Source organism: Macaca fascicularis, chromosome 1 (genome assembly GCF_037993035.2).
Source record: "Macaca fascicularis isolate 582-1 chromosome 1, T2T-MFA8v1.1".
In the NCBI taxonomy this organism is placed as follows: Eukaryota; Metazoa; Chordata; class Mammalia; order Primates; family Cercopithecidae; genus Macaca; species Macaca fascicularis.
In genome coordinates this window covers 715,209-1,276,077 of record NC_088375.1, presented here as the reverse complement: position 1 = coordinate 1,276,077, position 560,869 = coordinate 715,209, and the positions used below count along the sequence as shown (strand labels likewise).

The following is a 560,869-nucleotide window of genomic DNA, read 5'->3' as shown; positions in this document are numbered from 1 at the left end:
TGTTCTTTGTAACATAGCTGGAATCATTCTGTCTGACTTAACAGACTACAACCATGGCTCAGTAGAAATAATGAAAGGCTGAGTGTCACAGGAGGTAAGAATGGAGAAGGGATGGGTTGGAACGGTATTACAGATGTAAACACACTAAGCCCTGTGGAGTCATTCCATAAGAGACAAGATGTACCACGGGAAAGACAAGGTGTGCAAGGAGCATGCGCCAAAACATTTCAGTGTTCTAGAATATATACTAATATTTGCGGGGCAGTTTCCTAGTCTTTGCAATTTTTATAACAGGCTTGAAGAAGTAAAATCAAGAGTGGTTTATGTAAGCAATCAAAATGCTCCAACGTCATCATGCTATGAAGAAGCCCAAACTAGCCCAGGTGAAGAGACCACCTGGACAGGCCCTGAGATTACAGGAGGACAGAGGTATCCAGCCAGCCCCAACTGCTCAGCCTCCAGCCATTATCTGACAGCAACCACAGGAGAGACCTCGAGTCAGGAACAGGCAGCCAAGGCCTTCCCCAATAATGATCAGAGAAACTGTGAGAGACAACAGAATGGTTGTTACTGTTTTGAGACACTAATATTTGAAATCATTTGTTTTACAAGAGTACGTAACTGGAAACTTCAGTTTAGACCCTTTGAGGGTGTATCTGTGTCCATTAAGAGGGTACGCTCAGTGTTTTTAGCCCTAGTTTGTGATGGAAAGCGGAAGGTGCCCACCCTACTAGACTTCCATGTTTGGGGGCTTGTGTTGCCTAGTGCTGAGCTACAATCTTGACATTGCTACTTGAAAAGGGAAATGACTGAGACAGTTTAGTGCACTTGAATTGTGCGTCTTACTGAACTTTCAGCATCTTGGAGTGTCACAGGGGATGAAACACAAATTTTGCCAGTTAATGGCCCTGGTGGCTGTCATCTGCCTCCATGAGGTAGCTTGGAAGGGAGCTAGCTCTTCAAAACGAGACAAGACCACTAGACATAACTACCATTTTGTCACCCAGAATCTCCCTTGTCAGGTAGTTTACAGGTGTTCTTGCCCACCTCCTTGCCAGAGTTTCCTAGTAAATATTCCCAACAGTGTGGGTTACAGATCCCACTCGTGCAGTACCTTCCAGTCTGCATCCACAGTGCTGGCCCCACCACATTCTCCGTGAGAGCTCGAAGAATTGTGGGCACTCTGTTGCTGTTCTGCTCATATGCTTTTTTCAGTAAACCTCCCTTTAGGGTTAAAAAAAAATAAAAAAATGGCTTGTTGTTGCCTTGATGTATTTCACTGGAGCCAAGCCACCAAAGGAGCATTCCTTTTGACTGCCAAAGCACATTCTTTATCTTGAAATTATTTACAGTTGTAGATTATAATAGTTTGTTATCTGCAGACCAGTTTTAAAAGGCCTTGTGCCACTCAAATATCATAATCTTTGTCAACATTCAGTGTCTCCAGCAAAAGAAACTATCAACAGAGTAAACAGCCCACAGAATGGGGGAAAGTATTCGCAAACTATGCATCCAACAAAGGTCTAATATCCAGAATCTATAAGAAACTTAAACAATCAACAAGAAAAAAAAAACAAATAACCCCATTAAAAATGCAAAGAAAAAAAGACACTTCACAAAAGAAAACATACAGGCAGCCACAAAACATATGAGGCAGGGTGCAGTGGCTCATGTCTGTGATCCCAGCACTTTGGGAGGTCGAGGCAGGAGGATTGCTTCAGCCCAGGAGTTTGAGACCAGCCTGTGCAATAAAGTGAGACCTCTTCTCTACAAAATTTAAGAAATTAGCTGAATGTGGTGGCATGTGCCTGCAGTCTCAGCTACTTAGGAGGCTGAGGTAGGAGGATTGCTTGACGCTGGGAGGCCGAGGTCACAGTGAGCCAAGGTCTCACCACTGCACTCCAGCCTGGGTGACAGAAGGAGACCCTGTCTCAAAATAAATGAATGAATGAATGAATAAATAAATAAATAAATAAAATTTAAAAGCATATGGAAAAATGCTCAACATCATTAATTATCAGAGAAATGCAAATCAAAACCACAATGAGATACCATCTTACACCAGTCAGAATGTCTATCATTCATAATTCAAAAAGCAACAGATGCTGGCAAGGCTGTGGAGAAAATGGAACACTTATACACTCTTGGTGGAAACATAAATTAATTCAGCCACTGTGGAAAGCAGTTGGAAGATTTCTCAAACTACTACAAGCTGAACTACCATTTGACCCATCAATCCCATTACTGTGTATATACCCAAAATAAAATAAATTGTTGTACCAAAAAGACACATGCACTCATGTGTCCACTGCAGCACTATTCACAATAGCAAAGACATGAGGTACCCATCAATGTTGGATTAGATTTAAAAAATGTGGTGCATATATACCATGGAATACTACACAGTCATAAAAAAGAACAAAGTCATGTATTTTGCAGCAACATGGGTGCAGTTGGAGGCCATAATTCTAGGCAAAATTAACACAGGAAGAGAAAAATCAAATACCGCATGTTTTCACCCATAAGTGGGAGCTAAACCGTGGGTACATGCAGATACAAAAATAGCAACAATAGACACTAGGGACTACTGGAGAAGAGAGGGAAGGAGAGGGACAAAAATTGAAAAACTGACTATGGAGTACTATGCTCAGTATGTGGGTGACAGGACCAATTGGAGCCCAAACCTCAGCATCACACAATGTACCCATGTAACAAACCTGCACGCGTGCCCCTTGAACCTAACATAAAAGTTGAAATGATTTAAAAAAAAGAAAAAAAGTTAAAAAGTGTAGGCCTTCCAATCCAAAAAATAATAAAAATGAAAAAAAAGTAACTGTAGGGAAACAGAAAACAAAAAGCATTGAGTGCCTCAATGTTCCATTAATGCCAGTAATTTCAGTCATAATCACACATGACAGCTTTGTAACTTAGAAAAGCCTCTCTATTTAAAACTTTCCCAAGACTGCCTCCTCTTATTCTTCAACAAACCTCACCCTGATGCACGTGTGCCTGCGGCTGGAGGCGGGGAGAGAGGGACACACGCGTGTGTACATGTGTGTGGCCCACGAAGCTCCATAAGTATCTCCTCATCATTGCCACAGGTCCATGTGCCTTCTGAGAAGTCAGAGCTCATTAAATGTGCTTCTTGTTAAGATAGAAAGTACAAACACTACTGTGTGCAATTGACCGCAATTCATTTTAATTTTCACACCAGTGCTCTATAAGAATGAGAAGATTTCTCTTTCCTTCATTCTGAACAGAAGTTGAAGAAAGATTTTTGTGCCCCCAAATCTGACAAGGTGAAAGACATGTAGATAGAGCTATGGAACTCTGTGGTGCCCAGACTGAGTGTATACGTCCAAATGGTAAACAGATATTTTGTGTGTGACTCAGTGTCACCCACCACACTCTTGACTCTCTTGGCAGCTGTACTGGTTCAACAAGCACCCTCAGACCTATACTCTTCCAGATTTTATCGTGTGTAATCTGCCACCGTATATGCACTTTTATAGACAGAAATTGGATATCTTCCCAACTCATGATATTGCTCTAGACTGCACTTGAGCATTAGAAGTCTTGACTCCTGCACCTGGGTTACTAACACTGGAGAAAAATCACACAAGAGGAAAGAATGACCACCCACATGCATGGTCTCTTATTCCTGCTTGGCTGTCAGTATATTCTACAACTTTCTGGATGCTTCTGTTGTCTCTAAAGTATCCCCTAAGAGAAATTCTAACTATTCATCACTGTGTACAAACTCCCTCTCTTATCTCCTCTATTATTCCCAATGATTGACTTTACTTCCTGATTCACAGGAAAATGAATGTATGGAATGAACCAAAGCTAAGGATTTCTTCTCATTTCCGTTCTTTCCAATCACCTGCAAATGCATGTGTCTGCACCTACATCACACCTGGAAAGCAGGAGCCCCTCTTTATTCATGGGTATTCTTGGATAATCCTCTCCCTGTTTTCAAGGTCCTTGCTGGAATATTAACTATATTTCTCTCTCTCTAGTGCCTTGCTGTCTACTTGCCCTTACTCATCAGCATTTAAACATGCTCGAGTTTTTAAACTGAAAAAAATAACAGAAAATATCTCTACAGCAAAGAAAATAATCAACAGACTAAAAACACAAACTAGAATGGGAGAAAATATTTGCAAACCACATAACTGATAGGGGCTAATATCCAAAATACATGAGAAACTTCTATAACTCAATAGCAAAACAAAACAAAACAAAACAAAAAATGGTGTGGCACAGTGGTTCACACCTGTAATCTTAGCACTTTGGGAGACTGAGCTGGGAGGATCGCTTGAGCCCAGGAATTTGAGATCAGCCTGGGCAGCACAGTGAGACCCTGTCTCTTAAAAAATAAAAATTAAAATTAACCAGGTGTGGTGGCACATGCCTATATTCCCAGCTATTCAGGAGGCTGAAGTAGGAGGGTTGCTTGAGCCCAGGAGGTCAAGACTTCAGTGAGCAGTGTTTGTGCCACTCCATCCTGAGTGACACAGTGAGATACTGTCTCTTAAAACAACAACAACAAAAAGGAGGCCAGATGCAGTGGCTCACACCTGTAATCTCAGCACTTTGGGAGGCTGAGGCGGGTGGATCACCTGAGGTCAGGAGTTTGAGACAAACCTGGCCAACATGGGGAAACCCTGTCTCTACTAAAAATACAAAAATTAGCTGGGCATGGTGGCAGGCGCCTGTAATCCCAGCTACTCTGGAGGCTGAGGCAGGAGGATCACTTGAACCCGGGAGGCAGAGGTTGTAGTGAGCCGAGATGGTGCCACTGTACTCCAGCTTGGGTGACAGAGTGACACTCTGCTTTAAAAAAAAAAAGGGAAAAGAAAAATGCTAATGATGCAATTAAAAATGGGGAGTTGGCAAAGATCTTTTGGATATGTTTCCAAAAGCACAGATAACAAAAGCAAAAATCCAGGAATGGGATTGCAAAACTGAAAAGCATCTGTTCAGGAAAGGAAACAATCTACAGAGTGAATAGATGACCTAGGAATGGGAGAAAATACTTGAAAATCACACATCTGATAAGGGGTTACAACTCAAAATATGTAAGGAACTTGAACAACCCGACAGCACAAAAACAAGTCAATTAAAAATGGGTAAAGGTGCTGAACAGACATTTCTCAAAAGAAGACATTCAAATGGCCAAAAGGTGTATGAAAAGCTGCTCAGTGTCACAAATCATCAGAAAAATAAACAACAAAACCACAATGAACTATCACTTCACACTTCATAGGATTGCTATTAAAACAAAACAAAATCAATAGATAAATGTTGGTGAGATAATGAAGGAAAAAACATCCCTTTGTACACTGTTCGTGGCCAGGCAAATTGGTGTAGTCACTATGGAACACAGTACAAAGCTTCCTCAAAAAATTAAAACTAGAGCTATCACACAATTCAGTAATCCCAGATGACAAAAATGGCCCAAGCAGGCCACCAGGGAAACCTGGGCCCAGCGTGCATCAATGCAGAGCATCAAGCACAGCAGAACAGGTGTACAGTTGCCTATTCCTGTCCAGAGAGAACTGCATCCTTCACTCTATAAAATGGGGAAATGCAGAGAAGCAGATGTAACTGAAGAAGCCAGCTGGAGCAACAAGGAGGGACAACCACAGCCTGGGAGGGCAACATGCCAGAGACGCCTGGACCTCACGCTAGGCTCAGTGCCCGTTATACTCTTGGGACCCAGCGCTTTCCCTCTGCATCACTTGGCATACTTGACATTATTTGTTGCTTAAAATAATATCCTAGTATTCACCTTTCCTAGGAGACCTAGGCAGATCCTGTGACACTACAGCTTCGGCACACAGTAGGTGCATCACAAACATCACAAACATCTGCTGGGTTCACACACTCTTGCCTTCTCCAACCTTCTTGAGAAGTCTTCAGTGAAAAGGAATTGCTGATTGAGCAAGAATTAAACTTCTAGAGACTCCTGGATCTGCTGAAGTTTGAGACAAGGTAAGATTTGTTTACTGCCATATTCCTAGCTCATAGCACTTAATATGTAGTCAGTTAATAAATGTTTGTTGAATAAATGAGTCAAAGGAATCATTTACTTAGCTATATATTTTCTGAGTAAAATGATAAATTTAATAGTGTATTTCTGGTATAAGTTTACTTTACATATTCAACAAACCTAGCAATTCAACTAGGTGCCAGGCACACAGCTGCTGAAGAAAAGGACGTATAAAATACAATTTCTGTCTACAGGAAAGCCACAGTCTAAAAAGTAGAAACGTGAACAAATTATAAAAATCAGAGAGGTTTGTTGCTATTTTAAACAGCTCCAGTCAGGAATTGTTAAAATAGAAAGTTCTGAACAGGAAATGTTCCAACACACCACCTAAGCATGAAGCAGAAGCCACCCGTAGTTGAGTTTGCTACCGCCAACCCCAACAGCAAGAATTCCAATCCTGCTGCTACAAAATAAGTGTCGTTCTAATTTTATTACTGCTGTGTAACCCAGTTTTAGACTCTTTTGATTGCCACTTAATGTTCTAAAGTTAGAAGTATTAAAGAGAAAATATTATTATGGTGTTGAGCCCATTCACTGCAGCCATCTCAACATCACACCAATTAGAAAGCCTATTATTTAAAAAGAAAACTTTTAGTTTAACTTATTTATCCAAATATCAGTGTTACATAAACATATTTGCCATCAGACTTTGGATTTATGGGTTAAATAGTATATAAATATGATTAGAACCTCAAAGTTTACACTTTTCTGGTTCTCTCCATTTTTTTTTTCAAAATAGTATATGCCTTTCTAAACAATTGTTAGCATAGTTTTTAAACTGAACATTAAAATGTGTATTTTCCAAAAACAAAATACAGCTCCCATTGGTAGATGGTGTTGTTGAGATACAACAGACAACTTCTCTTGGGAACCATTTAATCGGTCCTCAATTTTACACTCTGTCCAGAAATGTCAATGACTTTAAAATATAGAAGTGTATTACACAACTAAACTTATACTTATTCAGTATTGTGCAATATTTAGTACTCGTTCTAGCTATAGTAAGAGTATAGCTAGAATAGTAAGCTATACTAGCTATCTCTTGCTGAATAGTAAGCCATTCCAAAACGTAAGGCATTATTTATTGTTTAATATGTGTTTATTATTATTATTTGTTTAGTAATTTTAAATAACATTATTTCTCATGGTTCTGTGGGTTGACGGGCGCTATAAAAGCTCTCTTCTGCAGTTCTCTTTCTTGCAGTTGCGGTTGGTTGGCTGCTGCTGAACTCACCTGAAAGCTCAACTAGGCTATTCTCTAATTCTGCCTTGGTCTCTCTGGGGACCAGCCCACATACTCAAGCTACAAAGGGGCTGCCAGCCACCAGTCAACTCATTAGTGTACAAAAATACACTTATTACTTTGGAAATTCCTAGGATTTTAAGAGTCTACATACGAGGAGACAGGACAAAGACCAAATATATATTTTGCAATATCACAACAATAAAAGTAAATTATTTTTTAAAAGGAGAAAGCAAACTAATTGAAATGGATAAATATACTTTTTATATTCTTAGAATGGAGTTTTGTACAGCAGTGAAAACAAAAGAAATCAAAGTTACGCATCTACATGTAAATATCAAAAAAAGAACTTTAATTAAAAGGAGGACGCAAAATAAAAATACAGAAATAGCAGCCGAGCATGGTGGCTCATGACTGTAATCCTAGCCCTTTGGGAGGCTAAAGCAGGAGGATTGCTTGAGCGCAGGAGTTCAAGACCAGACCGGGCAACATAGTGAAACTCCATCTCTACAAAAACAAAAAAGATAGCCAGGAGCAGGCTAATAGTCCCAGCTACTAGGGAGGCTAAGGCAGGGAGAATGAACCCAGGAGGCGGAGGTTGCGGTCAGCCACTGCACTCCAGCCTGGGCAACAGAGTGAGACTCCGTCTCAAAAAAATGAAAAAAAAAGTACACAGGCAAGCCAGTATTACAATAAATCAATCATACCCTATTTCAACTAAGCCTTCATTTTTGCTCCCAAATCCACCTCTCTGTCCTCAGTTAGCTGTCAATCTCACTTTGCAAGATGAGTATGGAATGCCTTTGCCATTTTCTTTAAATCCTGACCTACACTCTCTATGTAGAGAACGCTCTCTCTACAGTTCTCTAAATAAGAACTATTGACCTTGTCACCAAAACACCGCACCCGGCCTTACTTTATTATTTCATAGTGATCATCACAAGTAGAAATAAATCAATCATTGCTTTATGATTTGTTACATTTTTCCCCTCCCTTCTGCATTGGAAGTTCTATTAAGGTAAAGTCTTGTTTGGTCCTTTCTTTTATCTTTCTTTCTTTCTTTTTTTTTCTTTGAGACGGAGTTTCATTCTTGTTGCCTAGGCTGGAGTACAATGGCATGATCTCGGCTCACCGCAATCTCCGCCTACTGGGTTCAAGTGATTCTCCTGCCTCAGCCTCCCTGGTAACTGGGATAACAGGAATGCACCACCACGCCCAGCTAATTTTATATTTTTAGTAGAGACGGGGTTTTTCCATGTTGGCCAGGCTGGTCTCGAACTCCTGACCTCAGATGATCCGCCCACCTCGGCCTCCCAAAGTGCTGGGATTACAGGCATGAGCCACCATGGCTGGCTTGCTTGGTCCTTTCTATGTCATTGTGTTTCCAGGAAATTCAGACTGTGGCACAGGACATGGCATGAATCATGAGATTAAAAATATTTGTCAAATTAATGAATCGAACAGTGGGCAGGATTTGTAGAGATCTTCTAGACTGGCTGAATAAAATAAAATGTAAAAGTGATTTAAGAGACCGGGCACAGAGACTCACCCCTGTAATCCCAGCACTTTGGGAGGCAGAGGTAGATGGATCATGAGGTCAGGAGTTCAAGACCTGCCTGACCAACAGGGTGAAACCCCATCTCTACTAAAAATACAGAAATTAGCTGGGTATGGTGGTACATGCCTGTATTCCCAGCTACTCAGGAGGCTGAGGCAGGAGAATCGCTTGAACCTGGGAGGCGGAGGTTGCAGTGAGCAGAAATCGCGCCATTGCACTCCAGCCTGGGCGACAGAGTGAGACTCTGTCTTAAGAAAAAAAAAAGTGATTTAAGCATTTTAGTGACAGCCTCTGACTCTCAGGACTCACAGTAGCACAGAATACTGAGGATCTTCCCCTCCCTCCCTCCCTCCCTCCCTCCCTTCCTTCCCACAATTTCATTAAACAAAAAAACACTAAAACATCTAAGGTCTTGTAGATGAATATTTGGCACTTCAAAAATCCGTACTTTTTTCTTGTCATTAGAAGATAATGTAGGTCAACAAACATTTTAAATGTCTTTTTTTTGTGTGTGATGCTATTTAATAAGCACCAATGGCACCCACCAGGTTTTAGGTCCACAAGGCCAGTCTACTGATAGTACTTAAAAGATGCAGGTCTTTCTATATATAAGGTTATATAAACAAAAGAGAAATCTTATTGTAGAATGTGAAAGTAATGTGTGTGTAATCACCATCCACTGGAATTCAATCAGATTTTCCTAACAAGATGTTAGAAAGTGTCTAGGACAAAACTGACCTCAAAATGGTTTGGTGGAGGCAATTTATCTTCTGACCAGTTGCTGGCGAGGAACCCTCAAAAAGCTGCTGTTTTGTGGCTTACGGCATTCAGTGCAGTTCTGACAAGGAGCTTCAGGTTTAAAGGTCTGACTCTACCATTCGCTTAACCCCGAATTTAATCCGCTGCATGTTCTGTGCAATTTTCCTCACCTAATAAAGGAACTTCCTTTTGCTCATACTCCATAGATACCACATTTCCTTCTCATGACCTTTCTAACAGCTTCTTTGAAGTCTTTGTTCCTCAAGCTGTAGATAACTGGGTTCAGCAGTGGTGTGACCACAGTGTAGAAGACAGAAATGATCTTGTTGACTTCAGGCAACAGGTGGGGATTGGGGTGCACATACATGGAGATCATGGTCCCGTAGTAGATAGTGACAACAGCCAGGTGGGAGCCACATGTGGAAAATGTCTTTCTCCGGCCAGAGGTGGAAGGGATTCTCAATACGGAGGACACGATGAAAACATAGGACCCCAGTGTCAGAAAAAAACAAATGCACAGCACGGCAATTGACAGGATGAAGATGGTCACCTCGGTGATATAAACACTGGAACAGGAGAGCTGCATGAGTGGGGGGAGGTCACAGAAGAAATGGTTAATCTCATTGGGCCCACAGAAGTCCAACCTGGAAATCATCAGGGAAGGCAGAAAGCCTGTGCCAATCCCTGTCCACCAGGAGACCGCCACCAACCTGGTGCAGAGCTCACGATGCATGAGGAAAGGGTAGCGGAGCGGGCTGCAGATGGCCAGGTAACGGTCATAGGCCATCACGGCCAGGAAAAAGCACTCGGTAGCGCTGAGGAACACAAAGAAGTAGAGCTGTGCCATGCAGGCGGAGAAGGAGATGGCTTGGCCCCAGGACAGCAGGTTGGCTAGGAGAAGGGGCACAGTGGTGGATGTGTACCAGACCTCCAGAAAGGAGAGATGCTGGAGGAACATGTACATAGGGGAGTGCAGTCGCTGGTCCTGGCTCACCACAGTAACGATGATGACATTCCCTGTAATGGTCAGGCAGTAGATGAGCAGGAAAATGACAAAGAGCAGGGTCTGCCATTCAAGAAGGTTCTGGAATCCTAACAGCTGAAAGTTAGTCACAGTGGAGGTATTTTGGGGCTCCATTGCCTGTGGGGGATGAAAAACATTTTGGAAAAGCACAGGATGCAAGGCGCAAATGTATCACTATTGATGTTTGGCACTTCAGAGATTAATTTTTAAATAGTTTAGAGCTGTATGCACAGCTTTTTAGAAGGATAAGTGCATAATTCCACATCTCTTTTCTAAGAACACATTTTGAAATCCTAAGCTGAATGTGAATGTTAGATCTTGTAAGGAGACTCAGCAAGTTTCATTTATCTGGGTTCTCTGAAATTGTGAAGTCTCCTATCCAAAGACAGGCAAAAGAGGACTCTGATTAGTAGACCTTCAGTGTTCTCACCATACAAAAAAGAAAACCTGAGGCGGTGACTATGTTACTTGGATTGATTGTGATGATTATTTCACAATGAGTACCTCCATCAGAACAACACTGTACACTTTAAATATATAGTATACAATAATATTTATCGACTACACCTCAATAAAGCTGGACAAAAACTCAAAAAACTGACAATAACAACAAAACTTAAAAAAAAAAAAATCCTGCAGGGCCGGGCGCAGTGGCTCACACCTGTAATCCCAGCACTTTGGAAGGCCGAGGCGGGCATATCGCAAGGTCAAGAGTTCGAGACTGGCCTAACCAACATAGTGAAACCCTGTCTCTACTAAAAGTACAAAAATTAGGTAGGCATAGTGGCACGTGCCTGTAATCCCAGCTACTTGGGAGGCTGGGGCAGGAGAATCATTTGAACCCGGGAGGTGGAGGTTGCAGTGAGCCAAGATCACGCCACTGCACTCCAGCCTGGGCGACAGGGCGAGACTCCGTCTCAAAAAAAAAAAAAAAAAAGTCTTGCACATATGGAAGCAAATGCCTTTCCCTTGTCATATGTGGGCTTTGTCTGAAAAAGAAGCCAGACACAGCACGTCTCCTACGCCATCTTGGGAAAATGTAATATTCTACCCTCAAACAATATTTATTGGTCCCTGCTGTGTATGTGTGTGTACGCGCCTGTGTGTGTGTGTGTGTGTGTGTGTGTGTGTGTGTGTGTAAAGGCCTGTGCTGAACTAATCTGTCTCACTCCACTGGTGTCCTTTCTTGCCTTACCCGACACCATACTCATGCCCAACCACTATCATTGCATCCTCGTGTACACCTTCTTTTCTTTCATTTAATTTCCTATCTATAGTTCTGGATAAAGTAAACATCCACCTGCCATACAGGAGCTTCTGTGAATTTGAGGGAGTGAGACATAGCACAGAATAGAACCTCTGTAAAATGTACAACCAACACACTCAGTGTGCCCTTACTGCTGCAGAGCAATCATTCTATATTTCCCTTACACACCAAAAAAAAATTCTAAACCCCACAACTGACCGAGCGGACTCCTCCTTTCTGCCAAGGGGATTTCAAAGAAACCTAAAAAATCTGGTTCAAGCCATGATGGGAAGAGGGGGTTGGACAAACCTCATCACACTCTCCTTTCTTCAGAATTCAGGCACAACTGAGCAGCAGTAACATCAAAAAAGAGATTTTAAGGCCGATGAAACAGACTCTATAGCAATAAGGTACCAGATTCGAACCTGACTCTAGTATAGCATCATGACAGACAGCCGACCCTGAAAGAAATGGAAATATTTTACCACAACACATATGTATTTGCCATATTTAAAATGGCCCTGCAAAGCTGTCTCTTGTGGGGGAAATCTACATTCTGCGGAGAACCCCTTTCCCTCTCCAGGCCTTTGGTCTGATCCTCAAGAGATGAGCTGAAAGTCTAGCAGCTTTTAAAAGTCTCAATAGAACATTTTTGCCATCTGCTGCTTCTCAGGCTGGCAACATATGAGACTTCATCTACATCGTAAGAACCCTGGTTTCCCCAACCCCCTTATCTTAATCCAGATTCTCCTTCTACTGATTCCAGGTCTTTAGACGATAACTTAATTCTTTCAACCAGTTGCCAATCAGAAAGTCTTTGCATCCACGTATGACCTGTAACCTTCTCCCATTCTTGGAGTTGTCCTGCCTTTCCAGACCAAACCAATGCATAGCTCACACGTACTGATTGATGTCTTATGTCACCCTAAAATGGGTAAAGTCAAGCTGTAACACAACCACCTTAAGCACATATTCTCAGGACCTCCTGAGACTGTCACAGATCATGGTCCTTAAATTTGGCTCGGAATAAACCTCTTCAAATATTTGTTACAGACTTTGGCTTTTTATCAATACCCGTATCTATTCACTCTTCCAATCTCTTAAGTGACTGTTTCACTTATGCTGCTCTCTTTTCAAAGGTCTAGCACATCCTTGTTGCTCTGTACCCTCAGTAAGATACTTATTTCACTGGAAAATCCTGAAATCCTTCAATGGAAATATCCACAAGCTCAGGCCACTAAATTCTGCCACTGACTCCCTTTTGTTCCTGTGCATCGACGCCTCACACTTCCTCTGAGTAAACTTTCTGCGTCCGAGTCAAAGGCAAATCCCTCCACCTGGGCATCAGGCGCCATAACCTCCTACACACTGGAAAGGTATTGCAGGTGAAGGAGGCAAAACGATTCCTCTCGAAAAGACTCAGGAGTGTTGAGCTGAAGAAGATGAACACACAGGGGACCTGCCCCTCCCTCTGCTTTCCTGAAGGCAGGACCAAGATGTACAAAGACAAAGGACTTCCTGCCTCCCCTCTGCCTCTTCCCGCCTGAAGATTCTTGCTTATCAGTTCAGACAGCAACACCAGGGATCTCGGAACAGACTACTCTTCCTGTAAATGTTCCTTCCCAAATGTCTTGCGTTTTGGAAGCCTGAAGATGCCGTTTTGTTTTTTCACTGTAGAGAATGTATGGCTTTGCTAAGACACTATTTCAGCAAGGCCTCAAAGCCCCTGCTCCCAAAGCGTTGCAGCAATCTAGGTGAGCCGTTTCCCTGAGAGAGCTGCTTTCTTTCTTGTGATGGGCGTGGCATGCAGAAATAATCACGCTTGTTTTTCTCTTGGTGATCTGTGTTTTGCTCATGAAAATCTGTCCCAGCAGTGAATTTATGAAAGTCGAGAAGAGAAATTCTTTTTTTTCTCTCCTTCATGGGTATTCTCAGCTTCATGCCTGAATCACCCATGGTGCCCTTTCTGCCAAAGCATTTCCTCGACATGCCAATGGGCTGGATTGCTCAAAACAGAGAATAGGCCTAGAGGCTTTGCTGTTCTCCGAATACTACCTGCACTTCTCTGCTCCCTTTTCCTGATGCTTTCCCTTCCGGAGGGCACTGCCCCTCCCCGCTGCTCCTCGTCCTCCGCCTCCTTGCTCACTGGAATGCACTATGATCTGGATGTTTCTCTTGCCACTGCCCCAGAATGGCATTGCCCTGCAGCCACCCATCGCATTCCCAATCCTCTTCATCTGTGGCATCATCGCACTGTTGATCCCTCCCTCTTCCTGGATCCACTGGTCACTTAATATCCACAGCTACATACTCTCTTAGATCAGCGACAGCCCTGGTTTTTCACACTTGTACAGGGCTTCATGTTTCTCAATCTACCTTCATTTCCTTCACAGTTTCAGGCAGTCTCTTGACCTGAATACTGTCACTTTGCTCTCAGCCCTCAAATTTATGTCTCGAGCTTGAACACAAGCCTCCTGTAAACAACTGCCCTATGTGAAATGCTCACTCATGTCTTGTCAGCATTTGCAATGTAACGAGACCTGACTTAGCTGACCAGCACTCCTGACTACCCCAGCCTCCCCCAGTGCAGCCTTCCTGTCTCCATCCTCCCACTTGCTCAGACCAGAAACTCTGAATTTGACTCTTGTTCCTTTCAAACCCAATGTCCAATTTTTCAGCAAAATTGACTAGCTCCACCTGAAAATGTATCCAGAACTGATCTGATCACCCTTCACGACCTCCATCGCTTGCTCCCTGGAAAAGGCACCACTATCTCTCATCTAGATTGTTGCAATCATTTCCTTAAAGCACCTCCACGTCCAGCCTGCCCCACTCAAGAAAGCCGTCAAAGAGAACATTTTAAAACACGGGAGAGTTTTCACAGGGAACAGAGATGTACTGTGAATTGTTCCTGAAAAGGAAGAAAATATTGTGGCCAGATAATCCACATATTCACCTCTGCAGTTTCCACTTCGTCAGAATCGACGTTCTGTTGACTTGCTGTTTCTGTTCTTCATGTCTGTTGTAGTTCACTATTTCGGCTGTGTTCTATGTTCTCCTCTCATCCTTGGCCAACGTTACTGGGAATATTATTTTCATGTAGCCAGGAAATAATTATATCAAGAGAAAATGATATCTTAACATTATTGCACATGCTACAAAGAGTATAATACTGAATGTGTCATATATATTGAACTATATAGTACTTGATTTCTTCAATAAAGCTTAAGAAACAAAAACAACAAACAAACAAACAAACAAACAAAAACAAAGCCTTGACAGGTTACCCAGCCCTGCTTGTTCTCTCCTCCCACAGCCTCACCAAACTCTTAGTCTACTTTCTTCTTGGTCCGTTCCTCACCCAGCGCTCCCGCCTCCTTAGTATTCTTCAAGTTACCTGAAACTTGCCTCATTTTCTCCTTAGCATGTTTAGTTCCCTGCAATGTTGTCCTTCAACAGCTTTGTATGGCTCATTTCTCATGTCCTTCCAGTCTACTCAGATAACACCTTCTTCTTTAGGCCTGATCTAAATACTCTTCTGCCATTCTCAGAATGTATAACAGAGTCAAGATAAAAGTGTTAGGTGTATGTTGGTTTGAAGGCAAAATATTACAGCAGTTCCAGCTTGAAAACACTGAATGAAAACTAAGAGATATGAGAAAATTGTTATTTGATCCACATAAATTGATTTATTCATATAGATTGATTTATTCACATAGATTATTTATTCAGCCAGGCACGGTGGCTCACGCCTGTAAACCCAGCACTTTGGGAGGCCAAGGCAGGTGGATCACTTAAGGTCAGGAGTTCAAGACCGGCCTGGTCAAAATGGCGAAAGCCCATCTCTACTAAAAATACCAAATTTAGTCGGGCATGGTAGGGGGCACCTGTAGTCCCAGCTACTCAGGAGGCTAAGGCAGGAGAATCACTTGAACACGGGAGGTGGAGGTTCCAATGGGTCGAGATCGCACCACTGCACTCCAGCCTGGGTGATACAGCAAGACTCCATTTCAAACAATAATAATAAATACTCTTGGTAAAACAACAATGCTATCTTGGAAAATGGTTCCTTTTTGCCTTGGCTTTCACTTAGTATTTTATGAGAATATGACCATGGTGTTCAATTTAAAATGAACGTCCACAGAAAAATAAGGTAAACGTGGAGAGCAATGAGGATCTCCTTAGGGAGACCACAGTGAAACCAAAACAGCCCTTTGTTACAATAGACTAAGTTTACAGGACACTGGGCTCAGTTCCTAGTTTTCTAAAGTACCTCCCACAATTCATATCCAAATGCACAAGGAAACTGAGATGTTGTGTAATCACCGCTTCATGGATAAATACTTTCAGTAATGAAGAGCTCACCACCTTTTGAAATACTGATTTTTTTTTTAAAGAGACAAAGCCTTGCTTGGTTGCCCCAGCTGGAAGGCAGTGGCACAATCATAGCTCACTATAATTGAAAACTTCTAGGCTCAAGTGTCCTCCCACTGGAGTGGTTAGGACCACAGGTGTGTGCCACCATGCCTGGTTAATTTTATATACATATATATGTGGTTTTTTGTTTTTTTTTTTTTGGTAGAGGTAGAGGTCGTGCTATATTGCCCAGGCTGGCCCTTAACTCCTGGCTCAAGTGATCCTCCTGCCTTGGCCTCCCAAAGTGCTGGGATTACAGGTGCTCTGGGCCTGATTATTTAAATACTGGCTATTTCCAAGTGCTAGAATTGCTTTAATTACATTGAGCTGGAAAAAAAAAAAAATCTGCCTCCCAATAGACTGGGTTGGCTTTAGCACTAGGGCAACAAGGGTAACCTCAGATTTAACTTTGTAGCTTTCTTTGAAATAAAAATAATCATGAATGTTGTTGTTGTTGGGGGTAGTGGCTCATGCCTGTAATCTCAGCCCTTTGGGAGGCCGAAGAGGGTGAATCACCTGAGGTCAGGAGTTTGAGACCATCCTGGCCAACATGGTGAAACCCCGTCTCTACTAAAAATACAAAAATTAGCCAGGCATGGTGGTGGATGCCTGTAATCTCAGCAATTGGGGAGGCTGAGGCAGGAGAATCACTTGAACCCAGGAGGCAGAGGTTGCAGTGAGCCGAGATCATGCCATTGCACTTCAGCCTGGGCAACAGAGCAAGACTCTGTCTCAAAAAAAAAAAAAAAGGAATGTTGTTGTTCTTAGTTGCAATCTTGCCCAGAGTAAACTAAATGGCCTTTTGACTTCTCGAGAACTCTTGATTACTTGTCTGTTATTACAGTTTTATAATTTAGGCAAGATCATTTACTGTTTCCATAAAGATAGAGAATCCGCAAAGGCTAAAATTGCCTTGATAATGACAAATAATTTATTGAAGTCGATGTATTTTTAGGATCCAACATACACAACCAAAACAAGAACATTTATGTTATTTGACAGTAAAATACACACCATGTTGATTTTCTTCTTCTCTGCATGCACGCCCCCTACCTGTTTTCCCAGCATCCAGAGCGCTAAACGGCCCCTGCTCTAGGCAGTGTCTACCGTGCCCTCCTGTGACCCAAATTCACACTATGCTTTCATTGTGAGATCTGAAATTTGCCATCTTCTGCCGACGTCTGACACTGGGTAAAGCCAACTTCTCCTTTCAATAACCTTGGGTTTCTTGGGGACCTGGCCCTTCTGAGAATCTTGTTCCCCAGGTATTATTCTATAATTTGACAATCAAGTCAGAAAACAATCAAATCACCCTTTTGAGATTTGACTCTGCCCACTGAGGCTTGGATGTTGATAAAATACTCGAGACACATGCAATTCTTACATTCTTTTTGAAACGGATTTTTTTTTAACTTAAGATAGGCCCCAAAAATGTTGAACTAAAATCTGAATCAAACAAATGGAGATTTCTCTAAAATCCAGCAAGCAGACAGTGAGTGAGTGAGCCGTCCTGACTGAAAGCATAACCAGTGCTTTTTGCTGAATGGCATTTCCTCTTCATACCTTAATTACAGATGTGGCTAAATGGAAAAAATTATGACTGCAAATTAATTAATTCATTCAACTAAAGCAATCTGTAGCAAAGCTCATTCTAAGTTTAAATCTGTCAATTTAACAAAGAAAATGCAATATATAAATTGATCCGAGAGGCTACTGGCTTGAGTTTTAGAAAATAAGTTAAAAAAGAAAATATTTTCTTTTGAGATGAAGTCTCGCTCTGTCACCTAGGCTGGAATACAGTGGCACGATCTCGGCTCACTGCAACCTCTGCCTCCTGGGTTCAAGCAATTCTCCTGCCTCAGCCTCCCAAGTAGCTGGGATTAGAGGCATGAACTACTATGCCCAGTTAATTTTTTTGTATTTTTAGTAAAGACGGGGTTTCTCCATATTGGCCAGGCTGGTCTCGAACTCCTGACCTTGTGATCCTCCCGCCTCAGCCTCTCAAAGTGCTGGGATTACAGGCATGAGCCACCAGGCCCGGCCTAAAAATGAAAAGATTTTCAACCCATTCCTAATATAGCAGGATTTCTTTTTTAATTCCATTGTATAGAAGTCTAATTAAGAAGAGCAAATTTATTAATATTTCTAGTTAAATTTATATATTTTACTCTAAGAGAAAATATTAAAGCATTGAATAAATAAACGTATAAAAACAAAAAACACATATTTTGTTTGGTTCTTTTTGATTCATTTATTCAACAAATACCTACTATGTGCCTGGAGTTCATTCGGGCATTACGATACAACAGTGAATCATACCATGTTATAGTCTGATGGGGCAGGCTGACGGGATTTATGATTTATTGATGTTTGATTTAACCAATATGCATTTTTTCAAGATAAAATGATTCATATGTATAGTTTTTAGAAAAATTGGAGGAGGAAAAAGACAGTACAGAAAAAAATATATCTTTTTAAATAGTCATAGAACTGTCTTTCAGAGTTAGGTATCTAATGTTTTGCCTTCCAAACTCTTTGTGTCCCACATATGGGGTAGAACAACTGGGTTACTACTTATATAGCCTGTATCTTGGTTTTCTTTGCAGCAAATTTTATATAGCCTGAATCTTGGCTATTTTGCAGCTACTTTTACAGTTAATTCCTACCATAGCTCTTTTCTCCTCCTGTTAAAGGGAAAAAAATGAATAAAGCGCCTTTTATAGATTGTATAACAGTCCATTGTTTGGGGTGGTCTTTTCATATCTTATCACAAATCTAGATCTTGTAATAGCTGCATGTTTGCAGAGACAGGCATGACCTAGCCAGCAAAAATTATGTATCCACTTTTTTTTTTTTTTTTTTTTTTGAGACGGAGTCTCACTCTGTGGCCCAGTCTCGGCTCACTGCAACCTCCGCCTCCCAGGTTCAGGCAATTCTCCTGCCTCAGCCTCCTGAGTAGCTGGTATTACAGGCACCTGCCACAACGCCCGGCTTATTTTTGTAGTTTTAGTAGAGATGGGGTTTCACTATGTTGGCCAGGCTGGTCTCGAACTCCTAACCTCGTGATTGTCCATGTTGGCCTCCCAAAGTGCTGGGATTACAGGCGTGAGCCAAATAACAAAACTTCTGTACTCATCAGCAACAGCTGAGAAAATGGAGATAAAAGGGTGCTCAGGCCTGCAAAATCATCAAGGCTTACACTCGAGAGAGCACCAGGCAAAGGGCACCTGGGACATCAGCCATGTACACAACCATAACCAGAACATGTTAGGCCCTCAATGTTCAAGGACAATCTTAGGCAAGATGCTTGTTTTTAATTTAGAACCACTCTTTGGAATCAAATAATTGAATAAAACTGGTGAATTAATTGAAACAACCAGCCACAAAAGGTAAATAACCAATCTAGAAATCAACAATTATTCCTTCTCAGTCAGCCACATCTTAAAAGTTCTCATATAATTTGTTGTTATCTTCACAAACCTTCCGGCACCTCACTGGGGGAAAGTCCTCACTTCTGTATATCTCCAGGTAAAATACACAATGGAAATAAGGAAACTTCAGAACAATTAGCCCTGCAGACAATTAAACAAAAAATATGTCCCCAAAGATTTGCATTTGCTTTTCTTTCTTCCGTGTGGATTAATTGATTGGGGAGTCAAGGGTTTGGATGAGCATTTGTTGAGTGTGTATTAGATTCCAGACACTACATGTATAATGCTCCATGCAAGCCTTCTAAAAGGACCTTTTCACCGCAGAAGGCATAGGCAGAGAGACTTACATAACACACCAGGGTCAGAGGAAGGGTGCATTACAGCACTATTGTTTGAAGGCAGGTCTGTTTCAACTTCATTGTCTGATTTTCAGTTTAATGCACTGCTTTCAAGACAGTTATGGAAATTGCAGGGATTGTATTAGTGGAATCTAGTTGAAAGGGCATCTAAAGAAACATGTAAATACTAGTTATGGGAATGATGCAAAGTTTCTGGTTCTGCTAAGTAATTCAGGAGCTAGTAAGAGGGACAAATGAGGGAGAGACCTGATACATGAAGTGAAGAGAACTTCTACTGCTGAGTGGTAGACAAGGTCAGAGGGAGAGGAGTTGATAAGGAAAGCCGTTCTGCAAGGGTCCTGGGAGAGTGCTGGAGGTGTAGCCACTTGGATTGGTATTTCTTATCAGCATATTCTTCTAGGAAGATCTGCTTTTCAGACAAATTTTATTTTTAAAAATAATTTTTAAAAATGTACTTTTCAAAGACCCAACTTGGATCATATTACCTTCTTTATTTATATACTTTGAACAATGTGCTCATTTCTTTCAAAATTGAGGTTAACGTTTATAACTTTATTTATTTGGAGGGCTTCCCTCTTGCTGTTTCCACTATTAGGAACCACCCCTCTTCAAATGTCATCATAAATTTGTTCCTGCTTTTCTTCCTACCCTGCCATCAATTAATCAGATATACATATGCCTCTTATCTTTCTTTCAGTCGTATATAATGCAGGAGAAAATACTCTTTTATAACTCATGCATTTTGTCTTCTTGTGCTATGGCGTGTGTTTGTGGAAGATTCTGTAACTCACAGACATTCTTAGCACATGTCATGTAAGTATTAAGAGCCAATACATGTTTTTTGTATCAAACTGATATACACAATAGGATTTACACAAACGAATTTAACACAATATGAAACACTGGATCCATATTAGGCCATTCATTGCAGACTCATTGCGGAAGTCTGTATATCTGGAAAAATGCCGCAGTGCCTTTTCCCTCCTCATTTAACACAGAATAGAGACAGAAAGGGGGTGTTGAGGGATCACTTCAAACTCATTAGAGAGCTTTTGTGGGCCTTCCTTGGAGAAGCGGCTAGAGAGGCCTACTATGGGTGTTTGTGCATTTATCAGCTGGAACAATGTGATCTATGCAAATGCAGTTGGATCCGGGCTGCCTCCAAAGGCTATCAGAAAACCCCACAACTTGGCTGTCCCATTCTGGCCACCCCAGTCACCCTAGAGCATTGTTCGGACAGCCAAAGCCTCTAATTCATAGTAATCCACAGGATGTCAATGCTGGCAACCACTGGGAAGGAGAAAAGTAGGGTCTATATATCACATCCAGTGGTGATAATTGTGAGTGTCATTGATATCCATTGCCTACCAATAAAAACTACACTGTTTGGCGTAGCATACAAAATTAGCCCTGATCTCTTTCCCTGCATTGCCACCTGAGTGGGAGCCGCATCCAGCCACAGGTGGTTCAAAGACACGCTGTAGTCTGTCCTCCCCAGCTGGACTCTCCACGTGCTGCTTTCTCTGACCAAATTCCGTTAGAAGGACAGGCTGGCTGGGAATCCCAGGCCTCCTAAGGACTGAATTCAAATAGAAGTTTATCTGTGAACTTTCTCAGACCTCTGCCTCCCATGCTCACATGTGGTGTCTTCCTTCTGGTGTCTTCCTTGTACCCGTATGTGGTAAGACGGGTTCCCTCTGTGTTATCACTTCGTCCATGTGCCAGTTCCTCCCTACAGCAGGACACGAGCTCCAAGCTCCTCTTCATAGTTAGCTCTGTGTCTTCAGCCAATCCTTGGTGTCTGGCTCCTAAACGTGTCTACTGAACAAGTGAAGAGAGGCCTGTGACCAGTTTGCATAGTACAGCAGGAACATCATCCAACACTAGACCTAGAATGATAGATGGAATTTGCTCATTACATTTGCTCAAATCTCAGGTTTCTCATGTCTAAAATACAGATGGGGTTTATAATACTTCCTTCAGGGACAGATTACAAACCTCACATGGAATACTGCATTATTAATTGATTACAGAATCTATTCTGAGCCCTTATTCTGAGCAGGCTCAGACTGAAGGGGCTTTGGAATAAAATATTAAAAGAATACATTCTTAGGCTGGGCACAGTGGCTCACGCCTGTAATCCTACCACTTTGGGAGGCCGAGGCAGGTGGATCACCATCAGGGGCTCGAGACCAGCCCGGCCAACATGGAGAAACCCTGTCTCTACTGAAAATACAAAAATTAGCCAGGTGTGCTGGCATGCACCTGTAATCCCAGCTAGTCGGGAAGCTGAGGCAGGAGAATCACTTGAACCCTGGAGGCAGAGGTTACAGTGAGCCGAGACCCCACCATTGCACTCCAGCCTGGGTAACAAAACCAAAAACTCCATCTCAAAAAAAAACAGAGAGAAAAAAAATATATTCTTTTCCCCAAATCAGTCAAATTATGTAAAAAAAAAGTGTAAACCACTCTTTAAATATCCGTTATTATATTAATATAACTTCATTAAAATGCACACATGTTGCTTCCATCTCAGGTGCATGGAAAACAAACCAAGGACCAGATTTTATTTCTCTTTATCAATCTCCTGAAGACTACTTGGTTCACTCTCACTACCACTAGCCACTAAGAGCTGTCTCTGCTTTAACCTTGCCCTCTGAATCCCTTCCATAAAAGCACAGAGGTGCACTGGATTCCAGCAGGCCTTACCGAGGTAAAAATGGAGGCTGTGCCCACAGAGAACATCACATAATCTTAGTTCAACTTTACTTCAATATAGTTTCTGGAAAAAAAGGAAACACAAAAAAATGCAGGGTATACCACCTCATTAGGATGGTTACTATTGAAAAAACAGAAAATAACAAGTGTTGGTGAGGATGTGGAGAAATCAGAACCCTTGTGCACTGTTGGTATATAAAATAGTACAGCCACTGTGGAAAATAGTATGGAGGTTCCTCAAGAAATGAGATATAGAATTACCTTGTGATTCAGCAATTCTACTTCTGGAGATATATTCAAAACAGGGTCTGGAAGAGATATACATGTATTCATGTTTATAGCTGCATTATTCATAATAACCAAAATATAGTAGCAACCCAAATGTCTATAGTGGAATGGATAAGCAAAATGTGGTATACTCATACAATGAAATTGTATTCAGCCTTAAAAATAGAGAACATTCTGCAATATGCTACAACATGAATGAATCTTGTGGACATTACGCTAAGTGAAATAAGTCAGTCACAGGAAGATAAATACTTACATGAGGTACTTAGAGTAGTCAGAATCACAGACACAGACCAGGGAACGGAGGGAGGAGGAAGTGGGAAGTTATTGTTTAATGGGCTTAGAGTTTCAGCTTTACAAGATGTCAAGGGTTCTGGAGGTGGCTGCACAACACTATGAGTGTATTAGGTACCACTGCATTGTACACTTAAAAATGGTTAAAGTAGTAACTTTTTTTGTTATGAGTATTTTACCGCAATTCAAGAAAATGGGAGAGGCTGGGCGGAGTGGCTCACACCTGTAATCCCAGCACTTTGGGAGGCTGAGGCGGACAGATCACCAGAGGTCAGGAGTTTGAGACTAGCCTGGCCAACATGGTGAAACCCCGTCTTTACTAAAAACATAAAATCAGCCAAGCGTGGTGGCATGCGCCTGTAATCCCAGCTACTCAGGAGGCTGAGGCAGGAGAATCGCTTGAACCCAGGAGGCAGAGGTTGCAGTGAGCTGAGGTCGTACCATTGCACTCCAGCCTGGGTGACAGAGTAAGACTCTGTCTAAAAAAAAAATAAAAAGGAGAAAAAAATGCGGGGTTCAGTTGCTTGAATGAGGTCCTTTTAAGGCCAGAAACAAGGAAGGAAATGCTGAGTCAGCGGATGCTAGTCTTGAGGGCTGTGCTTTTATTTTTGGCATTTGAATTTGCCAACCCAATAGTCCTATAGACAGATATATATATATATATATATATATATATATATATATATAGATAGATAGATAGATAGAGAGAGAGAGAGAGAGAGAGAGAGAGAGAGAGAGAGAATTTGACCTTTCTGGTCTTAGAGCTTGAAACTTACTTTTGTTTTATCTGAGTTCCTTCCTCAGGAAAGGACCACCAGCCCTCTCGAAAAGTAAGAAAGAATTGAAACTCATCAGATCACCCCAGGTCATCTCAACCAGATAGTGAGATGCCAGTCCAGTCCACTTATTCAACATGATTGCTTCCTTATCCCTCCCTAGTTCCTCTTTTTCCACACAGTGTTATATTTCTTCCCTGCTGCTACATAAGCCCCTAATTTTAGTCAGTCAGGGAGATGGATTTGAAACTGAGCTCCTATCTCCTCTGCTGCAGCACCTGATTAAAAGTTTCTTCTCTGGCAATAATCGTGGTCTCAGTGATTGGCTTTCTGTGTGGAGAGCAGCAGGACTTAGACCGAACTCCTGGTGTCTTGGTAACAAATTGGGCTGCTTTGAGGGCTATGGAGCTAAGAGATTGTGAATCCCCAAAGCTGAGGTAAAGGGTTTGGCCATGGAGATCTGAGAAACTCCATGAAAAGGATTCAAAGTAAGGAAGAAAACATTGCTGTCCTGAAGAAATGGTTTCAGGAGCCCAAAGCCATGAGGCCAAATAAATCACAAAAAAGAGCAGGGAGGAATAATGCTCAGATGATGGCAGATCCCATAGTTTAATGACGTCACAGAAGGCAGGACACAACGGGAGAGGAATATTAGAGAAGGAGGATGGTTGCGGGTGGTATTAGCTAAAAGATTTGCAACTCTGCAACCTGTAAATGAATCAGAGGGTGAAGTTAGCCTATAAATTAAGGAGTGGGGTGCATTGGAATTTGGTCGTATTGGCATAAACAAAGAGACACTTTACCCCAAAAGAAAGCTCATGAGAAAATACAAATTTAAGTTAGATTATTCCCATTAAACCAGAAACTGCCTGGCGAGGCACTCCATGTAGCATTTGTAAATACAGTGACACCTAGATATAATCCAATCCACGACTTACCTGCATGGATGTGCTATAAGGGAAATGTGTGTTTCTAAGAACAATGGTACCGATGTCATTCCTAGTCAACCAGTGTCAGAGACAAAGCAGTTTAATCTCAGCAACTCTAGAACCAGCAGGGGAAGAAGTAAGCTCGCCCACTGCGTCACACCCTCCTGAAAACCACAGTGACCCCAACATCAGAAGCCAGAGGCCTTCCCTTAGGATCATAGGCACTAGGAAATCTGAATTTAAGTGAGCTTGGTTATCAATTGGCCCACACATTCGAGCAAATGTATTGTTTTACTGTGTCCCGTTATGCCTGCAAAACAGAAAAATGCTCCAACATCTGCCAGAGTTATGGAGAGCCAGAGCAAGATCATGTATGTAAAATGCAGAAAAACATGGATTTCACATTTGACATAATATAATCATCTTTGAACTTCCCTCTTTCATTAGCTCCTAGGATAAACTGTGCTAATTCTGTTCATTCACTTATTAACTTGTTTATTCAATTAGCATTTGTGGAGTGTCCACTTGTGCCAGTTACTCTTCAAGGTCCTAGGGATACATAGAGCAGTGAACAAAATAGAAAAAAATCTCTCTTCCTAATGTAGCTTACCTTTTGACTCACCATCCTTCCATTCACTTTGCTATTTCATTTCCTTTTCTTCAATTAAATATATTTGCTACATGGCCGGGCGAGGTGGCTAACACTTGTAATCCCAGCACTTTGGGAAGCCAAGGTGGGCAGATTGTTTGAACCCAGGAGTTTGAGACCAGCCTGGGCAACATGGCAAAACCCTGTCTCTACAAAAAATACAAAAATTAGCTAGGCGTGGTGGCGGGCACCTGTAGTCCCAGGTACTTGGGAGGCTGAGGTGAGAGGATCACTTGAGCCTGAAAGGTAGAGGCTGCAGTGAGTCAGGTTGTGGCACTACACTATAGCCTGGGCAGCAGAGCAAGACCCTGTCTCAATATATATACATGTGTATGTGTGTATTTGCAACATGCCGGGACCTATATTAAGCATCTACTGTGTGTTAGCTCATTTAATACTCTGAAAGGCCTTGTAAGAATGACACTTCTTCACTGCACGTTAGAAGAAATGCAGGGAAGAAACGTGGCACAGCTAGCCTCAAGCTTCTTAGCAAGTGCCGCAGCCCTTAATTTGGAGCCAGAGTCTGTTTTTCTTTGCTAAGTCTTCTTTACGCTCTTTAGCTTTTTTCTCTAATGTCACATCTTTTGCTAATACAAACCCATGTGTGTTCTCCAAGAATCTACTCACTTTAATTATGCACTTAACCTTTAGGCAGGAGGCCTCAAAATCCTTTGCTCTGGCTGTCACCAGAGATCCAGCCCAAGACATTGTCCTTCTAATAAAGACCCACAAACTCCACAGGATCCCCAAGGACCTGAGTCATCTGGCCCCGCCTCTTGCTGCAGCCTTATCTGCTGCCACCATATTCTGGCCCAGCTTGCCAGCCTGCCTGGCTTCTCAGTGTCATCTGGGTATGTCTTGCTCCCACCTGCTGTTTACCTTGTACTCTTCATGGCTTCGGGGGGCACAGCCTCGCAGAGCCCCCCTTCCTGCTGGCCAGCTTGTGTTCACCTATCAGAGGTTAACTCAGAGACCTCAGGTGTCTGCCGCCCACCCTGCAGTCTCATTCAGAGTCCTCTGTTATATTCCTGCAGGACTGGTGAGCGACCTTCCTTGCAGTTATTGGTTTGTAATTACGTTTGCATGATTTCATATCCACCTCTTCTAGTTGATCTTAAGGCTCCTTGAGAAACGAGGTCCTACCTCTTTTCCTTAACATGTGTGTTTTCAATAACCGGTGCAATGTATGAGACTCCTGGCTACAAACAGACACAATGTGTGCTGAGGGACGGTTTGATTTGCCAGAGGCACACCCCACCATCACTTCAAACTCAACCACACTAAAGTTATTTTGCACAGATGCAGACACTGCCCCAGACTTGTCTACTTTCTGGACGACGTTGGAGACTTTAATGTACTTTATCCTGATTCAGTCTCCCATTGGATGAAGTAACATACTCTGTCAAATCATTTTGCTCCTGTCTCAGCCTCCCCCATCTGACAGGTACAGCACTGAGAGGCTAAGCTTGAATTACTCCTTCTGATGAGCATCTCTATAGCTTTGTCGTCTCCAAGATTGGCTTTGCAACAATCCTACAACACTTGTGTATTCCTTACAGGACCCTCATTGAACCAGGCCAGATATTTATTTAAATATTTAGAATTATTTTTGGCTGGGCTGTAAACCTATAGTTATACACACCTATGCAGGCATCTTCCCGTGTCAGGTGGTGTCTCATTTCTTTATCTAGCGGTAATTAGTGCAAGAGAAAAAAATGAAGTTTGGAAAAAAACACTTAAAAAGTGATTATGCCATATAAAGAGGGAAAGGTTTTTAAGAAACGATTATGGTATGAGAGGACCATGGATAGCTCAGTATACAATGAAGGGGCTCAGAGGGTGGAAGGCAGGCGAGGGATGAGAGATCACCGAATGAGAACAATGTACACGATAACAGCGACGCCTGCGCTAATGCCTAGACTTTATGCAGTGTATCCATGTAACAAAACTGCAGTGGTACCTCAGAAATCTGCACAAAATCTACATAATAATGATGGAGGCCGGGCGCGGTGGCTCACACCTGTAATTCCAGCACTCTGGGAGGCCGAGGCGGGCAATCACCTGAGGTCACGAGTTCAAGACTAGCCTGACCAAAATGGTGAACTCCCCGTCTCTACTAAAAAATACAAAAATTAGCCGGACATGGTGGCGGGTGCCTGTAATCCCGGGTACTCGGGAGGCTGAGGCTGGAGAATCGCTTGAACCCGGGAGGCAGAGGCTGTAGTGAGCCGAGATCTTGCCATTGCACTCCAGCCTGGGCGACAGAGCGAGACTCCCTCTCAAAAAACAACAACAAAAACAAAAACAAACCAAAAAAAGATGGAAGGAAGGAGGGAATGTAGCAATTCTCCAAATCTACTGACAGTGAAAATAGGAGATGACGAGGGATTCCAGTTAGAAATGCCCAGTTTCCTGGGTGTGTGTGTGGCGGGGGTGGGTGGAACCATAACGTTAATTTTACCCCCGACGTTGGGAGCGCCTGAGTGGTGGCTTTTCACCGGGTGTGGCTCGTCTGAGCTCTTGAACTGAGGCCAGCGGACACCACCCACCGGCGCCTGCTTTCCCGCGGCGTGGGCTCCTCCCCCGTGCAGACCGCGAGGGGAGACGGTGCGGGCGGCCGGGAGCGCAGCCACCCGGGGAGGCGGGCCATGGCCTCGGGGCCGCCCGGGGAGCGGCTGCGCGAGGAGGCGCGGTGCCCCGTGTGCCTGGATTTCCTGCAGGAGCCGGTCAGCGTGGACTGCGGCCACAGCTTCTGCCTCAGGTGCATCTCCGAGTTCTGCGAGAAGTCGGACGTCGCGCAGGGCGGTGTCTACGCCTGTCCGCAGTGCCGGGGCCCCTTCCGGCCCGCGGGCTTCCGCCCCAACCGGCAGCTGGCGGGCCTGGTGGACAGCGTGCGGCGGCTGGGGCTGGGCGCGGGGCCCGGGGCGCGGCGGTGCGCGCGGCACGGCGAGGAGCTGAGCCGCTTCTGCGAGGAGGACCAGGCGGCGCTGTGCTGGGTGTGCGACGCCGGCCCGGACCACAGGACGCACCGCACGGCGCCGCTGCAGGAGGCCGCCGGCCGCTACCAGGTGAGGCGCCCCCCGGCGGGGGCTGCGGGCGCTGCGGGACCGGGAAGCGGGCGACCGTCCGGAGCGGAGCCGCCAAGGCCACCCGTCTCCTGAGCGGCTCCCACGGCCGCTCCCCGCGCCGTCCCCGCCGCCCACGCGGCTCACTCAGTGTGGGTCTCCTTGCCTTGGCTGGGGTAACCCCCTTTGCGACACACAACCATTATTTTACACCGTCCGCTCCTCCCTCAAGCACTCTCCTGTCCTCGAACTCGCGCTGGGCTGGATTTTCCTGGTGCGGATAGTCTGGTCCCTCAGCTGGGCTCTGGTCGGGAGGGCTGTGGTCCAGTTCATTCTTGGTAACTACTGTACATCTATATCGTAAACTTGCCGTAGTAGTTCTCATTTGTGCAATGCTTTGCTTTTGCACAGTGTTTACGTTAAATGAGTGTTGTCACCAAAGCAACCCACAGGTTTGGGCGTTGTTAGGAAGAGTGTCCAGCTGGGCACGGGTTCCGATCCCTCCAAAGCTCAGGCGCCCGTGCCTCCTGAAGTAGGAGAGGGTGGCCCGCGGGTGGCTCTCCATCAGCAGGGATTTGGGGACTTAGGATTTGAACATCCTCAATGAAGGGGTGCTTCATTTGGAGTGTAGCCCGGGAAGCTTAAAAGAGAAAGAAGAAAAACAAAATGGAAGTATTTGGCCCCCAAAGTGGCATCTGTGAAATTTCGTGTAGAATTCTTCCTACTGGTGCCCTTCAAAAGTTCTTGGGTGTTTTCTGAACACACTTTAATCCCAGCATGTAGAACAACTGCCAGCACAGAGGAGGTCTAAGTCGTCTTTAATCTACTGACATATTTAACCAAAGGACTATCAGTCGTGCTGTAGTGCATTGCAAATACTAGCTTTCTTAAAATTTTTATTTATTTATTTTTTTTAAATTAAGGTTTAGGATATTTTCCCCTTCCCTCTGGACCTACCAATATCTCTCTTGGTATGTCTTCTTGATTTTCATTGTCATTGGCGAGATGTAGGTACTAGGTAATTTCTAGTTAAACTTTTCTGCTATGTTCTTGCCTTTTTTTTAAAAAAAAAAAAGTCCAGAAAATACCATACAGAGGATTGGTAGTGTAATATTTCTTTTTTTCTTTTTTCCTTTTCTTTCTTTTTTTTTTGAGACGGGGTCTAGCTCTGTAGCTCAGGCTGGAGTGCAGTGGTGCAATCTCCGCTCATTGCAACCTCTGCCTCCCGGGTCCTGGTTCAAACAGTTCTCCTGCCTCAACCTCCTGATTACAGACAGGTACACGGCACCACGCCCGGCTAATTTTTGTATTTTTAGTAGAGATGGGGTTTCACCGTGTTGGCTAGCCTGGTTTTGAACTACTGACCTTGTGATCTACCCTCCTTGACCTCCCAAAGTGCTGGTGTTACAGGCAGCCCAGCCTCTAGGGTAATATTTCTAAAGGTATTCTCTGTATTTCCAGTAGTTCTTCAGTTAAATACCAAATAAATATTATCTAAACTCCTGAGCCTGTCAGTGATAGCTTTCTAGGGCCCTAAGTTGTGTTTCCATAGCTCTTGTCTTAACTAGCCAGGAAACCCAGCAAATTTAGCCGAATCACTGTTTTCCTAACTGTGCCACATCTCCTTGCTTTTGCTGATAGTTTCTTTGGCCTGAGGGAGCTCTTCTCTATCTACAAGTGTCAAAGTGCTTTCTCTATCTACAAGTGTCAAAGTGTTCATTCTTTGTAAACACCAAAACAAATGCCACTTTCCCCACTGGGTCAAATGGTATCATGAATTCTACTGTTATTTTATGTATAACAATTATAATATTCTCCTTTTAAAAACAATTGATGTGTATGTAGGATTTATTAAGTAACTTTGAGAATAGAATTTTTTAATTAAAATCCTGTTTATGTATGTATCTTTGTGGGTATTTTCTGTAAATAAAATACACATATTTACTTTTAGTGAGGGCCCTATCATTGAAGGAAGATTTAGTTCTCATATTTTTACTCATTGTAAGTTTACAACATATTGTATTTTTTCATATAAAATATGATAACCTCCCAAGTTCCTTCTGACCTAATAATACTACTAATACTACATTAATAAACCCATGCTTTATCATAAAGTAATCAATAACTTCAAGAAGTTGAAATATAGAGAGATATAATAGCATCACTCTTCATCCAAATACCAATAGATGACATTTCGTCTAATATTCTCATTTACATCAGCCCAGTTTTAATATATTTATTACCAGCACATTTTTTTCAAAATTAATGCTGTTTTGTAAAATATATTTATTTATTGGACATTATCATTGTATTTCTTGTCGTTAAACATTCTGTAACATCCTATTTTAATTCTATCCAGTTAATATAATTTTTTTCTCCCCTATCTTTAATGTTTTAGTTAGGTTATACTATTGTATATAACAATGCAGTGAGCATACTTTTAAATAACTATTTGATTGTATCTGGTATTGAAATACATTTAAGGAGCTAGGCATGATGGCTCACGCCTGTAATCCCAGAACTTTGGAAGGCCAAGATGGGAGACTCTCTGGAGGCCAGCAGTTTGACACCAGCCTGGGCAATATAGTAAGACCCCATCTCTACAGAAAACAAAATTAGCTGAGTGTGCCTTGAGTACTAGCTGCTTGGGAGCTGAGGTAGGAGGACCATTTGAGCCCAGGAGTTTGAGGCTGCAGTGAGCCATGATCGCATCACTGAACAACAACCTGAGTGACACAGCGAGACCCTGACACTAAAACTTAAATACATTTATGTTTAGTTTTTAATGATATTGAACATTTTTTATGTGCTTTCAAGAGATGGTTTAAATTGATCTTTGTATTTCCTCACACATCTGCGTGATGTTAGGTACTGAGTGAGAGCATCTGTAACAGCTTTGAAATATCTTCCCAAACAGGTAAAGCTCCAGATGGCTCTGGAACTTGTGAGGAAAGAGCTGGAGGATGCCTTGACTCAGGAGGCCAGTGTGGGGAAAAAGACTGTCATTTGGAAGGTAAGACCGTGTTGGGGCTTTAGGAGGCTTGCCTGTTTGAAGGATCCAGATTCGGGTCAGTAATTCTTCCAACATCTTCCATTCTCCAGCACTTTTTTTCCATCTCCATATATGCCCAAGAACACCTCAGAGCCATCCTGGGTCATCCCTGTACCCTCAAATGATATGGTTCATTTTTGTTCTTTTTGTCTCTGTTGCTGTCACCCAATCCAAATTACAATTAAATAGCTTTGCTAGCTTGATCTTACTGTAAAACCCACTGCTGTATCCCTGTCGCCTAGAATAGCATCTTATACTGTCACTACTAGTTTGAAAATATTTGTTAGGTGAATGAAATAATGAATATTTCACAACTTTGTAACAGAAGAAGTACAGCCCAAAGTGATCATCTTATATACAGGGAAATAATCCGAACGTTCAGCCTTTTTTGATCATCTGTACATACACATATTCCATTTTTTAATACCTCACTAGCTCTTTTTATTCTATGTTTCATTCATGCACATGCATGTGAACATGTGTATACGCACACACACACAGTGATTCGTACACACACACAGTGATTCACACACACACACACAGTGATTTGTACACACACACAGTGATTCACTCACACACACACACACAGTGATTCTCAACCTGAGGCGATACCCACACCCCCCTAGATACATTTTGCAATTTCTGGAGATGATATTTTTGGTTGTCACAACTGAGGAAGGGTGGGTACAGTGCACCTGTCATCTAGTAGAGACAGGAGTGCAGCTTCACACCCTGTAGTCCACAGGACAGTACCCATATCCTATGAGAAAAAATGATCTGTTCAAGATGTCAATAGTGTCAAGATTGAGAAACTATATATAGAAACTGTGTGTATAGTTCTATATATTCATGTAATATATTATGTAATATGATATATAGTAGGTTATACTCTACAGAATATTCCTATTCTTTCTCCTTTTCCAAATAACCCTTCTTTTCTGATGACTCTATATATTTATAATTATTTCCTTCTTGTTTTCTTTGAAAATTTAGTCTTATACTCTATCTTTACACAGATATTACATAAAGACTTTTTAAACTACATTTTTCTATATTTACTACATTACTAGATTACTATATATATACACATAGGGATAGGAAAAGATAACACTTATCCCAGAAGAAACATGTACATTAAGGCCAGGCATGGTGGCTCACAACTGTAATCCCAGTACACTGCGAGGCCGAGGCAGGAGGATCATCTGAGGTCGGGAGTTCAAGACCAGCCTGACCAACATGGAGAAACCCCATCTCTACTAAAAATACAAAAAAAAAAAAAAAAAAAAAAAAGAGCCGGGCGTGGTGGCGCATGCCTATAATCCCAGCTACTCAGGAGGCTGAGGCAGGAGAATTGCTTGAACCCAGGAGGCAGAGGTTGCAGTGAGCTGAGATCGCGCACATTGCACTCCAGCCTGGGCAACAAGAGTGAAACTCTGTCTCAAAAAAAAGAAGGAAAAAAGAAAAGAAAAATGTACATTATAGGTAAATAATTTAGATAGTGATAGGAAAGGATAAAAGTTATCAATATTAAATAATATTGATGTTAATAACTTTAGTTCCTAACGTTACTCAGATGTGTGAAGAAATATTTAAACTTATTAACGTTGATACTGACAAACTTGTTCATCAATATTATTAATGAATATTTTTAAACTAGTAGTGACAGTATAAGATGCAACTCTAGATGATAGGGATATAGCCGTGGGTTTTGCAGGAAGAGCAAGCTAGTAAAGCATAGTTTGGATTGGGTAGTGGCAATCGAGATAAAAAGAGCAAGAACAAAGCTTTACAAGATTAAATAATGTTAGTTATTTGCCTATAATATACATAGTGATAGGATGTACATTATTTAATATTGTAATATTGATGGATAATTTTTGTTCTTTTCAGGCTGAAATACAAGTCTATTGTTTTCAATCCTGGCCTGACCGTAGATCTATAAAATCAGAATGCCCATATTGGAGAGCTGAGTTCCTGCATGTTTTAAACCCTCTACTGATTATTCTTAAGTAGGGATGATACTGAGATCCCTGTTCTAAGCCAAGTAAACTTGCATGATCTTTACCATCAAGAATGTATCCATGTGAGCCAAATGCAGCAAGCACATTTTTGGTCACAAGGTATTCTAAATACTACAAAACAACCCTTCCTGTTTCTCTATCTGCAGATATAGTTGTGCTCAAGAGGGTGGTGTGAAAGGAAGATGAATTGCAGGCAAATCGCTTCCCACCACACCCCCCTTCATGCCCCAGGTATGACTCAACTCTTTTCTAGTGGCTGGGTTATTTGCCCCACCCCATGACAGCACAGCCTCTGATATGAAGAGAGCTTCTCATATTTACATGAGTTACACCTTTCAGGAATCAGTGTATGGAATTCAGACTTGCCTGATTTCAGAAAGAAGATGAAGTTTTCTGAATCTGGTGATTTAGAAAATGGTAGAAGGAGGTAGAGTTGGAAAATGGAAGGAAGGAGTTAAGTCTTAGGGGATATTTAGTTTAAAAAGGTGATAGCTTATGCCTTTTAGTCAAAACAAGAAGTTACCACGTTTAAAAACAGGCAGATAGGCTGGGCACAGTGGCTCACGCCTGTAATCCCAGCACTTTGGGAGGCCAAGGTGGGCCAATCATGAGGTCAGGAGTTTGAGACCAGCCTGACCAACATGGTGAAACCCTGTCTCTACTGAAAATACAAAAATTAGCTGGGCATGGTGGTGTGTGCCTGTAATCCCAGTTACTTGGGAGGCTGAGACAGGAGAATCACTTGAACCCAGGAGGAGGAGATTGTAGTGAGCTAAGATTGTGCCACTGCACTCCAGCCTGGGTGACAGAGCAAGACTCTGTCTCAAAAAAAAGATTAAAAAAAACCAGGCAAATGACTTCACCTACAAAGCAGTGTAACAGTGTAACAAAACTCCATTTGTACCTCATGAATATCTACAAAAAAGAAAACAAATCGATAAAACAGGACAGAGAATGGGAGGTACAGGTACTTTGAGGGAGTGATTTGCCTCTCCTACTCAGCTTAAAGTTAGTTTCCAATATACTTATCTCGAGAGAAGAAAATCTAGAAACTAAGCCTGGGATGAAGTATGTTCCTTCGGTCTATTCAGAAACTGGAGACGCAAGATTCGGGTAGAAATCGGGGTTAATTCCCTGACGTGAACTCTGAACTCAGTGGCCTGAGCATTACTTAGTTGTTTCTTGGCTTTGTAGAGAACGTTAGACCTATGGTTGTTGGTTGTGTTCACTATTACCGTATTGTGAAACAGCGTGCATATTTTCTCATCTCTCAGCCTGTTCTTATTCAAACAATTCTAGGTCTCTAACATTTCTTCATAATTCGGTTGTTTCTAGTGGTTCTAGTGACTAATCGACTAGTAAATAGTAACCTGTTGTGTGACTGCTCTATGCCGATCACTGTTCTTGTAGTTTAATAGATATTCAGCCGTAATCCACATACTCTTCTTTTTCCCCACATTTTTTAAGAGATGGAGTCTTGCTGAAGTGCAGTGGTGCAATCACAGCTTACTGCAGCCTCGAGCTCTTAGACTCAAGTAATCCTCCCACCTCAGCCTTGTGGGTAGCTGGGACTACAGGGCTTACCACCATGCCCGGTCAGTTCATTTAATGTTTTTAGAGATGGGGTCACGTTTTGCTTTGTTACCCGGGCTGGTCTTGAACTCCTGACCTCAAGCAATCCTCTTGCCTCAACCTCCCCAGAACCTCACATTTTGTATATGGTACTGAAACTTCAATATAAAAGTGCCTTGCCCCCAAGCCTGTGGCAAAATGGGAACTCCAGTCCAACAGTGTTTTTTAAACTTAATTTGAAAACTCTCCTGGGCTACTTCTTATACGAATGGACTGCAGTCTGTGCATGTTGTTAGAATGCAGCCAGTCAGTCCACAGAGTTACGGATCCCAGGGAAGTCTGGACATTGCCTTCTCCAGCACTGTCCTGTACTTGGCTGCAGGAGGCCGAGCGCTGATGATGTGATCCACTGTGTCACCTCAGGAGAAAGTGGAAATGCAGAGGCAGCGCTTCAGGTTGGAGTTTGAGAAGCATCGTGGCTTTCTGGCCCAGGAGGAGCAACTGCAGCTAAGGCGGCTGGAGGCGGAGGAGCGAGCGACGCTGCAGAGACTGCGGGAGAGCAAGAGCCGGCTGGTCCAGCAGAGCAAGGCCCTGAAGGAGCTGGCAGATGAGCTGCAGGAGAGGTGCCAGCGCCAGGCCCTGGGTCTGCTGGAGGTGAGACCGGGTGCCAGAAAAGCAGGCAGGTGTGAGACTGAGGTGACAGGGACTAGTACAGTGGCTTTCAGAGACAAACACTTTGGCGTTTATGTTCTTTAGGAAAAGGGCACCCTCGAATTTACTCAGAAGGCAGCTTAAACACCCTAGAATTTACTCAGACGCCATTCCTGGTATCAGAATCATGAGATTCTAGAGAATCATATAGTTTGAGTCTGGCATGGTGGCACTTGCCTGTAGTCCCAGTTATTAGGGAGGCTGAGATAGGAGGATTGCTTGGGCCAAGGAAATTGAGACCAGCCTGGGCAACATAGCAAGACCCTGTCTCAAAAAACAAACAGACAAACAGCATATAGTTCGTTTTAAGGACTAAAGAATTTTTAAAATTAAAATTAATGATTTCTGAAAATTTAAACAGCTAGGAAAAGGACAGGCTACACTCTGCTGGCTGAGAAGTAATTCCTAAAACCTCAGAGTCAGTTTGCGGTTTGTCCATGATGGCATTGCTGTTTTTCAGGGATGGCTAACCCAGAAAGTCTGCATAACACATTTTAGTGTCACTGGCCAGAAGGATAAATAATGATTTAAATTGTCCAGTTGAAATCGTTATATTGGATTGTAACGCAAACATTGATTTCCTGGCCCACATTGCGTGCCCGTTCCAGGCATGGTGAGGAGGGATTACGTGGACTCCCGTGCAGCTTCCTCCCAGTCTATTTGGGATTAGAGAACAGAAAGATGAATAACATTGAAAGGGAATCTTTGTTTTTAATCCTCTGTGAAGACATCATATCCCAAGTGAACAGGGAAAGCCAGAGCTGTTGATGGATCCATGTTTTCTGGATAGAACCAATGGCAACAGAAATTTATCTGGGCCAACTTCTATCTCCTCCCCAATGACTCACTCAGGGGATTCTAAACTAAGTGATTCATGTTCTCATTTAACAGCTGACCCACAGATTCTACCTTTTCTGACTCAGTTCTAGACACTGAAATTGCCATGAATATTAATAATCATATTAACTCTCTGTATAATATTTGCAAGTACAGTTACTAAACAGTACTGATTACGAGGCAGAGGACCATGAAATGAATTTGTAAAACCGTTTGTCTCATTTTATCTTATATATGTTAAGTTTATATTTTATTATTATTGCTGTGCTCATTTCCTTGTTAGCAAACTAAGAGTAAGAAGGAATTTTCCAAATAGCAGACAGCAAAACACAAGAACTTTGACAGTTTCTTTTCTTTTCTTTTCTTTTTTTTTGAGACGGAGTCTCACTCTGTTGCCCAGGCTGGAATGCAGTATGCAGTGGTGTGATCTTGGCTCACTGCAACCTCTGCCTCTTTGGCTCAAGCGATTCTCCTGCCTCAGCCTCCTGAGTAGCTGGGATTAAAGGCGAGTGCCACAGCACCTGGCTAATTTTTTTTTTTTTGCATTTTTAGTAGAGATGGGGTTTCGCCATGTTAGCCAGGCTGGTCTTGAACTCCTAACCTTAGGTGATCCGCCCACCTCGGCCTCCCAAAGTGCTGGGATTACAGGCGTGAGCCCCTGTGCCCGGCTTGACAATTTCAACAACAGTATTGCTCTGCCCACCTTGGCCTCCCAAAGTGCTGGGATTGTAGGCATGAGCCACCCCGCCCAGCATGGGAGGGTATATTCTTAAATAAGGTATCTTATCTATCTACTGTTTCATAAGGGCGGGATCTCACTCTGTCACTCAGGCTGGAGTGCAGTGGCTCAATCATAGCTCACTGCAGCCTCAGTCTCCTGGGATCAGGCAATCCTTATGCCTCAGCCTCCCAAGTAGCGGGGACTAAAGGTGTGCACCACCATGCCCAGCTAATTTTTAAAAAATTTTTAGTAGAGATGAGACTTCATTGTGTTGCCCAGGCTGTATATTTTTATACTTTCCTTTCTTCCCTGGTACTAATAAGCTACATTTTACCCCCGAAGGCCAAGACCGAGGCCTGACATTCCCATACAGGGTAAAGCAAATTATTTCCCTCTTTTATGCCATCAAAACTTATCTGACTGGCGACTGTTTTGAAGGGGAGAGGGGAAATGTATCCCAAATACAATTATTAATATAATAAATGTATCACAGATATATTTATTTAATAATCTACTTTGAGAAAGTAATGTTAGTAGTTATTAAAGGCTTCCTTTATTAATCTACTTAGATAACCTACTCATAGGAATAGCTCTGGTACGTTGGTTCAGAGAATTAGGAATTTATAATTCCTATGAAGACATTTAGGGAAACATTTTGTGTCTTTATTTAAGGAACCCATCCCTGCCCCTCAGATAAATTCTGTGAGTACTTAGGATCTATTTTATCCTGCTCCGTCCGAATTACCTGCAGAATGTTACTCTGTTACAATATCCAAGTGGCAGAATTATTAATTCAGAAGATAATTAAATTGATAGATGTTGCAGGAATTAACCTAAAATTTGTATAGCTTTAAAGAAAAGCGATTTGGCTGGGTGCAGTGACTCACGCCTGTAATCCCAGCACTTTGGGAGGCCAAGGTGGGCAGATCACCTCTGGTCAGGAGTTCGAGACCAACCTGGCCAACATGGTGAAACCCCGTCCCTACTAAAAATACAAAAAAAAAAAAAAAAAAAAAAAAATTAGCCAGGCATGGTGGCGGGAGCCTGTAATCCCAGCTACTTGGGAGGCTGAGGCAGGGAGGTGGAGGTTGCAGTGAGCTGAGATCGCGCCATTGCACTCCAGCAGCCTGGGTAACAAGAGCAAAACTCCATCTCAAAAAAAAAAAAAAAAAAAAGAGATTTATTGTCCCCTATAATTTTGTCTTAATAATGTTTTCCAGTAATTTCTAAGGAAATTTTCTTGGTGTCCTCAGTCTGACTGGGAAAAGCAGTTCAGAGTCCAGCTTACACTGTATTTTTCTTTCCTTTTCAGGGTGTGAGAGGAGTCCTGAGCAGGTATACGTGCTTTCTAGTTGGTGAAGGGATTGGGAGAGGCAGAGGAGCTGGTGGAGAGCCCTGCTGACCTCTGTGGTTTCTGTGCTCTTCCCAGAAGTAAGGCCATCACAAGGCTGGAAGCGGAGAGCATCCCCATGGAACTGAAGACAGCGTGCCGCATCCCTGGGAGGAGGGAACTGTTGAGGAAGTTCCAAGGTAGTTTGCATCTTAGAGACTGGGAAGTAGGCTGCCTGGGGTTTGCCTCGTATTGCAGTTTATCACTGTGCCAGTCAGTTGCAGTGAGCAACAGCACCTGAAGTCTTAGCGGCCCAGATCAGCAGAAGCTTGTTTTGAGGGTGTGCTGTTGGCAGAACCTGAAGTCTTAGCAGCCCGGATCAGCAGAAGCTTGTTTTGAGGGTGTTGCCGTTGCTTTGTTCCTGGGTGTGGGGACTTCTGTGCCACATTGTCTCACTCCGAGACCCGTGCTGACAGAGCTCCACCTTCCTCGCGGTGCTGGGAGCCGTAGAAACGGGCCAGGTGATTGAAGAGATGGGGGAAGAAGTTGTCTTACAGAGTCAATACAACACCTCACTTCTGGTCACCAAAATGTGTGGGGATTTCTCCCCGCAAACAGCCAATCTGTTCTCCAGCACATACTCCAGCCAGATGTCCTTCCATGCAATTTGATTTTGACACTATCTACCTGGAGATAGCACCAGGTCCCCCGGGTTGAGGGCCTAGTCCCACAAGACTGACCCCACTTCACGTGCCAGCCACAAGCACAGGTTGTGGCCTGTGATTCTGACCAACTGACTGTAAATTGGGGTTCCCACAACCCCTTCTTGAGTTCACTTGATTTCCTGAAAGAGCTCACAGAACTCAGGGACACATATTTACTCATTTATTATAATGGGCATTACAGAGGCTAGAGATAAACAGATGGAAGAGATTCCCAGGGTGAGGTTTGTGAGAAAGGGTACGGAGCTTCCACACCTTCTCTAGGCATGCTACCTTGGGAACCTCCACGTGTTCAGTGATCTGGAAGTCCTCAGGACTCAGTTCTTTCTTTTCTTTTTTTTTTTTTGTGATGAAGCCTTACCCTGTCCCCAGGCTGGAGTGCAGTGGCATCATCTTGGCTCACTGCAACCTCCACCTGCCATGTTCAAGCGATTCTCCTATCTCAGCCTCCTGAGTAGCTGGGATTACAGGCATCTGCCACCACACCCGGCTAATTTTTATATTTTTAGTAGAAACGGGGCCTTATCATGTTGGCCAGGCTGGTCTCAAACTCGACCTCAAATGATCTGCCTGCCTTGGCCTCCCAGAGGGCTGGGATTACAGGCGTGGGCCACCGTGCCCCGCCAATGAACTCAGTTGTTTTAGGTTTTTATGGAAGCACTTTGTAGACGTGATTGATTAAATCATAGGCCATTGGTTTATCAACCCACCCTTCAGCCCGTCTCTCTTCAGAGGTAGGTGGGAGCATGGCACTGAAAGTTTCAAGCCTCTAATCACATGGTTGGTTCCCCTGGCAACCCACACCCATGGGAGGCTTTCTGGGGGATCACCAACCATAAGTCATCTTAGTAGCATGCAAAAGACACTCTTGTCTTTCTGGAAATTCCAAGGATTTTTAGAACTATATGTCAGTAAACAGGATGTAGACAAAATGCATACTTCACAGTATCATAGGCATGGTGACTGTAGACCAAACAGATACTTCCCAGTATCATAGGCATGGTGACTGTAGACCAAACAGATACTTCCCAGTATCATAGGCATGGTGACTGTAGACCAAATAGATACTTCCCAGTATCATAGGTATGGTGAATCCTGCACCGTAGACCAAATACACACTTCACAGTATCATAGGCATGGGGACTCATGCACTGTAGACCAAATACACACTTCACAGTATCACAGGCATGGGGATTCATGCACTGTAGACCAAATACACACTTCACAGTATCATAGGCATGGTGAATCCTGCACCATAAACCAAATACACACTTCACAGTATCATAGGCATGGGGACTCATGCACTGTAGACCAAATACACACTTCACAGTATCATAGGCACGGGGACTCAGGCACTGTAGACCAAATACACACTTCACAGTATCATAGGCATGGGGACTCATGCACTATAGACCAAATACACACTTCACAGTATCACAGGCATGGGGATTCATGCACTGTAGACCAAATACACACTTCACAGTATCACAGGCACGGGGACTCATGCACTGTAGACCAAATACACACTTCACAGTATCATAGGCACGGGGACTCATGCACTGTAGACCAAATACACACTTCACAGTATCATAGGCATGGTGACTCATGCACTGTAGACCAAATACACACTTCACAGTATCATAGGCATGGGGATTCATGCACTGTAGACCAAATACACACTTCACAGTATCATAGGCATGGGGACTCATGCACCGTAGACCAAATACACACTTCACAGTATCATAGGCATGGTAAATCCTGCACCGTAGACCAAATACACACTTCACAGTATCATAGGCATGGTGAATCCTGCACCGTAGACCAAATACACACTTCACAGTATCATAGGCATGGGGACTGTAGACCAAATACACACTTCACAGTATCATAGGCACGGTGACTCATGCACTGTAGACCAAATACACACTTCACAGTATCATAGGCATGGTGACTCATGCACTGTAGACCAAATACACACTTCACAGTATCATAGGCATGGTGACTCATGCACTGTAGACCAAATACACACTTCACAGTATCATAGGCACGGGGACTCATGCACTGTAGACCAAATACACACTTCACAGTATCATAGGCATGGGGACTCATGCACTCCTCTTAAAGGCATCCATGCTGAATTGGGCATGTGGCCTTCCTGAGATTTCATGGCTAAGCCAAACTCTCAAGGAGACAGTGTAGGGGGCAAGGGAAAACTTTCCCCTTTCACTATGAATGTTTGCTGAAAATTAATTGACCAAAGACAAACAGGAACAAAGGCATAGAAAAAGTTTAACATTCAAAGCACAGCAGAATCGCAGGAGAATAATTACCCAGTAACTCAATGGGATGCGGATGCTTATATACCCTTCTTTATTGGAGGAAAGGGAGATGGGGAGGCGTGGATGATTTTAGAGGGATAGTAAATGATTTTTTGGTGGATTCATTGGACTTGGAGTACGTACAGTGGCTTGGGACAAAGTCTGTTGAAAAATCGACAGTGGTTTGTGACTGAAGTCCGTCCAGGTGTGTTGACAGACTTGTCTGTCTTCCTGCAGTATGAACTAAATTAATTAAAACACAGGGACTTTAGGCAGATAAATGAGTGTTAGAATAAAGCTTCTTCCAGTGTGTGCTCATCTCCAAGGGCCTTTAATTTAAAATAATGGGCATACCGGGGTGCCATATTTTAGGGTAGAATTCTCTGGTCTCCTTCGGTGGGAGAGTGTACCATGCCCAGAAAAATGAGGATTGGTGTATTCATGAGCAGTATCAGAATCACAGCCACCCATAGAATCTACATTTGGTTAGAACAGTGGGCTCAAAATTGTAGTTCATCTCTTATTAGCTGTGATATGAGTAACGTTAGTTCCAGTAGATTTACATTTCCTTGTTTATAAAATGCTAAAAATGTTTGGAGGACAAAATGAAACATTTGAAAGCACCCCACCTCCTAAAAGTTATCAATATGAAAGCATTGCAAAGTTATTAATTAACAAGAAGTTTGGTTTAATGTATTGGCTGAGAATTTGATGAGTTGCTTGAATTAGTGAGTCAATAAAGCCAAAAATATTGTCAATTATTTTTATGTAGGAATAAGCAGTGTCACAAAAAATTAGTCTGTTCAATCTGATTATATTATTCTTTAAAACAGTATAGATTCAGTATTGTTTAAAATTTCATTTTAAAATCTAATTTAGCCCAAGTAATGAAAACTGACTATGTCTAAATAGTGGCTTCACTACTTACAGGGAAAGAGTGTAAAGTCCCTTAATGAGAAAATCCATCTCCGCAGCATAGTACCCACATTCTCCTGGGTAGATCAATGTATACTAAATGCCCGACTCGATTAAAATCATCATGGCACCCTTAGACTCAGTAACCTCATATCCATATTTATTTTTATTGAATGAAACAATTCAAAATGTTTTATTAATTCTATCTCATCCATTCTTTTAAACATTGGAATATATCATTAAACAACAACAACAGCAAAATATGCTACAATCCATAGCTTTGTGTTGCAGATACGTACTTAGCCAAAATACACAGGCTGTAAGAGGCTGATACAGAATATTGAATAAAATAAAAAAGAGGGCCGGGCACGGTGGCTCACGCCTGTAATCCCAGCACTTTGGGAGGCCGAGGCGGGCGGATCACAAGGTCAGGAGATCGAGACCACGGTGAAACCCCGTCTCTACTAAAAAAAAGACAAAAAATTAGCGGGCGCGGTGGCAGGCGCCTGTAGTCCCAGCTGCTCAGGAGGCTGAGGCAGGAGAATGGCGTGAACCCAGGAGGCGGAGCTTGCAGTGAGCCGAGATCGCGCCACTGCACTCCAGCCTGGGCGACAGAGCGAGACTCCGTCTCACAAAACAAAACAAAACAAAACAAAAACAAAAAAAAAAAAAAAAAAAAAAAAAAAAAAAAAAATAAAAAAGAGTATGAAAAGGGTAATGAGAAGTTCTGGTTTTGAATAAGGTGACCAGGAAGGACCTCGCCCCGTGGGGATAATGCAGCACATATATGATTTGGAAGAAAACACTCAGACGGCAGAAATGAGTGCTGAGGCCTGACATGGAGGATGGCAGGTGTGTTCCAGGAGCTGTGAGGATGTCAGTGTGAGGAGACTGTGGCAGACTAAATGACAGGAGGGTCAGAGAGACCACGGAAGGGCTGGATAGGCAGGCCACTCTGAGCAGGATACTTTATCCCTGTGTGAAACAGGACGTCATTGAAAGTTGCACCTAGAAAAATAGTTTGATTGGACTAATGTTTTATGAGGATCACTTTGTATGGTTTCTTGTAAGTAAATTACGGAGAGGAGAAGATTACATGGGAAAAGCAGTTAAGGGTCTTTGCAGTAATTTGATGAGAGATGATTATGTGTTGGAACAGATGTTATTACGGAAGGTGCCGCAAGATGGACATATTTTTGTTATACACTGAAGGCAGAGCTGTTAAGATTTGCTATTGGATTACATATGATGTGCTATTAAAAAGAAGAGCTATGAATGATTCCAAGGTTTTGGAGCTTGCAAACTGGCAAAATGTGATTGCTACTTCTATTGATGAGGAAAGCTACAGTTGAAGCAGAAGAAGGGGTTGGGTTTTGGACACATGGATGTTGCGATGAGTGCTAAATATCCACATGTTTCTATCAGGTGGGCAGATGAGTGTACAATAGGGATTTTCAGGGTAAAGTTCAAAGCTAAGCACATGCATTGGGAATCAGTCAGCATATGATTGGAATTTTATCAAAGCAATGAGCCAGTCAACCCCCGGGTAGATAGGGAGTGAGGTGAAAGAGAGAGAAGTCCAATAGGTTTCTCCAGTATTGGTGGTGGAGGAGAAGAGAATAGCAAAGAGGATGAAGGAGTAGTGAGCAGGGAGAGAAGGGAAACATGGATGAGTGCTGTCTGTGGAAAAGGGAGATTTTCCAGCACAAGTGGATTCTCAGTAGTGTTGAGAGATACAGAAAAATCATTGAAGAGGAGCTCTGGGCCAGGTGCGGTGGCCTGCACTTTGGGAGGCCGAGGTGGGCACATCACCTGAGGTCAGGAGTTTGAGACCAGCCTAGTCAGCATGGAGAAACTCCATCTCTACTAAAAATACAAAATTAGCCGGACATACTGGTGCATGCCTATAATCCCAGCTACTCAGGAGGCTGAGGAAGGAGAATTGCTTGAACCCAGGAGGCGGAGACTGCAGTGAGCCGAGATCACACCATTGAACTCCAGCCTGGGTAACAAGAGCAAAAGTTCATCTAAATAAAAAGACAAACTCTAACAAATAGCCATTCATCAACACGCAGGTCCCTGGGAAGATGGACATGAGCAGTTTGGTTGGGGTGTGGTCACATCATGATGAAGAATTGAGTTTAGGAGAGAAGGGGTAGGGAGAGGAATGGGATGTAGACCATATCAAAGCCATTTCACAGATCTATTTTGTTAGAAATGAAGCAGACAAATGTGCTGGAGCAGGCACAGCATGGGAATACGTGACTTCTGTTAAATGCGCAATCCGTGGAGACCTACCTTTCCATCTCTGTTACTTACCTCTAGAGTTTGGGAAGACCACATGAACCCTTTGACTCGGAATCTACTCTTGTGTAATGTAGGGATGACAATGGTGACCCTCAGGGTGGTTACATGAGTTAATAAAAATAATGCAATATGCAGTTATGTGACCACTCAGGTTGGGTATCAGTAAAAGTTCACTAGGCCAGGCACGGTGGCTCACGCCTGTAATCCTAACACTTTGGGGAGGCCGAGGCGGGTGGATCACCTGAGGTCGGGAGTTCAAGACCAGCCTAACCAACATGGAGAAACCCCATCTCTACTAAAAATACAAAATTATCCAGGTGTGGTGGTGCATGCCTGTAATCCCAGCTACTTGGGAGGCTGAGGCAGGAGAATTGCTTGAACCCAGGAGGCGGAGGTTGCAGTGAGCCGAGATCGTGCCAGTGCACTCTAGCCTGGGTAACAAGAGTGAAACTCTATCTCAAAAATTAAATTAAATTAAAAAATTTTAAAAAATTCACAGCCTTTAAAAAAAGGCTGGGCATGGTGGCTCACACCTGTAATCCCAACATTTTGGGAGGTTGAGGCCGATGGATCGCTTGAACCCAGGAGTTCAAGACCAGCCTGGGCAACATAGTAAAACTCCATCTCTACAAAAAGTACAGAAAACTGGCTGGGCATGGTGGTGTACGCCTTCCCAGCTACTCAGAAGGCTGAGATGGGGGGATGGCTTGAGTCTGAGAGGTGGAGGCTGCAGCGAGCTGTGATTGCACCACTGCACTCCAGACTGGGCAACAGAACAAGGCTCTGTCTCAAGTAAAAAAAAAAAAAAGTTCACTAGAAGTGTTTAAAGGCAGGTAAGTATAGTGGTAGTGGCAGTAGTGGTAGTAGTAGTAGCAGTAATAGGAAGAGTAGTGCAGTAGTAGTAATAGTAGTAGCAGTAGAAGCAGTATTCTGATATTAAAAATCAAACTATATTAACATGTTAGTCTGATTTTGCATTGCTATAAAGAAATACGTGAGGCTGGGTAATTTATTAACATAAGGAAATGTGGTTTGTTTTGGCTCACGGTTCTGTAGACTGTGCAGGAAGCATGGTGCTGGCACCTGCTTCTGGTGAGGCCTCAGGAAACCTACAGTCAATGTGGAAAGCAAAGGGGGAGCCAGTGTATCACATGGCAAGAGGGAAGCAGTGAAGTGGGCAAGTGCCGGGTTCTTCTTAAACAACCAGCTCTTGCATGAACTGATAAAGAACTCACTTATCACCAGTGGGATGGCATTAAGACATTCATGGGGGATCAGTACCCACGATCCAGCACTTCCCGCTAGGCCCCACCTTCAACACTGGGAATCACATTTAAACATGAGACTGGGAGGGGATACACACCCAAACCGTATTATTAATTAACTTACTATTTATAAGCAATGCTAATAAGGAAATCCACTGAATATTTTACATCCCCCCTTCACTGAGGTTTCATATCTAGATGTATTTATTTATTATGTATATGGGTCGAATGTCTCATCAATCTCGCTGGGACTTCAGAGTATCAATATTTTTTATTGTTACATAATGAATAACTACAAGCTTAGCTGCCTAAAGCCATACCATTTAGTAGCTCACAGTTCTGAAGATCAGACATCCGGGTGGGATCAGCTGGCTCCTCTGCTTTGGGTTTTCTCAAGGCCCAAATATGGGTGCTGGCCAGGCTAGGCTGCTCTGTAGGTCTAGGGAAGAACCTTCCCTCTAAGCTTATTCAGGTTGTTGGTATAATACAATTCCATGCAAATGCAGTACCGAGATTCCTGTTGTCTTGCTGGCTGTTGGTTGGGGGCCATTCTCAGCTCTGGAGATCACTCGTTTTTCTCCTCATGTGACCTTTCCATCTTCAAAGCCAGCAAAGAGATATCAAATCCACCTCTTACTGACCTTTCCTGCTGCCACCAACCCAATAGCCAGAGAAAACTTTCTGATTTTATAGGACTTGTGGGATTAGATTAGACTCACCTTGATAATCTCTCTCTGGTCATATAGTATAACATACTCATGAGACTAACACCAGGGTGTGAAGGTCATGAGGTTCATCTTAAAATTCCGCCTACCACAGTAATATAACTTTGAAAGTAGTGGGCTTAATATTAATAAAATTCTCCTATAAATTTTTAAGAAAAGAATTCCTAAGAGGTTTGTAAATTTTATGTTAAATGCAGAAGATCCTCCTAAGTGCACCCAAATGCTTTGGATGTAAGCCAGACATGGTGGTGTGCACCTGTAGTCCCAGCTGCTGGGGAGGCAGACACAGGAGGATCTCGAGTCCAGGAGTTTGAGGCTGTAGTGGACCATGGCTATGCCCATGAATAGCTCTGCACTCCAGCCTGGGCAACATAGCAAGACCCTGTCTCTCTCTCTCTTTCTTTCTCTCTCTCTCTCTCTCTCACACACACACACACGCACACACACACACGCTTTACATGTAAATGAAAGGAAACTAAATGATTATTTACTTGGTTTGTCATCATCAATAGTTGTTTTTATTGAGGAAGTTAAAGAGTTCTGGATTATGCAGAGGTAACAGTGGAATACACCAGAAAGTAATAAAGAATAATAAAGTAATAAAGAAGATTTCACCTGTAAGGCGAAATACTGATTTGTTTTCTCTAGGCGTTGTTAGAGAGAGAAGTGAGGAGCTCTGGGACTATTCATTTCAGTGGTTTCCTGAGTTTCTACCTTTCTTTCCTTTCACCTGCTCCACCACGTTCCTTCCCGCAGTGGATGTAAAGCTGGATCCCGCCACGGCGCACCCGAGTCTGCTCTTGACCGCCGACCTGCGCAGTGTGCAGGATGGAGAACTATGGAGGGATGTCCCCAACAACCCTGAGCGATTTGACACGTGGCCCTGCATCCTGGGTTTGCAGAGCTTCTCATCTGGGAGGCATTACTGGGAGGTTCTGGTGGAAGAAAGAGCAGAGTGGGGTTTAGGGGTCTGTCAAGACACGCTGCCGAGAAAGGGGGAAACCACACCGTCTCCTGAGAACGGGGTCTGGGCCCTGTGGCTGCTGAAAGGGAATGAGTACATGGTCCTTGCCTCCTCATCGGTGCCTCTTCTCCTACTGGAAAGTCCTCGCTGCATTGGGATATTCTTGGACTATGAAGCCGGTGAAATCTCATTCTACGACGTCACCAATGGATCTTATATCTACACATTCAACCAACTCTTCTCTGGTCTTCTTCGGCCTTACTTTTTCATCTGCGATGCAACTCCTCTTATCTTGCCACCCATGACAGTAGCAGAGTCGGGAAATTGGGCATCCAGGGATCATTTAGATCCTGCTTCTGATGTAAGAGATGATCATCTCTAAAATTCTGTTCCCAAGATGCAGTCCCAGCCTAGCAAACGTTCCTGGAGTGGGGTGAAGGATATCAATATACTAAGTTTTAACAGATACCCCCATTTAGGTCAGCACTTGATTCCTTGTTGCTGCAAAATATTTCCATGGGACAAAAGAGGGAATACGCAATATTTGCATATGGGAAGATTATAGAGCATCATAATTTTATAAATGCAGCAATCTCAACCTCTATTTCTAGATCACATTTTCTTGATGAGTCTTCCTTCAAATTAATGACCTTGGATTACATAAGGATTTCTATACCTGCATTATAATTTGTTATTCCTTTCAACATCCTTGTATTCCAAGTCTTCCATATAAGAATTAGACATGGCAATTCTTAAACTGATTCAGAATGGTCTGATACTATTCCAGTATCACATCCATACTTCTGTTTCTCCTCCTTTTCCTGATTTTTCTTCTCATTCTCTCCTTCCCCCCTCTATCTCTCGTTCCCTGTCACTCTCTCTCTCTGTCTCTCTCTTGTTCTTTATTTTTTGTTTCTTACCTCTTACTGTTTAACTTGTTGCTTCCTTCTAGATTAATACATTTAGAGCCATTCCTTTATACAGTCACATTTCCTATGACTTTACTCAGTTACTTTTAAAGTCCTTTTTATTCTGGGACTGATTTTTAAGAATTACAAAGCTCATTCCTCTGAATCTAATATCACTGACTGCTAGACTTTTTCCTTTTCTTTGGATACCCTTTAGGAATTTATCAGAATTTTCATTCAACTCGTTCTTTAACGTAGATATTTATTAGTTTTAAGACCTTAAGGCTGGGCGCAGTGACTCATGCCTGTAATCCCAGCACTTTGGGAGGCTGAGGTGGGTGGATCACAAGCTCAGGAGTTCGAGACCAGCCTGGCCAATAGGTAAAACTCTGTCTCTACTTAAAAAAAAAAAAAAAAACAAAAATTAGCTGGGTGTGGTGGCAGGAGCCTGTAATCCCAGCTATTTGGGAGGCTGAGACAGGAGAATTGCTTGAACCCTGGAGGCAGAGGTTGCAGTGAGCCGAGATCGTACCACTGTACTCCAGCCCAGTGCGAGACTCCGTCTCAAAAAAAAAAAAAAAAAAAAAAAAGACCTCAAACAACACTTCTCTCTCTCTCTTTTAGCTGCTTGTTATGGTTCCCATATGTGGAACAATTGTACTGGCCTCGCAGTGGTATGGTAAATATTTAAGGTCATATTTGATATTGCTGGTTTGAATTCAGCTTTTCCATTTAAATACATTATAATAATGATGAAATGATGATAATATTTAACTTATTTTTAAAGTATATTCTATACCTTTCCAACAGAAGTTTTAAAAGTCATTTAAGGCTAACCTTGCTGCCTTCTTTGTATCACTGTCTTCTAATAATTGTTATGGCTGGGCGCGGTGGCTCATGCCTGTAATCCCAGCACTTTGGGAGGCCGAGGCAGGCGGATCACGAGGTCAGGAGATCGAGACCACGGTGAAACCCCGTCTCTACTAAAAAAATACAAAAGATTAGCCGGGCGTGGTGGTGGCGCCTGTAGTCCCAGCTACTCGGGAGGCTGAGGCAGGAGAATGGTGTGAACCCGGGAGGCGGAGTTTGCAGTGAGCTGAGATGGCGCCACTGCACTCCAGTCTGGGCGAAGAGCGAGACTCCGTCTCAAAAATAATAATAGTAATAATAATAATAATAATAATAATAATAAAAATAATAGTTATACAAATGCTAAAATGTTTAAATGGTAACCAAATATTAATTAATGGCAAATTATTTCACATTATCTGACAATAATCTGCAGAAGGTTTAATTTTCCTCCTCAATTTGAAGTTCAAGATGTTTTTCTCTTCCAGGGAGATTTTTTCGACTGACATCTTTAACTTACCTTCCGATCATATTATTAACGTAGCCTTCTTCCTAGATTTTTTAAATTGATCATGAGCGAACACTTCTACTCTCTGTGTTAGATTTGCAAACAGAGGGAATAACGCATCCTCATGTCCCTCCTCTTGGTGTTCCGCGGGCCGGTGTGCCCTAGCCCTCCCTCGTGCAGGGTCTGTGTAGGGAAGGTGGCCTTCAGCTCAGCCACAGCATCCCTTCCCCCAGGGATCAGGAGGGTGGCCTGAGATACCCCTTCCATGGGGCACCACCCATTCACTGAGACGGGGAAATCCTGGGTGGGAGGGAGAACACGTCCATGTGTTTTCTACTCTCTCCATAGAGTGGAACGAGAGGCCCAGGAGTATCCATTTCCCACCGTGTAGCCCAGTACTCTGGTCTCACTGTCTCTGCTGAATGCTGTCTCACTGTGCATTTTATTATGGTTTATGTCAGTCAGTAGACCTATGTGAGTCTTCATCTCTTGCATTCTTAGGTTCACAGTTTTGTGTGTCTCCTGTAATGACCTCTTTCCCTTTCCAACTCCTGAAAGGTTTCCACTATTTCCTCTGGAACTTTGTTTCATTACCAGCAAAATCCTCTACATCCATACCCGTTTCCTGGCTTTCCCTCTCCTTTCCTCTGAATGCGTCTTTTATATTCAGCTGTCCGCTTGATATTAAAATAGACATTTTAAACTCAATTTGCCTAAAACTTAACCACAAATTTCTCCCCAAGTCTCTTCCTAACTGCAACCACAAAAACCACAGGCTGCTCCCTGTCACGGGGTGACAGCTCCATTCTTCTGATTGCTTAGGCCAGGCGTCCAACTGAGTGCTTTCTTGACTTCTGCAGCCCACATCCAGTCCATCAGCAAGCCCTGTTGGTCCTACCTTCAGAATATGTCTGGCGTTCAGTTGTCCTGGCCACCCTGCTGCTGTAACCATGGTCGGAACTCCATCCTGCCACTCTGGATGATGACTTTCGTTTCCTCACAGTGGTCCTGCTTGGGCTCTAGGCCCTTCCACTCCCATTCTCTCTACAGCAGCTGGGCTGATCCTTTTAGCACCCAAGGATATGTTGGCATCACAGTGACCCAGATGGTGATACCATCACAATGATGAGTGAAAGTCAGAATCCTCACAGTGAACCCCCAGGCCCTAGAGGTTCTGAACCCCCATCCCTCCTCTGATTCTCTCTTCCTCCCCCACTTCCCTTTGCATTCTGCTCCAGCTGCCCTGGCCTCATGGCTGGGTTTCCACCAAAGCAGGCGCTTCCCATCATAGGGTCGTTTCCCCCCGCTGTGGCTTCTGCTTGAAATTCCCTTTTCCCTGATGTCCCTTGACTCATTATTCCCTTTCTTCCTTTGAGTCTTCTGAGATCCAGCCTCTCAGTGATGCCGTATAACCCTACTCACCCCAGAGCCCGTCCGGAGCTCACCTTTCCAGTTGCCCTTGCTGGGCTCAGTGGAGGCTCTTTGTTCCCCATAGAGTACGTGTCATCTAGTGTACTATATTGTTCTCTTATTTATTAGGCTTGTTTTATTTATTTATTTATGTTTTGCCTTTTGTGCTAAATGTAAACACCACAAGGGGTCGTATCTTTGTCTCTTGACAATGATATGTTCAGTGTTTCTCAAGCACCTCCAATGCTGGTTTGTTATCAATCTGTATTTTTTGAATAAATAAATGATTGACTATCTGGAGAGCAAAATTGATGGACCTGAAAATGTTGTGTGAGATGTAACATAGTATACTGATATAACAATAATAATTGGCCAATAAAGTTTAATTCCAAGTGCTAAATTAGTAAAATTTGGGGGATAGAGAAAAATTGAGCAGAAGACTTAAGTTTGTAAACATGATGGATTTCGTGACCTGATAACTTGGCATGTCCAGGCCTAGTCCCATTGAACCCCCTGTGGTTTTGATTCCCCATGACATCACAGTGACACCTTTGCATTATGCTTTGTCTCGTACTCCATAAGCCACCTCGCAAAATGGTATCGTCACTAAAAATGGGAGGAACTTTCTATAAACTTACCTAGACTAGAAGCTTTAAAAAAAAAAAAATTCATGTTTTATGTACCTTTCTTTACCTAAACAATATGGTGTATCCATGCCGTCTAGAAATGGGGTGTCTTGGGTCTGCTCTCCTCATCACTTCCCTATTACTGTGCATTTCTCTGTTATATACATTGGGCTTTTTTTTCTATCTCAAATCATAATTTTTTTCTTTCTGACATATCCTTAAGGACTGCTCTGACAATTACCAGTGAAATTCTTTTCTTCTCTGTAAAAATTTGAACACCAACCCTGGTAGAGCACAGTGGCTCCCGCCTGTAATCCAAACACTTTGGGGACTGAGGTGGGAGGATTGCTTGAGACCAGAAGTTTGAGACCAGCTGGGCAACAAAGCAAGACCTGGTCTCTACAAAAAAATATAAATTAGCCAGATATGGTGGTGCAGACCTATAGTCCCAGCCACTTGGGAGGGACTTGAGCCCAGGATTTCAACTCTGCAGTGAGCCAGGATCACACCACTGCACTCCAGCATGAGTGACAGAGTGAGACCCTGTCTCTTGAAAAAGAGAAAACTAAAAGAGAAAGTCCCCAACACGAGCTTCTAGCCTTTTCTAAGCTATAACCCTCCAGAACTCTGTCTACGTATCCAGAAGACTGGGTAATTTATTCTAAGAACTAATCAGCTCAGTAACTCCCTGATATGGTTTGGCTTTGTGTCCCCACCCAAATCTCATGCTCAATTATAATCCCCAGTGTTGAAGGTGGGCCTGCTGGGAGGTGATTGGATCATGGGGCAGTTTCTCATGGTTTAACACCATCTCTCTTGGATGAGTTGTTGTGAAATCTGGATGTTTAAAAGTGAGTGGCCCCCCAACTTTCTCTTGCCCCTGCTTTCGCCATGTAAGGCAGCAGTTCCCACTTTGCCTTCTGCCATGAGTAAAAGCTCCCTGAGGCCTCCTGGAAGCAGATGCTGCCTTGCCTCCTGCACAGCCTGCGGAACCGTGAGCCAACTAAACCTCTTTTCTTCATAAATTTCCCGGTTTCAGATATTTATAGCAGTGTGAGAACAGGCTAATATACCCCCAGGTCCCCCTCCTCCAAATCAGGTGACTGGTTTATCAATTTAATAAACTTTTTAATTTTTTTTTTGAGATGGAGTCTCATTTTGTTGCCCCAGCTGGAGTGCAGTGGCATGATCTCAGCTCACTGCAACCTACACCTCCCAGGTTCAAGCGATTCTCTTGCTTCAGCCTCCCGAGTAGCTGGGATGACAGGCAGTCACCACCACACCCAGCTAATTTTTGTGTTTTTAGTAGAGAGGGGGTTTTACCATGTTGGCCATGCTGGTGGTCTTGAACTCCTGACTGCAGGTGATCCGCCCGCCTCAGCCTCCCAAAGTGCTGGGATTACAGGTGTGAGCAACTGTGCCCGGCCTTAAACACATTTTTCTAGCATGTTGAGAAGGCCCTGAGTGAAGAGGACTGGGAGGAGGGGATACACGGAGCGATCAGGAGTGGGAAGTAAAATAACCTCCTTAGCCAGCGGAAGTAATGGAAAGCACTTAGACTGGTGATTGCAACCCCTAGAACCCCAGAGGTCCGAGAACTGGGAACACTGGGATCTAGTCAACCTGTGTGCCCTCCAAGCACCGACTCCTTGGTGCATGCTTTCTCTGTGCTTCTGGGGCCCTCTGTGGTCTGCTTTTCTATTACACAGGGAAGAAGAAAGGATGCTGGGCCTGCATATGTGTACCACACATATTCTACGAATTCTACACATTCACTTATGTAGAATAGTCTCTTTACTCTCTAATTCTCTGACTACATCTACCTAAAAGTACCCAGTCAAATTGATACGTTTCTTAGTTAATTGACTGTAAGTCTGATTTTTTTCTGACATTGCTTGGCTAAATCTGTATATTTATTTATTTTATTTAAAAATTTCAGCATTGTGATGTCATTTTTGCCTTTATAAGAGCGTTCAAACATAGTTACATATACACAATCTAAGTAATGATACTTGCTCAATTTCCTTACTAGTTTTTGAAACTAATGTATAAACCTATGTATGCTAACATCTTCCTTTCAAATCAAAAAGTAAAAATAAGGCTAGGCGCAGTGGCTCACATCTGTAATCCCAGCACTTTGGGAGGCCAACAAGGGTGGATCATCTGATGTCAGGAGTTCGAGACTGGCCTGGCCCCCATGGTGAAACCTCATCTCTACTAAAAATACAAAAATTAGCCAGGCATGGTGGCTGGTGCCCATAATCCCAGATACGAGGGAGACTGAGGCAGGAGAATTGCTTGAACCTGGGGGGCGGAGGTTGCAAGTTGCAGAGATAGCAGCACTTCACTCCAGCCTGGGCGAAAGAGCGAAACTCCATCTCAAAATAAATAAATAAATAAATAAATAAATAAATAAACAAACAGGCCACCCTATGGCTCCTTAATGTATGTAATAATATACTTTATATGTTTTTTTCCACTATCTAGGACAATGGGTTCTTTCTTTTATACATAAAAATATTAGTAAAAAGAAGATGGCCCTGTTTTCATCAGATATAAGGAGAAAGAAAAAAACAAATGCATGATTCTGTTCTAGGTAGGATGGGACCAATTATGCCTCAGCTGTTTTCTTAGCCATATAATGATTCTTGGGAACAGGGGAGGGGAGCAAATGGCTCACTGGTATTTATGTTTTTAGAACAACAGTGGATTGAGTTCCCTAATTTTACTTACGTGAGGCAGTAAATTCTTTTTATATCAAGGGACAAATTCTCATGGTCCTCATTTTCTCTCGGGACCTGACGGGAGATGGGGCAATTTGATGTGGTGCAGGCCTCTGCCTCAGTGGACGTGCTAGTGATCCCTGTGGCTCTGATGTTTCCCCAGCGGTTTGAGATGCTGATGAACCCAGGCCGCCATCAGGGTCCGTCTCCAGTCTTCCCTCAGCAGAGCTGCAACACCGTGTAAATGCAGTAAACCCGTATTAATAAATACTGTGGGCCACTGCATTTATAAGGAATAGGCCAAGCCTGAGAGAGGCACTTGGATTTCCTTACCCTGGCTACAGCACCTGCGTGCGCCCAAGAGGGTACAAGGCATTCCGAGATCTGACTGAGGCCCTCTGGCTACGTCTGTGCTCCTGCATCCTCTCAGTGTTGCCTAGCAGCATACAAGTAAAAATGGTGAGTGGGTTTCTGCATTGAGGAACTCAGCTCAGAGGTCTGCACTTCTAGGTTGGTTTGTTAAATAAAGAAGCCACAGGGAGTGCCTCAAGGGTTAGAAAAATCTCAAGAACACACTCGTTGCTCTTAGAACTTTTATAAATTATGACAGGCCGGGCGCGGTGGCTCACGGCTGTAATCTCAGCACTTTGGGAGGCTGAGGCGGGCGGATCATGAGGTCAGGAGATCAAGACCATCCTGGCCAACATAGTGAAACCCCGTCTCTACTAAAATTACAAAAAATTAGCCGGGCGAGGTGGCGGTGCCTGTGGTCCCAGCTACTCGGGAGGCTGAGGCAGGAGAATGGTGTGAACTTGGGAGGCGGAGCTTGCAGTGAGCCCAGATCACACCATTGTACTCCAGCCTGGGCAACAGAGCGAGACTCGGTCTCAAAAAAAAAAAAAAAGTGAATTATGACAGACACACCAACACACAAAGATACACAGTCAGCACTTATATCACAACTCATTGTTTAATTATAACAAAGCAATACATCTACCAATGCGAAATTATTATTATTACCATTATTATTATTATTTTGAGATGCAATTTCGCTCTGTTGCCCAGGCTGGAGTACAATGGTGTGATCTCGGCTCACTATAACCTCTGCCTCCTGGGTTCAAGTGATTCTCCTGCCTTAGCCTCCCGAGTAGCTGGGATTACAGACACCCACTACCTTGCCCAGCTGATTTTTTTTTTTGTATTTTTAGTAGAGACAGGTTTTCTCCATGTTGGTCAGGATGGTCTTGAACTCCTGACCTCAGGTGATCCGCCCGCCTCAACCTCCCAAAGTGCTGGGATTACAGGCGTGGGCCACCGCACCCGGCCTAATGAGAGTCGTCTTTAACCTCCACTTCACTTTCTAAAAGAGAGTCTTTTTTCGGCGGGGGTGGGAGAGGACAGGGTCTCACTCTGTCGCCCAGGCTGGGGTGCCAGTGGCATGATCATAGCTCACTGCAGCCTTGACCTCCTGGGCCCATTGATCGCCCTGTCTCAGTCTCCTGAGTAGCTGGCACCGTACATTTGTGCGACCATGTCGGGCTAATGTTTAATTTTGACTTTTGTACAGATGGGGTCTCCCCATGTTGCCCAAGCTAGAAATGAGCCTTTTAAACAATTTCAAACCGTACATCCAGATATCCGTTCTATCTGAATACAAACACAGTCATGTGTTGCTTAACGATGGGGATATGTTCTGAGAAATGCGTCATTAGGTGATTTTGTCATTGTGTGAGCATCACAGAATGTGCTTACACAAACCCAGATGGTGTGTCCTACCACAAGCCTAGGCCATAAGTGTGTGGTATAGCTCGTCACTCCCAGGCTACAAACGAGTACGGCATGGTCCTGTACTGAATACTGAAGACAGCTGTAACACACTGGTAAGTATTTGTCTCTAAACATAGAAAAGGCACAGTAAAAATACTGTATAAAATACAAAAAAAGGTAACCTGTCTAGGGCGCTTCCCGTGAATGGAGCTTGCAGGACTGGAAGTTGCAGAGAGTGGGTGGTGAGTGAATGTGAAGGCCCAGGACATCCCTGTACACGGCTACAGACTTTATCAACTTTGTACACTTAGGCTATAGTAAATGCATTAAAAAATATTTTTCTTTCTTCAATAAGAAATTATCCTTAGTTTACTGAAACTTTTTACCTGGCAAACCTTTTACTTTTTATTAACTTTGTGACTTTTTTGTAATGCCACTTAGCTTAAAACACACATTGTAAAACTGTATAAAATACGCTCTTTTTATTCTTATTCTACAAGTCATATTCCATTTAATTTTTTAATATTTATTTATTTATTTTTTACTTTTCAAACTTTTTCTTTGCAAACTAAGACACAAGCACACACATTAGCCTGGGTGTCCACTGAGACGGAATGATCAGTACCACTGTCTTGGCCTCTACACCTCGTCCCACCGGAAGGATTTCCGGGGCAGCCACATGCGTGGAACTGTCTCCTCCTGTGATCATGATGCTTTCTAAATATTGCCTGAAGGGCCTGCCTCAGACCCCTCTCAGGAGGTGGAACCACCACGATGCTTTCTAAATACTGCCTGAAGGACCAGCCTCAGACCCCTCTCAGGAGGTGGAACCACAACAATGCTTTCTACAATACTGCCTGAAGGGCCTGCCTCAGACCCCTCTCAGGAGGTGGAACCACCACGATGCTTTCTAAATACTGCCTGAAGGGCCTGCCTCAGACCCCTCTCAGGAGGTGGAACCACCACATATGTAATTTGTTGTTGACCAAAATGTGTTGTTCTGCAACATGTGACTATATACATATATACATACCATGTGTGTTTGTGTGTATAGTAAGAGAGTTTGTGAACAAAAAATGGAGTCACACTATATACAATCTCACTATACATTATATTTAGCTTTCTTTTTCTTTCTTTCTTTTTTTTTTTTTTGAGATGGAGTCTCGCTCTGTCACTGGACTGGAGTGCAGTGGCGTGACCTTGCCTCACTGCAACCTCCGCCTCCTGGGTTCAAGCCATTCTCCTGCCTCAGCCTCCTGAGTAGCTGGGCTTACAAGCACGTACCACCACGCCCGGCTAATTTTTGTTATTTTTTAGTTGGGACAGGATTTCACCATCTTGGCCAGGCTGATCTCGAACTCCTGCCTTGTGATCCATCCGCCTTGGCCTCCCAAAGTGCTGGGATTACAGGCGTGAGCCACTGCGCCCGGCATATTTAACTTTCTACTTGTTTGATATTAATATCTTTTTTTTTGGACAAAATTGTTGGTAATGTCATTCCAATTTAATGATTGTTTCCAGTCATCATCTATTAAATGATGTCTACCACTTTAAACACGTACCTTGTTCCCCAGTATTATCTATTTCAGTACATGCTATAATGAAGTTTTTGAGGGTATGTGTTTACTGATTGAGGGTTAATAAACGCAAAGCAGATTCCTAGATGTAGAATTAACAGGGCAATGAGAAAAGCATGTCATTTAACATTTTATGAAAGACAGATATTTCTTTTGTTAAAATAATATGGACTATGTCAAGGTATATGTGTATTTAAATAGTCATTTTTTTTTTTAGATCTCTCCAAAGATACTATTTCAATTTTGACTCTTATCAAGTGTTCATGAGGCCAGGCATGATGGCTCACACCTGTAATCCCGGCACTTTGGGATTCCAAGGTGGGCAGATCGCTTGAGATCAGGAGTTCAAGATCAGCCTGGGCAACATCACAAAACTCCATCTCAACTAAATATACAAAAATTAGCCGGCGTGGTGGAACATGCCTGTAATCCCAGCTACTTGGGAGGCTGAGGCAGGAGAACCTGGGAAGACGAGGCTGCAGTGAGCCCAGATCACACCACTGCACTCAAGCCTGAGCGACACAGTGAGACTCTGTCTCAAAAAAAAAAAAAAAAAAAAAGAACAAAATAATCATGAGATTGGGCTTATTTCCCACATTTTTTCAAACTCTGGATATTGCCACACTTTTCATTATTTACCTATCTGGAAAAGCAAATATCTTTATATTTAAATTTTTATAACCTCAATCATCAGTGAACACATTTCTAATGTTTATATCACTTGCTTGTAAACCATTTTCCTGTGAACTGTTTCTTCAAGTCATTACATATTTTTCTTTTGCTACATGTTTTTGTTGCCAATTTTTTGAGAAAAAAAGCAAAGTAGCCTTCGGTTGTCTTCTGGAATTTTTCTACTATTGTCATTATTTTTTAGAGTTTGCTAGTAGTGTTTCTTTTTTGTTTTGTTTTGTTTTGTTTTGTTTTTGAGATGGAGTCTTGCTCTATCGCCCAGGCTGGAGTGCAGCGGCGCTATCTCGACTCACTGCAAGCTCCGCCTCCCAGGTTCATGCCATTCTCCTGCCTTAGCCTCGAGAGTGGCTGGGACTACAGGCATGCACCACCACACTGTGTAATTTTTGTATGTTTAATAGAGAAGGGGTTTCACTGTGTTGGCCAGACTAGTTGTGAACTCCTGACCTCAGGTGATCCACCCATCTCAGCCTCCCAAAGTGCTGGGATTACAGGCGTGAGCCACGGCACCCGGCCAATAGTGTTTCTTAGAGTGTAGATTTTTCTAAATAGGTAACACAATTTATCTATGTTTTGCTTTTTAACTTTTGAGAATTGCAGCTTGGCTTATGATGTATACTTATTCAAGATGATTGGGGAAAAAAAGGAAAAATAACTATCACGCTTTCTGATAGTAGTTGTATTTTTGAAATGTTTAAATATGTAATTCATAATTTTAATATTTTTGGTGTAAGGAATAAAGATGGGACCCACACTCCCTTCCTCCCACAAATGCTTTGTCAGTTATCATGATGTAGTTATTGTATTTTCAAAGCTTGGTAAGATATAAGATAAGAGAATTTCTCTTCAGTAGGCTTTTTTTCTTCTGGATTTCTCTGGCTAGACTTACGGGCTTATGTTCCCATTCTGTGTTTGCATGACACATCACCTTTTTTTTTAACATATGTCAAAACCTTTACACTCACTAAACTTTTATATGTTTTATATATTTATATTTCATATTTAAAATCTCAAAGCATATCTGTAAACTAAGCTAGGTTTGATTATTACCATTTTAGATGAGAAAACTATGAAAAGGCAAATGAGCTTGCTGAGATCTTGTAATTTAGTCTTGTTGACCTAGGGATAATGCAGAATAGTTTGGAGGGATTGCCCAAAATGTATGTATGTATTTTTATTTGTCTTAGTTTGGGAGTACTGTTTTGTTACCTGCATGTTTGGATTTATTTTTATTTGTATTAATTTGGGAGTACTGCTTTTTAGCTGCTTGTACATATTTATATTTATTTAAATTAATTTGGGAGTACTGCTTTTTAGCTGCTCGTACGTATTTATATTTATTTAAATTAATTTGGGAGTACTGCTTTTTAGCTGCACGTATTGCATAGTGGTGAAGTCTTGGCTTTTAATGTGTCCATCACCCAAACACCAGGATGGACCGAGTCTCTCTATATCCATCTGTAAGACTTGTGGTTTGTCTCATCAAATACGCTTTGCTTTGAATATGATGTGGTATTGGAATTGGAACGTGATAAGAGTTTTCTGTACATGTGCGTGAATTATTGCATTACAGTTATAATATCTGTTACAAAGTTTTTTCAAGCTGTTTTATCCTCTCAAGCAGTATATAGTACTTTGGAAGAAAACCTCATACACTCTATTTCTTCAATACCAGGCCCAATTAAAAGAGAGAGAGAGAAAGAGATTTTATGTGTATTTTGCTTGTCTCTTACGTTATTTATCTACTAAAGTATTTAAAAAATTACCTCAGAAATGATAACCCAATGAATGAGGTGTTTCTTTGAGACCAGTCATAGATAAAGCACTCTGTGTGTAATGAATATTTCCTAAATACTATTGATAGATTATTCTGAGGCTCCATTTTGAGTCCTTGAGGTTTTTGGCAGGAGCTTAGGGACTGGAGTCTCTAGAAATATTCATTGTTTGGCCACAGCAGGATTTGTCTTCACTTCATTGGATTTAGAGGCAGTACTAATAGTGGTTAAGAATGCACACTCTCGGCCACGTTGCTGGGGTTCAGAATCAGCTCTGCGTCTTCCTACATATGACAGTTTGCTCAACACACATGTGTTTCAGCTTCCTTTTCTATAAGTTGGGAGCTAATAATAATAATGCAACTCCATATAACTGTTGGGGTTACATGAATAGAATACATATAAAAACATAGAAGAATGCTTAGCTTCTGTTGGAGTTAAATGAATAAATTAAATATAGAAAGCATAGAAAAGAGGCCAGGCACGGTGGCTCACACCTGTAATCCCAGCACTTTGGGAGGCCGAGGTGGGTGGATCATGAGGTCAGGAGTTCGAGACCAGCCTGGCCAACATGTGAAACCCCGTCTCTACTAAAAATACAAAAAATTAGCCGGGCATGGTAGTGACGCCTGTAATCCTAGCTACTTGGGAGGCTGAGGCAGGAGAATGGATTGAATCTGGGAGGCGGAGGTTGCAGTGAGCCGAGATCGCGCGATTGCACTCCAGCCTGGGCAACAGAGCCAGACTTCATCTCAAAAAAAAAAAAAAAAAAAAAAAAAAAAAAAAAAAAAAGGCGTAGAAGAATGCTTAGCTTGTGCTGGGGTTAAATGAATAATAAAATAAATATAAAAAGCAGAGAAGAATGCTTAACTTCTAGTAAGTTCTGTTGTTATTGTTAGGATTGATATTTCTGTTTAGCTGCAGTAGAGATGGATGGATCCAATGGCAGCACCCAAACCCATTTCATACTGCTGGGGTTCTCTGACCGACCCCATCTGGAGAGGATCCTCTTTGTGGTCATCCTGATCGCGTACCTCCTGACCCTCGTGGGCAACACCACCATCATCCTGGTGTCCCGGCTGGACCCCCACCTCCACACCCCCATGTACTTCTTCCTCACCCACCTCTCCTTCCTGGACCTCAGTTTCACCACCAGCTCCATTCCCCAGCTGCTCTACAACCTTAATGGACGTGACAAGACCATCAGCTACACGGGCTGTGCCATCCAGCTCTTCCTGTTCCTGGGTCTGGGTGGTGTGGAGTGCCTGCTCCTGGCCGTCATGGCCTATGACCGGTTTATGGCTATCTGCAAGCCCCTGCACTACATGGTGATCATGAACCCCAGGCTCTGCCGGGGCTTGGCGTCAGTGGCCTGGGGCTGTGGGGTGGCCAACTCCTTGGCCATGTCTCCTGTGACCCTGCGCTTACCCCGCTGTGGGCGCCACGAGGTGGACCACTTCCTGTGTGAGATGCCCGCCCTGATCCGGACGGCCTGCGTCAGCACTGTGGCCGTTGAAGGCACCGTGTTTGTCCTGGCGGTGGGCGTTGTGCTGTCCCCCTTGGTGTTTATCCTGCTCTCTTACAGCTACATTGTGAGGGCTGTGTTACAAATTCGGTCAGCATCAGGAAGGCAGAAGGCCTTCAGCACCTGCGGCTCCCATCTCACTGTGGTCTCCCTTTTCTATGGAAACATCATCTACATGTACATGCAACCAGGAGCCAGCTCCTCCCAGGACCAGGGCAAGTTCCTCACGCTCTTCTACAACATTGTCACCCCCCTCCTCAATCCTCTCATCTACACCCTCAGAAACAGAGAGGTGAAGGGGGCGCTGGGAAGGTTGCTTCTGGGGAAGAGAGAGCTAGGAAAGGAGTAAGGGCTTCTCCACCTGACTTCACCTCCATCCAGGGCCACTGGCGGCATCTGGAACGGCTGAATTCCAGCTGGTATTAGCTTGTGACTCCCAACTTGCCTTTTTCTGGACTTTTGTGAGGCTGTTTCAGTTCTGACATCATGTGCTTTTGTTGTTGCTTTTAAAATTGAGACGGGGTCTCACTCTGTCACCTAGGGAGGAGTGCAGTGGTGCCATCATGGCTCCTCCAACTCTTGGGCTTAAGCGATCCTCCCCCGCCTCAGCCTTCCAAGTAACTGGAAGGTGCGCACCACTGGCGGTGGGCATTGTGGCTTTTCTATTTTCTACGGAGATGGGGTCTAGCTGTGTTGCCCAGGCTGGTCCCAAACTCCTGGCCTCATGTGATCCTCCTGCCATGGCCTCCTAGAGTTCTGGGATTACAGGTGTGAGTCACTGTGCCTGGCCAACGTTATGTGCTTTATGTGTGAACTGAATAACACAAATCATCCCCAAACCCATCGTGCTCTATAAAGCAGCTGTAAAGAACAAAGTGAGATAAACCATTGTAAAGATGAGTTTCCACCAACTTATACCAGAGTGCTAAGAGGAAATAACTCTTCTCAATCAGAGCTTGGCTTTGTTTGTTGTTATTTGCTTTAAAGTCTAACACACCTGACATGTTTCAGTCAGAATGACCCCAAATGCATCACTGTTCTCCACGTGGTCCAAGTGCCTCTCTGTTTAGAGCCATCAAATCATGGAATTCAGCACAGTTTGATATTTTCTATATTCCCAATTCCTACCCAAACCTTTTCATGAAATTGTAGAGTTTGTTGTACCCTTTATCTAAACCTTTGGAATTTTCCCCAAAATCTGGTGTAAGATTCTGCATAAACCAAGAAGTGAACCTGTAAATAATGATACACGGGTCATTTAAATCTTAAAGCGTCATTCTTTCTCAGGCATGTTTTTTCATTATTAGTAAGAAGAACGGGACATTGGTTCAGTCCCTTCTGTGTACCAGACGCTCATCGTTCATCTAACCTCCGTATTTGTATGAAGTCAGCATGAGTATCGTTATTCCCATTTTATCTCCCTGGTCCTTGAGATCTGAAGGTTAAATCTTTTGCTTGAGGGGAAATGAATCAGGTTTTCTCCCCAAGTTCTTTCTGACTCCTGATTCATGTGGTTTCTATTGCATCATGAAATTTCAAAGAGCAAAAGTCTTTAAGCATTTGGCTTGGCACGCAATGTCAAAGACCCTTTGGGGCTAAGGAGCATGGCTGGCCACTGTTCCTTCCATAGTGCGGTCCTCAGTGTGTCCCACTGATGTGCACTCCAGTTATCTGAGGTCTCGTTCCAATGCGGTTCCAGTTCAGCTGGTGATGAGGGGTCTGAGTTTCTGTGTCTCCTCCCAGGTGATGCCCTTGCTTTGGGGACTCGGACTACATTTTAAGGACCCAGGAAATACATCACCCCATGCTCTGGTTCCAGGCAGTTGGAGGGCAGACACGTTCTGGAAAAAGCTGGGAGAGCGTTCATAGACGAAGGGCGAATACAAGGTGAGAGGGAGTGGTGTGAAAGGCCTGCTGAGGGGTGGTCCTCATTCCTCTGCCATCGCTCCTGAGCTCGGCTCCTTCCTCCTCCACGGGTGTATTTCTGTCCTCTTTTGTAGCCTTCTCACCTCCACACTGCACATCAAAGGTCACCAGCCCCAGGGCATTGTGTAAGTGTAAACAAACCAGAGCCCGGCCCCTCTGACTATTCAAGGATGCTGTTTGTGAGAAGTACTGATGTGGATGGGCTAATGGTGAACTGAGAATGAGTTATCTGTGTGGCAGTTAGGGTTTATTTCCAACAGTTACAAAACTCCCCAAGTCCACATATATATGTTAAAGAAAATACTTTATTTATTTTTTTGAGATGGAGTCTTGCTGTGTCTCCCAGGCTGAAGTTTCTTCTCCTTTAGCTGAATGGTTTTCTGCTGCAATCGCTGTTTGATTAAGGCCGCTTTTGGCTGCAGGTGTCCCGTTCTATACTTATTCCTCTGCTTGTTCCCCTTTCTGGAATAGTCACTATATTTTATATTTTGTCACGTCTTTCTTTTCTTCTTTAAAAAAAAATTTCTCTTGAAACTCCTATCTACTTAACCCTTTGGTGTTGTTTTTCCCTCCCTCCCTCTCCCCCCCGCCCCCCGCAGCGTCCTTCTCTCCCTCCCCTGCCCTGTCCCTCTCTCCCCTCCTGCTCCCCCACGTCCCTCCCTCCCCGCTCCCTTCCTCCCTGTCTCCCTCTCTCCCTCCCTCCCTCCCTCCCTCCCTTTCTTCCTTCCTTCCTTCCTTCCTTCCTTCCTTCCTTCCTTCCTTCCTTCCTTCCTTCCTTCCTTCCTTCCTTCCTTTCATTCAGATGGAGTTTCACTCTTGTCGCCCAGGCTGGACTGCAGTGGCACAACCTGGGCTCACTGCAACCTCCGCCTCCCGAGTTCAAGCGATTCTTCTGCCTCAGCCTCCCAAGTAGCTGGGATTACAGGCATGCACCACCACACCTGGTGAATTTTGCGGGTTTTTTTTTTTTTTTTTTTTTGGTAGAGACAGGGTTTCTCCATGTTGGTCAGGCTGGGCTCGAAATCCCAACCTCAGGTGATCCGCCCGCCTCAGCCTCCCAGAGTGCTGGGATTACGGGCGTGAGCCACCTCACCCGGCCTCATTCACAGTTTTCAGTTGAAACATAATTATGTTTTTAGCTAATGATGGTTAATACTCTTGAGGTGCTTGGTATGTGTCAACGAACTCAGACAATTTACCTGTATTTACTCACTGAGTCCTCAAGAAAGAAAGGTGGGAAATATATCACATCTATCTTACAAAGGAGGAACTTAGGGCTCAGAGATTTTAGATTTCAATACACTGTTACTGCGGGAGTGGGAGTTTGATTAAGGGTGTTCTGATGGTCACATCTCAGTTCCTCACCACTGGGCTATGCTCTGTGTGAAGCCCTGAGCAGCTGAGTCCTAGGAAGTCATGGGGGCTCCAGAATGTATAAAACAGTATCTCTCCACCTGGGAAGGTAGTGCTTTATTTTTTAACTTTCCAATTTTAACTGGAATAAACTTTCCTCCTCCTCCCACTATCCACATTCTCCACTGAATCCTCTAAGTGTTACTAGTTCTGTGGAAATTTGTGGAAATTAATAAAAACTTGTGGAGACCAAGGGAAAACTTCCCCTTCATTTGAATGTTCACTGAAAATCAACTGGAAAAACACAGCTGAGAAATAATAAGAGAAAAGACATATGAATTTATTAAGGTGCACAGGAGTTTTACAAAACATAACATCTCAAAGAAATGACTGGATGGTTGATGCTTTTATACCATCTTGAGGTTCCAGAAAGAATGAGGCTTGGATCAGTGGCAAAATGGCTTGTGGGACCAGAGAAGAGGTGGCCTGCCTAGCAAAGGTGGTCTTGTTACGTGGATGGAACCTCACAGGTAGCAGTGCTGAGAGAGAATAGATGTAAATGTTTCAGACCCTTAAAAATGTCAGACCCTCAGTTAATCATCCCTAAATCAGGATGAGGGAAGGCCTCAGAGAAAGCCTGGCTGCATCAATGCAGATTTTTCTCTACAGATGCAAATCTTCACGAAAGACAGCTTTTCAACTAAGTTTGTATTTCCAGCCCTCCTGAACAACCATCTTGAAACATCTCAAAGAAGTATATTTTAGGCTAAAATATGTTGGCTTCCTTTGAGATCTGAGAAGCCAAAGTAGGTATCTCTTTATCAAATAAGATGAACCCCAAGGTTAAGGAAACGAAAAGTTTCCTTAAAAAAAAACAAAACCCGGGCTAAGGCTCCAAGGCCTTAAGGAAACGAAAAGTTTCCTTAAAAAAAAAAAGCCCGGGCTAAGGGCTCCAAGGCCTTGCTGCCATGGCAACTCCCTAAATTCCTATGGCTACAGCAAAAACCACAGGTTTGCTGAATTCCCTATCAATAGGAGCCATCAGGCAAAATGTCAGGCCCTTCCTAACTCCGGTTGATGACCTCTCTTGGTGTCTGGCTTGGGACCCCTTTCTGGTAACAATCCTGGTCATTCTTTGGGTGACACTTTCAACCTTGCATATACAATATGATAGACTGCCCTGTTTGATGAATCATCTAACTCGGTGTTTCTCAACCTGTTTATTTTTTATTACTGCTGGCCCTAAAAAACTTTCATGCCTTTTTTTCCTTAATATTCCCTCTTCCATGGGACTTAAATAATGTTTTTATTATAGATTCAGGGGGTACCTGTGGAGGTTTATTACATGGATATATAGTGTAATGCTGGAGTTTGGGCTTCTGGTGAACCCTTTGATATAGGAGTTAGTAAGAAATTATTTAGACAGATAGTGAGGATTGAAGAGTTCTCGATGGAATTTTCCTTTAATAAAAAGCAGCCCCCAAATCATTTCTTTTCTAATAAAAAGCAGCCAGAAAAATCAAGCTGCAAGCTTACATAGCCAAGCTGGAAGCTTCCATAGGTGAATGCCAGCAGCTGTGCCAACGGAAAAAGGCTGCCTGGAAGCCAGACACATCCAACTGGAGTTTCCCTCCACCCTTGCTGCCAGGTGTGCAGGTGTCATGGCTTCAGCCAGGTAAAAACCCCATCTGCATAATACAAGATTCTTGGCTATGTAAATGGCACACCTGGTCAAAGCAATCCCCTGGGCCCTATGTCAATCAAACCCTGCCTCTTCAAGCCCCTCTGTGAAATCAACCGCATCTCGCCCCAAACTCGGAAACCCACTTGGGCGCTCCCTTCCTCCGCATGAGGAAGCTCTCTCTTCTTTTGGCTATTAAACATTCCGCTCTTACAGCTACTCTGTGTGTGTGTGTGTGTGTGTGTGAGAGAGAGAGAGAGAGAGAGAGAGAGAGAGAGAGAGAGAGACTGCGTCTTTGTTCGCCTTACTGCCAGACACCAAACCTTGGGTGTTTGTCCAGATCAAGGACACTTCTTCACCCTCGCCCAAATAGTGAACATAGTACCCAATAGGCTGTGTTCCCAACCCTTACCCTGCTCCTTTTTCCTCTTTTGGAGTCCCCAGTGTCTATATTTTCCATCTTTATGTCCATCTTATGCCCATTGCTTAGCTCCCACTTACAAGTGATATCGTGTGGTATTTGATTTGGTGTCTGCATTAATTGACTTAAGAATTAACTGATGGATCCAAGTTGCTGCAAAAGTCATGATCTTATTCTTGTACCACATTTTCTTTATTCAGTCTACTGTTGATGGGCACATAGGCTGCAAAGGTCATGATCTCATTCTTTGTAATGGCCTCGCAGTATTCCGTAGTGTGTAGGTACCACATTTCCTTGATTCAGTCTATTGCTGATGGGCACATAGGTTGAATCCATGCCTTTGCTATTGCGAATCGTGCTGTAGTAAACATAGGTGTCTTTTTGATAAAATTCCTTTTTCTTTTGGTAGATACCCAGTGGTGGGATTGCTGAGTTGAATCATAGTTCTATTTTTAGTTCTTTGAGAAATCACTATACCGTTTTTCCAAGGAACTTTAATACATTTAGGGAAGTTTAAATTTTTCCCCTGAAGTTTCAATGATTTGAGTCTATAACCAAACTAATCATAGATGGATTAACAGGAGAAAAAAGACCAAAAAAAGTATTACTTGCAATCTTATCCACAAGAGTCACATAAAATATGAAGAAAGGATTGACACTTAAATATCCTTCTCACTGGGAAGAGAGGAAATGGGAGGCTGTAGGAATAAATGATTTTCCAGGGAAGTGAATGAGCCCAAAGACCACAGGCCCAGGACTACATTCCTCTGGGCTCTGGCAGAGGTAACGTCACAGGTTAGGAGAGAGTGAAGGGAGGAAAGGCTGTCGAGTGGAGGCTGTCTTGCTATGCAGGTGAAAATAGGTCATCTCAGAGCTGCCGTAAGAAAGAATAGATGGCAGGCTGTGGATGAGCTAATTCTTCCTAGACCCAGACAAGGGAGGGAGATCTCCGAAATAGCCCAGCTCTTTATCTCATCAGTGCGGATATTTCTCTACAGATTCTTATCTTCTCCACAAAAGGCAGCTTTGCTGGGCTATTCCTGTCTCAGACCCTCTGAATAGCCATCTTGAAGTATGTTGGAGAAATATATTTTGGGCTGAAATATTTTTGGTCTCCTGTGCACCACAGAAATAATATACTCTATACCTATTTGTAAACTATAGCACTCTGGAGGGCCACAAAAGTTTAATATCTGAGACTTTTTTTTCTAACTTCCTAAAACCAATTTATTTTCCCTTTGGGGGTATTATCACCTTTGATAGCGTTAGTTCTGGCAGAAAATACACATCCACTAGACGAATCAATCTCCCATAATCTTTATAGAAGATTTGGAGTACAGACCTTTTACATTTACTGAGGGGCCAAATGTCTTTATTTCCTATTGATACATAGGAGTTCATATTTATTTGGTACAGGTGATATTTTGATATGTTACTCTTAAATAATGAGACTCAGAAAATATGACTACATGTAAGTTTATTGGAGCACGAAGCTTGAGGATGGCCACTCGGTCAACCCTAACTCCAAATAAATGGGGTCAGCATTCCAAAGTGGGGAAGTTAAGGTTACATGTATGTAGGTAGAGACAGAGAAGCTACAGCCAAATTAGAACATTTTCCATACAAGACCCATGCATACATCACAGTGGTTTGATTGGTTACGTACAGCAGCATTCCAGGGAAGGCTAGTTGATTCCTCTCTGAGGACAGGCAATAACCTGAGGGGCTCTGATCTCTGGTGCTGCTTGGTTTGCTAGGTATAGGAATGAGGAAGATAGCTAATCTATAATTGGACCAGCTGAAGTTTTAGTTGCATGCTACATAATTCAGGTTATGTAGCCACATTCCTCTCAAGGTTCAGAATAATTTAGCATTCTAACAGCTTTAAATTTAATGTCACAGATACATGTATACAGTGTGTAATAACCAATTCAGGATAGTTGGGATGCCTTTCACCTCAAGGATTTATCATTTCTTCATGTTAGGAACATTCCAAATCTTCTCTTCTAGCTATTTTGAAATATACAATACATGATGGTTAACTATGGCCACCCCACAGTGCTATCAAACCCTATAACTTACTCCTTCTCTCTAACTCTATTTTTGTCCCCCCAAATATATTTATTGTGGAAGATTTCCAAGGGGGGGATAGTGAAAAACCACAGCAGGCACTCCACTCTCTTTCTGGATATTACAAGCAGTATCACTGGTTACACGCCCTGCGTGTGTAAATGCCCTGTGATATTCTAAGTAATATTATTCTCTCCCTTTTTGGATATTACGAACAATGTTACTGGGAGGTGTACATCCCCGCGATATTGTGAGTAATATCATCCCCTCCCTTCCTGGATGTTACGACCAATATCACAAGGGGGTTTCCAACCTCTGTGATATTAGGTGTAATATCATCCTCTCCCCCTTGGATATTACAAACAATGTTAACAGTGGGGCGTATACTTCTTGCAATGTTGGGAGTAATATAATCTTCTTTTTCTCTGGATATTATGAACAATATCACACTGAGGTATACACTCCCTGTGATATTGAAAGTAATATCATCCTCTTCCCCCATGGATATTATGAATCATGTCACAAGGGGGTGTACGTCCTCTGCGATGTGGGGAGTAATATCACCCTCTCCCATCCTGGATGTTAAGAACCATATCAGAGGAGGTTGTACACCCCGGCGATATGATGAGTAACAGCACCCTCTCCCCCTCGGAGTCTTATGAACCATATCACAAGGGGCTGTGTGGTCCCCGCGATATGAGGAGTAATTTCACCCTCTCCCCCCTGGGATATTACGAATCATATCACAGAATGGTGTATGCCCCCACGATGTGGGGAGTAATATCATCCTCTCTTTCCCGGGATATGACGAACCATACCACAGGGGGGTGTACGCCCCTCGCGATTTGGAAAGTAATATTACCCTCTCCCCTCCGAAATATATCACAGGGGGTTTATGCTCTCCGCGATATGGGGAGTAATATTACCCTGTCTTCCCCAAGATATCATGATCCCAGTCACAGGGGGGTGTACGCTCGATGCAATGTGGAAAGTAATATCACCCTTTTCCCCCCAAAATATTATGAACTATGTCACAGGGAAGTGTAAGCTTTTGGCAATATGCGGGAGTAATACCACCTTCTCCCCTCTTGGAAATTACGAACCATGTCACAGGGGGATGTACGCCCCACACTAGCCAGAGAAATATCACCCTGTCCCCCCCGGGATATTACAAACCGTATCACAGGGGGATGTACGTCCTGGGAGATAAGGGGAGTAATAGTAGCCCCTCCCCCCAAGATACTACAAACCACATCACAGGGGTGTGTACGCCCCCTCGGTAAGGAGAGTAATATCCCCTTCTCCCCACCGGGATATTACGAACCATATCACAAAGGGGTGTATGTCTCCCCTGCAAGATACTACGAACCGTATCACAGGAAGTTATACGACCCTTGTGAGATAGGCAGTACTATCACCCTCTCCCGCTGGAATGTTACAAACCATATCACAGGGGGGTGTGTACCCCTCGCAATGTGGAGAGCAATGTCACCCTCTCCCACCCGAGATACTATGAACCAAATCACAGGGGGGTGTACGTCCCTGCAATATGGAAAGTAATATTTTCATATACAGAATATACATTAATGCCCTCTTCCCCTCGGAATATTATGAACCATATCACAAGTGGGTGTATTCTCCCCGCAATAGGGGAAGTAATATCACCCTCTGCCCCCCTGGATATTACAAACACTATCGCAGGGGAGTGTACGTCCCTCCCGATATGGGAAGTAATACTACCCTCTCCCTTCCAGGATATTACGAATCATGTCAAAGTGGAGGTGTATATCCCCAAATATGAAGAGTGATATCACCCTCTTCCTCCCTGGATATTACAAACAGTATCACAGGGGGTGTACACATCCTACGGTAGGAGGAGGAATATCACCCTTTATTCCCGGGGATGGTATGAACCATGTCACAGGGGAGTGTGTGCCCCCCGCTATGTGGGGAGTCATATAATCCTCTCCCCTTCGGAGCATTGCCAACCATGTCACAGCGGGGGTCCGCCCCTCGCCGCGCCGAGAGCAGCACCACCCTCTCCCGCTCGGACTGTTGTGAACCACATTACAGGGGGGTGGACTCCCTCGCGATGTGGGGAGTGATATCACTCTCCCTCCCCCGGGATATTACGAATCATATCTGAGTTTGTCCCCTGCGACATGGGGAGTAATATCAGCCCCTCAGACCTGAAAGATGATGACTCCCTCACACTTCCCGCGATATGGGGAGTATCCCTCATTCCCCCCGGTATTATGAACCATGTCACGGGTGTGTGGGGTGTCCACAGTCCGCAACGTGGAGAGTAATGTCACCTTCTCCCCCTCTGCATGTTCCAAACCCTATCACAGGGGGGTGTAGGCCTCCCGCCATCTGAGAAGTAATATCTGCCTGTCACCTTCTGGATGTTACAAACAGTATCATAGGGGGTGTACGCGCCCGCGACGTGGGGTGTCATGTCACCCACTTCTCCCTTTCTGGATACTACGAACCGTATCACAGGGAGGTGATACACCCCCCGGGATATTGAAAGTAATGTCACCCTCCTCTCCTGCCCGGAGTATTGTGAACCATATCACAGAGGTGTGTACACACCCGGGGTTTGGGGAGTAATATCGCCGTCCTCTCCCCCCTTGGGTGTAACAAACAATATCACAGAAGGGTGAACATCCCCCGGGATATGGGGAATCATATCACCCTTCTTTTTCTCACTGGGTATTATGAATTATATCACAGGGGGTTACATACCCCCCGAGATATAATGAGTAATATCACCCTCCTCTCCCCTCCTGGATATTACAAATCATACCACAGAGGGTTGTACGCCCCCCGCGATATTGGGTGTAATATCACCCTCCTGTCCCCCCCTGGATATTGTAAACCATATCACAGGAGGTATACACCCCCTGCAATATATAAAGACATATCACCCTCCTCTCCCCCACTAAATATTAGAAAAAACATCACAGCGGGGGTGTACACACCCTGCGATATTGGGAGCAACATCATCCTCTCCCCCTGTGGATGTGGAACAATATCACTGGGAGGGTGTACATCCCCTGCGATATTGGAAGTAATATCATCGTCCCCCTTCCTGGATATTAGGAACAATATCACAAATGGAGTGTCCATCCTTTGCGATATTGCGAGTAATATACTCATTTTTTCTAAATATTAGAAACAATATCACAGGGGGTGCACACCCCTTGCAATATTGGGAGTAATATCATTCTTTTTCCCCCTTAAATATTGAAAACAATAGCACAGGGGGGTTTTACTCCCTGCAATATTGGCAGTAGTGCCTTGTTCTTCTTCCCTGTGTATTAGGAACAATATCACAGGAGGGGTGTACACCCTCTGCGATATTGTGAATCATATCATTTTCTCCTTCCATGGATATTTTGAACAGTATCACATGGGTGGTGTACACCCCCTGTGATATTAGGATTAATATCATCCTTTCCTTTCTGGATATTAAGAACAATATTACGGGGGAATGTACATTTTCTGCAATATTGGGAGTAATATCATCCTCTCCTGTTTTGCATATTTCGAACAATATCACAAGGGGGTGTACACCGCCTGCGATATTGGGAGTAATATCATTTTCTCTTCCCTGGATATTATGAACAACATGACAGGAGAGGGTACACTGCATGAAATATTAAGAGTAATTTCATCCTTTTACATCTGGATATTATGAACAATATCACAAAGAGGCGTACAGTTCCTTCGATATTTGGAGTAATATTATCCTATTTTCCCTGGATATTATGAATAATATCACAGTGAGGTGTACATCCTCTGCGATATTGCGAGTAATATCATTTTCTCCCACCCTGGATATCACAAACAATATCACAGAGGGGTGTACAGCCCCAGAGATATTGGGAGTGATATTCTCCCTCCCCCACTAAGTATTAAGAACAATATCACAGCGATGTGTACACCCTCTGTGATATTAAGAGTAATATCACCCTCTCCCTTCTGGATATTATGAAAAATATCACATGGGGATGTACTCCCCCTTCGATATTGAGAGTAATAGCATACTCTCCTCTTCTTGATATTACAAACAATATCACAGTAGAGTAAACACATCCTGCGATATTGAGAATAATATCATCCTCTCCCCCCATGGATATTAGGAATAATATCAAAGGGGGCAGCGTACACTCCCTACGATATTGGGAGTAATATCATCGTCTCTCCCCATGGATGTTAGGAACAATATTACCAAAAAGTGTACACCCTTTGGAATACTGGGAGTAATATCATACTTATTTCCCCTGGATATTAGGAAAAATATCACGGGGGGTGCACACCCCCTGCAATATTGGGAGTAATATCATTCTCTTTCCCCCTTAAATATTAAAAACAATATCACAGGGAGAGTTTGCACCTTGCAATATTGGAAGTAATATCTTGTTCATCTTCCCTGGATATTAGGAACAATATCACAGGAGGGGTGTACACCCCCTGCGATATTGGAAATAATCTTATTTTCTCTTTTCATGGATATTTCGAACAATATCACAGGGGGTGTACAACCCCCGTGATATTGAGGTTAATGTTATTCTTTTCTTTTTAAATATTAAAAGTAATATTACAGGGGGTGCACACTTCCTGCGATATTGGGAGTAATATCATCCTCTCCTCTTTTGATTATTTCGAACACTATCAAAGGGGGGTGTTCACCCCCTACGATATTGAAAGTAATATCATTTTCTTCTTTCTGGATATTACAAACAACATCACACGGGGGTGTACACTCCCTGGGATATTGGGAGTAATATCATCCTTCTTCCTCTCGATATTATGAACAATATCATAGTGGGGTGTACAGCCTCTTCGATATTTGGTGTAATATTTTCTTTTTCCCTGGATATTACAAGCATTATCACAGAAGGGTGTACAGCTCCTGTGATGTTGGGAGTGATATCATCCTCCACCCCCCTAAATATTACGAACAATGTCTCGGGGTGTACACCCTCTGCGATATTGAGTAATATCATTCTCTCCCCTTGTAGATATTACAAAAATGAGCACATGAAGATCTACTCCCCCTTCGATATTGAAAGTAATGTCATCCTCTCCTCTTCTTGATATTACAAACAATATCACAGAAGGGTGTACACCCCCTGCGATTTTGGGAGTCGTATCATTATCTCCCCCTCTGGGTGTTAGGAACAATATCACAGCTAGTGTACACTCTTTGTGACACTGGGAGAAATATCATCCTTTCCCGTTTTTAATATTACAAACACTATCACAAGAAGGTGTACACCTCCTGCGATATTTGAATTAATATCATCCCCTTTCCCTCTGGATATTATGAACAATATCACAAGGGAATGTACACCTTCTGTGATATGGGGAGAAATATCTTCTTTTTTCCTGAATATTATGAACAATATCGCAGAGGGGTATACACAGGAGGGTTTAAACCTCCTGAGATATTGGGAGTAATATCATCCTCTTCCCTTCTGGATATTACGAACAATATCACAGCAAGTTTACATTTCCTGCGATATTGGGAGTAATAACATCCTCTCGCCCACCTGGATATTACGAACAACATCACAGGGGGGTGTATATTCTCTGCGATATTAGGAGTAATATCACCCTCTTTCCCCCTGGATATTACAAACAGTGTCACAGGGTGATGTACACACTTTGCGATATTGGGAGTAATGTCAGCTTCTCCCCCAATAGAAATTACAAGCAATATTACAGGAGGGGGGTACATCCCCTATGATATTGGGAGTAATATCATCCTCTCGTTCTTGGATATTAGGAACAATATTTCCAGGAAGGGTGTACACTCAATATCGCAGGGGAATACACAACCACTCTGTGATATTTTCCTAATATCCAGGGAAGAAGACGATGATATTACTCCCAAAATCACAGAGGGTGTACACCCTTCCTGTGATATTGTTCTTTTTTTTTTTTTAAATCTTTAAGATGAAGTCTCACTCTTGCCACCCAGGCTGCTGGAGTGCAGTGGCAAAACCTTGGCTCACTACAACCTCCGCCTCCCAGGTTCAAGTGATTCTCCTGCCTCAGCCTCCCAAGTACCTGGGATTACAGGCACGTGCCACCATGCCTGGCTAATTTTTGTATTTTTAGTAGAGACGGGGTTTCACCATGCTGGCCAACCTGGTCTGGAACTCCTGACCCCAGGTGATCCACCCGCCTCAGCCTCCCAAAGTGTTGGGATTACAGGCACGAGCCACCACGCCCGGCCTGATATTGCTCTCAATATTCAGAAGGAAATAAGATGATATTACTTGCAATATCTCAGGGGGTGTACGTCTCCCCTGTGATATTGTTCTTAATATCCAGGCAGGGGGAGAGGATATTAATTCCAGTATCCTAGCGGTTGTACAACTTTTCCGTAATATTGTTTTTAATACCTAGGGGAGGGGAGGATATTTCTCCCGATATCACAGGGGTGTACAACCCACCTGTAATATTGTTCCTAATAGTCAGGGAGGGAGAGGATGATATTATTCCCAGTGTCACAGGGGATGCACACACCCCCTGAGATAATGTTTCTAATACCCAGTTAGGGAGAAAATGATATTATTTTCAATATTGCAGGGGGTGTACATTCCCCCGTGATAGTGTTTCTAGTATCCAGGAGAGGAAAGGATGATATTACTCTTAATGTTGACGGGCGTGTACACCCGCATGTGATACCGTTTTTAACATCCAGGTTGGGAGATGATAATATTACTTGCAGCATCGCACAGGGTGTACACAACCCCTGTGACGTTGTTTCTAATGTACAGGAAAGGAGAGAATGATATTACTTTTAATATCGCGGGGAATTTAACCCCCTGTATAATTTTTTGTAGTATAAAAGGAGAAAGAGGATTATATTAATTTCACTATCGCAGGGGGTGTACAACTTCTTAGTGATATTTTTTATATCTGGGGGCAGAGGATGATATTACTCTTGATATCGCAGGGGGTGCACCGTCCCTCTGTGATATTATTCCTAATTTACAGGGGAGGAGAGAGAATAATATTACTAACAATATTGTAGGACTGTACACCCTCCCTTTAATATTCTTCCAAGTATTTAGAGGGGGAGAGGATGATATTACTTCCCAGGAAATGTACACCCCCCTTTGCTATTTTTCCTTATATCCAGATGAGAAGAGGATGATATTACTCTCAATATCGCAGAAGGTGTACACCTCCCCTGTGATATTGTTCTTAATATTTAGTTCGGGAGAAAATGATATTACTCCCAATATAGCAGGTGTTGTACACTCTTTCCAGTGATATTGTTTCTAATATCCAGGGACGAAGACAAAAATATTACACCCATTATCCCAGGGGGTGTACATCCCCCCGTGATATTGTTCCTAATATCCAGCGAGGGAGAGGATGATGTTACTCCCAATATCGCAGCAGGTGTACAACATTCCTGTGATATTGGTTTTAATATCCACAAGCGGAGAGGATGATATTACTCCCAATATCACAGGGAGTGTCCTCCCCCACTATAATGTTCCTAATATCCAGTATGGGAGAGAATGATATTGTTTTTAATTTCCAGTGAAGGAGAGGATGATCTTAAATTCAATATCGCAGGGGCCGTACACACCCCTGTAATATTGTTCCTAATATCCACAGAAGGAGAAAATAATATTACTCCCAATATCGCAAGGGCTGTAAAACCCCCACCCCGATACTGTTTCTCATATCCACGGGGGGACAAATGATATTACTCTTAATATCACAGGGGGTGTACACTTTCCCTGTGATATTGTTTCTAATATCCAGGAAAGGAGAGGGTGATATTACTCCCAATATCGCAGAACGTGTACGCCCCCCTGCGATAATGTTTTTAATAACCAGGCTGGGGAAGGATGAGATTACTTGCAATATCACACGGGGTGTACACACCCCCTGTGATACTGTTCCTAATATACAGGGGAGGAGACAATGATATTACTCCCAATATCGCAGGTCAGGAGTTCGAGACCAGCCTAGCCAACATGGTGAAACCCCGTCTCTACTAAAATACAAAAAGTTAGCCAGGTGAGGTGGTGTGCACCTGTAATCCCAGCTACTTGGGAGGCTGAGGCAGGGGAATCACTTGAACCCAGGAGGCAGAGCTTGCAGTGAGCCGAGATCGAGCCACTGCACTCCAGCCTGGCAACAGGGCAAGACTTCATCCAAAAAAAAAAGAAGCAGCAGAAATATTTATTTATTCCATTAAGACTACATATTAGACTACATATAAGACAGGAGTTGTAACAGGGATCACTGTCTACTTATATTGCCAATAATACACTGTAATTTCTAAGACCTAGTCTACATTGGAGATGGTGAAGAAATAAGTGGTGATACTACAGTTATCTCCACTCTTACATCTTTGAGATAAAGCACGAATCTTTTCTATTTCCTCTAGCTGGCAGTACTGCTTAAGCTTTTGACCATAACAGTTCTTTCCATGGGCCAGGAATTCAATGTGAGCATTTCATCAGTTCTGAGTCAGAGTTTCCATTATTCCCTCTGGGATGGGAAAATAACTGGGTCTACAATACCATGTCTTTGGTTTAGCCGTTTGAAATCAAACTGTTTGCCTCCTAATGCCCATAGGAAACCAATTATTATTATTATCAGTATACATACTCGGGAGGATTAATGAATGCTAACACTAATAAATTAATAATTATTTACACAGATAAATATGCACCACCTTTTCTGTGGTACATATTTATCTGTGTAAATAATTATAATTATCTTTTGGGTAAAGTCAGATAGAAAACTTTCAATAAAAACCTGGAGTATAACTGGGTGCAGTGACTCATGCCTGTAATCCCAACACTTTGGGAGGCTGAGTTGGGAGGATTGCTTGAGACGAGGAGTTTCAGACCAGCCTGGGAAATGTAGCGAGACCCTCATATCTACCAAAAAATACAAAAATTATCTAGGCGTGGCAGTGTGCTCCTGTGGGCTTAGCTAGTAAGGAGGCTGAGGCGGGAGAATCTCTTGAGCCCAGGAGATGGAGGCTGCAGTGAGCTATGATTACACCACTACATTCCAGTCTAGATGAGAGAGCAAGACCCTGTCTCAAAACGAAAACAACCACAACAATTAAAAAAAAAAAAACTTGGAGGATTATTCTTGTTTTGTCAGCCCCCTAAGCAGCCATTTTGAAATATGTCACAGAGGTGAAATATTTTTAGTTTCTTTCAAGCCCATCCATACTTGTCTCCTTGATTAAGTAGATAAGAAACCAAGTCCGTATTATTTGATATCACTGTTCACATCATTTTTGATTGGCCATTTCAAGTTATTGTAATGTCTAAAAAAAAAAAAAAGAAGAAGATGGGTCAAATCAACTAAGTGTTAATCAGATCTTTATTACATCCCATTTGCTCCTGCGTATCTCAAGGAATTTTTCAGTTAAGATAGAGAATAATTCTGAATCCATAAAAGAGAGCACACGTTTGCCCTTGCTTCTTGCCTTTTCCCGCCACGATTACACAGTCTATGATTATGTGATATAACACATTAAGACCAGAGGTGCATTGATGAAGAGCTTAACAGTATAGATATCATGATGGGCTCTTTTCCTAGTAGTTTTCATTTGTCTTGGAAGAAAACCTGGACAGCTTTTCAGAAGGGTAAAAACAAGATTCTCCTTTGGTTTTTGTGCTGCTGCTGGTGTTGGCAATGAATGTCGCAACGGTTGGCAACAAAGAGCAAACAAGTACTCATCCCAGGGTTGAGAGGAGATTCCCGCAGGTGAAGTAACGACCTGCCAGCAGTTCTGAGTCCCTCATCAATGTCTTGTAACTTTCACAAAACAATGGAAGTAAGTACTTAACTAAATACTGGGATAAGTAAACCTTCCATGGATGGTGACTTCTATTGTTATCGTCTGAAGCACCCGGTGATCTTCCTTCCCATAATAACAGAGCAGGAAGGAACTTGCCTCATTTTGGAGATGGCATATTCTGTGCTCTCCAGCCTGTGCTGGGAACTGCCTCCCTTTCTCCTGCATCTTCAGCCATTCCGTCTCCTACACATATGCATCAGCAATTATTCACACTCTAGTGTCAGTTACTCAAAAATTGGATTATTCCTTTCCTACTTCATTGATTCACTCAAGAATATTTCATGGGAACACAATGGCTGCCAGCCCTTGGACACAAGGGCTCAATGTAACACCATTTTTATGGGATTTATGATTTGGGGAGGTTTACTTTTCTTTCAGATTAGCAATATTTTTGTTTCTATTAGGAATAATAACCTCTAGCATGTTTTCTCTTTTAGTAATTTAACTGTTTATAATTTTTTAATTATTATGCTTAAAATGCGAATTAGGTCATTTCTATCAGTATTTTCCCTTTTTCCCCATGTGCTATTGATCTCCCTATCTCTCCTCTGGTGAGATTCACATCCTTCACTTCTGCTGCCAGAGGAGTTTGAACTCAACACCCTCTACTGACCATTTCTTAAGTAAAAACATCCACTGGGACAGGGCGGAACCCTTGCCCACCTGTTTATAGCCGTATTCCCTTCTCAGACAAGTTCCTGGTCTCCTATCAAGTCTTCAACACATAGAAATCTGGCTGTTTCTCCCAACATCCTCCTAAAACTGTTCCGACAGTGGTTTCCAATGTCCATTGGGTTGTAAATACAATCCGCTGGCCCTTCTGTAGCTTCATGGACTGACTCTGTGACATACTGGACAAGTAGGAGCTCCTTCCTTTTGGAAATCTTCCTTGGTCACTTAGGGTGGCTCAGTATCCCATTCTCAGTCACGTTCTCCCCTCCCCAGGCCCCCATGAAATTCTTTGCTTCAGCTGACTGGATCAGTATTTATGGTTTCTATCATCATTTTCTTAGCTTCACTCCCTAGTATAATACTATCTTCCTGTTGGTTTTCATTGCAAATTACTTTTTGAGAACCTCTAATAAAATATCTTCCATAAACTCTATGTAGAATTTCAGACTGTAGAAAAGAGAGTCTCCAAAGTTCACTCTAACTTGACATGTTGAAATCAAAACTCAGTGTTTGCATCCTACACGCAGACACATGGCCCCAAATTTACCACCTGTGCCTCCTTCACCTAGCAATTCTCACATCTGTTAATTATATATGTTACTTTTATATGTTATTTATCTCACACCCTGCTTATTTATAGTCTATATCTGTGTGTGTATGTGTGTGTGTGTGTATTTCCAGATTTATCCAAGTGTATGAGCCTTGTCAGGCATATTTGCTAGTGTAACTCTAGTCTTTAAGGGGGAACCTGGCCCACAGTAGGTGCTTACAACATTTAACTGATGAGTGCATTCAGTAGATGGGCAAAGTAGTTGTGGTTCCCCCTGGTTACACCCACCATGGAAATGAAAATTGGTGAGTGCTGTAATAGGTGAGAGTCAGTCATGTGAGTGTGAGTCTCCACTTGGCAGGATGGTGTGGAACAAAATACAAGTCAATACAACCGCCTAGATCAAGCTTAATTTTTCTCCAGCAAATGTCTATGTCTTCTGGAGATATGAGGTATTTGACACTCACCATAATAAAAGGCAAAGCTATACACATTAGTGCCAAAAAGAAAGTTAGAGGTATGGCAATGTCTTTGTGGTAAGTCAGGAGAGACTTCGAAAGGCCCTCAAGGAGTATTTGGGATAAAACAATGGGAAAGATAAATGAAATTGAGAAAGAAGGACTCAGAGAAATCAAACGTTTAAAACAAGCAATTGCCGGCCGCAGTGGCTCACGCCTGTAATCCCAGCACTTTGGGAGGCTGAGGTGGGCAGATCACAAGGTCTGGAGTGAGAGACCAGCCTGGCTAACATGGACATAATGCACACATTCCTGCAAGGGGAAAGAAATGGGATGATCATGGGGTGAAAAGAGTTTCCATCTGCAAATCTGACTTCATACCATTTTCCACCATATATAGAACTCATTCCTAAATATTTGAGTTGATCACTCAGCAAAATGCCTTGAATCATGACAAAAATGCAGATTATTGAAACTGTTTGGTATTTACTAACATAGACCATTTCATCTTATGCTTTATAAAATATTAATTTCATTTATCCTTGAAAGAATCAGGATTAATCAATAATAAATAAAAAATAAAATGCATGTCTATGATTGTATTTCTCCGTATATAGGACCAGATGGCCTTCACTAGCTGATTGATCAAGCACAGATATTATTTTTAGAAAATAAACATTCCTAATCACTGCATTTCTTATCTCTTTCTCACCACCATTTTGTTTCTTTTTTTTTTTTTTACATTTTTTTATTTTTTATTTTTATTTTTTTTTATTATTATTATACTTTAAGTTCTAGGGTACATGTGCATAACGTGCAGGTTTGTTACATATGTATACTTGTGCCATGTTGCTGTGCTGCACCCATCAACTCGTCAGCACCCATCAACTCATCATTTACATCAGGTATAACTCCCAATGCAATCCTTCCCCCCTCCCCCTCCCCATGATAGGCCCCGGTGTGTAATGTTCCCCTTCCCGAGTCCAAGTGATCTCATTGTTCAGTTCCCACCTATGAGTGAGAACATGGGGTGTTTGGTTTTCTGTTCTTGTGATAGTTTGCTAAGAATGATGGTTTCCAGCTGCATCCATGTCCCTACAAAGGACACAAACTCATCCTTTTTTATCGCTGCATAGTATTCCATGGTGTATATGTGCCACATTTTCTTAATCCAATCTGTCACTGATGGACATTTGGGTTGATTCCAGGTCTTTGCTATTGTGAATAGTGCCGCAATAAACATATGTATGCATGTGTCTTTATAGCAGCATGATTTATAATCCTTTGGGTATATACCCAGTAATGGGATGGCTGGGTCATATGGTACTTCTAGTTCTAGATCCTTGAGGAATCGCCATACTGTTTTCCATAATGGTTGAACTAGTTTACAATCCTACCAACAGTGTAAAAGTGTTCCTATTTCTCCACATCCTCTCCAGCACCTGTTGTTTCCTGACTTTTTAATGATCGCCATTCTAACTGGTGTGAGATGGTATCTCATTGTGGTTTTGATTTGCATTTCTCTGATGGCCAGTGATGATGAGCATTTTTTCATGTGTGTGTTGGCTGTATGAATGTCTTCTTTTGAGAAATGTCTGTTCATATCCTTTGCCCACTTTTTGATGGGGTTGTTTGTTTTTTTCTTGTAAATTTGAGTTCTTTGTAGGTTCTGGATGTTAGCCCTTTGTCAGATGAGTAGATTGCAAAAAGTTTCTCCCATTTTGTTTCTAAGGGCTAATAGATTACTTCTTTATCACGGATTCGGTAGTTTTACAAATTGGAACCTAGTAGGCAGGATTTGATGTTGAAGTATGTACCACTTGAGCTGCTCTAGTAATGAAAAATTCATGAGATTGTTGCCTGCCCAACAGTGATGGTGAAACATCTTCAACAGTAAGATGCCATCTGATTGAAATTTATAGCTCAATTTCATGTAAAAGTTGAAAAAAAAGTGTCCTATTGTCTTTAAAATTTGGTAAATTTTCTTCTACCTCAAGCATTTACAACCTTCTCCATCTCTGGTTGTTGCTAAAATTCTAGAGGTCGAAATAATTCCAAGTTAAAAAATCAATAGGAATTCAGCATTTTTATGGAGGAGTACAGGGCAAGAAAGCCAGAAAATAAAAACTTGTGAATGTGCATATTACCTACAACAAAGCAAGTAGATATATTTTCAGAACTGTTAGGAAGAAGCTGAATTATATTAAGAATCCTAGAGTTAGAAGTGAAATTTGTGTGAGGAAAGTTGGGGGTTTGTAGGGAGGGAACAAAAGAGAAAAAGCGTTCATTCACCAGCTGCTACATTCTAGGCATTGTATAAATGTTGTACATGGTTTGCTAATTTCATTCTCACAAAAGCTTTGTAGGATAAGTATCATGCCCACTTCTTGATAATGATGCTGCAATTTGTATAGATGGAGTCATCATGCTTGTAAGTAATTCAACAACACAACGGAAGTGTCAATACCAGCATTTAAATGCCCAAACTTCCACATAACTCCATTTTAGCCTAGGTCATTTTTTTCTCAATTTTTAAAAATGTATAATAAATGCTCATCAACTATTTCTACAACACTTTCCCATTCCCAACTTATGTTAACACACTGGTTCTCAAAGATGAGGTGGAAGAGAGACAGAATAGCCTAATTGGAAAATTCCTCTGGATGAAGCTACAGAGCACATCAATCCATTCCTTTAAGAATTGTTAACAACTATTTGATGCATTTTCCACAAAGATGATTAAATATATATTTAAAACAAGTAATTATAAGACTATCAGAAAGGTGTTTTAAGATAGTAGCTGCATGAGGGTCTAAGACAATCTATTGCATCGTGTAATTTAAAATAAGTAATTTTCAAAGGTGAATGAGAAAAGAGAGTGCATATGGAAGAGGTAAAGAACATACTGTACCGGATTACAGTGTATGCATGAGAAACTCACTCACTCCTCATTGCCTTGGTTAGGATTAGGCAGAAACGGAAAAAAGCAAGGAGAAAATGATAATTATTATCATCAATGTTAGTGTCATTATAGCTATATGAATACTTATTATGTGTCAGGCCTTATGTGAGGTATACATTATATGAGGTATACATTATGTGATGTATACATTATGTGTCAGGCATGATGTGATATATACATTAACTCATTTAACCTTCATTACAAACCTCTAAGTAACAGTGAATAATCAAGTCTAATGGAAGGATTTATCCATTTTTTTTTTAAAAAAAGTTATTATAAGGCCAAATTCACAACTCTTAGATATAGTAAATTAATTATTTTTCCCAAAATCCATGGTACTGATCACATTCACATTTGTGAAAAATCCAAATCAGCCCTCTCTGACATAAAGAGCTTTTGATAACAGTTTTGTGAATTCTGATTATTTGATTTTCAAGTGAAAAGTCTGGGAGGAAAGGCACCCATGGACTTTACTCTATATTAATGAAATTATATGTGCCATCCTCTGGTTGCTTGAAAAATCAGAGTGCTATATACTCTAAAATTGACCACACAATTATACATAAAACAATCCTCAGCAAATTAAAAAGAAAATTAATATCACACCAACCACATTCTCGGACTACAGTGCAATAAAAATGAAAATCAATACTAAGAATATTGCTCAAAACCATACAATTACATGGAAATTCAACAACCTCTTCCAGAATGACTTATGGGTAAATAATGAAATTAAGGAAACTAATGAGAACTAAAATACGATAAAACAGAATCTGTGGGACACAGCTAAAGCAGTGTTAAGAGGGAAGCTTATAACACTAAACACCCACATCAAAGAGTTGGAAAGATCTCAAATTAACAACCTAACATCACAACTAGTGGAACTAGAGTAACATGAGCAAACCAAGCCAGAAGTTAACAGAAGATCAGAAATAATCAAAATCACAGCTGAACTGAAGGAAATTGAGATGCAAACAACCATACAAAAGATCAACAAACACTGGAGTTGTTTTTTGAAAAAATTAATGAGATAGATAGACTGCTAGCTCGATGAATGAGAAAAGAGAGAAGATCCAAATAAACAAAGTGAGAAATGGCAAAGGGGACATTATCACTGACTCCACAGAAATAGGAAAACCTCTCAAAATCTACTATAAACATCTCTATGTATACAAACTAGAAAATCTAGAAGAAATGGATGAATTCCTGGACACATACAACCAATACTGAATCAGGAAGAAATCAAATCCCTGAACATACCAATAACAAGTTCCAACATGAAATCAGTAATAAAATGCCTACCAACAAAAAGAAGCCTAAGACCAGATGGATTTACAGCTGAATTCTTCCAGATACATAAAGAAGAACTCATTCCATTCCTATGGAAACTGTTCCAAAAATAATGAGGAGGAGGAATTCTTTCCCAATTCATTCTATGAGGCCAACATCAGCCTGATACCCAAACCTGGCAGAGACACACACACACAAAGAAAACTTCAGGCCAATATCCTTGATGACTACAGATGCAAAAATCCTCAACAAAATACTAGCAAACTGAATCCAGGAGCACATCAAAAAAGCTAATCCACCATGATCAAGTAGGTTTTATCCCTGGGATGAAAGTCTGGTTCAACATACACAGATCAATAATGTGATTCATCACATAAACAGAAGTAAAAACAAAACCCACATGATTATCGCAATAGATGCAGAAAAGGCTCTTTGTAAAATTCAGTATTCTTTGATGTTAAAAAAAAAACTCTCAATAAGCTAGGCATTGAAGGAACATACTTCAAGTAATAAGAACCATCTATGACAGACTCACATCCTGTATCATACTGAACATGGAAAAGCTGGAAGCATTCTCCTTGAAAACCAGCACAAGACAAGGATAGCCTCTTTCGTCATTCCTGTTCAATATAGTACTGAAAGTCCTAGCCAGAGCAACAGGCAAGAGAATAAAATAAAAGGCATTCAAACAGAAAGAGAAAAAGTCAAACTATGCCTGTTTGCAGCCAACATGATTCTATATCTAGAAAACCCCATAGTCTCAGCCCAAAAGCTCTTTGATATGATAAACAATTTTAATAAAGTCTCAGGATAAAAAAATCAGTTCATAAAATTTAGTAGCATTCCTATACACCAACAACATCCACGCTGAAAGCCAAATTAGGAACACAATCCCATTCACAATTGCCACAAAAATAATAAAATACCTAGGAATACAGCTAAACAGGCAGGTGAAAGATCTCTGTCACAAGAATTATGAGATTGCTCAAAGAAATCAGAGATGACACAAGTAAATACCATGTCCATGGACAGGAAGAATCAATATTATTAAAATGGCCATACAGCTCAAAGCAATTTATAGATTCAATGCTACTCCTACCAAACTACCAATGACATTCTTCACGTAATTAAAAAAAACTGATTAAAAAATTTATGTGGAACCAAACAAGATCCTGAAGAGCCAAGGCAGTCCTAATCAAAAACAACAAGCTAGAGGCGTCATGTTACCCTGCTTCAAACTATGCTACAAGGCTACAGTAACCAAAGCAGCATGATATGGATACAACATAGACAAGTAGACCAATGGGACAGAATAGAAAGTCTAGAGGTAATTCTGGACACCTAAAATCATTTGATCTTTGACAAAGCTGACAAAAACAAGCAATGAGAAAAGGACTCCCTATTGAATACATCGTGCTGGATAACTGGTTAACCATGTGAAGGAGATGAAAACTGTACCCCATCCTTATACCATGTACAAAAATCCACTCAGGATGGAATAAAGACTTAAATGTAAAACCTAAAACTATAAAAACCCTGGAAGATAAACTAGAAAATTCCATTCTGTCAAAGATTTCATGACAAAGACACCAAAAAGCAATTGCAACAAAAACAAAAATTGACAAATGGAACATAATTTGAATAAAGAGTTTCTGCACAGCTAAAGAAACTATCAACAGAGTAAACAGAAAACCTACAGAATGGGAGAAAATATTTGAAATCTATGCATCTGACAAAAGTCTACCAGAACCTATATAGGACTCAAACAAATACATGAGCAAAAAACAACCCCATTAAAAAGTGGGCAAAGAACACAAACAGACTTTTCAAAAGACACACATGTGACCAAGAAGCTTATGAAAAACTGCTCAACATCACTACTCATTAGAGAAATGCAAATCAAACCATGATGAGATACTATCTCACACTAGTCAGAATGGCTATTGGCAAAAAATAATAGATGCTGGTGAGATCGCAGAGAAAAGGAAGTGCTTAGACACTATTGGTGGGAGTGTAAATTAGTTCATCCACTGTGGAAAGCACGGTGGCTATTTCTCAAAGAACTTAAAGCAGAATTACCGTTCGACCCAGCGATACCATTATTTGTTACAGGAATATAATATTGTTCTACCATAAATTGTTATAATATTCTCCCTTCCTGGATATTAGAAGCTGTATCACAGGGGTGTGCGCAAACCCTGTGATATTGAAAGTAATATCATCCTCTTTCCCCTTGGATATAAAGAACAGTATCACAGGGAGGGTTGTATACCCCCTGCGATACTGAAAGTAATAATGTTCTCTCCCTTCCTGGATATTAAAACAATATCATGGGCGGGGGTTCTACACTTCCTGCGGTATTGAAAGTAATAGAATCGTCTTCCCCCTTGAGTATTAGGAATAATATCACAGGGTGGGAGTACACCTTCTGCATATTGAGAGTAATATTATCCTCACCCGCCCCCAGATATTAGAAACAATATTACAAAGGGGGATGTACACCTCCTGTGACATTGGGAATAATATCCTCTCCCCGCCTGGATATTAATAACAATATCACAGGAGGGTTTACACCTCCTGCGATATTGGAAGTAGTATCATCCACTCTTCCACTGGATATTAGAAACAATCTCACAGTTGGGGTGTACACCCCGTGAGATATTGGGAGTAATATCGTTCTCTCTCCTTCTTGATATTAAAAACAATATCACAGGGCACTTGTAAACCGTCTAGGATATTGACAGTAGTATCATCCTCTTCTCCCCTGAATATTAGGAACGTTATCACAGGAGGGGTGTATTGCGAGTAATATCATCCTCTTCTCCCCTTGATATTAGGAACAGCATCACAAAGCGGGTGTACACCCCCTGCAATATTGGGAGTAATAACATCCTCTCTTCTTCTAGATATTAGGAACAATATCACGGCGAGGGAAGGTACATTCTCTATGATATTGGGAGTAGTAATATCTCCTCCTCTGGATATTAGGAACAATATCACAGGGAGGGGTTAACACCCTCTGCGATATTGAAGTAATAGCATTTTTTCCCTTCCTGGAAGTTAGCAACAATATCACGGAGGTGGGAGTGTTCACTTCTGCGATGTTGGCAGTAAAAGCAGCCTCTTAACCATTGGATATTAGGAACAGTATCACCGAAGGGGTATACACCCCCTACGATATTGGGAGTAATATCATCCTCTCCCCCCTGGATATTAGAAACAATATCACGGAAGAGGTATATGCCCTCTGCAATATTGAAAGTAATATAATCCTCTATCTCCCTTCGTATTTGGAACAATCTCACAGGGGTGGGGGAGGCTCCCTGAGATATTGGGAGTGATATCATCCTTTCCCTCACGGTATATTAGGAACAATATCACAGGGGGGTGTGTACACCCCGTGCGACATCGTAGGCAATTTCGCCATCTCCCAACCTGAATATTAAAAACAATATCCCAGGGGAGTGTACATGCCCTGCGATAGTGGGAGTAACATCATCCTCTCCCCTTCTTGATATTAGGAAAAAAGAGTGTACACTTCCTGCTATATTAAGAGTAATATCATTATCTCCCCCTCCCTGAATACTAGAAACTATATGATGGGAGGGGCGGTGTACAGCTCCTCTGATATTGGGAGTCATATTATCCTCTCTGTCCCTGGACATGAGGGACAATAACACAGGGGGGTGTACATCCCCTGCGATATTGAAAGCAATATCATCCTCTCTTTCACTGGATATTAGGAACAATATCTCAGGGGGTGTGTAAACCTCCCTGGGATATTGTTCCTAATATCCAGGGGTGGAGAAAACAATATTACTCAATATATCGCAGGGAGTGTACACGCCCCCTGTGCTACTGTTTCTAATATCAAGGAGAGGAGAGGATGACATTACTCCCAATATCACAGGGCATGTACACCCCCTTGTGATATTGTTTTAATATCCAGGTTGAAAGAAAATGATATTACTTGCAATATCACACCGGGTGTACACACCCTCTGTGATGTTGATTCTAATATACAGGGTGGGAAAGGATGACATTACTCCCAATATCACAGGTAGTTTACAGACCCCCGTGATATTGTTTCTAATATGAAAAGAGGATATTGGGAGTAATCTCATCCTCTCCCCTTTTTGATATTAAAAACAGTATCACAGGAAACTTGTACACCTGCTGTGATATTTGAAGTAATATTACCCTCTTCCACACTGGATATTAGGAACAATACCACAGGGGGAGAAAAGGGGTGTGAGATGCCCGCCCTGATCTGGACGGCCTGTGTTAGCACAGCTACCATTGAAGCTATTGCCTTTATTTTGGCGGTGGGCATTGTGCTGTCCCCCTTGGTGTTTATTCTAGTCTCTTATGGCTACATTGTGAGGGCTGTGTTAAGTATTCAGTCATCCCCAGGAAGGCATAAAGTCTTCAAAACCTGCGGCTCCCATCTCACTGTGGTCTCCCATTTCTGTGGAAACGTCATCTACACATACGTGCAACCAGGAACCAGTTCCTCCCAGGACCAGGGCAAGTTCCTCACGCTCTTCTACAACATTGTCACCCCCCTCCTCAATTCTCTCATCTACACTCTCAGAAACAGAGAGGTGAAGGGGGCACTGGGAAGGTTGATCTGGGGAAATCTAAGCTTAAGAAAGAAATTATAATAATTCTTATGTTAACACCTTACAAAACTTGGGATGTTTAACCATTGTCTTGTATCATGATCATCTGTTAGAATTTTGGTAGAACTCATCACAATGTTCTAGACCATTTTTAGTTTCCTTTTGTGTGAAGCCTGCGGGAGTACATTAATTCCAATATTAAAAAACAATCCTTCCTAACGTAAGGTCTATTAATCATGGCTGAGACACACATATCCAGGTGGCTCACATACTGTTCTAAAGCTAGAGAGGATGAATAAAGTCATGTTTTCTAGTCAGTCTAGAGAAGTAAGAAGGTATGAGGGAAATGGGATTTCTTTTACCCAGACTTTCTGAAATGTTTAACCATCACTTAGAGAACAATGAATATTTCATTCTAATTATCCACTTTTATAAAGATTCTATTAGCCTAGACAAGAATTTATATCTCACTTATATTGTCCTTTATCAAAAAACAAGAAGAAACCATCTCTTAGTATTAGCTGGCTACGCTTCCTTTCCATCTATTTATTCATTCCACAGCAGTTATTGAATGACTTATCTGTTAAAGGCACTATTCTAGGTGCTAGAATTAAATATCTCATCAAAACTGACAAAGTCCCTGAATTTATGAAATTTACTTCCTCAGTAAATTGTGAAAATGACCTGTGAAATAAAAATGAGCAGATGGCTGGGCGTGGTAGTTCAAACCTGTAATCCCAGCACTTCGGGAGGCTGAAACTGGAGGATCACTTGAGCCCAGTAGTTTCAGATCAGCCTGGGAAGCATAGTGAGACCCCACCTCTACAAAAAGTATCAAAATTAGCCAGGTGTGGTGGCGCACGCCTGTTGGTCCCAGCAACTTGGGAGGTTGAAGCAGAAGGATCACTCGAGCCCATGAGGTTGAGGCTGCCATGAGCTGAGATCACGCCACTGGACTCCAGGGAAGGCAACAAAGCAAGACCTTGTCTCAAAAATAACAGCAACAACAACAACAACAAGAAAACAAACAAAAACCCTTAATAAAAAAGAGCAGAAAATGGTAAATCACTTCTGAAGATTACTATTGACCGTTTCTTCCATCCTGGGCATACATGTTGCTGTCTCATGAAGATACAAGCCCTTTAATCTGATCCAGCAATGTGACTTGCTTTAGACAGCAGAATGTGGCAAATATCATGTAGTGCCAGTTCTGGAGCCAGGTCACAGTAGTCCTAGCAGCTACTATTTTTTGTTCTCTTAGAATCCAGCTTCCATGTAAAGGAGCTCAGACCAAAGTCCTGAATGATGAAAGACCACAGAAAGAGAGATGGAGACGTGTCCTGCCAGACTCTATTCATTCCAGGATCCAGCAATGTCAGTGAGGCCATCCAGCCAGAATCAAACACACAGCAAATGCAGCCTCTCAAGTAACCCTTAGCAGGCAGACACTGAGCAGAGGCGAGATGTTCATGCTAAGCCCTGTTAAAATTGCTGACTCATGAACAACAGCAAAAATATTGTCATTATTTCAAGCCATTTGGTTTTGGGTGGTTTGCTTTGCAGCTATAAATAATAGCAAGTGAAATAGAGGAGCAGTCAGGGGATTGGATTTTTTGTAAAGCAAGCTCAAGAAGGGACTATCAAATGTTTGGAATGCTGCTAAGAAACTGACAAGACAGCATGTAAGTGACCATGGGATTTGCCAGTCTAGAGGGGCCAGTGACATCTCTGGGTAATCATTTCAAAAAATCTGATAATCATTTCAAAGGAGCAGTTGAGAATGAAATCCCAGTTGGCATGTGATGAAGAAAGAAGAGAGATGAGAAAGTGGAGATTTAGTTTACAAAATGCTCTGTGGTAGGAAAAGAAAATGTTTTATTATTATTATATTTTAAGTTCTGGGATACATGTGCAGGTTTGTTACATATGTATACAGGTGCCATGGTGGTTTGCAGCACCCATCACCCCGTCACCTACATTAGGTACTTCTCCTAATGATATCCCTCCCCTAGCTTCCTAACCCCCATCAGGTCCTGGTGTGTGATGTTCCCCTCCCTATGTCCATGTGTTCTCATTGTTCAACTCCCACTTATGAGTGAGAACATGCGGTGTTTGGTTTTCAGTTCTTGTGTTAGTTTGCTGAGAATGATGGTTTCCAGCTTTATCCATGCCCCTGCAAAGGACATGTACTTATCCCTTTTTTATGGCTGCATAGTATTCCATGGTATATATATGCCACATTTTCTTTATCCAGTCTATCACTGATGGGCATTTGGGTTGGTTCCAAGTCTTTGCTGTTGTGAATATTGTGCTTGTGTCTTTATAGTAGAATGATTTATAAATAGAATAGTAGAATGATTTTGGGTATATGCCCAGTAATGGGATTGCTGGGTTAAATGGTATTTCTGGTTCTAGATTCTTGAGGAATTGCCACATTGTCTTCCACAATGGTTGAACTAATTGACACTCCCACCAACAGTGTAAAAGCATTTCTATTCCTCCACATTCTCTCTAGCATCTGTCATTTCCTGACTTTACAAACAATGGGGAAAGGATTCCCTATTTAATAAACGATGTTGGGAAAACTGGCCAGCCATATGCAGAAAACTGAAACTGAACCCCTTCCTTACACCTTATATAAAAATTAACTCAAATGGATTAAAGACTTAAATGTAAGACCTGAAATCATAAAAACCCTAGAAGAAAACCTAGGTAATTACCATTCAGGACATAGGCATGGGCAAAGACTTCATGACTAAAACACGAAAAGCAATGGCAACAAAAGCCAAAATTGACAAATGGGATCTAATTAAACTAAAGAGCTTCTGCATAGCAAAAGAAGCTATCATCAGAGTGAACAGGCAACCTACAGAATGGGAGAAAATTTTTGCAATCTATCCATCTGACCAAGAGCTAATATCCAGAATCTACAAGAAACTTAAACAAATTTACAAGAAAAAAAAAACCATCAAAAAGTGGGTGACGGATATGAACAGACACATCTCAAAAGAAGACATTTATGTGCCCAAGAAACATATGAAGAAAAGCTCATCATCACTGGTCATTAGAGAAGTGCAAATCAAAAGCACAATGAAATACCATCTCACAGCAGTTAAGAAAAGAAAATGTTTTAATGAGGCAATGCTTAGTGGAGACTAGGATGTTTTGTGTAATTTTTAAAGATGGGTTATGCTACATGTGTTTATAAATTGAAGCAAATGTTTCAATGGAGAGGAGGATGCCAGACAAAGGATCTGATATTAGGATTGAAATCTTTAAATGACCAAATTTGGTGATATCTAAAAATTTCAGTAGGAACCTGGACATTTTTCACTTGTAACAAGCTGAAAGATAGTGTATGTGAACAGGTGCAGAAGAATATATAGAGTTATTGACTGTTATTTCCTCATTGCAATGTAAGAACTAGTCACTAAAAGCGGGACAAGAGGTACAATGGTGGTAGAGGGTGTAAGCTGGAGGTTCGAAGAGTGATGAGAAGGTAAAACATCGTCTCAAACTGGAAGATTGTACTATCTTTCTAGGCATATGTTTATTTCTTGATATTTTTACCTTTTTATGTCTATTTCTTGTTATGGTCACCTTTTTGTAATTTGTGGACATGCATTTAAAATGAAACAAATTGTGCATTTGTTGATTTTTCTCTGGAGGTGTGAAGCTTCTGTGCTGGTGAACTGTTAGCAGATAGTGGAGTTCTTCCAGATGTAAAGGTTTCCCCGATGTGTATGACTGAGGACAAAATATATCTCCATTTACAGTTTGAAGCAGGAAATTATGTTGATATTGCTTACAAATGACATAACAGGGTTAAATTCCTAGAGTGGTAAAATAAAAAAGGTTGGTGTGAAGGTACGTGAGTAATTTCTGATATCATAACAGAGAAACACAACAAAAAAGGACCAGAAAAATTGAAAACACTAGATTATATAACAAGAAGTTAGTGCAGAGCAGCCCATGTTATTTGCAACTCCTCCCTAGCATCTTCAGGATACTTTTATCCTTATGCCTGTCTCTTCAGGATCACAAGAAGGCTGCTGTATCTCTAGATGACCAACATCATCACAGCCTGAGAAAGAATGAGCAGGGAAAAACATGGCCGATGGACCTTGATGGTTGAATCACTCCCTTCACAGTCCTTTCTGGGAAACTCATCCAGGATCCCCCATTTAAATCTCATTGGTCATCTCTATCTGGAAGGGCATCCGGAAAGGTTAGCAAAGCATATTTCTGTTACCCCATAAAATATCAATATTTCATTAAGAATGTGGTGTTTCTGCCACAGAGTCATTTGTCAGAGACTGGAATAACTGAAGTCCATTCTTGGAGGGTGCTTTATTGGCAATGAGCTCCATCTTGTGCAATTACTCTGAATTGGAATCACCTTGCGGAGGATTTACAAAACTCATGGTGGAGCCCCGCCCAGATTGATTTAATAAATATCTCTGGGAGATTGGTCTAGAGTACAGTTCTGTATAGCCAGAAGTTTAACCCAGGTCTAGAATATGATCTTTTCTTTTCTTTTTTTTTTTTCTTTCTTTTTCTCTCTCTCTCTCTCTTTCTCTCTCTCTCTTTTTCTTCTTTCTTTTCTTTTTTCAGATGAAATCTCACTCTGTCGCCCAGGTTGTAGTACAGTGGTACGATTTCAGTGCAACCTCTGTCTCCCGGGTTCAAGCAATTCTTCCTCAGCCTCCCAAAATAGCTGGGATTACAGGCGCCTGCCACCGCACCTGGCTAATTTTTGTATTTTTCGTAGAGACGGGGTTTTGCCATGTTGGTCAGGCTGGTCTTGAACTCCTGTCCTCAGGTGATCTGCCCACCCCAGCCTCCCAAAGTGCTGGGATTATAGGCGTGATCTACTGTGCCCAGCTGATCTTGTGGTTTCTAATCTGAGGAGGATGGACGGAAAAATGATGGAGTTGAGCAAATCAGGGATCAGAAAGTCCAGAGGTCTAAAGATTAGTCATAAGAAGGATAAAATCACCAAGAAAAAGGAATAAAGATGTCATGTAGAAGATATCTTGGGACAAGGGAAGAGGCTGGAGTGGTGTGTACTATTACTTTAATGCAGTTGTGGGGTTTCTATTCATGAGGAGATCAATGAGAAAAACAAACATCATAGCATTTACAAAGTGCTTACTCATATAAACGCTTTGTAGATTTAGTTCCTTTAACCTTCACAACAATTCTATGAGGTGGTATTACCATCTTCATTTTGCATCCTGATACTAAGGCACAGAGTTTTTTTTTTATTTGTTTGTTTTGAGATGGAGACTCGTCCTGTCGCCCAGGCTGCAGTGCAGTGGCACGATTTCGGCTCACTGCAGCCTCTGCCTCCCAGGTTCAAGTGGTTCTCCTGCCTCAGCCTCTTGAGTAGCTGGGATTACAGGAGTGTGCCACCATGCCCAGCTAATTTTTGTAGTTTTAGTAGAGACAGAATTTCACCATGTCAGGCTGGTCTCCAAATCCTGACCTCAGGTGATCCGCCCACCTCGGCCTCCCAAAGTGCTGGGATTACAGGCATGAGCCACCGCCCCCGGCCTAAGGCACAGGATATTTAAGCAACTTTCCAAGACTTGGTAGGAACTATGTGACTGAGCTGAAATTAATTCATAAACAGTCCACTTCCAGAGCACTTGATCTTAATCTCTTGTATACTCCTCCAAGCTGTAAGTTAGATGGGAAATGGGGGAACAAAACCAGACAAACCTGTAAGTCACAGGGCAGTAGGAGATATGGTGCCCTAGGTCTCAAATTCTTTGATTTTATTAACCACTGAAGATTATGATAGCCTGAATGAATTTAATTCTGAACAAAAAAAGTATCCCACTGAATGTTTGGCCTTCTTATTGCCAGTCTAGGAGACAAATGTGTATGTGTTAATATCTAGCATTTGTTTTGAAGAACTATGGTGAGAATACTGTGACCCAGATTAAAAAAAGAGGACTTGGCCTCTTACTCAATTACACATTAGGTAATCATGGGGAAATTGCTTCCTTCTCTAGGTTCAAGTTTCTTCATCATTAAAATGGAATACTTACCATGCATCTCATTTTATAGTATTTAGTCTTTGGGATATTCTTCTACATAAAATATTTTATTATCATAGAAGCTATGAATTAGGTTTATCATCTACATTTAATAAATAGTAAGATTTTGGTTCAGAGACAATTAGTTACCCACTTTCAAACACTGAGATAAATGAGCTTGAATTATTTCATTTACTTTCAATTCAATAATCTTTTCATTAAATGGAGACTATGTATTTGAAATGGCTTTGAAATTTAACAATAAGTGTGCTACTCTAATACAAATACAGGGATTTGCATTGTCTTATGAGATGAAGGATAAAGGAATAGAACTCCTCCAGACCCCTTCTCTCATGTATTATCTCTTGAAATCTCCATCAGAAATGGCATACTTATTAGATAAACGATAGCACTGGTCCAGTATGGCAATGTACTTTAAAATATATTGCGGGCCTGGTGCCGTGGCTGGGATTACTGTCGTGAGCCACCGTGCCCGGCTATAATTTTTTTAAATACTATTATATTTATACTTTGTTAGATTCAATTTATTAAGATTTGGTTGACTGAGGAGTTTTGCCTCTGTGTTTATAGGAGTTATTCATCTGTAGCTGTCCATTTTTGTAATGTTTTTGTCTAGTTTTGGAATTAGGGCCTTATTGAATGAGTCAGAAATTATTCCCTGTGCTTTCATTTTTCTGGAAGAGGTGGTGGATAACTGGAATAAATTTTTTTATAAATGGTAGAATTCACTAGTTATCATATCTGGGCCTGGTGCTTTCTCTTTTAGCATATTGTTAATTATTCATTCTTTTTTTTTGAGATGGAGTTTTGCTCTTGTTGCCCAGGCTGGAGTATAATGGCATGATCTTGGCTCATTGTAACCTCCACCTACCAGCTTCAAGCAATTCTCCTGACTCAGCCTCCTGAGTAACTGGGATTACAGGCATGTGCCACCACGTCCAGCTAATTTTATATTTTTAGTAGAGACGGAGTTTCTCCATGTTGGTCAGGGTGGTCTCGAACTCGTGACCTCAGGTGATTCGCCTGCCTCGGCCTCCTAAAGTGCTATGATTACAGGCATGAGCTACTGCTCCCGGCGATTCAATATGTTTAATAGATATAAGCCTGTTCAGATTTTGTATTTCTTCTTATGTGAGTTTTGATAGATTGTGTCTTTCAAGGAAATGATTCATTTCATCAGGCTATCACACCTGTGGACATAGAGTTGTTTTTAATATGCCTTTATCATCCTTTTAACATTCATAGGATTACGTGTCTTTTCTTTTCCTTTTGATAGTAGTAATTTTTTTTTTTTTTTCTTTTTTAAGACGAAGTCTCACTCTGTTGCCAGGCTGGAGTGCATTGGCACGATCTGGGCTCACTGCAACCTCCGCCTCCTGGATTTAAGTGGTTCTTGTGCCTCAGCCACCTGACTAGCTGGGACTACAGGTGCGTGCCACTATGCCTAGATAATTTTTGTATTTTAAATTATAGCTCCTGGTCTGATAATTCTAACATAAATAAGCCTATATTATTTGTTTTTATGTTTATCTACCTGAGAATTAGGTTGTGCTTGCTGCTGGCTGTAGCTGTGTTAGAGACTGTATTTTTCTTGATGTTTTTGTCTCTCTTACTGTTTTTTGGATTATTTACAGACTTTCCCTTAAGTAAAATTTGAGATGCACAGTTATTTATTTTGTATTTTTCTGTTATATTATGGGAGCCCTATAGATGTGATGGTAAGAAGTGAGGAGAGGGAAATGGTTTTATAATCCTATTACTAGATCTCCGTGTGTGTGTGTGTCTGAGATAGAGGAGATAGAGGAGAGAGCGAGAGAGAGCGAGAGAGAGAGAGAGAGAACTAGAGAGAGAGAGCAAGAGAGAGAGAGCGAGAGAGCAAGAGAACTAGAGAGAGAGAGAGGAGAGAGTGAGAGAGTGAGCGAGAGAGCTAGAGAGAGAGGAGAGAAAGAGCGAGAGCAAGCGAGAGAGAGACAGAGGAGAAAGAAAGTGAGAGAGAGAGGAGTTAGAGAGGGAGGAGAGGAGAGAGCGAGCCAGCTAGTGCTCCTGGCCTATGACCTTCATGAGTGTTTCTTGGTTTTGTGTTTGTTTTTCCACTTAGGTGAGACGAAAAAAGTCAGTAGGGCCTAGAGTTGAATATTTTTTTCCCCCAAGGTCTGTTAGACTCTGATTAAAACCCTGTCAAGTGACGTCATGGGTAGGGCAACTTTTATGTAAATGAGGCTGCTACTTCGCCACCTGCTGCTTAGACACGAAGATTTCCCGTGCTGTGGGAAGGAATGCGGGATCCGCTTGGTCCCGAGTCAGCCAGCTGTGCAGCAGGGCTAATAGGGCTGGGGGTGCGTGGGGCAAGTCACCCTGTGTGTAAAGGGGAAGGCGTGCGAGGCTGTGGAGGGGCGCGGGCCGCTGTCTCACATTTAGGCAGCAGAGAAGTTATCCTGATGGCGAAAGTGGTTTTCCTAGGGCGAGGCTTCGAAAGGCGGGGAGCGTGTTGGCGGTTTTCCCCACAGGTATGGGGAGAGATGTTTGCGACGTGGGGGTTGTGTTGAGCACGCACCCCGCGTTCTGGTGGTTAACCTGGTGATAACGGTTTTCTCAGCGGTCCGGCCACGGGCCTGAGGGGGGTGAGCGGTCGCTGTCCGTCCGCCCTGGGTAGGGGGCCGGGGGAGCTGTCGCTGTCCGTCCTCCTGCGTGGGGGCGGCGAGCTCTCGGGGCCGCGGGTGGGTGTAAACACGGCGCGCTCACACTGTGCGGGGAACGGCTCTGGGTGCCCGTTGGTCCTGCGCGTGTCCCGAGGTCAGGGCCGCCGTGACGGGGAACTCGCCGCGCTCTTCCTGGACTGTGAGTCGGGGTTTCCTGAGGAGCCCTGGCCGCTTCGCCGCCTGTGTCCTGGGAGAGGCTTCCAGACGTTCCTGCCGCCGGCCGTGGGCGCGTCCAGTCTCCTCAGACTCGGCTCAGGGAAAGCTGCCGGCTTCGTGCTGCGTCCGGCCCTGCATCCGCTGCCGGCCGGCGCTCCAGACAACGCCCAACCGTCCTCCCCCGCAGCCGCCGCCCGTCCCCGTCCCCTCTCCAGCCTCTCGCTTCACCTTCCCGGGAGGAGGGCGCGAGCCTCGGCCTGAGCCGCACGGCGGGCACCTGGAGCTTCCGCAACGTCCCTCCCCGCGCGGCGGGGAAATGGCTCTTCCTCCCTCCAGAAGCACCTGCCTGGAACGCGGTGTCCGCCCTCTACAGTCCAGAGAGAACCCCGGCGTTGGCGGCCGTGGGCGTTTGGCCGCGCTCCGGGGTGTGTGGCCCGCCCGTCGCATCCTCCCTTCTGGTCCGCAACGTCCCGGTCCGTGAAAACGACCCGCCCAAGGAAAGGCAGGAGGGACGCGGCGGGGAGTTAGGCGCTCGCAGGCCCGCGTGTCCCGGAAGCTCCTGCCCCGCGGCGCGGGCTCCGCAGAACACGGCGGCTCCACGCACCCCGGAGCCCGGCGGGAACACAGGAGGCCCAGGAGCGATAGGGGCCGCAGGCAGGAGCCGGTCCTGCTACGGATACATCGAGTTCCGTGAGGACCAGCCATTGACTTCCGCCCCCAGCGCGGGAACATTGTCTGGCTCAGATATACAATATTCCAACCAAGACCGAAGGCAGCTTCCAGTTGATTAAGATGAATAAACGGGTTATTAAAATGTTGAAACGTGCTTGGCCCGGGGACCGTCATCACTAACGGGTGCTCCGAATCCCTGATCCGGGAATTTCTGACCAAGAGCAGCCGACCAAAGACCGACACAGTGGCTGGGAACGGTGTGGATTCTGGTTTCCAGGTCGATCAGACTTCCGGAGACTTCCGGGCCCATCAGACTTGTGACGAGGACGCCGGCTTTGTCGGCCTTTGGGAAGGCGTTTTGCATCCCGGCGTCACCCTTGCCTTCTGTTTGACCTTGCGCCAGCTTCTTCAAGTTGCGAGGCCTCAAGTTGGAAAGTGGTGCAGGAAAATAACAACACGAAGTACCTCCTAGAGCTGTTGCACAGATATTAAACGAGATAGCCTAACAGTACATCTAGCAGAGTGTGTGGCTTACATTAAGGATTTGCCGACTGAAAACAATATCCCAGATAGGTTTTCTCCCCTTAGTTATGAAATATAAGGAAAATTGTGCAGACTTCTGCTTCAGGCTTCTGTCACATTTGCATGAATTCTGCATTTGTGAATGTAACATCCTTTTACAAAGTAATGTTAATGTTAAAGAATAACAAATGAAATTTATAAAGCATGTACTCACAAAAAGAACTTTTTAGCAGCTTTGTTTATACTAGTCCCCAAACTGGAGACAATTCCTGTGCATCCAGAGGTGAATGGATATATTGTGATTTAGTCATCCAATGGAATACTGGCCTGTAGTAAAACGGAACAAATGGGAATGGATATATTGTGATTTAGTCATCCAATGGAATACTGGCCTGTAGTAAAGCGGAACAAATTATGGAAGCGTGAGACAGCATGGATGAATCTCAAAAACCACATGCTGGTGATGAAAAGAGTGCATTCCGTGTGTCATCGAGGTAAATTTCTAGAACAGGTGAAACTAACCTGTATAGTGACAGAAACTACATCATTAACTGCTGGGGTCGGGGGGGAGGGGATAGACTGCAAAGGGCACAAAAGGACTTTTTGGGGTAATAGACGTGTCATCAAACTTGAAATGGATGCATTGTATCATTTTCAACTCACAAACTTAATCTGTTTGATTGTAAAAGTAATAAGAAAACCACTACAAATCATAATGCCTTCTACTTAATGTATGTTTAGCCTTAGAAAAGTGTCTCTAACTGTGACAGGGAGTTCAGGAATTCCTTCATTTCTGTTTCTGTCTCTGTCTTTAGTTAAATTCATGCAGTATTAAATGGAATATTTTTTAAAAACCCTGTCAATTAGGCTCTCATAAAATAGTTTCTACTGAGGGTAAGACTTGTTAAGAACAGGATGCTCTGGGTGCATTCCAAGATGACTACCTTCGCCCTCTTCCTACAGAAAGTACTAGGGAACTTTTTTTTTTTCTTTCTGATCTTCACTGTGTGAAGTAAAACTGGATATAAAACTCACAAAAGTGGGAGGAGAGGTTCTTCCTAAGACTGGGCTTCCCTGGATGCTCAAAAGGTCTTAATATGTCTGAAGGAAAGCTGTATGACATACTGATACATTTATTCTGTTTTCTTCATGATATATTTGCTTTAATTTCCTTATTAAACTTAATCAAATATAAAAGTTTGGTCTTTTAGGTTTGTTTTCCTTTGTGTGAATTTAAAAGCTGTAATCTGAAATAAAAAGACCTGCTGGCTCTTTGCTGAAATCTAGAATAAAAAGCCCTGCCGGCTCTGTCCGTCTAATCTTAGGGCTCGGATACCCATGTGTGTGGTCTAGGAGTGCTTCCCATGTCGAGGGGAAGCAGAAATTTGCCTTGTATGGGATAATGAACCTAGGACACAGATCCTGCCATCTAGCTGGGAGGAAATCAGCCCTGAAAAGTGACTATGTGATTTTGTTGGGCTGGGCATGTGGGCAGAGAGGGTGGCTATGTTCATATTGTTGATTTAATATTATCTGTCTGGATGTTGTTTTTTCCAATTAATTTTTTTTTTGCAGTTTTAATGTATTTGTTTATGGATATATCACAGTTGTACAGACTTTGGGGGTGCCTGTGATATTTTGATATGATATGTAATGATCAAGTAAGGGTAAATGGCATATCCATCACTTCAAACATTTATGTTTTTTTGTGTGTCAGGAACATTGCATTTCTTGTCATGAAGCTATTTTGAAAGATACAATTAATTGCTTTTAACTACCATTTCCCTACTGCGCTACAAAATATTAGAACTTACTCCTTCTATCTGACTGTATTTTTCATGATTTATGCATTTTCTCTTTGGGTGGAATGGCTTAACTTTGAATATAAGAACAACCGGGAACTCATTGTTTGTTTTTTAACTTACTTTTCTATTGAGAAAGAAAGATTCTTGCTCCACAGGCTGAGGCATAGTGGCATGATCATAGCTCAATGCAGCCTTCAACTCCTGGGCTTCAAGCTAGATAATCTCACCTCAGGCCCAGTCCACTGCACCAAGCTGATTAAAAAAAAGAAAAAAAAATATAGAGATGGGTCTTGCTATGTTGTCCAGGCTGATCTCAAACTCCTGGCCTCAAAGAATCCTCTTGGCTGGGCGTAGTGGCTCATGCCTGTAATCCCAGCACTTTGGGAGGCTGAGGCGGCGGATCACGAGGTCAGGAGATCGAGACCAGATCGAGACCATATCGAGACCATCCTGGCAAACACAGTGAAACCCCATCTTTACTAAAGATGCAAAAATTAGCTGGGCGTGGTGGTGGGTGCCTGTAATACCAGTGACTCGGGAGGCTGAGGCAGGAGAATTGCTTGAACTGGGGAGGCAGAGGTTGCAGTGAACTGAGATCACGCCACCACACTCCAGCCTGGGCGACAGTGTGAGACTCCGTCTCAAAAAAAAAAAAAAAAAAAAAAAAAAAAGAAGAGATTCCTCTCACCTCAGCCCTGGAGTAGCTGGGATTACAGGTGCAACACACCACACTGTTTACTAATTAAAAAAAAAAGTTTTTTTTTCTGTTGCCCAGGCTAGTGTGCAGTGGTATGATCTTGGCTCACTGCAACCTCTGCCTCATGGGTTCAAGGGATTCTCCTGCCTCAACCTCCCGAGTAGCTGAGATTACAGGCTCACACCACCCAGCTGAGCTACTTTTTGTATCTTTAGTAGAGACGGGGTTTCACCATGTTGGCCAGGATGGTCTCGATCTTTTGACCTCCCAAAGTGCTGGCATTACAGGCGTGAGCCACTACACACCCAGCCACTATTTGCTCTATTTATGCAGACATTAACTCCTTCCTTTCCATGATGTCTGGTGAGAGCCAGCTACCACTGAAGCTGATTTTTGAAAAGCAAATAACACAGGAAAATAACTCACAATGTCTGGCACCAAACAAGCCCTCAATAAACATTATTTTGAATGATGATTAATATTGTTGTTATTGCTAATATTATTACCTTTTAAAAAGTATCATTCTATGGCTATTGTTGGAAAGTAAAAAAATAACAGGTGCTGGTGAGGTGGAGAAATGGAATGCTTGCTTACATACTGTTGGCGGGAGTGTAAATTAGTTCAGCTATTGTGGAAGATAGGGGGCAGTTCCTCAAATACCTAAAAACAGAAATGCCATTTGACTCAGCAATCTCATTATTGGGTATATGCCCAAAGGAATGTAAATCGTTCTATTATAAAGACACACACACACATGTGTTCACTGAACACTATTCATAATAGCAAAGACATGGAATCAACCTAAATGCCCATCAGTGATAGACTGAATAAAGAAAATGGTACATATATACTATGGATTACTATGCAGTCATAAAAAAGAATGAGATCATGTCCCTTGCAGGAACATGGATGGAGCTGGAAGCCTTAGTAATCTAACACAGGAACAGAAAACCAAATACTGTACCTTCTCACTAAGTGAGCTAAATGATGAGAACACATGGACACATGGAGCAGAATAACACACACTATGGAATGTGAGAGGGTGAAGGGTGGGAGGAGGGAGAGAATCAGGAAAATTAATAGGTGCTAGGCTTAATACCTGGGTGACAAAGTAATAGGTACAACAACCCCCATGACACAAGTTTACCTATATAACAAACCTGCACATGTACCCATGTACCTAAAACAAGTTAAATTTGAAAAAAAATCCTGTGTAAACTAAGTGGCTTCAGGGATGCAGTCATTCACTGTTTTCCTCTGAGGGGACACAAACCCTTTTGATAATTATCCACATCCCATTTTGACCTGGTTCTGTGAATCCATAACTGCGAGGGAAAGCACACAATGAGTCTCTGGTCCTGTTCAGACAGAGTGAAACCGTCGTGCCCAGCTCCCTTCCACCATGGCACTCTATGTTTACTCTCATGCTCAGTGTCTGACATACCTCCATTCAAGTTAATTTTCTCATAACTTTTTAAAATTGCGTACTTTTTGGCATGGAATTACCTTAAAATATGTCTCTCACACAATACCAAGTGAAAATAATAAAATGAAATTGGTAACTACTACTAAAATGTATTAGACCTTTATTCAGAGGCAGACGTGAGGCTAAAGAAACCCAGTCTCAGGGCCTCTCCTGTGCATAAGCCCTTCCAAAACTGTATCTTCATTTAGTAATTGTATTTTTTTTTTCTGAAGGACAGCACCCAATACAATATGTGTTTCAGGCTTTTCAAAATTCAGGTTTGTCCTTTGATATTCTAGAAATATCCCCATCAGTGATTTCCCTCAAACATTCACATTCAATGATGTCTGAATACTGGAGTCCTCCTTCTGTGGAAATTATTGTAAGTTGTTTTACCAAAAAGTGAGCAAACTATTCCATACTAAAGAACACAATATCTTAGCTGGGGAAAATGAAGAGATGTGTGTGATTGTTTAATAGGAACTTCTATATCAAGTAAGTACAGAGTAGACTAAGCCTGTGTATCTTTCCCTCAAATTCTAACTTACATCACCCTGTCTCCTAAGTTCCTGCACTTTTTTTTGGTTTTTATTCCTGAACAAAGGGGTTGTTATGGCAGCCATGACATTTTGCAGAGAGATTGGTTAAAATTCAACCTCACATTTATTTTCACAGGTTGTAAATAAGCCTTGTTGCAATAGAAGATTAAATGATCACACGGCATTATCTGACTTCTTCTCTGTGAACCTGGGAACAATGAACTGTTAGTGGTTACAACAGTTGTCACTATATCTGTGGACCTCTAGATATCTGACTTGTCTAGTTCTGTGACCACAACAATCTTTAAAAAAAATCGTAGGAAAAAATATTGTAATATGTTGTATAGATCATCTCCTGGGTTATGTAATTCCTTAAAATGACATTTTTTATGTTGTTTGCAGAAAAATTTTGTATCAGTTGGTTAATTATGCAGAACCTAATCTATATGTATATCTTAAATGTAAAATAGAATAAAAATATATTTTTAAAAACCTCAGTTAAAAATATCCTGATTGTTTATCAATTAAATATATTTTGAGCATTCATCCTGAACTCAATTTTATCTTCTTTTTTGAAATTAAACACACCAGTTCTAATATGTGCTTAATTGTGGATTGGAGACCAAGTTTTCCCAGAAGGTCTCTTAGACAAAGAATATGAAGGTCAACCTTGATTAGGCAGTTAACCCATTTAAATGTAGACATTAGCAACCTTATATAGGATAAAAAAAGATGACTTTTTTGTTTAAATTCTGCTTTCCTCTGAATTTCCTATGCTAAATGAACAAAGGCTTTACTGTCCGAGGTAAAAAGAAAAAAAAATACCATCTTACAAATTCAGTATAACAATTTCTAAAATGTTTTTCAGATTAGAAATTTTAAAAGTATAGGATTTCTTTTTCAGAACTGTCACATTAAATAGATTGATTATTTAGAATATATGCCATTCTGCTTCTGTTTCTTTTTGATATATATAATTGATAAATAATATAATTTTATTTAAAAGTAAATAAAAAAAGGAATTGCTCTGATGCTCTGATTTTCTAACTACTACCTCCAACTGTGGTGGCAGAGAACGCTTCTTATAGTTAATTTTGCAGATCTATTCAGATACATCTCCTGTTACTTAAAAAATATATATATATACATTTCTTTCTGGGAAAAAATCCTAGAAGAATGAGATTCATCTCTATGAAAGAGGCTACATAAACTAAAATTGAAATCATAATTACAAAATAAAAGACTATCTATATATATATATATGTTTTTCCTTTGGCAGAGTCTTGCTCTGTCTCCCGGGCTGGAGTGCAGTGGTGTGATTTTGGCTCACTGCAACATCTGCCTCCTAGGTTCAAGCGATTCTTCTGCTTCAGCCTCCCGAGTAGCTGGGCTTACAGGTGCGTGCCACCATGCCTGGCTAATTTTTGTATTTTTAGTAGAGACAGGGTTTCACCATATTGGCCAGGCTGGCCTTGAACTCCTGACCTCCTGATCCACCCACCTCAGCCTCCCAAAGTGCTGGGATTACAGGCGTGAGCCACTGCGCCTGGTCTATATGTCTTTTACCTAGAGGAAAAAATGCTTTCAAGGCCAGCCTTTGTCAGTTTCAAAGACGTGGCTTGGTGGAGGCAATAAGGCTTACTCATGGTGGCAGTCACCTAGCTACCAAATCGCTGGTTAGCCAACTAATTACTGAGGTAAATCAGAAGAATTTGTAGTCCCTTGACAAATTTACTGTAACTTATGTCAGAGAAATATATTCTGAAACTAGTTTCAGAGATATATTTAAAGGTATGTATTTTTTTAAAATAATTATATAGAATTATATTATTGGCCGCATAGATTATCCAGATATTAATTAATGTCTGCAAAAAGAATCTCAAGGTATGTACTTGAGACATATTTGGTCTGATACTGAATTTAAACAATCTCCGCCTTACCAGGATGAAGGGGCTGGGGCATGTTTGTGCAGAGATGTGGGCAAGTGTGGGTGAGTTCGGCGCATCCCCCACCTGAGAGAACACAACTGGAAGGATCTCTGTGGTCTTAATTGAGGTAGGAAACATCTCTTCCTTACTTTAGCCTCCAATTTTAACATTATGTTCAGTATGTAATTATATTCAACAATATTTTTGGAATGATGAAAGTTTAAAATTAGGTAAAATATTTCAAAAACACAATGTGTGGTGAAATTTTTATTCAGTTCTATCAAAAAAATACTTCATAAGTTGTATGCCCCTAGCATACATGGTTATTATTGACACTTAGAAATTTATGTTGTTATTGCCTATTAGTATTAAGGAGATAACATATTTGCATATATCCATGGCTTCTATTTCTGCAAATTTCCCTAGTTCTCATCTCCTGTAATGAGTTACCTAACATCTTTCAATTGTTCTATAGAAACAGATTTTATAAAAGCAGAATTCAAACTTCAAGGTAAATGTGGAGGTCAATGATGCCAAAATATATGTAGATGATGATAAGAATGACAGGAGGCTACATTATGATGAAACCAACAATGAATTAAATTGCATATTTCAAAAATTATTTGGGAGAAAATGTGTGGCTTTCAGTTTATGGCTCTAATAATAGTAAACTAGTTCTCAAATCCGTCATGATCAGCAGAAATGACAACATCGCCTCCTCTCTACCTGCTCAAGGACTGGGATTGGTTTAGAACACACTTTCAATGGATGTTATTTTAAGTTACTTAACCCACACTGAAGGTCCAAGCTATTACCTAATGGAGTAGGCTGCATTATAATTATATGCTTTTGAGGTTGGAAATTGCAATTTGTTGAATATATTGGTGAATATAGTATCATAAATTATGTCATACTTAATAGATTTCTTTTACATTAATTTCAATTGAAATTTTTATTTGGGATTTCATCTAAATAAAGAAAGGGCATGTTGGCTCAGGCCTGTAATTCCAGCACTATGGGGGGCCAAAGCGGGTGGTTGCTTGAGGTCAGGCGTTCAAGACCAGCTTGGCTAACATGGTGAAACCCATGTCTACTAAAAATACAAAAATTAGTCAAGTGTGGTGGCACATGCCTGAAACTCCAGCTACTTGGGAGCCTGAAGCAGGAAAATTGCTTGAATGGAGAGGTAGAGGTTGCAGTGAGCCAAGATCACGCCATTGCACCCCTGCCTGGGCGACAGAGTGGGACACTGTCTTAAAGAAAAAAAAAAAAGAAAGTAATATTTGATATTGGGCGAGGAGCTTGGGAGGTGGGGAAATTATTTCTCAGGACTAAGGAAACTCTAGATGTGTTTTAGGTGCTTCTGTGCTCATCTTAGCACATTTCTCTCACCTATCAGGTGAAATATTTACATTTATACAACATATTTGCTATAGCCTTGGTCTTCAGCATTACGAAGAGAATCTTGTAGCATTTAATGTTGGTGATGCTTACCAGAGGATTATGTTTTCTAATTAGAGGTGGGAGAAAATTTGATTAGAAAATCTTCCAATATACTTAACAAGCAGCTTAAGGATTCTGTTTAATTAAAATTAAATGCAGAGAGTAACAAATATATATTTTTAAATCTCACAGATTTTTAAAGTGTCTTTAATGTATGCAAGAATTGGTGGGTAGTTGAGTGTGATTAATATTTCTGATTTAATACCTCTCAACCACACACTCTCAGCAAGTTGACTTGTGTAAAGAATCTAATTAAGCCTGACTCATTGAGGCCTATTGTCAGAAAGGTGCTGCAGGCAACATAGAATTTTACTTACAACTCAATTTAGGAAGAGATTAAGAGTAGCGTGCTATGTAGTCTTTTGCTTGGCTGAGGGAGATGGAATGGAGGCCAGTATTTATTCCAGAAGTTTAGTGAAACCCGTGACCTGCTTCATAGCAAAGTAAGATTTGCAACATCCAAACCCCAGTGTGTTTCTGTTTTGGAATTTTTTTTGGTATTTCCAACCATGAAGCATCTTTGAGTGAATTATGATCAATAGATACTGTAACTGTTTATTTTTGTGTTTATATGTTTGTATTTGTATGTAAAATTTCTGTTTACCAGTTTTCATAACTACTTTTTGAATATGTGACATGTCATCAGATTAATCATTTAAAAAATTTATCATGCATTCATAATTCTAAATTGTTTTTAGAAAAGGTATCATCTTCAACATGTAATATATGTTTGTACCAAACATGTCTGTGCCAAAGATTATTTCATATATTACTGTAGTAAAATTCCAGTAATAAAAGTGTTAGTCCAAAATGTATAGAAATGATATGTTTATGGTAAAAAAAAAATCTTAAAAAATTCAACCATGTATCACCAAAAATATATTATTGTACATTGGACTACATTCTTGACCTTTTAAAAAATAATAAGATTGTTTTATTCACATGACATTGATTTAGGCTTAGATAGATAATTACCGTATTTTAAACCTTCTATTTTCCTTTTTATGCATCACCTATTTATATCTATTTCCAGGTTATGCAGTCAGGTCTTTTTTCCCCATGTGGTAGAGCCTTTATATATAAGACAGTAAATAATTCACTTTATTGCCCTAAGAATTTTCTGTGTGTTCCAGTTAAAATCAATTATTTTCTACATGTAATTTTTGGAGAAGTAAGCAGTAATAAATTTGAAAAACAGTCATCATATGATAAAATGATCATTCCAATAGCTCCAAAACTGTTGCTCATTTTATTTTTATTTGTTATTCAATTTTCTTGCCCTGTACAAATGATTGATAATATATATTGTATGAGATATGTTACTATATTTTGTAATTTATTTTATTATATAAATTTTATTATAGCTATAATATTCTTTCTCTCCTGTTTATCATACTCAATTATAACCAGTATTTTCTTCATTTACCTCTATAAAATCTTATTGTTTTATTTCCTCCCTGTTAGATTTTTGTAAATAATTTTCACTCTTGTTTTGAGTTAGATCTCTTCTTTCTAGATTTTATTAAAATAATTATGTCATGATCTGAAATATATAATGTTAAAATTTAGGTTACATTGTTATGAATTGTTTTACCAAGAATTACCATCTAATCATATTTTTTAATGTCAATTTGGTGACTTTTCATATTTTTTATTGTATACATTTTTAGAAATACAAGCCTTTTTGTATAATAATGTTAAAATATTGTTTAAATATCATTGAGTAATTGTAATTAGTAATGCGACAATATTTTAGACTAGTACAAAAGAAAGATAATTGGATATTACTAGTTTTGTATAACTATAACTTATAAAGTCAGCTTCTATGTAATACTTTCAGCAACTATTTGTATTATTTTTAATTTTTCAAACACAACCAAGGTTTTCAGTCTAAATGTATTATGAGTTCCAGAGATTATCACTGTGTTGTGTTCATTAACCATTCTTTACATGCTACTTGAGTCAAAGAATAATAAATATTTTTATATTTCAATGATTCATTCTCAAGCTCTTCCTAATATTTGGTTTACCTTTTCCCCCAAGTTTATAAAATTGTGTCTACGTTCACAGAAATAAATAAATACTAATTAAATCATAAGATCTGTAATAGCACTGTAATTCACCCCACCCAGGTGAATCTTTAATTTCTTCACTTAGACCATGTAATAGCATTTATATAGTAAAAATATAGTAAAATAACGTTTACTATATAAATGTTACTACATTTAGATTATTTGTCTGAACAAACAAAATAACATTTACTATATAAATGTTACTACATTTAGATTATTTGTCTGAACAAGTAAAATAACATTTACTATATAAATGTTACTACTTTTATATAGTATTTATATTTATATATTCCTATTTATAACCAATGTAATCAAAAAAGAAATGAAGAATCCTTGAAATTATGTATTTGACTAATTCTGTCATATCACATATATGAGAAAATTGAGTCAGTGAGTGATTTTTAACAGGTAAACACAGCTTGTCTATCATCTTGAATATATTTACAAAGGAGAAACATAACTTGTTCAGAAAAATAATCTAAATACTCTTATTTTCATTTTATATTTTATTCTGCAGTCAGTAAACACTTATTTTCATATCATCATTTGTAAAATGGGAATTTTTCTATGGATACATTCCATGTGATGAATAGGAGAGATATAAATTCATCCTAAAGACAGTCCAGATAATTCTATTGTATTTAGTATTGTCATTTTGCTTTTTCTTAAAGGGCAGTCAACATTATTACATGAACGTTTCAGATGTCATCTGCTTTGATATTTTGGTTTCAGCCATGAAAGCAGAAAATCAAAGTTTTGGGACAGATTTTCTACTTGTTGGTCTTTTCCAATACGGCCGGATAAACTCTCTTCTCTTTGTCGTGATTGCCACCCTCTTTACAGTTGCTCTGACAGGAAATATCATGCTGATCCATCTCATTCGATTGGACACCAGACTCCATACTCCAATGTACTTTCTGCTCAGTCAGCTCTCCATCATTGACCTCATGTACATCTCCACCACCGTGCCCAAGATGGCAGTCAACTTCCTCTCACAGAGTAAGACTATTACATTTATGGGCTGTGAGATTCAAACGTATGTGTTCTTGGCCCTTGGTGGAACTGAAGCCCTTCTCCTTGGTTTTATGTCTTATGATCGCTATGTAGCTATCTGTCACTCTTTACATTATCCTATACTTATGAGCAAGAATATCTGCTGCCTCATGGTTGCATGTGCATGGGCCAGTGGTTCTATCAACGCTTTCATACATACAATGTATGTGTTTCAACTTCCATTCTGTAGGTCTCGGCTCATTAACCACTTTTTCTGTGAAGTTCCAGCTCTACTGTCATTGGTGTGTCAGGACACCTCCCATTATGAGTATACAGTCCTCCTGAGTGGACTTACTATTCTGCTGCTACCATTCCTGGCCATTCTGGCTTCCTACGCTCGTGTGCTTATTGTGGTATTCCAGATGAGCTCGGGAAAAGGACAGGCAAAAGCTGTTTCCACTTGTTCCTTCCACCTGATTGTGGCAAGTCTGTTCTATGCAACCACTCTCGCTACCTACACGAAGCCACACTCCTTGCGTTCCCCTACACGGGACAAGGTGGTGGCAGTATTTTACACCATTATCACACCCCTACTGAACCCATTTATCTATAGCCTGCGAAATAAGGAAGTCACAGGGGCAATGAGAAGACTGTTGAGATAATGGATATGCCGTAGAAAATATGACTTCAGAACCTTGTATTGATTGAGCATTAACAACATTAAAAGCTATTCCTGAAAACTATCTGGAAAGATGTAAATAAATGTTTTCTGTATAGAAGCCGCAAAAACAGCGTTTGTCAAACTTGTTTAATTTCTAAAGCAGTAGAATTCAGCCTTCTCAACCCAGTGTTACCCTGGCATTTTAATATTTTGACTTGCCCTCTTGAATATCTGAAATGTGAACCATAAAAATAAAATCTACCCAAACATTTAACATCAAGATAATCTATATAACAACCAAAGTTAATAGAGAGAAAAATGCAGAATACATTCATTCATTCATGCACTCAGGTGTTTCAATGCCTTAATTTTGTGTGTGACACTGTTACAGCGACTGGTCTTGTGAGAGTAAATAAAATAAAAGCTGACAGAAATCTCTGCTGATCAGCAACCTTAATTCCGTCTGCCACCTTAGTTTCCCTTTGCCGTAGAAGCTGACATATTCACAGTTGCTAGAGGTTAGGACACGTGGACCTCTTTGGTGGACCATTTTTCTCCCTACGTGTTTAATGTTTTGTGCAATGGTGTATGTTTAACAAAAGAACACCAAGGCCAACTCCTAGCAACACTGAGGCCCAACCGATACCACCTGGTCATCCCTGAATTGCAGGGACAGCTTTCCCCAGGTGAATAATACTCAACTGAAGAATCTTTAATTTCTTCACTTAGACCATGTGCACCTTTCTGAACATGTGTTTCCTTTGGATTTGTTTTCCTATCATGATTTCATTTTATTTTATCCATCTATATGCTTCAATAACATTTAAAATATAATTACTTCAATAACGCATTTTAATTTAGTACTAAGAATTATGAAAACCAGGATTTCAGTGATTTCAGTGATTGATGGCGTGCTATTGCATTATGTAACAAAGAGTGCTCCCTAGTTAGTTATGCTTTTAGACGTTCACTAGGAGGGTAACACCACCACATCCTAAACACTTTTCAGTAACCAAGTGCTACGCAAACTCAGAAAGCATATTTTTCTAATTAACGTAAACACACAAAAACATTATTCAATGGTTTAAGCAAGTACCATTGTGTGATCCTCATTATATAGACTGAGACCAAAGTTTATGGTGGTTAAGAACTCCATGAACAACTCACTGATCAATAGACAAATCCTGACACGAACTCATATTGCCTGATTCTCGGATTCCTCCCAAATTAATGACTTTTATGATTTAATAATTTGGAACAGTGTAAAAAAATTCTTTTTAGTAAAAATTATGTTTACTCGCTAATACATTTTTCAGTGGTTTTTTTTTTCATTTTTGAAGCAATGCTAGTGTTATGACAATCCACTTCCTCAGGAATAGTAAATGGTGTAACATCACAGTCAACTTGGTGTAAGGGAAGAAATGTATGAGTAAGTGTGGATGGCTGGACTGATTATAGTGTTTAGGTAGTGCACATCATATGGATTCTACAAAGAGTTCAGGTTTTTAAGAATAAAACAGACAGAATCCAGGGCACCCTACAAAAGACCGTAGGTAACAAAGCTAAAGAAAAAGAAACTACTTATGTCAAATATTGGGAGCCAGTATTGTGGCAACGGGGTTATAGAAAGATCCTTCATGATATGAACCATTATGGGCACTAAGTTTTGTAGATATTATGAGAATTCAGCCTTAACAACCTATCATGTATTGGGAAGAGGGTAGAGGAAGGGAAAAGCTAACAAAAAATGTATCACAGACTACTTAATAACTTCAGATTTCTGAAGTTTTTTTTGAGAAAACAATTCACCTGTATATGGACAGGTACACTCCCTCTTCTTTAGAGTCCTAGGAAAGTCAGGAACGACAGTGCTATATTGCCGGCAAAACAAATCCAGAGTAATCTTCAGAATTGTGATCACTACACAAAAATATGTTAATATGAAAGTTTACATTTTAGACCCAGTTAAATAACATCTAAATATATTCTCATTTATTCTGTTTCTGTTTTTCTGTTGTGGTTTTCATGCTTTATTAATGAAAGTTTCTTTATAAAAATCCAGTGACTAATATTTATTAATATTTAATAATGTATTAACAGGAGAGAAATCACTATTTTCTCTTCTAATATTGAGGAAGGGAAGAGTCAAAGCTTACAGTATCTGGAGGGAAAATCAGGACAGATGGTGGTAAAGAGAGTAGGGCCAAAAACAGACAAGAGTATCTATTGACATGATTCTTTTCCTCCTGCACCATAATACCCTTTGTGCATGTGCGTGTGTGCACACACACACACACACGAGGTGCACACCCAGGCCCACCCAGGCACTTTTGCCAAGTGCCTTTGATAGGGATTACAGGACTGCTTTCCCTCTGCCTTTATTCTCTGAAAATATTCTGAGAATATTTTCAGATTCATTCACTATTTCAACCTGAAAATTAATGCCCTTGGTTTGAAACCTAGATTTTATTCTTATCATGGTTTCATTTTGGGCAGTTACATAACTTTATTGAGACAAGATTCCTAATCTATAAATGGGAGACAAATATAACAGCAGTTTTACGGGGCAACTGAAGTAAAATCATGTGAATAAACTCTTAGACACAGTGCAGATCATTTAGTCATTCCTTAATACAAAATTAATATATTTACTTATTGTTATTGATACTATTAATGTTCTTCAATATTATCAATATTTCTATTTTTTAATTTAATAATGTGTTCGGAACTACCAGCTTTTGATTTCTGTTTTTGGTATTTTCCACCCCTCTTTCACTTCACTGACTTCCTGTAATTACCTGCCTATTTGAACGTGAATCTCAAATAGCCCTTTATATATTGTTTTTGAGAATCCTATTATAATTATTAAAAACAATTCCACGAAGTCACCAAGGTATTAATCCCAGCATCCATTAGCTCTTCTTCCTGATCCCCTCCCTCCTGCTACCCTTGACCCTCTGACAGGCCCCAGTGCTTGTTATTCCCCTCCCTGTGTCCTTGTCTTCTCATCATTCAGCTCCTACTTATAAATAAGAACATGCAGTGTTTGGTTTTCTATTCCTGTGTTAGTTTGCTGAGGATAATGGCTTCCAGCTCCATCCATGTCCCTGCAAAGGACATGATCTCATTCCTTTTTATGGCTGTGTAGTAACCATGGTGTATATGTACCACATTTTCTTTATCTGGTCTATCACTGATGGGCATTTTGCTGGATTCCATGTGTTTACTATTGTGAATAGTGTTGCAGTGAACATACGCGTGCATATATCTTTATGATAAAATGATTTATATTCCTTTGGGTATATACCCCGTAATGGGGTTGCTGGGTTAACTGATATTTCTGCCTCTAGGTCTTTGAGGAATCGCCACACTGTTTTCCACAATGGCTGAACTAATTTATACTCCTACCAGCAGTGTAAAACTGTTCTTTTTTCTCCACAATCTCGCCAGCATCTGTTGTTTTAATAATAGCCATTCTGACTGATGTGAGATGGTATCTCATCGTGATATTGATTTGCATTTCTCTATTGATCTAATGTTGTTTCTATTGAATTGTTTGAGTACCTTATGTATTTCGGGTATTAACCCCTTATAATATTAATCATTTACAACTATTTTCTCCCAATCTGTGGTTTTCTCTTTACTCTGTTGTTTCCTTTGCTGTACAGAAGCGTTTTTAGTTTGAGGCAATCTCACTTTTCCATTTTCACTTTTGTTTCTCATGCTTTTGGAGTCCTGTGGGGGGAAAAGTTTCGGTGTCCTGTTGCACTGCATGGTGACCACTGTTAACAATGAATGTATATTGCAAACCTGCTAAAAGAATAGATTTTTAGGTCAGGAGCAGTGGCTCATGCCTGTAATCCTAGCACATTGAGAGACTGAAACAAGAGAATTTCTTGAACCCAGGAGTTTAAGACCAACCTGGGCAACATAGGGAAAACTTGTCTCTACAAAAATACAAAAATTAGCTGGGTGTGGTGGTGTGCTCCTGTAGTAGTACTAGCTACTTGGGAGTCGGAAGCAGCAGGATCTCTTGAACCCAGGAGGTCGAGGCTGCAATGAGCCATGATTGCACCACTGCATTCCAGCCTAGGTGATGGAATGAGACCCTGTCTCAAAAAAAGAAAAATAGTTTTTTTTAACATTTTCACCACAAAAAAATAAGTTGGTAAGGTGATCGATATGTTAATTAGCTTTATTAAACTTTCTGCAATGTATACATAGATAAAAGTCATATTATACTCTATAAATTGACAGAATTATTATTTGTCAAATACAAATTTCAAAAGATAAAAATAAGTAAAAATGAACAAATAATATGATTAAATAGGAATAAGAAAAGTCCATTTGATATAGCATATGAATTGACCAGACTTCATTTATGTTATCTTTGAATACGAAGATATAAATAAGAAAATGACCGATTTGCATATCAACTTTGGTGACAGGATTTTTTTTGGTCTACTGTCTGTTTCTCAAAATATTTGGCTCTTAGAGTTAAATGCACATTCATAAATCCCTCCATTTCAATGCACATGCTTTCATTGTTTTGTATTTTCATTGGAAACAGAAAATGTCATATTCTTCTTTTTCCAAGGACTCTCCAGAAGGCTCGAATAATGTATTTGTTTCTTAAACTGTAAAAGAGAGGGTTGAACATTGGAGTTAGGATGATGTAGAAGATGCAGACCACACCGTCCTGCTCAGGGGAGTGGTAGGACTTTGGCAGAAAGTACCTGATAATCATGGCCCCATAGAATAAAGACACCATGGTCATGTGAGAAGAGTAAGTAGCCTAGGTTTTCCTGAGCCCCAGCCTTGAGTCTATCAATAGTACAATGGATAATATGCTTCCATGGGAGGCCATAATAGCTGAGATGGGTGGGAGGAGAAAAATAACACCACTGACAAAAAGACCTTTTTCATACCAGGCAGTGTGAGCACAGACTAGTTTCAGTAGGGTTGTGATCTCACAAAAAAGTGATGGATTTCTCTGGCGACACAGAAAGGGGGAGGCACAGTATAGACTACAGGGGTCAAGGCAATGAGCAGTGCTCTCAGCCAAGATGCAAGCAGCATGAGGACACAGATGGTCAGATACTTGAGGATGGAGTAGCACAAAGGTGAGGATAGAATAGCACAGTGGGTAACAGATGGCCACAAAGCAGTTGTAAGCCATGACGGCCAGCAGCAGGCCCTCCACTGCCACCAAGGTGGTGAAGAGGAATAGCTGAATGCCACACTCAATGGCGGACGGAGATATGATGGTCCCCAGACAGAAAGTCAAGGGCCATTTTGGGGACAAATGTGGACATATACAGGGGGTCCATGAGGGACAATGGGCTGAGCAGAAAATACATGGGGTGGTGGACGAGTGGGTCATTCCAAATGAGGATGTTGTGATGATGTCAACGGGACCAACAGGAGTGTTAGTATGGTGAGGGAGAAGGGAATCCAGGCAGCCCGTGTGCTGTGAAACTGCTCCAAGAAGACAAAATCACCCCCTGTTGTCTGGTTGTTCTGCCATGCCATTCTCTTGCTCCTTATTTGTAACTTTGGAGACAGTTTTAAAATGCATTACGTTCATAATGTATAGATAATTCCACCAAATTAAATCACACACTACGTTCCAACATCTTAAATCCATGGTTTTTTTTTTCTGTTTCTCATTTTTTAGTTTTACTAAAAACTAAAAGTTTTGCATATTTATAAAATGGAAATATATTTGCCTTGCATCAGAGTTTACTAAAGATCTTAAGAGGCCATTAGGATATGACAGTTGTCTCATTGAAAGAGAGGTATAATCACTGTTTATGTTTAACATATTCTTTTAAAACATTTTCTTTAATAAAGTCCTAGAAACTGAAATCCTCCCACAATTACAGTAGACATCCTCTTTAGTGAATAGTCTTTAAACCTAGAGAAATGCATTAATTAATTAAATACATTCAGTAGTATTTGGATAAATTGTTTACTCAGTTTATCAATAAATTATATGGGCAAGTATGGGAAAAGAGAAAAATCCCAAGTCAGAATGAAGACACAGCTGCCATTAATTAAATATCTTATCAAGTTACCTCTAGAATTCTGGTGTGTTTCAAAATGTAAAAAAAAAAAAGTTCTCAAGAAGACATTTTAAATTAGAAGAAATCATTTAAGTGCTATTCTTGAAGTTTCTTTTTTAAATTTGTGATTTAATTAATTCAGTCAAACAAATAAACTCAATGAGGAAGGAAGAATGTGGAACTGACAATGTAAGTTGTTACATAAATGGCCTCATATGGCTTCAAACTGAGTCTCTAAATTGAGAAGATCTTAATGTGTGACAATTAGGTGCATGGTAGAGAAGAAACTACACAATGAGGCCGGGCGCGGTGGCTCAAGCCTGTAATCCCAGCACTTTGGGAGGCCGAGACGGGCGGATCACGAGGTCAGGAGATCGAGACCATCCTGGCTGACACGGTGAAACCCCGTCTCTACTAAAAAATAAAAAAAACTAGCCGGGCGAGGTGGCGGGCGCCTGTAGTCCCAGCTACTCAGGAGGCTGAGGCAGGAGAATGGCGTGAACCCGGGAGGCAGAGCTTGCAGTGAGCCGAGATCTGGCCACTGCACTCCAGCCTGGGCAGCAGAGCGAGACTCCGTCTCAAAAAAAAAAAAAAAAGAAACTACACAATGAAAATTTATTTCTATTTCTTGACCAAATTTGAATGATTGTCCTTATTTGTGGCAGCCCAGTAGAAAGATTCCAAGGGTTTCTTTCCCTTCTTTGTTTTTCTTTTCTTCTAGGTTTTCTTCCAAAATTAACTCCTGAGGTTGTATATTGGATAGTAGAAAGCAGACTATCATAACGTTGTTTGGAAGGCCAATTATATGATGAATGCAAAATGCTGGGATTTTGCATTTCATAATGGCAATTATGAAACACTTCCAAAATAAATCAGAGATGATACAAATAAATGGAAAAATATTCCATGCTTATACATAGGAAGAATTAATATTGTTTAAATGGCCATACTGTACAGAGCAATTTACAGATTCAATGCTATTTCTATCAAACTACCAATGTCATTTTCACAGAATTAGAAAAAACTAATCTAATGACCAAACTAACCGAAAGACCAAAACTAACCGAATGGCCATATCAATCTCAAGCCAAAAGAAAAGAGCTGGAGGAATCACACTATCAGATTTCAAACTGTACTACAAGGCTACAGTAACCAAAACAGCATGGTACTGGTACAAAAACAGACTTATAGACCAATGGGACAGGTTAGAAAACCCTGATACAAAGCTGCACACCTATAACCAACTGATCTAACAAAGTCGACAATAACAAGCAATGGGGAAAGGATTTTCTATTCAATACAGACTTTGGGATAACTGGCTAGGCATATGCAGAGGATTGAAACTGGTTTCTTTATTTCACCATATACAAAAATCAACTCAAGATGGATTAAAGACTTAAATGTAAAACTTAAAGATAAAAAAACTCTGAAAGAATACCTAGGGAAATACCATTCTGGACATAGGCCTTGGCAAAAGTTTCATAATGAAGACTCCAAAAGCAATTGCAACAAAAATAAATATTGACCAGTGGGACCTAATTTAACTAAAGGTCATCTAACAGCAAAAGAAACTATAAACAGAATAAACAGACAAGGCAGAGAATGGGAAAAAATTTGCAAACCATGTGTCCGACAAAGGTTTAATATCCAGAATCTATAAGGAACTTAAACAAATCAACAAGCCAAAAAAAAAAAAAAAGGAATTCCATTATAAAAAATAGGCAAAGGGCATGAACAGACACTTTTCAAAACAAGACATACATGTGATCTACAAGCATACGGAAAAATGCTTATCACTAATTATTAGAGAAATGCAAATGAAAACCACAATGAGATACCATCTCACACCTGTCAGAATGGTTATTTATGATTAAAAAGTCAAAAAAAATCAAAACAACAGATGCTTGAAAGGTTGCAGAGAAAAGGGAATGCTTATACACTGCTGGTGAAAATGTAAATTAGTTAAGCCACTGTGGAACAATTTGAAATTTCTCACAAAACTGAAAACAGCTACCATTCGACCAGCAATCCCATGACTGAGTACTTTCAATGGCAAAAATCACTATTACCTTTGCACCAATCTCATACATATAAAGCATGGAATACTATACAACCATAAAAAAGAACAAAATCATGTCCCTTGCAGCTGCATGGATGCAGCTGGAGGCCATTATCCTTAGTGAACTAACACAGGAACAGAAAACCAAATACTGAATGTTCTCACTCATAAGTGGCAGCTGAACATTGAGTGCACATGGACACAAAGAAGGTAATAGTAAACACCAGGGCTTATTGGATGGTAGTAGGTGGGAGGAGGGTGAGGATCAAAAACTACCTATCAGGTACTATGACCCAAAATACATAACAATGATGAATTATTCTACCACAAACACACTTTACATATAAAGATTCACATAGATAATAAATAATAGATGGAGATTTGTTATGCTGATACCATGAATTAGCTGCATACTTCACACAAGAAAAATGATTCAGGCTAATTATGGGCAGTTCATAATAATAAATGAGATGCATACTCAAAAATACATAACAAGCTTTAAATTACATGTAATGACAAAAATTGTCTTGTTATTGTCCCACAGGACCCTGAAGCTCTTTTCATCACTCTTTCAATCTTTTTCCTCATTATATTTACATTGTGTAATTCCTATTTGTTTATCTTTAAGTTTGCCGACTCTTCCACTTGTCATCTATATTTTGTTATTACGCTGAACTACAGTGAGGACTTTTTTATTATGATTATTTTGTCTGCCTTTTTTGGCTCTTACGTTTCTATTTAGTCCTTTTGTTTTTCTTTGCTGAGAATTCTCTTCACTGAATTATAGACTTAATGTTGTAGAAAGTACATTTAGACCTCCTGTATTTCTGGAACGGTATGCAAGTCCAGCTGCTCACCACCTGGAAGCTAATTGCAAAAGAGGCGGGATGCAGTGATGGGAAATCAGTTTTATTTTTTAAATGCTAGGAGATGGGAGATGGGCTGCCTCAAGCCTCACAAAAAACCAAACCAAAACAAAACATCTCAAAGCTTTGAGCTGAGGGTAGGGCTTTAAAAAGGGAAACGTGGTGTGGGAGGTGTGCAGGGGTATGCAGAGCGCAGGGTCTGTGTGTCTTGTTGCGATGGTATCTTGTATTATTGTCCACCTAGAGTGCCAGCTGGCACCATCTCAAGTGTGGCTGGGCTGCAGAGTATCTATCTTGAGGTCATTTTAAGAGGGAGAGAATTTGCGGCTGGGTCTCCATGCCTGGCTTGTTTCAAAATTAGTCCCTAGAATCTTTCAACAAGCATACAATAAGATAAGTGTGCGTGGTGCAAGGGAGTGCCTGGTCAGAAAGAGAGGGAAGCTGTTTCCATTTCGGCTCCTCAGGCCCGTATATTCCTAGTTGGCAAATTCCAAACCAACTTTTACCTTTCAGTTGGAACTAGAACTTCCAAGCAAACATATTTTAGTGCCCTGGTCATTGTTTCTAGATGTCGTCTATATCTGCCCTCCAAGTGACCCCCCTGCTCTGTGCTACAGGAATACACCTGTGTGAATAGCATCAGGGGCTCCCTTCACACTGACTTCTGATCGAGTTTGGCTCATGCAGTGTAATGTACAGTGTACAGTGTCATGTGCTCTCCACACTCCCCACTTAAGTGGGAAGTACTTCAAGTACTTGTTCCTCCAGCTGCCAGGAGAATTAGTATCTGACAGCTCTCAGCTAAGTCCTTCTCAAGTCACTGTTCCCAGTTGAGGTAAACTGCCTCACCCAAGCTTATGCTCGCTTTCTGTGGGCAAGTCACATGTAAAAATTTCTTCTGTGGGAACACAAACACTGGGACATTTGCCTACTACAAGACAACATGGAAGGGTAATCTCAGAGTTCATCCAAGGAGTAGCCGAGACCATAGTTGTGACTGCATCACAGTTCATTTTCTCCCTGTGCCCAATTTTGCTTCATTAAGGCCACAGGAATTGACACTAGGAACACTCCTCCGCCAGCTTCCTGGATGTCTAAATCTCCATCTCAGCCTTTTTTTCAGGAATTTCTAAGTGATATTTATTTCTCCTGCTCAGGCTTGCTGATCTGTGGATTCTTGACTATGACCTCTGGCAGGGTCACCTTTGAGGTGGCCTCCTCCATACAGCCCATCTGTAATCTGGAAGCTGGTCTATCCCCACATGCCATCAAGAGGAGAGTGGGCAGAAGGTCAAGGTCTTGCTGGTGTAGGGACTCAGCATAGCCTCTCTTTGGTTTTTGTAAATTGTGCCCACATAGTAGTTAATCTCAACTCAGCTACCCAGCATCACTGTCCTTTGTGTTTTTCTGTGGCACTCTGGGCAGTACATACATCTTTTTCTCATCTGACTCACAGCTTGTCTGACCTTAATTCTCTCACACACTACAGTCCTTCAGAGAGACTGATCTACTTAAGGCAAAAGGCCACTCCCTCCATCGGACAGTAGCCACCCTGTGTTACTACACCATCATACTGATACCCCTGGGACCCAGAGACATTAGTGTTCAGAACATGGAAAGATAAAAGTTTTATTATAAGTCATAGGTAAACTTTCACTGAAAGTTTTATTTGTAACTTGATATACTAAATATCTATGACTTACTGCTTGCACTTAGCCAGGAATTTGGGTTTTTTCACAGGAAATAAGATAACCTGACTTTAACTGTAGACTGCATGTGATCAATAACATTCTAAATCAGAGTAGGATTGGCCACTTCAATAAGATCCAACATGCAAAGGCAGAGGTATCACTAAAATCTATAATGGGCTTGCCTTCTAAACAAAAACAATAGTAATTACAACTTCACTTGGAATAAGCAATTACAGTTTCTCATGTTTTGTGTAGGAGCAGCTTTCCCCATGATCTATTCCATGAGAAATTTTGTTTAAATATATATATTTTTTACAGTTTTGGAAGCTGAGATTTATATATACTAGTAGTGAAGCCCTAGTTCACAAAACTTGCAAAAGGTGGAGCCAGAATCCAAGGGTGCTTGACAGTAGAAAATATTAAGAAGAAATAACAATCACAAAAAGCAGCCCCAGATAAAATCAAATCACAAAGTGCCTGGCACAGTGAATACAATCTGTTGTTACTATTGTTGTTATCACTGATTTTATTACATAGATACACACATATAAAATATTAAAAAATACAATTATATCACAGAGATGCAAAAATACTGATACTTATAATGCAGCAGAGATTCTGTCAAGTTTAGTTCAATAAGGAAACTACCATGGATTCTACCACGGTTTCTTTTTATTTCAACTACTCTCTTTGACAACAGCCGATCTTTCAATATCACACCTGTTTAATCTTCCCATCATATTAAACTACAGACAATGCCAGAGCCACATTACCTCACCCCCTTAATGTATTTTTAAGCATCATCTTTTTCCATGAACATCTGTTTACATGTCATTTTTGATCCTAAAGAATTCTCTTCTTTCAATAAATCACAGCTTTCCAAAAGCATTTTGGAAGTATATTAAAATTATGGGTGTCTATAAAATGTCCCCGAAAATTAAACATCTTTGGCAACCAAAGTGGTAAGCTTATGCCTCTCTGGTTTATTAATCAGATTTAATTTAGGCCACACCCCTAAGAAGTAGACTGTAGACACTGATATAAGAGAAGCCAATACAGCCAGGCTGGAAGAGCTTTTCTCCACCCAAAGAGGCATTAAGACAATGCTGCTCAGACAGGATCCAGCCTTTTGGAAGCAGTCATCACTTTTATCTTCTGTAAGTAGACAATCTGTGATTCTGTAAATACTAGTCACTTAATATTTAATAATTTTCCTGTAAAGTCTGAACTCCAGAGAAGTCACAGCTATACATCTTTATATATTTTACAAATAAAATTCTATTATCCATTCTATAACCTGAAGAATCAAAACCTGCTAGCTGAGACAGTCATCAGGTTAAATTCTTGTAATAACCTGTGAATTTTGTCAAATTTATGATTTGGCTGTTTCCAATTTATTTTCTGACAGAACAAATTGATTAATCATTTCATTATCTTGGGGAGGAGAGTTACAGTTTTACTATTAAGTTTTGGCAACAGGGATCAGAAAAGTACAGAATGGAATGTTAGAGGCATTGTTCTCAATGTTCTATGATTACTCAACAAGTTATTGATGAGAAAAAGGAAGGGATATATACGTGCCTTCTACGAGCATTGCAAAAAAGATCAGTGTGATTTGAAGTAAAGATGTCCACATTTTATCACCATTCTAAGTAAGAAACTATGGGGACAGAAGAAAATATAGCTCAAAATTCTTTAGCTTTTTAAGCTATAGTGAAGAAAGAAAAGGAAAATATTTATTTTTCAGGGCAATACTTTATCATACTTCTTTCTACACTAGTCAGTCTTGAATTTTCAACCTTTTAAATGAAATTATAGATATTTTATTAGTAAGATTATTTAATTCTTCATTTTTCATTTAACTATACTTTGTTTCCATGGTCAATTTTTTAAAAAAATTACCCCAAATAATCATTTTTGTAGGTTCATAAACATTTTAATTAGTGGCAAATTATCTCAGCTTTGTAACATAAAAATATAGACAGTAATTTTAATAAAGCAAATAATTTAATATTATCACATCATAGAAAAATAGTTATCTACTAATTTTACTTAACACATTTAATTGATCATTTCATGAAATAATCTGAATGCTATGGCATGATGACCAGTTAGACCGATAAAAACTGATAATTTTTATACACCTGGAAATAAAGAATTTTCATTCCACCTAAACATAAAGAATAGAAATATTATCTATTTTCACTGAAAAGGTACAAGCTAATGACATCAAATTTTACAAACTACTTAATCATAGTAGGAACTTCATAATAAGAAAATTATTATGAAGTTTTATTTTTATTTCAGAATTATTTATTTCAGAATTTTTATTTCAGAATTATTATTCCTGAACTGAAAAGTCATGCATGTTGTTGAGATTATTCTCTGAAAACATATGAACCAGTCTGGCATAATTTAAGCAGCTAATTAATTGAAATTGCTATATTTTTATGCTATATATGTTTACCTTACCAAAAACAACAACAGCAACAACAGCTAACATCTTTTATCAAACATGCCATTAAATTGATCCTTAAACATACAGCTGAAGTGAGTGGGAGCAACATTAATGGCTATAACTGGATAACTGAATAAACTGTTATATATACAGAGAATGAAATAGTATTCACCCTTAGGAAGGAAATTCTGACACATGGGATGAAACTTGAGGACATTATGATAAATGAAATAAGACAGTCACACACACACACACAATGTGGATGGATATTGTGGATGGTCATACAACAATATGATTATACTTGAAGCCACTGTACTGACTGTGCACTTAAAAATAGTTAATATGATAGAAAAAAAATAATTTAAGAAACTTGTCCAACACCCTACAGTTATGACATTACAGATTGATTTTTTAAAAGATATTTAAACCTGATCAATCTTCAACACTAAGAAAGGTTGAAACAACAGAGAAATGGGAGATATCAAGTGAAAGAAATGAGTTAGGAGGCTTTGAGGTCTTTCAGCAAAATGACACTGAGGACTATAATTAGAGATTTTTGTATAGTTCCTACATGTAGAAAGTACATGTTATTGCATTTTCTAAGAAGTAAAAAGAAAAGAAATGTGCATGTTAGAGATACCAGGGTGTGAATATGACAAAGTTTTGTCAAATGCAGAATTTATTTGTCAAGAAGGAAATATGTATATTTTCATGATATTTTAAACAACCAAATAAAACCCTCAGGTATTGTGCTGCCAGTAAAATTATGATGCTCAACTAATGCACCCTGGTATCCACTGACCCAACTGCACTGCATTTCCCAGTCATGATTGACATTTGAGTTTAGGGTGGATACAAAAAGTAGAGGCTAAGGGAATGCCCATGGAAGAGATGGGCTCCTTCTGCCATGTAACTTTACTGAATTAGACCATATCCTTGAGATTGAATCAGCATTGATATGCAGGTGTGGCCACATTATTCAACAAGGTAGAAAACTTCCTGCACCAGCAGATCTAAGAGGAAAATGCCTATAAAGATTTCATTTCTCTTGAGACTGAAGAAAAAACTAATTTATCTCTGTGATTGGATAAAGATCTTACTTTTCTTTTTTCTCCTTTACCTGGTAAAGGTTATGCTTGTGGACTGATGAGAAAAAGTCTCATTGCAACAAAGTACCTTGTACAGTTAATGAAAATGTGTATTTACCATTATATTCTTAAATTGCAAAGAAATAAAAAATATCCAAGAATGTCAGTACTGTTTTCAGTCTATCACTTATAAAGGAGGACTAAATGTGTTTGTAACTCCAAATTAGGTATGTTTTCATTTGCAGACTTAGTCTTTCCAGACCTGAGAACATAAGTCACCCTGTTTAGAAAGTTAAAAAAAAGTCTTCTTGGATTAAGTCAGGGGAAACCACCTGATTTTGGCAGGTTTCAATGAGTTTTGGTATGTTATAGACCCACAACCTTCATAATCAAGGATGTAGTTTTATATAATGAAATATATTGACTTAATTCAGCTCCTAAAATATTGACTATGCATGATGTAACTCAAGCACAAATAAAATGACAAATTATGTGAATCATTTCATTCCCACTCACTTATGATGGTATCAGATAAAGCAAAATCATTCTGACAGGTCACTTGCAACTTATCCAGAACGTAGATTTGTTATATAAAATTAATCAATACTCAGCCTGAGAAGAATTTATAATTCTTGGAAATGAGAAAAAGTTGAATTAATTTTATGCACAAATTAGAACAATTTGCAAGTGGCAAATGAAAGATTTGACATAGGTTTCATCGCTTTCACACAACTACTTTTCAAGAACTATATAACTCAAATGGAGTACCATAAAGGATAAACACTGTCATCTTTTTCTCCATTTGCAGTGTCACTCTTATGTGAAATCATGGAAAATGGGAGCTCTACCTCTTACTTCATTCTCCTAGGCCTCTTTAACCACACCACAGCCCACCAAGTCCTCTTCATGATGCTTCTGGCCATTGTTTTGACCTCCCTGTTTGGCAATGCCCTCATGATTCTCCTGATTCACCGGGACCGCCGGCTCCACACGCCCATGTACTTCCTCCTGAGCCAACTCTCCCTCATGGACATGATGCTGGTTTCCACCACTGTGCCCAAAATGGCGGCTGACTACCTGACCGGAAATAAGGCCATCTCCCGCGCTGGCTGCGGTGCGCAGATCTTCTTCCTCCCCACGCTGGGGGGTGGAGAGTGCTTCCTCTTAGCAGCCATGGCCTATGACCGCTACGCGGCTGTCTGCCACCCACTCCGATATCCCATGCTCATGAGCTGGCAGCTGTGCCTGAGGATGACCATGTCGTGTTGGCTCCTGGGTGCAGCTGACGGGCTCCTGCAGGCTGCTGCTTCCCTGAGCTTCCCGTATTGCGGGGCGCACGAGATCGATCATTTCTTCTGCGAAGCCCCCGTGCTGGTGCGTTTGGCTTGTGCCGACACTTCAGTCTTCGAAAACGCCATGTACATCTGCTGTGTGTTAATGCTCCTGGTGCCCTTGTCCCTCATCCTGTCCTCCTATGGTCTCATCCTCGCCGCTGTTCTCCACATGCGCTCTACAGAAGCCCGCAAGAAGGCCTTTGCCACCTGCTCTTCACATGTGGCTGTGGTGGGACTCTTTTATGGAGCTGCCATTTTTACCTACATGAGACCCAAATCTCATAGGTCCACTAACCACGATAAGGTTGTGTCAGCCTTCTACACTGTGTTCACCCCTTTGCTAAACCCCCTCATCTACAGTGTGAGGAACAGTGAGGTCAAGGGAGCCCTGACAAGGTGTATGGGTCGGTGTGTGGCCTTAAGTCATGAATAAGAGTATATATATTTGCTCCAACATTCTAAACTGTGCAAAGTGTTTGTGTGGAATTTCCTAGAGATGAGGAATATACACTTTTATATCTACATCTGTTGTGTGTGTCTCTCTCTGTCTCTCTGTGTGTTTGTGTGTGTGTGTGTATGTGTTGCTTTGAATTGCAGATAAATCTTCATTCCTTGGGTTCATTTACTCAGCTATCATTATCCAATCAAATTGTGAATTGTTAAAAATCGGTGAAATCACTAATTTTTAGTAAGATGGTTTTACATCATACCTCACAAAAATATTTTGTTCAAAGAATGAATTCACCATTCAAACAGTTTTGAAGGTTAATTGTTGCCATTTGTTTCAAATTGAGGTGTAGCTTACACACAGCAGAATTCTCACATTTAAGGTGTTCCTTTTCAACTGATTTCCACAAATATCTACCCTGGTAATTAATGCATTATCAAGAGATACCATTTTCACCACCTCTGAAAGGTCCTGCAGGCCCTTTTCCAGTGATACCCCAGGCCTAAGATACACCCACTGCTCTAATTTTTATCTCTGTTCATTAGTTTGGGCTATTCTAAAATTTCATATCAAAGGAAACCAGTAGTATTGTCTTGAATCTTGTTTCCTTCTTTCAGCTGAATATATTTCTAAAATCCGTCCACATTTTTACCTCATTGATATGTTGCTCTTCTTTTACTGCTAAGTAGTATTTCGTTTTTGGAAAATTTCATCATTTGTTTATCCATTATTTTGCTGATGGGCCTCTGGGCTATTATAAGTTTGAAGCTCTTATGATTGAAATGTCTGTTAATCTCCTATTTGTAATAATATGTTTTTATTTTTCTTGGTAGGTGTCTGATGAACTCTAGTAAACTGTTTTCAAAGTGATTGTTTACTCTTATACTGCCACTGATAATGCACACAAGTTCCAGTTGCTCCAAATATTGATGTTTTCTTCATTTTAGCAATTCTTCTGAGTGTAGTAGGAACTGAGTTTGCTTATAATTTGCATTTTCCTGATGACTAATAATGGTGAGGCCTCTTGCATTAGCTTATTTTCTATTGCCTAGTGATATAAACTGTCTATTTCAGTTTTTGGAAAAAAAAATCTGTATATGCTTCCAAAGCAAAAACAACTTGGTTATTAATTAATAGGCAATCTATGGCATTCATAGGACTACTTGGAATTTTGGAAATAAAATCATATATTGGGTTATTTGTTATTATATTTCCTGACACGTGTTATCATTCAATGCCTCAAGCTTTGCTATTTTATTAAACCAGGTATTTAGTACATCTCTTCCACCTCCTGCATTCTGCTTAAAGCTATAAATCTGTTTGTTTTAATTATGAATTGTAACAGAACATTCCACTTCACTGGAGGAATGATGCCACTAAAAACACACAGATTTTATTAATTTTACATATACAGGGACTTCTTCACAAGAGCATGGAGTCTGAAGAAGTGGCCAAAGAGAGACAATTTTATATTTTCCCAAGAAGAAATGACAGGACAAAGGGGATCGGCTAACAGCAATACATTTCTAAGTGAGTCATTAGGAGGTATATGAAGGGGAGTAAAACTTGTAGAAGGATTACTTAGGTAAGTGTATTCATTCTGATCCATTGCAGTGCAGATCCCAGTGTCTGGTGTGAGGGCTATTTTCTCAGCTGGTACATGGAGGGTGTACCTGCCGAGGGATCTCTATGGCTTCGCGCATGTAGGAAGAGAATGATCGGCTGGCCCTTTCTGAAACAACCACTGCTCCTATGTTTTTAACTCAAAGTAATCAGTATTCCAATTTGCTATTTGGGGGATGGCATGTCTTTCACTCCTTTACTGGTAAATGATTATATAGATACAGTAACTTTCAGGCAAGAAATTTGGCTTGTTAAAGAGACTGCTGAGTTTACAAAGGAAACAACAATAAACATACATTTATTTCCTTTTTTTTTTTTTTTTTTTTTTTTTTTTTTTTTTTTGAGACGGAGTCTCGCTCTGTCGCCCAGGCTGGAGTGCAGTGGCGCGATCTCGGCTCACTGCAAGCTCCGCCTCCCGGGTTCACGCCATTCTCCCGACTCAGCCTCCCGAGTAGCTGGGACTACAGGCGCCCACAACCGTGCCCGGCTAATTTTTTGTATTTTTAGTAGAGACGGGGTTTCACCGTGGTCTCGATCTCCTGACCTTGTGATCCGCCTGCCTCGGCCTCCCAAAGTGCTGGGATTACAGGCGTGAGCCACCGCGCCCGGCCTCATACATTTATTTCTATATCAATTTATTTATAAATATATACTCATGTGATCTCCAAAAACAAAAAATTAAATCCAAAAATCAACTGTAATACAATAGTTTCACATATTTAAAGGTTTTTTTCTTAACTTTGCTTTTTTTTAGTCTGAATCTTTTCTTTCACAACTTTTCCTTTTCTTGAAATAAGGAGCAGAGGAATGTAGAGCAGACGCTCGCAGGGAGCAGAAGCCAGAGAGATCCAGGTTGGCAGGTCCCTGCAGTACTGTGGAAGTGGCGGCCCCTGGGGATTGTGGAAGAAAGGCTGGTTGAGGCATTTACCCCGGGCCTGCAGGTTGTGCTTTAGGGTATCTAAAGCCAATTTATTACCCTTTAAACCTGGTTTATTTCCATAAACACAGGCATAATTTGATCATAGGGTAATTTCATCAAATAGTCAACTTCCATATCCTTTCAGACACATTAAGTGAATTGTTTTAACCCTTGCCTAGATGAAGTAGAGTATAACTTCTTATATAATAACTATAATAATAGTAATAAACAGAAATACCTCTTGTTCATTTAGTACTTACTTTGCAAATGTATTTTGCTTAATATTTCACCTTCATTTTATTATTTTAGTTATAACCATAACCTTCCAGAATCGGCTCAGTGTTAATTCTCATTTTTTAAAAAACAATGGAGACAAGCTTATTGGGGTAAAATTCATTGTTTACCTTTATATAGACCTGAATTCAGTTGTCTCCCTTTAAAAAGCTTGCACTCAGGAAAGAGCTAGTTGTCACAGTGTTTTAGTGAGCACTGCCCCTATCCCACTCATATACACATGCACACTCATTTGAAATCGCCATCATTTCTTCCATTAGAGTTCAAGATGTTGTCAAATGGTTTTCCTCCTTTCACACAAGCTATTGCTGCAGGTTCTCCTCGCTTTTCTCACACATCCCCTAGGGACATGGCTCCTAATGGTGCCCTATGAAAGGGTGGCCGTTTTCTCTCCCAGAAGCCACACACTACAGGACTTCCTGTTGGGAAGGTGTCTTTCATTCTTTTCCTTGCTCCTTTCAAACCACATATCCCCCTTCTCCCTGCAAACTGTCAGCTAATCAGAAAGAAATCACTGAACTGAGTATCACCCAATACCTCTGAGTCACTCTCAAGGAGGTGACATTGAAACAAACATCTGAGTAGCACGAACAGCAGCTGGACACCATGAGGAAGGAAGGGGTATTGAGCCCAGTGTGCTAAATGTGAAAGGCCCTGCCTGGAATGTCCTGTGAGCAGCAGAACTTGGTAAGGTCAAATGTGGTGGGAGATGAGGACCCCAGGAGGACTTCAGGGTCAGGTCATGTAGGGAGGCACAGGTGATGTTCAGGGTGCTCTAGGGTCCACCTGCAGTCAGCCCTCATCAGGAAGGAGCAGACAGTCCACAGAAACGTAAGCAGCTAAACTGTAGATTAAACATGACGTTCTGACAGAGCAGGCTCTGAGGGGGAGAGAGTCATCCCCTTGAAGAGAACAAGGAAGTCTCCGTGGAGGGAAGATTTACATGAAAAATTTTAGGAAAACTGAAGAAATTGAAGCCTTTAGAAGTGCTGGGGAAGAATGTTTATGTGCAAGAAAGAACCCAACTTATGAAAAAGATGCAAGACAGCTCAATTTCTGTAAATATAAATACTTCAGTTTCACCAGAAATGTGAACTAAACTCAGGCAAATTTTATGATTTTTTTTTAATTTTAAAAAATGTGACCCAGGAGAATGTCTGCAGGCTCAAAACTGTGGTCCCAGAAAGAAGAATCTAGTATTAGGACTGAAATGTATTTATATGGGGAGAAATCTGAGGCAGGGAATTAACTTAGTTGTCATTATAATATTACAATATTTGTGTTTCTATCATATAAAAGCAGGTGCTAAATATTTTGAGTAAAACATATTGGAATTATAGATTGAAGATTCCCCCAATATAAAATCTAATAGATGTGTTAAGGGTAGCAAACGATTATCACAGACCACTGTGCTAGTTTTTCTATTCCCAGATCAACTCACTTGCCTTCTTCACTAACCCTTTCTCATTAATATATTTCTGCTGTATATTCTGATCACGAAATGACTAACATTCTAAAATAATATCCATATGTACATAATGTACTAAAGTGAATCAGTACTTTAAGATACGCCTATAGTAGGCTTGATTTTTACAAATTATTCAATAAAGCAAATGTAATAGTTCCATTTTATTTAGATAAATGATACACCATTGAAATTATTTGAAATGACTTAATAGAAATATAAACTTATTATCTTTAACACAGAATTTTAGTTTTGATTCAAATATAAAAAGTTAGAAACTCAGTGGTACTTATTACCTTACTTTTACTATTAAAATTGAAAGGTTATATAAATGTAACAAATAACATCATAGTTGACTAAATTGTTGCACATCCAGTTGAAATTTAATACATTAACAAACAATAATCCAAAGATCTTTAATTGACAGGAGTGGTAAAGAGTTTGTCTGCTGTCAGTGGAGAAATCATGTTGGCTAACTTTTTATATACCCCTCGTTTTGGCCTCTGAAAAGATTGTTTGTCCACTGTGTCCTTTTAAAATTGACATTGCCTTTGGCATTGAATTTTCTTTCCCTCAGCATAATCCTATCGCTTTTTTAATCTGCAGGTGAAAGTGGAGATTGTACATTGATGCATACAATTTGTGGCCAGATTCCTGCTACTGCTATCTCAGCAGTCTAGGGAGTTACTTACAGGTCTACAACACACAAATTCAGAGTGGTACCAAACAGACTTAGGTTTCCTTTGAGAGTACTTCTGTTTCTAAAAATATATTTTGTGTCTATTAATTTCCATTTGAAACCAATATCCATCAAAATCTACTGCTAAGATAGAGTTTTTAATCTCTTGATTATTCCCAATATTAGTTAAATGCCGCTGCATTGAGAATAGTTTCAACAATAGACTTCAGTGGGAGCAAACGTAACTTGCTTCTTTGTGACACGCAAGGTACCTACTGTCTTCTGCAGCGTTCTCAAGGGAAAGTGCTTGATGAGGTTTGAGCCATGGAATCTTTTCCTTGTCAGGCTGACACTCGCCATCTAGTGCTTGCAGCTGCCTTCATTTCAATTCAACCCCAGTTAATGTTTTTAGTCCTGCAAGGCTTCTAAGTATGAGACTTGGGTGATATCTATTTCATGTTTTAGGCAGATGAATCTTTGACCCCCAATGCTTATTTTTTTTTTTTTTTTTTTTTGAGACGGAGTCTCGCTCTGTCGCCCAGGCTGGAGTGCAGTGGCACAATCTCGGCTCACTGCAAGCTCCGCCTCCCGGGTTCACGCCATTCTCCTGCCTCAGCCTCCCGAGTAGCTGGGACTACAGGCGCCCGCCCCTGCGCCCGGCTAATTTTTTCTATTTTTAGTAGAGACGGGGTTTCACCATGGTCTCGATCCCCTGACCTTGTGATCCGCCCGCCTCGGCCTCCCAAAGTGCTGGGATTACAGGCGTGAGCCACCGCGCCCGGCCTATGCTTATTGTTTTATCTCTGCTAACTCTAGCATGCTTCATCTCACACTTGCTGGGTTTTGCTATGCATTCTATAGTAGAACATGTAACAGAGTTAACAAATAACTTGCTAACTACCACACAAAATACATTTCCCTAGTTTCTGGAAATAACCTCAGTTTTTGCCTTTAATTACCTCCACTATAATGAGAAAATAGTTTTCTTTTTTCTAATGCCATCATAAGGTTATTAAGTGCATAATAAGAGAGAATTCAGTTTTGTCGACACATAATACTTGCACATGTTTATGGAGTACAGAGTGATATTTGGATACATACAAAGTGTAATCATCACATCAGGGTAATTAGCATATTAATCACCTCAAACATTTGTGTGTGTATATGTGTGTGTGTGTGTGTGTGTGTGTGCATGCATGTGTGCTGGGTACGTTGAAAATCCTCTCTTGCAGCTATTTGAAAACATACAAAAAATTGTCATTAACGATAATCATCCTAGAGTGCTATAGAACACTGGAACTTATTCCTCCAACATAGTTATAATTTTGTCCTCATTGAGCAACTTCTCTCTCTCCTCCTTAGCTCCCCATGTTTCCCAGCCTCTAGTAACCACTATCCTACTATCTACTTCTATAAGATCCGATTTTTTACCTTCTGTATATGAATTAGAACATGCAGTATTTATCCTCCTGTGGTCTGGTTTATGTCACTCAATATAATGTTCTCCAGGCTCATCCTGTTGCCACAAATGACAAAATTTCATTCTTTTTATGACCGGATAGTATTCCATTGTGTATATATAACACATTTTCTTTATCTGTTCATTGGTTGATGAACATGTAGTTTGATTCCGTGTCTTGGATATTGTGAATAGTGCGGCACTAAACATGGATGTGCAGATGTCTCTTCAATAGGCTAAATTCCTTTCCTTTGTGTATGTACCCAGGAGTGGAATTCCTGGATTATATGATAGATCTATATTTTTAGGAACCTTCATACTGTTCTTTATAATAGCTATGCTAATTTACATTCCCATCAACGCTGTGTAAGACTTCTCTTTCTCTACATCCTCACCAGCATTTGTTATTTTTTGTCTTTTTTGATTTGTCATTGTTGTTTTGATTTGCATTTCCCTTATGATTAGTGATGTTGAATATTTTTTCAAGTACTTGGTTATTTTTATGTCTTCTTTTGAGAACTATGTATTTAGATCATTTACCCATTTTTAATTGGATTATGGGTTTTTTTGCTATTGATTTGAGTTCCTTGCATATACTATATATTAATCTTTTGTCAGATGAATAGTTTGCAAATATTATCTTCCATTTTGCAGGTTGTCTTTTCACCCCGTTGAATGTTGCCTTTGCTGTGCAGATTTTTAGTTTAATATAGCCGTACTTGTCTGTTTTGTTTTGTTGCCTGTGCTTTTGAGGTCATACATAAAATATTTCCTGAGACCAATGTTGAAGCACTTCCCTCAAAGCAAGAATCATTTTTAATTTGTTTATAAGAAGCAAGTGTTTATTTTGGCTAATCAGGGCAGGTTTTGTGATTGGTCATCAACAGGAAATTGCCTGGTAGAGCACTATCTTCGGCTCCTTAATACCTTGGATTTTGTCCCTATGAAACAGTTAGAGGAACATTTCAGGAACATACATCATCATATCCATATGCTAAAGAATCAGGATGAAGGAAGCAAGAAGGGTCTGTATCTTCAGTCCCCACCACTCATGTGTTGTAGTTGTCCAGGATTTAATCAGTTGGCCAGACTCTACTGGCTTCAAGAAGTGACGAGTAGTGTGTGATTATATGTGGATGGTGCTGAGCTCATACAGGTTCTGTTCATTTGAAAGAGAAGGATAGAATGTGTGCTTTACAGCCACCATGACCACACATGGAACCCAGTTGATGAGAAGGAATAACCCCTGAGAGGCATTTACATAAGCAGAACATGTAGGCGATAGTGACACAATTATGGAAGGGGGTAGAGATAAAGAGAGCTCGAGAATGGCTGTGTGATTTCTGGCTTGGGCAGTTGTGCATGGTAGTTTTTACTTGAGCACTTTAGTGCATGATGTGATGTATTTGATGTCACCGTGAGATGCTAATTATAGGATTCCCTCAAACTGGGTCGCAGTAACAAGGAGAAGACATGTGGTCACTCACTCTGTAATGATTGTATGGAGTTGAAAAAATAGAAGGGAAAAATGATGAATGAAAACATCAAATGGCTGGTATAAAATGAAATTGTAAGCAGCTCAGGTTATTTGATTTCAAAGTCTCAGTTAGCTGTGTATCACACAATTTCATGTGTGCGTGTGGGTGAGGAAGCCAACCTAAACATTCTCATTCAATGTGGTGAGCTGCTTTCTCCCTAGCTGAATGAACCAAATTTCTGGACAGTGAGTACAAAATATACTTCTGATCAATTCCATTATGTTATACCTTGCTTTACAGAATTTGATTCTATCATATCCTGAATCTCTCTTCTTTCATACCTTCCCTTTCTGCTGCTCTTTTCCTCCCCCTTACTTTCTCATTGTCTCCCACTTCCTGGTATATAACCACTTACATGTGAATTTAAGAAACAACAACAAAAAAGAATACTAATCTAGTATTAATAGTAGTAACGATATTAATCATTCTGAATACTGATTGTGTGCCAGGCCTCTGTTTTCGCTCTTCACTCTGTGTGTGTGTGTGTGTGTGTGTCTGTGTGTGTGTGTGTTTGTGGTGGGAGGTATTTAATGATTCTCATCTAATATTCAAAATAACTTTATCAGGCAGGTGCTGTCATGATCTTCATTTAATAGAATTTCATTTCAGATATAATTTAATGAATATTTATTTCAGATATAATTTCATATCTGATTGGTGTTTCATGTAAGACAGAAAATAAAATATTTTCAGGTTATTGTATTTGCATTAAATTTTCTTGTTTATCTCTTTTCAAAGCATTAGGATATGGATATTATTGCTATTTTCTTAATAAAATATTTGAATCAATACCATACTAACTCCTGGGCTAGGTGACATCCATTATATTTCTACTATACCCATATCTGCTCTAGATAAAGTAATAGTAAAATTTCATCCATATTTAGGTTAATTTAGTATTTGACTTTTGCTTCTCCTATGAAACTCCACTGTAGTTCAGTGAATTACCAGTGACCATCTTTTTGTTAGTCAGTCACTGACTCATTAAGTCTGATACTTGAAGCATTTATGATTAGGCTTATCAGAATAGATTTGGTGAATTTTGTCTTGTGCCTGTCCTGCAGTCAAACATTTAATGTAAAGAATGTAGAAGTAAATAAATAACTGCCTAACATTTGAATGTAAAGTCATATCAATAATAGTGAAATATTGACTTCTAGAAATATCAAAATTTGAAGAAATTTGTTGTATGCCTTATCAGTATAGTTAGACATATGGTAGATAAATGAAAAGTATTTTTAGTTGAACTAAGTCTAAATTAATGACTAGGTAGTGTGTTTGAACAATCTTCATAAATATAAAGTGCTCAGAAGAATTTGAGTGTAGTGAGTCAATGAGTGAAGAGTAAGAGTACAAAAGGAGACTGGGGTATGATGGTGTCTACATCTAGAAAGTAAGTTCCAGGCGGGGGTAAATTCAACAGAACATTTGCACAGCAATCAGATAGGAATAGTTTGATTCACTAATGGGAATAAACATATGGGCTCTGAGGTAGTTCCATTGACAAACAATTTGGCTACACATACCAACTTTTTGGAATAATTGGCTAAATAATTTAAGGAGCCTAAATTATTGTTCCTAAATGAAGACATTTTTAGATATGGTAAGGTCTCTCACACGCATACACACACCCACACATACCCACACGCAGACATTTAATCACATACAGTTGTCATTTGAAAGAAGTATGATGTATCTGGAAAAAAATGTCTATTCTTTTGTTTGTATTAAACTTAGTATGAAATTATTTACATGATTTATGCTGGTGTCATTCTATATTTCTTTCTCCATAATCATGACCTGTGTTTCCTCAAATCAAATTGACTCTCTTATGCTCAGTTTATGTGAAGTATAATGTCCACTGGTTAAATTTTAGCCTGGACTGACTGACTGCTCCTTCCAAATGATAAAACTTTAAGTATATATAAAGATGTGAACAGACTTTTGGAAAGCATAAGAATTTCCTAAAAACTACAGATCCAAAAAACTGAAAAAGTTAAAACAGAATCCTGAGGAGAGCATGTTCTCTGATTAATCTCCAAGCTTATAGAAAAGAGATGGATGTAGGGTGTATGTTATGCTTTTCTCTAACATTTAACATTACTAACAAAGTATACTTGGAGCCAGATGGGTGAGAAATGAATGTTACTTTGGGAAAGAGCTGCATGTGTGGGGAACAAGCTACAGGATAGGTGACACATGTTTTCTCCACTTTCAAACACGGAATTGAGAAGCTCACTACTAGAGCATTTCTGTTTGCATACAATGGCAGATTTCATCCAAAATTGAAATACTCCTGGATAGCATAGAAGATATGCTTTCATTAATCATTCCGTCATTATGGGAGTATATTTCAGATCGCTGATTGGTTAGGCCAAGAGACATTAAAAAAAAGTTGCAGAAATAGCAGGTGCCTCATGGTAGTGAACGTAAGGTGCTGGAAGTAAGATGATGAAGATAAGAAATAAATTGTGGATTGCTTCCAATTTCTGAAGAAAAAATACAGGTATTATTGTGTTTATAATATGAACTCTAAAACATGTAAAAGGCAGTATGAAATACAGAGACGGATAATTTATGCATAGTTAAAAATATTTTAACATCAAAAATCACTTAAAAAATTAAATCTTTCTTGTAAAAAGGAATTCATTAGACCTAAAATGGGCCAGGAAGTTGGCTAAGAACTGATGATTCAGTAGGACATGGGATTACAGAAACAAAGTAAATCATTTATTGAACAAGTAAAACCGGAAGAATGATGTAACTCCAGGGAGTGACGAAAAGTTAACAACCTTGGATACGGGTGTGTTGATTGTGAGTTGTCAGCAGTATTTTTTCATTTTGTAAATTTATGTATGATTGGCTCAGGCAAGGGACCACTGCCGTTAAGTTTCAATCTATATGTGTCATTAAATTTTACAAGCCATGGGTCAAAACAGTAAAAACAGGAAGGACTGGCTGGGTATGGTGGCTCATGCCTGTAATCCCAGCACTTTGGGAGGCTGAGTCGGGCAGATCACTTGAAGTCAGCAGTTTGAGACCAGCCTGACCAACAAGGTGAAACCCCATCTCTAGTAAAATACAAAACTTAGCTGGGCATGGCAGTGGCACCTGTAGTCCTAGCTACTCGGAGGTTGAGGCTGGAGAATTGCTTGAACCCCAGAGACTGAGGTTGCAGTGAGCCGAGATCGGGCCACTCACTCCAGTCTAGGCAATAGGGCAAGACTCTGTCTCAAAAACAAAACAAAACAAAAAAACAGGCAGGACTAATTACACAAACATCTGTAAACCTCATTGAGGTGCTTATCTTTTCTAACTCTGAAAGTCATAGCACACCATTGTTGTAATTCAAGGGAATTAAAATAGGATTAAGGGATCTGTTATTTATGAAGAATCTGAATATTCACAAAAATTAAAATAAAAAATCATTTATATATTGTCAGCAACATACTTTTGTATTTATTTTACAAAAGGGAAAATCTAAGCTCATTTTATTCAAACTTAAGTAGCTGTTAATAAGGTGGAAAATAATTTTTCAATGTTTGTTGTTTGTTTTCATGATTATAAAATTTATTGAAAGAAACCTGGACTAATGTATTTACAAATTTTATAATTTACAAATTAATATGTACATGCGTATTTGTATGTATTTATTTATATTGAGGGAAATTTTACACATACAGGAGGTACACAAATAACTGTAACCATTTAAATAATGACTATCAAAATATAAATAAATAATATCAACACCTACTATTCCCCACATAGAGGATTAATATATTATACTTCAATTTCTACAAGTTAACATAACAGGTAAATGTAAAAATATATCCTTAAAGACACGTGGTTGATGTTGACTAAATGATACTTCTATTTTTTACATTTTTTACATTTTTTTTTTTTTTTTTTTGAGACGGAGTCTTGCTCTGTCACCCAGGCTGGAGTGCAGTGGCCGGATCTCAGCTCACTGCAAGCTCCGCCTCCTGGGTTTACGCCATTCTCTTGCCTCAGCCTCCCGAGTAGCTGGGACTACAGGCGCCCGCCACCTCGCCCGGCTAGTTTTTTTGTATTTTTTAGTAGAGACGGGGTTTCACCGTGTTAGCCGGGATCGTCTCTCCATCTCCTGGCCTCGTGATCCGCCCATCTCGGCCTCCCAAAGTGCTGGGATTACAGGCTTGAGCCACCGCGCCCGGCCTATTTTTTACATTTAAAATATCGTGTTTCAAATTACAAACATATTGGGTTTTGTGACAATATTTTATTACTTATTACTTTGGGAAGTCTTAGAATTATACATTTTATTTTCTATAAGTTTAATCTAAATAATAAATGCATTAGAGAATATTAAGTTCCGTGGTTCATTTGTTTCATTCAAAGATTCAACAAACATTGTTGAGCAACTGCTATGCACTAGGTTCTGTTCCAGGCAGTTGGCTATACCAGTGAACAGAACAAGAATCTCTCATTGTGAAGGGAAAATTCTGGCAGAGAATGAAAATAAACAGTAAATATAACCAGTGTGCTTACTATTTAATGTACGAGAAGGTGAAAAGGGATATGCAAACGTGAAAATGGAGCAGAGTAAAGAGGACCAGGAAATTAGGGTTCAACTGGGAGCCTTACAAATTTTTAAAGGGTGTGCAAGTGTAGGCTTCCTTGAGAAGGTGACATTTGAGAAAAGGGTAGACTCGAGTAAATTACATGTAATTAATTAAGATTATGAGACTCAACATGGAGCCAAGAGCCCACTCAGTATACTAAATATCAGTTGGTTTGAACAAATAAAAACGCCCAACTTGTAAAACATGCCCACTCCAAAAGCTTCCTAAGAGTTCCTTGATGATTACAAAACATGCATCACTCACTCTCATTTTATTATGCAGGCATATTATTCTGAGATTAAGATTTACACTTTTTTTCTTTCTCTATTTATTATTATTTATTATTTCTTTTTAGGTTAAAAAACAAAGCAAATTCATGATGGGCCATCAGAATGACACTTTCAGCAGCGATTTCATACTTTTGGGAGTGTTCTCTTCTTCCCCAACAAGTCTGGTTTTCTTCTCATTTATGTTTGTCATTTTCATTATGAGTGTAACAGAAAATACACTCATGATCCTCCTCATTCGCAGTGACTCACGACTCCACACTCCAATGTATTTTCTGCTCAGCCATCTCTCCTTTATGGATATCTTGCATGTTTCCAACATCGTTCCCAAAATGGTCACTGACTTCCTGTCAGGCAGCAGAACTATTTCACTTGCAGGTTGTGGGTTCCAGGTGTTTCTGTCCCTCACCCTCCTGGGTGGTGAGTGCCTTCTCCTGGCTGCAATGTCCTATGATCGCTATGTGGCCATCTGTCACCCACTGCGCTATCCGACTCTAATGAAGGAGTATGCCAGCACTCTCATGGCTGGAGGCTCCTGGCTCATTGGGGTTTTCAACTCCACAGTCCACACAGCTTACGCACTGCAGTTTCCCTTCTGCGGCTCTAGGGCAATCGATCACTTTTTCTGTGAAGTCCCTGCCATGTTGAAGTTGTCCTGTGCAGACACAACAAACTATGAACGAGGGGTTTATGTAAGTGCTGTGTTATTCCTGGTGATCCCTGCCTTCTTGATCTCTGCTTCTTATGGCCAAATTATTCTTACTGTCCTCCAGATGAAATCATCAGAGGCAAGAAAAAAGTCATTTTCCACTTGTTCCTTCCACATGATTGTGGTCATGATGTACTATGGGCCATTTATTTTTACATATATGAGACCTAAATCACACCACACTCCAGGCCAGGATAAGTTCCTGGCAATATTCTATACGATCCTCACACCCACACTCAACCCGTTAATCTACAGCTTTAGGAATAAAGATGTTCTGGCGGTGATGAAAAATATGCTCAAAAGGAAGTTTCTGCATAAAAAATGAATAGGAAAATTTCTGAATATGTGTTCTATTTCTACGTTAAATACCTGAAGAGTACTCGTAATAGGTTTTCTAGAAAGAAATCAAAGCTTCTATCTTGCCACATGTGGATAGAAGTGAATATTTCAGAAACTTTGTTAATAATAAATAACCTGTGTTTGTGTTGTAAACATTTACCACTAGAAATGTATTGTTCCTTCTGTGGTACCATTTATAGTCATGCAACAGTTACAGGAAGTAAAAGTTACCCAAGGAGTAGTCCTATTCCCTAACATTAAAATTGTAAGACTTTATAAGAATATCCTTAAAAATAAAATCACACATTTATTGTATAAGAAAAGACAAATCCATATAATGTTTATTTTTATAAAACTTTGTAAAATTATTTTGCTAACAATCATTTATCAAAAATTCACAAATTCCATATGAAATCTCCATTATTATTTGCCTGGTTTGTCAACACCTTTGTTTAGTAAAATTATATATATATTTATATTATATATATTATATATAATATGTATATGGATGCACACACACATATATATGTACACACAAATATACAGATATAAGTTGTGTTAAAATTGAATTATTCATCCTATGCTAGAAGGAACTATACATTAGAGTATCATAAAAATTTTCTTATTTCATTTTTACATATAGGATTATATTCTAGAAACTCTTCTAGCAATTTATCCTAAAATTTATTTCAAAGAAGATAATAAATATTTCTATTGAGAATACATTTAATTTTTTTCTTCTTTTTACAAACAGTAAGACATACTTTATCAGTTTAAAACATATGAACAGCTTGTGTCAAATCTGCCTTCTGGCAGCTGGGCACCACCTCGGCTCCCCTGCAGGCTCCCGCCTTCCTTCACATTGCACTGCTCACTGGGTGGTTCTGGTCTCGGGACCTAGTGGTAGGGGCTGGAGAAACGGGACTGGGCAGCCCAGTTCCGCTCTCCTCATGCGGTGTCCTGTGCCTGTCATCTGCTTGGGTTGTGGTTTGGAAGGATCACGACTGAGGGTGACCAGCAAAGAAGGGCTGCAGAAGAGTCTCAGCCAGTTTGATGTGCTGGGCAGGGTCCAATTTTACCACCCTCCTCATCAGGTCAAACAGCTGCACGTACTTCAGAGAGTCCTGGAGCATGTCACTCTTCAGACGTTTGCAGTTCTTCTCATATGGGCCGTCCAAGCTGTTCTCATCCCAAACTAGGCCCTCTTTGTAGAAATATTTCTGCTTCTTGGTACAGGAGATCACGCGTAATGGGCTGGGCCCTAGGGGCTTCATCATCACCAGGTGCTCTTGGTTTTCATAGGTCTGGAAGAGTGTGAAACCTGGTAGTACTTAAAGAGAATGCAGCCCATGGCCCGGACATGGCAGGCGCGTGTCCAGCCCAGATCAAGGATCAGTTCAGGCAGGCGACAGTGACGGTGGTCACCATGGCGGTGTGATGCTCACGGTCAGCGGTGGCGTTGCGGATGTCAGCCACTCGGACGCTGGTGGTCCTCGCTGACTTCTCATTGCTCCTGTGCTCTCTGTGGAAGGTGTGTAATTCAGAATCCACACGCAGGATGTTCTTGGTTTACAGGTGTGTGGGTCAGCCGGTTCTCATGCAGAAATCTGAGGGTGTGCAGAGCTGGTGGGCCATGTGCCAGGCATGTGGGAGGGGAATGGCTGGAAGTTATTTTCCTTCGGGAACTCAAGGGTGTTCCTGCCCAGGAGCTTAAAGTGCTGTACACGGACTGTGGAGGGTGAACCAGTCACACCCCAAGACACACAGTAGCTGGTTCTCCTAGTCCGTCTCGTTTACTTTTTTCGAGAGCGTTGATTTTTGGCGGTGCCGCCTTCCGGTAGTTGCCCATATTGCAGCTGACCCTCAGGCAACCGGAGACGTCCATCTGGCAGGGTCCAAGCACTCACGCCCTTGCCACAGGCGCCTTGGCCCAGGTTCCCGCTGTCTTTATTGCTCTTGGAGCCAATCACCGACCCGGCCACCAGGTGGAGCCTCTTTATCATCTTCCGCACCTGCGCCCCTCACTCGCGGGGGCTCCTGGAGGACGCGCTGCTGCAGGACCCGCTGCGGCCACCAGGTGGAGCCTCTTTATCCTCTTCCGCACCTGCGCCCTGGGCTCACTCGCGGGGCTCTTGGACGACGCGCTGCTGTAAGACCCGCCGCGGCGTCTTTGGCAGTGGTGGGCGTGCTTGTGGGTCCAGGATGGCCTCTCTCCCGTGACCGCGGACCACGATGAGAGCGTGAAGACCCTCTTGAAAGGAAGGGCTCTGCTCTACACACTGGTGTCTCCTGAGGAAGGGCAGCTGGGCACGCCTTCCGGACCGAGGTATCAGGCGAGAGGCCCCCTTGGGGACGGGGATGGTCTCCCTTCTTGCTCCCGACTGTCAGGCCTCCTCCTCTCCCACCAGCAGCTCAGGGATGGGGCTGGCTCAGGGGCCTCCTCTTACATCAGCAGTTCAGCTGTGGGGCTGGCTCAGGGCCCTCCTCCTCTCCCACCAGCAGCTCAGCCATGGGGCTGGCTCAGGGGCCTCCTCTCCCACCAGCAGTTCACGGATGGGGCTGGTTCAGGGTACTCTTCTCCGATCAGCAGCTCAGGGATGGGGCTTGGTCAGGGACCTCCTCCTCTCCCATGAGCAGTTCAGGGATGGGGCTGGCTCCGGGGCCTCCTCTCGCAGGCTCAGCTGCTGCTCAGCCGCACTCCCCGCTCTGAGCGCCTCTCCCCTAAATAATGTTAGTCAGAGTAAAAACTAGAAAAACACATTTTAATGAAGTAAATGTTCAGGTTAACTTTATTGTAGGATGTTAACTAAATGTTTTATACTAGAGAAATATTATTAAATATTTAACATAAAATAAGATATATATGAAACTTTAATGAAAAATCATTATTTTGCCTTTCACAATTGGAAATTTTAAAACAATAGTAGTAAATGTTAACAATGTTTTAGGGAATTGGGCATCGTAACGCATTGTCGGCGTACCTGAAACATGGTACAAACATTTTAAAAAGAACATTGCGGCAGTATATGTTAAGGACATTAAATAAACTATGAAATTACCTTATAATAATAAAACTATTTAATGTTGATGATTTAGACATAAAATAAGCAATTATTATATATTAATAACATTTTTTCCCTGGCAATTGAGATTTTTTTTGCTTGATTCCAGACCTGTAACAGTCTCCTATCCCTGGTGTGCTAAGGAAAAATTACTAGCATAATGATATATAAAAATGTATTGCTAAGAGAAGTTCAAAATTGACTGGAAGTGCTAATGTTAATATTAGATGCATCGTGTGCTGTATATTTTTTAAAGCCTGCTTTTGCAACTCATAGTAATACCTAATGTGGACCCAGGAACAGCATGAAATCAGAGACAGTAAAAATCGCACTACCAAGATATTATTGCAAGCAAGAGAAAGTCATTCTACAGAAAAGATCTGAGGACGATATAGGAATTTAGAAGTCAGAATTCAGAGATTTTTGAATTGACAGATTAAAATTCAAAAATACTCTGTGATAGGGCTAAAAAACATTTTTCGTATTGGGGATATAGCAACATAGAAAGTCCTACATTGAGGGTAGTAGAAGACTTTTTATAAATAAACATGCCCACATACACGCACACACGCACACACACACATATAGATATTTCTTAATAAACAGTGTAAAGAGCATGGTTCAATCAGCATGGGATTGTAAAGCATACTTGGATGAAATTGGAAGTGGAAAGTTAGGTATTTTAAGCGTCAACCACAAATCTAAAGTACTGCACATAGAAATAATTAGTACACTAAAAGGTATAGTATATCACAATCTAAAGACATGCATTTGTAGTGGTGAGTGTTCTGATACCTGGGTATCAGTGGAGATACGGGTAGTCTCCTGAACATCCCGTTGTAGGTCACTGGTAGCTGGATGTGTCCTTTAAACTTCTGTGGAAATTCATTTGAGAAGAAACACAACTTCTGTTGAGGAGTTCTTATGCTATAAGTAAAGTAAGCAAGACATTAATTAGACAAAATAAGGTAAAACTTTGTATTCACTTAGAGAGTTTAAGAGGCCATTAGTCATTAGTCCCTATAGTGCCTAAGTAAATCCATTCTACTTAATAAGTTGCTACCTGACTTAGTAAGTTAACAAGTTGAAACTCATTTTAGGAAAAAAATATATATTCTTATATCTACATCAGATTCTCTTATGTAGACACATTACAGGATGAATGAGGAGTTAATGTAAGCAACATCATATTTTTGAACATTCTTTCTGCATGATTTGTGTTGCTTCTGTCCAAATTCCATGAGCTGTCCTCCAGATGACATTATGAGAGGCGTGGAAAAGGTCATTTTCCACTTGTTCCATCCACATGATTGCAGTTGTAACGTACTGGGACTCAATTCATTTTCACATATGTATATGAGACTTAAATCATACCACATTTCAGGCCAGGTTATGTTTCTATAAGTATCCTATGCCTGCCTTGCCTTGCACCTACACTCAATCCTATCATCTACAGCGTTAGCACTGACAATGTTCTGGTGTCAATGAAAAATGTCCTCGAGAGTAACTTCCTACTTAAAAAAATGAATAGGAAAATTCCTTTCACTTGTGTGTTCTCTCTGTTTCCACATTCAATGTCTATAGAATGTTATTAGTGTCTCTGGAAAGAAAACCAAACCTTCTGCCTTTCCAAGTGTTGAAAGATGTGGCTATTTTCAAAACCCCAACAATAATAAAGTTATTACATATGCTTGTTTTTTCAACGGATGTCTAAAAATGTATTGTTCCTTTTGTGGATGCCAGTTTCAATCACCCAACACACTATAGGAAGAAAAAGATAATCCAAAGCTTCCACCTCCTTCCCACTAAAATTGTAAGAATATATAAGAATTACATTTAAAATACAATTAACCCATTATATTAAAAACATGTACTAATATAATGTCTGTATTTTTATAAACTTCCTAAAATTATATTTCAAGCCTTATAATAAATTTCTTTTAAAAAATCCACGCCACTTGAAATTACCATTATTCATTGAATGTTTTTTTTTAAAATTTATTTATTATTATTATACTTTAAGTTGTAGGGTACATGTGCATAACGTGCAGGTTTGTTACATATGTATACTTGTGCCATGTTGGTGTGCTGCACCCATCAACTTGTCATTTACATCAGGTATAACTCCCAATGCAATCCCTCCCCCCTCTCTCCTCCCCATGACAGGCCCCTGTGTGAGATGTTCCTCTTCCTGAGTCCAAGGGATCTCATTGTTCAGTTCCCACCTATGAGTGAGAACATGCGGTGTTTGGTTTTCTGTTCTTGTGATAGATTGCTAAGAATGATGGTTTCCAGCTGCATCCATGTCCCTACAAAGGACACAAACTCATCCTTTTTTATGGCTGCATAGTATTCCATGGTGTATATGTGCCACATTTTCTTAATCCAATCTGTCACTGATGGACATTTGGGTTGATTCCAAGTCTTTGCTATTGTGAATAGTGCTGCAATAAACATACGAGTGCATGTGTCTTTATAGCAGCACCCATAATTTATAATCCTTTGGGTATATACCCAGTAATGGGATGGCTGGGTCATATGGTACATCTAGTTCTAGATCCTTGAGGAATCGCCATACTGTTTTCCATAATGGTTGAACTAGTTTACAATCCCACCAACAGTGTAAAAGTGTTCCTATTTCTCCACATCCTCTCCAGCACCTGTTGTTTCCTGACTTTTGAATGATCGCCATTCTAACTGGTGTGAGATGGTATCTCATTGTGGTTTTGATTTGCATTTCTCTGATGGCCAGTGATGATGAGCACTTTTTCATGTGTCTGTTGGCTGTATGAATGTCTTCTTTTGAGAAATGTCTGTTCATATCCTTTGCCCACTTTTTGATGGGGTTGTTTGTTTTTTTCTTGTAAATTTGTTTGAGTTCTTTGTAGGTTCTGGATATTAGCCCTTTGTCAGATGAGTAGATTGCAAAAATTTTCTCCCATTCTGTAGGTTGCCTGTTCACTCTGATGGTAGTTTCTTTTGCTGTGCAGAAGCTCTTTAGTTTAATGAGATCCCATTTGTCAATTTTGGCTTTTGCTGCCATTGCTTTTGGTGTTTTAGACATGAAGTCTTTGCCCATGCCTATGTCCTGAATGGTACTACCTAGGTTTTCCTCTAGGATTTTTATGGTATTAGGTCTAACATTTAAGTCTCTGATCCATCTTGAATTAATTTTCGTATAAGGAGTAAGGAAAGGATCCAGTTTCAGCTTTCTACTTATGGCTAGCCAATTTTCCCAGCACCATTTATTAAATAGGGAATCCTTTCCCCATTTCTTGTTTCTCTCAGGTTTGTCAAAGATCAGATGGCTGTAGATGTGTGGTATTATTTCTGAGGACTCTGTTCTGTTCCATTGGTCTATATTTCTGTTTTGGTACCAGTACCATGCTGTTTTGGTTACTGTAGCCTTGTAGTATAGTTTGAAGTCAGGTAGCGTGATGCCTCCAGCTTTGTTCTTTTGACTTAGGATTGTCTTGGAGATGCGGGCTCTTTTTTGGTTCCGTATGAACTTTAAAGCAGTTTTTTCCAATTCTGTGAAGAAACTCATTGGTAGCTTGATGGGGATGGCATTGAATGTATAAATTACCTTGGGCAGTATGGCCATTTTCACGATATTGATTCTTCCTATCCATGAGGATGGTATGTTCTTCCATTTGTTTGTGTCCTCTTTGATTTCACTGAGCAGTGGTTTGTAGTTCTCCTTGAAGAGGTCCTTTACATCCCTTGTAAGTTGGATTCCTAGGTATTTTATTCTCTTTGAAGCAATTGTGAATGGAAGTTCATTCCTGATTTGGCTCTCTGTTTGTCTGTTACTGGTGTATAAGAATGCTTGTGATTTTTGCACATTAATTTTGTATCCTGAGACTTTGCTGAAGTTGCTTATCAGCTTAAGGAGATTTGGGGCTGAGACAATGGGGTTTTCTAAATATACAATCATGTCATCTGCAAACAGGGACAGTTTGACTTCTTCTTTTCCTAACTGAATACCCTTGATTTCTTTCTCTTGCCTAATTGCCCTAGCCAGAACTTCCAACACTATGTTGAATAGGAGTGGTGAGAGAGGGCATCCCTGTCTTGTGCCAGTTTTCAAAGGGAATTTTTCCAGTTTTTGCCCATTCAGTATGATATTGGCTGTGGGTTTGTCATAAATAGCTCTTATTATTTTGAGGTACGTTCCATCAATACCGAATTTATTGAGCGTTTTTAGCATGAAGGGCTGTTGAATTTTGTCAAAAGCCTTTTCTGCATCTATTGAGATAATCATGTGGTTCTTGTCTTTGGTTCTGTTTATATGCTGGATTATGTTTATTGATTTGCATATGTTGAACCAGCCTTGCATCCCAGGGATGAAGCCCACTTGATCATGGTGGATAAGCTTTTTGATGTGTTGCTGAATCCGGTTTGCCAGTATTTTATTGAGGATTTTTGCATCGATGTTCATCAGGAATATTGGTCTAAAATTCTCTTTTTTTGTTGTGTCTCTGCCAGGCTTTGGTATCAGGATGATGTTGGCCTCATAAAATGAGTTAGGGAGGATTCCCTCTTTTTCTATTGATTGGAATAGTTTCAGAAGGAATGGTACCAACTCCTCCTTGTACCTCTGGTAGAATTCAGCTGTGAATCCATCTGGTCCTGGACTTTTTTTGGTTGGTAGGCTATTAATTATTGCCTCAATTTCAGAGCCTGCTATTGGTCTATTCAGGGATTCAACTTCTTCCTGGTTTAGTCTTGGAAGAGTGTAAGTGTCCAGGAAATTATCCATTTCTTCTAGATTTTCCAGTTTATTTGCATAGAGGTGTTTATAGTATTCTCTGATGGTAGTTTGTATTTCTGTGGGGTCGGTGGTCATATCCCCTTCATCATTTTTAATTGCGTCGATTTGATTCTTCTCTCTTTTCTTCTTTATTAGTCTTGCTAGTGGTCTGTCAATTTTGTTGATCTTTTCAAAAAACCAACTCCTGGATTCATTGATTTTTTTTTTTTTTTTTTTTTTTTTTTTTTTTTTTTGAGACGGAGTCTCGCTCTGTAGCCCAGGCTGGAGTGCAGTGGCCGGATCTCAGCTCACTGCAAGCTCCGCCTCCCGGGTTCACGCCATTCTCCGGCCTCAGCCTCCCAAGTAGCTGGGACTACAGGCGCTGCCACCTCGCCCGGCTATTTTTTGTATTTCTTAGTAGAGACGGGGTTTCACCGTGTTAGCCAGGATGGTCTTGATCTCCTGACCTCGTGATCCGCCCATCTCGGCCTCCCAAAGTGCTGGGATTACAGGCTTGAGCCACCGCGCCCGGCCGGATTCATTGATTTTTTGGAGAGTTTTTTGTGTCTCTATCTCCTTCAGTTCTGCTCTGATCTTAGTTATTTCTAGCCTTCTGCTAGCTTTCGAATGTGTTTGCTCTTGCTTCTCTAGTTCTTTTAATTGCGATGTTAGAGTGTCAATTTTAGATCTTTCCTGCTTTCTCTTGTGGGCATTTAGTGCTATAAATTTCCCTCTACACACTGCTTTAAATGTGTCCCAGAGATTCTGGTATGTTGTATCTTTGTTCTCATTGGTTTCAAAGAACATCTTTCTTTCTGCCTTCATTTCGTTATGTACCCAGTAGTCATTCAGGAGCAGGTTGTTCAGTTTCCACGTAGTTGAGCGGTTTTGATTGAGTTTCTTAGTCCTGAGTTCTAGTTTGATTGCACTGTGGTCTGAGAGACAGTTTGTTATAATTTCTGTTCTTGTACATTTGCTGAGGAGTGCTTTACTTCCAATTACGTGGTCGATTTTGGAGTAAGTACGATGGGGTGCTGAGAAGAATGTATATTCTGTGGATTTGGGGTGGAGAGTTCTATAGATGTCTATTAGGTCTGCTTGCTGCAGAGATGAGTTCAATTCCTGGATATCCTTGTTAACTTTCTGTCTCGTTGATCTGTCTAATGTTGACAGTGGAGTGTTGAAGTCTCCCATTATTATTGTATGGGAGTCTAAGTCTCTTTGTAAGTCTCTAAGGACTTGCTTTATGAATCTGGGTGCTCCTGTATTGGGTGCATATATATTTAGGATAGTTAGCTCTTCCTGTTGAATTGATCCCTTTACCATTATGTAATGGCCTTCTTTGTCTCTTTTGATCTTTGATGGTTTAAAGTCTGTTTTATCAGAGACTAGTATTGCAACCCCCACTTTTTTTTGTTCTCCATTTGCTTGGTAAATCTTCCTCCATCCCTTTATTTTGAGCCTATGTATGTCTCTGCGTGTGAGGTGGGTCTCCTGAATACAGCAGACTGATGGGTCTTGACTCTTTATCCAGTTTGCCAGTCTGTGTCTTTTAATTGGAGCATTTAGTCCATTTACATTTAAGGTTAAGATTGTTATGTGTGAACTTGATCCTGCCATTATGATATTAACTGGTTATTTTGCTCGTTAGTTGATGCAGTTTCTTCCTAGCCTCGATGGTCTTTACATTTTGGCATGTTTTTGCAGTGGCTGGTACCGGTTGTTCCTTTCCATGTTGAGTGCTTCCTTCAGGGTCTCTTGTAAGGCAGGCCTAGTGGTGACAAAATCTCTAAGCATTTGCTTATCTGTAAAGGATTTTATTTCTCCTTCACTTATGAAACTTAGTTTGGCTGGATATGAAATTCTGGGTTTAAAATTCTTTTCTTTAAGAATGTTGAATATTGGCCCCCACTCTCTTCTGGCTTGGAGAGTTTCTGCCGAGAGATCTGCTGTTAGTCTGATGGGCTTCCCTTTGTGGGTAACCCGACCTTTCTCTCTGGCTGCCCTTAAGATTTTTTCCTTCATTTCAACTTTGGTGAATCTGGCAATTATGTGTCTTGGAGTTGCTCTTCTCGAGGAGTATCTTTGTGGCGTTCTCTGTATTTCCTGGATTTGAATGTTGGCCTGCCCTACTAGGTTGGGGAAGTTCTCCTGGATGATATCCTGCAGAGTGTTTTCCAACTTGGTTCTATTTTCCCCCTCACTTTCAGGCACCCCAATCTGACGTAGATTTGGTCTTTTTACATAATCCCATACTTCTTGCAGGCTTTGTTCATTTCTTTTTCTTCTTTTTTCTTTTGGTTTCTCTTCTCGCTTCATTTCATTCATTTGATCCTCAATCGCAGATACTCTTTCTTCCAGTTGATCGAGTTGGTTACTGAAGCTTGTGCATTTGTCACGTATTTCTCGTGTCATGGTTTTCATCTCTTTCATTTCATTTATGACCTTCTCTGCATTAATTACTCTAGCCATCAATTCTTCCACTTTTTTTTCAAGATTTTTAGTTTCTTTGCGCTGGGTACGTAATTCCTCCTTTAGCTCTGAGAAATTTGATGGACTGAAGCCTTCTTCTCTCATCTCGTCAAAGTCATTCTCCGTCCAGCTTTGATCCGTTGCTGGCGATGAGCTGCGCTCCTTTGCCGGGGGAGATGCGCTCTTATTTTTTGAATTTCCAGCTTTTCTGCCCTGCTTTTTCCCCATCTTTGTGGTTTTATCTGCCTCTGGTCTTTGATGATGGTGATGTACTGATGGGGTTTTGGTGTAGGTGTCCTTCCTGTTTGATAGTTTTCCTTCTAACAGTCAGGACCCTCAGCTGTAGGTCTGTTGGAGATTGCTTGAGGTCCACTCCAGACCCTGTTTGCCTGGGTATCAGCAGCAGAGGCTGCAGAAGATAGAATATTTCTGAACAGCGAGTGTACCTGTCTGATTCTTGCTTTGGAGGCTTCCTCTCAGGGGTGTACTCCACCCTGTGAGGTGTGGGGTGTCAGACTGCCCCTAGTGGGGGATGTCTCCCAGTTAGGCTACTCAGGGGTCAGGGACCCACTTGAGCAGGGAGTCTGTCCCTTCTCAGATCTCAACCTCCGTGTTGGGAGATCCACTGCTCTCTTCAAAGCTGTCAGACAGAGTCGTTTGCGTCTGCAGAGGTTTGGGCTGTGTTTGTTATTGCCCTGTCCCCAGAGGTGGAGTCTACAGAGACAGGCAGGTTTCCTTAAGCTGCTGTGAGCTCCACCCAGTTCGAGCTTCCCAGCAGCTTTGTTTACCTACTTAAGCCTCAGCAATGGCGGGCGCCCCTCCCCCAGCCTGGCTGCTGCCTTGCCGGTAGATCACAGACTGCTGTGCTAGCAATGAGGGAGGCTCCGTGGGTGTGGGACCCTCCCGGCCAGGTGTGGGATATGATCTCCTGGTGTGCCTGTTTGCTTAAAGCGCAGTATTGGGGTGGGAGTTACCTGATTTTCCAGGTGTTGTGTGTCTCCGTTCCCCTGGCTAGGAAAAGGGATTCCCTTCCCCCTTGCGCTTCCCAGGTGAGGCAATGCCTCGCCCTGCTTCAGCTCTCGCTGGTCGGGCTGCAGCAGCTGACCAGCACTGATGGTCCGGCACTCCCCAGTGAGATGAACCCAGTACCTCAGTTGAAAATGCAGAAATCACCGGTCTTCTGTGTCGCTCGCGCTGGGAGTTGGAGACTGGAGCTGTTCCTATTCGGCCATCTTGCTAGGCAAGTTCATTGAATGTTTTGTTTTGACACTTTGGTTTTCTCAAGTGAAAAATACACGCACATACACATATATACATACACATACCTACATTGAATGTAGTCAAATTAATTTTCTCATTCTTTGTTAGAAGCATGAATACAGTATTTAAGAATATCCTGAAAATTATGTTTTATTTCATGTATACATACAGTTTTATATTATACAAACCTTTCTAGTGATTTATCCTAAAAGTTATTGCAAAGGCAAAAATAAATGTTTCTATTAGGAACATTTTTAAATGATTGTATTAATAGGAAAACCTAGAAAAACACATTTTAATGAGGTAAATGTTTAAGTTAATTTTATCAAGTTAAATACTGTTGTATATTAAAGTGTTTAACAAAATATAAAAGTATCATAGCAAGCTTTAATGGGTGAAATTGATTACTTTGCCTTCCACAATTGGAAAATTTAAGACAACAACAATAATTGTTTTCAAAGATTTGGGTTGAATTTGACATAAAAACTATAGGTATAATAATGTTATAAATTTTAATAAGTATTAATATAACTTAAGAATGTGATATGATTTATTTATAGAATCTAAAAGAATCAGAATCTATCACAACTTCAAAAATTGTCTACACATGGTAAAGATTGTTACACAAAAGGGAAATATTTTCACGTCTATATAACTCATATATTTATATATAATATCAGTCTCAAAATGCATAATAGACTTCTTAAACTACTTAAATAGGCAGGTTTCTCTTAGATTCTGATTCTTAAATATACATATATGACAATCAAAATTTAAACATAGAATATTTTGTGATATTAAGTGATAACTTGTTTTAGATTTGATAATAGTATAATAATTATGTTTAAAAAGATGCATATTGCTAAATAAGTATGTTGAGGCAATTATGGATGCAAGAAGGTTATGTATAGGATTAATATAAAAATGTGCAGTGGGTAGAGATGTGAAAATATTTCCCTTTTGTATAACAGTGTTTGCCATGTGTAGACAATTTTTGAAGTTGTGCGATAGATTCACCAAGGTTGCTTTTGATATCCCCTCACTTCATATCCCATTTAATACCTCAAGAGGAATCTGCAAAATTTGGCATTTGGATCAGAATTCCTCGATTTTCATAGACTACATAGAGATGCTTTAAAATCTTTCTTACAGTTTGTCTTGCCATAAGAAAACACGATATACTTTCTTACCTCCTTTTCAGTAAAGCTCAGAGAAAAAATGTCTTTGTATACGTATTTCAAATTTCTGATCCCACAAAAATACAAACTACCATCAGAGAATACTATAAACACCTCTATGCAAATAAAAAAGAAAATCTAGAATAAATGAATAAATATCTGGCCACATACACCCTCCCAAGACTACAGTAGGAAGAAGTCAAATCCCTGAATAGACCAGGAACAAGTTCTGAAATTGAGACATTGATTAAGAGCCCACCAATCAAAAAAGGCCCAGGACCAGACGGATTCACAACCGAATTTTTTGCCAGAGGTACAAAGAGGAGCTGGTACCATTCATTCTGAAGCTATTCCGAACAATTAAAAAAGAGGGACTCTTTCCTAACTCATTTTATGAGGCCAGCATCATCCTGATTCCAAAACCTGGCAGAGGCACAACAAAAAAAATAAAATAAAATTTCAGGCCAATATCCCTGATTAACATCAATGCGAAAATCATCAATAAAATACTGGAAAACTGAATCCAGCAGCATATCAAGGAGCTTATCCACAGCAAACAAGTCAGCTTCACCCTGGGATGCAAAGCTGGTTGAACATATGCAAATCAATAAATGTAATCCATCACATAAACAGAGCCAATGAGAAAAACCACATGATTATCTCAATAGATGCAGAAAAGGCCATTGATAAAATTCAGCACCCTTCGTGCTAGCTCCTCTCAATAAACTAGGTATTGATGGAACATGTCTGAAAATAATAGGAGCTATTTATGACAAACCCATAGCCAATATCAAATTGAATGGGCAAAAACTTGAAACATTCTCTTTGAAAACTGGTACAAGACAAGGATGCCCTCTCTCACCACTCTTATTCAACATAGTATTGAAAGTTCTGGCCAGGGCAATCAGGCAAGAGAAAGAAATAAAGGATATTCAAATAGGAAGAGAGGAAGTCAAATTGTCTCTGCAGATGACATGATTATATATTTAGAAAACTCTATCGTCTCAGTCCAAAAACTCCTTAAGCTGATAATCAACTTCAGCAAAGTCTCAGGATACAAAATCAATGTGTAAAACTCACAGGCATTCCTATACAGCAATAGCAGACAGAGAGCCAAATCATGAGTGAACGCCCATTTGCAGCTGCGACAAAGCAAGTAAAATACCTAGGAATACAACTTAGAAGGGGTGTGAAGGACCTCTTCAAGGAGAACTACAAACCACTGCTTAAGGAATTAAGAGAGGGCAAAAACAAATGGAAAAAAAAATCCATGCTCATGCATAGAAAGAATCAATATTGTGAAAATGGCCATACTGCCCACAGTAATTTATAGATTCAATGCTATTCTCATCAGGCTACCATTGACTTTCTTCACAGAACTAGAAAAAACTACTTTAAGTTTCATATGGAACCAAAAAAGAGCCTGTATAGCCATGACATTCCTAAACAAACAAAAAGAACAAAGCTGGAGGCATGACGCAACCTGACTTCAAACCCTACTACAAGGCCCTGGTAACCAAAACAGCATGGTACTGGTACCAAAACAGATATATAGACTAATGGAACAGAACAGAGGCCTCAGAAATAACACCACAAATCTACAACCATTTGATCTTTGACAAACCTGACAAAAACAAACAATGGGAAAAGGATTCCCTATTTAGTAAATGATGCTGGGAAAACTGGCTATCCATATGCAAAAAACAGAAACTGGACTCCTTCCTGACACCTTATACAAAAATTAACTCAAGATGGATTAAATATTTAAACATAAAACCCAAAACCATAAAAAACCTAGAAGAAATCCTAGGCAATACCACTCAGGACATAGGCATGGGAAAAGACTTCATGACTAAAACACCAAAAGCAATGCCACTGATACGTTGTGGATGCCCTTTGTGTATCATGAGTAGTAAAAGGCTGACTAGTATAAGTGCACAGTATGAAGCCGAACACAGACCTTAACCATGTATGAAATCTCATTAAATGATCGAGGAACTGCAATTGCAACACCTGGAAACAAAGAAAATTGTCTTTGATGCACCTCATGTCTTGGATGTGCACTTTGTGACTTGCTCTGGATGCAAGATGATTAAACATGAAGGCTTCCACATCCAAACAAATGCTTTAGATGTCATTACCTAGTCCCACCAATGTCCTATTTCTTTGCCATGGTAGTGACAAAGTGAGTTTGGGAGCTAGTGAGTTTGTGACACAAGAAACAGGAATAAAGATAAAAATGGAAAAAAGAGTTGCACTTGACTCATACTCAATAGGTAATATAAATGAGAAATACCCCCATTTTGTAAGCCATTGAGATTTGGGAATTGTAAACAAAGTAACTTACAGCGCCAGGGGTGTGAATCAACCATTTCACCAATAACAGTAATCTCATTCTTCATGATTATTTTGGAACTATCCATTCAATAGGTTGTTTAACAATATGATCAGGTATTTATTTACTGAAGGGGACATTCTGATAAAGAATTCCCCATACTGTTCCGATGGTAACCTGAGTAGTGTGTGTGGACACTGAATTGCAGATGTGAATCTGGTGATGCAGCTTTAGTATTTTTATGGTAAAAGGACCCACACTTGGCATGGGACTGAAACTATATAAAGTAGAGACAAAATATGGCAAATTAATTATTTAATCCACTGAATAAAATATTCTGTATTTGGAACACCAAATGTTAATCTGTAATTATTACACAAATCTGAGTTGAGTTTTAGTTATTTGCAGTGTAAAATGTTAATAATAATAATAATAATAATAATAGAGTTAAAATGATTCTGCTCCTGCTGCTAATGATGTGTACACCGATTCCAAACTATTTGCATTTAATACAGAAACAGGTACAGGTAATGGAATAAAATATTCATTTACTCGTCAATGCATGGCCCTAGAGGAAAGAGGTATCATAGATGTTTCTTATGAATAATTGGCATATTGCTTTTGACAGACCCCTCAAACGTCTATTACCTGTTTATAGGCTGCTGAAATCCAAATGTACCTTTATCATCACCTGTATCAAAATACATATTGATACAAATCTAGAGATTTGATACAAAGCTAGAGAATGTCTAGAATGTTTTATATTTTTGAAACTGGACCTTATCAATTATAATATAAAGGAACAAGAATATATTTTAAAAGTGTTCCTCCAATCTTTTAAAAATTCCATTTTAATTGAAATCTCTACTATTTTGGGTAAAGCATGGTTGCAACAAAATTTCAGATTACCTTTACTGATTTTTAAAAATTATTTATTTATTTAAATTTCTGTGTGTACATAGTAGGTGTATATATTTGTGGGGTACATGAGATGTTTAGATACAGGCATGCAATATGAAATAAGCACATCAGGGAAAATAGAATATTCATTCCCTCAAGCATTTATTTTGTTACAAATCATCCAATTATATTTTTTATTTTAAAATATGCAATTAAGTTATTATTGACTATAGTCACCCTATTTGCTGTGAAATAGTGGGTCTTATTCATTCCTTCTATTTTTTTGGTACCCATTAACAATCCTCGCCTTCCCTGCCACTGCTCACTACCCTTCTTAGCCTCTGGTAACCACCTTCTAATCTCTTTGTCCACGAGTTCAATAGATTTGATTTTTAGATTCCACAAAGAAGTGAAAACATGTCATGTTTGTCCTTCTGTGCCTGGCTTATTTCACTTAACATAATGGTCTCCAGTTCTACCCATGGACACCATTCTTTTTTTTTATGGCTGAATAATACCCCATTGTGTATATGTACCACGTTTTCTTTATCCAGTCATCTTAAATGAACACTTAGTTGACTTCTGAATCTTAGCTATTGTAAACACTGCTGCAACAAACATAGGAGTGCAGACATCACTTTGATATCTGCAGTAGGAATGCTGGATCATATGGAAACTCAAGTTTTAGTTTATTGAGGAACTTACAAACTGTTATCCACAGTGGTTGTACTAATTTGCATTCCCACCAACAGTGAACAAGGATTCCCTTTTCTCTGCATCCTTGCTAGCATTTGTTATTGCCTGTCTTTTGGATGAAAACCATTTTAACTGCGGTGAGGTAACATCTCATTGTAGTTTTGATTTGCATTTTTGTGATGATCAGTAATGTTGGGCACCTTTTCATATGCCTGTTTGCCATCTGTATGTCTTCTTTTGGGAAATGTCTCTTCAAATATTTTGCCCATTTTTTTTGTTCAAATTATTAGATTTTATTCTTATAGAGGTGTTTGAGCTACTCATATATATTCTGATTATTAATTCCTTGTCAGAGGGTTTGCTTGCAAATATTTCTCCCATTTTTGAGTTTTCTCTTCACTTTGTTAATTGTAATCTTTACTTTGCAGAAGCTTTGTAACTTGATGTGATCTTGTTTGTCCATGTTTGCTTTGGTGGCCTGTGCTTGTGGGGCCTGTGCTTCTTGTGCTCGAGGAGCCTTTGCCCAGGCCAGTGTACTGGAGACTTTCCCCCAGAGCTTTCTTGTAGTAGTTTCATAGTTTGATTTCTTAGATTTAAGTCTTTAATTTATTTTGATTTGATTTTTGTGTTTGGCAAGAGATAGAGATATAGTTTCATTCTTCTGTTCGTGAATATTCCAGTTTCCCAGCACCATTTATTGAAGAGGCTCATTTCCCCAGTGTATGTTCTTTGCACCTTTGTCGAAGTTAAGTTTACCATAGGTGTGCAAATTTGTTTCTGAATTCTCTATTCTGCGCCATTGGTCTATGATCCTGTTTTTATACCAGTACCATGCTGTTTAGTTTACTATAGGTCTGCAGTATAATGTAAAGTCATGTAATTCCTCCCTTTTTGTTCTTTTTGCTTAGGATAGCTTTGGTTATTCTGGGTCTTTTGTGGTTCTATATAAATTTTGGGACTGTTTTTTCTATTTCTGTGGAGAATGTCATTGGTAATTTTAATAGGGATTGCATTCCATCTGTAGATTACTTTGGATAGTATGGGCATTTTAATAATACTGACTCTTCCCATCAATGAACATGAAATATTTTTCAATTTTTTGGTTTCCTATTCAAGTTTTTCTTCAGTGTTCTATAGTTTTCATTATAGAGATTTTTCACTTCTTTGGTTAATTCCTGGGTATTTAATTTTATATGTGGCTATTATAAATGGAATTATTTTAAAATTTTATTTATACAGTGTTCACTCATGGCATATAGTAATGCTACTGATTTTTGTATGTCGATATTGGATCCTGCAACTTTGCTAAATTTGTTTATGTTATTATAGTTTTCTTGTGGAGTATTTAGGTTTTTCCAAATATAAGATCATATCATCAGCAAACAAGGATAATTTGACTTATTTTTTTCCAATTCGTGTGTCCACTATGTCTTCCTTTTGTCTGATTGCTCCAGCTAGGACCATGAATACCGTGTTAAATAACAGTGGTGACAGCGGGTATTCGTGTCGTGTTCCAGATCTTACTGGAAAGGTTTTCAGTTTTTCCCCATTCAGTATGATGTTAGTTGTAGGTCTGTCCTATATGGCTTTTAAAAATGTTTTGTTATGTTAACATAAAGATTCGTTCCTTCTATACCCAGTCTCTTGAGGGTTTTTATCATGAGGAAATAATGAGTTTTATCAAATGCTTTTTTAGCATCAGTTGAAATGATCATATGGTTTTTATCCTTCATTTTGTTGATATGATGTGTCACATTGATTGATTTGCATATGTTGAACTATGCTTGCTTCCCAGGGATAAATCTCACTTGGTTATGATGAATGATCTTTCTAATACGTTGTTGACTTCAGTGTGATGGTATTTTTGTGGAGGATTTTTGCATCAATATTCATCAGAGGTATTAGCCTGTAGTTTTCCTTTGTTTTTTTTTTTTTTCTTTATTTTATATATCTTTGTCTGGTTTTGGTATCGGTGTAATACTGGCCTCATAGAATGAGTTTGGAAGTATTTTCTCCTGTTGTATTTTTTTTTGAACAGTTTGGGTAGGGTTGGTATTAATTTTTTTGTTTTGTTTTTAATGTTTGGTAGCATTCAGCAGTGAAGTGATTGTGTTTTGTGATTTTATTTATAGGTAACCAAATGGGTAATTCTTATTACAGCTTAAATTTTGTTATTTGTTATTGGTCTGTTCAGATTTTTGATTTCTTCCTCACTCAATCTTGGTAGGTTATGTGCATCTAGGAATTTGTCCATGTCTTCTAGAATTTCCAATTTATTTGCATATAGTTGCTCATACTAGTTGCTGATGAGCCTTTGAATTTCTTTAGTATCAGTTGTAATGCATCCTTTTTCATGTCTGATTTTATTTATTTGGATCTTCTCTTTTTTTCTCGTAGCCTGTCTAAAGGTTTCTCAATTTTGTTTAACTTTTATAAAAACCAACTTTTTGTTTCATTGATCTTTTGTATTTTTTATTTCAATTTCATAAAAAATAAAATTTATTTGTTCTTTGGTGATCTGATCTTTATTGTTTCTTTTCATTGATGAATTTTGAGTTTGGTTTGCTCTTGCTTTTCTAGTTCTTTAAGTTACATTGTTAAATTGTTTATTTGAAGTTTTCCTCCTTTCTGATGTAGGTATTTTTAGCTATAAACTGCCCAGTGAGTACTGCTTTTGATATGTTCCATAGGTTTTGATGTTTATTTCCGTTATTATTTGTTTTGAGAAAATTTTCAATTTCCTTTTTTATGTCTTCATTGATCCACTGGTCATTTAGGAGCATATTGTTCAGTTTTCATGTATTTACATAGATTCCCATATTCCTCTTGTTATTTATTTCCACTTTTATTCAATCATGATCAGAGATGTTTGATTTTTTTTTTTTTGAATGTCTTAAGACTTGTTTTGGGATTTAACATGTAGTCTATCCATGAGAATGATTCATATGCTAAGGAAAAGAACATGTATTCTGTAGCTCTTGGAGGAAATGTTCTGTAAATATAGATCCATTTGAACCCCAGTGCAAATTAAGTCTGAAGTTTCTTTGTTGATTTTCTGTCTGGAATATCTGTCCAGTGCTGACAGTGGGGTCATGACGTTTCCAGAAATTATTATATTGGGTCCTATCTCTCTTAAGCTCTAGTAATATTTCCTTTATGTATCTAGGTGCTCCAACATGTGTTGTGTGAGGGGCCCAGTGGGAAGCAATTGAATCGTGGGGGCAAATCTTTCCCATGCTGTTCTTGTGATAGTGAATAAGTCTCACGAGATCTGATGGTTTTATAAAGAGGAGTTCTCCTGCACGTTTTCCCTCTTTTTGCCTGCTGCCATCTATGTAAGATGTGACTTGTTCCTCCTTTCCTTCCTCCATGATTGTGAAGGCTTCCCAGCTGTATATAACTGTAAGTTCATTAAACCTCTTCCTTTTGTAAATTTCTTAATCTCAGGTATGTCTTTATCAGCAGTGTGAAAATGGACTAATACATGAATTGACACCTTTATCGTTATATAGTGACCTTCTTTGTCTCTTCATATGGTTTATGTCTTGAAACCTATTTTGTCTGATATAAGTATAGTGACTCCTGCTCTTTCTTGGTTGCCATTGGCTTGGAATATCTTTTTTCATGCTTTATTTTCAGTCTATGTGTGTCTTTATAGGTGATGTGTGTTTCTTGTAGGCAACAGATCCATGGGTCTTGTTTTCTCATAAATTCAGCCAGTCTATGTCTTTTGAATGGAAAGTTTAGTCCATTTACATTTAATGTTGTTCTTGATAAGTAAGGACATAATTCTGCCATTTTTTGGTTGATTTATAGTTGTTTTGTGGTCTTCTCTTTCTTCTTTCCTTCCTGTCTTCCTCTAATGAAGGTGATTTTCTCTGGTGATATGATTGAGTTTCTTGCTTTTTATTTTTTTGTGTATCCTTTATATGTTTTATGGTTTGAGGTTACCATGAGGCTTCCAGACGCTATCGTATAACTCATTATTTTAACCTGATAACAACTTGACACTATTTGCATAAACAAATAGGCAAAAAGAATTCTAATAAAAAGTCTATGCCTTAACTTCAGACCCCTGCTTTTTAGCTTTTTGTTATTTTTATTTATATCTTACTGTATTGACTATGCCTTGAAGAATTGTTGTAGTTGCTATTTTTCATTGGTTAATTGTTTAGTTTTTCTGTTTAGGATAAGAATAGTTTGCACACCACAGTTACCGTGTTATAATAGTCTGTAATTTTCTGTGTATTACTATTACCAGTGAATTTTATACCTTCAGGTGATTATTTATTGCTCATAAAAGTCCTTTTCATTCTGACTGAAGTATTCCCTTTAGCATTTCTTGTGGCGGAGTCCTGGTATTGATGAAATCCATTAGCTTTTGTTCTTCTGAGAAAGTTTTTATTTCTCCTTCATATTTGATGGATATTTTTGCTGGATATAATATTCTAGTGTAAAAGTATTTTTCCACCTCCAACATTTTAAGTATGTCATGCCCCCTCTCCTGCTATGTAAGGTTTTCACTTAAAAGTATACTTCCAGACATGTCAGAGTTCCCTCGCATGTTCTTTGTTTGTTTTATCTTGCTGATTTTAGTAGTATTCTTCTTTTGTTTTAATCCTTGACCTTTGAGAGTTTGATTATTAAATGCTTTCACATAGTCTGCTTTGGGTCAAACCTGATTGGTGTTCTTTAACCTTTGTATTATTGACATCATTCTCTAGGTTTTATAAGTTGTCTGCTGTTATTTCTTTGGATAAATGTTCTACCCCTCTTTGTCTACCTCTTCTTTAAGGCCAATAAGTCTTAGAAATATAAAGGCAAATATCCTTTTGAAGCTATTTTCTAGATCCTATTGTCATGGTTCATTGGTTTTTATTCTTTTTTCTTTTGTTGCCTCTGACTATGTGTTTTCAAATTCACTAATTCTTTCTTCTGCTTGATCCATTCTGCTATTAATAACTCTGATGCATTCTTTAGTATCTCAATTGCATTTTTCTGCTCCAGTATTTCTGCTTGATTCTTTTTAATGATTCAATCTCTTATTTAAATTTATCTGATAGAATTCTGAATTCTTTCTCTGGATTATCTTTCATTTCTCAGAGTTTCCACAACAGAGCTATTTTGAATTCTCTATCTGAAGAGTCACATATATCTGTTTATTGAGGATTGTTCCCTGCTGCCTTACAGTGTTTATTTTGTGAAGTGATATTTTCCTGGATGATGATGATGTGATAGATGTTCTTCAGTGTCAGGGCAATGAATGGTTAGGTATTTACTGTAGTCTTCACTGTCTGGGCTTATTTGTTGCCATCCTTCTTGGGAAGGCTTTTCAGATATTTGAAAGCCCTTAGGTGTTATAATCTAAGCTGTAGCTACTTTAGGGGGCACTGCAAGTCCAGCAGTGCTGTGGTTCTTATGGACTCATAAGTGTGCTACCTTGATGGTCTTGGACAAGGTTTGAGAGAATTCTTTGGATTTCCAAGCAGAATCTCTTGTTCCCTTGCCTTACTTTGTCTCAAACATACAGGACTCTCTCTCTCTCTCTGTCTGTGTGTGTTTGTGTGTGTGTGTGTATATATACACATGTATATATATATGTGTGTGTATATATACAGATATATATATATACACACACACAGAGATATATATATATCTGTTCTGAGACACCTAAAGCTGGGGGTGGAATGACACAATTACCCTTGTGGCCACCACCACTCTTACCATACTGGGTCAGACCTGAAGACAGCACAGCACTGTGTCTTCCCAAAACCTGCCCTAACCTGGTTACTGCTTATGTTCACTCAAGGCCCTGTGATTCTACAATCAGCAGATGGCAAAGCGAGCAAGACGTGTGTCCTTCCCTTCAGGGTGAGATCCCCTAAGCCCCGATTGGTCCAGAAGTGCCATCTGGGAGTCAGGGACTAGAGCCAAAATCCTTGGAAGTCTACCTGGTGTTCTATTGTATTACGGCTGAGCTGGCACTAAAACCACATGATGGCATACTTCCCAATCTTTGCCCCTGTTTCCAAAGGAGGAGGAGCCTCACCCCATAGCCACCACCACCTCAGGCCACGAGGAGTACTGCCAGACTCCCACCAATGTTGTCTTAAGGCCCATGGTCTCTTAAGTCAGCATGTGGTGAATTTTGCTTGGCCTGGGACTCATCCTTGAGGGCTGTGGGCTCCCCTCTGGACTAGGGCAGGTCCAGAAATTCTGTTCAAGAGTCTAGTCCTAGAACTGGAGACACCAAGATCCCACTTGGTGCTCTAACCCCTGTGGGTATGCTGGTACCTAAGGTACATGACAAAGTCCCCTTTATTTTCCCTCAGCTTTTCTCTAGCAAAAGGAGTTTTTGCCCCATAGCCACCACAGCTGGTTATGTGCCGAGTCTCACCTGAATGCAGCGTGTCTCAGAGATTCACCCAAGGACCGCTCTATTAGTCAGGGTTTTCTAGAGGTACAGGACTAATAGGATAGATGTATTTATGAAGGGGAGTTTATTAAGGAGTATTGACTCACATGATCACAAGGTTAAGTCCAGCAATAGGCCATCTGCAAGCTGAGGAGCAAGGAAACCAGTCTGAGTCTCAAAACCTCAAAAGTAGGGAAGCCAACAGTGCAGTCTTCAGTCTGTGGCCAAAGGCCCAAGATTCCCAGGCAAACCACTGGTGTTGGTCCAAGAGTCCAAGAACTAAGTAATTTACAGTTCAATATTCGAAGGCAGGAAGCATCCAGCATGGGAGAAAGATGGAGTCCAGAAGACTTAGGCCAGTCTAGTCTTTCCATGTTCCTTGGCCTGCTTTAATCCTAGCCATGGTGGCAGCTGATTAGATGATGCCCACCCAGATTAAGGCTGGGTCTGCCTCTCCCAATCCACTGATTCAAATGTTAATCTCCTTTGGCAACACCCTCACAGACACACCCAGGAAGAATACTTTGCATACTTCAATCCAATCAAGGTGACACTCAGTGTTAACCATCACACCCTCGATGTAGTATCTGCTAGGTGCTGCTCGTTATTCAGGGCCGAGGGGCTCTTTAGTTTGCAGATGATGAATGTAGCCAGAACTGGGTCCTTTCCTTCAAGGCAGAGGGTCCCCTTCTGACCCAGGGTGTGTCTAGAAGTGTCATCTGGGAGCTAGGGCTTGGAATGGAGGCCTCATAAATCTGACCTGTCCCCTATTCTGCTGTGGCTTGGCTGGTATTCTAGACGCAAGACAAAATCCTCCCTACTCTTCCCTCTCCTCTCCTCAAGCGGAAGGAAGCGGTTTCTTTTGGAGCTTAGAGCTGAGCAGCCTGGGGTTAGGGGAGTGATGCCAGCACTCCCTTGGCCACCCCGTCTGGTGTCTCAGTACATGACATGCCCCTCAGTCCACTGTCTTTGGGCCTAGTTCACCTGTAGGACTCACCTACGAGTTGCTGTCCTTATGGCTTAGATGGCCTTTCAAGTTTGCTTGGAGACACAGAGTGCTGTAGTCCTTGGTGGGGAGGTTGCAGGCCCTCAAATTTAGACCACTGTGATTGGTTCCCCTCTGGCTAGGGCTGCTTTAAATGCTCCCTTTGTGGGCAGGTGTCAGTTGAGTTTGGTCCAGTTTTCCTTTTTGCTCTAATAGGACAGCAGTGAGTTCATTGCCTCACAATTGCTGTGTTCTCCCTCCCTTGGCACCCAGAGATGATCTCCGCATCATGCCACGTTGATGGCGGGTGGGGTGGGCTGATGTTCATGATTCAGGGCTGTTTTTAATCCCTTTAGTCCTTCTTTCAGTGATATGAAACCAGGTACTGTGAGTGCTCACCTGATTTTTCATTCTTAGAAAGGTGGTGGTTTGTGTGTAGAGAGTTGTTGACTTGGTGTCCTTGCAGAGGAATGGTTGTTGGAGCTTTCTATTTCATCATCTTGCTCAGCCCTCCCTCTATGGAATTTTTTTTTTTTTTTTTTTTTTTTTTGAGACGGAGTCTCATGCTGTTGCCCAGGCTGGAGTGCAGTGGCGCGATCTCGGCTCACTGCAAGCTCCGCCTCCTGGGTTCACGCCATTCTCCTGCCTCAGCCTCCTGAGTAGCTGGGACTACAGGCGCCCGCCACGGCGCCCGGCTAATTTTTTGTATTTTTAGTAGAGACGGGGTTTCACTGTGGTCTGGATCTCCTGACCTTGTGATCCGCCCGCCTCGGCCTCCCAAAGTGCTGGGATTACAGGCTTGAGCCACCGCGCCCGGCTTTTTTTTTTTTTTTTTTTTTTTATGACGGGGTTTCACTGTGTTGCCCAGGCTGGTGTTGAACTTCTGTACCCAAGTGGTCCTCCTTCCTCAGCTGAGTAGCTGGGATTACAGGCCCACTCCATTTTACCTAGCTTTACTGATGTTTATCATTATCTATGTAGCAATCCAGCTAAGGAATTTTTGATAACTTTTGTTTGCAATTTTAATCAACCTAATTGCATTATACAATTATATATTAGACAGATGTTAAGGCTGCTTAGTCCCACTTCATTTCTCACAAAATAATTCATTTGATATCTAAAGATTTTGCAAATAACTGTGTGGATCTCTTTAAACATATTCCATTATATCATGGTTTACACAAGTCACGTTAAACTCCTGTAATTCTTTATCTTGGGAAGTAAGCATGGTAAGGGAATTAGAAGAATTCCACAGCAGTGACCAATTAGGCATTTTTCTCACCTGAAACCTTTGTTTATAGTGAAAATCCTACTTGAGAGGATTCCAAATGATGCAATTACCATGGGAAAATAAAATCCCAATGTTTATAAATTCCTGGATTTAAAGTACTTTGTTTTGTATTTTTTTCTAGTGCATATGTAAGTGCTTAAACATAGAAGATATTTCTTATTTAAGGACATATTTTCTTATTTTAAACATTCTATTTATGTTTTGGCTCCCAGTGAAGGGAGATGAAATTGTATTTGATAAGTTCCTAGTCTTTTTGCACAAAAAATTAATCACTAGGCGGGTAAGTAGCTATAAAACATGAATGATTCTGAACTCATAATTTCAAATGGATATGTTAAGAACATCTCAATACCTAAACTTCTATAGAATATCTGAATGATTAAATTTCAGTTTAAATCCAAATTTCATATCTAAATCTTAAAGATTTAAAGAATCTCTGCTACTTTTAAGATCTTACATATCATGATGATTCTGTTACTTGGACAGATTATCTTTCTAACCTGGCTGTATCTACAAAGGGCTATGGAAATAATCATTTTTATTGAATTTAATTGCATTAATATCTATCAAAGATAAAATTCAACTTTATTTCTATTTTTTACTTAATTTTTTCAGCATCTTACATTTTCATTAAACATGGGTAATTTCCTCCAAATAATGGTAAGGTAATAGAACCTTATCACCTTAAGATAGATATGGTGGCTATGAAAGACAAATCATGACTGTGGCTAATTGTTATCTAGAAATTCTTATAAAACAAGGAGTTATCAAAAGTCGCCTAAATGCCAAATTATTGTCGAATTAAATATACATTCTTCTATTTTAAACTTCTTTGTGAAAGCAGTCTATTATAGGTTCCTTCTATTAACATATTTTACATTTTGATTGATTATCTATGTCCTACTTTTGAAACCCAATCTTTTTGAAATCCTCACCTTTATTTTATGGTGTCTCTATTTTACTTTTTAAATATTAACACTAAAATACTAGCACCTATATTCATAATCTATTAATGTGCTAATAAGTAAAATATATAGCACAGGTATCAATAAATAAATGACATTTTAAACTTTTGTCATTATCTTTTTCATACTATGTCAGGCAGGAAGCTTAGGGATCATCTACATTTTAAGTTAATGAATATTTATTTGCTTACCAAAAAGAAAATTACTAGAAAATAGAAACTTTGAAATTAAATCTAGCACTTTTGAAGACACAATGGAATGCAAAGAGGAAGAGAAGGAGGAAAGAAGAAAAATGAAGAGAGGGAAGTGGAGGAGAGGAGGGGAAAAGAGAGAAAGAAAGAGAAAGAATAGGATGGAAGGAGATAAATAGTGTGAGCAAACTGCTCAGCAATTTAGAATGCATAGTGAAGACAATAGAAATCATATAAATGTTTCTTAGCATTAACTCTGGTCCACCCATTTTCTTAAAGAAATGTCATATGTAAATGTGTTTTTCTTTCAAGATGAGGATTGTAATTTGAATTTTTGAGAGAGCAAAGCAAAAGTCGCAGAATATAAGCAGACCTATAATCATGAGCCTGTAACTGGCAGAGTGAGATTACAAATAAAAATATGTCTAACAGAAAACCCTGCTTTCTGATAATGCTGTCTGTAGTACGTTTATACTGGCTACCAGTTTATGATTATAATGTAAGTATTTCTGAACAGTACAGAACAATTAGCTGGTTCCTGCGGTTTATTAGTGGCATAGAAAGAGAAGAAAGTGATGGAAAATTTAAAATACTGGCAAAATCTACAAAAGCTCTGAAAATTAGAGAAAATCATATAAAAAGAACAGTCTTTGGTACCGGGAATTAACAAGTGTGTTAAAAGGAAAAATAACTTGTCTTCCACTCAGCCACCTATGTGCAAAGAATAACCATCCACCCTTGACAATCCACAATAGTGGCATCATAATGGCACTTTTGAGGCAAAGGTTCAGTCTCCATCACTGGCAAAATGGATGGAAACATGTGGTTCAATTGCTTTCAAAGCCATTTAATTTCTGTAGTTAGATCTGGAACTAATCAATTTTCCTGATTTATTACAAGAAATAGTTTATGTTTTAATCACATTGTTTGATCAATTTATAATCTAACAAGTATATATTGCTTTTTAACATATTTAACAAGCATATATTGTTATATATACTTGTTAAACAATTAAACAAGTATATATTGACCTTTAACATATTTCATGAATGAAAAATATTTGGGATAGATGGCTTATAATCTCAATTTTGCAAGTGATAAATTAAGCTAAATGATAGCTTAGAGTGTGTTCAGCACTTCATCCAAAACATGCAGCCATTAAATGTGGAAAACAAAACCTGGGTACTGAATCTTGACTCCACTAAATCTCATTCTCCATCCATAAAGGTACTACTACCAACATATTTAATAATGTCTGATCTCTATGAGTGAATAAATAGAAACATGATAAAAATTTACTGCTTCAAGCAGTGTATACTAGTTATAGGAATAAGAACTTGAATGATAAATAAGGCTTTACCCGCAGGTATAAATTGTAATGGGGCAGTATACACGTTAAGGGGCATAGTAATGACCATGTTGCTATAAAATACAAAGGATGGCATTACAGGGACTGGAGTGGTTGTCATGGCATAAGGTAGTTGTGGGATTGGAATTTTTGCTTAGTTTTGGGAGGATTTTCATAGATTTTTGGGGGAATATATTAAAGTAGGAAAAAGTGAGGGATCCAGATGAGAAGGCATTGTGAGAATAGGTATATTTAGGTGAAAATTCAGATATTTATCTTACAGCATGAGATTTTTAACAAAGTATTCACATGAAAATAGTATTTGCACCGCAGCTGCTATTGTTTGTTTTAATTCCAGTTAATCAAGAATTGCCACACATGCTAAGGATAAAGCTGTTGGATGTCATGAACTAAGGAGCATGTTGCTATTTTATTTTAGTGTCCACATACTCAGCTGTTTAGATTAATGTAGTTAAACCCTGCTACTATTGTTTTTATTTTTCCATTTTCTTTTTGTAATATTTATAATGAGAATGAATATCTATTGATTTACTCTGCTGTCTAACGGTGTGTTTCTCTGTATTGATTATCCAAAGTATTATGTTAAATGTTTAAATGCAAGTACACTTAGTTTGTGGAACACATTATTCTTGAAACTTTAACATGAAAATATATTCATAACTTAGCATTCACTAGTAACCACCATCCTGATCATTTTATAAACCATCAGAACATCATTTTATTATATGACCTTTATGATGTATAGATTACTGGAAAAGAGCTGATGGTATTAAATCACAAAATATTTGAAAAGAAACCTAGGAATCAGTAATTTGACTAACTGTACTAAATAGTAGGTTGGCTTAATAAGAAAAAAATTCTTTAACGCTTTAATACGACTTTTTGATTCCCCATACTTTTCAAGAGAAGGATCGAGACCATTTCTTGAAAGAATGTTTTTCTCATGCTGAAGAACTCATCAAGTGATAGAGGACATAGGTGGTTGCATATTTGAACAAAGCCTTTCCTGTTTTGAGATGAAGGTGCACATCACTATGTGGGACAGTAGCAGGAGAGAATTTCTGGAGAAAACACTGCGACCCAGGGCATCGTCATCACCAGGAGTCAATAATCACATGGATATTCTCCATTTCCCCATTCTTGAAAGTTGGGGGAAGGCCCAAAGAATGGATGCTAATAATATTTGTGGGCAAATTATAGGTAAAATGTTTGCTATATATTGAAAATTGTAGGTATATAAAGCAAGAAAAATAGCTAAAAATACAAAATCAATTTAGAATTAGCTTCTACTAATCAACACAAAGCCCATTCACACATATGTCTATAGTAATGTGTCCGTGATCAGTTCTTATCATTTAAACAGACTTGCTTCCAGAGCTTTGCTGTGTTTTAGAGATAAAAGTTCTGAAGTCAATGGGAACGTGCAGAGATGGAGCAAGAAATTCAGTCTAATTAGTTCTCTTTCACTGGGAAGTCATCACTAAAAGTGCTGGTAAACCGCTAATGAAGTGACCTTTCTTTTCAACCTGTTTTACACAGAAGGGCCTGTATCCAGCGTATATTTAGAAGTTGGAAAAATTTGTCTGACTATTTTACATCGTGTAACATTAAATCAAACAAGAGAAATATCATTTGATCAATTTAAGTCTAATGAAGTCACCGTTTTTTCAGAGATTTTCATATATGATGGACTGTGTTGTTAATGGGCTAACTTCCAAATAGCTCAGTCTGAATTGTTCAATGGTTTTATATTTACATGCTTTTAAAATTTTACCTCTGAAGATTCCAGTGATGACAAGTTTGGAGAACCGCACCGTCACTGAATTCATTCTCCTGGGTCTGCTGCAATACACCCCAACTCACTTCTGTCTCTTTGCACTTATCACCACGATGCTTCTTGCCACACTGGCTGGAAACAGCCTCCTGATCCTGCTCATCCTGGCTGATCCTCATCTTCACACCCCGATGTATTTTTTCCTTTGGCAGCTGTCTCTCATTGACATCCTGTTCACACTTGCCATTGTCCCTAAGATGGTGTCTGACTACCTTCCGCACAACACCATCATCTCTGTTCCTGGCTGTGGGACCCAAATTTTCCTGGGATTGGCTCTAGGTGGAACTGAGTGTATCCTCCTGGGCCTCATGTCCTATGACCGATGTGTTGCCGTCTGCAAGCGTCTACACTACCCACTCCTCATGAACTGGTCCCTCTGCAGGCAGATGGCTGTTGGCTCATGGATGAGTGGTGGTTTCAATGCCACGCTACATACTGTCTACACCTTGAGATTCCCCTTCTGTGGACCCAGGGAAATCCATCATTTCTACTGTGAACTTCCCAGTGTCTTGCATCTCTCCTGTGAAGACACCCTGACTTATGAGACAGGGGTGTTGGTCAGTACCACCATTCTGCTTCTTATTCCATTCCTGGTTATCCTGTCCTCCTACACACTTATCCTGGTCACCATTATCCAAATGACTTCTGCTGAGGGCCAGAAGAAAGCATTCTCCACCTGCTCATCTCATTTGACAGTGGTCAGCTTATATTATGGTGCCATCATTTTTATGTATATGAGGCCAATCTCTTCCCATGCTTCAGGCCAAGATAAAGTGGTGTCTGTCTTCTATACCATTGTGACACCCATGCTCAACCCCGTGATCTACAGTCTTCGAAATAAGGATGTAATGGGGGCCCTGGGAAAAATCCTGTGGAAGTGTTACTACGTTCTGAAGTGTGACTGTAAAGATTCAAGGGTGTTGTCAGGCGGGGTCTAAAATGTCTTACTTTCCTTTAGAATGTTTTTGTTACTGCCCTTCACAGGCCAAATAAAGGTTCTCAGTCACTCTTTCATCACAGACACTTTTTGTCCTCTAAGAAAGATAAAATAAGGACTGTGGTTTGCATCTTCAAAGCTTTGTTTTTTAATGTGGAAAACCAAATGTTTATTTTCAAATAAGAATACACTTTTGAGTGTCTTGGAATGAACAGTTCTATGAACTTTTAGTTTGAGATAATTTTCTTTGCCAGGGAGTTGAAACATTTTCTAGTTCAAAACTTTGACACAGGTTCCACATTACCATTAATTCAATTATGGCGGATGTGTAGACAGTAAGAGCAAAGAGTTATGACCTGGAATAAATATTGTATTAGCATGCATTTTCAAAATGACACGTATTGTAGGGAATAATGCTCACTTTTGTTAATAGACATTTTTTTATCAGAAATTTCCAGAAAAATGAGAAAAAGATATAATACCTTATACTAAAATTTTTAAAGATGCCACTCAAATTGTGCAAAAGATTAAATATTTCAGCCAAATCTATAATGTATATATTATATAAACATTAAAAATAAAAAAATCAGTTAGATATGTGTATGTGTCTGTTACATAGGTATGTGTGGGTATGTGTCTTTAATTCATCCCATTTAATTTTATTAGATGTGTTAGGCAGATTAATAAAAACTAGCAAATTGAATACTATTTGTAGGCACATTGTAACTATGCACTTGCTCAATATTAGTTTACACAATATAGAAATATAGAACACATCAAGAAAATGATACTTTTAGGAGTCCAGATAAATAGCATTCCACTCTTTTCCCAATGAACTGATGATGACCAAATCCGTGAAAATATCTGGAGGTTCCCCAGACCTCTCCCCACGCTGGCCTTAGGCTGTCCGGTACTATTTTTGACTCTCCCTCTATTGCCCTAGTCTCAGGGAGCTTTGCCAGGTGAACACAAACAAAACAACACATAGAGGAGTTCACCTCCACATAGAGAAGCCTAGAGCCATGGGTGCAGGTGTGTCTCCACCGACGTGCCTGAAATATCCAGTGCAGTATTGAGGGGTGAGTGTGCGCTTTTCTACAGAAAGTCCTCTTGCAAACTTGCTGACTGGGGCGTGTGACACTGCCCAGAGATTAGCAAGCTGATAAGATATTGAATCTAACTTTGTTTTTAGGAAGAAACATGCAAATGCTTTAGTAGAACTTTGATTACAATTAATAGAGTATTGCCTTTTAGCAAGTACTGGAAAAAGTGACTGATGATTTCCACATCTCATTGATTCACTCCACTGGTGTTTAATATGCACTACATTGTCACATACTGTTCTTCAAAAGTAAGGAACGAGATGGCCATTTGCGAACCTTTTAAAACATAAATATTTCTTTGTGCCTAAAACATACCTTACCTTCAAATCTAAGAAGTTTTCTAATAAAAAATCATCTGTATTAGAAGTAGTTGATGTGAGGCGTTAAATTAAATTCTTACCTGAAATACGAGGAATAAGACAGAATCTGCCCTTAATAGTCCCACATTCGTGAAATACAGACATATTCAACTTGACAGTGGGTGATGAATGCTAAAATAACGTAGAACCACAAATGGCAGAAGAGTTTATTAGGCCCAATCAAGGAAATTTATGTATCAAAGTGTATTCAAGAAGAGACTTAAAAGACAAATAGGGTTTAAGGCATTGCACTACGCAGGAAAGGGAATTCCAGGACTAGAGGTAAAGGAGATTTTTTACATTATAACATGTGAGGAGCCAGCTACAGAATCTCTGAATAGAGGAGCAGGTAGCAGCAAATTGGAGAATGTTCACAACTTGGTGTTATTCAAATGGAGTTTCTGCTCTAAGACCTGGAGATGTTTCCATATAGGTGAATTGTATAGTCATGGACATTTTACTTCCATTTTAAATTACTCATCTCATAGTGTGGCTGTCAATCTGGAAGGAAATGATGCTGTACTTTAGGTGGTCAATTTGAAGATATGTAGAATTTCAAATTAGATTAGAAGAGGGGTGATGGGACTGACTCTGCTTGATTTACTGCAGTGTTCAGCAGAATGCCTGCAGGAGAAGCACAGACAACAGTCTGGGTGTATTTTGTTTGTTTTCCAAACTAATGCACAGACATGATCTCTGAACCAGTGGAGAGGTGAGGGTCAGGATGAGACCTGTGGGAACAGGTTTGTGCAGGGTTTACCTGTGTGAGAACTGAAGTCACCTGGGTTGCTCAGAAGATCCGGAGAACAAAGATAGCACTGAGAGTCAAGTCCTCAAAAAAGATGACAGTGTGTTTTTTTCCTGTGTATGGTTTTGCCCATGAGAAGAAAGTTGTTGCGTGATGCCCGAGGCTTTATCTTCTTGCTCTTACTTGCTGTTTTGCCTTGTGCACTCACTAAACCTTCAGTGAAACAGGCAAAATGATATTTACACTGAGAACCTCACAGTGCTCTTGTGAGAACCAAATGGCAACTTGTGACAAAAAATTAAAGAAAACTTTACCACTTTCTAATTTTATTAGATGAAGACAGGGCATGTAAACATGATGAAGACCAAAAAAGGAGAAAATAAAACATAGCATTAATTAAGAGTTTCTCAACATCTGCAAAATGGACATTTTTGACATTGATATTTCTTTGTTCTGTGGATATTTTCCTGTGCACTGTAGAATATTTAGCAGCATCCCTGGCTCCTACCCAGTAAATGCAGATGGCATCCCCCAGTTGTGAAAATCCAAACTATCTGTGGATATTGCCAAATGTCCATGGGGGAGGGCAAATTCACCTGCACATCCTCCTAGATAGGGACACTCTTTTGAAAACTACACATGATTTGAACTTCATTTAGAGGCCATGAGTCATGAAATACTATTATTTAGCTGAGAATGATGTGGTGAAGGCTCCTCTCCACCAATTTTTAGAGGTTGGATGTGGAATACTAGGTTGCTGCAGGGAAACACTGAGAACATAGCAAAACCAGGAGAACTTAGGAAACATGACTCTATGGAGAAGATGCTGAATTGTGTAAGCTTTAAGTCCTAAAACAATTGTATTGCATGCTCCATAAAATAACTTCCAAATACAATTGCACCATCTACTATCTAGCGTAAATAAAGAATTCATGTTTATGAAATCTAGAAAACGGAACTCTTACGCATTGCTGGTGGTAAATTAGTGCAGCCATGATGATAAACACTATGGAACTTCCTCAAAAACCTAGGAATAGACCTACCATACAATCCAGTAATCCACTTCTGAGTATATATACAAAGAACCTGAAACCAGTATGTCCTAGGGATGTCCACACTCCCATGTTCGTTGCTGCATTATTCACAACAGCCAAGATAGGGAAACAACCATCAATAGACAAATGGATAAAGAAGTGACACAATGGAATACTAATACTAATATCACAAAGCTTTAAAAAGGGTGGGAGGTGGAAATCCTGTCATTTGCAACAACATATGAATCTGGAGGACATTGTGCCAAGTGAAATCAGCCAGACAGAAACCCAAATTCCGCATGATCTCACTTACATGTGGAATCTAATAAAGTATAACCTAGAGAAGTAGAAAGTAGAATGATGGCTACGAGTCTGGGATTATAGAAAGGGAGAAAACGGGGAGTTGTTGATCAAAGGTACAAAATTTCAGATAGAAGGAATAGTTTTTGAGACTATTGCATACCTAGGTGACTATTGACAATAATTATTGTATTTTTCAAAATAACTAAGAGAATACATTTCAGATGATTAACCTTAAAAAGGATGGATAAATCAAGAGTAGATATGTTAATTAGCTTTATTTAATCACCTCACATTGTATGCATATAGCAAAACATCACATTGCATCCCATAAATGTATACAACTACATTTGTAAATCAAAAATAATATTAACAATAAAATTTGAAAATAATGAAATAAATGAATTTATGTTTAAATAGCTACTTTAAAGACTTTTCTAATGGCCCTTAGACTTTTTGAATGCCTATTCGTTTCTCATGAAGTGAAGAATAAGAGTATGTTATTATGGTATAATCTCCAGGTACAGGGAAACCCCTTAAAATTTGTGAATGTCGGTTCGTCACTTATCAAGTATAGATGGTGATACCAACCTCAGGAACTTGTCAGGTTGGCACCCTTCCTGGTGCCTGTCTGGGATGCTGGTGGAGTTGGTGTGTCAAAGTTTATACCTGAATCCTGCCTCCCCTATATGAAAATGACCCAGGAGCAATGCTTGCTTTCTCTCTCTCATTAAGTAACAGTAAACAAATAGTTTTCTGTTATAATTTTTCCTGTTTGTAGTAAAATTAATGCTGATACTTTATGTTTACAGAGGACTGAAAGTATTGTAGGGGGAAGCTTTGGTAAATGGACTATACATAAGTTAATTGTTATTTCAGTGGTGAGAAACAGAAAAAAAAGTAGTAAAATAATTTAATACTAGTTTGTTTTCTCATGTAAAAAAATGGCTTTTCTTTAGCCGTTTCTTCTAGATTTTCTAGCTTATGTGCATAGAGCTATTTACAGTATTATTTTTTGTTTTTGTTTTTGTTTTGAGATGCAGTCTCACTCTGTCTGCCAGCCCATGCTAGAGTGCAGTGGCATGATCTCAGCTCACTGCAACCTCTACCTCCTGTTAATTTTCTGTCTCCATGATCTGCCTAATATTGTCAGTGGGGTGTTAAAGTCTCCCACTATTACTGTCTGGGAGTCTACATCTCTTTGAAGGTCTCTAAGTACTTGCTTTATAAATCTTCGTGCCTATTTGTTGCATAGATATTTAGGATAGTTAGCTCTTCTTGTTAATTGAATCTTTTACCATTACGTAATGCCCTTCTTTGTCTTTGTTGATTTAAAGTATGTTTGGTCAGAAACTTGGATTTCAACCCTTGCATTTTTTCATTTGCTTGGTTAATTTTCCTCCATTCCTTTATTTTGAGCCTAAGAGTGTCTTTGCATGTGAAAGGAGTCTCTGGAAGACAGCGTACTGGTGGGTCTTGGCTCTTTATCTGGCTTGCCATATTGTGTCTTTTAATTGGAGCATTTAGCTCATTTACATTTAAGGATAGTATTGTTATGTGTGAAATTGATCCTGTCATTGTGACACTAGCTAGTTACTTTGTAGACTTGTTTATGTGGTTGCTCTGTAGTGTCACTGGTTTGTGTACTTCAGTGTGTTTTTGTAGAGGCTGTAACATTTTTTTCCTTTCCATATTTAGTGTTTTCTTTGGGAGCTCTTGCAATTCAGGTCTGGTGGTAAAGAATTTGCTCAGCATTTGCTTGCCTGAAAATGATCTTATTGCTCCTTCGCTTATGAAACTTAGTTTGGAAGGATATAAAATTCTGGGCTGGAAATTCTTTAAGAATGTTGATCATTGGCTCCCAGTCTCTTCTGGCTTGTAGTGTTTCCACTGAGAGTTCCAGTGTTAGTCTAATGGGTTTCTTTTTGTAGGTGACCTGCCCTTTCTCTCTGGCTGCATTTAACATTTATTTCTTTTATTTTGACCTTGTAGAATCTGAAGATTATGTGTCTTGGGGATGTTCTTTTTTTCTTTCTTTTTTTTTTTTATACTTTAAGTTCTAGGGTACCTGTGCACAACGTGCAGGTTTGTTACATATGTATACATGTGCCATATTGGTGTGCTGCACCCATTAACTCGTCATTTACATTAGGTATATCTCCTCATGCTATCCTTCCCCTCTCCCCCTTCCCCACAATAGGACCTGAAGTGTGATGTTCCCCTTACTGTGTCCAAGTGATCTCATTGTTCAATTCCCACCTATGAGTGGGAACATGCGGTATTTGGTTTTCTGTTCTTGTGATAGTTTGCTGAGAATGATGGTTTCCAGCTGCATCCATGTCCCTACAGAGGACACGAACTCATCCTTTTTTTATGGCTACACGGTATTCCATGGTGTATATGTGCCACATTTTCTTAATCCAGTCTGTCACTGATGGACATTTGGGTTGATTCCAAGTCTTTGCTATTGTGAATAGTGCCGCAATAAACATATGTGTGCATGTGTCTTTATAGCAGCATGACTTGTAATCCTTTGGGTATGTCCCCAGTAATGGGATGGCTGGGTCAAATGGTATTTCTAGTTCTAGATCCTTGAGGAATCGCCACACTGTTTTCCACAATGGTTGAACTAGTTTACGGTCCCACCAACAGTGTAAAAGTGTTCCTATTTCTCCACATCCTCTCCAGCACCGGTTGTTTCCTGACTTTTTAATGATCGCCATTCTAACTGGTGTGAGATGGTATCTCATTGTGGTTTTGACTTGCATTTCTCTGATGGCAACTGATGATGACCATTTTTTCATGTGTCTGTTGGCTGTATGAATGTCTTCTTTTGAGAAGTGTCTGTTCATATCCTTTGCCTGCTTTTTGATGGGGTTGTTTGTTTTTTTCTTATAAATATAATTGAGTTCTTAATAGGTTCTGGATATTAGCCCTTTGTCAGATGAGTAGATTGCAAAAATTTTCTCCCATTCTGTAGGTTGCCTGTTCACTCTGATGGTAGTTTCTTTTGCTGTGCAGAAGCTCTTTAGTTTAATTAGATCCCATTTGTCAATTTTGGTTTCTGTTGCCGTTGCTTTTGGTGTTTTAGACATGAAGTCTTTGCCCATGCCTATGTCCTGAATGGTATTACCTAGGTTTTCTTCTAGGGTTTTTATGGTTTTAGGTCTAACATTTAAGTCTCTAGTCCATCTTGAATTAATTTTCATATAAGGAGTAAGGAATGGATCCAGTTTCAGCTTTCTACTTATGGCTAGCCAATTTCCTAGCAGCATTTATTAAATAGGGAATCCTTTCCCCATTTCTTGTTTTTGTCAGGTTTGTCAAAGATCAGATGGCTGTAGATGTGTGGTATTATTTCTGAGGGCTGTGTTCTGTTCCATTGGTCTATATCTCTGTTTTGGTAGCAGTACCATGCTGTTTTGGTTACTGTAGCCTTGTAGTGTAGTTTGAAGTCAGGTAGTATGATGCCTCTAGCTTTGTTCTTTTGGCTTAAGATGGTCTTGGCAATGCGGTTTGGTTCCATATGAACTTTAAAGCAGTTTTTTCCAATTTTGTGAAGAAAGTCATTGGTAGCTTACTGGGGATGGCATGGAATGTATAAATTACCTTGGGCAGTATGGCCATTTTCACAATATTGATTCTTCCTATCCATGAGCATGGTATGCTCTTCCATTTGTTTGTGTCCTCTTTTATTTCGTTGAGCGTGGTTTGTAGTTCTCCTTGAAGAAGTCCTTTACATCCCTTGTAAGTTGGATTCCTAGGTATTTTATTCTCTTTGAAGCTATTGTGAATGGGAGTTCATTTATGATTTGGCTCTGTTTGTCTGTTACTGGTGTATAAGAATGCTTGTGATTTTTGCACATTGATTTTGTATCCTGAGACTTTGCTGAAGTTTCTTATCAGCTTAAGGAGATTTGGGGCTGAGACAATGGGGTTTTCTAAATATACAATCATGTCATCTGCAAACAGGGACAATTTGACTTCCTCTTTTCCTAACTGAACACCCTTGATTTCTTTCTCTTGCCTGATTGCCCTAGCCAGAACTTCTAGCACTGTGTTGAATAGGAGTGGTGAGAGGGCATCCCTGTCTTGTGCCAGTTTTCAAAGGGAATGCTTCCAGTTTTTCCAATTCAGTATGATATTGACTGTGGGTTTGTCATAAATAGCTCTTATTATTTCGAGATACGTTGCATCAATACCGAATTTGTTGAGCAGTTTTAGCATGAAGGGCTGTTGAATTTTGTCAAAGGCCTTTTCTGCATCTATTGAGATAATCTTGTGGTTTTTGTCTTTAGTTCTGTTTATATGCTGGATTATGTTCATTGATTTGCATATGTTGAACCAGTCTTGCATCCCAGGAATGAAGCCCACTTGATCATGGTGCATAAGCTTTTTGATGTGCTGCTGGATTTGGTTTGCCAGTATTTTATTGAGTATTTTTGCATCGCTGTTCATCAGGGATATTGGTCTAAAATTCTCTTTTTTTGTTGTGTCTCTGCCAGGCTTTTGTATCAGGATGATGTTAGCATCATAAAATGAGTTAGGGAGGATTCCTTCTTTTTCTATTGATTGGAATAGTTTCAGAAGGAATGGTACCAACTCCTCCTTGTACCTCTGGTAGAATTCGGCTGGGAATCCATCTGGTCCTGGACTTTTTTTGGTGGTAGGCTATTAATTATTGCCTCAATTTCAGAGCCTGCTATTGGTCTATTCAGGGATTCAACTTCTTCCTGGTTTAGTCTTGGGAGAGTGTAAGTGTCCAGGAAATTATCCATTTCTTATAGGTTTTCCAGTTTATTTGCATAGAGGTGTTTATAGTATTCTCTGATGGTAGTATTTCTGTGGGGTCGGTGGTGATATCCCCTTTATCATTTTTTATTGCGTCTATTTGATTCTTCTCTCTTTTCTTCTTTATTAGTCTTGCTAGTGGTCTGTCAATTTTGTTGATCTTTTCAAAAAACCAGCTCCTGGATTCATTGATTTTTTGGAGGGTTTTTTGTGTCTCTATCTCCTTCAGTTCTGCTCTAATCTTAGTTATTTCTTGCCTTCTGCTAGCTTATGAATGTGTTTGCACTTGTTTCTCTAGTTCTTTTAATTGTGATGTTAGGGTGTCAGTTTTAGATGTTTCCTGCTTTCTCTTGTGGGCATTTAGTGCTATAAATTTCCCTCTACACACTGCTTTAAATGTGTCCCAGAGATTCTGGTATGTTGTATCTTTGTTCTCATTGGTTTCAAAGAACATCTTTATTTCTACCTTCATTTCGTTATGTACCTAGTAGTCATTCAGGAGCAGGTTGTTCAGTTTCCACGTAGTTGAGCGGTTTTGACTGAGTTTCTTAGTCCTGAGTTCTCGTTTGATTGTGTGGTCTGAGAGACAGTTTGTTATAATTTCTGTTCTTTTATATTTGCTGAGGAGTGCTTTATTTCCAACTATGTGGTCAATTTTGGAATAATTCTGATGTGGTGCTGAAAAGAATGTATATTCTGTTGATTTGGGGTGGAGAGTTCTGTAGATGTCTGTTAGGTCCGCTTTTTGCAGAGTTGAGTTCAATTCCTGGATATCCTTATTAACTTTCTGTCTCGTTGAGAAATAAGTTAACAATTTTATCTTCTCTATCTTTTCTACATATTTGTAGAAACTACATATTTGTAGAAACTACCTTAAACGTACATTGGTATTCTTGCCTCAATTTCCCAGTTTCCTATCTTTTCTTTCTTAATGTCTCTGGGTTTTTTTTTTTTTTTTTTTTTTTTTTTTTTTTTTTTTTTACTTTTGGTTATACTTTCTATTGCTTATTTGACTTTTAGTTAAGGTCAATTATACTTACTGGGTCTTTTTTTGAGATTTGTTTTTTAACATTCTGAATACATCATTTATATTAAGTAAAACTTTTCATATGCAACAGCACTTCTTACTTTTGTGGATTTAATATCTAGTGTATCTCTGAAGATGTTACTTATTTTAAACTATATTTTTCATTTTCTTCCTCAGTGTTTTCTATATGTGAATTTGAATCTCATCCTCATTTATGGTGCCTTCCTAAAATTTGAGTAACCGATGGCTTTAGCATTTTATTTGAGTCATAGGCTAGTTAGCTCCTTCAAGTTTGTCCTTTCTGGACTTAAAACTGAAAGAGCCATATTCCAGGAACCCTTTTAGTTATGGCAAACCAGGACATTTGACAGCCCACTGATGTGGCAGGATGTCAAAATTTGTCTGCTGATACACCTTCCTTTAAAACAGAATTTCTTCTTACTCCCATGGGCTCTAAAGATTTCCAGACCTTTCCCCCATTAATTTAAAAACTATTCCACCACCCAAATACCATCATCAAACAATGTGCTGAAATTCTTCATCTGATATTTCTTCCCATCTGGACTTTCTATTCTCTTTAGATAAAAACGAGCACCACAGCAGCCGTGCTGAACCCGTAGAGAGAGGTGAGGTAGCGGGACAGAGTGACGACTGTGGGATAGGAAGCTGGGGATATGGAGGAGCAACAGCATTTTAGCGCTCTGGGTTTTGGGACATAGGCTGGGGCCATGCTGCCCCCTTGGCCCCTTTAGCAACCCTCAGGAACGTTTGGAAAACTGGTTCTCCAGCTGGGGGAAAGGGCAAGAGCAGCAGGGACGTGACCCCAGTCACCCAGTCTGGGTGCTGCTGATGTGGCCGCACGCCCGATGCTCTCCCCATTCCCCTAGCCCAGTCGGGAAGGGAGGGGCTGGGGCTATGCCCCCTCCCTCAACACGGCTTCGCTTTGGGGCGGGGGGTTGACACCCGGAATTACACACCCAGTACCAAACCGAGGGCAATTTTGGAGGCCCCCTGGAAGGCTTTAGGATCCAAAGTCTGCACCCTTATTTAGATAACCACATTACGAGGAAGACTTAGGAATTCTTTTTTTTTTTTGAGACGGAGTCTTGCACTTTCGCCCAGCCTGGAGTGCAGTGGTGCAATCTTGGCTCACTGCAAGCTCCGCCTTCTGGGTTCACACCGTTCTCCTGCCTCAGCCTCCGGAGAAGCTGGGACTACAGGTGCCGCCACCACGCCCGGCTAATTTTTTGTATTTTTAGTAGAGATGGGGTTTCACCGTGTTAGCCAGGATGGTCTCAATCTCCTTACCTTGTGATCCGCCTGCTTCTGCCTCCCAAAGTGCTGGGATTACAGGCGTGAGCGACCACGCCCGGCCAGATTTAAGAATTCTTTGCTGCAGCCGCCTTACCTCCCAGAACCACCACCAGCCCAGCGTCTTGCAGCCACACTGCTGGCGGGCCCCAGGCAGGGGCCCCACCTGACCCCTCCCGTTTCCCTACTGGTCTGGCCAACAGAGGAGCTACGAATGGAAGGACTTGGCCAAGCTTGGCAGTCTCCAGTTGCCCTGTGCATGGAAGCCTGGGAAGACTTTGTTGGAAGGGGAGGCGGGGAGAGGGTGCTGGAGGCTTCTGCACCCCTTCCAACCGCCCTCTTTCCCTGGAGTCCAGAACCATAGCTCCGCCAACTGGCTTGGAGATGTGGCGGGCTGGCACTTCTCTGTGGGTCTCTGTTGCACTCTTCTGCCAGGAGACTGTCACCTTGGAAATGAAGTTTATGACGTCATCGCTGTGGCTGGCCAATAGAAAAAGCTCCCGTGGGGCGGTGTTCCTGCCCCTTAGACTCAGCTTCTTAACGCACCAGCGAGCGGCGGTCGCAGAGGGGATGAGGGAAATCTCAGACCCATGTAGCATGAGGGGAAGCTCCTCCTCTCCCCTTATATATAAAGGGCTGGCGGGGGGGCTCGGGGCGCCATTTTGCGCTGCAGTGGAGCATCCTCTAGAGTGAGCTGGAGAATTCTGCCTACCTATACAGAGCCTTGGAGTAGTCCCGGGCGCCATTGCAATCCCCTTCTATCTGCTTGGAAATGGCCTTCCTGCCGGCCTGTGACAGCTCCCCGTGGACAGTACAGACCCCATAGAAGCCCTTTAAGCTCCCGTGTTTTGGGCCCACCCAGTCCTCAGAGTCTGTCCACCCTGTCTACTCTGCCCACAAGAGGATTTCAGAAATGGAGGCCACGGCGCCTTAAACCAGTTTTCGTGTGCATCCGCCTCCATCCGAGATGGAAACAGAACCTCCTCCACTCTGTAGGGTCCCCAACAAGAAGAGGGGATCCCTGCAGACCAACAGCAGGCTATATTGATGACGGTGTCTGAGATCAGGGACCGTCTTTTGGTTTGCAGAGTCAGTCCCTCCTTAGTCGCCCTCCTCAGCTGAGGCCGCCGCCATTTTCTTGCCGTCCGCCATCTGCAGAGCCAACCTTCCCGGAGCTCTCCAGGAGGTCCCGAAAGAGACTGCTTTCCTTCAGGCAGGGCAGGGGGTTTGTGGCTTGGAGGCCCAAGAGCAACGGCCTCCCCCTGCTTACCGGGTTATGCTGGAGCTGCGGTGAGGGAAGTCGAGGCCACCCAGACGTTCCACTGCTGAGAGCAGCGCCGGTTCCGTGCGGTCAAGATGCTGCAAAACACGGCTCCCCACAACAAACTCCCTGGGGAAGAGGGTTGCTGGGGCTGGGCCCAGAAGCAGTAGCACCAGGGAAAAGGATTTGAAAACTCTCCCTCTTGTGTGAATGATTTGAGAGCCACACAATAGCTTTGGTACCTGCTTTGCAACTGACCCCTGCCGACCCACTACCCCAGGATTTGCCCAATCCCAAAAAGCCAGAAGGAGTTACCAACCAGCTGCAATACCTACACAAGGTAGTGATGGAGGCTCTGTGGGAACATAGTTCACACAGTTCCGGCAGCCTGTGGATGCTGTCAAACTGGGTCTACCAATTCCCACCTTGGGTTGGGAGAGGACCACCTGGCCAAAATTCTTAGCTTTTTCCTTTCCCTCATGCAGCCCATGGATAGCCAGCCCCAGAGGATTATCACAAAATTATAAAACAGCCTATGGACGTGGGTACTATTAAGAGGAGACTTGAAAACAGTTATTATTGGGCTGCCTCAGAGTGTATGGAAGATTTAAATACCATGTTCACCAACTGTTACATTTACAACAAGCCCACTGATAATGTTGTGCTAATGGCACAAACGCTGGAAAAGATCTTCCTACAGAAAGTTGCATCAATGCCACAAGAAGAACAAGAACTGGTGGTGACCATCCCTAATAACAGCCACAAGAAGGGGGCCAAGTTGGCAGCACTCCAGGACAGTGTTACTCGTGCTCATCAGGTGCCTGCCATCTCTTCTGTGTCACACACAGCCCTGTATACTCCCCCACCTGAGATACCTACCACGGTCCTCAACATTCCCCACTCATCAGTCATTTCCACTCCACTTTTCAAGTCCCTGCACTCTGCTGAAACCCCTCTCCTTGCTGTTACTGCGGCTCCTCCAGCTCAACCCCATGCCAAGAAAAAAGGTATAAAGCGGAAAGCAGTTACTACCACCCCTACACCTACAGCCATCCTGGCTCCTGGTTCCCCAGCTAGCCATCCTGGGAGTCTTGAGCATAAGGTAGCACGGCTTCCCGCATGCCCCCATCAAGCCCGCAGGCAAAGACTTGCCTGACATATCAGCAACAAGACCAGAGCTCTAAGAAAGGAAAGCTTTCAGAACAATTAAAACATTGCAATGGCATATTGAAGGAGTTACTCTCTAAGAAGCATGCAGCCTATGCTTGGCCTTTGTATAAACCAGTGGATGCTTCTGCACTTGGCCTGCGTAACTACCACGACATCATGAGGCACCCCATGGACCTCAGCAATGTCAAGGTACCCGCTGCATGGGGCAGATGGGATGCTCAGGCAGTGATGGGAACCTAGGTGCAAAACAGTAAGTCTCATGTAGGCACACAGCAGTCTTTGGTTCTTGGTATTTTACTTTTATAAAATAGTAGTGGGACAGAAGGTCTGGTGTTTGAGAATTCATATTTCCTGGAGTTTGAAACAATAGGGTGGGGTTTCTTTGTCTTGAGAACAATACTATCTATCTACAATTAAGTACTAATGATGTGGCAGTGTTGGGTTAAGGAAGTTATGGGGTGGAAAAACAGTCATAGACCTCCCCTCCTCCCTTGTTGCTTAGAAATTACTTCGTTTTCTAGACATAAATATTTCTTTAACCCACCCAAATTCCTTTGACCTCAAACTTGAACCCCAGGGCACAGATCCTTAAGGTCATCCCCACTGTGCTCTCAAGAGAGGGCTCCTCTTTGTGGTATCTGAGGTTAGCAGGGAAAGGTGAGTCTTCCTGCCTGTGCAGCTTCTGATGCTGCCTCCTTCTGTGGCAGAAAATGGAGAACCCTGATTACCGAGATGCACAGGAGTTTGCTGCTGATGTACTGCTTATGTTTTCCAACTGCTATAAGTACAGTCCCCCAGATCACCCCCAGATTTCGTGGCAGTGGCACGAAAGCTACAGGATGTATTTGTTTCCGTTATGCCAAGATGCCAGATGAACCACTGGAACCAGGGCCTTTACCAGCCTCTACTGCCATGCCCCTTGGCTTGGCCAAATCATCTTCAGAGTCCTCCAGTGAGGAAAGTAGCAGTGAGAGCTCCTCTGAGGAAGAGGAGGAGGAAGATGAGGAGGACGAGGAGGAAGAAGAAGAGAGCTAAAGCTCAGACTTAAAGGAAGAAAGGGCTCATGGCTTAGCAGAACTACAGGAACAGCTTTGGGCAGTACATGAACAACTGGTTGGTCTGTGTCAGGACCCAATATCCAAGCCCAAGAGCAAAAGAGAGAAAAAAGAGAAAAATAAGAAACAAAAGGCAGGGAAGCATTGAGACGGAGCTGGGGCTGATGAAGATGACAAGGGGCCTTGGGCATCCCGCCCACCTTAGCCCAAGAAGTCCAAGAAAGCAAGTGGTAGTGGGGGTGGCAGTGCTGCTTTAGGCCCTCCTGGCTTTGGACCTTCTGGAGGAAGTGGCACCAAGCTCCCCAAAAAGGCCACAAAGTCAACCCCACCTGCCCTGCCTAAGGGTTATGATTCAGAGGAGGAGGAAGAGAGCAGTCCCATGACTTACAATGAGAAGCGGCAGCTGAGCCTGGACATCAACGAATTACCTGGGGAGAAGCTGGGCTGAGTTGTGCATATAATCCAAGCCAGGGAGCCCTCTTTACGTGGCTGAAACTCAGAAGAGATTGAGATTGGTTCTGAAACACTCAGGCCATCCACACTTAGAAAGCTTGAGCTCTATATCCTTTCCTGCATACATAAGAAACCCCAGAGGCCCTATACCATTAAGAAGTCTGTGGGACAGACAAAGGAGGAACTCGCTTTGGAGAAAAAGCAGGAATTAGAAAAGTGGTTACAAGATGTCAGCGGACAACTCAATTCCCCTAAAAAGTCTCCCAAAGAAAGTGAGTGAGAAAACAGAGTCATCCTCTGCACAGCAAGTAGCAGTGTCATGCCTTAGCTCCAGCTCAGATTCCAGCTCCTCCTCCTCATTGTCCCCTTCTTCAGACACCAGTGATTCAGACTCAGGCTAAGGGGTCAGGTCAGATAGGGCAGGAAGGCTCCGCAGGACGGGACCCCTAGACCACCCTGTCCCACACGCCCCTTTCCTCCTTTGCTGTTACACTTCTTCATCTCACCCCCTTGCCCCCCACTAGGAGAGCTGGCTCTGCAGTCAGGGAGGGATGCAGGGACATTTACTGAAGGAGGGACATGGACAAAATAATATTGAATCCCCAGCCCCATTGGGGAGTGATCTCTTGGAACACAGAGCCCCCATTCAAAATGACTGGGGCAGGGCAAATACATTTTTAAATATTATTGAGACATGAATTATGAAGGGCAGGCAGTCATCTCTATTCATTCAAATATGTGTGGACATATTCTTTTGTTCATTTTTTTCAAATTTTAATTTTTTTCAACTTTTAGGTTCATGAATACATCTGCAGATTTGTTATACAGGTTCATGGGTACATGTGCAGGTTTGTTATATGGGTATGTCATGGGGGTTTGGTGTACAGACTACATCATCACTCAGGTAATAAGCATAGCACCTGATAGGTAGTCTTTTGATCCTCTCCCTTCTCCTAGCCTTCACCCTCAAGTAGGCCCTGGTGTCTGTTCCCTTCCTTGTGTTCTTGTGTACTAAATGATTAGCTACCACTTATAAGTGAGAGCATGTGGTATTTGGCTTTCTGTTCCTGTATTAGTTCAGTCAGGATAGTGGCCTCCAGGTCTATCCATGTTACTGCAAAGGACGTTATCTTCTTTTTTAATGGCTGCGTAGTATTACATGGTGTATATATACCACATTTCCTTTATCCAGTCTACCATTGATGGGCATTTAGGTTGATTCCATGTCTTTGCTATTGTGAATAATGCTGCAGTGAACAAATGTGTAATGTGTCTTTATGGTAGAAGAATTTGTATTTCTTTGGGTACATAGCCAATAATGGGATTGCTGGGTTGAATGCTACTTCTGTTTCAAGTTTTTTGATAAATTACCACACAGCTTTACACAATGTCTGGACTAATTCACATCCCCACTAGCAGTGTATAAGCAATCCCTTTCCTCTGGAACGTTGCCAGCATCTGTTATATTTAGATTTTTTAATAGTAGGCATTCTGACTGGGGCTCACTGAGGTTTATATTTGAGTTTATCTAATGGTTAGTGATATTGAGCATTTTTTAATATGCTTGTTGGCCACATATATGTCTTCTTTTGAAAAGCATCTATTCATGTTATTTGCCCACTTTTGAATGGGGTTCTTTATTTTTTGTCTGTTAATTTGTTTAAGTTTCTTATAGATTCAAGATATTAGATATTTGTTGGATGAATAGTTTGCAAATATTTCCTCCAATTACGTAGGTTGTCTGTTTATTCTATTAGTTTCTTTGCTGTGCAACTCTTTAGTTTATTCAGGTCTCATTTGTCAATTTTTGTTTTTGTTGCAATTGCTTCTGACATCTTCATCATGAAATCTTTGCCCATGCCAATGTCCAGAATAGTCCTATGTCCAAATATTTTGGAAAAATATTTTCCCAGGGTTTTTATAGTTTTAGGTTTTACATTTAAATGTTTAATCCATCTTCAATTGGTTTTTGTATATTGTGTGAGGAAAAGGTCCAGCTTTAATCTTCTACATATGGCTAGTCAGTTTTCCCAGCACTATTTATTGAATAGAGAGTCCTTTTTCCATTTTTTGTTTTTGTTGACTTTGTTGAAGATAAGATTGTTGTAGTTGTGAGACTTTATTTCTGGGCTCTCCGTTCTGTTCCATTGGTATATGTGTCTCTTTGTACCAATAGCATGCTGTATTGTTTACTGTAGCATTATAGTTTGAAGTCAGGTAACTTGATGCCTCCAGAATCTTTTTAAAACATTTTTGAATCTTTTACAAAAATATTTTAGTATGGAAATGCTTACCACCTCATCTTTTGATTTAGGGTAACAGAATGGAATTTCTTTTTCAGAGTAGGAAAGCAAAGAGGTGAATGTTTTGTATAATGAGATCTACAAAACATTGTTGAAATAAAGAGGACACAAACTAATAGAAACACAAACAGGATTCATGGATTGGAAGACTTCATAGTATTAAGATGACCATACTAATTGAAGTCATCTTCAGATTCAATGTAATTCGTATTACAATTCCCATGGTATTTTTTTTTTTGCAAAAATTGAAAAACACTTCCCAAATTAATATTAAATCTCATTAAACTGGAAGCATTAAAATAGCCTTCCTTGAAACAGAAGTGGGAGGACTCATCCTTCCTGATTTCAAAGTGAACTGTAAAGCAACAGTAATCAAGAGTGTAGTACTGACAAAATGACAGGAAGACCAAATGAGTAGAATATAGAGCCCAGAAAAAAAAAAGAAAAACAAAATCTTCTCCTGATTGACCATATAATTTTCCAAAAAGAGCCATCACCATTCCATGGGGAAACGACAGTATTTTCAACAAAGCATACTGGGAGAACTTCATAGCTGCCTGAAAATAATTCGGTTGAACCATTGCCTACATCATTAATAACAATTAACTGAACCTGAATCAAAGACCTAAATATAACAGCTGAAACTATAAAATTACTTGCAGAAATATAGGGGAAAATATTTATTGCACTGGCTTTAGCAATGATTTATTGGATATGACACCAAAATTATAGGTAACAACAGAAAAAATAGGTAAGTTGTGCTTCATCAAAATTAAAAGATTTTGTGCATCAAAGAACACTTTTAATAGAGTGAAAAAACAACCCTTGGATTTGGAAAATATTAGAAAATCATGTGTCTGATATGGGATAAATATCCAAAGTATATAAGTAACTGCACCAACTCAACAATGGCAATGCAAAAAAGTAAACAAACAAAATTCTTTTTTTTTTTTTTAATTTTACTTTAAGTTTTGAAATATATATGCAGAACGTGCAGGTTTGTTACATAGGTATATGTGCCATAGTGGTTTCCTGCCCTATTAATCTATCATCTAGGTTTTAAGCCCCACATATGTTAAGCATTTGTCCTAATGTTCTCCCTCCCCTTGCTGCCCAATCCTGACAGGCCCTAGTGTTTGATATTCCACTCCCTGTGTCCATGTGTTCTCATTGTTCATCTCCCACTTATAAGTGAGGACATTTGGTGATTTTTTTCCCTGTTCCTTTGTTAGTTTGCTGAAAATGAAGGTTTCCAACTTCTTCCATGTCTCTGCAAAGAACATGAACTAATTCTTTTTTATGGCAGCATACTATTCCATGGTGTGTATTTGCCACATTTTCTTTATCCAGTCTATCATTTTTGGGCATTTGGGTTTGTTCCAAGTCCTTGCTATTGTAAATAGTGCTGCAGTAAAGATACGTGTGCATGTGTCTTTATAGTAGAATAATATATAATCCTTTGGGTGCATACCCAACGATGGGTTTGCTGGGTCAAGTGGTATTTCTAATTCTAGATCCTTGAGGAATTGCCACACTGTCTTCCACAATGGTTGAACTAATTTACACTTCCACCAACAGTGTAAAAGTGTTCCTATTTCTCCACAACCTCACCAGCATCTGTTGTTTCTTGACTTTTTAATGATTGCCTTTCTAATTGATGTGAGATAGTATCTCATTGTGGTTTTGAATTGCATTTCTTTAATGACTAGTGATGATGAGCTTTTTTTTTTTTCATATGCTTGTTGGCCACATAAATGTCTACTTTTGAGAAGTGTCTGTTCATATCTTTCACCCACATTTTGTTGGAGTTGTTCGTTTTTTTCTTGCAAATTTGTTTAAGTTCGTTATAAATTGTGGATATTAGACCTCCATCAGAAGGATAGATTGCAAAAATATTCTTCCATTCCATAGATTGCCTCTTCACTATGATGATAGTTTCTATTGCTTTGCAGAAACTCTGTAGTTTAATTAGATCACATTTTTCAATTTCGGCTTTTGTTGCCATTGCTTTTGGTGTTTTAGTCATGAAGTCTTTGCCCATGCCTGTGTCCTGAATGGTATTGCCTAGGTTTTCTTCTAGGGTTTTTATGGTTTTAGGTTTTATGTTTAAGTCTTTAATTTATCTGGAGTTAATTTTTGTGTAAGGTATAAGGAAGAGGTCCAGTTTCTGTTTTCTGCATATGGCTACCCAGTTTTCACAGCACCATTTATTAAATAGGAAATCCTTTCCCCATTGCTTGTTTTTGTCAGGTTTATCAAAGATCAGATGGTTGCAGATGTATCATGTTATTTCTGAGGCCTCTGTTCTGTTACATTACATCTGTTTTTGTATCTGTACCATGCTGTTTTGGTTACTGTATGCTTGTATGTTTGTACAGTTTGAAGTCAGGTAGCATGATGCCTCCAGTCTTGTTCTTTTTGCCTAGGATTGTCTTGGCTAAATGGGCTCTTTTTTGGTTCCATATGAAATTTAAACTATGTTTTTATAATTATCCGAAGAAAGTCAACCGTAGCTTGTTGAGAATAGCATTGAATCTATAAATTACTGTGGGCAATATGGCCAGTGTCACAATATTGACTCTTCCTATCCATGAGAATGGATTTTTTTTCCTCCCATTTGTTTGTGTCCTCTCTTATTTCCTTGAGCAGTGGTTTGTAGTTCTCCTTGAAGAGTTCCTTCACGTCCCTTGCAAGTTGTAGTCCACGTATTTCATTTTCTTTGTAGCAACTGTGAATGGGAGTTCACTCATGATTTGGCTCTCTGCTTGTCTATTATTGGTGTGTAGAAATGCTTGTGATTTTTGCACATTGATTTTGTATCCTGAGACTTTGCTGAGGTTGCTTATCAGCTTAAGAATTTTTTGAGTGGAGATGATGGGGTTTTCTAAATATACAATTATGTCATCTTCAAACAGAGACAATTTGATTTCCTGTCTTCCTATCTGAATATCCTTTATTTCTTTCTGTTTCCTGATTGCCCTTGCCAGAACTTTCAATACTATGTTGAATAGGAATGGTGAGAGAGGGCATCCTTGTCTTGGGCCGATTTTCAAAGGGAATGATTCTAGCTTTTGCCTTTTCAGTATGATATTGGCTGTGGATTTGTCATCGATAGCTCTCATTATTTAGAGATAAGTTCCATGAATACCTACTTTATTGAGAGGTTTTAGAATGAAGGGGTGTTTAATTTTATCTATGGCCTTTTTTGCATCTATTGAGATAATCATGTGGTTTTTGTCATTGGTTCTGTTTATGTGATGGATTATGTTTATTGATTTGCGTATGGTGAACCAGCCTTACATCCCAGGGATGAAGCTGACTTTATTGTGGTGCATAAACTTTTCGATGTGCTGCTGGATTTGGCTTGGCAGTATTTTATTAAGAATTTTTGCATCCATGTTCATTTGGGATATTGGCCTGAAATTTGCTTTTTTTTGTGTGTCTCTGACAGGTTTTGGTATCAGGATGATGCTGGCCTCACAATAGGAGTTAGGGAAGTGTCTCTCTTTTTCAAGTGTTTGGAATAGTTTCAGAAAGAATGGTACCAGCTCCTCTTTGTACCTCTGGTAGAATTCTGCTGTGAATCCATCTGGTACTGGGCTTTTTTTTTGGTGGGTAGGCTATTAATTACTGCCTCAATTTCAGAACTTGTTATTGGTCTATTCAGGGATTTGACTTCTTCCTGGTTTATTCTTAGGAGGGTGTATGTGTCCAGAAATTTGTCCATTGTTTTTAGGTTTTCTCATTTATTTGCATATAGGTGTTTATAGTATTTCTCTGATGTTAGTTTGTATTTCTGTGTGATCGGTGGTGTTATCCACTTTATCCTTTTCTTTACTGAGTTTATTTGATTCTTCTCTCTTTTGTTCTTTATTACTCTGGCTCCAGTCTATCTATTTTGTTAATCTTTTCAAAAACAAGCTCCTGGATTCATTGATTTTTTTGAATTTTTTTTTTCTTGTCTCTCTCTCTCCTTCAGTTCTGCTCTGATTTTAGTTATTTCTTGTATTCTGCTAGCTTTTCAATTTGTTTGCTCTTGCCTCTCTAGTTCTTTTAATTGTGATGTTAGAGTGTCAATTTTAGATCTTTCCTGCTTTTCCTTGTGGGCATTTATTGCTATAAATTTCCCTCTTAACGCTGCCTTAGCTGTGTCCCAGAGTCTGGTATGTTGTCTCTTTGTTCTCATTGGTTTCAAAGAACTTCCTTATTTCTGCCTTCATTTCTCTGTTAACCCAGTAGTCATTCAGGAGCAGGTTGTTCAGTTTCCATGTCGTTGTGTGCTTTTGAGTGAGCTTCTTAATCCTGAGTTTAATGTGATTGCACTGTTGTCTGAGAGGCTGTTGATGATTTCTATCCTTTTGCATTAGCCAAGGGGTATTTTACTTCCAATTATGTGGTCGATTTTAGAATAAGTGCTATGTAGTGGTGAGAAGAATGTATATTCTTTTGATTTGGGGTGGAGAGTTTTGTAGCCGTATATTAGGTCCTCTTGGTCCCAGAGATGTGTTCAAGTCCTGAATATCCTTGCTAATATTCTGTCTTGTTGATCTGTCTAATAGTGACATTCAGTTGATAAAGTTTTCTATTATTGTGTGGGAGTTTAATTCTCTTCATATGTCTCTATAATTTGTTTTATGAATCTGGGGGGTGTTCCTGTATTAGGTGCATATATATATATATATATATATATATGTATATATAGGATAGTTAACTCTACTTGTTGCATTGATCCATTTGCCATTGTGTAATGCCCTTCTTCGTCTTTTTTGATCCTTGTTGGTTTAAAGTCTGTTTTATCAGAGACGGGATGGCAACCCTTGCATTTTTTTTTTTTTTGCTGTCCATTTGCTTGGTAAGTGTTCCTCCATCCCTATATTTTTAGCCTGTGTGTGTCTTTGTATGTGAGTTGGGTCTCCTGAATACAGCACACCAATGGGTCTTGCCTTGTTATCTAATCTGCCAGTCTGTGTCCTTTAATTGGGGGCATTTTGCTCATTTACATTTAAGGTTAATATTGTTATGTGTGAATTTGATCCTGTCATCATGATGCTAGCTGGTTATTTTGCCATTAGTTGATGCATTTTCTTCATAGTGTCATTGGTCTTTTTATTTTGGTTTGTTTTTGCAATGGCTGGTACCGGTTTTTCCTTTCCATACTTAGTGCTTCCTCCAGAAGCTCCTTTAAGGCAGGCCTGGTGGTGACAAAATCCCTCAGCATTTGATTGTCTGGAAAGGATTTTATTTCTCCTTTGCTTATGAAGCTTTGTTTCTCTGGATATATAATTCTGGGTTGAAAATTCTTTTCTTTAAGAATGTTGAATATTGGCCCTCACTGTCTTCTGGTTTGTAGGGTTTCTGCAGAGAGATCTGCCCTTAGTCTGATAGGCTTCTCTTTGTGGGTAACCTGACCTTTCTCTCTGGCTGCCCTAAACATTTTTTCCCTCATTTCAACATTGGAAAATCTGATGATTATGTGTCTTGGGGTTGGTCTTCTCCAGGAGTATCTTAGTGGCATTCTCCGTATTTCCTGAATTTGAATGCTGGCCTGTCTTTCTAGTTTGGGGAAGTTCCAAACAAGTCCCATCCTGAAGTGTGTTTTCCAACTTGGTTCCTTTCTCCCCATCACTTTCAGGTACACCAATCAATATTAGGTTTGGTCTCTTCACACAGTCCCATATTTCTTGGAGGTTTTGCTCACTGCTTTTCATTCTTGTTTAATCAACTCTTGTCTTCATGCCTTTTTATAGTAAGTTGATCTTCAACCTCTGATACCCTTTCTTTCTTTGATCGATTCAGCTGTTGATACTTGTGTATGCTTCACGAAGTTCTTGTGCTGTGTTTTTCAGCTGCATCAGGTCATTTATGTTGCTCTCTAAACTGATTATTCTAGTTAGCAGTTCCTATAAACTTTTATCAAGGTTCTTAGCTTTCTTGCTTTGGATTTGAACATAAACCTTTAAGTCAGAGGAGTTTGTCGTTACTCATCTTCTGAAGCCTACTTCTGTCAATTTCTCAAACTCATTCTCAATCTAGTTTTGTGCCCTTGCTGGAGAGAAGTTGCGATCATTTGGAGGATAAGAGGCAATCTGGTTTTTGGAATTTTCAGTGTATTTGCACTGGTTTTTCCTCATCTTCTTAGATTTATCTACCTGTGATCTTTGAGGCTGATGACCTTTGGATGCAGTTTTAGAAAGAAAGACTGTTACTGTTACTGTGTCTATGTATAAAAGGAAGACGTAAGAAATTCAATTTTGACCTGTACCTTGAAAAATTGCTTTGCTGAGGTGCTGTTAATTTATAACTTTACCCCAGCCACTTTGCCCCAGCCACTTTGTGCTCACAGAAACATGTGTTGTATGAAATCAAGATTTAAGGGATCTAGGGCTGTGCGGAACGTGCGTTATTAACAAAATATTTACAAGCAGTATGCTTGGTAAAAGTCATCGCCATTCTCTAGTCTCAATAAACCAGGGGCACAATGCACTGCGAAAAGCCTCAGGGACCTCTGCCTTGGAAAGCCGAGTATTGTCCAAGGTTTCTCCCCATGTGATAGTCTGAAATATGGCCTCGTGGGATGAGAAAGACCTGACCATCCCCCAGCCCGACACCCGTAAGTGGTCTGTGCTGAGGTGGGTTAGTAAAAGAGGAAAGCCTCTTGCAGCTGAGATACAGGAAGGCGACTGTCTCCCGCCTGCCCCTGGGAGCTGAATGTCTTGGTATAAAACCTGATTGTACATTTGTTCAATTCTGAGATAGGAGAAAAACCGCCCTGTGGCAGGAGGCAAGACGTGTTGGCAGCCAGAGAGACATGTTGGCAGAGAGAAACATAAATCTGGCCTTCGTGCACATCCAGGCATAGTGCCTCCCCTTGAACTTAATTATGACATAGATTCTTTTGCTCACATGTTTTCTTGCTGACCTTCTCCCTATTATCACCCTGCTTCTCCACCGCATTCCTCTTGCTGAGATAGTGAAAATAATAATCAATAAAAATTGATCAATAAATAAATTGATCAATAAATAAAATAATCAATAAAAATAATCAATAAAACTCAGAGACTGGTGCCAGTGCAGGTCCTTGGCATGCTGAGTGCCGGTCTCCTGGGCCCACTGTTGTTTCTCTATACTTTGCCTCTGTGTCTTATTTCTTTTCTCAGTCTCTCATCCCACCTGATGAGATATACCCACAGGTGTGGAGGGGCAGGCCACCCCTTCATGTGGGCCAATGCTTAGTTCCCACTTATAAGTGAGAATATTCCATATTGGGTTTGCCTTTCCTGAGTCAATTTACTTAGACTTACGGCCTCCAGCTCCATCCATCCAGGTTGATTGCAAATAGAATGATCCCATCATTTTTTATAGCTGTGTAGTATTTCATAATGTATATGTACCATATTTTCCTTATCCAATTCACTGTTGATGAGCACCTAGGTTGAATGTATGTCTTTGCTATTGTGAATAGTGCAGCAATGAAGATATGAATGCATGTGCCTTTTTGATAGAATGATTTTGTGTGTGTTTGTGTGTGTGTGTGTGTGTGTGTGTGTGTGTACTGAGCATTGGAATTACTGGGTCAAATGGTATTCTTTTTAAATTTTTTGAGAAATCTCCAGACTGCTTTTCATAGCTGCTGGACTAATTACATTCCCACCAACAGCGTACAAGAATTCTCTTTTCTCTGCAGCTTCATCAACATCTGCGTTTTTTTGAATTTTTAGTAATAGTCATTGTGACTTGTATGCAATGGTATCTCATTGTGGTTTTGATTTGCATTTCTGTGATGATTAGTGATGCTGAGTATTTTTTCATATGCTTTTTGGCCACTTGTGTGTCTTCTTCAGAGATGTATCTGTTCATGTACTTTGTGCATTTTTTAATGGGGTTGTTTTTTGCTTGTTGATTTATTTAACTTCCCTGTATATTCTGGGCTTTAGATCTTTGTCAGATGCTTAGTTTGCAAATATTATTTCCTATTCTGTAGGTTGACTGTTTCCTCTCTTGATAGTTTCTTTTGCTGCATAGAAGTTCTTTCATTTAATTAGGTCCCGCTTGTCAATTTTATTTTGTTGCTGTTAATTTTGGAGACTTGTAAGTCAGGTAGAGGAGTAAGTATTTGGGTTATATCATAGATATTGAAAGGTTGGCTCTCTGAGGCATGTCAAAAGAGAGTTTAGATATATAAAGAATGGTAAATGGATACTAGACTTTCTGCTGAACCAGTATTACCAAGCCTCTCATTTATTTATTTACATGGTCCTTGTAAAGGAGATACGGAATATGTAAGAAGTTTGTTGTATGCATGATACTTGGAGAAACAGACATGGAAGATGAAAAAAGTAGATAGGTTTTGGTCTTGATTCCTCAATTAAACCAACAAATTCCTGTGGTGCTATTTGGACAGACGCTGAATGGGGAGAGACAGAGAGAGAGAGAGAGAGAGAGAGAGAGAGAGAGGAGAGAGAGACCTTGTCATGAAAGAGAGACCTTGTCGTGAAAGAATTTGTGAAACCAATGGACGAGCATTGGTGCCTATAGAACCTAGTGATGGAGTGTGACTCAGAGCTGTGTACAAAGGCTGTCTCTTCATTTCGTTAATGAACACAATGTGTGGCAGGGATGCAGGAATGTCTCTTGTTCTCTTTTGCATCTTAAAGTTTCTGTATGTTTCAGTTTTTGTGGCATGGAGCCTTCCTAGTGAGAATCCCAATCATGATTAATTCCCAATTGGTCTCACAAACTGGTAAAAACTGGGAATCATTATGTTACTATGACTGTAGCCTCCCAGTACCAGTCTTGGTTTCCTTTCTTTCTGTCCTTCAAATCAGACTGGCTTTCAGATACACACACACACACAAATACTACATGATCTCACTTATATATTGGGCCTAAAAGTAAGTGGAATAAGTTGCCCAGACAGTTCTCAAACACATGGGTGCAAGTCATCCCGGAACCATCCTCACAAAATGAATAAAACGACATTCTGGGTTTTTAACCAAAAGCATAAACTTTTAGTAGAAGCATACACTAAGCATGAACCAGCTTGCCCAATAGCCCACTTTCATATGACTGCTTACTGCTTAAAAGTCATGCAGCCTCTGTCACAAGGTCCTCATTTCCCTTAATTCCTTCTTTAGATTTCATCTTTAATTTTAGGAAACCTCAAGTTTTCTACATAAAATGTTTTCCAGATCCTGAATTGCAGTGGGTCCACCGAACCAGGGGGTCTGCAGAGCTTGTCTGAGAAACTGACTCAGTGCAGGATGCAGCGTCTTCATCTCCCTGTCTCATGACTTCACCACTCACTCTCCACCAATCAGCAATCCCCACACTTTAGCTCATCAGGCATCTGAACTCCTTAAAAACGTCATCCACAGGTCTCTCCAGAAGGCTGATTTGAGGCTCCCTTTCTCTTCCTCCTTCAGGAATTTCTTTAAAAAACATTGAGAAAGCTTGTTCAGAAACATGACTTTGTTCATATGATGACTGTAGGACTGCTGACAGCTAACCGAGGCAGCGAGTGTTTGAAATTGAGGAGATAATAAAAAGCACTAATTGTATTTGTATTTTTAAATTTTTATTAATCACAGGGAAGAAGGGACTCTGGCAAGTGCTTAACAGAACTGTATTTCAGAAAAATAATTGAAGTGAAGTTTTAGCACTAATGACTGTACTTTCCGTTAACAAAATTCAGCAGAAATCTTGGAGTCTCTTTGGGACATAGATTGGGGCTTCTTTTTAAGTAAATATGATTATGCATTTAAAGATCTGTGTGATTTAATGAATAATTCAAACGGACTGAACACAGGCATGTAAAAATGTAAAATAAGGTCTCTCCAGAAGGCTGGAGTTTTATTTATATTCCTTGTTCTAGTCTCTTCTTTCAGAGTAAACTAAGTTGTGGACTACTCTGTGATTAGTTTTGTGGTTTCTACTGCAGAAGGGTGAAATAGTCCATTTCTACTTCCAGAAAACTCTCAGGAGACCTGGGGTATTTCAGGAGGAAGTTGTTGACTCATATCCCTCATATTTGCATATGTGACCCTAGTGGGTAGTTTCCAGGCAAACCTAAACGTCTCTCTTTTTACAGCAATTCCCTTGAAGTCTGTCTTCCCACATCAAATATTCTTACTTCATATTTCGGCACAACTAGGTTTGTCTTTTGAAGATGTGAAAACAGTTCCCTGGTTGCATTAGACATGGCACCTACTATTATGTTAACAGCCAAGGTTTTAAACTTGAGAAAAAAAAAATCCTTCAGCTTTTCAAATGTAGTAATATTGAAACATCTGTACACTTTGGCTTTCAGGAATTTGTCCTTGCCAGGACTGTGCACTAACTATGGTGACTGGATGATCATAAAACAGATACATGCATGAGTACATCAGATTAGCTGGTTGGACTGTAGTGGTGTTTACAACTAATTGATCACAACCAGTTACAGGTTTATTGGTTCCTTTTCCACTCCCACTGCTTCATGTTACTAGCCTATACATATTAATATATATATGTCACAATAAATATGAGTCAAAATATATATCAAAATGTGTCAAAATTATTATTATTAATTTAAAAAGTGTGTGTAAAAAATACAAATAATTTTAAAACTCAGCAAAATTAAAACTGAACCAATATCATTTCCCAGGTAGATTGTACAATTAGTTCATTTAGTAGAAACTATAAGAAATTTCAGAATATTTAAAGTACTCTACTGAATAAAACTTAAATTACTAAATATTTTCTAAATGTTAATAACCAAAGAGAGCAATAACATCATTTCATTATGTTTTAATAGGAGAAAATCACTTTATAATTTAATGAGCATTTCCAAATGTAAACAATTTAAACATGTATGATACCTAAAATATGTTAAAAGATAACTCACAGGTATGTGATATCTTAATGATTTCTACTTACGTGCTTTTACTAAATTAACCTCAATCTATTTTAGTGGTTTAAATCTTATTGCCAATGTAAATCAAACTCAGAAAGAAATGAATCTATGCATACTCATTGTTACTGTGAATGCCTGAATAACAACATTCAAACTATAGGTTTTCATAAAGTTTAGAAACACAATAACATAGACATAATGTGAATAAATAAATAGATATTTCTCCACTGAGTTTACCCTTGACATGCCTTGAAACATCTAAACACATGATCAGAACTCATTTCTGAACCTTGGACTAAGGCCATCTTCTGTTATTAGTGACAGCCTGGAATGTCCAAAGTCTCAGTGGACAGTCCCTAGTGAATACCCGCAAAACAACCGTTAATCACATTCTCCAGGTAAAGAAGGAGTGGAATCATGGTTGCTACTGAATCCCCATGAAGGTCTCTGAAATCTCATGTGTAAGGATGCAAAATGAATATATACATTTCTTAAAAAGTATTCTTAACACTTACTCAGAAAAATGACTTTGTTCCTATGATGACTGTAGGACTACCGTCAGTTAAGCAAGGCAGTGAGTGTTTGGAAATGAGGAAACAATAAAGGTACTACTTATAATTGTATTTTAAAATTTGTATTGATCACAAGGAAGAAGGGACTCTGGCAAGTGCTTAAGAGAACTTTGTTTCAGACATAGAATTGAGGTGAATTTCAGCACTAGTGACTGTGCTTTCTCTAACATCATTCAGCAGAAATCTTGGAGTATGAAATGCAGACAACCAAAAGTGGTTTTGCAGCTAATTCATAAATGTGTTATCTGGATGCAAAGGGAAATGATGGTCAGTGGAAGAGATAGGGATAAATTATATTAGACTATGCTGAAATGAAAGAACCCACATTCACACAAATTATTGTAGGAGGCAGCATTTCCCTCGTTCCTACTTGGTCGGTGTTTTGTTTTAGTTTGGTTTGGTTATTTTGCCATGAGGATGAGTGATTGTATGATGCTCATTATAATCTTACTCCTGCTTCTTACTTGCTATTTTACCTTATGTGAATCCAGTCTTTCTAATGAAATGCCTGTTTTACCATTTCCCAGCCCTACATGTAAGTAACGGAGATCAGTTTCTGGAAGTTTCAGAGGTTCAGAACTTTAGTATATTTCAGATATTGCTTCAGAAGAGATGAAGTAATCCAGATTTCTGCAAAACCCTGTAAATAATATCTTGAGTTTTGGTGACTTTTCAAAGTTCAATCTGATTTCTTATAAAAGTTCCCGCATAGTCAATTTGTGCCCCTGCCTCCCCAGCATTTTTTTTTTTTTTTTGGTAAATCCAGATTTTTGCTGCACCTATGCCAATGTTCTGACGAAGTTTAAGCAGAGCAGCCTTATGTTGTGATGAATAGTGATTTTTCTTCAAGAATAGTTTTGATCAAAACTGAGGAAAGTGTAGGTTTAATAAATCTGTGCCTCAGTGGAAAGTGGCAGATTCTGGACTCAAGAGGACAGTCCTCCTTGGTTCCCAACTCTGTCCTAGGTCACTGCACAGCCATGAATAACTCTCTTCAAATCTCTATGATTCAATTATTCTTCCTTTTAATAATGAGACTATAGTTGAAAAATCTGTGTCTTCTGTGAATGTATGAATCGCAAAATTAGGCTATTTTCATTAACTCATTTTCAACTCTAAATTGAAGGATGGGAAAAAGAGATCTATGCAATGCAATGATGCATTTAGACTTCAAAAGATAGTAATACGTAATTCATTTGAAACTTGGGCACCATTTGGAGAATTTTAATTATTGTGTTGAATATGTACATCCCCAGTTGGATTTACACAGATTATATGGGTTTTTCTTGTAAGTGAATTCCTCCAGTAGGGAAACTTTTACATTGGAAGCAAGATAGAAAATGTCTTTCATTTAGAGTTTCTGAGAGACCATTTTTGTGAAGATATGTAATTGTTGCCAGGTCAAGTGAAAGTACAGTAAAACCAGGTGACACAAGGAAACAGAAGAAGATTTGTAAGGAGTAAATTTTAATCATTAAAATAATTCTATTTGTTGTTTTTAAAATTTTTATAGTTTCTCAATTATTTACCACTTATATGGAGTTTTATATTACTAAATTTAACTACTTTTTAATTTTATTTTTGTTTGGGGTGATTAAAAAGTGAGCCACCCTTATTTCAGATTTACTGCCAAAAATTTTTGAGGGATAAACTAGACCACACAGTTTTAAAAGGTCTATATTAATGTATGTTTATTTATATATGTGTCACACATATGCATAGATATGTATGTGTGTGTCTGTATTTGTGGGTCTACAGAAGTTTACTGAAAATCCCTGAATCTGAGTTTTGTCATCTATAAAATATCAATGGTGATACCAATCTGAAGAGTTACTTTGATTAAACCCATTAGAATCACGGAACGAATCCTGTCACATTCCAGGTGCCAATGTGTGAAGTCCGTGAAAGTTCATGCCTCCCTCCTTCCTTTCATGTGAGACATAGTTCAGGTTTAAGGTTTGCGGGTCCTACTCACTCTGAAATAATGACCGGAACTTTTTCTGCTTGTTTTTTCCTCCTGCGTGTTATGTCACTAATGCTGATGCCTGCATACAGAATTTTTAGTGAAAAAAAAAGTAAAAGCAGGTGAAGATGTTTCTTAGTAGGCTAAAATACCTTCCTTATAGCTATTTCTGTGGATAAAAAAAGAGACATAAATAATCCATTTGGATTTATTATTTATTTATTTATTTATTTATTTATTTATTTTTATTTTTACCTGAGAAAAAATGTCCTGTTTATTGGAGCAGGAATATCATGGTTGATGCTGCTTTCCTATCAGGAACCAGGCTCTAATTTTATTAAATAATATGATATAATAGGATATTAGAATATTGGAACCCTGGAACATGGGCAATAAAAAAGATGCTACATTGGCAGTCATAAAACATGGTATTGAATATTAGACCTGATGTGCCATTTATTATGCTGTTCTATGTTCTTTTTTCCTCTCTTTAAAACTAGGATAGGGTTAACTATCTCCTGGAGAGTGTGTCATAGAGAGCCCTATGTGAAATACAAGTGATAGAGATGTTTGAATTGTTTGTTGTGTTAGTTATTTCAAATACTACATGTTCTATTTGCCAATAATTAAACTAGTAATATAAATTATATAATATTGGAATAGTCTTAATCTCTTATTGATTATTAATGATATTTATGAAAATAATTTGCTCTTCTAAATTTTCTTTTAAAAGTTGCCAGAGGTCATAAAGTAACTGAAAATTAATTGCTCTGCGGAGAGCAGAAACCTGCCAGGATTTAAAAAAAAATGTATTTGGAAATTAAATTGGAATAGCTTCAGTGCATTTAAATGATTTTTATTAGGGTAAATATACATAAGAGAAACACCATTTTAACCATTTTAAGTGTAGAGTTCTGTGTCATTAAGTACATTTATATTGTTGTGCAGTCATCCCTATCATGCATATTCAAAACAGTTTCATTGTCTCAACTAACACTTTGTTCTTGTTAAACAATTACTCTCCTTCTCTCCTTTCCCCGATTCCCTGGGGTCCACCATTCCACTTCCTCTCTCTATGAATTTCACTACTCTGGGTACTTTGTACGTGAATTCATACAATATTTGTCTTTTTGTGACGGACTTATTTCACTTAGCATAATATATTCAAGGTTCATCCCATGTTGTAGCATATGTCAAAATGTCTTCTATTTTTAAAACTATATATTTTTATTGATTCCTCTGTAGATGAACACTTTCTTTCTTTTTGCCTTTGGGCTATTGTGAATAATGTTGCTATAAACATTGACATAGAAATATTTGTTTGATGCAAAAACAGAATAACAAATGCTACATGTTCTCAGGTATAAGTGGGAGCTAAACATTGGGTACACATAGACATAAAGATGGGAATAGTAGACACTGGGAACTCCAAAAGAGGGGAGTGAGGGAGGAGGCAAGGGTTGAAAAGCTACTTATTTGTACTATGTTCATTATTTCGGTGAAGGGTTCAACAGAAGCCCAAACCTCAGCATCACACAATATAACCATGTAACAAACCATAAATGTACTCCCTGAATAAAAAAAAAATCCAAAAATATCTCTTCAGGTGTCTGCTTTTATTTATTGGGTATACATTCAGAACTGAAATCATTGGATTGTATACTAACTCTATGTTCAAATTTTGAGGAATTCCTACACATACGGTTCCAGATTTACAATAATTTGATGTTTTTTGACTTTATGATGAATTTATAGAAACATAACCCCAGTGTAATTTGAGGAGCACCTGGACATATGATGGTTTGACTTGCAACTTTTGATGTTATGATGAGTTTATAAGGATATTAACTTTTTACTTACAGTATTTTCAACTTGTGATGGGTTTATCAGGGTGAAACTCCACTGTAAGTTGAGAAGCATCTGTGTCATTTTCCACAGTGCCTTTATTATTTGACATTTCCCCCCAGCTATTCTTTCATAATTTTCTCTTTCATTTAGATTTTTTGATTCATTTTGACTTAATTTTTCTATATATTATAAAGTAAACAACCAACTTCAGTATCTTGAATGTAGATATCCACTTTTCTAAACACCGTTTATTGAAAAGACTGTCCCTTCACCACTGAGTGGACTTAGTTCCCTTTTTGAAAAAAGGTTGCCATGTATATGAGAGTCTATTTCTTGACTCTGTTTTCCTCTGTTGGGCTATATGTCTGGCTTTGTGCCAGTGCCACATTGTTTTGATGACTATAGCTTTGAGTAAGTTTTAAAATCAGAAAGTATGAGTCTTTAAATTTTGTTCTTTTTCAAAAAGAGTCAAAATTTTTTGACTGTTGAGCATCCTTTAAGATTCATATAAATTTCAGGATGGGCTTTCTGTTTGTGAGAAAAAATATTTATTTGAATTTTGATGGAGACTCCATTGAATCATTTTTTTTGTGTGTTGTACACTTTATTATTATTTTAACAATTTTTTTTATTGTTTATTTTTAAGTTTCAGGGTACATGTGCAGAATGTGCAGTTTTGTTACATAGGTAACCGTGTGGCATGGTGGTTTGCTGCACTTATTAATTCCTCACCTATTTATTAGGCCCAGCATGCATTAGCTAATGCTCTCCCCCAAACTGTCCTCCCCCGACAGGCTCCAGTAAGTGTGGTTCTCCTCCCTATGTCAATGTCTTCTCATTGTTCAGCACCCACTTACAAGTGAGAACATGCAGTGTTTGGTTTTCTGTTCTTGCATTAGTTTGCTGAGGATAATGGCTTCCAGCTTCATCCATGTCCCTGCAAAGGACGTGATCTTGTTCCTTTGTATGGCTGCACAGTATTCCATGGTGTATATGTACCACAATGTCTTTATCCAGTCTATCGTTAATGGGCATTTGTGTTGATTCCACATCTTTGCTATTGAGCATAGTGCTGCAATGAAGATACACGTGCATGTACCTTTATAATAGAATAATTAATATTAGTATTCTCTGATGATTTTATTTCTGTGGGATCAACAGTGATATTTCCCTTATGGTTTCTGATTGTGTTTATTTGAATATTATCTATTTTGTTCTGTATTTGTCTTGCTAATGGTCTATTGATTTTATTGATTTTTTTTTTTTTCAAAAACCAGCTCCTGGATTCATTAAGTTTTTGAAGGGTTTTTTTGTGTCTCCATCTCCTTCAGTTTCTTTCTGATCTTGGTTATTTCTTGTCTTTTTTTTTTTAATTTCTTTTTTTTTTTTCTTTTTATTATTATACTTTAAGTTCTAGGGTACATGTGCATAACGTGCAGGTTTGTTACATATGTATACCTGTACCATGTTGGCGTGCTGCACCCATCAACTCGTCAGTACCTATCAACTCGTCATTTACATCAGGTATAACTCCCAATGCAATCCCTCCCCCCTCCCCCCTCCCCGTGATAGGCCCTGGTGTATGATGTTCCCCTATTTCTTGTCTTTTGCTAGCTCTGGGGTTTGTTTGCTCTTGGTTCTCCAGTTCTTTTAGTTGTGATGTTAGGGTGTCGATTTGAGATCTTTTTAGCTTTTTGCTGTGGGCATTTAGTGCTATAAATTTCCCTTTAACACTGATTTAGCTGCATCCCAGAGATTCTGATAAGTTGTCTCTTTGTTTTCATTGGTTTCAAAGAACTTCTTGATTTTGCTTTAATTTTATTATTTACCCAGGAGTCACTCAGGAGCACGTTGTTCAATTTCCATGTAGTTGTGTGGTTTTGGGGAAGATTTTAATCTTGAGTTCTAATTTGATTGGGCTGTGGTCTGAGAGACTATTTGTTATGGTTTCATTTATTTTGTATTTGCTGAGGAGTTTCCAATTATGTGATCAGTTTTGGAATAAGTGCCTTATGGTGGTGAAAAAATGTATATTGTTTTTGGATGAAGAGTTCTGTAGATATCTATCAGGTCCACTTTGTCTAGAGCTGAGTTCAAGCTGAACTAGAGCTGAATATCTTTGTTAATTCTCTCTCTCAAGATCTAATAGTGACAGTGAGGTATTAAAGTCTCCCACTATTATTGTGTGGGAGTCTAAGTCTCTTTATATGTCTCTAGGAACTTGTTTCATGAATGCGGGTGCTCCTGGATTGGGTGCATATACATTTAAAATGGTTAGTTCTTCTTGTTGAATTGAATTCTTTAACATTACCTAATGCCCTTCTTTGTCTTTTTTGACCTTTGTTGGTTTGGAGTCTATTTTGTCAGAAACTAGGATTGCTAGCCCTGCTTTTTCTTTCTTTCCATTTTCTTGGTAAATTTCCCTCTATCCCTTTACTTTGAGTCTATGTGCATTTTTGCACATGACATGTGTCTCTTGAATACAGCACACCAATGGGTGACTTTGGGTATTGTTGACATCTTAACAGTATTAGCCTTCTAATAAATAAATATGTAGGATGCATTTCCATTTATTTGTGTCTTTAATCACTCTAATCAGCATTTTGCCATTTTCAATGTGTAAAGTTTTCACCTCCTTGATTTGGTTTATTCTAAATATTTCATTTGTTTTTGATACTATTGTTAATAAAATCAGAGTGCAATTTTCAGATTGTCTATTGTTAGCATATAGAAGTACAACAGGTTTTGGCTGTTGTTGATGTTGCATCCCATAATTTTCCTGATTTTGTTTATTACTTATCCTAAGTTTTCTACATATATAATTATGTCATATGCAAACAGAAATAATTTTACTTTTCTTTTGAATTAAGATATTTTTATTTCTTTTCTTATCTAATTGTGTTGACTGAACTTCCAGTAATTTGTTGAGTAGATGCAGTGAAGGTGGACTTTAGTGTCTTGTTCCAAATCTGAGTAAAAGCTACCAGTCTTTCATTATTATGATGAAGCTGCAGGTTAAATTCTCAATTGTGACATAAATTTTACATCACTTTAATATTTTATTCAAGTAATCCGTAGACATGGTCTCAGCAGGGTAAAATGTTAGAAACATAACAAACTCTTGCTGACCCCAAAGTCAAGGATTTCAATGTATCTTTCCAGTTTTTCTCCGTATTTGCCCATGTATTTGTAGCCAACACATTCATCTGCTAATGCCTGATTTCTGTATCCTAAATACCATTCCTTGACCCATGATATAGGCTAACATGGATAGTGACCTGCTCCCTCCTCCATAATCACCCCCAGATTCCTTACTCTTCTCCCATTGTCGCAGCAGAATTACATTCCACTTTACGTCTGCAATGAGGAGTTGACAACGTCATTTCATCTCATAGAATTTATTGCTGCGATCCAAAAAAAAAAAAAAAAAAACTATTGCATTTGAACATGATAGTTAATATATCTCAGTTGAGAGAAATTTTTTTAAGAATATTAACTTCACTATTATTTTGCTATATCCCTTTCTAGGAATGTTCTAAAGCACATATTGGCTGTCCTGTATGAATTCCCTAATTTTTCTATCTTTCCTAAATAGCAATCTTTTCATGTTGTTGTTGCTTTTGTTTACCTTCAAATAGAGTTTTCTTACTTTGTCTTTTGAAACTTCCACTACATAGTTTTATCAATTACTATCATTTTAGTTTTCAAAAGTCCTTTAATGTTACCTTTCGCATCCTTTCATATAGGAAATGATACTTATTTTATGGATTTCATACTTATCATACATCTCTGAAGATACAAATTTTGATCACAAAAAATTATTGTTTCTGCATATTTTGCTCATTTTAAAGTCAGTGTATTTATGCATATGACTGTGTGTGATTGTGCATATTTGTGTGTGTTTGCACACTGGGAATCTTCCTCGTGCATGTTATACTTGCTCCAGATTCTGGTGATCTTTGGCTCTACACTAATATTTAAGCCTAAAAACTCTGGTTCTTTTAGGCATACTGTGCCAAGCTGTTTACTGATGTCTTACATCTGGAGTGGTATTTTTAACACACCTCTACTTAGAAGTCTGTCAGGATTTTAGCTTCTTTTTTTTATTTAGGGAATTGAACATTCCTCCAAGTGCATACTTTTGAAGGATTCATAGAGCAACATATAATGTTATCTAAGCACTAGAGAGGCAAAAGACAAAATCTGTAACCTATCTGGTAAGGGGTCCGCCTTAAATAGAGTATTCTGAAATTAGGCAAGGAGGCAAAAGAGAATGGATGATGATGAATATTGAAAATCAAGAGTGTGAATTAATATGTCATTCCATAAAAGGGACATAGCAATAATTATTTATTCTAGGTTTCTAAATAGGAGGACCAAATTATGATAACTAACAAAAGAAGTTTGACTTGGCATTATTGCACAAAGATCAGTCAAGTTTCTCAAAATGAGAGACAAGCTGCTGCAGTTTTAGAAGTAAATCTGACAGAATAAACATGGGTTGGGTGGGGAGCTCATGCCTGCAATCGCAGCACTTTGCAAGGCCGAGACGGGGGGATTACTGATGCCAAGAGTTCAAAACCAACCTGAGCAACACAGTGACACTTCATGTCTACAAAAATATAAATTTAACTAGGCATGGTGGCACATGACTGTTTTCTCAGCTACTCAGGAGGCTGAGGCAGAAGGATCACTTGAGCCCAGAAGTTCAAGGCTGCAGTAAGCTATGATCTTGCCACTGCACTCCAGCCTGGGTAACAGAGAGAGACCCTGTCACTTAAAAAAAAAAGAAAAAGAATACATGTGGAAATATAACAAATCATTCTATAAAGACTAATTTATTCAAATGTAAATCTGTAATATATGCATTTATATTGACTTTCTATGCATAGGTATTCGATATGACATCTGACTTGGATTATATCTGAGTTTGTGTCAGGCAGTAAAACATTCATATTCTATTGAAGTTGTAATAGAGATATCTTTCTTATAAATTTGCATATTTCTCAGAAAAAAATCTGGTAACAAATGTTGATCTCATCAAATGTGAAACTCTGGGTAAGAAAATAAGATTTCTTTTCCAAAATAGGTAAAAATCAGAACAAAGAAGTCTGAGCACAGTACAATAAAAGATTTTGAGAAAGATAGAGATCACATTCACATATTTGTATTATAGTATACTGTATAATTGTTTTATTTGATTATCAGTTACTCTTGTTAATCTCTTACTTGCCTAATTTATAAATTAAACTTTATCAGAAGTTTGTATAGACACAAAATAATAGTGTATTTAGGGTTCAGTATCAACCGCAGTTTCAAACATCCACTGGGCGGCTTGGAATGCATCCCCTGCAGATAAGAGCAAATTACTGTACTTAACTTACCCTTCTGTCTCCCTTCAGGATGGATTGTAGGAAAGCCCCATGGAAAATTACAATCAAACATCAACTGATTTCATCTTATTGGGGCTGTTCCCACCATCAAGAATTGGCCTTTTCCTCTTCATTCTCATTGTTTTCATTTTCCTCATGGCTCTAATTGGAAACCTATCCATGATTCTTCTCATCTCCTTGGACACCCATCTCCACACACCCATGTATTTCCTACTTAGTCAGCTCTCCCTCATTGACCTAAATTACATCTCCACCATTGTTCCTAAGATGGCTTCTGATTTTCTGCATGGAAACAAGTCTATCTCCTTCACTGGGTGTGGGATTCAGAGTTTCTTCTTCTTGGCATTAGGAGGTGCAGAAGCACTACTTTTGACATCAATGGCCTATGATCGTTACATTGCTGTTTGCTTTCCTCTCCACTATCTCATCCGCATGAGCAAAAGAGTGTGTGTGCTGATGATAACAGGATCTTGGATCATAGGCTCTATCAATGCTTGTGCTCACACTGTATATATTCTCCATATTCCTTATTGCCGATCCAGGGCCATCAATCATTTCTTCTGTGATGTCCCAGCCATGGTGACTCTGGCCTGCACGGACACCTGGGTCTATGAGGGCACAGTGTTTTTGAGCACCACCATCTTTCTGGTGTTTCCCTTCATTGGTATTTCATGTTCCTATGGCCGGGTTCTCCTTGCTGTCTACCGCATGAAATCTGCAGAAGGGAGGAAGAAGGCCTACCTGACCTGCAGCACCCACCTCACTGTAGTGACTTTCTACTATGCACCTTTTCTCTACACTAATCTACATCCAAGATCCCTGCGATCTCCAACAGAGGACAAGGTTCTGGCTGTTTTCTACACCATCCTCACCCCAATGCTCAACCCCATCATCTACAGCCTGAGAAACAAGGAGGTGATGGGGGCCCTGACACGAGTGAGTCAGAGAATCTGCTCTGTGAAAATGTAGACACACTTTCTGCCTAAGGTTTCAGGAATCAGATACACATCCATTCAGCAGTGTATAGTAATTAAAATATTATTTCATTCCTAGAGTGCAGGAGTAAAAGTAACCAAGGGAAGAAGAAAATCACTGATATCTGGACAAAATTGTTTTACACACACACACATATATATGTATAAAATATATATATTTTTACAAATATATATTTTACAAATACATATATATATATAATTCTAAACAACCTTTTTTCTTCATGACATTTTTCCATAAATTTTGAATGTACATATTTTTGCTAATATGTTGTCAAGTAGAATTTTTTTTTGTTCATGCAGAAATGAAAATGAAAATGGCATAACTGAAGGTGGCACTCAGCATAACAATTTTAATTATTGTCAATTTATTTTCCAGTAATTAAATTGTTTTTGGTTATGTCTAAAACAAAAGCAAAAATCTCTTGACTTGGTGGGTCTAATTCTGTAAGATGTTTTCTCTTTCTTATCTTAGACACTTAACATACCAGTTACTCTTTCTTTCAATTTAGGGGGACTTACTATTACTGAGATTTAGCAGAGGGCTTATCAGTGGTTCTTAAGTCCTGATATCACTCTGGTTGACCTATGACAAGTTTATGCTTTTTGTACTGAAATGAAACCCAGGGAAATGTTTTAACATCAGGTAAATTTTAGATCAATAACAAAGACTGGAAGGTGCCATCAGTGATCAAGAATGATTACACTTAGGTTTTTAACCCATTTTATGTTGATTTTGGTATAGTGTAAGAATTGGGAATTTAGTTTCATTTTTCTGCATATAGGTATCCAGTTTTACAGGCACCTTGATTGAAGAGACTGTCAGTTTCCCAATAAATGCTCTTGGCACTGTTGTCAAATATCGGTTAACAATGTCAGGCACAGAAAAACAGATTTTGCATGTTCTCACTCCTACCTAGGAGCTAAAGGTTTTAAAAATTGAACTAATAGAAATAGATAATAGACTGATGGTCACCAGAGGGTCAGAAGGGTATAGGGGAGGGGGGATAAAGTGGAGATGGTTAATGGTTGCAAAAATATAGATAGAATGAATAAAAGCCAGTATTTGGTAGCACAATAGAGTGACTGTAGTAAACAATAATTCATTGTAGAATATATTGTATATATTAAAAAATAACTGAAAGTTTGGAATTGGAATGCTCCCAACAGAAAGAAATGATACATATTTGGGGTGCTGGTCTTTATCAAAACATCACGTACACTCTATCATTATATATTACTATTATGTATCCATAGTGATGAAAAATAAAAAAATTAAATCAGTTAGCTATGGATATGTGGATATATTTCTGGATTCTCTGTTCTGTGTCATTGTTCTATGTGTCTGTTTTTATGCTAGTACTATTCTGTTTTGATTACTACATCTTTGTAGTATAGTTTGAAGTTTGCTACTGTTATGCCTACAGCTTTGCTCTTTTTTTCAGGAATGATCTGGCTATTTGGGGTCTTTCATAGTTCCATACAAATCATAGAATTGTTTTTACTATTTATGTGCAGAATGCCATTGGTATTTTGACAGACATTGCATTGAATCTGAGGTTTGGTCATTTAAATAATATTAATTCTTCCAATCCACAAGCATTGGATGTCTTTCCATTTGTTTGTATTCTTCTTCATTTCCTTTCATCAGTATTTTGTACAAATAAATTCAATTGTTCTCTTCCATGACTAAAGTTAACAGTAAAGTATTACACAGTTAAAATTCTTGAAATGCTCTTTAATATAATTTCTATTTTGAAGCCTGTGAATATTTGTTTTGCCATGTTGCAGTTAAAACATACATTTTGAACTTGTTTTATGAATCAGAGTAAGTCCTTTTTGTCCTTTGTTGCAATGAGCAGTGTATATTTTTATTTTGTAATAATTTGCTAACAATGTTTATTGCCTAATCTTCCTGGCTTTTCCTTTTCTGATATTCAATGAACACAACAGGCATGGGCTCTGGGACAGAGGGAAAATAGGCATCCCATCAGCAGTCACTTGCTGCTGCCAGGGCAAGCACCTCCTCTCTTCCAAGCTAGGGACACTCATACCCTACTGCCACCTGCACTGCTGCTTCTGTCATCACCACCAACATGAGCCCCGTCATACCCCAGACACTGCTTGGGTCCTGTGGTGCTGTGAAGTATTACAAGGTGTGTGTGTATGTGTGTGTGTGTGTGTGTGTGTGTGTGTGTGTGTGTTTGTGTGTGTGCGCGCGCGCATGAGAAGACCAGGCCAGTTGCCCCACGTGGTTCTTGCCTGAGCCCACTTGTGTAGTCACTACCAGTAGACCCAAACTGTGTGCACATGCTGCCAGCCTGTCTAGCTCCTCTATCACATTCATACTCAGAGATGAAATTATAAAATATTTCAATGACAACAGCAGAGCATGAAACCACGCATGGAGCCCTTCGAGTGTGGAACCCTGTGAATATGCCCACGAGGCCCGTCCTGAGAAGGATGGAAAGAGTGGACAGGAAGTGAATAACATCATGCAGTCTGGGCTAGTGGTGGGAATGTGCGATGGTCTGAGTGTTTGTATCCTCCCCAAATCTACATGTTTAAATCTAAACCCCTAAAATGACAGTATTAGGAGTAGGGGCCTTTTGGGAAATGATTAGGTCCTGAGGGTAGCACCCTCTTGAATAAGATGAATGCCTTTCTAAAGGAGACTCAAGATAACTTGTTTGTCCCTTCTACCATGTGGGGTCACAGCAGATGGTGCCATCTATGGTGTCATAGAAGCCACCGTCTGTGAACCAGAAAGCAACGTTTCTCCAGACACTGAATCTTCAGGCACCTTGTCTTGTACTTCCCAGCTTCCACAGCTCTGAAAAATACATTTGTCTTGTTTATAGTTCATCCAGTTTAAGATATTTTTTCACAGAAGCTTGAATACACTAAGATGGAATGTCTGCTGTTTTTGTTAGTTGTTATTACTGGAAAGAGCCTGAGGGAGGACTGAATTGAGCAGAGGTGCCCAGTTCAGTCTCTTTACCCATTCCAGGTAGTGATTCATGGAGGGAAGCAGGAGACCTAGCTTTATGATTTTCTGTGACGTACCATGGCCTTGGGGAAATCATTCCATCTCTCTGAAGTTAGTTTACTGAAAAATAATATGGATGGCTTGTACCTTTTCAGTAAATGGCATCATTGAAGTCCCTCCTACTGACATTCCTGTAGAGGCAAGGTGAATCCTTGCCAATGACCCTGGGATTTTTTCATGTCAATGACCCTGGGATTGGAGATAAAGAGGTCACCCCTCTGACATGCTGTCTGCACTTAAAGGCCACTCCTTTCCCCTTAAAGTCATTAAGAAGAACAATATAAAAAGTCCAATTATTCAAATCTACCGTCAATTGCTGCATTGTTTATGAGAATGTACTACAGATAATTTTGAAAGTTGGATAATAATTCCTCTTGGTGGGGAAATTAACGAATTCATTATCTCACAGAGTCCTTGGCTCGCTGTTCATTGTGCCTGGTTTTAGCCATTTTTCTTTCCCTCCAAATATTATGCTGTGGTTATTATTTTGCACTTCACAGTCATTCTTTGTTTCATGTCCTTAGACTAGGAGATGTAAATTTTATATCACATGCTATCTATGTGGATTTCATAACATAGACTGTGTGCATTTAGAGATTTCTTATGTGTTACATTAGCAAAATTTGATTTATGGAAAAGGACATGAGTATTCTTTCTATTTTAAAGGACGAGTATCTTTCTCATCACAAGAAGTTGTGCTTCAACAGTGAAATAGAGTAAATTGAAGGAGTGAATGATATGCCATCGACAAATATGTTGAGTTGGCATATTTATTAGTTTGAACTGAAAACATGGAAGACATTTTGTTGACAGCAGAGGAAAAGGTTATCTGACCTGTCTTTTTCAGCATGCAGCAAGCTCTAAAGATTCCTTCAGGAATCTTCGGTACATTCGGATACTCTTCCGGTACCCTCCCTGTAATGGAATAGAAAATAGCCCTTATCACTAGAGCCTGGGAATTGGGGGAATGCAGTGGACCTGAATAAATAAACTACCAGAATTAACTCTTGTTTTTCACTATCTTTACACCCCCATATACCTCCTAGGGACTCCCCTGGAATTTATGGCTTCGAGCCAGTTTCTCTTTTTTTTTTTTTGTAATTTTTTTCTGCAATTTATCATTCTTTTTCTAAAAGTATAAAAATATCTTGCTTTGACAATTTATTTAGATTTCACACTCTTGTGAGGATTCCCATGAACATGTGAAATGCATAAAACTTATATGCTTTTCCCTTATTAATCCATCTTGTATCAATTTGTTTCCTAGACCTGGGCAAAAACCTCACATAAGAGATAAAGTGGGTGAGGTGGAGGTGATCCCTCATGTTTCCACAGAATAAGTACCTTCTTTTTGTAAGATGCATGTCAATCACCAGTACTAATTTTTTTACTTGCCTTTAAAATCTGGAAAAAAAATAGACAATGACTTTAAAGGCTAAATATCTTTTTAATCACTGAATAAATTATTCAGTAATTATAGCATGGTAAGAAAATGCAAAGATATATACATGGATTCCACAAACTGGATGGAGGTCAATTTGACATTTGGGACTTAATCTCTGCCATTTTGTCTCATTACCACAAATTCAACATAAGATCCTTTTAATTTTGTCTGCTAAATATTTTTAAATACATTTATATTCCTAAATCCCTGTGATCACTGCCCTTACTTTTCATAGAATTTTCTAGTTAAATTTAAACTGACATTAAAAATCTGATTGTATCAATTGAAGTCCTTAATGGACAGTGAAATATAAAAATTATTTTCATTGAGACATAAAAGAAACATATTTTAAAAAATCTGTTGGCCCATAAATCTTCAGAAACACAGAAGAATCAGGCTTGGTATACACACATTATACACAATGCCCAATATGAGCCTGGAATAAATTCCGGACATCACCAGATCACAGAGTAGATACACGGGCATAATTTCCAGCCTAGAACTGTCAGATCAAGTAACCTCAAGGAAGATCACATTGCATAGGTTTGAGGAATTATTTGGAAGAAAATATTATTGAGAATTGGGTCTAGGAAGGAACGGGACATGTGGGCTATGGCTCATGAAATTGACTTGAGGCAGATAGATGAGAAAGGATGGGAATATAATAAGTAATCTACAAGCCTGTTTGTAAGGCTTGTGATGGTAAGGTAAGGTGCCCTCTGGGAAGCAGGCTAATTGAACTGCCCGGATTCAAGGAAGGCAAAGACTCCAATGTCCGGTTTAGATGGACCATTGATGGTAATATACAAGGACAAATCTCCTAGTAGATTCAGGGATCATGGACAATATTGGGCCAGAAATTTGTCCCAAGATCAGGATCCACAGCCTGAGAAAGAAGCCATGTCTGGACCCGAAGGGGAGGACTGCCTGTGTTTTTGTTGGGAGACAATGACTGGGTAGAACTTTGGGGTGTCTTTCTGGACAGTGTTTAAATACGTTCATGGATAAAATGCAGTTTACATATTTAGATACTAGCAGAGCTTAGTATTACACACTTTGGCAAAGGCCATACTGACTCATCAAAAATTCAGAATCTTACTTGTAAAGATAAGAACGGGTATTGGAAGGGGGCCGATTGGTCAGGGAGAACCTATTTTCGTCCCTGCTTCCAGTGTGTTGGTATGAACCCTCCCCTCCTCCATCTCAGATTTCAGGATTTTCAGAATGGAATCCAATTTTTTTGCTTTGGCCCACAGGAGAAAGTCTAAGAAATATATAAATATACTCAGGAAACTTAAAAATTTCTTAGAAGTTTTGCCTTTACCAGAAGTAATGGGTTATTTACCTTCAGTATCCTCTATGCATTCTATAATTGTAAGCTTTCTGGTGAAATTAGAAGTGCCAATTAGCTAGTTGCAAAGATATTTCCCTGGTGCTAAAACGTAATTAGTGGAGATAGCTAACAGGGATCAGATGCTAACTACTGATTCAATAGACTTTATCGAAAGTAAATGAATACAAGTATCTACCATTCACAGAAGAAAGCATTAACTCCAGGAGAAGGAGAAGGGCTTAATGTCAGGAAGCAGACACTGGCTGTGTGACACTGATTTAAAATGCAAGAAGAAATTCATTAGGGCTACTAATTTTATCACAAGTTAGAGTTAATGACCTGATTATCTCATAAGTATTGAATGGTTTATCCCTATTTGCCCTATAAATTTTACCTTTTCAATGTGCAGTTTTACCAGCATAAAGTTTTTTTGAAAATCTAAGTATCATATTATAGCAGAAATGTCTACTTTTACTATTATCAACTAACACGTCTTTTTGGCCTCCTAATAAACTTTTGTTAGAAATATTGTTGCATTGTATCTTCCCAGGTAGTTTTAACTGACTTTCTATGAATCGCCAAATTTAATTGTTCCTAGATAGTTGCATGTTTTAAAGAAATCCAGAAAAATACTCCTAAATATGATAAAAATATTTGGTGCAATTCCTTGCTCATATTATTATTCTTGTAAATTATTTTTCTTTAATTTCTAAATAATACATGTATTTTCTTTTTTTTTTTTTTTTAAGAATAAGACCCAAAGTTCAATATACAACAAATTGAAGAAATAGATAATTTTGGACTTGCAGATGTTCTAGTCGGATTATCACAGGGCAAACCGCAAAATTGGGGCTTAGCCCGGGATGCCACGTGGGTTCTTGCCTTCATGCAGGAAGGAATTCAAGAGCAAGCCAACAGAGTAAAGTGAAAGCAAGTCTATTGAAAAGTCAAGGAATAAAAAGGTGTCTCCCCCATAGACAGAATAGCAGCAGGAGCTTACCACATACTTGGGGTTGTTATTTCTTGATTATATGCTCAACAAGGAGTGAATTATTCATGAGTTTTCTGGGAAAGGTGACGGGAGTTCCAGGAACTGAGGGGTCTTCACCTTTTCAGACCATATAGGGTAACTTCTGGACCTTGCCATGGCATTTGTAAACTGTCATGGTGCTGTTGGGAGTTTCCTTTGGTATGCTAATGTATTCTAATTATAACGAGCAGTGAGGGCCACCGGAGGTGGGTTTCATTGCCATGATGGTTTTGGTAGGTTTCGGTCAGCTTATTTACCACATCCTGTTTTATCAGTGGAGTCTTTGTTACTTGTATCTTGTGAAACAAGTCCAGCTGAATTCCTGTCTCCAGAATATTCAAGGGCATTTTAAAAAACACACATGCTTGGGTTGAAGCTCCAGATTTCAGATTTTTAGTATAATTGAGATATGCCTTTTTCTTATGTCTATGTTTTAGTTAATTTTATCATAGGTATAAGTAATATATGACAATAACATAAGCATAAACTTAGGAAAACATTTAGAATTTGGCTGATTTTCTTTACAGTCCCCATTCCTCATATACATTCTCTGTCTTCTCTCTAGTATAAAAAGGGTTTCCAGTTTATTGTGTATCACTCCACAGGTAGATACATATATGACCATATATTATTTTTATTAATTACTATTCTATTCTGCATCTTACTTATAAAAATGTTGTTATGGTAAAATTTAAAACACATACACACACAGCCATAGGCAAGATAACCACAAGGAAACAAGGTATCATAAATTGAACACCTGTGTGACCACTTGCCAGTTCAGGATACAGACCAATGTCAGCACTCTCAGAAGCCCTTTGCATTTCCATTTCCAAACAAAAAGTCCTCCTTCCACCTGAATGTAATTACTATCTTCTCTTGTAGTAATACTGTTCATACTTTCATTTATTTGTAAGTTCTAAAGAAATCTGTAAACAGCATACATTAATTTTAAACCACTTATTCTACTGAGTTTGGCCTCCAGTGAGTTTTATGTTTGCAGGACACATTCCTGTCTCTCATTTTTTATTGACATATAGTATTTCATTATATCATCTTATTGCAATGTATTTAGCCATTTCAGGGTTGATGGGCACCTATTTGGATTCTATCACATCTGATGCTGTAATGGAGATTGCTATAGAAATCTACTGGTCTTTCTGTGCAAGGGCTCTAACTGATTATAACTATATAACTGAATATAAATATATATCACTATAACCCAGGAATTGCTGGGTTGTCGCACAAGTAAATTTCCAAATTTGCTAGAAAATACCACACTACTTCCAAAGAGTATGAAATTTGCACTCTATAGGAAGACTTTGGAGGTCATAATGATCAAATTTATCATCCACACAATTTTTCTGTGCATTTCTTTTATTATTTTTAAAGTTTCACAATTCTGATACATGTAGTAACGTCGCATGGTGGTATTACTTTACATTTCTTTGGTTTTTAGAGTAATATTTAATACTCTATATTAACATAGCATACTTCATTAATCCATTCTACTTTGGGACATTTTCAGTTTCTGAGTATTTTGAGTAATGCTGGTATGAATTTTCTTCTACACATCTATGATACATGTGCTTAAACTTTTATCTTTTTTATAGGTTTGTATGTATATATGTATATATGTGTATATGTATTGCTGTACACTTACACAAGCATACATGTTATGTATCAACATATATGTAATATATAATATATAGTATATATAGAAATTACGTATATTTTATATAATATTCATAAATAAATACACATAATTAATATGTTTATAGATAAGTGCATATAAAATATATGTGTATTTAAGATATGTAACTATGAGTAGATATCATTCACATATACTTAAATAAGTATGTAAATATATATTTACATATATTTGTATTACTATATCTAAGTATATTGAAGTATTATATATGTATATGTACATATACTTACATATAATTTATCTCATGTATGTGTGCATATATAATCTGTCTATACATTAGGTAATTCTTCCAAAAAGTTATAAAAATTTACATCCCAGTAACAGTATGTGAGAATGTGTTTGCCATTTTGTACCGAAAAACACTCTGTGCTCTAAACATGTAGATAGTTGCCAAATATATAAGTGAATATTTATTTCTGAATGCCATTTATATTGGCATAAATGAGACGGAACATGTGGTATTTGGTTTTCTGTTCTTGCGATAGTTTGCTGAAATGATGGTTTCCAGCTGCATCCATGTCCCTACTAAGGACACGAACTCATCCTTTTTTATGGCTGTATAGTATTCTATGGTGTATATGTGCCACATTTTCTTAATCCAGTCTGTCACTGATGGACATTTGGGTTGATTCCAAGTCTTTGCTATTGTGAATAGTGCCGCAATAAACATATGTGTGCATGTGTCTTTATAGCAGCGTGACTTATAATCCTTTGGGTATATACCCAGTAATGGGATGGTTGGGTCAAATAGTATTTCTAGTTCTAGATCCTTGAGGAATCGCCACACTGTCTTCCACAATGGTTGAACTAGTTTACAGTCCCACCAACAGTGTAAAAGTGTTCCTATTTCTCCACATCCTCTCCAGCACCTGTTGTTTCCTGATTTTTTTAATGATTGCCATTCTAATTGGTGTGAGATGGTATCTCATTGTGGTTTTGATTTGCATTTCTTTGATGGCGAGTGATAATGAGCATTTTTTCATTTGTCTGTTGGCTGTATGAATGTCTTCTTTTGAGAAGTGTCTGTTCATATCCTTTGCCCACTTTTTAATGGGGTTGTTTGTTTTTTTCTTGTAAATTTGTTCAAGTTCCTTATAGGTTCTGGATATTCGCCCTTTGTCAGGTGAGTAGATTGCAAAACTTTTCTCCCATTCTGTAGGTTGCCTGTTCACTCTGATGGTAGTTTCTTTTGCTGTGCAGAAGCTCTTTAGTTTAATTAGATCCCATTTGTCAGTTCTGGCTTTTGTTGCCGTTGCTTTTGGTGTTTTAGACATGAAGTCCTTGCCCAGGCCTATGTTCTGAATGGTATTACCTAGGTTTTCTTCTAGGGTTTTTATGGTTTTAGGTCTAACATTTAAGTCTCTAATCCATCTTGAATTAATTTTCGTGTAAGGAGTAAGGAAAGGATCCAGTTTCAGCTTTCTACTTATGGCTAGCCAATTTCCCAGCAGCATTTATTAAATAGGGAATCCTTTCCCCATTTCTTGTTTTTGTCAGGTTTGTCAAAGATCAGATGGCTGTAGATGTGTGGTATTATTTCTGAGGGCTGTGTTCTGTTCCATTGGTCTATATCTCTGTTTTGGTACCAGTACTATGCTGTTTTGGTTACTGTAGCCTTGTAGTATAGTTTGAAGCCAGGTAGCGTGATGCCTCCAGCTTTGCTCTTTAGGCTTAGGATTGTCATGGCAATGCGGGCTCTTTTTTGGTTCCATATGAACTTTAAAGCATTTTTTTTTTTCCAATTCTGTGAAGGAAGTCATTGGTAGCTTGATGGGGATGGCATTGAATGTATAAATTACCTTGGGCAGTATGGCCATTTTCACAATATTGATTCTTCCTATCCATGAGCATGGTATGTTATTCCATTTGTTTGTGTCCTCTTTTATTTCACTGAGTAGTGTTTGTAGTTCTCCTTGAAGAGGTCCTTTACATCCCTTGTAAGTTGGATTCCTAGGTAGTTTATTCTCTTTGAAGCTATTGTGAATGGGAGTTCATTCATGATTTGGCTCTGTTTGTCTGTTACTGGTGTATAAGAATGCTTGTGATTTTTGCACATTGATTTTGTATCCTGAGACTTTGCTGAAGTTTCTTATCAGCTTAAGGAGATTGTGTGCTGAGACGATGGGGTTTTCTAAATATACAATCATGTCATCTGCAAACAGGGACAATTTGACTTCCTCTTTTCCTAATTGAATACCGTTTATTTCTTTCTCTTGCCTGATTGCCCTAGCCAGAACTTGCAACACTGTGTTGAATAGGAGTGGTGAGAGAGGGCATCCCTGTCTTGTGCCACTTTTCAAAGGGAATGCTTCCAGTTTTTGCCCATTCAGTATGATATTGGCTATGGGTTTGTCATAAATAGCACTTATTATTTTGAAATATGTTCCATCAATACCGAATTTATTGAGAGTTTTTAGCCTGAAGGGCTGTTGAATTTTGTCAAAGGCCTTTTCTGCGTCTGTTGAGATAATCATGTGGTTTTTGTCTTTGGTTCTGTTTATATGCTGGATTACGTTTATTGATTTGCATATGTTGGACAAGCCTTGCATCCCAAGTGGGATGAAGCCCACTTGATCATGGTGGATAAGCTTTTTGATATGCTGCTGGATTCGGTTTGCCAGTATTTTATTGAGGATTTTTGCATCAATGTTCATCAGGGATATTGATCTAAAATTCTCTTTTTTTGTTGTGTCTCTGCCAGGCTTTGGTATCAGGATGATGTTGGCCTCGTAAAATGAGTTAGGGAGGATTCCCTGTTTTTCTATTGATTGGAATAATTTTAGAAGGAATGGTACCAACTCCTCCTTGTACCTCTGGTAGAATTTGGCTGTGAATCCGTCTGGTCCTGGACTTTTTTTGGTGGTAGGCTATTAATTATTGCCTCAATTTCAGAGCCTGCTATTGGTCTATTCAGGGATTCAACTTCTTCCTGGTTTAGTCTTGGGAGAGTGTAAGTGTCCAGGGAATTATCTATTTTTTCTAGGTTTTCTAGTTTATTTGCGTAGAGGTGTTTATAGTATTCTCTGATGGTAGTTTGTATTTCTGTGGGATCAGTGGTGATATCCCCTTTATCATTTTTTATTGTGTCTACTTGGGAATCTGATTTAATATTTAAAATAACTTTAATTTTAAATCTAATTGATTCATATTCACTATATTAACACATATAATTTAAAAAAATGCCTCATTAATTACCACACATATCCTCATCAGCAATAGCTTTCTTCTAGCATCATATGAAGTTTTCTTCCTTTGTTTTTCTTTTTCTTTATTTTTAATTTTTTTCTTTTCCTTTTTTAGAGACATGGTCTGACTCTCTTTCCCAGGCTGGTGTGCAATGGCTCAATCACTGTTCACTGCAGCTTTTACCTCCCAGGTTCAGCTGATCCTCCCACCTCTGTCTCTTGAGTAGCTGGGACTACAGACGTGCACCAACCTGCCTAGCTAGTCTTTTTTTTTTTTTTTTTTTTTTATGGTAAGGACCGTATAATATGTTTTGGCCTTGTGTGCCCACCCAAATCTCATCTCAAATTGTAATCCCCAGGTGTTGAGGGAAGGACCTTGTGGGAGGTGATCAGATCATAGGGGCAGTTTCCCCAGTTCTCATGATAGTGAGTGAGTTCTCATGAGGTCTACTGGTTTTATAATGGTCTCTTTCCCCTTCACTCTCTCTCTGTCTCTCTTGCTGCTTTGTAAAAAGGTGCTTCCTTCCCCTTCACCTTCTGCCAGCATGCAGAACTGTGAGGCAGTTAAACCTTCTTCCTTTATAAATTACCCAGTCTTAGGAAAGTTCTTTATAGCAGTGTGAGAACGGACTAATACATCATGTCTTGCCATGGCTGGTCTCAGACCACTGGACTCCACTGATCCACCTGCCTTTGCCTCCCAAAGTGCTGGGATAACAGGTGTGACCCACGGTGCCCGGCCAATCTTTATTTCATGTACTTAAATATATATGTGTCTTAACTCTGATTATCCCCTTTCACCTCAGTTCTTCAAAAAGCTCTTGCTATTTTCCGTTCTCAGGAACCTGGAATTGACCATATGTATTTCCCAACGTCAGAACCTCTGAGGATCATAGCCATTAGCCAAATGGGCGATATGCCCATCTATCAGTTAATTACTTGGATCAGAATGATGTGATTCATTAACTATTTTATTGAGTTCATCCTCTTTGCCAGATGCAAGCACTGGTGAAAAAACTATGAATAAAAGTTATGGGAAAAATAGATAATAAAGTGGTAACAAATACAGTGTGTTGGAAAGATAAATGTGTCTTGTGGAAAATTAATGCAGTTAAGATAGGTATGAAATGCGGATGTGAGAAGTGATTGCTTCTTTCAGGAGCTAGCTTAAGAATGTCTCTTTAAGAAGGTGACAATAAAAAACCTGAGCAAAAGGAATGTGTGAAAATTGTTAACTCTTCAGGGAGCTACAACACTCTTTGGTTAAACTTACATGAGAAATAATAATGTTGAATGGGCCCACTTCCATGTGCTTTGAATGAGTGGACTTCTCCTTCAGAGACTCATGGTCACTTTGGTCCACAACCTGTTATAAAAAGTCTCACATGCCTATTATAATGTATTGTATAAACCCACACACTTGTGATCACTTGATTATTGGCAAAGGTACCAAAAACACAATGGAGAAAGAACAGCCTCTTCAACAAATGGTGTTGGGAAAATTGTATATCCACATGCGGAAAAATAGAATTGGATCGTCATCTCATACCGTATACAAACATCAACTCAATATGGACTAAAGATTTGAGTGTAAAACCTGAAACTATAAAACCACTAGATTAAAACATTGGAGAACTACTCCACAGAATTGGTTTCGACAGTGATTTCCTGGATATGGCCCCCAAAGCACAGGTGGCAAAAGCAAAAACAAACCAAAAGGGATTGTGTCAAACTAAAAAGCTTCACACAGCAAAAGAGACAATAGAGTGAAGAGACAACCCACAGATTGGGAGGACATTTTTGCAAATTTATTTTAATATTTTAATATTTAAGGGTTTATTATCCAAAATATATTAGGAACTCACACAACTCAAAAACAAGAAAACAAATAATACCATAAAAAAATAGTTGAAGGACTTAAATAGACACTTCTCAACAGAAGACATTCAAATGACCACCAGATATATGAGAAAACGCTCATATCACTGATCATCAGGAAAACACAAATTAAAGCTACAATGAGCTATTACCTCACAATTGTCATAATGGGTTTATCAGAAAGATACAACATAACAAGTGTTGGTGAAGGGGTGGAGGAAAAGAAACCCTTGTGCACTGTTGGTTGTGATGTAAGCTAAAGCTAAAGCGATTCCTCAGAAAATTATAAATAGTATTACCATACAATCTCCATAACCAAAGAAATTGAAATCAGTATGTTGAAGAGATATCTGCACTCCTATGTTCACTGCAGTGTTATTTACATTAGTAAGGATATGAAGAAACCTAGATATCCATCTTAAGATGAATGGATATAGAAAATATAGTAAGTGTTCACAATGGAATTTCATTCAGCCCTCAAAAATGGGGGAAACCTTGTCATTTTTGACAACATGGATCAACCCAAACAACAAAATACGATGTCGATAAGCTAGGCTCAAAAAAGACAAATACTAAGTAATCTCACTTATATGTAGAATCTAGAAAAGTTGAACTCAGAAGTAGAGAGTAGAATGTTGGTTACAAGAGGCAGAGGGTAAGAGTGTATGGGAAAAGAGTTGTTGATCAAAGAATATAAAGTTTTAGTTAGACAGGAGGAATAAGTGTTATTGATCTATTGTACGGCATGATGCCTGTAATGAATAATAGTGTGTTATATATTTCAAAATTACTCAAAGTGGATTTTAAAAGTTTTTACTACACAAAAAAATAAATATGGGAAGTAATGGGGTTGTTGATTAGCCTAACGTAATCATTTTACATTATAAACATATATAAAACATCATATTGTACCCCAATATATATAAAATTATTGGTCGATTCAAAAAACTTCACACATTTTCTTGTGGTAGTTTCTGCTCTGGGAGAAGTAGCAGAATGCAATTTTTCAACATCATTTTTCTGTCCTGGGCTGGGATCTTTCAGTTGAAAGAAACTCACCACCTCAATGTCATTGGCCACTTCATTAGGATGTGTCATGATAATATCCCATTCCTGTTTCCCTCTGTGATTACACCACTGATCTGTTCTTGGAATTGGAAGGGGAATTGAGAAAGAACAATAACAGAGAAGTGTAGCATCTGGACTCCTCCCAGGAAGAGCTTCTTTTATTTATTCACTTTAAAATTGTTATTTATGTCTCTGTGTAGAGAAAGTATCTGCTTACATTTTTCCTGGCTCCGAAATGTGGCATAATCACAATTGACTTAAACTTACACTTAATACCAATCACCATATTTGTGGAGGACAATGTAATGTTTTGATATTCGTATACACTGCGTAATGATCAAGTCAGGATGATTAGTATATTCGTCACCTTAAACATTTATCATTTATTTGTGATTAGAATACTCAAAAACCTCTCTTCTAGCAATTTTGAAATATGCAATACATTATCGTTTACTCTAGTTATCCTCCTATGCCATAGAAAAACATGCCGAGAACAATTACAGTTGTAAATAATCGTGGTTCTTTAGAGCCACCTCAAGTTTAATATCCCTCCAAGAATCAAACTAAACCTTGATATAAAACAAATGACTCCTTTAAAACTCAGAGTGTGTCTTTGGAAGTATTGGCTGTGATGTTGCCCATTTTGCCATGTGTTCAGATATTTTCCCAGAGTTCACACCAGGTGACTGGCCAAGTAGCTGTGGATGTTAGTATTTGAGAAAATATTTCCCTGCAAGGCTTCTGCTACCTTTAGAATAAAATCCAGATTATTTGCCTTCACCTGGCCCTGAGAAGGCCCTGATCTATGTCTCCTACTCCTTTCTGCTCACTGCCTCCTATCTCAATCATCAGAGGGCTTTGTGGGTTTTATCCATCAGGTTGACATGGCCAGCCCCTTCATCATGTTAGAGGGACCTGATGACTCCGTGTGATAACTCATTTACTACTTTTCTCCCTGAATTCATCACTGCCCAGTTTGACCAGATAATATATACTAATGTTTTTATGGCTCACATCAGCATGTGGTCTCCACAAGGTAAAAGACTATACCTGTTTGTCCATAATTTTACCTGATGGAATGAGAACTACATAGGAAGAATTTACCTAATGGAACGAGAACTACATAGGAGAATTACATAGGAAGGGTCCAATAGATACCTAATTAATTAATTTAATCAATTAACAATAAATTAATCAATAGATTATTAACTGGATTAATTATTTTAATATAATAAATTAATATTATATGCTATATAATATGGCATATAATATTGTATACTATATATAAAATAGTATAATATGCCTTACATACTGAACCCTTCCTATGTGATATGGTTCTTGTTAATTAACTTGAATGAACTTCACCAGCCTTCCAATTGCTTTTGCTGGAGAAATTCTTCCATTTGCCTTTTCTTGCAGAAATTCTGGAGCCATTTTTTATGCTCAGTGTTATATCACAATTGTGGTTTATTGTTTTTGTACAAAGCCTGATCAAATTGTTTAATTTCTCCAGAATACATGAGGATATATTATACTTTTTACTAAATAAGGACTTATAACATTGGTGATTCTTTAACATCAAAGCAGTGGTAGAATCTCCAAAAAAAGTCAAAATCAAAACACAAAAATTATTCCTAGCGGTCATATTCAGAGCAGAAAAATTTAGGTTTTCTGCTTGAATTTAGAAAAAAGGAGTAAGATGTATCACGGAGTGAGGAATGTATCTCCCTGAATGAGCGACAACCCATTTGAAGAAGTAAAAGGAAATTAGAAATAATGAACTCTAACTCTGTGTAGAGAAACTATCTGTTTATATTTTTCCTAGATCTGTAAGGTGGCATGATCACAAGTCCCTTAAACATGTGTTGCATACCAATAAACATAAATAACATACCACAAATAAATGCACCCCTCATTGCATGTCATAGTGCTTCATTCTGTGGGGATATTCAGACCAGAATGACAAGGGTCTTGTTCATACAGAGACTGGGTGACATGGAGACTAAGAGCCTCATCTCTGATTCAAAGAAAACTGGTTTCTAAGTTGTGTTCTTCCCTTCCAAGTTCTCTGAGCGAAGGCAGGATTTTTCTTGTTTCTTTGTTTTGCCTCACCAAGCGTCGAAGTGCTCACTCAACATGGAACTAATATCAGAACCCCATAGTGTTGTGAAGATTAAGTTATATATGCAGGAAATGCATTTACAGTAATTAAATATTAGTTGGCCTTCTAATCCTAATTATTATAATTTTAAAATATTCCATGAGCTTCAATTTAAAAGAAGACACAAACAGAAATGAGTGGTAATAAAATGTTATAAGCACAACAGGAGTAGAAGTGTGGGGGAAGAGATATCAGCTATGCATAAGAGAAGATGGGATGTAAATTTTGAATTATGTTTACTGATTATGTGGGATTCAGATTGATAGTCATAAGCTACGTAAAATAGAACTTTCCAGAAGTGAGAAATGCTCTGTGATAAGGTTCAGATAGGCAGGGAAATGGAGGGCTACAGAGAAACGCAGGAGGTATAGAGTGACTGTGGTAGTGAGTGTGAGTCCTAGAAACAGATAAAGGGAGACACAATGCACACCTTAAAAACATAGGATATGAGATTAAAAAAGTAAGGTTCCAAAATTTAGATAATCTAGCAGGAATCATAGATTATAGAATGACAAGATCAACTCTATGTTTAGACAAATAACTCAAATGGCAATGAGTAGATTATATTCTAAGTAAGAACTGGACTGAAGACATGAAAACACTTAAGAAGGTAGTCAGAAATTAGAGAAAGATATTAGGAGCTTGAATTTGGGCAATAAATGAGAGAGATGTATTACTATAAGTCTCAATTTTTTCCACAAAAATAAAACCCTTCCATAACTCCAACCATTGATAGACTTGAAGTAACTTAAGTGAATTAGTAAAATAACAGTAGTAAAACTTTTGTTAAACACAATGTTTGATACAGTAACATAGGATTTCATCCTGTGCAAAGTCATGTATATATTTTACAAATCATAGCTGAAGCCTGACATCCCAATTTCCATTTTATATGTTGCATGTTGTCTCTACCCTGTCATTGTCTCCCTGCCTTTATGTAAATAATTTGTTTAAGTACAAATAACTTTGATAACTTTATTTAAATAATTTTAATTGGTATGTATACATGAATGTAAACTGTTCCTATATTCTTCTTCAGGTTATTTGATCTCAGTATTTTTATTGAAATCAGCAAAATCATAACTCAGATAAGGTCTCCCTGAATAGTTTTATTAAAGAATGTTAGGATAAAATAGACTCCAGATGGCAATTACAATAAATGTGTACATTCTGAAAATGAGCCAACAGATAGAGAAACACATAACCACTACTTTAGCGTGTGAGTTTTGCTTGTTACTTTTCAGCCCATCAGCAAAACTGTATATACTAAAGACACATTTTTATACACCATACACACACACACACACATATATATAAAAAACTCTGAAAACTTTTGATTGGATACTCTAAGGCTGTGCTGTCCAACACTGTAGACACTGACGCCATGTGACTACTGGGCATTTCAAATGTGTTTTGCCCATGCTGTACTGCACTCTAGTATAAAATAAACACAAGACTTTGAAGACTTGGAATGAAAACAAAGTAAAGGACATTAATTATTTTGTGTTGTTACATGTAGAAATTATGTCAATATATGAGTATAAGCATTATTACATTAATGGTAATATATGTACAGACATGTACTATAATATATTGCATATAACATACTGACAATGTATGCTATGTAATTAACATCTATGTTGTTAAAATTAATATTAATTATAGCATTGTTTTGAATTAAACATATTTAAATTTATTTGACTGCTTAAATGTACCTATTAGAAAATTTTAAATTATGTTATATTTCTATTGGACAACTCTGCTCTAGGGTGTTCAAACCAACTTGGAAAGAGGAAATACGAAGGGAATAGGGAAGGCCATGATTATTCTTTCAGGAAAGAGAATATCCCAAACACTCTTGTCATGGCCCCCAGGACTTCCTTATTCCTCAGGCTGTAGATAATGGGATTGAGCATGGGGGTAAGGATGGTGTAGAAGACTGCCAGGATCTTGTCTTCAGCTGGTGAGCGGAGATTCCTTGGCCGAAGATAGGTGTAGACAAAAGGTGCATAGTAAAAGACCACAACAGTTAAATGTGTTGATATGGTACTTAAGGCCTTTTTTCTCCCTTCCTTTGAGCGCATATGATAGACAGCAAATAGGACTCGGCCATAAGAAGCAGTGATGCCAATGAAAGGAAAGAGCAGATAGAGGCTTGTACTTACAAAAACCATATATTCATAGACCCAAGTATCTGTACAGGCAATAAGCAACATGGCTGGGACATCGCAGAAGAAATGGTCAATGGCCCTAGTCCTGCAGTAGGGAATATGGAGGGTAGAGACTGTGTACCAAGGAGTTGATGGAACCCAGTGTCCAAGAGCCTCCAATCATCTTCATACACATCATTTTACTCATGTGGAGGGGGTAATGCAGAGGATGGCAGATGGCCACATAACGGTCGTAGGCCATGGAGGTCAGGAGTAAGCCTTCAGAACCCGCCATGGTCAGGAAGAAGAAGCTTTGCACACCGCATCCCAGGAAGGAGATGCCTTTCTGGCCAGAGAGGAAGTTGTACGCCATCTTGGGGACGGTGGTGGAGATGTATATCAGGTCCATGAGGGAGAGCTGGCTGAGAAGAAAGTACATCGGTGTGTGGAGACGAGGATCCACATGGATGAGGTGAATCATGGCCAAGTTACCCACTGAGGCCAGAAAGAATATGAGGATGATAAGGCACAAGAGGAATATGCCAGTTTGATTTGGGGGAAGCAGACCCAACAAAATGAAATCATTTGATGTGTGATTCCATTTCTCCATGAAAACTTTCTGCTGTAACTGTGTCAAAAGAGAAATAGAAACAAAAGCAAAGCAGAAAACATGAAATGAAACACAACAGAAAAACAAAAAGGAACTGAGTTTTTCAATGTTTGTTTAGAATGCGTTGTTTCTCCACTAACACTGCAGGTTTTGTTGAATCAATTTCTGTATCTGAATGGAATGTTCCCTACCCAATTGTTTCTGGTAAGCATCTCAGCAAGTCACAGATACATGTGAGGTCTTTCAGTAGAAAATCTAGCCCTGTAGGCGGCAAGATAAAGAAGATAATTAAAGCATTCCTTTCTAGATAATTCCTCGCCAGTTATTGGGGGAACCACCCCCAATAATTCAACATAGCTTCTTTTCTATTTTCCCTAAGTGTCAGCTGGTCTGAGAAATAAAGGGAAAGAGTACAAAAGAGAGAAATTTTAAAGCTGGGTGTCGGGGGAGACACCACATGTCGGCAGGTTGTGTGATGCCCCTCAAGCCACAAAACCAGCAAGTTTTTATTAGTGATTTTCAAAGAGAAGAGAGTGTACAAATAGGGTGTGGGTCACAGAGATCACGTGCTTCACAAGGCAATAAAATATCACAAAGCAAATGGGGGCAGAGCGAGATCACAGGACTGGGGTGAAATTAAAATTGCTAATGAAGTTTTGGGAATGCATTGTCATTGATAACATCTTATCAGGAGACAGAGTTTGAGAGCAGACAACCTGTCTGACTAAAATTTACTAGGCAGGAATTTCCTCATCCAAATAGGCCTGGGAGCACTACAGGAGACTGGGGCTTATTTCATCCCTTATCTGCAACCATAAAAGACAGACATACCTAGAGTGGACATTTTAGAGACCTCCCCCTAGGAATGTGTTCTCTTTCTCTGGGCTGTTCCTTGCTGAGAAAAAGAATTCAGTGATATTTCTCCTATTCACTTTTGTAAGAAGAGAAATATGGCTCTGTTCCGCCCGGCTCTCAGGCATTCAGACCTAATGGTTATCTCCCTTGTTCCCTGAACATCGCTGTTATCCTGTTCTTTTTTCAAGGTGTGCCCGTATTTCATATTGTTTAAACACACAGGCTTTATGAACAATTTGTGCAGTTAACACAATCATCACAGGATCCTGAGGTGACATACATCCTCAGCTTACAAAGATGACAGGATTAAGAAATTAAAGACAGGCATAGGAAATCACAAGAGTATTGACTGGGGAAATGATAAATGTCCATGAAATCTTCACAATTTATGTTCAGAGATTGCATTAAAGACAGGTGTAAGAAATTATAAAAGTATTAATTTGGGGAACTGATAAATGTCCATGAAATCTTCACAATTTATGTTCTTCTGCAATGGCTTCAGCTGGTCCCTCTGTTCAGGGTCCCTGACTTTCCGCAACAACCAGTCATATCACTTATGAGTTATTGGCAAGTCACAGGAACTGAGGAAGGCAGGAATACCTACATTCCCCAATGTTTTTATCTAATAGGGCATAATTACAATAGAAACTGTCATGTATGACTCAGAAACTTTCTATATGCTTAAATTATAAGTACTGAATTACCTAGCCCTCTTCTTCATCTTTAATTTCTGGTCATTCCTCCCCAGCTGACACTATTCCAGCAAGATAAATCTCAATCCTCTCCTTGATACTCTGCTTTTCATGTTCCTGACAGGCACTTCTGTGCCTTTCCTGAAAATGTACCCACAATGCAAATCGCTCCTTGAACTATAAAGGTTTTGTAAGTCTGATAAGATTCACATTAATTTTAAAATATTATTTAAACATTCTCTCTTCCCTAATAAGGTTTTCAGATGTTGAAGACCTACAGAACTCAATATCAAATGCATGGATATTTGCATACAATATTCTTTTCTTCATGTAAGTAAATTATACATAGTAAACCTCACAGATTGCATAGTAGGTTTATTTTATTTTTTTTTTAAATTGTATTTGCCACAGCTGGAAGCAAAAAGTAGTGTCATAATGGAAATATAACAGATCAGTAAATTATATAACATATATATATACACACACACACACATATACACATGTATGTGTGTATGTACATATCTACCTATCTATTTTCTATTTATCTATACTATATATAGGAGTCTTTGAGGTACCATAAATTATTTCAACTCTTCTTCACGTTATTTATTACAACCTTTCCACAACATAAATTCTGTGAATTTAGGCATTTTATCTTCAGTTTTCAAGTATTTAAAGTCATATTTATAGATGTAAATAATAACCTTCTCAAATACTGTTAGTGATAGAATCACATTTTGATCCTGTGTAGCAGCTTCAAATTTTTAGTCATTTCAGTACCCCCAATTTAATAATTATATGGTAAATGCCTTCCTGTGTGTAAAACACTTCAGTCAACTTAAATTCTGTAATTATTGCTGTGCTGCAAAAGATCAAGCCTACTTAAATTTTCAGACTTGTTTGAAGCATACGGAGGTTAGAGAGGATGTTCACTCTTTGTTCTTGTAGTCTGATTTTCAGTACCATAGATGACAGTAGAATCAAGCACCTGCAAATCCATTCAACTGGAAAAGCCAGTGTGAGTAGGAGGACATTTGTGATTTATGACTTAAGTATGTCTTCCTTTCTGAATTCCTTTACTTAATCCAGGTTTAAATCCAGGGGAAGAAATGTGGCAGCAGGATCCCATGAGGTGTGTCCAATACCAAGGCCTGAACAAGCTGACTTGGGTCTAAGTTTATGTGTTCCATCCTGGAGTTGTTTTGAAGGGAGACATTTTGATTCTTTCTTGCATAGACCACAGCCTCCGAGTATGATAAAGATTGTTTTATGGCACTTATTACAATAACGATTTTGTTTCCAAAAATGGAAAGGTGGCATGTTGGGCAATGGAAGAGAATAGCTACTTTTAGGATCCTGTGAATCTAGAACTTGAAACTTTTAGGTCATGAAATATTAGAGTTTGAGTTTAGGATCTATTTCCATTGTTGTCCAGCAGCTTTCCTTATTAGACATGGGACCTTATTTAATGCAACGGAATTACAGGAAGCATCACTCTGTTGGTTACATTATTGCTGGGTAAATATTGTTCCTGTAGCTACCAAGTGAGTCTAAGATTAGTGACTGCCTTGGTCATTCTTGTTGATTTAAAGAATGGCACTGAGACAAATTAATATAGAAAGTGCATCTGGGCCAAGTTTGAGGGCTGCAGCCCAGAAACACTTCCTTGGGAAGTACCCTGGAGAACAAAGAAGAGACCCAAGTTTCTAAGGTAAAGAAAGGGAGGAATCAGGAGAGGAGACAAATTCTAAACTTGTTAGTTAGAAAGTCTCACTGATTTCAGAAACAACATTGATCAGTGATTGGTTATGCATTATGTAACTATAGGATATGTGGTATAGGGCATTGATAGGTTAATTCATGGCTAGTGGACACAAGTCGGTCTACAGCCCCCATAGCACATAGCTTCAGAAGACGATTACCTTGCTCAAGGAAGAGTGAGATGTGACTGCGGCCACATTTTCAATGTCTCTCTGGGCCTGATAGTTTAAAGGGGGCTTGCATTCCTCAGGAAAAAAAATTTTTTTCTTTCTCATTCTAAAAGATACATTGATGAAATTTATAGAGTTAAAAAAAAGCCCTCATTTCATAGGAACTAATAGCATGAATGTAGCAACTGTAGGGTCCTGAATTTATTTTGCAAATGTTATGAATAGTTAACTCATAACATTTTTAAAACTCCTTTAGAGAATCAGCAGGAGACCAATAGCATATTGTCATAGACTCAGCTACCTCAGCGTCAACAATGTATAGGGCAGCTGTAAAGAGAATTCAGAGTTCTGTGTGTTCAGCACATAGCAGGTCCTTACTGTCACTGTAATTTGCCCAGTCCCTGTGTAAACTATGGAGAGTCCTCAGACCCAGAGAAATTGTCTTTATTAATGTCACATTGTTTGAGAGCTACACATAGTGCAACACTAACAAGTACATGTTGCCTTGTTTTACATTTTTACATTTACATTTGCTTTTCCAATTTGTTGTGGAACTGTCTATTCCCTGTGCAGCAGAGAGTTTCCTTATGATGGGAAAACAACATTTCCAAAATAGCTTTCTAGGTTAAAACAAACCCAAATCAACTCATATTAATTCTATTACTATGACTCACCTTGTCCAAAGTTCTTCAGTTTGTTTAGTGGGAGAAAAAGCAGCTTTATAGTGACACCATCCTCTGCTAACTTTCCATATATTACAGAAAACATGTAAACCTCAAACTGTGTTCTGATAGTCTATCAGACTTTCAGTAACATTATGTCACTGATCAATAGTCCCTGCATTAAACCAGAACTCTTTCTGAAATGAGAATCTCTTCTTTTTGTGTGCCAAAATTTATGAGGAAGAAATAGCAGATAACACTTCATAATATTCGTTCCTTACAGCTCCTGCAGCTAGTCATCCTCTTTACGGTGAAATCAGAAAACAACTTCACCAACTCTTGTGAAATATTTTTCTGTTTGCATAAGTAGTGCTTAGATAAGACCTCTTCCTTTTCTATTACCTCGTTTCAGTGAAAACAGAATAAGACATTTTATACTTAATTTCCTCAGGTTCTACCATCAGAAGACAGAAGGATGAACTGCTATACTTCATATGTAGAACCTTAAGTCACTAACCCTTAGAGATTCCTCTTTCTCCTCTAATTGATCTCCAGTGTCCAAGTCCATGGGGGCCAAAACCTTGGTCACTTCACTTCACTTTGCTGATTTCAGGATCAACTCAGTTATGAATTAGGGCAAATCAACCAACCCAATCAACTTTGCTGCATTCAGCTGTTACTAAGAATCAGACTGAAGAGGGATGTATTTAATATTCCAGAACATGACCTCAGAACTGTAAGAGATGTTAAATTATGTTTATGGAAATTATCTCATTTTGTAAGTTAGAGAATTCTTTTTTTACTCAGAATATTTAGCACCTGCTTTTTGTAAGTTAGAGAATAATTGGCTAAATAATTTAAGAAACCTAAATGATTGTTCCTAAATGAAGACATTTTTAGACATGTTAAGGTCTCAAACACACATACCCACACCCACACACAGGCATTTAATCACAGACAGTTATCATTTGAAATAAGTATGATATATCTGGAAAAAAATGTGATCTATTCTTTTGTTTGTGTTAAACTTAGTAGGAAATTAAATACATGATTTATGCTGGTGTCACTCTGTATTTCTTTCTCTATAATCATAACTTGTGTTTCCTCAAATCAGATTGGCTCCCTTATGCTCAGTTTACATGAAGCATAATGTCTACTGGTTAAATTTTAGGCTGGACTACGTGACTGCTTCTTCCAAATTATAAAACTTTAAGTATGTATAAACATGTGAACAGATTTTTGGAAAACATAAGGATTTTCTAAAATCTATAGATCCAAAAAACTGAAAGCCTTAAGACAAAATCCTGAGGACAGTATGGTCTCTGATTAATCTTCAAGCTTATAGAAAAGAGATGGATGTAGAGTGTATGTTACATTTTTTTCGCCAACATTTAGCATTCTTAACAAGGTATCATTGGAGCTAGATGGGTGAGAAATGAACTTTACCTTGGCAAAGAGTTGCATATGTGGGGAATGAGCTACAGGATAGGTGACACATGTTTTCTCCACTTTCAAACATGGAATTAAGAAACTCATTACTGGAGCATTCCTCTTTGCATACAATGGCAGATTTCACCCAAGATTGAAATACCCCTGGGTAAATTAGAAGATACACTTTCTATAATCATTCCATCATCATGGGAGTGTTGGCCAAGAGACATTAAGAAGAGTTGCAGAAATTTCAGGTGCTTCATGATAGTGGACATAAGGCATTAGAAGTAAGATGATGAGGGAGGTAAGACATAAATCGTGGATTGCTTCAAATTTCTGAAGAAAAAATATAGGTATTATTGTGTAGATGATATGAACTTTCAAAAATCTAAAAGCCAGTATGAAAAACAGAGAAAGATAATTTGTGCATAGTTGAAAATATTTTTACATCAAAGGCCACTAAAAAAAGTAAATCATTCTTATAAAAAGTAATTAATGAGACCTAAAATGGGCCAGGAGGTCTGCTAAGAATTGAGGATTCAGTAGGACATGGGATTAAAATAATAAAGTAAGTCATTAATTAAAAGAACAAAACCAGAAGAATGATATGACTCCAGAGAGTGGGCAAAAGTTAAAACTTCAGATACACATTTTGAGTTGTCAGCAATATTTATTGCTTTTGTAAATTTATTTATGATCAGCTCATGCAAGGCACCACTGACCTTAAGTCTGAATCTATGTGTGTCATGAAATTTTACAAGACCATGGATCAAAACAGTCAAGACTGGCCAGATGGGGTGGCTCACGCCTATAATCCCTGCACTTTGGGAGTCTGAGGCAGGCAGATCACTTGAAGTCAGGAGCTCAAGACCAGCCTGACAAACATGGTGAAACCCTGCCTCTAATAAAATACAAAAATTAGCCTAACGTGGTAGTGCCACCTGTAGTATCAGATACTTGGAGGCTGAAGCTTGAGAATTGCTTGAACCTGGGAGGCTGAGGTTGCAGTGAGCTGAGATCATGCCCCAGCACTCCATCCTGGGCGACAGAGCAAGTCTCTGTCTCAAAAACTAAAAAAAACCCAGACAGGACTAATTACAAATACATCTGTAAACCTCATTAAGGTTCTTATCTTTTCTAACTCTTAAAGTTATAGCACACCACTGTTGTTATTCAAAGGAATTAAAATAAGATTAAAGGATCTCTTATTTATGAAGAATCCCAATATTCACAAATATTAAAATAAAAAATCATTTATATTTTGTCAATGACATACTTTTACATTTATTTTACAAAAGGGAAAATCTTAGCTCATTTTATTTAAACTTAAGTAGTTGTTAATAAGATGGAAAATAATTTTTCAACGTTTGTTATTTGTTTTGATGATCATTCCGTTTATTGAAAGACAGAAACCTGGACTGATGTATTCATAAATTTTATAATTTACATATTAATCTTTGCATGTATATATGTATGTATTTATGTTGAGGGAAATTTTACACATACAGGAGTTGCACAAATAACTATATTGTAACCATTTAAAAACCACTATCAAAATATAAATAAATAAGATCAACACCTACTATTCCCCATATATAGAATTAATAAATTATAATTGAATTTCTACAAGTTACCGAAACAGGTAAATGTAAAATATATCCTTAAAGACACATGGTTGATGCTGACTAAATGATACTTCTATTTTTTACATTTAAAATATAGCATTTTAAATTACAGACATATGAGTTTGTGACAATATTTCATTAATTGTTATTTTTGAAAGTCTTAGAATTATACATTTTATTTTCTGTAAGTTTAATCTAATTAAGAAAAGCATTAGACAGAAAATTAAGTTCCATGGTTCATTATTTCACTCAAATATTCAACCAGCATTATTGAGCAACTGCTATGCACTAGGCTGTGTTCCATACAGTTGATTACACCAGTGAGCAGAACAAGGATCTCTCATTGTGAAGTGAAAATTCTGTCATAGAATGAAAATAAACAGTAAATACAACCAATGTGCTTATTATTTCACATACTAGAAAGTGAAAAGTGGTAAACAAAAATGTGAAAATGAAGCAGAGTAAGGAGGACCAGAAAACTGGGGTTCAAGTGGGAGCTTTACAATTTTTTAAAAGAGTGTACCTACTAGAAATGAATGTACCTACCAGAAAAGAAGGTACCTGCTAGAAAAATTTTAATTATGTTATGTTTCTATTGGACAGTCCTGCACTAGGGTGTTCAAATCAACTTGGAAAGAGGAAAGAAAAAAAGGGAATTGGGAAGGCCATTATTATTCTTTCATGAAAGAGAGTATCCCAAATACTCTTGTCTCAGCCCTCAGGACTTCTTTATTCCTCAGGCTATAGATAATGGGATTGAACATGGGGGTAAGGATGGTGTAGAAGACTGCCAGGATCTTGTCTTCGGTTGGTGAGCAGAGATTCCTGGGCCAAAGATAGGCGTAGGCAGAAGATATGTCGTAAAACATCACAACAGTTAAATGTGTTGAAATGGTGGTGAAGGCCTTTTTTCTCCCCTACTTTGAGTGCATATGATAGACAGCAAATAGGACTCGGCCATAGGAAGCAGTGACACCAACAAAAGGAAAGGAGAAAGAAGCTTGTACTTACAAAAACCATATATTCATAGACCTAAGTATCCATAGAGGCAATAAGCAACATGGCTGGGACATCGCAGAAGAAATGATCAATGGCCCTAGACCTGCAGTAGGGAATATGGAGGGCACAGACTGTGTGTGCCAAGGAGTTGATGGATGCCAGTGTTCAAAAACCTAGGATCATCTTCACACACATCATTTTACTCATACGGATGGGATAATGGAGAGGGTGGCAGATGGCCACATAACGGTCGTAGGCCATGGAGGTCAGGAGTAAGCCTTCAGAACCCACCATGGTCAGGAAGAAGAAACTTTGCACACCACATCCCAGGAAGGAGATGCCTTTCTGGCCAGAGAGGAAGTTGTACGCCATCTTGGGGATGGCGGTGGAGATGTACATCAGGTCCATGAGGGAGAGCTGGCTGAGAAGAAAGTACATTGGTGTGTGGAGACGAGGATCCATGTGGATAAGGTGAATCATGGCCGAGTTACCCACCCAGGCCTGAAAGAATATGAGGATGATAAGGCACAAGAGGAATATTCCAGTTTGATTTGGCGGAAGAAGACCCAACAAAATGAAATCATTTGAAGTGTGATTTCTCCATGAAAACTTTCTGCTGTAACTGTGTCGAAAGAGAAATAAAAACAAAAGCAAAGCAGAAAACATGAAATGAAACACAACAGAAAAACAAAAAGGAACTGACTTTATGAATGTTTGTTTAGAATAAGTTGTTTCTCCTCTAATACTGCAGGTTTTGTTAAATCAACTTCTACATCCGGATGCAATGTTAGCTTTCTAGTTGTTTCTGGTAAGCCTCTCTGGAAGTCATAGATACATGTGAGTTCTTTCAGTACAAAGTCTAACTCTGTAGGCAGCAAAGATTAAGACAATAACTAAAGGATTACTTTCTAGATAACTCCTGGCCAGCCAAATCACGCATGAGTTATCAACAAGTCACAGGAACTGAGGAAAACAGGAATACCTACATTCCACAGTGTTTTAATTTAATAGGGCATAATTACAATAGAAGCGGGGATGTGTGACTCGTGAACTTTCTATAGGCTTAAATTATAAGTACGGAATTACCTAGCCCTCTTCTTCATCTTTAATTTCTCATCTTTCCTCCCCAGCTGACACTACTCCAGCCAGACAAACCTTGATCCTCCCATTGATACTCTGCCTTTCGTGTTCCTGACAGGCACTTCTGTGCCTTTCCTGAAAATGTGCCCACCAGTCAAATCACCTTTTGAACTGTAAGTGTTTGGTATGTCTGATAAGATCCATGTTCATTATAAAATATTATTTAAATATTCTGTTTCCTAATAATGTTTTCAGATTTGAAGGCCTACAGAACTCAAAATCAAATGCACAGACATTCGCATACAATATTCTTTTCTTCATGTAAATAAATTATACATAATAAAGGTCACAGATTACATAATAGGCTTTTTAAAAAAATTGTGTTTGCCACAGCTGCAAGCAATAACTAGTATCATAATGGAAATGTAAAAGATGAATAACTATTATAAAATTACGTATGTGTGTGTATGTACATATCTACCCATTATCTCTCTATCTATACTATATATAGGAGTCTTTAAGGTGCCACAAATTATTCCAACTGTTCTTTCCATTATTTATTATAATATTTCCACAAAACAAATTCTACATATTTAGGTGTTGGGAGCAAGCCCCCCCAAATCTGGCCATAATCTGGCCCCAAGACTGGCCATAAACAAAATCTCTGCGGCACTGTAACATGTTCATAATGTCCCTAATGCCCAAGCTGGAAGGTTGTGGGTTTACAGGAATGAGGGCAAGGAACACCTGGCCCGCCCAGGGCAGAAAACCACTTAAAGGCATTCTTAAGTCACAAACAATAGCATGAACGATTTATGCGTTAAGGGCATGTTCCTGCTGCAGTTAACTAGCCCAACCTATTCATTTAATTAAGGCCATCCCTTCGTTTCCCATAAGGGATACTTTTAGTTAATTTAATATCTATAGAAACAATGCTAATGACTGGTTTGCTGTTAATAAATAGGTGGGTAAATCTCTGTTCAGGGCTCTCAGCTCTGAAGTCTGTGAGACCCCTGATTTCCCACTTCACACCACTGTATTTCTGTGTGTTTGTCTTTAATTCCTCTAGCACTGCTGGGTTAGGGTCTCCTCGACTGAGCTGGACTCATCATTTAGGCATTAGAATCTTCATTTTTTCAAATATTTAAAATATTATTTAGAGATGTAAAGAATAACCTTCTCTAATACTGTTAGTAATGGAATAAGATTTTGAACACTTGTAGCTGTTTCAAATTTCTAGTCATTTCAATACCACTAGTTTAGTAGTTATTTGGTAAATGCCTTCCTGTGTGTACAATATCTTATTCAACTTAAATTGTGTGATTGTTGCTCTTCTGCAAAAGATCAAGCCTACTTCAATTTTCAGACTTGTTTGAAGTATACAGAGATTAGAGAGGATGTTCACTTTCTGTTCTTGTGGTTTGGTTTTCATTACTGTAGATGACCGCAGAGTCAAGCACCTGCAAAGCTATTCAACAGGAAAAGTAAGTGTGAGCACTAGGGCATTTGTGATTTATGGCTTAAGTATTTCTTCCTATTTAATTAGGTAAAACAACAAAATTCAGGTTAAATGTTAATAATTGAGAATAAAGAAATCAAAAGTCCAAAAATAAATAATGTTCCCTTTCTGGAAAGTTTGTCTAGCTTTTTATGCCTAGGCCTTTCCTTGGGATTTTAATTTATGGCTCACACTTTTATAGTCTCTCTCGCTTTACACCACCTCGAATCTGGCAATTTGTTTTTTTCTTCATGCAGTCTTCCAAGTGGCATTAATTATCATTGTGGCAATTCTTATATTCCCAATGTCTGGGTGACTTCTTCCTCTACTTAGGCTTGGGGTGAGATGTCATGTTTTGTGAGTGATCTTCTGTCTGAGGGAGCTATTGATGCCACATCCTGCTCAGCATATTGATTTGGATAGACATCTTGGGTTATTTATTTTTCAACTTTTACATCAAAAAAAATTATTAGTTTGTTGCCATGATTTACATGTAGTAACTGAAACTCAACTTTTACTCCATATAAGCTTGAGTAGCATTAATACAATTGTGAAAGAGAGCCTGCCACAGAAAAATGCAAATGCATTTTTATGGCTGCCTAAGGGACAGTCACAGTGAAAAGCCGGGAACATGACAGGTGCAGTGTAGCATTGGACATGGATGCCAGATGGGATCACAGGCATCCTCTGCTTCTTGTAGATCTTTAGAAATAAAAACTGATCAGATAGAACATCTAAAAACCATCATTATGATACATTCATTTCTTCAAAAAATGTTCAATGAGTTTCTGTTTTATGACAGTGCTACTAGCTACTGGCATGCTTTGATGATTAAAACACAAAAGATTTTACAATATGTAATTAAAATATAGTTGATTATACAAACAATAGACCAACAAACTCAACCATGAAGTTTGAGGTTGTGTAGTGATTAGAATTCTAAAGAAAACTAAAGGAGCAGAGGGATCATTGGACTAAACAAAGAGATTCAGAAAGTACTACAAAAGACTTTTCTAATCTCCAGGCCATGTATGATAAAGATTGACTTTGTAACTGATCTGGCCACAGTTTATCATTAAGAACTATCCTACTCATTTAGTTCCAAACAATTATTTGATTCATTTTATCAGATTAATGTATTGAGAGTCTTCTATGCAGTAGTCACTGAGTGAGGCAGTGGAGATAGAATAATTCATCAGGTGCTGTCACATCCCCAAGTGGGTGACCAACTGTCCTGATGTACCCAGGCCTTAGGGGATCCCCAGCATGCCCTGGAAATTGGAAAAGCCTTTTGGAGTACTTTCTGAATTCCTTTGCTTAATCCAGGTTTAAATCCAAGGGAAGAAATGTGTCAGCAGGATCCCATGAGGTGTGTCCAATACCAAGCCCTGAACAGGCTGACTTGGGTCTAAGTTTATGTGTGGCATCCTGGAGTTGTTTTGAAGGCAGACATTTTGATACTTTCTTGCATAGACCACAGCTGAGAGTATTATAAAGATTGTTTTATCGTAGTTACTACAATAATGATTTTATTTCCAAAAATGGAAACCTGGCATGTTGTTAGACAATGGAAGAGAATAGCTACTATTAGGGTCCTGTGAACCTGGGACTGGAAGTGTTTAGGTCATGGGACATTGTAATTTGAGTATAGGATGTATTTCCATTGATGTCCAGCAGCTTTCCTTGTTAGACATGGGACCTTATTTAATGCACCAGAATTACATGAAGCATCACTCTGTCGGTTACATTATAGCTGGGAAAATATTGTTCCTGTGGCTGCCAGGTGAGTCTAAGATTAGTGACTGCCTTGACCATTCTTGTTGACTTAAAGAATGACATTGAGGCAAAATTAATGCAGAAAGTTAATTTGGGCCAATGTTTCTGGACTGCAGCCCAGAAACACTTCCTTGGGAAGTACCCTGGAGAACAAAGAAGAGACCCAAGTTTCTTTTTTTTTTTTTTAAATTATTATACTTTAAGTTCTAGGGTACACGTGCATAACGTGCAGATTTGTTACATATGTATACTTGTGCCATGTTGGTGTGCTGCACCCATCAACTCGTCAGCACCCATCAACTCGTCATTTACATCAGGTATAACTCCCAATGCAACCCCTCCCCCCTTCCCCCTCCCCATAATAGGCCCCGGTGTGTGATGTTCCCCTTCCAGAGTCCAAGTGATCTCATTGTTCAGTTCCCACCTATGAGTGAGAACATGCGGTGTTTGGTTTTCTGTTCTTGTGATAGTTTGCTAAGAATGATGGTTTCCAGCTGCATCCATGTCCCTACAAAGGACACAAACTCATCCTTTTTTATGGCTGCATAGTATTCCATGGTGTATATGTGCCACATTTTCTTAATCCAATCTGTCACTGATGGACATTTGGGTTGATTCCAAATCTTTGCTATTGTGAATAGTGCCGCAATAAACATACATGTGCATGTGTCTTTTTAGCCGCGTGACTTATAATCCTTTGGGTATATACCCAGTAATAGAATGGCTGGGTCATATGGTACTTCTAGTTCTAGATCCTTGAGGAATCGCCATACTGTTTTCCATAATGGTTGAACTAGTTTACAATCCCACCAACAGTGTAAAAGTGTTGCTATTTCTCCACATCCTCTCCAGCACCTGTTGTTTCCTGACTTTTTAATGATCGCCATTCTAACTGGTGTGAGATGGTATCTCATTGTGGTTTTGATTTGCATTTCTCTGATGGCCAGTGATGATGAGCATTTTTTCATGTGTCTGTAGGCTGTATGAATGTCTTCTTTTGAGAAATGTCTGTTCATATCCTTTGCCCACTTTTTGATGGGGTTGTTTGTTTTTCTCTTGTAAATTTGTTTGAGTTCTTTGTAGGTTCTGGATATTAGCCCTTTGTCAGATGAGTAGATTGCAAAAATTTTCTTCCATTCTGTAGGTTGCCTGTTCACTCTGATGGTAGTTTCTTTTGCTGTGCAGAAGCTCTTTAGCTTAATTAGATCCCATTTGTCAATTTTGGCTTTTGTTGCTGTTCCTTTTGGTGTTTTAGACGTGAAGTCTTTGCCCATGCCTATGTCCTGAATGGTATTACCTAGGTTTTCTTCTAGGGTTTTTATGGTATTAGGTCTAACATTTAAGTCTCTAATGCATCTTGAATTAATTTTCGTATAAGGAGTAAGGAAAGGATCCAGTTTCAGCTTTCTACTTATGGCTAGCCAGTTTTCCCAGCAGCGTTTATTAAATAGGGAATCCTTTCCCCATTTCTTGTTTTTGTCAGGTTTGTCAAAGATCAGATGGCTGTAGATGTGTGGTATTATTTCTGAGGACTCTGTTCTGTTCCATTGGTCTATATCTCTGTTTTGGTACAAGTACCATGCTGTTTTGGTTACTGTAGCCTTGTAGTATAGTTTGAAGTCAGCTAGCATGATGCCTCCAGCTTTTTCTTTTGACTTAGGATTGTGTTGGCAATGCAGGCTCTTTTTTGGTTCCATATGAACATTAAAGCAGTTTTTTCCAATTCTGTGAGAAACTCATTGGTAGCTTGATGGGGATGGCATTGAATGTATAAATTACCTTGGGCAGTATGGTCATTTTCATGATATTGACTCTTCGTATCCATGAGCATAGTATGTTCTTCCATTTGTTTGTGTCCTCTTTTATTTCACTGAGCAGTGATTTGTAGTTCTCCTTGAAGAGGTCCTTTACATCCCTTGTAAGTTGGATTCCTAGGTATTTTATTCTCTTTGAAGCAATTGTGAATGGAAGTTCATTCATGATTTGGCTCTCTGTTTGTCTGTTACTGGTGTATAGGAATGCTTGTGATTTTTGCACATTAATTTTGTATCCTGAGACTTTGCTGAACTTGCTTATCAGCTTAAGGAGATTTTGGGCTGAGACAGTGGGGTTTTCTAAATATACAATCATGTCATCTGCAAACAGGGACAATTTGACTTCTTCTTTTCCTAACTGAATAGCCTTGATTTCTTTCTCTTGCCTGATTGCCCTAGCCAAAACTTGCAACACTATGTTGAATAGGAGTGGTGAGAGAGGGCATCCCTGTCTCTTGCCAGTTTTCAAAAGGAATGCTTCCAGTATTTGCCCATTCAGTATGATATTGGCTGCGGGTTTGTCATAAATAGTTCTTATTATTTGAGATACGTTCCATCAATACCGAATTTATTGAGAGTTGTTAGCATGGAGGTCTGTTGAATTTTGTCAAAGGCCTTTCTGCTTCTATTGAGATAATCATGTGGTTTTTGTCTTTGGTTCTGTTTATATGCTGGATTACGTTTATTGATTTGCGTATGTGGAACCAGCCTTGCATCCCAGGGATGAAGCCAACTTGATCGTGGTGGATAAGCTTTTTGATGTGCTGCTGGATTCGGTTTGCCAGTATTTTATTGAGGATTTTTGCATCATGTTCATCAGGGATATTGGTCTAAAATTCTCCTTTTTTGTTGTGTCTCTGCCCAGGCTTTGGTATCAGGATGATGTTGGCCTCATAAAATGAGTTAGGGAGGATTCCCTCTTTTTCTATTGATTGGAATAGTTTCAGAAGGAATGGTACCAGCTCCTTCTTGTACCTCTGGTAGAATTCGATTGTGAATCCCTCTGGTTCTGGCCTTTTTTTGGTTGGTAGGCTATTAATTATTGCCTCAATTTCAGAGCCTGCTATTGGTCTATTCAGGGATTCAACTTCTTCCTGGTTTAGTTGTGGGAGAGTGTCAGTGTCCAGGAAATTATCCATTTCTTCTAGGTTTTCTAGTTTTTTTGCATAGAGGTGTTTATAGTATTCTCTGATGGTAGTTTGTATTTCTGTGGGGTCAGTGGTGATATCCCCTTTATCATTTTTTATTGCATCTATTTGATTCTTCTCTCTTTCTTCTTTATTAGTCTTGCTAGCGGTCTGTGAATTTTGTTGATCTTTTTAAAAAACCAGCTCCTGGATTCATTGATTTTTTTGGAGGGTTTTTTGTGTCTCTATCTCCTTCAGTTCTGCTCTGATCTAAGTTATTTCTTGCCTTCTGCTAGCTTTTGAATGTGTTTGCTCTTGCTTCTCTAGTTCTTTTAATTGTGATGTTAAGGTGTCAATTTTAGATCTTTCCTGCTTTCTCTTGTTGGCATTTAGTCCTATAAATTTCCCTCTACACACTGTTTTAAATGTGTCCCAGAGATTCTGGTATGTTGTATCTTTGTTCTCATTTATTTCAAAGAACATCTTATTTCTGCCTTCATTTTGTTATGTAACCAGCAGTCATTCAGGAGCAGGTTTTTCAGTTTCCACATAGTTGAGCGGTTTTGATTGAGTTTCTTAGTCCTGAGTTCTAGTTTGATTGCACTGTGGTCTGAGAGACAGTTTGTTATAATTTCTGTTCTTTTACATTTGCTGAAGAGTGCTTTACTTCCAATTATGTGGTCAATTTTGGAATAAGTGTGATGTGGTGCTGAGAAGAATGTATATTCTGTTTATTTGGGGTGGAGAGCTCTGTAGATGTCTATTGGGTCTGCTTGGTGCAGAGTTGAGTTCAATTCCTGGATATCCTTGTTAACTTTCTGTCTCATTGATCTGTCTAATGTTGACAGTGGGGTGTTAAAGTCTCCCATTATTATTGTATGGGAGTCTAAATCTCTTTGTAAGTCTCTAAGGAGTTGCTTTATGAATCTGGGTGCTTCTGTATTGGGTGCATATATATTTAGGATAGTTAGCTCTTCCTGATGAATTGATCCCTTTACCATTATGTAATGACCTTCTTTGTCTCTTTTGATGTTTGATGGTTTAATGTCTGTTTTATCAGAGACTAGGATTGTAACCCCTGCTTTTTTTGTTTTCCATTTGCTTTGTAGATCCTCCTCCATCCCTTTATTTTGAGCCTATGTGTGTCTCTGCATGTGAGATGGGTCTCCTGAATACAGTAAACTGATGGGTCTTGACTCTTTATCCAGTTTGCCAGTCTGTGTCTTTTAATTGGACCATTTACTCCATTTACATTTAAGGTTAATATTGTTATGTGTGAACTTGATCCTGTCATTATAATATTAGCTGGTTATTTTGCTCGTTAGTTGATGCAGTTTCTTCCTATCATCGATGGACTTTACATTTGGGCATATTTTTGCAGTGGTGATACCAGTTGCTCCTTTCCATGTTTAGTGCTTCCTTCAGGAGCTCTTGTAGGGCAGGCCTGGTGGTGTCAAAATCTCTAAGCATTTGCTTCTCTGTAAAGGATTTTATTTCTCCTTCACTTATGAAACTTAGTTTGGCTGGATATGAAATTCTGGGTTGAAAAGTCTTTTCTTTAAGAATGTTGAATATTGGCCCCTACTCTCTTCTGGCTTGGAGAGTGTCCTCCGAGAGATCTGCTGTTAGTCTGATGGGCTTCCCTTTGTGGGTAACCCAACCTTTCATTCTGGCTGCCCTTAACATTTTTTCCTTCATTTCAACTTTGGTGAATCTGACAATTATGTGTCTTGGAGTTGCTCTTCTTGAGGAGTATCTTTGTGGCATTCTCTGTATTTCCTGAATTTGAATGTTGGTCTGCCCTACTAGGTTGGGGAAGTTCTCCTGGATGATATCTTGCAGAGTGTTTTCCAACTTGGTTCCATTTTCCCCGTCACTTTCAGGCACACCAATCAGATGTAGATTTGGTCTTTTCACATAATCCCATATTTCTTGGAGGCTTTGTTCATTTCTTTTTACTCTTTTTTCTCTACATTTCTCTTCTCACTTCGTTTCATTCATTTGATCTTCAATCATTGATACTCTTTCTTCCAGTTGATCAAGTCGGTTACTGAAGCTTGTGCATTGTTCACGTAGTTGTCGTGTCATGGTTTTCATCTCTATCAGTTCTTTTAAGGTCTTCTCTACATTGATTATTCTAGTTATCTGTTCATCCATTCTTTTTTCAAGGGTTTTGGTTTCTTTGAGCTGGTTACGTAGTTCATCCTTTAGATCTGAGAAGTTTGATCGACTGAAGCCTTCTTCTCTCAACTCATCAAAGTCATTCTCCTTCCAGCTTTGTTCCATTGCTGGCGATGAGCTGCGTTCCTTTGGAGGGGGAGGTGCACTCGGATTTTTTGAATTTCCAGCTTTTCTGCACTGCTTTTTCCCCATCTTTGTGGTTTTATCTGCCTTTGGTCTTTGATGATGGTGATGTACTGACAGGGTTTTGATATGGGTGTCCTTTCTATTTGTTAGTTTTGTTCTAACAGTCAGGACCCTCAGCTGTACGTCTGTTGGAGTTTGCTTGAGGTCCACTCCAGACCCTGTTTGCCTGGGTATCAGCAGCGGAGGCTTCTGAAGATAGAATATTGCTGAACAGTGAGTGTTGCTGTCTTATTCTTGCCCTGGAAGCTTCGTCTCAAGGTGTACCCAGCTGTGTGAGGTGTGATGTGTCAGTCTCCACCTAGTTCGGGATGTCTCCCAGTTAGGCTACTCAGAGGTCAGGGACCCACTTGAGCAGGCAGTCTGTCCATTCTCAGATCTCAACCTCCATGCTGGGAGAACCACTGTTCTCTTCAAAGCTGTCAGACAGGGACTTTTACATCTGCCAAGGTTTCTGCTGCTTTTTGTTTAGCTATGCCCTGTCCCCAGAGGTGAAGTCTACAGAGGCAGGCAGGCCTCTTTGAGCTGCTTGGGCTCTACCCAATTCGAGCTTCCTGGTGGCTTTATCTACTTAAGCCTCAGCAATGGCGGGCACCTCTCCTCCATCCTCACTGCTGCCTTGCAGTTAGATCTCAGATTGCTGTGCTAGCAATGAGGGAGGCTCCGTGGGCATTGGACCCCCCAGGCCAGGCATGGGATATAATCACCCGGTGTGCCGTTTGCTAAGACCCTTGGTAAAGTGCAGTATTAGGGTGGGAGTTACCTGATTTTCCAGGTGTTTTGTGTCTCATTTTCCCTTGGCTAGGAAAAGGAATTCCCTTCCCCCTTGCCCTTCCCAGGTGAGGCAATGCCTCGCCCTGCTTCAGCTCTCGTTGGTCGGGCTGCACCTGTGGACCAGCATCAACTGTCTGACGTGCCCCAGTGAGATGAACCTGGTACCTCAGTTGAAAATGCAGAAATCACCTGTCTTTTGTGTCGCTCACGCTGGGAGCTGGAGGCTGGAGCTGTTACTATTTGGCCATGTTGGGCACCACCTCTCGAAAGTCATCCTCTTTAAGAGAACAGGAAAGTCTCCATGGAGGGATGATTTCCATGTAAAATCTTGGGAGAACGGAGGAAATGGAAGCTTTTAGAAGTGCTGGGGAAGAGTGTTTATGTGCAAGAAAGAACCCAAGTTATGAAAAAGATGCAAGGTAGCTCAATTTGTGCAAATATAAATACTTCAGTTTCACCTGAAATGTAAACTAAACGTACCACATTTTACAATTTTTCTTGTAATTAAAAAGATTTTGACCTAGCAGAATGTCTGCAAACTCAAAACTCTTGTTCCAGAAAGAATAACCTAGTATTTGGATTGAAATGTATGTATGTGGGGAGAAATTTGAGGCAAGTAATTAACTGAATTGTTATTTTAATGTAATATTTGGTGTTTCTGTCCTCTAAAATCAGGTGCTAAATATTTGGAGTGAAACATGTTGGAATTATAGTGAAGATTCCCTCAATATAAAATCTAATAGATGTTTTATTGGTAGCAAATGATTATCACAGACCCCACTGTACTAGTTTTTGTATTCCCAGATTGACTCATTTGCCCTCTGCAATGATTCTTTCTCATCAATATATTTCTGCTATAAATTCTGACCACCAAATGCATAACATTCTAAGGTAATCTGCATACATACATGATGTACTAAAGTGAATTTGAAAAGGACTTTAAAATATGCCTCTGGTAGTTCTGATTTTTACAAATATATTCAATAAAGCAAATTTAATATTATTCCTCCAATATAGTTATAATTTTGTCCTCATTGAGCAACTTCCCTCTCTGCTCCTTATCCCCCCATGTTTCCCAGCCACTAGTAACCAGTATCCTACTCTCTACTTCTATTAGATCGGATTTTTTACCTTCTGTATGTGAATGAGAACATGGAGTATTTATCTTTCTGTGGCTGGTTTATATAACTTAACATAATGTCATCCAAGCTCATCCTGTTGCCACAAATGACAAGATTTCATTTTTTTTTAAATGACTGAATAGTATTACGTTGTGTATATAGACCACATTTTCTTTATCTGTTCACTGGTTGGTGAACACGTAGTTTGATTCCCTATCTTGGATATTTTGAATAGTGCTGCACTAAACATTGAGGTGCAGATGTCTCTTAAGTGGGTCAGTTTCCTTTCCTTTTGATATATGCCCTGTAGTGGAATTGCTGGATCCTATGACAGACCTATAATATGATTTATAATAGCTATACTAATTTACATTCCCATCAAGAATGTATAAGACTTCTCTTTCTCTACCCCCTCACCAGCATTTGTTATTATTTTGTCTTTTTTGATAATAGTAAGATGATGTGTCATTGTGGTTTTGATTTGTATTTCCCTTACGATTAGTGATGTTGAACATGTTTTCATTACAAAGCATGCATCACTAACTCTCATTTTATTTTGCAGATACGTTATTATAAGGTTTAAGTTTTACACTAGTTTTTTTTCTTTCTTTATTATTTCTTTATTATTTTTTTTTAGTTTAAAAAAAAGTGAATTTCATGATGGGTCATCAGAATCACACTTTGCACAGCGATTTCATATTTTGGGACTGTTCTCTTCTTCCCCAACAAGTCTGGTTTTCTTCTTATTTATATTCGTCATTTTCATTATGAGTGTAACAGGAAATACACTCATGATCCTCCTCATTTGCAGTGAGTCCAGACTTCACACTCCAATGTATTTTCTGCTCAGCCATCTCTCCTTTATGGATATCTTGCATGTTTCCAACATCGTTCCCAAAATGGTCACTGACTTCCTGTCAGGCAGCAGAACTATTTCACTTGCAGGTTGTGGGGTCCAGGTGTTTCTGTCCCTCACCCTCCTGGGTGGTGAGTGCCTTCTCCTGGCTGCAATGTCCTATGATCGCTATGTGGCCATCTGTCACCCACTGCGCTATCCGACTCTAATGAAGGAGTATGCCAGCACTCTCATGGCTGGAGGCTCCTGGCTCATTGGGGTTTTCAACTCCACAGTCCACACAGCTTACGCACTGCAGTTTCCCTTCTGCGGCTCTAGGGCAATCGATCACTTTTTCTGTGAAGTCCCTGCCATGTTGAAGTTGTCCTGTGCAGACACAACAAACTATGAACGAGGGGTTTATGTAAGTGCTGTGTTATTCCTGGTGATCCCTGCCTTCTTGATCTCTGCTTCTTATGGCCAAATTATTCTTACTGTCCTCCAGATGAAATCATCAGAGGCAAGAAAAAAGTCATTTTCCACTTGTTCCTTCCACATGATTGTGGTCATGATGTACTATGGGCCCTTTATTTTTACATATATGAGACCTAAATCATACCACACTCCAGGTCAGGATAAGTTCCTGGCAATATTCTATACGATCCTCACACCCACACTCAACCCCTTAATCTACAGCTTTAGGAATAAAGATGTTCTGGTGGTGATAAAAAATATGCTCAAAAGTAAGTTTCTGCATAAAAAATGAATAGGAAAATTCCTGAACGTGCATTCTATTTCTACATTAAATACCTGAAGGATACTCATGATAGATTTTCTAGAAAGAAACCAATGCTTCTATCTTGCACATATAAGAAGTGAATATTTCAGAAACCTTGTTAATAATAAATTATAACCTGTGTTTGTGTTGTAAACATATACCTCTAGAAATGTATTGTTCCTTCTGTGGTACCAATTATAATCATGCAACAGTTACAGGAAGTAAAAATTACCCAAGGCGTCCTACTTCCTAACACTAAAATTGTAAGACTTTATAAGAATGTCTTTAAAAATACAATCCCTCATGCACTGTATAACAAACACAAATCCATATAATGTCTATTTTTATAAAACTTTGTAAAATTATATTGCTAACTATCATTTATGAAAAATCCACAAATTCCACATGAAATCTCCATTATTCTTTGCCTGGTTTGTCAACACCTTTGTTTAGTAAAGTTTTATATATATACCTATATACATATATAATTTGTGTTAAAACTGAATTACTCATATGTTAGAAGCAACTCTATAATATCAGATAAGATTATAAAAATTGTCTAATTTCATTTATGCATATAGTATTGTATTTTACAAACTTCTAGAAATTCATCCTAAAATTTTTTTTCAAAGAAGATAATATTTCTATTGAGAATTAGTTAATTTTTTTATTTTTTAGAAACAATAAGATGCACTTTGTAACTTTCCAACATACAAAGAGCCTGGGTCAAATCAGCCTTCTGGCAGCTGGGCACCACGTCGGCTCCCCTGCAGGCTCCTGCCTTCCTTCACACTGCACTGCTCACTGGGTGGCTCTGGCCCTGGGACCTGGTGGTAGGGGCTGAAGAAAGGAGGCTGGGAAGCCAAGTTCTGCTCTCCTCGCGCGGTGGCCTGCGCCTGTCGTCTGCTTGTTTGGCTATAGAACGCCTGGGAAACCACTGGTGTAGGTCCAAGAGCCCAAAAGCTGAGAAACTTGGAGTCCAGTATTTGAGGGCAGGAAGCATCCAGCCGGGGAGACAGACGGAGGCCGGAAGACTTGGGCCAGTCTAGTCCTTCCGTGTTCCTTGGCCTGCTTTGATCCTAGCCATGCTGGCAGCTGCTTAGATGATGCCCACCCAGACTGAGGCTGGGTCTGCCTCTCCCAATCCACCGACTCAATGTTAGTCTTTTGTAACACCCTCACAGACACACCCAGGAACAATGCTTTGCATCCTTCAACACAATCAAGGTGATATTCAGTGTTAACCCTCACACCCTCGATGTGGTATCTGGGTATTGCTGCTCATTATTCAGGGCCCAGGGGCTCTTTAGTTAATAGGTGCTGAATGTTCCCAGAACTGGGTCCTTCCTTTGAAGGCAACGGGTTCCTTTCTGGCCCAGGGTGTGTCTAGAAATGTCATCTGGGAGGTAGGGCCTGGAATGGGGGCCTCATAACTCTGACCTGTCTTCTATCCTGCTGTGGCTTGGTTGGTATTCTAGACACAAGACAAAATCCTCCCAAATCTTCCCTCTCTTCTCCTCAAGCAGAAGGAAGGAGTTTCTTTCAGAGCTTTGAGCTGAGCAGCCTGAGGTTAGGGGAAGGGGTGATGTCAGCGCTCGCTTCGCCGTCCCAGCTGTTGTCTCAGTACATCACATGCCCCTCAGTCTGCTGTCTTTGGACCTAGTTCTGCACCAGGACTCACCTACGAATTGCTGTCCTTATGGCCTTGATGGCCTTTCAAGTTTGCTTGAGACGCAGAGTGCTGTAGTCCTTGGTGGGGAGGTTGGCAGACACTCAAGTTTAGACCACTGGGATTGCTTCCCCTCTAACAAGGACTGCTTTAAATGCTCCCTCTGTGGGCAGGTGTCAGTTGAGTTTTGTCCAGTTTTCCTTTTTGCTCTAACGGGACAGGAGTGAGTTCATTGCCTCACAATTGGTGTATTCTCCTTCCCCCAGCACCCAGAGATGATATCCGCATCGTGCCACGCTGATGGCGGGTGGGGAGGGCTGATGTCCACGATTCAGGACTGTTTTTAATCCCTTCAGGGCCTCGTTCAGTGATATGAAACCAGGTGCTGTGAGTGCTCACCTGATTTCTCATTCTTAGAAAGGTGTTGTTTTGTGTGTAGAGAGTTGTTGACTTGGTGTCCTTGCAGGGGAATTGTTGTTGGAGCTTTCTATTTCATCATCTTGCTCAGCCCTCCCTCTATTGAATTTTTTTTTTTTAATGTTGTGTTTCACTATGTTGTCCAAGATGGGGTCAAACTCCTGTACCCAAGTGGTCCTCCTTCCTCAACCTCCTGAGTAGCTGGGATTACAGGCCCACTCCACTGCACCTGGCTTTGCTGATGTTTATCATTATCTGTGTAATGATCCCACTAAGGAATTTTTGATAACTTTTATTTACAGTTTTAATCAACCTAATTGCATTCTACCTTTGTATTTTAGACAAACTTTAAGGCTGTTTAGCCTTTCTCACCAAATAATTCATTCGATATCTAAAGATTTTGCAAATAACTGTGTGGATCTCTGTAAACATATTCCATTATATCATGGTTTACCCAAGTCATGTTAAACCCATGTAATTCTTTCTCTGGGGAAAGTAAGCATGGTAAGGGAATTAGAAGCCTTCCACAGTAGTCTCCAATTAGGCATTTCCCCCACCGGAATCCTTTCTCTATAATGAACATCCTACTTGAGAGGATTCCAAATGATGCAATTACCAAAGGAAAATAAAATCCCCATGTTTATATATTGTTGGATTTAAGTTACTTTGTTTTGTATTTATTTTCTAGTGTCATATTCAAGTGCTTAAACATGGAAGATATTCCTTATTTAACGACAGATTTTGTCATTTTAATCATTCCGCTTATGTTTGGCTCCCAGTGAAGGGAGACGAAACTGTGTTTGATAAGTTTCCTCGTCTTTTTCCGGAAAGAATTAATCACCAGGAGGGGTAAGTAGCTATAACAAATGGATGATTCTGAACTCATAATTTCAAATGCACATGTTTGGAGCATCTCAATATTTAAATTTCTATAGAACATCTCACTGCCTAAATTTCAGAGACATACCACTGGCCAAGGTGTTAGAGAATCTTCTATTTGTACGATCTTGCAGATAATGATGATTCTGTTCCACGGACAAGTCATCTTTCTAACCTGACTATATCTACAAAGGGCTATGGAAATAATCATTTTAATTGAATTTTAATTGCATTAATATCAATCGAAGATAAAATTAAAACTTATTTCTAATTTTTACCTAATTTTTCAGCTTCTTACATTTTCATTACATATGGGAAATTTCCTCCAAGTAGTGATAAGGTAATAGAATCTTATCACCCTAAGATGGATAAGGTGTCTAGAAAAGACAAATCATGAACGTGACTAATCATTGTCTAGAACTTGTGGAACAAGTAGTTATCGAAAGTTACCTCAATGCCAAGTTATTGTCTAATCAAATTTACATTATTCTGTTTTAAACTTCTTTGTGAAAGCAATCTAAGTTCCTTCTTTTAACATGTTTTACATTTTGATTGATTATCTATATTCTACTTTTTTTTTTTTTTTTTGAGACAAAGTCTTTCTCCTGTTGCCCAGGGTGGAATGCAGTGGCGTGATCTTGGCTCATTGCAACCTACACCTCCTGGGTTCAAGCTGCCTCAGCCTCCTGAGTAGCTGCCACCACAGCTGGCTATTTTATTTTTTATTTTTTATTTTTATTTTTAGTAGGGACAGGGTTTCACCATGTTGGCCAGGCTGGTCTCAAACTCCTGACCTCAGGTGATCCACCTGCCTCAGCCTCCCAAACTGCTTGGGATTATAGGGTTGAGCTACTGCACCGTCCTGTGTCCTACTTTTGAAACTCAATCTTTTTGAAATCCTAACCTTCATTTTATAGTGTCTCTATTATATTTTTAAATATTAACACCAAAATACTAGCATCAATATTTAACACTTATTATTTAATGTGCTAAGTAAAATATATGGCACAGGTATTCAATAGATAAATGAATAAGTGACATTTTAAACTTTTGTTATTATCTTAGTTTCCTTTCACACTATGTCAGGCAGGAAATTTAGGGACCATCTCCATTTTAATACAGACTAATTTGGTTACCAAAAGGAAAATTACTAGGAAAAAAAAAAACTTTGAAATTAAATCTAGCACTTTTGAAGACACAATGGAATGCAAAGAGGAAGAGAAGGAGGAAAGAAGAAAAAATGAAGAGAGAGAAATGGAGGAGAGGAGGAGAAAAGACAGAAGGAAAGAAAAAGAAAAGAAAAGGATGGGAGGAGAGAAGTAGTGTGAGCAAACTGCCCAGAAATTTAGAATTCATAGTGAAAGCAGATAAAAATCATATAAATGTTTATTAGTGTTAACTCTGGCCCACCCATTTTCCTAAATAAACATCATATGTAAATGTGTTTTTCTTTCAAGGTGGGGATTGTAATCCCAGTTTTTGAGAAAGCACAGCAAAGTCTCAGAATGTAAGCAGACTAAAATCACGAGCCTATAACTGGCAAAGTGAGATTCCAAATAAAAAATGTGTCCATCAGAAAACCCTACTTTCTGATAATGATGTCTCTAGCACATTTATACTGGCTACCACTTCATGGTTATAGTGTAAGTTTTTCTGGATGGTACACAACAATCAATTGGTTCCTGCAGTTTATTAGTGGCATGGAAAGAGAAGAAAGTGATGGGAAATTTAAAATACCGGCAAAATCTACAAAAGCTCTGATCATTAGAGAAAATCATATACAAAGAACAGTCTTTGGAATGGAAATTGACAAGTGCTATAAAGGAGAAATAACTTGTCTTCTACTCAGCCAGCTATGTTCAAAGAATAACCGTCCACCCTTGACAACCTAAAGTAGTGGCATCATAATGAGGCAAAGGTTCAGCACTGGCAAAATGGATGGAAACATGTGGATCAATTGCTGTTGGAGACTGAATTATGATCAATAGACATTGTTTATTTGTGTGTGTATGTGTTTATGTTTGTGTGTAAAATCTCTATTTGTCTAGTTTTCATAGCTAATTTTGAATATGTGACATGTCATCAGATGAATCATTTCAAAACTTTTTTTACCATGTGTTCATAATTCTAAATGGTTCTTAGAAAAATACCATCTTTATCATGTTTGTACCAAAGATGCATTTCATATATTAAGCCAAATTGCCAATAATAAAACTGTTAGTCCAAAATGTATGGAAAAGATAATTAATAAAAAATAATTTTAAAAAACTACCATGTGTTACCAAAAATGTACTAGTGTACAGTGAACTACATTCTTGACTTTTTAAAAATTACCTTAATAAGGTTGCTTTGTTTGCATGACATTGATTTAGGCTTAGATAGGTAATTACCCTATCTTAAACCTTCTATCTTGTTTTATTAATCACCTCTTTGTTTCTTTTTCCAGGTTATTCAGTCAGGTCCTTTCCCCATCCCCCCCAATTGATTGGAACCTTTATATTTAAAACAGTAAATAATTCACTTTATCGCCCTAAGAATTTTCTGTGCGTTCTTGTTAAAATCTATATTTTTCTCCATACAATTTTTTGAGAAGTAAACACTAATAAGTTTGAAAAATGATCGTCGTATGATGAAATGATCATTCCAATAATTCCAAAACTTTTGCTCATTTTCTTAAGCAATTTCCCTATCCTGCACAAATGATTGATAATATATGAGATATATTACTATATTTTGTATAGTAATTTATTCTATTACATAAATTTTGTTATAGCTATCATATTCTTTCTCTATCATACTCTATTATACCCAGTATTTTATACATTTACCTCTATACAATCTTATTGTTGTATTTCCTTCCCGTTAGCTTTTGGTAAACAATTTTCACTCTTGTTTTAGGTTAGATGTCTTCTTCCTAGGTTTTATTAAAATAATTATGTCATCTCTGAAATACATAATCTTAAAGTTTTGGTTGAATTTTTATGAATTTGTTTACTAAGAATTACCATCTGATGATATTTATTCTAACAATTCCATGACTTTCCATATTTTCTATTGTATACATGCTTTAAAATGTCTTTTAGTATATTATTAAAATATTATTTAAATATCATTGAGTAATTATAATTAGCTATGTGACAATATTTTAGACCAGTACAAAAAGAAAGATTATTGAATATTGCTAGTTTTGTATAATTCTAACTTTTAAAATGAACTTATACATAATACTTTCAGCAACTTTTTGTATTGTTTTTAATTTTTCAAACATAGTCAAGCTTTTCAGCCTAAATGTAATATGAGTTCCAGAGATTATCACTATATTGTGCTCATAGTTTAGGCCCCATAAATCCTGAGAGCATTTAATATTGTTTCAGATAATTTCACTAAATACTTTTAGAACATGGGACGTGTAGTTAATAAGACATTATTTGCTATGGTAGTGTGTATAAGCTAGGCTGTTTGTCAGGAAGAAGGAGTAATAAAAATTAAGTCCTGGTGGTGAATTGCCCATTCTTTACATGGTATTTGAGAATAATGACGTGTATATTTTGGTATTAAGACCAATAAATATTTTTGTATTTCCATGATTCATTCTCAAGCTCTTCCTAATGTTTGGTTTACCTTTTCCCCCAAGTTTATAAAATTGTGTCTACATTCACAGAAAGAAAGAAATACTAATTAAATAATAAGGTCTGTAATGGCACTTTCATATAAATGTCACTACATTTATAAAGTATTTATATTTATATATTCCTTATTTATGACCAATGTAATCAAAAGAGAAATGAGGAGTCCTTGAAATTATATATTTGACTAATTCTGTCATGTCACATATATAAGAAAATTGAGTCAGAGAGTGAACTTATAATACTTATAAAGGAGAAATATAACTTGTTCAAACAAATCATCTAAATACTCTATGTTATTTTCACTTTATATGTTATTCTGCGGTTTGTAAACATCCTTATTTTCATATCATCATTTATAAAATGGAAATTTTTCTGTGGATGAACTCCATGTATTGAATAGGAGAGAGATGTATTCATCCAAAGAGCATCCAGAAAATTCAACTGTGTTTAATATTGTCATTTTGCTTTCTCTTAAAGGCAGCCAACATTATTACATGAACGTTTCAGATGTCATCTCCTTTGATATTTTGATTTCAGCCATGAAAACAGGAAATCAAAGTTTTGGGACAGATTTTCTACTTGTTGGTCTTTTCCAATACGGCCAGATAAACTCTCTTCTCTTTGTTGTCATTGCCACCCTCTTTACAGTTGCTCTGACAGGAAATATCATGCTGATCCACCTCATTTGGTTGGACACCAGACTCCACACTCCAATGTACTTTCTGCTCAGTCAGCTCTCCATCATTGACCTCATGTACATCTCCACCACTGTGCCCAACATGGTGGTCAACTTCCTCTCACAGAGTAAGACCATTACATTTATGGGCTGTGAGATTCAAACGTATGTGTTCTTGGCTCTTGGTGGAACTGAAGCCCTTCTCCTTGGTTTTATGTCTTATGATCGCTACATAGCTATCTGTCACCCTTTACATTATCCGGTACTTATGAGCAAGAATATCTGCTGCCTCGTGGTTGCATGTACATGGGCCAGTAGTTCTGTCAGCGCTATCATACATACATTGCATGTGTTTCAACTTCCATTCTGTAGGTCTCGGCTCATAAACCACTTTTTCTGTGAAGTTCCAGCTCTACTGTCATTGGTGTGTCGGGACACCTCCCATTATGAGTATACAGTCCTCCTGAGTGGACTTACTATTCTGCTGCTACCATTCCTGGCCATTCTGGCTTCCTATGCTCGTGTGCTTATTGTGGTATTCCAGATGAGTTCGGGAAAAGGACAGGCAAAAGCTGTTTCCACTTGTTCCTCCCACCTGATTGTGGCAAGCCTGTTCTATGCGACCGCTCTCTTTACCTACACGAGGCCACACTCCTTGCATTCCCCTTCACAGGACAAGGTGGTGGCAGTATTTTACACAATTATCACACCTCTACTGAACCCATTTATCTATAGCCTGCGAAATAAGGAAGTCACGGGGGCAGTGAGGAGACTGTTGGGATACTGGATATGCTGTAGAAAATATGACTTCAGATCTCTGTGTTCATTGAGGATTAACAACCTAAAAAGCTGTTCCTGAAAACTATCTAGAAAGATGTAAATACTTATTTTCTGTATAGAAGTCACAAAAACAGTGTTTATCAATCTTGTTTAACTTGCAAAGCAATAGAAGTCAGCCTTCTCAAATCTAAGTTCCCCTGGCATTTTAATACTTTGACTTGCCCTCTTGAATAATCTGAAATGTGAACCATAATAATAAAATCTACTTAAACATTTAACATCAAGATAATCTATATAACAACCAAAGTTAACAGAGAGAAAAATGCATAATTCATTTATTCCTTCTTTCACTCAAGGGTTTTAATGCTTTAATTTGTGTGTGACACTGTTACAGACACTGGTCATGTGAGAGTAAACAAAAATAAAAGCTGACAGATATCTCTGCTGATGGGCAAACAATTTCTGTTTCTGTTTTTCTTTAGTGGTTTTCATGCTTGATTGATTAATAAAGTTTCTTTAAGAAAATCCAGTGACTGAAATTTATTAATTTTGAATAATGTACTAATAGGAAAGCAATTGGTGTTTTCTTATCTTGAGGAATAGAAGAGTCAAAACTTACAGCATCTGATGGGAAAATCATGACAGGTGGTGGTAGAGAAGAGAGTGGGGTGAAAAAAAGACAAGAGTATCTGTTGACGTGACTCTTTCCGTTCTGTACCATAACACCTTTTGTGCATGCAAACACGCCACACACACCACAGGCACACACATAGGAGGTGCACACCACCCAGGGCCATCCAGGCACTTCTGCCAAGTTCCTTTAAGGGGGATTACACAACTGCTTTTCCCTCTTCCTCTGTTTCAGAAAATATTCTCTTAAGACACAATACACATCATCCAGTCATTTCTTTCTTTATTTTCTTTCCTTTTTTCTTTTCTTTTCTTTCTTTTTTTTTTTGAGATAGAGTCTTTCTCTCTCGCGCAGTCTGGAGTGCAGTGGCTCGAGCTCGGCTCACCACAACTTCTGCCTCCCGGGTTCAAGCGATTCTCCTGCCTCCGCCTCCCAAGTAGTTGAGATTACAGGCGCCTGCCGCCACAACTGGCTAATTTTTGTATTTTTAGTTGAGACTGGGTTTCATCATGTTGCTTGGGCTGGTTTCGAACTCCTGATCTCAAGTGATCCTTCTGCCTTGGCCTCTCAAAGTGCTGGGATTGCAAGCGTGAGCCACTGCGCCAAGCCTCAGTCATTTATTAATGCAAAATTAATATATCAAATTGTTGTTATTGATACTATTAATATTTTTTAATATTATCAATATTCCGTTATTAAAAATTTGGTTATTTTTTGTTTAATCAATTTGTCCAGAAATACCAGCTTTTGATTTCTATTTTTTCTTTTTCTTCCCCTCTCTTAATTCATTGACCTCCTATAATTACCTACATATTTGAATACAAATCTCAAATAGCACTTTAGATATTATTTTTGAGAATCATAGTATTATTATTAAAAATAATTCCACAATGTCTTTTACTGCCTAACCAGTTGTAAGACAAAATGAAAATATAGAGACAAGTCTCTAAATTTAATATTTTCTTTGGGAAGAAAGAATTACAGCAAACTGATGGGTCTTGACTCTTTATCCAATTTGCTAGTCTGTGTCTTTTAATTGGAGTATTTAGCCCATTTACATTTAAGGTTAATATTGTTACGTGTGAATTTGATTCTGTTATTTTGCTCATTAGTTGATGCAGTTGCTTCCTAGCATTGATGGTCTTTACAATTTGGCATGTTTTTTGAAATGGCTGGTACTGGTTGTTCCTTTCCATGTTTAGTGCTTCCTTCAGGAGCTCTTGTAAGGTGGGCCTGGTGGTGACAAAATCTCTCAGCATTTGTTGTCTGTAAAGGATTTTATTTCTCCTTCACTTATGAAGCTTAGTTTGGGGATATGAAATTCTGGGTGGGACAATCTTTAAGAATGTTGAATATTGGCCCCCACTGTCTTCTGGCTTGTAGAGTTTTGCCAAGAGATCCACTGTTAGTCTGATGGGCTTCCCTTTGTGGGTAACAGAACCTTTCTCTCTGGCTGCCCGTAACATTTTTTTCCTTCATTTCAACTTTGATGAATCTAACAATTATGTGTCTTGGAGTTACTCTTCTCAAGGAGTAACTTCTCAAGGAGTATCAAGGAAATACGGCATTCTCCGTATTTCCTGAATTTGAATGTTAGCCTGCCTTGCTAGGTTGGGGAAGTTCTCCTGGATAATATCCTGCAGAGTGTGTACTCAGGAGACCCATCTCACATGCAGAGACAAACATAGGCTCAAAATAAAGGGATGGAGGAAGATCTACCAAGCAAATGGAAAACAAAAAAGGCAGGGGTTGCAATCCTAGTCTCTGATAAAACAGACTTTAAACCAACAAAGATCAAAAGAGACAAAGAAGGCCATTACATAATGGTAATGTGATCAAATCAACAAGAAGAGCTAACTATGCTAAATATATGTGCACCCAACACAGGAGCACCCAGATTCATAAAGCAAGTCCTTAGAGACCTACAAAGAGACTTAGACTCCCATACAATAATAATGGGAGAATTTAACACCCCACTGTCAATATTAGACAGATCAATGAGACAGAAAGTTAAAAAAGATATCCAGAAATTGAACTCATCTCTGCAGCAAGCAGACCTAATAGACATCTACAGAACTCTCCACCCCAAATCAACAGAATGTACATTCTTCTCAGCACCACATCACACTTATTCCAAAATTGACCACATAATTGGAAGTAAAGCACTCCTCAGCAAATGTAAAAGAACCAAAATTATAACAAACTGTCTCTCAGACCACAGTGCAAGCAAACTAGAACTCGGGATTAAGAAACTCAATCAAAACTGCTCAACTACATGGAAACTGAATAACTTGCTCCTGAATGACTACTGGGTACATAATTAAATGAAGGCAGAAATAAAGATGTTCTTTAAAATGAATGAGAACAAAGATACGACATACCAGAATCTCTGGGACACATTTAAAGCAGTATGCAGAGGGAAATTTATAGCACTAAATGCCTAAAAGAGAAAGCTGGAAAGATCTAAAGTTGACACCCTAACATCACAATGAAAAGAACTAGAGAAGCAAGAGTAAACACATTCAAAAGCTAGCAGAAGGCAAGAAATAACTAAGATCAGAGCAGAACTGAAGGAGATAGAGACACAAAAAACCCTTCAAAAAATCAATGAATCCAGGACCTGCTTTTTTTTTTGAAAAGACCAACAAAATTGATAGACAACTAGCAAGACTAATAAAGAAGAAAAGAGAGAAGAATCAAACAGACACAATAAAAAAATGATAAAGGAGATATCACCACCGATCCCACAGAAATACAAACTACCATCAGAGAATACTATAAACATCTCTATGCAAATAAACTGGAAAATCTAGAAAAAATGGATAAATTCCTGGACACATACACCCTCCCAAGACTAAACCAGGAAGAAGTTGAATCCCTGAATATACTAATAACAGACTCTGAAATTGAGGCAATAATTAATAGCCTACCAACCAGAAAAGTCCAGGACCAGATGCATTCACAGCCGAATTCTACCATAGGTACAAAGAAGAGCTGATACTATTCCTTCGGAAACTATTCCAATCAACAGAAAAAGAGGGAATCCTCCCTAACTCTTTTTATGAGGCCAGCATCATCCTGATACCAAAGCCTGGCAGAGACACAACAAAAAAAAAGAGAATTGTAGACCAATGTCCCTGATGAACACTGATGCAAAAATCCTCAATAAAATACTGGCAAACCGAATTCAGCAGCACATCAAAAAGCTTATCCACCATGATCAAGTGGGCTTCATCCCTGGAATGCAAGGCTGGTTCAACATAATCAAATCAATAAATGTAATCCAGCATATACACAGAACCAAAGACAAAAACCACATGATTATCTCAATAGAAGCAGAAAGGCCTTTGACAAAATTCAACAGACCTCCATGCTAACAACTCTCAATAAATTCGGTATTGATAGAACGTATCTCAAAATAATAAGAGCTATTTATGATAAACCCGAAGCCAAAATCATACTGAATGGGCAAAAACTGGAAGCATTCCCTTTGAAAACTGGCACAAGACAGGCATGTCCTCTCTCACCACTCCTGTTCCACATAGTGTTGGAAGTTCTGGTCAGGGCAATCAGGCAGGAGAATGAAATAAAAGGTATTCAATTAGGAAAAGAAGATGACAAATTTTCTCTGTTTGCAGATGACATGATTGTATATTTAGAAAACCCCATCGTCTCAGCCCAAAATCTCCTTAAGCTGATAAGCAACTTCAGCAAAGTCTCAGGATACAAAAATCAATGTGCAAAAATCACAAGCATTCCTATACACCAATAACAGACAAACAGACAACCAAATCATGAATGAACTCCCAATCCCAATAGCTTCAAAGAGAATAAAATACCTAGGAATCCAACTTACAAGGGATGTAAAGGACCTCTTCAAGGAGAACTACAAACCACTGCTCAGTGCAATAAAAGAGGACACAAACAAATGGAAGAACATACCATGCTCATGGATAGGAAGAATCAATATTGTGAAAATGGCCATACTCCCCAAGGTAATTTATAGATTCAATGCCATCCCCATTAACCTACCAATGACGTTCTTCACAGAATTGGAAAAAACTGCTTTAAAGTTCATATGGAACCAAAAAAGACCCCACATTGCCAAGACAATCCTAAGCCAAAATTTTTGCAGTCTACTCATCTGACAAAGGGCTAATATCCAGAACCTATAAAGAACTCAAACAAATTTACAAGAAAAAAGCAACCCCATCAAAAAGTGGGCCAAGGATATGAACAGACACTTCTCAAAAGAAGACATTCATACAGCCAACAGACACATGAAAAAATGCTCATCATCACTCACCATCAGAGAAATGCAAGTCAAAAAAACCACAAGGAGATACCATCTCACACCTGTTAGAATGGCAATCATTAAAAAATCAGGATCCAACAGGTGCTGGAGAGGATGTGGAGAAATAGGAACAGTTTTACACTGTTGGTGGGACTGTGAACTAGTTCAACCATTGTGGAAAACAGTGTGGTGATTCCTCAAGGATCTAGAACTAGAAATACCATTTGACCCAGCCATCCCATTACTGGGGATATACCCAAAGGATTATAAATCATGCTGCTATGAAGACACATGCACACGTATGTTTACTGCAGCACCATTCACAATAGCAAAGACTTAGTACCAACCCAAATGTACATCAATGATAGACTGGATTAAGAAAGTGTGACACATATACACTGTGGAATACTATGCAACCCTAAAAAAGGATGGGTTCGTCTCCTTTGTAGGGACATGGATGCAGCTGGAAACCATCGTTCTCAGCAAACTATCACGAGGACAGAAAACCAAACACCACATGTTCTCACTCATAGGTGGGAACTGAGCAATTAGAACACTTGGACACAGGAAGAGGGACACCACATACTGGGGCCTGTCATGGGGTGGGGTGAGAGGGGATGGGTAGCATTAGGAGATATACCTAATGTAAATGACGAGTTAATGGGTGCAGCACACCAACATGGCACGTGTATACATATGTAACAAACCTGCACGTTGTGCACATGTACCCTAGAACTTGAGATATAATAATAAAAAAATAATTACAATTTGAAGTAGACCGGTGGTCATCAGTATGCCCAAAGGACCAAGAGGTTAGACGTTTTATGAAAAAGAAGAAATTTTACATATTACTCTTTGAAAAAAGTTTATTGGCACTAGTAAGAGTTTGGGGAGCTAGCCAGCTCTGACTGGTGAACAACTGTGGTGGGCAAAATTATCCCTAAAATCACAGCAAGTTATCTCAGAAGCTGTATATAGATCTGACTTCTAGTTACAATAGCAGTTTCAGCAGTCGGAGTTGCAGAGAATTACATTCTCTGGGAATATTTTGTACCCTGAGTGCTTTGTACTCCTGGTTTGTTAACTCCGTGTTAGTTGGGTATGGCAAGAGTAATCCAGTTCTTATGATCAGCTTTCATACAGTTCATATACAGAACTATACTTCAATCAATTCCTGAATGCTTACTTTTTTTTTATATGGTACTTTTTTTTTATATGGTAATAATCTGCCAGACTTAAAAAAACCTTGGTTGTCAGAAAAGAATTCTTCCTCCTTCTCCTTTCCTCCTCCTTCTTCTTTCCTCCTCCTCCTCCTTCTCCTCCTCCTCCTCCTTCTTCCTTCTTCTCCTCCTCCTCCTCCTCCATTTCCTCCATCTCCTCCTACTCCTTCTTCTCCTCTTCCTTTGATTTCTTTTTCTTTCTTTTTCTTTCTTTCTTCTCTCTCTCTTTCTTTCTCTCTTTTTCTTTCCTCCTCCTCCTCCTCCTTCTTCTTATTCTTTCTTCCTTCTTCTTTCTCCTTCTCCTCCTCCTCCTTCTTTCCTCTTCCTCCTTCTTCTTTTTCTTCCTCTTCTTATTCCTTTGTCTTCTTTCTCCTTCTCCTCCTTCGTCTTCTGCCTTCTTCCTTCTTCCTTCTCCTTCTCCTCCTCCTCCTCCTTCTTCTTTCCTCCTCTTCCTCCCTCTTCTTCTTCTTCTTTTCTTCTTCTTCCTTCTCCTCCTCCTTCCCCCTCCTCCTTCTTCCCCCTCCTCCTTCCTCCTCCTCCTCCTTCCCCTCTCCTTCTGCTTCTTCTTTTTAAATCTCTTCTCATTACTGTGTGTCATATCAGAAATCAAGACTTTCTCTTACAGACAGTAGAAAGGAGAAAGAGGAACAAACATTTGTTTGTATGTAAAACGCATGTATGTGCTGCTTTTTATACATCACATAAAGTAAACCATGAATAATCATGATAATTATAAATAATCATAAACTTTAAAATATCAAAAGAGAATATGACTCCACTTTTATAGATAATTAAACTGAATGTCAGAGAGTTTATGTAATTTACCCTAAAACATAAAACTAACAAGTTTTAAGATTAGAAGAGTTCAACAGAGCCATCCTCTTTTTGGAAGAATACCTTTTGGGACAAGACATTTTTTAAATTTATTTTTTAGTATACTTTAAGTTCTAGAGTACATGTGCACAATGTGCAGCTTTGTTACATATGTATACATGTACCATGTTGATTCGCTGCACCCATCAACTCATCATTTACACTAGGTATTTCTCCTAGTGCTATCCCTCCCCCAGTCCCCCACCCCCCAACAGGCCCAGGTGTGTGATGTTCCCCGCCCTGTGTCCAAGTGTTCTCATTGTTCAATTCCCACCTATGAGTGAGAACATGTGGTGTTTGGTTTTCCATCCTTGTGATAGTTTGCTGAGAATGATGGTTTCCAGTCCCATTCCTGTCCCTGCAAAGGACATGAACTCATCCTTTTTTATGGCCGCAAAGTTTTCCATGGTGTATATGTGCCACATTTTCTTAATCCAGTCTATTACTGATGGACATTTGGATTGGTTCCAAGTATTTGCTATTTTGAATGGTGCTGCAGTAAACATGTGTGCATACGTATTTATAGTAGCATGATTTATAATCCTTTGGGTACATACACAGTAATGGGATCGCTGGGTCAAATGGTATTTCTAGTTCTAGATCCTTGAGGAATCACCACACTGTCTTCCACAATGGTTGAACTAGTTCACAGTCCCACCAACAGTGTAAAAGTGTTCCTATTTCTCCACATCCTCTCCAACATCTGTTGCTTCCTGACTTTTTAATGATCGCCATACTAAGTAGCATGAGATGGTATCTCATTGTGGTTTTGATTTGCATTTCCCTGATGGCCAGTGATGATGAGCATTTTTTCTTATGTCTGCTGGCTGCATAAATGTCTTCTTTTGAGAAGTGTCTGTTCATATCCCTTGCCCACTTTGATGTGGCTGTTTGTTTTTTTTTTTTTGTAAATTTGTTTAAGTTCTTTGTAGATTCTGGATATTAGCCCTTTGTCAGATGGGTAGATTTCAAAACTTTTCTCCCATTCTGTAGGTTGACTGTTCACTCTGATGGTATTTTCTTTTGCCATGCAGAAACTCTTTAGTTTAATTAGATTCTATTTGTCATTTTTGGCTTTTGTTGCCATTGCTTTTGGTGTTTCAGCTATAAAGTCCTCATGGAACAAGGCATTTTTATAACACACTTTCCCCTATGTAATTACCAGCTCTTTCTTGATGCATTGGCTGTTAACAAAGTGTAGGCTAGCAGGATTGGATGCTTTCCCAGGAAGGAGATAATTACTTTACAAATGCTATCTCATTTAACAATAGTTTAATGCAGACCTCACTTTCAAATTAGTCATATCCTGATGTTAGCAGTATATTAGCAAAACAGGCCATTTCCTGCCGGGATTAAATATCTCCAGATTTGAAAATAATCTGCATGAAATGTAGAAAGTATGTGGTAATCTTTTTTCTCCTAAATGTGATCCAACTGGCATTTTCAGAGCCTGAAGATAAGGACTTTATTCAGGTGCCTTGCATTTTATACCAGCAGGAAATGCACCACTGAGATCTACTTGGTGATCCAGGGGGCCAGAGCCATGGAATACTAGGAACTTTCTACATGGCGGCTGCTCCTGTTGCAGGTTAGTGCTAAGACTCTGAGACTGAGTGCATACAACATGGGATGGTGTTCTCTGAAGCTTTTGGGGTAATTCCACCAGGTTTTTCACTGCCCGGCCAGCTCCTATGCAGAGCTATACTTCAGTCAGTTATTGAATGCTTATGTTTTGGTCATGTTCTATAGCATTGTAATAATCTGCCAGAATTAAGAAAACCTTTGTTGTCGGGGAGGACTTTTTTTTTTAATTTCCAAAATTATTTCCATAATTTTAAGGATTTCCTCACAATAGCATTTTGTAAACAAAGTATCTGGATCTTCCCTAATAATTTAATAACATCCATTTTATTGTCTCTCATATAAATTTTATAAAATTTGTAAAACATGACATTTGCCTGTCAATTAACATGGTCTCTGAGATCACCCTTACTTTCATATTGTATTCCATGGCAACAATGTAATAGTTTTGTAATAGTTTTTCTTGTTATGCATTACGAAGAACCTTAGGTTCCCGCCTTTCTTTTGGGTTACTTCTTAGAATGCAACTTGGATCATATATCAATGGTACCAAGGGACAAGGCTAACTCTACAGTTTTCATCCTGTATTGTCAACCTGATTTTATAAAGATTTTTAATTTTTACTCTACAATTAATCTTCACTATATTCCAATCAGCAAAGCATATTATAAAGAAACACATAAATTTCTAGGTGAGTCACTAGGAGATATACAAAGGGATGTAAAACTTGTAGGAGAGTTACTCATGTAACTATATTCATCCAAATCCACAGCAGAACCAGATCCCAGGCTCTGGTGTAAGAGCTATTTTATCACCGAGGAATCTTTATGGCTTCGTGCATGCAGTAGGAGACAGGGCAGCTGGCCCTTTCTGAAACAACCATTGTTCCTATGTATTTAACTCGAAGTAATCAATATTCCAATTTGGTGTTTGGGGGATGGCATGTCCTTCAGTCCTTTACTGAGAAATGATTATATAGATATAATAATTTTCAGGCAAGAAATTTGACATCTTTAAAGGAACTGTTGATTTTACCAAGGAAACAAATATAAGCATATATTTATTTCTATATCAACTTATTTGTAAATATACACTCATGTTATCTCCAAAGATAAAAATTTAAATCCAAAAATTAACTGTGATACAGTAGTTTCACATACCTGGAGACTGTTTTTTTACTTTGTCTTTTTTTTAGTCTTAATCTTTTCTTCAAATAAGGAGAAGAAGAATGTAGAGCAGACACTATTAGGGAACACCAGCCATTGAGATCCAGGTTGGCAGGTCCCTGCAGTACTTTGGAAGTGGCAGCACCTAGGGATTGTGGAAGAAAGGCTGGTTGAGGCATTTATCCTGAGCCTGCAGGTTGTGCTCTCTGGTATCTAACAGAACTCAGCCAATTTGTTATAATTTAAACCTGTTTTATTCCCATAAACATTGACATAATTTGATGATAGGGTAATTTCATCAATATTCTACTTCCATATTCTCTTTCAGACACATTAAGTGAATTGGTTTAACCCTCATCTAGATAAAGTAAAAAGAGTATAACTTCTTGTATAAGGTGTAAGAAAGGGGTCCAGTTTCAGTTTTCTGCACATGACTAGACTTAAACTTCCAAGCTATAATAGTGGGAGATTTTAACACCCCACTGTCAATATTACACAGATCAATGAGACAGAAAATTTACAAGGATATTCAGAACTGGAACTCAGCTCTAGACCAAGCAGACCGAATAGACATCTATAGAACTCTCCACGCCAAATCAACAGAATATACATTCTTTTCAGCACCACATAACCCTTATTCTAAAATCGACCACATAATTGGAAGTCAAACACTCCTTAGCAGATTCAAAAGGACAGAAATAATAACAAACAGCCTTTGAGACCACAGTGCAATCAAATTAGAACTCAGGATTAAGAGACTCACTCAAAACTGTACAACTACATGGAAACTGAACAACCTGCTCCTGAATGAATACTGGGTAAATAACGAAATTAAGGCTTAAATAAGTAAGTTATTTGAAACCGGTGAGAACAAAGACATAACATACCAGAATCTCTGGGACACAGCTAAAGTGGTGTTTAGAGGAAAATTTATGGCGCTAAATGCCCACATTAGAAAGGGGGAAAATCTAAAATCGACACTAACATCACAATTAAAAGAAATAGAGAAGCAAGAGCAAACAAATTCAAATGATAGCAGAAGACAAGAAATAACCAAGATCAGAGTTTAACTGAAGGAGACAGAGACATGAAAAACCCTTAAAAAATCAGTGAATCCAGGAGCTGGTTTTTTGAAAAGATTAACAAAATAGACAACTAGCAGACAAATAAAGAAGAAAAGAGAGAAGAATCAAATAGACACAATAAAAAATGATAAAGGTGATATCACCACTGATCCCACAGAAATACAAACTAGCATCAGAGAATACTATACATATCTCTATGCAAATAAACTAGAAAACCTGGAAGAAATGGATAAATTCCTGGGCACATACACTCTCCCAAGACTAAACCAGGAAGAAGTTGAATCCCTGAATAGACCAATAACAAGTTCTGAAATTGAGGCAGTAATTAATAGCCTGCCCCCCGCAACACACACACAAAACAAAAACAAAAACAAAAACAAACCCAGGACCAGACAGATTCACAGCCAAATTCAACCAGAGGTACAAAGAGGAGTTGGTACCATTCATTCTGAAATGATTCCAAACAATAGAAAAAGAGGAACTCCTCCTTAACTCATTTTATGAGGCAAGCATCATCCTGATTCCAAAACTTGGCAGAGACACAACAAAAAAATAAAATTTCAGGCCAATATCCCTAATGAACATCGATGCGAAAATCCTCAATAAAATACTGGAAAACCGAATCCAGCAGCACATCAAAAAGCTTATCCATCACGATCAAGTTGGCTTCATCCCTGGTATGCATGGTTGGTTCAACCTATGCAAATAAATAAATGCAATCCATCAAATAAACAGAACCAATGACAAAAACCACATGATTATGTCAATAGATGCAGGAAAGGCTTTCAATAAAATTCAACACCCCTTCATGCTAAAAACACTCAATAAATTAGGTGTTGATGTAATATATCTCAAATTAATAAAAGCTATTTATGACAAACACATACACAATGTCACACTGAATGGGCAAAATCTGGAAGCATTCCCTTTGAAAACCGTCACAAGACAAAAAATGCCCTCTCTCACCACTCTCAAGCAACTAGTATTGGAAGTTCTGACCACGGCAATTAGGCAAGAGAAAGAAATAAGGGATATTCAAATAGGAAGGGAGGAAGTCCAATTGCCCTGTTTGCAGATGACATAATTGTATACTTAGAAATCCCCATCATGTCCACCCAAAAACTCCTTAAGCTGATAAGCAACTTCAACAATGTCTCAGGATACAAAATCAATGTGCAAAAATCACTAGCATTCTTATACATCAATAATAGACAAACAGCCAAATCATGAGTGAACTCCCGTTCACAATTGCTACAGAGAAAATAAAGTACCTAGGAATACAACTCACAAGCAATGTGCAGGGCCTGTTAAAGGAGAACTACAAACCACCACTCACTTAAATAAGACAGGACCAAAACAAATAGAAAAAAATTCCATGCTCATGGATACGAAGAAGCAATATCATAAAAATGGCCATACTGCTCAAAGTAATTTATAGATTCAATGCTATTCCCATGAAGCTACCATTGACTTTCTTTACAGAATTAGATAAAACTACTTTAAATTTCATATAGAACCAAAAAAGAGCCTGTATAGTCAAGACAACCCTAAGCAAAAAGAAAAAAGCTGGAAGCATCAAGCTACTTGAATTCAAACTATACTGAAAGTCTACAGTACCCAAAACAGCATGGTACTGGTGCCAAAACGGATATATGGACCAATAGAACAGACCAGAGGCCTCAGAGTAACACCACACATCTACAACCATCTGATCTTTGACAAACCTTACAAGAGCAAGCAATGGGAAAATGATTCACTACTTAATAAATGGTGCTGGGAAAACTGGCTAGCTGTATGGAGAAAACTGAAACTGGACTCATTCCTTACACTTCATACAAAAATTATCTCAAGATGGATTAAAGGCTTAAATGTAAGACCTAAAACCATTAAAACCCTAGAAGAAAACGTAGGCAATACCATTTAGGACATACGAATGGGCAAAGACTTCATGACTAAAACTCCAAAAACAATGGCAACAAAAGCCTAAATAGACAAATGGGATCTAATTAAACTAAAGAACTTCTGCACAGAAAAAGAAACTATCATCAGAGTGAACACACAACCAAGAGAATGGGAGAAATTTTTTGCAATGTATCCATCTGACAAAGATCTAATGTCCAGAATCTGCAAAGAACTTAAACGAATTTACAAGAGAGAAGCAAACAACCTCATCAAAAGGTGGGTGAAGTGTTTGAACAGACACTTCTCAAAAGAAGATATTTATGTGGCCAACAAACATTTGAAAAAAAGCTTATCATCACTAGTCATTAGAGAAATGTCAGTCAAAACCAAAATAAGATATCATCTCATGCCAGTGAGAATGGTGATCATTAAAAAGTCGGGAAACAACAGATGCTGGTGAGTAAGTGGAGAAATAGGAAAGCTTTTACACTATTAGTGGGAGTGTAAATTAGTTCAACCATTGTAGAAGACAGTGTGGCAATTGCTCAAGGATTTAGAACCAGAAATACCATTTGCTCTAGCAATCCCATTCCTGGGTATATAGCAAAGGATTATAAATCACTCTAGTATAAAGACACAGACACACGTATGTTTATAGCAACACTATTTACAATAGCTAAGACTGGGAACCAACACAAATGCCCATCAATGATAGACTGGATAAAGAAAATGTGGCACATAGACATCATCGAATACTCTGCATCCATGAAAAAGAGTGAGTTCATCTCCTTTGCAGGGACACGGATGAAGCTGGAAACCATCATTCTCTAGCCAACTAACACAGGGACAGAAAACTAAGCACCGCATATTCTCACTCATAAGTGGGAGTTGAACAGTGAGAACACGTGGACACAGGGAGGAGAACATCACACACCAGAGCCTTTTGGGAAATGGGGGCCAAGAGGAGGTAAAGCATTAGGACAAATACCTAATGCATGCGGGACTTAAAACCTAGATGTTGGGTTGATGGATGCAGCAAACCACCATGGTACATGTATACCTATGTAGTAAACCTGCACATTCAGCACATGTATCCCAGAACTTAAAGTATATAAAAATATAAAGTTATTTTGTGAGAGAGAAAAAAGGGACCACATTTACATAATGTTTATTTACTATGGTGTATTTTTATAATTGTTCTATTTTATTATTATTTTTGTTGATCTCTTGCTTGCCTAACTTATAAACTGAATGTTATCGTAAGTATATACGGATCCAAAGAAATCGTGTAAATAGTGTATATGAGACTCAGTATTATCCTCAGTTTCAGGCATCCCCTGGGGGTCTTGGAATGCATCCCCTGTGGATGGGGGGAACTAATTCACTTATCCTTCTGCCGCCCTGCAGGAAGGATTGTATGAATGCCCCATGGAAAAATACAATCAAACATCAACTGATTTCATCTTACTGGGAATCTTCCCACCATCCAGAATTGGCCTTTTCCTCTTCATCCTCATTCTCATTTCGTTATTGGCTCTAATTGGCAATCAGTCCATAATCTTTCTCATCTTCTTGGACACTCATCTCCACATGCCCATATATTTCTTACTTGGTCAGCTCTACCTCATTGACCTAAATTACATCTCCACTATTGCCCCCAGATGTTTTCTGATTTTCTGTTTGGAAACAAGTCTATTTCCTTCACTGGGTGTGGGATTCAGAGTTTCTTCTTTGTGGCTTTAGCAGGTGCAGAAGTGCTGCTCCTGACATCAATGGCCTGTGATCATTATGTGGCCGTTTGCTTTCCTCTCCACTATCCCATACATATGAGCAAAAGAGTATGTGGTGATGATAATAGGATCTTGGAATATGGGCTCTATTGACACTTTTGCTCACATTTCATATATGCCCCATATCCCTGTTGCTCAGCAAGGGCTGTGATGTCCCAGCCATGGTGACTCTGGCCTTCTTGGACACCTGGGTCTATCAGTGCGCAGTGTTTTTGAGCACAATCCTCTTTCTCGTGTTTACTTTTATTGATATTGCAGGTTCCTATGGCCAGGTTCTCCTTACTGTCTACCACATGAAATCTGCAGAAGGGAGGAAGAAGGCCTATTTGACCTGTAGCACCCACCTCACTGTAGTAATTTTCTACTATGCAAACTTTGCTTATACCTCTCTATATTCGAGATACCTGCAATCTCCAACAGAGGACAAGGTTCTGGCTGTCTTCTACACCATCCTCACCTCAATGCTCAATGCCATCATCTACAGCCTGAGAAACAAGGAGGTGATGGGGGCCCTGACACGAGTGAGTCAGACAATCTTCCCTGTGAAAATGTAGACATACGTTCTGCCTTAGAGTCCAAGCACTAACTTCACGTCAACTTAGCAGTGTACAGCAGTTATGGATAATAATATTCCATGCCAGGAGTGTGGAACAAAAATTACTCTAGAAAGTTTTTTAAAATTTAGTCTTGACATTTTAATTGCATATTCTAAGACATCCATGTTGTTTTGTTTTTGTTTCTTTTTATCAAAATATAGATCATTTATTTTCCACTAAATTGTGGGCAGTAGGGTTTCATTAAAATTAAAATAATAAATGTCCAAACTAATCATAGCATTCTGCATAATAGTTATATGTCATTCATCTCTCATTATTATTAAGATGAAAGAATAATAAATTATTTAAGATGACTGAATCTAATTGAATATAAGATAGTATTGTATTTTCTCTCAAATGGTGGGTATAGCTTCTTCTTTTTCCTAAAGTAATGATTTATTGATAAATTTACCTCAGGATAAATAATTATTTTGGGGGATAAGCCAATTTGTCTTTTGAAAAACAAAAGTTTCTTTACAACAGATTCTATAGAAGTTACAGTCTAGTGAGTGTCGAGTAGATTATTTGAACCACTCCCCAGTCACATCACAACACACTCAATTTCTGCCTCCTTCATTGCCACTGGTATTCTCATACAAGACATTCTGCCTGGTCAATTTTATTTCTACTTATTTTTCTCATATATCAACACGTCTATACAGCTTGGGTTGGGGTCAGCTTCTCTGCTCCACTATTTTTATGCCTGCTTAGGCATGTGCCTAAAAGCATCAACATTATTTCCATAAAAGTTATACTGTATTATATATTGAAAATTTGCCAAGAGTGGGTTTTAAGTCCTCTTTATAAAGATCATAACTATGGAAAGTGCTGTAAAACTTAAGTGTAGTAATCATTTCAACATGTAGATGGATGTCAAACATCCTGTTGTACATTTTTAGTAAAATAAAATATTATGTGGCACATCTTTAATGAAATCAATAATCAATACAGACTGGCTTGAAATGTTCCTAGAATTATCTAATTAAAATATATTTTGATGATGTCACTTTCCTTGGCGTGGTATGTGATTCTCTCCACTGGCTAATTCACTCCTACATTGGCAGGATCACACTGTACCTGGAACTTTATGTTCTCTTCATCTTAAATTGAATGTAGTTTTCTGAACAAGTTTTGAAAAGTCAGTCCTTCATTACATGAAGGATACAATTGGTTTTACCTTTAATGCATTGTTCTGTATCCTCCCAAGTTTCTTTCACTGCATGAATCCCCATTTCTCCCTTTTCTCAAGGTAAACATCAGGTATCATCTACATAAGGAAGCATGTTGAATGTGCTTGTTCAACTTTATATTCTACTCTCACACATCCTACTATTTCTAGTAATAACATGTGTCATCACGATGGATTATAATCTCTTTTCTCTATGGCTCCACAGACTATTATCTTTTAACCATCAGCGGCTTGCTTGTTTCCTCTTCAAATGCCCAGATGTTGCTCTTGAGTACCTGTTCTACCTTCAAATTATTATTCACACCTCAAATCGTGTTTACGTAATCTTAGCCCATTGCGTTTTCACATAATAATTAGAGTCAGCCAGCAAAATGTCTATAGGAAAAAAGTTTTGTGTCTCGGTGTGAATTCTTACAGTCTAGAGCATAATTTGTGGAAAAAGGAAATATTTTCTATATTAAATCTCTTGATTCATTAATGAAACATATTTTACTACATATATATCTGCTTATAAAGAGGAGAAATCCATCCATTTCTAGGCAATAGTCATGGGAATGATTCCTGTAAATTATTATTATTATTATTTTTAGATACTGTGTTACTGTGTTGCCTAGGCTGGTCTCAAACACCTCGGTGCAAGTCATGCTAAAACTATTCTCATAAAGTGAATAAAACTGAATTGCTGGGTTTTTAACCAAAAGCATAATTTTTTAGTAGAAGCATACACTAAGCATAAACCAGCTTGCCTGATAGCCCGCTTCCATATGGCTGCTTACTGCTTAAAAATCACGTAGCCCCTGTCACAGGGGCCTAACTACCCTTAATTGTTTCTTTAGATTTCATCTTTAATTTTAGGAAACCTCAGGTTATCTATTTAAAATGATTTCCGGATCCTGAATTCTAGTGGATCCACTGACGCAGGGGGTCTGCAAAGCTTGTCTGAGAAACTGACTCAGTGCAGGATGCAGCGTCTTCATCTTACTGTCTAGTGACTCCACCACACACTTCTGGACCAATCAGCAGTCCCCACACTTCAGCTCATCACCCAACCAGACTCCTTAAAAATGTCATCTCCAAGTCTCTCCAGAAGGCTGATTTGAGGCTTCTTTCTCTTCTTCTGAGAGATAAAGCCAGCTGGACTTCCTGGGTCGGGTGGGGACTTAGAGAACTTTTCTGTCTTACAAGAAGATTGTAAATGTACCAATCAGCTCTCTGTAAAAATGCACTAATCAGTGCTCCGTGCCTAGCTAGAAGATTGTAAGTGCACCAATCAGCATTCTGTAAAATGGACCAATCAGAACTCTGTAAAATGGACTGAACTGCAGGACATGGGCAGGAACAAATAAGGGAATAAAAGCTGGCCACCCCAGCCAGCAGTGGCAACCCCAGCTCAGGTTCCCTTCCAGGCTGTGGAAGCTTTGTTCTTTACCTCTTCACAATAAATCTTGCTGCTGCTCAGTCTTTGGGTCCACACCACCTTTAAGAGCTGTAACCATCATGCGGGGGTCTGTGGGTTCATTCTTGAAGTCAGTGAGACCAGGAACCCACCAGAAGGAACAAAATCCAGACACACTTCAGCTGACCTATGATTATTTAACTCTTTCTCTGCTACAACTCCCACTATTTTGGTTGGCTACCACTCAATGGGCAATTGAACCCTGTGGGCGTGTAACAATCCTCCTCCCTCCGTCTCCCCATAGGTGGAATTACAGGCCTGTGTCACCCTGCCCTCCTCTTTAACAAAAGATTTGGCATAAATGGTTATCACTTGAATCTTGGATCTTTGGGACATTTGTATTTGGGCTTCTTTTTAAGTAAATGTAATTATGCATTTAAAGAACTATGTTGTTTAATGAATAATTCAAATGGACTGAACACAGACATTTAAAAATATAAAATAAACAGGTCGCTTTTATTTACGTTCCTTGCTCTCATTTCTTCCTTCAGTATAAACCAAGTTGTGGCTACTCTATGCTTGCTTTAGTGGTTTCTACTGAGGAAGTGTGAAATACTCAATTCCTACTTCCAGAACATTCTCAGGGAGAGCAGGGGTATTTCAGGATCCCCTTCTCCTCTGGGCTTCCTCATGTTGGGTAGGAGCTGTAAGGGACTGCCAGTGCTTCTCTGATACAGGCCACTTGGACCTGTCTACTCTCCTGGGTACCCTGCCAGTCTTGGTGGTCCCCTGAAGATGATTCTGTCCTGAGATCCAGACTGCAGGCTCCCTTTGTTTCGTATGCCCAAGTCCAGGTTAGTTTCTGTCTCATATCCCCCATACTTGTTTACAGGATCCCAGTGGGTAGTCTTGAGTCATGACCTATAAAGTCTTTATTTCATACAGAAATCCTCTCAAATCACCTTTTCCCACATCAAATAAGGATTCTTCCCTCCTTATTCAGCACAAATGTGTTTTGTCCACTAAAGAAGATATAAAAACAGTGTGCAATGTACAGTAGATGTGGCATCTAGATTTTTTATTATTATACTTTAAGTTCTAGGGTACATGTGCGCAATGTGCAGGTTTGTTACATCGTTATACATGTGCCATGTTGGTTTGCTGCACCCATCAACTTGGCATTTGCATTAGGTATTTCTCCTAACACTATCCCTCCCTCAAACCCCAGCCCCCAAAAGGCCCCGGTGTGTGATGTTCCCCTCCCTGTGTTCATGTGTTCTCATTGTTCAACTCCCACTTATGAGTGAGAATATGTGGTGTTTGGTTTTCTGTCCTTGTGATATTTTACTGAGAATGATGGTTTCCAGCTTCATCCATGTCCCTGCAAAGGACATGAACTCACCCTTTTTTATGGCGGTGTAGTATTCCATGGTGTATATGTGCCACATTTTCTTTATCTAGTCTATTATTGGTGGACATTTGGGTTGGTTCAAAGTCTTTGCTACTGTGAATAGTGCTGCAATAAACATACATGTGCATATGTCTTCAGCTTGCCCTCTGTGGGCTGCATCCACTGTCCAACTTGTCCCAATAAGATGAATCAGGTACCTCAGTTGGAAATCCAGAAATCACCCGTCTTCTCTGCTGGTCTCTCTGGGAGATGTAGACCGGTGTTGTTCCTATTCGGCCATCTTGGAAATGACTCCTAGATGTGGCATCTACTATTATGTTCAAAGGCAGGGTTTAAAAGGTGAAGAAATTCTTTAGATTTTCAAATGCAAGAATATTGAAACATCTGTGTTTGATTTTCAGGAAATTATCTTTGCTACCTACCCTGATTAGACCATTATATAACATATGCTTGTATAAAAACATCAAATTGTAACCCATAAATTCACATAATAACAGTGTATCAACTAAATAAATAAACATTTCTTAAAAACATTTATAAAATTCCAAATATATAAAATGGACTAATGTTACTTTTTAAAGATGGGAAGCGTAATTAATTTATTGGAAACTGTGGAAAATTTGAGTACATTTAAGGTACTGTTTGGCATAAAAATTTATTTACTAAATATACCCTAGATAATATTATACCACAGTTAGTAGTTACATGATTTTTATCATCAATTTTAATAACACAAAATTGTTTTAAAATTTAATGGGCATTTCCAGAAGAAAAGAAACAATATAAACATATACTTAAAATATGTTAAAGATAACTCCAATATGTGATATTTTAATACCATCTACTTATGTGTTTTAAGTAAATTAACATAGTTCCACTTTTATGTTCTAAAACTTGTTGCCAATATAAACTAAATTGGGAAAGAAATTAATATATACAGACACATCATTGGTATGAATGCAGTGAATAACAACATATAAAATGTAGGATTTCATAAAGTATTAGAGACACGAATGCATTAGTAAAACCTGAATAAACATAATTGTTTCTTTTCCCACTGAGTTTACCTTTGACGTGACTTGAAACATCTAAATACATTATCAGAACTCATTTCTAAACTTTGGACTAAGGCCATCCTATGTTATTAGTGACTCAGCCTAGAATGTCCAAACTCTCAGTGGACATTCCCCAGTGAATCCTAGCAAAACCGTCATTAAACTTGTTCTTCCGGTAAAGAAACACTAGAGTCATGGTTGCTACTGAATCACCATGAAGGTCTCTAAAATCTCAAGTGTAGAGATGGAAATGAATACATACCTTTCTTTAAAAAGCATTCAGAAATCTTGCTCAGAAAAATGACTTTGTTCACATGATTACTGTATGACTGCTTACAGCTAACCGAGGCAGTGTGTGTTTGAAATTGAGGAGATAATAAAAGGTACTAATTATATTTGTATTTTTAAATTTTTATTGGTCACAGGGAAGAAGGGACTCTGGCAACTGCTTAAGAGAACTGTTTCAGAAATAGAATTGTAAGATTGAGCACTAGTGGCTGTAATTTCTGTTAACAAAATTCTGCAGAAATCTTGGAGTATAGAATACAGATAACCAACAGCGATTTTGCTGCTAATTCATAAATGTGTTTTCTGAATGGGAAGCTAAATGACGGTCATGGAAGAGATGGGGCTAAATTATATTAGAACATGCTTTTATGGGCTCAAGTGAAATTAATGAATCCACATATAATAATCCAGTCTTTCTAGTAAAATACCTGGAAAGTACTAGTGTTGTTTTTGCATAAAAATGTTAAAATGACATTAAGGTAAAGGCAAAATGAGAATGGTTAAAATTACCACCTGTAAAGCAATAGTATATATATTTTTAAACAAAGGACCCTTTTCTGGAAATAAATAATGCAGGTAACCATATGATTAGTAGCTGGGATGTGGTTATCCATATTTTGTGTTTACACCCAATTTGTGCAAAGCTGTAGTGCGCTGTGCTTTTAATTTTTATGTTGTGTTTATTTTTTCTTCAGGGCACAATGTAAACTTCCAGCGAAGTAATAGAAATCTCTGCTTTAACAGCAATGCAGAGTTTTTGTGAGAAGCCAATGAGCATAGTATGTGGAAACAATGTGAAGGCTATATTATTCTACAGTCATAGTGGATAACAATGTGTGAATGTGATAGTGATTATGCTGATGATGAGGGCAATGATAATGATGAAGATGCTGAAACTCACAGCTTCTCTTCAGTGATACCCCCAGTCAAGTAATACACGTTCACTATGTCACAGACCGCTCATAATAACAATTTTAAGTAGAGCAGCCTTATTTTGTGATAATAATTTTTCTTTGAAAATAGTTTTGATCAAAACTGAGGACAGTGTAGGTTTCACAAATCGGTGCCTTAGTGGAAAACTGCAGTATTTAGACTCAAGAGCACCATCCTCCTTGGTTCCCAACTCTGTCACTAGGTCGTTGCACAGCCATGAATAACCTTCAAATCCTTGTGATTCAGTTATTCTTCCTTCTGATAATGAGAATATAGTTGAAAAATCTTTGTCCTTTGTGAATATATGAATCACTACAATTAGGTTATTTTTATTATCTCATTTTCAACTCTAAATTGAAGGATGGAAAAAAGAGATCTCTGCAATGCAGTGATGCATTCTGACTTTAACAGATGGTAATACGTAATTCATTTGAAACTTGGGCACCATTTGGAGAATTTTAATTATTATGCTGAATATGTTCATCCTCAAATTGATTTATGAAATATATGTGTATTTTTTAGTAAGTGAATTCTTCCAGTAGGGAAACCTTTATATTGGGAACAAGATAGAAATTGCATTTCTTTTAGAGTTTCTGAGAAACCATTTTTCTATAAAGGTATGAGTGGTTGTTGCTGGATCAAGTGAAAGTCCAGTGAAACCAGGTGATACGAGGAAACAGAAGAAGTTGAAATGATTAAATTTTAATCATTAAAATAATCTCATTTGTGATTTAAAAAGTTTATTATTTTGCAGTTATTTACCATCTATAATGATTTTTTTATTTTAATAAATTTAACCTCTTATATTTTTGTTTTGGGTAATTAAAAAGTGAGCCAGTCTTATTTCAGACTTACTGCCTAAAAATATTTGAAGGATAAAATAGACCACACATTTTAAAAAGTTTATGTAAATGTTTGTTTATATGTAACGTGTATTTACTTATGTTTGCATAAATATGTATATGTGTATATCAACTCATATGTATGTGTTTGTGTGTATATATATATGCATATATGTATGTGTGTTTATGTATAATCTGGATAAGTTCACTTAAAATCTCTGAATCTCAATTTCATCATCTATAAAATGTCAGTGGTGATGTCCATGTGAAGAGCTTGTTATTAGGATTAAATCTAATGGAATTATAGAACAAATCCTGACATATTGTAAGTGCCAGTGTGTGGAGACAGTCAATAAAAGTTCATGCCGTTATCCTTCCTTTCATTCCAGATGATGCCCAGGTTGAAGGTTTGGTTTTCCTACTCACTGTGAAACCATCATTGGAATTTTTTCTGCTCGCTTTTTACTCCAGTGTATAACATCATTAATGCTGATGCCTAGATATATACATTTTATGAGAATTAGAAAAATAAAAGCAAGTGTAAATGTTTTAAAATACGCTTAAAATACTTATAGCTATTTTGGTGGATAAAAAACTAAGGGACAAAAGTAACCCATTTGGATTTATTTTTATCTAAGAAAAAAATGTCCTCTTCACATTACTTAGACAGATATATAACGGCTGAGACTGCTTCCTCATTACAGACAGAGCTCTAATTTTATATAAACAATGTTATATGACAGAATTAGAACCCTGGAACATGAATAATCAAAGAGACACTACATTGGTGTTCAAGAGAGATTGTAACGTCACTGCCACTCACCACTTGCAAAGTCCAATTAGCGAGAACAAAGTCTGGAAGAAAGAAAGTGACTTTTTCTTCTAAACTTAGCTGAGAGGAAGGAGAGGCTTCTGTCTTAATGGGAAATGCTTCCCCTTTCAGGGCAGTAGGCAGGGTCTTTTAAAGGGGTCTTGGCATGAATGGCATGCAGGGAGTGAGGAGATGGGGGTCCAGGGGTTTTCTTCTGATGTCTTTTCTATCCGGTGGTCTGGCTGGCACCATCACAGGCAGAGCTGGGTTGTAAATTGAGGCAATCTCCTAGTGGGAGGGAGTTCCGTGGGTGCCTGATTTGCTTCAAGGTTCCATCTCTAGAACTTCTAAGTAAACACAAAGTCATAAAAACTTGCCTTGTAGAACGTGTCTGGTGGAGACAGTAAAGGATATATTTGCATTCCTAAACAGTTAAGTAGGAGGTTGGGGGAGGAGGAGAAAATAAGTCATTATTTTTCTTTTTAAAAATGAGGTAGTCAGTTACAACAAGGCAATAAATATGAGATTTCACGTGCCATTTAGGATTCTGTCCTATGTTACATTTTCTCTGTTTAAAATTAGCGCTATAACTGTCTCATGGAAAGTTTATCATAGACTGCCCTATATAAAATATAAATGATGGAAATATTTGAAATGTTAATTATGTTAGTAATTTCAAATAGTACATATTCTACTTGCCAATAACTAAACTACTAATATAAATTACATACTATTGCATCAGAATTAATGCTGATCTTGTACTGTTTCCAAATGACATATATGAAAATAATTTGCTCTTCTGAATTGTCCTTCACAAATTACCAGAGGTCATAAAATAATTGAAAATAATTTGCTCTGTAGAGGCTGAGGAACTTGCCATAATTTTCTTAAAATGTATTTGGAAATCCAAATATGCAATAATTTCAGTACATTTTAATGTTTGTATTAGGGTAAATATACTTAAGGTAAACTGCACCATTTTAACAATTTCAATTGTGGAGTTCTGTGGCACTAAGTACATTTATGTTGTTGTGCAACCATCCCCACCAAGGATCTCCAGAACAGTTTCATTGTCTCCAACTAGAATTTTGTTCCCTACACAATTATTCTCCTTGTCTCCCTTCCCCTATCCTCTGGGGTCCAGCATTCTTTCTGTCTCTATGAATTTGACTACACTGGGTACTTAATATAGGTGAATTCATACAATATTTGCCTGTTCATGGTTTATTTCACTGAGCATAATGTATTCAAGATTTATCTATGTTGTAGCATGTGTCAAAACTTCATTCACTTTTAAAACTGAATATGTACTTACTACATTTTTTATTGATTTTCCTGTGGATGAACATTTAAGTTGTTCTGCCTTTTGGGTATTGTGAATAATACTGCTATGAATGTGGGCATGTCAGTATCTTTTTTGAGTGTCTTATTTCTTTGGGTCCACATTCAGAAGTGGAATTGCTGGAGCATATACCAATTCTGTTTAGTTTTTGAAGAAATTACTATACAGATGGTCCAGAAACACAATAATTTGATGACTTTTTGACGTTACTGTGCATTTATAGAAACATAATCCTATTGTAAGTAAAGGAGCATCTGGAATTACAATGATTTGAGTTGCAATATTTTAACATTGGGATGACTTTTTCAAGATAGTAAATGTATGATACTTACAATATTTTAAACTCATAATGGATTTTTCAGGAGGAAATCCCATCATAAATCGAGGAACTTCGATCATTTTCCATAGAGGCTGTACAATTTCACATTGCCACTGACTATACTTTTATGATTTTAGCTCTTACACTTAGGTCTTTAATTTATCTTGACTTAATTTTTCGTGTGGTTTAAAGTTAGCATCCAATTTCAATATTTTGACTGCAGATATACGGTTTTTCAGACACTGTTTATTGAAAAGACTATCCCTTCGCCATTGAGTAAACCTGGTTCCCTTGACAAAAAAAAAAAAAAATTGCTGCGTATATGAGTCTATTTCTTGACTCTGTCTCCTCCTCCTCTTCCTCCTCCTCCTCCTCCTCCTTAGTCTTTGTCTTCGTCTTCTTTTTTAGATAGGGTCTCACTCTTTCACCCACAATGGAATGTGCCGGTGAGAACTGGGCTCACTGCAACCTCTGCCTCCCCGGCTCAAGCAAACCTCCAACCTCAGCCCCCAAGTAGCTGGGACTACTGGAGTGAGCCACCACCCCTGGCTAATTTTTGTATTTTTTGTAGAGACAGGATTTTACCATGTTACCCTGTATGGTCTCAATGTTGTGATCTCAAGCAATCTGTGTGCCTCAGCCTCCCAAAGTACTAGGATAACAGGTGTGAGCCACGGCACCTGACTTCTGTTTTCTTATATTGGTATACATGTCTGGCTTTATACCAGTGCCATACTTTTTATAAAATTATTGTAGCTTTTGGAACTGGAACAAGCAAGGATGTTCACTCTCACCACTCCTCTTCAACATAGTACTGGAAGTCCTAGCCAGAGCTATCAGACAAGTGAAAGAAATAAAGGACATCCAAATCAGTAAAGAGGAATTCAGATTCTCACTGTTTGCTGATGATATGATTGTTCACCTAGAAAACCCTAAAGACTCTTCCAGAAAGCTCCTAGAACTGATAAAAGAATTTACCAATGTTTCCTCATACAAAACTAGTGTATACAAAACAGTAGTTCTCCTACATACCAGCAACGACCCAGCTAAGAATCAAATCAAGAGCTTAGCCCCTTTTACAATAGCTGCAAAAATAAAAATAAAATAAAATGAAGTAAAATAAAATACTTAGGAATACACCTAACCAAGGAAGTGAAAGACCTCTACAAGGAAAACTACAAAACACTTCTGAAAGAAATCATAGATGACACAAACAAATGAAAATACATACCATGCTCATGGATAGGCAGAATCAATATTGTGAAAATGACCATACTGCCACAAGCAATCTACAAATTCAATGCAATTCCCATCAAAATGCCACCATCATTCTTCACAGAAGTAGAAAAAACAATTACAAAATTCATATGGAACCAAAAAAAGGTCTGCATAGCCAAAGCAAGACTAAGCAAAAAGAACAAATCTGGAGGCTTTTGGTAAGTTTTAAAATCAGAAAGTATCAGTCTTTTATTTTTGTTCTTAAAAACAATAATGTATTCAAGACTGTTTGACTAATCAAGGTCCCTCGTAATTCCATATAAATTTTAGCATGGGTTTTTCTCTGTTTGAAAAAAAGATTTATCATGAGAATTTTCATAGAGATTCCATTGAATCTTTAAGTAACTTTGGATATTATTGACATCTTAACAGTGTTAAGCCTTCCAATCTATACATACAGGATATATTTCCATTTATTTGTGTCTCTTTTAATTGCTATAATCAACATTTTGTCATTTTTCAGTGTATAAGCCTTTTACCTTCTTGGTTATGTTTATTCCTAAGTGTTTCATTTTTTTGATACTATTGTAAATAAAATCACGATCTCTTTTACAGATTGTTTATTGTTAGTGTATAGCCACTCAAAGCCTAGGCTCAGAACAGACACAGTTTTGCTTCTGACGCATTCAATGAATCACAGCAAATTGTTAGTGTATAGAAGTCAATAGGTTTTGGCTGTTGTTGCATGCTGCAATTTTGCTAATTATTTGTAACAGTTTTTAGTGTGTAGAATCCTGTGGTTTTCTACATATATAGTTATGTCGTATGCAAATAGAAATTATCATGCTTCCTTCCTTTTAATTAAGGTAACTATTTTTCTACTTTTGTTCTATTGCTTTGGCTGAACTTCCAATAATATGTTGAATAGATGCAGTGAAAGTGGACATTTGTGTCTTGTTCCTAATCCTGGAGTACAAATTGTCATTCTATTATTATCATGAAGTTGTGGGTTAAATTCTTAACTGTGATAGATTTTTACATCACTTTAATGTTTTATTCAAGTAATGCATAGACATGGTGTCCACAGTCCACAGGCTAAAATATTGGACCCATAACAAAGTCTTCCTGATCCTAAAGATAAGGACTTCAAAATTTCTTACCGGTCTTGCCCTGTTTTCGCCCATGTATTTTCAAACGATATGCTTATCTGCTAATGCTTGATTTAAATATCCCAAATAGCAGCCCTTGACTCATGACACAGGCCGCTGTCAGTAGTTACCTGCTCCCCCCAGCATCACTACCCCCACACTCATTACCCTTCTCCCACTTTGTCAACATAAATACATTCTAATTTACGTCTGCAGCAACGGGTTGACAGCATCGTCTCATCTTATACCTGATGTAAATGACGAGTTGATGGGTGCTGACGAGTTGATGGGTGGAGCACACCAACATGGCACAAGTATACATATGTAACAAACCTGCCGTTGTGCACATGTACCCTAGAACTTAAAGTATAATTTAAAAAAAAGAATCTATTGATTAAATACAAAAAATATATACTCTTGTAAAACCTGATAGTAATACATATGTGCATGTATTTCTTCTGATTATTATTACTGTTCCTCTCAAAAACTTAATATTTTATCTCTAGATAATTAAAATTTTTAGAAGTGTTTTCAAGGAGAAACAATTTTCGTGAAATTTTTTTTTAGGAAAAGATTTCTCACTTTGTGATTTAACATGCCATTTGAGTATGGTGGCTAATATATTTCAGTTTGGAGAATATTTTTTATAATATTGAGTTCATTATTATTTGCTATGTGCATTTCTGGGAATGCCTGTAAGTATATGTTGGTCCTGTTATATTAATTTTCTAATATTTCTCTCTCTTTAATTATCAAGCCTTTCAGTTTGTTTCCTTTTTTCCTTCTGACAGAATTTTCCCAATTTGTCTTTTGAATTCTTTTGATTTCATTTAAAATTTTATCAATTCTTATACTTTTAATTTCCACGAGTCATTTATCATTACCTGTCACATCCTTTTATATAGATAATAATATTTATTTTGTGGATCTCATAACATATCATACATATCTTCCTTCCTAAAAATAGGAATTCTTATTTTTTAAAAATCATTCTTTTTGCAGGTTTCTGATAATTTTAACTCAGGGTATATATACGTGTGTATTGATGCTTAAGTGAGTATGCATCTTTGTGTGTGTGTGTATAGACGTGTGTTTGCACACTGTGTGGATCTTACTCTTTCACGTTGCTACACTTCCTTAAAGGTCTGCTGACCTTTGGTTCTAAAATAATATTTAAGCCTAAAGACTTCAGTTCTGTTAGGCATTCAGTGCAAAGTCGTCCACTGATGTCTTCTATCTGGAGGAGAATGCTCGAATCACCTACACCCAGAAAACTGTCAAGTTGCTGCTTCCTTTTTCCATTTAAGTGAATGATCATTTCTCCAAATCCCTTCTTCTGAAGGATCATAAAGTAATTTATTGTCTTTGCTTCCCTAATGCTTAGATTACATTACACTTTATGAATCCTTCTAAATAATTGATAAATATTCTTATGATCCTTTCATAAGAATTGAAGAATCCACAAAGTCTATATAATCTAAGCATTAGGGAAGCAAAGATACAGAATACACATCCTATTGGGGAGAGCGTGAGCAGAGACATGGAAGGTAAAATGAACTTGGCATATAGATATTCAGATGGGGGTCTGCACTAACTTGAGAATTCTGAAATTGGATGAGAAGGCAAAAGAGAATGGATGGTGGTGGACATTAGAGATGGGCGGATCACGAGGTCAGGAGATCGAGACCATCCTGGCTAACACGGTGAAACCCCGTCTCTACTAAGAAATACAAAAAATAGCCGGGCGAGGTGGCGGCGCCTGTAGTCCCAGCTACTCGGGAGGCTGAGGCAGGAGAATGGCTAAACCCGGGAGGCGGAGCTTGCAGTGAGCTGAGATCCGGCCACTGCACTCCAGCCTGGGCTACAGAGCGAGACTCCGTCTCAAAAAAAAAAAAAAAAAAAAAAAAAAAAAAGAAATGAACTATATGAATTACATTTCATGAAAAAAGTACTTAAAATAAGGATGTATTCTACATGTCTAAATAGAAGAACCAAATAATGATGTTTAACTTAGTGAAAGTTTGACTTGGAATTATCATGCAAAGACCATTCAAGAAGGAAATATAACTTACTCCAAATGAGCCATAGACTGCTGCAGTTTTAAAAGTAAGTTTTAAAAAATAAATGTAGAAAAAAATCATCCTGAAAAAGTAGTGCTTAATTGTTCATAATATGGATTCATAACATATGCATGAAACTTAGTTTCATGCATATGTTTTAAACATAACAAATTATCTTGATGACATCTGAGTTTGTGTTGGGCAGCAAACATTCATATCCTGTTGAAGTTGTAAGAGAAATTTTTTTCCTATGAATGTATATATTTATTATTAAAAATTGTGGTTATAAATATTTGTCTCATAAAATATAATTTCTGGGTAAGAAAATAAGATTTTTTTCTAAATAGGAAAGATTAATTCATCATTTACGAGTTGTAAAATTGTATAAATAATTCATAGTCTGACTAAACTAAGGATTTTTTAAAACCATTGGCTTACTCTTCTATAACTAGTCCCCCTTATCCACTGCTTCGCTTTTCATGGTTTCTCCTGCAATCAACTGTCATCTGAGATTGCATGGAAAATTCTACAAATGAGCACTTCATAAATTTTAAATTTGTTTTCAGTCATAGCCCAATGTTGCATCACTGTGCCTACATTGTTCCTTTCACTTTGTCTCATCATGTAGACATTTTATCTTCCCCGAAGCATTTTATCATCAGAAGAAAAGTGAACACTGTTCAATAAGATGTTTTGAGAGAAAGAAAAACTGCATCCACATAACTTTAATTACAGCATATAATTATAATTTTTCTATTTTTAGTTATTTTTGTTAATCTAGTCCTTGCCTAATTTATAAATTAAACTTTATAATATGCATTTATTGATACAAAAATAGTGTCTATAGGGTTCAGTGTAAACCCCAACTTCAGGCATCCACTGGAGGGCTTGAAATGCATCCCCGCAGATAAGGGGGAGCTACTGTACTTCACTAACCCTTGTGTCTCCCTTCAGGAAGGATCGTATGAATGCTCCATGGAAAATTACAATCAAACATCAACTGATTTCATCTTGTTGGGATTGTCCCCACCACCAGAAATTGGCTATTTCTTCTTCATTCTCATTGATTTCGTTTTCCTAATGGCTTTAATTGGAAACCTATCCATGATTCTTCTCATCTTCTTGGACATCCATCTCCACACACCCATGTATTTCCTACTTAGTCAGCTCTCCCTCATTGACCTAAATTACATCTCCACCATTGTTCCAAAGATGGTTTATGATTTTCTGTATGGAAACAAATCTATCTCCTTCATTGGGTGTGGGATTCAGAGTTTCTTCTTCTTAACTTTAGCAGGTGCAGAAGCGCTGCTCCTGACATCAATGGCCTACGATCGTTATGTGGCCATTTGTTTTCCTCTCCACTATCCCATCCGTATGAGCAAAAGAATGTGTGTGCTGATGATAACAGGATCTTGGATGATAGGCTCCGTCAACTCTTGTGCTCACACGGTATATGCACTCCGTATCCCATATTGCAAGTCCAGAGCCATCAATCATTTTTTCTGTGATGTTCCAGCTATGTTGACCCTAGCCTGTACAGACACCTGGGTCTATGAGAGCACAGTGTTTTTGAGCACTACCATCTTTCTTGTGTTTCCCTTCATTTGTATTGCGTGTTCCTATGGCTGGATTCTCCTTGCTGTCTACCGCATGCACTCTGCAGAAGGGAGGAAGAAGGCCTATTCGACCTGCAGCACCCACCTCACTGTAGTGACTTTCTACTATGCACCCTTTGCTTATACCTATCTACGCCCAAGATCCCTGCGATCTCCGACAGAGGACAAGGTTCTGGCTGTCTTCTACACCATCCTCACCCCAATGCTCAACCCCATCATCTACAGCCTGAGAAACAAGGAGGTGATGGGGGCCCTAACACGAGTGATTCAGAAAATCTTTTCTGTGAAAACGTAGACATGCTTTCTGCCTTAGAGTCAAAGCTCTAGGTTCATATCAACTCAGCAGTGTACAGGAGTTAAGGAAAATATTATTACATGCCCATTGTGTCAAATGGAAATTAATCTAAAATATTTGTATTTTAATTTAGTCTTGACATTTCAATTGCATATTCTAAGACATCTATTTTGGTCTTGTATTTGTTTCTTTTTATCAAAAGATAGATCATATATTCATTTTTTTCCTAAAGTAATGATTTATTAAATGTTTACCTCAGGATAAATAATTATGTCTGGGGAGCAGTCTACTTGGCTTTAGATAAACAAGAGTTTCCCTATAAGAGGTTCTATACGGTTACCTTCTATAGAACCTCTTAGACTGTAGCTGACTTAGACTCAGTTGGGTGTCAAGTAGGTTACTGAAAACATTCCCAGTCACATCACAACACACTCTACGTTTCCCTCCTGAGTAGCCACTGGTATTCTCATGCAAGACATTCTCTGCTGTACAATTTTATTTCTACTTACTCTTCTCATAAATCAATGGGTCTATTTAGCGTGAGTTGGGATCATCTCCTCTGCTCCACTATTTTTATACATGTTTAGGCATGTGCCCGAAAGGATCAACGTTATTTTCATAAAAGTTATCTGCTTAGGTCCTTTCTCTGAGTGAAAGGTCATGGCTCTCCAGAAGAGAGAAATTCTTTAATCTCTGAGGAGAGGAGGCAAGAAGGAAGGTCGAAGGAGCAAGTAAGAAAAGCCCCGAATTATCCAAGTGACAGCAGTGGTGAATGACTGACATGCAGTTGGTCCTTGAACAACACAGATTTGAACTGTGCAGGTCCACTTACATGTGGCTTTTTTTCTGCCTCTGCCACTCCTGAGACAGCAAGACCAACCTCTCTTCTTCTTCCTCCTACTTAGCCCACTCAATATAAGGACAACATGGATGAAGATCTTTATGACAAACCACATTCACAAAATAAGTAGTAAATATATTTTCTTTCTGATGATTTTCTTAATAAGATTTTCCTTTTCTAGCTTACTCTACTGTAAGAATACAGTATATAATACATGTAAGATACCAAGTGTGAGTTAATTAAGTATTTATGTTATTTTTTAAGTCTTCCTGTCAACAGTAGGCTATCATTAGTTATGTTATGGGGGGAGTTTGAAGTTATATGCAGATATGTTTTATTTCAACTTCTATTTTAGGTATGAGAGTACATGTGGATATTTTTACATGGGAATATTGCATGTTGCTTAGAGTGTGGATCCTGTCACCTGGTAGTGAACATAGTACCCAATTAGTAGTTTTTAATCCCACCCCCTCCCTCTAGCAGTGCACAGTGTCTATTGTCACCATATTTATGTCCATGTGTGGGCCAATGCTAAGTTCCCACTTACAAGTGAGAACATTCTGTATTTGGTTTGCTCTTCCTCAGTCAATTTGCCTAGGATTATGGCCCCTAGCTCTATCCATGTTGCTTGCAAACAGTGTGCTCTTATTGTTTTTTATAGTTGTGTAGTGTTTCATGGTATATGTGTAGCATATTTTCTTATTCCAATTCACTATTGATGGGCACCTCGGTGGATTGTAGGTTTTTGCTGTTGTGAATAGTGCAGCAATGAGCATATGAATGCATGTGTCTTTTTGGTAGAATGATTTTGTGTGTGTGTGTGTGTGTGTGTGTGTGTGTGTGTGTATACAGAGCACTGGAATTTCTGGGTCAAATGATATCTCTGTTTAAGTATTTTAAGAACTCTGCAGACTGCTTTCCATAGTGACTGGGCTAATTTACATTCCCAACAGCGTATAAGAATTCCCTTTTCTCTCCAGCTTCACCAGCATCTGGTGTTTTTTGTTTTTTTTTTTAAATTATAGCCATAGTTACTGGTATAAAATGGTCTCTCATTGTGGCTCTGGTTCGCATTTCTCTGATGATTGGTGATGCTGAGTACTGTTTCTTGTTTGTTGGCCACTTGTATGCCTTCACAGATGTGTCTTTTCATTGTTCATGTACTTTCTGCATTTTTTAATGGGGTTAATTTTATGCTTGTTGATTTATTTAACTTCCCTACAGATTGTGGACATTTAATCTTTGTCAGATGCATACTGTGCAAATATTATTTCCTATTTTGTAGGTTGGTTGTTTCCTCATTGAGAGTTTTTTTTTCTGTGCAGAAGCTCTTTCATTTAATTAGGTGTCTCTTGTCAATTTTGTTTTGTTGCTATTGTTACTCCTCAGGTAGAGGAATAAATGTATAGGTTCTCTCATGGATATTGAAATGTTTGCTCTCTGAGGCATGTCAAAAGAGAGTTCATATATATAAAGAATGGTAAATGGAATCTAGACTTCCTGCTGAACCAGGAGTACCATGCCTCTCATTTATTTATTTACATCATCATTGTAAGGGAGATATGGAATATGTAAGAAGTTTGTTGTATGCATGATACTTAGAGAAACAGATATGGGAGGTGAAAAAGTAGATATGATTTGGTCTTGATTCGTCAGTTAAGCCAACAAATTCCTGTGATGCTATTTGGACAGACACTGAATGACTGAATGGAGAGAGACAAAGAGATGAGAGAGAGAGAGAGAGAGAGAGAGAGAGAGAGAGAGAGAGAGAGAGAGAGAGACGAACTTGTCATGAAAGAGTTTGTAAAACCAATGGACATGCATTGGTGCCTATAGGACCTAGTGATGGAGTGTGACTCAGACCTGTGTAGAAGGGCTGTCTCTTCATTCCATTGATGAACACAATGTGTGGCAGGGATGCAGCAATGTCTCTTGTTCTCTTTGGCATCCTAAAGGTCTTGTATGTTTCAGATTTTGTGGCATGGAGCTTTCCTAGGGAGAATCCCAACCACAGTTGATTCCCATTTGGTCTCAGAAGCTGGGACAAATCAGGAATGATTGTTACTGTGACTGTAGCCTCCCAGTACAAGTCTTGGTTTCTCTTCTTTCTGTCCTTCAATCCAGACTGGCTTTCAGAAACACACACAGAAATACTACATGATCTCACTTATATTTTGGGTCTAAAAATTAGTGGAATAGATAGAAAGAGAGGAAAATGGTGGTTACTAGCAGTGGGGAGGGAGAGAAAGAGTTTAGGTCAAATGGTACAAACTTGAAGTTATGCAGGATGAGTAAGTCTAGATAGCTAATGAAGACTATGGTTAATACTATTGTATTATATATTGAAATTCTGCTAAGACAGTGGGTTTTAAGTGTTCTTCGTATAAAAATCATAACTGGAACATGCTGTATAAGTTGAGTTTGGTAATCATTTCAATATGTATATGGATGTCAAACACCATGTTGTATATCTTTAATAAAATAAAACATTGTCTGGTACATCTTTAATAAAATCAACAATCATTCAGACTGGCTTGAATTGTTCCTGGAATTATCTAATTAAAATATATTTTGATGATGTCACTTTCCTTAGTATGGTATGTGATTCCATTGGCTAATTCCCTTCTACATCTGACTCTACCTGGAACTTTATGTTCTCTTCATGCTAAATTGAACGCAGTTCTCTGAACAAGTTTTGAAAAGCCAGTCCTCGTGACATTAGGTCCAATAGCTTGTATCTTTAATGCATTGTTCTCTATTCTCATCAAGTTCTTTCACTGCATGAATCCCCAACACTCCCTTTTCTCAGTGTAAACATCAGGTATCATCTACACAAGGAAGCATGCTGAATGTGCGTGTTCAACATTATCTTTCTATTACACTCTCATACATCCCACTATTTCTAATAATAACATGTGTCATCGAGATGTATTGCAACAAGCTCTTTTCTGTATGGCTCCACAGACTATTATCTGTTACCATCAGTGGCTTGCTCTTTTCCTCTTCACATGCCCAGATGTTACACTTGAGCACCTGTTCTACATTCAACCTATTCATAGCTCAAAGCATGTTTACTTATTCTCAGCCCATTGAATTTAAAACTGTATATTTACTTTCAGGAAAATGTCATTTCCAAGAATGTACACCAACTACCCTGTCTGGATTGCTATACAGCATATACGTGCATTAATATATCAAATTGGCTGGTCCGAGTGCAGTGGTGTTTACAACTAATTGATCACAACCAGTTACAGGTTTCTTCGTTCCTTCTGCACTCCCACTGCTTCATCTGACTAGCCTATACATATCAAAATATATATCACAACAAATATAAATAAAAATATATATCAAAATGTGTCAAATAATTTATCTATTAAATGTGGAAAAACTCAAATACTTTTAACATTCAAAAAAATTAAAATGAATGAATACCTCTTTTCCCATATAGGTGGTATAATTTATTCATTTACTAGAAACAAGAAATTTGAGAACATTTAAAGCATTCGACTGAATAAAAATTTATTCAATTACTAAATATTTTCTAAATATTAATAAAACAAAGAGAGTAGTAATATCATTTTATCATCTGATTTAATAGGAGAAAATCACTTTATAATTTAATGAGCATTTCCAAATGAAACGAAACAATTTGAACATGTATAATACCTAAAATATGTTAAAAGATAACTCCCATGTATGTGATAGCTTAGTAATTTCTACTTATGTATTTTTATTAAATTATCCTTATTCTATTTTAGTGGTTTAAATCTTATTGCCACTATAAATCAAAGTGAGAAAGAAATTCATGAATGCAGACACATTGTTACTGTTGATGCCTAAATAACAACATTCAAACTATAGAGTTTCTTAAAGTTTAGAAACAAAAACAAATTTGAAATAATGTGAATAAATATGCTTATTTCTTTCTCCACTGTGTTTACCCTTGACATGCCTTGAAACATCTAAAAACATGATCAGAACTCATTTCTGAACCTTGGACTAAGGCCATCCTCTGTTATTAGTGACTTAGCCTAAAATGTCCAAAGTCTCAGTGGACATTCCCTAGTGAATACCAGCAAAACAACTGTTAATCTCATTCTCCAGGTAAAGAAGGACAGGATGCATGGTCGCTACTGAATCCCCAAGAAGGTCTCTGAAATCTCATGTGTAGGGATGATGAGTGAATATATACATTTCTTTAAAAAATATTCTTAATGCTTACTCAGAAAAATGACTTTGTTCCTATGATGACTGTAGGACTGCTGTCAGCTAAGCAAGGCATGAGTGTTTGAAAATGAGGAAATAAGAAAGGTACTAATTATAATTGTATTTTTAAATTTTTATTGATCACAGGGAAGAAGGGACTCTGGCAAGTGCTTAAGAGAACTTTGTTTCAGACATAGAATTGAGGTGAATTTCAGCACTAGTGACTGTGCTTTCTGTAACATCATTCAGCAGAAATCTTAGAGTATGAAATGCAGACAACCAAAAGTGGTTTTGCAGCTAATTCATAAATGTGTTTTCTGGAGGGGAAGGGAAATGATGGTCAATGGAAGAGATAGGGATAAATGATACTAGACTATGTTTTTATGGGATCCAGTGAAACTAAATAACCCATATTTACAATAATTATTGTAGGTGGCAACATTTCCTCATTCCTGCCTGGCTGGTGATTTTTTTCATTTGATTTATTTTGCCCTGAATGATCAGTGATTATGTGACACTCATTATAAACGTATCGCTGCTTCTCACTTTGTATTTTACCTTATTTGAATCCAGTCTGTCTAATGAAATACCTGGAAAGTACCAGTGTTGTTTTTGCATAAACATGTTAAAAGGGCATTAAATAAAGGCACAATAAGAATGGTTAAAATTACCAGTCTCTCTGCAATGATATATTTTCTTAAAAGAAGGACCTTCTTCTGGAAATAAATAATGAAGGTAACCGCATGGTTAGTAACTGTGCTATGGGTATCCAGATTTTGTTTTTACACCCAATTTGTGTCAAATTGTAGTGCTTTGTGCTTTTAATTTTTACAATGTATTAATTTTTTCTTTCGGTACATAAGGTAAAGTTCCAGTGAAATGATATAAGTATCTGCCTTAACAGCCACTCAAAGTTTTTGTGAGAAGCAAATGAGCAGAGTATGTGGAAACAATGTGAAGGCTATATTATTCTACAGTCATAGTGGATAACAAGTGTGTGAATGTAAGTGATAGCGATTATCTTGATGGTGAGGGCAATGGTAATGAGGAAAATGCTGAAACTTGCAGCTTCAGTGATACACCCAGTCAAGACACATTCACTATCTCACAGACAGCTCCCGGTAACCCATGGATTCTTCTCCCTGTTGTAATTATAAAATACAGGATCAGACATTCATCAACAAAAGCTTACATTTCTAGTAATTGTAAGAGATAGAATTTGATTTAGTTTGAAATGGAGTCTCTGTCCCTTGAACTTACCCAGTGAAGCAGAGTAAGCACACCCTCATTCCAAAAGTACAGTCAAAGGATATACTTTCATAATCAGTTTCCATATATCCATGAAAATGTCTGTCTACCTAATTACCTGTGTATCTATCTGTGAGAGCTGATGCACTGTTGTGGGCCTCAGTGCACGTTGTGACTTGGAAGCACACATACACACAAGCAAATATTCACTTTACATTCTTTACTCCTTTACACCTTAAATAGTTATGGTTCTCCAACTTCATACCCTTCTCAACAATTACAAATACACATTGCATAAATATGAATAAGATCAGTTATTCCTAAGTCAGTTATATACAACATTATGTACTCTGTCTCTTCTTAGGAGAATCCATTGTGGAGGAACTTGAAGGAAGGAGGAATCTCCTTTAGGATTCCATGTCAGGATGCTGTGGAGAGCTGTCCTTGTCTAGACCCCAGAGGACACTCTTCTGTGTCATCTGATTGACATTCGAGACAAGTGTTATCAATGTGAAATAATTCTTACTATAGACATGCAGATTCAGGTACAGACAGCTTGTGTTAAGGAATTCAGACTGACTCATGGAGTCAATGACTTCACTGCCCTTTCAGTGAAACTGATGCTGCTTCGGGTTTTGCCATTTCCGAGCCCTATGTGTTAGTAGGGAGATCACTTTCTGGAACTTTCAAAGATTCAGAACTTTAGGATATTACAGATATCACTTCAGAAGAAGGAAAGTAATCCAGATTCTGGAAAATCCCATGACAAGTGTCTTGGATTTTGCAGACTTTTAAAAGTTCAATCTGATTTCTTATAAAACTTCCAGGAAAGCCAACGTGTGCCCCTGCCTTCCTAGCTTGCTTTTCTTTCTCCCCTTCTTTCTTTTTCTTTCTTTCTTTCTTTCTTTTTCTTTCTCTTTCTTTCTTTCTTTCTTTCTTTCTTTCTTTCTTTCTTTCTTTCTTTCTTTCTTTCTTTCTTTCTTTCTTTCTTTTTCTTTCTTTCTTTCTTTCTTTCTTTCTTTCTTTCTTTCTCTTTCTCTCTTTCTTTCTTTTTCTTTCTTTTTCTTTTCCTTCCTTCCTTCCTTTCCTTTTTTTCTTCTTTCGTTCTATTTTTTTTTGTAAATCCAGTTTTCTGCACCTATGCAAATGATCCTGTCAATTTTAAGGAGACCAGACTTATTTTGTGATGAATAATGGTTTTTCTGTTTGATCAAAGTTGAGGAAAGTATAGGAAGGAAAATCTGTGCCTCAGTGGAAAACTGCAGTATCTAGACTCAAGAAGACTGTCCTCCTTGGTTCCCAACTCGGTCACAAGGTCACTGCACGGTCATGAGTAACTCTCTTCAAATCCTGTGATTCCGTGATTCTTCCATGTGATAAGTAGACTATAGGTGAACAATCTTTGTCTTCTGTGAATATATGAATCACTAAAATTAGGCTACTTTCTTCATCTTACTTTCAATTCTAAATTGAAGGATAGGAAAGAGATTCATGCAATGCAATGACGTTTTTGACTTCAAAATTAGTAATAGGTACTTTATTTGAAACTTGGGCAGCGTTTGGAGAATTGTAATTATTATGCTGAATATGTTCATCCTCAACTTGATTTACACAGGAGTTTATACGGGTGTTTTTCTGTAACTGAATTCTTCCAGTAGGGAAACTTTCACACTGGGAACAAGATAGAAAATGTCTTTCATTTAGAGTTTCTGAGAAACCAATTTTCTGTGAAGATATGTAACTATTGCCAGGTGAAGTGAAAGTACATTAAAAACAGGTGATATGAGGAAACAGAAGAAGAATTGTAATGAGTAAAGCTTAATCATTAAAATAATCCTAGTTGTTGTTTGAAATTTTTTATATTTTCTCAATTATTTACCACTTATATGGAGTTTTTGATTTAATAAATTTACCGTTTTTTCTTTTCTTTTTGTTTTGGGTGATTAAAAACTGAGCCACCCTTATTTCAGATTTACTGCCAAAAATTTTTGAGGGATGAACTACACCACACATTTTTAAAAGATTTATATTAATGTATGTTTATTTATGTAGGTGTGCCATTTACTCATAGGTTTGTGTGTGTGTATATACATATGCATATATGTATGTGTGTGTGTGGATCTAGAGAAGTTTACTGAAAATCTCTGAATCTCAGTTTCGTCATCTATAAAATATGAATGGTGATACCAATCTGAAGAGTTATTTTGATGAACTCCAATAGAATCAAGGAATGAATCCTGTGACGTTCCAGGTGCCAATGTGTGAAGAGAGTGCATGAAAGTTCATGCCTCCCTCCTTCCCTTCATGTGAGACGCAGTTCAGGTTTAAGGTTTGTGGTTCCTACTGACTCTGAAATCTTGACCAGAACTTTTTCTGCTTGTTCTTTCCTCCTGTGTATTATTTCAATAACGTTGACCCCTGCATACTGAATTTTTAGTGAAAAGAAAGTAAAAGCAAGATGTTTCTTAGTTTGCTTAAAAAGATGTTTCTTAGTTTGCCTTCCTTATAGCTATTTCTGTAAATAAAAAAATAAAAGGGTCAGAAATAATCAATTTGGATTTTATTTTTACATAGGAAAAAATATCTTCTTCATATTATTGAAACGGGAACATCATGGCTGAGGCTGCTTTCCTGTCAGGAACCAGCTTCTAATTTTATTTAAATAATATTATGTAATGGGACATTAGAATATTAGAACCCTGGAACATGGATAATAAAAAGATGATACATTGGCAGTCATAAAACATGGCTTTAACTATCAGATCTGATGTGTCATTTATTAAGCTGTTTTTTGTTCTTTTTTCCTCTGTTTAAAATTAGGATAACGTAAACTATCTCTTGGACAGTTTGTCATAGCCCTATGTAAAATATAAATGATACAAATGTTTGAAATGTAAATTGGATTAACAATTTCAAATATTACATGTTCTACTTACCAATAATTAACCAATAATACAAATTCTATAGTATTGGATTTGTATATAGTATTGGATTTGTCTTAATGCCAATCTCCTATTGATTACAAATGACATTTATGAAAACAATTTTCTCTTCTAAATATTTTTTCAAAAATTACCGGTGTCATAAAATAATTGAAAATAAATTGCTGTGCTGTGGCTTAGAAACCTGCCAAGATGTTCAAAAAATGTATTTGCAAATCCAAATTGGAATAGTTTCAGTACATTTAAGTGATTTTTTGTTAGGGTAAATATACATAACAGAAACACAGTTTTAACTGTTTTAAGTGTAGAGTTCTGTGTCATTAAGTACATATATTGTTGTGCAACCATCACTACCATGAACCTGTCTCCAAAACAATTTCATTGTCTCCAACTCACACTTTGTTCTTGTCAAACAATTACTCTCCTTCTCTCCCTTCCCCCATCCTCTGGGGTCCAACATACCACTTTCTGTCTATGAATTTCACTACTGTGGGTACTTCATGTAAGTGAATTCGCACAATATTTGTCTTTTTGGGACAGGCTTATTTCACTTAGCATAATGTATTCAAGCTTCATCCATGTTGTGGCATGTGTCAAAATTTGTGCTGTTTTAAAAACTGTATACAGGCCGGGCGCAGTGGCTCACGCCTGTCATCCCAGCACTTTGGGAGGCCGAGGCGGGCGGATCACGAGGTCAGGAGATCCAGACCATCCTGGCTAACACAGTGAAACCCCGTCTCTACTAAAAATACAAAAAATTAGCCGGGCGTGGTGGCGGCGCCTGTGGTCCCAGCTCCTCGGGAGGCTGAGGCAGGAGAATGGCGGGAACCCGGGAGGCGGAGCTTGCAGTGAGCCAAGATGGCGCCGCTCACTCCAGCCTGGGCGGCAGAGCCAGACTCCCTCTCAAAAAAAAAAAAAAGGAATCATGGTGGATGGTGGATTTCCTCCTTTTCAATTGTTTGGAACAGTTTCAGAAGAAATTGTACCAGCTCCACTTTGTACCTCTGATAGAATTCAGCTATAATCCATCGGAACCCGGGCCTTTTCTTTGGTTGGTAGGCTATTATTGCCTCAATTTCAGAACTTATTATTGGTCTATTCAGGGATTGAAATTCTGTGGACAAGGACGAATTTCTGTACTTCACTTACCCTTGTGTCTCCCTTCAGGAAGGATCGTGTGAAAGCCCCATGGAAAATTACAATCAAACATCAACTGATTTCATCTTGTTGGGGTTGTTCCCACCATCAAGAATTGGCCTTTTCCTCTTCATTCTCATTGCTTTCATTTTCCTGATGGCTCTAATTGGAAACCTATCCATGATTCTTCTCATCTCCTTGGACACCCATCTCCACACACCCATGTATTTCCTACTTAGTCAGCTCTCCCTCATTGACCTAAATTACATCTCCACCATTGTTCCTAAGATGGCTTCTGATTTTCTGCATGGAAACAAGTCTATCTCCTTCACTGGGTGTGGGATTCAGAGTTTCTTCTTCACGACTTTAGCCGTTGTAGAAGCGCTGCTCCTGACATCAATGGCCTATGATCGTTACATTGCTGTTTGCTTTCCTCTTCACTATCTCATCCGCATGAGCAAAAGAGTGTGTGTGCTGATGATAACAGGATCTTGGATCATAGGCTCTATCAATGCTTGTGCTCACACTGTATATATTCTCCATATTCCTTATTGCCGATCCAGGGCCATCAATCATTTCTTCTGTGATGTCCCAGCCATGGTGACTCTGGCCTGCACGGACACCTGGGTCTATGAGGGCACAGTGTTTTTGAGCACCACCATCTTTCTGGTGTTTCCCTTCATTGGTATTTCATGTTCCTATGGCCGGGTTCTCCTTGCTGTCTACCGCATGAAATCTGCAGAAGGGAGGAAGAAGGCCTACCTGACCTGCAGCACCCACCTCACTGTAGTGACTTTCTACTATGCACCTTTTGTCTACACCTATCTACGTCCAAGATCCCTGCGATCTCCAACAGAGGACAAGGTTCTGGCTGTTTTCTACACCATCCTCACCCCAATGCTCAACCCCATCATCTACAGCCTGAGAAACAAGGAGGTGATGGGGGCCCTGACACGAGTGAGTCAGAGACTCTGCTCTGTGAAAATGTAGACACACTTTCTGCCTAAGGTCTCAGGGCTCAGATACACATCCATTCAGCAGTGTATAGTAATTAAAATATTATTTCATTCCTAGAGTGCAGGAGCAAAAAGTAATCAACAGAAGAAAAAAAAAATCACTGATTTCTGGGCGAAATTGTTTTATAAAGATGTATATAATTCTAAACAACCTTTTTCTTCATCGCATTTTCCCCGTAAATTTTGAAAGCACATACTTTTGCCAAAATATTGTCAGTGAGAATGTTTGTTTTAAGTTATGCAGAAATGGAAGTGAAATTTGTCTAACTGAAGTTGGCACTTAGTATAGCAATTCTATTATTGTCAATTTATTTTCCAGCAATTTTAAATTTACCTTTTTGTTTATGTCTAAAACAAACAAAAAAATCTCTTGACTTGGTGGATCCAATTGAAAACTGTAAAATGTCTTTCTTATTTAGACGCTTAATGTACCAGTTACTGTTTCTTTCAACCTAGGGAAGTTATTTTTACACAATTTAGCAGAGAGCTCAACAGGGATTCTTTTTTTTTTTTTTTTTGAGACGGAGTCTCGCTCTGCCGCCCAGGCTGGAGTGCAGTGGCCGGATCTCAGCTCACTGCAAGCTCCGCCTCCCGGGTTCACGCCATTCTCCTGCCTCAGCCTCCCGAGTAGTTGGGACTACAGGCGCCCGCCACCGCGCCCGGCTAGTTTTTTGTATTTTTTAGTAGAGACGGGGTTTCACCGTGTTAGCCAGGATGGTCTCGATCTCCTGACCTCGTGATCCGCCCGTCTCGGCCTCCCAAAGTGCTGGGATTACAGGCTTGAGCCACCGCGCCCGGCCCTCAACAGGGATTCTTAAGTCCTGATACCACTCTGGATGGCCTATGACAAGTTTATGTGTTTTATAGGGGAATTAATCCCAGGAAATGATTTAACATCAGGTATATTGTAGGTTAACAACAAGAACTGGAATGTGCCAGCAGTAATAAAAATGGTTACATTTAGGTCTTTAACCCATTTTGAGTTTGATTTTGGTATGGTATAAGAATTGGGAGTTTAGTTTCATTTTTCTGCTTAAAAATATCCAGTTTTCCCTGCACAGTATATTGAAGACACTGTCTGCTTCCCAATGAACATTCTTGGCTCTGTTGTCAAAAATCAGTTGACCGCATCAGGCACAGAAAGATTTTGCATGTTGTCACTCATCTCTGGGAGCTAAAATTCTTAAAAATGGAACTCGTGGAAATAGAGAATAGACTGACGGTCACCAGAGAGTGAGAAGGGTGCTGGGGGGGGGGGTGATAAAGTGGGGATGGTTAATAGTTGCAAAAATATAATTAGGTATAATGAATAAGAGCCAGTAATTAGTAGCCCAACAGAGTGACTATAGTAAACAATAATTTATTGTAGAATTTATTGTACATCTTAAAGAATAACTGAAAGTGTCGAATTGGAATGTTCTCAACACAAAGAAATAATACATATTTGAGGTGCTGGTTACCCCAGTTACCCCGATTTGATCATTACGCATTGTATGCCTTTATCTAAACATCACATACACTCCACAATTCTATATTACTATTATAGTAATTGACAATAAAAAAAATAAATCAGTTAGCTGTAGATGTGTGGATTTATTTCTGGGTTCTCTGTTCTGTTTCATTGTTCTATGCATCTTTTCTACACCGGTACCATTCTGTTTTGGTTATTCCATGTTTGTAGTATAGTTTGAAGTTTGGTGCTGTTATGCCTCCAGGTTTGTTCTTTTTGTTCAAGGTTGCTTTGACTATTTGGGGTCTTTTATAGTTCCATACAAATCTTAGAATGTTTTTTACTATGTGTGTGCAGAATGTCATTGGTGTTTTGATAGACATTGCATTGAATCTGTAGTTTGGTCATTTAAATAATATTAATTCTTTCGATCCATGAGCATTGGATGTCTTCCCATTTGTTTGTATTCCTCTTCATTTTCTTTCACCAGTGTTTTGTACAAATCATTCTAGTGTTCTCTTCCATGACTACAGTTAACAGTAAAGTATTACATAGTTAAAATTATTTCAATGCTCTTTAAACGTCATTTCTATTTCTAAACCTGTGGATATTTGGTTTACAATGTTGTAGCAGTTAAAACACATATTTTGAACTTGTTTTATGAATCAGAGTAAGTCTTCATTGTCCTTTGTTGCAATGAGCAGCATATATTTTTATTTTGTGATGATTTACGAACAAAGTTTACTGCCTAAGCTTCTTGCCATTTCCTGTCCTGAACTCAGTCAGATAGGTCATAATCCATGAATACAACAGAGATGGGCTCTGGGGCAGAGGGAAAATAGCCCTCCCATCTGCAATCACTTGCTCCTGCCATGGAGAGCACCTCCTCTCTTCCCTGTTAGGGATGCTTGTATCCAACTGTCACCTGTGCCACTGTTTGTGTCATCACTACCAATCTGAGCCCGGTCATACCCCAGCCACTGCTTGGGGTCCTGTGGTGCTGTGAAATATTGCAAGATATGTGTGTGTGTGTGTGTGTGCGCGCGCGCGCGTGTGCGTGCACATGCGTGCATAAGAATGCCAGGCCAATTGCCTCATGTGGGTGTTGCCTGAGCCCACTTGTGTAGTCACTGCTACTGAACCAAAACTGTATGCAAACGCTGCCAACCTCTCCAGCTCCTCTGTCACATGCATACTTCAAGATGAAATGATTAAAAATTCCAGTGATAACAGCAGAGCATGAAACCAGGCATGGAGCCCTTTGAGTGTGGGACCCTGTGCATGGGTCCATGAGGCCAGTCCCAAGAAGGATGGAAAGAGTGAACATGAAGTGAATGAGATCATGCAGCCTAGGATAGTGGTGGGAATGTATGATGGTCTGAATGTTTGTATCCTCCCCAAATCCATATGCTTACATCTTAACCCTCAATGTGATAGTATTAGGAGTTGGGGCCCATTGGGAAATGATTAGGTCATGAGGGTAGCACCCTCTTGAGTAAGATGAATGCCTTTCTAAAGGAGGCTTGAGAGAGCTTGTTTGTGCCATCTGCCATGTGAGGTCACAGCAGACGATTCCAACTATGGTGTCATACAAGCCACTGTCTATGAACCAGAAAGCAAGATTTCTCCAGAGACTGAATCTTCAGTTACTTCGTCTTAAACTTCCCAGGTTCCACAACTCTGAGAATACATTTCTCTTGCTTATAGGTTACCCCGTTTAAGATACAATTGTTATAGCAGATTGAATACACTAAGATGGAATGTCTGCTGCTTTTATTATTTATTATTATTGGAAAGAACCTGAGGGAGGACTGAATTAAGCAGAGATGCCCAGTTCAGACCCTTTATCCATTTCAGGTGGTGATTCATGGAGGGAATCAGGAGACCTAGCTCTGTGATTTTCTGTGACGTACCACGGCCTTGGGGAAATCATTCCATCTCTCTGAAATTAGTTTACTGAAAAACAATATGGATGCCTTGTACCTTATCAGTAAATGGCATCATTGAAATCACTCCTACTGACATTCCTGTATAAGCAATGGTAATCCTATTTTTCATGCCAATGACTCTGGTGGTGGAGATGAAGAGGTCACCAGTGAATACTGAGCCTTCCAAGGCTATCATAAATGACTTTTCAAAATTCTTTTACGCCAGGAGGCTCTGGCTCAGGAAAGCAATAAGCTAGTCCCCTTTGACATGGTGTCTGTACTCAGAGGCCACTCCTTTCCCCTTACAGTCATTAAGAAGAACAACATAAAATGAAGTCAAATTATTCAAATCTACTGTCATTTACTACATTGTTTATGAGCATGTATCCAGATAATATTGAAGGTTGGACAATAGTTCCTCTTGGTGGGGAAGTTAATGAATTCTTTACCTCACAACATTCTTGGCTCATTGTTAATTTTGCCTCTGCCTTGTTTTAGCCATTTTTCTTTCCATCCAAATGTTATGCTCTAGTTATTATTTTACACTACATGGTCGTTCTTTAATTATTTCCTGTCTTTGAAATAGAAGATGCAAATTTTATAGCACACGGTATCTATCTGGATTTCATAACATACACTGTGTGCAATTAGAAATATCTTATGTATTCCATTAGCAAAGTTTGATTTATGGAAAGGGACATGAGTACTCTTTCTACTTTGAAGGATGAGTATATTTCTCATTAAAACAAGTTGTGGTTCAGTAGTGAAATAATTAAAGTAAAGGAATGAGTGGCATACCATCCACAAATATGCTGACTTGGCACATTTATTAGTTTGAACTGAAAACATTGGAGAAATTTTGGTTAACATGAGAAGAAAAGATTATCTGAGCTCTCTTCTTCTGCATGCAGCAAGCTATAAAGATTCATACAGGAATCTTTGGTACATTCTTATACTCTTCTGGTACCCTCCCTCTATCACAGTAGAAAATAGCACTTAAACCAGAGCCTGGGAATTGGAGGAATGTGGTGGACCTGAGTAAATAAACTTTAAAAATTAACCCTTAATTTCCACTAGCTTTACACCCCCATATACCTCCTAGTGATAGCCCTAGAATTTGTGGCTTCAAGTCAGTTTCTCTATTCTTTGGCGTTTTCTATAATTTATCATTCTTTGTCTAAAAGTATAAAAATATCTCGCATTGATCACTTATTTGGACTTCACACTCTTGTGAAGATTCACATGTGCATGTAATGTTAATAAAACTTACATGCTTTTTCCTCATTAATCTGTGTTGTATCAATTTGTTTCCTAGACTTGGGCAAAAAGCTCATATAGGAGATGAAATGAGTGATCTCTCATGTTTCTACAGAAGTAACAATTAACTTCCTTTTGTACTTACAAAGAGGCTTAGACTCTCACAAAATAATAGTGGGAGACTTTAACACACCACTGTCAATATTAGAGAGATTGTTGAGACAGAAAATTAACAACAATATTCAGGACTGTAACTCAGCTCTTGACCAAGCAGACCTAATAGGCATCTACAGAACTATCCACTCCAAATCAATAGAATATATATTTTTTTAGCAACACATCACCCTTGTTCTAAAATTGACCACATAATTGGAAGTCAAACACTCCTCAGCAAATGCAAAAGATTGGAAATCATAACAAACAGTCTCTCAGACCACAGTGCAATCAAATTAGAACTCAGGATTAAGAAACTCACTCAAAACCACACAACTACATGGAAACTGAACAACCTGCTCCTCAATGACTACTGGGTGAATAATGAAATTAAGGCAGGAATAAATAAGTTGTTTGAAGCCAATGAGAACAAAGACTCAATGTATCAGAATCTCTGGGACACAGCTAATGCAGTGTTTAGAGGAAAATGTATTGCACTAAATGCCCACATCAGAAAGCAGGAAAAATCTAAAATAGACACACTAACATCACAATTAAAGCAAACAGAGAATCAAGCACAAACAAATTCAAAAGCTAGCAGAAGACAAGAAATATCTAAGATCAGAGGGGATAGACTCAAAAAACCTTTCAAACCATCAGTGAATCCAGGAGCTGGTTTTTTGAAAAGATTAACAAAATAGACTGCTAGTCAGATTAATAAAGAAGAAAAGAGAGAAGAACAAAATAGACAGTAAAAAATGATAAAGGGGATATCACCACTGATCCCACAGAAATACCATCTATCATCAGAGAACACTATAAAGACCTCTACACAAATAAACTAGAAAATCTAGAAGAAATGGGCAAATTCCTGGACAGATATACTCTCTGAAATCTAAACTAGGAAGAAATCGAATCCCTGAACAAAACAATAACAAGTTCTGAAATTAAGGCAGTAATTAATAGCGTAATAACCAAAAAAAGCCCAGGACCAGATGGATTCACAGCTGAATTCTACCAGAGGTACAAAGTGGAGCTGGTACCATTCCTTCTGAAACAATTTCAAACAATAGAAAAAGAGGAACTCCTCCCCTTTATGAGGACAGCATCATCCAATACCAAAACCTGTCAGAGACAAAACAGAAAAAGAAAATTTCAGGCCAATATTCTTAATGAATATTGATGCGAAAATACTCAATAAAATACTGGCAAACCGAATCCAACAGCATATTACAAAACTTATCCAACACGATCAAGTTGGCTTCACCCCTGGAACGCAAGGATGGTTCAACCTAAGCAAATCAATAAACGTAATGCATCACATAAACAGAACTAATGACAAAACCATATGATTATCTCTATAGATGCAGAAAAAAACCTTCAATAAAATTCAACACTCCAGCATGCTAAAAACTCTCAATAAACTAGGTATTCATAGAACTTATCTCAAAATATTAAGAGCTATTCATGACAAACCCACAACCAATATGATACTGAATGGGCAAAAGGTGGAAGCATTTCCTATGAAAACCGGCACAAGACAAGGATACCCTCTCTCACCACTCCTATTCAACATAGTATTGGAAGTACTGGGCAAGGCAATCAGGCAAGAGAAAGAAATAAAGCATATTCAAATAGGAAGAGAGGAAGTCAAATTGTCTTTGTTTGCAGATGACATGATTGTATATTTAGGGAACCCCATAGTCTCAGCCCCAAATCTGTTTGTTATGATTTCTGTCTTTTGCATTTGCTGAGGAGTGTTTTACTTCCAATTATGTAGTCAGTTTAAGAATAAGTGCAATGTAGTGCTGAGAAGAATGTGTATTCTGTTGATTTGGGGTGGAGAGTTCTGTAGATTTCTTTTTATTATTATTATTTTCTTTTTTATTATTTTTTATTATACTTTAAATTCTAGGGTACATTTGCACTACATGCAAGTTTTGTTACATATGCATACATGTGCCATGTTGGTGTGCTGCACCCATTAACTCATCATTTACATTAGGTATATCTCCTAATTCTATCACTCTCCACTCCCCTCACCCCATGACAGGCCCCGGTGTGTGATGTTCCCCTTTCTGTGTCCGACTGTTCTCATTGTTCAGTTCCCACCTATGAGTGAGAACATGCAGTGTTTGGTCTTCTATTAGGTCTTCTTGGTGCAGAGCTGAGCTCTAGTCCTAAATATCCTTGTGAATTTTCTGTCTCATTGCTCTCTCTAATATTGACAGTGGGGTGTTAAAATCTCCCATTATTATTGTGTGAGAGTCTAAGTCTCTTTGTAGGTCTCTAAGAACTTACTTTATGAATATGGGTGCTCCTGTATTGGGTGCCTATATGTTTAGAATAGTTAGCTCTTCTTGTTGTATTGATTCCTTTACCACTATGTAATGCCCTTCTTTGTCTCTTTTGCTCTTTGTTGGTTTAAAGTCTACTTTATCAGAGACTAGGATTGCAACTCCTGCCTTTTTTTTACTTTCCATTTGCTTAATAAGCCTTCTTCCATCCCTTTATTTTGAGCCTATGGGTGTCTTTGCATGTGAGATGGGTCTCCTGAATACAGCACACCATTGAGTCTTGACTCTTTATTCAATTTGCCAGTCTGTGTTTTTGAATTGGGGAATTTAGCCCATTTACATTTAAGGTTAATATTGTTATGTGTGAATTTGATCCTATCATTATGATGCTATTTGGTTACTTTGTCCATTAGTTGATGCAGTTTCTTCATAGTGTCGATGGTCTTTACAATTTGGTATGTTTTTGCTGTGGCTGGTACCGGTTGTTTCATTCCATGTTTAGTGCTTCCTTCAGGAACTCTTGTAAGGTAGGCCTGGTGGTGACAAAATCTCACAGCATTTGCCTGTCTGTAAAGGATTTTTTTCTCCTTCACACATGAAGCTTAGTTTGGCTGGAGAACTTCATGAAGTTTTCTTGCTGTGTTTTTCAGCTTCATCAGGTGGTTTATGTTCTTCTCTAAACTGGTTACTCTAGTTATCAATTCCTGTAACCTTTTTTCAAGGTTTTTAGCTGTTGCTAAAAAGTCAGGAACCCTGAGTGGAGGGACCGGCTGGAGCTACAGCAAAGGAACATAAATTGTGAAGATTTCATGGACATTTACCAGTTCCCAAATAATACCTTCATAATTTATTATGCCTGTCTTACTTTAATCTCTTGATCCCGTTGTCTTTGTAAACTGAGGATGTATGTCACCTCAGGACCACTATGATAATTGTGTTAACTGTACAAATTGATTGTAAAACGTGTGTGTTTGAACAATATGAAATCAGTGCACCTTGAAAAAGAACAGAATAACAGCGATTTTCAGGGAACCAGGGAAGACAACCATAAGTTCTGACTGCCTGCAGGGTCAGGCAAAGTAGAGACATATATTTCTTCTTGCAGAGAGCCTATAAACAGATATGCAAGTAGGGAAGATATCTCTAAATTCTTTTCCTAGCAAGAAATATTAATATCCTGGGGGAAGGATCCTGGGAGAAGGATATATTCTTTTCCTAGCAAGAACTATTAATATCCTGGGGGAAGGAATGCATTCCTGGGGGGAGGTCTATAAATGGCCACTCTGGTAGTGTCTATCTTATGTGGTTGAGATAAGGACTGAAATACTCCCTAGTCTCCTGAAGTACCCTCAGGCTTACCAGGGTGGGTAAAAACCCTACCTTGGTAATTTTGTGGTCAGACCAGTTCTCTGCTCTTGAACCTTGATTTCTGTTATTTAAGATGTTTATCAAGATAATACGTTCACCACTGAACATAGACCCTTACCAGTAATTCCGCTTTTGCCCTTTGCCTTGTGATCTTTCCTTTTGCGCTTTGCTTTGTGATCTTTGTTCTCCTTTTTGCCCTTTGAAACATATGATCTTGTGACCTACTCCCTGTTCTTGCACCCCCTCCCCTTTTGAAATCCTTAATAAAACTTGCTGGTTTGGTGGCTCAGGTGGGCACCACAGTCCTACTGATATGTGATGTCACCCCTGGCAGCCCAGCTGTAAAATTCCTCTCTTTGTGCTCTTTCCCTTATGGAAAATAGAAAGAACCTATATTGAAATATTAGGGGCGGGTTCCCCCAATACTTAGCTTCCTTGCATTGGGTTAGAATATTTTCCTTTAGCTTGGAGGAGTTTGTTATTACCCACCTTCTGAAACCTACTTTTGTCCATTTGTGGAACTCATTCTCTGTCCTGCTTTGGTCTCTTGCTGGTGACGAGTTGTGATCCTTTGGAGGAGAAGCATCATTCTGGTTTTTAGAATTTTCAGGCTTTTTGTACTGGTTTCTCCCCATCTACATGGATTTATCTACCTTTGTTCTTTGATGTTGGTGACCTTCAGTTGGGGTTTCTGAGTGTACGTTCTTCTTGTGGATGTTGATGTTGATGTTGATGCTATTCCTTTCTGTTTGTTAGTTTTCCTTCTAACTGTCAGGCTCCTCTGCTGCAGGTCTGCTGGAGTTTGCTGGAGGTCCACTCCAGACCCTGTTTGCCTGAGAATCACCCATGGAGACTGCAGAACAGCAAAGATTGCTGCCTATTCCTTTCTCTGGAAGCTTTGTCCCAGAGGGCCACCCACCAGATGCCAGCTGGAGCTATCCTGTATGAGGTGTCTGTCAACCCAACTGGGAGGTGTGTCTCAGTCTGGAGACACAAGAGTCAGGGACCCACATGAGGAGGCAGTCTGACCCTTAGCAGAGCTAGAACGCTGTGCTGGGAGATCCACTGCACAGAGCTGGGAGGCAGGGATATTTAAATTTACTGAAGCTGCACCCATAGCCACCCTTCCCCCGCAGGTGCTTTATGTCAACTTCTCTTTTAGATATGTGCATACATGTGCAGATATGTTAAATGGGAATATTGCTTGTTGCTTAGATTTAGAACCTGTCACCCTGGTAATGAATGTGGTACCCAATTGGTAGTTTTTAATCCCACCCCCCATCCTCTAGCAGTGCACGATGTCTCTTGTTACCATATTTATATACACGTGTGGTTATATGCTTAGTTCCCAGTTACAAGTGAAAACATTCAACACTTGGTTCACTATCGCTGAGTCAATTTGCTTAGAATTATGGCCTCCAACTCCATCTATTTCACTTGCACAGACCATGCTCTCATGCTTTTCTTTTATAGCTGTGTTGTATTTCATGTTGTATATGTACCATATTTTCTTTATATAAGTCACTGTTGATGGGCACATAGGTTGGCAATATGTCTTCGCTATTATGAATAGTGCAGCAATGAGCATATAAATGCATGTGTCTTTTTGGTAGAATGATTTTGTGTGTGTGTATGTGTGTGTATGTGTGAGTGTGTGTGTGTGTGTGTGTGTGTCTGTGTGTGTGTGTGTGTGTGTGTGTGTGTGTACTGAGCACTGGAATTTCCTGGTCAAAAGGTATCTCTGTTTAAGTTTTTTGAGAAATCTACAGACTGTTTTCCATACTGGCTGGACTAATTTACATTCCTATCAACAGCGTATAAGAATTCCCTTTGGTCTGTAGCTTCATCCGTATCTGCTCTTTTTGACTTTTTAGTAATATTCATTCTGACTGCTATAAAATGGTATCTCATTGTGGTTTTGTTTTGCATTTCTTTGATGATTTGTTATGCTGAATATTTTTTCCTATGTTTGTTGACAACTTGTATGTCTTCTTCAGCGATGTGTCTGTTCATGTACTTTGTCCATTTTTAATAGGGTCATTTGTTTTTTGCTTGTAGGTGTATTTGACTTCCGTATAGATTATGGACATTACATCTTTGTCATATGCATAGTTTGCAAATATTACTTCCTATTCTGTAGGTTGGCTGTTTCCTCTCTTGACAGTTTCTTTTGCTGTGCAGAAGCTCTTTAATTTCATTAGGTCCCACTTGTCAATTCTGTTTTGTTGCCACTGCTTTTGGAGACTTGTAAGGCAGGTAGAGGAGTAAGTATTTGGGTTCTATCATAGATACTGAAATGTTTGCTCTCTGAGGCATGTCAAAAGAGAGTTCAGATGTGTAGTGAATGGTAAATTGATTCTAGAGTTTCTGCTGAACCAGGAGTACCATGCCTCTCATTAATTTATTTACATGGTCATTATAAGGGAGATATGGAATATGGAAGAAGTTTGTTATATGCATGATACTTGGTGAAACAGACATGGGAGATGAAAAAAGTAGATACAGTTTAGTCTTGATTCATCAATTGAGCCAACAAATTCCTGCAGTGCTATTTGGACACACCCTGAATGGAAAGAGACAGAAAGAGAAAGAGAGAGAGGGAGGTGAGAGAGAGAAAGAGAGAGAGAGAGAAACCTTCTTAGGAAAGTGTTTGTGAAACGAATGGACAACCATTGGTACCTATAGGACATAGTGATGGAGTGTGACTCAGAACTGTGTAGAAAGGTCATCTGTTCATTTTGTTAATGGAAACAATGTGTGGCAGGGATGCAGGAATGTCTCTTATTCTCTTTGGCATCTTAAAGGTCCTGTATATTTCAGATTTTGTGGCATGGAGCTTTCCCAGGGAGAATCCCAAACATGATTGATTCCCATTTGGTCTCACAGGCTGGGAAATACTGCGAATGATTATGTTACTGTGACTGTAGCCTCCCAGTACAAGTGTTAGTTTCTCTTCTTTCTGTCCTTCATTCCAGACTGGCTTTCAGACACAAAAAGAAAAATACTGCATGATCTCACTGATACATTGGGCCCAAAAATAAGTGAAATACATAGAAAAAGAGAGTAAAATGGTGGTTACAGGAGCGGGGAGGGAGAGAAAATAAAAGTGTAGGTCAAATGGTACAAACTTGCAGTTATGTAGGATGAGTAAGTCTTGATAGCTAATGGTTAATAATATTGCATTATATATTGAAAATTTGCTAAGAGAATGGGTTTTAAGTCCTTTTACTATAAAGATCAGAGCTATGGAAAGTGCTGTATAATTTGTTTGAGTGTAGTAATCATTTCAATATGTAGATGGATGTCAAATATCATATTGTACATTTTTAATAAAGAATATTATGTGATACTGCTTTAATGAAATCAATAACGAATCAATCAATCCAGACTGGCTTGAATTGTTCTTAGAATTATCTAATCAAAAAATATTTTGATGATGTCACTTTCCTTAGTATGTCATGTGATTCTCTCAATTGGCTAATTCACTCCTACATCTGCAGGATCACACTCTACATGGAAATTTTTATTCTCTTCATGCTACATTAAATGCAGTTCTATGAAGAAGTTGTGAAAAGTTAGTCCTTCATGACATTAGGTACAATCGCTTGTAACTTTAATACATTGTTCTCTATCCTCATACAGTTATTTAACTGCATGAATCCCCATTTCTCCCTTTTCTCAATGTGAACATTAGGTATCATCTGCATAAGGAAGCATGTTGAATGTACTTGTTCAACTTTATCTTTCTCTTCTGCTCTCATACATCCCACTATTCCTAATGATAACATGTGTCATCACAATGTATTATAAAAATCGCTTTTCTCTATAGCTCCACAGACTATTATCTGTTACCATCAGTGGCTTGCTCTTTTCCTCTTCACCTGCCCAGATCTTGCTCTTGAGTACCTGTTCTACATTAAACTATTCATACCTCAGAGCATGTTTAGCTATTCTTAGCCCATTGCATTTACATATAATTAGAGTCAGCCTGCAAAGTGTTTGCAGGAAAAAAAAAATTTGTGTTTCAATGTGATTTCATACAATCTAGAGCATAATTTGTGGAATCATAAAATATTTTCTATATCAAATCTCTTGATTCATTAATGAAACGTATTTTACTACATATATGTCTATTTATGTAGAGCAGATACCCATCCATATCTCAGTCACTGTTGATGGGAACGATTTAATTATGATTCCTCTAGTTTCTTTCTTTCTTTCTTTCTTTTTTTTTTTTTTTTTTGAGACCCTATGTTATTGTGTTGCCCAGGTTCATCTGAAACACATGGGTGCAAGTCATCCTGAAACCATCCTCATAAAATGAATAAAACTAATTGCCGGGTGTTTAACCAAAAGCATAACTTTTAAGTAGAAACATAAACTAAGCATGAACCAGCTTGCCCGATAGCCCACTTCTGCATGGCTGCTTATGGCTTAAAAGTCATGTGGCCCTTGTCACCAGGTCCTAACTACCCTTAATTGCTTCTTTAGATATCATCTTTAATTTTTTTTTTACAATGTAATGTTATTTAATATATTCACAGATATGTTCAGCCATGATAACAATTGATTTTAGAACACTTCACTTCAAAAGGAAACTCCATAAGATGATCTACTACTCCTTGCACCCATTCATTCAGTTTCCTGCCCCCAACCCCGAGTAACCACTAATTATTTTCTGTCTGTAGATTTCCGTACTTTGAACTTTAATATCAAAGAAATCATATATGGTCTTTTGTAACTGGCTTCTTGAACTTAATGTAATCTCTTTAAGTTTCATCCATCTTGTAGCATGTATCAGTACTTCATTAAAATGTTTTCCAGATCTTGAATTCCAGTGGGTCCACTGACCAAGGGCGTCTGCAGAACATGTCTGAGAAACTGAGCAGAGCTATGATTATTAAACTGTTTCTCTGCTGCAATTCCTGCTGTTTTGGCATTTTGGTCTGTTACCACTCCATGGGCAATTGAACCCTGTGGGCCTGTATCAATCCTCCTGCCTCAGTCTCCCTGCAGGTGGAATGACAAGCCTGTACCACTGTGTCCTGCTCTTTTACAAAAGATTTGACATAAATGGTTATCACCTGAATTTTGTATTTGGGACATAGGATGGGCTTTCTTTTCAGGTAATTATTATTATGCATTTAAGATCTATGTGATTTAATGAATAATTTAAATGGACTGAACACAGACATTTAAAAATGTAAAACAAACAGCTCAGTTTTATTTATTTTCCTTATTCAAATCACTTCTTCTAGAAGAAATCAAGTTGTGGCCTACTCTATGCTTAGTTTTGTGGTTTCTGCTGAGTTAGTGTGAAATACTCCATTTCTACTTCCAGACCATTGTCAGGGAGAACAGGGGTATTTCAGGGTCTCCTCCTTCTCTGGACTTGTTGGGGAAGATCTGTAAGGGATGGCCACAGTGCTTCTCTGACACAGGCCACCCACCCACAGTCCTGGTGGTCCCCTGAAGAGGATTCTGTGCTGAGATCCAGACTACAGGTTTCCTTTGTTTCATATGCCCAAGTCCATGTTACTTTCTGTCTCATATCCCCCACACATGTTTACAGGATCCCAGTGGACCGTCTTCAGTCATGACCCTTAAAGTCTTTCTTTCATACAGAAATCCTCTCAAAGCACCTCTTCCCACATAAAATAAGGATTCTTCCCTCCTCATTCAGCACAAAGGTGTTTTGTCTTCTAAAGAAGATATAACAACAGTGCCCAGTGTGCACTAGATATAGCATCTGCTTTTATTTCAAAGCAGGGTTTTAGAGGTAAAGAAATTCTTTAGATTTTCAAATGCAAGAATGTCAAAACATCTGTATTTGACTTTCAGGAAATTATTTTTGCTAGTAATATACACTACCTACCCTGATTAGATCATTATGCAACATACGCTTAAATAAAAACATTAAATTGAAACCCATAAATACATACAATAATAATGTGTCAATTAAATAAATAAATAATTATTAAAAACATTTAAACATTTATAAACCTCCAAATATTTTAAATTGACTAATGCTACTTTTTCAAGACAGAAGGCATATTTTATTTACTGGAAACCATGAAAAATTTGCATACCTTTAAGGTACTCTTTCATATAAAAATTTAATTATTGAATATATTCTAGATAGTATTATACCACAGTCAGTAGTAACATCATTTTTATTATCTATTTTCATAAGAGAAAATTGTTTTAAAATTTAATGAATATTTCCAGAAGAAAAGAAACAATAAAACATATACTTAAAATATGTTAAAGATAACTCCAATATGTGATATTTTAATAACTTTTACTTACATGTTTTAATTAAATTAACCTTGTTCCATTTTCATGTTCTAAAATTTCTTGCTAAAATAAGCTATATTGGGAAAGAAATTAATATATACAGACACATCCTTGCTATAAATGTGGTGAAAAACAACATAAAAAGTGTAGGATTTCATAAAGTATTAGAGACACAATTGCATTTGCACAATCTGAATAAATATACTTATTTCTTTCACCACTGAGTTTCCCCTTCACATCCCTTGAAACATCTAAATACATGATGAGAACTCATTTCTGAACCTTGGACTAAGGCCATCCTCTGTTATTAGTGACTCAGCCTAAAATGTCCAAAGTCTCAGAGGACAATCCCAAGTGAATGTCAGCAAAACAACTGGTAATCTCGTTCTCCAAGTAAAGAAGGACTGGATTCATGGTTTCTATGGAATCCTCACGAAGGTCTCTGAAATCTCACGTGTAGGGATGATCAATGAATATATACCTTTCTTTAAAAACCATTCAGAAATCTTGCTGAGAAAAATGACTTTGTTCATATGATGGCTGTAAGACTGCTGGCAGCCAACCAAGGCGGTGCGTGTTTGAAATTGAGGAGTTAATAAAAGGTACTGGTTATATTTGTATTTTAAAGTTTTTATTGATCATAGGGAAGAAGGGACTCTGGCAAGTGCTTAAGAGAACTTTATTTCAGAAATCGAACTGAAGTGAAGTTAAGCACTAGTAACTGTACTTTCTGTTAAGAAAATTCAGCAGAAATTTTGGAGTATAGAATACAGACAACCAAAGTGTTTTTTGCTGCTAATTCATAAAGTGTTTCCCAGATTGGACGGGAAGTGATGATCAATGGAAGAGATGGGGCTAAATTATATTAAACGATGCTGTTTTGGGCTCAAGTGAAATTTAAAAAACGCCATGTTCACAATAATTATCATAGAGGGTAGCATTTCCTCATTCATACTTGGTTGGTGTTTTGTTGGTTTGGGTTTGATTTCTTTTGCCACAAGTGATGATTAATTATATGATGCTTATAGTAATCTTATTGCTGTTTCTTACTTGCTATTTCACCTCATATGAATCCAGTCTTTCCAAGGAAATACCTAGAAACAACTCGTGTTGTTTAAAAGTATTAAAAGGCCATTAAAGTTAAGACAAAATGAGAGTGGTTAAAATTGCCAGTCTGTAGAGCAACAATATAGTTTTTAAAATAAAGGACCCTCTTATAAATAATTAAGGAAACCATATGATTAGTAGCTGTGCTATGGGTATCCAAATTTTGTTTTTACACCCAATTTGGAACAAATTGTCATGCTTTGTGCTTTTAAATTTTGCAATATATTTATTTTTTCTTTTGGTACACAAGATAAACTTCCAGTGAAACAACAGAAATATTATTTCTGCTTTAACAGTCATGCAGTGGTTTTGTGAGAAGCAAATGAGCATAGTATGTGGAAACAATGTGAAGGCTATATTACTCTACAGTCATAGTGGAAAACAAGTGTGTGAATGTCAGTGATAGTGATTATGTTGATGATGAGGGCAATGATAATGATGAAGATGCTGAAACCTGCAGGTTCTCTTCAATGAGACACCCAGTCGAGTAATACATGGTCTCTATGTCACAGACAGCTCCTAACAACCCCTGGATTATTCCCCCGTTGCAATTATAAAATACAGGCTCAGATATTCATCAGCAAAAGCTTACATTTCTAGTCATTGTAAGAGCTAGGATTCGATTTAGTACTAAGCCGAGTCTCTCTCCCGTGAACTTACACAGTGAAGCCAAGTAAGCACATCGTTATTCCAAAAGAGCAGTCAAAGAATACTTCATACTCACTTTCTTTTTTTTTTTTAATTTATTTATTATTATTATACTTTAAGTTGTAGGGTACATGTGCATAACGTGCAGGTTTGTTACATATGTATACTTGTGCCATGTTGGTGTGCTGCACCCATCAACTCGTCATTTACATCAGGTATAACTCCCAATGCAATCCCTCCCCCCTCCCCCCTCCCCATGATAGGCCCCGGTGTGTGATGTTCCCCTTCCTGAGTCCAAGTGATCTCATTGTTCAGTTCCCACCTATGAGTGAGAACATGCGGTGTTTCACAAGAACAGAAAACCATACTCACTTTCATACTCACTTACTGTCTAGCCACGGAAATGTCTGTCTGCCCGCTTACCTCTGTATCTATCTCATATCATTGTATCTATGAGATACAAAGGCAGGTTGTGACTTGGAAGCACACATACACACAAGCAAATATTCACTTTATATTATTTACTCCTTTACACCTTAAAGAGTTATGGTTCTCCAACTTCATACCCTTCTCAACAATTACAAATACACATTGTGTAAATATTACATAAGATCAATTATTCCTACGTCGGTTAAATATAACATTAGGTACTGTGTCTCTTCTTAGGAGAATCTATTGTGGAGGAACTTGAAGGAAGGAGGAATCTGCTATAGGATTCCATGTCAGGATGCTGTGGAGAGCCGTCCTTGTCTAGACTCCAGAGGACTCTCTTCTGTGTCATCTGATTGACATTCTACACAAGTGTTGTCAATGTGAGATAATTCTTACTATGGACATGCACAATTAGGTACAGACAGCTTGTTTTAAGGAATTCAGGCTGACTTATTAAGTCAATGACTTCACAGCCATTCCAGTGAAACTGACCCTGTCACCTGTTTTACCGTTTCTTAGCCTTATCTGTTAGTAAGAAAGATCACTTTCTGGAAGTTTCAGAGTTTCAGAACTTTAGAACTTTAGAATTTTCAGGTATTGCTTCAGAAGACAGGAAGAAACCCAGATTTTTGCAAAACCTGGTAAAGGGAGGCTTTTAAAAGTTCAATCTGATTTCTTATAAAACTTCCAGTAAGCCAACTTGTGCCCTTATCTCCCTTGCTTTTTCTTTTTCTTTTTTTTTTTTTTTTTGGTAAATTCACACATTCTCTGGAGCTATGCAAATGATCAGACCAACTTTAAGAGGATCAGCCATATTTTGTAATGTATAATGATTTCTCTTTGAGAAATCAAATCTGAGGAAAGTATAGGGAAAATAAATCAGTGCCCCAAGGGAAAACTGCAGTATCTAGACTCAAGAGAACCGTCCTTCTTGGTTCCCAACTCTGTCACTAGGTCACTGGACAGTCATGAATAACTCTCTTCAAATCCTGTGATTCAGCTATTCTTCCTTGTGATAATGAGACTATCATTGAAAAATCTTTGTCTTCTATGAATATCTGAATTACTTAAATTAGGCTATTTTCGTTAGCTCATGTTCAACTCTAAATTGAAGGATAAGAAAAAGATCTATGCAATTTAATGATGCATTTTGACTTCAAAAGATAGTAATATGTAATTCATTTGGAAATTGGGCACCATTTGTAGAATTGTAATTATCATGCTGAATATGTGCATGCTCAACTTGATTTACACAGGAGATTATACGGGGTTTTTTTGGTAAGTGAATTATTCCAATGGGTAAACTTTTACATTGGGAACATGGTGGAAATTGCACTTCTTTTAGATTTTCTGAGAAATCTTCTTTCTCTGAAAATATGTATGATTGTTGCCAGGTCAAGTGAAAGTACAGTAAAACCAGATAATATGAGGAAACAGAAGTTTAAATTTTAGCCATTAAAATAATCTTATTTGTGACATAAAAAATCTTATTATTTCTCATTTACTTAGCTTTTATAATGATTATATATTTCTGTAAATTTAACCTCTGGCTTTTATTTTTGTTTTGGATAATTAAAAAGTGAGTCAGCCTTATTTCAGGTGTACTGCCTAAAAATATTTGGATAAACTAAACCACACATTTTTTAAAACATGTATATAAATGTATATTTATATATGTAACATATATATTTATTTACATGTTTGCACAGGTATGTATGTGTGTATATAAACTTATGTATGTATGTGTTTGTGTATATATGTGCATATGTGTTTGTGTATGTGTGTGATCTAGAGAAGTTCATTTAAAACCTCTGAATCTCAATTTTGTCATCTATAAAATGTCGGTGGTGATGTCAATGTGAAGAGCTTGTTATTAGGATTAAATCTAATGGAATCACGGAAGAAATCCTGACAAATTGCAAGTGCCAGTGTGTGGAGATAGCCAATAAAAGTTCATGCTGTTATTGTTCCTTTCATGTAGGATGCCACCTGGATTGAAGGTTTAGTTTTCCTAATCGCTGTGAAACAATCATCGGAATTTTTTCTCCTTGCTTTTTCCTCTTTTGTATGACAGCATTAATACTGATGCCCAGGTATATACATTTTAGGAGAGTTATAAGAATAAAAGCAAGTGGAAATGTTTTTAAATGGGCTTAAAATATTTACAGCTATTTCTGTTGATAAAAAATTAAGGGACACAAGTAACCTGTTTGGATTTATTTTTACATAAGAAAAAAAATGTCCTCTTCACATTACTGAAACAGATGTATAATGGCTGAGACTGCTTCCTCATTAGGGACAGGGATCTAATTTTATTTAAATAATGTTATGTGATGGATTAGAACCTTGGAACATGAATAATCAAAGAGATGCTACACTGGTGTCCAAGAGATATTGGAACATCACAGAACATAGCCTGCCACTCACCACTTGGAAAGTCCTATTACCAAGAGCAAGTCTGGTAGAAAGAGACTTTTTCTTCCAAGCTTAGCTGAGGGGAAGCGGGAGAGGCTTCTGTCTTAATGGGAAGTCCTTCCCCTTTCAGGGCAGTAGACAGGGTCTTTTAAGGGGGTCTTGGCAGTAATGACATGCAGGGGGTGAGGAGATGGGGGTCCAATGACTTGCTTGTGGTGTCTTTTCTACCCGGTGGTCTGGCTGGCACCATCGCAGGCAGAGCTGGGTTGTAAATTGAGGCAATCTCCTAGTGGGAAGGAGTTCTGTGGGTGCCTGATTTGCTTCAAGATTCCTTCTCTAGAACTTCTAGGTAAACACAAAGTCATAAAGTTGCCCTGTAGAATGTGTCTGGTGGAGACAGTAAAGGATATATTTGTATTCCTAACCAGCCAAGAAGGAGGTGAGGGAGAAGGAAAAAATAAATTCATATCGAGACCATCCTGGCTAACACTGTGAAACCCCACCCCTACTAAAAGTAAATATATATATACACACACACACACACACACACACACACACACACACACACACATATATATGTGTATATATATATATAAATAAATATAAAAGATTAGCCGGGCGAGGTGGCGGCGCCTGTAGTCCCAGGTACTCGGGAGGCTGAGGCAGGAGAATGGTGTGAACCCGGGAGGCGGAGCTTGCAGTGAGCCGAGATCACACCACTGCACTCCAGCCTGGGCCACAGGGAGACTCCGTCTTAAAAAAAAAAAAAAGTCTCATGGAAAGTTTATCATAGATTGCCCTATATAAAATACAAATGATAGAAATGTTTGGAATGTTGTTAGTAATTACAAATAGTACTTACTCTATCTGCCAATAATTAAATTACTAATACAAATTATATACTACTGCTCAGTCTTCGTGCTGATCCCATACTGTTTCCAAATGACTTACATGAAAATAATTTATTCCTCTATATTGCCCTTCACAAATTACCAGAGGTCATAAAATAATTGCTCTGTAGAGGCCCAGAAACTTGTAGGAATTTTCTTAAAATGTATTTGGAATTCCAAATAGGGAATAATTTCAGTACATTTAAATGTTTTTAATTAGGGTGAATATACTTAAGATAAACTGCATCATTTTAACTTTTTTAAGTGTACAGTTCTGTGGCATTAAGGACATTTATATTGTTGTGCAACCGCCCCCACCATGCATCTCCAGAGCAGTTTCATCGTCTCCAACTAAAATTATGTTCTCCACACAATTATTCTCCTGTCTCCCTTCCCCCATCCCCCGGGGTCCAGCATTCCACTTTCTGTCTCTGTGAATTTCACTACTCTGGGTACTTCATGTAGGTGAATTCATACAATATTTGCCTCTTTGTGGCTTATTTCACTTTGCATAATGTCATCAAAGTTCATCTGTGCTATAGCATGTGTCATAATTTATTTCATGATTAAAATGAATAATAGTCTATTGTATGTACTCACTACATTTTTTATTGATTTCTCTGTGGACGGACACTTAAGATATTTCTGCCTTTGGGATGTTGTGAATAATGCTGCTGTGAACGTGGGCATAGAAGTATCTTTTTGAGGGTCTTATTTCTTTGGGTCCACATTCTGAAGTGAAATAGCTGGAGCATATACTAATTCTGTTTAATTTTTGAAGAAATTACTATACAGATGGTCCAGAAACACAATATTTTGATGATTTTTTGACTTTAACATGCATTTATAGGAACATGTAATCCTATTGTAAGTTAAGGAGCATCTGGAATTACAATGGTTTGACTTACAATATTTTAACATTGAGATGACTTTTTCAGGATAGTAAATGTATATTTTACTTATGATATTTTCGACTCATAATGATTTTATCAGGCTGAAATCCATCATAAATCGAGAAGCCTCTCAATCATTTTCCTCAGAGGCTATACAATTTCATTTTGGCTCTGGCTCTACTTTTGTCATTTTAGCTCTTACACTTAGGTCACTGATTTATTTTGACTTAATTGTGCTGTAAAGTAAGCATCCAATTTCAATGTTTTGAATGTAGTTATCCAGTTTTTCAAACACTGTTTATTGAAACCATTGTCCCTTCCCAATTGAGTAAACTCAGTTCCCTTTCCAAAAATATATTGCTGTTTATAGGAGAGTCTATTTCTTGACTCTGTTTTCTTCGTCCTCCTCCCCTCTTCCCCCTCCTCCTCCTCCTCCTTCTTCTTCTTCCTCTTCCTCTTCTTGTTCTTCTTCCTCTTCCTCTTCCTCCTCCTCTTCTTGTTTGAGACACAGTCTCACTCTGCCACCCAAGTGGGAATGTGGGGCTACAATCTTGGCTCACTGCAACCTTGGCCTCCTGGGCTCAAGCAATCCTCCCACCTCAGTTTCCCCAAGTAGCTGGGACTACTGGTGTGAACCACCTCCCCTGGCTAATTTTTGTATTTTTTGTAGAAACAGGATTTTTCCATTTTGGTTGGTCTCAATGTTCTGAGCTCAAGCAGTCTGCCTGCCTCAGCCTCCCAACGAGCTGGGATTACAGGTGTGAACAAACACACTTGACCTCTCCTTTCTTCTATTGGTATACATGCCTGGTTTTATAACAATGCCATACTGTTTTGATTACTGTAGATTTTGGAAGTGGAACAAGACAAGGATGCCCACTCTCACCATTCCCAGCCAGAGCAATCAGACAAGAGAAAGAAATAAAGGGCATCCATATTGGTAAACAGGAAGTCAAACTGTTGCTGTTTGCTGATGATATGATTGTTTACCTAGAAAACCCTAAAGACTCCCCCAGAAAGCTCCTAGAACTAATAAAGGAATTCAGCCAAGTTTCAGGATACAAAATTAATTTACATAAATCAGTAGCTCTCCTATTCACCAACAGCAGCCAAGCAGAGATTCTAAGCATTAGGGAAGCAAAGACACAGAATACACATCCTACGGGTGAGAGCTTGAGCAGAGGCATGGAAGCTAAAATGAAATTGGCATATAGATATTCAGATATCTATATCTAGGGTCTGCGGTAACTTGAGAATTGTGAAACTGAATGAGGAGGCAAAAGAGAATGAACATTTAGTGGTGGCAGACATTAAAAGCCAAGACTGTGAGTTACATTTTGTGAAAAGGGTACCTAACGTAATAATTCATTCTACATTTCAAAATAGAAGAACCAAATAATGATGTCTGACTTAGAGAAAGTTTGACTTGGGATTATTATGCAAAGACAATTCAAGAAGGAAATAAATGTTTCTCCAAATGAGTGACAGGCTGCTGCAGCTTTAGAAGTAAGTCTTACACAATAAGTGTAGAAAAATATCATCCAGAAAACGTAATGCTAATTTATTCATAATAAGATCCAAACATATGCATTTAACTTACCTTTCCATGCATTTGTTTTAAGCATAACATATAATCTTGATTACATCTGAGTCTGTGTTCGACATAAAATATTCCTATCCTTTTGAAGTTGTAAGACAAATGATTTTTCCCATAAATGTATATATTTCCTAGAAAAAATTTTGGTTATAAATATTTGTCTCATCAAATATTAATCTCTGGATAGAAAATACGATTTTTTTTCTAAATACGAAAGATTAGTTTGTCATTTAAGAGTTATAAAGTTGTTTAAATAATTCACAGTCTAACTAAACTAAGGATTTTAAAAATAATTGGCTTACTATTCTATAAGCAGTCCCCTCTTATCCACTGTTTTGCTTTCCATGGTTTCTCCTGTGATCAACTGCAGTCTGAAAATATTGTGTGGAAAATGTCACAAATGAACACTTCATAAATTATAAATTGGTTTTCAGTCATAGCCCAGTGTTGCCTCATAGTGCCTACATTGTTCCCCTCACTTTATTTCATCGTGTAGACATTTTGTCTTCCCATGAAGTATTTTGTCATCACAAGAAAAATGAGCACAGTACAACGAGGTATTTTGAGAAAAAGATAGGACCTGCATTTGCATAACTTTTATTACAGTATATAGTTATAATTGTTCTATTTTATTTGTAGTTATTTTTGTTAATCTCATCTAATTTATAAGTTAAAATTTATAACATGTATTGATGGATATAAAAAATAGTGTATATAGGATTCAGTGTCAACTGCAATTTCAGGCATTCACTGGGGGCCTTGGAATGCAGCCCCTGCGGATAATGGGGAACTACTGTACTTGACTTACCCTTGTGTCTCCCTTCAGGAAGGATCGTATGAATGCCCCATGGAAAATTACAATCAAACGTTAACTGATTTCATCTTATTGGGGCTGTTTCCACCGACGAAATTTGGCCTCTTCCTCTTCATTCTCATTGTCCTCATTTTCCTAATGGCTCTAATTGGAAACTTATCCATGATTCTTCTCATCTTCTTGGACACCCATCTCCACACACCCATGTATTTCCTACTTAGTCAGCTCTCCCTCATCGACCTAAATTACATCTCCACCATTGTTCCTAAGATGGCTTCTGATTTTCTGCGTAGAAACAAGACTATCTCCTTCATTGGGTGTGGGACTCAGAGTTTCTTCTTCATGACTTTCGCAGGTGCAGAAGCGCTGCTCCTGACATCAATGGCCTATGATCGTTATGTGGCCATTTGTTTTCCTCTCCACTATCCCATCCGTATGAGCAAAAGAATTTGTGTGCTGATGATAACAGGATCTTGGATGATAGGCTCCGTCAACTCTTGTGCTCACACGGTATATACACTCCATATCCCATATTGCAAGTCCAGAGCCATCAATCATTTTTTCTGTGATGTTCCAGCTATGTTGACCCTAGCCTGTACAGACACCTGGGTCTATGAGTATACAGTGTTTCTGAGTAGCACCATCTTTCTTGTGTTTCCCTTCACTGGCATTGCGTGTTCCTATGGCCGGGTTCTCCTTGCTGTCTACCGCATGCACTCTGCAGAAGGGAGGAAGAAGGCCTATTCGACCTGCAGCACCCACCTCACTGTAGTGACTTTCTACTATGCACCCTTTGCTTATACCTATCTACGCCCAAGATCCCTGCGATCTCCAACAGAGGACAAGGTTCTGGCTGTCTTCTACACCATCCTCACCCCAATGCTCAACCCCATCATCTACAGCCTGAGAAACAAGGAGGTGATGGGGGCCCTGACACGAGTGATTCAGAAAATCTTCTCGGTGAAAATGTAGACATACGTTCTGTCTTAGAGTCAAAGCACTAGGTTCATATCATCTTAGCTATGTACAGCAGTTAAGAAAAACATTATTACACATCCAGTGTGTCAAACAGAGGTTAATCTAGATTTGCCTTTTAATTTAGTCTTGACATTATAGTTGCATATTCTAAGACATTTATTTTGTTTTTATTTGTGTTTCTTTTTATCAAAAGACAGATCATATATTTTCCACTAAATTGTAAGGGCACAGAATTTCATTATCATGTAGAAATCAAAATAATAACTGTCCAAAGGAATCATATCATTGAGCATAATAGTTATATGTTGATTATTTCCCATTATTATTAAAATAAGACAAAATAACAATAAATTATTTAAGACTACTGAATCTAATTGAATATCAAATAATATTTTATTTACTCTCAACTGCTGTCTCCTCTTTTTGCTAAAGTAATGATTTATAAAGAAATTTACCTCAGGATAAATACTTATGTCTGGGGTGAAGTCAATTTGGCTTTAGTAAAACAACAATTTCTCTATAAGAGATTCTACAGAAGTTACCTTCTCTAGAACCTCTTAGATTACAGTTGACTTAGACTTAGTTGAGTGTGGAGTAGGTTATTTGAACCATTCCCCAGTCACATCACAACACACTCAATGTTTGTCTCTTGAGTAGCCACGGGTATTCTCATGCAAGACATTCTATCCTGAACAAATTTTTTTCTACTTACTCTTCTTCTAAATCAACAAGTCTGTAGATCTTGGATTGGGATCAACTCCTCTGCTGCACTATTTTTATACTTGCTTAGGCATGTGCCTAAAAGGATCAACATTATTTTCATAAAAGTTATCTGCTTAGGTCCCTTCTCTGAGTGAAAGGCCATTGCTCTCCAGAAGAGCCCATTCCTGAGAAACTCTTTAATCTCTGAGGAGAGGAGGAAGAAGGAAGGTAGAATGAACAAGTAAGAGAAAAGCCCTGCATTTTACAATTTTCCATAATGTAACATTTTTCTATAATTATTTTTCCAAAGTTCTTTCTGTTGCTCTCAAATAGAATAATCTTCACTCTGGAAATATAATTAAAATGCATAAAAAGTATTTATTTGAAGAGTAACATCAAGTGACCAGAAAGTATATTTTCATTTAGTATTAATTTATTTTGTTTATTTTTTATGTTACTTTAAGTTCTGGCATATGTGAGCAGAATGTGCAGGTTTGTTACATAGGTTTACACGTGCCGTTGTGCTTTGCTGCACCTGTCAACCCACCATCTAGGTTTTAAGCCCCGTATGCTTTAGGTATTTGTCCTAATGCCCTCCCTCCCCTTGCCCAAGAATTTGTAATGATAGCCATTAAAATCTCAATGTAGAAAATTTTATATCTGATTTGAAAAAGAAAACTGTAGGCTTTAATATTATGTATCTAAAATGCTATTATAGCAATGTAAAATAAAATAGATGATAGATGATAGTGTAAAATGACTGTTAAATACAAGAAAATATGTATTCAATATTTACAACATTGAACTTATCTTTTCATTGTAAATAATATAAAACTACGTTTTGTCTTTACTTTTATAAAATGCATTTTTATTAAAATACACTGTGTATCCATTAAAAGTCATTTGACAAATATAAGTGTGTCTATGTAAAAAGTAGATCATAAACGTGTTTACCTCTGTAAATCTAACATTGTTTTAAAAAGAAAAGCCCCAGATTGTCCAAACCACAGCGGTGATGAATGCCTGATCTGCAGTTGACCCTTGAACAATGCAGACTTGAACTGTGCAGGCCACTTACACGTGGATTTCCTTCTGCCTCCGCCACTCCTGAGACAGCAAGACCAACCTCTCCTCCTCTTCGAAGGTCATTCAGAGGTCCTGAATGTTTCGTATTTTTTCACATGGAACTTTCCTGGAGAGAATCCCAAGCATGGTTCACATTGGTTCTCACAAGCTGGGAAAAACTGGGAATGATTATGTTACTATGATTGTAGCCTTCCAGTGAAAGTCCCAGTTTCATTTCTTTCTGTCCTTCAATCCAGACTGGCTTTCAGACATAAAAAGAAAAATACGTCATGATCTCACTTATATATTGGGACTAAAAATAAACTGAATACAAAGAAACAGAGAGTAGAATGGTGGTTACTCAAAGTTAGCTTGTCTGAGAAACTGACTCGGTGCAGGATGCAGCGTCTTCATCTCCCTGTCTCATGAGGTCACCACTCACTCTCCACCAATCAGCAATCGCCACACGTTAGCTCGTCAGGCAACCGGACTCCTTAAAAATGCCATCCCGAAGCGTCTCCAGAAGGCTGATTTGAGGCTCTCTTTCTCCTCCTCCTTCAGCTGGCCTACGATTATTAAACTTTGTCTCCTGCAACTCCCGCTGTTTTGGTGTTTTGGTCGGCTAACACTCCATGGGCAATTGAACCCTGTGGGCCTGTAACAATCCTCCTGCCTCAGTCTCCCCGTAGGTGGAATTACAGGCCTGTGCCACTGTCTCTTGCTCTTTTACAAAAGATTTGACATAAATGGTTATCATCTGAATCTTGTATCTTTGGGACATACAGTGGGATTTCTTATTAAGTAAATATGAGTATGGATTTAAAGAACTATGTGATTTAATGAATAATTCAAATGGACTGAATACAGACATGGAAAAATGTAAAATAAGCAGCTCAGTTTTATTTATGTTTCTTATTCTAATCTCTTCTTTCAGAATAAACCAAGTCGTGGCCGACTATCTGCTTAGTTTTGTCGTTTCTACTGCAGAAGTGTGAAATAGTCAATTTCTACGTCACGAAAATTCTCAGGAGATCTGGGGTATTTCAGGAGTAAGTTGTTGACTCATATCCCCCATGTTTGCATATGTGATGTGACCCTAGTGGGTAGTTTTGAGGTATACCTAAAAGTCTTTCTCTTTTACAGAAATTCCCTTGAAGTCTGTCTTCCCACATCAAATAAGGAGTGTTATCTCATCTTTCAGCTCAAATAGGTTTTGTCTTCTGTCTTTTGAAGATGTGAAAACAGTTCCCTGGTTGCACTAGACATGGCACCTACTATTATGTTAACAGCCAAAGTTTTAAACTTGACAAAAAAATTCTTCAGCTTTTCAAATGCAGGGATATTGAAACATCTCTACACTTGGACTTTCAGGAAATTGTCCTTGCCAGGATGTACACTGACTACCCTGACTGGATCATTATACAACATACATATACATCAGTACATCAAATTGTCTGGTCCAAGTGCAGTAGTGTTTACAACTAATTGATCACAACCAGTTACATGTTTCTTGGTTCCTTCTCCACTCCCACTGCTTCATCTAACTAGTCTATACATATCAAAATATATCAAAATAAATATAAATAAAAATACATATCAAAATGTGTCAAATAATAATTTATCAAATACACGTGGAAAAATTCAAATACTTTTAAAACTCAACAGAATTAAAAGTGAAGAAGTATTAGTTTTCTCAGGTAGATTGTATTATTAATTCATTTAGTAAAAAAATAAATTTGATAACATTTAAAGCACTCTACTGAATAAAAATTTAATTACTTAAATTAAATATAAATATTTTCTAAATATTAATAAACCAAAGAGAGTAGTAACAACATTTTATTATCTGTTTTAATGGGAGAAAATCGCTGTATAATTTAATGAGCATTTCCAAATGTAAAGAACCAATGTGAACATGCATAGCACCTAAAATATGTTAAAAGATAACTCCCATGTATGTGATAGCTTAATAATTTCTACTTATGTGTTTTTATTAAATTAAACTCATTCTATTTTAGTGGCTTAAATCTTACTGCCAATATAAATCAAACTCAGAAAGAAATTAATGTATGCAGATTCATTATTACTGTGGATGCCTGAATAACAACATTCAAACTATAGGTTTTCATAAAGTTTAGAAACACAAAAACATTGACATAATGTGAATAAATCTATTTGTTTCTTCCTCCATTGAGTTTACCTTTGACATGCCTTGAAACATCTAAATACATAATCAGAACTAATTTTGACCCTTGGACTAAGGCCATCCTCTGTTATTAGTGACTCAGCCTAGAATGTTCAAAGTCTCAGTGGACAATCCCCAGTGAATACCCGCAAAACAACTGTTAATCTCATTCTCCAGGTAAAGAGGGAGTGGAATCATGGTTGCTACTGAATCCCCATGAAGGTCTCTGAAATCTCCTGTAGGGAAGAAAAATGAATATATGCATTTCTTTAAACAATATTCTTTAGGCTTACTCAAAAAAATGAATTTGTTTCTATGATGACTGTAGGACTGCTGTCAGCTAAGCAAAGGTCGTGGGTGTTTGGAAATGAGGAAATAAGAAAGGTATTAATTATAATTGTATTTTAAAATTTTTATTGATCACAGGGAAGAAGGGACTCTGGCAAGGGTTTAAGAGGACTTTGTTTCAGACATAGAATTGAGGTGAATCTGAGCACGAGTGACTGTACTTTCTATAACACTATTCAGTGGAAATCTTGGAGTAGGAAATGCAGACAACCTAAAGTGGTTTTGCAGTTAATTCATAAATGTGTTTTCTGGTTGGGAAGGGAAATGATGGTCAATGGAAGAGACAGGGATAGATGATATTAGACTATGCTTTTATGGGCTCAAGTGAAATTAAAGAACCCAAATTCACAATAATGATTGTAGGGGGCAACATTTCCTTGTACCTACTTGGTTGGTGTTTTGTTTTGGTTTGGTTTGATTTATTTTGCCATGAGTGATGAGTCATTGTATGATGCTCATTGTAATCTTAATGCTGCTTCTTACTTTGTGATCTAGAGAAGTTCACTTACAACCTCTGAATCTCAATGTTTGTCATCTAAGATGTTGGTGGTGATGTCCATGTAAAGAGCTTTTTACTAGGATTAAAACCAATGGAATCACAGAACAAATCCTGACATATTGCAAGTGCCAGTGTGTGGAGATAGTCAATAAAAGTTCATGCCGGTATCCTTCCTTTCATGCAGGACATCATTGGGGTTGAAGGTTGGTTTTGCTACTTGCAATGAAAATATCATCAGAAATTTTTCTGCTCACTTTTTCCTCCTGTGTATAACACCATTAATGCTGATGCCTAGGTATATATATTTTAGGAGGGTTACAAAAAAAAAAGCAACTGGAAATGTTTTTATAGGCTTAAAATATTTATTGCTATTTGGGTGGATAAAAAACTAAGGGACAGAACCCATGTGGATTTATTTTTGCATAAGAAAAACATATCCTCTTCACATTACTGAAACAGATATATAATGGCTGAGACTGCTTTCTCGTTAGGGACAGGGCTCTATTTTTTTAAAACAATATTATATGATAGAATTAGAACCCTGGAAAATGAATTATCAAAGAGATGCTACATTGGTGTTCATGAGATATTGTAACTACAGTCACAGAACACACTCCTGCCCCTCACCACTTGCAAAGTCCTATTAACAAGAGCAAGGTCTGGTAGAAAGAAAGAGACTTTTTATTCCAAGCTTAGCTGAGGGGAAGCAGGACAAGCTTCTGACTGAACGGGAAATACTTCCCCTTTCAGGGCAGTAGACAAGGTCTTTTAAAGGGGTCTTGGCTTGAATGGCATGCAGGGGGTGAGGAGATGGGGGGTCCAATGACTTGCTTCTGATGTATTTTCTTTTTTTTTTCTTTTTCTTTTCTTTTATTATTATTATACTTTAAGTTCTAGGGTACATGTGCATAACGTGCAGGTTTGTTACATATGTATACTTGTGCCATGTTGGTGTGCTACACCCATCAACTCATCAGCACCCATCAACTCGTCATTTATAGCTTCTGATGTATTTTCTACCCGGTGGTCTGGCTGGCACCATCTCAGGCAGAGCTTGGTTGTAAATTGAGGCAAGCTCCTAGTGGGAGGCAGTTTTGGGGGTGCCTGATTTTCTTCAAGATTCCTTCTCTAGAACTTTTAAGCAAACGCAAAGTCATATAAGCTTGCCTTGTAGAACGTGTCTGGTGGAGAGTGTAAAGGATAGATTTCCATTCCTAAACAGTTAAGCAGAAGGTAGGGGGAGATTGGAAAAATAAATTTGTTGTATTTCTTTTTTAAAAATAGGGTACTCAGTTACAACATGGCATTACGTATGAGATCTGATGTGCCATTTAATATTCTGATGTGTGTTACTTTTCCTCTTTTTAAAATTAGGATAATAACTCTCATGGAAAGTTTATCATTGACTGCCCTATATAAAATACAAATAATAGAAATGCTTGGAATGTTAATTGTGTTAGTAATTTCAAATGGTACATGTTCTAATTGCCAATACTTAAACTACTAATATAAATTACAAACTGTTGCATCAGTCTTAATGCTGATCTCATCTTGTTTCCAAATGATACATATAAAAAATAATTTGTCCTTCTAAATTGTCCTTCACAAATAAACAGAGGTCATAAAATAATTGAAAATAAATTGCTCTGTAGAGGCTCAGAAATTTGCCAGAATTTTCTTAAAATGTATTTGGACATCCAAATATGAAATAATTTAAGTACATTTAAATGTTTTTATTATTTTTATTTATTTCATACATGAGATACTACATATTATCTCATGTATTAAATATACATAAGATAAACTGCACCATTTAAACTATTTTAACTGTTCAGGTCTGTGGCACTAAGTATATTTATATTATTCTGCAACCATCCCCACCATTCATCTCCAGAATAGTTTCATTGTCTCCAACTAAAATTTTGTTCTCTACACAGTTATTCTCCTTGACTCCCTTCCCCCATCCCCCGGGGTCCAGCATTCTACTTTCTGTCTCTGTGACTACTCTGGGTACTTCATGAAAGTAAATTCATGCAATATTTGCCTGTTCCTGGCTTATTTCACTTTGTATAATGTAATCAAGTTTCATCTATGTTGTGGCATATGTCAAAATTTCTTTCATTTTAAAAACTGAATAATATTCCATTGTGTGTACTCACTACATTTTTTATTGATTTCTCTGTGGATGGACACTGACGTTGTCTCTGCCTTTGGGGTGTTATTAATACTGCTGCTGTGAACGTGGGCATAGAAGTAGATTTTTGTGTGTCTCGTTTCTTTGAGTTCATGTTCAGAAGTGAAATAGTTGGAACCTATACTAATTGTTTAATTTTTGAAGAAATTACTATACAGATGGTCCAGAAACACAATAATTTGACCATTTTTTGTCTTTACTATGCATTTATAAAAACATAAAACTCTATTGTAAGTCCAGGAGCATCTGAAATTACAATGGTTTGACTTAAACAATATTTTAACATTGAGATAACTTTTTCACGATAGTAAATGTGTATTTTACTTACAATATTTTCAACTCATAATGGGTTTTTCAGGATGAAACCCATCATAAATCGAGAAGCCTCTCAATCATTTTCCACAGAGTCTGTACAATCTCATTTTGCCGCTGACTATACTTTCATGGTTTTACCTCTTACACTTAGGTCTTTGATTTATTTTGACTTAATTTTTCTATATGGTGTAAAGTGAGCATCCAATTTCAACATTTCGAATGTAGATATCTAGTTTTTCAAACTCTGTTTATTGAAAAGACTGTCCTTTCCACATTGAGTAAACTTGGTTTGCTTGCCAAAAAAAATACTGCTGTGTATATGACAGTCTACTTCTTGACTCTGTTACTCTGTTTCCTCTTTCTTCTTCTTGTCCTTCCTTTTTTTTTTGAAACAGGGTCTCACTCTGTCACACAGCTTGGAATGTGCTGGTGTGATCTTGGCTCACTGCAACCTCTGCCTCCTGGGCTCAAGCAACCCTCCCACCTCAAGCCCCCAAGTAGATGGGACTACTGGTGCGAGCCACCACACCTGGCTAATTTTTTTTTTTTTTTTTTTGTAGAGACAGAATTTTACCATGTTTCACTGGCTGGTCTCGATGTTCTGAGCTCAAGCAATCTGCCTGCCTCAACCTCCTAAAGTGCTGGGATTACAGGTGTGAGCCACCACACCTGTCCTCTCTTTCTTCTATTGGTATACATGTCTGGCTTTATACCAATGCCATACTGTTTTGATTTCTGTAGTTTTTGGAATTGGAAAAATTCAAGGATGCCCATTCTCACCTCTTCAACATAGTATTTGAAGTCCTGGCTAGAGCCGTCAGAAAGAGAAAGAAATAAAGGTTATCCACATCAGTAAAGAGGAAGCCAAACTGTTCCTCTTTGCTGATTATATGATTGTTTACCTAGAAAACTCTAAAGCTTTCTCCAGAAAACTTCTAAAACTGATAAAAGAATTCAGCAAAGTTTCATGATACAAAATTAATGTACACAAATCAGCTGCAAATATTAAACCACTTAGGAATATACCTAACCAAGGAGGTAAGAGAACTCTATAAGGAAAACTACAAAACACCGCTGAAAGAAATCATAGATGAAACAAACCTATGGAAACACATATCATGCTAACACATAGGTAGAATTATTGTATCTTTAATTTCCAAGAGTCATTTATTGTTGCATTTCACATCCTTGTATATAGCTAATGATATTTGGTGGATTTTATAACATATCATAGACATCTTCATTCCTGAAGATAGGAATTCTTAATTTTAAAAACTCATTCTTTTTGCAGGTTTGTGATAGTTTTAACTCAGTGTGCATATATGTGTATTGATCCTTAAGTGAGTGTGCATCTTTGTGTGTGCGTGTATAGATGTGAGTTTGCACACTGTGTGGCTCTTACTCTTTCATATTGTTACACTTCCTCAAAGGTCTGCTGACTTTTGGCTCTAAAATATTTTTCAAGCCTAAAAACTTCATTCCTCTTATGCATTCTGTGCAAAGTTGTCCACTGATGTCTTCTATCTGGAGAAGAATGCTCGAACCACCTCTACCCAGAAAACTGTCAGGTTGCTGTTTCCTTTTTTCCATTTCAGTGAATGGTCATTTCTCCAAATCCTGTCTTTTGAAGACATAAAGTGATTTACTGTCTTTGCTTCCCTAATGCTTAGATTATATTACACTTTATGAATCCTTCAAAAAATTGATAAATATAATCCCTTCATATGAATGGGAGGATCCATAAAGTCTACGTAATCTAAGCATGAGGGAAGCAAAGACACAGAATATACATCATATCTAGGGAGACCTTGAGCAGAGACATGGAAGCTAAAATGAACTTGGCATATAGATATTGAGATTAGAGTGTCTACATTAACTTGAGAATTCAGAAATTGGATGAGGAGGCAAAAGAAAATGGACATTTGATGGTGGTGGACATTCAAAATCAAGGCTATGAATTCCATTTCATGAAAAAGGTACTTAAAATAACAATTCATTCTACATTTTCAAATAGAAGAACCAAATAATGATGTCTGACTTAGGGAAAGTTTGACTTGGAATTATGCAAAGACAATTCAAGAAGGAAACATAAGTTCCTCCAAATGAGTCATAGGATGCAGCAGTTTCAGAAGTAAGTCTTAAAGAATAAATTTAGAAAAACCAATTATCCAGAAAAAATAATGCTAATTTATTTATAATACAGATCCATAGCATATGCATTTAATTTACCTTTCCATGTGTATGTTTTAAGCATAGCATATGATCTTAATGGCATCTGAGTTTGTGTTCGGCATCAAACATTCATATCCTTTTGAAGTTGTAAGACAAATGATTTTTCCTATAAATGTATATATTTCTTAGAAAAAAATTTGGTTATAAATATTTGTCTCATCAAATATTAATCTCTGGATAGAAAATACGATTATTTTCTAAAAGGAAAGATTAGTTCATCATTTAAGAGTTATAAAATTGTATAAGTAATTCACAGTCTAACTAAAGTAAGGATTTTTAAAAACAATTGGCTTACTATTCTGTAAGTAGTCCCCTCTTATCCACTGTTTTGCTTTCCATGGTTTCTCCTGTGATCAAATGCGGTCTGACAATATTGCATGGAAAAGTCCACAAATGAACAGTTCATAAATTTTAATTTGGTTTTCAATCATAGCCCAATGTTGCATCACAGTGCCTACATTATTCCCCTCACTGTATCTCATCATGTAGACATTTTGTCTTCCTATGAAGCATTTTGTCATCACAAGAAAAATGAGCACTTTTTCAATAAGATGGTTTGAAAGAAAAATACAGATTGCATTCACATAAGTTTTATTACATTATATAGCTATAATTGTTCTATTTTATTTGTAGTGATTTTTGTTAATCTCTTCCTTGCCTAATTTATAAATTAAAGTGTATAATACGTATTTATGGATATAAAAATAGTGTATATAGGGTTCAGTATCAACCCCAGTTTCAGGCACCCACTGGGGGTCTTGGAATGCAGCTGCTGTGGATAAAAGTGAATTACTGTACTTAATTTACCCTTGTGTCTCCCTTCAGTATGGATTATAGGAATGCCCTATGGAAAATTACAATCAAACATCAACTGATTTCATCTTATTGGGGTTGTTCCCACCATCAAGAATTGGCCTTTTCATCTTTACCCTCATTGTTCTCATTTTCCTAATGGCTCTAATTGGAAACCTATCCATGATTCTTCTCATCTTTTTGGACACCCATCTCCACACACCCATGTATTTCCTACTTAGTCAGCTCTCACTCATTGACCTAAATTACATCTCTACCATTGTTCCTAAGATGGTTTATGATTTTCTGTATGGAAACATGTCTATTTCCTTCATTGGATGTGGGATTCAGAGTTTCTTCTTCTTGACTTTAGCAGTTGCAGAAGCGCTGCTCCTGACATCAATGGCCTACGATCGTTATGTGGCTATTTGCTTTCCTCTCCACTATCCTGCCCGTATGAGCAAAAGAGTGTGTGTGCTGATGATAACAGGATCTTGGATGATAGGCTCCGTCAACTCTTGTGCTCACACGGTATATGCACTCCGTATCCCATATTGCAAGTCCAGAGCCATCAATCATTTTTTCTGTGATGTTCCAGCTATGTTGACCCTAGCCTGCACGGATACCTGGGTCTATGAGAGCACAGTGTTTTTGAGCAGCACCATCTTTCTTGTGTTTCCTTTCATTGGTATCGCATGTTCCTATGGCCGAGTTCTCCTCGCTGTCTACCGCATGCACTCTGCAGAAGGGAGGAAGAAGGCCTATTCGACCTGCAGCACCCACCTCACTGTAGTGACTTTCTACTATGCACCTTTTGCTTATACCTATCTACGCCCAAGATCCCTGCGATCTCCAACAGAGGACAAGGTTCTGGCTGTCTTCTACACCATCCTCACCCCAATGCTCAACCCCATCATCTACAGCCTGAGAAACAAGGAGGTGATGGGGGCCCTGACACGAGTGATTCAGAAAATCTTCTCGGTGAAAATATAGACAAACGTTCTGTCTTAGAGTCAAAGCACAAGGTTCATATCAACTTAGCCATGTACAGCAGTGAAGAAAAACATTATTACATGCCCAGTGTGTCAAACAGAGATTAATCTAGAACATTTGTCTTTTAATTTAGTCTTGACAACATTATAATGCATATTCTAAGACATCTATTTTTGATTATGTTTGTGTGTTTTTTTGGTTTGTTTATTTGTTTGTTTTTAATGGGTTTTGGCTCTTGTTTCTCAGGCTTGAGTGCAATGGCGCAATCTCAGCTCACCACAACTTCCGCCTCCCGGGCTCAAGCAACTCTCCTGCCTAAACTCCTGAGTCAGTTGGGATTACAGGCATGAGCCACCACGCCCTGCCTGTTTTGTTTTTTTTTTTTAATCAAATATAGGTTATATATTTTCTACCAAATGTGGGCAACAGGGTTTCATTAACATGTAGAAATCAAAACAGTAAAGATCCAAACTAATCATATTATTCAGCATAATAATTATATAATAGTTGTTAATCTCCTTATTATTAAAAGACAAATATAACAAATTATTTACGATTACTGAATCTCATTGAATATCAAGTAGTCTTTATTTACTCTCAACTGGTGTGTATGTCTTCTTTTTCCCAATGTTTTACTAATAAGTTTACCTGAGGATAAATAATTATGTTGGCGGAGCAGCCAATTTGGCTTTAGAAAAACAAGAGTTTCTGTATAAGAAATTCTATAGAAGTTACAGTCTATAGACCCTCTTAGACTGTAATTGACTTAGTTGATTGTGGAGTAGGTTATTTGAACCATTCCCCAGTCACATCACAACACACTCAAGATTTGCCTCCTCTGTAGCCATGGGTATTTTCATACAAGACATTGTGTTCTGTACAATTTTATTTCCACTTACTCTTCTCATAAATCAACAGGACTATTCAGCTTGAATTGGGATCAGCTCCTCTGCTCCACTATTTTTATACCTGCTTAGGCATGTGCCTAAAAGGATCACCATTATTTCATAAAGGTTATCTGCTTAGGTCCATTCTCTGAGTGAAAGGCCATTGCTCTCCAGAAGAGCCCATTCCTGAGAAACTCTTTTGTCTCTGAGGAGAAGAGGCAAGAAGGAAGGTAGAATGAGCAAGTAAGAAGAGCCTCATATTATCCAAGTGATAGCAGTGGTGAATGACTGATTATGCAGTTGGTCCTCGAGCAACACAGATTTGAACTGTGCAGGTTCAGTTGTGGATTTTGTTCTGCCTCCACCACTCCTGAGACAACAAGAACAACCTCTCCTCCTCTTCCTGCTCCTCAGCCCACTCAACGTGAAGACAACAATGATGAAGAACTTTATGACAAACCTCTTTCCCTCAATAAATAGTAAACATATTTTCTCTTTCTGATGATTTTCTCAATAAGATATTCTTTTTCTAGCTCACTTTACTGTAAGAATAGAGTATATAAGACATATAAGATATAAAATATGAGTTAATTGAATGCTTATGTTATTTATAAGGCTTCCTGTCAACAGTAGGATATCAGTAGTTAGGTTTTGGGAAGTTCAAAGTTATGTGCATATTCTACTGCATGGGGGTCAGTGACCCTAATTTCTATGTTGTCCTAGAGTCATCTGTATTACAATTGGAATAATCATTTTCAAACAAGAACGTTAACATTTGAATAGGAGGTACAAATATGGATCTGGATATACTCATACCAATTAAGCATTTAAAGTTTACTAGAGTACTGAATAATTTAAATTTTGACTTACAGAATGGCAAATGTATATGACTTTTCTTCTCCCCTAATTTAAATTAAGTAGAATTTTCTCATCATTAGGACTGCATGAGAATGTCATAATAATATGAGAAAGGGTAGTAGTTGCCTGATGTTGAAAGATTTTCCTAATGTCACATAAATAAAAGAAAATAAAATAAAAGATAAGTACTTACCAAGCACTTACTCCACTGTGAGGGACACAGATAATCACATGTCACATAAAATGATGAGACAATATGGCAACTGCAAGTTAACTTAGGCCTTTTGTTCTTTTATTGTAATGAATACAACTAATCATAACATTTTATCAATCTTGTCCACATTAATATTTTAAAGCTCTCTTTCCCATATTTTATAATCACCACCTTACTCCAGCTCCTCATCTTCTCTTCACTAAAGTTTTTCAAACTAAATCAAAATAGAATTTGAAATTTGATATTACCGGCTAAGATTCTTAACTAAAAACAACAAAATCAGTGTAATTTAAACTGAAAATACAGTATTTTTTTAAAAAGTGAAGCATTGCCAAATCTCCAAAAAAATGGACATGAGTAAGGTCTGAAAATCTGCCAGCATGAGCAGTTTCCAATGTGCTTGATAATGAGTTCTGTGAGGTCACGACTCTTGCGCCTTCTGGGTGCCATTCCCAGCCCTACAAACTCGGTGAATTTGTTTCTGTGGTGTCTTTGTAGCCTTACAGGATTTTCACCTGCCCTGCTGCTCTGAGCTACCCATTCCCATGTTAAAATCTGGGATCAAAAAATCCAATGCAGACTCTCCACCTATATACCGTAGCCATAGCTGAAAGTCAGGTAGGGAAGTAAGTGTGTGAGTTCTAGCAGAGACAGTGAAATGTTTGCTCTCTGAGGCATGTCAAAAGAGAGTTCAGATACACAAAGAAGGGTAAATAAATTCTACACTATATGTTGAGCCAACAGTCTCACAGCCACAGATTTATCTATTTACGTGGGCCAATATGAAGGAGATATAGAATATGTGAGAAGTTTGTTATATGCATGATACTTGGAGAAATATCCAGGGGAGAAGAAAAGAGTAGACATGATTTGTTTTGTATTTCTCAAGTAGGCCAACAAATTCCGGTGGCCCTATTTGGACAGACATTGAATGGAGTCTCAAGAGAGGCAGATAGACTTGACATGGAAGAAACTCTTCCGTGAAGAGTGAAACTTGCTGCAAAGGGGTCCCGATCCAGACCCCAAAAGAAGGGTCGTGGATCTCGCGCCAGGAAGAATTCAGGGCAGGTCCGCAGGGCAAAGCAAAATCAAGTTTATTAAGAAGGAAAAGTGGTGAAAGAACAGCAACGCCATAGACAGAGTAGCGCATTCCCGAAAGTAAGAGGAGGAACGTGTCCACCCTGGGTACAATACTTGTTTAAATACAGAATAAAAAATATCATGGGGAGATGTGCTCTGCTACAAGTGTTTGTGTTAAATGATTAATTTTCTTAATTAGTATATTTTTCAAGAATCAAAATTATTATCTTTAAAGAAAAATTAAGAATGCCTTTGTTTTTTTTGTTTGTTTGTTTGTTTGTTTTGAGACGGAGTCTCACTCTGTGCCCCAGGCTGGAGTGCAGTGGCCGGATCTCAGCTCACTGCAAGCTCCGCCTCCCGGGTTCCCGCCATTCTCCTGCCTCAGCCTCCCGAGTAGCTGGGACCACAGGCGCCGCCACCTCGCCTGGCTAGTTTTTTTGTATTTTTTAGTAGAGACGGGGTTTCAGCGTGTTAGCCAGGATGGTCTCGATCTCCTGACCTCGTGATCCACCCGTCTCGGCCTTTGTTCTTAAAATATCGGGATATCTGGGCACTCCCAAGTCTGGGTCTGTTTAGTAAACATTGCCAACCTGTTTCCTTAACCGTAAACATCTAGAGGCCAGAAATACCAAACTTTCTAGGAATCCCAAACTTTCTAGGAATACCAATCTTTCTGGGAATGCAGCCCAGCAAGTCCCAGGCTAATTTTCCAGCCCTCGCTCAAGGTGGAGTCGCTGTGGTTCAAAAGCTTCTGACAAAACGAGCGGACAATAATTATGTTACCAAGATTGTAGCCTCCCAGTGCAAATCTCAGTTTCTCTTTTTTCTGTCCTTCAATCTAGACTGGCTTTCAGACACAAAAAGAAAAATACTACCTGATCTCACCTATATATTGGGCCTAAAAATAAATGGAATACATAGAAACAGAGAGTAGAACGGTGGTTGCTCAAAGTTAACTTGTCTAAGAAATGGACTCAGTACAGGATGCAGCGTCCTCATCTCCCTCTGTCATGACGTCACCACCCACTTCTCCGCCAATCAGCAAGCCCCACACTTCAGCTCATCACGCATCCACACCCCTTAAAAATGCCATCCCGAAGCGTCTCCAGAAGGCTGATTTGAGGCTCCCTTTCTCTTCCTCCTTCAGCTGACCTATGATTATTAACTTTCTCCGCTGCAACCCCTGCTGTTTTGGTGTTTTGGTCTGATAACACTCCATGGGCAATTGAACCCTGTGGGCCTGTAACAATCCTCCTGCCTCAGTCTCCCCATTGGTGGAATTACAGGCCTGTGCCACTGTCTCTTGCTCTTTTACAAAAGATTTGACATAAATGCTTATCATCTGAATCTTGTATCTTTGGGATATAGAATGGGGCTTCTTATTAAGTAAATATGATTATGAAATTAAAGATCTATGTGATTTCATGAATAATTCAAATACGCTGAACACAGACATTTAAAAATGTAAAATAAGCAGCTCAGTTTTATTTACGTTCCTCATTCTAATCTCTTCTTTCAGAATAACCAGGTTTTGACCTACTCTATGCTTGGTTTTGTGCTTTGTACTGGAGAAGTGTGAAATAGTCAATTCCTGCTTCCAGAACACTCTCAGGGAGATCTGGGGTATTTCAAGAGGAAGTTGCTGACTCACATCCACCATATTTGCGTACTTGACCCTGGTGGGTAGTTTTCAGGTAAACCTAAAAGTCTTTCCTTTTACAGAAATTCCCTTGAAGTCTGTCTTACCACGTCAAATAAGGAGTGTTACCTCCTCTTTCAGCACAAATAAGTTTTGTCTTCTGTCTTTTGAAGATGTGAAAATAGTTCCCTGCTTGCACTAGATATGGCTCCTCCTATATGTTAAAAGTCATGGTTGTAAACTTAATAAAGGAATTATTCAGCTTTTCAAATGCAGGAATATTGAAACATCTGCACACTTTGACTTTCAGGAAATTGTCCTTGCCAGGACTGTACACTAACTATGCTGATTGGATAATTATAAAACATATACATGCATCAGTAAATTAAATTGTCTGGTCGGAGTGTAGTGGTGTTTACAACTAATTGATCACAACCAGTTACAGGTTTCTTGGATCCTTCTCCACTCCCACTGCTTCACCTGACTAGCCTATACATATCAAAATATATATCACAATAAAAATAAGTCAAAATATATATCAATATATGTCAAAGTATAATTTGTCAATTAATACATGTTTTAAAAAATATTTTTAAAACTCAAAGAAATTAAAACGAACCAATATCACTTTTCTCAGGTAGATGGTATAATTAATTCATTTGCTAGAAACAGTAAGAAATTTGAAAACATTTAAAGCACTCTACTGAATAAAAATTCAATTAATAAATATTTTCTAAATATTAAAAAACAGAGTAGTAATATCATTAGGTCATCTAATAGGATAAAATAGCTTTATAATTTAATGAGCATTTCCAAATGAAAAGAAACAATTCGAACACGTATAATTACCCAAAATGTGTTAAAAGATATCTCCCATGTATGTGATATTTTAATAATTACCACGTATGTGTTTCTATTAAATTAACCTCATTCTATTTTAGTGGTTTAAATCTAATTCCCAATATAAACCAAACTGAGAAAGAAATTAATGTAGGCAGACATATTGTTATTGTCGATGCCTGAGTAAAAGCATTCAAACTTTAGGGTTTCATAAAATTTAGAAACACAATAACATTGACATAATATGAATAAATATATTTGTTTCCTTCTCCACTGAGTTTACCCTTGACATGCATTGAAACATCTAAATACATGATCAGAATTCATTTCTGAACGTTGGACTAAGGCCATCCTCTGTATCAGTGACTCAGCCTAGAATGTCCAAAGTCTCACTGGACAGTCTCCAGTGAATACCAGCAAAACAACTGTTAATCTCATTCTCCAGGTAAAGAAGGAGTGGATGCATGATTGCTGCTGAATCCCCATGGAGGTCTCTGAAATCTCACGTGTAGGGATGAAAAACCAATGTATACATTTCTTTAAAAACCATGAATTTGTTTCTATGATGACTGTAGGACTGCTGTCAGCTAAGCAAAGGCAGTGAATGTTTGGAAATGAGGAAATAATAAAAGTACTAATTATAACTGTATTTTTAAATTTTTATTGATTACAGGGAAGAAGGAACTCTGGCAAGTGCTTGAGATAACTTTGTTCAGAAATAGAATTGAGGTGAATTTCAGCACTAATGACTGTACTTTCTGTAACACCATTCAGCAGAAATCTTGGAGTATGAAATGCAGACAACCAAAAGTGATTTTGAAGCTAATTCATAAATGTGTTTTCTGGACGGGAAGGGAAATGATGGTCAATGGAAGAGACAGGGATAGATTATATTAGACTATACTTTTATGGGCTCCAGTGAAATTAAAGAACCCACATTCACAATAATGATCATAGGAGGCAGCAGTTCCTCGTTCCTACTTGGCTGGGGTCTTGTGCTATTTTGGTTTGATTTCTTTTACCATGAATGATGAGTGATTATATGATGCTCATTATAATCTTATCGCTGCTTCTCACTTGGTATTTTACCTTATATGAATCCCATGTTTTTAATGAAATACCTGGAAAGTATTAGTGTTGTTTTTGCATAAAAATGTTAAAGGGTCATTAAAGTAAAGGTACAATGAGAATGGTTAAAATCACTGGTCTGGTAAGGGGAACATCACACACCAGGGCCTGTTGTAGGGAGGGGGAGAGGGGAAGGATAGCATTAGGAGATATACCTAATGTAAATGACGAGTTAATGGGTGCAGCACACCAACATGGCACATATATACATATGTAACAAACCTGCACGTTGTGCACATGTACCCTAGAACATAAAGTATAATTTTTAAAAAAATCACCGGTCTGCAGTGCAATGATATATTTTTTTAAAAGGAGGAGGTTCTTCTGGAAAGCAGTAATGAAGGTAACCGTATGATTAGTAGCTGTGCTGTGGTTATCCAGATTTTGTTTTTACAGCCAATTTGTGTCAAATTGTAGTTTTTTGTGCTTTTAACTTTTACAATGTATTTATTTTCTGTCGGGACACAAGGTAAACTTCCAGTGAAATTATAGAACTATCTGCCTTAACAACCATGCAGAGTTTTTGTGAGAAGCCAATGAGCATAGTATGTGGAAACAATGTGCAGGCTATATTACTCTACAGTCATAGCAGATAACAAGTGTGTGAATGTAAGCCATAGTGATTATGTTGATGATGAGGGAAATGATAATGATGAAGATGCTGAAACCTGCAGGTTCTCTTCAGTGACACACCCAGTCAAGTAATACACAGTCACTATCTCACAGACAGTTCCTAACAACCCATGGATTCTTCTCCCTGTTGTAATTATAACATACAGGGCCAGATGTTCATCAACAAAAGCTTACATTTTTAGTAACTGTAAGAGGTAGAATTCGATTTACTTTTAAATGGAGCCTCTGTCCCTTGAACTTACACAGTGAAGCAGAGTAAGCACATCCTCATTCCAAAACAACCGTCAAAGGATACTTCATCCTCACTTTCATAATCACTTTCTGTCTAGCCACGGCAATGTCTGTCTGCCCACTTACCTGTGTATCTATGAGAGCTGACGCACCATCGTGGACCTCAATGGCAGGTTGTGACTTGGAAGCACACGTACACACAAGCAAATACTCACTTTACATTCTTTACTCCTTTACACCTCAAAGAGTTCTGGTTCTCCAACTTCATACCCTTCTCAACAATTACAAATACACATTGCGCAAATATTAAATAAGATCAGTTATTCCTAAGTCAGTTAAGTACAACATTATGTACTGAGTCTCTTCTTAGGAGAATCCATTGTGGAGGAACTTGAAGGAAGGAGGAATCTCCTTTAGGATTCCATGCCAGGATGCTGTGGAGAGCCGTCCTTGTCTAGACTCCAGAGGACTCTCTTCTGTGTCATCTGATTGACATTCTAGACAAGTGTTATCAATGTGAAATAATTCTTACTACAGACATGCAGATTCAGGTACAGACAGCTTGTGTTAAGGAATTCAGGCTGACTCATGGAGTCAATGAGTTCTCAGCCATTGCAGTGAAACTGACCATCACCTGTGTTACCGTTTCCCAGCCCTATGTGTAAGGGAGATCACTTTCTGGAATTTTCAGAGATTCAGAACTTTAGTATATTTCAGATATCGCTTCAGAAGAGAGGAAGTAATCCAGATTCTGGAAAACTCCATAAAGAGTGTCTTGGATATTGAAGACTTTTAAAACTTCAATCTGATTTCTTACAAAACTTCAAGCAAAGCCAACTTGTGCCCCTGCTTCCCCAGCTTTTTCTCTTCTCTCTCTTTTTTTGTTTTTTGTTTTTTTGGTAAATCTTCACGTTTTCTGCACCTATGCAAATGATCATACCAACTTTAAGGAGACCAGCCTTATTTTGTGATGAATAATGATTTTTCTTTGAGAATAGCTTTGATCAAAGCTGAGGAAAGTATAGGGAGTAAAATCTGTGCCTCTGTGGAAAACTGCAGCATCTGGACTCAAGAGGACCGTCCTCCTTGGTTCCCAAGTCTGTCACTAGGTCGTTACACAGTCATGAATAACTCTCTTCAAATCTTGTGATTCAGTTTTTCTTCCTTGTGATAATGAGACTATGTTTGAAAAGTCTTTGTCTTCTCTGAATATATGAATCACTAAATTACGCTACTGTCTTCATCTCACTTTCAACTCTAAATTGAAGGATAGGAAAGAGATCCATGCAACGCAATGATGCTTTTTGACTTCAATAGTTAGTAATAGGTAATTCATTTGAAACTTGGACAGCATTTGGAGAATTGTAATTATTATGCTGAATATGTACATCCTCAAATTGATTTACACAGGAGAGTATATGGGTGTTTTTTGGTAACTGAATTCTTCCAGTAGGGAAACTTTTACATTGGGAGCAAGATAGAAAATGTCTTTCATTTAGAGTTTCTGAGAAGCCATTTTTTCTGTGAATTTACATAATAGTTGCCAGGTAAAGTGAAAGTACAGTAAAACTGGGTGATACAAGGAAACAGAAAAAGATTTGTAATGAGTAAATATTAATTATTACAAAATCCTACTTCTTGTTTTACATTTCTTATACTTTCTCAATTTAATATTTATATGGAGTTTTTGTTTTAATACATTTAATTTTTTTCTTTTTTGTCTTGGCTGAATAAAAACTGAACCAGCCTTATTTCAAATTTACTGCCAAAAATTTTTGAGGAATGAACTACACTACACATTTTTAAAAGGTTTATATTAATGCATGTTTATTTATCTAGATGTCACATTTATTTGTAGCAGATATGTGTGTACATATGTATATATGCATATATGTATGTGTGTTTGTGAATCTAGGGAAGTTTACTGAAAATCTCTGAATCTCAGTTTTGATATCTATAAAATATCAGTGGTGATACCAATCTGAAGAGTTAGTTTGATGAACTCCAACAGAATCAAGGAATGAATCCTGTGACATTCTAGGTGCCAATGTGTGGAGATAGTCCGTGAAAGTTCATGCCTCCCTCCTTCCTTTCATGTGAGACGTAATTCAAGTTTGAGGTTTGTGGGTCCTACTAACTCTGAAATCTTGACCAGAAATTTTTCTGCTTGTTCTTTCCTCCTGTGTATTCTGTCATTAATGCTGATGACTGCATACAGAACTTTTAGTGAAAAAAAAAAGTAAAAGCAAGTGAAGATGTTTCTTAGTAGGCTAAAATACCTTCCTTATAGCTATTTCTGTTAATACAAAAATGAAAGAGCCAGAAATAATCCATTTGTATTTATTTGTACATAAGAAAAAAATATCTTCTTCACATTATTGAAACGGGAACATCATGGCTGAGGCTGCTTTCCTGCCAGGAACCAGCCCCTAATTTTATTTAAATAATATTATATGATAGGACATTAGAATATTAGAACCCTGGAACATGGATAATAAAAAGATGATACATTGGCAGTCATAAAACATGGCATTAACTATCAGATCTGATGTGCCATTTATTATGCTGTTCTATGTTATTTTTTCTTTTCTTTAAAATTAGAATAATGTTAACTATCTCTTGGACAGTTTGTCATAGAGAGTCCTATGTAGAACACAAATGATATAAATGTTTGAAATGTTAATTGTGTTAATAATTTCAAATATTACATGTTCTACTTACCAATAATTACCCTAGTAATATAAATTACAGAGTATTGGATTAGTCTTAATCCAATTATTAAGTATTGGAATAGTCTTAATGCCAATCTCCTCTTGATTCCAAATGACATTTATGAAAATAATTTGCTCTTCTAAATTTTCTTTCAAAAATTACCGGTGTCATAAAATAATTGAAAATAAATTGCTGTGCTGTGGCTTAGAAACCTGCCAAGATATTTAAAAAATTTATTTGGAAATCCAAATTGGAATAGTTTCAGTACATGTAAGTGATTTTTTTATTAGGTGATTTTATTAAGTGATTTAAATATGCATAAGAGAAACACCATTTTAACCTTTTTAAGTGTAGAATTCTGTGTCATTAAGTACATATATTGTTGTGTAACCATCACTACCATGCACCTATCTCCAAAACCATTTCATTGTCTCCAACTAACACTTTGTTCTTGTTAAACAATTAATCTCCTTCTCTCCCTTCCCCCATCCTCCAGAGTCCACCATTCCACTTCTGTCTCTGTGAATTTCACTACTCTGGGTACTTCATGTAAGTGAATTCATACAATATTTGTCTTTTTGTGATGGGCTTATTTCTCTTAGCATAATGTATTCAAGTTTCATCTATGTTGTAGCATGTGTCAAAGCTTCTTCACTTTTAAAAACTGTATATACATACTATATTTATATTGATTTCTCTGTAGATGATCACTTGCTTTGCTTCTGCCTTTGGGCTATTGTGAATAGTGTTGCTATGAACATGGGAATAGAAATATTTGTTTGATGCAAAAACAGAATAACAAATACTGCATGTTCTCAGGTATAAGTGGGAGCTAAGAATTGGGTACACACGGACATAAAGATGGGAACAGTAGACACCGGGGACTCCAAAAGAGGAGAGTGAGGGAGGAGGCAAGGGTTGAAAAGCTACGTATCTATGCTGTGTTCATTATTTTGGAGAAGGATTCAACAGAAGCCCAAACCTCAGCATCACACAGGATATCCATGTAACAAACCACGAATGTACTTCCTGAATAAAAAAAAAAAAATCCAAAAATATCTGTTCAGGTGTCTGCTTTTATTTATTTTATTAATTTATTTATTATTTTATTTATTTCATTCAGAACTGAAATTGTTGGATCATATACTCATTCTTTGTTTAAATTTTGGAGGAATTACTATGCAGATGGTTCCAGATTTACAATAATTTGATGATTTTGGACTTTATGATGAGTTTATAGGAACATAACCATATTGTAAGTTGAGGAATACCTGGACATACATGCTTTGACTTACAATTTTTGACATTATGATGAGTTTATCCAGATACTAGATGCATTTTTACTTACAATTTTTTCAACTTACGGTGGGTTTATAAAGGTGAAACTCCACTGCAAATTGAGAAGCACTCCAGAGTGCCTTTATTATTCGACATTTTCACCAACTATTCTTTATACTTCTATCTCTTGCATTTAGGTTTTATTCATTTTGACTTAATTTTTTAATATGGTGTAAACATCCAAATTCAATATTTTGAATGTAAATATCCATTTTTCCAAACACCGTTTATTGAAAAGACTGTTCCATCTCCACTGAGTGGACTTAGTTCCTTTTTGAAAAAAGGTTACCATGTATGTGAGAGGTTATTTCTTGACTCTTATTTTATCCCGTTGAGCGTATGTCTGGCTTTGTGCCATTGCCACATTGTTTTGATTACTACAGCTTTGAGTAAGTTTTAAAATCAGAAAGTGTATGTCTGGGTGCAGCGGCTCACCTCCGTAATCTAAGCACTTTGGGAGGACGAGGTGGGCGGATACTGAAGTAAGGACATTGAGACCATCCTGGCTAACATGATGAAACCCTGTCTCTACTAAAAGTACAAAAAAATTTAGCTGGGCGTGGTGGCGGGTGCCTGTAGTCCCAGCTACTCAGGAGCCTGATGAAGAAGAATGGCGTGAATCCGGGAGGTGGAGCTTGCAGTCATCTGAGATGGTGCCAGTGCACTCCAGCCTGGGTGACAGAGCAAGACTCCATCTCAAAAGAAAAAAAAATCAGATTGTGTGAGTCTTTAAATTTTGTTCTTTTTCCAAAAAAAATCAAGATTTTTTGACTACTGAAGATCCTTTAAGATTCATGTAAATTTTAGAATGTGCTTTCCTGTTTCTGAAAAAAAAAAAAAAAGATTTATCATTTTAATTTTGATAGAGATTCCACTTTTTTTGGCTTTGTGTACTTTATTATTATTATTTTTAATAATTATTTTATTGTTTGTTTTTAAGTTCCAGGGTGTATGTGCAGGAAGAGCAGTTTTGTTTCATGGGTAAATGTGTGCCATGGTGGTTTGCTGCACCTATCAATCCATCACCTAGGTATTAAACCCAGCATGCATTATCTCTTCACCCTAATGCTCTCCCCTCCACTGCCCTCCACAATGGGCCCCAGTAAGTGTTGTTCCCTTCCTGTGTCAATGTGTTCTCATTGTTCAGCTCCCACTTCTGTGTGAAAATACGCAGTATTTAGTTTTTTGTTCCTGCATTAGTTTGCTGAGGATAATGCCTTCCAGTTTCATCCATGTCCTTGCAAAGGACATGATATTGTTCTTTTTTATGGCTATATAGTATTCCACTGTGTATATGTACCACAGTTTCTTTATCCAGTCTATCATTAATGGGCATTTGGTATGATTCCATGTTTTTGCTCTTGTGGATAGTGCTGCAGTGAACATACACATGCTGGTACCTTTATAATAGGATAATTTATATTCCTTTGGGTATACACCCAGTAATGGGAATGCTGGATCAAATGGTATTTCCAGTTCTAAGTCTCTGAAGAATTGCCACACTGTCTTCCATGATAGGTGAACTAATTTACATTCCCACCAACGGTGTAAAAGTATTCCTATTCCTATTTCAAAGCCTCACCAGCATCTGTTGTTTCTTGACTTTCTAATAATTGACATTCTGATTTGCAGGAGATGGTATCTAATTATGGTTTTGATTTGCATTTCTCTAATGATCAGTGATGTTGTGCTTTTTAAAATATGTTTGTTGGCTGCACGTATGTCTTTTTTTGAGAAACGTCTGTTCATATCCTTTCCCCACTTTTTAATGGGGTTGTTTTTTCCTTGTAAATTTGCTTAAGTTCCTTGTAGATTCAGGATATTACACCATTGTCAGATGGATAGATTGTAATAATTTTCTCCCATTCTGTAGGTTGTCTGTTCATTCTGCTGATAGCTTTGATTGTTGTGTAGAAGCTCTTTAGTTTAGTTAGATCCCATTTGTCAATTTTTGCTATTGTTGCAATTGCTTTTGGAGTGTTTGTCATAAAATCCTTGCCCATGCCTATTTCCCGAATGATACTGCCTATATTTTCTTTTAGGGCTTTTATAGTTTTGAGTTTTACATTCCAGTCTTTAATCCATCTTGAGTTAATTTTTATATAATGTGTAAGGAAGGAATCCAGTTTCAATTTTCTGCATATGGCTAGCCAGTTCTCCCAGCACCATTTATTAAATAGGGAATCCTTTCCCCATTGATTGTTTTTGTCTGGTTTGTTGAAGATCAGATGGTTGTAGATGTGAAGTCTTATTTCTGAGTTTTTCATTCTGTTCCATAGGTCTATGTGCTTGTTTTTGTACCAGTACCATATGTTTCTGTTACGGTAGCTTTGTAGTATAGTTTGCAGTCGGGTAGCCTGATGTCTCCAGCTTTGTTCTTTGGTTATGCAAGCCATTTTTTGGTTCCAATTCATTTTAAAATAGTTATTTTTTTTTCTAATTTTGTGGAGAATATCAATGGTAGTTTAAGTGGAATAGTATTGTATCTCTAAATTGCTTTGGGCAATATGGCCATTTTCACAATATTGATTCTTCCTATCCATGAGTATGGAATGTTTTCCCCTCTGGTTGTGTCCTCTGTGATTTCCTTGAGCAATGATTTGTAGCCCATTCGTGATTGGGCTTTCTGCCTGTCTGTTGCTGGAATGTAGGATTGCTTGAGATTTCTGCACATTGATTTTGTATCCTGAGAGTTTGATGAATTTGCTTATCAGCTTAAGAAGGCATTGGGAAGAGTTAATTGGGTTTTCTGGATAGAATCATGTTATCTGAAACCAAAGATAATTTGACTTCCTTTCTTCCTAATTGAATACCTTTTCTTTTTTTCTCTTGATTGGTTGCCCTGGTCATACCTTCCAACACTACGTTGAGTAACAGTCATGAGAGATGGACTCCTTGTCTTGTGCTAGTTTTCAAGGGGAATGTTTCCAGCTTTTGCCCATTCAGTATGATATTGGTTATGGATTTGTCATAAATGGCTATTATTATTTTGAAGTATGTTCCTTCAATACCTAGTTTATTAAGAGTTTTTAACATGAAGGGAAGTTGAATTTTATTGAAAGCCTTTTCTGTGTCTATTGAGATAATCATGTAGTTTTTGTCTTTAGTTCTGTTTATGTGATTGATTGCATTCATTGATTTGTGTATGTACAACCAGTTCTGTATCCAGGGGATGAAGCTGACTTGATTGTGGTGGATAAGCTTTTTGATGTGCTGCTGGATGCAATTTGTCCATATTGAGTATGTTTGCATCACATTGTTCATCAGGGATATTACAGGAAGTTTTCTTTTTTTGTTGTGTCTTTGCCAGGTTTTGGTATTGGGATGATGCTGGCCTCATATAATGAGTTAGCCTAGGCTGGGCATGTTGGCTAACACCTGTAATCCCAGCACTTTGGAAGGCCGAGGCAGGTGGATCACCAGAGGTGAGGCGTTCGAGACCTGCCGGGCCAACATGGTGAAACCCCATCTCTACTAAAAGTACAAAAAGTTAGCCAGGTGTGGTGTTGCGCACCTGTTGTCCCAGCTACTCTGGAGGCTGAGGCATGAGAATCACTTCAACCTGGGAGGTGAAAGTTGCAGCGAGCTGAGATTGTGCCACTGTACTCCAACCTAGGTGACAGTGAGACTCCATCTCAAAAAAGAAAAAAAAAAAAAAGTTAGGGTGGAGTCCTTTCTTTTCAATTGTTTGGAACAGTTTCAGAAAAAATGGTAACAGCTCCACTTGTACCTCTGGTAGAATTCAGCTGTAATCCATCTGGGCCTGGGCTTTTTTGGGTTGGTAGGCTATTAATGCCTCAATTTCAGAGTTTGTTATTGGTCTATCCAGGGTTTCAAATTCTTCCTTGTTCAGTCTTGGGAGGGTTTATGTGTCCAGAAATTTATCAATTTCTTCTAGATTTTCCAGTTTATTTGCATAGAGGTGCTGTTAGTATTCTCTGATGGTTGTTTATATTTCTGTGGGGTTAGTAGTAGTATTTACCTTATTGTTTCTGATTGTGTTCATTGGAATCTTCTCTCTTTTCTCCATTATTATTCTTGATAACAGTCTATCAAGCTTATTGAATTTTATTCAAAAACCAGCTCCTGGATTCGTTAATTTTTTGAAGGGTTTTTTGAGTCTGCATCTCCTTCATTTCCACTCCAATCTTGGTTATTTCTTATCTTCTGTTAGCTATTGGGTTTGTTTGCTCTTGGTTCTCTAGTTCTTTCAGTTGTGATGTTAGGGTGTCAATTTGAGATCATTCTAGCTTTCTGCTTTGTGCCTTTAGTACTATAAAGTTCCCTCTTAACATTGATTTATCTGCGTCCCAGAGATTCTGATGAGTTGTCTGTTTGCTTTCTTTGGTCTCAAAGAACTTCCTGATTTCTGCCTTAATTTCATTATTTACCCAGGAGTCATTCAGAAGCAGGAGCAGGTTGTTCTATTTCCCTGTAATTGTGTGGCTTCGAGGGGCTTTTTTTTTTTTTTGATGGCTGGAGTGCAATGGTGTGATCTCTCCTCACTGCAACCTCTGCCTCCTGCGTTCAAGCAATTCTCCTGCCTCAGCCTCCCAAGTATCTGGGACTGCAGGTGCATGCCAACATGCTTGGCTAAATTTTTTTGGATTTTAGTAGACACAGGGTTTCACCATGTTGCCCAGGCTGGTCAGAAACTCCTGAGCTCAGGCAATCTGCCCACCTCGGCCTCCCAAAGTGCTGGGATTACAGTTATTAGCCACCATGCCCGGCCTTAAGGGGGATTTAACTTTGAGTTATAATTTGATTGGTTGGAGAGACTGTTTGTTATGATTTCAGTTCTTTTGTATTTGCTGAGGAGAGTTTTACTTCCAATTATGTGATCGGTTTTAGAGTAAATGCCTTATGATGCCAAGAAAAAAATGTGTATTTTGTTGTTTTGGGATGGAGAGTTCTGTAGATATCTATCAGGTCTACCTGATCTAAATGTGTAACCTATTTGGTAAGGGGTCTGCTTTCACTAGAGAATTTTGAAATTAGGCAAGGAGGCAAAAGAGAATGGATAATGCTGAGTTCAAGTCCTGAATATCTTTGTTAATTTTCTGTCTCAATTATCTGCCTAATAGTGATGGTGGGGTATTAAAGTCTCCCACTATTATTGTTTGGGGGTTGAAGTCTCTTTGTAGGTCTCTAGGAACTTGTTTTATGAATCTGGATGCTTCTGTATTGGTTTCATAAATATTTACAATGGTTAGAAATTTTTGTTGAATTGAACTCTTTTACATTATGTAATGCCCTTCTTTGTCTTTTTTGACCTTTGTTGGTTTAAAGACTATTTTGTCAGACACTAGGATTGCTACCCCTGCTTTTTCCTTTTTTCCTTTTGCTTGGTAACTTTTTCTCTATTCCTTTATTTTGAGTCTATGTGCGTTTTTGCACATGAGACATGTCTCTTGAATACAGCACACTGATGGGGGACTTTGGGCATTGTTGACACCTTAACAGTATTAAGCCTTCCAATTGATAAATATATAGGATGCATTCCCATTTATTTTTGTCTTCTTTAATAGCTCTAGTCAGCATTTTCTCATTTTCAATGTATAAAGTTTTTAACTCCTTGGTCAGGTTTATTCTTAAGTGTTTCATTTCTTTGTGTTACTACTGTAAATAAAATCAGAGTATAATTTTCAGATTGTTCTTTGTTAGTGTATAGAATTACAACACGTTCTCGTTGTTAATGTTGCATCCTGTAATTTTGCTAATTTTATTATTTATCTTAAGTTTTCTACATATATAATTATGTCATATGCAAATAGAAATAATTTTAGTTCTTTCTTTTGAATTAAGATAATTTTTATTTCTTTTCTTGTTTAATTGTTTTGACTGAACTTTCAGTAATGTGTTAAGTAGATGCAGAGAAAGTGGACTTCCGTATCTTGTTGCAAATCTTAGAGTCAAAACTGCCAGTCTTTCATTATTATGATGAAGCTGTGGGTTAAAATTCCATCTGTGACATAATTTTTACATCACTTTAATGTTTTATGCAACAAATGAATAGACATGGTCTCAACAGACCACAGGGTGAAATGTTAGAAACATAACAAACTCTTGCTGACCCCAAAGACAATGACATCAAATTATCTTTCCAGTTTTCCCTCATATTTGTCCATGTATTTTCAGACAATACATTCATCTGTTAATGCTTGATTTTCTATATCTCAAATTCCATTCCTTGATCCATGATACAGGCTCCCACGGATAGTGGCCTGCTCCCTCCTCCATCATCACCCCCAGGTTCCTTACACTCCTCCCACTGTCACAGCAGAACTGCATTCCACTTTATGTCTGCACTGAGGGGTTGACAACATCATTTAATCTTATAGAATTTATTGCTACAATGCAAAAAAATATAAACTATTGTAAAACCTGGTTTGAGATATATATAGATATCTCTATCTATCTATCTATCTATATTTCTTCTGATATTTATTACTTTCATTTCAAAAGCTTTACAATTTTGTCTTGCATGTAATATTTAGAATTTTTAGGAAATTTTTCCAAGGAAATAGAGTTTTTAAATAATATTTTTCAGGAAAGTATTTCTCACTTATTTTTGTGAATTTGCATGCCATTTGAATATGATAGTTAACATATTTCATTTCAGAGAAAATTTTTTAAGAATATTAACTTCATTATTTTACTGAATGCATTTCTAAGAAAGTCCTTAAGCACATATTGTTCCTCCAATATGATTTCCCTACTTTTTAAAATCTTTCCTCAATAATAATATTTTCATATTGTTGTTGCTTTTGTTTACCTTCTAATACATTTTTCTTACTTTGCCTTTCGAAACTTTCACTTAATTTTTTTTTATCATTTATTATATTTTTACTTTTCAATGGTCCATTATTGTTACCTGTTGCATCCTTTTAGATAGCAAATGATATTTATTTCATGGATTTCATAGCATATCATACGTCTCTGAAGATAATGAATTCTGATCACAATTCTTCTGCATTTTTTAATCATCATAATCTCAGTGTATTTATGAGTATGATCATGTGTGATTATGCATATTTCTGTGTGTATGCATGCTGTGTGAATGTTAGTCGTATATGTGGCTATACTAGCTCAAAATTCTGGTGGTATTTGGCTCTAGGCTAATATTTAAGCTAAAAATATCCAGTCCTTTTAGGCATACTGTGCAAAGTTGTTCTCTGATGTCTTCTATCTGGAGTAGAGTTTCTAACGCACCTCTACCCAGAAGTTTGCCAGAATTCTAGTTTCTGTTTTTATTTAGGAGATAGAACTTTCCTCAAAATTCATTCTTTTGAAGGATCCATAAAGCAATCTATAATGTTATCTAAGCACTAGAGAAGGAAAAGACAGAATGTGTAACCGATTTGGTAAGGGGTCTGCTTTCACTAGAGAATTTTGAAATTAGGCAAGGAGGCAAAAGAGAATGGATAATGATGAATGTTGAAAATCAAGAGTGTGAATTAACATGGCTTTGGTTAAAGGGACATAGCAATAAGGATTTATTCTGGATTTCTAAATAAATGAACCAAATAATGATAACTGATGAAATAATTGATAATTGGCATTATTGTGCAAACATCATTCAAGTTTCTCAAAATGACGGAGAGGCTGCTGCAGTTTTAGAAGTAAATCTGGCAGAATAAACATGGGTTGGGTGAGGCAGCTCATGATTGCACTCCTAGCATTTGCAAGGCCGAGACAGGAGTATTGGTGAGGCCGAGTTCAAAACCAGCCTGGGCAACATAGCAAGACTTCATGTCTACAAAAAAAAAAAGTTAACTAGGTATGGTGGCACGTGGTTGTAGTCTCAGCTACTCAGGAGGCTGAGGCAGGTGGATCGTTTGAGCCAGAATGTCAAGGATGCAGTGAGCAATGATATTGCCACTTCACTCCTGCCTGAGTAACAGAAAGAGACCCTGTCACTCAAAAAAATAAAAGTATAAATATGGAAAGATAATATATCTTCCTATAAAGATAATACTATTTTTTTCAAATATAAATCTAAATGTATGCATTTATATTGACTTTCTATGCATATGTATTCAATATAACATCTGATTTTGATTATATCTGAGTTAGTGTCAGGCAGTAAAATATTATTCTATTGAAGTTGTAATAGAGATATCTTTCTTATAAGTTTATATATTTCTCAGAAAAAAATCTGGTAACAAATGTTGGTCTCATCAAATGTGAAACTCTGGGTAAAAAAACAAGATTTCTTTTTCAAAACAGGTACAAAATCAGATCAAAGAAGGCTGAGTACAATAAAACATTTTGAGAGAGAAAGAGACGATATTCAGATAATTTGTATTATACTATACTGTACACTCGTTCTATTTTATTATAAGTTACTCTTGTTTATCTCTTACTTGTCTTATTTAAAAATTAAACTTTATCAGAAGTATGTATGGACACAAAATAATATATATAGGGCTCAGTGTCAACCCCAGTCTCGAGAATTTACTGGGGGGCTTCAAATGCATCCGCTGCAGATAAAGATGGATTTCTGTGCTTAACTTATCCTTGTGTCTCCCTTCAGGAAAGAGCATATGAAAACGCCATGGAAAATTACAATCAAACATCAACTGATTTCATCTTATTGGGGTTGTTCCCGCCATCAAGAATTGGCCTTTTGCTCTTCATCCTCATTGTTTTCATTTTCCTCATGGCTCTAATTGGAAACCTATCCATGATTCTTCTCATCTTTTTGGACACCCACCTCCACACACCCATGTATTTCCTACTTAGTCAGCTCTCCCTCATTGACCTAAGTTACATCTCCACCATTGTTCCTAAGATGGCTTCTGATTTTCTGCATGGAAACAAGTCTATCTCCTTCACTGGGTGTGGGATTCAGAGTCTCTTCTTCTTGGCATTAGGAGGTGCAGAAGCGCTACTTTTGGCATCAATGGCCTATGATCGTCACATTGCTGTTTGCTTTCCTCTCCACTATCTCATCCGCATGAGCAAAAGAGTGTGTGTGCTGATGATAACAGGATCTTGGATCATAGGCTCTATCAATGCTTGTGCTCACACTGTATATATTCTCCATATTCCTTATTGCCGATCCAGGGCCATCAATCATTTCTTCTGTGATGTCCCAGCCATGGTGACTCTGGCCTGCACGGACACCTGGGTCTATGAGGGCACAGTGTTTTTGAGCACCACCATCTTTCTGGTGTTTCCCTTCATTGGTATTTCATGTTCCTATGGCCGGGTTCTCCTTGCTGTCTACCGCATGAAATCTGCAGAAGGGAGGAAGAAGGCCTACCTGACCTGCAGCACCCACCTCACTGTAGTGACTTTCTACTATGCACCTTTTGTCTACACCTATCTACGTCCAAGATCCCTGCGATCTCCAACAGAGGACAAGGTTCTGGCTGTTTTCTACACCATCCTCACCCCAATGCTCAACCCCATCATCTACAGCCTGAGAAACAAGGAGGTGATGGGGGCCCTGACACGAGTGAGTCAGAGACTCTGCTCTGTGAAAATGTAGAAACATTTTCTATTTTAAGGCCCCAGGACTCAGATACACATCCATCTAGCAGTGTATAGTAATTAAAACATTATTTCAATCCTAGAGTTCAGGAGCTAAAAGTAATCAAGGTAAGAGAAAAAAAATCACTGATTTCTGGACAAAATTGTTACACACACACACACACACATACACACACACACACACACACACACATAATTCTAAACAACCTTTTTTCTTCATGGCATTGTTTCCATAAATTTTGAAAGCACCTACTTTTGCTAATATGTTGTCAATGATAATTTTTGGTTTTGGTCATGCAGAAACGGAAATGAAATTTGTCTAAATTTGGCACTCAGCATAACAATTTCATTATGGTCAATTTGTTTTCCAGTAATTTTAAATTTACTTTATGTCTAAAACAAAACAAAAAATAAGTCTCTTGACTTGGTGTATCTAATTGAAAGCTGTAAGATGTCTTATCTTTCTTATCTTAGACACTTAACATACCAGTTACCCATTCTTTCAATTTAGGGAAGTTGTTTTTACGCAGTTTAGCAGAGAGCTCATCAGGGATTCTTAAGTCCTGATACCACTCTGGATGGCCTATGACAAGAGTATGTTCTTTATAGGGGAATGAATCCCAGGAAATGATTTAACATTAGGTATATTTTGATCAACAACAAGGACTGGAATGTGCCAGCAGTAATAAAAATGGTTACATTTAGGTCTTTAACCTGTTTTGGGTTGATTTTGGTATAGTGTAAGGACGGGGAGTTTAGTTTCATTTTTCTGTCTAAAAATATCCAGTTTTCCCAGCACCGTATATTGAAGACACTGTCTTTTTCCCAATGAATGTTCTTGGTACTGCTGTCAAAAATCAGTTACACAGAAAGGTTTTGTGTGTTCTTACTCCTATGCGGGATCTAAAATTTTAAAAAACTGAACTAGTGGAAATAGATAAAAGACTGATGGTCACCAGAGGGTAGGAACGGTACAGGTGAGGGGTGGTAAAGTGGGGATGGTTATAGTTGCAAAAATATAATTAGATAGAATGAATAAGAATCAGTATTTGGTAGCACAATAGAGTAACTATAGTAAACAATAATTATTGTAGAATTTATTGTACGTATTAAAGAATAACTGAAAGTCTGCAATTAGAATGTTCCCAACACAAAGAAACAAGACATATTTGAGGTGGTTACCCCAATTACCCCAATTTGATCATTATGCATTGTATGTCTTTATCAAAACATCACATATACTCCACAATTATGTATTACTATTAAGTATCCATAGTAATTAAAATAAAAAAATCAGTTAGCTCTAGATACATGGATTTATTTCTGCGTTCTCTGTTCTGTTTCACTGTTTTATGTGTCTGTTTTTATGCCATTGCCATTCTGTTTTGGTTATTACTTGTTTGTAGTATAGTTGAAGTTTGGTACTATTATGGCTCCAGTTTTTTTCTTTTCATTCTAGAATGCTTTGACTATTTGGGTTCCATACAATAGTTCGATAGAAATCTTTAATAATGGTTTTTACTATTTATGTACAGAATGTCATTAGTATTTTGATAGACATTGCATTGAATCTGTAGTTTGGTCATTTAAATAATATTAGTTCTTCCAATCCATGAGCATTAGATTTCTTTCCATTCATTTGTATTCCTCTTCATTTTCTTTCACCAATGATTTGTACAAACACATTATAGTGTTCTCTTCCATGATTACAGTTAACAGTGAAGTATTACATAGTTCAACGCTCTTTAAATTTCATTTCTATTTCTAATCTGTGGATATTTGTTTTGCCATATTGTAGCAGTTAAAACATAAATTTTGAACTTGTTTTACAAATCAGACTAAGTCTTTGTTGTGCTTTGTTGCAATGAGCAGTGTGTATTTTTATTTTGTAATGATTTACTAACAAAGTTTACTGCCTTAGCTTCCTGGCATTTCCTGTCCTGATATTCACTCAGATAGGTCATATTCCATGAATACAATGGGGAGGGGCTCTGGAACAGAGGGAAAATAGGCCTCCCATCATGAGTCACTCGCTGCTTCTAGGGAGATCACCTCCTTCCTTCCCCGTTAGAGACACTTGTACCCTACGGCCACCTGTGCCACTGCTTCTGTCGTCACCACCAATCTGAGCCCAGCCATACCCCAGCCACTCCTTGGAATCCTGTGGTGCTGGGAAGTATTACAAGGTGTGTGTGTGTGTGTGTGTGTGTGCCCCCTTGTGTACACACTACTACTGGACCAAAACTGCTTGCAAATGTGACCAATCTGTCCAGCTCTTCTGTCACATGCATACTCAGAGATGAAATTATTAAATATTCCAATGATAACAGCAGAGCATGAAACTATGCATGGAGCCCTTTGAGTGTGGAATCCTGTGCATATGCCCATGAGGCCAGTCTCGAGAAGGATGGAAAGAGTGAGCAGGAAGTGAATGACATCATGCAGTCTAGGATAGTGGTGGGAATGTGAGACGGTCTGGGTGTTTGTATATTCTCCCAAAATCCATATGCTTAAATCTTAACCCTTAATGTCATAGTATTAAGAGTTGGGGCCTTTTGGGAAATGATTAGGTCATGAGGATGGCACCCTCTTGAATAAGATTAATGCCTTTCTAAAGGAGGATCAAGGGAGCTTATTTGTCCCTTCTACCATGTGGGGTCACAGCAGATGGTACCATGTATGGTGTCATAGAAGGCACCATCTATGAACCAGAAAGCAAGATTTCTCCAGACACTGAATATTCAGTCACTGTGTCTTAAACTTCCCAGCTTCCGCAACTCTGAGAAATACATTTCTCTTGTTTATAGGTTACTCAGTTTAAGATATTTTTGTCATAGAAGCTTGAATAGACCGAGATACAATGCCGGCTGTTTTTGTTAGTTGTTATTACTGGAAAGAGCCTGAGGGAGGACTGAATTGAGCGGTGGTGCCCAGTTCAGACCCTTTACCCATTCCAGGTGGTGGTTCATGGAGGGAAGCAGGAGACCTAGCTCTGTGATTTTCTGTGACGTACCATGGCTGGGGAAATCATTCCATCTCTCTGAAGTTAGTTTACTGAAAAACAATATGGAAGGCTTTACCTTGTTGGTAAATGGCATCATTGAAGTCCCACCTACTGACATTCCTGTATAGGCAACGGTAATCCTATTTTTCATGCCAATGTCTCTGTGAATGGATAAAGAGGTCACCAATGAATGCTGAGCATTTCAAGGCTATCAGAAATGACTTCAAAATTCTTTTACCCCCATAGGCTCTGGTTCAGGGAAGCAATAAGCCCCTCCCCGCTGGCATAGTATCTGCACTCAGAGGCCACTCCTTCCCCCTTATGGTCATTAAGAAGAATAATGGAGAAAAGTCAAATTTTCCAAATATACTGTCACTTGCTACATTGTTTATGAGAATGTAGTCCTGATAATTTTGAAAGTTGGATAATAATCCCTCTTGGGGAAATTAATGAATTCATTACCTCACAGAGTCCTTGGCTCACTGTTCATTGTGCCTGGTTTTAGCCAGTTTTCTTTCCCTCCAAATGTTATGCTGTGGTTATTTTTCACTTCACAGTCATTCTTTAATTGTTTCATGTCCTCAGGCTAGAAGATGCAAATTTTACAGCATGCGGTATCTATTAGCATTTCATGCCACACTGTGTGCATTTAGAAATTTCTTATGTATTAAATTAGCAAAGTTTGATTTATAGAAAGGGACATGAGTATTCTTTCTACTATAAAGGACAGTATCTTTCACATCACAACAAGCTGTGGTTCAATAGTGAAATAATTGAGTAGAGTGAAGGAGTGAATGACACACCATCCACAAATATGCTGAGTCAGCATATTTATTAGTTTGAGCTGAAAACATTTGAGAAATTTTGGTTAACAATGGAGAAAAAGGTTATCTCACCTGTCTTTTCAGCATACAGCAAGTTCTGAAGATTCCTCCAGGAGCCTCTGGTACGTTCTGATACTCTTCCAGTACCCTTTCTGTATCAGAACAGAAAACTGCCCTTCACCAGAGCCTGACAGCCGGAGGAATGCAGTGGGCCTGAATAAATAAACTACCAGAATTAACCCTCATTTTTTACTATCTTTACACCCCCATATACCTCCCAGTGACTCCCTTGGAATGTATGGCTTCGAGCTAGTTTCTCTTTTTTTCTGTACTTTTTTCTGCAATTTATCATTCTTTTGCTAAAATTATAAAAAAAATCTTGCTTTGACCATTTATTTGGACTTCACAGTCTTGTGAAGATTCCCATGTACATGTAAAATGAATAAAACTTATATGCTTTTCCCTCGTTAATCTGTCTCGTATAGATTTGTTTCCTAGACCTTGGCGAAAGGCTCACAGGGGATATAAAGTGGGCGAGGTGGAGGTGATCCCTCGGTTTCTATAGAAGTAATAATTGGCTTTCTTTTGTAAGATTTACCTCGTAAATTTGTTTGAGTTCTTTGTAGGTTCTGGATATTAGCCCTTTGTCAGATGAGTAGATTGCAAAAATTTTCTCCCATTCTGTAGGTTGCCTGTTCACTCTGATGGTAGTTTCTTTTGCTGTGCAGAAGCTCTTTAGTTTAATGAGATCCCATTTGTCAATTTTGGCTTTTGCTGCCATTGCTTTTGGTGTTTTAGACATGAAGTCCTTGCCCATGCCTATGTCCTGAATGGTACTACCTAGGTTTTCCTCTAGGGTTTTTATGGCATTAGGTCTAACATTTAAGTCTCTAATCCATCTTGAATTAATTTTCGTATAAGGAGTAAGGAAATGATCCAGTTTCAGCTTTCTACTTATGGCTAGCCAATTTTCCCAGCACCATTTATTAAATAGGGAATCCTTTCCCCATTTCTTGTTTCTCTCAGGTTTGTCAAAGATCAGATGGCTGTAGATGTGTGGTATTATTTCTGAGGACTCTGTTCTGTTCCATTGGTCTATATCTCTGTTTTGGTACCAGTACCATGCTGTTTTGGTTACTGTAGCCTTGTCGTATAGTTTGAAGTCAGGTAGCGTGATGCCTCCAGCTTTGTTCTTTTGACTTAGGATTGTCTTGGAGATGCGGGCTCTTTTTTGGTTCCATATGAACTTTAAAGCAGTTTTTTCCAATTCTGTGAAGAAACTCGTTGGTAGCTTGATGGGGATGGCATTGAATCTATAAATAACCTTGGGCAGTATGGCCATTTTCACGATATTGATTCTTCCTATCCATGAGCATGGTATGTTCTTCCATTTGTTTGTGTCCTCTTTGATTTCACTGAGCAGTGGTTTGTAGTTCTCCTTGAAGAGGTCCTTTACATCCCTTGTAAGTTGGATTCCTAGGTATTTTATTCTCTTTGAAGCAATTGTGAATGGAAGTTCATTCATGATTTGGCTCTCTGTTTGTCTGTTACTGGTGTATAAGAATGCTTGTGATTTTTGCACATTGATTTACAAGAAAAAAACAACCCCATCAAAAACTGGGCAAAGGATATGAACTGACAGTTCTCAAAAGAAGACATTCATACAGCCAACAGACACATGAAAAAATGCTCCTCATCACTGGCCATCAGAGAAATGCAAATCAAAACCACAATGAGATACCATCTCACACCACTTAGAATGGCAATCATTAAAAAGTCAGGAAACAACAGGTGCTGGAGAGGATGTGGAGAAATAGGAACACTTTTACACTGTTGGTGGGATTGTAAACTAGTTCAACCATTATGGAAAACAGTATGGCGATTCCTCAAGGATCTAGAACTAGATGTACCATATGACCCAGCCATCCCATTACTGGGTATATACCCAAAGGATTATAAATCATGCTGCTATAAAGACACATGCACACGTATGTTTATTGTGGCACTATTCACAATAGCAAAGACTTGGAATCAACCCAAATGTCCATCAGTGACAGACTGGATTAAGCAAATGTGGCACATATACACCATGGAATACTATGCAGCCATCAAAAAGGATGAGTTTGTGTCCTTTGTAGGGACATGGATGCAGCTGGAAACCATCATTCTTAGCAAACTATCACAAGAACAGAAAACCAAACACCGCATGTTCTCACTCATAGGTGGGAACTGAACAATGAGATCACTTGGACTCGGGAAGGGGAACATCACACACCGGGGCCTATCATGGGGAGGGGGGAGGGGGGAGGGATTGCAATGGGAGTTATACCTTATGTAAATGACGAGTTGATGGGTGCTGACGAGTTGATGGGTGCAGCACAGCAACATGGCACAAGTATACATATGTAACAAACCTGCACGTTATGCACATGTACCCTAGAACTTAAAGTATAATAAAAAATAATTAAAAAAAAAGAATGAGGATAGATATTATAGAGATTATATAGATATTATCCTCATTCTTAAAAGAAGATAAAAAACATGGCAACAAAATATATAATGTTAGCTTCATTTACTAGAGCCAAAGACACATGAATATATTATAAAACTAGTATCTAGTCAAAAAGCTAGAAATTATCAGGATAACTTTTGCACCCAAACAAAAAATTAAATTCATGTAAACTATAATGGATTTTTACATATACTATCAGTATGGCACAAAGTAACATGTAATTAATGATTTCAAATGAAAATTTCAATAAAAAAGCGATGATTTCGAACAAAAAAAAAAAAAAAGATTTACCTCAACCCCACTACTAACTATGTTTTTTACTTGCCTTTAAAATCTGGAGAAAAAATAGACAATTATTTTACAGATGAAATATCTTATAAATCACTGAATACTTATTTGGTACTTATAGCGTTTGAGGAGAATACAAAGATGAATACATGGATCACACATGTTGGATTGAGGTCAATTTGACATTTGGGACTTAATCTCAGCTATTTTGTCTCACTGCCACAAATTCAATCATATGATCCTTTTAATTTTATCTGATAAATATTTTAAAATACATTTGTCTTCCTCCATCCCTCTATTCACTGCCCTTACTTTTGATAGGGTTTTCCCTCTCTAAGGAAACTTAAAATTTCACAGAAATTTTGTCTTTACCACAAGTAGTGTGTTATTTACCTTCAGTATCCTCTATGCATTCTATAATTGTAAGCTGTCTGGTGAAGCTAGAAGGGCCAATTAGGTAGTTGCAAAGATATTTCCCTGGTGCTAAAACTTAATTAATGAAGATCCCCTACCAGGGATCAGATGCGAAATACTGATTCAACAGACTTTATTAAAAGTAAATGAATACAAGTATCTACAATTTGCAGGAAGAAGCATTAACTCCAGGAGAAGAAGAAGGGCTTAATGTCAGGGAGCAGTCACTGGCTATGTGACACTGATTTAAAGTGCAACAAGTAATTCAGCAGGGCTACGAATTTTCTCACAAGTTAGAGTTAATTTCCTGATTAAACATCTTGTAAGTTTTGAATGGTTTAGCCCTATTTACCTTTTCAACGTGCAATTTTACCAGCATAAAGTGTACTGAAACTCTCAGTATCATAGCAGAATTGTCTTCTTTGACACATTATCAACTAAAATATCTTTTCAGCCCCCTAATAAACTGATTTGTTAGAAATATAGTTATACTGTATCTTCACTGGTAGTTTTAATTGGCTTCCTCTGAATTGCTGAGTTTGATTGTTCCTAGATAGTTGCATGTTTTTAAAAAACCCAGGAAAATCTCCTAAGTATAATAAAAATATTTAGTGCAATTATTTGCTCATATTATTCTTTTTGTAGATTAATTTTCTTTAATATCTAAATAATATATGTATTTTATTTTTAAGAATAAGAGTCAAAGTCGGCCGGGCACGGTAGCTCACACCTGTAATCCCAACACTTTGGGAGGCCAAGGCGGGTGGATTAACTGAGGTCAGGAGTTTGAGACCAGCCTGGCAAACATGGTGAAACCCCATCTCTACTTAAAAAATACAAAAAATTAGCTGGGCATGGTGGGGCGCACCTGTAATCCCAGTTACTAGGGAGGCTGAGGCAGGAGAATCGCTTGAACCCAGGAGGTGGAAGTTGCAGTGAGCCGAGATCACGCCATTGCACTCCAGACTGGGGGACAAGATAATGTAAATAAGGGGTAGCTTTAGGGGTACTTGCCCAAGAACATGGGGGCCACCGGCAACCTGTAGCCTTCCTATCAAAAGGTTTTAGACTCTGTAACCTGTGGATGGCCCGAATGTGTTCCATCTATTGCAGCCACCACCTTGTTAACTGAAGAAAGCAGACAGCTGACCTTTGGGGAAATTTGGTTGTAAGCACACCCCATCAAGTTAGAACTATTTTAAACCAGAAAGCAGGAAGATGGCTCACTGATTTAAAAGTATCAGTGGCTCAAGGATTTAAAGTATGAAGCTATCCTATGAGAAAGAGATGATTTAACCCTAACCACTGATAATTCACTTGACCCAGCAGGTTTCCTAACAGGGAATCCAAATCTAAAAGGACCTGAGCATCAGTGTTTAGATTTAATTGATTATCACACAAAAGGAAGGTCTGATTTAATAGAGACCCCTTTCAAAACAGGGCAGCACTTATTTTAGATGGCTCTTCCCAGGTAATTGAAGGGAAAAGACACAAAGGTTATTCAGTAGTTGAAGGGGAAGCTGTCGCAGAAATCAAGTCAGGAAGATTGCCTAATAATTGGTCTGCCCAAATTTGTGAATTGTTTGCATTAAATCAGGCTTTGAAACACTTGCAGAACCAGGAACGGGCTATTTATACTGACTCCAAGTACGCCTTTGGGGTAGCTCACACCTGCGGAAAAATTTGGACTAGAAAATATTGATTCAGATAATGGGACTCATTTCACTGCGCATGTCATTATGAAATTAACCCAAACACTAGACATAACTGGGAATACCATACTCCCTGACACCCACCTTCATCAGGAAGAGTGGAGAAAATGAACCAAACTTTGAAGAGCCGCTTGACCAAATTAGTCTTAGACACACGGTTGCCATGGACTAAATGCCTTCCCATTGCCTTAAGAATCCAAACTGCCCCCTCAGAAAGATGGTTTAGCTCCTTATGAGATGCTATATGGGTTGTCCTATTTACAACCCACTGCTGACATTCATACTTGGTCTACCACTTTCTCTTCCCTCAGAACTAAAGGTCTTTTAGCACAGGCACTACCCCTAGAGTTTCCAGCATACCAGCATCAGCCTGGGGATAACGTCCTCATCAAAAGTGGCAAAGAAGGAAAACTCAAACCTGCTTGGGAAGTACCCTACCTAGTGCTTCTAACCACCGAGGCTGCAGCAGCATAAAGAGGATGGGCTTATCATATCCGAGTCAAGAAGGCATCACCACCTCCAGAGCCACGGACCATTGTTCTGGGGGAGAGTCCTACCAAACTAAAGCTAAGAAAAATTGAACCCTCTTATATCTCCTTTACCCCTTCCATACCCAATGACCACTCGGATTGTCTTCCAGCCGACTGGGCATGGGCTGTATGGTAGCTCTTCCAAGACCCCACAGCCTGGGGTAATGAATTCTGCTGAGCTCTCTCTCTCTCTCTCTGCTATTCCCTGAAGTTAGACACCCTGCAGGTCAGCCCCCGAGGGGCATCCAGCCTCCGTCTCCTGATGCCAATTTTACCTCATGTTTCTCACGGCAGGGGGAAAATTTAGCCTTCCTTGGAGACCTAACAGGATGCAGGGAGCTTCAGCCCTTCCAAGAGCTTACCAACCAGTCTGTCCTTATTCCATCCCTAATAACACAGCCTCTGATGGAACAAATAAAAAGGCCTTAAGGCCTTACTTCTTGCAATTGTTACAGGTGTACTTGTTCTTGTAGGATGCTACATTATACCTTGTATTCATGGATTAGTGCAGAGACTATGGAAACAGCTCTCTCCAAAACCTTTCATTCTCCCCCCTCTTATTCAGATAAGCTCCTAGTTTAAGAAAACCAAGCAGAACAGCAGAGTCAAGACATGCTAAAAAATTTGAAGAGGAAGAATTATAAAAATAAAGAAGGGGAAATTGTTGGATACGGTGAGTTCCTCTTCCAAGGTTCCACTTGTTCAACTCCCTCTTTCTTTGCCCTCTATTTTCAATGCCTAACTTCCTTGCCTCCTTGCCCCTAGTTATGGTAAACAAGCTTCTAGCCATTCCCAATCTGTAACCCACATCCATTCCCAATCTGTAACAACCCACATCTATTCCTTATTTGGCACCCTTGGTTCCCAAACTTCTCTTCCCGCCGCTGCTGTAGCCCCGACCCCTGCTCCATTTGAAGTAGCCACTTGGGATCACCTTAGATTGTGCTGTCCGACTCCAGCCAATGGGAACCAGACACAGTAACGGACTGACTGCGTTAGGGATTTAAAAAAACCCTTCCCTCTTTTGTTCTGTGTGCTGTCAACAGCAACCAGAAGAGCAAGCAGCACCCTCTGCAGAAGTAAATTTGCCTTACTGAGAAATGCTTTATTTGAGTGCTCGTTTTCTTTGCAACTCCAAGCTCTTATTTCCAACAACAGTGATTGAGCCATTGCACTCCAGCCTGGGGAACACGAGTAAGACCTTGTCTCTAAAAAAAAAGGGATAGAGGGGGCGGAGCAAGATGGCCGAATAGGAGCAGCTCCAGTCTCCAACTCCCAGCGCCAGCGACACAGAAGACCGGTGATTTCTGCATTTTCAACTGAGGTACTGGGTTCATCTCACTGGGGAGTGCCGGACGATCAGAGCTGGTCAGCTGCTGCAGCCCGACCAGCGAGAGCTGAAGCAGGGCGAGGCATTGCCTCACCTGGGAAGCGCAAGGGGGAAGGGAGTCCCTTTTCCTAGCCAGGGGAACTGAGACACACAACACCTGGAAAATCGGGTAACTCCCACCCCAATACTGCGCTTTAGGAAACAGGCACACCAGGAGATCATATCCCACACCTGGCCGGGAGGGTCCCACACCCACGGAGCCTCCCTCGTTGCTAGCGCAGCAGTCTGTGATCTACCGGCAAGGCAGCAGCGAGGCTGGGGGAGGGGCGCCCGCCATTGCTGAGGCTTAAGTAGGTAAACAAAGCTGCTGGGAAGCTCGAACTGGGTGGAGCTCACAGCAGCTCAAGGAAACCTGCCTGTCTCTGTAGACTCCACCTCTGGGGACAGGGCACAGTAAACTAAGACACACAGACACCTCTGCACAGACGCAAACGACTCTGTCTGACAGCTTTGAAGAGAGCAGTGGATCTCCCAACACGGAGGTTGAGATCTGAGAAGGGACAGACTCCCTGCTCAAGCGGGTCCCTGACCCCTGAGTAGCCTAACTGGGAGACATCCCCCACTAGGGGCAGTCTGACACCCCACACCTCACAGGGAGGAGTACAACCCTGAGAGGAAGCTTCCAAAGCAAGAATCAGACAGGTACACTCGCTGTTCAGAAATATTCTATCTTCTGCAGCCTCTGCTGCTGATACCCAGGCAAACAGGGTCTGGAGTGGACCTCAAGCAATCTCCAACAGACCTACAGCTGAGGGTCCTGACTGTTAGAAGGAAAACTATCAAACAGGAAGGACACCTACACCAAAACCCCATCAGTACATCACCATCATCAAAGACCAGAGGCAGATAAAACCACAAAGATGGGGAAAAAGCAGGGCAGAAAAGCTGGAAATTCAAAAAATAAGAGCGCATCTCCCCCGGCAAAGGAGCGCAGCTCATCGCCAGCAACGGATCAAAGCTGGACGGAGAATGACTTTGACGAGATGAGAGAAGAAGGCTTCAGTCCATCAAATTTCTCAGAGCTAAAGGAGGAATTACGTACCCAGCGCAAAGAAACGAAAAATCTTGAAAAAAAAGTGGAAGAATTGATGGCTAGAGTAATTAATGCAGAGAAGGTCCTAAACGAAATGAAAGAGATGAAAACCATGACACGAGAAATACGTGACAAATGCACAAGCTTCAGTAACCGACTCGATCAACTGGAAGAAAGAGTATCAGCGATTGAGGATCAAATGAATGAAATGAAGCGAGAAGAGAAACCAAAAGAAAAAAGAAGAAAAAGAAACGAACAAAGCCTGCAAGAAGTATGGGATTATGTAAAAAGACCAAATCTACGTCTGATTGGGGTGCCTGAAAGTGAGGGGGAAAATGGAACCAAGTTGGAAAACACTCTTCAGGATATCATCCAGGAGAACTTCCCCAACCTAGTAGGGCAGGCCAACATTCAAATCCAGGAAATACAGAGAACGCCACAAAGATACTCCTCGAGAAGAGCAACTCCAAGACACATAATTGCCAGATTCACCAAAGTTGAAATGAAGGAAAAAATCTTAAGGGCAGCCAGAGAGAAAGGTCGGGTTACCCACAAAGGGAAGCCCATCAGACTAACAGCAGATCTCTCAGCAGAAACTCTCCAAGCCAGAAGAGAGTGGGGGCCAATATTCAACATTCTTAAAGAAAAGAATTTTAAACCCAGAATTTCATATCCAGCCAAACTAAGTTTCATAAGTGAAGGAGAAATAAAATCCTTTACAGATAAGCAAATGCTTAGAGATTTTGTCACCACTAGGCCTGCCTTACAAGAGATCCTGAAGGAAGCACTAAACATGGAAAGGAACAACCGGTACCAGCCATTGCAAAAACATGCCAAAATGTAAAGACCATCGAGGCTAGGAAGAAACTGCATCAACTAATGAGCAAAATAACCAGTGAATATCATAATGGCAGGATCAAGTTCACACATAACAATCTTAACCTTAAATGTAAATGGACTAAATGCTCCAATTAAAAGACACAGACTGGCAAACTGGATAAAGAGTCAAGACCCATCAGTCTGCTGTATTCAGGAGACCCATCTCACACGCAGAGACATACATAGGCTCAAAATAAAGGGATGGAGGAAGATTTACCAAGCAAATGGAGAACAAAAAAAAGCAGGGGTTGCAATACTAGTCTCTGATAAAACAGACTTTAAACCATCAAAGATCAAAAGAGACAAAGAAGGCCATTACATAATGGTAAAGGGATCAATTCAACAGGAAGAGCTAACTATCCTAAATATATATGCACCCAATACAGGAGCACCCAGATTCATAAAGCAAGTCCTTAGAGACTTACAAAGAGACTTAGACTCCCATACAATAATAATGGGAGACTTCAACACTCCACTGTCAACATTAGACAGATCAACGAGACAGAAAGTTAACAAGGATATCCAGGAATTGAACTCATCTCTGCAGCAAGCAGACCTAATAGACATCTATAGAACTCTCCACCCCAAATCAACAGAATATACATTCTTCTCAGCACCACATCATACTTACTCCAAAATTGACCACGTAATTGGAAGTAAAGCACTCCTCAGCAAATGTACAAGAACAGAAATTATAACAAACTGTCTCTCAGACCACAGTGCAATCAAACTAGAACTCAGGACTAAGAAACTCAATCAAAACCGCTCAACTACATGGAAACTGAACAACCTGCTCCTGAATGACTACTGGGTACATAACGAAATGAAGGCAGAAATAAAGATGTTCTTTGAAACCAATGAGAACAAAGATACAACATACCAGAATCTCTGGGACACATTTAAAGCAGTGTGTAGAGGGAAATTTATAGCACTAAATGCCCACAAGAGAAAGCAGGAAAGATGTAAAATTGACACTCTAACATCGCAATTAAAAGAACTAGAGAAGCAAGAGCAAACATATTCGAAAGCTAGCAGAAGGCAAGAAATAACTAAGATCAGAGCAGAACTGAAGGAGATAGAAACACAAAAAACCCTCCAAAAAATCAATGAATCCAGGAGTTGGTTTTTTGAAAAGATCAACAAAATTGACAGACCACTAGCCAGACTAATAAAGAAGAAAAGAGAGAAGAATCAAATCGACGCAATTAAAAATGATCAAGGGGATATCACCACCGACCCCACAGAAATACAAACTACCATCAGAGAATACTATAAACACCTCTACGCAAATAAACTGGAAAATCTAGAAGAAATGGATAATTTCCTGGACACTTACACTCTTCCAAGACTAAACCAGGAAGAAGTTGAATCCCTGAATAGACCAATAGCAGGCTCTGAAATTGAGGCAATAATTAATAGCCTACCAACCAAAAAAAGTCCAGGACCAGATGGATTCACAGCTGAATTCTACCAGAGGTACAAAGAGGAGTTGGTACCATTCCTTCTGAAACTATTCCAATCAATAGAAAAAGAGGGAATCCTCCCTAACTCATTTTATGAGGCCAACATCATCCTGATACCAAAGCCTGGCAGAGACACAACAAAAAAAGAGAATTTTAGACCAATATCCCTGATGAACATCGATGCAAAAATCCTCAATAAAATACTGGCAAACCGGATTCAGCAACACATCAAAAAGCTTATCCACCATGATCAAGTGGGCTTCATCCCTGGGATGCAAGGCTGGTTCAACATTCGCAAATCAATAAACATAATCCAGCATATAAACAGAACCAAAGACAAGAACCACATGATTATCTCAATTGATGCAGAAAAGGCTTTTGACAAAATTCAACAGCCCTTCATGCTAAAAACGCTCAATAAATTCGGTATTGATGGAACGTACCTCAAAATAATAAGAGCTATTTATGACAAACCCACAGCCAATATCATACTGAATGGGCAAAAACTGGAAAAATTCCCTTTGAAAACTGGCACAAGACAGGGATGCCCTCTCTCACCACTCCTATTCAACATAGTGTTGGAAGTTCTGGCTAGGGCAATCAGGCAAGAGAAAGAAATCAAGGGTATTCAGTTAGGAAAAGAAGAAGTCAAATTGTCCCTCTTTGCAGATGACATGATTGTATATTTAGAAAACCCCATTGTCTCAGCCCAAAATCTCCTTAAGCTGATAAGCAACTTCAGCAAAGTCTCAGGATACAAAATTAATGTGCAAAAATCACAAGCATTCTTATACACCAGTAACAGACAAACAGAGAGCCAAATCAGGAATGAACTTCCATTCACAATTGCTTCAAAGAGAATCAAATACCTAGGAATCCAACTTACAAGGGATGTAAAGGACCTCTTCAAGGAGAACTACAAACCACTGCTCAGTGAAATCAAAGAGGACACAAACAAATGGAAGAACATACCATGCTCATGGATAGGAAGAATCAATATTGTGAAAATGGCCATACTGCCCAAGGTAATTTATAGATTCAATGCCATCCCCATCAAGCTACCAATGAGTTTCTTCACAGAATTGGAAAAAACTGCTTTAAAGTTCATATGGAACCAAAAAAGAGCCCGCATCTCCAAGACAATCCTAAGTCAAAAGAACAAAGCTGGAGGCATCACGCTACCTGACTTCAAACTATACTACAAGGCTACAGTAACCAAAACAGCATGGTACTGGTACCAAAACAGAGATATAGACCAATGGAACAGAACAGAGTCCTCAGAAATAATACCACACATCTACAGCCATTTGATCTTTGACAAACCTGAGAGAAACAAGAAATGGGGAAAGGATTCCCTATTTAATAAATGGTGCTGGGAAAATTGGCTAGCCATAAGTAGAAAGCTGAAACTGGATCCTTTCCTTACTCCTTATACGAAAATTAATTCAAGATGGATTAGAGACTTAAATGTTAGACCTAATACCATAAAAATCCTAGAGGAAAACCTAGGTAGTACCATTCAGGACATAGGCATGGGCAAAGACTTCATGTCTAAAACACCAAAAGCAACGGCAGCAAAAGCCAAAATTGACAAATGGGATCTCATTAAATTAAAGAGCTTCTGCACAGCAAAAGAAACTACCATCAGAGTGAACAGGCAACCTACAGAATGGGAGAAAATTTTTGCAATCTACTCATCTGACAAAGGGCTAATATCCAGAACCTACAAAGAACTCAAACAAATTTACAAGAAAAAAACAAACAACCCCATCAAAAAGTGGGCAAAGGATATGAACAGACATTTCTCAAAAGAAGACATTCATACAGCCAACAGACACATGAAAAAATGCTCATCATCACTGGCCATCAGAGAAATGCAAATCAAAACCACAATGAGATACCATCTCACACCAGTTAGAATGGCAATCATTAAAAAGTCAGGAAACAACAGGTGCTGGAGAGGATGTGGAGAAATAGGAACACTTTTACACTGTTGGTGGGATTGTAAACTAGTTCAACCATTATGGAAAACAGTATGGCGATTCCTCAAGGATCTAGAACTAGATGTACCATATGACCCAGCCATCCCATTACTGGGTATATACCCAAAGGATTATAAATTATGCTGCTATAAAGACACATGCACACGTATGTTTATTGCAGCACTATTCACAATAGCAAAGACTTGGAATCAACCCAAATGTCCATCAGTGACAGATTGGATTAAGAAAATGTGGCACATATACACCATGGAATACTATGCAGCCATAAAAAAGGATGAGTTTGAGTCCTTTGTAGGGACTTGGATGCAGCTGGAATCCATCATTCTTAGCAAACTATCACAAGAACAGAAAACCAAACACCGCATGTTCTCACTCATAGGTGGGAACTGAACAATGAGATCACTCGGACTCAGGAAGGGGAACATCACACACCGGGGCCTATCATGGGGAGGGGGGAGGGGGGAGGGATTGCATTGGGAGTTATACCTGATGTAAATGACGAGTTGATGGGTGCAGCACAGCAACATGGCACAAGTATACATATGTAACAAACCTGCACGTTATGCACATGTACCCTACAACTTAAAGTATAATAATAATAAATAAATTTAAAAAAAAAAAAAAAAAAAAAAAACAAAGCAAAAAAAAATAAAAAAAAAAAAAAAAAAAAAAAAAAAAAAAAAGGGATAGAAAAAAACGGAAAAGAAAGAAGAAGAAAGACATAGAGTGAAAAGTTGATAAGGTGCTAGAAGAAAGCCATTGCCAATGTGGCTATGTGTGCTACTTAATGAGGCATAATTTTTTATTCAGTTGTATGTATTAACACAGTGCATATGAATAAATTTGATTTTAAAATTAAAATTACTTTAAAAATTTAATCTGATTACAATAATGTATGAATATATAACTTCAAGAAGTAGTCAAGCTGTTTCTAAAGTTCATCACAAGCATAATTAACATGCAAAAATTGTCAGAAAAGTCCTGTAAAAAACATTAGACTATTACTGAATTGAAAATATATTTTAATATATTATAAAGTAATCAAAATTAAAATTATTTACCATTTACTAACATTTGTAACGGCCAGAGAAGAGTACTTGTTCAGCTGACCATGTTGGGACAACCAGTTAACCAGTAACAACAACAACCAAAATGAAGTTAATGCTTACATTAAGATTTAGAAGAAAATAAACTCCAAATAGGCATTAGACTTGTTAATAAAAAGACAACCTTTTCAAAAAAATCAGAAAAAAAAAATTCTGGGGCTCAAAAATCTTTAAAAATATAATACAAAATCTATCATTGAAAAAAGGTTTATTTATAAATTTGACTATTTCTAAACAATCCTTGATTGTAGTCATTATTATAAAGAAAAACAAAAGATACATAAAACTTAAAACAATATGGAATTATATTGCACAGCACAGACACAGATTTATACTGGAATTATAAAGGGTTCCAAACATCTATCTATCTATCTATATATATATGTATAAACAAAACCAATAACTCAATAGTGAAATAGGTAACATTTCCCAGACAATAAAACACAAACAGCTCTAAAAAATAGAAAAAGATGTTCTGTTCTGTCTCATTTATGAAAATGTAAATGGCACTCAGAAATAAATATTCAGTTATATGTTTGCAAACTATCAAAATGTTTTAGGGCACAATGTGTTTTTCAGTACAAAATGGCAAACACATTCTCACATATTGTTACTGAGATGTAAATTTGTATAATGTTTTGGAAGAATTACCTAATGGATAGACAGATTATATATCTACACACACTAAGTAATTTAAATTATATGAATTATTTATATATATGTACATATATAACACTTAAATATACTTACATATAATATAAATATATGTAAATATATATTTATGTACACTTATTTAGGTATATACGAATGATATATACTTATAAGTATATATCTTTTAAATATACTCACATATGTTAAATATACTTATCTATTAACCTTTTATAGATAATACTTATCTATTAACTTATGTATATCATATATAAAACATGTATAACTTCTACATATACTTCAATAAGCATATATACATATATACTTCAGTAAGTATATATATACACTTCAATAAGTATACATATACCCTTCTATATATTGTATATTATATACGCTTATATGTAACATATGTGCTTATATAAGTATACAGCTATACATATACATATGTATACATATATGTATAAACTTAGTAAAAAGAGAAAGTTTAAGCACATGTACCAAAGGCATGTAAGAAAATTCATGGCAGCATTATTCAATATAGTCAGAAACTGAAAATTACTGGAGTAGAATGGATTAATGAATGATGATATGTTAATATAAAACAGAGTATTAAACCTTACTGTAAAAACTAGAGAGATGAAAAGTAATACCACTATTCAACATTACTACATGTATCTGAATTATTAAAAATAATAAAAGAAATACACAAAAATTGTGTGGATGATAAATTTGGCTATTATGACTTCCAGTGTCTTCCTATAGAGTGCAAATTTCATACTGTTTGGAAGTAGTGTGGTATTTTCTATTAAATTTGGAAATTTACTAGTGCTGTAACCCAGCAGTTCCTGGGTATATAATCAATTAGAGCTCTTGCACAGAACAACCAGTAGATTTCTACAGCAATCTGGGTTACAACATAAGATGTGATAGAATCCAAATAGGTACCCATCAACCCTGAAATGGCTAAATGCATTGCAATAAGAAGATAACATGAAATGTTTTTATTATAATAAAAATGAAAGAGAGACACAAATGTGTACCACTAATGTAAAACTCACCAGAGGCCAAAGTCAGTAGAATAAGCAGTTTAAAATTAATGTATGATGTTTACAGATTTATTTGGAACTTAAAAATAAATGAAAATATGAACAATATTACTACTAGATATGCTGGTAATTACATACAGATGGAAAGAGGACTTTTTGTTTGGAAATGAGAATGCAAAGGTCTTCTGAGTGTGCTGACTTTGTTCTGTATCTTGAACTGGCAAGTGGTTACACAGGTGTTCAATTTATAATACCTTGTTTCCTTGTGGTTATCTTGGCTATGGCTTTGTGTGTGTATGTGTTTTACATTTCACCATAACAACATTTTTAAAAGTAAGATGCAGTGTAGCAATTAATAAAAATAATATATGGTCATATATGTACGTCTCTGTGGAATGACAGACAATGAACTGAAAACTCCTTTTATACTAGAGAGAGGACAGAGTACATATTTGAAGAATGGGGGTTGGAAATAAAATCATCCCACATTATAAATATTTTTCTAATTTTATGCTAATGCTATTGCCATATATTAATTACTTATAACTATGCAAAAATTAACTAAAACATACACATAAGAAAAAGGCATATCTCAGTTATGCTAAAAATCTGAAATCTGGACTTGCAGTCCAAGCATATATATTTTTCAAAATGTCCTTGAATATTCCTGAGATAAGAATTCGGCAGGACTTGTTTCACAAGATACAAGTAACATAGACTGCACTGATAAAACAGGATGTGGTAAATAAGCTGGCCACAAACTACTAAAACCAACATGGCAATAAAAGCAACCTCTGGTTGTCCTCACTATTCATTAAAATTAGAATACATTAGCATACCAAAGGAAACTCTCACCAGCCCCATGACAGTTCAAAAAGGCCATGACAATGTCCAGAAGTTACCCTATAACATCTGAAAAGGTGAAGACCCCTCAGTTCTGGAGCTCCCCACACCATCCCAGAATACTCATGAATAATTCACTCCCTGATTAGCATATAATAAAAAATAATAACCACAACTATGTGGTAAGCTCATGCTGCTACTCTGCCTGTGGAGTAGCCACCTTTTTATTCCTTTACTTTTCAATAAACTTGATTTCACTTTGCTGGCTTGCTCTTGAATTCTTTCCTCCATGAAGGCAAGAAACCATGTGGTCTCCCGAGCTGAGCTCCAATTTTGGGGTTTGCCCTGTGATATTCTGACTAGAACATTTGCAAGTCCAAAATGATCTATTTCTTCATATATATAATATATAAAATAGATATATTATCTGTATTTATTACTTTGTCACCCCCATGATGTTTCTTACGTTGATCTGTGCACAGAGTTACATGGTCGCCTGTGGTATGTGAAGACCCTTTCTGCCCGTGTTGCTGAGAGTCCGGGTTTATTCGTCACACTGAATGGGTCCTGATTCCTCCTGAAGCCACTGCAGCAAGGCAGTGGGATGTGTCTTTTCATGAGAGGGGATCAGAAACCCTTTCCCAGAGGAGAATGGGAATCCTGGACGAGCCTCAAAATTGTTGGAAAGAAGAGCTCGGATGTGCAAAGAAAATGAGCACTCAAATAAAGGATTTCTCAGCAAGGGAAATTTACTTTTGCAGAAGGGTACTGCTCGCTTTTCTGGTCGCTGTGAGAGCTACAGAACAAAGAAGGGAAGGGGTTTTTATCCCTAACACAGTCAGTTCCTGCTACTGTGTCCAGTCCCCATTGGCTGGAGTCAGACAGCACAATCTAAGCTGATCCCAATTGGCTACTTCATATGGAGCAGGGGTGGGAGCTACAGCAGCAGGAGGAGCGGTTTTGCAACTAAGGGTGCCAAATAAGGAACAGATGTGGGTTGTTACAGACTGGGAATGGAAGTGGATTACAGATTGGGAATGGCTGGAAGGTTTTTTTTTACCATAACCAGGGTCAAGGTGGCAAGGAAGTTAGGCTTTGAAAATAGAGGACAAAGGATGAGGGAGGTGAACAAACAGAATCTTTGAAGAGGAACTCACTGTATCCAACATGGTTCATTGCAGCTTCAACCTCCCAAGCCCAGCTGATCCCCCAATCTCTGCCTCCTGAGTAGTTGGGACTATGGGCATGTGCCACAATGCATGGTTATTCTTTTTTTTTTTTTTTTTGTAGAAACCGTTTTATATGGCTTGGCTTTCTGTCCCCACCCAAATCTCATCTCAAATTGTAATCCCCAGGTGTTGAAGGAGAGATCTAATGGGAAGTGATTGGATCATAGAGCAGTTTCCCCCATGTTGCTCTCGTGACAGTGAGTTCCCATGAGGTCTCATGGTGTTATAATGGTCTCTTTCCCCTGTACTCTCTCTCTCCTGCTGCTTTGTAAAGAAGGTGCTTGCTTTCCCTTCTCTTTCTGTCAGCATAAGGAACTGTGAGTCAATTAAATCTTCTTCCTTTACAAATTACCCAGTCTCAGGAAAGTTCTTTATAGCAGTGTGAGAAAAGACTAACATACCATGTCTTGACAGGTTGCCCAGGCTGGTCTCAGACTCATGGACTCAAGTGATCCACACATCTTTGCCTCCCAAATTGCTGGGATAACACATGTGATTCATGGTGCTCAGCCTAAATCTTTGTTTCATGTACGTAAATATATGTGTGTCTTAACTCTGATTATCTCTTTTCAGATCAATTATTAGAAAAGCTCTTGCTTATGTTTTTCCCTTCTCAGCAACCTAGCAGTCACCATATGTATTTCTCAATGTCAGAAACCCTGATGATTATAGTTGTTAGCCAAATGGGATACATGCCCATTTATCAGTTAATTACTTAGATCAGAATGATGTGATTCATTAACTATTTTATTGAGTTTGTACTATTTGCTAGATGCAAGCACTGGTGAAATAAACTATGAATAAATGTTGTGGTAAAAATAGACAATAAAGTGGATTAACAAATACTGTGGTTTGGAGAGATAAATGTGCCTTGTGGAAAATTAATGCAGTTAAGAAAGTTATGGAATGAGGGTTTGAGGAGCGATTGCTTCTTTAAGTAGTTAGCCTAAGAATATCTCTTCAAGAAAGTGGCAATAAAACAAAAATCTTAGGAAATGGAATGTGTGAGATATGACTGTGAAAATCAATAATTCAGGGAGCTAGAACACCCTTTGCTAACCTTATGTGAGGAATAATTATGCTGAATGGGCCCACTTTTATGTGCTTTGAGTGAGTGGACTTCTCAGTCAGAGAATAATGGTCACTTTGGCCCAAGACCTATTATAAAAGGTCTGACATGCATGTTATAATGTATTGTAAAAACCCACACACTTGTGAACACTGATTTTTGACAAAGGTGCCAAAAACACAATGGAAAAAGAACAGTTTCTTCAACAAATGGTGTTGGGAAAATTATATATCCACGTGCAGAAGTATATAATTGGATCCTTATTTCATACCATATATAAAAATCAACTCAACATGGATTTAAAATTTGAGTGTAATACCTGAAACTGTAAAACCTCTAGAAGAAAACACAGGGGAGCTGCTCCACAGCATCGGTTTGGACAATGATTTCTTGGATATGACGCCCAAAGCACAGGTGACAAAGCAAAAAAAAGAAAAAAAGGAATTGTTTCAAACTAAAAAGCTTCACATAGCAAAAGACAATACAGTAAAGAGACATCCCACAGGTTGGGAGAAAATATTTGCAAACTACACTTTTTTAGGGGTTTATTATCCAAAATACATAAGAAACTCAAACAACTCAAAAGCAAGTAAACAAATAACCCAATCAAAAAATAGGCAAAGTACTTAAATAGACACTTCTCAAAAGAAGACATACAAATGACCATCAGATATATGAGAAAATGCTCATCATCACTGATGATCGGGAAAACATAAAACCACAATGAGATATTGTCTCACAATTATAATAATGGGTATTATCAAAAACATACAATATAACAAGTGTTGATGAAGGGGTGGAGTAAAAAAGACCCTTGTGCACTCTTGGTTGTGATGTAAGCTAAACCATATGGCAATTCCTCAGAAAATTGTAAACAGTAGTACCATACAATCTCTATAACCAAAGGAATCGAAATCAGTACTTTGAAGAGATATCTGCATTCCTATATTCATTGCAGTGTTATTTACATTAGTTAAGAAATAATGGAACAAAATTAAGGCAGAAATATATACATTCTTTGAAGTCAATGAGAACAAAGACACAACATACCAGAATCTCTGGGATACAGCTAAAGCGGTGTTTAGAGGGAAATTTATAGCACCAAGTGACCACATCAGAAACTGAGAAACATCTAAAATTCACACACTAACATCACAATTAAAAGAACTAGAGAAGCAAGTGCAAACAAATTCAAAAGCTAGCAGAAGACAGGAGATAACTAAGATCAGAGCAGAACTGAAGGAGATAGAGACATGAAAAACCCTTCAAAAATCAGTAAATACAGCAGCTGTTTTTTTTTTTTTTTTGAGATTAACAAAATAGAGCACCAGCCAGATTAATAAAGAAGAAAAGAAAGAAGAATCAAATAGACACAATAAAAAATGATAAAGGGGATATGAACACTGATCCCACAGAAATACAGATTACCATCAGAGAATAAACACTTCTATGCAAATAAACTAGAAAACCTAGAAGAAATGGATAAGTTCCTGGACACATACACACTCCCAAGACTAAACCAGGACGAAGTTGAATTTCTGAATATACCAATAACAAGTCCTGATTGAGGCAGTAATTAATAGCCTACCAACCAAATAATAATAATAATAAAGCCCAGGACCAAACTGATTCAAAGCCGAATTCTACAAGAGGTACAAAGAGGATCTGGTACCATTCCTTCTGAAACTATTGCAATCCATAGAAAAACAAGGACTCATTCCTAACTCATTTTATGGGGTCAGCATCATCATGATATCAAAACCTGGCAAAGACACAACAACAAAAATTTTCAGGCCAATATCCCTGATAAACCTCGATGTGAAAATTCACAATAAAACACTGGCAAACCCAATCCAGCAGCACATCAAAAAGCGTATCCAACACGATCAAGTCAGCTTCATCCTGAGATGCAAGACTGGTTCAACACACACCAATCATTAATTATATACTATCATGTAAACAGAACCAATGACAAAAACCACATAATTATCTCAATAGATGCAGAAAAGGCCGTTGATAAAATTCAACACCCCTTCATGCTAAAAACACTCAATAAGCTAGGTATTGATGGAACATTTCTCAAAATAATAAGAGCTATTTATGACAGATCCATGGCCAATATGATACTGAATGGGCAAATGCTGGAAGCATTCCCTTTGAAACAGGCGCAAGACAAGGATGCCCTCTCTCACGACTCCTATTCAACATAGTATTGAAGGTTCTAGTCAGTGCAATTAGGCAGGAGAAAGGAAAAAGGAAGTCAAATTGTCTCTGTTTGCAAATGACATGATTGGATATTTAGAAAACCCCATCATCTCACCCCAAAATTCATTAAGGTGATAAGCAACTTCAGCAAAGTCTCAGGATACAAAGTCAGTGTGCAAAAATAGCAAGCATTCTTATACATCAATAATAGACAAAGAGAGAGCCAAATCATGAGTGAACTGCCATTCGCAATTGCTACAAAGAGAATAAAACACCTAGGAATACAACTTACAAGGAATATGAAGGACCTCTTCAAGGAGAACTACAAACCACTGCTCAAGGAATAAGAGAGAACACAAACAAATGGAAAAACATTCCATGCTCATAGATTGGAAGAATCAATATCATGAAAATGGCCATACTGCTCAAAGTAATGTATAGATTCAATGTTATTCCCATTAAGCTACCATTGACTTTCTTCATAGAATTAGAAAAAACTACTTTAAATTTCATATGGAACCAAAAAGAGCCCATATAGCCAAGACAATCCTAATCAAAAAGAACAAAGCTGGAGGTATTGTACTACCTGACTTCAAACTATACAACAAGGCTACAGTAACCAAAACAGCATGGTACTGGTACCAGAACAGATATATAGACCAATGGAACAGAACGGAGGCCTCAGAAATAACACCACACATCTACAACCATCTGATCTTTGACAAACCAGACAAAACAAGCAATGGGTAAAGGATTCTCTATTTAATAAATGGTGTTGGGAAAACAGTCTAGCCATATGCAGAAAACTGAAACTGGACCCCTTCCCTACTCTTTACACAAAAATTAACCCAAGATGAATTAACGAGTGAAATATAAGACCCAAAACCATAAAAACCCTAGAAGAAAACCTAGGCAATACCATTCAGGACATAGGCATTGGCAAGGCTTCGTGACTAAAACACCAAAAGCAATGGCAACAAAAGCCAAAATTGACAAATGGGATCTAACTAAACTAAAGAGCTTCTGCACAGCAAAAGAAATTGACCTCAGAGTGAACAGACAACTTACAGAATGGGAGAAAAGTTTTGCAATCTATCCACCTGACAAAGGGCTAATATCCAGAATCTACAATGAACTTAAACAAATTTACAAGAAAAAAACAAAAAAACAAAAAACGAGTCCTTCAAAAAGTGAGTGAAGGATATGTGCAGACACTTCTCAAAATAAGACATTTATGCAGTCAACAAACATATTAAAAAAAGCTCATCATCACTGGTCACTAGAGAAATGCAAATCAAAACGACAAAGAGCTACCATCTCACACCAGTTAGAATGACAATCATTAAGAAGTCAGGAAACAACAGATACTGGAGACGATGTGGAGAAATAGGAACACTTTTTCATTGTTGGTGGGAGTTTAAATTAATTCAGCCACTGGAAGACAGTGTGGTGATTCCTCATGGATTTAGAACCAGAAATACCATTTGATCCAGAAATCCCATTCCTGGATATCTACCCAAAGGATTATAAATGATTCTATTATAAAGACAGATGCACACATATGCTTATTGCAGCACAATTTACAATAGGAAAGACTCGGAACCAACCCAAATGCCCATCAGTGATAGATTGTGTTGGGGAAAAGCTGAGGGTGGGGAAAAAGCTGAGGCAGGGCTTGCCTGTCTGACATAATGTAAAAGAGTCTTGGAACATGTCTGGGGTCCAGGGTCTAAAACCCCTCATGGTCTTTGGAACACCAAACTCAGTGCCAAAGGGTGGTGTGCATAAGGCTGTCCTGCTGCACCACAATCTAAGCCCAGGGCATAAAACCCCTTGTGGCTTGGATGGAATCCAGGGCTCAGGGCATAAAACACCTCGTGGCCTCTGGAATGTGTCTAAACCTGCTGGCTCCTTGCTTCTAGCATTTCCAGGTTCAAAGATCAATTGTATCTGAAATGAGAAGAACATGTTTCCCATTGTCTCTAATAGCAGGACACGTTCCATATGCTTCAAAGAAAATGCTAAACCATCACAGCTGTAGATCATGCGCTTAACACACCACTTCCTTTCAACCCCTACATCCTTACCACCTGCTTCTTTGTTTGATCACCCATAAATAGTGCGGGCTTCCAGAGCTCGGGTTTTCACAGCCTTCATACGAACGTTGGCCCTGTGGTCCTACTTTATGCACTCTTAACTTATCTTGTCTCATTCCTTTGACTCTGCTGGACTTTATAGCCCCCATGGCCTGGTGTTGGGTCTGATCGCCCCAAGAGACTGGATAAAGAAAATGTGGCACATATACATCATGGAATACTATGCAACCATTAAAAAGAATGAGTTAATGTCTTTTGCAGGGACATGGATGACGCTGAAAGACATTATCCTCAGCAAACTAACACTGGAACAGAAAACCAAACACTGCACGTTCTCACTCATAAGTGGGAGTTGAACAATGGGAACACATGGACCCAGGGAGGGGAACATCATACACCAGCATCTGCCAGGGATTGGGGGCAAGGGGAGGGAAAGCATTAGGAGAAGTACCTAATACATGCGGGGCTTAAAACCTAGACAATGCATTAATGGGAGTGGCAAACCACCATGGCACAAGTGTACATATGTAACAAACCTGCAGGTTCTGCACATGTATCCCAGAACTTACACACACACACACGGGGAATTTGGACAAAACAAATTTATAAAGGAACCTAGGTATCCATCTTCAGATGAATGGATAAAGAAAATGTAGTATGTATTCACAATGGAATGCTATTCAGCCCTCAAGAATGGGGGAAATATTTTCATTTTTGACAACATGGATCAACCTGAACAACATAACACTAAGTCAGTAAGCTAGGCTCAAAAAAGACAAACACTAAGTGATCTCACTTATATGTGGAATCTAGAAAAGTTGAACTCATAGAAGTAGAGAGTAGAATGATGGTTACCAGAGGTATGGGGATAAGAATGGGTGGGAAAAGAGATGTTGATCAAAGAATAGAAAGTTTTAGTTAGATAGGAGGAATAAGTATTACTGATCTATTGCACACAATGGAGCCAATAATAAATAACAGTGTGTTATATATTTCAAAATTGCTTAAAATTGATTTTACAAGTTTTCACCACACAAGAAAATAAATACATCAAGTGTTGGGTTTGTTAATTAGCCTGATTTAATCATTTTACATTATCAACATATCTAAAACATCATATTGTAGTCCATAAATACATACAATATTATTTGTTAATTCAAAATAAAATTAACAAAATTTCTTGCAATAGTTTTTGGTCTGGGAGAAGTAGCAGTATATAATTTTTCAACATCATTTTTCTCTCTTGGGCTAGGATTTTTTAGTTGAAAGAAATCAAAACTTCAATGCCATTGGACACTTCATGAAGATGTGTCAAGATAAGATCCCATTCCTGTTTCCCTCTGTGATGATGTCACTGATCTGTTCTTGTAATTGGAAGAGGAATCAAGAAAGAACAGTAACAGAAAAGTGTAGTATTTGGCCTCTTGACAGGAAGAGTTTCTTTTATTTATTCACTTTAAAATGTTATTCATACATATTTGTGGAGTACAATGTGGTGTTTTGATGCTCGTATACACTATGTAATGATCAAACCAGGATGATTAGCATATCATCACCTTAAACATTTATCATTTCTTTGTGATGAGGACATTCAAAAACCTCTCTTCTAGCTATTTTGAAATATGCGATACATTAGCATTTATTCTAGTTATCCTCCTATGTCATAGAAAAATATGTCAAGAGAACAATGAGAGATGTAAATAATAATGGTTCTTTAGAGCCACCTAAGGTTTAATATCTCTCCAAGAATCAAACTAAACCTTGAAATAAAACAAATGACTCCTTTAAAAGCTCAGAGTGTCTCTTTGGAAGTATTGACTGTTATATGGCCCATTTTGCCACATGTTCAGATATTTTCCCAGAGTTCACACCAACTGAATGGTCAAGTAGCTGTGGGTGTTAGTATTTGAGAAAATATTTCCCTGCAAGGCTTCTGCTACATTTAGAATAAAGTCCAGATTCTTTGCCTTCACCTGGCCCTGAGAAGGCTCTGATCTATGTCTCCTACTCCTCTCTGCTCACTGCCTCCTGCTGTGCTCCTGTCTGTCATTGGAGGGCTTTGTGGGTTTTATCCATCAGGTTGACAGGGCCAGCCCCTTCGTCATGTCAGAGGGGCCTGATGACTCTGTGTGATAACTCATTTACTACTTTTCTCCCGGAATTCATCACTGCCCACTATCTGACCAGATAGTGTGTACTAATGTTTTTATGGCTCACACCAGCATGTGGGCTCCACAGGGTAAAAGATTATACCTGCTTGTCCATCATTTCACCTGATGTAACAAGAACCATATCACATAGGAAGGGTTTGATACATCCCTTAAGTTAATTAATAATTAATTTAATTATTTAATTAAATCAATTAAAATCAAGTTAGTTTTAATTAATACATACCTTAAAATAATATGGTATGTATTGAACCCTTCCTATATGATATGGTTCTTGTTAATTAAGGTGAATCAACTTCAGCAGCCTTCTAATTGCTTTTGCTTGGAGAAAATTTTCCAAATGCCTTTTCTTACAAAAATTCTGGAGGCTATTTTTTTTAGCTTGGTGTTTTCCTTTCACAATTGTGGTTTGTTGTTTTTGTTCAAAGATTGATCAATGTGTTTAATTTCTGCAGAATATACTAGGTCATATTATATTTTCTAGTAAATAAGGATTTACTGCATCGATGATTGCTTAATATCAAAGTAATGGTAGAATCTCCAAAAAAAAAATCAAAACCAAGCCACAAAAATTAATTTTAGTGCTCATATTCAGAGCAGAAAAAAATTACAGTTTTTTTTTTAAATTCAAGGAGAAAACCTGATACTAGTGGAAAAAATGAGTTGGATGCATCACAGACTGAGGAATCTGCCTCCCAGAATGAGCAACAACCCATTTGAAGCAGTAAAAGGAAATTCTAAGTAATGATCTGTTAACTACTATCTGCTAATATTTTCCCTGGATCTGTAATGTGGCATGAACACTAGTTCCTTAAACTTGCATTGCATATGAATAAACATAAATAAATTACCACAAATAAATGTCCCCTGTATTGCATGTCATAGCACTTCATTCTGTGGGGACATCCAGGCCAAAATGATGAGGATCTTGTTCAGAGACTGGGTGACATGAATCAAAGCCTGATTCAAAGAAAACTGGCTTCTAAGTTGTGTCCTTCCCTTCCTGGCTCTCTGACCTAAGACATTTTTCTTGTTTGTTTGTTTTGCCTCACCAAGCCTCAAAGTGCTCACTCAACATGGAATAAATATCAGAATCATAGTGTTGTAGTGAAGGTTAAGTTATATATGTGGGAAATGCATTTACAATTACTAAATATTGGTTAGCCTTATAATTCTAATTATTATAATTTTTAAAATATTCTATGAGCTTCAATTTAAAATAAGACACAGACACAGATGTGAATAAGTGTTAATAAAATGTGATCATAAGTACAACAGGAGTAGAAGTGTGGGGGAAAGAGATCTCAACTGTGCATAAGAGAAGATGGGATGTAAATTTTGAGTTATGTTTACTGATTATGTGGGATTCAGATTGATAGTCATGAGCTATATAAAGGAGAACTTTCCAGAAGTGAGAAATGGTCTGTAATAAGGTTCAGATGGGCAGGGAAATAGAGGGCTATAGAGAAAAGCGGGAGGTCTAGAGTGACTGTGGTACTGAGTGTGAGTGATAGAAACAGGTAAAGGGAGACATAATGCACGCTTTAAAAGCATGGGGATATGAGTTTAAGGTTCCAAAATTTAGATAATCCAACAGGAATCATAGATTACAGAATGATAAGATCAAATGTATGTTTAGGGAAATAACTCGAATGGCAAAGAGTACACTATATTCTCAGGAAGAACTGGACTGAAGACATGAAAACACTTAAGGTAGTAAGAAACTAGAAAAGGATACTGGGAGCTTGAATTTGGGCAATAAATGAAAGGGGTATATTAATATAAGTTTCAATTTTTTTTCCACAAAAATCAGAACCCCTCTATAACTCCAACTATTGATAGACTTGAAGTCACTTAAGTGAATTAGTAACACAACCGTAGTAAAACTTTTGTTAAACACAACGTTCCATTTAGTAACATACAGTAATATAGGATTTCATCCTGTGCAAAGTCATATATATATTTTACACATCAAAGCTGAAGCCTGAGGTCCCAGTATCCATTTTATATGTTGCATGTTGTCTGTACCCTGTCACTGTCTCCATGCCTTTATGTAAATAATTTCTTTAAGTACAACTTTGATAAAGTTATTTATATAGTGATTTTTTAAATTTATATGTATATATAAATGTGGGGTTTTCTTATATTCATAATCAGGTTATTTAATCTCAGTGTTTTTATTGAAATCAGCAAAATCGTAAGTCAGATAAGCTCTCCCTGAATAGTTTTATTAAAGGATGTTAGGATAAACTGGACTCCAAATGTTAATTGCAATAAATATGCATATGCTAAAAATGAGCCAACAGATAAACACATAAACACTACCTTAGCATGAGTGTTTTACTTGTTAATTTTCAGTTCATCAGCAATATTGTATATACCAAAAATATGTTTGCATACACCATACATGCACACACATACGCATATATAACTTCTGAAAACTACTGATTGGGGATGCTCTAAGGCTGTGCTGTCCAACACTGTAGACACTGACTAGGCACTTGAGATATGCTTTGTCCAAGCTGCACTGCACTCTAGCATAAAACAAACACAAGACTTTGAAGACTTAGAATGCAAACAGAGTAAAAGGCAACATTAACAAATTTGTGTTATTACCTGAAGAAATTCTATGTCAATATATGAGTATAAATATTATCACAGTAATAGTAATATAGGTACAAACATACAGTATAACACATTGCATATAATTTATTGAAATAGTATGCTATGTAATTAACATCAATATTGTTAATATTAATTATAACATTGTTTTGAATTAAATATATTATTTAAATTTATTTGACTGCTTAAATGTACCTACTAGAAAATTTTAAATTATGTTGTATTTCTATTAGACTACTCTGCTCTAGCATGTTCAAATCAACTTGGAAAGAGGAAATACAAAGGGAGTAGGGATGGCCATGATTATTCTTTCAGGAAAGAGAATACCCCAAACACTCTTCTCACAGCCCCCAGGACTTCCTTATTCCTCAGGCTGTAGATAATGGGATTGAGCATGGGGGTAAGGATGGTGTAGAAAACTGCCAGGATCTTGTCTTCAGCTGGTGAGCGGAAATTCCTGGGCCGAAGATAGGTGTAGACAAAAGGTGCATAGTAAAAGACCACAACAGTTAAATGTGTTGATATGGTGGTGAAGGCCTTTATTCTTCCCTCCTTTGAACGCATATGATAGACAGCAAATAGGACTCGGCCATAGGAAGCAGTGATGCCAATGAAAGGAAAAAGGAGATAGAGGCTTGTACTTACAAAAACCATATATTCATAGACCCAAGTATCTGTACAGGCAAGAAGCAGCATGGCTGGGACATCGCAGAAGAAATGGTCAATAGCTCTAGACCTGCAGTAAGGAATATGAAGGGCATAGACTGTGTGTGCCAAGGAGTTCATGGACCCCAGGGTCCAAGAGCCTACGATCGTCTTCACACACATCATTTTACTCATGTGGAGGGGGTAATGCAGAGGATGGCAGATGGCCACATAACGGTCATAGGCCATGGAGGTCAGCAGTAAGCCTTCAGAACACGCCATAGTCAGGAAGAAGAAGCTTTGCACACCGCATCCCAGGAAGGAGATGCCTTTCTGGCCGGACAGGAAGTCGTGCGCCATCTTGGGGACGGTGGTGGAGATGTACATCAGGTCCATGAGGGAGAGCTGGCTCAGAAGAAAGTACATCGGTGTGTGGAGACGAGGATCCACGTGGATGAGGTGAATCATGGCCGAGTTACCCACCAAGGCCAGAAAGAATATGAGGATGATAAGGCACAAGAGGAACATGCCAGTTTGATTTGGGGGAAGCAGACCCAACAAAATGAAATCATTTGAAGTGTGATTCCATTTCTCCATGAAAACGTTCTGCTGTAATGGTTGAAAGAGAAATAGAAACAAAAGCAAAGCAGAAAACATGAAATAAAACACAACAGAAAAACAAAAAGGAACTGAGTTTATCAATGTTTGTTTAGAATGAGTTGTTTCTCCACTAACACTGCAGGGTTTTTTTAAAATCAGTTTTTATATCTGAATGGAATGTTACCTTTCCAGTTGTTTCTGGTAAGCATCTCAGCATGTCATACATATATATGTTGTCTTTCAGTGCAAAGTCTACCTCTGCGGGCAGCAAAGATAGGGATGATAATTAAAGCATTCCTTTCTAGATAACTCCTGGCCAGCCAAATCACTCATGAGTTATCAACAAGTCACAGGAACTGATGAAGGCAGGAATACCTACATTCCCCAATGTTTTATTTTATTTTTTTTTTTTTTTTTATTATTTTTTTTTTTTTTAAATTTATTTATTATTATTATACTTTAAGTTGTAGGGTACATGTGCATAACGTGCAGGTTTGTTACATATGTATACTTGTGCCATGTTGCTGTGCTGCACCCATCAACTCGTCATTTACATCAGGTATAACTCCCAATGCAATCCCTCCCCCCTCCCCCCTCCCCATGATAGGCCCCGGTGTGTGATGTTCCCCTTCCTGATGTTTTAATCTAATAGGGCATAATTACAATAGAAACTGGCATGTAGGACTCAGAAACTTTCTATATGCTTAAATTATAAGTACTGAATTACCTAGCCCTCTTCTTTAAGTTCTGGTCTTTCCTCCTCAGCTGACACTACTCCAGCCAGATAAACCTTGTTCCTCTCCTTGATACTCTGCCTTTCATGTTCCTGACAGGCACTTCTGTGCCTTTCTTGAAAATGTGCACAGCCTCCAAATCACTCCTTGAACTGTAAGGGTTTTGTATGTCCGATGAGATCCACCTTACTTGTAAAATATTATTTAAATATTCTCTCTTCCCTAATGATGTTTTCATGTTTTGAAGACCTACAGAACTCAAAATCAAATGCACTGATATTCACAAACAATATTATTTTCTTCATGTAAGTAAATTACACATAATAAAGGCCACAGATTCCATAATAGGTTTTTTAAAAAAAATCGTATTTGCCACGGTTGCAAGCAATAACTAGTCTCATAATGGAAATGTAACAGAGAAATAAATATTACAAAATGTAAATATGTGTGTGTGTCTGTGTGTGTATGTTAATATCTACCTATTATCTATCTATACTATATATAGGAGTCTTTGAGGTGCCATAAATTATTTCAACTATTTTTCACATTATTTATTATACCCCTTCTACCACACAAAGTCTGTGAATTTAGGCATTAGTATCTTCATTTTTTCAAATATTTAAAGTAGTATTTAGAGATGTAAGCAATAACCTTCTCATATAATGTTAGTGTTGAAATCATATTTTGATCCTGTGTAGCTGCTTCAAATTTCTAGTCATTTAAATACCCCAAATTTAGTAATTATTTGGCAAATGGCTTCCTATGTGTATAATACCTCATTCAACTTAAATTGTGTAATTATTTTTCTTCTGTAAAAGATCAAGCCTACTTCAATTTTCAGACTAGTTTGAAGCATATGGAGATTAGAGAGGATGTTCACATTCTGTTCTTATAGACTGATTTTCATTACTGTAGATGACAGCAGTCAAGCAACTGCAAGTCTATTCAACTGCAAAGGCCAGTGTAAGCACCAGAATAATTGTGATTTATGGCTTAAGTATGTCTTCCAATTTAATTAGATAAAACAACAAAATTAAATGTTAATAACTGAGAATAAAGAAATCAAGCAACCCAAAATAAATAATTTTCCCTTTCTAGAAAGTTTGTCCAGCTTTTTAATGCCTAGGCTTTTCCTTGGGAATTTTTATTTATGGCTCAAACTTTTAGAGTCTCTCTTTTTCTCTTTACACAACCTCAAATCTGGCAGTTTGTTTTTCTCTTCATGCAGTTTCCCAAGTATGCATAAACTCTAATTATATTTCCAACATCTGTGTGACTTCTTCCTTTACCTGGGCTTGGAGTGAGAGGTCATGTTTTGTGTATGCTCTTCTGTTTGAGGCAGACACTGATGTCACATCCTGCCCAGCATATTGATTTGATTAGTCATCTTGGGTTATTTATTTTTCAACTTTTGCTGTTCAAAAGCAAATCATAGTTTGTTGCAATTATTCACATTTAGGAACTTAAACTCAACTGTTACTTCATATAACCGTGGGTAGCATGAATACAATTGTGAAAGAGAGCCTGCCACAGAACAAAATGGAAATTCATTTCTATAGCTGTCTAAGGAACAAACGCTAACAATGACAAGTTGGGAACATGACAGGTGCACAGTAGCATTGGAGTTGGATGCCAAATGGGATCATAGGCATTCTCTGCTTCTTATCGTGCTTTAGAAATAAAAAGTGATCAGAAAAAACATAAAAAAACCATCGTTATGATGCATTCATTTCCTCAAAAAGTGTTCACTGAGTTTATGTTTTATGACAGTGCTGCTAGCTACTGATGTGCTTTGGTGATGAAAACACAAAAGATTTTAGAATATGAAATTAAAATTGAGTTGATTATACAAACAATAGACCAACAAACTCAAACATACAGTGTGATGTTATGTAGTGATTACTATTCTATAGAAAAATAAAAGAGCAGAGAGATCATTGGATTAAACAAAGGAATTCAAAAAGTACTCCAAATGACTTTTCTAACTTCCAGGGTATGCATGATAAAGATTGATTTTGTAACTAATGTGGCTTCATTCTATCAGTAAGAACTGTCCTAGTAATTTAGTTCCAAGCAAATATTTGATTCATTTTATCAGATTAATGTGTTGAGAGTCTTTGATGCAGTAGTCACTGAGTGAGGCAGTAGAGATAGAATGATTCACCAGGTGCTGTCCCATCCCCAAGAAGGCGACCAACTGTTCTGATGTGCCCAGGCCTTAGGGGATGCCCAACACACCCTGGAAATTGGAAAAGCCTTTTGGTGTACTTTCTGAATTCCTTTGTTTAATCCAGGTTTAAATTCAGGGGAAGAAAGCTGTCAGCAGGATCCCATGAGGTGTGTCCAATAACAAACCCTGAACAGGCTGACTTGGGTCTAAGTTTATGTGTTCCATCCTGGAGTTGTTTTGAAGGGAGACATTTTGATTCTTTCTTGCATAGACCACAGCCTCCGAGTATGATAAAGATTGTTTTATGGCACTTACTACAATAACGATTTTGTTTCCAAAAATGGAAAAGTGGCATATTGTTGGGCAATGGAAGAGAATAGCTACTTTTAGGATCCTGTGAATCTGGGACTTGAAGCTTTTAGGTCATGGGATATTGGAGTTTGAGTTTAGGATCTATTTCCATTGATGTCCAGCAGCTTTCCTTGTTAGACATGGGACCTTATTTAATGCACCAGAATTACATGAAGCATCACTCTATCGGTTACATTATAGCTGGGAAAATATTGTTCCTGTGGCTGACAGGTGAATCTAAGATTAGTGACTGCCTTGGCCATTCTTGTTGACTTAAAGAATGACACTGAGGCAAAACTAATACAGAAAGTTTATTTCGGCCAAGATTGAGGGCTTCAGCCCAGAAATACTTCCTTGGGAAGTACCCTGGAGAACAAGAAGAGACCCAAGTTTTTAAGGTAAAGAAAGAGAGGAATCAGGAGAGGAGACAAATTCTAAAGTTGTTTGTCAGTAAGTCTCATTGGTTTCAGAAACAACGTTGATCAGTGATTGGTTATGCATTATTTAACTATAGGATATGTGGTATAGGCATTGATAGGTTAATTCATGGTTGGTTGCCACAAGTCAGTCTAGAGTCCCCATAGCACGTGGATTCAAGAGATGATTACCTAGCTCAAGAAAGAGTGAGATGTGACTGTGGCCACATTTCAATGTCTCTCTGGGCCTGATAATTTAAAGGCTACTTATTCCTCAGGTAAAAAGTTTCTTTTCTTTCTCATTCTAAAAGATAGGTTGCTGAAATTTATGGAGCTACCCAGGAACTAATAATCTAAGTGTAGCAAGTGTAGGGTCCTGAATTTATTTTGCAAATGTTATGAGTAGTGAACACTTCTTAAAACTCTTATAGACAATCAGCAGGAGACCAATAGTAAACTGTCATAGACTCAGCTACCTCAATCTCAACAATGTATAGGACAACTGTAAACAGAATTCAGAGAGTTCTATGTGTTCAGCACATAGTAGGTCCTTAGTAACTGTCACTGTCCTTTGCCCATTCCTGTGTTAACCATGGAGAGGCCTCAGGCCCGGAGAAGTTTACTTTATTAATGTCACATTGTTTGAGAGCTGCACATAGTGCAACTCTAACAAATTCATGTTACCTTCTTTTACATTTTTAGTTGACTCTTCTTTTTCAATTTGTGATGGAACCGTCTATTCCCTATGCAGCAGAGAGTTTCCTAATGATAGGAAAGCAACATTTCCAAAGTAGCTTTCTAGGATAAAGCCAACCCAAATCAACTCAATTCAATTATATTACTATGACTCACCTTGTCTGAAGTTCTTCAATTTGTATATTGGGAGAAAAAGCAGTTTTATGGCCGGGCATGGTGGCTCACATCTGTAAGCCCAGCACTTTGGGAGGCCAAGGTGAGCGGATCATGAGGTCAGGAGTTCAGGACCAGCCTGGCCAATATGGTGACACCCCATCTCTACTAAAAACACAAAAATTAGTCAGGCGTGGTGGCACGTGCCTGTAATCCCAGCTACTTGTGAGACTGAGGCAGAACACAATTGAACCTGGGGGGTGGAGGCTGCAGTGAGTAGAGACTGTGACCCTGCACTCCAGCCTGGGTGACACAGCAAGGCTCCATCTCAAAAAAAAAAAAAAAAAAAAAAAAAGCAGCAGCTTTACAGTGACATCATTATTTAAAGCATGTAGGCATGAAACTATATGCTGATAGTATATCAGGCTATCAATAAGATTATGTCACTGATCAATAGGCCCTGCATTAAACCAAAACTCTTTCTGAAGTGAGAATTTCTTATCTGCTGAAATTCATGAGAAAGAAATACTAGGTAACATTTTATAATATTCATTCCTTACAGCTCCCACGGCTAGTCATTGTCTTTACAGTGAAATCAGAAAACTTCACCAGCTCTTGTGAAATATTATCCTGTTTGCATATGTAGTGCTTAGATAAAACCTCTTCCTTTCCTCTTACCTTGTTTAAGTGAAAACAGAATCAGGCAATTTACACTTAATTCCCTCAGATTCTACCGTTGGAAGACAGAAGGATGAATGGCTATATTTTATATGCAGAACCTTAAGTCACTAACCCTTAGATATTCCTCATTCTCCTCTAATTGATCTCCAGAGTCCAAGTTCCATGGGGGCTAAAACCTTGGTCACTTCACTTTACTTTGGCTGATTTGAGGATCATCTCAAATTCTGAACTTAAAGCAAATCAACGAACCCAATCAACTTTGCTGCATTCAGCTGCTACCCAGAATCAGACTAAAGAGGGGTGTATTTATGCAGCCAACAGACACATGAAACAATGCTCATCATCACTAGCCATCAGAGAAATGCAATTCAAAACCATCTCACACTAGTTAGAATGGCAATCATTAAAAAGTCAGGAAACAACAGGTGCTGGAGAGGATGTGGAGAAATAGGAACACTTTTACACTGTTGGTGGGACTGTAAACTAGTTCAACCATTGTGGAAGATAGTGTGGCGATTCCTCAAGGATCTAGAACTAGAAATACCATTTGACCCAGCCATCCCATTACTGGGTATATACCCAAAGGATTATACATCATGCTGCTATAAAGACACATGCACACGTATGTTTACTGTGGCATTATTCACAATAGCAAAGACTTGGAACCAACCCAAATGTCCATCAGTGACAGACTGGATTAAGAAAATGTGGCACATATACACCATGGAATACTATGCAGCCATCAAAAAGGATGAGTTCATGTCCTTTGTAGGGACATGGATGCAACTGGAAACCATCATTCTCAGCAAACTATCACAAGAACAGAAAACCAAACACCACATGTTCTCACTCATGGGTGGGAACTGAACAATGAGAACATTTGGACACAGGAAGGAGAACATCACACACTGGGGCCTGTCGTGGGGTGGGGGGAGGGGGGAGGAATAGCATTAGGAGATATACCTAATGTAAATGACGAGTTAATGGGTGCAGCACACCAACATGGCACATGTATATATATGTAACAAACCTGCGCGTTGTGCACATGTACCCTAGAACATAAAGTATAATACAAAAAAAGAGGGATATATTTAATATTCCAGTATGTGATTTCAAAGCTATAGAATATGTTAAATTTTGTTTATGGAAATTCTCTCATTATATAAGTTAGAGAACTCAGGATTTAAAAAGTACAGGAACCACTTACAAGTACTCGACTCAGTAATAGCAGAACTAGTCCCAGGGGCAGTTTCTTGTCTACTGTCTAGTGAGTTTCCAGGGTGAATGACTGATTATTGTGATTAATTAAATTATGCTATGATAAAACACTCTCTTCTACTTGTTAGATGGGGATAGATAACTGATACCTGAAAATATTTATCCATTCAGCTATTCTACTAAAGTGAAAGTTGACTCTTAGAGATACTGTGACAAAATGAGCATTTAGAGTCGGAGAGAATAGTCTAGTCTGACAGGTATGCGACTAATTAGGAAGCTAAGTTGGGAAACCTACGTAAGATTTCAGCCTGTTACCAAATCTTTACAAGTGGACTAATTTGAGGGACATTCTATAATTAAATAGAATGATGTATGCCAAGTGTTTACATAGTGTCTGTTGCAGAGGAAAGGCTCAATAAACTTTTGAATATCTTATCCACTTTAATCCATACATTGGTTAACTAGAAAAGTGCATATTTTGGGTGTTCTATTGTTCTCTTTTTTTAATCTTTGAAGACACTAATTGTGCTATATTTTATGTCAGAAATTAGAAATCATCAGTACTTTGGGAGGCCGAGGTGGGCTGATCACGAGGTTAGGAGAATGAGACCATCCTGGCTAACACGGTGAAACCCCGTCTCTACTAAAAACACAAACAATTAGCTGGGCATGGTGGCAGGCACCTGTGGTCACAGCTACTCGGGAGGCTGAGGCAGGAGAATTGCTTGAACCTGGGAGGTGGAGCTTGCAATGAGCCGAGATGGCGCCACTGCATTCCAGCCTGGGCGACAGAGCGAGACTCCATCTCAAAAAAAAAAAAAAAATAAGAAATCAGTACTATAAAATTAATGTGCACATTCTTTTTTTTCCTTTAATTTTTAGAATTATTGTGGTTATCTAATGGTTGCATATATTCATGAGGTACATGTGATGTTTCAATATAGGCATACAATGTGTAATCAGCAAATCAGGGTATGTGGGGTATCTATTATCTCAAGCATTTATTACCTTTTTCTGTTAGAAACATTCCAATTCCACTCTTAGTTATGTTGAAATATACAATAAATTATTGTTAACTATAGTCATTCTATTGTGCTACTACATTCTAAATCTTATTCATCCTAACTGTATTTTTGAACCCATTAACCATCTTCAGCTTATTCCCCACTCTACTCTACTGAGCCTCTGGTAATAGTCATTCTAGTATATTTATTATTTTTAAATTTTCAATTTTAGCTCCCACATATGAGTAAGAATGCTCAAAGTTTGTCTTTCTGTGCCTGGCTTATTTCATGTAATATAATGGATAAAAAAAATTTAGTAGATACACAGAATAGAACACTATTCAACCATAAAAACAAAAGAATGAAATAGTTTCGTTTGCAACAACATGAAGGGAACTGGAACTAAAGTAATGCCGGATTCTTGAATTATCTTGGCACCCTTTGTCCTAGGAGAAGATGATGAGATGAGACTCAATAAATACTAGATGCAAATAGAACGAAGTATAAAACTGGACGAAGCTATTCGAGTACTTTAAATAAGAAGAGTGGATCAGTTATGATCACATCTAGATTTTTTATTGCTCTTGTTAGTCTTTGATTGGTAACTTCTATATTTTTCCCTGCTGCAATGTGGTGCTGTTTGCATTTACCTGGCAAAACTCAAACCCAGGCAAACCCTATTCTCAGCCTGTTACCATCCCTGTAAGATCCACACACAGCAGTGAATCGTGACTAGAGGAAAGCTCAATATATGATGATGCATCTCACCTCAAATTTATGACAACACATCTCAGATTTATGAACACCAATCTCACGGCCCTTTTGCCACGTCACAGTATGTTCTTGTTCTCTGCAGACTTTCTCTAAAAACTAGTGATCCATGACTCCTCCTGCTTTCCCCAAACCTCACCCCACTTCCACATCCCTTAGACTCCTCTGGGAAAAATAAACAAACCTGTTAATAAAACAGTCAATCAGATTTCAAATTTTTCTTCCATGAACTGTATCAGCCTCCCTCATTCTGTTCCATATACTCAGCCTTGTTTCCTATGACAGTGTATGAAGTGACCATGCTCCTGTCTAAACCCACCCTCTACTTTTGCACAAGGCTCAGCCCCTCTCAGTGTCTCCTCTTTACATTTCCATTTCCATCTTCATCTGCACAGAAACATAAATTCTTTAGAGGAAAAGTATGGCTGTCAAAGATTCAATCATACTCTTCAAACTATAGAAAAATTGGAGGCTCTGACCAAAGATTGAGCATCTTTTTCTTTCTGCAAAGATGGTAGTTGCTCATTATCAAGTTGGAGTGGTGATGGGTATTATAGATAAGAGGTTTCAGTAGGTGCGGTCAATTTAAAAAAAAAATATCCAGGATGTAATGAATTACTCTGTGATGGTGTCTCCATGAAGCCTGAGAGCTTAGAATGGGTTGAGAGATTCTCTGCAATTTCTTAGTGACAATAAAGTTTTGGTTTAACCAGTGTAACCCTTCCAAGAAGACTATGAGGCAGGTATAATTTGTGAAAGTCTGTTTTATAGAACAGAATGTGGTGTACCTTGTGAATATGTATTCTAATGTTGTTGAATGGAGTAGTCCATAGATGTGAAATAGATCCAGTTGGTTGATGGTGCTGTTTAGTTCAGTTATATTCTTACTGTTTTCCTGCCTGCTGGATCTATCAATTACTAAAAGAGTATTTGACTTTAATTGCAGATGTATGTATTTCTCTTTTGTTATCCTATATATTTTTGTCTCATGTATTTTGACACTCTATTGTTAGGTGCATACACATTAAGTATTATTATGTATTATGTAGGAAGTCTTAGCCAGAGCAATTAGGCAAGAGAGAAAAACAAAAAGCATTTAAACAGAAAGGAAGGAAGCCAACATATCTCTCTTCATAGATGATATCATTCTGTATCTGCAAAACCCCACAGTCTCTGTCCAAAAGCTCCCTGATTTGATAAATAACTTCAGCAAAGTTTCAACATACAAAATCAACATACAAAAGTCAGTGGTATTTCTATACACCAATAGGAGCCAAGGTAAGAGCCAAATCAGGAACTCAATCCTATTCACAATGGCCATGAAAAGAGTACAGCTAACCAAGGTGGTGAAAGATCTCTACAATGAGAAATATAAACCACAGATCAAAGAAATTGGAGAGACACCAACAAATAGAAAAACTTTCCATGTTCATGGATAGGAAAAATCAATATTCTTACAATGGCCATACTGCCCAAAGCAATTTACAGATTCAATGCTATTCCTAGGTCAAACTACCAATGACATTCCTCACAGGATTAGAGAAAACAATTTTAAAATTCATATGGAAACAAAAAAGAACGCATATAACCAAGGCAATCCTAAGCCAAAAGAACAAAGCTGGAGGCATCGCATTACCTGACTTCAAACTATACTACAAGGCTACAATAATCAAAACAGCATGTTACTGGTACAACAACAGACACATAGACCAATGGAACTGAACGGAGAGCCCAGAAATAATGCCGTACACCCAGAGCCATCTGATTTTCGACAAAGCCAACAAAAATAATCAATGGAGAAATGACTTCCTGTTCAATAAATGGTGCTGGGATAACTAGCTAGTCAAATGCAGAATATTGTAACTGGAACCCTTCTTTATATCACATACAAAAATCAACTTCAGATGAATTAAAGACTTCTACATAAAACCTAAAACTATAAGTACTCTGAAAAATAACTTAGGAAATGCCATTCTGGACATAGGACCTGGCAAAGATTTTACAATGAAGATGCTAAAATTGATTGTGACAAAAACATAAACAAGTGGAACCTAATCAAATTAAAGAGTTCTTGCATAGCAAAAGAAATTATCAAAAGAATAAACTGACAAACTGCGGAATGGGATAAAATATTTGCGAATATTCATGCAACAAAAGTTTACTATCCAGAATCTATAAAGAAATTTAAACAAATTAAGCAGAAAACAAACAACTCCATTAAAAAGTGGGCAAAGAACATCAGTAGACTCTTCAAAAGATGACATCCATGTTGCCAATAAACATGAAAAAGTACTCAGCATTACTAATCATTAGAGAAACACACATCAAAACCACAATGAGATACCATCTCATACCAGTCAGAATGGCTATTACTAAAAAAATCTAAAACTAACAGATGATTGTGAGGTTGCAGAGAAAAGGGAATGCTTATATACTATTGGTGGGAATGTAAATAAGTTCAACTATTGTGGAAAGCAGTTTCGTGATTTCTCAAAGAACTTAAAACAGAACTACCGATGTGGTGCTGAGAAGAATGTATATTCTGTTGATTTGGGGTGGAGAGTTCTATAGATGTCTATTAGGTCTGCTTGCTGCAGAGATGAGTTCAATTCCTGGATATCCTTCTTAACTTTCTGTCTCGTTGATCTGTCTAATGTTGACAGTGGAGTGTTGAAGTCTCCCATTATTATTGTATGGGAGTCTAAGTCTCTTTGTAAGTCTCTAAGGACTTGCTTTATGAATCTGGGTGCTCCTGTATTGGGTGCATATATATTTAGGATAGTTAGCTCTTCCTGTTGAATTGATCCCTTTACCATTATGTAATGGCCTTCTTTGTCTCTTTTGATCTTTGATGGTTTAAAGTCTGTTTTATCAGAGACTAGTATTGCAACCCCCACTTTTTTTTGTTCTCCATTTGCTTGGTAAATCTTCCTCCATCTCTTTATTTTGAGCCTATGTATGTCTCTGCGTGTGAGATGGGTCTCCGGAATAGAGCAGACTGATGGGTCTTGACTCTTTATCCAGTTTGCCAGTCTGTGTCTTTTAATTGGAGCATTTAGTCCATTTACATTTAAGGTTAAGATTGTTATGTGTGAACTTGATCCAGCCATTATGATATTAACTGGTTATTTTGCTCGTTAGTTGATGCAGTTTCTTCCTAGCCTCAATGGTCTTTACATTTTGGCATGTTTTTGCAATGGCTGGTACCGGTTGTTCCTTTCCATGTTGAGTGCTTCCTTCAGGGTCTCTTGTAAGGCAGGCCTAGTGGTGACAAAATCTCTAAGCATTTGCTTATCTGTAAAGGATTTTATTTCTCCTTCACTTATGAAACTTAGTTTGGCTGGATATGAAATTCTGGGTTTAAAATTCTTTTCTTTAAGAATGTTGAATATTGGCCCCCACTCTCTTCTGGCTTGGAGAGTTTCTGCCGAGAGATCTGCTGTTAGTCTGATGGGCTTCCCTTTGTGGGTAACCCGACCTTTCTCTCTGGCTGCCCTTAAGATTTTTTCCTTCATTTCAACTTTGGTGAATCTGGCAATTATGTGTCTTGGAGTTGCTCTTCTCGAGGAGTATCTTTGTGGCGTTCTCTGTATTTCCTGGATTTGAATGTTGGCCTGCCCTACTGGGTTGGGGAAGTTCTCCTGGATGATATCCTGAAGAATGTTTTCCAACTTGGTTCCATTTTCCCCCTCACTTTCAGGCACCCCAATCAGACGTAGATTTGGTCTTTTTACATAATCCCATACTTCTTGCAGGCTTTGTTCATTTCTTTTTCTTCTTTTTTCTTTTGGTTTCTCTTCTCGCTTCATTTCATTCATTTGATCCTCAATCGCAGATACTCTTTCTTCTAGTTGATCGAGTCGGTTACTGAAGCTTGCGCATTTGTCACGTATTTCTCGTGTCATGGTTTTCATCTCTTTCATTTCGTTTAGGACCTTCTCTGCATTAATTACTCTAGCCATCAATTCTTCCACTTTTTTTTCAAGATTTTTAGTTTCTTTGCGCTGGGTACATAATTCCTCCTTTAGCTCTGAGAAATTTGATGGACTGAAGCCTTCTTCTCTCATCTCGTCAAAGTCATTCTCCGTCCAGCTTTGATCCGTTGCTGGCGATGAGCTGCGCTCCTTTGCCGGGGGAGATGCGCTCTTATTTTTTGAATTTCCAGCTTTTCTGCCCTGCTTTTTCCCCATCTTTGTGGTTTTATCTGCCTCTGGTCTTTGATGATGGTGATGTACTGATGGGGTTTTGGTGTAGGTGTCCTTCCTGTTTGATAGTTTTCCTTCTAACAGTCAGGACCCTCAGCTGTAGGTCTGTTGGAGATTGCTTGAGGTCCACTCCAGACCCTGTTTGCCTGGGTATCAGCAGCAGAGGCTGCAGAAGATAGAATATTTCTGAACAGCGAGTGTACCTGTCTGATTCTTGCTTTGGAAGCTTCCTCTCAGGGGTGTACTCCACCCTGTGAGGTGTGGGGTGTCAGACTGCCCCTAGTGGGGGATGTCTCCCAGTTAGGCTACTCAGGGGTCAGGGACCCACTTGAGCAGGGAGTCTGTCCCTTCTCAGATCTCAACCTCCGTGTTGGGAGATCCACTGCTCTCTTCAAAGCTGTCAGACAGAGTCGTTTGCGTCTGCAGAGGTTTCGGCTGTGTTTGTTATTGCCCTGTCCCCACAGGTGGAGTCTACAGACACAGGCAGGTTTCCTTGAGCTGCTGTGAGCTCCACCCAGTTCGAGCTTCTCAGCAGCTTTGTAAAGCACTCCTCAGCAAATGTACAAGAACAGAAATTATAACAAACTGTCTCTCAGACCACAGTGCAATCAAACTAGAACTCAGGACTAAGAAACTCAATCAAAACCGCTCAACTACATGGAAACTGAACAACCTGCTCCTGAATGACTACTGGGTACATAACGAAATGAAGGCAGAAATAAAGATGTTCTTTGAAACCAATGAGAACAAAGATACAACATACCAGAATCTCTGGGACACATTTAAAGCAGTGTGTAGAGAGAAATTTATAGCACTAAATGCCCACAAGAGAAAGCAGGAAAGATCTAAAATTGACACTCTAACATCGCAATTAAAAGAACTAGAGAAGCAAGAGCAAACACATTCGAAAGCTAGCAGAAGGCTAGAAATAACTAAGATCAGAGCAGAACTGAAGGAGATAGAGACACAAAAAACTCTCCAAAAAATCAATGAATCCAGGAGTTGGTTTTTTGAAAAGATCAACAAAATTGACAGACCACTAGCAAGACTAATAAAGAAGAAAAGAGAGAAGAATCAAATCGACGCAATTAAAAATGATAAAGGGGATATCACCACCGACCCCACAGAAATACAAACTACCATCAGAGAATACTATAAACACCTCTACGCAAATAAACTGGAAAATCTAGAAGAAATGGATAATTTCCTGGACACTTACACTCTTCCAAGACTAAACCAGAAAGAAGTTGAATCCCTGAATAGACCAATAGCAGGCTCTGAAATTGAGGCAATAATTAATAGCCTACCAACCAAAAAAAGTCCAGGACCAGATGGATTCACAGCTGAATTCTACCAGAGTTACAAGGAGGAGTTGGTACCATTCCTTCTGAAACTATTCCAATCAATAGAAAAAGAGGGAATCCTCCCTAACTCATTTTAGGAGGCCAACATCATCCTGATACCAAAGCCTGGCAGAGACACAACAAAAAAAGAGAATTTTAGACCAATATCCCTGATGAACATCGATGCAAAAATCCTCAATAAAATACTGGCAAACCGGATTCAGCAACACATCAAAAAGCTTATCCACCATGATCAAGTGGGCTTCATCCCTGGGATGCAAGGCTGGTTCAACATTTGCAAATCAATAAACATAATCCAGCATATAAACAGAACCAAAGACAAGAACCACATGATTATCTCAATAGATGCAGAAAAGGCTTTTGACAAAATTCAACAGCCCTTCATGCTAAAAACGCTCAATAAATTCGGTATTGATGGAACATACCTCAAAATAATAAGAGCTATTTATGACAATCCCACAGCCAATATCATACTGAATGGGCAAAAACTGGAAAAATTCCCTTTGAAAACTGGCACAAGACAGGGATGCCCTCTCTCACCACTCCTATTCAACATAGTGTTGGAAGTTCTGGCTAGGGCAATTAGGCAAGAGAAAGAAATCAAGGGTATTCAGTTAGGAAAAGAAGAAGTCAAACTGTCCCTGTTTGCAGATGACATGATTGTATATTTAGAAAACCCCATTGTCTCAGCCCAAAATCTCCTTAAGCTGATAAGCAACTTCAGCAAAGTCTCAGGATACAAAATTAATGTGCAAAAATCACAAGCATTCTTATACATAGTAACAGACAAACAGAGAGCCAAATCAGGAATGAACTTCCATTCACAATTGCTTCAAAGAGAATCAAATACCTAGGAATCCAACTTACAAGGGATGTAAAGGACCTCTTCAAGGAGAACTACAAACCACTGCTCAGTGAAATCAAAGAGGACACAAACAAATGGAAGAACATACCATGCTCATGGATAGGAAGAATCAATATTGTGAAAATGGCCATACTGCCCAAGGTAGTTTATAGATTCAATGCCATCCCCATCAAGCTACCAATGAGTTTCTTCACAGAATTGGAAGAAACTGCTTTAAAGTTCAAATGGAACCAAAAAAGAGCCCGCATCTCCAAGACAATCCTAAGTCAAAAGAACAAAGCTGGAGGCATCACGCTACCTGACTTCAAACTATACTACAAGGCTACAGTAACCAAAACAGCATGGTACTGGTACCAAAACAGAGATATAGACCAATGGAACAGAACAGAGTCCTCAGAAATAATACCACACATCTACAGCCATCTGATCTTTGACAAACCTGAGAGAAACAAGAAATGGGGAAAGGATTCCCTATTTAATAAATGGTGCTGGGAAAATTGGCTAGCCATAAGTAGAAAGCTGAAACTGGATCCTTTCCTTACTCCTTATACGAAAATTAATTCAAGATGGATTAGAGACTTAAATGTTAGACCTAATACCATAAAAATCCTAGAGGAAAACCTAGGTAGTACCATTCAGGACATAGGCATGGGCAAAGACTTCATGTCTAAAACACCAAAAGCAACGGCAGGAAAAGCCAAAATTGACAAATGGGATCTCATTAAACTAAAGAGCTTCTGCACAGCAAAAGAAACTACCATCAGAGTGAACAGGCAACCTACAGAATGGGAGAAAATTTTTGCAATCTACTCATCTGACAAAGGGCTAATATCCAGAACCTACAAAGAACTCAAACAAATTTACAAGAAAAAAACAAACAACCCCATCAAAAAGTGGGCAAAGGATATGAACAGACATTTCTCAAAAGAAGACATTCATACAGCCAACAGACACATGAAAAAATGCTCATCATCACTAGCCATCAGAGAAATGCAAATCAAAACCACAATGAGATACCATCTCATACCAGTTAGAATGGCGATCATTAAAAAGTCAGGAAACAACAGGTGCTGGAGAGGATGTGGAGAAATAGGAACACTTTTACACTGTTGGTGGGATTGAAAACGAGTTCAACCATTATGGAAAACAGTATGGCGATTCCTCAAGGATCTAGAACTAGATGTACCATATGACCCAGCCATCCCATTACTGGGTATATACCCAAAGGATTATAAATTATGCTGCTATAAAGACACATGCACTCGTATGTTTATTGCAGCACTATTCGCAATAGCAAAGACTTGGAATCAACCCAAATGTCCATCAGTGACAGACTGGATTAAGAAAATGTGGCACATATACACCATGGAATACTATGCAGCCATCAAAAAGGATGAGTTTGTGTCATTTGTAGGGACATGGATGCAGCTGGAAACCATGATTCTTAGCAATCTATCACAAGAACAGAAAACCAAACACCGCATGTTCTCACTCATAGGTGGGAACTGAACAATGAGATCACTTGGACTCAGGAAGGGGAACATCACACACAGGGGCCTGTCATGGGGAAGGGGGAGGGGGGAGGGATTGCATTGGGAGTTATACCTGATGTAAATGACGAGTTGATGGGTGCAGCACACCAACATGGCACAAGTATACATATGTAACAAACCTGCACGTTATGCACATGTACCCTACAACTTAAAGTATAATAATAATAAATAAATTTTAAAAAAAAGAAAAATAATAAAAAAGAAAAAAAACAAAAAACAAATAAACAAACAAAAAAAACAGAACTACCACTCAAGCCACTCATCTCAATATTACTTGTATACCCAAAGGAGTATACATTGTTTTACAATAAAATAACCTGCACATGTATGTTCATTCCAGCACTATTCACAATAGCAAAGACATGGAATCAACCTCCATGCCCATCAATAGTAGACTGGACAAAGAAAATGTAGTACATATACACCATGAAACATTATGCATCCATAAAAAGACTGAAATAATGCATTTGCAGCATCCTGGATGAAGTGGAGGCCATTAGCCTAAGCAAACCAACAAAGGAACTACAATCCAAATACTGCATGTTTTCATTATAAGTGGAATCTAAACATTAAGTACACATGGACACAAAGAAGGGAACAACAGACACCGGGCCTACTTGCGGGTGGAAGGTGAGAGAGAATGAGAAACCGCCTATTGGGTACTATGCTTATTTCCTGCGTGACAAAATAATCTGTATATCAAACATCTGTGACATACAATTTACCTGTATGACAGACTTGCACATGTACACCAAAAACTAGAAATTCAAAGAAAACTAAATGGAAGGGTTCAGGGAGCTTCTGTGTTAGCAAACACACCCTGATAGTGGCACACCCCAATTCCACAGATATGTTACCAAATGAAACTCAAGTCAGCCTGCCTGATAGAGCAAAGTTAAATGCTCACATGTGGACTGCAGCAAGAGAACGGGAGGAATTTATTACAGGGGACCAAGCAAGGAGAAGTGGGCAGCTAATGCTTAAGACCTGAACTCTGTGATGGATGGCTTACAGTTAAGTTTTTAAAGGAAGAAGGGCAAATGTTACAGGCAAAGTCATAAATCAATATATGGAGGTTATACATGAGTTTAACCTGAAAAAATGGGACATCTCAAAGTGGGGGACCCACACATCATAGGGAGATTAAAAAATTTTCCAATTTGTGATTCGTTAAGGAGGTAAAGCTTTGTCTAAAAAATTGGAGTCAGCAGAAAAGAATGTTTGCTCTCATTCGTGGGTGTGACTTCCTCCAGGACCTTCAGGAAGAAATTCAGAAGAAAAGATGGTGGTCTGAGTTCTGTCCTCAGTTCCTTCTTATCTGAGGTCTATGTGCCAGTAGATCTATCTAGTGGGATTCCAAAGGTCTGAAAAACAACTCATGGACATATTTTATGATGTTATCTCTAGTTTTGATAAAGGAACTAAGCATCCTGTGATTTTAACTTCCTCGGCAATTATACTAGACTGTTATTATCTTCTTACTTATCAAGTTGCTCATTTATTTCTCAGGACTAGCTAGGTGCCTGGAATTTCCCTGAAGGAACTTAAGCTTTCCTTTATCTCTGTACTTGGAGGAACTTGCAGGTCACTAAGAGGGCTCCCTGCTCCATCTCAAGCCCCATGACCCAACTTCTGGAGAGGTGGGGGCTGGAGATTGAGTCAATTACCAACAGCCACATTAATGTCTATATAATGAAACAACCACAAAACCCATAATGACAGGGTTCAGGGAGCTTCTGAGTTCGCAAACACATTTACTTGCCCAGTGGGTGGCACAGGAGCTCCTGTGCTTGGGACCCTTCCAGAGCTTCCCAGATGTACCTCTTCATTTGAGTCTTCATTTGCGTTCTTTATAATAAACTATAATAGTGAGTGTAGCATTTTCCTCATTTCCATGCTTCGTTCTAGCCAGTTGTATAACCTGAAGCAGAGTGGTTGTGGGATCCTCCAAGTTTGTATCCAAATCAGGTGGAAGTAACCTGGATACCCGCTACTTGAGACTGGCATCTGAAGGGAAGGAGTCTTGTGGGATTGACTCCTGCAGCATCTGGAGTCTGATGCTCCAGACTCCAGTCAGTGTCAGGATTAACTTGAATAGTAAGACACCTAGTTGGTGTGAGAGTTGGAGAAGTGGTATTGGAAAAGCCACTGTGAACTTGATTTCAAAAAAAAAAATTCATTATTTTTGTTTTGTTTCCAATTAGTATAAAACTGGTTGATGTCTAACATAGCATGGACAGAAATTATTTACATGTCTGCTTGACATAACAGCTTCACAGATTCTGGACCCTAATTTATGGTAAATGGCGAATCAAACACAGAAGCACTCACCCAGAGCACTAAATAGTCTTTGAGCAGAACTGTTAAACACCGAAAGAACAGGCTACCCTACCCTTACCTTATTTTAGATCACTTTTCATACTATGTAGGCCAGAATCAACATTACTCTGCCTTACAGGGACTGTTTTTTATTTCAGAACAATTACAATAATGATATCAATGAACATGGATAGAGAATATACTGTGGGCCAGATACTCTCCCAGATGGTTTACCAATATTTTATTTATTCCTTCCAATAATGCTACAAAGTAAGCAATTTTTATTGTGCACCTTTTATATGAAAGGAACATGAAGATCATTTTGTCCAAAATCATGAAATAGGTAAGAAATAGAAGTGAGATTAAAAACAAAACACAAAAACATTTAAACTTGTAAAGTTGGGAATTAATTAGTTTACAGGATATCAAAGCATTGCGGCCCAGTTCAAAATAGTCAAAATTCACCTTCAGATTTTTTTAAATAAAAGACAGTATTTCTCAAAGTGTAATTCCTAAGTATTCTGAGTGATTCAGATGTTCCTCAACCTTTAAGAACCACAAATCTATGATTTGAACATTAAAGTTCTTCCACTCTGCTACCTTGTGATAGTTAAATATAAGTATGGTATTTAAAACCATTAACATTATTTACATTGCTATATTAATGTAAAAGTTCATAGAATAAACAATTAAAAGATTAAATAACATGTATGTAAATGCATGTAAAATGCTGAGCATATTCACTAGCATATAGAAATGTTCAATAAATAAAATGTATTATTATTGTCATGATACAATTTCAGAAAATTTAAAACTTTATTTCAGGTAATTAAGTCACATATATTCAGGGATTATCAATGATCAGAGTTCTAGACTTTCTTTTCACTAATTCATTGTGCTTGCTATCCTTAAGAGGGACATATCTGTTCACATTCCCATTCAGATTGTTCTTGCTTTTAGCAAAACTTGGGTGCTAAGTTAATTCATTACATTCATTTACCCTTAGGAAATACTGAAATCTGTATTCCCTTGCCAAAGGTGATTTACCTTTCCAAGTGGCATAGCTCCAGGGAAGGTATTTGGTTGTTAGAAACTTTCAGTGACCACATAGGACTTTTAACTAAATAGAGCATGAGACCAGAAGTACAAAGCAGTATTCATAATACTAAGGTTAAGCAAACATTTGTACTCAACCCATCAGAAAGATTCAGTCCCATATATATGTCACACTGGCTGTGATTCTCTACTACAAACGTGAGTCAATTTGTTTGATAATTATTTTTCTTTAATTTTAGGTAGTAATTTCAAATTACTCATTTATTATGTATTCGGCATTTTATACATGAATTTTGAATTGCAAAGCAACCTTTGTAAAGTTGCAGGCACAAATCACACAAATTAAATGTTTTCCTGTCATCCACAGGGTGTTTTGAAAATGTAAAAAGCAGTCTGTGTCCACCCAGAAACACCAAGTCAAAAATTATTGAATAAAGTAGTTAATTAGGTCAAATGATTGAACTTGTATTAGAGGATTTTTTTTTCTCTGAACAGTATGGCTGTTTCAATAATTTCTCCATGTTATATCAATAGCTTGTGGACATAGAGACACTGCCTTTGTGGAGGGTAGGATGTCAGAAAGAAGAGAGAAGGAGGCTGTTGAGTGGAACTCTAATGGTACAGAACAGTGACTTGTGGTGTTTTCAAGTAAGTATGAATGTGGGGAAGGGGATGAAAATCAGTTTACCTACCAACTTCAGAAAGGGCATGGTTTTGACATTAATAGACACAACATTCCTCAGCTATTTCTAAATAAAGTGCCTTGAAGAGCTAAGAAAGACAAATAGAAATAAATATAAATATATATGATAGAAATGTATATATAAATACGTGGAAAAATATATTAAAAATATGTATTTTATACATAAAAATACAAAAGTATTAAAATGTTTTTTTAAAGTCCAGGTACCCTATTTAGTAGCTTAGAATTAATATCAGCTCACAAATTGACCTAAAGAAGAAATATTTATCAGCATTTTTTCACATTCTTATAATTTGCTGAGTTAATATAGCCTTTAATTGAGAGATAAATATTCCACTTGAGAAATAAATATAGCTGTATATTTAAAGTGCCAAAAAATCCTTTATTCAAAAATGATAATTAGTAAAAACAATCAAGCTGGAATACCTTTGCATACCTGAAAGAATTAATGTAGTAAAACTAATTTTCTATTAAATTATCTGACTGATACAATGTGCTGAAAAGTCTAATCTCTAACAATATTATACATCATAATTTTTCACAGCTTAGGATAATACAGGTTTATTGATTTTTGTTACATTTTAATGTTAAATAAAAGAGCAATGGTTCCAAATTAAAGAGATGTTTACTCTTTGCCTCCACCTGTAGAGAAGAGAATTCAATTCTGAAGAAGTATAACCATTTAGAATGAAAAAGTATAAGCATTTAGAAAGTCTACGAATTTTCAAATCTTAGACTTTCACTGTCATGTCAACATAGCATTCAGCTCACTAATCTAATTAATGTTTTATGCTGTGATTTTTAAGCGTCTGAATATATGAATAAATGACAACATAAAATGATCTAAACTAAAAAATTAAAAATAAAAATTTTGTTTCAGTATGCAATATGACTTAAAAAACTATTTTCAAAGTCTTTTATGTGCAAAACTCATGTAATTTTTTGTAGTAACCTTTTTAGAAAGTTCAGTGCTAATCGGTGGCCTGTTAGGACCTGGGCTGCACAGGAGGTGAGCAGCAGGTGAGCGAGCATTACCCACTGAGTTCTGCCTCCTTCAGATCATCAGCAGCATTAGGTTCTCATAGGTGTGTGAGCCCTATTGTGAACTGCGCGTGTGAGGGATCCAGATCGTATGCTCCTTATGAGAATATAATGCCTGATGATCTGAGCTGAAACAGTATCATCCCGAAAACATCCCCTCTCCCACAACCTCCATTGGTGGAAAAGGTTGGGGACCACTAGTTTAAAACATATAAGTAAACAAAATGAAACAAAAATGTTATAGAACTTTCTCCTTATAATGTAAAATGACAGAAATGATTCTTTTTTCCTCATGATTTCATGTTTACTTTTTTTCTTACCACAAATACAAGTTACGTAACTTTGCAGGTAGAAATGTTATTTCACATCCTTCCTAAAATCACGACACATACTAGCAGTGGTACACCTACTGTAATCTGGAAAAAGCTGACTAGACAGTAGTGATTTTTTTTTTCTTGGTGCTTCTCTGCACACTTTTTTATTTTATTTTATTTTGAGTCCTGGGATACATGTGCCAAACATGCAGGTTTGTTACATAGGTATACATGGGCGATGGTGGTTTGGACAGTAGTGATTTTTTGACATGGACTTTTTAATGCCATATCCAGTGCTCTTTTATCCATGCATTCTGCATTAATAAAATGAGTCTGAGAGTGGTTTACAGTTATAATGGAGGCAGTTGAGGTCTGCAGTCAAGGAGTCAGTGGGCTGTGGCAATCACATGAGAAAGATACTTTAAATAGTATGTAAAATAAGGGGAGTGTATACACTACATAGGAGGACAGTAATGCAACTGACAAGGCTTGGCACAGCTTGATTAGGTAGAATCCTTGCCTATTTTGCTGGTTTTCTTGTCCTATAATCTCTGCTTATTTCCCTGAGAGAATAAGAGAATGAGAGAATATTTGATGTTGGTAAATGTTGGGAGAGAATAACAGTAACTATAATGAGTAAGTAGTACTTGGAGTAAGTATAAAACAGGAAACAACTTAAAAATGGTTTCATATCTATGAAGTGTTGTTATTAGTCACAGACAAGGTATCATCTCAAAGATGCTCGTGTTTCTGTGTGTTTGTGTCTGCTCACATCTGAATGCTCACATGGTGGATGTAGTAATTTAATGAGTCCTTGGCCCCGCCTTTCTGGAGGTCCCTGAATGAGACCATCTGTTTCTGAGATGAGGTCTACAATCCTGCAAATATGCAAACCATGACATTTGTGAATTTTCTACGAATCAAAGAGGGAAATTAGCTCGTTATTCAGATGATAAAAGCCTCTTCCTTCTCTATTTTTCCATTTGCACCATCACACCCGTGGAAATTATGGAGATGAGAAATACTACCTCAGACTTTATTCTCCTAGGACTCTTTAACCACACCACAGCCCACCAAGTCCTCTTCATGATGCTTCTGGCCATTGTTTTGACCTCCCTGTTTGGCAATGCCCTCATGATTCTCCTGATTCACTGGGACCGCGGGCTCCACACGCCCATGTACTTCCTCCTGAGCCAACTCTCCCTCATGGACATGATGCTGGTTTCCACCACTGTGCCCAAAATGGCGGCTGACTACCTGACCGGAAATAAGGCCATCTCCCGCGCTGGCTGCGGTGCGCAGATCTTCTTCCTGCTCACCCTGGCGGGTGGAGAGTGCTTCCTCTTAGCAGCCATGGCCTATGACCGCTACGCGGCTGTCTGCCACCCACTCCGACATCCCATGCTCATGAGCTGGCAGCTGTGCCTGAGGATGACCATGTCGTGTTGGCTCCTGGGTGCAGCTGACGGGCTCCTGCAGGCTGCTGCTTCCCTGAGCTTCCCGTATTGCGGGGCGCACGAGCTCGATCATTTCTTCTGCGAGGCCCCCGTGCTGGTGCGTTTGGCTTGTGCTGACACTTCAGTCTTCGAAAACGCCATGTACATCTGCTGTGTGTTAATGCTCCTGGTGCCCTTGTCCCTCATCCTGTCCTCCTATGGTCTCATCCTCGCCGCTGTTCTCCACATGCGCTCTACAGAAGCCCGCAAGAAGGCCTTTGCCACCTGCTCTTCACATGTGGCTGTGGTGGGACTCTTTTATGGAGCTGCCATTTTTACCTACATGAGACCCAAATCTCATAGGTCCACTAACCACGATAAGGTTGTGTCAGCCTTCTACACTGTGTTCACCCCTTTGCTAAACCCCCTCATCTACAGTGTGAGGAACAGTGAGGTCAAGGGAGCCCTGAAACAGTGGCTGGGGACGTGTGTAAACATAAAACACCAGCAAAATGAGGCCCACAGATCAAGATGATCTAGTGTCAAATGAATCTTAAGTTCCTGAATTTATTAACATTTTAACACATTGTAATCTCTCCCTTCAATAATTCATGAAGAGAAAATTAAGTTTATGCATTTATATAATAAGATATTTTGAAGGAAGTGAGACAATTGTATTGAGAGAAACCATTTTTGAGCATTTATGTACTTTTCTTCAAGTGAAGTAAAATCTATATATTACTTTGTATCCTAAAACAACCCCATGATATAAGTACTGTTGACAATATCTCCTACTTTCTAAAAAAAAAAAAATTAACACATGGAAATATTGTTCCCAATTTCACACAGCAAGGAAATATTAAAAAGTGACCCCAGAGCTTGAATTTAACTTGGAATAGTTTATTTATGTTCAATAATGTATTTTGAGTGTTATTTTCGATGTGTATGCTCTACGATAAATAAGTGCAGCACACCAACATGGCACAAGTATACATATGTAACAAACCTGCATGTTATGTACATGTACCCTAGAACTTAAAGTATAATAATAATAATAAAATTTAAAAAAAACTAAATAAGAGGAATCTACCAAAGACAAATAACATTATTTTAAAATTATATTTTAAAATATAGTTGCACGAAAAAAGGGGAAGTCCACAACTAAAATGTAACTGCTATATTGTCACATTTCTTTTGTATTTATTCCACAGTCCATTTTTATTTGGTGTTTAAAGGCAAACCTTTTCAAATTTATGTAATTTTTCATTTAAGTAATATTTATCTTTTCCCAGAGTCTCACTGTAATTGCGTTATAAAATTGCTTTAAATTACAACTAAGTTCTCTTTTCTTCACATGTTTTAAGGTTACCTTGACTTATGGACGTAGGTCCATGGATATGAACTCTGAATTGCATAATCAGGCTGAATCTTAACAGTTACTAACAGTGAGTTATCAAAGCTGAGTAACACTCAACAACATTATACATTATTGGGTCACCTTACTTCTGTCAAGGCATAGGTGAGTAGAGATATTTCTGATGAAAAACTTGAGACACCTTCTAAAGGTCTGGGGTTTGCAAAACAAAAAAAGATTATTTATTTATAAAGACACAAGCTAGATAATGATGGCAGAAAGCTGTGGTTATCAAAGCCAAATTGTAATCAGAGACTGGATATCACATTGTCTTAGAGAGTTTTATGATAAAGACTATATTTCCTTTATGTAAAACACACTTAAGAAATAATATAAGTTTTAAGCACACAATGGGAAATAACTAAGAGCTTCCAGGGACAATGTATCTTCAATATAAGTGTCTGAAAGTTAATCCGCCATTTCAGACCATCCTGAATTTCAAAAGGGGCTTGTTTTAGAACAAGTGAGAGGAGTTTCCTTCTTCATCTAGAGCTTCAGTTTCCAAAGCAGTAATGTATTTAAGATAATACCTTCACCAGTGCATGTAAATCCTGAGCTCATGTCTCGAGAGAAGGTTGTTAAGTAAACTCTTGTCTCCTTGGAAGACTTGAGGATGACAGGAGAGAGCATCACCTGTTTAAGACTAAGAGTTTGCTACTCTTGTTAATTATCTCCTTACCCAGTGTTAGGGTGAGAAAGGAACAGAACTGCATAATTTCTGTCCTTTATACCATCTAAAAACTCTTCTCTTAGAATGGATGAAAATTACACAAGCACATGTAGTCGTGGAAATTTCATTACTCATACCAGCTTCATTCACCATCAGAGAAATTATTTTAAAACATGTTGAGCTAAAAAATGGTAAACTAGTCCTATAAAATTTTGGAAGAATAAAAAATTCTAACCAGAAAATTAAGCCTAATATACAGGAGAAAGCTAAAGCAATGACAACAACAACAAAAACACAGAATGAACATTATCTCCAAGCAAATGTAAGACATGAATAAAAATGCACAAAATACCTATAAAAATAGAAATATGTTTCAAAGAAGTGGTATTTCAGACTTGTTATCTGACCACAGTGAAATTAAATATAAAATAACAATTTTAAATAATTTCAGAAATTATATGCTCATTTCTTATTGCATTTTAAATTTGCAGATGTTTCTACTCTTAATTTCTTAATAAAGGTTTCCATAGAAAATCTTCAAAATCTCCAAAATCTTCAAAATGGTGGGTTAACTTTCAGACACTTATATTGAAGATACATTGTCTCTGGAAGCTCTTAGTGATTTCCCATTGTGTGTTTTAAAATGAGCTGATATGGTTCTCATGAATCTCTAAAGTTAAAGAAGGAGTACTTGATAGAGACAGATTATACAAGAGCATGAATGGTAGAAACAAAATTTTGAATGAGGAGTTACTTAAAATATACGAGGCTCTAGCACCCAGAGACATAGAAGCAAGATGAGGCATTGAACTGATCTTGGATATTACCTGCTATCTTCAATCCTTCTGGCTGTTTCTTTTACACTGCCTATATATTCTCTTTAATGTGTAATTTTTAAGTCATTAAGAAACATAATGTTGCAGCTCCAACTGGAATTTATTCATCTTCTGCTGTGCAGAAGCTCTTTAGTTTAATTAGATCCCATTTGTCAATTCTGGTTTTGTTGCCATTGCTTTTGGTGATTTAGTCATGACGTCTTTGCTCATGTCTGTGTCCTGAATGGTATTGCCTAGGTTTTCTTCTAGGGTTTTTATGGTTTTATGTTTTATGCTTAAGTCCTTAATCCATCTTGAGTGAAGTTTTGTATAAAGTGTAAGGAAGAGGTCCAGTTTCAGTTTTCTCTATATAGCTAGCCAGATTTCCTAGCACCATTTATTAAATAGGGAATCCTTTCCCTATTGCTTGTTTTTGTCAGGTTTGTCAAAGAACAGATGGTTGTAGATGTGTGGCATTAATTCTGAGGCCTCTCTTCTGTTTATTGCTCTATATATCTGTTTTGGTACCAGTACCATGCTGTTTTGTTTACTGTAGCCTTGTAGTATAGTTTGAAGTCAGGTGGCATGATGCCTCCAGCTTTGCCCTTTTTGCTTAGGATTGTCTTGGCTAAATGGGCTCTTTTTTGGTTTCATATGAAATTTAAAGTAGTTTTCTCTAATTCTGAGAAGAAAGTCAATGGCAGCTTGATGGGGATAGCAATTAATGTATAAATTACTTTGAGCAGTATGGCCATTTTCATGGTTTTGATTCTTCCTATCCATGAGCATGGAATATTTTTTCATTTGTTTGTGTCCTCTCTTATTTCCTTGAGCAGTGATTTGTAGTTCTCCTTGAAGAGGTCCTTCATATCCTTTGTAAGTTGTATTCCTAGGTGTTTTATTCCCTTTGCAGCAATTCTGAATGGGCGATAACTCATGGTTTGGCTCTCTGTCTATCATTGGTGTGTAGGAATCCTTGTGATTTTTACATATTGATTTTGTATCCTGAGACTTTGGTGAAGTTGCCTGTCAGCTTAAAGAGATTTTGGGCTGAGACGATGGGGTTTTCTAAGTATGCAATCATGTAATCTGCAAACGGAGACAATTTGACTTCCTCTCTTCCTATTGGAATCATCAGAGTGAACAGGCTACTTACAGACTGGGAGAAAATTTTTGCAATTTATCCATCTGACAAAGAGCTAATAGCAAGAATCTACCAGGAAGTTAAACATACTTACAAGAAAAAAAAAATCCCATCAAAAAGTGGGCAAAGTATATGAACAGACACTTCTCAAACAAAAACATTTATGTGGCCAAGAAACATATGAAAAAAGCTCATCATCACTGGTCCTTATAGAAATGCAAATTGAAACCACAATAACATACCATGTCATGCCAGTTAGAATGGGCATCACTAAAAAGTCAGGAAACAACAGATGCTGATGAGGATGTCGAAAAATAGGAACGTTTTTACACTGTTGCTGGGAGTGTAAATTAGTTTAACCATTGTGGAAGACGGTGTGGTGATTCCTCAAGGATCTAGGACCAGAAATACGATTTGACCCTGCAATCCCATTTCTGAGTATATACCCAAAGGATTAGAAACCATTCTACTATAAAGACACATGCACACATATGTTTATTGCAGCTATTTCCAATAGTAAAGACTTGAATCCAACACAAATGCCCATCAATGATAGACTAGCTAAAGACAGTATGGCACATATACACCACAGGACTATACAGCCATTAGAAAGGAGGAGTTTATGTCCTTTGCAGGGACATGGATGAAGCTGGAAACCATCATTCTCAGGAGACTAACACAAGAACAGTAAACCAAACACTGCATATTCTCATTCATAAGTGGAAGTTGAACAATGAGAGTACATGGACACAGGGAGGGAAACATTACCCACTGAGGCCTATTGAGGGGTGGGGGGCTAGGGGAGGGATAGCATTAGGAGAAATATCTAATGTAGATGATGGGTTGATGGGTCCAACAAACCACCATGGCACATGTATACCTATGTAACAAAACTGCACGTTCTGCACATGTACCCCAGAACTTAAAGTATAATTTTAATAAATTAAAATAAATACCTAATACAATAAAAAAGAATTCGTTCATCTTCAAAGTGCAATTTATTTACATTAATACAGATTTATTTAATACTGTTCATGCAAATCTTAATTGTACAGCTGGTAAATTTTTTACATATGTAAAAATCGTATGTATCTGTGTAACTACAACAAAAAGATCATCTAGTTCCCTTTATGTCTTCCTTTTGTCCCTTCCAAGTCGATGCCTTCACAAAGGAAATCATTATCCTAACATATTGGTGGGGAGGGAGAGCTGACTCTTCTGGCTGATTTGTTAAGAATTCCTTGTGCATGTTGGATATCAATATTTTGCCCAATATCTTCCAATGTATGGCTTGCATCTCTTTTACAACGGAGATGTTTTATGAGCAGAAAGTTTTAGTTGTATGAAGATAAATTCATCAATCTTTTATTTCGTGGTTTTTCTTTTGGTTTTCTTTAAGAAATCTTGGCCTAATCCAAGTCATAAAGATAGTCTACTATGCTAACATTATAATTCTTTTCAAATTAGTTTTTGCATATGTGTTGTTGGATCGTTACATACTGACCCAGCATTATTTATTGAAAAGGCCTCAGTGGCAGATTAGGTATTATTATTAATTATGTATCTATGTGGGACAATTAATAGACTGACCATTTTTACCCTTTGTCTATATTTCTATTACTGAACAGATATCACAGTATATTAACTTTTGTAGCCTTATAAAATGTTTTGATATTAGGTAGAATAATCATCCTATCTTATTTTTTGTCTTTCTTTTTGTTTTCAAGTTTTCTGTTTTTGATTGTTTGCATTCTTGTAGAAATTTTAGATTCTGCTTGTAATTTCACAAACAAAAGTGCTGTACTTTTAAAATTGAAATTCAGTAAGTATTTAGTTCAATTTAGGGAAAATATATAACTTAAAGATTACTTTTTTCTTTATTATTACAATTTTTGCATTGGATTTTTTTGTTGCCATTATTTGTGTTTGAGTTTTGGGACATTTTAAAAAAGTACACAAAATTCCTGTATACCCTTCACTCAACTTGTCCCAATGATACTATGTTATATAACCATAGTACATTATCAAACCCAGAAAATTCACATTGGTAACTACTATTAACTCATTCAAATTTCACCAGTTGTTACGTGTATTTTGTGTGTGTGTGTGTTTGTAGAATTCTATGAAATTTTACACATGTGTAGATTTATGTAACTGTCATCCCAATCAGGATATAGAACTGTTTTATTACCACAAAGAAACTTCCTCTTGTTATTTCTCAATAGTCAGTCATACCCTCTCCCAAACCTCCTAACCTCTGGAGACCAAAGATCTATTCTACATCACTATAATTTCACTGCTCAGATACAGATATAGTTATAAAACATACAATATGTGAATGTTTGAGATCGATTTTTCTTTTTTTTTACAAAGTACAATGCCCTTGAGCTCTATCCAGGTTATTATATGTGTCAATAACTTCTTCTTTTTAATTCCTGAATAGCATTCTAGTATCTAATTGTACCAAAGTTTGTTTATGCATTTGTATTGAAGGACATTTGTGTTATTTACAGGTTTTGCTATTACAACTGAAGCTGCTATGGACATTCATGTCAGGTTTTTGAATGAAGTTTTTATTTCTCTAGGATTACTATGCAGGAACATGGGGTTGTAAAATGAATCATTGCCATCCTTGTGTTGTATAATAAATGTGTATTTAATTTTTGTATTTTTAGTAGAGATGGGGTTTTATCATATTGCCTGGGATGATTTCGATCTCCTGACCTCGTGATCCACTCACCTCGGACTCCCAAAATGCTGGGATTACAGGAGGGAGGCACCGCACCTGGCCAGCTGTACCATTTTTTATTCCCACCAGCAATTTTTGAAATATCCAGTTGCATTGCATCTTCTTTAGCACTTGGTATTATCAATATTTTTATTCTGATAAGTATGTAGTTTATTTTATCACAGATTTAATTTTCATTATTAAAACATATTGGAAATCATTTTCGTGTTTTTATTTTGCTTATTTAGCTGTTTATCCTACTTAATGAAATGTCTCTTAATGTTTTTATCATTTATTTTCACTGTTGACTTTTAGTGTTCTTTGAACATTCTAGAGAATAGCCCTTTGTCACATTTATGACTTGCATGTATTGACATACATATATTTCGTTCATGAGTTGTCTAACTCTTTTACTCATAGTCTGATTGGATTTAGTTTTTATTTACTGGGAAATATATAGTTATCTGTATATTTTCTATAGGTCTTTTGACTGAGATGTGATTTGTAAATATTTTCTCCTAATCTCTCTTTAACACAACAAAAGCTTTTAATTTTCATGAAGTCCTACTTAGACAGTTTTTCTTAATGGTTCATGTCATTGCTGTCATGCCCAAGAATTATTTGCCTAACCCCAAGTCATAAAGATTTTTCTTCTATGTCTTCTAAAATTTTTATTTTTATTTATAACTTCAACTTTTATTTTAGATTCAGGGGGGTTCATGTGCAGTTTTGTTAAATGTTATATTGCATGATACCTAACTTTGGGGTACAAATTCTGTCATCCAGATAATGAGCATAGCACCAATAGGTAATATTTCACCCCATGTTTCCCCCTCCTTAGCCTCTTTAGTAGTCTTCAGTGTCTTTTGTTCCCATGCTTGTATCCTACTGTACTCAATGTTTAGCTTGCCCTTGTAAGTGAGAACATTCACTATTTAGTTTTCTGTTCCTGCTCTCAGCTTGAACGTTATTGGTGTATAGAAATGCTATTGATTTTTATATGTTCATTTTGTATTCTGAAACTTTGCTGAAGTTGTTTACCAGTTCTAGGAGCCTTTTGGCTGTGTCTTTGGGGTTTTCTAGGTATAGAATCATATCATTAACAAAGAAAGATAATTTGACTTCTTCCTTTTTTAAAACATTTTACCTCTTCCCCACTAGTGTGAGTGATGACAGAGAGCTCGTATTACTCTCCATCACCACTAGCATTTGGCATTTGAATATTTTTAATTTTAATCCTTCTAGTTGTGGTTCTTTATGTCATTTTAAGATATTCCATTACCTGGAGAATAATGAAGTTCGGCACCTTCTTAGATGCTTACCTGTCATCGATATATGCTATTTTAAGAAGAGTATCTTTATATATTTGGCCAAAATATTTTTGTTTTTATTATTTCATTTAGTTTTAAATTTTTTATTTATTCTGGACAAAACTACATTTTCAAACATCTGTACTATAAATACTTTTTCCTTCCTTTTGGCTAGCCTGTTTATTATTTTAATGGTATATTTTGCACAGTCGAAGTTTTAATTTTTGTAAAGTCCAATGTATAATTTTGTTCTATAGAATTAGTGGGCTTTTCTTATGTATTTTCTCTACAAAAAACTATACACTTCAAGAATTAACGGGTAGCATCTTATTTTTTAGAGCTTTGTAGATTTATTATTTATATTAGTCCATAGATCAATTGAGAGAGATTTGTGGCTTTTAAGTGTACATATTTTAGTCAAAACATGTTATCTACATATTAATTTTTCTATAATATTTCTAAGCAAGTTTTTATGGAATCAAACAGAAACATCTTGCACAGATTTTCATATATTTATTTTTATGCATTTTGTTATTTCATTTAACCAAAATGTTTATTTAAAATTTTTTTGTTTATTTGGTTTAATCAAAATGTTTATTTTTAAACTTTTAAATATAATTGTAGAAATGAATGCAATGCATTTTGTTTTGAACTGTACTCTGTCTTCTGCTACTTTTCCAGACGTTTTTACTCTTTATATTATATTTGAGGTTTGTATTTTTTCAATTAGGCTAAAAACTTCTAGATAAAAAGAAGGGTAAAAGAAAAAATCACAATGAAAAGTCTTCAAAAACAAATATAAAATAATGATGATAAGCATGTAATTTATCAAATTATTTAGTAACAAAAAATCTCAGTCCATATGGTTTCAGCAGTATACTCAATCAATTTTATAAGGGAAAAATAACACTACTAATATTACACAACCATTTAATAACATAGAATAGGAAGGAACGTGTCCTGACTCATGTTGTTTAACAAAACATTGATACCATGATATGAGAAATTACACTAAATAATATATATCAGTGTCCATTATTAATATACATGCATCACTACCCTCTGGTTGGTACAAAGGCTGCCTCTAGAAGTGTGAGTGGAGACCATCTGGGGCCAGTAGTGAGGTGCCTCTCTGCCACAAGGTGTCAAAAGAGACTATGTGGAAAACCTTGGCTTGCATTCCTGCCGGGCTGTAACCATGTGACAGCTCTCTTCTTCCAGCAGTAAGGTGTCAGAGAAGACTGAGTAAAATAGATGGTTTAAATAAGATCCAAAGTTGAAAGCGCAATAATCGAAATGCCCAGAATACAATTGAAAATAGCTTCTTATACAAATAAATGAGAAAATGACATCCTGAAAATCATGACTAACAAGACATTGATGGTGAAAACATAGGTGTTCAATTTCTCTCACAAAGATTTTAGTAGAGATATCATAAAAATGACAAAGCAGGTAAGTTTAAACACAGCTGAAATAAATAAATAAGAATACTCAACAAAGAAATAAAGCATCACAATAAATAAATAAAACATTGAAAAAAGAATGAAATGGATATTTTAGAACTGCAAGATACATCACCCAAAATTTTAAAAAAATTACTATCTGGGCTAAACGGAATTTGTCACCTCCTGCCTCGCAAGAGGTCCTGAAGTGAGTGCTAAATATGCAAGAATATGGAAAAGAAAGATGATTACTGACCACCAAAACAAAGAAACCACACACACATAAGTAAAGACCATTGACACTATAAAGCAACCACACAAACAAGTCTGCATAATAAGCTGCTAACAATACAATGACAGGATCAAATACCCACATCTCAATATAAACACCAAATTCAAATGGGCAAAATGCCCCAAAATAAAAGGAACAGAGTGGCAAGTTGGATAAAGAAGCAAAAACCAACCATATGCTGTCTTCAAGAGATCCATCTCACATGCCATGACACCCATAGGCTCAGCGTAATGGGGTGGAAGAAAAATCTACCAAGCAAATGGAAAACAAAACAAAAAAAAAAGCAGAGATCACCATCTTAAAATCGGACAAAACAGACATTTCAATCCAACAAAGATTAAAAAACAAGCAAACAAAAAAAGAAGGAGGAGACATAATGGTAAAGGTTTCAGGTCATCAAGACCTAATCATCTTAAATATATATGGACCCAACACAGAACCATCCAGATTCATAAAGCAAGTTCTTAGAGACCTAGGAAGAGACTTAGATAACCACATAACAGGGGACGACTTCAACACCCCATTGACAGCGTTAGACAGATCATCCAGGCAGAAAACTGACAAATATATTTGGGACCTGAACTTGATACTTGGCTAAATGGACCTCATAAACATCTACAGATATCACCCCCTCCAAAAAACAAAGAATGTTCAAAGACATTCTTTGAAATGAATGAATACAAAATTGTAACAAACCAGAATCCCTGGAACACAACTAAAGCGCTGTTAAAAGGAAAGTTTATAGTGTGAAATGCCCATATAAAAAATTAGAAAGATCTTGAATTAACAACCTAACATTACACCTACAGGAACTAGAGAAACAAGAGCAAACCAAAACCAGAGCTAGCAGAAGACAAGAGATAACTAAAATCAGAGTTGAACCAAATGAAGTTGAGATGCAAAAAATTACACAAAAGACCAATGAATCCAGATATTGTTTTGTTGAAAGAATAAATAAGATTGATAGAATGCTAGTTAGACTAAAAGAGAAAATTCAAATAAACAAAATTAGAAATAACAAGGGGTGCATTACAACCAAACCCAAAGATATTAAAAAAAAACCCAGAGACAATTATGAATACCTATATACACACAAATTAGAAAACCTACAAGAAATTAATATATTCCCGGAAAAATGCAACCTCCCAAGATTGAGCCAGGAAGAAATGGAAATCCTGAACAGACCAATATTGAGTTCCAAATTGAATCAATACTAAAAGGCCTACCAGCTAGAAAAAGCCCAGGAGCAGAAAGATTTATAGTCAAATTATATCAGATGTAAAAGAAGAGCTAGTCGCAATCCAACTGAAACTATTGCAAAATAATTGAGGAGAAAGAACTTCTCTCTAACTCACTCTATGAGACCCAAATCATTCTAATACCAAAACCTCACAGACACAGACAAAAGAGAGAAATTCAGGCCAGTATCTGGATAAACATAAATGCAAAAATCCTCAACAGAATACCAGCAAACCAAATCTACCAGAACATCAAAAAACTAATCCACCACAATCAAGTAGGGTTATTCCTGGGATGCAAGATTGGTTCAGTATACACAAATCAATAAATGTGATTCATCACATAAGCAGAAAATCAATACATTTGATTCAACACATAAAAGTCACATAGTCATCTCAATAGATGCAAAAAAGGCAAAAAAAGGCCTTGGATATTAAGCATAACATACCTCCATGTTAAAACCGCTCAGCAAACTGGGCATTAAAGAAACATATTCAAAAATAATAAGAGCCATATATAACAACTCCATAGCCAACATCATACTAAATAGGCAAAATCTGGAAGCATTCTCTTTGAAAACTTAAGACAAGGATACCCTTTCTCATCACATTTATTCAACATAATTCTGGAAGTCCTAGCCAGAGCAATTAGGCAAGAGAGAAAAATGAAAAGCATTTAAACAAGAAGACAGGAAGTCAAAATATCTCTCTTCATAGATGATAACATTCTATATCTGGAAAACCCCATAGTCTTTGTCCAAAATCTCCCTGATCTGACAAACTTCAGCAAAGTTTCAGCATACAAAATCAATGTACAAAAAACAGTGGCATTTCTATACACCAATAGCAGCTAAGGTAAGAGTCAAACCAGGAACTCAATCCTATTCACAATGACCATGAAAAGAATACAGCTAACCAGGGTGGTGAAAGGTCTCTACAATAAGAGATTAAAACACAGATCAAAGTAATTAAAGATGACACACAAATGGAAAATCTTTCCATGTTCATGGTTAGGAAAATTCAATATTGTTAAAATGGCCATGCTGCCCAAAGCAATTTACAGATTCAATACTATTCCTAGGTCAAACTGCCAATGGCATTCCTCATAAAATTAGAGAAAACAATTTTAAAATTCCTATGGAATTAAAAAGGAACCCAAATAGCCAAGGCAATCCTAAGCCAAAAGAACAAAGCTAGAGGCATTGCATTACCTGACTTCAAACTATACTACAAAGCTACAATAATCAAAACAGCATGTTAATGGTACAACAACAGACACATAGACCAATGGAACAGAATGGAGAACCCAGAAATAATGCTGTACACCTACAGCCATCTGACTTTTCGACAAAGTCAACCAAAATAATCAATAGGGAAATGACTTCCTGTTTAATAAATGGTGCTGGGATAACTGTCTAGTCAAATGCAGAAGATTGTAACTGGAACGCTTCCTCACATCACATACAAAAATCAACTTTAGATGGACTAAAGAGTTAAATGTAAAACATAAAACTATAAATACTCTGAAAACTAATTTAGGAAATATGCCACTCTGGACGTAGGACCTGGCAAAGATTTTACAACAAAGATGCCAGAATTGATTGCAACAACAAAAAAACATAAATTAACAAGTGGAACCTAATTAAATTAAAGAGCTGTTGCAGCACAAAACAAATTATCAAAGGAGAAAACCAACAAACTAGAGAATGGGATAAAATATTTGCAAATATGCATCCAACAACACTTACTATCCAGAATCTATAAGAAATTTAATCAAATTAACAGAAAACAAACAACCCAATAAAAAGTGGTCAAAAGACGTGAATAGACCCTTTTCAAAAGATGACATTCATGTTGCCAATAAGCATATGGAAAAGTGCTCAATATCACTAATCATTAGAGAAATGCACAACAAAACCACAATGAGATACCATCTCATACCAGTCAGAATCGATATTATTAAAAAATCTAAAAATAACAAATGATGGTGAGGTTGCAGAGAAAAGGGAACATTTACACACCCTTCGTAGGAATGTAAATTAGTTCAACCATTGTGGAAAGTAGCTTTGTTATTTCTCAAAGAACTTAAAACAGAACTACCACTCAAGCCACCCATCTCAATATTACTTGTATACCCAAAGGAGTATACATTGTTCTACAGTAAAATAACCTGCACATATATGTTCATTCCAACACAATTCACAGTAGCAAAGACATGGAATCAACCTCCATGCCCATCAATAGTAGACTGGATAAAGAAAATGTAGTACATATACACCATGAAATACTATGCAGCCATAAAAAGACTGAGATTATGTCCTTTACAGCAACATGAAGTGGACGCCATTAGTCTAAAGAAACCAACAAAGGAGATACAAACCAAACACGGCACGTTCACACTTATAAGTGGGAGCTAAACATTAAGTACACATGGACACAAAGAAGGGAACAACAGATACCAGGGCCTACTTGAGGGTGGAAGGTGAGAGAGAATGAGAAACCAGCTATTGGGTACTATGCTTATTACCTGGGTATGTCTAACCCCCGTGTCATACCTGTATGAAAAACATACACATGCACCCCAGAAACTAGAAGTAAAAAAATAAAAAAACTCAATAAACAATAGGGTTCAGGGAGCTTCTGTGTTAGCAAACACATTTACGTACCCTGAGAGTGGCACACCTCAAGTCCACAGAGATGTTACCAAACTAAATGTATGTCAGCCTGCCTGATACTGCAAAGTCAAATGCTGACATGCAGATTGCAGCAAGAGAACACGAGGAATTTATTACAGGGGGCCAACCTAGGAGAAGCGGGCAACTAATGCTTAAGATCTGAACTCTCTGATGGATGGCTTACAGTAAGTTTTTAAAGACAGGGAGACAGAGGTTACAGGCAATGTCATAAATCAGTATATGGACATTATATATGGGCTCTACCTGAAAAAATGGGACATCTCAAAGTGGGGGCCCACACATCATAGTTAGAGTCAAACATTTTCTGATTTGTGTTTGGTTAATGAGGCAAAGTTTTGTCTAAAAAATTGAAGTCAGCAGAAAAGAATGTTAGCCCTCATCCATGGGTGTGACTTTCTCCAGGCCTCTCAGGAAGAAATTCAGAAGAAAACATGGTGGTCTGAGTTCTGTCCTTAGTTTCCCTTTATCTGAGGTCTATGTGCCGGTAGATCTATTTAGTGGGGTTCCATGTTTCTGAAAAACAACTCATAAACATATGGAAGATGTTATTTTAGTTTTTGTAATGGAACTAAAGATCCTGTGATTTTTAACTTCCTTGACTATTGTATTAGGCAATTATTACCTTCTTACTTATGAAGTTGCGTGTTTATTTCACAGGACTAGCTAGGTGCCTGGAATTTCTCTGAAAGAACTTAAGCTTATCATTTATCTTTGCACTTGCAGGAACTTGCAGGTCACTAAGAGGGGTCCCTGCTCCATCTCAAGCCCCATGACCCAACTTCTGGTGAGGTGGAGGCTGGAGATTGACTCAATTACCAACGGCCACATTAATCTATATATAATGAAACCACAATAAAACCCATAACAACACGGTTCAGGGACCTTCTGAGTTAGCAAACACATTTGCTTGCCCAGAGGACGGCAGACCCCATCTCCACAGACACAGCTCGTATGCTTGGGATTCTTCTGGAGCTTCCCAGATGTACCTCTTCATCTGACTCTTCATTTATATCTTTTATAATAAACTATAATAGTGAGTGTAGCATTTTCCTTATTTCCATGCTTCATTCTACCCAGTTATATAGCCCCATAATAGGCCCCAGTGTGTGATGTTCCCCTTCCCGAGTCCAAGTGATCTCATTGTTCAGTTCCCACCTATGAGTGAGAACATGCGGTGTTTGGTTTTCTGTTCTTGCGATAGTTTGCTGAGAATGATGGTTTCCAGCTGCATCCATGTCCCTACAAAGGACACAAACTCATCCTTTTTTATGGCTGCATAGTATTCCATGGTGTATATGTGCCACATTTTCTTAATCCAGTCTGTCACTGATGGACATTTGGGTTGATTCCAAGTCTTTGCTATTGTGAATAGTGCTGCAATGAACATACGTGTGCATATGTCTTTATAGCAGCATGATTTATAATCCTTTGGGTACATATCCAGTAATGCGATGGCTGGGTCATATGGTACATCTAGTTCTAGATCCTTGAGGAATCGCCATACTGTTTTCCATAATGGTTGAACTAGTTTACAATCCCACCAACAGTGTAAAAGTGTTCCTATTTCTCCACATCCTCTCCAGCACCTGTTGTTTCCTGACTTTTTAATGATTGCCATTCTAACTGGTGTGAGATGGTATCTCATTGTGGTTTTGATTTGCATTCCTCTGATGGCCAGTGATGATGAGCATTTTTTCATGTGTCTGTTGGCTGTATGAATGTCTTCTTTTGAGAAATGTCTGTTCATATCCTTTGCCCACTTTTTGATGGGGTTGTTTGTTTTTTTCTTGTAAATTTGTTTGAGTTCTTTGTAGGTTCTGGATATTAGCCCTTTGTCAGATGAGTAGATTGCAAAAATTTTCTCCCATTCTGTAGGTTGCCTGTTCATTCTGATGGTAGTTTCTTTTGCTGTGCAGAAGCTCTTTAGCTTAATTAGATCCCATTTGTCAATTTTGGCTTTTGTTGCTGTTGTTTTTGGTATTTTAGACATGAAGTCCTTGCCCATGTCTATGTCCTGAATGGTATTACCTAGGTTTTCTTCTAGGGTTTTTATGGTTTTAGGTCTAACATTTAAGTCTCTAATCCATCTTGAATTAATTTTCGTATAAGGAGTAAGGAGAGGATCCAGTTTCAGCTTTCTACATATGGCTAGCCAATTTTCCCAGCACCATTTATTAAATAGGGAATCCTTTCCCCATTTCTTGTTTTGTCAGGTTTGTCAAAGATCAGATGGCTGTAGATGTGTGGTATTATTTCTGAGGACTCTGTTCTGTTCCATTGGTCTATATCTCTGTTTTGGTACCAGTACCATGCTGTTTTGGTTACTGTAGCCTTGTAATAAAGTTTGAAGTCAGGTAGCATGATGCCTCCAGCTTTGTTCTTTTGACTTAGGATTGGCTTGGCAATGCAGGGTCTTTTTTGGTTCCATATGAACTTTAAAGCAGTTTTTTCCAATTCTGTGAAGAAAGTCATTGGTAGCTTGATGGGGATGGCATTGAATCTATAAATTACCTTGGGCAGTATGGCCATTTTCACAATATTGATTCTTCCTATCCATGAGCATGGTATGTTCTTCCATTTGTTTGTGTCCCCTTTTATTTCAGTGAGCAGTGGTTTGTAGTTCTCCTTGAAGAGGTCCTTTACATCCCTTGTAAGTTGGATTCCTAGGTATTTTATTCTCTTTGAAGATATTGTAAATGGAATAAAGTTGTTAATTAAGTCAAATGATTGAGTTTGTATTAGAGGATTCTTTTCTAGTGAACAGTGTGGCTGTTTCAATAATTTCTCCATGTTATAGCAACAGCTTGTGAACAGAGAGACACTGCCTTTGTGGAGGGTAGGATGTCAGAAAGAAGAGAAAAGAAGATTGTTGACTGGAACAGAACAGTGACCTGTGTGTGTTTTCAAGTAAGTATGAATGTCGGGAACGGGACAATAATCAGTTTACCTGCCAACTTCAGAAAGGGCAAGGTTTTGAAATTAATAAACACAACATTCCTCACCTGCACCTAAAGAAAGTGCCTAGAAGATTAAGACAAATATAAATAAATATAAATATATATACAGAAATATATGTAGAAAAAATATAAATATATATTTATACATACAAACATAAAAATATTAATTATTCTATTTAAGTCCAGCTATCCTATTTAATAGCATTTACATCAGGTATAACTCCCAATGCAATCCCTCCCCCCTCCCCCTCCCCATGATAGGCCCCGGTGTATGATGTTCCCCTTCCCGAGTCCAAGTGATCTCATTGTTCAGTTCCCACCTATGAGTGAACATGCGGTGTTTGGTTTTCTGTTCTTGTGATAGTTTGCTGAGAATGATGGTTTCCAGCTGCATCCATGTCCCTACAAAGGACACAAACTCATCCTTTTTTATGGCTGCATAGTATTCCATGGTGTATATGTGCCACATTTGCTTAATCCAGTCTGTCACTGATGGACATTTGGGTTGATTCCAAGTCTTTGCTATTGTGAATAGTGCCACAATAAACATACGTGTTCATGTGTCTTTATAGCAGCATGATTTATAATCCTTTGGGTACATACCCAGTAATGGGATGGCTGGGTCATATGGAACTTCTAGTTCTAGATCCTTGAGGAATCGCCATACTGTTTTCCATAATGGTTGAACTCGTTTACAATCCCACCAACAGTGTAAAAGTGTTCCTATTTCTCCACATCCTCTCCAGCACCTGTTGTTTCCTGACTTTTTAATGATTGCCATTCTAACTGGTGTGAGATGGTATCTCATTGTGGTTTTGATTTGCATTTCTCTGATGGCCAGTGATGATGAGCATTTTTTCATGTGTCTGTTGGCTGTATGAATGTCTTCTTTTGAGAACTGTCTGTTCATATCCTTTGCCCAGTTTTTGATGGGGTTGTTTTTTTCTTGTAAATTTGTTTGAGTTCTTTGTAGGTTCTGGATATTAGCCCTTTGTCAGATGAGTAGATCGCAAAAATTTTCTCCCATTCTGTAGGTTGCCTGTTCACTCTGATGGTAGTTTCTTTTGCTGTGCAGAAGCTCTTTAGTTTAATGAGATCCCATTTGTCAATTCTGGCTTTTGTTGCCGTTGCTTTTGGTGTTTTAGACATGAAGTCCTTGCCCATGCCTATGTCCAACATTAGACAGATCAACGAGACAGAAAGTTAACAAGGATATCCAGGAATTGAACTAATCTCTGCTGCAAGCAGACATAATAGACATCTACAGAACTCTCCACCCCAAATCAACAGAATATACATTCTACTTAGCACCACATCACACTTATTCCAAAATTGACCACATAATTGGAAGTAAAGCACTCCTCAGCAAATGTACAAGAACAGAAATTATAACAAACTGTCTCTCAGACTACAATGCAATCAAACTAGAACTCAGGACTAAGAAACTCAATCAAAACCGCTCAACTACATGGAACTGAATAACCTGCTCCTGAATGACTACTGGGTACATAACGAAATGAAGGCAGAAATAAGATGTTCTTTGAAACCAATGAGAACAAAGATAGGACATACCAGAATCTCTGGGACACATTTAAAGCAGTGTGTAGAGGGAAATTTATAGCACTAAATGCCCACAAGAGAAAGCTGGAAAGATCTAAAATTGACACTCTAACGTCACAATTAAAAGAACTAGAGAAGCAAGAGCAAACACATTCAAAAGCTAGCAGAAGGCAAGAAATAACTAAGATCAGTGCTGATTTCTTATAAGTTAAATATATGTCTTTCCTTTGAGCACTTCAACTCCTAGACAATGAAAAATATAAAAAATATACAACATGTTGACAAAAGTACTTAAAAAGATAATTTTTATAGGAGGTTCATTCATAATAGCTCCAAACTGAAAACAGCTCACCAACATGAGAATAAACTGATCAATATAATTATATTCATAGAACACTGTTCACAAATAAAGATAAAAATGTTTGTTTTGCACATTTCTTTGTTTCCCTCTCCAGTCAATCATCTTCTTATATCAAACAGTTACTCTGATTTTTATCACCATGAATTGGTATTGTGGAGAGATACTAAAGACACATTGAAATACTAAAGGCAAGAAGACAAATTAGTAAGTTTTGGAGTAGCTAAAAGAGAAATGAGGATATCAACTAAGTGCCAATTTAAAAAAATTAAAAGAAATAAAAAATAAAACTGGAGAGACTGGGTGGAACTCAAACCATAGAGTGTAAGATGTTGGGTGTTTTGACAAAAAAAGAGAGAGAAATTTTGCCCTTGATTTATACCTGTAACACATGACACAAATATCCCTATGTGATAAAATATTCTTATGTCAGTAGAAAATATTTTTTTGACTTGAATATTTAAGATCTCTTGATCCTGCCTTTGTCTTTGTTGATAAATAAAGCTCACGTGTAATGTGGTTATGGGAAGTGAGGGCAAAATTGTACTTTTGGGCAAGAGATTGATTACATATTTCATAGAATTTCTTTAACCAGATGATAGACTGGTTAATAAAGTATCATTAGTTTGTAAATATATTTCTGAAAATATTTAATTTCTTTTCAGTTTCTGAAACTATCTGTTCAAAACTCAGAATATATCTTAACAGAAAGAAACCCTCTAGGCTAAAAGAAATAATATTGCTAGTGGTCAGAAAAGACATTGGTTTCTCTTGGAGGAAATGAGATTTGAATATAGACATTTAGCAAGTGAGACAACAAAACAAACTATTGAGAACATTTTAAAGAGGGAAAAGAACAGATAAAATACCCTTTACAAAAGAGATAAACAGACACTTCTCAAGACTTACATATGAAAAATTGCTCAACATCATTAATTTTCAGAGAAATGTATATCAAACCTACAATGAGATACCATCTCACACCAGTGAGAATGGCCATCATTAAAAAGTCGAAAAATATCGGATGCTGGGAAGACTTCAGTGAAAAGGAAATACGTCTTATACGTTGTTGGTGGGAATCCAATTACTAGCAATCCCATTACTAGGTGTATACCCAATGGAAAATAAATCATTCTACCAAAAAGACACATGCACATGTATGCTCACTGCAGCACTATTTACATTAGCAAAGCCAAAGAATCGATCTAGGGGCCCATCAATGGTGAATTGAATAAAGAAAATGTGGTACTTGTACAACATGGAATACTATGCCTCAGGGTATCCAGAAATAAAGATCTTATATTAAACACACACACAAGAATATTTTTAGAAAGGATTCCAAGCATATCACTGTAGAAAACGATCAAAACACAGAGGAAGACAGCAAGAGAGGAGGAAAGGAACAAAGAATCTGCAAAGCATCCCCCTTCCAAATGAACAAAATGACACTAGTCTTTGCTTATTAATAATTAATTTGAATGTAAATGGATTAAAGTTTCCAACAAAAAGACATAGAGTGGCTGAATGAATCTTACCAAAAAAAGACCTAACTATGTATTACTTCAAAAGACTTACTTCAACTTTAAAGATATATATAGAATGGAACTGAAGATATGAAGAGATATCCTATGCAACTGACATTAAGACAAAAATGGAAAAGGAGATAAAAGCCACTGCCAAATGATAAAGAGTCAATTCATTAAGAGAATATAACAATTGTAAATATATATGCACTCAACATTGTAGCATTTAAATAGATAAAGCAAATATTTCAGAGAATCAGGCTGCAGTACAACAATAGTAGGAGACTTTTAATACCCCAATTTTAATAATGGACAACTCATCAAGATATAAAATCAGTAGGAAAATACTGGACTTGAACTACACTTTAGAACAAATGAAACTAATTGAGATATACACATGCCAAAATGTATGTGTTGCAACAAACATAATTCTTAGAAGAAAAGTTTATGAAAATAAATGCCTACATTTAATAAAATATTTCTAATAAACAAACTAATGTTAGATACCTAGAAAAAGAACAAACCAATCCCAAAGTTAGTCAAAGGAAGAAAAGAACTAAGATCAGAGCAGAAATTATTGAAATAGAGAAAAAACAAAAATAATAGAAAATTTAAAAATAGTTAATTTTTTGAAAAGATAAACAAAATTTATAGACATTCAGCTAGACTAAGAAAAAAAGAGAGGACTCAAACAAATGAAATGAGAAATGAAAGAGGAGACATTAATGAGGAAGAAATAGAAAATCAAAACAGACCAAAAATGAGTATGAAGATTAGATCAGTAATTAAAAATTCTTCCAACAAAAATCAGCTCGGAACTGATGTTTTTATGGTAGAATTCCACAAAACATCTAAAAAAGAAGTAACATCAGTTCTTCTCAAACTCTTCATAAAACAAAAGAGGATAAAATATTTTCAAAGTCATGCTCTGAGGACATCTTTATTCTGACACCAAAGCCAAAAAAGAACACTTTAAAACTAGAAAATCAGATTTTAATATCCATCATGAACATAAATTTAAAAGTGCTTAATAAATTACCAGGAAATCAAATTCAACAGCAAATTAAGAGGATCATCCACTGTGGTCAAGTGAGATTTTTCCCTGTGTTCCAAGGCTGATTCAGAGTATGCATGTATATAAATGTAATTGCCACATTAACAGAACAAAGGTTACAAAACTATATGATCATCTCAATAGCTGCAGGAAAAGAATTTGAAAAATTCAATATCCTTTCATAATAAAAATATTCAAAAATAGGCCAAGAAGGAAGGTATCTACATATAATTAAAGTCATATATAAAAAGCCGAGAGCCTACATCGTATTGAAAGGTTAAAAGGTGAAAGTGTTTCCTCTAGTGTCAGGAAAAGACAAAGAGACAAAGATGCCCGCTCACACCACTTGTATTCAACATAGTCCTGGGGGTCTTAGCAAAAGCAATTAAGCAGAAGAAAGAAACAAAAAGCATCCAAATAAGAAAGAATCAGTTTTTTGTTTTGTTTTGTTTTTGTTTGTTTGTTTTTTACTGTTTGCTAATGATGTCATTTTACACATAGAATATTCTAAAGACACCTCCAGCAAATTTTTAGAACTTAGAATACAGTGAACTTTCAGGTTACAAAAACAACAGAAAAAAAAAAATGTTGTATACACTAACAGTGAACTATCTGAAAAACAAATTAAGAAAACAATCCCATTTGCAAGAGCATCAAAAAAGCTAAGGGTAAATGGACACTAAGATGGAAGAATAGACACCGGGGATTATTCGAGGGGTAAGGGAGGGAGGTGAGAGGTGGCCAAAGACTGGGTACTATGCTCAGCATCTGGGTTATGGAATCAGTTTTACCCCCAAACCTCGACATCATGCAATAAACCAATGCAACAAACAAGCACATGTACCCCAAATCTAAAATAAACGTTGAAATAAAAAATAGGAATAAATTTAAGCAAAGAAGATCTGTATGTTGAAAACTAAAAAACACTGATGACAGAAATTGTAGATTATACAATAGAAAGATATCTCATATTCATGTATTGGAATAATTAATATTTTTAAGTGCTCAATCAAACCACCCAACCAATGTGATCTACATATTTAATGCAATCCCTATGAAAATTCCAATGACATTTTCTTTTCACAGAAATAGAAAATACTATGAAACTTGTATGGAACCAAAAAATCTTAATAGACAAAGCAATCTTCAGCAAAAGAAAGCTGGAGGACTCACACTACCTGAACTTTAAGTGCTACAAAGCAACGGTAACAAAAATAGCACGATACTGGCATAAAAACAGCCAGATGGTACTGGCATAAAAACAGCCAAAAACAAAAGGATGTGACAGACAGGCCAGAATTAAACCTGCACATTTACAGTCAATTGGTATCAACAAAGTGTCAAAAGGAAAGGATAATCTTTTTTTAAGAAAAGTTTTAATGTATTTTAAGTTCAGGGGTACCTGTGCAGGTTTGTTACATAGGTAAACTTGCGTCATGGGGGTTTGTTGTACAGATTATTTCATCATCATCATAACTAGTCCCCACTAGTTATTTTTCCTGACATCTCCCTCCTCCCACCCTCCACCCTTTAACAGGCCCCAGTGTGTGTTGTTTCCCTCTATGTGTGCATGTATTTCCATCATTCAGCTCTCACTTATAACTGATGACATGTAGTATTTGGTTTTCTGTTCCTGTGTTTATTTGCTAAGGATAATAGCCTCCAGCTCCATCTATGTTGCTCTAAAGAACATGATTTTTGTTCTTTTTTTGTGGCTGCACAGTACTCCATGCTGTATATGTACCACACTTTAACAAGTCTGTCACTGATGGGCATTTAGGTTGATTCCATGTCTTCGCTATTGGGAATAGTGCTGTGATGAACATACAAATGAAGCAGGTGACTTCACTGTAGAACAATTTACACTCCTTTGGGTATACACCTAATATAGACATGGCCGGGTGGAATGTTATTTCTGTTTTTAGGTCTTTGAGGAATGCCACACTATTTTCCACAACGGTTGAAGTAATTTACCATTACCTACCAACAGAGTATAATCGGTGCTTTTTCTCTGCAACCTTGCTAGCCTCTGTAATTTTTTGACTTTTTAATGATTGCCATTCTGACTGGTGTTAGATGGTGTCTCATTGTGGTTTTGATTTGCATTTCTCTAATGATCAGTGATGCTGAGCTTTTTAAAATATAATTGTCGGCTGCATACATGTCTTCTTTTGCAAAGCATCTGTTCATATCCTTTGCCTACATTTTCATGGGGTTATTTGTTGTTTTCTTATAAATTTGTTTCAGTTCCTTATAGATGCTGGATATTAGACCTTTGTCAGATGCATAGTTTGCAAAAATGTTCTCCCATTTTGTAGGTTGTCTGTTTATTCTGCTGAGAGTTTATTTTGCTGTGCAGATGCTCATTAGTTCACTTAGGTTCCATTTGCCATTTTTTGCTTTTGTTGCAAATACTTTTCGCATCTTCATCATGAAATATTTGCTCATTACTATGTCCTGAATGGTATTGCCTAGATTGTGTTCCAGGGTGTTTATAGTTTTGGGTTTTACATTTAAGTCTTTGATCCATCTTTCATTAATTTTTGTATATGGTGTAAGAAAGGGGTCCAGTTTTAATCTTCTGCATATATCTAGCCAGTTATCCCTGCACCATTTATTGAACAGGGAATCCTTTACCCATTGTTTGTTTTCATCAGGGTTGTCGAAAAGCAGATAGTTGTGTCTGGTCTCATTTCTGGGTTCTCTATTCTGTTCCATTGTTCTATGTGTCTGTTTTTGTACCACTACCATGCTCTTTTGGTTACTGTACCCTTGCAATACAGTTTGAAGTCAGGTAGCATGATACCTCCAGCTTTGTTCTTTTTGCTTAGGATTGTCTTGAGTACAGGGGCTCTTTTTTGGTTTCATTTGAATCTTCTGCATATCGCTAGCCAGTTCTCCCAGCATCAATTATTAAACGGAATCTTTTCCCCATTGCTTGTTTTTGTCAGGTTTGTTAATGATCAGATGGTTGTAGGTGTATGGTCTTATTTCTGGGTTCTCTATTCTGTTCCATTGGTCTGTGCCTGTTTTTGTACCAGGATCTATGCTGTTTTGGCTACTATAGCCTGGTACTATAGTTTGAAGTGAGATAGCATGATGCCTCTGGCTTTTTTCTTTTTGCTTAGGATTGCCTTGGCCTTTTGAGCTTCTATTTGGGTTCCATGTAATTTTTAAAATAGCTTTTTTTTAGTCCTGTGAAAAATGTCAATGGTAGCATCGACTCTGTAAATTGCTTTGGGCAATATGGTCATTTTAATTATTTTGATTCTTACTATTCATGAGCATGGAATGCTTTTTTTCATTTTTTTGTGTCATCTATAATTCCTTTAAGCAGTTGGTTTGTAATTCTCCTTGTTGAGGTCTTTCATCTCCATTTTTAGCTGTATCCCTAGGTATTTTCTTCTTTTTGTGGCAGTTGTGAATGGGAATGCATCAGCTTGACTGTTGTTGGTGTATTAAAATGCTGGTGACTTCTGCACATTGAGTGTGTGTCCTGAGACTTTGCTGAAGTTGTTTATCAACATACGAAGCTTTTAGGCTGAGGCTATGGAGTTTTCTAGATACAAGATCATGTCATCTGCAAACAGAGATAGTTTGACTTCCTCTCTTTCTATTCAGATGCCCTTTATTCCTTTCTTTTGCCTGACTGTTTGGAACAGAACTTCCAATACATGTTGAATAGGAGTGGTGAGAGAGGGTGTCTTTGTCTTGTTCCAATTCTTAAGGGGAATACTTCCAGCTTTAGCCCCTTTAGTATGATATTGGCTGTGGGTTTGTCATAGATGGCTCTTATTATTTTGAGGTATATTTCTTCAATACCTAGTTTATTGAGAGTTTTTTTTAACATGAATGGATGTTGAATTTTATTGAATGCCTTTTCTGCATCTATTGAGATAATCATGTGGTTTTTGTCTTCAGTTCCATCTGTGTGATAAATCACAATTATTGATCTGTGTGTGTTGAACCAACCTTGCATTCCAGGGATAATGCCCACTTGATCATGGTGAATGAACTTTTTGATATGCTACTGGATTCAGTTTGCCAAGATTTTGTTAAAAATTTACAAACACCTCATGCACATAAATTAGAAAATCTAGAAGATATGGATGAATTCCTGGGCACCTACCCACTCTCAAGACTGAACCAGGAAAAAATTGAATCTCTGAACAGACCACTAATGAGTTCTGAAATTGAGGCATTAATAAATAGCCTGCTTCAACAAAATAGAGGGCATATACACCAAGCCCAAAGGTAACATCATATGTAATGGTGGAAAGCTGACATCTTTTCTTCTAAGATCAGGAACAAGAGAATGATGTTTACTCTTGCCACTTCTATTTAATGCTGTACTGTAAGTTATAGTTAGAGGCTAGGAAAAAATAGGAAGCAAAAATAAATAAAATCATCCAAATCTGAGAGGAAGATATAAAATTATCTCTGTTTTCAGATGACATACATATATATATATACACATACATACATATATATATATATATATTTTAAAAACCTCAAAGACTCCACTAATAAAACTGTTAGAGCTAGGAAATGAATTCAGTAAAAAGAAAAAATCAACATGCAAAAATTGCTAGTGTTTTTATATGCTGAAAACAAGCTGTCTCTTCAACTAGTGGTGATGAGAAACAGTATATCCATATGCAAAATAGTGAAGTCAGGCTTTTAACTTACACCATGTAAAGATTAATTCAAGTAGATAAAAGACTTTAATATAAGAACCAAAATGACAAAACTCTTAGAAGAAAACAAAGGGAAATATCATGACATTGTATTTGGCAATACTTTTTTGTATGTAAAAACCAGAAGTATAGGCATTAAAAGAAGAAAAGAGATAAAATTTACTTCATCAAAATTAACATTCTGCACATCAAAGGACACTTTCAGAAAAGTAAAAAAGCAGCTCTGTCATAATGGGAAAAATAGTTGCAAAGTACATAGCTGATAAATTAAATCTACAATATATTTTAAAAACTTACAATGAAATAACAACAAAATAGACAACCCAATTGAAAAACAGGCAAAGAGCTTGAATAGACATTTCCTAAAAAAGATAAGCATGTGACCAATAAGGATGTGAAAAAGAGTTCTACATCACTAATCATTAGGTAAATGCAAATCAAAACCTCAGTTAGATATCACTTTATACCTATTAAAATGGTTATTATTAAAATAAATAAAAACAGAAACAGAAAGTGTTGAGGAAGATGTGCAGAAATTGGAACTTCTGTACATTGTTCCTGCGCCACTATGGAAACCAAATGGTATATCCTTTAAAAAGTGAAAGATAGAATTATCATGTGATCCCACAATTCCACTTCTTGGCATACGCACAAAAGAACTGAAAGCTTGAATTTGAACAGATATTTGCATACGTATGTTTATAGCATCATTATTCACAATAGCCAAAAGATTTTAAAAAACCTAAATATTCCTGAAGGGAGAAAAAAATGTATATACATGCAATGGAACATTAGATAACCTTAAAAAAAAGAATAAAATTCTGGTTCATGCTACAACATAGATAAAACTCAGATGAAGTGAAGCTACACATAAAAGGAAACATATGACGTACTAGAATATTCAAATTCAGAGATAGAAAGATAATTTGACTGTTATGAGACTCATTTCTCTGCCAAGCGTCCCCTTGGCAACCACACAACTTTGTCTCCTTTGGGTTTTCTAACAAAGGGTTCTTATTAGTCTCTGAGAATTTGCCCCAATTTATCCAATAGAATAAGGCTCCAATTAGCTACCAGTTTCAAATGAATAAAATAAAGTTTTAACTCTTACTAATGAGATGCTATTTAATAAGGCTCTGTGGGTGTTCAACTTTGACAAACTCATTAAAAGTTTTTATATCACCATCCCAGAAGCCTGATTTAATGAGCCCCTGAACAGCATTCTTCCAATTAAGTCACTTCTTTCCTGTGCTTGGAGCAGAGAAACAGTTGCCTGTGATTAGTGACTTGCTGTCTTTGTTAGTGATCAACCACATCTCCATTGTTATAAGGGCAAAAAAAATAAAGTTTTGTAGACTTATCAATGCTTTAAGGGCAGTGGAAGTGCCCTTCAACTTCTGTGTACTAACTTTGTTAATGATCTATTGAGTAACAGAAGACTTCAGAATGTTTCTTAAACATTTTAGAATAAATATAAATATATATTTTATATATGTAAAGGATATTATAATAAGCCCAACAAATCCAAATAGTGGTTGGGCGAGATTGTGTGGCAACCTCTGAAAGCTAGAAAGTTGTTGGGATGCTATTATTTCTAGTTGTTCTTTGCTTCTTAATATTTTAATGTACAAGCATTTAAGAATATTATAAATAATAACCAATTCCCATTAGATAACATTTTAGCCAATAATTTTAATCTTATCTATTTGTACAAAAATGGGTGAGATGTATTAAACCATTTTTTCAGAGGTCCTTTCCATCCCTAATTATTGCTGTAGTATATTACTGATATTTTACTTTCAATGATACGTAGGCATCAGAGTGCTAAGGCATTGTAGATTAGTTTAAGTCATGAGGATACTGATTTAAAGACTCAGAAACTCAGCTTCCCACATTAATTCTTCATAGCCACTCACCTAGATGCCTCCCTGAAGGAAATACATACAGTGATCAATGCCAGGCAAAAACATCCTCTATTTTTATTTTGTGTTATTTTTTGTTGATACAAATATTTGTACACACTTATGGGATACGTGTGATATTCTGTTACATGCGTTGAATGTATAATGATAATGTCAGTGTATTTGGGATGTCTGTCACCTTAAGTATTTATCATTTCTAGGGTTTGGGAATATTTCAAGTTCTCTCTTCTAGCTATTTTGAAATGTATAATGCATTGTTTTTAAGTATAGTCACTGTATTCTGTTATTGAACATTATAACTTATTTCTTCTATTTAACTGTATGCATGTACCCACTAATCAAGTTCTCTTCATCTCCTACACACACTCTTCCCAGTCTCTGGTATCTATCATTCTACTTTCTACCTCCATGAGATCAGCTTTTTTAGTTCCCACATATGAGTGAGAATATGTGATATTTGCAAAAGACCCTTTTAAAATCTCGTTATTTTTGTTCGTTTTTCTCCAGTCCTCAATTTAGTTGCTTACTGAGCTTTTTTAAACACCTTGTGTTCCCTCTATGTACTTTCTGCCCAAATTCACTGGCAAGCTCAGCTTTTCATAGATGTGGCCACAGGAAGGTTCACACACTAAGAGGAAGGTAAAGGAAGGCCTCTCCATAAAAACAAACAAAACAAAACAAAACTGTTTTGTTTGTTTTGAAACGTGTGTTTCAAACACTAGTTGGATCACTCAGTCACAATTCTATTTGCATTAGTACTAAAATAGGTATCTAAGTGTTACCATTGCCTGTCATTATGGAAGCAAAGACTTTTTAAATATCCTTTAAGTGGTGGTTTAATTTTGGTTATCTAAAAAGTACAAAAGTACATATGTCCCCCAACATAAAATCTAAGAACTTAATAGCAATTTACATATAACATGTGGCCTCACTTTACTCCATCTCACTACTTCTACTGCCAAAATTTCCAGCATCCTAAACCCAGTGTTCCACATCCTCTCATTCTCACATTCATTTCGCTTTATCTTATCTAAATGTAGATATTAAACATCTTTCGTTTTGATATTTTAATGATTCATAAAATTTTAGAAAAGCTATTGTGCAGCAAGTAATCTTCCCAAGCTTGCTTTATGGTGTTAAGATTCATTCTATTTTTTATTGCTCAAATATATTACTTTCAGCTATCGTAAAATATTCTATTTTGTGAATACAAAAAATTATTTATCAGGTTATGTAGACATAGAAATTTTATATATCTACCATAAAAACAAACATTTTGAACATTCCTTTTTGTGAATCCTAGTACCCTGGAAGAAGTTTCTTGGGTTCTGTAGAGAGAAATAGAATGGTTGGACTATTTGGAAAGTAAAAGTCCAATGTAAAAGACAATGCTGATTTCTTTTCCAAAGTGATAATATCTGTTTTCATTCTAATCAGCAATGCTAAACTGTTTTGTCAATAGACATACTCAACGACATTTGGTATTGTTTGAATTTTCTATTTTTTCTGCTGGAATAGGGATAAAATACCATTTTTGACAATTATTTGAGGAGTTTGATGGCCATGTGTATCTCTTTTTCTATGAAATAACTGCTCATGTCTTTTCTTATTTTTCCACATATATATGTATATATGAAGCTGAATCAAAGAATATTATTAAATATAAGTATATATTTATTTAGTATACTGTTTTATCTTAAGAATTTCCACCTATTTGAGGTATCTACCAATGGACAAAGTTTTAAACTTTTAATGTGGTCAAATTTGTCAATGATGTCTTTCAAGTTATTACTTTATATTACTTAAGAAATTGATGTCTGCTCATGAATATTTGCCTATAATTTAAAACAAATATTTGTTGTGTTTTCAATATGTGTTTTTAATACATTTGAGGTTGATTTTTGTACACTGTTCAGTAGGAATTAAATTTAATATATCTCCTTATAAGTAATATTTTCTCAATAATTAAAATTAGGTAGATTTACGTTTGTTCAAAAAGTGATATTATTTGGGGCAGATTAATTGCAATAAAAATTAGTCACAACAATGTATAATGTTTTACATCCAAATGATGCTTACTTCTTGTTTTTGCAGCAGTGTTGGAAGTGTGGACATGTGCTGCTTCTTAGTGCTACTTCAGGGACCTAGGAAGAGAGTCTCTGCCTGGGTTTCCTTGGGACATCTCCATTGAACAGCCACAGTGAAAAATATAATGTGCAAGAAAGCACCCCAGGGAGGGTTTCTCTTTTTCCTCCCTTTCTTCGTCCCTTCCTCCCTGTCGCTCCCTTTTTTTCTTTTGCTGAAATACCCATATTTCTTTCAAAAATTTTAAAAAATTTTAAATAGAGCACCACGTCAAAGAAAAAAAAAATAAGGAACTACCCTGGATCCAAAAAATCTTGTTTCATGTTTATCCACCCAACAAATCCACATACATTTAATGTTTGTGGAATTTTGTTTTGTTTTGAGATGGAGTCCCACTCTGTCCCCCAGTGCAGTGGCGCGATCTCAGCTCACTGCAACCTCTGCCTCCTGGGTTCAAGCGATTTTCCTGCCTCAGCCTCCTGAGTAGTTGATTACAGGTGCGCACCAGCACGCCTGGCTGAGTTTCGTATTTTTAGTAGAGAAGGGTTTCACCATGTTGGTTCGGCTGGTCTTGAATTCCTGACATTGTGATTCGCCCGCCTAGGCCTCCCAAAGTGTTGGGATTACAGGCATGAATCCCGGGCCCAGCCATTTGTTTAGACATCTTATCACTTCTTTATTATCCATAATCTTGAATTCATAGTTTCTTCCTTTGTACTTAACCACAATACCTTATCACACAAATACAACTAACAGTATTTCCACAATGTCATCTAATAGGACATCTGTGAACACATTTCTTAATAATCTCAATCATCTCATGTCCTTACAATTGACTTATTTGGATGAAGACACCCACACACACAAAAAAAAACCTCCACATGTTGCACTTGGTTGGTGTGCCAATTGAGGCAAAAATTATACATGAATTTCCAGCCAGCACTCTGAGCAGCAACCACCTTCCTTCAGTCTCCATAGAAGGTCACTCTGTCTATGTGCACACAGACTAGAAGTGCCAGAGAATAAAAATAACCAGCAGAGAAGCCCCCAAACAACCCCTGGTGAAAGTCAAGCTCTGTCTCCTCTCTCAGTGGCAAGAATGATTCTCAAGAGTGTGCATTCTATATGCTTTCTCAGAAGTGAGCCACAGGATTAGGTTGGATTTGTCCTCTGTAGTAGCTTACTCAATAAAACACACTTCATTAACTTCCTTCCCTTCTCTGTATTAATTCTTTATAAATAAAGACATTCCCAGAAAAAGAAAAGCTGAGGGATTTCATCAACACCAGACCTGTCTTACAAGAAATGCTAGAGAGAGCTCTTCAATATGAAAGAAAAAAGTGTTAATAAGCAATAAGAAAGCATCTGAAGGTACAAATCTCTCTGCTAATGGTAAGTACACAGGAAAAGACAGACTATTATAATACTGTAATTGTGGTGTGTAAACTACTCATATCTTAAGTAGAAAGATGAAAAGATGAACCAATCAAAAATGATAACTACAACAACTTTGTAAGACATAGACAGTACAATAAAATATAAATTGAAACGACAAAAAGTTACAAAGCGAAGGCATGAAGTTAAAGTGTAGAGGTTTTTTTTTTTAAGTTTCATTTTTGCTTGCTTCTTGTTTGATTATGAAACCAGGGTAAAGTTGGTCGTGAATTTTAAATAATGGGAGATAAGATATTACTTGCAAGGCTCACAATAATTTGAAATGTAAAAATGTACAACAAGCACAAGCAACTGAAGCAAAAACGGACAAATAAGATCACATCAATTTAAAAAGCTTCTGTATACACCGGAAATAATAAAGTAAAGAGAAAACCCATAGAATGAAAGAAAAAACTTTCAAACTACTCATCTCACAAGGGATTAATAACCAGAATATATAAAGAGCTCAAACAACTCTACAGGAAAAAATGTACTAATCCAATTTAAAAATGGGTGAAAGAGTTGAATAGACATTTCTCGAAAGAAGACATACAAATGGCAAACAGCTGTATGAAAAGGTGCTCAACATGTTGATCCTAAGAAAAACGTAAAATAAAACTACAGTGAGATATCATCTCACCCCAGTCAAAATGACTTTTACACAAAAGAAAGGCAATACCAAACTACGCCAGAAGGTGGAGAAAAGGCAGCCCCCCTACCCTGTTGGTAGGAATGTGAATTAGTACAACCACTATAAAGTACAGTTTGGAGGTTCCTCAAAAAACTAAAAATAGAATTACCATATGATTCAGCAATCCTACTGCTAGGCAGACATCCAAAAGAAAGGGAATCAGTATATTGAAGAGATATCTACAATCCATGTTTATTGGAGCAGTATTCACAATAACTAAGATTTGCAAGCAAACTGTCTATCAACAGATGAATGGATAAAGAAAATGTGGTACATATACACAATGAAATACTATTCAGCCATAAAAAATAATGAGATCGGCGGAGCAAGATGGCCGAATAGGAACAGCTCCAGTCTCCAACTCCCAGCGCGAGCGACACAGAAGACCGATGATTTCTGCATTTTCAACCGAGGTACTGGGTTCATCTCACTGGGGAGTGCCGGACGATCGGTGCTGGTCAGCTGCTGCAGCCCGACCAGCAAGAGCTGAAGCAGGGCGAGGCATTGCCTCACCTGGGAAGCGCAAGGGGGAAGGGAATCCCTTTTCCTAGCCAGGGGAACTGAGACACACAACACCTGGAAAATCGGGTAACTCCCACCCCAATACTGCGCTTTAAGCAAACAGGCACACGAGGAGATCATATCCCACACCTGGCTGGGAGGGTCCCACACCCACGGAGCCTTCCTCATTGCTAGCACAGCAGTCTGCGATCTACCAGCAAGGCAGCAGCGAGGCTGGGGGAGGGGCGCCCGCCATTGCTGAAGCTTAAGTAGGTAAACAAAGCTGCTGGGAAGCTCGAACTGGGTGGAGCTCACAGCAGCTCAAGGAAACCTGCCTGTCTCTGTAGACTCCACCTCTGGGGACAGAGCACAGTAAACAATAACAAACGCAGCAGAAAGCTCTGCAGACGCAAACGACTCTGTCTGACAGCATTGAAGAGAGCAGTGGATCTCCCAACACGGAGGTTGAGATCTGAGAAGGGACAGACTCCCTGCTCAAGTGGGTCCCTAACCCCTGGGTAGCCTAACTGGGAGACATCCCCCACTAGGGGCAGTCTGACACCCCACACATCACAGGGTGGAGTACACCCCTGAGAGGAAGCTTCCAAAGCAAGAATCAGACAGGTACACTCGCTGTTCAGAAATATTCTATCTTCTGCAGCCTCTGCTGCTGATACCCAGGCAAAACAGGGTCTGGAGTGGACCTCAAGCAATCTCTAACAGACCTACAGCTGAGGGTCCTGACTGTTAGAAGGAAAACTATCAAACAGGAAGGACACCTACACCAAAACCCCATCAGTACATCACCATCATCAAAGACCAGAGGCAGATAAAACCACAAAGATGGGGAAAAAGCAGGGCAGAAAAGCTGGAAATTCAAAAAATAAGAGCGCATCTCCCCCTGCAAAGGAGCGCAGCTCATCGCCAGCAACGGATCAAAGCTGGACGGAGAATGACTTTGACGAGATGAGAGAAGAAGGCTTCAGTCAATCAAATTTCTCAGAGCTAAAGGAGGAATTACGTACCCAGCGCAAAGAAACTAAAAATCTTGAAAAAAAAGTGGAAGAATTGATGGCTAGAGTAATTAATGCAGAGAAGGTCCTAAACGAAATGAAAGAGATGAAAACCAAGACACGAGAAATACGTGACAAATGCACAAGCTTCAGTAACCGACTCGATCAACTGGAAGAAAGAGTATCAGCGATTGAGGATCAAATGAATGAAATGAAGCGAGAAGAGAAACCAAAAGAAAAAAGAAGAAAAAGAAATGAACAAAGCCTGCAAGAAGTATAGGATTATGTAAAAAGACCAAATCTACGTCTGATTGGGGTGCCTGAAAGTGAGGGGGAAAATGGAACCAAGTTGGAAAACATTCTTCAGGATATCATCCAGGAGAACTTCCCCAACCTAGTAGGGCAGGCCAACATTCAAATCCAGGAAATACAGAGAACGCCACAAAGATACTCCTCGAGAAGAGCAACTCCAAGACACATAATTGCCAGATTCACCAAAGGTGAAATGAAGGAAAAAATCTTAAGGGCAGCCAGAAAGAAAGGTCGGGTTACCCACAAAGGGAAGCCCATCAGACTAACAGCAGATCTCTCGGCAGAAACTCTCCAAGCCAGAAGAGAGTGGGGGCCAATATTCAACATTCTTAAAGAAAAGAATTTTCAACCCAGAATTTCATATCCAGCCAACTTAAGTTTCATAAGTGAAGGAGAAATAAAATCCTTTACAGATAAGCAAATGCTTAGAGATTTTGTCACCACTAGGCCTGCCTTACAAGAGACCCTGAAGGAAGCACTAAACATGGAAAGGAACAACCGGTACCAGCCATTGCAAAAACATGCCAAAATGTAAAGACCATCGAGGCTAGGAAGAAACTGCATCAACTAACAAGCAAAATAACCAGTTAATATCATAATGGCAGGATCAAGTTCACACATAACAATCTTAACCTTAAATGTAAATGGACTAAATGCTCCAATTAAAAGACACAGACTGGCAAACTGCATAAAGAGTCAAGACCCATCAGTCTGCTCTATTCAGGAGACCCATCTCACACGCAGAGACATACATAGGCTCAAAATAAAGGGATGGAGGAAGATTTACCAAGCAAATGGAGAACAAAAAAAAGCGGGGGTTACAATACTAGTCTCTGATAAAACAGACTTTAAACCATCAAAGATCCAAAGAGACAAAGAAGGCCATTACATAATGGTAAAGGGATCAATTCAACAGGAAGAGCTAACTATCCTAAATATATATGCACCCAATACAGGAGCACCCAGATTCATAAAGCAAGTCCTTAGAGACTTACAAAGAGACTTAGACTCCATACAATAATAATGGGAGACTTCAACACTCCACTGTCAACATTAGACAGATCAACGAGACAGAAAGTTAACAAGGATATCCAGGAATTGAACTTATCTCTGCAGCAAGCAGACCTAATAGACATCTATAGAACTCTCCACCCCAAATCAACAGAATATACATTCTTCTCAGCACCACATCGTACTTACTCCAAAATTGACCACGTAATTGGAAGTAAAGCACTCCTCAGCAAATGTACAAGAACAGAAATTATAACAAACTGTCTCTCAGACCACAGTGCAATCAAACTAGAACTCAGGACTAAGAAACTCAATCAAAACCGCTCAACTACATGGAAACTGAACAACCTGCTCCTGAATGACTACTGGGTACATAACGAAATGAAGGCAGAAATCAAGATGTTCTTTGAAACCAATGAGAACAAAGATACAACATACCAGAATCTCTGGGACACATTTAAAGCAGTGTGTAGAGGGAAATTTATAGCACTAAATGCCCACAAGAGAAAGCAGGAAAGATCTAAAATTGACACTCTAACATCGCAATTAAAAGAACTAGAGAAGCAAGAGCAAACACATTCGAAAGCTAGCAGAAGGCAAGAAATAACTAAGATCAGAGCAGAACTGAAGGAGATAGAGACACAAAAAACCCTCCAAAAAATCAATGAATCCACGAGTTGGTTTTTTGAAAAGATCAACAAAATTGACAGACCGCTAGCAAGACGAATAAAGAAGAAAAGAGAGAAGAATCAAATCGACGCAATTAAAAATGATAAAGGGGATATCACCACCGACCCCACAGAAATACAAACTACCATCAGAGAATACTATAAACACTTCTATGCAAATAAACTGGAAAATCTAGAAGAAATGGATAATTTCCTGGACACTTACACTCTTCCAAGACTAAACCAGGAAGAAGTTGAATCCCTGAATAGACCAATAGCAGGCTCTGAAATTGAGGCAATAATTAATAGCCTACCAACCAAAAAAAGTCCAGGACCAGATGGATTCACAGCTGAATTCTACCAGAGGTACAAGGAGGAGTTGGTACCATTCCTTCTGAAACTATTCCAATCAATAGAAAAAGAGGGAATCCTCCCTAACTCATTTTATGAGGACAACATCATCCTGATACCAAAGCCTGGCAGAGACACAACAAAAAAAGAGAATTTTAGACCAATATCCCTGATGAACATCGATGCAAAAATCCTCAATAAAATACTGGCAAACCGGATTCAGCAACACATCAAAAAGCTTATTCACCATGATCAAGTGGGCTTCATCCCTGGGATGCAAGGTTGGTTCAACATTCGCAAATCAATAAACATAATCCAGCATATAAACAGAACCAAAGACAAGAACCACATGATTATCTCAATAGATGCAGAAAAGGCTTTTGACAAAATTCAACAGCCCTTCATGCTAAAAACGCTCAAGAAATTCGGTATTGATGGAACATACCTCAAAATAATAAGAGCTATTTATAACAAACCCACAGCCAATATCATACTGAATGGGCAAAAACTGGAAAAATTCCCCTGGAAAACTGGCACAAGCCAGGGATGCCCTCTCTCACCACTCCTATTCAACATAGTGTTGGAAGTTCTGGCTAGGGCAATTAGGCAAGAGAAAGAAATCAAGGGTATTCAGTTAGGAAAAGAAGAAATCAAATTGTCCCTGTTTGCAGATGACATGATTGTATATTTATAAATCCCCATTGTCTCAGCTCAAAATCTCCTTAAGCTGATAAGCAACTTCAGCAAAGTCTCAGGATACAAAATTAATGTGCAAAAATCACAAGCATTCTTATACACCAGTAACAGACAAACAGAGAGCCAAATCAGGAATGAACTTCCATTCACAATTGCTTCAAAGAGAATAAAATACCTAGGAATCCAACTTACAAGGGATGTAAAGGACCTCTTCAAGGAGAACTACAAACCACTGCTCAGTGAAATCAAAGAGGACACAAACAAATGGAAGAACATACCATGCTCATGGATAGGAAGAATCAATATCGTGAAAATGGCCATACTGCCCAAGGTAATTTATAGATTCAATGCCATCCCCATCAAGCTACCAATGAGTTTCTTCACAGAATTGGAAAAAACTGCTTTAAAGTTCAAATGGAACCAAAAAAGAGCCCGCATCTCCAAGACAATCCTAAGTCAAAAGAACAAAGCTGGAGGCATCACGCTACCTGACTTCAAACTATACTACAAGGCTACAGTAACCAAAACAGCATGGTACTGGTACCAAAACAGAGATATAGACCAATGGAACAGAACAGAGTCCTCAGAAATAATACCACACATCTACAGCCATCTGATCTTTGACAAACCTGAGAGAAACAAGAAATGGGGAAAGGATTCCCTATTTAATAAATGGTGCTGGGAAAATTGGCTAGCCATAAGTAGAAAGCTGAAACTGGATCCTTTCCTTACTCCTTATACGAAAATTAATTCAAGATGGATTAGAGACTTAGATGTTAGACCTAATACCATAAAAATCCTAGAAGAAAACCTAGGTAGTACCATTCAGGACATAGGCATGGGCAAAGACTTCATGTCTAAAACACCAAAAGCAACAGCAGCAAAAGCCAAAATTGACAAATGGGATCTCATTAAACTAAAGAGCTTCTGCACAGCAAAAGAAACTACCATCAGAGTGAACAGGCAACGTACAGAATGGGAGAAAATTTTTGCAATCTACTCATCTGACAAAGGGCTAATATCCAGAACCTACAAAGAACTCAAACAAATTTACAAGAAAAAAACAAACAACCCCATCAAAAAGTGGGCAAAGGATATGAACAGACATTTCTCAAAAGAAGACATTCATACAGCCAACAGACACATGAAAAAATGCTCATCATCACTGGCCATCAGAGAAATGCAAATCAAAACCACAATGAGATACCATCTCACACCAGTTAGAATGGCGATCATTCAAAAGTCAGGAAACAACAGGTGCTGGAGAGGATGTGGAGAAATAGGAACACTTTTACACTGTTGGTGGGATTGTAAACTAGTTCAACCATTATGGAAAACAGTATGGCGATTCCTCAAGGATCTAGAACTAGATGTACCATATGACCCAGCCATCTCATTACTGGGTATATACCCAAAGGATTATAAATTATGCTGCTATAAAGACACATGCACACGTATGTTTATTGCGGCACTATTCACAATAGCAAAGACTTGGAATCAACCCAAATGTCCATCAGTGACAGATTGGATTAAGAAAATGTGGCACATATACACCATGGAATACTATGCAGCCATCAAAAAGGATGAGTTTGTGTCCTTTGTAGGGACATGGATGCAGGTGGAAACCATCATTCTTAGCAAACTATCACAAGAACAGAAAACCAAACACTGCATGTTCTCACTCATAGGTGGGAACTGAACAATGAGATCACCTGGACTCAGGAAGGGGAACATCACACACAGGGGCCTATCATGGGGAGGGGGTAGGGGGGAGGGATTGCTTTGGGATTTATACCTGATGTAAATGATGAGGTGATGGGTGCAGCACACCAACATGGCACAAGTATACATATGTAACAAACCTGCACGTTATGCACATGTACCCTACAACTTAAAGTATAATAATAATAAATAAATTTAAAAAAAAAAGAAAAAAGAAAAAATAAAATAAAAAAAATAAAAATAAAATAATGAGATCATATCATTTGCAACAACATGGATGGAACTGGAGGTTATTATATTCAATGAAATAAGCCAGACACAGAGAGACAGACTTCAAATGTTCTCCCTTATTGGTGGGAGTTAAAAATGAAAACAATTGGGCTCATGGAGATAGAGAGTAGAAGGATGGTTATCACAGGCTAAGAAGGGTAGTGAGGGTGAGGATTAGGGAGAATAAGTGGGATGTTTAATGGGTACAAAACATAATTAGAGAGCATAAATGCCTTAGTATTTGATAGAACAACGGGGTGACTATAGCCAATGATAATTGTGCATTTAAAAATAAGTATAATTGGATTGTTTGTAACATAAAGGACAAATGCTTGAGATGATGGATTCCCCAATTATCTGATATGATTATTACGCATTGCATGCACGTATCAAAATATCTCACAAACCCCATAAATATATACACCTACTATGTACTCACAAAAAGTAAAAATTAAAAATAAAAAGGTTTAAAATTTTTAATGTGGATAGCACAATTTTACTCCAGAATTTTACTGATTTCATTTGAAATTATCCCATGGGAACATACAATAAATGCCACACAATGTAATATCCCAATATTAATATCTTTAATACTATAGATTCTAACACTTGTATGGTCCAAGTTACAGAGTTGCTTGCACTGCATCCTGGATTGCAGTGAATCCTCCTTCTGTTATTGATGTTACTCAAAGTCAGTATCTTTTTGTGTAACCCACTATACAGATCAAAATAGTAATCCATAATATGGTATATGCTGTGGTATATGCTGCCTTCAAAACCCAAAAAGGAACCAATTATTGTCTGTCTGTCTGTCTGTCTGTCTCTATCTATCTATCTATCTATCTATCTATCTATCTATCTATCTATCAATAAATCAATCAATCATGTATCTATCTTTTGATGAGAGGGCAAGAGGCAGTAATTTTTCCCTTGCTTTGGATATCCCATGAGACCTTAAGTGGCATGCAGTTTCCTACAACCTTTATTTTTGTGGAAGACCGCTGATGTTGGTAAGACATATCTTGCACCTTGGATAACAAATGTATTACAATGTCTCCAATGTGCTAGCTACTTCCTACAGCTCAGTCCAAGTAGCATATTGTCATCTAAATTTAGTACATATATATTTTTTCTGCGGCATGTCCGGGTAGCTTGTATTTCTTTCACTTACATCATGACAGAGGACAGGAAGATAAGCATAGACCAAGGTATTATAAATAGAAGATGTTTGATCCTTATGAATGTGAGTTGTTCTTGATATTCTTTCCTGAGGGTGATAGAAAAGAGTTCATTTACCAAATCAATAGTAGGTGCATAAGAGTATCTTCATTTGCTCTAGAAAAGATACTGAGTCTAACATAGGAACTTCTATGTACTAGAGTTTCAGGAATTGTGTGGGTTTTGAAGAGGTTAAAGTAGTAAATTAACAGAAGTACAATGGAAATCACCATATCTTAGTCATCTAGATAAACATACTTCAAAAGAAATATAATATGCCACCTAGGTAATTTAAAAATATGCTAGTGACCACAATTTTAAACGTTAAGATGAAATGTTAAATTATTTTTTAAATGATTTCATCTTTTACTTTAGACACAGTGGGTGCATGTGTGCTTGCTACATGGGTATATTGCATCATGCTGAGGTTTGGGGTATAGATCCCATCTCCCAAGTGGTGAGCATAGCATCCCATAGGTAGTTTTGCAACTCACACTCCCCTCTCTTCCTTCCCCATGTGGTAGTCCACAGTATCTATTGTCTCCATCTTTACATCCCTGAGTACCCAAAGTTTAGCTCCGACTTATGCGGGCTAAACATGCAGTATTTGTTTTTTTGTTACTGAATTAATTCACTTAGGATGATGGCCTCCAGTTGCATCCATGTTGCTGCAAAGGACATGATTTTGTTCTTTTTTATGGCCATGTAGTACTCTGTGGTGTTTATGTGTTACATTTTCTTTATCCAATCCACCATTGATGGGCAGGTAGGTTGATTCCTTGCTATTGTGAATAGCACTGCAAGAACATATGAGTAATTTGTCTTTGGGGTAGAACTATTTTCTTTCGGATGTATCCCCAATAATAGCATTCTTGGGTCATAGAGTAGCCCTGGTTTAAGTTCTTTGAGACATCTCCAAACTGCTTTCCACAGTGGCTCGACTATAATTTACATTTTCACCAACAGTGTATACATATTCCTTTTAGCCACAGCTTTAGCAGTATTTGTTATTATTTGACTTTATTAAAGGTCATTTTGACTGGACTAGTGTGGGATGGTCTCTCACTGAGGCTTTGATTTGCATTTCTCCGACAATTAATGATGATGACCATTTTTTCATATGTGTGTTGGCTGCTCGTTTGCCTTCTTTTGAGAAATTATCGTCATGTGCTTTGCCCACTTTTTAATGGAGTTATTTGCGTTTTGCTTGTTGACTTAGGTTCCCTATAGAATCTGGATGTTAGACCTCTGTTGGATGCATGATTTGCTAATATCTTCTCCCAATCTGTAGACTGTTTACTCTGCTGATAATTTCTGTTGCTGTGAAGAAGCTCTTTAGTTTAATTCGGTCTAGCTTGTCAATTTTTGTTACAAATGTTTTTGGGAAATCAGCCAAAAATTATTTGCCAAGGCTGGTATCAAGAACGGCATTTCCTAAGTTTTCTTCTAGAATTTTCTTGCATTTAAGTCTTTAACCCATCTCTGGTTAATTTTTGTATATGCTGAAAGGTAGCTCGCTCTGCTGTGGCCTCTGCCTGAGGGAGCGCTGTAGCCTGGAACGTCTAACAGAAGAAATGCAGGCGAGGTGACAGTAATTGGAGGGGCCTCCTCCAAGGCTAGGAACCCGGTAAGGAGTCGCGTCTCTCAACCCCCACCAGACAGCGTGCCTGAGAACGCCGGGAAGCAGGAAAGAGCCAAGCGGCCTACGAAGAGCCTCTCTACGGGCGTTACTCTTAGGCGCCATCTACTGGATTACAGCCCAAACTTCAACACCAAACATTAAATTAAAACTAATATATCCAAAACATTGTTTCAACAGGCAAGCAACCTAACAATTAATAATGATATATGTTACATTTTATGTATAAAGTTTTTAAAATCAAGCGTTTATTTTACATTTTCAGCTACTAATTCAGACACTAATTTTTTTCAAAAATACTTAGTCTGCATTTAAATTTAATAAAATTTACAGTTGAAAAATTAGATTCACATATACTCAATGTCCCAAACATACTCAAAATATTTTTCATCACTGAACTGAGTAAACAATATAACTTCTTTCAACTCGGTATTACGAACATCAAATTCAAAAACAACATATAAATTAAAAAGTAACTTTAAATTCAATATCAAAATTGTTTTCAAATGTTTCTTGTAGATTTTCCAATTTACATAATTGCATATTAAAATTAATTTTTTCTGCATATTATGTGTGAAATCATAAAATGTACAAAATCATTATTGATTCATATCATAAAATGTTTCCACTTCAAGCTCAACTCTCATACCTCTCCAAGTAGATCACAGATAAGTCTTTCTTTTCTGGTTGTTTTAAGTGCACCTGTTTCACACAAGGTGTGATGTTGCTGACAACATATAAATCACACTTCTATTTGTTATCATGATTATTGAAATGCTTGCTATATATTTTGATTAAAGAAGATCTGGAGTGGGAGTGAAAGTACAGTAAATCTTTGTAAAACTTGGGGCCGGACGTGGAGGCTGACGCCTGTAATCCAGGCACTTTGGGAGGCTGAGGCAGGCAGATCACTAGGTTAAGGGATCGAGACCATCCTGGCCAACATAGAAACCCCCTCTCTACTAAAAATACAAAAATTAGCTGGGCGTGATAGCACATGCCTGTAGTCCTGGCTACTCGGGAGGCTGAGGCAGGAGAATGGCTTGAACCCGGGAGGCGGAGTTTGCAATGAACCGAGATCCCACCACTGCACGCCAGCCTGGTGACAGAGCAAGACTCCATTTCAAAAAATAAAAATAAAAAATATATATATTTTTAATTTATTTATTATTATTATACTTTAAGTTGTAGGGTACATGTGCATAACGTGCAGGTTTGTTACATATGCATACTTGTGCCATGTTGGTGTGCTACACCCATCAACTCATCATTTACATCAGGTATAACTCCCAATGCAATCCCTCCCCCCTACCCCCTCCCCATGATAGGCCCCGGTGTGTGATGTTCCCCTTCCTGAGTCCAAGTGATCTCATTGTTCAGTTCCCACCTATGAGTGAGAACATGCGGTGTTTGGTTTTCTGTTCTTGTGATAGTTTGCTAAGAATGATGGTTTCCAGCTGCACCCATGTCCCTACAAAGGACACAAACTCATCCTTTTTGATGGCTGCATAGCATTCCATGGTGTATATGTGCCACATTTGCTTAATCCAATCTGTCACTGATGGACATTTGGGTTGATTCCAAGTCTTTGCTATTGTGAATAGTGCCGCAATAAACATACGTGTGCATGTGTCTTTATAGCAGCATAATTTATAATCCTTTGGGTATATACCCAGTAATGGGATGGCTGGGTCATATGGTACATCTAGTTCTAGATCCTTGAGGAATCGCCATACTGTTTTCCATAATGGTTGAACTAGTTTACAATCCCACCAACAGTGTAAAAGTGTTCCTATTTCTCCACATCCTCTCCAGCACCTGTTGTTTCCTGACTTTTGAATGATCGCCATTCTAACTGGTGTGAGATGGTAGCTCATTGTGGTTTTGATTTGCATTTCTCTCATGGCCAGTGATGATGAGCATTTTTTCATGTGTCTGTTGGCTGTATGAATGTCTTCTTTTGAGAAATGTCTGTTCATATCCTTTGCCCACTTTTTGATGGGGTTGTTTGTTTTTTTCTTGTAAATTTGTTTGAGTTCTTTGTAGGTTCTGGATATTAGCCCTTTGTCAGATGAGTAGATTGCAAAAATTTTCTCCCATTCTGTAGGTTGCCTGTTCACTCTGATGGTAGTTTCTTTTGCTGTGCAGAAGCTCTTTAGTTTAATGAGATCCCATTTGTCAATTTTGGCTTTTGCTGCCGTTGCTTTTGGTGTTTTAGACATGAAGTCTTTGCCCATGCCTATGTCCTGAATGGTACTACCTAGGTTTTCCTCTAGGATTTTTATGGTATTAGGTCTAACATTTAAGTCTCTAATCCATCTTGAAAAAAATAAAAAAATAAAAAAATAAACTAATCTTTATAAAACTCTTTCTGGCTCAACCAGTGAACACTGACTGGAAAGGATATGTCATTAAATTCACTGTTTTGTATTACAAAATTTAATTAATTGAATTAATAAAATTGAATTCATTGAAGAATCAGCATTTACAAGTATAAATTGAATAAATTTAACAACTGCACCCACGACACATATATTCTGCTTCCAAAAACTGAGCATAAACATTTCCAGTGTGTATCACAAAGTGGAATGAAACACATAGGGACATATTATTATCTTGTTTTAAAATCCCAATAAATCTAAATTTTTGACTTGACATAGCTAGGGCAACATTTGCTATGATAAAAAACACTTTTTATATTTAACAGAAATTATTTATTTATTTATTTATTTATTTATTTATAAGACGGAGTTTTGCTCTTGTTGCACAGGCTGGAGTGCAATGGCACGATCTCGGCTCACGGCAACTTCGAACTCCCAAGTTCAAGCGATTCTCCTGCCTCGGCCTTGCGAGTACTGGGATTACAGGCATGTGCCACCATGCCTGGCTAATTTTGTATTTTTTTAGTAGAGACGGAATTTCTGCATGTTGGTCAGGCTGGTCTTGAACTCCCAACCTCAGATAATCAGCCTGCCTCGGCCTCCCAAAGTGCTGGGATTACAGGCATGAGCCAACGCACCCAGCCCAAAAATTATTTTTTGAAGGATAAAATTAGCCTTTGTTTTAATATTTTCCAGCACATTTTTAAATTAGAAAACATTTGATTATGCTATACTTAAAAATTAAGTATGTTGATCTAAATAATAATTATGATGAATATTACAGTGGTGAGTATAAAAATTTCAGTTGAATCAATCCATTGGTGCTTATGAAGCAAAATATTGAGCAGCAGCATTATTCCCTGGGAAAAAAACACTGTACACTAGTGAGCTATCACAATGAGGGCTCTAAACACCAAAAGGCTCATAGATCTGACAAGAGGTCTTGCACAGACCCAGCTTCTAGAGGCTCTGCACAAACCTAGCTGCTAGCATTTGAGTGTGCTGAGATAGAACATTCACACAAGTCAGGCAAAGGAACTTGATTACTGACAGATAGGCAGCAAGAATCAAGAGAAGCCTAGGATCCGTGGCTCAGTGGTCCCCTAAGGCTCAGTATAGCTTCCCAAGGCAAATGTGGTCTTGTCTCTGCATGCCCCACTTCTCAGCTAAAGGACCCTAAAAGTCCTCTACTCTGGTTTTCATATGCCTGGTGCCTCTTGACCCACCAGGCTGAAACGTTGCAGGATATCCAGTTCTAGGAGGGATGACGACAAGGCCCAGACTGTTCCAGGCAGTTCTGCTTTGTCTGAGAATGTTGCATTCTTGGTGCATTGTCCGAGAACTGCATGCAAGAGGGGGAAGACCTTGGTCAGCCAAGGTCATTCAGAGACCTGTCCCCCTGCTGTGCTGACTAGATTAATAATGTGCTTAAATGTAATGCTAGAAACAACCTTGCTTCCATACCGACTAAGTACAGCAATAACACTGTGATGGTTAATGTTGGGTGTCAACTTGATTGGATGAAGGATGCCTAGGTGGCTGTTTCTGGATGGATCTGTGAGGGTGTTGCCTTCTGGCTTCTTTCTTTATCCATGGTGGATGCTTCCTTCTATTCCTCCCGCCCTTGGACATCAGACTGCAGGTTCTTTGGCCTTTGGACTCTGGGACTTGCACCAGTGGCTTGCCAGAGACTGTGGGGTCTTCGGCCACACACTGGAGGCTGCACTGTGGTCTTCCCTGGTTTTGACACTTTTGGACTCAGATTGAGCCACTACCGGCTTCTGTCTTCCCCAGCTTGCAGATGACCTATCATGAGACTTCGCCTTGTGATTGGGGGAGACAATTCTCCCTAATAGATTCCCTGTCATATATACATGTATCGATTAGTTTTATCCCTCTGGAGAACGCTGACCAATACAAATACTTATTGATGTAACTGTTAAAGTAAAATGCATCCTTACTAAAACAATAAAGTTGTTCTTAATGCAAAAATAGCTTGTGGTACTTCCGTTTTAATTTTCAATTAATTACAATAAAATAAACTTTAAAAATTAGGTCATCAGCTATGCTTGCAACATTTCAAGTTCTCAGTAATCATACCTAGCTACTGGCTACCATACTGAACAATACACTTTTAGACCTTTAAGAGTTCCCCTGATTTCCACCATCCTGCTTGTGTTGTAGTATTGTTTTTGATTTAATGTCTTAGCTGAGCTTGGGAGAGCAGCTTCGGAGATTTCCACTTGACTTTCCCACTATGATAACACACCTCACAGTCCAAGACCAAATGTGATAACTACATGATATCACAATGGCCAACTCTGCAAGGAGGTCATCACAAGAATTTCAAATGTTCTCAATTATACTAGTAACCATACTAGTAATCAATTTTCTCATTTTTTAAAAATTCATTTTATTATTATTATTATTTGAGAGAGAGGATCTTGCTCTGTTACCAGGCTGGAGTGCAGTAGCACAATCACAGCTTGCCACAAACTCCACTTTCAGAGTTCAGGGGATCCTCCCACTTGACTTCCACTGCTCAGAGGATCCTCCCACCTCAACCGCTCAGTAGCTGGAACCACAGGAACCCCACCACACTCAGTTAATTTTTGTATCATCGGAGGAAACGGGGTTTTGACATGTTGCCCAAGCTAGTCTCAAACTCTTGAGCTCAAGCAATCTGCCTGCTGCAGCCTCCCAAAGTGCTGAGATTACAGGTGTGAACCACCGCATCTGACCACAATTTTTAAAATTATTTTTAAATTTTGTGGGTACATAGTATGTGTATATATTCATGGGGTACATGAGATGTTTTAATAAAGACGTGTAGTGCATACCACTCACATCATGGAAAATGCGGTATTCAGCCCCTCAAGCATTTATCTTTTGTGTTATAAACAATTCAATTATACTCTTTCCATTATTTAAAAATGTACAATAAAATTATTATTGACTATAGTCACCCTATTGTACTATCAAATGCTAGCTTTTGTTTTTTTTTTTTTTTTTTTTTTTTGAGATGGAGTCTTGTGTCTTGCTCTGTCACCCAGGCTGGAGTGCAGTGGCGCGATCTCGGCTCACTGCAACCTCTGCCTCCTGGGTTCAAGCGATTCTCCTGTCTCAGCCTCCCGAGTAGCTGGGACTACAGGTGCCTGCCACCATGCCTGGGTAATTTTTGTATTTTTAGTACAGATGGAGTTTCACCACATTGGCCAGGCTGGTCTCCAACTCCTGACCTCTTGATCCGCCCACCTTGGCCTCCCAAAGTGCTGGGATTACAGAAGTGAGCCACTGCACCCAGCCCAGCCACTGCGCCAGAAAATCCTAGATCTTCTTCATTCTATCTACTTTTTTTTTGTACCCATCCACCATCTCCATCTCTCTGGACCCCTCCACTAACCTTCTCAGTCTCTGGTAACCATCATTCTACTTTCTATGTCCAAGAGTTCAATTGTTTTAATTTTTAGATCCCACAAATACATGAGACATACAATGTTTGTCTTTCTGTGCCTGAATTATCTCACCTAGGATGATGACCTCCAATTCCATCCATGTTGTTGACAATGACAGGACCTCATTCTTTTCTATAGCTGAATAGTACTCCATTGTGTATAAGCACCACATTTTCTTTATCCAATGACTACTGATGGATACTTAGATTGCTTCAAAATCTTGGCTGTTGTGAACACTGCAGCAACAAAAATAGAACAGATATATTTTTGATATACTTATTTCTTTTCTTTTGAGTATGTATCCAGGAGTGGGAGTGCAGATATATTTTTGATATACTTATTTCCTTTCTTTTGAGTATATATCCAGCAGTGGGACTGCTGGATTTCATGGGAGAGCTATTTGTAGTTTTTTGAGGGACCTCCAAACTGTTCTTCATAGTGGTTGTACTAATTTACATTCTCTCCAACAGTGTATGAGAGTTCCCGTTTCTCCACATCCTTGCCAACATTTGTTATTTTTTGAATATAAGCCATTTTACCTGGAGTCAGATGACGTCTCATTGTAGCTTGGATTTTCATTTCTCTGATGATTAATGATGTTGAGCACTTTCTCACATGCCTGTTTGTCATTTGTGTGTCTTCTTTGAGAAATGTCTATTCAAATCTTCTACCCGTTTTTAATTGGATTATTACTTGTTTTCCTGTAGAGTTGTTTGAGGTCCTTATATATTATTGTTATTAATCCTTTGTCACATGAGTAGTTTGCAAATATTTTCTATTCTGTGGGTTGTCCCTTCACTTCTCTGATTGTTTCTTTTGCTATGCAGAAGCTTTTTATCTTGATGTAACGTTATTTCTCAATTTTTGCTTTGATTGTCAGTGCTTGTGGGGTATTACTCAAGAAACCTTTGCCCAGACCAATGTCCTGGAGAGTTTCCCCAATTCAATGTTTTCTTTCAGTAATTTCATAGTTTGTGGTCTTTAATCCGTTTTCATCTGATTTTTGTATACGATATGAGATAGAGTGCTAGTTTCATTCTTCTGCATATGAATCTCCAGTTTTCCCAGCACCATTCATTGAAGAGATTGTCTTTTCCCTGTATATGTTCTCGGCACCTTTATAAAAAATAAGTTCACACACTGGGCATGGTGGATCACGCCTGTAATCCCAGCCCTTTGGGAGGTTAAGATGGGAGGCCACTCGAACCCTGGAGTTTGAAAACAGTCAGGGCAACACAGAGAGACCCCAGATTGGCAACAACAATAATTAGCTGGACATGGTGGTGCATGCCTTTGATCACAGCTATTTGGGAGGCTGAGTTGGAAGGATCTCTTGAACCCAGGATGTTGAGGCTGCAGTGAGTTCTGATTGTGCTACTGCACTCTAGCCTAGGCAAACAGAGCAAAACTCTGTCTCAAGAAAGAAGGAAATAAAAGAAGGAAGGAAGGGAGGGAAGGAAGGAAGGGAGGGAAGGGAAGGGAAGGGAAGGGAAAAAGAGAGAGAGAGAAAGGAAGGAAGGAAAGAAGGAAGGAAGGGAGGGAGGAAGGAAGGAAGGGAGGGAAGGAGGGAGGGAGGGAAGGAGGGAGGAAGGGAGGGAGGGAGGGAAAGAAAGATAAAATGAATTTATTCTAGGTTTGTGGATTTCTTTCTGAATTCTCTATTCCATTCCATTGGTCTATGTGTTCTTTTTTAAATGCATCATGGAGTTTTGGTTACCATAGCTTTGTAGTGTAATTTGAAGTCAGGTAACGTGATTCCTCTAGTTTATAATAGCTTTGGCTATTCTGGGTCTTTTGAGGTTCCATATACATTTTAGGATTCTTTTTTTCTATTTCTGTAAAGAATGTCATTGGTTTTGGTAGGGATTGCATTGGTTGTGTAGATTGCTTTTAGTAGTATGGACATTTCAACAATATTGATTCTTCCAGTTCATGAACATGGAATATCTTTCCACTATTTGGCGTCCCCTTTAATTTCTTTCATGTGTGTTTTATAGTTATTATAGAAACCTTTCAATTCTTTGCTTAAGTTAATTTCTAGGCATTTAATTTCTTTTGTGACTATTATAAATAGGATTACATTTTAAATTTCTTTTTCAGGTTATTCACTGTTGGCGTATAGAAATGCTATTGATTTTTGAGTGTTGATTTTGTATCCTTAAGCTTTACTAAATTTCTTTAACAGTTCTAATAATTTTTGGTGGCGTCTTTAGGTTTTTCCAAGTAAAAGATTATGTCATCTGCAAACAAAGATAATTTGACTTCTTCCTTTCCACTTTGGATGCCCTTTATTTCTTTCTCTTGTCTGATTGCTCTAGGTAGGACTTCCAGTACTATGCTGAATAAAGTGGTCAAAGTTGGCATCCTTGTCCATGTTCCAGTACTTAGAAGAAAGGCTTTTAGTTCCCCCGCTCCCATTCTGTATGATACTAGCTGTGAGTCTGTCATATATAGCTTTTATTATATTGAGGTTTGTTCCTTCTATATTCTATACTCAGTTTTTAAGGATTTTTATTATAAAGGAATGTTAAATTTTATCAATTGCTATTTGTCATCCTTGCATCCCAGAAATGAATCACATTTGTGTGATTTTGGTTTGCTACTATTTTACATGTGATTTTGGTTTGCTACTATTTTGTTAAGGATTTTTGCATCAATATTCATCGGGAGTATTTGCCTGTAATTTTCTTTTTCTCTGTGTTTATGTGTGTGTGTGTGTGTGTGTGCATGTATCTTAGTCTGGTTTTGGTATCAGGGTAATAGTGGCTTTGTAGGATGAGTTTTGAAGTATTTCCTCCTCTATTTTTTGAAATAGTATGATTAGAATTGGCATGAGTTGTTCTTTAAATGTTTGGTATAATTCAGCAGTGAAGCCATAAGGTCTCCGGCCTTTGTTTACTAGGAGACTTTTTACTACAACTTTGTTTTTCTTACTTGTTATTAGTCTATCCAGGTTTTGGATTTCTTCCTGGTTCAATCATCATAAATTGTATGTGTCTACGAATTTGTTCATTTCTTCTAGATTTTCCAATTTATTGGCATATAGTTGCTCATAGTAGACAGTAATTATCCTTTTAAATTCTGCATTATCCGTTGTAATGTATCCTTTTTCATCTCTAATCTTATTAAGTTGAATCTTCTCTCTTTTCTTCTTAGTCTGGCTAATCATTTTTCATTTCTTTCTTTTTTTTTTTTTTTTTTTTTTGACTTTCCAAAACACCAACTTTTGGTCTCACAGATCTTTTATATTGTTTTATTTATTCCAATTGCATTTATTTCTCTGATTTTATGATTTATTTTCTTCTATTAATTTTAGGTTTGGTTTTCTCTTGCTTTGTGAGTTTAAGATTCATTATTAAATTGTTTACTTGAAGTTTTTCTTCTTTGTTTCAAGTAGGCACTTATAACTATAAATTTATTTCATAGACTGCTTTCACTGTATCCCAGAGGTTGTGATATGTTAAATTCTCATTATCATTTGTTTCAATAAATTGTTCAATTTTCTTTTTAATTTCTTCATTGAACCACTTGTCACTCAGGACCATATTGTTTAATTTCTATGGATTTGTCATTTCCAAAATTCCTCGTTATTGATTTCTAGTTTTATTTCATTGTAGTCAAAAATTCTTGATATTATTTCAATCTTTTGAATATTTTATGAGTTTTTTTGTGACCTATCATATGGTCTATCCTTGACAGTAATTCATGTGCTAGGGAAAAGAATGTGTATTCACCAGCTGTTGGAGGAAATGCCCTATAAATACCTCTTAGGTCCATTTGTTCTATAGCACAGGCTAAGTCCGATATTTCTTTGTTGATTTTCTGCCTGGAAGATTTGTTCAATGTTGAAAGCAGGCTGTTGAAGTCTTCAGGTGTTACTACATTGGAATCTATTTGTCTCTTTAGCTCTAATAATATTTAGTTTATTTATCTTAATGCTCCAGTGTTGGGTTCATATATATTTAAAATTGTTACAGCCTTTTGCTGAATTGACCTCTTTGTCATAATATAATGATCTTCTTTTTAATATGGTGATCTTCTTTGTCTTTTCTTATAGTTTTATCTTGAAATCTATTTTGTCTGACATAAGGATATCTCCCGCACACTTTATTGGTTTCCATTGGCATGGAATATTTTTCTCTCTTTATTTATTTGAAGTCTATGTGCATCTTTATAGGTGAGGTGTGTTTCTTGTAGGTAACAGATCAGTGGGTCTTGTTTTCATTCATACATTCAGCCAGTCTATGTCTTTTGATTGGAGAGTTTAATCTATATTCAATGCTATTATTGATAAGTAAAGACTTACTCCTGCCATTTTTGGGGGGTTGTTTTGAGGTCTTCTCTTCCTTCGTTCTTTCTTTCCTGTTTCCTATTAGTAAAGATAATTTTCTCTTGTGATATTTTATTTCTCATTTTCTTTTTTTTTGTGTATATATTGTATGTTTTTTGGTTTGAGGTTGCTGAGGTTTCTAAATACTATCTAATAACCCTTTACTTTAAGCTGATAACAACCTAACACTGTTTGCATTAAAAAAAAAAAGAAAGCTAATAAAAACTCTATGCCTTAACTTCATTCCCCCTACTTTTTAACTTCCAGTTTTTTCTATTTATATGTTATTATGCAGTCTGTATTGAAAAGTTTTTGTAGTTATTAGTTGTGATTGTTTCATCATTTAGTTTTCTACTTAAGAGTAGATTTTACACCACAGTTAACAGTATTAAAATATTCTACGTTTTTCTGTGTATTTATTATTACCAGTAAGTGTTAAACCTTCAGATGATTTCTTAGTGCTCATTAATTTTTTTTTTTTTTTTTTTTTAATGATTGAAGTACCCCCTTTAGCAATTTTTTGTAGGACACATCTGGTATTCATGAAACTCCTCAACTTTTGTTTGTCTGGGAAAGTCTTTATTTCTCCTACATGTTTGAAGGATATTTTAGCCAGTATACTATTGTAGGGCAAAAGTCATTTCCTTCAGCATTTTAAATATGTTATGTCACTCTCACCTGGCCTCTAAGGTTTCCACTGAAATGTCTGCTACTAGGTGTGTTGGAGGTGGATTTTATGTTACTTGTTTCTTTTCTCTTGCTGCATTTTGGATCCTTTGTTGATCCCTGACCTTTCGGAATTTAACCTTTAAATGCCTTAAAGTAGTATTCTGTAGGTTAAATCTGCTTGGTATACTATACTTTATGTACTTGGATATTGATATCTTTCTCCAGGTTTGGGAAGTTCCCTATTGTTATTCGTTTGACTAAACTTTCTACCTCTCTTTCTCTACCTCTCCTTTTTAAGGCCAATAATTCTTAGATTTGCCCTTTGAGGCTATTTTAAGTATCCTGCAGGCATACTCCACTGTTTTTCATTCTTTTTTCTTTTGTCTCCGCTTGCTATGTATTTTCAAATAGTCTGTCTTCAAGCTCACTAATTCTTTCTTCTACATGATTAATTCTGCTATTAAAAGACTCGGATACATTCTTCACTATGCTAATTGCATTTTTCAGCTCCAGAATTTCTACTTGATTCTTTGTAATTATTTCAATCTCTTTGTTAAATTTATCTGATAGAGTTATTAATTCCTTCTCTGTTTTATCTTGCACTTATTTGACTTTCCTCAACACAACTATTTTGAATTATATACCTGAAAGGTCACATATCTGTTTCTGCAGGATTCATCACTGGTTCCATATTTAGTTCATTTGGTGAGGTCAAGTTTTCCTGGATGGTCTCAATACTTGTAGACACTCACCTGTGTCTGGGCATTTAAGAGTAAGTATTTATTGTGATCTTTGCAGTCAGGGCTTGTTGGTACCTATACTTGTTGGGAAGGCTTTCCAGACATTCCTAATCGCCTGGTTGTTTTGATCTAAGTTGTATCTGCTTTAGGGGGCACCTCAAGCCCAGTAAAGCTGTGGTTTTAGTAGACTTATAGAGGTGCTGCCTTGATGCTTTTGGAGAAGATCTGGAAGAATTCTCTGAATTATCAGGCAGAGATTCTGTTCTCTTCCCTTACTTTCTCCTCCCAAAATGGAGTCTCTGTCTGTCCTGAGCCACCTGGAGCTGAGGGTGGAGAGATATAAGCACCCAGATGACCACCACTACTGAGACTGTGGGTCAGCCCTGAATTGAACACAGCCCTGGGTCTAACCTAAGGCCTGGTGTAACCACCTGGCTACTGCCTGTGTTTTCTCAAGCCCTGGAGCTCTACCATCAATATCTGGCTATGCCTGTCAGACTTGTGTCCTTCCCTTCAAGGTTACAAGTTCACACTGGCCCCAAGTTGTGTCAAGAGTGCCATCTTGGAGACAGGGACTAGAGTCAGAAACCTTAGAAGTCTACCTGGTATTCCATTGTACTGCAGCTAAGTTGGCATTCAAACCACAAGAAGCAGTTTTTTCCACTTTCTCCTTCCCTTTCCACATGAAGAAGAACCTCATCTCATGGCCACCACCACAGGCCCTTGGGAGGTACTTCCAGGTTACTGCTGATATTCCCTTAGGACCCAAGGGCTCTTCAGTCAGCTTGCAGTGAACACTGTTTAATCCTTCAGGGCAGTGGGCTCCCCTCTGGCCCAGGGTGGGTCCAGAAATGCCATGAAAGAGTAATTCCCTCAATCAGAAACCTGAAGGACCTGCCTGGTGAACTACCTGCACCCCCCCTCTCCCCACCACCACCCACCCCGCCCCCTGTGGCTGAGCTGGTACCTACAGTACAAAAGAAAGTCCCCTTTTCTTTATTTTTCTCAAGCAGACAGAGTTTTGCCCTGTAGCCACTACAGCTGGAAATGAGCTGAGCCTCACTTGAAGCCAGCAGAGTCTTTCCCACGGCCCTCGCTATAATACCTGGATATCACTGCTGGTTATTTAGGGCCCAGGGCTCTTCAGTTAGGCAATGCATGCTAGCAGTACTGGTGCCTTTTCTCCAAGGAAATGGGTTCCCTTCTTGCCCAGGGTGTACAGAGAAATGTTGTCTGGGAGGGAGGTCCTGGAATAAGGGCCTCACAGCTTTGACCAGTGCATTATCTTGCTGTGGCTAAACTGGTATCCGAAATGCAAGACAAAGTCCTCTCCACTCTTTCCTCTTCTCTTCTCAAGTGGAAGAACTCTTTTGGAGCCATGAACTGTGCAGCCTGAGGTTAGGCAAGGGTGATGCCAGCACAACCTTAGTTGTCCCAGCTGGTATCTCAGTAGTTCATGTGCCCCCTGCACAGTCCACTATCTGTGGAACCAGTTCAGCACTAGGACTCACCTAAGAGTTGTAGTACTTATAGCATAGACTATCTTTTAAGTTTACTTAGAGCCTCAGCGCATTTTAGCCTTCAGTGTCAAGGTCTGTGGGAACACAGGTTTTGACCACCGGGATCAGTAATTCCCCTCTGACAAGGGCTGGTTTAAATGCTCTGTCTGTGGCCAGGCATCATCTGAACTTTACCTGGTTTTCCTTTCTGCTCTTACAGGACAGCACTGAGCTCAAGCCCTCACAATTGTTGTGTTCTTCCTCACCAGAGCCCAGAGACACTCTTAGCACCCTGTTGCTGCTGTCAGTGGTGAGGGAGGGGAGGCATTGTCTGTTACAGTTGTTTTTTTCTACCTCTTCAATGCCTCTTCATCAGTGATATAAAGTTAAAATCAGAGACTACAAGGGCTCACGTGATTTTTGGTTCTCATGAATGTGTTGTTTGTGAGTAGATTATTGTTAAATTGCTGTCGTTGTATGTGAACGATCAGTGGAGCCTTCCATTCCACTACCTTGCTCTGCCTTCAGATTCTGATGTTAATATAAGGATTATAAGGAATAAAAGCAGACATGATACAGATGTTGACTGTGCAGCCCAACCAAATAGATATGTTATGTGGGCTCATTAAAATATTTAATTTTATTAGTATAAAGATCATACACATATATATTTAAGTGATTTAAGTGTGTGTATGTATATGTGAGTTTCTAGAAAATATTTTAAATGGACATAAAACTTGATTGAAGAAAGTGTTGACACTAACTCCCCACTTTTAAATACTTGGGAATCAAGTAGAGAAGAAACAGTATTAAAATAGTCATTCTTGGGTTTGAGGATTGGTAAAACTAAAAACAAGTACTAATAGGTAAGTAACGTGTGAACAAAGAAGCATCTCTCCAAAAAAGGAGGATCAACTCCAACCTTTGCTTTTTGATACAGGTAAGACACTTCAGACTAATACCTGGCTTCAAAAGCAAGCATCCTAAAATCAAGTACCACCTATGGATAACACCTAATAATATAATTATCATTCACAGGGATTAAGCCACTTATACTAACGTCCAAATCTAGCTTAGTTTACAAATGATGTATATGTAATAATATACTAAATAATTTTGAAAAGTGGAAAAATATTAATACAAATTACCAGAAATAGAATAATGTAAGAGATTCCTTTTTTTTTTTGAATGAGTGTTGACCACAGAAGGCATTCAAAAAGATTTTGATAAAGTCATATTAACTTCCTTTTCTTCAGTACCTTCTGTAGTGCCCTGAACACTTCTTTGTTGCGGAGGCTGTAAATGAGAGGGTTCAGCATAGGGGTGAGAATAGTGTAGAATGCCGACACCATCTTGTCCTGGTCTGGTGTATGTTTAGAAGTTGGTCTCATGTACATGAACATAGCAGCACCGTAGTAGAGTCCGACCACAGACAGGTGGGAGGAGCAGGTAGTGAAGGCCTTGCGGCGACTTTCCCCAGAGCCCATGTGGATGACGGTTCGAAGGACACGGGAATAGGAAAGTATGATAACTGAAACTGGAAGGATTAGCATTAACACACAACAAATGAAAAGCAGTCTTTCAAATGCAGATGTTTCTGTGCAGGATAGAGGTAAAAGGGCAGCAACATCACAGAAAAAGTGATGAATTTCCAGAGAGCCACAGTAAGAAAATGACAGGACAGCTGCAAGCACTATAATCCCATCAAGAGACCCCAAGGTCCAGGAAGCAACAGTCATGAAGACACAGAGTTTGGGATTCATGAGGATGGTGTACCGAAGAGGATGACATATAGCCACATAGCGGTCGTAAGCCATGACAGCCAACAAGAAACATTCAGCTCCAAGCAGGGACACATAAAAGAATATCTGAGTTCCACAACCTGGCAGAGAGATAGATTTCTTCCCAGACAAGTAGCTGAAGGCCATCTTGGGTAGAGTGGTGCAGATGAGCATGAGGTCCATGAGGGACAGTTGACTGAGGAGGAAGTACATGGGGGTGTGGAGCTGTTTGTCTACGCAGATGAGGAGAACCATGGCAATATTTTCCATGAAGGCCACTGAGAAGATGCCCAGGACCAGAGAAAAAAGGAAGGTGTGGGTGGGGCTGTGATTGAAGATTCCCAGCAGGATGAAGATGGAGTTAAAGGTCTGGTTTTCCCACACCATTCTGGATAATTTGCCTTGTCTGAGAATTCCAGAGAAGGTACAAGCTTATTTATCAATTCAGTTTTCAAATACATACTATGACATACTCTACTGGTCAGTTTATATGTATGCATAAGGCCTTCTCACCAACCTTCAGTTACCTTGCTTTAGTCATAGTAAATCATGTGAATTAGTCCATTGCTTTTACAATTATTTCCTCATCCAACTTTCACAGAGTATACATGGAGTACATTTGGACATTTACTTTACAGACAAGAATGCTGAAGTGTATAAGAGCTTCCCAATTTACCCACAAGTACAGTCAATAGAAAACCTAGGAGAAAAATCATTATATGCCCCTATTTCTAAATTTTAGGATCATACCTCATAAAAGAAAATTCCTTACAGAATTTTTTTCTCCTTCTGTCCTAATATTTCTCCAGGTTAGTAGTCTCATCAACAATGGAATTCCCGTTCTCATTTTTTTTTTTTTACCTACTATCCTATCTGCAGCCCAGTGAAGGATGATATGAGATCAATGGCATTACTCCTTGGGGTACCTGCACACTTTAATTCAGAGAAGGGTATAGTACTCTGTGTTTTAACTTTTCCATCTCAGACCAAGTCTTGAAGTCTTGTCTTGTCTTGTCTTAATCAAAACACCCATTATTTTTCTAAGGAAGAATAAATTGTGCACTTATCTTCTGAGAATAATTTTTTCGTCCAATTCTGTGTGGAAAAGAAGCTGCATTTTTTGTTTGTTTATTTGCTTGTTTTGTTTCTATTTTTAATTTTATTAAGTTGATACATTAAAGTTTTACATATCTATGGGGGCACATTTTGACATTTCAAAACATATATTTTACATAATGATCAAATCAGGGTATTTAGTGTGACCATCACCTCATGCACTTACCATTTATTTTTTGTAGTGAGGACATTCAAAAACCTTTGTATTTTTGAAAAAATTGATTTTTTCTTTTTACAATAAAGTGTTATAAATAAAATCAGATAAACATTTAGCGACAAAAGAAAACCCTTCCATGGTCTTTAAAAGCTTCACTGCAATGTGCTACTTTGGCGACTTACAGGGCATGTTCTACCACAGCAAGGAAAGGCTCAACTGTATGAAGTATGTGGCTCATTTTGTGCCAGTTTTCAGGGGAAATGCTTCCAGGTTTTGCTCATTCAGTATGATATTGGCTATGAGTTTGTCATAAATAGTTCCTATATTAATTTGATATATGTTCCATCAATACCTAGTTTATTGGGAGTTTTTTTGTTTTGGTTTGGTTTGTTTTTGAGACAGAGTCTTGCTTTGTTGCCAGGCTGGAGTGCAATGGCGTGATCTTGGCTCACTGCAACCTCTGCCTCCTGGTTTCAAGCAATTTTCCCATCTCAGCCTCCCAAGTAGCTGAGATTACAGGCACCCACCACTACACCGGGCTAGTTTTTGTATTTTAGTAGAGATGGGGTTTCACCATGTTGGTCAGGCTGGTCTGATCCTGACCTCAGGTGATCCACCCACCTCAGCCTCCCAGAGTGCTGGGATTACAGGAATGAGCCACCATGCCTGGCTATTGAGTTTTTAACATGAAGGGATGTTCAATTTTATCTAAGGCCTTTTCTGTGTCTATTGAGTTAATCATGTAGTTGTCGTCACTGGTTGTTTATGTGATGAATTATGTTTATTGCTTAGTGTATGTTGAACCAGGAATGAAGCCAACTTGATCGTGGTGGATAATATTTTTGATGTGCTGCTGGATTCGGTTTGCTACTATTTTACTGAGAATTTTTACCTCGATATTCACCAGGGATATTAGTCTGAAGTGTTCTCTTTTCATTGTGTCTCTGACAGGTTTTAGTATCAGGGTGACGCTGGCCTCATAAATGAGTTAGAAAGAAGTCCCTCTTTTTCAATTGTTTGGAATAGTTTCAGAAGAATGGTACCAGCTCCTCTTTGTACCTCTGGTAGAATTAGGTTGTGAATCCATCTGGTCCTGGGCTTTTTTTGGTTGGTAGGCCATTTAGTACTCCCTTAATTTCAGAACTTGTTACTGATCTATTCAAGGATTCAATTTCTTCCTGATTTAGTCTTAGGAGTGTGTATGTGTCCATGAATTTATCAATTTTTTCTAGATTTTCTAGTTTTCTGCGTAGAGTGTTAATAGCATTCTCAGATGGTAGTTTGTATTTCTATGGGGTCAGTGGCAATATCCCCTTTATCATTTTTTATTGTGTCTATCTGATTATTCTTTCTTTTTTCTTTATTAATCTAGCCAGCAGTCTATTTTATTTCATTTTTTTCAAAAAACCAACTCTTGGATTCATTGATTTTTTTCAATGATTTTTTTTGTGTGTCTATCTCTTTTAGTTCCACTCTGATCTTAGTTATTTCTTGTCTTCTGCTAGCCTTTGGATTTGTTTGCATATGCTTCTCTAGTTCTTTTAGTTGTGGTGTTAGGGTGTCAATTTGAGATCTTTCTTACTTTCTGATGTGGGCATTTAGTGCTATAAGTTTTCCTCTTAACACTGCTTTAGCTGCATCCCAGAGATTTTGCTACATTTTTGTTGCTACATTTTTTGCTACATCTTTGTTCTCATTGGTTTCAAAGAACTCCTTGATTTCTGTCTTAATTTAATTATTTACCCAGGAGTCATACGGGAGCAGGTTGTTCAATTTCTATGTAGTTGTGTGGTTTTGAGTGAGTTTCTTGGTCTTGAGTTCTAATTTGATTATGCTTTGGTCTGAGAGACTGTTTGGTATGATTTCAGCTCTTTTGCATTTGTTGAGGAGTGCTTTATTACCGATTATGTAATCTACTTTAGAGTAAGTGCTATCTGGGTGCTATGTAGCACTGAGAAAAATGTATATTCTGTTATTTTGTACTGGAGAGTTCAGTAGATGCCCTCTCTCACCACTCCTATTCAACATAGTATTAGAAGTTATGGTCAGGGCATTCAGGCAAGAGAAAGAAATAAAGTATATTCAAATAGGAAGAGAGGTAGTCAAATTTTCTCTGTTTGCAGATGAAATAATCCTATGCCTAGAAAACCCCATTGTCTCAGTCCAAAAGCTCTTTAAGCTGATAAGCAATTTCAACAACGTCTCAGGATACAAAATAAATGTCCAAAAATTACAAGCATTCCTATACACCAACAATAGACAAGCAGAGAGCCAACTCATGAATGAACTTCCATTTACAGTTGCTACAAAGAATAAAATACCTAGGAATACAGCTAACAAAGGATGTGAAGGACCCCTTCAAGGAGAAATGCAAACCACTACTCAAGGAAATAAGAGACGACGCTAACAAATGGAAAAATATTCCATGTTAATGGATGGGAAGAATCAATAGCATGAAAATGGCTATACTGCTCAATGTATGCCATTCAATGCTATTCCCATCAAACTACCATTGACATTTTTCACAGAATTAGAAAAAACTACTTTGAAATTCCTATGGAACCAAAAAAAAAAAAAAAAAAAAAAAAAAAGCCCATATAGCCAAGTCAACCCTAAGCAAATAGAACAAAGCTGGAGGCATCATACTACCCAACGTCAAACTTTACTCCAAGGCTACAGGAACCAGAATATCATGGTACTGGTACCAAAACAGACACACAGACCAATAGAACAGAATGGAGATCTCAGAAATAAGACCTGACATCTACAACCACCTGATCTTTGACAAACCTGACAAAAACAAGCAACGGGGAAAGGATACCCTATTTAGTAAATGGTGCTGGGAAAACTGGTTAGCCATATGTAGAAAACTGAAACTGGACCTTTGTCTTACACCTTATGCAAAAATTAGCTCAAGATGGATTAAAGACTTAAATGTAAAATTCCAAATCATAAAAACCCTAGAAGAAAATCTAGGCAATACCATTCAGGAAATAGGCATGGGCAAAGATTTTATGATAAAATCACCAAAAGCAATTGCAATAAGAGCTAAAATTGAAAAATAGAGTGTAATTAAACTAAAGGGCTTCTGCACAGCAAAATAAACTATCATCAGAGCAGACAGGCAACCTATAGAAGGGGAGAAAAATTTTGGAATCTACCCATCTGACAAAGCTCTAATATCCAGAATTTATAAGGAACTTAAACAAATTTATAAGAAAAAAACAACCCCATCAAAAAGTAGGCAAAGGACATGAACAGACACTTCTCAAAGAAGACATATATGTGTCCAACATATCAATAAAAAAGTTCAACATCACTGATCATTAGAGAAATGCACATCAAAACCACAATGAGATACCATCTCATAAAGAAAATGTGACACATATACAACATGGAAAACTATGCAGTCATAAAAGAGGAGGAGATCATGTCCCTTGCAGGGACATGAACAAAGCTGTTTTAGTTTGCTAAGAATGAATGATTCTTATTCTTAGCAAACTAAAATCATAATGAATTATTTTTAGCAATTATTCTTTAGCATAAATTCATAATGCTAATAATTCATTCTTAGCAAACTAAACCAGGAACTGAAAACAAAACATCACATGTTCTCACTCATAGGTGGGAGCTGAACAGTTGGAACACATGGACACAGGGGTTGGGGGCCAACACACCCTGGGGCCTGTTAAGGGGGTTGAGGGGACAGAGAGCATCAGGACTAATACTTAATGCATGTGAGGCTTAATATCTAGGTGACAGTTTGATAGGTGCAGCAAACCACCATGGCACACATTTACCTATGTAACAAACCTGCATGTTCTACCCATGTATCCTGGAACCTAAAATAAAATAAAATTTTTTAAAAATCAAAAGAAATATTTGACTTAGCCCATTTCAAGATGGGCAGAACTCAGGATGTAGTTGTGTGAAGCAGGGAACACTGCAAGAAATGCATTTGGAGAAATATAAAGTATCAGAGTATTTAAATACATTTCAATGTTGTTTCTAATCAAGCAAATATCAAAGAGGCAATTTATGTTGTGGAGTAAAGATGTGTAGTGAAGTAAAATGATTTTGCGTTGAAAAATATTTTGGACATTGCACATTTGATGCTTTGGATAGGTTAAATCTGCGAGCCTGAAGACCATGGAGCAAACACCTTCTTTATCCAAGGGAGCCAGAGTAAACCTCAGCCAATAACAGTGGAAGAAGAAGATGGTGGAAATAAAATCAACCATCAGGTCTTTGTAAAAGGCTCTCAGTTATTATCTCTAGCCCCCCCCCGCCAACTTTTTTTAACATGGCTCTGAAACATCATATTGAAAAACAGTACCCTGGAGTCCCAAATTAATCATATCACAAATAAAAGTCAATCCAAAGCAAGACCTGCTGTTGTTACTGCCTGATATACATAACTGCCACCAAAACTTTTTTGAATTTCCAGATTTCAAAGCTTGAAATGATGAAATGTCTTTGTTATTATTTTCTACTACTATTTTAAAAAATTTATTTAGCTGTATAGAAACATCTACATTTTTGCATACTCATATGTTTTTTGGTACCGGGTATTTATTATCTAAAGATTATTTACCATTGTGTTTGTCCTTGGTGTTTATCTTTTATTCCATTAAGAAATAGTAAGCAGGTAGTAGTCCTCAAATTTATTCTGTGGAATTCAACAAAATTATAAAGAAATCCAATTATCTCCTCCTTTTCCTTGGACACATCCATGACTCATCCCATAAATGGAGATATAGCAAGCCTTTCTTATTTAATATCAGCAAGTTATATATTCATATTTGTACATCAAACCAAGTATTATACACCATTAAGACCAGAGCAGATTCTGTTACATCTTAATGGTATGTGGTATATGCCTATCACAACACTTTATTTATAAAGTGCAAATTAGTCTGAAATCCTTTTGCTGCTAATACCTTCCCCAGGAAATGGTCTGTTTATATCTTGGTACTCTAAATGAACTTCTGCTGACTATACTGACTATAATTAATGGTAAAACTCTTTTTAAAGCAGGAAAACTAAACAACAGAGACCCTTTTACTTATGTTCATGACACACAAAAAGTAATATGGCTTTATTTTATCTAAACTAAATTAAACTGTTATGTCAGTATTCCAAAATAAAATTTACATTATCCATTTTAACATTTAGAAATAGAAGAATGTGTTAAAGAAAAAGATAAAGGAAATGTTGAAGCAGAGAGTAACTCCTCAGCTGGTGACACATTCATTCATTTGTATGATTACTGTGTTCTACGTACTTTCTTTTATTTTAATCCTGCATAGATGTTGAGGGAATCCAAATTTTCTGCAACAATATATAAAAGTATTGATGCCTCTCCAAGTGAATAAAAAATCTAGTCTCATTTTTAAGGTAGTCAACATAAAGAAGCAGCAGTATCTTTCTTTGTTCTTTCATTTTAAGAATGGAATTGTGTTACAATGTCACAAGAAATTGTAAAATCCTCACATTGCCAGAACTATTTTGATTCTTCCATATGACTTTGTGTCAATCATTAATGAAAAATCGAGAAGCATGAGAAAGATGATAGAAGGCATTTGACTAAGTGAGAGGAAGAATTAAGTGTCTGGAAGTGAGGTGAAGGCATATGAGGAAAATAAGTGCTAAAATTAGAGCTAAAATAGAAATAAAAAGAAAACAAAATAAAATTAAGAGGGCCTAAGGTGATGAGACATTTTGGAATATTAATGGAGATCAGAGAAGGAGAAACAAAATAAACTATGAAAAGATCTAAGTGGAACCAAAGTCTTTGGAAAGAAGCTCAACCCCACTGAGTCTAGCTTTTCCCTAGACCTTGTGATTTTTACCAACCTGAAGATTTCCATCCACATATTGTAGCACACTCAATGTGTCCAGATTTTAAGAACGTGTCACACACTGTGGGATTTAAATCAGGTTTTATTAAATTTTTCTTTACTTCATCTTTATGACATGATTGTCAGAATTTTATGATTAGTATCTTTCATGAAAAATTAAGAACATGAATAAGAAAACTGGGTCCTTTGTGGGAGCAAATCACTTCCCCAATAATTTCTAAACTAAAAATTTACACTGGGTGGTATGTAGACAGTTTTTAAGTCCAAATTATCATGTATATTTTAAAGCAGTAGATAGACACCACTTGGTATGTGATTGTTTTTGTAAATTCACTTTGAGGTGTAGGTCTACCAAATAGAAGATGTTTATGTTTCTCATAAAGGCTTCAATAAATATTTTAATAAATTAAAATAATTTAACCATTAAGAATACTGTGTCTCTCTTTCTTCTTTTCCTTCATTTTTAGTATGAAACAGAAAGAGTGTCCAGGATTGCAGAAGAAATGACATTTCCAGGATACTCCACAATTAGGGAGTTGCGAAGAACTACCTAATTTTAATAATCAGGTTAAGGAAGGTTTACACTTGTATAATTCTGTATAGTATTCCAAAAACTTTTTAATGCACATTAACTCATGTTTTTCCTCAATAAAGTCATATAAGGTCAGCACAAGACATAACGGATTTTTTTTTTTTTAAGAGTGTTATATGTCTTACTTACAGGTACTGATCAAGGGGAAGAATCACCAAATCAATTCTAGGTTCGTTGTACTCTGGAATATAGTAATCACTGTCTGAGCGGTATCACAACCTTTTCTTCTTTTTCTTCTAGAAAGATTCAAAAGCAGCAACTCCAATAGTCCAAATGACCCACATTTCCAAAGGCCTATCCATCCCACAGCATCATGGACCTTAAATTCTATACCTCCACAAAATGTTCAGTCCCTCGACATCAATTATAGATGGCATGCCTTCTTTCAGAGTTTCTCCCAGGAAACAAAATCCATGTGGACCCCAAGGCTCTAGTTACTTTTTACCAATACTGTCATTCTTTACTTGCTATAAAGTCATAAATGGCTGCCTACTTTAGGAAGTAAATTGTGTTAATGATAAACTTAAGTATTTACAGATTATTAAAATGCAAGTAAAATTAAAACAGGGAATATTTATTACAAAGTAAATGAAATCTGTCAACCTGCATTCTCAATTGTGTTAACATTTTTAACTTATTTCTAGTATATCGTATCAAATACTTAAGCTGGGCTGGGCATGGTGGCTCATGCCTGTAATCCCAGCACTTTGGGAGGCCGAGGCAGACGGATTACAAGGTCAGGAGATCGAGACCATCCTGGCTAACAAGAGTGAAACCCCGTCTCTACTTAAAAAAAAAAAAAAAAATTAGCCAGGCGTGGTGGCGGGTGCCTGTAGACCACCCAGCTTCTCAGGAGGCTGAGGCAGGAGAATCGCTTGAACACGGGAGGCAGAGGTTGCAGTGAGCCGAGACCACGCCACTGCACTCCAACCTGGTGACAGAGTGAAGTTTCGGAAAAAAAGAAAAAAGAAAAAAGAAAAAAACACCAAATATTTAAGCTGATAGAAATTCAAGTAAGCTCTTAGATGCCTAAACATATGCAAGCATGTGATTAACAATTTAAATGGGCACTAAGGCTTCATAAAGCCTTGTATGTGGTCTGTATCTTTAAGATACATCCTTTGCGTTTTCCAGTAAATTCACTGTACTAATTCAAAACAAGTCTACATTTGGTCTTGCTTCTCTCCACTCTCAAAAGCTTTCACTTCCCAGCAGCAATGACTTTTTTTTAAAGTTTAATTAAGTTCTGGGATACGTGTGCAGAACATGCAGGTTTGTTACACGTGCTATGGTAGTTTGCTGCATATATCAACCCATCATCCAGATTTTTAAAAATTTATTTTATTTTATTTATTTATTATTATTATGTTTTGAGACGGAGTCTCGCTCTGTTGCTAGGCTGGAGTGGAGTGGCAGGATCTCGGCTCACTGCAACCTCCGCCTACCAGGTCCATGCAATTCCCCTGCCTCAGCCCCCCAAGTAGCTGGGACTACAGGCACATGTCACCATGCCCAGTTAATTTTTTTTTTTTTTTGTATTTTAGTAGAGATGGGATTTCACCGTGTTGGCCAGGATGGTCTTGATCTCCTGACCTCATGATCCACCTGCCTCAGCCTCCCCAAGTGCTGGGATTACAGGTGTGAGCCACCAGGCCCAGCTGTCATCTAGGTTTTAAGCCCTGCATGCGACTTCTGGGGAAGGCATGAGTTGAACAGGTGATGAGTAGCCAGCTTTCAGCATGGATCTGCAGAAATCTGGCACCATGAGACTCTGTGATTCTCACGGATACTTGAGCTGCAAGAAGAGCTGCTTAGAGAGATGGCAGGGGCAGGACTCCATCCTGTGTAGAGCCCAGACGGTTTTGCACTGAAATGACTGCCATGGATCACAGTCAGGGATGCCCATCCCCCAAGGCTCACCAGGCTCTTCTATAAAGCTTTGGGTGACTGTCAGAACTGGACAGAGCAGATTGGCCTTGCCCGTGGGACAGGGCCAGTCTAATCTGAAGGTTCTTCATCTGCCAGCCTTTTCTGGTCCCCAGCCTGGCCATGCCTGCTTGCAGCACAGCCTTGGATCCCCAACCTCTGTGCTTCCTGGGGGCTTTCATCGTCACCACTTTGCCACAGACTGCTCCTGACTGTCAGAGAGCTACTGCAGACTGGCTCTACAGACATGCACCAGCTGACCTAGAGCCCCCCGAACTGAAGCCTTCCCCTACTGCTTTGCTGGGACACGCCCACTGCTTTCTAACCGTGCACACAAAGGGACCTCATCTCCCATCCCTTGCAGGCACAGGTATGCATGTACTCCCTGCCACCCCTCTCTACCAGCATGAGTGTACCCTGCCTCCCAGTATCCACCGATGCACAGACAGCCTGTTGCACCCCTGCCACTAACACAACTGTGTGGACTGATGCTGGCAACCCCCACCACTGCCAGAGGCTCACCACCACTTATCTGCACAAAAGCCACTGTGAAAGTGTGCGTAGACACCACTGCCGTGCTCCTGCTGGTTCCCTAGCTCTGAAGACGCACAGTTACCTCACTGCACCTCTGTCACGGCAATCAGAGCAAGTACAAATCTGAACACCAGCAACCTCACCCCCACTATGCCACAACCAGCATAAGCACGCACAGGAGCACCACCACCCTGCTCCTGCTGATACCCTGCAGTAGCTGATGTTCACACCTCCCACTGCACTACCAAAAATGCTGGTGCATGTGAGCAAGAACTAATCCCAATGCTACCACTCTGAGTGCTTTGACCAGCATGCACCATTGGAGTGTTGTGCCAGTGGACGAGAAACACCTAAGTCTCTCCAGTGCAGTAGGTTTCTAACATCAAAGGGCCAGACATCAAAACTAGGGCCCAGCTCCAGGCTCCAGACCTGCAGAGTTAGAACACACAGCCCAGGTACTCAGCTGCAACTTGTCCCCTAAAATCTTCCAAAAACAAAGCCATACCATTGAACCCACCATGTACCACAATCCAACTCCCAAGGATATCAAAGAAGATCAAAGAAAAAAAAAAAAAAAAACAGGAAAAAAAACCATCCAAAGGACAGTAACTTCAAAGATTAAGGGAACATGAGCTCAACCAGATTGGAAAAACAAACAAACAAACAAACAAACAAAAAACCAGTATAAGAACGCTGGCAACTAAAAATGCCAGAATGTCTTCTTGTCTCAAAATGACTGCATTAACACCCTAGCTATGGTTCTTAAGCATGTTGAAATGGCTGAAATGACAGACATAAAATATGGATAGGAATGCAGATCATTGAGATTCAGGAGAAAATCAACACCCAATTCAAAGAATCTAAGGAACACAATACAATGATATAGAAGTGAAAAGATGAAGTGGTAATTTTAAGACAGAACAAATTGATCTGACAGAGCTATAAAACTTACTCCCAGAATTTCATGATACAGTCTCAAGTATTAACTGCAGAATTGATGAAGCTGAGGAAAGAATCTCAAAGCACAAAAACCGGCTGACAAAAATAAAGAAAAAAAAAATGAACAAAACCTCTGTGAAATATAGGATATGTAAGGAGATCAAATCCACTAATCATTGACATTCACGAAAAAGAGGGAGAGAAAGCAAACAACTTGAAAAAAATATTTAATAATATCATCTATATAAATTTCCCCAATCATACTAGAGAGGCCAATATTCAAATTCAGGATATTCAGAGAACCCCTGCATGATACTATACAGGATGACTATCCTCAAGACATATAGTTATCATATTCTCCAAATTCAAAATGAAATAAAAAATGTTAAAGGCAGTCAGAGAGAAGGGGTAGGTCACCTACAAAGGGAACTACATAAGGCTAACAGAAGACCTCTCAGCAAAAACCTTTATCAGCCAGAAAAGTTAGGGGCCTATATTTGGCATTCATAAAGAAAAGAAAATCCCAGCAAGAATTTCACATCCAGCCAAACTAAGCTGTATACATGAAGAAAATAAGAGTCATTTCAGACAAGCAAACACTAAGAAAATGTGTTACCATGAGACCTGTCTTACAAGAAATCATTAAAGGACTGCTAAATATGGAAATGAAAGACCACAAAAATGCACACAAGTACATAGACCATTGAAACTATAAAGCAACTACACAATCAAGTCTGTATAATAACCAGTTAACAATGTGATGACAGGATCAAATCTGCAGATATCAATATTAAATTTGAATGTAAATAAGCTAAATGCCCCAATTTAAAGGCATAAAGTGTTAAGTTGGATAAAGAAGTAAAACTCAATGTATGCTCTCTTCAAGAGACAAATATCATTAATGACACCCATAGGCTCAAAATAAAGGGATGGAGAAAAGTCTACCAAACAAACAAACAAAAAAGGAGGGTCTGGGATCTGTACTCAACCCTTGGCCTAATGTATCTAATACACATCTACGGAACTCTGCAACCATAAAAACAGTATATACATTATTCTCATCAGCACGTGTTTATCTACATCCCTTCATATGTCTCTAACTACTGTTAGTGGGGACCATCTACTCCAATTTCAGACAAACAGTCTATAAACCAAGAAAGATCAAAAAACACAAATTAGTGCATTACATAATGATGAAAGGTTTAATTCAACAAGAGAACTATCTTAAATATTACACAATCAATACAGGAGTATGCAGATTTATAAAACAAATAAAGACATATGAAGAGATGTAGACGAACATACAATGATACTGGGAGACATCGACTCCCCACTGACAGGACTGGACAGATCATCAAGCCAGGAAATGAACAAAGATATCTGGGATCTGAACTCGATACTCGGCCAAATAGACCTAACACATATCTACAGAACTCTCCAGCCAAAGAAACATAATATACATGCCTCTCATCTGCACATGGCACATACTTTAGAAATTGATGACATAATTAGTCACAATATAATTCTCACCAAACTGCAAAAAACTGAAATCATACCAATCATACTCTTGGACCACAAAGCAATAAAAACATAAACTAATATTTAGAAAATCACTCAAAACATACTATTACATGGAAATTAAACTCCTGAATGACTTTTGGGTAAGCAACGAAATTAAGGCAGAAAGCAATAAATTCTTTGAAACTAATGAAAACAAAGATACAGTATACCATAATCTCTGGGACATAGCAGCGTTAAGAGTAAATTTTATAATGCTGAACTCCCACATCAAAAAAGTTAAAGAGCTATCAAATTACAAACCTAAAATTATACCTACAGGAAGTAGAAAAACAAGAACAAACCAATTCCAACGCAAGCAAAAGACAAGAAATAAAGAAAATCACTGCTGAACTGAATGATACTGATATTTAAAAGAAACATACAAAATATCAAGAAATCCATGAGTTAGTTTTCTGAAAGAACAAATGAGATTGATAGACCATTAGCTAGACTAATAAGGAAAAAATTGAGAAGATTCAAATAAATAAAATAAGAAATCACAAAGGGGATAATATCACTGACCCCACAGAAATACAAAAATCCCTCAGAGACTATTATGAACATCTCTATGCATACAAATTAGAAAACTAACAAGAAATAGATAAATTCCTGAAAACATATGACCTCCCAAAATTGAAACAGGAAGAAACGGAAACCCTGAACAGACCAATACTGAGCTCCAAAAATTGAGTCAGTGATAAACAACCTACCACACAGAAAAGGCCCAGAACCAGATTTGATTCATAGTCAAATTCTACCAGACGCATAAAGAAGAGCTTTGAAGAGAGGGGAATGGCCCCTAATTCATTATTTAAGGACAGCATTATTCTGATATCAAAACCTGATGGAGACACACACACAAAAAGAAAACTTTAGGACCATATCCTTGATGAAAATAAATGCAAAAATTTTCAACAAAATACTAGCAAACTGAATCCAGCTAATCCACCACAATCAAATAGGCTTTGTTCCTGGAATATGTGGTTGGTTAAATATAAGCAAATCAATAAATGTGATTCATTACATAAATAGAACTGAAAGCAGAAAGCGCATAATCATCTCCATAGATGCAGAAAAGGCTTTTGATAAAATTCAACATCCTTTATGTTAAACATCACCAACAAACTGACACTGAAGGAACATGCTTCAAAATTACAGTAGCCATCTGTGACAAACACACAGGCAACATCATACTGAATGGGCAAAAGCTGGAAGCATTCTCCTTGAAAACCAGCATAAGACACAGATGCCCTCCATCACCACTCCTATTCAACGTAGAACTAGAATTCCTAGTTAGAGCAATTAGGCAAGAGAAAGAAATAAAAGGTATCTAAATAGGAAGAGAGGAAGCCAAGTTGTCTCTGTTTGCAGATGATATGATTCTATACTTAGAATACCCCACAGTCTCTCCCCAAAAGTTTATTGATCCCATAAACAACTTCAGCAATGTATCAGGATACAAAATCAATGTACATAAATTAGCAGCATTTCTACACACCAATAATGCCCCAGCTAAGAGCCAAATCAAGAGCACAGTCCCATTCACAACAGCCACAAAAAGAACAGAATATAGCTAGCCAGAGAGGTGAAAGAAATCTACAACAAAAATCACAACACTGCTGAAAGAAATCAGAGATGATATAAACAAATGGAAAAAAATTCCATGCTTATGAATAGGAAGAATCAATATAGTTTAAACGGTCATACTGCTCAATTTACAGATTTAATGCTATTCCTATCAAACTACTGATGACATCCTTCACAGAATTAAAAAACAAAAACAAAAACAATGGACTGGGCACGGTGGCTCAAGCCTGTAATCCCAGCATTTTGGGAGGCTAAAGTGGGCAGATCACCTGGGGTCAGGAGTTCGAGACCAGCCTGGACAACATGGCAAAACCCTATCTCTACTAAAAAATAAAACAAATTAGCCAGGCATGGTGGTGTGCATCTGTAATCTCAGCTACTCAAGAGGCTGAGGCAGGAGAATCACTTGAACCCAGGAGGCAGAGATTGCAGTGAGCCAAGACTGTGCCATTGTACTCCAGCCTGGGTGACAGGAGTGAAACTCCAAAAAAAAAAAAAAAAAAAAAATCTAAAATTCATATGGAACCAAAAAAGCCCAAATAGCAATAGTAACCTTAAGCAAAACGAGCAAATCTGGAGGTACCACATTACCTGACTTTATACTACAAGGCCACAGTAACTAAAATAGCATGATACTGCTACAAAAAAAAAAAGACATATAGATCAATGGAAAAGAACATAGAGCTCAGAAATAAAGTTGCACCTACAACCATCTGATTTTCAAAAAAGTCAACATAAAACAAGCAATCAGGAAAGGACACCCTATTCAATAAGTGGTGCTGGCATAACTGGCTAGCCACATGCAGAAGACTGAAGCTGACCCTTTTTGTACCATTATACTCAAATAAACTCAAGGTGGATTAAAGGCTTAAATGTAAAACCTAAAATGATAAGTACTCTGAAACATAACCTAGGAAATACCATCTGGGACATAAGCCCTGGCAAATATTTCATGAGGAACATACCAAAAGCAATTGTATGAAACCAAAAAGTGACAAATGGGACTCCATTAAACTAAAGACCTTCTGTACAGCAAAAGAAACTGTCAACAGAGTTAATACACAAACTACAGAAAGGAAGAAAACATCTGAAAACTATGCATTCAACAAAGTCTAATATCCAATATCTATAAGTATTACAACTTAAACAAATTAACAAGCAAAAAGTAAACAACTCCATTAAAAGTGAGCAAAGGATATAAATAGACATTTTACAAAAGAAGACATAAGTGTTGCCAACAAGCATGGGAAAACATGCTCAACATCAATAATCATTAGAGAAATGCAAATCAAAACCACAAAGAGACATCATCTCACACCGGTAAAAACATCTATTATTAAAAAGTCTATACATAACACATGCTGGTGAGATTGTAGAGAACAGGGAGTACTTATACCCTGCTGGTGCGACTGTAAATTAGTCCAGCCACTGTGGAAAGGAGATTGGTGATTTCTCAAAGAACTTAAAACAGAACTACCATTTGACCCAGCAATCTTGTTATTGTGTATGCACTCAAAGGAATATAACTCATTTGGCCATAAAGTCACCTGCACACGTATGTTCGTCGCAGCACTATTCACAATAACAAAGATACTGAATACGCTTAGATACTTATCAATGGTAGACTGGATAAAGAAAATTTGGTACATATACACCATACAATACTGCACAACCATAAAAAAAGAATGAGATCATGCCCTTTGCACCAACATGGAAAGAGCTGGATGCCATTATTCTAAGGGAACTAACAGAGGAACTGAAAACCAAATATTGCATGTTCTCACTTACATGTGGGAGCTAAACATAGAGTACATGTGGACACAAATGAATGTGGCGGATAGGAGTGGAATTGAGGGTCCAATAACTTCCTTTCAGGTACTATGTGTATTAACTGGGTGATGAAATAACCTGTACATCAAACTCCCATAACACAAAATTTACCGATATAAAGAAGCTGAACATGACCCTGACCTAAAATAAAAGTTAAAAACAGAATATGGAAGTACCAATATTTCCTTCCATTTCTAACAATTTGAGGATTTCATGTTGAAAATAAACTTCGTAGTTCTTACAGGTTTATAGTTGGGTCCTTTCTTTAATTGTTACTACTTTTTCATTATGAAATATCTATCATTGATAATTTTATTTCATTTTACATTGTATTTTATGTTTTATTAAAATAGTTGGTCTGAATTTCTTGTTAACATTTGCCCAACTAAAATATTTCCCTGTAATTTTATGTCAGTTTATTTTAAACTTATGTAACTACATCTTAAAATCAGTCCTTTGCAGCTCTACCTTCTAATGGTTCACCTTATCCAAGCCTATATTGACAGTTTTTCCTGCAACCTTATGTCATATGTGTGAGTTTGCATGTTATATCTCCATTCCCTTTGCTTCTAATTGTTTAGTTTTACTTTGCCTATGCCTCTACCTGTTCCACCCTCAGGTTTCAAAATTTTCCCCCGACTCTGAATTTGAATACCACATAATTTAGGGAAGCTCTTGATTTTTTTTTTATAGACAGAGAAAATCATAACACATCCATTATGACATGTCAAACTTTATAACCTTTTAAATTTTTTTTCCTATGGGAATGATTATGTACTGTGTCTGGGGGCATAGATAGAATTTGAAGGATACTCTGAAGCTTGGCGTGTCAAATTTTTGAACAAATCTTTCTTTCTGAGTCACCTTCATCAATCACCAATGTATTTCATTTCAGTTCTTAATATCCCCTTCAAAATAAACTCTGTAATATGGAATTTCATTAAAATTGCTTTAAAATGAGTGTGATATTAAGTTTTCTCAGTAGAGGATACTTATGGGTCATTGCAGGAGGAAGAGACTGGGTGTTTCTGTGTTGCGAATGTGAGAATATTCTGCAGATTCTGCTCTAGGTTCAGGCACAGAATGCAGTCACTGAACAATCTTGTAATCTTGGTTTAGGGATAAGACTTCTGCAGTTCTCTCAACATGGAGGGCAGAGCTCTATATGGCCCAGGAACAGCTGTCTATCCAGACTCCTTCAGCAAGGCTGCACACTTTCTTCATGCTGGCACCTGTAAGAAGTGAACTCTATTGTCAAGTCCCCATATTTTCTGTATGCAGCCACCTGCCCATACTCTTGTGGCCAGCTCTGGTGTGCATTGCATGCAGCTGCCTGTGGCCCAAAGGTTCAGGCCAATCAGTGTTTCTTCAGCAATGCCCCAGCCTCCCACCTTTGACTGTGTGGTTTGTGTCCTCTGCAGGTCTCTAACTGCATAAACAGGCTATGAGTTGCTGATTAGTTGCCCTCCTGAGACTTTCATATTGCTTGTCCAGAAAGATGCAATTTAGAGATTGTTTTGGTCACGGCTTCAGGATTCAGCATGATGATTAGCTCCTTTCCAATGGGAAATGGGATACTAGTAATTCATGGCATGCAGTGGTGTTGTGGGAAGTCAGGGACCCCGAATGGAGGGACCGGCTGGAGCCGCGGCAGAGGAACATAAGTTGTAAAGATTTCATGGACATTTATCAGTTCCCAAATAATACTTTTAAATTTCTTATGCCTGTCTTTACTTTGATTTGTGAATCCTGTTATCTTTGTAAGCTGAGGATTTACGTCACCTCAGGACCACTGTGATAATTATGTTAACTGTACAAACTGATTGTAAAACGTGTGTTTGAATGATATGAAATCAGTGCACCTTGAAAAAGAACAGAATAACAGCGATTTTTAGGGAACAACGGAAGACAACTTTAAGGTCTGACTGCCTGCGGGGTTGGGCAAAAACAGCCATATTATTCTTCACGCAGAGAGCCTATATATGGACGCGCAAGTAGGAGAGATATCACTAAATTCTTTTCCTAGCAAGGAATATTAATATTAATACCCTGGGAAAGGAACGCATTCTTGGAGGTCTATAAACAGCCGCTCTGCGAATGTCTGTCTTATGCAGTTGAGATAAGGACTGAGATACGCCCTGGTCTCCTGCATTACCCTCAGGCTTACTAGGGTGGGGAAAAACTAACTCTGCCCTGGTAAATTTGTGGTCAGACCAGTTCTCTGCTCTCGAACCCTGTTTTCTGTTAAGATGTTTATCAAGACAATATGTGTGCCGCTGAACATAGACCCTTATCAGTAGTTCTGCTTTTGCCATTTGCGCTGTTCCCTCAGAAGCATGTGATCTTTGTTAGACCCTTATTAGTAGTTCGGTTTTTTGCCTTTTGAAGCATATGATCTTTGTACCTACTCCCTATTCTTACACCCCTCTCCCCTTTTAAAACCCTTAATAAAAACTTACTGGTTTTGAGGCTCAGGAGGGCATCACAGTCCTACCAATATGTGATGTCACCCCTGGTGGCCCAGCTGTAAAATTCCTCTCTTTGTACTCTTTCTCTTTATTTCTCAGCTGGCCGACACTTATGGAAAACAGAAAGAATCTATGTTGCAATATTTGAGGTCGGTTCCCCCAATATCTGGTGCCCACTGTGGGGTCGCCCAGGCCTCCAAAGGCTCTGTTGGAGAGGGCAGCCAAGGAGGCTAAGCTTGTGGGATGCCCAAAGGGATCAATGTGGGTGCTGGGGCTCAGAAGGGTCCGTGGGCCCAGGGAGCTGCCGTGAAAGGGTTGGCTGCAGCGTGGATGGCACCAGTCACAGTGAAGAGGGAGGCTGGGTGGGAGAGCTCCTGCTCAGGGGGCAGGGCCCACAGAGCCCTGGAAGGCAGAACAAGAGGTTGTTCCAAAAGTCAAGCTTGTGGGAGTCATCCTTCATTTTCTCCTGGTGTCTCAGGATCATATAAGCCACATGCACATGCATGGCATGCCACTTCCCTGGTTTCCTTAAAGGTGGCCGGAAATGGTCAGGGATCTGTGTCCCCTTCTGGGGACATCACTCATGGTTTATTATAATAAAATGCCAATGGTGCACTTGCACTGTACACTTAGGTGGCTACTGGATCTGACCCTGAGGGCAGTAATAATGACCATAAGGAGAGTTATGTGTATTGGATTCTTTTAAGTGTGCATATGTATGTATAGAGGGAAAATAACAAGCTCAGCTCCATTAGCTTGCATTTCAATTCATGACTGGAGAATCAGACAACTTCCATGTTAGCACCAAAAGTATCAATTTGTGATGTTGCCTGAAACAAAACATAAACTTTAATTGTGTAAACTGCAAAGATATGACAACAGTTAAATTCTGTCTTGCCACATGTTTTTTGTGTGCAAGTTAAGTGGGAAAGAATGAAAATGCCCCAATTAAAAGTCACAGATGAGCAAACTGGTTAAAGGGTAAAGAACTCTTTACAGCATCAGTGTGCTGTATTCAGGAGACCCGTCTCACGTGCAAAGACACACATGGGCTCAAAATAAAGGGACAGAGGAATATTTACCATGCAAATGGAAAGCATAAAAAGCAAGGGTTGCAAACCTAGTCTCTGATAAAAACAGACTTTAAACCCACAAAGATCAAAAAAGACAAAGGAGGGCATTACATAATGATCAAGGGATCCATGCAATAAGAAGAGCTAACTATTCTAAATATAAATGCATACAATATAGGAGCACCCAGATTAATAAAGCAAGTTCTTAGAGACCTACAAAGAGACTTAGACTCCCAGACAATAATAGTGGGAGACTTTAACACCCTACTGTCAGTATTAGACAGATCCACAAGACAGAAAATTAACAAGGATATTCAGGATTTGAACTCAGCTCTGGACCAAGTAGACCTAACAGACATCTACAGAACTATTGACCCCAAATCAATAGAATATACATCCTTCTCAGCATCATATAACACTTATTCTAAAATCGACTATATTATTGGAAGTAAAACACTCCTCAGCAAATGCAAAGAATGAAAATTGTAACAGGCTCTCAGACAACAGTGCAATCAAATTAGAACTCAAGATTGGGAAATTCAGTCAAAACCACAAAGCTACATGAAAACTGAACAAACTGCTCCTGAATGACTACTGGGTAAACAATGAAATTAAGGCAGAAATAAAGAAACTTTTTGAAACCAACAAGAACAGAGAGACAATGTACCAGAATCTCTGGAACATAACTAAAGCAGTGTTTAGAGGGAAATTTATAGCACTAAACGCCGACATCATTAATCAGGAAATATACACAATCAACACACTAACATCACAATTAAAATAAACTAGAGAAGCAAGAGCAAACTAATACAAAAGCTAGCAGAAATCAAGAAATAACTAAGATCAGAGCAGAACTGAAAGAGATAGAGACATGAAAAATTCTTCAAAAGAATCAATGAATCCAGGAGCTGGTTTTTTGAAAAGATTAACAAAATGGATAGACCACTAGCCAAACTAATAAAGAAGAAAACAGAAAAGGATCAAATAGACACAATAAAAAGTAATAAAAGAGATATCACCACTGATTCCACAGAAATACACACTACCATCAGAGAATACTGTAAACACTTCTATGCCAATAAACTAGAAAATCTAGAAGAAATGGATACATTCCTGGACACTGGAACTCCCCCAAGACTAAACTAGGAAGAAGTCAAATCCCTGAATAGACCAATAACATTTTCTGAAATTGCGGCAGTAATTAATGGCCTAACAACCAAAAGAAGCCTAAGACCAGAAAGATTCACAGCCTAAAACTTGAATAGAGACACTTGGTTATATTAACGTGTAACTGACAATCCTAAAATCCCAAGTCATTTTAATCCACCTACTGTGGTCTCAATGCCTGTGTCCTCATAAAATTCATGTTGAAATTCTAACCCCGAAGATGACGGTTGTAGGATGTGTATTTTGGGGTAGTTGATTAGATCACGAATGAGGGGTTCTCATGATTGGTATTCGCACACATATAAGAGACACAAGAGAACTAGCTGTCTCTTCTACCATGTGAAGATAGAGCAAGAAGGCTGTGTGTGGGAACTAGGAAGCACACCCTCAAAAGACACCAAATCTGCCAGCACCTTCCTCCAGAACTGCAAGGTTTAAATTTCTGTTGTTTATAAGCTACCCAGTTTATGGTATTTTGTTATCCAGCAGCCCAAATGGCCTAAGACACACCTTTTCCAGTGAAGCAGCTTGCCCTCTGAAATTTGAGTAGCTTTCCTTAGTTGGAAAACATACAATACTTGTTGGGAAGGCCATTGAAAGTAAATTATCATTATCCTTAGGGCCTAACACAATTACCCCTTGTTGACACTAGACACATAACTAGAGTCAAATCTCAACATGTTCCAAGAGATAAACTCACACTATGATCTAAGAGAAAGTAGCTGATACACTAAAATAATTGCAATATTGTGTGAAGCAGGTAGCTAGGCAACATGTAGGTGAATAAACTCTCAGGATGGCAAACCAAACAGAGGAAAATAGAACACTAGATGGGTTTGGATTAGTTGATCTGGGTAAGTTACTGTCTTTGAGCTTTTCCCAGCATGGCCTGAGGCCATTTACTAGAGTCACCATACATTAGGGGAAGAAAAGAGCCACAGCTTTGAAGAATTACTAAATGCCAGCTCTGAATGATGCTAATTTCTGGTATGTCAAAATGTCATTGTGGTTGACCAGTCAGAGACCTATGATGGTCAGGGGATACATGGAGTTGTATCTCAAGTCTGACTCACGGTGAGACCTGTTGGTCCACAGAACCACCCTATTGCTATTTCCCCAGTTCCTGAATGTATAACTGGGATAAGCATACTTGGTATAAATCATACTGGTAGAATCCTGAAGTTGAGAATTTGATCCATGGAATGAGGGGTATTATAGTGTAAAGGGCAAAATGAAACCAACTGGAACGTCACCTTTCTGCCAAGACAGTAAACTAGAAGCAATCTGTCTCCCTAGGGGAGTTGCAGAGATTAATGCCACTATCAAAGATATAAAAAAGATAAAGGAGTGATAACAATCACATCTCATTTAGGTCATCATTGTAGCCTGTGTGGAAGTCAGATGGATATTACAATATGACTGTGGGCTATCATCAACTTAACCAAAGGGTAAATCCAATAAAAGCTACTATCTCGAATATTCTGTCTTTTCTGCAGTCAGTTATAATAACTCCTGCTACTTGGTATGTGGCCATTAACTTGTTTTCTATTTTCTCTATAACAATATATAAATACCACCAAAGACAGTTTGCTTTTACCTGTCAGGGCCAACTATATATATATATATGTTACCTCAGAGTTGCACAAATTTCTCTACTTTTTGCCATAAAATTGCCTGCTGAAATATTTATTTTCTTGATATTCCAAAGATCATCACGTTGGTTTACTATACTGATGAACTTATGCTGATTGGTTCTATTTAGTAGAAAGTAGCAAGTAATTTAAATTCTTTAATAAGGCATATTAAAATAAAAGGCTAGAAAATAGCCCCAGACAACTTAAAGAACTCACAATCTCAGTGAAAGTTACAGTGATCTAAAACATAAGGAGATATTCCCTCCAAGGTGGAAAACTAGTTGATTTACCCATCACGACCCACCACAAAGACAGGCAAATATTTTGGATTTTGTAAGCAGCATAGACCACATTTGAGTGTTTTACACGGACCCATCTACAAAGTCACCGTCAGGCTGTCTGTTTTGAGAGGAGACTAGAGCAAGGAAAGTCTCTGCTGAAGGACCAGGCTGCAGCACAACTGCTCCACACATCAGTGATGAATGGTTTTGCTGACAGTCAAGAACCTGGAGGGAGAAAATGAGAAGACTGGTGGCAAGTAATTTTGATAAAGAAGTACGTGCGTAAACCTCCCATAATTGGCATGGATTGTGAAGATATCTGTGTTTTATACAATGCAATGGCATCTGTCCCAGAGGAGACTTTTATCCACCATTGAATGAAATTATGTGCTCTATAAAAATTAGTCAGTTTCTTTTCCTGGTTAATGGTTTCTGAACAAAATGACCTTAGTGGCATGGACGAAAGCTATGCCTGAGTTCAACGTTCTAAACGTTCCCTTATCAAAATAACCTGGTTACTCCTATTACTGACTGCTTAATCTGAAGAAAGTGCAGAACACCACCGAGTTCCATACATCCTATTATTGCCCTGGGTACCAGACTTCCCCCATTAGACCTATTCCATAATGGAACAAACATTTGTCCTCACTGGAATAAGCACGTATTTCTGATGTGGATTTGCCTTCGTTGATCATAATGCTCTGCCAGCACCACTAATGGATTCACAGAATGTCTAATCCACTATCATGGTATCCAATGGAAAACTGAATTAGATCAAAGGAATTATTTCACAGCAAAGGAAATTTAAGAATGGGTTTATGGTCATGGAATCAACTTGTCTTACCACGTACCTCATTGCCAAGAAGAAGTTTACCTAGTTGAAGGGTGGAATTGATTATAAAAAATTTAATTGCAGCACCACCCAGGAAAAAAATCCCATGACCAGATGGGGATCTGCTTTACAGGGTATTCTTTTTGCTTGTAGAATTCTGTCTCCTTCCTGGCCTGAATCCATGATCTGAGAATCAAGTAATAGAAATGGTGTGGTTTCTCTCATCATTACATTTAATTACCCATTTGCAGAATATGTACTTTCTGTCCTAGAAATTTTGAACTTTGTTGGATTAAAGATTTTGTTCCATAAGAGGAAAATTATTCCATTGTGAATGCAGCTATAGTTACCCTGAATTAGACGATGAAACTGACATTCAACCATTTAATGCTCCTTATGACACTGAACCAATAAATAAAAAGATAGCTCAATTTATGGAATGGGGTGATTGATACTGCTTGCCTAGGCAAAATTTTGGTAGCTGCTATCCAATAAAAGGAAGAAATTCTTTAAGTCGGGCTCAGGGAATTCCCTAGTGTAACTTTTAATATTTTCATTACTGAAAACATAAATAACTGTAAAATCACACAAATAAAAAAATGCAGGATGACTGATGACTCAGAACATTTGAGAATAAAGGTTTGGGTCACTTTACCTAGTAGAGAATGTGTTTGAAAATGACATGATTGTATATTTAGAAAACCCCACTGTCTCAGCCCTAAATCTCCTTAAGCTGATAAGCAACTTCAGCAAAGTCTCAGGATACAAAATTAATGTGCAAAAATCACAAGCATTCCTATACACCAATAACAGACAAACAGAGACCCAAATCATGAGTGAACTCCCATTCACAATTGCTTCAAAGAGAATAAAATACCTAGGAATCCAACTTACAAGGGATGTAAAGGACCTCTTCAAGGAGAACTACAAACCACTGCTCAATGAAATAAAAGAGGACACAAACAAATGGAAGAACATTCCATGTTCATGGATAGGAAGAATCAATATCATGAAAATGGCCATACTGCCCAAGGTAATTTATACATTCAATGCCATCCCCATCAAGCTACCAATAACTTTCTTCACAGAATCGGAAAAAACTACTTTAAAGATCATATGGAACCAAAAAGAGCCTGCATTGCCAAGACATTCCTAAGCAAAAAGAACAAAGCTGGAGGCATCACGCTACCTGACTTCAAACTATACTACAAGGCTACAGTAACCAAAGCAGCATGGTACCGGTAGTAAAAGGGATATATAGACCAATGGAACAGAATAGAGGCCTCATAAATAATGCCACAGATCTACAACCATCTGATCTTTGACAAACCTGACAAAAACAAGAAATGGGGAAATGATTCCCTATTTAATAAATGGTGCTGTGAAAACTGGCTAGCCATATGTAGAAAGCTGAAACTGGATCTCTCCCTTAGACCTTATACAAAAATTAATTCAAGATGGATTAAAGACTTAAATGTTAGAACTAAAACCATAAAAACCCTAGAAGATAACCTAGGCAATACCATTCAGGACATAGGCATGGGCAAGGACTTCATGACTAAAACACCAAAAGCAACGGCAACAAAAGACAAAATTGACAAATGGGGTCAATTAAACTAAAGAGCTTCTGCATAGCAAAAGTAACTACCATCAGAGTGAACAGGTAACCTACAGAATTGGAGAAAATTTTTGCAATCTGCCCATCTGAAGAAGGGCTAATACCCAGAATCTACAAAGAATTCAAAAAAATTTGCAAGAAAAAAACAACCCCATCAAAAACTGGGCAAAGTATATGAACAGACACTTCTCAAAAGAAGATACCTATGCAGCCAACAGACACATGAAAAAATGCTCATCATCACTGGTCATCAGAGAAATGCAAATCAAAACCACAATGAGATACCATCTCACACCAGTTAGAATGACGATTATTAAAAAGTCAGGAAACAACAGGTGCTGGAGAGGATGTGGAGAAATAGGAACACTTTTACACTGTTAGTGAGACTGTAAACTAGTTCGACCATTGTGGAAGACAGTGAGATGATTCCTCAAGGGTCTAGAACTAAAAATACCATTTGACCCAGCCATCCCATTACTGGGGATATACCCAAAGGATAATAAATCATGCTGTTATCAAGACAAATGCACACATATGTTTATTGCGGCACTATTCACAATAGCAAAGACTTGGATACAACCCAAATGCCCATCAATAATAGATTAGATTAAGAAAATGTGGCACATATACACCATGGAATACTATGCAGCCATAAAATTGATAAGTTCATAACCTTTGTAGGGACATGGATGCAACTGGAAACCATCATTCTCAGCAAACTATAGCAAGGACAGAAAACCAAACACCGCATGTTCTCACTCATAGGTGGGAATTGAACAATGAGAACACTTGGACACAGGAAGGGGAACATCACACACCGGGGCCTGTGGTGCGGTGGGGGGAGGGGGGAGGGATAGCATTAGGAGATATACCTAATGTAAATGACGAGTTAATGGGTGCAGCACACCAACATGGCACATGTATACATATGTAACAAACCTACAGGTTGTGCACATGTACCCTAGAACTTAAAGTATAATAATAACAACAACAATAATAATAATAATAAAGCTCAGGGTATTACATGGAACTGATTGAAGAAAGAAGCGATAAATATTAATTACAAATTAGTATCCAGTTATAGAAATGAGGATTGTGGTGGCATTTCATATTTTCTCTATGCTTGTAAGATGCAGGTGTTTATTTGCACATATACTAATCATTCTGTTTTTCTATAGCTTCTCACTTAAAAATTATGTAAGACTTCTTGGAGGTAAATTTTACACCTTAGTCCTTAGGGGATAGTGTATTCAGTGAGACCATGACTAAGTTGGAAAACATTAATATAGTCCACAACAATAAATGATTGTTAGAACTGTGTGTCTTCTTATTGTAGGGAAGAGTGAGAACTTCTTTACTTGAAACAGCTACAGATACATATTGCTATACAGGAATATAGAATTGTTTTGCTGTTATAAAAAAAGGTCAAACATGTATTGAAAGACACATATGGAAGCTGACTGGCCAAAACAATAGACTGTCAATGATCAATCTATTGTCCTTCAGCTCCAAATGCATACTTTGATATAATTTCCGTGGTGAACAATGGAATTTCTTTGAGTATTTTTCATTTAAAGTGAACAAACACCTCTACGCAAATACACTGGAAAATCTAGAAGAAATGGATAATTTCCTGGACACTTACACTCTTCCAAGACTAAACCAGGAAGAAGTTGAATCCCTGAATAGACCAATAGCAGGCTCTGAAATTGTGGCAATAATTAATAGCCTACCAACCAAGAAAAGTCCAGGACCAGATGGATTCACAGCTGAATTCTACCAGAGGTACAAGGAGGAGTTGGTACCATTCCTTCTGAAACTATTCCAATCAATAGAAAAAGAGGGAATCCTCCCTAACTCATTTTATGAGGCCAACATCATCCCGATACCAAAGCCTGGCAGAGACACAACAAAAAAAGAGAATTTTAGACCAATATCCCTGATGAACATCGATGCAAAAATCCTCAATAAAATACTGGCAAACCGGATTCAGCAACACATAAAAAGCTTATCCAACATGATCAAGTGGGCTTCATCCCTGGGATGCAAGGCTGGTACAACATTCGCAAATCAATAAACATAATCCAGCATATAAACAGAACCAAAGACAAGAACCACATGATTATCTCAATAGATGCAGAAAAGGCTTTTGACAAAATTCAACAGCCCTTCATGCTAAAAACGCTCAATAAATTCGGTAGTGATGGAACGTACCTCAAAATAATAAGAGCTATTTATGACAAACCCACAGCCAATATCATACTGAATGGGCAAAAACTGGAAAAATTCCCTTTGAAAACTGGCACAAGACAGGGATGCCCTCTCTCACCACTCCTATTCAACATAGTGTTGGAAGTTCTGGCTAGGGCAATTAGGCAAGAGAAAGAAATCAAGGATATTCAGTTAGGAAAAGAAGAAATCAAATTGTCCCTCTTTGCAGATGACATGATTGTATATTTAGAAAACCCCACTGTCTCAGCCCCAAATCTCCTTAAGCTGATAAGCAACTTCAGCAAAGTCTCAGGATACAAAATTAATGTGCAAAAATCACAAGCATTCTTATACACCAGTAACAGACAAACAGAGAGCCAAATCAGGAATGAACTTCCATTCACAATTGCTTCAAAGAGAATAAAATACCTAGGAATCCAACTTACAAGGGATGTAAAGGACCTCTTCAAGGAGAACTACAAACCACTGCTCAGTGAAATCAAAGAGGACACAAACAAATGGAAGAACATACCATGCTCATGGATAGGAAGAATCAATATCGTGAAAATGGCCATACTGCCCAAGGTAATTTATAGATTCAATGCCATCCCCATCAAGCTACCAATGAGTTTCTTCACAGAATTGGAAAAAACTGCTTTAAAGTTCATATGGAACCAAAAAAGAGCCCGCATCTCCAAGACAATCCTAAGTCAAAAGAACAAAGCTGGAGGCATCACGCTACCTGACTTCAAACTATACTACAAGGCTACAGTAACCAAAACAGCATGGTACTGATACCAAAACAGAGATATAGACCAATGGAACAGAACAGAGTCCTCAGAAATAATACCACACATCTACAGCCATCTGATCTTTGACAAACCTGAGAGAAACAAGAAATGGGGAAAGGATTCCCTATTTAATAAATGGTGCTGGGAAAATTGGCTAGCCATAAGTAGAAAGCTGAAACTGGATCCTTTCCTTACTCCTTATACGAAAATTAATTCAAGATGGATTAGAGACTTAAATGTTAGACCTAATACCACAAAAATCCTAGAGGAAAACCTAGGTAGTACCATTCAGGACATAGGCATGGGCAAAGACTTCATGTCTAAAACACCAAAAGAAACAGCAGCAAAAGCCAAAATTGACAAATGGGATCTCATTAAACTAAAGAGCTTCTGCACAGCAAAAGAAACTACCATCAGAGTGAACAGGCAACCTACAGAATGGGAGAAAATTTTTGCAATCTACTCATCTGACAAAGGGCTAATATCCAGAACCTACAAAGAACTCAAACAAATTTACAAGAAAAAAACAAACAACCCCATCAAAAAGTGGGCAAAGGATATGAACAGACATTTCTCAAAAGAAGACATTCATACAGCCAACAGACACATGAAAAAATGCTCATCATCACTGGCCATCAGAGAAATGCAAATCAAAACCACAATGAGATACCATCTCACACCAGTTAGAATGGCGATCATTCAAAAGTCAGGAAACAACAGGTGCTGGAGAGGATGTGGAGAAATAGGAACACTTTTACACTGTTGGTGGGATTGTAAGCTAGTTCAACCATTATGGAAAACAGTATGGCGATTCCTCAAGGATCTAGAACTAGATGTACCATATGACCCAGCCATCCCATTACTGGGTATATACCCAAAAGATTATAAATTATGCTGCTATAAAGACACATGCACACGTATGTTTATTGCAGCACTATTCACAATAGCAAAGACTTGGAATCAACCCAAATGTCCATCAGTGACAGATTGGATTAAGAAAATGTGGCACATATACACCATGGAATACTATGCAGCCATCAAAAAGGATGAGTTTGTGTCCTTTGTAGGGACATGGATGCAGCTGGAAACCATGATTCTTAGCAAACTATCACAAGAACAGAAAACCAAACACCGCATGTTCTCACTCATAGGTGGGAACTGAACAATGAGATCACCTGGACTCAGGAAGGGGAACATCACACACCGGGGCCTATCATGGGGAGGGGGGAGGGGGGAGGGATTGCATTGGAAGTTATACCTGATGTAAATGACGAGTTGATGGGTGCAGCACACCCACATGGCACAAGTATACATATGTAACAAACCTGCACGTTATGCACATGTACCCTACAACTTAAAGTATAATAATAATAAATAAATTAAAAAAATAAAAAAATAAAGTGAACATGACATTAGGCTTTTTCAGTATTTAGTGCTAGAGGGACCCTGCTCGACGAAGACACTTTCTACAATCTCTGGAGGATGTCAGAGAGGTCTGAGTACGATAATTTCTAGTAGATCCTTCCTCAGGAAGATACTTAGAACACTGCCTATGTCAGACTGGCCATAACCTTCCTGCAGTCCGGTTGCCATGGAAGCAAGGGCCTGTGTAACATGCTCAAGACTGTCTGTGGCCCAGAAGGTCACATGCTGAGCAGTAGCTCCTTCTGTAAGTTCACTGCTGTCATGGTATTTAGCCTCTTCATTCTGAACTCCTTCTACCTCCATTGGCACCTGAACTTCAACTATATGCCCAGGTCACTGCTTGTTGCTTGCCTGTTCTCTGGACTGCACTCTAGACAGTTTCCTATTTTTTCCCAGCAACTCTATACCAGCTCTGTCCCAGCTAAACCAGCAAACTTTACTGCTTTGAGCCATCCTTTCTCCAGTGAGCTGTGTACCTTTTCCAACTTTGTCTTTTTAGGGTACTCTCCCTTGCCCTAGGTCAAGAAATTCCAAATATTATGCCAAGTTTTTAAATAATATACATTATAGTTACACTTTATTATAGCTAGTAATTCTGTGTATTAAATGTCTCCTTTTAAAATTCCCTTTGTACTTTCTGTCTCCTGATTGGACCCATACTGCCAGAGGAACTTGTTCTAATCCCAAAACCAAGGAACCAAGATATGGCCAGTAAGATTGCAGAACTAAAGTGTCATCTAAGTACCCCGAAAAATAGATACTTCGTGTGTGCGCGCACACACATGCATGCGTGTGTGCACATAAGGTACACGTAGTGGAGGCTGCAGGTAGGAGCCTATAGTACAAGTTTAAAAAGCATAAAACAACAGAAGGCTGATACAAAGATATGTGTGTGAATTGAGATATTGTTGAATTAATATCATATCTACTTTCCTCAAAATAAAACAATGTTGAAGTTTTATGCTATTATACATTTTGCTTCTGGTATTTTGTTCTAGTATGACATTGATGTACGTACAAATGGCCTCATTAAATGGTTAAATTACATGTGTGTGTATGTGTTTGTATACAATTATATATATATAGTATAAAATCATATATATATACACATAATTGATAACTGAAAGGGAAAAAAAAGTTACACATTATTATGATTAGGGTGTAAGCAATAATAGTTGCAGATAGTCTTGAATGTCCACTAACAAAGTTGCGTTGATAATCCGCAGGACTGATGGAAGTGGGAGTTTGGTGGGTACAATGAGACAAGAGCAGGGACTGGAGATATCAGGAAAAATGGAGATATGTATTGTTTTTACATAACATGAAGATAAAATTTCCTGAACACAAATAGATACAGCCTCTAGATTTAGAAACAGACTCTAATGTTTCAGTTCCAAGCAATGCTAACCACTGTTAGTGAACGTCAAAGAAACAGAGATATGGAGGAAGAAAGAGGAAACCACAAAGAGAGCTTACTCTTCACAGTGACCAGAATGATGGTAATTATCTTCACAAATAATAATTTATTAAATATGTTTTTATTGTTCTCAGTGGTTTCAGAAATTTTAAAATACGTATTGGATATTCCATGCCCACACAGATACATAATCTTTTATAACATGAGTAAAACAAAATGATGTAAGAAGATGTTAAATTATTAGTAACATTGAGTTCGAAACAAACAGGGCATTGTAGAACACCACTCTATAGAATGAATATTGTGCTCCCTGCTGGATATAGGAGACACCGGGAACAAAGACATGAGCGTGGTTTCTGTTTTGCATGGCCTGTATAAATTTAAATAGTATCTAGATGCATTTTCCATATCAGTAATTTATTTCAATTAGCTTGCAAAAAACTATTACGTTTCAAATTATAAATTAATAACTTCCGTAAAATACTTCATTAATACTAGACCAAGAAGAAAACAACTGGATTAGAAAATAATTTGGAAAATTTAGAAACTATTTGAGTTTTTAAAAATCAGATGGTGGCCTGAATTAAATTATCTATATTTCATAGCATCATAGACTTATGGATATAAATAAATCTAACTTTATGTAATCAAAAGCATATTACACTTAGAAACAGATATTACAAAATTTAATTTTCTAATTTGGACAAGTGATTTTAAATAACTATAATCATGCTTTTTTCTTAATTGTTAAAAAGATAAGGATTATTGGGTGGGGGATTGGGGGAGGGACAGCGTTAGGAGAAATATCTAATATAAATGAGGAGCTGATGGATGCAGCAAACCAACATGGCACATGTATACCTATATAACAAACCTGCATATTGTGCACATGTACCCCAGAACTTAAAGTATAATAAAAAAGATAAGGATTATTGAATAGTCTCTCTTTATTTCCTTCAACCCAATATATACATTGTTGTGATGCATAAACTAGTCATTAATGTATAGGATTATGGATTGATATTAAAAATATTTGTTAGCTACTACCATACTTTTGTTTTATGTACAGGTTAACTACTTATATCAAGGTAAGGAACATCTATTATAGTCACGGAATAAAGTCTAAATGTTATTTTCTTAGTTTATTACTTTGAGCCACTGTGGATATATGTCTTTGGCCAAATCCATATGCCTGATATGATTTTCCTTAAAACAACTTCAAGGACTGGAAACATATTCCACAAACTCTAATCCTATTCAATAAGCAGAACCACTGAAGCATTTACCAATTTTAGAAAAATTTGCTTCACCCATGAATCAGTAAGACAAATAAAGTCAGTCCAACTAAGATTAAATGATTTTTCATTATTGGGAATGTGACAGCAACAGAGTTATAAAAATTTTATTCTTACTATTATGTAAAAAGATATTTACATTTGAAAATTCAGAAAAGTTTACTTATATTGTAAATTTCAATGTAAGTCCAATAATCATTACTAAAATATGTAAGTATCAGTGCGTAATTTGGGGCACTTGTAAATTATCTATTCACTGAGAATCTAAATAACGAAACTATTTCTTTGTTGGATCAGTGCATGAAGATTTGATTAATTTTAATGACTTGAAAGAGAGTTGGATCTGGTATCCCATAATAAAAGTTAAATTTTTTGATGGAAGCAATTAGAGGGGAAAAATTAAGATGTCATCTGGGTTGAAGTTACAGCAATATCTTCCAAGAGCCACCAAAAATAAAAAAGTCACGAAGAAATGCTGAGTAAATATGTAAAAACCGGTGTATTAACTTTTATTTCACAGTGAATTTCAAGACGTTCAATAAAATTTTGAGTTTATACCTTTGGATAAGAAGATTTCTTTGCTACCTGGCTGCATACAATGCAATTTGTAATACTGAAAAAACACGCAACTTTAACATCCTGATTTAGATGATGGATAGGAGGGAGGACTAGCTTTCAGCTCCCACTCAGACGGACAGAGTAGCATGTGGAAACTCACATTGTGAACTTTTGCACCAAGAACTACTACAGGAACATACCAGGAAAGCTGAGAGAATACACAGACCCTTTTAAGGAACTGGATCAAAGCTGCAGGCTCCCTGAGATGCTCAGAACATGTGAGCCTGTTTGCTTTCTCAAAACAGAGGCCCATGGTCTGCGGCAAGTTGTCAGCCCTGGTCACTAGCTGCCTGTAAACAGACTTGTTGCTGTTGTGGGGGCAAGAGGGGAGTGAGATTGGCCTTCAGAACTGCAGGTTGTGTGGGAGCTGAGTGAGGCCTGTGACGGCTGGCTTTCTGCCACTTCTCTAGTAACCTCTGTGTTGCAGCAGGGACAGCCATAGTCCTCCTGGGAATATAACTCCATTAGACTGGAAACCACACCCCCATCCCTTACAGCACCAGGAGCAGCAAGGCCCAACAAAGGTGAGGCTGAGCTCAGACACACCTATACTTGCCCCCACCTGGTGGTATTTATCTACCAACCTTCGCAGCTCAAGACAAAGGTCATAATCTCTTGTGAGCTCTATGGCCCCGCCCACCACCCGAGAAACCTAAATAGTTGACCAGTTGTAGGTAGGGCAAGTTTGCATCCTCCCTACAGGGCCACTGTTGATGCAGTCTGGAAAGCGCCACCTCCTGGCTGGAGGCCAACCACAACCAACACAAAACCTGTACACTAAAAGGACCCAAGGACCCTTACAAAGTCCACTTAAATCCCCTGCTGCCTCCACCAGGGCAGGTGCTGGTATTCACGGCTGCAACACCTTTAGAGGGATCACATCACAGGACTCTTTGCAGACATTCCCCAGTACCTGCCAACAATCTGGTAGCTTCATTGTGTGGCTAGACCCAAAAGAACATAAAAACCAATATAGTTTTGCTTTCAGGAAGCCCCATTCCTAGGGGAGGGGGGAGAACACCACCTCAAGGGAACACACAGTGGGACAAAAAAATCTGAATAGAAGCCCTTGAATCTGAGATCTTCCTTCTGATATAGTCTACCCAATGAGAAGGAACCAAAAAAAACAATTATGGTAATATGACAAAACAAGGTTCATTAATACCCCCAAAAGATCACACCAGTTCACAACAATGGATCCAAACCAAGATGAAATCTCTGAGTTCCCAGAAAAAGCATTCAGAAGGTTGATTATTAAGCTAATCAAGGAGGAACCAGAGAAAGGTGAAGTTCAATTTAAAGAAATCAAAAACATGATACAGGTTCTGAAAAGAAAATTATCCAATGAAATAGATAGCATAAATGAAAAACAATCACAACTTCTACAAATCAAGGAAACACTGAGAGAAATGCAAAATGCACTGGAAAGGATGACCAACAGAACAAACAAGCAGAAGAAAGAACCTCAGAGATAGAAGGCAAGGTTTTTGAAACCCAATCCATCCAAGACAAATAAAAATAATTTTAAAAAATGAATAAGGCCTCCAAGAAATTTGGGACTATGTTACATGTCCAAACCTAAGAATAATTGATGTTCCTGATAAGATGAGACATCTAAAAGTTTGGAAAACATATTTGAGGGAATAATTGAAGAAAACATCCCCAGCCTTACTAGAGATCTAGACATCCAAATACAAGAAGCTCCAAGAAAACCTGGGAAACTCATTGCAAAAGATCTCATCACCTGGCACATAGCCAACAGGTTATCTAAAGTTAAGATGAAGAAAAGAATCTTATGAGCTATGAGACAAAAGCAGCAGGTAATCTATAAAGAAAAACCTACCAGATTAACAGCAGATTTCTCATGAAAAACCTTACAAGCTAGAAGGAATTGTGGACCTATTTTCGGACTCTTTACACAAAACAGTTATCAGTCGAGAATTTTGTATTCAATGAAACTAACCTTTATAAATGAAAGAATGAGACAGTCTTTTCCAGACAAACAAATGCTGAGACAATTCAACACTACCAAGCCAGTATTATAAGAGCTGCTAAAAAAAAGCCCTAAATTTTGAAACAAATTCTTAGAATATACCAAAATAGAACCTCCTTAAAGCATAAATCTCACAGGGTCTATAAAACATTAACAGAATGAAGAAAAAAAAAAAAAAACAAGGTATTAGGACAACAAATAGCACAATGTGTAGAATAGTACCTCACATCTCAATACTGACATAGATGTTAGTGGCCTCAATGTTCCACATAAAAGATACAGAATGGCATAATGGATAAGAATTAACCAAAGATGTTTCTGCATCTTCAAGAGACTCACCTAACACATAAGGACTTACATAAACTTAAAGTGGTGGAAGAAGATATTCCATGCAAATGGACAACAAAAGCGAGCATGAGTAGCTATTATTATATCAGAAAAAAAAAAAAAAAGCTTTAAAGTAAGGATAGTTAAAAAAGACAAAAAGGGACATTACATAATGATAAAAGGACTAGGCCAACAGGAAAATATCACAATCACAATCTATATGCCACAACAGTGGAACTCCCAAATTTATAAAACAATTACTACTAGACCTAAGAAATGAGATAAAAGACAACACAAAAATAGTGGTGGATTTTAATACTCACTGAGAACACTAGGCAGGTCATCAAAACAGAAAGTCAACTAAGAAACAATGTACTGAAACCATACCCCAGAACAAATGGGCTTAAAAGACATTTACACAACAATCTTTTTTTTTTTTTGAGACGGAGTCTCGCTCTGTCGCCCAGGCTGGAGTGCAGTGGCCGGATCTCAGCTCACTGCAAGCTCCGCCTCCCGGGTTCACGCCATTCTCCTGCCTCAGCCTCCCGAGTAGCTGGGACTACAGGCGCCGCCACCTCGCCCGGCTAGTTTTTTTGTATTTTTTAGTAGAGACGGGGTTTCAGCGTGTTAGCCAGGATGGTCTCGATCTCCTGACCTCGTGATCCGCCCGCCTCAGCCTCCCAAAGTGCTGGGATTACAGGCTTGAGCCACCGCGCCCAGCCCAATCTTTTTTTTTTTTTTTTTTTTTCCTTTGAGATGCAGTTCCGCTCTTGTCACCAGGCTGTAATGCAATGGCATGATCTCAGCTCACTACAAACTCTACCTCCAGGTTTCAAGTGATTCTTCTGCCTCAGCCTCCTGAGTAGCTGGGATTACAGGTGCCTGCCACCACACCTGGCTTTTTTTTTTTTTTTTTTTTTAACGGAGATGAGGTTTCCCCATGTTGGCCAGGCTGTTCTCGAACGCCTAACCTCAGCTGACCTGCCCAACTTGGCCTTCCAAAGTGTTGGTATTACAGGCGTGAGCCACCGTGCCCAGCCTATTTACAGAATATTCTACCCAACAACTATAGAATATACATTCTATTCATCAGCACATGGAACATTCTCTAAGACCATATGATAGGACACAAAGCAATCTCAGTAAATTTAAGAAAACAGAAACTGTATCAAGTACTCTCTCAGAACACAGTGGAATAAAATTGGAATCAACTCCCAAAAGAACACTAAAAAACATGCAAATACATTGAAATTAAATAACCTGCTCCTGAAAGATCGCTGTGTTGACAATGAAATAGAGATGGAAACTAAAAATTATGTAGCTTAAATGATAATAGTGACACAACCTATCTAAACCTCTGTGATACAGCAAAAGCAGTGCTAAGAGGAAAGTTCATACCATTAAATGCCTACATCAAAAAGTCTGAGAGAGCACAAATAGACCATCTAAAGTCACACCTCATGGAACTGCGTATACAAGAACAATCCAAACCCAAACCCAGCAGAAGAAAAGAAATAACAATGAGCAGAGCAGAACTAAATGAAATTGAAACCAAAACACAATACAAAAGATAAATGAAACAAGCAGCTGGTTCTTTGAAAAGATAAATAAAACTGATGGACCATTAGTAAAATTAACGAAGAAAGAAGAGAGAAGATCCAAATAAGCTCAATTAGAAATGAAATGGGAGATATAAGAACTGATTCCACAGAAATACAAAAGAGTATTCAAGGCTACTATAACACCTTAATGTAAATAAACTGGAAAGCCTAGAGGAGATGGATAAATTCTTGGAAATATATAACCATTCTAGCTAAAACAAAGAAGATATAGAATCTCTGAACAGACCAATAACAAGCAGCAAGATTGAAATGGTAATTAAGAAAAAAAAAAACTGCCTACAAAAAAAAAAAGTCCAGGACCTGATTCACAGCTGAATTCTGTCAGCCATTCAAAGAAGAATTAGTAAAAATCCTATTGACACTATTCCAGAAGATAAAGAGGGAATCCTCTCTAAATTATTCTATAAAGTCACTATCACTCTAATACCAAAAGCAGGGGTGCACACAACAGAAAACTACAGAGCAATATCCCTGATGAATATAGATGCAAAAATCTTCAAAAATATGGCCAAACCAAATCCAACAGCATATCAAAAAGATAATCCACCATGATCAAGTAGGTTTCATACCAGGAATGGAGGGATGGTTTAACATAAGTCAGTCAATACATGTGATACACCATGTAAACAGAATTAAAAACAAATATCACATGATCATCTATCTCAATAGACACAAAAAATTCTGACACAATCCAGTATCCCTTTACAATTAACACCCTAAGCAAAATTAGCATAGAAGAGACATACTTTACGATAATCAAAGCTATCTATGACAAATACACAGCCAACATTATACCAAATGGAAAAAAGTTGAAAGCATTTCCCCTGAGAACTGGAACAAGAAAAGGATGCCCACTTTCACCACTTCTATTCAACATACTAATGCAAGTCCTACCTAGAGCAATCAGACAAGAGAAAGATATAAAGGGCACTCAAATTGGTTAAAAGGAAGTAGAACTGTTGCTGTTTGCTGATGATATAATTGTATACCTAGAAAACCCTAAATACACATCCCGAAAGCTCCTAGAACTGGTAAATAAATTCAGCAAAGTTTCAGGATACCAAATTAATGTACACAAATCAGTAGTTCTGCTGTACACCAACAGCGAACAAGCTGAGAATCAAATCAAGAACTTAACCCCTTTTACAATAGCTGCACAAACAACAACAACAAGAACAAAAAACCTTAGGAATATACCTAACTAAGGACGTGAAAGACCTCTACAGTGAACATTACAAAACACAGCTGAAAGAAATCATTGACAACACACACAAATGGAAACACATCTCATGCCCAGGGATGGTAGAATCAGTAGTGTGAAAATGACAATACTTCCAAAAGAAATCTATAAATTCCATGAAATTCCCATCAAAATGCCACCATCAATCTTCACAGAACTAGAAGAAAAAAATCCTGAAATGAATATGGAGCCAAAAAAGAGCATGCATAGCCAAAGCAAGATTAAGTAAAAGGACAAATCTGGAGACATCATATTAACTGACTTCAGACTATACTATAAAGCAATAGCCATCAAAACAGCATGGTACTGGTATAAAAATAAGCACATAGATCAGTGGAACTCAATAGAGAACCCAGAAATAAAGTCAAATACAGCTAACTGTTCTTCAACAAAGCAAACCAAAACATAAAGTGGGGAAAGGACAAGGTATTCAACAAATGGTGCAGGAATAATTGAAAAGCCACATATGGGAGAATGAAACTGGATCCTCATCTCTCACCTTATACAAAAATCAACTCAAGATAGATTAAGGACTTACACCTAAGACCTGATACCATAAAGATTATAGAAGATAACATCAAAAACACCCTTGTAGACATTGGCTTGGAGAAGACTTCATGACCAAGTACCCAAAAGCAAATGTAACAAAAACAAAAATAAAGATATGTGACTTAAACTAAAAAGCTTCTGCACAGCAAAAGATATAATCAGGAGAGATACAGACAGCCCACAGAGTGGGAGAAAATCTTCACAATATATACATTTGACAAAGGAATAATTACCAGAATCTACAAAGAACTCAAACAAATCAGCAAGAAAAAAAACCAAACAATTCCATCAAAAAGTGGGCTAAGGGACATGAACAGACCATTCTCAAAAGAAGATATACAAATGACCAACAAGTACATGGAAAAATGCTGGATATCACTAATTATCAGGAAAATACAAATCAAAACCACAATGTGACACCACCTCAGTTCTGCAAGAATGGCCAAAATAAAAAAATCAAACAAAAAATAAATGTTGGCAGGATGTGCTGAAAAGGGAACACTTTTACACTCTTGGTGGGAATATAAACTAGTACGACCACTATGGAAAACCCTGTGAAGATGGAAAACACTGTGAAGGTTCCATAAACGACTAAAGGTAGATTTACCATTTGATCCAGAAATACCACTAATAGGTGTATACCCAGAGGAAAATAAGTCATTTTACAAAAAAAAATACTTGCACACACATGATTATAGCAGCAAAATTTGCAATTGTAGAAATATGGAACCAACCCAAAACCCCATCAATCAACAAGTGAATAAAGAAAAGGTGGTATATACACACCATGGAATACTATCAGCCAAAAAATGGAAAAAAATAGCATTTTGCAAAAACCAGGATAGAACAGGAGACTATTATTCTAAGCGAAGTAACAAAGAAATGGAAAATCAGACATTGTATATTCTCACTCATATCTGGGAGCTAAGTTATGAGACATCAAGGCATAAGAATGATACATTGGACTTTGGGGACTTGGAGGAAAAGGTGTGGGTAGAGAGGGATTAAAGAACACACATTGAGTACAGCAAACGCTACTTGGGTGATGGGTGAACCAAAATCTCAGAAATCTCAGAAATCAGCACTAAATAACTTATTCATGTTACCAAACACCATCTGTTCCCCAAAAACGTATTTAAATAAAAAAATTTTAAAAAACCTTTAATGTCAATATTGAAAATGCCTTATATTGTAGTAACAACTGAATTGAATATAAGAAATATTTAAAATAGTTTATCTGGAATAAATAATAAAGCTGCTCATATATATGTTATTACAAATTTATGTACAAAATGAAAGTTATTTTGAAGACTTAATGGAAAAAAGGGACATTTAAAAGAATTTAGCAGCCAACAAAGCATAAAGTTTATAAAGTACTCACTCTCCAGACTTGCCCTTTCCTAACACTTTCCTGAATGCCCTGGTCACCTCCTTGTTGCGGAGGCTGTAGATGAGGGGATTCAGCATGGGAGTGAGGATGGTGTAGAATACAGACACCATCTTGTCCTGCATAGGGGAGCGATCAGATGTGGGCCATATGTACATGAACAAACCTGCTCCATAGTACATTCCCACCACCATGAGGTGAGAGGAACAGGTAGTAAAAGCTTTGCGATGACCCTCTTCAGATCCCATGTGAATGACAGTCAACTCGAGCATAGGAAGCAATGATGATTGTAACAAGGAAAACAATCATTACTATACAGCAAATGAAAAGAACCTCTTCAAACATTGATGTGTCACTGCATGAGAGTATTAGTAGGGAAGGGAAGTCACAGAAGAAGTGGGCTATTTCCCAAGACCCACAGTATCCCTTATACACATAGCCTGAAGGTAATTTTATGCCATATTTTAAAGTAATTTTGCATAAGGGAGAACGTTTGTGTACACTGAACCATCAGAAAGCAAGAGTGACACAGTCTTATATCAGCACTCAAAAAGATTCTGATTTTGGAGTATTTTTGATACTGGATTTTTGATTTAGGAATTCTCAGAAAAGAAAATGTGGCCAAAACTTTCAAATCGTGTCCTGTTTTCATCTGCTACTTTTCTCCTCTGACTCCCATTCACTATCAAAATCTTCTGCAAATCTAGAATGTCAGGACATGAAAAAACAAAAACAATAGATTTGATCCAATCTTTCATATTGATAAGCTGGGGCAGGTAACCTTCTGCCTCAGGTTGTACCACATTTCTCAAAGTAATATTGTGCAGATAAAATATAATAAAATTCATAAAATTCTCGATCAAAAATGACGTAAGAAATGAAATCAATCATCACCACGTTAAGCAGTAATTTCGGCACTAGCTTATACGTAATCTTGCTTGCGCTTGGTTAACTTACCTTTTAGTACTGATCTGAATAGTGTTTATTTTCAATAAGAATGTAGGTTCCTAAAAAGGCAAAAACATATGAATATCTTACATGTTTTTCTGTTTCCACCATCAAGAAAAACACACCTAATATACAGTTGGAATATTTATGGTTATTGACAAATGAATGAAAAGACAAAAACTTATATTTTTAGCCCTTGGGGAATCCATTCCCTTGTCCTTAATTATCAAAGTTTGTATTTCCTTCTATCTCCTCTCCTAGGACACGAAGCCGAATTAGCTTCCTTTTCTTGAAAATACTACAAAGATAATTATGTCCCCTTCCCTGTAGATCACTGGGAACTTTCGGAAACTTCTCCCTCTCTCTCACATGACGAGGTGACACACACCAAGTGTTTTCTGTATAACTGGCACCGTGGGAAAAAAAAGAAAAAAACACTTCGTAAATTCAAATGACACCTACAACCATTGTGTACGTCAGATATCTCTGTTAGACACATGTATATATTACTATATAATATCTTTAATTATATTGTCATTTTTTTACATGTGAAACTGAGGTCAGAAGCTTAAGTAAATTGACCTAAGTAGCAGAGCTAGAGAATGGCAGTCAGGGCATTTTAGGGCTAATATCATTTCTCTTCTATGGCTTATCTTCACTCTTCCTTCTGCTCCATCATCAAACCAAGATATGCTTGGGTAGAACTGGCACTTTTAACATCTTGAGGTTCCCTACATAATTCTAATTCTATTTGTATGTTCCTTAAGATGTTTTCTATCCCTTAAAACTACTGCATATATTTTCCGTAAAAGTTATTATTATAAAATAGCAATGTTCATGGGTATTTTATATTTTGTTGCTCTACTGTATGGAATATTGTGTGTATTACTTCTTCTATTTCTTGTTAATATATAGAAATATGTTAATTGTTGCTTATAGACCTTGAATCCAAGAATGCTATTTTTATTTTTGCATTCCTTATTGCATAGAAAAATATTATATAGAATGGCTGAATAACTTTAGATCTAGTTCCAAGTTAATCTATTCTTCCTTACGTCATTAAAATATACATTGATAAAATGCCAAAGAATAATATTAATGAGTACCTTAAGCCTTTAGCGATTATGGTTCTCCATTAGATATAGTGTTTGTTTGAGGTTTAGGTAGATAGATTCAGCACATTAGAAAAATCCCATTTTATCTCTTTTACCAATGCTTCGTTCAATAAATGTTCAGTGAATTGTATTGAATGATATCCTGCTTTTACTGAGATAATTGTATTGTTTTTCTTAAATTGTTCATAGCCTGAATTAGAATGATAGCTATTTTGTATCTTCAGAAATATTTCAGTGGAAGATAATGTATAAGACAAATTAAACACCAATGCACCCATCACCAGCTTAAAATAAAATATCGCAGGCCATGTACGGATCCTCATGCCTGTAATCTTAGCACTTTGGGAGGCCAAGGCGGGCAGATCACTTGAGGTTAGGAGTTTGAGACTAGCCTGACCAATATGGTGAAACCCTGTCTCAACTCAAAACACAAAACTTTGCCAGCGTGGTGGCACAGGCCTGTAATCCCAGCTACTCGGGAGGTTAAGACAGGAGAAACACTTCAACTTGAGAGGTGGAGATTGCAGTGAGCTGAGATCACGCCACGGCACTACAGCCTGGGCGACTGAGCAAGACTCCATTTCAAAAATAAAAATTAAAATATAAAAATAAAATAATAAGGTATTAGAGATCAGGAGAAGTCTGTGTGCACATAACCTGAATGTATGTTCTTTGTTCTTTGCCTCTAGAGATAACAAAACCCACATTTTTTTGTTAAATACTCCCGGATTTTTCTTTCTTTATGTGGGGGAGTAAATGTTTTTTTCTTTCAACTAAATTCCAGTACTACCAAGGAGGTAAAACAATAATATACTGGAGAAAATGCAGCAATACACATGTGTTTAAAAGACTGATAGAATAAATAAAGTTCTTAAAAAATCGTAAACCCATTCTGAACGCTCAAGAAGTCCTGGAATACAGAAATGGTTTCCTCCTTCACTATTTCTCAAGAAGCGCTGTAGGCTATTTGCTTCAGATTGTCCTGGGATTACAGTCTCAATTTTTAATAACTGGTTATGTCCTGGTTGTAGCACACAATTAAAATCACACTAACTTCCTCTGCATTGTCATTCTAGTTTTATTTACACAACCAGCGAAGGACATGTTTTAGAATACCTCCTTTAATCCTTTTCAAACATACTAATATAAGAAACCAAACTATATTAGTTACAGGTAGCAAAGGTCCACATTCAAGTGCTGCTGAAATCGGGGAAATTTCCAAAACCAGTTGCTACGGCCTACGAGTGGGTGCCATTGACAAAAGCTTGCAAAAACCTGTACTTACCGAGGGATCCTGGCATTGTGTCATGTCAAAATTGGGATCCTTTGCAATAAGTCAGCAAGGAATAAAGCAGCGGCAAATGCAGAATGTGTGAGTCATGAAACGGAAGGGCCAGCGCCAGAGCGACACATTATTTCACCAAGCGTGAACTTCACAAATTCATCACCCTGTTCTGCCAGTTTTGTGCTCGAGTTCTTCATGCTATTCTCGAATTTTCTCATCACATTCTTTCAGAAAACGTTCAGACCAACTGAACCTGCCCAAGAGTACACAAGGCCTGTCTTTTTTTTAATGATGAGGATGTTATAGATGAAGTCCTTCGAGGAGAAATGCCCGTGAATGGCATCAGAGAAGTACAAGGTGGATCTGTCGGTTGGAAACTGGCGTCTGAAACGCCCTCTCTTTCGCATGCGTTTATTCTCTTAGGCTGCACAGAATTTGCTCCGCGGTGAGGCGGAAGGAGACGTCTCTGGAGCGGCACAGCTCCATTCCCAGCTACTTCTGCGGGGCTGGTGGCGCCCAGGTGGGCGCAAAGGCTGAAGGTCGCACGTCCTGTGCTTCCGGACGCGGCGCTGAACCCTGACTTCAAATGCTTCCTTCCCGGCGGGGCTCCTCGCGCCTTGGCGCCCTGCTGGTGCGACTGCGGAAGAGGAGAGGAGAGGCAGGCGAGGGGACGCAGGGACGGAGAGCGCCTAACCAGGGACTCAGATGGAGGAAGGCGGGTCGCGGGTGCTGGAGCGCCCCCCTGAGGACTGGAGCCGCCTGAGGACGGGAGCACCCTGAGGACTGGAGTCTCTTTACAAATTTTTGGAGTATGTACCCAGAAGTGACATTGTCGGATCATATGAAAATCCTATAATATTTTTAACTTTTTAAGTATAGTATTTTTTACTTTTCATATACCAGGTTGCCATTTGTGTGTCTTCTTTGGCGAAAGTCTATTCCCTTCTTTTGCCCGTTTAAAAAATGGATTATTAGACTTTTTCCTATAGAGTTGTTTGAGCCCCTTATATATTCTGGCTACTAATTTCTTCTTAGATGTGTGGTTTTAAAATAGTTTCTCCCATTCCGTGGATTGTCTCTTTACTTTGTTGATTGTTTTCTTTGTGCTTCAGATACTTTTTAACTTAATTTGATTCCATTTATCCACCTTTGCTTTGATTGACTGTGCCTGCAGCGAATTGCTCAAGAAATCTTTGCCCACTCCAATGTCCTGGGGAGTTTCCCCAATGTTTTCTGTTAGTAGCTTCATAGTTTGATATCTTAAAGGCTTTAAAACATTTTGATTTTTGTATAAGCCAAGAAATAGGTGTCTAGTTTCATTCTTCTTCATAAGATTATTCAGTTTTCCCAGCACCATTTCTGAATATTGGGAAAATTCAGACTGTATTTTCCCAATATATGTTCTTGGTATCTTTGTCAAAAATTACTTCCCTGTATGGATTTGTTTCCTGGTTCTCTCCTCCATGCTATTAGTCTATATGTTTGTTTTTAATGTCAGTATTATGCTGTTTCAGTTACTATAGCTCTTTAGTATGCTCAAGATTGCTTTGGGTATTCTAGGTCTTTCAGGATTCCATATGCATTTTAGAGTTTTTTCTATTTTTTGAAGAATGTTACTTTTATTTTGATAGAGATTAGTTTGAATCTGTAAATTACTTTGTGTAGTATAGACATTTTAACAGTATTGATTCTTCAAATCCATCAACAAGGAGTATTTTTACATTTTTTTGTATCATACTCAATTTATGACACCAATGTTTTACTGTTTTTATTGTAGAAGGATATCTATTTTAATGGTTGATGTTAGTCAGTGGTACCTGAATTCTAAAGTGAGAAGATTATAAGGGAGGAGGCATATTCAGCCTCCACCCTCTTTCCACTATGGCCTGAACTACAATTTGAAGTTCAGTTTGGAATGTCCTTGGCTGAGAGGAAGATTCATCGGTCAGTTGGGGGCTTAGAATTTTATTTTCACTTTACACTACTCTTTTAGCCAAACTTAGGTCTGGACCACTTGTAGTCTGAAAGCCACAAACTGAAGAGACAGGCTTTGGTGATTAAAAAAAAAAAAAAAAAAAAAAAAAAAGTTAGCTTTATTTGAGAAGCCAACAACCTAGAGGAGCCTTTAAACTAGCATTCAAAGATTGCCTTTCTGAGTTGTGCCTGTGGTTCAGGATTTTTTAAGATAAATTAGGGGAAATAATAAAAACATTATTGTAAAATGTGTACAGTCTCAAAAAGGCAACTAATTATTGCTTTCTTGGTCAATGCTTTGTGACCTTCTGTACACCTTCAAGATGTTATCAGACTGGTTGGCCCATTTTTAGGGTTGCTGGTTGATGTATTTTCTTTTATCTCTGTTGTATGTCCTGTTTTCCTGAGGTTGTTTTTACCGAATAATTTATAAACTCAAGCAAAGCAACAATTGACTTTTCACAAGCAATAACTGAGTTTTGCATGCAAAACTGCTTCCTAGATTTTTATATTGTTCTGCAACAACCCTGGATTATTCCTGTATATTGTCTCACAATGCTTTTGAGTAAAACCTTCCTTACTATGCTTTAACATGTATCGTTGACTTTTTTTTCTTTAACTCACACACAGGTTACTATTTGCACTTGATCTTCTCCTCTGCTATAGAGTGAAAACTAGGTGGTCTAGCAGCTCTCCATCTCCTGCCCTGCGAGTAATGTTCAACTATCAACCCCTCAAATATGCTTTCTCAGAAAACTCCATTTAAAATTTCAAAACATAATGAATTTTGTTTTCCTATCTTGTTTTATTTTTACAGCATTTTCACCTCCTAGTACTCCATAACATGTACTTGTGCAACTTCCTTTTTTGGGACTTTGCCAGAGACATGTGCTTAAAAACAAACTCTCCTCAAAACCAAAGAATCCTCTTAATAAATTTAGAAGAAAATAAAACAATTTAATTATTGAGTAGGTATTATAGGAGAATGTAATATGCATCACAGGCAACTCACCAAAGGGCTTACAAAGATATAATGAAATCTCACTCTTTTTGATAGCTAACTAAATATAACCCACTTCATACTTTAAATAGACTTTATAATGTGGCGTTAGATGGCAGCAGAAGTTAGACCTATGATTCTTCCTATAACCTGAAAGATGGGGTTGTTACTTTCCTTGATTATGTTTCTTGACTTTTTAATAATCACCATTCTGACTGATGTGAGGTGGTGTCTCATTGTGATTTGTGTTTCTCTAATAATCAGTGATGATGAGCTTTTTTTCATGTTTGTTGCCTGCATAAATGTCTTCTTTTGAGAAGTGTCTGTACATATCCTTTGGCCACTTTTAGATGAGGTTGTTTGGTTTTGTAAGTTTGTGTTCCTTATAGATTCTGGATATTAGATCTTTGTGAGATGGGTAAATTGCAAATTTTTCTCCCGTTCTGTAGGTTTCCTCTTCATTCTGATGCTAGTTTATTTATTCTGCTGTGCAGAAGCTCTTCAGTTTAATTAGATCCCATTTGTCAATTTTGGGCTTGTTGCAGTTGCTTTTGGTGTTTTTGTCATGAAGTGTTTTACCATGACTATGTCCTGAATGGTATTGCTTAGGTTTTCTTCTAGTGATTTTATGGTTTTGGGTTTTATATTTAAGTCGTTAATCCATCTTGAGTTAATTTTTGTATAATGTGTAAGGAGAGGGGGTCTAGTTTCAGTTTTCTGCATATGGCTAGCCCGTTTTCCCAGCAATATTTATTGAAAAGGCTTGTTTTTGTCATGTTTGTAAAAAATTAGATGGCTGTAGGTATGTGGTGTTATTTCTGAATTCTCTGTTTTGTTCCATTGGTCTATATGTCTGTTTTGTTACCAGCACCATGCTCTTTTGGTTACTGTAGCCTTGTAGTATAGTTTGAAGTCAAGTACCATGATGCCTCTATGTTTGTTCTTTTTGTTTAGCTATACAGGCTCTCTTTTGGTTCCGTATAAAATTTAAAGAAGTATTTTCTAATTCTGTGAAGAATGTCAATTGTAGTTTGAAGGGAATAACATTAAACCTCTAAATTACTTTGGGTGGTATGGCCATTTACATGATATTGATTCTTCCTATCCATAAGGATGGAATGTTTTTCCATTTCTTTGTGTCCTCTCTTATTTCCTTGAGCAGTGGTTTGTAGTTCTCCTTGAGAAGTCCTTCACATCCCTTGTTAGCTGTATTCCTAATTATTTTATTCTCTTTGTAGCAATTGAGAATGGTAGTTAATTCATTATCTGGCCATCTGTTTGACTATTGTTGGTGTATAAGAATGCTTGTGATTTTTGCACATTAATATTTTATCCTGAGATTTTACTGAAGTTGCTTGTCAGCTTAAGGTGTTTTTGGGCTGGGACTATGGGGTTTTCTAAATATAGAATCATGTCATCTGTAAAAAGACAATTTGACTTCCTCTCTTTTTATTTGAATACTTTTTAAAAATATATTGCCTGATTGCCCTGGCCAGAACTTCCAAAACTGTATTGAATAGGAGTGGTGAGAGAGGGCATACTTGTCTTGTGCTGATGTTCAACGGGAATGCTTCCAGCTTTTGTGATTCAATATAATATTGCCTATGGCTTTGTCACAAATAGCACTTACAATTTTGAGATATGTTTCATCAATACCTAGTTTATATGAAGTAATGTTGAATTTTATCAAAGGAATTTTCTGCATCTATTGAGATAATCATATGGTTTTTGCCTTTGGTTCTGTTTATGTGATGGGTTACATTTATTGATTTGCATATATTGAACCAGCCTTGCATCCCAGAGATGAAGCCAACACGATTGGGGTGTATAAGCTTTTTTATGTGCTGCTGGATTCAGTTTGCTAGTATTTTATTGAGGATTTTGACATCAATGTTCATCTGAGATACTGGCTTGAAGTTTTTTCTTTTTTTGTTTTGTCTCTGCCATGTTGTGTTAGCAAGATGATGCTGGGCTCATCAAATGTGTTAGGAAGGAGTCCCTCCTTTTCAATTCTTTGGAATAGTTTCAGAAGAAATGGTGGGTGCCAACTCCTCTTTATACTTCTGGTAGAATTTGGCCGTGAATACGTCTGTCTGGTGCTGGGCTTTTTTTGTTGGTAGGCTATTAATTACTGCCTCCATTTCAGAACTTGCTATTGGTTCAATCAGTGATTTGACCTTTTCCTGGCTTAGTCTTGGGAGATTGTATGTGTCCAGGAATTTATCCATTTCTTCTAGGTTTTCTAGTTCGTTTATATAGAGGTGTTTATAGTGTCCTCTGAAGGTAATTTCTGTTTCTGTGGGTCCATTGGTGATATCCTCTTTATCATTTTTTATTGTGTCTATTTGATTCTTCTCTCCTTTCTTCTTTATTAGTGTAGCCTGTGGTCTATCCATTTTGTTAATTTTTTCAAAAAAACTAGCTTCTGGATTCGTTGATTTTTTAAAGAGATTTTTGTGTCTCTATCTCCTTCAGTTCTGCCATGATCTTAGTTACTTCTTGTCTTCTGCTAACTTCTGGATTTGTTTGCTCTTGCTCCTCTAGTTCTTTTAATTGTGGTGTCAGGGTGTCAATTTGAGATCTTTCCAGCTTTCTGATGTTGGCATTTATTGCTACAAATTTCCCTTTTAACAATGCTTTAGCTGTGTCCCAGTGGTTCTGACAAGTTTTCTCTTTGTTCTCATTGGTTACAAATAATTTCTCGATTTGTGCATTAATTTTGTTATTTACCAGGAGTCACTGAGGGGCGGGTTGTTTAATATCCATGAAACTGTGTGGTTTGAGTGAGTTTCTGAATCCTGAGTTCTAACTTGATTGCACTGACAAGGGCAATTATAACAGTTGCCCTTGTTTCTTATAATTTTCATTCCTTTGTATTTGTAGAGGAGTGTTTCACTTCCAATTATGGTCGATTTTAGAATAAGCACCACATGGCACTGAGAAGAGTTTATATTCTTTTGATTTGGGGTGGAGAGTTCTGTAGATGTCTATTAGGTCCGCTTGATCTGGAGCAGAGTTCAAATCCTGAATATCCTTGTTAAATTTCTGTCTTGTTGGTCTGTTTCATATTGACAGTTGGGTTTCAAAGTCTCCCACCATTATTGTGTGGGAGTCTAACTTTCCTTGTAGGTCTCCTATAAACTGGCTTTATGAATCTGGATGCTACTGTATTTGGTGCATCTATATTTAGAATAGTTGGTACCTCTTTTTGAATTGATCCCTTTACTGTCATTTAATGCCCTTCTTTTTCTTTTCTGATCTTTGTGGGTTTAAAGTCTGCTTTCTCAGAGAGTAGGTTTGCAACTCCTGCTTTCCTTTGCTTTCCATTTGCTTGGTAAATTCCCCTCTATCGCTTTATTTTGGCCTCTGTGTGTCTTTGCACAACAGATGGATCTCCTGAATATAGCACACTGATGGACCTCGACATTTTATCCAATTTGCCAGTCTATGTCTTTTAATTGGGGATTTTGCCTATTTACATTTAAGGCTAAAATTGTTATGTGTGCATTTGATCCTGTCATCATGATGCTAGCTTGCTATTTTGCACACTAGTTGATGCAGTTTATTCATAGTATCATTGGTCTTAATATTTTGCTGTGTTATTTCAGCAGTTGGTACCACGTTTTCCTTTTCATATTTAGTGGTTCCTTCTGGAATTCTTGCAAGGCAGGCCTGGTGGTGACAAAATCCCTTATCATTTCCTTGCTTGGAAAGCATTTTCTTTCTCTTTCGCTTATGAAGCTTAGTTTGGCTGGGTATTAAATTCTGGGTTGAAAATTCTTTTCTTTAAGAATGTTGAATATTGGCCCCACTCTCTTCTGGCTTGTAGGGTTTCTGCTGGGATATCTGCTGTTAGTCTATGGGCTTCCCTTTGTAGGTGACCTGACCTTTCTCTCTGGCTGCCCGTAATAGTTTTTCCTTCATTTCAACCTTAGATAGTCTGATGATTATGTGTTTAGGGGTTGATCTACTCATGAAACATCTCAGTGGCATTGTCTGTATTTCCTGAATGTGAATGTTGGCCTGTCTTGCTAGGTTGGGGTAAGTTCTCCCGGATAATATCCTGAAGTGTGTTTTCCAACTTGGTGCCATTCTCCCCGTCTTGTGTTTTTACATCATCCCATATTTCTCAGAGGTTTTGTTTGTTTCTTTTTATTCTTTTTTCTCTAATCTTGTCTGCATGCTATATGTCAGCAATATAGTCTTCAAACTCTGATATCCTTTTTTCTGTTTGATCTCTAAGCTTGTCTTCATGCCTTATTTCAGTAAGTTGATCTTCAATCGCTGATGTCCTGTCTTCTGTTTGATCGGTTCGGCTATTGATACCTGTATGTACTTCATGAAGTTCTCATGCTGTGTTTTTCAGCTCCATCTTGTCATTTATGTTCCTTTCTAAACTAGTTATTTTAGTAAGCAGCTACAGTAACTTTTTATCAAGGTTCTTAGCTTCTTTACATTGGGTTAGAACATGCTCTTTTAGCTCAAGGGAGTTTGTTATGACCCACCTTCTGAAGACTACTTCTGTCAATTCATCTGTCTCATTCTCCATCCAGTTCTGTGCCCTCCCTGGAGATGTATTGCAATCATCTGGAGGAGAAGAGATGTTCTGTCTTTTGGAATTTTTAGTGTTTTGTACTGTTTATTTCCTATTTTCGAGGATTTACCTACCTTTGATCTTTGAGGCTGATGATTTTTGGAAGCGGTTTTTTGGGTGTGTATTTTTGCTGATGTTTTGGTTGTTGTTGCTTTCTGTTTCTTAGTTTTTCTTCTAAGTCAGGCCCCTCTTCTGGATGTCTGCTGAAGTCTGCTGGGGGCCCATTCCAGGCCCTGTTGGCCATGGGTATCACCAGTGGAGGCCATAGAACAGCAAAGGTTGCTGCCTGCTCCTTCCTCAAAGCTTTGTCCCAGAGGAGCACCAGCTTGATGCCAGCCAGTGCTCTCCTGTATGAGGTATATGTCAACCCCTATTCGTAGGTCTCTCCCAGTCAGGAGGCATCTGGTCAGGACCTGCTTGAGAAGGCCATCTGTCCCTTATCAGAGCTGTAGCACTGTGCTACAAGAATCCCCCTTGTCAGAATCAGCTGCTCTCTTCAGACCCAGCAGGCAGGAAAGATTAAGTCACTGAATCTGTGACCACAGCCTATCCTCTCCGCAGGTGCTCTGTCCGAGGAAGATGACAGTTCTGTCTATAAGCCCCTGAATGGAGCTTCTGGATTTCCTGCAGAGATGTCCTGCCCTGTGAGGAGAAATCTAGAGAAGCAGTCTGTCTATGGCTCCTTTGCTGTGCTGTGGTGAATTCCGCTCAATCCAAACCTCCCTGTCACCTTAGCACTATCAGGGTAAAACCGCCTTCGAAGCCATGGTAATGGCGACCTCCTCTCCCCACCTCCCCCAACACCAAACTCGATAGTCCCAGGCCGACTCCAGACTGCGGTGCTGGCACTGAGAATTTCAACCCATTGGTTTTTAGCTTGCTGGGCTCCATGGGAGTAGGATTCGCTGAGGGAGATCACTTGGCTCACTGGCTTCAGCCCCCTTTCCAGGGTAGTGGGCAGTTCTCCTGTCGCACTGGAGTTCCAGGTGCCTCTGAAGTCTGAAAAATCTCCTTCAGCTCAGTGCCAGCCTGAACAGCCACCCAGTTTTGTGCTTGAAACCCAGGGCCCTGGCACTGTAGGCTCACAAGGAAATATCCTACTCTGCGGATTGCAAAATCCATGGAAAAAGCATAGTACCCCAGGTGGGCAGCACAGTCCCTCACCTCTTTGCTTGGTTAGGAGACAGAGGTCCCTTGGCTCTTTCCACTTCCCGGATGAAGTGATCTCCCACCCAGTTCTGCTCAGTCTCTGTGGGTCACACCCACTGCTTAGCCAGTCCCAATGAGATGAAATGGGTATCTCAGTTGGAAATGCAGAAATCACCCACCTTCTGCATGGGCCTCGCTGGGAGCTGTTTCTATTTAGCCACCTTGGCCCCTCTTCCAGTGTATTAACTTTAATTCCAAAGTGGAACTAAATAAAATAAAACCAATAAAATGTTGAGTGTATACATTGGGAAAAGAAGGTTTGTATGCTACCTGGATACATAGCACAAAATTTATGACACTGAAAATACATAAAACTTTAATGTGCTGATAAGAATTAAGATGGTGGATAGGAGGCAGGACTAGCTTGCAGCTCCCACTCAGATGGACAGAGTAGCATCTGAAAACTCAAACATTGTGAACTTTTGCTCCAAGAACTACTGAGGGAACATACCGGGAAAGCTGAGAGAATCCACAGATCCTTTAAAGGAACTGGATCCTTGCTGTAGGCTACCTGAGACACAGAAAACCTGTGAGTCTGTTTCCTTTCTCAACAGAAAGGCTGATGTTCTGGAACAAGTTCTCAGCCCTGGTCACCAGCTGCCTGGAAATAGACTCAGTGCTGTTGCGGAGGTACGGTGAGAGTACGACTGGCCTTTAGGACTGCCGTCTGGGTGAGACCTGTAAACGCTGGCTTTCTCTCACTTTCCTGGTGACCTGTGTGTTGCAGCAGAGGCAGCCATAATTGCCCTGGGAATATAACTCCACTGGACTGGAAACTATACCCCCATTGACATCACAGCAGCAGCACAGCAAGCTCCACCCATGGAGAGGCTGAGCTCAGACATGCCTATCTTTGCCCACACCTGGTGGTCCTTCTCGGCCCACTTTGGGGGCTGAAGACAAAAGCAGTCATCTCTTGGGTGCTCTAAGGCCTTGCCCACCAGCTGAGAAACATGAATACTTGAAAGGGTGTCCCTAGGGCAAGTTTGCATCCTCCCTATGTGGCCGTAGCTGCTGCACTCTGAAAGCATCACCTCCTGGCTGGAGGCCAATCAACACAATACAAGCACACTAAGAAAAAAAAAACAAAAACACACACACACACACACAACCAAAGACCCTCATAGAGTCTATTTCACTCCTCAGACACCTCCCCTGGAGCAGGTGCTGGTAACCATGGCTACAAGACCTGAAGACGGATCATATCACAGGATTCTTTGCAGACACTTCCCAGTACCATCCCAGAACCTGGTAGCTCCACTGTGTAACTAGGCCTAGAAGAGCAAAAACAACCACTACAGTTTGGATCTCAGAAAGCCCCATTGTTAGGGGAGTGTGGAGAATACCACATCAAGGTAGCACCCGCTGGGACAAAAAAAATCTAAACAGCAACCCTTAAATCCCAGATCTTCCTTCTGATATAGTCTACCCAAATGAGAAGAAACCAGAAAAACAGCTCTGGTAATACAACAAAACAAGGCTCATTAGTACCCCCAAAAGATCACAGCAGCTCACCAGCAATGAATCCAAACCAAGATAAAATATCTGAATTGCCAGAAAAAGAATTCAGAAGGTTGATTATTAAGCTAATCAAGGAGGCACCAGAGAAACTTGAAGTCCAACTTAAAGAAATCAAAAACATAATACAGAAGAATATGAGTATGAAAGGAAAATTCTTCAGTGAAATAGACAGCATAAATAAGAAAACAATCACAACTTCAAGGAAATCAAGAAAACACTGAGAGAAATGCAAAATGCGTTGGAAAGTCTCACCAATAGAATTGAATAAGCAGAAGAAAGACCTTCAGAGATGAAGACAATGTTTTTGAATTATATCAATCCGTCAAGACAAAGAAAAGAATTTTAAATAATGAAAAAGTCACCAAGACGTTTGGGACTATGTTAAACATCCAAACCCAAGAATAATTGGTGCTCCTAATGAAGAAGAGAAATGTAAAAGTTTGGAAAATAATTAGAATGGATAAGTGAGGAAGATTTCCCTAGTCTTGCTAAAGATCTAGACATCCAAATACAAGAAGCACAAAGAACACCTGGAAAATTCATTGCAAAAATATTTCATCACCTAGGCACATACCAACAGGTCATCTGATGTCAAGATGAGGAAAGAATTGTAAGAGTTATGACACTAAGGCATTCGGTAACCTATAAAGAAAAACCTGCTAGATTAACAGCAGATTTCTTACCAGAAACTTCATAAGATAGAAGGAATTGGAGTCGTATTTTCAGCACCTTTGAAGAAAACAATTATCAGCCAAGAATTTTGTATTCAGTAAAACTAAGCTTCTTAAAGGAAGGAAAGATATCATTGTTTCCAGACAAACAGATGCTGGGAGAATTCACCATTACCAAGCCAGCACTATAAGAACTGCTATAAGGAGTTCTAAACTTGAAACAAATTCTTGGATTACACCAAAATAGAACCACCTTAAAGCAGAAATATCACAGGACATACATAACAATAACAGAATGAAAAAGAAATCAAGATATTCAGCCAACAAAGAGCACAACAGAGAGAATAGTACTTCACATCTCAATACTATCATTAATGTTAGTGGCCTAAATATTCCACTTAAAAGATACAGAATGGCAGAATAGATAAGAATTCAACAACCAAGCATCTGTGTCTTCATGGGACTCACCTAACACATAAGGACTCACATAAACTTAATAGAAAGGGATGGAAGAAGATATTCCATGCAAATGTAAACCAAAGGTGCAAAGAAGTATCTACTATTATATCAGAAAAAACAAATTTTAAAGCATCAGCAGTTAAAAAAAGACAAGAGCAACAGTATATGATAAAAGGACTAGTGCAACAGGAAAATACCACAATTGTAAATATATATCCACCTAATTGTGAAACTCCCAAATATATAAAAAAATTACTACTAGACCTAAGAAATCAGATAGACAACAATACAAAAATACTGGGATACTTTAATATTCAACGGAGAACCCTAAACATGTCTTCAAAACAGAAAGTCAACTAAGAAACAATGAGATTAAACTATATGCTACAACAAATGGACTTAACATATTTAGAGAATATTCTACCCAACAACTGCAGAATATGCGTTTTATTCATCAGTATATGGAACATTCTCTAAGATAGGCCATATGGTAGGCCACAAAACAAGCCTCAGTTATTTAAGAAAATCAAAATTATATCAAGTACTCTCTCAGACCACAGTGGAATACAATTGGAAATCAACTTCAAAGGAACACTCGAAACCAGGCAAATACATGGAATTTCGACAACTTGCATCTGAAAGATCATTGAGTAAACAATAAAATCAAGATGGAAGCTTAACAAAAAATTTAAACTGAATGAAAAGAGTGACACAACCTATCAAAACCACTGCGATACAGCAAAAGCAATGCTAAAAGGAAAGTCCACACCATTAAATGTCTACATCAAAAAGTCTGAAAGAGCACAAATAGACAATCTAAGGTCACACCTCACTGAACTGGAGAAACAAAAACAATCCAAACCCAAGCCTGGAAGAAGAGAAGAAATAACGAAGATCAGAGGAAAACTAAATGAAACTGAAACAAAAAAATTCAAAAGATAAATGAAACAAAAAACTGATTATTTGAGAAGATAAAATAGATAGACTATTAGTAAGATTAACCAACAAAAGAAAATATTTAAATAAGCTCAACTAGAAATGAAACAGGTGGCCGGGCATGGTAACTTGTGCCTGTAATCCCAGCACTTTGGGAGGCCTAGGCTGGGAGATCACGAGGTCAGGCGTTGGAGACCAGCCTGACCAACATGGTCAAACCCGATCTCTACTAAAAATACGAAAATTAGCCGGTCGTGATGGCATGCACCTGTAATCACAGCTACTCAGGAGGCTGAGGCAGGAGAATCTCTTGAACCTGGGATGTGGAGGTTGCAGTGAGCCCAGATTGTGCCACTGCACTCCAACCTGGGCAACAAAGCAAGACTCTGTCTCAAGAAAAAAGAGAAAGAGAGAGAGAGAGAGAAAGAAGAAAGAAGGAAGAGGGAAGAAGGAGGGAAGGAAGGAAGAAGGAAGGAAGGAAGGAAGGAAGGAAGGAAGGAAGGAAGGAAAGAAACAGGCAATGAAAAACTCGTACCACAGAAATACAAAAAAATTATTCAAGGCCACTATGAACTCTTTTATGCACATAAACTAAAAGACCTAGACGAGATAGATAAATTTCTGAAAATGTATAAAACTCCAATATTAAATGGGGAAGATATAAAATCTCTGAAGAGACCAAAAATAAGCAGCAAGACTGAAATGGTAATTTAAAAAAATGCCAGTGAAAAAAGGCCAGGACAAGACAGATTCACAGTTGAATTCTATCAGACATTCAAAGAAGAATTAGTCAATCCTACTGACACTATTCCAAAAGATAAAGAGGGAATCTTCCGGAAATCTTTGTATGAATCCACTATCACCCTAATACCTAAAGCAGACAAGGACATAAGACAAATAAAACTACAGACCAATATCCCTGATAAACACAGAAGAAAAAGTCGTCAAAAAAAAAGTACTAGCCAACAAAATCCAACAGCATATGAAGAAGATAATCCACCACGTACAAGTGGGTTTCATACTGGAAATGCAGGGATGGTTTAATATATGTAAGTCAATTAATATGATATATCCCACATAAACGGATTTAAAGAGAAAAATCACATCATCATCACAATAGACAAGAAAAAGCATTTGACAAAGTCCAGCATGCCTTTAGGATTAAAATCCTCAGCAAAATCGGTGTAGAAGGGACATACCATAAGATAATCAAAGCCAACTGTGACAAATCCACAGCCAATGATAATCTGAATGGGGAAAAGTTGAAAACATTTCCCCTAAGAAATGTAATAAGATAAGGATGTCCACTCTCACCACTCCTATTCAGTACTTGACCATACTGCCAAAAGCAATCTACAAATTCAATACAATTCCTGTCAAAATGCCACCATCATTCTTCTCAAAACTAGAAGAAACATCCTAAAATTCACATGGAATCCAAATGGAGCCTGCATAGCCAAAGCAAAACTAAACAAAAATAACAAATCTGGAAATATCACATTGCCCAACTTCAGACTGTACTATAAAGCCATAATCATGGAAACAGCATGGTACTGTATAAAAATAGGCATATAACTAATGGAACAGAATAGAGAACCCAGAAATAATGCCAAATACTTACAGCTAACTGGCTTTCCACACAGCAAACAAAAACATAAAATGGGGAAAGGAAAACCTACTAAACAAATGGTGCTGGAATAATTGGCAAGCCGCATGTAGGAGAATGAAACTGAATCCTCATCTCTCACTTTATACAAAAATAAACTCAAGGTGGATCAAAGACTTACATCTAAAACCTGAAACCACAAAGATTTTACAATATGTCTTTGGAAACACCCTTCAAGCCATTGGCTTAGGCAAAGACTTCAGGACCAGTAACCCAAAAGAAAATGTAAAAAAAAAAAAAGGGGGGGGGGATAAAAGATAAGACTAAATTAAACTAAAAAACTTCTGCACAGCAAAAGAAATAATCAACAGAGTTAACAGACAAACCAGAGAATGGGAGAAAATCTTCACGGAGAAAATCTTCACAATCTATACATCTGACAATCAAATAATATCCAGAATCTACAAAGAACTCAAACAAATCAGCAAGAAGAAAACAAACAATCTCATCAAACTGGAATTGGACTAAGGGACTTGAATAGACAATTCTCAACAAGATATACAAATGGCCTATAAGCATATGGAAAAATGTTGAACATTACTAATTATCAGAAAAATGTAAATCAAAACCACAGTGCAATACAATTTCACTCCTGCAAGAATGGCCATAATCAAAAAATCAAACAATAATAGATGTTGGCAAGGATGTGGTGAAAAGGAAAACTTTTTACACTGTTGATCAGATTTTGAACTATTACAACACTAGGAAAAGTAGTGTGAAGGTTCCTTAAACAACTAAAAGTGGATTTGCCATTTGATCCAGCAAAACCATTCAGTATGTACTGAGAAGAAAAGAAGTCATTATACGAAAAAGATACTTACATGTTGTATGTTTATAGCAACACAATTTGCAATTGCAGCAATATGGAAGCAGCCTAAATGCCCATCACTCAATGAATGGATAAATAAAAGTTGGTATGTATGTGTGTGTGTGTATAAAAATATAAATATACACACACACACACACACACCATGGAATACTGCTCAGCCATAAAAAGGAATGAATTAATAGCATTTGCAGCAACCTGGTTGGAATTGGAGACTATTATACAAAGTGAAGTCACTCAGGAATGGAAAAATCAAACATCATATGTTCTCACTCATATGTGCCAGCTAAGCTATGAGACATCCAGGCATTAAGAATGATACACTGGACTTTGGGGACTTGGAGGAAATGTTGGGGACTGGAGAAGGAAAAAAGACTATATCTTGGGTACAGTGAACACTACTTGGTTGATGGCTGCACAAATATCTCAGAAATCACTACTAAAGAAGTTATTAATTCAACCAAACACTACTTGTTTCCCAAAAAGATAATAAAAAAATTTAATGTCTTTATTTAAAATGACTTACATTGTAGTCACAACTGAATTGAATGTAAAGATATCTAAAATAGTTTATCTGAAATAAATAATATAGGTGCCCATAAATATGTTGAGCAATGAACACAATCAATGATACTTTTAGGACTTAATAGAAAAAGGAGGATATTAAAAAGAATAATTTAGCAGACATCAAAACATAAAGTTTATGAGGTAACTCTCTCTCCAGACTTTCCCTTTCCTAACATCTTCTTGAATGCTCTGGTCACTTCCTTGTTGCGGAGGCTGTAGATGAGGGGATTCAGCATGGGAGTGAGAATGGTGTAGAATACAGACACCATCTTGTCCTTTATTGGGGATCGATCAGATGTGGGGCGTATGTACATAAACAAACCTGCTCCATAGTACATTCCCACCACTGTGAGGTGAGAGGAACAGGTAGTAAAAGCTTTGCGATGACCCTCTCCAGATCCCATGTGAATCACAGCCAGAATAACTCGAGCATAGGAAGCAATGATGATTGCAACGGGGAAAACAAGCATTACTATACAGCAGATGAAAAGAACCTTTTCAAATATTGATGTGTCATTGCATGAGAGGATTAGTAGGGAAGGGAACTCACAGAAGAAGTGGGCTATTTCCCGAGACCCACAATAGGAGAAGGAAAATGTAGCTACAACATTGATAATTCCATCGGTGGAGCCCAGGATCCAGGAGAAGGCAGCCATAAGTCCACAAATTTGGGGTCTCATGAAATTGGTGTATCTCAGAGGGTGGCAAATGGCAATATAGCGGTCATAAGCCATAACAGCCAACAGAAAGCATTCAGAGCCAAGCAGTGATGTATAGAAGAAAATTTGTGTGGCACAGCCAGCCATAGATATGAATTTGCTGCCAGACAAGTAGTTGAAGGCCATCTTGGGTACAGTGGTGCAGATGAGCATGAAGTCCATGAGGGACAGTTGGCTGAGGAGGAAGTACATGGGGGTGTGTAACTGAGTGTCCAAGTAGATGAGGAGAACCATGGCAGAGTTTCCCATGAAGGCCACTGAAAAGATGGCCAGGACCAGAAAGAAGAGGAAGGTGTGGGTGGGGCTGTGATCGAAGATTCCCAGGAGGATGAAGTCAGAGTTGAAGGTCTGATTCTCCCATGCCATGATGAATATGCTTTTTACCTAGTACCACAAAACCAGTATATTAATTTGGTAAAACTTTACTCAGTGCCTTATAAATCATGTGATTGTGGTAAATTCTGTAGTTTGTTGATCAATACAGCATGACCAGAAGTAGGAAACTCAAAGATTAAGAATTATAGAATCATAAAGAAATATGTTCTTTCAACACTGTCTCACTTATAAAATTATGGAGCTTGTCCTAAGTTTTTCTTCTGAGCATCCTTTTTCTCCATTAAAAATTAGAAAAACGATATCTAATATGTAATCGAATTTTTCCAAAAGAATATATCTCCAAAGCTAACAGATTGTTCCTATAACATGAGAAGTCTTTTACAGATAAATTGATAGAGAAACTCAGCTGCAGTCTACATGTGACCAACACAATACTAGAAATGGAGAATAAATTTGTGTCTTTGCTCACCTGATGGTAGGCATTTTTACCACAGTGTTAAGAAAATCTGTATATTTACCTATTACTTTATAGTTTAGAGTATTTGACCTTTACTTTATAGTAAGTTTTTTATACAGTAAGTGGATAAACTGAAAAGACTTTCAATTGTACAAATCAAAGACCTACGCCCTTTTTTCTATAGCTCAGATTTACAAATTAAATTATATTTCTTCCCCAAAAATACTCAGCATGTGTGCTTGTTTAGAAATACATAAAGAGTATAATTATTTAAGGTGTGGTCATATTGGAGTAGAGTGCACCTCTCTAATCCAATATGACTCATGTTCTGATTAGAAGGTGGCCATGTGAATACTGACACACTGGGGAATACGAGGTGATAGGGAAAGTAGGGATTGGAGTGATGCGTCTACAAAGCAAGAAATGCCAAAAACTGTTATCACAAGAGCTTAGGAGAGAGGAATGGGACACATTCGTCCTCTTAGAGCCCTCAAAAATAACTATCCCTGCTGACATCCATCTTGATTTCAGATTTCAAGCCTCCAGAACTGTGAGGTAAAATTATGTTGTTTCAAGATAAACAGTTTGAGATACTCTGTATTGGCATTCCTAGGAAACTAACACACACAATATCTCTCTAGAGAATAAGCACAAAAAAAAAAAAAAAAAAAAAAAAAAACAGAAATTCAGAAAAGCATGAGATTCACCCTTTCAAGAACACTTACGAAGCCTGGCTATGTGTTCCTCACTGGGGCTACCACAGTAATCAGAACAAACAAAGCCCCTGTCCATTCAGGTCATAGTGAGTGTGATTAGATGCTTACTATAAAACACTTTGGGATTTCATAAGAGGATAAATGTTTTGGAGAAAAGTAAGTCAAAGAAGGCTGTTAATATTGTGTTCAACTTTGAATAAAGCAGTCAAGGGAAACCCCACACATCTAACGGCTTCTGGCAAAGACTGAAGTGAGAAAGAGACCAGACCACAAGAAAGGGTTGTACATAAGTGAATTCCACAAAATGAAATGCAATAAATAGAAAATATGCAGAGAAAATAGAAATGTGTAGAAGATTTTGGGAAACCAGAGGATTTTCTAACTCAAAGTTATGTTTCTTGTATGTTGTGGCATTTAGATTGAATTGTATGAGATACTTATAAATGCATGAGCAAAGCCAGTATGTGAAGAGTGATTATTCCCGGCAATAAAAAATGATGCCATGAACAGAAAGATAAGCCTGGTGAGTAGACTGATTAGACAGAAATGTACTTTTTAAAAATTCATGCATCACATTTTAATGAGACTAAAAATAACACAACAATGAAAGCTTAATAAACCAGGAGCAGCAAGAGAGTTAGAAGAAATTTGCAGAGGAGATGGAATCTGGAATTTGTCCTCATGGGTTGAAATACAATTTTTTAAATAGGGAGGTAGTAAAGTATATCTTTTTGAGTTATATTTATTTACATAAATTTTGAATAATATTGTGGGTAAGAATGAAAAAATTACTGAAACTTAGTTTTACATTTTAATTCAAGAACAACTGTGACCTGGGAATACTAACCTACCAAGAAATGCCTCTTCAGTGCTGGGAAGACACAGAAGGAACCTCCTTATGGGACTCTCGGGAGATTAGAATGTCAATCTCTAAAAGAAAAACAAATCATTTTTGTCAATGAGCGTGAAGAGGGAAACAGGTCTCAACCTCCTCCCTTTCTGGTTTTAAAACAAATGGTTATCAAGAACTTGGATAAACCTGATTATTGGTATCTCAGATCTAGGTTCACTCAATGTCTTGAGAATGAGAAATGGGCATCTCTGGGATCTTTAGTGTTGCAGGTTTCCTACCACAGGGTTCCCTTGTGTTGTCCTCAAGAGGAGGTGGGCTTTTAAGGTCAATCAGTGGAAAAGACTTTGTATTGCCTCAATAATTTCCAGTGCTTATGAGCTGAATTCACTTCAAGAAAATAACTCATCTCAACTTACTTTATGGAACCACCTATTTTGACCATCATACCATAGCTTTCCCAGTTATCTTGATCTTGTCAACTGTTGTAATACACAATTTATGCAAATAAAACTATATTATCTCAAATCTCCACCATAATTTGTCTTTAATTCAGCCTGAAATATTACTCCAAGAAGGAAGCTATGTCATCAAGTTAGCTTCTCCCTATACTTCTTTTTAACTTGGCAAAGTGTTCTTTACATTTGGGAAACACTACTTCCAAGTCACTAAGTTGAAATGAAATGTTGATTAATTCTACTTGATCATTTAGACATTTCTACTGTATGTTTTACATTCAATTGAATGATGCAGCATTAAAACAAAATTGATTAACAAATGTAAATGTATATATCCCTCTGAATTTTCTCAGTTACATTAGTTTAGGCTGAATTTATATAAATGCACTCTTATTTGTGTTGTATTTTTGCACCTCCCTTCATTGCCTCAAAATTCCCTTCATACCCACGTGCTAACATTACCTTCATTGATTTTGTCCTGTCACAGAGAATGTGGCAAGATATATCACAAATACATAACAGTTCATAAGTGATAAAATTGAAAATACAGAGCACTAGATTGCCCTATGCCTTCTATATTAAGATCCATATGAACATTCATTCAATATGATTCTATAAAGAAAAATAATGTTGTTTCTAGTGAGAAATTTGACATTCTTTCTAAGTTAGTAAGATACATATGAGAAATTGTGCTTACCTTTAGGCACTAGGAATATGAGACCCAATCCTGAAGCTCAGTGTAAGTTATCCAGGATATAAACAATCCAAAAATGCAGTGAATATAACATTGGGATTCCAAGAGATATTTGTATATATTCCTATAAAAATGGATCTGTGGTGAAATATATTAGCAACTCCAAGTTATTCAGGACTAGTCACTGCCAACAAAAGCAGAACATTTTGAGTTTGAGCACTTTACTAGAAGGAATATTTAAAGCAGCTTTTTCAGAATGGATCTGAAATTATGACATCTTGTTTTTTTTTATGAATACCTATTGATATTTCAAAGGTTCCCATGTAATGAGGTACAACACTTTGAACTCTGCATTAGACATTGCCTACCAACTATTTTTCCCTTAATTGAAACTTTATGCTTTTAATTTTATTTATTTTATATAATCTGCATTGTTTCTGTTGTGATAAACTCCATCATTTTGTAAAAAGATGGTGCATACATTCAGTTTTTTTAAATGTATTTTTTACGTGTTAACATCATGTCCGCAAGAGGAGTCATCAGATTTCATTACACTGTGATACTGTGCATATGCCCAGAGCAATGTATTGTAACACAAAGTTCATGAAAATCATGGTCAGATTTTACGACAGTGTGATACTGTGCACGGGCCAGAGCAACACAGAAACCATGAAAATCTGGGTGAGAAATTGAGAAGGCACTGAGTGAAATGATGAAAAAGAGACATCGAGAGGCCGAAACTTGATCACAAAGAAAGAAGTAAAGCATTACGTGAAATAATGTCAGACAGCATGTGTAATCCACTGAGGTTGCTAAAATGACTTTACCCTTTTGTAATCGGAATGATCAAGATACAAAACAAAACAAAAAATCTCTCATATTAGCAAAAATGGGCATAGTGATTTTATTTGTAATATGAAAATGCAACCTGCATGTGCACTGGCAATGGAATTTATAACCATAACTGTAGGAAGTAGCATTGATGAGTCTCGCAAATAGAATGTTGAATGAACAAAGTAGATCATGGGGAATGACTTCATGAATCCTATTATAGTAATTTAAGCATACACATAAAAATCATTCATTAAGTGCAACAGTCCTGGAATAATGATTGACTACAAAATAGACTTGAAAGTTTACAAGATGAGAGTCGAAGTGTTTTTCAAAAGCACTGGTAATATTTTAAGGCATTTTACAAAATGTATATCTAACATATTTTATAAACATTTTTGTATACTTGAACTTTAATAAAATATGTAAACATACGTGTAAATGTCTTAGAAGAGCACATGACAAATGTAAAGCCTTCATTAATACAGGTTGAGGATTTCTTATCCAAAATGCTTGGGACCAGATGTGTTGCAGATTTCAGACTTTTTCAGACTTTGGAATATCTGCATGTAGATAAAGAGATATCCTTGGAATGGACTCCAAGTGTAGAGACAAAATTCATTTATGTTCAAAGTATACCTTATACACATAGTCTGAGGGTAATTTTATGCCATATTTTAAAATAATTTTGTGTATGGGAGAAAATTTGTGTACACTGAACCATCAGAAAGCAAGAGTGTCACAATCTCATGTCAGCACTGAAAAAGATTCAGGTTTTGGAGTAGTTTGCATATTAGATTTTTGGTTTAGGGATTCTCATCCTCTATGAGCTACAATTATTAAAAGAAAAGAGAATGTGGCCAAAACATTCAAATCATGTCCTGTTCTCATCTGCTACTTTCCTTCTCTGACTCCTATTCACTGTCAATTTCTTTCTCAAATCTACAATACCAGGATATGAAAATATTGAATTTTATCCAATCTTTCACATTGATAAGCTGAGACAGGTAACCACTCCTTCTGCCTCAAGTTGTACCACATTTCTCAAAGTAATATTGCACAAATAAAGTAGAACAACGTTTATAAAATTATTAGCACAAAAATGACGTGAGAAATGAAATCAATCGTCACCATGTTCAGCAGAAATTTTGGCACTAGCTTCCAACCAGTCTTGCTTGGGCTTGGTTAACTTACCTCTTAGTACTGATCTGAATAGTGTGTATTTTCAATGAGACTGTAGGTTCCTGGGAAGGCAAAAATATATACATATCTTACATGTTTTTATATTTCCATCATCAGAAGAAAAGCACCTAACATACAATGGGTATCTTTATTGTTACTGACAAATCAATGAAGAGACAAAAACTTAAATTTTTAGCCCTTGGGGAATCCATTCCCTTGTCTTTAATTATAAAAGTTTATATTACCTTCTATCTCCTCTCCTAGGTTGTGAAGCAGAATTAGCTTCCTTTTCTTGAAAATCCTACAAAGATAGTGATGACTCCTTCCTTGCAGATTAGTGTAAACTTTCTGAAACTTCTCCTGCCTCTCTCTCACTTGATGAGGTAAAAAATACCAAGTGCTTTCTGTGCAACTGGCACTGTGGTAAAAAAAAAAAAAAAAAAAAGGTTTGTAAACTCACATAACACCTACAACCATTGTGTATGTCAGATACCCTTATTAGACACCTGAATATATTATTATATATTATCTTTAATTATATTCTCATTTTTGAGCCAGCCTTGCATCTCAGGGATAAAGCATACCTGATCATGGTGGATAAGCTTTTTGATGTGCTGCTGGATTCAGTTTGCCAGTATTTTGTTGAGGATTTTTACATTGATAATCATCAAAGATACTGGCCTAAAGTTTTCTTTAGTTGTACCTCTCCCAGGTTTTTTTAATCAAGATAATGCTGGCTTCATAGAGTGAGTTAAGGAGGAGCCCCTTATTTCCAATTTTTTGGGATAATTTCAGTATGAATGGTACCAGCTGTTCTTTATACTGCTTGTAGAATTCAGCTGTGAATCTCTCTGGTCCTGGGCTTTTTCTTTTTTTTTTTTTTTTGATAATGCCTAAATTTCAGAATTCGTTACTAGTCTGTTCAGGGACTCAATTTCTTCCTGGTTCTGTCTTGGGAGGGTGTAAGTACTTAGAAATTTATCCATTTCTTCTAGATTTTCTCGTTTATGTGCATAGAGGTGTCCATAATATTCTATGATAGTTATTCATATTTCTGTGTGGTCAGTTTTGAAGTATATGTATTATTTTTGTGGTGAGGGCACATAACGTATCCACTTTCTTTACGTTTTCAAAGAATACAATCATGCATCACTTATGACAGGGATACTAAGAAATACGTTGGTAGGCCAGTTTATCATTGTACAGGAATCCTAAAGTGTACTTTCACAAACCTACATATGTACACACACACACACACACACACATTAAATGTCCTGGCATCATTATTATCAATTATTTCTCTTACTTGATCTGCAATGCCAATGGCAAGTGCTACCTATGCTGCATTATAATCCTATGGGATCGCCATCATATATACAGTCTGATCTTGACCAAAATATCCTTATGCAGTTTATGACTGTACAATATAATATCATTTACTATAGTTACTTGTTGTACAATATATCTTCTGTAATTTGCTCCTCCTATCTAGCTGTAACTATTCATTTACTGACAAACATCTCTCTGCTTTTCTCTTATTGCAGCCTCTGGTAATCACTATTTTGCTCTTGACTTCCATGAGATCAACTTTTTTAGATTCCACATATGAGCGAGAGCATATGGTATCTGAAATTCTATTTCTGATTTAGTTTACATAATATAATGTCTTCCAGGTTCATCTATGTTGTTGTAAATGGCAAAATTTCATTCTGGTTTATGAGTGAATGAAAATCCATTGTGTATGTATATCATGTTTCATTTATCCATTGATGGATATGTAGGTTGATTTCATATTTTGAGTAATTTTAAGCTGCTTCAAAAAACATGGGAGTGCAAGTATCTCTTCAACACCCCAATTTCATTTTCCTTAGATATACACCCAGTAGTAGCATTGCTGGATCATATAGTAGTCCTATTTTTAATTTTTTGAGAAACCACCATACTGTTTTCCATAATGGCTGTACTAATTTACATTGTCAGCAACAGTGAATAAGGTTTTCCTGTCCCCACATTCTTACCCACACTGGTTATCTTTTGTCTTTTTTTAATAGTCATTCTAACTGTGAAGTGATTATCTGTTCTGTTTTTGATTTGTATTTTCCTGATCATTAGATGCAGACCACTTGTTTTTACCTGTTGGCTACTTGTTTGCTTTCTTTTGAAAAATGTCTATTTAAGCCTTTTGACCATTTTTAACTGGGTTTCTTGCTTTATTTTCATTTATTTATTTATTTATGGCTATTAAGTTACTTACATATTTTGGATATTAACCCCTTATCATATGTATATTTGGCAAATATTTCCTCCCATTCCATAAGCTGTCTCTTCACTGTGCTGATTGTTCCTTTTGCAGTTTACTGTAATCCTATCTCTCGGGCTTTGTTTTTCTTGCCTGTGCTTTGAGGTCTTATAAAAAGAATCCCCATATCAACGTCATCAAACATTTCCCTTATATTTTCTTCAAGTAGTTTCATTAATTTAAGTTTTCCATTTAAGTCATTAAGCCACTTAGAGTTAAGTTTTGTATATGATGAAAGAAAAAACCTATAATTTCATTCTTCTGCATGTGGATATCCAGCTTTATACAAAAGCATTTATTGGAGAGACTGTCCTTTCCCCAGTGTATGTTGTTGGCATCTTTGTTGAAAATCAGTTGGTGATAAATGTTTAGATATATATCTGGGCTCTCTATTTTGTTCCAATTGTTTATCAGTCTGTTTTGGTGTTAGTAGTATACTGTTTTCATTATTTATATCTTTACAGTATATTTTAAAGTCAAGTAGTATAATGCCTTTAGCTTTGTTCTTTTCCCTCAAGATTGCTTTGGCTAGTCAAGTTCTTTTGTGGTTCCATATGAAATTTAGATTTGTTTCTATTTTTATAAAGAATGCATTAGAATTTTGATAAGGATTTTATTGAATCTGTAGATTGCTTTAAGTAGTATGAACATTTTAATAATATGAATTCTTCCAATCCATGAACATGAGATATCTTTTCATTTAGTTGTATCTTCGGTTTCTTTCATCAGGGTTTTATAGTTGCTATTGTAGTGACCTTTTGGTCAAATTTATTTATTCCTTGTGATGAACTCCCTTAGCATTTGTTTGTTTTTATCTGCCACTTGGCAGAACAGATTTGCAGGGTATAGCATGCTTAGTTTGCAATTTCTTTTGCTTGTATACTTTGAATATGTCTCTCCACTTCCTCTGATTGCAACATTTTTGTTTAGAAGTTCACTTATAGCCTTATAAGATATCCTTTATATGTGACAAGTTTCTTCTCTCTAGCTGCTTTTGAGAGTCTCACTTTGTCTTTGACTTAACAATTTGATTATAATGTGCCTCTTAGTATTCTTTTTTGAATTCATCTTGCTTTCATCCTTTGAATTTTCTGAATCTTTATGTCCATATTCTTTCCTAACTTCAGAAAATATTCAAATAGTTTTTTTTTCATAAACTTTTTGTGTCTGTCTCTCTCCTCTCTTTCAGATACTCCCATAATTTGTATATTTGTACATTTAATGATGTCCCATATATTCCTTATTTTTGTTAACTCTTGAAAATTTTTTGTTTCTCTAGATGACCTGGTTTTTGAATTCACTAATACTTTCTTCTGCATGATTGTGTTTCATGTGGGAACTTTATTGAAATTTTCAGTTCTGTCATTGTGTTCTTCAGCTCCAGTAATTCTTTTAGTTATTTTTAAAAAATGTTCTCTATTTATCATTTTAGAATCTCATTTGCTTCTTGCATTGTTTTTCTAATTTTATACAGTTGTTTATCTGTATTTTCTTGTATTCTTGGGCAATATTGCTGGTTTCTCTGATGTATGCAACGAATTGCAAATATACCCTTGGTACAATTACAACAAGTAACTAACTTATGACTTAGCCAAGGAGTATCTGTGTTAGTTTCACCAGCAATAAGAAGTGTGTCATTCAGAGTTTTATTTTCTTGTATCTTAGTGAGCTTTGTTAAGATTATCATCTAGAATTCTTTTCCAAGCAATTTATATAATGACATTTCCTTGGGATTTATTATTTGAGTTCATGAGCTTCCTTTGGTGGTATCATGTTTACCTCATTCTTTGTTAACATGTAGCCTTGTATTGGCCCCTGAGCACACGAAGAAGCACACTCCTGTTTTAGTCTTACAGACGGGCAACAAGTTAAGTCTTTTCCAACTAGGGCTCCTGACTGTTGAAATTGTTTCCATGATTGCAGTTGAGTGGGACTGGATCTGGGTATTGTGGTTGATACTAGTTCCACAGTGGAGGCCACAGTTGGTGGGGTTATTCCCATGAACTAGACTGAGTGTATGTTGTATCTGGATCCTGAACGTACTGAACTGTCTCCAGAACCTTGGTCTGTGGGGCTGGTGATCTGCTCCAGGGTTCACAGATGGCTGGATTTTATTAGGTATGCTGATAAAGGTGACTTTCCCTAGATCTCTGGGAAGAGTCCCACTGAATCACCGGATGGGCCCCTGAGCTGGTTGCACTGCTTCAGTGTATGCTGAGACATGCTGGAGCTGAGACACAGAGATGTTTTAGGTCCACAGCAACAACGGAGATCTTCCGCCCTGTCTCTTGGGTTGAGGATAGGTATGTCTCCCAGTCGGTTCTTTGGTGAGTAGCTCTGATCTCAGGTGCAGTTGAGAAGACCTGGAGTCAACTCATATGGCCACTTCAAGGTCCACAAGGTGAACAAAATTTGGGCATTATCCTTCAGAGGCACTACTGGATGTGCCTCTCTCTGAGTCCCCAGGTAGGCAGAGGTGGTCTCAGTCTGCAAACATGAGGCACCAGAACCAAAGTCAATGATATTTGAGAACCTGGTGAGAAACAGAGGTTGGCAAGCCTGCCACAGGGACTCTGATTGTTGCCTCTCCCTCCAGGACTCTGGCTGTATATAAATGCTCCCAGACCATAGCTGGGAGGTGCTAAAACCAAGCTTCGGGACTAATTCAGAATCTGCTGTGGGTTCTATGTTGGCAAGCTCGACATGGCTGCACCAGCAGGCAAGAATCTAAGAAGTTCCTTATGTAGGCAGGATTGCATGTAGACTGCAGCTGAAAGAGGCTAGCTCTGATATTCAGGGCCCTTTCTAGAGCTGCTATTTTTGAAAAGCCAGAAATCCTCCCCAGTGGTTCAGATGAGTGAGTCTCCAAATAAACCCTCATGCCTTTGGGATAGCTTCCCAACTGCAGTGAGAGGAGCTGGATCTGAGATTAGGCCCCTTTAGAATCTGCTGTGGGATGAAGGCTGGCAAGCCTGTTCCAGCGGATGAGAATCGTACATTTCTCTGCAGTTTTCTGCATAAGTGGGAGAGTTCCCTGGCTATGGCAAACAGTGGCTGGAGTCATGACAGGGCCTTTGTCAGGATCTTCTTGGGGTCAGAGACCAGCAAGCCTGTTTCAGGGGCTTAGATGGGTGAGTCTCCCAGTAGTTTCCTACACAGGTAGGCAAACTCCCTGGGCTGTAGCAGAGTGGGGCTGGAGTCAAGACAGTGTCTGTTCAGAGTCTACTCTGGGACAGAGGCCAACAAGCCTGTCCTGGTTGCACAGAGGAGTGAGTCTCCCTTTTAGTCCTCTTGTGAACAGTACAAAGCTGGGACTAAAGCCAAGAGTAGCTGGAGGCAAGTTACAGGAAAACTTTCAGGCCCACTGCCGAGACTGACGCAGGCACGCAGATGGGTCTGTCTGCTGAGGCACTGCTGGGCATGATTCCTCCTGGACCCGTTGGCAGATGATTTTGGTAACAGACACAAGGCTGAACAGGGCTATAACCAAGTCCTTTGGGGGAATAGGGCGATTTGCAGATTTGTACCTGGGAACCTAATTGGTGTGTCTGCCACCGAGGTGTGGGTCTTCACTCTCAAAACAACCTCCTCACAAAAGAGACCTTGATTTGCAGATGCGTGCAAAGTTTATGTGGTCGTGGTGGGATACAAGCGGGTGACCTCCTATGCTGCCATCTTGCTTGGAAGTTCATATTATTCATTTAAAAAGTGACAGAACTTTCTTTTTTAAGCATCAGTAAATCGTATTTTCAAGTTGGAAACTAAATTACATGAGGCTTTACGAGAAAAAGTGAATGATAACTTAAAAGTACTATAATTAAAGTCAAGGTACCAAATATCCCGGAGGAATTGAAAAATTAAATCACAGAGGACTCAGGATAATTGTGTTGCAAGGGTTATCTCTAGAAATTTAAACATTTTCAGCCATTTTGAAGCAACATATCCTGTTGAAGACATCGGAAGGTAAGGTTTAGGGATGGAGTATAGTCCAAAATATCTAAGGCATTCTGGAGTTCAACCACAGTTAATGAAATTGCATTTTGTGCAAAGGTTCTATATCAAAAATTATTCTGTTTTAAAGTCCTCCAAATAGGGAAGTAAATGCTTCATGTTAATCTGCAACACATCTCTTTATAGTCTCTGTGAAATTAAAGCAGCGTGTTTCTACATTTGTCACAGTTTTTGAAAAATATTAAATGAAATAATACCTGTGAACCTGCTAAGTCAACGTAAGGTATTATTTATAGCAATAGAAAATGTCGTAAGTTAAGAATCGTTGTAAGATTCTCCAGTGGATCTTGTCTATTTGTTCATACTTTCAATTAATTACGGAGGATGTATGGACTCCATCGCTGTGTAAACCTCACTTGTTTAAGAGTACATAAGACATAAGCATATAGCTCACCAGCAATCTAGTAAGAAAAACAGTATATTTTCAAAAATATTTTCTGTTGAGTAACAGTGAAGCTTATTGGAAGATTACCAAAAAATGTGTGACAAGATGTATACAACGGTGGTAACAGTCATCTGATGAATGCCTACTGAGATACAGTTATTTTAAGGAAAAAATTTTAAAGAAATAACTCATTATTCTTTATAGCAATTCTGTGATTGATGGGAATATTTTTTTAATCTCAGAGATATTATTTGACTTGCCTGGTAGCAAGACTGTTGGTTTTACAGCAGAAAGGTAAGCCCAGGTTTATCTAATTTGAAGGTTTTTGACATTTGCAGTTTGTGTAAAACAGACAGTGGCCACATGTGTTCTGTGAGTTGAGTAAGTCAGAGCTTGCGATATCTGCAGAATGATGAAGCAAGCATGGAGAAAAATGCATGTGTGCTGTCACTGGAAGAAGACATATGATTTACAGAGGTAAAGGATTATGGAGAAGAAAGATAATTTCAAGCAAGACAAACCTGAGAAAGACCTAAGCTCACATTTTTGTATCATAGAGATCTCTAAGTAGAAATGCAAAGGGTTTGTACTAGAAAAAGAACAGATGACTTGAAATAGAGGCTTGAACAATTTTCTGAAATTCCTCACAAACAAGATCAATAAGGAAAGTAGTATGTTCTGTAACAAAATGGAGACATTGAATGCCTTTAAGGAGAGTGCTATTAGTAGGATCAAAGGGTGCTTTGGAAACATTTAAAAATAATGTATTGTGATATACTGAAGAATATAAGATTAATTTTATCCGTAATCTCCAGGGGTACAGATGCAAAGATTTTTTTTTTCCAGAAGTACTTATGAACCTTTTTAAAAGACACCAGCAATCCTTTTTGTGAGATGTGATTTGAAGTTTCTGTCTGTAGGCAGCGGGGTGTATGTGATGAATAATTTCTAAGTTTCAGCAAGGAGAGTTTTTGCATGCCATTTTTGTCTAGAATGTAGTACCTGGTTTTTGCATCTACGTTTGAAAGTGGGAGAGTGGTTTGTCTATTGGCACGATGCAGCACATCTAGGGCAGACACTGAGTTTAGTTACCAATATTGAAGGACTGCTTCTTGCCTCATTTTCCTGTCCTTTGCTCGCCGTTCTGCTCAGTTTCCCTGTAGCACCAACATTTCTTCTTTCAATGTGAATTGCCTTTTGATACTCTGTCTTTACTTAGTCAACATTTCTTCTTTTCTCTCTTCTTCTCACTTTATTATCTCAAATTTCCCTTTCCTCGGAGTATCTTTGTAAAACCCCTTCAGCCTGTAGTTATAATTATTAAAAACCCAAACTGTTTAAAGTTGAATCTTAGATTCAAAATGTTATGTTTTAAAGATATTTGAGACAAAGGTTATTAATTCCATATGACAAGAGATTTCACAAGAATTGGATATAAACTTGTGATTAAATTTTCACAAAATTTATAAACAATGTTGTATTACACATTATGATTTAAGCGTGCAACTCCAATGTCTACACTAACCCTTCATGCTAATATAGCTCTAAATAAATGTATGCTTCCTAATATCACTTAACTGGCTTTCACTAAGACGTTGCTTATGTGAGACTGAAGTGAAGGAGACAGCTGAGTGCTCAGAAATAAGTGCCTTGACAACCACAAAATACTATTTGCTTTAGTCTCCTCTGATAGGAAAGTAAAGAAAAGGATAACTTGTAAGGCTGGCTTTGGCAAAAAGTGAGGTAATACAATGTAACACAATATAAATATATTCTATGCAAACTAACCTTGAAAATATTTGAACTATGAAAATATTAGAGGAATATATAGGCTGCATCTCTCTATCTGCTATACTGTAGATATTGTATTTCTTTGCTAGGAACTAACAACTGAAAAATGTTTCTCAATTAATAAGAGAACAGCTCGTCTTGATCGGTTCTACTATCCCACGCTGCTGTTCTTCAGGTGGGGCCTAATATGGGGTAAAGTGAACAGACGATTTTACATAAGTGGACAGAATGTGACAAGGTATAGATTTAAAATATGCCACAGTTTGTTGTTAATACAGGAGGCATGGAAAACATTTGTGAGAAAAAAAAAAAGATGTAAAATTAAACCTAATTAGAGTCAGGTCCTGTCATTGGTTAATAATGGGGACCAGGACATTTTAGTTCCCTCTGTGATTCAAGCTATGGGTGTAGGATTGTGGTTAAACAGAAGAACAAATCCCTGGCTAGGCAAAAAGATAAACAAGAAGACAAATACAGGTCAGAAGGTACATGATCTATGGAGTTCCTCAAGGTGCACAGCTTCCTTCAATTACTAACCTAATTTGTGGACTAATTAATTATGTAATTTAGATACAACTTGAAAGAATTGATGTTTAAGGTTCTTATTATCTTTCAAGGATGCAGCACATTGGATTGAAATATTGTTTTGTACAAAATGGAAAAAGCAGCATTGTTAGGAGCTGATACGTTAAATGTTGATTTTCCATAAACTTTTAGTATTTATGTTTCAAACATGGGGAGAGAGATAAGTTCACACAAGTATAACAACATGGATGAACTTGAAATAAAAAATACATTTTGTTTATTAGAGGGACTGCAATTGAGTCAAGCAATGTGGTAATTTTCACCGGGCAATGTGTTAATTAACAAACATAAAAAATATGGGTATTTAAAAATGTGTCAGAGTTTTCTGTGGGATGTATATTGAAAGGTTTGCATTAGAATGAATGATAGAATGTTTTAGAAAATATAATTAGTAATTGTTTTAATAAAAGTGGGAAAAGTGAAAATATCTGAAAAAATTAAGTAGCATGTGTTAGTTTACACAATATGGGTCGAGTTTTTTAATAGCACTGTAAATGTGAAAAAGATTTTAGAGAATTTAGAACTGATTAGGAATTTGGATGTGGTGAACACTAGAGTTATAATTAGAATATTGTTATAGTCACAGAACTGGTGATTACTACATAGATCAAAAGTATTTAAAAAAAATTAATAAGACAGTGTGAACAATTTGTTCAGAGGGTAACAGGAGAGAAATGAAGGAAGCCAATTCCTTAATCCATGGAGAAAGGGCACAAGAATGAAACAAAATGAATGTAAAAATAGAAAATTAAAAAGATGCTACTTTTTAGCCACAAGATTGCTCTTAAAAGGGTCTTTCTAAAGACCATGAAGATTTTTTTTCTTAAACTAGGAATAGACTGTACTCCCTCCAAAAGTATTTAATTTCAAATGTTTGTATTGTACGAACCATATCCCATGTAATGTTCTAAATACTTTAAAATCTAATTTTGTTCAGTCTTTATAACACCTTGTAATATAGATATTGTAAATATCAAAATTTATGGAGTAGAAAACAGGGATTAGAGAAAATAATCATCTAACATCACACAGCTGAAAGAGTTTGAAATATGCTCTGACACTCTCGTGTAACCTGGTTCTTCAGGAACATACACTATACCTGACTGTCTTATGGACACATTTAATTTTTAGGGACCAGGGCATATTGGTGAGGATCTTCTGCTGAAACTTACCGTTATTTGCAATAAGGATCAAGTAACATACTCCTCATGTTGGTATTTTAATTTGTTCTCATTACCTGGCATTCAATGAATCATGTATCATTTTAGTATTTGTTTCCATCTACACTTTCCTAGATGGAATTTTGTTAGCATCATAAGGTGATGTGATTAGTTTCTGTGGGAAATATAATAGTAATGTAATGAAATTCCCCCAAATTCATGAGTCTTCTCATGATTTTAGTGTAATTATAAAGAGATAATCTACATTACATTTTTTAGTTGACTTTTTGCTCAACTAGATTATAGAACTCGAGAAAAATCCCATGTTTTTACTATGAAACCTATCATATGCATTAGCTATATACTGTGCATTAAAAAATTCACATCGAGCTAAAAATAATTCTTAAATTTCCTAGTCTACAAATAAAAAATTTGATGCCCAGAGAAATAATTTCCCCATGTTTACATTTTGTAGGTGTGTTGTTCTCTGAGGGAAGTCCTTGATATTTCTGTGACATAATTCTGGTTATTTCTCACACACTGTATTCTCCATAGTGAACATATTGATCATGGCATGGGAGAATCAGACCTTCAACTCTGACTTCATCCTCCTGGGAATCTTTAATCACAGCCCCACTCACACTTTTCTCTTCACTCTGGTCTTGGGCATCTTCTCAATGGCCGTCATGGGGAACTCTGCTATGGTTCTCCTCATCTGTTTGGACACCCAGCTCCACACCCCCATGTACTTCCTCCTCAGCCAGCTGTCCCTCATGGACCTCATGCTCATCTGCACCACTGTACCCAAGATGGCCTTCAACTACTTGTCTGGAAAAAAATTCATCTCTCTAGCAGGTTGTGGAACTCAGATATTCTTCTATGTGTCCCTACTTGGAGCTGAATGTTTCCTTTTGGCTGCAATGGCCTATGACCGGTATGTTGCCATTTGCTACCCATTAAGATACCCAGTCCTCATGAGCCAAAAAATCTGTGGTCTCATGGCTTCTGCTTCTTGGATTCTTGGCTCCCTTGATGGTATAATTGAAGTTGCCGTTGCACTGTCCTTCTCATACTGTGGTGCCCGGGAAATACCCCATTTTTTCTGTGACGTTCCTGCCCTTCTTACTCTCTCATGCAATGACACCTTGATGTTTGAAAGGATGATATTCATCTGCTGTGTCATTATGCTTCTCTTCCCTGTAGCAATTATCATTGCTTCCTATGCTCGAGTTATTCTGGCTGTCATTCACATGGGATCTGGGGAGGGCCGCCGTAAAGCTTTTGCTACCTGTTCCTCCCACCTCATGGTGGTGGGAATGTACTATGGAGCGGCCATGTTTATGTACATGCGACCCACATCTGAACGTTCACCCACCCAGGACGAGATGGTGTCCGTATTCTACACCATCCTCACTCCCATGCTGAATCCCCTCATCTACAGCCTCCGGAACAAAGAAGTGGTTAGAGGGTTCATGAAGGTATTTGGGAAGGGCAAGTCTGAAGAGTAAATTGCCTAACTATATTTTGCTTTTTTCTTACATACTTTGCTTCATGCTTAAATTTATGTATTGAATTAAAGTAATCCAGAACTTAATATGTACTCATTTGTATATATTTACAGGTAGCAGCATAAGATTGATAAATTGCAAAAATTGTTTGCATTCTTGTTCATTCAAATATTTCATATTTTGGTTGTGATTAGTTCAATATATGCCTATAAGTATATATTTGTTCCAACAGAAAATGTACCTCCGTATATTTTGTCTTTTTAATATCATCTAACAAATGAGAGACATCTGTCATAGTGCCTCATTGTTTGACTGCATATATTAAATCTGGTGTCTTTTAACATACATAGATTTATCCTTGAAAAACGAAGAATTCTACTAAGGTCAGTACCACACTTTGGACTAATCATTGTGTTAGTATGAATCACAAATTATTTATCTACTAACTTAAAAGTATGTCTTTAGAATCATTATAAAAATGAAATGTAACTTAGATGGAGAAAAAAGATATATAAGACTGAGGTTTGGGCATATTGTGCATGTCTTGTAATGGACGCTGTCTTCCTCCAGGGTGTTGGAGAATTGAGAAGATCTCATTTATTTCCTTCTTCCACAGGCATTAAATTATGCACAAGAAACTAAGCTGAGAATAAAAATTCTCTCAGTGTGAATTTTACATTCTTAGACACACTAATCTTTATAAGAGTAGTGTACTGCAATCGTATAACATTACTTTCTGATGGATTTATTAGTAATTTTATTGAATTTAATAAAGAAGTCTTTATTTTCTGAAGTCTTCATGTTTTCCGTAATTTGATGTATGGCATTACCATAGATGTTGTTGTAATGATATTTATACGCTAATAAATGTAATTATGGACATCCTTATATCTTTCATGAGAAAAAACTGCTATTCCCTAATATGAATATTAACTGATGTGTTAAAAAATCTATGGTACATTCCCACCATATTAGCTTTCTTCTTCTGCATGACAAGGACTGCAAACTTAGCAGCTGTAAATTGCAACTATTCATTTTGTCACAATCTATATGGTCAGAAGTCTCTACATGTCTTGGCAGGGTATTCTGCTTCAGGTATTTTAAGATTGCAATCCAATTGTTGGCTTGGGCTGCAGTGTCATGTAAAGCTAAGAGTCATATTCCAAGCTCAAGTACTGGTTGAAATCTTTCATTTTTTTCAGCTGAATGACTCCTGGTACCTTGCTTTTTCAAGGGCCGCAGGAGAGCTTTTCTCATCTCAGGGAAAGCCTCAGTCCTCTTTTAAAGGTATTCCAACAGTCGAAATCAAGCTGCAATTGATTAACTGCCAGTCCTGATGGGCTATGTCAAGTTTTAACCAGTTTAGATCAGTTTCAGCTGGTCACAGCCAGTTTGGACCAGTTCTGACCAGCTTCATGGTTAGATCCCTTCCTATAAACACCCTAAAAGAAAATCTAGGCAATATCATTCAGGACATAGGCAAAGGCAAAGATTCTATGACAAAAATAGCAAAAGCAATTGCAACAAAACCAAAAATTGACAATGGGATCTAATTAAAGAGCCTCTGCACAGCAAAAGAAATTATCATCATTGTGAACAGACAACCTACAGAATAGGAGAAAATTTTCTGTAATCTATTTATCTGACAAAGGTCTAATATCCAGAATCTACAAGGAACTTAAAAAAGTTTACAAGAAAAAACAAATGACCCTATTAAAAAGTGGGCAAAGGACATGAAAAGACACTTTTCAAAAGAAGACATTTATGTGACCAGCAAACATGAAAAAAAGCTCAACATTGCTGATCATTAGAGAAATGCAAATCAAAACCACGATGAGATACTATCTCATGTCAGTCAGAATGGTGATTATTAAAAAGTAAAAAAACAACAGACATTGGTGGGCTGCAGAGAAATATGAACACTTGTGTTTTTTTTTTTCTTTTGAGATGGAGTATTGCTCTGTTGCCCAGGCTGGACTGCAGTGGCACAATCTCGGCTCACTGCAAGCTCCGTCTCCTGGGTTCACGCCATTCTCCTGCCTCAGCCTCCCGAGCAGCTGGAACTACAGGCACCCACCACCACACCCGGCTAATTTTTTGTATTTTTAGTAGAGACGGGGTTTCACCATGTTAGCCAGGATAGTCTCCATCTCCTGACCTTGTGATCCGCCCACATCAGCCACCCAAAGTGCTGGGATTACAGGTGTGAAACACTGTACCCAGGCTAGAAATAGGAACACTTTTACACCGTTGGTGGGAATGTAAATTAGCTCAACTATTGTGGAGAACAATGTGGTGATTTTTCAAAGACCTAGAATCAGAAGTACCATTTGACTCACCAATCCTATTACTGGGTAGATATCCAAAGGAATATAAATCACTCTGTTATAAAGATACATACAAGTATATGTTCATTGCAGCACTACTCACAATAGCAAAGACATGGAATCAACACAGATGCTCATCTATGATAGACTGGATAAAGAAAACATGGTACATATACAAGATGGATTACTATGCAGCCATAAAATGGAATGTCATGTCCTTTGCAGCGATATGGATGGAGCTGGAAGTCCTTATCCTCAGCAAACTATTGCAGGAACAGAAAACCAAATACCATATATTCTCACTTATAAGTGGGAGCAGAACAATGAGAACACATGCACACAGGGAGGGGAACAACACACACTGGGGCACCTCAGAGGGTTGTGGGGAGCAACAGAATCAGGATAAATAGCTAATGCATGAGGGACTTCATACCTAGGTGATGGGTTGATAGGTGCAGCAAACCACCATGGCACACTTTTACCTATGCAACAAATCTGCATGTCCTGCATATATATTCCAGAACTTAAAATAAAATGTAATGACTGAGGCAGGAGAATGGCATAAATTCAGGAGGCGGAGCTTGCAGTGAGCTGAGATCCGGCCACTGCACTCCAGCCTGGGCAAAAGAGCGAGACTCCATCTCAAAAAAAAAAAAAAAATTTAATGAAATAGAAAAAATTCTTAATATACACACATGAAATATATATATATGCACATATACATAGAAAAACGTGCATGGGACTTAACAGATATTTCACAAAACAACAGTTAAATAGATAAACACATCAAAAGTCATATAAACATTAGCAATCAAAAAGGCAAAGTAAACAATAATGTAGCTATCAAATTGACTAAGATGGAAAAGTGAATAGAAGTCAGTCCTGATACGTGTAAAGTTTAATGCTTGTGATGTAACACAAGTTGAAAACGTTTTTGGACAGGGAGTTTAGTTGTTGGATATTAAGAAACTTGAAAAACTTTATATCTCCTTGCAAATCACTTTAGGAAAAAGCACACTTAGAGAGTGCTATCTGGGAAAGGTGGCGGGGGAGAGTATGGAAATGTTGGTCAAAGAGTTAAAAGTTGCAGTCATGTAGGATAAATAAGTCTAGAGATCTAATGTATAGCACAATGACTATCGCTAATAATATTGTATTGTATACTGGGAAGTAGCCGAGAGAGTAGGTTTCAGGTGCTCTTAGCACATGTACACACACACATACACAGACACAAAGTAAAGATGGGCATGTTTATTTTCTTGACTGTAGTAACAAGTAGTAATAATTTCACTATGTATATAAAAATATGTGGTATACCTTAAATATATACAATAAAAAGAGAATCCTTTGTAAATAAGCTATTAAAAATGTCTAACTAATTATCACCCTGAAATTTGAACACAACCTAAAAAATCACTATTAGGATTGTAATTGTGGTATAATTAATTTGATAGGCTATCAATGTCTAGTCACATATAGATGCTTAACCCATTTTAAATAGAATAGATTTAATGCACAAAAGTGGTTACAGGGTGGCACAAAGGGCTGGAGGGAAAGCTGATGCAGCAAGGAGCCAAGTGTTATCACCCAAGGACCAGGAGTTGTCACCAGTGGTGCCGCATATGCTCCTCAGCGCTGAGGTGGTGGGGACTGCACGCCCAGGGCTGCTTGTGTGACCTTCCCAGGCTGATACGCGGCAGCTCAGATGCTTTCACCCCCCACAAATGTGGCTGAAACTGACTGTAAGCCCACAACTCCCTCATGACCCCTGCTGCCTGCAGTTGCTGCTGCTGCCACCACAGATTATCACCAGAAGCAGGAAATAAGACACAATTTCCTTCTTTCTCCTGCTCTCCAGCATCCCCCCAGGGCCTGCACTCTCATAGCCTTACAGAAAACCAGGTAGCACAGGAGTCAGGACAAGCTCTCTGCAGGCTGAAGCCCTAGAAGTCAGCAGAGGCACCAGCTCTAAAGCGTGGGCCCAAGAGACAGAAGATAGACACCATCTGGACAAAGGTTTTCATGAAAAGGCCTCCATGACACGGTAACATGATCAACATCATTCTAGAACACGCACACAGAAAACGGTTCGGAAATACTTGTCTGCAAGATCCAAGAGGGTGGAGTTGCTTCCACCCAGTTCCCCATTTTATTCCAACTGTCTGCTACACGCGGTACACTTCATAAATACTTATAGTTTGAAGTCAAGATATGAATTTTAAAGTTTTGTTTCTATCTGGACTATTACATTATGGTTGATTTTTAAATTTTATTTGTACCAGCCTGTGATTTTAGATTTTCTAGTCATGTCAATGTTTAAAATAAAAACAAACTTTAAAATTAAATGCATCACTGAAGTGACATAGCTTGCAGGTGAGTGACAGAAGAAAGAACATAACAAGCTAATGAAGAGTGATAGCAATGAAGATGTGTTTTCACACATCCGGGACACCAGACAGATGAGGGAACACTGTGACGGCAATTTTAGTATGGAGTTCATTACTGATTAGTGATAATGTCTTTGACACATCAGTTGAACTCTGAGTTTCAAAGCCTATATTTGTGAAAGATTGGAACACAAATAGCAATATTTTACAAAAATTTCTTGAAGTTTAAAGGAGGAGACATACACATGAAAATATTGTGTCAAACATAAAAGGCCATATATAACTAACTCATACATCACAGGTAAAAATTCATTAGTAATGGCTAAATTTGAGATTACTGTTAATATTTGTTGAGATTTTCAGTTTGACAATAAAAGAAGATTAAGTAACAACAACAAAACAGCTGGGCACAGTGGTGTGTGTCTGTAGAACCAACTATTCAGGAGACTGAGGTGGAGGGGGATCACTTGAGGCCAGGAGTTCGAGGCCTTCGTGCACTGTGATCACAGCTGTGAAAAACTACTGCACTACAGCCTGGGCAACATAGTAAGATTCTGTCACTGAAAAAAAAAAAATTAGAAGAAAATCAGAAAAGGGCAACAGAGATATCTATTAGTTTCTTTAGCTCCTTTATTTGCATTCTTCTTCAAAACCCCAGAGAAGATTTATTAACAGAAAACTTTTGTCTACGCCCCTAATGGACACAGGGAAACCGAGGATGATGTCACTCTTCTATTTTTCTTTGCACACTTAAGCCAGCCACACACCATGAGCCCGTCTAAATAAGTGTCAAGACATCATCTGACGGTGAGTTCCACCAGACAGGTAGACAGTATTGCGGGAGCAAAAGGTGGTTGTGGTTCTTGCCTTGTTCTGCTTTTGAAACACTTCTATTAGTTCTTGACTGTATTTCCTCATTTTCCTCTATCATCTATTTTTATGGAGAAAAGCCGATCTGTTTTCTTTTTCTTTTGAGTCTCATTTTATATATCACTTGTTTACTGAAACATATTAGTAAATGGGTTTTTGATTTCCAAGTATTTATGAAAAAAAGTAATCTATATTCTTCCTCTGTTATTGAATATGTTTGTTTTAGTGAGATGAAAATTTTGCGGAGGAAAAATAATTTTTCTTTGAATGGAAATTATGTCTCAGAGTTAGAGAACACTAACAACAAATGTTTCTATCATATTTATGTTTCCCTGGTGAAACTGATAGTGAGTTATCTAAAACTCAAATTTTAGACTATGGAAGCAGGACTGTGTCCCCAAGAGAACTGAGGTGAAGTGACATGCTCTGGGTTCCACACCCGGACCGACGGGCTTACTGCATCAGGTTAGCTGTGTGATGTTAGACGGATACCCCCAAACTTGAATTTTTAAATCTGTAAATGGCGAGATAAGATTATATACCTCATAGGCTCTTGAGGAAAATTAAATGTGGTAAACTGGCATTTAGAACAATTGCTAGGATACTGCAAGCTTCAGATACATGCTCGATATTGCTCTACCACCTCTATTAATTATTCCCCACGTTAAACATGCATTGTGCTGGTTGGAAACTCCAGCAATGTGATCAAGGAAAATAAAAGAAAGAAAAAGTCCATTTGTGCTGCATGTTGCCACCACAGTGCTCCCCCATCTGTCCAGTGTCCCGGGTCAGCTGTTCAGCATGGCTTCATGACAGGGACTCCCATTTACAAAAGTGCCCCGGAGATTTGCCCAGCATCCACCTCCCCTCCCACACTGCCCTCTTGTGCTCCCTCCATTCACTTAGCAAACAGCTGCCCAGTCTCCTTGTGTCCCAGTCACTGCGCTGCTCCTTACTTCACTCTGACCACAAATACAGACTAGGTCGGCAGGTCCACGGTTTATCAGACTGTTTATAAATTTTGCACAGGTCTTAACTTCCATTTGCCAGTGAGGGTAGGATTATAAGGGAATGTTCTAATTTTAAATGCGATATGTCCCAGGTTTCACGAGTATTTAAAATAAGACATCAAATTTGTTTGCAGTGTTGTCTACTGCATCAGCACCCCAAAACTTGAAAATGTTGATAAGTTAATTAGAATTATTAAAAGAATTTAAAATGTATTTGAAACTTGGAAATTCTTCCTGAAATATGACTGTATGATAACCACTGCTAAAGTCTTCCCAGAAAAAGTTGCCTATGTTTTCTTCTTATTGATAAATACTAAAATTTAACATATGTCAGAAATTGGAAAGTTGCGAAGTTTTAATCTTCTTAAGAGAAAATGTAGGAGTTATCAATGATTCTCTTCAGAAAGGTTAAATGTATTTTGTTTCTATTAGCCTTGTTGATGTAGTTCATAGCTATTCTAATCTGAAGTTGTACTTTAAATCATGTTTATATGTTTGTTTTTCCTGAATAGACTGACTGTGACCTCCTCAAGCTTAAACAAATCTAATTTGTCTTTGATTCCTGCACTAGCTAATAGAGTCAGGCTGTGAGTAGCGATAAAGGAGGGAATTGAATTGAAGTGAGAGGCATCTTAGTGTTTTATTTTCTTCTCCGCCACTCAGTTTCCATGAAAAAATTCACTGTAGCAAAAACACCAAAAGCCTTGCCTGGTAAATGGCAGGGAATTTCTGAAACCTAGTTATGCCCCCTGAGATTTAATGTGAATGACAGGAGCTTTAAGGAGTTAAGCTTGGAGAAGTATGCACTAGTCACAAAGAGGGTGGATTCTCCATAAATCTCTGTTAACAAAGATGAAAATAAGAAACATATCTAATATTAATATATTCATTTCTATTTGTAAATATGCATTTGAATGTATTCTTATATTTGTAAATCTGCGTATATATACATATATAAATGCGTATCTATAAATTTATATAAAATAAGTGTAAACTGTATACATACTAGTTGTCTAGGACTGCAGAAATTATCAAATCCAAATTATGACATGTCTGAATAGATGATAACATCAGCAAACTGAAGTGATGAAGCCCATATCATAAGATGATTATAGTAATAGAGTCTGCAGAATAATTTCTGTAGATATTAACTATTTGACAGTATGTGTATTTATTCATCTGTAACTAGTAATATTCTTTTTTTTTTTTTTTTTTTTTTTTTGAGACGGAGTCTGGCTCTGTCGCCCAGGCTGGAGTGCAGTGGCCGGATCTCAGCTCACTGCAAGCTCCGCCTCCCGGGTTCACGCCATTCTCCTGCCTCAGCCTCCCGAGTAGCTGGGACTACAGGCGCCGCCACCGCGCCCGGTTAATTGTTTGTATTTTTTAGTAGAGACAGGGTTTCACCGTGTTAGCCAGGATGGTCTCGATCTCCTGACCTCGTGATCCGCCCGTCTCGGCCTCCCAAAGTGCTGGGATTACAGGCATGAGCCACCGCGCCCGGCCGATAATTTTTAAGAATGTTGTTACCATCTGCATTTTACTCAATTTTGGTAAAACTTACCTCTTATTTTGGTTTTCAGAATACTTGTTCAATTTAGGCTTAATTGCTTCAAAACATATTTATTTAATTTTGCAATTACATTTCAGTAAAGGAAGGAAAAAGAACAATGATCATTCAAGTGCGACAGGAGACACGTAACTCCAGTAAACAAATGACTCCTCTGATGGTAACAGAGCTGCCGGGGTGTGGAAGGTACACGTTCTAATAGCTATGGCTATTTCCATTCCACAGATACTGATCAACAAATTTCACAATAAGATATGTTGAGAATGGATTACTTCAGTGGTAAAGTAAGCAGAGATGAATTACAAAAGCTTTTAGTAAATACAGTCAGCCCTCTTTATCCAAGTTCTGCATCTGTGGATTCAATCAACTGCAGATGAAAAATATTCAGAAAAAAATGTTGCGAAGTTCCAAAAAGCAACACTTGCCATGTTCTGAACACTATGTTGAATCAATTCCAATGAAGCGATATATAGACCTTGCATGAGGTATAGTAAGTAATCAAAAGATGATTTAAAGTATGTGACAGGATGGGCATAGCTTACATGCACATACTACAGCATTTTATATAAGGCACTTAAGGATCCTCAGATTTTGGTACCTACAAGGTGTCCTGGAACCCAATCCCCACAATGTATTTTTAAAACAAATGAGAATTGCTCTTGTAGGGTCCTCAGCAAGTGAAGGATCACTCCCTGCCTTATGGGGGTGGGAGGGAAATAGGAAAAATTATATTAAGTAAATGTCTACCATAAAGTCATACAGATAAGATTTGTCCAAAATACTTAACAGTGAAATTTATATTTTGAAAACACCATTTAATATTGAAAAGAAAAATTTAGGGAATGGCTAGTGGAATAAAAATTACATGGAAGGATAAGGACAGTGAGGTAAACTGACATAGAGGAAAAGGGAAATCGGAATCATTTGGGGCCAGGCATGGTGGATCACACCTGTAATCCCAACACTCTGGGAGGCGGAGGTGGAAGTATTGCTTAAGTCCAGGAGTTCAAGACTAGCCTGGGCAACATACTGAGACCCCATCTCTACAAAAAATAAAAAAATTATCCTCGCATGGTAGCATGTATCTATAGTCCAAGCTACTTGGGAGGCTGATATGGGAGGATCAGTTGAGCCCAGAAGGTTGAGGGTGTAGTGAGCCACGATCACACCACTACATTCCAGCCTGGGCAACAGAGTACGACTCTGTCTCAGAAAAAAAAAAGAAAATCATTTGTAAAACATAAGTGAAATGAATTTAAATAAAAGTTTCAAATCAGAATATATGAATGCTAATACAATTTTCTTGAACTAGAGAGACTGTACAAGGTACCTGTGCATCTGGACATTGCTGTGATTTTTTTTAACAGGGTCTTGCTCTGCTGCCTAGGCTGGAGTGCAGTGATGCGTCTCAGCTCACTGCAACCTCCACCTCCTGGCTTCAAGGGATTCTCATCCGTCAGTTTTCAGAGTAGCTGGGATTACAGGCATGGGCTACCACACCCAGCTAATTTTTGTGTTTTTAGTAGAGACAGGGCTTTTCTGTGTTGGCCAGGCTGGTCTTGAATTCCTAGTCTCAAGTGATCCACCCACCTCGGCTTCCAAAAGTATTAGGATTACAGGCGTGAGCCTTTGCGTCTGGCCTATTGCTGTAATTATTGATCATCACTGTGGTCATTAATGTATACATTTTTGTTAAGTTGTTTTCTTGGTTTAATTCAATATGGCTTAGAGATATGGGCTGCATATTTCAAACTTTGTAGAATTCTCTTGAGTTTTCTTATGTGGCTAAGAACATTTTATATTGTATAGGAAATTCATAACTTTTGATCAATCATTTTATCATTCCTTGAAGCCTTCTGCCATGCTCCTCTTAAAGGGCACATTGCCTGCTCCATCCACTCCTGAGTGTTCTTTGCACCTAGAGTGACCTGCTCTGCGGGCTCCAGGCTTTGGGGGGGCAGAGGTAATGAGGGTCATTTCTCCACTTCTACCCCAGGCCCTCGAGTGCATCTCAATGTCAAGGTTTATTAAATGGAAGAAGAAACTGCTCTTCCATTCCGAAACAAATTAATTCTCCTTTTAGATCTCACAAATCAGTGAGAGCATGCAATGGTTATCTTTCTGTGGCTGACTTACTTCACTTAACGTAGTGACCTCCAGTTCCATCCATGTTGCTGCAAATTAAATGATCTCATTACTTTTTAGAGCTGAATAGTGCTCCATTGTGTATAAGCACCACATTTTCTTTATCCATTTATCTGTTGATGGATACTTAGGTTGCTTCAAAATCTCAGCTATTATGAAAAGGTCCAAAACAAACATAGGAGTGCAGATATCTCTTTGATACTGTTTTCCTTTATTTTGGGTATATCCAGGGGAATTGATGGATCATATGATGGCTCTGTTTTTAGTTTCTGTGTGTGTGTGTGATTTAGTTTTTATAGAAACAGCCTTCCCTTTGGGGGTTAGCATGCCTCGCCTTGCCAAGGTTCCTTGTTTTTAGTTTCTTAAGGAACCTCCAAACCATTCTTCATAGTGGTTGTACTAATTTACATTTTCACCAAGAGTGCACCATGGTTTTCTTTTCTCCACATCCTTGCCAGCATTTGTTGTTGTCTTTTGGATATAAGGCATTTTAACTGGGGTGAGATTATATCTCATTGTAATTTTTATTTGCATTTATTTTATAATCAATGATGTTGAGCACCTTTTTTATGCATGTTTGCAATTTGTATGTCTTCTTTGGAGAAATGTGTATTCAGATTTTTTGCCCATTTTATAATTATTAGATTTTTTTCTAGACAGTTGTTTGAGCTCCTTATATATTCTGGTTATTAATCCTTGTCAGATGGGTAGTTTGCAAATATTTTCTCCCATTCTGTGGACTGTCTATTCATTTCATTAATTGATTGTTTCCTTTGCTGTACAGCTTTTCAACTTGATGTGATCCCATTTGTTCATTTTTGCTCTATTGTCTGTGCTTGTGGGGTGTTACTTAAGACATCTTTGCCCAGACCAATGTCCTGGAGACTTTTCCCAATGTTTTCTTATAGTAGTTTCATAATTTAAGGTGTTAGATTTAAGTCTTTAATCCATTTTGATTTGATTTTTGTATATGGCAAGAGATAGGGGTGTGGTTTCATTCTCCTGCATGTGAATATCCAGTTTTCCCAGAAAATGTATAGAAGAGACTGTCTTTTCCCCAGTGTGTGATTTGGCACCTTTGGTTGCAAATGAGCTCACTGTAGGTGTGTGGATTAGTTTTGGGGTTCTTTGTGCTGTTCCATTGGTCTATGTGTCTGTTTTTGTGCCAGGATCTTGCTATTTTGGTTGCATAGCTCTGTAGTATAATTTGAAGTCAATTAATGTGATTCCTCCAGTTCTGGTTTTTGCTAAGGATAGCTTTGTCTATTCAGGGTCTTTTATGGTTCCTTATAAATTTTAGGGTTGTTTTTTCTATTCCTGTAAAGAATGGCATTGGGATATTGATAGGGACTGCATTGACTCTGTATACTGCTTTCGATAGTATGGACATTTTAAGAATATTCATTTTTCCCATTCATGAACGTGAAATTTCTTTCCATTTTTTTGTTTCCTCTTCAATTGGTTTTATCAGTGTTTTATAGTTTTTATTACAGAGATCTTTCTCTTCTGACATTAATTCCTGGGTATTTAATGTTATTCATGGCTACTATAAATGAGACTACATTTTTTTTCATATTGTTCACTGTTGACATATAGAAATGTTTCTGATTTTTAAATGTTAATTTTGCATCCTGCAACTTTACTGAATTTGTTCATCAATTCCAAGAGGTTTTGGTCACATCTTTAGGTTTTTCCAAATATAAGGTGATATCATTGGCAAACAAGAATAATTTTACTTCTTCCATTCCAATTTGGATGCCCTTTATCTCATTCTCTTGTCTAATTGCTCCAGCTAGGACTTCCAGTGCTATATTAAATAACAGTAGAGAAAGTGGGCATCTTTGTCATGATCTGTATCTTAGAGGAAAGGGCTTTAGTTTTTCTCCATTCAGTATACTAGTTGTGTGTCTGTCATATATAGTTTTTATTATGTTGAGTTGTGTTCCTTCTATCTTCAGTTTTTTAGTGGTTTTTATCATGAAAGGATGTTGAATTTTATCAAGTGCTTTGTTTAGCATCAATTTAAATGATCATATGGCTTTTGTCCTTCATCTGTTAATATGATTCATCACATTGATAAATTTGCATATGTTGAACCATTCTTGCATCTCAGGGATAAATCCCACTTGGTCATGATGAGTGATCTTTCTAATGTATTGCATGCCAATTGTATTCTCCAGCTCTAGAATTTCTGCTTGATTCTTTTTAATGATTTCAATCTCTTTGTTAAATTTATCTAATTCTGAATACCCTCTCTGTGTTATCTTGGATTTCTCTGAGTTTCCT

The 560,869-nt window shown here is 38.2% G+C and overlaps 20 protein-coding genes, 2 long non-coding RNA genes and 3 pseudogenes across 30 annotated transcripts; 18 read left to right on the top strand and 7 right to left on the bottom strand.

Annotated features, from left to right (window-relative positions):
• Positions 1–9,446: 9,446 nt before the first annotated feature.
• LOC102140409 (olfactory receptor 11L1) lies at positions 9,447–11,361 on the bottom strand. Its single transcript, XM_015457266.3, has one exon. It carries the CDS (start codon positions 10,751–10,753, stop codon positions 9,809–9,811), a length of 945 nt encoding a protein of 314 aa, XP_015312752.3. The 5' UTR covers positions 10,754–11,361; the 3' UTR covers positions 9,447–9,808.
• Positions 11,362–28,332: 16,971 nt separating this feature from the next.
• Positions 28,333–50,177, top strand: TRIM58 (tripartite motif containing 58). Of its 7 annotated transcripts, none has more exons than XM_074014532.1 (6): positions 28,333–28,506; positions 31,728–31,823; positions 35,879–36,109; positions 39,037–39,059; positions 39,154–39,254; positions 48,063–50,177. In XM_074014532.1, the coding sequence occupies exons 2-6, from the start codon at positions 31,740–31,742 to the stop codon at positions 48,650–48,652; spliced, it is 1,029 nt and encodes a 342-aa protein (XP_073870633.1). In that variant the 5' UTR covers positions 28,333–28,506; positions 31,728–31,739; the 3' UTR covers positions 48,653–50,177. The 7 variants fall into 7 exon arrangements, with proteins under 7 accessions (XP_073870633.1, XP_045246505.1, XP_005539613.2 ...); XM_045390570.3 differs by having other exon boundaries at positions 28,333–28,813; positions 39,157–39,254; XM_005539556.5 differs by having other exon boundaries at positions 28,333–28,813.
• Positions 50,178–61,946: 11,769 nt separating this feature from the next.
• On the top strand, positions 61,947–63,678 carry LOC102134224 (olfactory receptor 2W3). The gene has a single exon (XM_005539557.4). The coding sequence runs from the start codon at positions 62,033–62,035 to the stop codon at positions 62,975–62,977; it is 945 nt and encodes a 314-aa protein (XP_005539614.2). The 5' UTR covers positions 61,947–62,032; the 3' UTR covers positions 62,978–63,678.
• Positions 63,679–111,343: 47,665 nt separating this feature from the next.
• On the top strand, positions 111,344–112,360 carry LOC107130977 (olfactory receptor 2AK2). The gene has a single exon (XM_045388955.2). The coding sequence runs from the start codon at positions 111,359–111,361 to the stop codon at positions 112,277–112,279; it is 921 nt and encodes a 306-aa protein (XP_045244890.2). The 5' UTR covers positions 111,344–111,358; the 3' UTR covers positions 112,280–112,360.
• Positions 112,361–127,319: 14,959 nt separating this feature from the next.
• Positions 127,320–129,478, top strand: OR2T8 (olfactory receptor family 2 subfamily T member 8). Its single transcript, XM_005539554.5, has one exon. The coding sequence runs from the start codon at positions 127,334–127,336 to the stop codon at positions 128,270–128,272; it is 939 nt and encodes a 312-aa protein (XP_005539611.2). The 5' UTR covers positions 127,320–127,333; the 3' UTR covers positions 128,273–129,478.
• Positions 129,479–131,530: 2,052 nt separating this feature from the next.
• On the top strand, positions 131,531–143,338 carry LOC123572889 (olfactory receptor 2AJ1-like). Its single transcript, XM_045390524.2, has 2 exons — positions 131,531–131,810; positions 141,221–143,338. Exons 1-2 carry the CDS (start codon positions 131,787–131,789, stop codon positions 142,184–142,186), a joined length of 990 nt encoding a protein of 329 aa, XP_045246459.2. The 5' UTR covers positions 131,531–131,786; the 3' UTR covers positions 142,187–143,338.
• Positions 143,339–144,323: 985 nt separating this feature from the next.
• Positions 144,324–422,179, top strand: LOC102130647 (olfactory receptor 2T33). Of its 3 annotated transcripts, XR_010577806.1 has the most exons (4): positions 144,324–144,526; positions 240,362–240,484; positions 412,229–412,342; positions 421,907–422,179. XR_010577806.1 is itself a non-coding variant. In XM_065519973.1 (3 exons), the coding sequence occupies exon 3, from the start codon at positions 414,761–414,763 to the stop codon at positions 415,721–415,723; it is 963 nt and encodes a 320-aa protein (XP_065376045.1). In that variant the 5' UTR covers positions 144,324–144,526; positions 240,362–240,484; positions 412,229–414,760; the 3' UTR covers positions 415,724–417,007. The 3 variants fall into 3 exon arrangements, 1 of the variants encoding a protein (XP_065376045.1); XR_010577864.1 differs by lacking the exons at positions 412,229–412,342; positions 421,907–422,179 and adding an exon at positions 368,875–370,297; XM_065519973.1 differs by lacking the exon at positions 421,907–422,179 and having other exon boundaries at positions 412,229–417,007.
• Positions 184,873–187,867, top strand: LOC102126684 (bromodomain-containing protein 2-like; annotated as a pseudogene).
• On the top strand, positions 210,456–211,394 carry LOC135968469 (olfactory receptor 2L8-like). Its single transcript, XM_065535385.1, has one exon. It carries the CDS (start codon positions 210,456–210,458, stop codon positions 211,392–211,394), a length of 939 nt encoding a protein of 312 aa, XP_065391457.1.
• Positions 230,100–231,036, bottom strand: LOC102127419 (olfactory receptor 2L13). The gene is given in 2 exon segments (XM_005539541.4): positions 230,100–230,553; positions 230,555–231,036. Coding segments are annotated over 2 exon segments (936 nt in total).
• On the bottom strand, positions 237,919–239,835 carry LOC123572829 (olfactory receptor 2L13-like; annotated as a pseudogene).
• On the top strand, positions 251,443–252,386 carry LOC107130873 (olfactory receptor 2AJ1). Its single transcript, XM_015456511.4, is given in 2 exon segments — positions 251,443–251,482; positions 251,485–252,386. Coding segments are annotated over 2 exon segments (942 nt in total).
• On the top strand, positions 259,339–260,988 carry LOC123572888 (olfactory receptor 2AK2-like). The gene has a single exon (XM_045390508.3). The coding sequence runs from the start codon at positions 259,400–259,402 to the stop codon at positions 260,525–260,527; it is 1,128 nt and encodes a 375-aa protein (XP_045246443.3). The 5' UTR covers positions 259,339–259,399; the 3' UTR covers positions 260,528–260,988.
• On the top strand, positions 274,629–275,609 carry LOC123572898 (olfactory receptor 2L3-like; annotated as a pseudogene).
• Positions 289,839–292,819, top strand: LOC102128198 (olfactory receptor 2L5-like). Its single transcript, XM_015456675.4, has one exon. The coding sequence runs from the start codon at positions 290,574–290,576 to the stop codon at positions 291,510–291,512; it is 939 nt and encodes a 312-aa protein (XP_015312161.3). The 5' UTR covers positions 289,839–290,573; the 3' UTR covers positions 291,513–292,819.
• On the top strand, positions 301,211–303,072 carry LOC102128599 (olfactory receptor 2L8-like). Its single transcript, XM_005539543.4, has one exon. The coding sequence runs from the start codon at positions 301,938–301,940 to the stop codon at positions 302,874–302,876; it is 939 nt and encodes a 312-aa protein (XP_005539600.3). The 5' UTR covers positions 301,211–301,937; the 3' UTR covers positions 302,877–303,072.
• On the top strand, positions 325,861–330,149 carry LOC102128974 (olfactory receptor 2L5). Its single transcript, XM_015456592.3, has one exon. The coding sequence runs from the start codon at positions 326,482–326,484 to the stop codon at positions 327,418–327,420; it is 939 nt and encodes a 312-aa protein (XP_015312078.2). The 5' UTR covers positions 325,861–326,481; the 3' UTR covers positions 327,421–330,149.
• Positions 337,733–338,751, top strand: LOC102129849 (olfactory receptor 2L2). Its single transcript, XM_015456862.3, has one exon. The coding sequence runs from the start codon at positions 337,813–337,815 to the stop codon at positions 338,749–338,751; it is 939 nt and encodes a 312-aa protein (XP_015312348.3). The 5' UTR covers positions 337,733–337,812.
• LOC107126387 (olfactory receptor 2L8) lies at positions 358,853–361,643 on the top strand. Its single transcript, XM_045390396.3, has one exon. It carries the CDS (start codon positions 358,869–358,871, stop codon positions 359,805–359,807), a length of 939 nt encoding a protein of 312 aa, XP_045246331.2. The 5' UTR covers positions 358,853–358,868; the 3' UTR covers positions 359,808–361,643.
• LOC102130241 (olfactory receptor 2L13-like) lies at positions 390,354–392,203 on the bottom strand. Its single transcript, XM_045390518.2, has one exon. The coding sequence runs from the start codon at positions 392,193–392,195 to the stop codon at positions 391,197–391,199; it is 999 nt and encodes a 332-aa protein (XP_045246453.2). The 5' UTR covers positions 392,196–392,203; the 3' UTR covers positions 390,354–391,196.
• Positions 422,180–431,733: 9,554 nt separating the features above from the next.
• LOC135968464 (uncharacterized) lies at positions 431,734–445,382 on the top strand. The gene is made up of 2 exons (XR_010583294.2): positions 431,734–431,844; positions 445,103–445,382. It is a non-coding gene; the product is annotated as an uncharacterized lncRNA (long non-coding RNA).
• Positions 445,383–470,868: 25,486 nt separating this feature from the next.
• On the bottom strand, positions 470,869–472,191 carry OR2M4 (olfactory receptor family 2 subfamily M member 4). Its single transcript, XM_015451603.3, has one exon. The coding sequence runs from the start codon at positions 471,859–471,861 to the stop codon at positions 470,926–470,928; it is 936 nt and encodes a 311-aa protein (XP_015307089.3). The 5' UTR covers positions 471,862–472,191; the 3' UTR covers positions 470,869–470,925.
• Positions 472,192–512,482: 40,291 nt separating this feature from the next.
• LOC135968461 (uncharacterized) lies at positions 512,483–515,536 on the bottom strand. The gene is made up of 2 exons (XR_010583288.2): positions 514,873–515,536; positions 512,483–512,531 (listed from the first exon to the last, which is right to left on the bottom strand). It is a non-coding gene; the product is annotated as an uncharacterized lncRNA (long non-coding RNA).
• A 14,893-nt stretch (positions 515,537–530,429) lies between these two features.
• Positions 530,430–531,467, bottom strand: LOC102119897 (olfactory receptor 2M3). Its single transcript, XM_005541090.4, has one exon. It carries the CDS (start codon positions 531,378–531,380, stop codon positions 530,430–530,432), a length of 951 nt encoding a protein of 316 aa, XP_005541147.3. The 5' UTR covers positions 531,381–531,467.
• A 15,871-nt stretch (positions 531,468–547,338) lies between these two features.
• On the top strand, positions 547,339–548,277 carry LOC102125891 (olfactory receptor 2M3-like). Its single transcript, XM_015451516.3, has one exon. The coding sequence runs from the start codon at positions 547,339–547,341 to the stop codon at positions 548,275–548,277; it is 939 nt and encodes a 312-aa protein (XP_015307002.3).
• Positions 548,278–560,869: the final 12,592 nt, after the last annotated feature.

Excerpts from the sequence above, each read along its gene's own strand:
- LOC102140409 (XM_015457266.3), bottom strand. The coding sequence starts at position 10,753 with ATGGAGCCCCAAAATACCTCCACTGTGACTAACTTTCAGCTGTTAGGA.
- TRIM58 (XM_045390559.3), top strand. The coding sequence starts at position 28,394 with ATGGCCTCGGGGCCGCCCGGGGAGCGGCTGCGCGAGGAGGCGCGGTGC. Across the intron at positions 28,814-31,727 it reads AGGCCGCCGGCCGCTACCAG|GTAAAGCTCCAGATGGCTCT; the intron begins GTGAGGCGCCCC and ends CTTCCCAAACAG. Across the intron at positions 39,255-47,954 it reads ACTGTTGAGGAAGTTCCAAG|GCGTTGTTAGAGAGAGAAGT; the intron begins GTAGTTTGCATC and ends TGTTTTCTCTAG.
- LOC102134224 (XM_005539557.4), top strand. The coding sequence starts at position 62,033 with ATGGATGGATCCAATGGCAGCACCCAAACCCATTTCATACTGCTGGGG.
- LOC107130977 (XM_045388955.2), top strand. The coding sequence starts at position 111,359 with ATGAAAGCAGAAAATCAAAGTTTTGGGACAGATTTTCTACTTGTTGGT.
- OR2T8 (XM_005539554.5), top strand. The coding sequence starts at position 127,334 with ATGGAAAATGGGAGCTCTACCTCTTACTTCATTCTCCTAGGCCTCTTT.
- LOC123572889 (XM_045390524.2), top strand. The coding sequence starts at position 131,787 with ATGTCCTGTGAGCAGCAGAACTTG. Across the intron at positions 131,811-141,220 it reads CCTGTGAGCAGCAGAACTTG|GTTAAAAAACAAAGCAAATT; the intron begins GTAAGGTCAAAT and ends ATTTCTTTTTAG.
- LOC135968469 (XM_065535385.1), top strand. The coding sequence starts at position 210,456 with ATGGAAAATTACAATCAAACATCAACTGATTTCATCTTATTGGGGCTG.
- LOC123572888 (XM_045390508.3), top strand. The coding sequence starts at position 259,400 with ATGTATTCATCCAAAGAGCATCCAGAAAATTCAACTGTGTTTAATATT.
- LOC102128198 (XM_015456675.4), top strand. The coding sequence starts at position 290,574 with ATGGAAAATTACAATCAAACATCAACTGATTTCATCTTGTTGGGATTG.
- LOC102128599 (XM_005539543.4), top strand. The coding sequence starts at position 301,938 with ATGGAAAATTACAATCAAACATCAACTGATTTCATCTTGTTGGGGTTG.
- LOC102128974 (XM_015456592.3), top strand. The coding sequence starts at position 326,482 with ATGGAAAATTACAATCAAACGTTAACTGATTTCATCTTATTGGGGCTG.
- LOC102129849 (XM_015456862.3), top strand. The coding sequence starts at position 337,813 with ATGGAAAATTACAATCAAACATCAACTGATTTCATCTTATTGGGGTTG.
- LOC107126387 (XM_045390396.3), top strand. The coding sequence starts at position 358,869 with ATGGAAAATTACAATCAAACATCAACTGATTTCATCTTATTGGGGTTG.
- LOC102130241 (XM_045390518.2), bottom strand. The coding sequence starts at position 392,195 with ATGTTTTCTGCTTTGCTTTTGTTTCTATTTCTCTTTCAACCATTACAG.
- LOC102130647 (XM_065519973.1), top strand. The coding sequence starts at position 414,761 with ATGGAGATGAGAAATACTACCTCAGACTTTATTCTCCTAGGACTCTTT.
- OR2M4 (XM_015451603.3), bottom strand. The coding sequence starts at position 471,861 with ATGGTGTGGGAAAACCAGACCTTTAACTCCATCTTCATCCTGCTGGGA.
- LOC102119897 (XM_005541090.4), bottom strand. The coding sequence starts at position 531,380 with ATGGCATGGGAGAATCAGACCTTCAACTCTGACTTCATCCTCCTGGGA.
- LOC102125891 (XM_015451516.3), top strand. The coding sequence starts at position 547,339 with ATGGCATGGGAGAATCAGACCTTCAACTCTGACTTCATCCTCCTGGGA.